Source organism: Leptidea sinapis, chromosome 41 (genome assembly GCF_905404315.1).
Source record: "Leptidea sinapis chromosome 41, ilLepSina1.1, whole genome shotgun sequence".
In the NCBI taxonomy this organism is placed as follows: Eukaryota; Metazoa; Arthropoda; class Insecta; order Lepidoptera; family Pieridae; genus Leptidea; species Leptidea sinapis.
In genome coordinates, this window is record NC_066305.1 from 8,359,154 (window position 1) to 8,864,331 (window position 505,178).

A 505,178-nucleotide genomic window follows, 5' to 3' on the forward strand; every position below is an offset into this window, starting at 1 on the left:
TTGCGTTCCATGTGCTATTATACTTTGAGCAGAGGGTGTACCGGACTAGAGTTGCACGAATTGTCGGAATACAGTGTTCTGCGTACAACTACTTAGATCACTTAGACTTGCGTAGAGACTCCACTGTCCGTTTTCTGCCGCAATTATCACGGAGAATGTTCCGAAGACCTGTTTGACCCGATTCCTGCCCCGAATTCTATCTTCACACTACACGCCAGAAGCCACGTTGATATCTGAAGAATTCCATTTCCATTACAGAAGTATACTACAGAATTTTTGCCACTATTTCTATATACAGGTGTCCTGTAAGGACTTGACCACACTGAATGCATAAACAAATCTTCTACTAAAAAACTGCAACAGTTTCATCAATAGATTGAGGCAATTCCTAGTCCACATATATTGCTCTGTAACGCGCAAGTTCAGCCACTTATCCCTGGTCTAGTTTTTTTTATGAAATGATTTATGAAAGAGGAGGACAACCGAGCGTATGGAGGTCATGGTCAGCTTAGTGATCACCGCCACTAACAGTCTTCTGCAACTCAAAAAAATCACAGGAACTACGGCCACTAGAAGAATGTACGCACTTTTTTTATAGTATCTATGTCCTGGAATCACCGCACATGGAAGCCAATGGGGAAGTTATTCTAATATGTGGCATGTCTTTTGGAAAAATTCTTAGTACTTTAATTTACAAAGAAATCCCTTATTTCTTTAAGGCGAGGTTTTCCCAACACTTTAGGTAAAAATTGCGCGAACGTTAGATTCGATAGGTACGCATGGACACGGGCGTCGGGCATGGCTGAGAATGAACCGAGCGATGCGGGTCAACGACCGCCTGTCCCAGGAGGACCGCGTAATATTTTTTAAAACTTACAGCTGTTGTGCTAGAGTACGGAATTACTGTGATAATATTTTTTATGCATTTTTGAAGTAAATCTTTTTTATCGACGTATGAGAGAAATGTTATATTACGCGCAAAATTATGATTTCAACATTATGGATATCGTATCCGAGAATCTCGAGGGTGCAGAGAACGATTGTGTGATCATTTTTGAAATCCAAGATGGCCGCCGCACTTAATTATGATTTCATCAATATGGATATCGTGCCGAGGTTGTCGAGGGTGCAGAGAACGATTCTGTGATCATTTTTGAATTCAAAGATGGCCGCCACTCATAATTATAATTTCAGCAATTTGGATATCGTGTCCGAGGTTCTCGAGGGTGCAGAGACCGATTTTGGGATCATTTTTGGAATCCAAGATGGCCGCCGCACAAAATTATGATTTCAGCAATATGGATATCGTGTCCGAGGTTCTCGAGGGTGCAGGGAACGATTGTGTGATCATATTTGAAATCCAAGATGGCCGGCGCACAAAATTATGATTTTAGCAATATGGATATCGTGTCCGGGTTTTGTACCCGGCCTGGGTATGGAATGGGGCAGTTATTGAGTTTTTCGTAGGAAATTTCTCACTAGCAGCTCATAGTTCAGAAATGTATATGCTCGCCCCCTATTACGTGGGAATTAAACATAGTGAAACGTGGGTGGAAAAAATACACCTCTAACCCTTCAGGAATACAGACGTGAAACTGTGTAATGTTATGTAATTTCTTATTTTGTTTATTTGTTTCAATAACAGGAAGTAAAAAATGAATGAATAATAACATAGACACAAGCCACATTTCATGTAGTGTGCATACTCCTTAATCATAGATTATTGTTTATGTTTAAGTCCATAGGTAGGTGACCTCATTCTGTTTATAAACAAAGGCCCCGCCTAAAACTGGCAGTCTCTTTAAATTTAGGGTTGTCTGATAAAAGAAATTGAAAAATAATATTTTTATTTCGTAGGGAAGTCTTTTTCTTTATTTTTATTTATTTATTAAAACTTAAACATCACCATACTATTGCATATGAGACAAATAAGGTACCATTGAAGGGATGTTATACCCTTTCTGGTTCAAGTTGTATACAAAAATCCCGCGTGGCATAATATTCAAAATAATATTACGTAAATTTTATTTTAGTACTTTCCGACTTACATTTACCTATATATTTCAACAAATACGCTGTCGCATCACCATTATTTTTTTACTATGATTCCCGCTTTGTACTTGTTTCCTAAAATCTTACGTGATCTAATGTGAGGCCGAGAGACACGAACACAGTACCTTTCTTGACAGTGGTCACGGGCGTACTGCTGGCTTGAGCGAGCATGCAACCAAGGCGTCGCGTTTGGTTTATTACGAAAAAAAATAATATAAAATAATTCACAAAGCGTATTGATAAATCCCACAGTGAAAACTTATAAATACTAATAAACTATCGAATAAAATAAGGTTTGTGTTTATAGCTATCATAGTTTTATGATAGTATAAAAATTCAAATAAAAAAGACTATTTTAAAAAAATAAATCTATCGAGATTTTTTTTCGTAATCGTGTTTTCGAAACAGCGATAATTTAGATAAAGAAATGAAGATAAACATGTCAAAAAATTGGAACCGTAGTAGTAGAAGTATTTTAAGTAGATTTTTAAAAATGTTACTAAATTACTGAATTGATGGAAGGACTGTATGTATACAAAACTCTCCACAGGAAATTTTTATTCATTTTTAACTTCCCGCTAAGAAATTCGAAAATTCGGGAAGTTATTTGTTTTAACCCATTTTAAAAAAAAAAAGAGTTTTCATCAAATCTCGACGTTATAAGGTCCCAGACAGCTTCCCTGACTATTCCTGCCATTTTGTCCGTACGTCTGTATGTATGTATGTTTTTTTTTTCTGAGGGGACAAATACTTTTACGTATCATAAGATCAAGATCGTATTGATAATATAATACCGACTAAAAAACCGCCTCTTCTTCTATCTCCTTAGCCCCCATGGAATCGCCGCAAGGCATTTCTTCACGGGGGGAGAATCTAGCTTTTGCTATTTCCAACTAAAAACTATAAATTTACTACAGTGGCTTTTCTTGCCAGAGGGCAGAGGAAATACTAAAAGACTTGCGTAGGTTAGAGAGCTAACCTACGCAAGTCTTTTAGTATTTCTGCCGCGTATGCACTAGTTGCATCCCATGCTACTTCAGAAGTAAGCATTACGCTGATAAGGTTATCAGGTGTAATGTTTGTACCTACTGTCTTCTCCCATTTGTCCCGAGCGGTTATGTATCGATGGCATTTAAAAAATACATGATTCGCATCTTCGATTGCGTCTGTGCAGTTTGGGCAATCTGGGGAGTCCTCGTGTTTAAATCTGTGGAGGTACTGTCTGTAACATCCGTGGCCAAAGATCATCTGGGTCAGGTAGTAGTTAACCTCCCCACGCTTGCGGTTAACCCATGGCGCAATTTCGGGTATCAGGCGGTAGGTCCAACGTCCCTTACTGTAAGTACTCCAGCGTTCTTGCCATCGTTGCAAACTCTTCTGTTTTTGCTTTTGAGCTCAGCTGGCAACATTGAGGTTTCCGTCTTCCTGTGATGAAACATCGCTCTACGTTCTTCAGCCAGTATGTCTGGGGGTAGGGTTCAGTACTGTAGGAGACTGTACGGAAAGCGCTCGCTACGCGGAGAGCACTCAGTCTGTAAACTGGTGTGACTTTGCGTTGTACCTCTTGCTTTGCTAGTGCTTCTGACCAGGTGGCTACTCCGTACATCAGTATTGACGTAACTACCGATGCAAGAACCCTTCTTCTTTTTTGGTTTGGACCACCTACATTTGGCATGAGGCTGGCTAGCTTTGGTACCACGGCAGACGCTTTGTCTGCAGTATACTCGGCCTGCTTCTTAAAATTAAGGCGTGTGTCTATCATCAACCCGAGGTATCGTATGAAAGGTTGAGAGGTGATCTCGTAGTTTCCTACTTTTAACGATACTGTTTCTATTCTTTTTCTACTGGTGATGAGGACGGCTTCAGTTTTGTGCTCTGCGAGCTTAAGGCCTACTTGATCCATCCATTTACGCACTACACCAAAGGTCTCATCAAATCTCCACTTAATTTCCTCCACGTGTTTTGATACGATGACAATAGCCAGGTCATCTGCAAGGGCAACAAGTTCTGTATCGAGTGGAAGATCCTGTTTTAATAGCCCATCGTACATTATGTTCCAAAACAGCGGGCCCAACACAGAGCTTTGGGGGACGCCTCCTGTGATCTGGTATTGTAATAGTCCAGACTCGGTCTCATATTCAAGGACTCTGTTTGAGAAATAGCTGGCCACTATTCTTTGTAAATACATCGGGACATTCATTTCAGCGAGACGGTACATGATAACCTCCCAGCGGGCTGAATTGAATGCATTTTTGATGTCTAGGGTAGGCAGTATTTATTAGTCCCTCCTTTCCACCTAGAGCCAGAGATTGCTTGTTTTGCTGTTCTTACAATCCGGTTAACAGCATCGTGGGTGGATCGACCCTTACGGAAGCCATATTGGTTGTCTGCCAGTTGAGGCTCTGCTATGACATCGATTCTGTCGAGGATGATGCGTTCAAAAGTCTTCCCTATACTGTCCAGCATGCACAGTGGGCGGTACGAGGAAGGATCGTCTAACGGTTTGGTTCCTTTAGGAATGAGGACAAGTTTTTGGAGCTTCCATTTTGCAGGAAAAGTGCCACTTTTAAGACAGGTGTTGAAAAGATCGATAAAAAGTGCGGGCGAAGATTTGATAGCACATTTAAGGGCTACATTTGGGATGCCATCAGGCCCAGGAGCCTTTTTATTACCAATCTTATGGCAAGCACGTGATACTTCGTCCTCTGTCACTGGCGGTATAGTTGAATCTCCCATTTGCGTGTTGGTATACTCAAACCTGTACATTTTCTGTTTGGGAAAAAGTGTAGTTACAATGTCACTGAGTAACTTCGGGCATTTCGGACTAGGTGACGGCTGTCTTTTCAACTGTGACATTACAATTTTATAGGGTTTTCCCCACGGGTCCGTTTCGAGCTCCATTAGTAATTCGTCCCAAGACCTTCTCTTGCTCTCCTTGATTGCTCTATTCAACAGTCTGCGTGTCTCTTTATAACTTGCCCTCATCTGCTGGTAATGTGGCTTCTTACGAGCGCGTTGTGCAAGCCTTCTCGTCCTGATGCATTGCTTTCTGATTGTAGAGATCGTCTCGTTCCACCAGTAAACCGGGGGCAGTAGGTATGAGCTACGTTTACGAGGCATGGTCTCATCACAGGCTACAGTAATTTTTCTATTGATCACATCTGCTTTTTCGTTAGGGTCATTACCTAGGAGAGGCTGGCTACTTTGAAAGCTTCGGAGTCAAAATGGCTTATTTTCCATCCATGAGTTTTGGTGTTCAGTCTATCTTTTATAGTCGCACCTATTTCCCAATAAATGGCTTGGTGGTCACTAGCTGTATAGATTTCCGTAACTTTCCAGTGGTTTTTTCCTTTGGCAAGTTGGCTGCTTACAAAGGTTATGTCTATAATCGAAGATGATTCCCCTCTAACGAATGTTGCTTTGTCACCCCTGTTCATAAGAACTACATCCTGTGACGTCATAGCTTCAAGGAGAATCTGCCCCCTTGGGTTTGTGGACTTACTACCCCATTCAGTTGCCCAAGCATTAAAATCCCCACCAATAGCTACTGGACTGTAGTTTTTTGCATCGTCCGTGAGGTTATCTACTAATAAGGCAAAATCCTCAATTGAAAGGCTCGGTGGGGCATAACAACTATAGAGATGTATCCCGCCAACTTTTGCTCTTGCAAAGCCAACTGTTGGTTGGTAAGCAAGGTTTTGGATAGACTGCATGCTGCAGACCCAAATAGCTGCTTGGTTGTATTTGTCTGATATCCAGGTTCCTATGTTGAGCTTTTTGTAGGGCTCTGATATGAGTACAACATCAATTTTTAGCTCTCGTGCCGTTTGCGTGAGCAAGTTGTGTGCATCTTCGCAGTGATTAAGATTTAACTGCAGAATCTTCATTTTGGTTTTTGTTGAACCACCTTAGTTGCCTTTTCAAATATAGGGCACTTACTACACCCAGCAATGTGGCCACTGTTTTCAGCACTACCATCTTCTATGTATAGTACGCAACGTGCTTCATTTTGGCAGTTTGCGATTTTGTGCCCAGCAAAACCACACTTGATGCATAATTTGGACCTATCATGGTTGCCTGTACACTTATTTGCTAAGTGACCGTAGCGCCAGCACCTGAAGCATTTAATTGGCTTTTCCGCATATCTTCTTTTATCAGCTGGTCGAATAATTAAAGCATTTGGGCGTGCTGGAGGCTTCCTCAATTTTCTCGACTTTTCTGTTTTCTTAGACACTTTCCATTCCAATTCACTTTCGGCTTGGTGTTCGACTATGTCGGTTGTGATGGATGCCTGTTTAATCTTCTTGGATGTTTTGTCTTCTTCCATTGGAGATGTACGTTCTTTTCGCCACAAATATTGACAGTGTTGTCGTAATTTTCATTCCTAACAGATTTTGAATGAACGTGATCATAATATACAAATGCGCTCTCTTTCATGCACGGAATATTTGCGTGTCCAATCCAGATATGATATACATCGTCCAAGACAAAACATCACTAATCCAATGACTTTAGACTACATAAAGATCTTAACTACCAGGTCGTAAAATTAAAAAATTAACAGTAAAATTAGGCTGTCAACAGCGTTCGGAACCGTACGATAATTTCTATCATGATGCAAAATTTGAGAATTTATATTATTTCACTCATGCGTTGATAGTCTAAATCGCAGTAGCATGATTTTATTTTGTCCAATAAAATCTTGGGAAAATACCGGGAAATACAAGTTCTCTATTCCTATTGGTCCTTACGATCCGCTCTACTAAGTTTCACCACTGCCGATACTGTAACTTTATCCAGCGCCTGCTGTACACGCTTTCTTATTGGTTAGTATAGCATCTACCAAAGCGAACAAGAGAATATAAGTTCGATATTTCGATTATGTTCGCACTTCATATGTATCGTAAATTTTGTGTAGAAAAGTTGGCAGTTATTTCGTTATATTATTATGATTATATGTCTGTATTCGCTCTGACAAACGGAATTATTCAAATTAAGCGAAGAAAGAAGTAATTTTCAAAAAGATAAAATATAGAGTACTTGCATGCATATCAATATTACAATTTATATGATTTATATATCTATAATAGACATTATCCTAAATAATACGATAATTTCGATCCATGTACGATAATTTTATGCCCCTGGTACGATAGTCAGTCCACTTCAAGTTGCTAACGCTGGCTGTCAAGTGTCAGTTCCAATTGACATTAACATTATTCCAATTTGGCTGAATGTGCAGTGTCAAAGAAAAAAACAACAATTCCAATTTCTTCTAACTATTTATATTTATTATTTACATCTTCTTTGATATTTCTTGACTACCTACTGCAGAAAATTAAAAAATCAAAATACAGCAGAATAAAAATGTTAAATGGTGCTACTAAATAATTACTCTCATTTAGAGGGTTACCCGCTGTTCAACAGTGTCTTAATTTTGACGACAAAACTTCAAGAAACTAAATATGATAATTTAGAAATAAAATTATATTTCAGTGAAATGCTAAACGAAAACTACACATAAGCACGTATCCTAAAATGAGTGAAAATATTGTAGATCACTACAAAGTATTGGAATGTGATAGAACTGCATGCTATGAAGAGCTAAAAAGAAATTATCAACGTCTTATTTTATTGTTTCATCCAGATAAAATAGACGCTAATCAAAATAATCACAGTTTTTTGCTAATTCAGAAAGCATGGTCTGTTCTGAGAGATCCTGAGAGCAGAAAACAGTTTGATGCCTTACTATCATGTCAAGAACATTCTGATATTTTGCTCTATGATACTACTTCACTGTCTGATATGAACTTTGATCATTTGGAAGATTCTTATACATACCCTTGCAGATGTGGTGGAATATATTATCTTGGAGCAAGTGAAGTCAGTGCCCCTAGTGTTATTATAGGTTGTAATGAGTGTTCATTTTCTATACAGGTGTATATTGATTCCTGATTCTGAGAACTGACAATGATTAGAATATCTGCAAGAAGTTTTTGTACAGTTTATAAGATAATGTAGACAATTTATAAAGCTCTGTGTGATATAAGATTTATCTATATTAAATGTTATGTTGTGTATGATTTCTTGTCATTGAAGATAGAATTGAATCAAACTGTTTCTGTTTTTGAAAAATACAATTTTATGGTGTTGGAGATCAATTGAGCCTACAGACTATATTATTATAAAGTAGACTGGAACACCATTTTTACATGTACCTCTATTTAATACACATACATAGATCCAAGTAGATAACACAAATCCCTCCATCTGTATGAAAACCATGCGTGCCCTTTTTTGTACCTACTGTGATGTCGTTAAAAATGTCAGTGCATCGAGCCTAACGTTTAGCCACTCACCTTATCATTAGTTGACATTTTCAGTACATCAATAGTCGGTATTGCTTATTACTAAAATCGGCAATGTATTATAAATCATAATAATAAAATAAAAGCGTCAAAGGAAGAGCATTGCTCCCTTTTTTGACATGCGAAGTGCATACACAAGTGGCATTTATTTGGATCCATGTCTGTGATTTAATATTTACTTGGAAATGCTAAGTGCCTTCCTTATCATTCAGTTGTAATAACGTTGATAAGAATTAACAAGAAAAGATCATATAACAGTTCTTGTCTGAGGCTTGTCAGGTACAATCTAAACATGAAAAAAAATGACTTCAAAAACTGAAAAGTATCAAATAACTAAAAATCTAATTTAAAACACCTCTTATGCAAACCTTTACCTTTAATATTAATAAAATACTATTATTTATATGTGCTACCTATTGATAGGTAAGTCAGTGCCAAGCCCAAAACAAAATAAAACTTTAGTGATTTTTAGTAAACGTAGTTTATTTTTTATGTTTTAGTGTCAGTTAATAATAATATATAATTAACCTGAATAATAAAAATATTGACACACTTTTTACACAAATTATCTTGCCCCAAGTTAAGCCTACATAGCCTGTGTTATGGGTTACAAGACAATGATATATTTAAAACAATATACTTACTTAAACATACATAAATTTATATAAACATACATAAATACATTTAAACATCCATGACTCGGAAACAAACTTCTATATTCATCATATAAATGCTTGCACCTACCGGGATTCGAACCCGGGACCTCTGAATGAAAACTCCAAAAAAAACCGTACACAGAAAACAATTATGTCATCCAGGTAGACGTAAATTTTCATATAAATGTTCATAAAATGAATACTACTGGGCCAAACTATGTAAAATTTTTATGGGAACAAATGGCATCTATTTCGCATCAAAAGATCGTACGTAAATCGGATCATAAATCTCAGAGTAATCGGTGTACATACATAAAAAAAATACCAATTGAATTGATAACCTCCTCCTTTTGGAAGTTGGTTAAAAATATTAAATACTTTATTTTAAATTTAGCACACAGTACTTTTCAATTAAATTTTCCCATACAAATACTGCAAGGTTGTGGGCTGTAGGGGTTAAGTAAAAAAGATTCCAAAATTATAATTATATTGGATGCATCAACCTTTACAACTTGAATTCATTGTTTGTGAATGCTTCGTGAATATGATGGTATTGATTACTGTCATAATTAGTAATTACATCCAACAAATACATTGATTTTTAAACTTTAACAGGTCACCCTGGCACCACAGCACCGGTTTACCGTTGACACATGGACGAGCCATCATTCCCTTTGCACATAGTAGTAGAAAATGAGCAGAGTAAATCAAAGTACCTGATTAGATTAGAAATATATGTAAGTGATAAAACACACATGTAAATCAAATATATATTTTATTTTAAATAAAAATTTCTTCTGACCTCCAAGGCCTCTAAAATAATGTACAACAGATCAATAACATTTATTCATTTTTATATTTAAAAAAAAAACAAGATTCTTATAACAGTCCCTAAGTAATAACAAAAATATTCCAATACCTATTAATTAAATAACGTTAATTGATTTTCTTATTTATTAACAGTGTCATTGGTAGTGTTATGATTTTGTTTGAACATTTTTATTAAGTAATTATATATTACTTACTTTTACACGCGGCTATGCTCGCCTTGATGTTCTTGACTTCTTGGAACTTCTAATTAGAACAAAAGAAGGCGTTTCTTTTCATTACCCAGATATGCTGGCCGTCAAAGTAGTTAAATGTTATATCTGACATCTAACTTAGTATACTGTCGTAATAGACGAACTCTGTGTGAGAGTGAGCTAACCATCCTTGCATAACAACCTATTTGTAAGAAAAAGACGGAATAGGTGTAGACCATGAAACCTTTTTGAAACAATTTAGGGTCCATTAGTATCCTGTCAAATTGGACCTCATTTTAAATTGTGTTTTTATCGTAATTAATGTGGAGAGTGTTTGTCTATTACGCTAGTATACTACGTTTATGGTCGATTAATATATTTTTATTTCTGAAAGAATTTTCTTTTTATTGAGATTATAAATACAGTTACATACAGCCTTAATAGGCAACAGATGACAATGATATCTTTAGTGTGCATGACAGCTACGTCTTACACTCGCAATACATAATTCACTTTGTTTTAGTGCCTGTGTGTGTTAGTGAAAATAGAGGCTAACGTTTCTCCGCTATTTTTTGACGCTTTTCAGTCTATCTAGAGTCTAGATTCTATACGTATAAACTATCTTAGATGTTATTACTTAAGATTAAACAATAAAATTACATTGTGATATTGATATCAAACATACACAACAACATAATTAAACGTCATTACTAAGATTAAGAAAGAATTGGTCTCCGCTGCGTTCCAACTAGATACTGCAGGCGCAGGTGTAGTCGCAAAGTGCGGCAACTAATACCCGAGCTAGTCTCGAACAATGTGTGACGTTGACGTGCCACATGTTCTGTTAAACTTTGCTAATAATTGAAACTAGAAGGCCGGGTTGCGTAGTAAAACTTTGTAAAAATAATACTTCAAGAAATAAGATAGACACTGGGTAATTTATTATGTTTTTAAAGTGATAACCCTCACTTCTAGGTTTAATACACAAATAAAATTTTAAAAACAAAATAAGAACGGTTAGCGAAGTCGTGGTTTCGAGTCCCGCATCGTTCATAAAATTTTGTTTTTCAAATTTTAAAGACACTGGGATCAAATATTAACAGTATTTTGTATTTTATTAATTTCAATGTAAAATAACACGAAGCGTACGTTACAAAATTTTGAAAGATGCCATTGAGTGTCAAGATTGGCAAACAAGCATCTTATAGTTGCCGTAATAAAAAAAGCTATTGTTCTCAGGTAATGCGGTATCTGGTTGGAGCGCAGCGGAGACCGATCCTTAATCTAAGCGTCATTAATTTTAACAAAACCACAATGCTGCAAATCGCCAAACCAAAGAGGATGTAAATACTAGTTAAGATAGAGGCTGCCGGAAGAAAAATTTAAATTTAGTTTATTATGAAACGTGCAGTCATTTTACATAAGATTGAAATAGTAGTAATTACAGTATGGCGATTGGATACGAAGTATAATCCGGCTAAGTTTGAAAGCGAATAGTTGCCTATAACGTAGTGGATTTCGGGTATCTCCTTTTTTTACAAGATTGTAGCCGTCATCTGTCAATCTATCAATGCACGATTCATACAATCGAGTAAATCGTTTTTTTTATAGAGTTTCGCTAGGCGGCGCCAAACTAAAACGTGATATTAAATCTCTTTCCTTCTTTCTACATTATTGTGATATATAATTATTTAAGAAATTTGAAACAAAATAAATGCTTTTTATAGGCAAATAGTTACAATGACAACAGTTCATTTGCCATTCTAAACAAATAACAAATTGCTAATTACAAAAAGTAGTTAATACTTTTTTTTGTTTGTGTGGGGCTAAACATAGCTGTCAATTAGGGCTTACTTTAAATTTTCATCACATAACCAAATCAAAATATCACACAAAAAATTAGTTACCTATGTACAAGTTATTACAAAATAAAATTAAAGCTCTTTTCAGTTACCACTATTACTTTTTAGAAAATTAAGTATATTGGAGAATTGCTATTCACTAAATGTATATATAAGCAAAAAATATGTACTGGTACACGTTTTTTAAATACTTGTCTAGGGAGGGAAGTAGGACATTTCAGACTGCGTGCAAAATGCCAACCGAACTTTCCGCACAATTAATAAAGCATCGAACCGAGTATTGACTTTAATCCTTAGATTATTTATACGTCTAGATAGACGCTGACTGCTGTGATTACATCGAAAAAAGGTCGATAGTTAACCTCTATCTTGAGCAATGCACGCAAATTGACACAAATTCGCAAGTGTACGCAAACTAAAGTATTAAATCTAGGCTTATGTTCATCGGATTTCTAATAGCAAGAGGCTCTATCTAGACGTATGAATTATCTAAGCTTTTATCAATGACGTTCTATAGTTACATAAACACATAAATTTTAAAGTTACCGAGAGGAGCTTTAAATTTAACTAATAGTTTTGTGGATCGAAAAATGTAGGAACTCATTATAATCAACAAACAATGTTGGTTTGAGATATTCATGTAGGTACAGGGGCGTGCTTTGGTTTTCTAACAAGGTCGCCTACCTTTCTTCCTTTTTCTTCTTCTTCCCTTCCATTCTCTAGATTTAACAAGTCGTAGTTTTACTTTAGTCGGACAGTACTAGCTTTTGAGGTCGAAATATTGAAGTTGTATATCGAATATGTAATCTGAACACTGCCTACCGTAGGTATTTAGGATCTAGCGTAAGGAAAGATTTTATGAGTGGATGTTCAAAAGTTTGGTAATTAATTACGGAACCAAATCAAACTAAATCAACATTAACACTAGTGTTATATTTATGTACTTAAGTTCTTAACGAAGTAGGCACTGCCTAATTGCTTATATGGTATGCACGCCCCTGTGTAGGTACCTAATGATTTGATAAGACTAGTGCTCATATGTTATTCAGTTACAGTACTGTCATCTGGTTGAGTTGGTGTGTAATTAGGTGCACTCCTGTTCATGGTAGCTGTCATAGGGGTGTGACTTTCTGCACGGCTTCGAAATGGTCCCTCTAACCGGTTCACGATATTTGATTTCCCACCTCTCAAGAAGCTGAAATTAGAAGTTGTTTATGATTTATAATAAGCAGCCTCTACTAAGAAAACAGAGATTTTCCTTTTTTTATACTATAAAAATCGCGATACAAAAATATTTTAACAAAAAAACAACCGACTTCAAAAACACTTTTCCAAAACAATATATACTTATAATATGCACTTAAAAGTATAAAAATCTTTGCGTATTTTTATACAATCTAATTAATTAATCTAATTCTAGTTACGATTGTTGTTATTTTTGGAATCGGTGTCCTTCCGCCGCCACCCGCTCTCGCCTCTCGCCTCCTCACGACTCAAGCACATCTCACCTATAACTACATAGTTATAGGTGAGATGTGTCCAAGATAGGTTTGTAACTACTTGTAACATACATATGTAGTTACAAACCTATCTTGGATGACATCGACTCCAAAAATTACAATAATCGTAACTAGTAATTCTAGTTACGATTATAATTAGATTGTATAAAAATACGCAATTATTTCACTAACTAACAATTTATCTAAATATGTGTAGATTGAGAGTTAACGAAGAATTGAAGAGTTCCGTTACTTTGTCATGGATTCCGTCATCAGAACCTAAAAAAAAACTCTCACCAAACTATCTTTGAAGTATATCCTTTCCAATAAAAAAAGAATCATCGAAATCGGTTGGCGCGATATTGAGTTATTCGTAAATTTATCACCCACTTTGCTATACGTATGTATAGCAAATTTAAGACTTTTAGGGTTTTCTCATGGATGCCATTGTCAGATCTGGACCAAATTACATTGGAACCAAACGGGAAGCGGCAGCTTTAAAAAAAAGATTTATCAAAATCGATTCATCCAGTCGAAGTTTTGAGGTAACAAACATAAAAAAACATACCGACGAATTGAGAACCTCCTCCTTTTTTGTAGTCGGTTAAAAATAGTTGTAGATCGTAGAAAGGCAGAAATTTGAAGTTTTATATATTTTTCAAGGCTGACTAAATAAAAATAAAAAAAAAATAATATTTAGGTGTGGATCGGGTCATACTTATCATTTAGGGGTATGAAAAATAGATATTGGCCGATTCTCAGACCTACCCGATTTGCACACAAAATTTAATAGAAATCGGACAAGCACCCGGACACGAGAATTTTATATATTAGAGGATACTACGAGTACTACAAATAAAAATTACCATTCTAATTTATCAACGCAGGCATCTTGATAATCATGAATCCACCGTATTCCATTGAAGAAACAAAGAGCTTGCATGTCTTCTGGAAGTTCTTCAGGCTCCGGCCATACGAAATTGTCAATAATTGGAACAATGTTGCATTGGGAATTTAACGCTGCCACAACTTCCTGAAAGATATAGTTATAGTTAAAATTTTGTAGATCTTATTTATTGGGGACCAAAAATGTATTCTGAGTGTAAATAATTACCCGGTGAAGACAGTCCTTTTGATCATAATCCTCCTTGCATTTGTCTAGAGCATTCGGTGTTAGAACTAGTAAAAAGTGTTTGGCATGCTGGATACTTTCAAGAAGATCTTCGAAGTTACCAGGTTCTCGTGTCTCAACGTCAATAAATATTGTGAAACCTCGAAGATGTAAATGAACTTTAAGCAAACTTGCTAACTGAGATCCATTCGATCGCCGATAACTTATAAACACATCGATATTCTTTAACAAGTTATCTTCCTCGATGCTAGGAAGTCGGCTTTCATAATCTGTAGGCAACAGTCACAAAGCATTCATATATTTTCAATCAACTTTATGCATACGCTGCTTTAAATATATGAAAACGAAATATGTTTACCTCGTATCGCATTTAATATTCTCAACCTATGTATACTGTTTTTTATGCGGCATTCATTCTCAAGTTGTTCATCACTTAAACCTAGTATAGAATCTCTGTCGACGCCGGCGTTTAACATGGAATACGTGTAAACAGTATATTCTGCACCAATACTTTGTAAAAATTCTTGGAGACTACAAGTATCTCGTAGGCTGTAGTCCGCCATTTTCTTTAGTTGCTGGAGTTCCCGCGCAAACCTGGAAACGAAGATTAAATATTCAATAAATTTTGTTGTATTCTTGTCAGAAAGTAATTAATGTTTATTACCTTTTTCTTTTGATGCCGTTGTCGAGTCCAATGTCATACTTTAGGTTATCTTCTGTTATTTGTAGTAAGAGGTCTCCATCAACTTTGCTTTCATAAAAATTATCTGCACATTCAGTGAAACCTATTTGTTTTACCCATTCCCTGACATCCTCAATAGACCATAACGGCACTTGCTGGGAAAGTTTGTGTGGTACTTCTTCTCCAATTAGTCTCAGTGCTTGTGCAGCATATTTGGAGGCCACAGCATTTGGAGAACCAGCAACTATCATAAGTGGCTCTATTGCATTAATTTCTCTAAATATCTCAGTGTTACATTGTTGTTTTTTTATTCCAGCTTCCATGCAAAAGTGAAATGCTGCCAAGTTTCTAGCTTCTTCTCGTTTTGAACTCAGAACAGGAACTAATCTTTGTAACCAACTTTTACTTTGACCATGTGCGTGAGCTAGATTTGATTTTGCAAATTCTGATGGATTATGTGATGTAACAAAAGGTTCTACTAAGTCCAAAGTACCCGAACTAAGGACTGCTGCTTCTATTTCTTTATTAGCAACTAAAACTGCTATTGCTAAACATGCATAATATTTAATATTATCATCGTTATGAAATGCTAATGGAAACAACCACATTGGTACTTTCCTTTTTATCATTGCTTCCTGGTTATCTGCACCTCCATAAAGGGATAAATTTGCCAATGCAGTCGCACAGTGGCGCAATGTTTCAATATCATTTTTTCTGCATTCAAATAAAACTGCATCTAATCCCCCTAATCTAATAACATCGCTGCACGTACATTCACTGTGTTTGAATAAATGCTCAAGTATTCCTGTTCCTACTCTAGAGTATTCTACGACATTAGCGTTTTTAGTACAAACACAGGCCACATTTACTACTTTCTCCAAACCATTTTTAACAACATAATCTCTATTTTCTGTAGTAAGGCATTGTTCTAAAATATTTGCTGATGCAAACTGTAAAATAGGGTATTTTGATTCCATACATTTTTCCATTAATAGGTCCAATCCCCCTGAAGTGCGTATTGTATTACATAAACAGTTTCCTAGCTCATGTCCATATGTGGGTACAGCCCAGGACTTTCTTATCATCTCATTCATTTTATTAAAATATTTGGTTGCTTTATGCGTGTCCAATTCGTTATTTTTAATTGCAAATATATAAGCCTTCATACAACATGTATATTTTCGGATGGTTGCATCAACAATCTTTTGATTTGAATTATTATTGAGATTATCCAAATCCTCGAAATTAAGGTTCTCTAAATCATCCTCAATAGGCTTATTTGTTCCGTTTAACAAGTCGGTGACCTGAAATTTCCATTTAAATAAATTGAATTATGATTATTTCATTGATAGTGTGATGAAGAGTAAATTTTGGGGGTCTATTGCTATAATTATTTAATTTGCTTGTTCGATAATTAAATTACAGAGTATTTTTATTGCTTATATTATTAATTAAGCGGCTTAATCGGTTTGCGTTGCATAGAAATGTCGCTTCATTGCGCGTCTCCGATGTATTTAACGTGATTAGTGCAGTTCCGAATTCAGTGCCGAATTCTATTATAGTAAGAATACATACACAACTAAGTAAAGTCCTCCTCAATACGGTTTTCTAAGAACCTTCTTCCATGAACAACCGAACTACGCAGTAAATTCACGGCAACAATACAATTAAAGAAAAGCGTACATCTTTCTAAAAGACTCGCAACGCTTTTGATGAACGACTGTTGTGTCAAGAGAAAATAGGCTGGGGTAATCATGTTCCATCTAGTAAAATGTACGCTGGCTGTTTCTCCTGTTTGTCCAAACTGAATAAAAAAATAATTTTATGTTAAAAATGTAAGACAGGTACTCTTACAGGTATAAGATCGCAGCTCAGATATATCGAAGCCGAAGCCCTACCATCATTTGAGTCTTATGCTGGGTTGAATACTTAAATAAAAGAGCTTACCTCTGATGACAGAACCGTGGCGCTAGTTGATATATTTTTAGTAGACATAGACATGTTGGATTGGGCCACGCTTGAGTGTTCCTTATGATTAAAAATTCCATTTGAACTAACAGTTGTAAGCGCCTGTGATGAAGCCATTCCTTTTCTTTCGGCACTAAATGTACCCGTTTGCAATCGGGAGCAACTAGAAGACACATTGTTTACCTCTTGAGCTCTTAAATCAGCTGTCTGAAGGGTGCGTTTATCCTTAAAATAAAGATAAAAAATTATCGTAATGAATCAAATATTTAAAACACATTCATCCATCAAAATATTCACAGGTATTATAATGCGTAAATTAGGCTTTAGCCGTCGTTTTGAATACATATTTTCGCGTATAAGTCGTCGTTTTCAAATATAATTTTTTGTTTTTATATTAAAAGATACCGCGCGTCATGTCTCGGATAGTGAACTGATCTAAGCGTTATTGGATTTAGGCCAATCACGCCGTTCGGGCATATGAAGCTGTTTAAGTTTATGGACACACGTCATTCTTATAGAAGGCCCAATTATTTCGGTAGTTATAAACTAACATAGTTTGTTATTTGATTTTGATTTGTATAAGTATGAAAATACATTATTACAGAGCCATTGAGGCAAGTGATCAGGCGACAATGAAGTTTAATAACACGAAAAACTAGTAACAAGTAAAATAAAAATAAAAAATCCGGGAGTGCCAGCAGAAGTGAAAACTTAACATTAACGTTGTGTATTTTTGAATATTTTGGAACGGTTAGGGAATAATCTCGCACGAATTGCTTTATTTATCAGTAAAAAAGTACTAGCATTTGTGTGGTGAAGTACAATATTCATTTATTGCGCTATCTAACACATAAATTACAATTTATGTTACATAAAAATTTAGCCCTTCAGAACTAATACAATTATTTTACATTAAAAAGTATATCTCTAAGAAAAATCAACTTTCATCCATCATTTCAACGACTGTCTTCCGAATTTTCGATCAGGTCACGTGTCCTGAAGCGAGTTTAACATTTTAAACCCATCTCAAGAAAAGTGCTCAACGCCGCTAAAGAAACTTCAAATATATCATTTTTCGCACAACACGTATTTACGGGGGTACGAAGCACAGCACAAAGATAACCACAAACACAAACGAACAATAACAATGGGTCAGTTGTAAAACTCTGCACAAGAATAAAGAACAAAACAAGGACCATATGAAGTCCATGTTGCTAGCATGACACATAATTTCAACCGCTATGAGAGACATTACTATCACCGCTACCATATGGACGTATTATTACATAGACACCGAGAACATAAATATTTAATGAATGACGTCCAGTTAAATAAAACTCTTAAAGGATTAAAACGCGTTTACTAAAAAAGTAATAAGACTTACTTAAAAGTGTTTTATTTAAATGTGTAACACTCGCGTTAATCAAAGAAAATACTAATGACGTCAATATTAAAGTATACTCGCGTAATACATAAGACAATCTCTGCTTCAACTATGATCGCCTGGTACCAAAATACTGTTTAAAATTGAAATACGACTGCCTTACGAATTTTCAATCAGTTCACGTGCCCTGACGTGAGTTTAACACTTTATACCCAACTCAAGAAAATTGCTCAACGCCGCTAAAGAAGTTTCCACTTCAATAATAACTGTTTATAAATTGTGATTTTACTCGGACTGGTCGCGCTCCGATCGACGATTCGAGCGTTACAAAGTCCAGCGTAAAAGCTCAGTCATTATTTTTAACTCTTCAAACAATAACTTGAATTAAGTAAATTAATATTAATTAATTAATTATTAATTACTTAATTCTATGAAGTATATAAATAAAAAAAAATGGTTTTGAACTTGGATCGAACCGGGGGCACCGTGGACAACACCCTACCAATTGTGTCACCGACGATTTAATAAATTACCAGTAACTACGTAGGTACTAAGGCTGAGATGAAGATAGAGCGGTCTTAGACTTTGCTCAGACTTATCTAGCGAGTCGAAGTCCGGATTTATTAACATCACTTTCGCCTTTCTCAAGTCCAATATAACGACGATTTAGGAAAAACTTAGACTATAAGCCCAACAGAGACGAACAATTCCCTGCGTCATCCAAACTGTCCGACTTCTTGAATTTCCCGTATAATACAACAATCGGTGATGCCAGTAATTATGGTTCCTATTTAAATAAATCTTAGCATTCCACATTGACGTTCAATAAACAGCTAGACTCACAATAACGCTCAAAAATTGTCTAAAGCAAAACTCTGCTTACCTGTCTATTATGCAGAGTTTTCGTTCAGTTGCGTTTTAACCGCGCTTTGCAAACAACGCCACGCAATGACAAAGTGTTCAGTGAAAAACTGTTCAAAAATGATAAGCTGTAATGCCCGCACTTAACTTCTGCCTTAGCTCGATCTCAGCTGTCAAATGACCCAATCAAAGATTGTGCTAAGCTAAGTTTTACGTAAGTATAGTCTGAGTACTCCTTATAATTCTCAGCCTAAACATATTTAAAAATACATACGAATAAACAAAAATGGCTACACAATGTAACGCGGATTATAAACGTACTTATAAATTAAACAACAAACTATAAATTCGCACAAATACGCAACGCAATAACTATCGGAAGGCCTTACCGAAGCTGGTGACCCCCCGCGCCGAAACATCCTCAAAGTCCAATCTAGTATTTTTGTCATAATACGATTGCCGCAGCTGGATCATGCATGATAGTTTGCTATTGTCAATGAGCTGAGTTGTACTGACCGGTTAAGCGGCGCCATATAGGGACGTCATTTTGGGATATTGATCGGCATCTGGCACGCGAGGCCGCGTCCTTACTACTTCGTTTTACAAATACCTTAAGGCTGGTTTGCATCATATTAGCTGTTATAGTTAGTTAGGCTTAGATTATTTATAGATGTCATAGATATATATTTAGATAGAGCCTCTTACTGCAAGACAACCGATGAAAACAGTAAATAAACCTGGCGTTTATTACTTCAGTGAGTTAGTGTGTGTGCATTGCTCAAAATAGAAGTTAGCAGTCAAACTCTATTTTTTACGACGTTTTCACAGCTGTCACAATCTATCTAGATGTATTAAAATGATCTAAGAGTAAAGTTTTAAGTCAAATTTAACGTTAACAGTATCGCCGACTTTAACATAGACTGCGGAATGTGTTGCACGATCGTATTCCTTGGCATAGTTAAAGTTTACAAGTGACATATCAAGTCAATATCGAATATTTATTTGACACTTTTGACAGGTTGCTAGTTAACTATTTAATATTAACAATAATTTAGCTTTAACCGGCGAAGTTTGGTCGGTTACAATTAATAGTTAAAGTTATGACGTCGTCTAAAAATTGTCAAATGGTGCATCTCATATTTTGCTTAACCGGTACTTTAACATGTTTGTTAACTTTAGCAAGTTAGTTAGTGCAACCAAGCCTAAGTAAATACATAATACTTATAAATTCTGTATTGTAGTTTTCAAATTCTGTACTTTAGCCGCCTAGATAAATTTGTGAGACACGTTATGTGTAAGGCTCGTATTTTAGAAGATGTTTTAATAGCTGACGATGGCTGGTCAGATCATTTTTTTTATGGAATAGGAGGACAAACTAGCGTACGGGTCACCTGGTGTTAAGTGATCACCGCCGCCCACATTCTCTTGCACCAGAGGAATCACAAGAGCGTTGCCGGCCTTTAAGGAAGGTGTACGCGCTTTTTTTGAAGGTACCCATGTCGTATCGTCCCGGAAACACCGCACAAGGAAGCTCATTCCACAGCATTGTAGTACGTGGAAGAAAGCTCCTTGAAAACCGCACTGTGGAGGACCGCCACACATCCAGATGGTGGGGATGATATCCTAACTTGTGGCGGGTCGTGCGAAGGTGGAATTCGGCGGCATTTAACAAACTAGTAACTAGGATACCCGTACGCTCGTTGGTCCTCCTTTTCCATAAAAAAAATTATCTACTTACTTGTTGATAAGCTGTACTTTTCTCAGCACTGAGGCTTTCCGCTTGCAATAGTTTCTGTGTCGCCCCCGCAGCACTTTGTTCGGAGTAAAGTACATCCCCATGCTGTATATTTCTAGATCTCGCGCTATTTTCTGCTGATTGAGATGCACAGCAACCATCTCTGACTAGACTAGTACTGCAAGCTGTCTTCGTTTGCGCTGAGCTGTACTTCAAGCTGTTTAGAGCCTCGCAAGTACTACCCTGCTTACAATTAACAGTCGAGCAATATTCGGGTTGTTTAGGATTGTTTCCAAGCGAGTTTCTATGTAAACTTTTGTATTCATTTGTAGGACTAGAATTATGTACCGTATCCAATGAGCTTTTATGCCTGTAATGTTTAATTTATAATTTCAGTAACTAAATTTTTGTTCAGAGATTCTCTAGGATAGTAAAACCTTTATGCATTTTCCCCGGGGCATATAAATAATAGGGAATTCCCAGGGCCTAAGAGTGTCGTAAGAGGCGACTTAAAGCATTTACCAGTGAGAGGCTTGTTTGCAGAGGATGCCGGCTAGATTATGGGTTCCACAACGGTGCCTTTTGCTGCAGTAATGTGTTAGCATTATTGAATTTCGGCGCCTGATGAATTTTCTGAACGGCGCCGTAGTTACTGAAATAACTGGGCAAATGAGACGTAACATCTTATGTCTCAAGGTGAGGAGCGCAATTATTGTAGTGCCGCTCAGAATGATTGGGTATTTCAAAAATCCTGAGCTGCATTGTAATGGCCAGGGCGTATCAATTACAGTGTTTCCAGGAAAATACAACAGGTACTCACTTTGAAAAAAGGAACACATAGTAGGTAACCTACCTAAGATTCCGGCATCGCTCCTGTGATACCTGTAGTGTTGCAAAAGAGTATAAGCGGCGATGATCACCTTTTTGTTCCATTAATTGTTCATAACAAAAACATACAATAAAATTGATATAACTAAATACCGCGAAAATCCCTTTACGGTTTACCTGAGTTAGTTGGCGCTTACGATTTCTACGTTACATTGCATTATTTATAATAATTACATTATGGTATTTTATATCATAAGAAATGGTACTTACCATCATAAACAATAGGTGGTAATTCTGCTAGTACCGTCTCCTATACCATAAAAAATATGAAAGTTTTCAAATCTCACCTATTTCCAAATTTAATGGCACTTGAATTGCTGAGATTTTTCATTTCTGATATGGAGCTTTTAAGCTCTGTTAGATTCGATTTGAGCGAGCTTGCTTTTTGTGAGAAATTAAGTAACCTCTGATTTGCAGTATATATATTATTAGAATTGCCGAACGACTGAAAAAGAAAATTGAGAATCAGAAAACAACAATCATTTATTATTTTAATTAAAAATTACACTTATAAATATCATACATTTTGCCGCCAAATTCGGAAAATTTTAGCGTATTGAGAGTATAGAGGCGAAGGAGTAAGCAGAAAACACGCAAACATGGTGTTTTTAGACAAGTTTTGTGGTGAAAGTATAGCATTTCGAGCTATGAACACTACTTAATCCTGTTACACATATCCTTAAGTCTTATTTGTAGGTAGCTAATGCTTGCTGTTGGTTATAGTTAATACCACCGAGCCTTTTTTTTGAAGTTAAACAAGTTTTTTGGCATGGCGTGACGCATTTTTTTGGTACTTCTCTCAGAATAGTTATTCTTATAGCTTGTACGTTTTCGTGTAGGTTTATTTATTCAGATTAGTAGTGAATAACGAGGATTGTAAGCATATAAACTGTTTTCCACGCAAGATTTTTAAAATATCGGCTTTGTTACATAGATGGCGGACCGGCAGCGGTGAACTCATATCGCTCAAGGTCACTGGCATTTAGTGTTGCCTTAACGAGAATAAGTGGCAAGGCACTCTCTGCCACTCTTCAAAAATCTATAATTACAGTTTCAGCATTTTACAATATATGTAAAGTGATGCACCAAAATTACTCAAACGTTTTGACTTGTGTAAGTTATAAAAAAAGAAAAAGAAGTGATTAGTAAAAAAAAGGATTGTATGGTTTTATGAAACCACGGTAAAAGTGAAACTTTATTTTCACATTATAGACATTTAACCAAAAATTTTTGGAATAATATTCCATTATGGGTATAAAAAACGCTTTATCAATCTTAATTTTATACTTAGAAAATTGGAATGATAATGGGAAATAATAAAAACCAACAAAATAGCGTGGAGCACTGGCACAAATGAGTAATAGTCTATACACTACACGGTCAGCTGCTGCGAACTATAGGCGCCGCCCGACCGTCACGCGACATGCAACACACAGACGAAAAAGTTTGAGACCATGTAATAAAAGTTTCACTTTAAAACTAAAAAAAATAACGAGTGCAATTCGCATAAACCGAAAATAAGTAAAGGTTTTTATGCGAGCAATTTTAATATACTACCTGAACGGACAGATGTTGTTCTGTTATGATAACGATTACTTGGCATGAGCGGATGAGGTTGGCTTTAATAATAAGAGGGTGCCATAAAATCCTGACTAAGAAGTCAGGATTTTAGAGGAGTCAGGGAGTAGACTCGGCGAAAAGAATATTCCAACCAAATTTCAAGTCTCTACGCCTTATGGTTCCAGAGATATCGTGATGAGTCAATACATAGGTGGATATTATGTCTTTAATATATATATACATCGATCTAAACTTAAACTTAAATGGTATACTATCAATGTAAAATTAAAAATCCCCGAATACAGGACTGGCCAGGCACCACAAGCAGCGTCTGTTCACGAGCATGACGAATGGACCAGTCGTCGCCTCCGTAGTACATATCTTAGGGAAGGTAACGACCCGCCCCACAACTTCGCCACCAGCAGTGCTATTTAGGCGACAATGACAAGCTTATACATTTAAAGGAGACGGAGATTTCTGGGCCAAAATGTAATAAGTTGGGATATGGTTTAAAAAAATTGTCATATCTTTCTGTTTAAAAATATAGAAAATTACCCTAATTCACAATCTAGTAAAATTCATAGGAGAAATCATAAAATTAAGTTTTCATTATCTTAAAATTCACGATTAAAATGGGATATCGATTACTATAATCGATTTTTAGGGTAATGAGTTAATACAACTCAACACAAAGCCACTTGCACCAGATGATAGATTCAATAAAAGTACCTAATAAAAATTCATTATAATTAACATAACATAATGTCTTTAGGTAAAAAAAATAAATATCAACTAAATATTATAAAGAAAAAGTCGATTCTGAATCTCGTCTGTATTTTTAATCTGTGCTGGCAGTGACAGCCACAGAATTGTCTAGAATGTCAATTGTCAATCACTCGTTTCGTAGTATCGTTTGTGCGTACCTACGCGATTTGTCATTTGAGTGTTTCCCGTTGTTTTATTGATATTTTCCTTCTTTCTGTTTGACTTCTGATATTGCTAAACTTGTACGATCATTATCTTACAACAAAAAATAATCGCATTTCAAAAATCAGCTGTTTTAATATAGATTGTTGCCCATATATTTCATAACCTGAATTTTACAAAACCTCCTATAACTCAGCTTTCAGATTGCCAAAAATCCTCAAGTTCTCATTGATGCTTTGTCGCGATAATAATATTTTTTTCCAAAAAACAGACATTTCATCGTATAGTATAGTATAGTATAAGCAAATATAAAGAAACTATCGTACAATACAACTCTCACATTGATATCTTATGCTTATTACAAAAATATGATTTCCTTTATTAAACCGTTAAATTAATTAAAAAAAAAAATACAAAGTCTATATCTTTTGTAAGGAAATAACGGCTGAACCAATTCTTATATTTTTTTGGATTTGTCTCCTCTTCTTATTGTAGAAGAACTATTAAAATTTCGGGTAATTTCCCGGAAAAAAAATACTCTCGTTCGAAGGCATTACTCGCGTAAAGGTCAAGGCCAGGTTTCCTATTTCTGCCGTGAAGCAGTAATATGTAAACATTACTGTGTTTCTGTGTGAAGGGCGCTAGCTAGTGAAATTACTGGGCAAATGAGACTTAACATCTTATGTCTCAAAGTGACGAGCGCAATTGTAGTGATGCTCAGAATTTTTAGGTTTTTCAAGAATCCTGAGTGGCACTAGATTGTTATGGGTAGGGCGCATCAATTACCATCATCTGAACGTCCTGCTCGTCTCGTCCCTTATTTTCATAAAAAAAAGGTCAGAAGATGCGATAGATCTTCTGGATGTGTGGTCTAAAGTAATCAACCCTTGGTACGATACCTGTTCTTTATGGTGCTGTGCATCTTCACTCCTCAGTATGTTACTTCTGTAAACATGTCCATTCTTCTTGACGCCATCAGTCACGTTGACATCGTTATCATGTCTCATTGTTTCCTCGAAGTTCGCCACCAAACTGGAAACCTGTGAAAAAGTGAATATTACATTTTCCTTTCAAATACACAATTAATTTATGGTAAAAAGACCCATTGCTCCTTCTATTTTATTCAATAAAAATATGTAGGGCGTAAATATATGAATAGTAGATTGACTGTCCTAACCATAGATGTTTCAAAAAAAAGTACTGGAAGATGGTTAGTCATTGTTCATAGTTATTGTTTTTCTTTTGTTTATTAAGTAAGAACCTACTATTTTTTTATCAGCCTATTGCTTGTGGTTTTATTTTGGTTATATTTTTGAAAATTATCGTTAGCTTTAAGTAACACAAAGTAAAAAGTTTTAGTTAAACAAAGAATTATACGAGTTAGCCTGTTAGTGGAGTGTACAACATTATAAAAGTATTTTTAAATGTGTCCGAAGATTAAGATACCTAGTTGTATGCACGTTGGCTTCCTAATAGATAAATAAATAGCTTTAGAATATGTAAACGTAAAGACAATCTAACAGCCCAATAATGTGGAACCAATTTTGTATTATCAATGTGTGCATTAACAAGTGGTTTAAAATGCAAAATACTGAAGAACTAATGCCAATCGTGGCTGACTGTTTATGACCTGTCAATCAAAATTGGTTACAGTAAGAATTGATTGGCTTTCTTTTTATATCTTGGCGTGTCTCCGTTAGAGAATCTATGTGTATGTATGACAGATGTGCTTGCTTAAAGCGGCACTGCTGCCTACTTTATAATATTATATTACTAGTAAATCCTAGGTCAGCTTCACTGTGACCTATTCGCTCAAAAAGGATTAACTGCCCTAATAAACTTTCAACCTCTAATTCACCCACTAAAGGGTTAAATTGGAAAAACATCTAGATTTATTTCTATCCAAAAACACGTACTTATATGTAATTTCGGGCTTCCTTTAAAAGTAACAGACTTCACACAACTGCTCATCCCTTTTATGCAACTCTTACGAGTTAAACTACCGTTTATTTTATGGAAAAGGGGGTACCTCAACATCGCCTATTTCTGCCGTGAAGTAGTAATGTGTAAACATTACTGTGTTTCGATCTGAAGGGCACCGTAGCTAGTGAAATTACTGGGCAAATGAGACTTAACACCTTATGTCTCAAGGTGATGAGCGCAATTGTAGTGCCGCACAGAATTTTTTGGTTTGTCAAGAAGCCCTGCACTGCATTGTAATGGGCAGGGCGTATCAATTACCATCAGCTCAACTTCCTGCTAGCCTCGTCCTATTTTCATAAAAAAAATAGTCCACTTGTACCAATAGAGGAATCACAAGAGCGTTGCCGACCCTAAACGGCCGTGGTACGGGGCGGGCGAGGTACAAAAAGTTAATGTTGTAAGGTCTTCAGGCTCCGTTTTGGGAATAGGAGTCCCGCAGGGTTCAATTCTAGGATCATTTCTGTTTTTAATCTATATGAATGACTTACCCTATCTAATAAAGAACACACATTATATAGTATTGTTTGCGAATGATACATCACTATTATTTAAAGTTAATCGACATGCAACTGCTATTGACGATGTAAACAATGCTATTCCTAAAGTAGAACAACGGTTCAATGTAAACAATCTTGTTTTAAAGTTGTTAATGCTTAAAATTCATAACAGCAAATGTAAAAAAAATAACACTTAAATTAATCTTATAAATAAGACAGTGTTTTTAGCTATAACTCTAGATGAGACACTTCAATGGGGCGATATTTTGTTTTCATTTCATGTAACGAACCGACAGTAAGGCTGAGATCTATAAAGCGTACTTAGACATTACTCACACTTAAGTTACGTAAAACTTATCTCATTGTGATAAATTGGGAATTTGACTTTTGCTCTGGACTGTTTAGCTTAAGCTCAGTTTGAATTAAATAACTATCAAATGACTATAAAAACGAAGTCAAAGATTATGGCTATGGCTTACACTCAGATAAGTTTAACTTAAGTGAAGTCTGAACAAAGTCTAAGTACGCTCTAATCTCTATACTCGTAGATCTCAACCTGAGAATCAACAGTGCTACCTATCGGAAAATTTAGGATTCGTGTAATTTGTAATGTTTGTAGCCATATAGTCTACGCTCGTCAAGAAATAATTTATATATAGATTCATTACTACTGCAAACACAACATAACATTTAACATTAACTCTTTAGCTCGAAAATTCATTAAAATACCGAAACAATTGCATTAAATGCGTCATAATTCTGGTTTTTACAAATAAACACGTTATTCTTGTTTATATGCAAAGGTATTTAAATTTTATGTAAAAGCAACACTTCCTTCTTGCATTTTAAACTTTATGAGTAATCGATCTTTTATGTTTAAAATTGATCGTATTTCATCAAGCATCTTCATCACAGCGTAGAAATCTAAATAAGAATATAGTGGTAATGTTATAAGTGCTAGTCACTTGTGGGACTAAAAACTTTTAATTATTTACGGTGTGTGTGGATGATGCATCTACTGTACTCGATATTATTGTTTTGTACTAATTTACATTTACTCCTTTGACTTACTCGTGTAAGGCATTGACTATTTGAAGTTTGAGTATTTTTGTTGCATCACTTTATGTAAATGATGATTTAAAAGAGTGGCAATGAGTTTCTTGCCATTTCTTCTCATTAAAGCTCAACCTTTTACTAAGTGGCAGTAGAGATAAAAAAACTTTTGACATTCATAAGATTAATTTCCGTGACCTACATGAATAAAGTGATTTTGATTTGATTTGATTTGACGACAGCCATCGTCTATAGATAAATTATACTGCTACGTACGCTTGCAACACTCAATATCCAATCCCCTTGTTAGAAGCCCGACGAGATAGTCCTCGTCCTCCATTCGTTTTACGCCAGACACACACACTAATGTACGTATTTAAGAATTGTAACTAAGAATAAAATACATTTTATAATCAATAATAGTGTTTATTAATAAATAACCTTCCTTACTTTACCATATTAACATATATCAAATTTAAGATTCAAGCTGAAAATGACAGATTTATAAAAAATAAGCGCTGACCCGGCAAACTTATTTGTCAAAAGAAATTTCCCTAATAAATAAACTACACTGCGCCCGCTCCTTGAATGAATTATTGTCATGTAATGAAATGTCTTCGACTAAATTATTTGTATTGTGAATATATTATACGTAAGTCCATCTCTACTATATAGGCACATACGTGAATATTCTAGAAACATTAGGAATAAACATAGACTTATTATGCCTTACTTCTCGGCTAAATCGAGTTCTATTGCAGGGCGATGTTTATGCTTAACAACAAGATCTCAGAAAATGTACATCACAAATGTAAAAGCATTGTTAAAAGACGTTTGTGTGGTAATGGTTACTATAGCATAAATAACTTTCTTAATAATACCACATAACAACCGCCGTCAGGATATTTAATTGATAGATTTCATAGTATCGAAATTTTATTAAACAATATATGAAGCATTCATTTCAGAATGGATGATAGTAATTATTGACTTTCAATGAGTCATTTCATGACCTATTTCTAATAAAAATATTTGAATTTGAATTGCTTCTTTTTTCCGCATATTGGAAGATTAAACTATAGTATCTCTTGAAAACCAAAAGATGTTATGGCAGATTGGTATGTAAATACGAGCTTGCTGAGATTTGAAAAGACGTTCGATTATGACAACGCGTTCTCACATTTCGGTAAGAAACAAATGAGTTTTTAGATGCGTTTCATATAGAACTAATGATGTATCCACCAAACAGCCCGGTACTTGCACGTGGTGATTTTTTTTTTTCGAAAATTATAGATAAGCTACGAGGTATGTATAGAAAAGCCGATGAATGCGTTCCAAGATATGTTCAAGGTTCAAAAAAATTCGAAAGTGTGTGAAAAGGGAAGAAATGTTAGTTTGAAAAACAATAAATATATCATAAAATAATTTATGGTATTATTAGTGATAATATAGAAACTTACAGTATAACCGAAGTAGCAAGAGAGGTGAATGACAAAAATGTGTGCAAGAGTCAAAATATTTCAACTTTAGAATCCTAGATATAAAAATAGGATGAAAATAAAACTTATTAAATCAAATGAAAATCACCTTATTCGTGTGGATCACGGAAATGATACTTGAATGTCAAAAAAAAAAATGGCGGTAAGCCGCCACTTCGTAAAGGGTGCAGCCAATGAGAAGAAATGCCAATAAACTGCTCATGCAAGGTCCAAAAATGTACAGTTCTCCAATAAAACCAAGAAGTTTTCGAAAGGTGATTAAAAAAAACTGATACCAATTTTAGGTTAAAGTACAGTAAACGATTTCATAATTGCAGACATAATATATTTATATTTAAATAAAACACTTTTTAAAGTGTAATAATTGTAACTGCCTTTTTACATTCGATTTCGCGTAAAAGTTACATTTTTATTATCATTTTGGTTAACCCGACGTTTCGTGTCCTTTCCGGAGCACGTTTTCAGGTGGATGTTTATATTATGTTATTGTTAATCATTACTACTATAAAGTATGGACATGTGTCAGATATCAAGTCATCTCTGATGTACCTTCTTATTTGGCGTTGCTTGGAAATGTGGGTTCTTTATTCATCTTCTACGATCTAACGCATATATCACAGGGAGTGCTCAGAGATGTTCCGTTTGATACCAGCATCCGGACATTAAGTGAAAATGTGAAATGAAACCCGCATCATGTTGAAGTCATTCCACAACCGCGCGATTTGCAAGAAACTCTTTCTCTTGCACAGCCACTTTATTTATTTATTCAAGGTCCAGTAACACAGAATACACAAGACAATTCAAAAGATTGTAACATAAATTTCAAAAATCGTGTTGCTGCAATTGCTGTTATTACAGGTGAACACATCGTGCACATAAACATACAAACAATTTAGTTCTTAATTACACAAAAGTAAATTGAAATCCTATAACGCTAACATGTCAATACAATATAAAAAGATAAATTAATTCCACAAATCATTACAAGCTACAATACAGTCACTTCAATATAATCACTAAAATACAATATAGGTACAATATATTTTGTCAATGCGTTTTTATTATAAATTAAGTCATTACATTTTACATGTAATTTTATTTTAAATGTAATGACTTAATTTATAATAAAAACGCATTTGGAGATCCAAAAACATCTATAGATCGCTTGTTTGAAATTATAGTGTTGTATTGGCGCAACAGCCTATTCAGTGGTGAGTTAAATCCGAGATTAGAGGTTGCTCGATCAGGTATAAACGGTTTATATTTGTGGAATCAATTACCAGCTGCGGTTTTCCTGAACCGATAAGACTTAGGGACTTACAAGCTTAGAGCAAGTTAAAGGCCGGCAACGCATTTCTTGACCCGGATGTCTGAGCCTCTGTGCCCGTTGCCCGCTTATAAAAAATTTGGAGACTAATAATTTAAAATATCACTGCTCTCTATCTGTTCCGGTCTACAGTCACTTACGCATAAGTTTTACATTGTAATAATGCAACTCTACATTTTTTTTGGTTATTCCTGCTTGAGTTATCCCATAAGCAAGAACAATATTAAAAACATTGCTCAATTCAGCCGTTGAGGGAAATATTGATAGTTAATATAAGCTAGTAAATACTTAAGTTAAATAATTGCATAAATTTCTTGTTATTTCCCACGCTAAATACCTACATGTAACCAACCTATAAATTAATATAACCGCAACTTAACTACTTCTTCAAATAGATAACAATTAAATAAACATTATGAATTTATGTAAATACCGGTTTAAAGCGAAACAATGTTTGCGTAGAGTTCAACTTAGCATAATGCTTTTGTTACGGTGAACAATTGTATACTTACTTATAGAACCGGGTCACTTCAAGTCACATTATATCAAGAAAAATAATTCACTAAGGTCACACAGATGTATACACGTGCTATTTTGATTATGTTTCACTATAACACGGGTTTATTCGTCGGGGTATGCTTTAACACTGTTGTATTTAGCGATAGTACCGATTCTTAATGATATCGTTATGAACGCAGTGTTGCCGCCTACATTATCGATAACTAGAACCTTATTCTTCACGACATAAAGATCAGGTTCCAATAACAATATGCGAACGTCCTTCACATTTACTACAATACGCAAAACGGCTTTTGTCTGTGCTAAACTATTTTCTTTAGCGTGCGGTCGTAAATATGCTACTTTATGCCGAATATTATTGGTAAGTTCTTCCTTTTAATGTGCCTAGATTTTATTATAGAAAAATAATATTTTTTGGACCAAACAAGAGTACTAATGTTTGCACAACATTAAGAAACACAATGTTTACACGGATCATCTTCAGGTATATAATTTTTTAAATATTTTTTTATTACTCTGTCTCCCGGACTATCTCCGAAACGAAAACTATTTTGATGGCTAGCTGGATAGCTAGCTTTATTCTAACAATTGATCAAAAGACGAAATTTTAGCATGCGAATTCGCGGGCTTATGCTCTGAAAAGTTTAGATTCTTCAACAAATTTACTAAAAATTTTGAGAGGAATTATAATTACCTACGTTAACAAATAATCAAGCAGAGTAGAGAGAGACAGTTGTAATAATACAAACGAAACGTGAAATGTGGGGGTAGATGTTGTCATAAAATCAGCGGAACAATAAACTTGGGAAAGATCTAGGATATCATCCCCACCATTTAGATGTGTGGCGGTCTTCCACAGTGCGGTTTTCAAGGAGCTTTCTTCCACGTACTACAAAGCTGTGGAATGATCTTCCTTGTGCGGTGTTTCCGGGACGATACGACATGGGTACCTTCAAAAAAAGCACGTACACCTTCCTTAAAGGCCGGCAACGCTGCTGTGATTCCTCGCAAGAGCTTGTGGGTGGCGGTGATCACTTAACAAGTGGTGACCCGTACGCTCGTTTGTCCTCCTATTCCATAAAAAAAAGATCTTTAAAGCTGTCTGATATGAGTTATGATTGCTTATTGCTTATTTTTGTTGCACCACTTTACATACTATATTGTAATTGAGATGATTTGTAAAAAGATCATGCTGTAAATGTTGATTTAAAAGCGAGGCAATGAGTTAGTGGTCCCACTGGAAGATCAGCGCTGGTTGCGACAGTAACGCATAATGCTGATTGCATTATGCTGTAGTGTGACCAATTTCCGACAAACACTCCAATTTGTAATTTGCTATATATAATTTGCTTGTATATATGTTTTTTCTATTATATTATGTAAATATTGTGTTTGTTACAAAAAAATATATTTCTATCTTACTTTAAATAAAGTGATTTTGATTTGATTTGATAATATGTAGCATCCACATGATTCCTTACGCAATGTTTTTTTTTAAATGCCGATAATATGGAATTATTTTTATATAGAACTAGCTGACCCAGCAAACGTTGTATTGCCATCATGTACTTAACATCTGTAGTTATTCTACCAACTATAGCTAAAATTAAGTTTGTTTCTTACTTCCTGAGAAAGTTAGAAAGGTACAAAGATTCTAATTAGTTATTCATTTTAAACTATTCTTTCAATTTGATTTCTGAACGACAGGGGACACATCAAAGGAAAAACAAAATTTTGTTTTTTTTTAATTCCGAACATTTTAGTATTTATTCACATTTTAAACCTTCTCTGGGCTTCCACAAATAATTCAAGACTAAAATTAGCCAAATCGGTCCAGCCGTTTTCGAGTTTTAGCGAGACTAACGTACAGCAATTCATTTAAATATATATAGATATGTAGAATGATAGAAGATGTTACAACAACTGTGAAAAAGCAAATGAAGATTGACGGGATATAACTACAATAATAGACAAAAAGAAATCAAATCAGCCGGAAGACAAAAGAAACATAAATGTATTCGTACGTCCAGTCAATATCAATTTAAACGATAGAGTTATTTTGAAACACCACTCGGTATAATTTACGACCGGAATAAATAACAGAGTGTACTGACTTTATGGTTACAGTCGGATCTTTCCGGAGCAAATAATCCATTATGATTCACCGCGTGTGCTCGTGGTTTCTTATCACATTGCATCTATTAATACACTCGTGTGGCTTCGAAACTGAATGAATCAAGACCTAATGCGCGCTGACTCATAAGACCGAACATTGCGTTCAATTATTTTTTATTATGTTGCCAGACATTACTTATTTGTGAACCACATGACGATGATGTGACGACCTGTATAGCCGAGTGGTTAGCGCTCCTACCTACTAAGCTAGAGGTCCCGGGTTCGAATCCCGGTAGGTGCAAGCATTTATATGATGAATATGGATGTTTGTTTCTGAGTCATGGATGTTTAAATGTATTTATGTATGTTTATATGAATTTATGTATGTTTAAGTAAGTATATTGTATTAAATATATCATTGTCTTGTAACCCATAACACAGGCTATATATGCTTAACTTGGGGCAAGATAATTTGTGTAAAAAGTGTGTCAATATTATTATTATTATTATTACATGAGACATACAAACAAATGTTTAAGATTAAAATAATTTAAAAATCCTACTCAAAGTAGCATTAAGAAATGATTTTGAATTTATACATAGAGTAACATAAGAGTAAATAAGTAATAAGTTGTTATTTTGAAGCTGCATAAAGATAATCTAATGTCATTTATGTATCGATTAAAAAAATATAATAACGAAAATATAATATAACAATGAATTTTCTCCAATAAGAATATTAATTATAAATGTATTAAAGTATTTCACACCACACTACAGAAGTGACAACCTCATCAAGGCGAGGTTATAATATTTTAAACTTATATAATTTATACGTCTTGATAGACTCAATGGTTGTGAACGCGTCGAAACACACGCACACAGTGATTGACATATCGCGAGAATAAGCTGTCATCCACACTACAGTAATAAGCCTGGCCTGTTGAGAGAATTTAAATTATAATCTTAATATATATAAATTACGTGACACGTTGTTTGTCCGCGATGGACTCCTAAACTAATGAACGGATTTCAATGGGGATTACTTCATGGAGTGCAGTTTGGTCCAACTTGAGAGATAGGATGGTTGTTATTTCGATTTGGGACCCATAATTATTTTTATTTTCAATATTTGTTTTGTTTGGACATATTTTCTATGAGAGAATTTAGAGACTCACGGTATGACAGTTCCGCTGTGAAACAATTTCATTATAACAACAGGGGGCATTGTTTACGAAATAATTCTTGATGTTTTAAAATAAAATTGGCAAAGTCCTATAAAACAGTATTTTTTTATTATCTACAGAACAACGTCTGTCGGGGCAGCTAGTTGTGTAAAAATTACTCTATCTATTAAGCTCTGACTGATCGCTCTCGATTAGTTGACTCAAGCAGACTTACTTTGCACTTACTTACGAGTTAATACTTTGTTGCCAGTGGAAGGCTTTAACATAATATTATGTTTGCGAGAGCTTACACAGACTACTTAGAGGAATATATTTTTTTTTAATATTTTTTTTCTATCGGTCTCCCGGCCTATCTCGCATAATGATTCTGGCTTACCAAAGTGCCACCTTTTTCATCTCCTTAGCAGTAATGTGCAAACATTATTTCTGATTTAGTTTGAAAGTACCGTAGCTAGTGAAATTACTGGGCTAGTGAGACTAATTAACATCTTATGTCTCATAGTGACGAACGCAATTGCAATGCCACTAAGAATTTTGGGTTTTTCAAGAATCCTGAGCGGCAATGTATTGTAATTACGTACTTACATTCGCATATTTATATGTATCTGCATATATGTATCACTACTGTATATTATAAAACATAGTCCTCTGCCTATCTATGCGTCTGTCTGTTCACGATGGAGATGCACTGTGGATGCCCTCTGCCCAGGGGATACAGGAACTTAATTAATGAAGTAATGTAATATTATAAATCATTCAGAAACATGTTTTTGTTTCATTTTTAACTCATTAACAATGATAACACATTTCCGATGGCGGAAGACTACATTATTCCCGAATAATTAAATTTTTTTTTCTATTGACAGAACAGCTCTCGGGACAGCTGGTATTTAGTTAATCTTAATATATATAGATCCAGTGTCCTGATGTTTATTTCCTGTGAACTCCTACAAGCTCCTCACAAAATACCAGCTGTTAAAACGTAAGACTACTGTACTATTTTAGGGAGAGAAAATAAACAGGTATTTATTATTATTATTTATGATTGTACGTTACAGGAAATTGTACTTCATCAGATTTGTATGGGTAAATCTGTGCGGTAGTAGATGTTAAGTCCTAAAAAATCAAAAGTATATAAACGGGCCTAAGTATATCGATATATATACAGGATGTGATCGTTAAGTATGACCAGGTGATTAGTCCGTAACTATTACAGATGTCAAAAAACTTTTAACTGATATTGAAAGTAGTTTACTTGATTAGTAAAATGACATCAATAACTATTTAAAAATGAAACGAGAAGTAACAAAAATTTTAATTTTAAACACTCCTATACATTCATATTTTAGTATGAGATTAGTAGAAAGGTTTTAGTTTTCTTATTTTTTATACTGGAAACTATTTATTAACGTCACAAAGTACTAAAACCAAAGTTTAATATTTATTTCTTAGCAAGTAGAAAATCTTTTTTTTATGAAAATAAAGGACGAGACGAGCAGGGCGTTCAGCTGATGATAATTGATACGCCCTGCCCATTATGCAATGCAGTGTCGCTCAAGATTATTAAAAAACCTAAAAATTATTGGCGGCACTACAACTGCACTCGTCACCTTGAGACAAGAGATGTTAAGTCTCGTTCACCCAGTAATTTCACAAGGTACGGCGCCCTTCAGACCGAAACACAGTAATGCTTACACATTACTGCTTCACGGCAGAAATAGGAGCCGTGGTTTTACTTATCTCATACTTAATGTATGGAAGTTTAACATGAAAATTGTGGATAGTTATATAATGACAGATGTCATTTCACTAATTAGGTAAGGTTCTTTCAATGTCAGTTTAAAACTTTTTGATATAATCACCTGGTCACACTTAACTATTACACACTGTAGGTACCTACCTATACCGGGTTTATATACGGGTATAGCATCCTATGTCAACTAGTTTACCATAAGCATTCGTCTCACTATTCTGGATCAACTGGTTTGACGGTATCTAGTTACAGATTACTTAAGTTGAATGCCTATATGGAATATGGACTGCAGTTTTCCTGTTGCAGAATACAAAAACAACAGTTTAATAATAGTTATATCGGGCCTACATGAAGCCTACTATTAATTGAAAGTATTTTTTTTGTAGTAATTTTTACTAGAGTTTTTAGCGATTTGAAAATCGATGAGGGACGCGACGAGCAGGACGTTCAGCTGATGGTAATTGATACGCCCTGACTATTACAATGCCGCTCAGGATTCTTGAAAAAAAAACAACAATAATTCTGAGCGACACCTTGAGACATAAGATATTAAGTCTCATTTGCCCAGTAATTTCACTAGCGACGGCGCCCTTCAGACGAAACACAGTAATGTTTACACATTACTGCATCACGGCAGAAATAGGCGCCGTTGTGGTACCCATACTCTAGCCGGCTTCCTGTTCAAAGGAGCCTCCCACTAGCAGGTGATCATAGTTGAAGAAGAGATTGTCTTATGTGTGTCGCGTATTACATTATAATTACTACATAGATACCAGGAGAACATAAATATGGAAGCGGTAATAGTAATGTCTTTCATAGTGATTGTAATCATGTGTAATCCTAGCAATTCACTCCAACTTAAACGCCGTCCACCACCACCTTGAGACGGCGCAGCCGGCCTTGTGTTTCCTTACGGAGACGCAGATATGTCGACCTAGCGATACGTCATATTTAACGTACCCCGGGTACAAAATTGAGCATAATTTCATGCCTCATGCCGGGGTATGTGTGTACGTTAGGGAGGATATCTGCTGTCGCCGTCTCGGCAATTTTGAGGGTAGGGACCTGTCTACTCTCTGGCTCCGCGTAGATTTAGACGACCGAGTCCGCATCTATGCGTGTGTCTACAGGTCCCATAGTGGTAACGCAGAAACGGATCACCTCATTCAAGCGGCATTTGATGACGTGCTTGCTCAGATCCCCTCCGCTGAAATCGTAGTCTTGGGTGATTTCAACGGGCACAATGCCGAATGGCTTGGATCACCTACCACAGACTACGCAGGGCGATCTGTGCATAGTTTTGCATTGGCGTATGGTCTGTCCCAATTGGTTGAGTCGCCGACGCGGCTCCCGGATGTGGATAGCCACATGAGGTCCTTATTAGATCTTCTGCTGACTACACATCCCGATTGTTACCAGGTCTTTGTCGACGCCCCTCTCGGAACGTCCGACCATTGCCTGGTCAGGAGTGTAGTGCCTATCCGACGCCAACGTCGCAGACCACCTGCGACCCGCCGCGTTTGGCACTACAAGTCAGCAGATTGGGATAGGATGCGTTCCTTTTTTGCATCCTACCCTTGGGGCAGGGTTTGTTTCCCTTCGGATGATCCTAGTGCCTGCGCCGTTGCAGTAGCCGATGTGATACTGCAGGGCATGGATATTTTTATACCAAGCTCTGTAGTACCGATCGGTGGCAGATCACAGCCTTGGTTCGATGCGTCAGTTAAAGCAGCATCTGACTGCAAAAAACAGGCGTATCGAACTTGGGTTGCGGCGCTGGGCTCAAAGGATCCGAACTGCAAAGTTCTGAAGAGGAAATATAACCGTGCCTCCAGATTTTTTAAGTAGCAAATCGCCCGTGCGAAATCGAAGCACGTCGTCAAAATTGGCGAGCAGCTTTCCAGTTACCCGACCGGAACACGCAAGTTCTGGTCGTTGTCGAAAGCTGCTCTTGGTAACTTCAACCAGCCGTCCATGCCGCCGTTGCACATGAGGAATGACACCCTGGCCCATACGGCAAAAGAGAAAGCCGATCTCCTGTGCACTCTTTTTGCCTCCAACTCGACTCTTGACGACAACGGAAAAACACCGCCGACCTTCCCGCAGTGTCAGAGCTCCATGCCTGAAGTACAGTTCCGACAGAAAACTGTTAGGCGAGCTCTGTTTTCGTTGGACGTCAGGAAGTCAAGCGGGCCGGATGGCATTTCTCCAATCGTGCTTAGAACTTGTGCCCCTGAGTTGACGCCGGTGCTAACGCGTTTATTCCGGCACTCTTATTCAAAAGGCGTAGTCCCTGATTCATGGAAGTCAGCCCTTGTCCATCCGATCCAAAAAAAATGAGACAGTTCGGATCCTGCCTATTGCTATTACCTCCCTACTCTCCAAAATCATGGAGAGCATAATTAACCGCCAGCTCTTGGTATACCTTGAGGGTCACCAGTTGATCAACGACCGGCAGTACGGCCTTCGCCATGGTCGGTCGACTGGCCTGGGAAGGCCTGGCAGTTGGCTTGGATATATCCAGGCCAACTGCCAGGCCTTTGATCTATAGCGAAGGCCTTTGATCGTGTATGGCACAAGGCGCTCCTCGCAAAACTTCCATCATTTGGGCTTCCCGAGAGCTTATGCAAGTGGACCTCCAGCTTCCTCACTGGGCGCAGCATACAGGTCGTTTTCGACGGTTATTGCTCGAATCCCAAGCCCGTGAACGCTGGAGTGCCCCAAGGCTGTGTGCTATCTCCCACGCTGTTTCTTCTGCATATCAATGATATGTTGGACACCGCCAACATGCATTGCTATGCAGACGACAGCACTGGTGATGCCATATACACGGGCCATGCAGGTCTCTCTCGGGAAAACGTCGACCAGTGCCGGGAGAAACTTGTGTCTTCTATCGAGTCCTCTCTCGAGAAGGTCACGGAATGGGGTAAGTTGAACCTTGTCCAATTTAACCCCCAGAAGACTCAAGTTTGCGCGTTTAACACTAAAAAAAAAACCCATTTGCCGTATCACCGCTCTTCGAGAACACTTCCCTTAAAGCCTCGCCTAGTATCGGAATACTGGATCTCGAAATCTCGAGCAATTGCCAATTCCGTGGCCATCTGAAGGGGAAAGCCAAACTGGCTTCAAAGAAACTAAGCGTCATAAATAGAGCACCGCAATACTTCAAGCCGGCCCCCACATTCTAGCGCTCTACAAAGCGCAGGTCCGGCCTCACATGGAGTATTGCTGTCATCTCTGGTCTGGCGCACCCCAGTATCAGCTCGATCCATTTGACCGCGTGCAACGCAGAGCAGCTCGAATTGTCGGGGACCCAGTACTCTGTGAACGGCTGGATCACTTGGCGTTGCGTAGAGACGTCGCTTCATTGTGTGTCTTCTACCGCATTTATCACGGGGAGTGTTCCGAAGAGCTGTTCAACCTGATTCCTGCCACCGAATTTCAGCTTCGCACGACACGCCACAAGTTACGATATCATCCCCACCATCTGGATGTGCGGCGGTCCTCCACAGTGCGGTTTTCAAGGAGCTTTCTTCCTCGTACCACGAAGCTGTGGAATGAGCTTCCTTGTGCGGTGTTTCCGGGACGATACGACATGGGTACCTTCAAGAAAAGCGCGTACACCTTCCTTAAAGGCCGGCAACGCTCTTGTGTTTCCTCTGGTGTTGCAGGAGAGTGTGGGCGGCGGTGATCACTTAACACCATGTGACCCATACGCTCGTTTGTCCTCCTATTCCACAAAAAAAAAATCCTAGCAACATGTACCAGGACTTCATATGCATTTTATAGGTTGATTACAATGCAGGTTTCACTTCTGACATGGGTACTTTGTACGCACGTAATTTTTATATATTATAATCTCTATACAGGACTTCCCTCTGCTATGCCACATGCAGGGGAATTACCTCAAATATTGCAGATGTAACATTTTACTGAAAGAAGTTTTTTTTTACTTTAAAAATCAATTTAAACTACATTCATACATTTTAAATGCCTGGTTGAACCGGAATCGAACATAATAATGTTAGTTGCTTATCTTTAAGGCTTTATATTTTTTGAACAAAATCTAAAAATGTTAAAATGCATACTGTTCCTTTTATTTCTGATGCTATATTTATATATTATAGCAAAATATAAGCCTTATGATGATGCACTCTGATTGGTATGATTAAGCTACATAGCTCCGGGATTCGAACCCGGGATCTCCAGCTCTATTGGCGAGATCTCTAACCACTGGGCTATACCCACTTTGAGACATAACATGTTTCATTAACCCGGTAATTTAAGTAACTACGGCGACCTTCGAACTAAAAGACAGCAATGCTTGCAAAATAATGCGCTGTGACACAATACAGTAACAGAACAGTATTTTGACCTCATACTAGAGCACCCGAATAGACGCACGCACACTTACACATGATTTATACGGCCGATAAGCAATCTTAGGGAAACAACACTATTGAGTGCCACGCTGTGCGCCGCTGAGACTTGTCGCTATCAGAGATAAATTAGCTTTGAGTTGAGCTGTTCCATTATTGCGGCTGTGGTTCTAATCTAGCCGACATTCTCTGCAAAATAGCCTATCACAAAATTGAAAGCAACAAAAAAAGTGTGTGCGTACGCAATAAGTTATTCTACTTTGCCGAAAAAAAAATTTATTCCTTGTGCTATTTTACGTTTGTAGAAAATTTAATATAATTGTTATAAAGAAGATAATATAAAACACAAACAATGAAAATATTATTGTACCGCATGATTTAGTTAAAGTGTAATTAAATAATTTTTATACAATTAGAGATAAATATTTTTTTTTATCTTAAAATGGGAGGCTCCTTTGCACAGGTAGTAATGTGTTAGCATTACTGTGTTTCAGTCTGAAGGGGCCGTAGCTAGTGAAATTACTGGGCAAATGAGACTTAACATTTTATGTCTCAAGGTGACGAGCGCAGTTGTAGTGCCACTCAGAATTTTTGGGGTTTTTCAAGAATCCTGAGCAGCACTGCATTTTAATGGGCAGGGCGTATTCATTGTCATCGGCTGTACGTCCTGCTCGTCTCGTCCCTTATTTTCATTAAAAAAAACGTGGCTTGTAGGTATATAAATTGAAATTATATAATGAAATTTATTTAATTCTCCTCAATTGCTTGTGGTTCAGTAGACATAATATGAGTTACAATAGGCTTGGTAGGCCAGTAGCTGAATTATGATACAAATGGTCTACTTGACCAGGTAACGTCAGGATGTTGAATTTACTTGACGGTGTGCGCGTGCATCGTAAAAATTCACTGATAAAATGTCCCTAACGCGTCTAAAAGAATTACAGCTTTAAAAAATATTATTTCTTACAAAGAAACTTGTAACGGCTAACACAATTTGGACCGTTTTATTATTTTTAAACCGATGATTCGCTGCACACGGCAAAACTTCAATTTATTTATGATTTGTACTTGAATATACAGTCTCTATGTTTTAATAACTTTTATAAGGAAAGAAAATAATTATGTTTGTAACCTACATTAAAAACTTATTTATTTTATTAAAAGCTCATAGATACTAAGAGTCTCCAACGATATAGGTGCAAGGATGAAGACAGAAGCTAGGAATAAATCAATATTGCTAAAACTCTACTAATAAGTAACATTATGACTGTTCATTGTCACACAGTACACTTATAAAAATTTAGTATACGTTCACAAAAATCGTCAACTTTGTGTTCTAAATAGTAATTTTCATTTTTAAACTCTAGAAATAAGGGATTGCTTGTAATTAAATTTAGTAGGCTTCATAAGATACATAATATCTTTATAATAAGGTCCCAGCCACTGATCAGGCATTATCTAAAAATAAATTTAATTTTTTTTATTAAAAAATGGTATTGTCGTAAATCCTACTACTCTACAGCTGAACATCTAAGTGATCGGACAGCCTGGGACTAGATTATGATTATTTTATAGCAATAACAATGACAGTACAATATGGTATATTTTATTGAAAAGAGTGCAAAAAAAAGAATATTAGGAGAGTTTCTTGCGCAGCTGATTCTCTCTTAGAGCGCCATTTGTTTCCAAAGCGGTGGTAGTGTAAGAAATGACGTCAAAAAGAATTCTAAAGGAATCAATTTTCCTTCGAAACCAACACATCAAGGACCATCAATACGTGTTTTTCGGGGATTGTTTATAAAAAGTATACGGTAACTTATTATTATTATAATCTGTAGCTTCCAAACTTATCCTGATCGTGAAGCAATAACGTGTAAACATTATTGTGTTTCGGTCTGAAGGGCGCCGTAGCTAGTGAAATTACTGGGCAAATGATACAACATCTTATGTCTCAAGGTGACGAGCGCAAACGTAGTGCCGATTAGATTTTTTGGATTTTTCAAGAATCCTGAGGGACACTGCATTGTAATGGGCAGGGCGTATCGGGCAGCTTATTTTGTTAAAAATAATAATTAATTAAATAAAGTGTAATGTTTACCTTTTTTGGTAAATAGCTTTTCGGCTTTCCGGTGAACACATAATTGTTTTTCAAATCCATTATAATTAAATCACTCTATTTGTAACTATAAAAAATCCATTTTAAAACTGAAAATCTCGAAACAATTAATTTTTAACAAACTTGTTAAACTCAACGCATTGCTCACGCGGTTTTTGTAGAAATAATAAATTCCTAGGTGATGATGTTACAATTAAGTACATAAGTAATCGTGCTTATCGTAAGACGATTTACAACGTACTGACTAGTGCCTGTATGATGACTGGGTTTCTACGTAAATAATTTTTGTCATCATTTTTATCAATTCAGCCTGTATTGTTAGGCTGAGAGGTGAGGCATTGGTATGACTACAGATGCACTTAAATTGTTACTGATAGCGATGTTATATTGAATTGAAAACAGCTGTTGATAACAATAGGTAATGCATATTTTTCTTTCCGGCTATTTAAATAATATTATAGATTTTGTTATTCATATTTGTAAGTTTTTTTATGGAAGAATAAGATAAGCGAGCGTATACCTTATGTTGAGTTAACACCAGAGGAATTGCAGGAGGGTTGTCGGCCTTTTAGAAAGGTGTTCGGTCACGGACTCCTGGTGTTAAGTGATCACCACCGCCCATATTCTCTTGCAACAACAGAGGGATCACAGGGGCGTAAGGTGTACGCGCTTTGTTTGAAGATACCCATGTCGTATCCTCCCGGAAACACCGCACAAGAAAGCTCATTCCACAGCCTTGATGTACGTGGAAGAAAGTTCCTTGAAAACCGCACTGTGGACAAACACCACACATCGAGATGGTTGTGGTGATGATATCCTAATTTGTGGCGTGTCGTGCGAAGTGGAATTCGGCAGCAGAAATAAGGTCAAACAGCTCTTTGGAACAAGAGTCGGCCTTTCAGAAAGTAATACGCGCTATTTTTGAAGTAACACATTTTTTATTTATTTATTTTACATATATCTACTTACATTTAAGTTACACTTATTTACTCGCCAAACGTTACGTTTATCAAAATTCAAATTCAAAATTCAAAAACACTTTATTCATGTAGGTCACGGAAATGACACTTATTATCAAAAAAAAAAAATATTGTTTCTTATTGAATTTACCGCCACTTCGTAAAGGGTTGAGCTAATGAGAGGAAGTAGCAAGAAACTCATTGCCACTCTTTTAAGTCAAGATTTACATTTTAATTGTTTTACAAATCATTTCAATTACAATATATGCAAAGTGACGCAAAAAAAATACTCAAATGTCAAAAACTGAAAGGCTTACACGAATAAGTCAAAAAAAGAAAAAAAAGTAAATTAATACTTATAAACACAAGAGTTATTGAGTATAGTAGATGCATCAATCCACACATACCGTAAATAAATAGAGGCATCGGCGAGATACGCTCATGAATTTTATATATAACCTGCTAATCCTAATGGTATACAAACATAACATAAAATGGTTCTTAAATTAAAGTATAATAATGTAAGCTGCTAACTATATTATTATGATATATTTCTATACTTATTACCTAATATTATGTAATATTACATTTTAAGGCTTAAAACTTAAGTAATTCAATCTTTATCTTGGGGATCTGTCTTAATATGTCTATATTATTAAATACATAGGTTAACATATATCTATCTGTTCGTTTACCGTAATAATTTGATAGTTTATTATTAATTAGCTTTTGTTCCCTAACCCTTCTAATATTATATTTTTTATGCAGAGTCTCTTTATACTTTTCTATATATATATATCTGTTCTATTTTTACATTTTAATCTATTATTAATAATAATTAGGGAACCTCCATGTATTGCCCTACTTCTACAAAACGAACTGACTACTTTATGTTCTCTAAAACTAAACTGGAGCTGATGACTCTTACGCCAATGTTCTGTAATATATCTATATTACAGCAGCTCAAAAACAGTTCAATTTCTAATTCCTTACTTGAGATACCTTGTATATTCTGGTGAACAATATTTATGAGCTTTATATTATGATTATCTATAGCAGTAACATTTATATTTGGTGAATGTTGCCTATTTTGTATATTGCAAGAGTTGTCCTCCCTTGTCGAATAACTTAATTTAAATTGCTTGAAGATGCATCTTCATTGTTATATTTTTGTACAGAACTTATACATTCCCCAATAGAGGCTTGTATGTCGATTATTTTATAATTTTGCCCAATAGAGGCATGTTTATTTTACATTTTACATATCATATTGTAATTGAAATGATTTATAAACCGATGTAGATGTAAATCTTGATATAAAAGAGTGGCAATGAGTTTCTTGCTACTTCTTCTCATTAGCTCAACCCTTTACGAAGAAGCGGTAGATTCAATAAGAATTTTTTTTTGACATTCATAAATGTCATTTTCGTGACCTACGTGAATAAACTAATTTTGATTTGATTTATTAAATATCACTACAGTAACTAAACATGTATATTAGCACACTTAATAATTACAGGTTAGTTAAAGATGCAGCAAGATAGTAACGGAAAGCGAATCTATCCGTACTGTAACCTACTCGGATTGACATGTCGTAAAGATTGGTTAATTGTTGGAGATGGAAATTGTCGAGGAGGAAACCCTGATTTTTCGTCGGAGTTGCAGTTGTCGTTACCGCACTAATACATAAGCGAATCTTCTAGAAAATGTAATAATCATAATGTTGACACCCAGGAACAAACACCAACTCGTTATGCCTACTACGTACTCGGCTTAGTCGAATCAGGGCGATCAATACGCTCTAAATCAATACGCAACATAATTCAAAAAAAAAAATACAAAAGAAATGTCTTGTATACAACATAAACGACTTTCTTAATGATATCACAGATTGAAAATAGAGCGCTCAGGCTATTTAAAAATAAATTGTAATGTACCGACATTTTATTTTGTAAAATAATCCAGCTGAGTTTTTGCGCCCGTTTTCAGGTCTGGGGCATACTTTTTGAAATAAGTGGCAGTTTTTGACTTTCAATAAGTGATTTTAAATTTTATTATGAATAAAATATTAAAATTTTAATTCGATTGTCTCGCCTGCGTTAGAGCGACGGCATGTTGTTTTAGAATTAGCACCAAAATAATACCCTAAAGCTATGTAGTGAGGGCGCCCATATACCGGCGCGGTGCCCACGGTCAGGCACAACCATTGCTAAAGCCTCGACGTATTCTGAATGAGCCCAAAGATAATGGTCTTTGCCAGTGACATCTGACAATATCACAATTACACCATTAGAGGTTATAATGTGCGAGATCATTTTCTGACCGGCTGAGTGCCCTTCATGAAAATTCCAAAAAGCCCACACACGGTTAGCAAACATTTATTTAATTGAAAAAAGATTCCAGTGGGGAAACGAGTACCCGTACCTTATATTATATAATTTCACCGTTTTTATTTTTTGCAGAATCTTAATTCATTGATTTCAAATCCTTATAAAATGATTGCCAGTGAAAATCAGTAGAGCCGTTACCTTGATCAGTTAAAAAAAATCTGGTATAATTTTGACTATAATACACCTCAATTTTATTCCTTATGACGTCATAGTCCATTTGTAATATGTAATTTACAAAATATAAATAATGTGTTGTTTTGGAAACATTCCAAAGATTTCTGATAGCACTGCCGCGGAGAGTGCAAATGCCAATTAAATTAATATCTTGTGGTAAATACCATTACAAAAATAATTTCGTAAGCCTCGGGAACGTTAGTTCTTTTTCTTCAACGTTTCATACGTTTTTCATTCGATCGATTTCTAAGTACCTACCTTGTCTTATTAGATATCAGTTTCCCAGAACCTAAAGCTGTGTCAAAGACGATATTACCTTTCTCATGTAAGTAGTTAAAGTATTCAGAAGTTGTAATATCTTTTGTGAGAAAACAAAGACGAAAGCCTTGAGATAACAAGTAGTGTACTCTCCGTTTAATATCCTTGACCGCTGATAAAGCATATTAGTCTATTAGATCATCGCGGAAAAAATGTACAATACCTTATAACGTATCACGCTATAAAGATACGTCTAAACAAACATATAAAACACCTCGAAAAATCTTTATTACTTCTGATTCGGTAGGTATATAACGTAAATTTTGATGTGTAACGTACGATTAAACTTACTACGTAATTTTACACTCGTATGTAAACTCGTTAGCATACAAGTAAACACGGCGACGCGATACATTTTAAAATATCTTAACAGCGATTTTAATCGAGAATGGAATAAAAAAGGGATCTACCTGATCGTCTTTAGTTGGTGTGTCTTCTGTATCTCCAACATCATTGATGGTTTTTGTTAAATTTTCACTATCACGTAGCCTCAATGTTTCGCCTTTCGGTTCCGAAATTTCATTCACCGCAGAAACTATGTTTACATCTTGTGTGTTATTCAATTCGTCTTGATCTTTCTTCTCTGTTTTGTTATCTGTATTTCTTTTGCTTTTTCCATGTTTATCTTTCTTGCCGTGATGCTTTTCGGTGTAACATTGAACGTTACCCATTACGACAATCGGTAAACATATTTTGGTAAGCAGTCGCGGCCAATTATTGAGGCGTATCGGCGTCGGCGCCGAAACACCGAATGCCCGCGGCTGCCAGATCGGTTCAAACGACAACTGTACAGTGTACATAAAGAGTTTATATTTGTTTATTTCACATAGTTGTTCGTACTGAGTAAGTAGGTAATAATAAATCCTTCCGCCACGATTTTACGCGAGCTAAAAATATATTGTATAAAGAACAACCTTCAGACTACCATACTGTAATCTGTAACGTCTAGTATTAATAAGAATATTATTTTGTTGTGAACACTTTTAAGACGCGCCTAGCACATAATCAAAAATTTCGTGGCTATTGAATTAGTCTGAGCTGTCACGCTCGGAAAAGTAGCACTCGCTCGGGTTAAGACAGTCACGGTGAAATATACCACAGGAATTTTAATAGAATTATGAATACTGAAGATTATGTTGTTTGATTCAGTTTTCACACACAGCTGTTTTTTTCATTGTGTGTAATTAAATGAAACTACAGTAATTCTATTAAGATCTTTGTTTATTTTCGAAGAGTTATTGAGTATAGTTAATTAGTTATAGGTACCGATATGTAGTCTATATCGTCCTACTTGAAATTTTATCTTAAATAGTAATAAGAAGCCTCATACAATTCACAAAGACCGAAATGAAATATTAAAACATCAGTCTCAATAATAATTATTGTATTTCTAAAAAAACAAGTCTCTTCTAGAAAAATACTTAGTTCTATTTTTATTTTTAAGCCATCTATTTGAAACTGTTAGCATCATTTGGTTGTAGAGTAAACAAACATGCACTGTGTCACTCTCCGAATTTTGTCATATTGTTACTGTAATATCCGATAGATGTCGTTGTAATCAATGACAATTTAAATAAAATTATACCATAACTTTTCTGAGCCCAACCACTCCAATATTAATTTATTGCGACTTCAACATAGCAAAAGGGATGTATAAATGATATAGGTACAATTTTTGAAAGCGAAAACCATATTATACTTATTATTACTTAATTATTAAATAAGACACAATCTAAATTTTCTTGCACCATTCAGCCTGTGATTGTAGTTGCAGGCTGTATTTTTTTTTTTTTTATGGAATAGGAGGACAAACGAGCGTACGGGTCACCTGGTGTTAAGTGATCACCGCCGCCCACATTCTCTTGCAACACCAGAGGAATCACAAGAGCGTTGCCGGCCTTTAAGGAAGGTGTACGCGCTTTTTTTGAAGGTACCCATGTCGTATCGTCCCCGAAACACAGCTCATTCCACAGCTTTGTAGTACGAGGGAGAAAGCTTCTTGAAAACCGCACTGTGGAGGACCGCCACACATCCAGATGGTGGGGATGATATCCTAACTTGTGGCGTGTCGTACGATGGTGAAATTCGGCGGCAGGAATCAGGTTAAACAGCTCTTCGGAACACTCCCCGTGATAAATGCGGTAGAAGACACACAATGAAGCGACGTCTCTACGCAACGCCAAGTGATCCAGCCGTTCACAGAGCACTGAGTCCCCGACAATTCGAGCTGCTCTACGTTGCACGCGGTCAAATGGATCGAGCAGATACTGGGGTGCACCAGACCAGAGATGACAGCAATACTCCATGTGTGGCCGGACCTGCGCCTTGTAGAGCGCTAGAATGTGAGTCTTCTGGGGGTTAAATTGGACAAGGTTCAATTTACCCCATTCCGCGACCTTCTCGAGAGAGGACTCGATAGAAGACACAAGTTTCTCCCGGCACTGGTCGACGATTTCCCGAGAGAGACCTGCATGGCCCGTGTATACGGCATCACCAGTGCTGTCATCTGCATAGCAATGCATGTTGGAGGTGTCCAACATATCATTGATATGCAGAAGAAACAGCGTCGGAGATAGCACACAGCCTTGGGGCACTCCAGCATTCACGGGCTTCGGGTTCGAGCAAAATCCGTCGACAACGACCTGTATGCTACGCCCAGTGAGGAAGCTGGAGGTCCACTTGCTTGTGCAAGTGCTCTCGGGAAGCCCAAATGATGGAAGTTTTGAGAGGAGCGCCTTGTGCCATACACGATCAAAGGCCTTCGCTATATCCAGGCTAACTGCCAGGCCTTCCCCCTTGCTTTCAATAGCCGCCGCCCATCTATGTGTTAGGTATACCAGAAGATCACCTGCCGACCGTCCATGGCGAAACCCGTACTGTCGGTCGTTGATCAACTGGTGACCCTCTAGGTATACTAAAAGCTGGTGGCTAATTATGCTCTCCATGATTTTGGAGAGCAGGGAGGTGATAGCAATAGGCCTGTAGTTCGCCGGATCCGAACTGTCTCCTTTTTTTTGGATCGGATGGACAAGGGCTGACTTCCATGAGTCAGGGACTACGCCTTTGGAATAAGAGTGCCGGAATAAACGCGTTAGCACCGGCGTCAACTCAGGGGCACACGTTCTAAGCACGATTGGAGAAATGCCATCCGGCCCGCTCGACTTCCTGACGTCCAACGAAAACAGAGCTCGCCTAACAGTTTTCTGTCTGAACTGTACTTCAGGAATAGAGCTCTGACACCGCGGGATGGTCGGCGGTGTTTTTCCGTTGTCGTCAAGAGTCGAGTTGGAGGCGAAAAGAGCGCACAGGAGCTCGGCTTACTCTTTTGCCGTATGGGCCAGGGTGTCATTCCTCATGTGCAACGGCGGCATGGACGGCTGGTTGAAGTTACCAAGAGCAGCTTTCGACAACGACCAGAACTTGCGTGTTCCGGTCGGGTAACTGGAAAGCTGCTCGCCGATTTTGACGACGTGCTTAGACTTCGCACGGGCGATTTGCCGCTTAAAAAATCTGGAGGCACGGTTATATTTCCTCTTAAGAACTTTGCAATTCGGATCCTTTGTGCCCAGCGCCGCAACCCAAGTTCGATACGCCTGTTTTTTGCAGTCAGATGCTGCTTTAACTGACGCATCGAACCAGGGCTGTGATCTGCCACCGATCGGTACTACAGAGCTTGGTATAAAAATATCCATGCCCTGCAGTATCACATCGCCTACTGCAATGGCGCAGGCACTAGGATCATCCGAAGAGAAACAAACCTTGCCCCAAGGGTAGGATGCAAAAAAGGAACGCATCCTATCCCAATCTGCTGACTTGTAGTGCCAAACGCGGCGGGTCGCTGGTGGTCTGCGACGTTGGCGTCGGATAGGCACTACACTCCTGACCAGGCAATGGTCGGACGTTCCAAGAGGGGCGTCGACAACGACCTGGTAACCATCGGGATGTGTAGTCAGCAGAAGATCTAATAAGGACGGCATGTGGCTATCCACATCCGGGAGCCGCGTTGGCGACTCAACCAATTGGGACAGACCATACGCCAATGCAAAATTATGCACAGATCGCCCTGCGTAGTCTGTGGTACGTGATCCAAGCCATTCGGCATTGTGCCCGTTGAAATCACCCAAGACCACGATTTCAGCGAAGGGGATCTGTGCAAGCACGACGTCAATTGCAGCTTGAACGCAGCCCATGAGATGATCGGTTTCTGCGTTACCACTATGGGACCTGTAGACACACGCATAGATACGGACGCGGTCGTCTAAATCTACGCGGAGCCAGAAAATTGCCGAGACGGCGACAGCAGATATCCTCCCTAACGTACACACATACCCCGGCATGAGGCAAAAAGTTGTGCTCAATTTTGTACCCGGGGTACGTTAAATATGACGTATCGCTAGGTCGAGATATCTGCGTCTCCGTAAGGAAACACAAGGCCGGCTGCGCCGTCTCAAGGTGGTGGTGGACGGCGATTAAATTGGAGTGAATTCCCCTGATATTGCAAAAGTCCACGTTGAGCGTGGAGCGGGGTGCCGTGGTGTTACTGCCTCGTTTGTCCTCGGTCATGCGCGGTTCTGTGCCCACCCCAGAATACGAAGGGCGGCCCGAGCGAGAGTGCTCGGGGAGGGATTCTCCGGCTCTGGTAGAGCTGGTACCCTCCTGGGGTAATATCTTTTTACGGACCGCTCTCATAATTTGTGTGGGGGGGGAGGGAAGGGATGGCCTCCGGTCCTCGACACTAACCTATGCGAAACATAGCGGCACTAGGCCGCTACTTCACGCCGGTATTCTGTGCGAGTGTGGTAATTAACCCGGACGAGTCTGGCCCGATTGTGCTGACGTCATAAGACGGCAGCGTGACTCTACCACTTCTAAAAAGCCCTTAGTCGCCTCTTACGACACCCATGGGCCTGGGACTCCCCTATTCTTTTTACGCCCCGGAGAAAGTACAGGGCAGAAGTATTTACCATGTTTTAACACAAATAAAGAATTATCATTTATGAGAAAAGGTATGAATTAATTAAATAAGTTTTCCACGGTAATTAATATTACAATTTATTTATAATTTTCAAAAGACAAGCGTGATGCTTGTCTTTTGAAAGATCCTTATCTCATTTATACCTACATATTATAATTAGTTGTGTTTCTGGATAAAAATCACTAAATGAATATGAAAATTCTTTATTAAAATTGGACGTAATTCCAGAAAAACATTCCAAACCACAATCATGTCGAAATTGAGCTAAGAACACAAAACTGGTCACGTGATTCATATTAACGGACTGACATAAAATGGCAGCCCTACTGTCACTCTTTAAATGACATGACTTAGTAGCCCAACCCACATGTATGGAATACACTAATATTTATTAAACTTTAAACACGAATTCCCTAAAATGTGATGTTTGTGGCTTGGAACGAATTTTCAGGAACTACGTCCAATTGAATTTAGAAGGCATTCTAGCAATCTACAAAGTGCAAATCCGGCCACATAATATGGAGTATTGCTGTTCTATATATATATCTATTTGTTGAGAAATAACCGGATTTCAAAAGAGCTGTTTTGAGATTGTTGAGAGAGAACGGATGCATTCGCGTTCTCCACATTCTATATAATTTTTTTTTTTCACTCAGATATTTATTAAATTTTATTCCCATTCATTTTATTTTATTCCTTTAATATAAATACGGATGTTACTTATTACTGCGCATCTCAAAATATGGTGCATTGATAGTAAGATTATTGTTATAAATTGATATGTACCTATCTACTAAGTTACACAACTACTGGACGTAGTTATAAATAAATAAATCTTTGGTCTGGCGCACACCAGTATCAGCTCACACCATTTCACCGTGTGCAACGCAGAGCTGCTCGAATCGTTGGTGATCCAGTGCCCTGTGCACGGGTCGATCACCTGGCATTGCGTAAAGATGCCGCTTCATTCTTTTACCAAATTAATCACGGAGAGCGTTCTAAAGACCTGATTCCTGCCGCCGAATTCCATCTTTGTACGACACGCTACAAATTAGGATATCATCCCCACCAGCTGGATGTGTGGCGGTCCTCCACAATGCGGTTTTCAAGGAACTTTCTTCCACATACTACAAAGCTGTGGAATGAGCTTTCTTGTGCGGTGTTTCTGGGACGACACTACATGGGTTCTTTAAAAAAAAAGCACGCACGTACACCTTCCTTAAAGGGCCGGCAACGCTCCTGTTTTTCCCCTGGTGTTGCAAGAGAATATGGGCAGCGGTGATCATTTAACATCAGGTGACCCATACGCTAGTTTGTTCTCCTCTCCCATAAAAAATGAAATAAAACCATTAATAATGTAAGTAATATAAGTATTCGAGGGTAATTTTAACTTAATATTGACGTGACTTCGAAATAATTACAATGGCATGTAAAAGTAATTTAATTATATCTCGTACAATGGACATTTTTTTTATTAAACATATAAATTTATATTATTCATGCTACCAGCCAAACCCGATTTTTATATTTAACCGTGACAATACAATGTACAGTCGTAATGAATCACAAACATTCACATGTTTTTTTTTATTATAAGCATGCCGCGACAACAATGCGTTCATCTTATTATATTCGCTCATTATAATACGTTGCTCCTTTGGATTCTTGATTGAACCCGAATTTCTGTGCGGCATCACAGTTGCGGTCGTCACAGACGTAAGATGATATGTGACATAAGTCTAGTTTATTCTGTGGTAAGGGTCTCTACTTCTTAAGGCTGGATTTAAAAATCCTGTATAATTAGTTTGAGTTATTTTCTTAGGTATATGGTAAAACATAGATAAAAGAGAGCAATATACATTTTCCATCTCTATGAGCTATACAGATGAATTGACAGATAGCGAATGGCGAATTCCTAATTGGTCATCATGCATATTTAAAAAAAATATATTTATGAACTCAGAAGCAAACACAGGTACTTTATTAAAAATGACACACTTATTTAATAGTAAATCTCCAGCTTACTACATTTTCAAAGATATTATTTCAATAAAAACCATTTGTCGTATCACCGCTCTTCGACAAAACCTTTCTTAAAACCTCGTCTAGTATCGGAATAGTGGTTCTGGAAATCTCGAGCGATTGCCGAATCCGTGGTCATCTGGAGGGTAATGCCAAATTGGCCCCAAAGCAGCTGGGCGTCATAAATAGAGCACGGCAATACTTCAAGCCTGCCCACACTCTAGCGCTGTACGAAGCGCAGGTCCGACCACATATGGAGCATTGCTATCATCTTTGGTCTGGCGTAACCCATAATCAGCTCGATACATTTGACCGCGTGCAACGCAGAGCTGCTCGAACTATCGGGGACCCAGTGTTCTGTGAACGTCTCGATCACTTGGCGTTGCGTAGAGACGTCACTTTATTGTGTAGATACACAATAAAGTGACGTCTCTACGCGCGAAGCGAAGATTCTACCGTGATAAATCACGGGGAGTGTTCCGAAGAGATGTGACACGCCACAACTTAAGATATCATCCCCACCATCTGGATATGTGGCGTTCCTCCACAGTCTGGTTTTCAAGGAACTCTCTTCCACGTACTACAAAGCTGTGGTATGAGCTACCGGAATGGAATCCCCGAATCCCGATATGAAATGGGTACCTTCCAACAAAGCACGTACACCTTCCTTAAAGGCCGGCAACGCTCCAGTGATTCCTCAGGTGTTGGGAAAGAATGTGTGTGGCGGTGATCACTTAACATCAGATGACCCGTAAGCTCGTTGTTCCTCCTCTTCCATAAAAAAAAGCTATTCCGGGTAAGTAACACCGATTAGGACTGAAGAATCTACATATTAGCGAGGGGTACTTACTAACATACAAGTTATACCAATACTGTGGTAACCAACTTAAAATACGAGAAACGAGTAATTTACGTGAACGATCATCACGCAAGCCTAAGTTCATAGTACAAGTTATTGCTAAGTTTAAGTTACACAAGCGACAACGCTCTAGTAGTGAGCGCGCGTTCATTCGGATCACAAGAGAAGGAACGGTGAGCGAGTTTCACTTTTACTATTTGATTTAGATTTGTAATATAAGTATCTCGTTTGAAATTTGACACAAATTTTATATAATACGCAGTAAGCAAAACTAATATATAACTATTAAATTTTGATGCAACGAATGCATTGTTTCATGATACAACAGTTTTATAAATATTAAGGATTTAAAAAAACAGGGACTGATAGTATTTTGCATTAGATGTATTGATTAATAATAGATGCATTTGAGTAGTTATAAAATGTTTTAAGAGGTATAATAATAACAACACTTTCGTTATTACTGCTATTTCAATAATTGTTATATTCACAAGATAATAACAATTCAATCCATAATTACTTTACTTTAGAAATAACACAGACAGGTTGTACAGTACTTATAACACAATATGTAAACAAGAAATTTGCTAAGTCTGAAAATAATTGAATACAATCTATATTATGTATTAATTTTATACTCCTGTAACCTTTAAGCATTCCTATGTCTTCAAATTATGTAACAGATATTATGTACTTTTAATGGGATATTAATAACATCTTTCGTTTTTATTACTGCTGTTACAATTATGCTTATATTCACAAGACAAAAAGAATAATTCATAATAATTTTACTTTAGAAATGACACAGTTACATATATTATACAATATAATCTCAATATATATAAATTACGTGATACGTTGTTTGTCCGCGATGGACTCCTAAACGAATGGGCGGATTTCAATGGGGATTACTTCATGGAGTGCAGAGATAGGATAGTTTTTATTTCGATTTGAGCCCCATAATTATTATTATTTTCAATATTTGTTTTGCATGGACATATTTTCTATGAGTGAATTTAGTGACGCACGGTTTGACAGTTCCGCTGTGAAACAATTTCATTATAACAGCAGGGAGCATTATTTACGAAATAATAATTCTTGATGTTTTGAAATATTATTGGCAAATTCGTATAAAACAGTATTTTTTATAATGTACAGAACAACGTCTGTCGGGTCAGCTAGTATATTATATATTAATTGTAAATAAGGTAGCTAAGTATAAAATTAATTAAATACAATCTATTACGTATTAATGCTATGATCTTTTAACATTCCAAAAAAGTCTGCAATTGACGTAACTTTATATGCCTTACTATAAGTATTAAGTGTGTCACATAAGCTACCAGTTTTGCGTAGAAAGTCATAGTTTTATGGTTATAAACTCTGCCATTCTATTGCCAAATGTAATCATAAAATTAACTATATAAATAACATCAATTTTCGTATAGAAGCTTGCGTATGACAATAAGAATTGTTTGCTAAGACTCATTGAAACTTTACAATAGACATAGGTACAGTTAATGTCATAGGTGAATGACGTGATTTATCTTACCTAGGTGGTCTCACGTCATAGTTTTGCGTAAATTAAAAGTAATTTGTATGTTCTTATAGACTTACAATATACTAGCGTATAGAATACCAAAGCATGCGAGAGATAAGAACACCTCCAACGGAGATATAGCAAGTTTGTAAAGAAAAGCCAATTTTTTTTGGCAATATAGGACGACACGAGCAGGACATTCAGCTGATGGTGATTGATACTCCCAGCCCATTACAATGCAGTGCCGTTCAGGATTCTTGAAAGCCCAATAATTCTGAGCGGCACTACAACTGCGCTCGTCACCCTGAGATATAAGATGTTGAGTCTCATTTACCCACTAATTTCACTAGCTACGGCGTCCTTCAGACCGAAACACAGTAATGCTTACACATTACTGTTTCAGGGCAGGAATTGGCGCCGTTGTGGTACCCATAATCTAGCCGGTATCCTGTACAAAGGAGCCTCCCACTGGTTAAATAACTTAGTTAATCTATATTTACTGTAACCGAATTTGTTTTAACAAGTTGTAAACAGTCAAACACACTTGGCATTAGCTCCTTAGTATTTTGATTATTAACCACTATCTTACGCACACATTGACAAGTCAAAATTGGTCAGGAATTATCGGGCTGTCAGATAGTCTATACCCTATTATATTGTAGGTTCTACTACAGTGCAGCTTTCTTCCACTTACAACCAAACTGCGGAATGACCTTCCTTGCGTGGTGTTTCGATTCGACTTCTTTCTAGAAGGCCGGCAACGCGCCTGTGACTCCTCTGGAGAAGTGGGCGGCGGTGATCACTTAACATCTAGTGACCCGTACGCTCGTTTATCCTCCTCTCCTCCTCTATACAAAAGAAAAATTGTTCATTTATTGTTTAACGGGAACATCTGCCCACAAAGCTTTGAATATTATTCCCAACTAAAAGTCTGGCAAAGCGTCTCTTGAAGCCCTGGTGTTGCGGATGTCCTTGAGCGGTCACCTCACGACTTCTCAACACGTGAATCTCTGGCCCGTTTGCCAATTCTTATATATAAACAGAATAACTTGATTTGGCTTGAGTTGGAAAGCATTACAAGATGTTCTATAGCGAATCGTATTTCGATACGATATCTCATTTCTAGCTCCCGTCAAATTAATGTCATATGTGTAGGTTCAAAGTCGGACACGAAGAAGTTCACCACAGTTATGCACCAGAAATAGAATAGAAACACAACTCAAAACAAATCTAATGCATCTACAATATATCACTCGCTCGGAATCTATTAAAGATCTTTTAAAAAGGAAAAATTCTCTCCTTCGTTCATTAATTCGAAACAATGATGGCAATTATACCATATTAATAAGAATATGAAACATTTATTCCATGTCACACACATAAAATATACAATCTAAATATGCTGTGTGAGAAAAGAAAAGGCCGATGCTCAGCTTGTGCTGTAAACCAATACTGGCTTCAGCGCTGATTTTCAGCATCTACCTGGTTAACTGTCGGAGTGCCAGTAAACAATAATATTAAAAAAAAGAAAAAAACACATTAAAACGTATAAAAATAATTTTGTAAACATATATACGTTAAATACTATAAATATAATGAATGTAATAGAACAGAAATACATTTATATTAAAGTAGTGTACAGTGTTATTATGCGATCCAAATGAGAATAGGATCGACTTTGTGTCATCTTGTGGCTTGCATTTTGCAGCATTTCACGAGTCTACCTTTATATAAATAATAGTAAACTTTAGGCCCTGTCCGGGTACTTACTGCCTTTAAGTATTTGAGAAGTATTTAAGTAAACCGTACTTTTCCCGCAACACAGCGTCAGTCGACTATTTGGCTGTTTCAAAAGAAACCATCATCTATCCAGGTTAAGCGATCGGAAATCTCAGGTAAATTTATGATCGCTACTTTCTTCACTGTGGTTGGATATTAAGCGTCGATTCCATTACGGAACCAACGCCGAATGGTATACTACAATGTGCGAGAAGTTTTCACTGCCATAAGTGACCACCGACCGATCCGGGCTCCGCGGACTGAAGCAATACTTCACCACGACAACGCACCCGCACACTCAGCGCTCAAAACAAGACACCACACCGGTCAATATTACTCCTTACAGTCCTGATCTAGGACCGTGTGACTTCTTGTTATTCCCTAAAATATAAAATCAACTCAAAGGGAGCCAGTTTCTGTTGCCTGAAGATACGCTAACAGCGTTCGAGAAGACCGTTGAAGGTGTGTCTGCGGCAGACTGGAATAAGTGTTTCGAAAACTGAGACGTTTCGAAAACAAGACTTAGACGCATGAGACTTTGTATAGAGGGTGATGGAGAGTACTTTGAAAAGATTTAATAAAGTTTCTCAGAAGTTTCTGAGTGTCCCATGTAGTTATGTTATTCACTTAGCTCAGAACAATTAGCATTAAACTCAACTTGTTTGGCGAAGGCTAAACAGATTTAACAGTTGATATTATAATGTAAATAAACGTTAAAACCGGTTAACACGCGGATTCAAGTGTAGTTAAGGTTCTGCCTAGGCTAAACTAGTAAGCCCTAAATTTTTGCCTCTCTAAAGGTTGATCAAGCAATTTATGCCATAATTAATATTTAAAAGTCAGTAACCAATAAATGTAACATGGATTTGATTCTTCATTCGGCAGTATGTAACAAAGACGACATTACTTTAAGTCCAGGAGGAATCGGCGCATGAGTATGGAAAACTATTCCACCTCAATTTTTTTCTGCGATCAAACTGATGATATAAATGCATGTTGCCAGGGGTAATAAAAAGGGAGGTTAAAACGGTCTTTTCACGACAAAGTTAAAATTTTTCGAGATATGAATTTTTAAAGGTTAAAAAAATCTCAAATTTGAGTATTTTTGACCCGTGAAAAATATATAAAAAATAGAAAAAAAATTTTTTTTTTTTTACAATTGGTAATAATTATATTCATAATAGAGATTTTCCAAAATTTAATTGTTTATACCTGTTTTTTATTTGTTAATTTCGCGCGCTCACAAGCTTACCTTTAATAAAACTCTTAACTTTTTCAAGATTGTATAAGAGAGCAATGTTATTAATAATTGAATTGTCTACAATTTGTTTTTAACAATTTTTTAGGAATGCATTGAAACCAGGGCATTTTGAAGGATCACATAATAAAATTGAAGTGGAATAGTTTTCTCATTAGATTCCTCCTGGATTATTTTGCACGAAGGGCTAAATCAACGCATGGGACCAACAATTTACAATAAGTAAATGCGAAAATATATTCTACTTTAAAAAGTCACTCAAATCTTACTTAATAAAAAAAGCATACTACTCATTAAAAGATTTTCTTGACGATAAAATTGTAAATAATAAAAATTAACTTCGACTGAACTCAATATCATTGTCTAGCTAATGACATTATATCTTATCTTATATCTTTATACGAGCAATTCTTGTATATATATATAATCTGAATCTCGGAAACGGCTCCAACGATTTTCATAAAATTAAGTATGCAGGGGATTTCGGGGGTGATAAATAGATCTAGCTAGGTTTCAATTTAAAAAAAAATGGTTTTATCCATGTTTGAATGAGAAACAGCTACAATAACATTAGAATACAAAGGTAAATTTCGCCACTATATACAAGACTATTATAGCTCAGATCCGGATGATCCGGAAAGCAGAAGACCCCGGTTCGAATCCAGATGTCCTATTAGTTTTATTTTTGTTCAAGTTTTGTACATTCTTAAAAATCCGAGCAAGGCTCGGTCGTCCGGATATTTATAAATTAAAATGAATAAGCCTATGAAATAATAACTATTGTATGATTGATATTAATTTAAGTTTTCTTGGGATGTATATCTTTTTTTAGTATAGTACAGTATATTATAATTGTTACAGAAATCAAAACGTGAACTATGTATTCCACCATAAGTTTGCATGCCTTATGGGTTAGGATGAGAGCACCTGTTAATTATAAGCCAACAACATCTTATTATTACCTTATCTTGCAAATAAAGATGATTTGATTTGATTTGAAACGTTTATCTAGCATTGTAACGTTAATAAGCTCACATTTCAATATCAGTTCGGCGACGATATGTGTCTTCATTTTGCGAGTATGGTAGTTTCACTGCGTGTCCGGGCTTACATCATGTTTCGTTGAAGTTGTATGTAACTGTTATGAAATTCACTCACGACCGGCAAACAATTACAACTAACTCAAGCATACTTTGCCGATTCTGATAGTTGCAATTACAGTGGATACGTATTAAATACCGCTATTCCAATAAATCGTCAAATTTGCGCGCTGTTGAAACCACTTTTTGACAGAATATATAAAGTTTATATTTAAAAAAAAAAAATTATACCTGCAGAATATGAGAAGTAAATTAGTTTTTTTCTTTAATTTCTATCAGTAATTATTGATAGTGCAAAAAATCGCAAAAATACCGCTAACTCTTACAGTTAGAGCCATTTTAATCATTCAATTCAGGCCAATATTGTACGAAAATTTATTAACTATTTACTAATATTAATAGTAAAAATTAAGTAAATAATAGTTTTTCACCAGTAGGGTGATCCATTGCTATGTGTCGGCGTAAAAAGCGCCGTAGTTAGAAAAATTAACTGGGCTTGTGGGATTCAACGTATTCTGATCTCTGAAAGTGACAAGCGCAACTGCGATGTCGCTAAGAATTAGACAGTAATCACGACCATCATATTCATGAAGCATCCTTACACAAACAATGGATTCAAGTTCTCAAGGTTGATGCATTCAATAAACGATAATTCATATTTATACAGTTTTCGTTTATTACTTTTTATGAAATATTTGATAGCTAAAATGCTTTTAACTTTGAAAACGATTCATATATTGGATACAGTACCTTACAAACTAATTTGTTTTGTATATTACAGCCATCGCAAAATACTCTTTGGATTGAAAAGAGTGCCCGTTGAGTGTTTTGTATGTTCTTCACTAGCACATTTTATATATATTATAGTCTATTGAAAAGTTACATTTGGGGTTGCGTTTTTTAGAGGACGCAATTTTATTTTTTTGATGTTTAGAGGGGGTCAGTATAAAGCTAAAACCATGGGACAAGGGTGGGACAAGGGTGGCGACACCACAAACTTGGTTTTAGCTTTACACTGACCCCCCCTACACATAAAAAAAAATTGCGTCCTCTAAAAACCGCAAGGTTAGGCCTAAAAAATGTAACATTTCAATGGACTAAATACTTCTTTTTCCGACATAATATTATGGTAGATTAAGTAATTTAAAAGAAATATATATATTGACGATTCCATAGCGTTTACTTTAAGCCTAATTGAATAAAGTTTATTTGACTTTGTGAATTCGAAGCGGCACTACATTATGTATCCTTGTACAGTTGGCTACTTCATCACTCAATTTCTTCAATTCAAGATTTTTTTTATTTGATTACAAAGAGTAAATTTTAGGAGGATTTTATAAGGAGTAGGTTTTGATATTGGACTTTAGATTATTCTAGTCTTGACCATTTATTACATATAATAGTAATAAAAATTATTTGACAAATACTAAGTTTGCATGCTATTGGTTATTGCTAAATAGGAGAGACTTCAAGCTTTTAGCAAATAAATGAGTAAATAAATAAATCGTCTTGTCATCGCGTCGCCTTTTCTCATTAAAAAGTTCCTATATATTCTAAATTAATAATTCTAAAATGTTTATATACAAAGTGTGCGAGTGTGTATGTGTATTTACCATACCAACTCAAACTTAACAATAAACACCAAAAAAAAATAACAACTAATAACAAAACAATTTAGAACGTGACTGTACACTGGAAGTTCCCGGGGTGCCGTAACGGTACGGGGGACGGAATACGACAAGCGAGCCAATCGGCACTACGCAAGCTCGCCATTAATCCCTCTAGCCCCCCGTAGATACCTTACTTTTGACTTCTGCGCATTAACCATCGGCGCTAGACTTACGTGCCACCACATAAATAATAATATAATCTTAATATATATATAAATTACGTGAAACGTTGTTTGTCTGCGGTGGACTCCTAAAATAATGAATGGATTTTAATGGGGATTACTTCATGGAGTGCAGTTTAGTCCAACTTGAGAGATAGGATAGTTTTTATTTCGATTTGGGACCCATAATTATTTTTATTTTCAATATTTAGAGAATTAAGTGACGCACGGTTTGACAGTTCTGCTGTGAAAAAATTTCATTATAACAACAGGGAGCATTAATTCTTGATATTTTGAAATATTATTGGCAAATTCCTACAAAACAGTTTTTTTTATCATCTACAGAACAACGTCTGTCGAGTCAGCTAGTAAAATATAATCTGTGAAACATGTGTTAGGACGCACCTATATTTATAATTTGTATCTCTTCCTATATTATTCAGTTCTTGGGATTTGTTTCTTATGTTTCCTGGTAATAAATAATTAAATAAAATTCCAAAAGAGTTGTTCTTTTCCCTCGCAAGCTTTATTTGTCTTTATGGTTGCGGCTAGTATTCCTATATTACTGGTATACCTACCTATATTACTAGCATACCTATCTATATTGTAGATCTTTGTTTTACATGGCACACTTGCTTCGATTATTTCTGACTTATCCATATTATAATGTCTATGGTAATATTTTTTTTTTGTTAATGATACAGTGTTAAAGATGACGTCAGAGGTGAACGAGTGGTACAAAGGTCGGAAGGTGCTGGTGACAGGCGCTTCCGGTCTGATGGGGAAGGTGCTGATCGAGAAGATGCTTTACAGCGTCCCTGATATAGGCTGTATCTTCGCTTTAGTCAGATCGAAGCGAGGCAAGTCACCTGAAGCAAGAATTGAAGATATGTGGAAATTGCCCGTGAGTATTATGATGAAATATAATACAATTATTATATTATATGCAGGGCACATAGTTAAACGGACAGAAGGCCGTTGGGGCAGTAAAGTCCTCGAATGGCGACCTGCCTACCGGAAGCTGCAGTGTTAGTAGGCCCCCCATAAGATGGACCGATGATCTGGTCTAGATTGCCGGAATATGTTGGATGAGGGCAGCGCAGGACCGATCATTTGTCCAGCAGTGGACATCTTCCGGCTGATATGATGATGATGGTTATAGTGAAAATAAACTTTAAACTTAAAATTAAAAACACGCGAACACTTCAATGCAAACATTTATTTACTTTTGTGGAAGTTTACACGGAAATTATGTCAGAAAAACAATATTAAGGCTTTTGTTTCCCTTTCTGTCTGTTTATTCGCACATCGGAGGCGTAGCTGGGGCTAATTTCTAAAAAGAGTGGACTGAATTGGACAGAATTTATTCTTCTTTCATACATCTCTTGTCCTGTGATATCGAACACTATTCTTGCAAATGTAATGTAATGTATTTATATAGGCATACTAACGAATTTTCTAGAAACTGTGATAATCATAATGTTAACACCAGAAACAAACAAGATTGTTACGCCTACATTCGGTTGAGTCGAGTTAGTAAGTATTTTGTTAGGCGATGGATATGCTTTTACAACATGGACCCAGACGTATACAAAATAAATGTGCTACAAAATTCTATAAATGACTTCCTTCTTAATACGACACCATGGGAATGAAGCGACCGCTCTCAGTCTATTTAATTAATTAATATTTTTTTTAAAGAGGCGCTTGTTTCGTTTTCGGTATCGTCAATAAATTTTGGCAGTAAGAAGTCTTTCATGTCACTACGTATCTAAATCTTATTGATTTTCCGCATTTATTGCGTTTTAGACATACATAAAGGGCATAATACACCAAAGAATACTCACACACGAACAATCCACTCACCAATCTACGGACACATTTCGACTTCAAGAATGACATCAGTTGTCTTGGATATCATACCTACTTGTCGTAACTAAATCGTATTATGAGTAAACATAATATGGCAGAATACATATATATATATATATATAATATATTATATATATACTGCTCGCAACGTCGTTCGCGTGCAGAGTCAAAAAGTAGCAAAGACTATGTCGGCATCCAGTGTGATAGTATGAAGCCTATATTATGTTGTGCGACCTCTTGAATTAAATCTATTCAACGTAAGCGCAATGCAATTTGATTAGAGACATCAGACATTCTGCCACAGATCGCATCCTTACTGTAAAGTCGTTAAGGAGTATCAATGGTCATCATAGTCAACTAAGACACTTACTTGACCATAACGACGTTACGGTAGGTGACTCAAACATCCGGATAGCACCCAAAAATTCGGCCGAGTATCGTTAATTTGCTTCTTATAATAGAAGAGTTCTGTAACTTTGTCGTGAATCCCATAATCAGAACCTTACCTTAAACTCTTACCAAGGTAGTTTACCTTTTAAGTATATTCTTTCCAATAAAAAAAGAATCATTGAAATCGGTTTGCACGATATTGAGTTGTTCGTAAATTTGTCGCGTACATACTCATAGCAAATTTAAGACTTTTATGATGCTATTGCCATGGATGCCAGATCTGGATCAAATTGCAATGGGACCACACGGGAAGCACCAGCTTTCGAACAAAAAGAAAGTTCTGAGAAACAAAAAAAAACATACCGACGAATTGAGAACCTGATCCCTTTTTGAAGTCGGTTAATAAAAACATAGGTAGTTTTTTGGACATGGTTTTTTGTACTGATTAAGTACCAAAATTGTGGGCGATATGGGATTGAAACCCGCGCCTCTCGGATATCGTCCCAGCGCTCTTACCAACGAATCCAACCGTCGGCATATTTAATCCTAGAAATCATCAAATCTCACTTTAAAATTGCATGATTTTTTAATTCACTTGGACCTTGAATCTTCCAAAGTAAAACGCATTTCATTTAACCAATACAATATTAATGTTTCAGTTATTCTCAAGAATAAGGGAAGAAAAGCCTCACATGATGAAGAAGTTGATACCAGTGACTGGAGATATATCGCATGATAAACTTGGCATCGATCCTGAGAGACTACAGCAGATTTATGACGAGGTATGAATCTTGACAGATGTTGACAGAGTGGAACACGAAAAGGGAATGTAATATAATATGTCAGCCTAGCGAAACTCTCTAAAAAAAAAGCGATTCACTCGATTGTATAAAACGTGCAGTCATTGACAGATTGACAGATAACGGCTATAATCTTGTATAAACAATGCAGATTGCCGAAATCAACTACGTTATAAGCAAATGTTCGCTTTCAAACTCAACTGAATTATACTTCGTCGCCCAATTGTAATAACTATTTCAAACATTTGTCAATTCTCACTGTACTGCATTGATATTATCCCCACCATCTGGATCTGTGGTGTTCGTCCATAGTGCGGCTATCAAGGAACTTTCTTCCACGTACAAAAAAGCTGTGGAATGATCTTTCTTGTGCGGTGTTTCTGTACCTTCAAACAAAGCGCGTACACCTTACGCTCCTATGATTTCTCATCATCTGATGTTGCAAGACAATGTGGGCAGCAGTGATCACATAATATCAGGTGACGTGTACGCTTGATCTCCTACATAAAAAAATAGGATCGAAACTAGGATCTTCTATATATTATCTAATGATGATCTAAGATTCTAATGCATATTTTAAATTAGATTTTAATGATGTTAACACTTTATCTAGTATATACCTATTACGTAGCTGTTCGTACTGGCTGTGTGGTTACCGGATTAGACGCTGAGTGAAAGTGTGGTATCCTTAGCGTATTGAGTAAGTCTACGCGGAACTAACTCAATTTAAGATTATTACATGTTATATGTTAGTGGCTTAGATTCCGTGCCTAGTATGTTACTTATAACCATAATACAATGTACCTACTCATTGACGTTCTATACTTAACATACGATGTTAGTAGGTAGGGTAAGTAGACGCTCTTGGGCGTCACGGGCTATCCTGCCTAAAATCAGCAGGCCGTATCGTTCGTCATGCCAGCATTAATGAAGTCGTGCGCAGGGCATTTGCCGCTCTTAATATACCAGCTGTTTTAACCAAATGGTATTACCCGTCGCGATGGCTAGCGTCCTGATGGAATGACGCCGGTTGCTTGGGCACGGGGAAGAATGCTGGTGTGGGACGCGACTTGCGTCGACACTCTGGCTCCTTCTCATGTCTAAGTTACGTCAGTTGGTGCTGGGGCTGCTGCTTCGACTGCCGAAGACAGCAAGCGTCGCAAATTTGTCGGTCTTAGTGAGTCATACATCTTTGTGCCGTTTGGTGTTGAGACACTTGGCCCGTGGGGCCCAGAGGCGCGGAGAATGTACAAAGTACTATCTTCGCGCCTCAATAAGGTTACTGGTAGTCAAAGCGTTGGCAGCTATTTCGGTCAACGGATCAGGGTAGCTATCCAACGCGGAAATGCTGCCAGTATTCTTGGTACGCTTCCACGTAATGATAGTTTTAATTTTATGTAGTCATAGTATTGTAAATATAGTTATAAGATTTGTTTTATTTGAATAAATACATTTTATCTTAATATACGATTGACATAATATAGATTTGTAAATCACGTCGTATACAAAGCCGAAATATGGAATATAAAACAAATTACACCATAATAAGCTGCGACTGCTATATCTATTGCCGCATATATTCCAGTTGATTAAAATATTCTTGGTCATTAAGCAGCAATATAAAATATTTATTCAATTCAGGTTACGTATGTTGAATTTAGAACGCGATTCGGACAGTGACAGTTGACACACGACTAAGGAGAAAAGTGTACTTATATTGTCTTTAAGCACACTTATCGCTCCGCTATCAGACTGCGAATGATAATTGTTGGCTGTATAGTATAATAATTTAATATATAATAGCGTTAGTAGGTAACAATAATAATATCTCAAATAACAAAAAGAATATACCTAGTATAGACGAATAGGGGATGTTTGTAAATGTGTGCGCGTGGAAATATGTAATCTCGGTAAGCTGTGTATGTTATTATAATACAAACACAATATACAAGCATTAAAGTTACTATTCTATAAAAAGACAGTGATATATTTTTAGAATTCATAGAACAAAAATACGTCTCTCAAAATAAACATACAATTCTTTATATTTCATAGATATTTATTTTCGTAATTTATAAATCCTTATTTGCTTCAAGCATGATAAATTCCACCTTCGCACGACACGCCACAAGTTAGGATATCATCCCCACAATCTGGATGTGTGGCGGTCCTCCACAGTGCGGTTTTCAAGGAGCTTTCTTCCACGTACTACAAAGCTGTGGAATGAACTTCCTTGTGCGGTGTTTCCGGGACGATACGACATACACCTTCCTTAAAGGCCGGCAACGCTCCTGTGATTCCTCTGGTGTTGCAAGAGATTGTGGGCGGCGGTGATCACTTAACAACAGGTGACCCGTACGCTCGTTTGTCCTCCTATTCCATAACAAAAAAAAAAGGTTTTATATTATGGTTCGTATATGTTTAGCCAATATATTCAGTAGCATGCACGTCAGTGATTTCATACAAAATATAGTGTCAATGATAATATTATTACACAGATATCTTAATGACTTATATCAAATTAGTAGCTGACCCAACAGACGTTGTTCTGGAAATAATCAATAAAATACTGTTTTTTATAAATTTATTACTAATATTTCATAACATCAAGAATTATTTCGTAAAATATACTCCCTGTTCTAATAATGAAATTGTTTCACATCAGAACTGTCAAATCGTGCGTCAATATATTCTCTCATAGAAAATATGTCCATACAACACAAATATTGAAAATAAAATTAATTATGGGTCCCAATTCGAAACAAAAACTATCCTATCTCTTAAGGCGAAGAGTAAGCAGAAAACACACAAACATGGTGTTTTCAGCCAAGTTTTGTGGTGAAAGTATAGCATTTCGAGCTATGAAAACTACTTAATCCTGTTACACATATCCTTTAGTCTTATTTATAGGTTGCTAATGCTTGCTGTTGGTTATAGTTAACACTGCCGAGCCTTTTTGAACTACCACTTTTCTTTGAAGTTAAACAAGTTTTTTGGCATGGCGTGACGCATTTTTTTGGTACTTCTCTCAGAAAAGTTATATCTTATAGCTTGTACTTTTTTGTGTTGATTCATTTATTCAGATTAGTAGTGAATAACGAGGATTGTAAGCATATAAAGTGTTTTCCACGCAAGAATTTTGAAAATATTGGCTTTGTTACATAGATGGCGGACCGGCAGCCGTGAACTCATATCGCTCAAGGTCGCTGGCATTTAGTGTCGCCTTAAGTTGAACTAAGCTGCACTCCATGAAGTTATGCCTATTAAAATCCGTTCATTAGATTAGGAGTTCACTGGAAACAAACATCAGGACACTGAATTTATATATATTAAGATGAGACTAATTAAAATTGGTCAAGCATAGTCAGGCTGTCAGATCCTCTATGCCTTCTTTTATTTCTACTATGATTTTCCTTTTAATACTTACACCAGTTAAAGTATAACGTCTTTATGATGCAGCTACTGTACTCAATAACTTTTGTATTTTTAATAACATTTACTTTTTTGACTTACTCGTGTAAGACATTGTCTATTTGACGTTTGAGTGTATCTGTTGCATCATTTTACATATTATATTGTAATTTGAAATGATTTGTAAATCGATGTACTTAAATGTAAATCTTGATATAAAAGAGTGGCAATGAGTTTCTTGCTACTTCTTCTCATTAGCTCAACCCTTTACGAAGTAGCGGTAGATTCAATAAGAAAAAATTTTTTTTGACATTCATAATTGTCATTTCCATGACCTACGTGAATAAACTGATTTTGATTTGATTTGATTTGATATATTTCAGGTTTCAATAGTGTTCCACTTCGCCGCAAGCCTTCGTCTCGAGGCGCCGCTCAAGGAAGGTCTCGAGATGAACACACGAGGAACTCAAAGGGTCATAGAAGTTTCGAGAAATATTAAGAATCTGGTTTCTCTCGTTCACTTGTCTACGGCTTTCTGTTATCCTGATTATGAAAGGATGGCCGAAAAAGTATGTATGGTTGATACTGATATAATATTTTTGTAGCTGTAGTAGTAAGGTTTTTAGAGTTTACAATGAAGAATGTACTAAACATTGATGCAGGAATTTTAAATTTACAGTATTTTCATTGTGAAATAAACTTCTTAACGCGACTCTATTTAAAATTTTTATATTGAGCTAGCTCCATACTGGATAATTAGTTTTGAATAAAACTTACATCAATGTATAGATAATTTAATATTCTAGGCACTAAAGCGGCATTATTTAAAAATCAAATTCTAATAAATTTAAAATAAACCAACAAAATTGATATTCGATTGCCCAGTGCCGGGCACCCATTTGAAACGAAGTTGCATTTATGTCTTGCCATATCAATGGTCTTCTCTTTGTAGTACTTTTTTAGATATTATTAATTATTTACTACAGAAACTATTTATTTCCAGGTTCACGATCCACCTGCCAACCCCCACGAAGTCTTGCGAGCTGCGAGCTGGCTCTCTGATGACCAGCTGAACCTTCTGGCTCCATCCCTGATGCAGAAGCACCCCAACTCGTATACCTACTCTAAGCGTCTTGCCGAGGCTCTCGTGAGAGAGTGCTATCCAGAACTACCAGCAGTTGTAGTTCGACCCAGTATAGGTAAACACTGATTTTTGTTGGGGGAAAATCTTATGGGTTAGCGTCACCGACATACTCATAAATGGCGCACGCGATAAATAAATACTAAAAAAAGTGTATGTGTACTATGTATGCACACAAGAAATTATACTTCTTTGGTGTATACAAACAAAAATCATTAAAATGAATTTTTCCTCGTGCTATTCCGCTTTTTTAGAAAGAACAATTATTTTATAAAAATCTTGCAGAGATGGCTTTGACAATTAATTATTAAATAATGAATACGGCTGTATGGGCTTGAACCCTTTGCCTGTCCTAATAATGGACGAAGAAAACAAAACAAAATAAGAAAATGTTAGGAATCAACTTCAACCTGTTACTTTTGTGTTACAGTGATGCGCGCGCATCTTTAAATTTCTCTCTAATTATTTTTTCATAACGCGCCTAAAGAAGTATAACTTCACTTTTTGAATGGGTGCAATCTCGGGAGTTTGCGTCACCGAAATGCTTATAGCAGTATATCTGTAGCTATACAGCTGACATATTGTGCAACATTAGTGCTGTGTATATCTTACTCGTATAAGTGGATTTAATAAACAAAATAATAATAATAAAAATAAACTGTGCATTGTTGAAATACGATACGTCACTCGAACGGTTGGGTCAGAGGAAAGAACACTCAGTTCCATGCTGTATAATTAAGAAAAAAATATATACACATTTTTGTTATTAATAATTAAATTATTAATGAATTGAAATGTTATTCCAGTGACGCCAGCCTTCAAGGAACCAAAACCTGGATGGGTGGACAACCTCAATGGTCCGATAGGTCTTATGATCGGCGCTGGAAAGGGTGTCATCAGATCTATGCACTGCTACGGACATTATCACGCAGAAGTGATTCCTGTGGATAATGCTATAAATGCTATTATTGTAGTGCCCTACTTTCTCAACACTCAGATTGAAAGGTGAATATTAGTTTATGTAACAGATAGATAATTTATACCTCTAGATAGAGACTCTTGCTGTTAGGCAACGCATTACAACGGGCCAGCTTTGTTACTTGAGTGTGCATGACAGCTACGTCTAAGGCTGAGATCTATAAAGCGTACTTTGACTTTGCTCAGTCTTTACCTACCTAAAACTTAGCTGAGTGTGATAGAACGCGAAGTTTAATTTTGCATTAGGCTGCCTTAACTTAAGCTCATGCATAATTTCAGCTTTCAAATGACTGTAAAAACACAATCACAGATTTTGCTAAGCTTACACTCAGCAACAAAATCATTGATTAGATTATGCTAAACTTGAACGCAGCTAAGTTTTACGTAAGTAAAGTCTGAGCAAACTCTATCTGTATGTCCGCGTCAGTATAATAGTTGGCCGACGTCACAGCTGTCACAGTCTATCTAGACGTAAAAATTATATAAGTACAGTCCGAAAAACTGTATAGTTATTATATTAGAATATATCTGCTTATTTTCTGCTCCCAAATTATATTATTTTAATTTCTTATGTCGTGCTAGCTCCATACTGGATAATTATTTTGAAATAAAATTTATGTCCTTGTATAGGGAATTAAATTTTCAAGACACTTAAGTGTAATAAACTTTACGTCATTGTATAGGGAATTTAATTTTCTAGACACTAAAGTGGAATAAAATTTACGTCACTGTATCTATAGTTTATTTTGTTTCACAGTTAATAACCTTAGATTACTTTTATTATCTGTATTTCAGACAGCCAGATATCCCAGTTTTCAATCTAACGACAGGCGATGACAGAAACACAACGTGGAAGGAAGTCCTGGATATCGGGAAGGCCACTGTGCGGAAGTACCCTTTCGAAGGTCCCTTGTGGTACCCGAACGGAAACATCAGACACAACAGGTTGATACACGAGCTCTGCGTCTTCTTCTATCACATCCTGCCCGCCTACTTCATTGATTTCTTAATGCTCTTATTTGGACAGAAGAGATTGTGAGTATGTTTATATATTTTATTAATTCTCTTTGTTAAGTGCAAACTTCTTTTGGCGCACCGCACACACATTTTTGTGGGTAATAAGTTAGGCTGATCCGTCATGCTCTTAGGTGAAAGATCCGTCACGCTGCTTAGACCGTCACATGTCACACAGTTAATAGACATTACTCGTCAGGCTGCTCTTCGCCGCTGAACATTGAAAGGCTTGATCGGGTGAACGGTTAAGGAACACAAACACGACATAGATTCAAACATTGTTGTTTTTTATAAAATTGAGTTAAATGTAATGAGGACACGTTAAATTAAATTCATAGAATTGTTTGAGATTATTTAAACTATTTTAATTAAATTAATATATATCTACTCGTATAAAGAAATAGCCTCTAATAACACACTGCTAGCCTCTCAAAAGTAACCCCTTCATATATTTTATTTTTTTCAGCATGGTGCGCATACAAAATAGAATCTCAGTCGGTCTACAAGTACTTCAATACTTCACAACACGCGAATGGTGGTTCGACACGCATAACTTCAAGAATCTAGCGAAAAGACTCAATTCTGTGGACGTAGAGACGTTCCCGATGGATTTGACTGTCATCGAGATAGGCTCCTACATTGAGAGTTGTATGATCGGGGGAAAGTTGTATTGTCTCAAGGAAAAGCTGGAGGACTTACCTAAAGCCAAGTTGCAGAATAATATGTAAGTTTCAACTAATTATTCAAATTTTCAAATTCAAATATTTTATATTCAAAATAGAATATAATATCACTTATTGAAAGTCAATAACTACCACCCATTCGAAAATGTATGCCTTAGTCCTGAGAAGAACGGGCGCAAGAAACTCAACGGGCTTCTTTTTTTTTTCATAAAAATATGGCTACAATATATTTTCAGGACTCTCCGATCAATTTAAATTTAAAAAATCGTTTTCTTTAAGTAGGCCACTAAAATAGCACTTTCAAATTAAATAATTAATTTAAATATTTGTTAATACATTTTCATTTATATTTATGAAACTACTTATTTAAAGCTTATTGAAATTGAGCAGTTTACCAGTGGGAGGCTCCTTTGCACAGGATGCCGGCTAGACTATGGGTACCACGACAGCACCTATTTCTGCCGTGAAGTGACTTAACAAAGTCTCATTTGCCCAGTAATTTCACTAGCTACAGCGCTCTTCAGACCGAAACACAGTAATTCTTACACATTACAGCTTCACGGCAGAAATTGGCGCCGTTGTGGTACCCATAATCTATCCGGCATCCGTTGCAAAGGAGTCTCCCACTTGTAGAAATAAACACATTAGTTACGCAAATTATATGGAGTATAGGGATTTAATCCATGATTTCTTCGTACAGATTGTTCGTGGTGGACTTAATCGTGTCTGTACTATTCTACCTACTGGTGTTGTACTGGCTGGTTCTGTACATAGAACCAATACGAGATGTACTCAGTTACGGTGGCCCGTTCGTGAGATACCTACCATTTGTTGGAGGCGCAGTTTTCTCTAATTAAATAATGTCTGGGATATAATCGTACTGGCTCATACGGTGTAAAATGTTTTTTTAAATATATATTAGAGGGAGCAAACGGGCAAGAGGCTTACGTCATAGGAAGTGGGGAACTGGGGTCGAGGGATGGCGGCCTTTTAGTTGGGAGCCTCTAATCGGAAGTCCCTAAGGCTGAGAACTAAAGAGCGAGACTTTACTTACGTAAAATTTAACAGAGTGTAAACTTAGCATAATCTTTGATTTCGTTTTCTACTTAGTCATTTTGCAAGCTGAAATTATGTTTGGCTTAAGCTAAGGCAGTCCAATGCAATAGTCGTGTTCGAGTATTATCATTCTCAGTAAGGTTTTATGTAAGTAAAGTCTGAGCAAAATCTGAAAAAAGTTAGCCAAAGTAGTATGTGTTAGCAATCAGCTTTTACGCGGGAATTCACACTACTCTCTGCCAAAAACAAGTGTTCAATGTAAGGAAATACACAGAATGTAAACCCGGAACCTATCTTAAGTTGTGTGTGCATTCATTAAAATTCTACCTTTTAAAACTTACTGTAATAACCTTATTATATTTATTTTTAGTGGGTCGCTAACGTCTTTTAATATAATATGTTTGTCTGATTAAATATATTTGCTCAATAGAAAAAAATATCAAACCTTTTTTGTCTCTTACTACTAAATACGAATTATTTTAGGCTGATAGTCTTGTTCTGTATTGTACTAAAACATCAATTAAGGCGAAGAGTAAGGAGAAAACACGCAAACATGGTGTTTTAAGACAAGTTTTGTGGTGAAAGTATAGCATTTCGAGTTATGAACACTACTTAATCCTGTTACACATAACCTTAAGTCTTATTTGTAGGTTGCTAATGCTTGCTGTTGGTTATAGTTAACACTGCCGAGCCTTTATGAACTACCTACCACTTTTCTTTGAAGTTAAACAATTTTTTTTGTCATGGCGTGATGCATTATTTTGGTACTTCTCTCATAAAAGTTATTCTTATAGGTTGTACTCTTTTGTGTAGGTTCATTTATTCAGATTAGTAGTGTATAACGAGGATTGTAAGCATATAAACAGTTTTCCACCCAAGAATTTTGAAAATATTGGCTTTGTTACATAGATGGCGGGCCGGCAGCCGTGAACTCATATCGCTCAAGGTCGCTGGCATTTAGTGTCGCCTTAATATAAACTGATACTTTTGACCTTGCTCATCAAATGACACCACTCAAGATCCGTCCCGGGTTTTTTTTTATAAAATATTCTAACGAAATAATGTTTATTATCATAAAGGTACATAACAAGCAAGAAGTTTACTACAAAAAATTTATTCTTGTGTTCAGTACGTCCACATTGATCTAACACTAACGTTACGTTCGTAACAACTTCATTTTATCTTCCACTTATCTAATTTTCGTATCTTGTAGATACAAATTATAATTACCTACTTATAAGTTAATGAAATTCGGATGAGAACCCGGCCTGTACACTGCTCGGCTTTAAACTTGTCGGTTTTTAGATTCCGTCCGAAGTGTACCGAAGTACCCAACTACACTATTTACTTTCCGCTTCCCGAGCAGTGTAGAGGCCGTGTTAGGGACTACGCGCACTTATTCAGCTCCATTCGCGTTTCGCTGAACGATTTTGGTCACACTTATACAGCTCTGCTTCTATCAGCCGCGTACGGAACTTTAAATCACGTCTGCACTCTTCAATCTTTGCGTTCCTAATTATTACGTCAAATCAATGCAGGAACAATACGCAACTTGTCGACCAGGAGTCGCGAACCATCCCTGTAAAGAGCTGTTCCGCCGCATTCGGCGGCGAACAGCGCTGTACGCGAAAGCAGAATGGACGCGGAAAGCTGAATCGACGCGTACACGTCTCTATACAAAATTGTTGTTTTCTATGGACAAAAGCTGAAAAGAGCTGAATAAGTGCGCGTAGTCCCTCCCTTAAAGTGAAATCTCCGAAACTATAATATTATTATTATTGCTAAGTATTTTCATGTAATGGTGAATTTTAACGGCTTTAATAACATATTAATGTAAGTATGTGGTTGGTGCTACTATTTAACATTATTTTTATATACCTACAGTTATACAAGTTTTACAAGTAATATTAATGTGTTTGTATGGCGTCCAAAATATAAGGAATAAATCTAATAGAAATAAAAAATCTTATTTCTGATTCCTCATCCTTGAATCGTAATAATGTATTTAAATTTTATGAAATATAAACATTTTTGATCCATCAATACAGATAAAAATAATTAATTTAGAATCAAAAAGATGCAGGTATCTTTTACAGCATTTTTCAATAGATGTAACATTAACGTATGAAATGTAACCAGTTATAATGTGAGTTATTATGATGGCTCTGTCATAGACATTTATACATATAAGTTCAGATATTATGTAGCTCGAAAAGGTTTATTAACTGTGATTAATATATACATATATATTATAATCAAAGCAAATTGGGTTTGATACATCATGAATAGTGATATCTCACGATGTAGCCAAATTCTTAAAAATATTTTTTTTATTCTTATACTTTTGTTTTTTTTTACTATTCCGTGAATCTTCAATTTTCCCTAAAATAAACGACAGCTTAAACATATATGATCTTTTTATACAACAAGCTGTCAAAACTTCAACAGACGTTAGCCAATGTTCGCAATAATTTAATTAAGTGTGCAAAAGATGGACCTTTCAACAATACAGAAAATGCGGTGCAAACTCTTGGGAACAAAAAAAAATACTCGTTGGCAAAGCTGGAATTTTGATATAACAAAAAATATTTAAATAAAATGGAGGTCTAACCTACCTTAACATATTTTTGCCCATAAACCTAACAAGGGTGTTGTGATCGTGTATATCGAAAAATTATTTAAATATTCTACTATCATTGTATTTTGGTTTGAGCTGATGGTCCTGCTACCAATGCTGTGAAATATAAATAAATAAAACAAATAACTTATTATTATATAAATGACTAAAAAAATAATAATAATTAGAATGTTTTTGTTTTAAACATGGAAATCTCTTGATTTCAATTTGTCGGAGCGTAAGTATTTTAGAAAACTATAAATGTATTTTTTTTTATGGAAGAGGCTAGGACAGCCGAGCGTACCTACTAGTCACCTGATGTTAAGTGATCACCGCCGCCCACATTCTCTTGTAACACCAGAGGAACCACAGGAGCGTTGCCGGCCTTTTAGAAAGGTGTACGCATTTTTTGAAGGTACACATGTTGTATCGTCCTGGAAACAACGCACAAGGTAGCTCATTCCACAGCTTGGTCGTACGTGAAAGAAAGTTCTTTGAAAACCGCACTGTGGAAGAACGCCACACATCCAGATGGTGGAGATATCCTTATTTGTGGCGTGTTGTGCGAAGGTGGAATTTGGCGGCAGGAATCAGGTCGAATAGCTGTTCGGCATACTCCCCGTGATAAATGCGGTAGAAGACACACAAAGAAGCGACGTCTCTACGCAACGACATTTAGTCGTTGACAGAGCACTGTATCCCCGACAATTCGAGCATCTCTGCGTTGCACGCGGTTAAATGGTTCGAGCTGATACTGAGGTGTGCCAGACCAGAGAGTACCACAATACTGTGGCAGGACCTGCGCTAAAATGGAAAGTATTGATGTGCTATATTTATGACGCCCAGCTTCTTTAAAGCCAATTTAGCATGCCTTCCGGATAACCCGGATGGATGATAATTTATACGTCTAGATAGAACCTCTTGCTGCTTGGTTAAAACAGGCCAGGCTTATTACTTAAGTGTGCGTGACAAGCTAGGACTTACACTCGCGATACGTATGTCATTTTGTGTTAGGTACACTAACACACGTACACGTACACACGTACACGTACGTGTCTTGCTCAAAATAGAGGTTAACAGACAACCTCAACTTTTTTTGGCAGTTTTCACAGCTGTCACATGTCTATCTAGAAGTATAATTGATCTAAGGGTACAGGTTTATGCCAGCTGTTGAATTTCAGCACCGCATATTATTACTCACGACAAAATGTGAAATTCCACAATGACGAGTTTCGCAAGAAATTCACCGCCGGCGAAAGCTTTTACTAATTAATGATAGCTTAAAGAAAGGTGTGAAATGAAAAACAATAGTAATATTTTTAAATTTTATATTGAGGTGTAAGTTTATTCGCATAACAATGTTTCATACAAATTTCCTCTTTTTGTACACACCTTTTCATCATTTGTTTAATAGATATTATATCTTTTATAAAAGTTGACTCTCTAAAATTTTAACATAGTCATGTCTGTTTCTATATCTAATTCTCTTCACCGCTGCAGTTAAATAATATAACATTACTAAGGCAATAAGTATTATGATGCAAATAAAAGTTACAACGCGTTATCTCGTAGAGCTAAAATGGCGGTTTTGGCGTTTCCAGTATCTATATATCCCTGTCCGCAGATAGATATGTGTCACTGATCCACAGCACGTCTATCTATCTCTTTTTTTCGTCATGTAACCAATTCTAGAATAATAGCACTTATGTACAATACTGGCGGTTACTTAAATGACATTAACTATACGGACAGGGAAAATATTTTATTGGAAACAACCATTAGATATCAACTTATTCAGACTTAAGGTATTTTCTGCAGACAAAATATTTAAAGCACTGGTTAAAACTGATAATTAGTTCTAGATCATTTTCAATACTTCTGTAACTTCCATGAAAATAAATAATTTCTATGATTAAAGTTAATAATAATGCCCTAACTGACAATTTTCAAAATTTTATAATAACAGGTACTCCCAAACTGAACATAAAAAGGCCGGGAAATTTAGAACTAAACAGCAGTTTTATCCAATCTTTAAGTACTGTGAGTTGCTTTCTGCAGTCGAAGCTACCATACAGTCAAAGAATACAACGTAAAAGTATTCCACTGTTATATAAATTAGAGTCGACTTTAGCTTGTTAGTAGAACGGATAAATTTCAATCGGAAATTGCAGTCGCACTGGTTTCGGAGGCTGAGGCTGCCATACTTATAAAAATTCGATTCTAAATAACAACTAAATCACTTTTAAATCAATTCAGAAATGTACATTACCTTATAGTAAACAAATCTAATCTGCTACACAAAATTAGCAAATTTAAATATAACGGTCACCTATCACTTCTATGTAAAAATTAATCACTTAAGCTTAAGTAAACATATTAGTTTAATAAGTTGGGGTCCCAACCCACTGTGATATCGTTTATTATGCCATCTGATGTACTGTCGGCATAACAAGTATAGAATGTACGCCGACGAAATTAAAACTAAAATTACTGTACAATTCATATATGTAAATATTTGTACATATTGCACTCTCAAATAACGATATTTAGAACGATTTTGTCGAATCGAATACGCATATGAACGTAAATAATAATTCAATTTTTCAATCACAATAATCGCAGCTCCACAATATTAAGTCCTAACGCTTACAAAGCTTAGAAAAGATAAATACAGTGGTCTTTTACAAAAAAAATATATATCTACCCAAATAATATAAAAATAACAACAGCCATCTGTACTTTATTAGATGAATAAAATTAAACATATGTCAAACATATGACAATAAAATCTAAAGGGTTTTATGTACAAAGTTTCGTGGGCACTTGTCTGCCGCTAGTCAGACGTCGTGCCAGAATTGGTCACTTGGTTACTGTTGCAGTGTTTCTCGACAGAAAGTGCTTTGTAAAAGCGTTGGTAACATATACTAGCGTATAGACAGACAAAGCGTGGGAAAACATTTCTAACGAAGATACAGCAAGATAGAAAAGAATAGCGAATCTATTGTAAGTGTAATCGATTTTTATTGTTAAGTCATCAACAGTCAGCCACGGTCGGTATAGCTCCTTAGTATTTTGAATATTAAACTAAATTACCTCTAAGTAACGCACATATTGCCAAATCAAAATTGGTCACAAATTATCGGGCTGGGAGGTGTTATTTTTATGAAAATAAGGGACGAGACGAGCAGGACGTTCAACTAATATGATACGGCCAATGCAGTGCCGCTGAGGATTCTTGAAAAGCCCAAAAATTCTGAGCGGCACACAACACAATACAATTGCGCTCGTCACATTGAGACATAAGATGTTAAGTCTTATTTGCCCAGTAATTTCACCAGCTACGGTGCCCTTCAGGCAGAAACACAGTTATGTTTACACATTACTGCTTCACGGCAGAAATAGACGCCGTTGTGGTACCCATAATCTAGCCGACTTCCTGTGCAAAGGAGCCTCCCACTGGTAAAGTTTACCACTACGTAACGCACATATTGAGAAATCAAAATTGGTAACGGGCTGTCTATACGCTAGCATATTCTAAGTCAGTGGTTGGTAATAGAACAGTTGATCCGTCAACGGTTGCGCATGCGCAGTCTTCTCGTGTCGTTCTTCGTTCCGTCCGGCGTGGAATCCCCTCCAACATGGCCGAGCTTACATTCATAAGCGATATAAACTTAACGTCACACTAATGTCATTAACGGCTAAGACACAAATTATTTTACGGTATCTCAATACTTATCTCGTGCGAGACTATTAAATACTTAGTAAATCTATTACAACTTCGAAATTGAATAATATGTATCAAATACGAGAGCGCACCCGCGGACACCGGTCTCTACGAAGCTAGTATGAACGGCTAGCGAATGATTACAATAATTATTACTTATCGAATGGCAGTTTTGTTACTTACTCAGATGCAAAGTATGCGATGCGATTCACACCTTAACACCTGAGCCATAAGGCATCGAATAGCGTAAAGTTATTCGCGGAGTGCAGTCACTCCAAATGTCAGACCGATACGATGTCGATACACACCGTTCACATTCACACCGAGCGCGTGGGAATACGTTTTAAATGGCAGTGTGTAGTTAATACGCCGCTAACAGACACAGCTAAGACACTCAGTTTGTGCTTTTGTAAATCTATTTTTTAACGTCCTACCTCTACGATTATAAATAAGTCGAAAAATTGTCTCGAAGCGAACTAGCGAGCGATCCGCGGTGCCGGTTCGATCGTCTCACGAAGGCTTTACACGTAATTATTACAAATGCATCAAAAACCACAAACATACGTCGTGTAAATTTACATTTAATGGCATGCCAAGAAGACATTCAACACGCAAACACGGCCTTATTATTTAATTAATTATCAATTAAGGGTATTGAAGATTTCGCGAGAGTTCTGAGATGAAACGCGTTTTATTACTATAATTAACGATTAGTCTGTTTCGCGACACACAACGAACAATTTTAAGACGGACACTGCACAACGATTATACACTATCATTATATTTAGCGATATCTTAGAGTTGTGATTCGTTTGATCGTAAACACATTACCATCTATATAAAATATATTACCAAGTTAACTATTCTAGAATGCCTCTCACGACGTAATCCGTGATCAAAATCCGTTGTTTAGCGTCTTAACTGTACATAAATGAAACAAAACACTGATTACGTATTAAGAGGCGTTCTAGAATACAAACATGAAGGAAGTTTCAGTTATATAATACCCGCGCAATGAGATGGCCGCCATCTTGTGACGTCATCGTGGTTACTATGGAAACACAAATATAATTTGAGTTTTTGTTTTTTAATTGATATTTAAATTTGAGATAAAGGAACTAATTGATAGTAGATCGATATGGTTTATGTTTCAAAAGTAACCCTATACTTCCAGGTATAATCAAACAACAGTACTGTTTACATACTGACGTCACGCTGACGCCATTTCTAACACGTGGGCGTTACATTCGAAATTGACCTTTACTATTACAACGATCTGCAAATAATTTCAAATGATATCAAATGAACATAAGGTAAATTTTCGTATATATTGTTTACGTTTACAAACGGCAAATGAGTCGTGAACGCTTAACGATTTAACAACGCTTACGGTATTGAGATCGATAATTTATGTTCTATATACTATGACATACATCAACAACGTAGGTACATGAGTACAGGTAACGCGAATTAAGGCATTTTGTATGTGTTTCCAATTGGTTCCAGTTAATTTGTTGTGTACATCGATATATCACAAGTATTGGAGGAGGACTTGGCTGGTGAGGTAACGTTGAGTGCTTTTGTTAATTTCTATACCAATATTGTTCCCATGATTAAGCTCGGCCAAAGTCGTAGGAAAGAAAGAAAGAATAAATAAGAATTCCAATAATAGCTGCCATTTTAAATTACTTAAAACTGTTTGTTAGTCAAACTTATAGAAAGGTTGGAATACTAATTATTAAAATAAAAGGGCCGTTACTAATCTACCTTCAATGAAACAGCTGCCATTAAAATGCACCCGACGTTACCCGAGTATATTTTATCTTTTGTACATTGCAAGCCAAATCTATCTCCAGTAAGGAAAATGACACGAAAAGTCTATATATTTACTGTTTAGGCGACTTACGGTACGGTATGTTAATGTTGCTTAAGTAATAACAAGCAATATCAAACTTGTACAGTCAGCAAAAACATAACTCGGTAAATATAATACAAATTTCAAATATTAACATGTTAAATGAGTTTAAATTACGTTTCACATGTTCTTGCTGACCGTACAATTGTGAAGAAAATCGATATTCTAGACTGACATACAGAAACATATCACTCTGAACATACTTATATTTTACAACTGAGAAACGGTCGATGACTATAATATGAAAGCTACTGTCGATGGTAGCATACCTAAATGGTAATAAGACGCACTTAATTCAACCTACATAAGATATTTCAAAATGTAAATGTAATCACAGCGATAAATTATAATTATGTATACACATGGGACAGGACATTAATGTATCGGAACTCAAATCGACAGGATGTGATAACGTGTGATATAAACTATATATAAACAAACAGTCAGCCCGTACACGTGGTCAAACTTACAAATTGACGAGTAAAACATTCTCTTTCAACTATGGGTATATATACCATACAGAATTTCATCGACAACACCATTACATTGTACTATGAAATCTTTTAGACCTAGCACATTTCGCTAAAAGTTAATGCTTTGTTTAAATCTAACAGTATAAATATTATTGCACTTACAAATTAGAAATTAGACTCTATGGAGTGCTACTTAGCTCCGACGAAGTTTGACCACGGGGCATTTAAATCAAACAAACACATCAACAGTCAACATCGCGAACCATCTGCCACAAATATATATAAATAATCGAAAAGTTCCGTTAATTTCGTTTAAATAAACATAACTTTCAAAACTTTTTACTTCCAATAGAAACTCTCCATATATTAAACTATAACACTCACACTTCCATCTCAAGGTGTACTTATATTATCACACATAGTAGCGAGTGACCAACTCATTATCCAGTCGTAAATGAAATAAAAAAAGTACTTATCGCAGGTCGACGCCGCGGCACAACACTAAATATACTTCGAACGTTCAACAGCACAATATATTCACTAATCTCGCACGCGTCGTCACTCCGCCGTCACGCCGGCCAGAGGCGGATGACGTCAATGTTCGTGCACTTCACTAAAACTAACCAGTCTATGAGCGTTTCTCTCCTGGATGTGTGGGGCTTAGACCAGCCCATGGTCTCGTTGTCTGACGCAGCGCTGAGGCTAGAGGTCGACGGGGCTATCGATAATGGGGGGAGGCTGCGCTGTAGACACGTCCGCCACGTCCCAGATCTCCTCGAGGAACGGCGGCAGCTTCCTGTTCTTGAGCTTCAGGGAGATGCACATGTTGGAGTTCTGGTTGCCCAGTGTGCGCACTTCGGACAGCACGGAAAGAATCTTGCCGAACAGCACCCCGCACTTGGGTGAAGCGCTGAACTGGTTCATGATGTACATCCGCAGTGTGGTCAGGTAGTATCTCTGGATCTCCTCCACTAGCTGCGGCTGCTCTAGACCAGGCCGATCTGAAAATTTAATGATTAAATTAACACCAAACTGCAACCATACACATTAAAATTGTACCCAAAATTTATGAATAATGCGGGACTCGACCCTGTGCTTCTCGGGTTCCGTTCGAGCACTCTTTCCAACTGCAGTGATGCATTTTTTTTATTATTAATTATAATTACATACATTGTTCTTGATGCCTTATATAAAATAACAGTGTTAGTCTCAAAAGCAGAAACAAAGAGGCTCCTTTCATGTATTAAATTCCTCTGATTGGCTTACGAGGAAAACCTGTGCAGAGCCAACCACTGATTACCATCTGCTATGTAATTTAATGTTAATAATTAATCTTACAAAACTAACAATATTTGTTTGACTTTAAAATATACCTAGCTATCTAAGGGACTTTATCATAGTGTTCAATGTTCAAGTGTTTCTCAATATAGGAGCAGCCTAGCGCAACTCTGTAAGAAGAAAGGGATCCACTCTATTGTATGAAACGTGCAACGTAGTTTGACAGATGACTGCTATAATCTTGTAAAAACTAATTATTGTGTTTAGTTCTTTAGTTTCTTTGTTTAATATTTTTATCATATATAGCGTAGTTTAATTATTTATGTTGTAAATTCTGTAGTCTATAGCTATTTAGATAGCTAGTTAAATTTAATTAATTTCGTGTGATTATGACTCGCTATCTTTTCTCTCAGCGAGCCGCTGAAACAATTGAATAAGTAGCTTCTCAGCTTCATCTAATATCTAATCAGTGTGCTTCTGAGACAGCATACGAGGCAAATGCTTGCCGGCTCGCAGTTGCTCAGCATCAAGCAGAGCATCGACAAACAATAAACAAAAAATAAACACACAAACATAAAAATACCAAAAATTTTACTGAATCGCTAATAGCTTGGGCATACGATGTAACAAAAGATATTATCTTCCATCATTTCTTTAGAAACGAGGCGTTCAATTAATCAGCCAATTATTTATTTTTTGAATATGCTATGTACATTATCCATCTGATAATACATGAATGCATTATGCATGAATGTTCATAAAAGTTGGAGAAACATATAAGCTAGCTTCATAGCGTCCACGCGGACAATGTCGCGGGCATCAGCTTGTACACTCATAATTTGTTTACAGGTGGGTCTAAATATTTTCTGCATATTATATTCTGTAGGAGTAAGTATTGACAACATACCTGAGAAGATTATAATAGCCGTAAGCAGCGCGTAATGGACGGTATCGAGGGACAAAGAGTACATGCATCGGCAGAAGTGCAGTAGATCCTCGATGACGTAGGACATGCCAGCCTTGCGGTAGTTGTCGCGAGTATACGCCTCGTTGTTGGCGAACAATATGCTATCAGTGGCCGCGTCGTATCGCCGCACAACTCTCAACATCATCACTTCGCTTGAACACGCCTGGAAACATAATAGCTCAGTTATATTCTAGAACACTCTCGAAATTATATCCCATGTAGGGTAAAGTAGCCTTTGCCCTGTGCTTCACCGGGGAATAAAAAGAATAGGGAAGTCCCAGGCCCAAGGGTGTCGTGGGAGTTCATCCCAGTGAGAGACTCCCGGGTAGATTATACGACGCCTTTTTTTGCCGTGAAGCAGTAATGTCTAAACATTACTGTGTATCGGTATGAAAGGTGCCGTAGCTAGTGACATTAATGAGCAAATGAGACTAAACATGTTATGTCTCAAGGTAACGATTGTAGTGCCGCTCAGAATATTTGGGTTTTTCAAAAATGATGAGCGTCAAAAAAAAGGTCATTTCTAATATACTAGATACTACTACCGCTTCGGAAACAAATTTCACTCTGACAGAGAAGAAGCGGCGCAAAATACTCTCCCAAAAATTCTTTTTTTGCACTCTTTTTAATAATCATAATCTAGTCCCAGGCTGTCGGTTATCACTTAGAGATTCAGCTGTGGAGATGTAGAATTTCCAACAGAGCCATTTTTTTAAATAAAACATTTAAATTTATCTATAGATAATGCTTCAACAGTGGCTGGGACTTTATTGTAAAAGTGTATACATTTACCCTTAAAGTTATGTATTTTATAGAATATGAAGATGAGATAACAGTCATTGAAATACTTGACGACCCCTATAGGCCAGTGGTTAGTGACCCTACCTACTGAGCTAGAGGTTCGAATCCCGGTAGGTGCAATCATTTATATGATGATATTAATGTTTGTTTCCGAGTCATGGATGTTTATTTGTATTTAATTTATGTTTAAGTATTAAATATATCGTTGACTTGTACCTATAGTACAGGCTATGCCTAGTTTGGGGCAAGATAATTTATCTAAGAGTGTGTCAATATTATTATAATTATTATTACTTACCTTTAGTAAAGTAATTTGATCTGGTTGTGATATTTTTCCAAAGCCAGGCAAGCCTTTAGCGAACTCCACAATGAGTTGTACCGTTAGAATGGTCATCTCAGTGATCTGTCGGAACGCTACGTCTGTATCCCCGTCGTCGTCTTCTGTGCTTTGTTGCCAGGTCTGAAAATATATAAATTATTACTCTAAACAATTTGTTATGTTTTTAAAGTGATAACCCTCACTTCTAGGATTAATACACAAATAAAATTAGAAAAAACTGAGCTAACCGTTCGAGTGACGTATCGCTATAAAATCTTGTATGCTTTGTTCAACTCTCAGGTTGTGGCTTCATTCAGTCGGTGCTTCAGTTGGTTAGAGCACCGGCACGGAACGCCGGAGGTCGTGGGTTCAAGGCCCGCATCGTTCATAAAATTTTGTTTTTCAAATTTTATTTGTGAATTATTACTCTACTATTTTTGTCGAAGCTTTATGAATAGCATTGGTACGAAGTTCGAAATATATATTTTATTTTATGAAATGCTCACACAAAGCCTCTATTTATTTACGGTATGTGTGGATTGATGCATCTACTGTACTCAATAACTCTCTGTGTTTATAAGTATTAATTTACATTTTTTTTTTGTGATACTCGTCTAAGCCTTTCAGTTTTTGACATTTGAGTATTATTGTTGTGTCACTATGCATATATTGTAATTGAAATGATTTGTAAAACAATTAAAATGTAAATCTTGATTTACTCTCATATATAAGAAGAAGGGTATTCTTCTACTTGCATTAACCCTGCCCAACCCCTCGGGAATGATACAGAATAGCGTAATAGTAATTACCTGTGTAACTCTTTTTAGGTCTTCTTCAGAAGGTTGCTCATAGCCGTCCTGGTACCACACCAGCCTCGCGATCAGGAACTGTTGGTTGGGCGTCAGTGGCGGTATGTTCTTCAGTCGGTTCTGTTCCAGAAGCTTCTCCGATAGAAACCGCGGGACCACTTCGTGCTGCAAACATTCCAGCTTCATAGAAAACAACACATGTTAATAGCTCGTATTACATATATGTTATGGTTAGACAATGACAAACATGTAGCTAAAAACATGTAATGGTCCTTGTTGAGTCGATACGAGTTGCATACAAAAATATCTTATCGTTACGATATTCAAATATCTTTACAAAACAGACTGTCCGTACAGGTGCAAGCGAGCGCGCGATATCGGCAATATCACTCCCACTTTTTGATTAGTCATCGATAGTGATGACAATTGTCGATCTTATTAAAGATAAGAATGTTTATTTTTTTTTTCTTAGATAATTTATACGTCTTTATAGATCCTGTTGCTGCTAAATAACCGATTATAACAGGCCAGCTTTATTATTTTAGTGTGCGGGACAAGCTATGTGTTACACTCGCGATTTGTATGTCACTTTGTATTAGTGTGCGTGCATTGCTCAAAATAGAGGTTAACTGTGAACCTCATTTTTTTTGGAAGTTTTCACAGCTATAGACTTTGACAGTCTATTTAGATTTTAGACGTATAAATGATCTAAGATGTTTTTCCTTTAATTTACTCTCACTTTAAGAATTTTAATAAAATATTTTTAAAAATACTTACGACTCTCGCGGCATCTGGTGGCGGCGGATCACATTGCATCATAGGCGGCATGTGATCGTCAACTGTCGTCGTACTCACTGGTAATTTGTCTTTCTCCCTTTGTGCCTTCTTCTCTTTCCTTTTCAACGCGCACTGCGGCTCAGGAACCACGCATTCGGGCCTCATGCCAACCGCCAAACATTTCTTCAACCTGCATTCCTGACATTTTCTTCGCATATACATATCCATCTCACAGGCGTGACCGAACTTACAAATATACACCGCATTTTTAGTGACGCTCCTCCTGAAGAACCCTGAAATTTAATGAATCATTAAATAGTATTACATCAGGAAAGGTTGTCTGAAAGGCGTTGGTTGTAATAGAACTACATAGATAATAGTTAATACATATTGATAAACATTTACTTAATTCCAATATATTATCGTTAATAACACTATAATATTATAGTTATGAATTTGGGTTTATTTTTAGGTTAAATAAGAGGGCATCCATATATTAGATGAGGCGAGTTTTTTTATGGAATAGGAGGACAAACGAGCGTACGGATCACCTGTTGTTAAGTGATCACCGCCGCTCACAATCTCTTGCAACACCAGAGGAATCACAGGAGCGTTGCCGACCTTTAAGGAAGGTGTACGCGCTTTATGTCGTCGTTTCGTTACCTTCCCACTTCTGTTGGTAAGATGTTTCCCCCATCCCTAATCTCACATGAGATTTTTCCAAATGATTAAGTTATTACATAAGATACCCAATTTTTTATATATAATATAAGCCAATTTTGTAATGATCACAAAAAACAATGTGATATTTGCCGAAAACACACTCTCCCTCACGTGAGATCCTGTGAGATTCGTTGCGCTCTCTCGCCCCTCTAAACGCCTCACAATAAAATGCCCCCATTGAACTAAAATAAACAACTAAACTTACAATAACGCTCAAAAAGTTTCTAAAGCAAAACTCTGCCTACGCGTCTATTAGGCAGAGTTTTATACAATAGACTTTGAACATTACTTCCACGAAATAAGGTGTTAATTTGAATGAATAGATTTATTTTTTCTGTATAAGTTAATGTGGTAATTAATGTATACAGTCTTGTCGTTATTTAATTAATAATAATTTAATTTGGGACTAGATTATGATTACTTTATAGCAATAACAGTGCCAGTACAATATTATATATTTTTATTAAAAAGAGCGCAAAAAAAGAATACTGGGTTTAAGAGTTTCTTGCGCTGCTTCTTCTCTCAGAGCACCCTTTGTTTCCGAAGCGGCGTTAGTGTTAGAAGTGATATCAAAAATAATTCGAAAGAAATAAATTTTGTGAAAATAAATGCTTTTATTTACTTAATCTTACGCCGTTTTATTAAAGTATAAATTGACAATTAACTGGCAGTATGATTCACAATTCAGTCGGGTTGTGATGTAGACAGAGCACAGACAGGCTATTGTGACGCGCCATCTAAAACGCGCACGTACACTTAACCATGATTCAAGTACAAAGCACCAATTCACTATTCAAACAGGGACTCTCTCGTATTTGGACAAGGTTACTAGGTTATAAGAGTGCTTCTCGTAATGACGTTTTTATTGCCAATGACATTTTATGTAAACATTATTAACACTGGATTTTGATCGAAATAGAATTCTTAGTAGATATAAGAATTCTCTAACCCTGCCAAATGTAACAATGGTATTTTTATAGCTAGTGAGCATTCGTAATTTACGTGATGCAATTTTTGCGAATTTTCGAGCCTTCCTACATTTTTGAATTCGGTGAGATGTCGTGAGATTTCCAACTATTGCCCCCAATCTCACGTAATAATCTTCGAAACGCTTTTCAAAAAAACAACAATAAACGTATTTTTTTATTAAGATTTATTAGCTACAATTTTATTACAGTCACCCTTTTTTTCATTTAATTTAACCCAGCTTTCCTGGGGGGAAACATTACGTGATATTGGCCGATATATAAAAAAATATTGGCCGAGATCTCCTCTGTGATCTGTCCATGTGAGAATGGGTAAGACTCGGAACCTCACCCCCTTAATTATGACAACGCCTATATTACCTAATTAGGGTTTTTCAAAAATCCTGAGCGATACTCCATTGTAATGAGCAGGGCGTATAAATTACCATCAGCTGAACGTCCTGCTCGTCTCGTCCCTTATTGTCATAAAAAATAAATTGAATAGCGTAAAGGAGAATGGGACTTTTGGGCCTGATGTTAACAAGTTGAAATATACTATTAAAAAAAAAGGTATATTTTTCTGATGTAAAATACAAAAAACTAACTCATTTTGCAATCAACAAATCAAAAAACATTAAAGTAAAGAAAATCGATTAAGATGAATTAATTAATTATCAATTATGGATTATTAAAATATAAGTTTTTAAACGGTGCTACTTTCACCTTGTTATCACCTGGGCCCAGGAATGTATGGAAGCGTTTCAATCTCCTTTGGAAGTATGATCGAAGAACCAATTCCCGTTGGAATCAAGGGTTGATCTTACCTTTACAGCCTTCACAGGTGAGAGCGTTGTAGTGGTATCCCGACGCCCTGTCTCCACACACGAGACACAGTTCCTCCTGCTGCCGTGGCGCCGGGCCTTTCTTCTGCCGCCTGGCCTCACCATCCGTGCTGCAGCCATTGATACTCGATGCTGGAGACAGCTCTTCGCGACCTGAAGCAAGAATGCGTACTTTTAGCTTCTATACTTGTAACTTGAAAATTTGTTATTTTTAAAGTGATATCACTCACTTCTGGGATTATTTAAGTTAAATGGTGCCTACAACTTCAGAGTTGAACAAGACATACCAAGATTTACGAACCCTTCGTCACTCGAACGGTTGGCTCAGCGGAAGAGCGCTCGGACGAAACCCGAGAGCTCGCGGGTTTGAGAAATTTTAGTTACAAATTTAATTTTATACTTGAGTAAAAAATAATTTCATTTTAAATTAATTATTAAATAAATTATATTCTTTAAATAGCGTGTGCAAAAATCAAATGTTTGGCGATTGTTTCTATCTTTAGATAACTTAAATACGTCTAGATAGGCTGTGAACACGTCGAAAAAAATAGCGACGAACTGTTAGCCTCTATTTTCGTTATATGCGTTGCCTAGCAACAAGAGGCTCTATCTACACGTATAAATTATTTTAGTTTATATTTTATAAATATAAATTTATATTAATATGAAACGTTAGTACTCTCAGATTTCTTCTTTCGCTGACAACGCTGTCAATACAATGGTACATAATTTATTCTGAAGTTTTCCGAATGTCAAGTTGCCTTGCAAATAAACGCGGGAAACGTTATACGTCCGATCAAAATAATCTAACTAAAACTTTATGCGAATTTTATTTAAATAAATGGCTGTGCTAACTGCGAAATGCTAACTTAAAACAGCCGCTAAGGAGTGTTTTTTCTCATTCTGACTTAGGTCAATAGAAGAAGACAGAGTGAGAATTAGCAATGCGTTAAGTTAGCAGACTGTTATGAATAAGGGGGTTAATCCATATTGGCTTAATAATTATATTGGAGTCGCATAATCATGATAAAATAATGCAATTTTATTTGCCGAAGATGTGGCTTGTTACCGAGATATACGGAGCTGGAATCTTAATTGGAATTATAAAGTATGCATGTGTTGTGTTCATTTGTTGCGGTTTGAATGCAACAGGACAATCGAACCAATCGATTAGCGTTTAATATTGTTCTTATTATACAAATGATTTAAGTTTTCTTTAGTGTTAATTCCGCCAATATTTGTTTTTAAAACAATTCGACACGTGTTTCACCTCTACACGAGACATCCTCAGGACGTGTTGTCTCGCCAAAATCTGGCACGAGACTTTTAAAAACAAATATTGGCGGAATTAACACTAAAGAAAACTTAAATCATTTGTATAATTATGGATTTCCGCAAAGTAACGCCTAATTCATTTTTTTTTATTATGGTTATTATCAAAAAGCGCATTCACCTTCCTTAAAGGCCGGCTACGCTCCTGTGAATCCTCTGGTGTTGCAAGAGAATGTGGGCGGCGGTGATCACTTAACACCAGATGACTAGTACGCTCGTTTGTCCTCCTTTTCCATAAATAAAAATTGAATCGAGCGGTTGAAACCGTGAGGCATAGCTAGACTATAAGGCGTCTATCGATGTCGGAAAACGTAGAACTTCTTTCAGAATCAATCAGTGGGAGGCTCCTTTGCACAGGATGCCAGCTAGATTATGGGAACCACAACGGCGGCTATTTCTGCCGCGAAGCAGTAGTGTTTTGGGTCGTAGGGAGCCGAGACTGGGCAAATGAGAATTAACATCTTATGTCTCAAGGTGACGAGCGCAATTGTAGTGTCGTTAAGAATTTTTCGGTTTCTCGAGAATCCTGAGCGGCACTGCATTGTAAAAGACAGAGCGTATCAATTACCATCAGCTGAATGTCCTGCTCTTATCTTCATTTAAAAAAAAAACAGCGGGAGTAAATTCTCGACGCGGAAGACAGACATATATTCTCCACCGAAATGCTCGTAAAACGTGGTAACAGAATAATTTTGGGTGGCTAACGTTTCCTGTCCAAACAAAAGGTTCTCTCAAAGCGTAGTCCGCATACAAATTAGTTTATCACGATTATGTTACAATGTTTCTGGTATTTGGCGTCACCGTGGAAATAAATTTAGTAATTGTAATCGTGTTGAAACTATTACATAGTTATAAACGCGTATAGTGTGGTTAGTATTATTTTTATGACTAGAAAGTAATTCTTATCACGGACTAGTAAAAATAGAAGGACTCCGCGCCGTGATATTAGCAAGTGAAGCACCTTTATGCTAGTGTGTGTGTGGTTACGGGGGATACCAGTTACACAATTTCTTCTCCCTTAAATAATCATATATCCACAAATACTTTTATAGCATTGTTTTAACACTTTTTCACAACGCACGACGGCATTTTTAAAATATTTAATTGCGACGCAAACTGATCTGTCACAGACGATGGCAAATCTCATAATGGCGGCCGCGATCGGCTTGTATTAGCGTAAGTGTGTGCGTGGGGCTATGTATTTACACGTTTACCGGCTTATTTTGGTGCTTCACTGCTATGTAAGGTGACATGGAGTCCTTCTTTTGTTACTCATGAATTCTTATATGTATTTACAAGAATTCCGAAACCTATACATTTTTTCTGATTCGATTTTTAAAAGTTAGAATCTCGTTTGACATTTGATGAAGATTCTTGTCAATTTTAACCTATTTTTATATAGAAATCCTAACTATGTAGTATTATAAAATATTCGAATACGTGTTTGTTTGTTATTATGAAAAGCACACACGTTATCAGGGTAAAAGTATTAAAAGCCTTATTGGATACATTTTTGCATGTCAGTTTTTTATGTTTTTAATTGATACATTAAGTAATATAATTTTTTTTAAAATTTAATGCTGAAAAAATATATGAAAGTCTTTAAAAAACTTGTGTAGCCAATCGACGCAACGCGGACACTTAAAATTCCTGCCATTTTGGCGCACTTCTTGAGCGCAAACAATGACGTCATAGCTCATTACAACAAAAGCCGTCAGTATTGGTTGGAAATTGTTATTTATCGCCATTATTTTATTCAAAATTATTGCACTTTAAAACAATAATATCTCACTCAATTAAATAATTAAAATTTCTTCAAAAATATTTGTGGCACAATAATAATTGTAGAGTACTTCAATAAATTTTATTTAAAAAAATCAATCCCATCTACACGAACAAACATTCACAACGGCTCAAATGAATTAATCATTAAAATGCAAACAGCTTCCAAATATTATCTGCATAAATTTAAATTGCGTCGTATCTCGTCGGTGTTAGTAAGACGGGTCGGTGGCCTTTATTTTGTACCTGCGTTGCGCAATCGACCGAAATGTTGCTGCCAAAAAACTAGTTCCACGTGCGACCAGAGAAGGACACTTCACTTGTTTTGTCAGCGTTCAAAAATAAGTCCCGCCGCGGATCATTAGCGGACTCATTGAAGAAGTCATAAGACTCTTAGATTAAGGATTGGTCTCCGCTGTGCTCCAACTAGACACCGCAGTAGTGTGAGTGGTATTTTGACACTGAGGCATCTTTTAAAATTTGTAACATAAGCTTCGTGTTATTTTACATAGAAATTAATAAAATACAAAATACTTACTGATGATATGTGATCCCAGTGTCTTTCTTGTTTCTTACAGTATTATTTTTACAAAGTTTTACTACGAACCGTAATTTTAGATTCAATTATTAGCAAAGTTCAACGGAACGTCACGTGTGGCACGTTAATGTCACACATTGTTCTAGACTGGCTCGAGTACGTCCACCTGGGCGTAGTATTTGAGACCAATCCCTAATCTAAGGTCCCACTGGTAGAAAGCGCGAGGGTTGGTTTACCATCCGTCCGGATTAATCCGGACATGTCCGGACTTTTAGACTCTAGTCCGGATTTAGTCCAGCTCGGATTTTATTTTTAATTAGATGGAATTTATTAATAAAACTAAATATTAACTAATATCAAAAAACTCTTTAATTTTTACGAGAAATCTAAACGAGATCAATTAAAAAGTCAAAAGTTTTATCGAAATGCCAGGTTTTTTGTCAGGACTTTTCAAATTACTAGATTACCCTACGCGAGGGGCAAAATGCATAAGATCGCGCACCCAGCATGGCAATACTGAAATGCAATCTCGTTTCATGTAGCGCGCGGCTCAGATCAATCGAGAGCAGTTAAATGTTGAATTTTGTAGTTTATATTTATTAATAATTATTAGAATTTGTTTTTCTATACAATTACGCATATTTTATTCCAAAATAATTATCCAGTACAGAGTTAGCTCGAAAAACTTATTAAAAAAGAGTCACATTCAGATTTAACTATTCACAATGATAAAACACTATGAATTTAAAAATCTTGTTTATGACATATTATCTAGTTTTTAAAAATTAATATTGTTTTCCTACTATGAAGGTAACTAAACGTTCAACAAACAATCAAATGGACTCTATAATTTTTTTCGCTTATTGCTGTCGGATTTGTATACTTACCCTCTTATTGATAATGGTCCGCAACTTTAAACAGCCGCTAAGGAGTGTTTTTTCTCATTCTGACTTAGGTCAATAGAAGAAGGCAGAGTGAGAATTAGCAATGCTTTAAGTTAGCAGACTATTATGAATTTAAGTTAGCAGACTATTATGAATAAGGGGGTAATTGTTTGCGGCCTATATAAGCCGTTTTAAGAACTTTTTGAAGTACTTTTAAAAACAGATTAACATCAAATCAGAGAGATACAGAAAATGATGAGAAGGATCAAAATTATTATAGTCGTGGTTTAGAAATAAGGAGAGAGAGCTAAGTAGGTATATAAGGTACAACTTAAGTAACTATATATGATAGATATTATGTAGAAAACTCGTGCAATATAAAAAAAAAAAAAACAATTTATCACTTGAATGATTTTATACTCATTAAACTTTATAGAAACAAAAACATAAATCTCTGCTATAAGAATATTATATACTTCACTTAAAATAGGCTAATAAGCTGGTATTTGGCACGAACGACCATTCGTCTTAAAATAAATATTCTTAGTGTGTGTGTATTATGAATAATATTATGCAGGTTTAAAACAAAAACTTATTTGGATTTTTATTTATTTCTTTTTTAACACTTAGTCTTCCAATTATAACATGAACGTCGCAGAAATTTTCTTCCAGTAGGTACTTATTATATTTATTATTTATTGTCGTATATATATTGGTTCGTACTTAGTGTCTCATGTATGTAATTTCTACCAGAGATTGATCTATAGCGATAGCCCTTTTTATTTAATTACTAATAAGGCAACTTGTTTCTCTGGAAGTGACAGCTGATTCTAATGGCCGTAGTCAATTGTACCTTCTAGCATAATGTACAACCGTAGAAAAATTCGGTAGGTAGATTCTTCTTATCCGTATTAAGGCGCGGACTGACTAGGATTGTAAACGCTACAACCAACCCTACAATATTTGTGTTGATCATGTGGCTAAGCTAAGCAAATGGGCATTTATTTTACTGGTTTTCTTTTGTTTATTCAAAATTTACATAATAAATTGAAAAATTGTTCGGTTTGAGTTTTAGAAAAGTACTAATTCTATTCAATTCTTTAAAAAAACAATATTGTTATCGCTTAAAATTCGGAGATTTTTGACTCCCAAAGTTTATTTTTGGGAAGCAACTTCCAAATTTTTTATTGGATATTTCAAATTATATATAAATATTCTATTCGGTTAAAAATTATCATTAAATCCTTCTTTGTGCACTGTATTTTTTGCGTCAGAATATTTTCATTGCGTTATGTTGTAATCGACTCCCTAAGAAACCAATTTTTGTTGATATTGAGGTATGACCGCGCCTTAATGGGTAATGACAGCATAGCTGTTTCCTCCGACTCCTGCAGAACCTAGATGCTGCATTTTGTCTCCCATTTTTTTTCGTTTTCCTTACCTTCTAGAAGTTGTTATAAAGTTGAAGCACTTAGCGGATACTCAAGTAAGAACGGGATTTTCTTATCATATGATCTAAGTAGTTGTATTATTATTAATATATTACAACCTTTACAATATTACAGAGCTAATGTAAGTGGAAGAATTGAGAAGGGAACCACATGGGACGCTTATAAGGGAAACATTCGCAGACTAGAACAATCCGTTAGCTTGCAGAAATTCATTACTATTTAAAATGTTTTAATGCTAGATAATTTTAAACAATTCTTAAAGCTGCTTAATCAAATAGGACGAAAAATTTAAACAGGCCTACACAGAATATTTTCTTCTCATTCAATTTCCAAAATTCCGTTTGAATAAGTTAAGATTTGGAGGAGGAAAGAGGCGAGAAGAGAAAACAAAAAAAAAGTTCCCTTTACAGATGTCGGATCGGGCCAATATTACGATACCATAAGAGTTTAAACAGGTGGAAGAAAACGTCAAGGATAAGGGAGACAGAAGTAATAAATACCTACATCCAAAAAAACTAATAATTCCCACAAAAAACAAACTAATGCAATACTAATTAGTCTTATATTTTAAATTAATCCAATATTGTACTTGAACAGAGAAAATAAATTAATATAACAATTAAGAGCTATAAAAGACAAAAGTTAAAAACGGACTGAAGGTAAACAAGAATCATTTACGGTTTACACAATTACGAGCCTCTGCTAAAGGAGGTCAAGTTAAATCGTAAAATAAAATTTCGATTCAGTTTTAAATAAGTTGTTGGCGGTACATTGAAGATTGTGAAACTGCATTTTGCTAACAACGTTAATGAAACTAGGACAAATTGTAATGTAATGAATGCGGTGTGAAATATTCGTATTCAATAGGTTTTGATTGAAATCCAATAATTTGTAAGTCCTTCAAATAATCTCTAATAAAAACCAAAACTACACATACCAAATAAATCTACAAAGTTTGAACGAAATCTAGCCGTTTAAAGTGGGTCAAAATCGCGCCCAAAGAAGTCGGTTACAAACATACAAGTGAAGCTAAAAACCATCTGTCTACAGCAAATACCACTCCGAGGCAATTAATGGCGCTAAGCTTAGCTATGACAAAATTACTATATTGACTCACTTCATCTGCAGTCCATCTGAAAACGAGATCTGGGAAGGTCTTGAAACGTCGCTCGGGTTAACTAAATATCTATTGTAAAAACACTGTGTTTTATTTAAATCCTTAAAATGCCAATATAATACGCTAATAAGCTAAAATAAGTTTTGCTTTTCAAACCAGCAAATAGGCTGTGTTGGGACCATTTCTTAACGTATAGTTTAACCCATAATGGTCCGCTAACGTTAAACAGCCGCTTAGGAGTGTTTTTTCTCATTCTGACATAGGTCAATAGAAGAAGACAGAGTGTGAATTAGCAATGCTTTAAGTTAGTAGACTATTATGAATAAGGGGGTAAATGTTTCAGTTTTTATATTGTTGCTGTTTATTATTTTGTCTCTTACATAAGTTTATTTTAAGTTTTTTGTGTTTATGTGTACCTTCTATACCAGTGTTTTCCAAACATTATTCTGCAATAGCGCGGTAATTTCCACACTGCCCCATCGTGACCCACCTTAAATTTGATTAAACCCAAGCCAAAAGAATACACATTCATTAATAGTAAAAAGGTTTATTTAGTACTACATACATTGTAATCGCCTATTTAGTCAGAAAAATTTTGTGCGAAATATGTAGGCTGCTGATTTTTTGCTAAGGAAACCAAGTTCACGGAAAATTTTCAACGAAATTTTATCCTATAGACTTTTGTTAAAACAAGGCAGGAATGTTGCGGCCCGGTATTTTATTTTGATGGCCCGGTACCGGGTCCCGAAACCCACTTCTATAAGTTTCAAATAAACATATTTCTTTCTTTCAAAAATCATACATTTTAACGTAAAACGAGACGTTACTACCTGAAACCGCTAGAACTCATTTTCTTTGGCAAACTTATCTATACTAATATTATAAAGCTACAGTGTTTGTTTGTTTGTTTGTTTGTTTGAACGCGCTAATCTCTGGTACTACTGGTCCGATTTGAATGATTCTTTCAGTGTTGGGTAGTCCATTTATCGAGGAAGGCTATAGGCTATGTATGTATGTTTTATTTTTTCAAAATTAGGGATCCGTAATAAAATTGCTATTTTGTAACACAAGGTGTAAAATCGAAAACCTATTTTTGCGTGCGCTGTAAAAACTATTGACAATAGAACAAAATGATGTACAGGCTATAATATAGGCAATATTTTATTACTTAAAAAACTATCGCGTGAATTATACTTTATATGGCAAAACAACGTTTGCCGGGTCAGCTAGTACAGGCTATAATATAGGCAATATTTTATTACTTATAAAACTATCGCGTGAATTATACTTTATATGGCAAAACAACGTTTGCCGGGTCAGCTAGTTTAAATATAAAACTTCTGCGTCGACCTCTTCCAATATATCCACATTAGCTCAATAAATGTTTCTATGAAGTCTATCCATCAACCATCCCAACATTTGATTACCAATCACCTCTTACCAAGACCTTGGTAGACTGTGACGCAATTTGTGAAGCAGAGAAAGTTCCAGTGATGGGTAAAACTGGTTTACCTGATCCAAGTATGTGTCAACCTTGTTAGTATGTCAGTCATTGACGCTAGTGAGCACACTGACTCAAGATTCTCGCAGGCTAGCTTTGACACATAACAGATTACAAGAATGTTATATAATTTTCCGGCGTGCATTCCTGTCAATCTATCTCTAATATATAAAATTCTCATGTCGCGGTGTTTGTAGTTGAACTCCTCCGAAACGGCTTGTCCGATTCTCATGAAATTTTGAGTGCATATTGGGTAGGTCTGAGAATCGGACATCTATTTTTCATCCCCCTTAATGTTAAGGGTGGTCCACGGCAACTTTTTTTTTTAATTTTTTTCATTTTTTTTTAAATTTGTTTGATTATGAGTCAGCATTAAAAAAAAACTTCAAATTTTCACCCATCTACGATCAACAGTTACTTTTGTATCGCGATTTTAATATTGGCAATACAACGTTTGCTGGGTCAGCTAGTTATAATATAATAAAGAGGTAATGTTTGTAGGGTACCCCCCTATCTCTGGATCTACTGAAGCGATTTTGATAATTCTATTACCAATAGAGAGCCACATTATTTGCGAATTTCATAGGCTATTTACTAACCCTAAAAATGAAAAGACTTTTTCCTGGTAGAGAAAAACGGTCGAACGAAAGTGTTTCTCTCGAACTTTGCCTTAACTATGATAGATTTATGATTGTTTTGTATTTATGCATGTGACATTGGTAAATGCAGTCGAAGTCGCAGGTAACACCTAGTATTTGTTTAAAGTTAATCCAGCGATAGGAATCAGATTTTAATTAAACTTTCAGCATAAAAGGTTGTCGTTAGTTGGGGAAGGTCACTTGTGTTACTTGAATGAATAATACGCCGTCGAAAGAGTTCTTTTAAACTTCGAATTCTTAGCAAATTAATTCGTTCTCTTTTGAAATTTATTAATTCAACTTTCCTCCCACCCGGAAAAGTTGTATATCTACGACTGGTGTATTTTAAGTTATAGGAAAAATGTTGACTGCGCAAGTGTCATTCTAAATATAATATAATAATAATAATAGAATATAATATTGATACACTTTTACACAAATTATCTTGCCCCAAACTAGGCATAGCCTGTACTATGGGGACAAGACAACGATATATGTAATACAATATACTTACTAAAACATACATATAAACATCCAAGACTCGGAAACAAACATCCGTATTCATCATATTATAAACCTGCCAACCCAGGACCAATACCTTAGTAGTCAGGGTCACTAACTACTGAGCTAGACGTCCGGATTTAATTTAAATTAATATAATATTTATTACTATTGTTCAGACGTGACCTTGACCGAACATTACTACAGCTGTGAACTTATTTATGCGAATTTAAATCCTACAATTATAATAATAAGACTTCAATTACTAACATAGGCTTCGAAATTCTAAGTAGTTAGGTGTAAAATTTAAATAGAAATATATTCTCATCACGGACTAGTAGAAAATGTGAAAAGTGAAGCACCTTTATGCTAGTGTGTGTGCGGTTACGGGGGATACCAGTTACACAATTTCTTCTCCCTTAAATAATCATATATCTACAAATACTTTTATAGCATTGTTTTAACACTTTTTCACAACGCACGACGGCATTTTTAAAATATTTTATTGCGACGCAAACTGATTTGTCACAGACGATGGCGAATCTCATAATGGCGGCCGATCGGCTTGTATTAGTGTAAGTGTATGCGTGGGGCTGTATATTTACACATTTACCGACTTATTTTGGTGCCTCACCTTTATCATGTAAGATGACACGGAGTCCTTACTTTTTAATCGTCCGTGATTCTCATACCAAAAAATCAAAGTTAAATAATGTTTAAAATCGTGATCTAACCAAAGTACATAATCTATGTAAAGCTAACATCTATCTAAGCTAAATCTAATAAGCTAACAAAAACTAACAAGATCTGAAATGTAAATTATAAGAGATATGGAATAAATGGCTACATACAGATGATAAGATGATTAAATTAGTAATTATAAAGTTAATAATTAGAATATTATATTATTATTTACCACTATGGTTCTTATGACCTTAATTGGGTATTTAACTAATTTTTTTATAATAAACTAAGATAAAAATAGTGATTTAGACTGAAAATAAAATTAAAATCCAAACAAAGAAATAAAAACTTACAGGAATATTAACTTGTGGAGCAAGGGTCTTCTAACCTTGTCTCGAAAAAAAAATTAATGTAGTTACTTTGGCAAATCTAAGATAAGTAACGTCACATATTATTAAGGTATCTCTCTCTAATCAGAAATTTTAAAATAGTTATAACTTTTTTGTTACATGATCGATTGAATTTATTTTTGCAAAATTTTATTTGTTATCTAATTTCAAAAATAAACTTTAAAAAACAATATTTTAATATGAGTATAATACCCAATTATTGTAGTCAAAACATTATTTACAATCTACAATGTCCGATGCAATAAATTAGCAGCAATCAAAGAAAGCCAATCAAAAGTTGAACGCACGCATGACCGAGTCAGTGTGTTATTACGTCTCAGCTGTTCGGAACGCGCCCGCGCATAGAAGGTCTAGTTCGTCGCGGTTCGGGGGAACTCGGCTATCGTCGGGCGGGCGAAGCGAGACGGCGCTACGAGAGACAAGTTGGACTCGACGACCGGGGGCAGCGTGCGGCCTTGACTCTTGCTTGCTCCAGCTACCTCCCTCCCCGCCCCGCCTGCCGCAAGTAGCAACGCTTCTCGCCACATTATATTTTATGATAGCATCACAACTCGAACCAATCTCGCGATTCTACTAATAATAACTTGTTTTTCCTCTCACGCCGTTCGACTTTTTCATTCTTTTACACGCTGAAAATGGCAAGTCTGTCTCAACTCTCGAGACATATCTACAAACTAAGTTAAATATGTAACAAAAAGAAGTCGTTTTATAGTTTGTCTGTTTGCATTTGAAGGGACAAATTGCTCGTGTTTGAGTTTGGTAATATAGAATTAAAAATATCATATTGCACTTATCCAGAAAATATTTAAATCATTAATAGGTATTATGTGTGATGTGGGCCTTTTTTATGGTGATAAGGGTCGAGGCGAGCTGGACGTTCAGCTGATGATAATTGATACGCCCTGCCCATTACAATGCAGTGCTGTTCAGAATGCTTGAAAAACCCAAAAATTCTGAGCGGCACTTCAATCGCGCTCCACCTTGAGACGTAAGATGTAAATTCTCATTTTCCCAGTAATTTCACTAGCTACGGCGCCCTTCAGACCGAAACACATTAATGCTTACACATTTCTGCTTCACGGCAGAAATAGTCGCTGTTGTGGTACCCATAATCTAGCCGGTATCCTGTGCAAAGGAGCCTTCTGTTTACTCACGATATTTCGATACTGTTACAATCGCCATGACCGCAGTAGGTATGCCTACACCTACTTCATAATCTTTTTTAGGGTTCCTTACCATCAGGAACCCTATTATTAAGACTCAAATGTCCGTCCGTGCATCTGTGAGCGGGCTGTATCACATATACCGACAGGCAGCTAAAATTTTATAGTGATATAATATTATCGCTATTAGAACAATCAATGATGGTGAATTCAAAATGGCTACCACGCAACAAATACTACCGCATAGATGAACAGAGCGTGCAAAGAAAGAACATCTGTTATGGAGATAACTGATAAACGTTTTGAATTATTTCGATTGACAAATCAATATTGATCACGCACCATCGGACTGTCTAGTCTATACGTTAGTATATTCTAAGTCTATGCTAGTATATTCATAGAATACTATGTATGTCCAGACTGAATGGAATTATTTCGATATCCATAGATAAATACACTCGTTAACCCGTTATAATGGCTGGGATGGCTATAGCATTGTTTTAGCAAAAAATGTAGGTTTGGTATGTAGAGTCGATTAATATGTAAATTAACTACAATTAATGTTTTCATTCAGTTTAACAAGCCGGGTTATATCAACTTGCTACACACAGTTTTCGGCAATATCTATTTTACGATACGTTACAATAAGGTGTAATTTTAAATGAACTACAAATGTACTGGAAAGTTTTTTTTGATTTTTGTAACTGTTGTATAATAGTGGTAATTTATTTCATTTAAAACTAGTTGACCCGACAGACGTTGTTCTGTAGATAATAAATAAAATTATGTTTTTATATGAATTTGTCAATAATATATCATAACATCAAAAATTACTTCGTAAAATATGCACCCTGCTGTCGTAATGAAATTGTTTCACAGCAGAACTGTCAAACCGTGCGTCAATAAATTCTCTCATAGAAATTATGTATGGACACATCAAATAAAACAAATTTGTTGTTTTTATTTAATTTAGCAGCAATTTCCGAATTTAGCGATTTATTCACCTTTTAAACCTTCTCTGGACTTCCACAAATAATTCAAGACCAAAATTTGCCAAATCGGTCCAGCCGTTCTCGAGTTTTAGCGAGACTAACGAACAGCAATTCATTTTTATATATATAGATAAATACGAGCTTTAAGAATAAAAAGTTAGGTGATGTCAAGATGTTTTTGTGTTAATTGAAGACCCAAAAATGGTGGGGATGACAATAATCAGAGATTTCCCCTAGTTCTCAGACTAACCCTCTTATTCATAATAGTCTGCTAACTTAAAGCATTGCTAATTCTCACTCTGTCTTCTTCTATTGACCTAAGTCAGAATGAGAAAAAAACACTCCTTAGTGGCTGTTTTAAGTTAGCGGACCATTATGAATAAGGGGGTAAATATATATAAATTTAATTTGTAAAATTTGTGTCACGTTATCATACATATATTTTGTGTTATATCATAAATTACAAAATTTCTGAGGTAAGAAATGGTAACAAAAATACAAGCAAAAGCAACCTTCTCTTTCTTTGAAGTCGGTTAAAAAGAAGAGCTATAATAATATTTCCTACTAACTCAAATAACCTCGTTCAGGTTGTTACTAATTACTGTGATGCTTACGGCTAGGGTTGTCAAACATACTCTAAAATCAATTATTGTACTATACATTATGTAGGTGTATTTTATAAACTACTTGTTGACCCGACAGACGTTGTTATATATATAATGAATAAAATACTGTTTTTATGAATTTGTCAATAATATATCATAACATCAAGAATTATTTCGTAAAATATGCTCCCTGTTGTTGTAATGAAATTGTTTTACAGCAGAACTGTCAAACCGTGCGTCAATAAATTCTCTCATAGAAAATATGTCCATACAAAACAAATATCGGACGACGGGGGACACATCAAAGGAAATACAAAATTGTTGTTTTTATTTAATTCCGAACACTTTCATATTTATTCACCTTTTTAACCTTCCCTGGACCTCCACAAGTAATTCAAGACCAAAATTAGCCAAATCGGTCCAGCCGTTCTCGAGTTTTAGCGAGACTAACGAACAGCAATTAATTTATATATGTAGATATAGAAACACTATCAAAGTACGTTAAAATACATAAACTGACTTTTTTGGCAAAAACGACCACAACAGTGTTGTCATAGATGTATTCTTTACTTCTTAATATTGTTTTGTTTTAAACTTTTTTATTTTATATATTTCTGTGCCATTGCAGGGCGTCACATATTGTACCATCTTTTTGTAATATTTAACTTGCGACTTGTGACATGGTGAAATATTTCGAAATGAATTTGATTTAAAGACTTTTTATTTACTGAACTTAACCGGTTGGTATTCAAAATCATAAAAATCAGGCGCTTAGGAACGGAGATATAAGTCACATCAAAATAAAGATTAGACAACAACATTTATAAGAATTGAAATATTAAATACTCTTTATATTATATTCCTGTATATTATTTATTTACCCTATCTGAAAATAGGCATATCCTCTTTCCAGTAAACGTTGACAGCCCTAGCTATGGCCAACGCAATAATTTCGCAGGCGTACCGCGTAAGCGATCACCATTTAGTGAAAGTCTACCAAAAGTACGATTGCACAACCCTGTAGGCTCAACACGTCATTGTAAATCGGCTAGCGAAAGTAATGTCACAATTAAAAGAGGAAAGTAAAAAAAAATATAACTCAACCCAACAGGGATTTTGTGGAGTTGCAAATGGGCAGCTTTTCAAATTGGTCATTAAAATAAAAAATTTACGACGGCTTAGTTTATACTGGTTTTTGACAGTAAAGGGTACAAATACCCACATTATTACATAGATTACCGACGAATGATGATTTATCAGAAATGTACCTAGCATACGTTAATATGTGTTATATAAAGCATGTAGTGTTGATGATCCAAATAAATAAATAAAAAGTATTAATCCTAGAAGTGAGGGTTATCACTTTAAAAACATAACATATTGTTTAGACTTACAAGAGCCACATCAAGTCAATTTCCTAATATGCAAATATTGGGGTTGAGCAGGTTATCAACTGTAAAGTAGGTCCTGTAGATGAAGCCACAACCTGAGAGTTGACCAAAGCAAACAGAATTTTATAACGAGGCGATACTCGAACGGTTAGCTCAGTTGGTTAGAGCACCGGCACGGAACGCCGGAGGTCGTGGGTTCGAATCCCGCATCGTTCATAAAATTTTGTTTTTCAAATTTTATTTGTGAAATAAAAAGTAACAAATTTTTATTCATAGTCTATGTTAGAGATAATATATTCGACACACAAAACAGTCTTTGCAAAAGGATCCCAAGCACTTTGTAAGTATTTAATCAACTAGTTGTTATCTGTGACTTCGTCCGCTATGATATTACATTAATAAAACATCCAATCCACTCCAATTAATCCAACATGCAATCTGATTGATATCCATTTAGTATTGTTGGCGCGATGCAGTAACAAACTTCCAAAATTAGTATAGATAATGTAATAAATACATACATTATGATAGAAATAGATATATTTATTTACCATAGCGTGAGACAATAACTTAACATATTGCAATATACGCCATAAAGCGACATCAGTTCGTAAAGAAGATTTGACATAGGAAAGAAGCTGATAAGAAACTCCCAGCCCATCTTTTAATACTCAATGAAAAGCTGAGCGAATTGTAATTAAATTACAACAGTACAGTTTCATTATTTTGTGATGCATACATAGTGCAGGAATCAATACACAAACTACGGATGAAACCCTAGAAACGTTCGTAAAAGGAGCTTGGTGAGGCATCCGTCCATGTTAGCACGCATATGCACAAATCAGGCGTGACCGTGCAAGTGCAGCGAGATGCATGTATGCAATGGGCGGTTTGAGCCGAGATCTCATAATGTTACTTTCTACGGCACTTTCTAGCAAGATGTGTGTCGAGGCGGCAACTAGAGCGATCGGTTTCTCCGCGGGAAAATAGATTGAAATAGAAATCGCGGTGAAAATCGCCATTTTCACGTCACACGCTAATGTGGAAACTTAATTTCATTCTTAATTGATGCTGATTATAATTTGTTAAGATTAACTTTAAATGCCGGTCAGAGCACGCACCGATAGTTCCTTAGCAAAATGTTGTATTATTTAACATGTGCGTTAAATAGTCCCTCTCCCCTCTGGTTGGCCTGCATCAGTCATAAGGCAGCACACCAAGGAGCTACATAATAAATACTGGACGGAGATGAGTAGATGCAGACAGACAAAAGTGGCTCTACCATGCATAGATCAGAGGCTTTCTCGCAAGCTGGTGAAACTCACACGATCAAGATTACGTAAGCTAACTCATGTAATAACGGGTCACGGCTCCTTAAACAAGCATCTGTTTAATATAGGTGTCACTGACAGTCCCCTGTGCAGGGCTTGCATGGAGACAGAAGAAACGGCCACACACCTCATCCAGGAGTACCGTAGTGTGGCCACATACCGGGTCACCCCGAAGGACTCTCCCCGAAGTTATGGGTGACATCAGAGGTTTGAGTAACTTCCTTGACGAGTTGGGATGGCAAGATTAGCAACCTAACCCTACCACGCAAAATAAGCGCATAGCAGACGTCGAGTTGCTGAAAGTAGCCCGTGAATACCTATACCTATAACATGTGCGTTAAGCACCGTAGTCTCCATCCCACATTCGTAATCGGGGCAGGAACGATGGCTGGTCCATGTTGCAACTCGTGAACAGGTGTTGCTTGTGGTGCCTCATCGGCGTGTTATAGTTAAAAAATCATTGAATTTGTTGGATACGATTACTAATTATGACAGTAATCACGACCATCATGTTCATGAAGTATCCTTACACTAACAATAAATTCAAGATTTTAAAGGTTGATGCATCCAAAATAGAAGTTCTTACTTAAATTTATAATCATAGATAAATTCTAAAAAATATTTTATTTTTCATTAATATATAGTCGTTATTAAACTTTGAACACGATCCATATATTGGATACAGCACCTTACAAATTAATTTGCTATGTTTAACAGCTATTGTAAAATACTTTGATCGATTTAAAAGAATGTCCGTTAAGTTTCTAAATATTATGTTCTCACAAGCTCTACTTTTTTCGAACATAATATTATGATAGATTCAATATATTTAAAAAAACATTTTTACTTTGTAGTCAAAGACATATTTTATTATTTTTTCATACGAAACACAAATTGTTACTATTGGCAGGCAACTGAAGTTTAAAAAGTAAACCTTAAGTACTTTCAAAATATTATGAAGAATAAATGTTAGTAAAATAATGAGTATAAAAGAGATATCTTTTCAGCTAAGTTACTACAAAGAAATTATCTAATTGTGCATGTATTTTGAATTTCTGCATACTATTTTAAAATATATAGAGATGTTTGCGTAACTGTAATGTTTAAAAAGATAAATAAATTAGCCTTATATAGTTGGTTTACAACACTTTTCTATTAACTTGCTATTCAAAAGAGCACATTACATTTTTGATGTTCAAATGATTTGAGTTTTCTTTAGTGTTAATTCCGCCAATATTTGTCTTTAAACAATTCGACACGTGTTTCGCCTCTACACGAGGCATCCTCAGGACGTGTTGATTCGCCAAAATCTGGCACGAAACTCAAAGTTTGAGCCGCAAAATCAAACCATTTGGATAATTATAGATTTCCGCAAAGTAAAGCCTACTTCAATAAATTTTTGATGTTTATGAAATCCGAACGATTTCGGGGCGTGTAACTAGTGTGTATTTGTTGAGCGATAAATTTCCGAATTCGGCGCTTTTACGGCTTTTTTGTTTATAAATGTAAAAATAGAGAGCGTTTGTTGAGCTTGCAAGGGGACTCGGATGCAGCAGACGTCTAACACGTGAAAGTGTTTGCATCCGCCGGGTGGCGTTTTAATCGTTCGTCCGGGCTGCAGTGCATCCGGGGAATGACTGATAACTCATGAAAACTGAGATTGGAAGCGCTTTCATTTGTTTACTACAACTGTGGTACAATGATATACTCCACCAGGTATTCTCTTCCCACTTGTAATTAATAAGGTAAGCTTCATAAGATACATAATAGCTTTAAGTGTATACATTACTTTTATAATAGAGTCCCAGTATTAAAAAATGGCTATGTCGCATATCCTACTACTCCACAGCTGAATATCTGACCGACAGCCAGGGACTAGATTATGATTATTTTATAGCAATAGCAATGACAGTACCATATTGTATATTTTATTAAAAAGAGAGCGCAGAAAAAGAACGCTGGCAGAGTTTCTTGCGCCGCTTCTTCTCTCTCAGAGCGCCATTTGTTTCGGTAGTAGTATCTAGTATATTAGAAATGCTCGAAAACATATCATTTTAAATCTATACTATAATAATTTCTATATTATACAACTGTTGCTTCTTTATCCATTCTTATATATACATATACATACATATATATAAATAAGTAGAAGAGTTGAAAACAAATCCGCATGATTTAAGTTGATGTGAGAGTAAAATGCGCAGAGACATTAAGTTTGCTTATTAACTTATTAATTTCAAAATTATCAACTCAATTTTTTAAAAACTAAAAGTATGCCAACAGAACAAGAGCTTATCATAACACTAAACACAATATATCAAATACTTTTGTTCTGATATATTTTCACTAAAATAGAATCAATAAATTCATAGACTATTCAAACACATGGCAACCCAGTGTAATGTATCCCAAACCTCCCCATATTATACGATATTGTCAGAGCCCGGAGGTGTTCGTATTACATCAAGCCTCTTTCCCACCTCTGTAAATAGTTATTCGAATTTTTTGTCTCGCTCTGTTCCCTTATTTAGTATTACCCACACTCCGACATGAGAATGTTAGAGTAAATAGATCAGGGAGGGTTCTATTATTAAAATTGATGTCGCGTCATTTCCGTTGGCTTAAAACCTCCTAAAGAATCAATTTGTGTAAAATCTTTATCTCTCTAAGGCAGTTTATAGCCTTTCAAGTAGGTTAGCTTTTTATGATGATGAATGATGCTAACATACTGTAAAAAGTTTTTTTAATTGTGAAATATTAATATAAAAAATTTTATAATGTTAACTCAGGAGTCTTAAAACAGCAAACTTTTTTTTTAATGAATATCAGGGTCGAGACGAGCAGGACGTTCTACTGATGGTGATTGAAACGCCGTACCCATTACAATGCAGTGCCGCTCAGGATTATTAAAAAACCCAATTATTCTGAGAGGCACTACAACTGCGCTTGTCACCTTTAGACATAAGATGTCAAGTCTCATTTGCCCAGTAATATCAGTAGTTACGGCGCCCTTCGGACCGAAACACAGGTAATGCTTACACATTACTGCTTCACGGCAGAAATAGAAACCGATGTGGTACCCATAATCTAGCCGGCATCATGTGCAAAGGAGCCTCCCACTGGTAAAACATACGGTTACCTGATGGTAAGTGATCACCGCGTACCATACTCTCTCTTAACACCTTAAGAATTACAAGAGCGTTGCCACTCTTACAAGCTTCGAATAAACGCACATGGTATGAAATCAAAAACGAAAAATACATTAGCATGTGGCAGACGAGGATCGAACCCAGGGCTCCGGGTTGAGGGATAACGGAATTAACCATTGCACCATCAACGCTTTATTTACTTGTCTTTTTATTTGTGCACAATAACTCAATTAATGAATGAATGTCTCATCCAAAAATATATACTTAGAAATATGTATCACCACGCCTTTTTGTCATTTTTCAAAAATATTAGGGATCCTTACTAAAACTGCAATATTCGCGTGCGCTACGAAAAGTATTGATGATAGAATAAAATAATATACTAAGACTTAGCAGAACACATTATTTACAAAAATCATCGCGACAGCATATGTCATTAGTGTCATATGTCATAAAATTTTAATAGAAATGTCACTACTCTACTATGACGTGCTCGGTCCTCTATGTACGCGGACGAAGTCACGGCGCATCAAAACTTATATTTAGAATCCACAGAGGTTATTCAATGTAATCTGACCTCGCAGATATAAAGAGCATATGACATCTCCAACGCCCTTGACACCACTGCGCTCCATAACAGCGTAATTTCCATTAAATCACTATTATTCATAACCACACAGCCGCTATTTTATTAACCTCATTATACGATATTGTTCTATAGCTTAAAGAGATCTGGGTCAAGGCGTGCTGTGCGTGACGTCATCGAGTTATCAAAGAGTTAGTTGTCATAAGGGCTCATTAGTCTGCCTAACCAATAAGGTCAATGACACTGTTTATTACTACAAACATAAGTTTCTTTTTCGATTTCAATTGGACATTAACATTAAAAAAATACTCAATTCAAAAGTGATCTATTTTTTTATGGAAGAGGAGGGCTAACGAGCGTACCGGTCACCTGGTGTTAAGTGATCACCACCGCCCACATTCTCTTGCAACGCCAGAGGAATAACAGGAGCGTTGCCGGCCTTTAAGCGAGGTGTACGCGCTTTTTATGAAGGTACCCATGTCGTATCGTCCCAGACACAGCACAACGAAGCTCATTCCACAGCTTTGTTGGAAGAAAGTTCCTTGAAAACAGCACTGTGTAGGAACTCCACACGAATGTGCCACAATCAAACAGGTCTTCGGAAAACTCCCCGTGATAAATTCGGTAGAAAATACAACGAAGCGACGTCCCTACGCAACGCCAAGTTAGCTATCGGTTCACCGAGCACTGCGTCCCCGACAATTCGAGCAGCTCTGCGTTGCACGCGGTCAAATAGTTACTGTTTACACCACTTTGGAATTAGAAAAAATACTTTATCTAGTGCACTTTTCAAAGTATTTTTGGCGGGAAGAAAGTTCCTTAAAAATCGCACTGTGGAGGAATACATCCAGATGTTGGGGATGATATCCTAATTTGTGACTGGTCGTGCAAAAGTAGAGTTCAAAGACCTCTCTCTATTCCATTAAAAACTTTTCAAATTTAAACATTTTAATACAGTAAACACACTAAATATCAAAATAATTGCTAACACTTCTTCGAAACAGCTAAAAACATGTATGTTGTTGATAAAATAATTTAGTTTTTGGGTCATTATCATTGTTATTAAATAAGTCGAGGAGGAAAACCAAACGGCTGTAAGTAGGTCGAGAGTGTAGCCGTGGAGACGAGGCTGAAACAACACTGCTGCCATCTCAATATTATGAATTCGAGGTATTCGCGTATTAATAAAAGTGTTCAAGGGATTTTAATACTACTTGCAATAGTAGAGACATTATATTAAGGGTTTAAATAGCAACAATAATAAATTATCTATTCAAATTCAAAAACACTTTATTCATGTAGGTCACAGAAATGAATAATGAATGAAATATTGTTTCTTATTGAATTTACCGCTACTTCGTAAAGGGTTGAGCTAATGAGAAGAAGTAGCAAGAAACTCATTGCCACTCTTTTAAGTCAAGATTTACATTTTAGTTGTTTTACAAATCATTTCAATTACAATATATGCAAAGTGACGCAACAAAACAAACAACTTGTATAGCCGAGTGGTTAGCGATCCTACCTACTAAGCTAGAGGTCCCGGGTTCGAATCCCGGTAGGTGCAAGCATTTATATGATGAATATAGATGTTTGTTTCCGAGTCATGGATGTTGAAATGTATTTATGTATGTTTGTATGAATATTATGTATGTTTAAGTAAGTATATTGTATTAAATATATCATTGTCTTGTAACCCATAACACAGGCTATATATGCTTAACTTGGGGCAAGATAATTTGTGTTAAAAGTGTGTCAGTATTTAAAAAAAAATACTCAAATGTCAAAAACTGAAAGGCTTACATGAGTAAGTCAAAAAAAGAAAAAACATATTGGTTTGTACTATTATAAATAAAAGAATTGACTTTAAAAAAAAAGTAGAGCAGTAGCCGAAAATAGCTTCTTTGTACGTAATGCTCGTAGGTGTGTACAAACAGTGGCGCCTTTTTGGGGTCCGTAGCCAAATGGCAAAACACGGAACCCTTATAGATTCGTCATGTCTTTCTGTCTGTCCGTCCGTTTGTCACAGCCACTTTTTTCCGAAACTATATGAGCTATACTGTCGAAACTTGGTAAGTAAATGTATTCTGCGAACCGTATTAAGATTAAAAAAAAACAATAAATTTAAGGTACTCATAATCAGAACTAAAACTCATAAGTTTGTTTCCATCAAACCCTATCTTTGGATAGGTCTTCGAAAATTATATTGAGATTTCTCATATCATATTTATCTTAACTGAATAATTTGCGCTCAAGACACTGCCTCCATTATTAAAAATAAAAGTAGCTAGCTTCTAATTATTATAATAGAGTTACGAACAGACGATAATTAAATGGACAACAATAGCTTCGATATGATATAGAGTCCAGAATATATCATGTAAGTATTATCGAAGTGTATAACATCTTAACAACTTGCAACGCAGAGCAGCTCGAATTGTCGGGGACCCAGTGCTCTGTGAACGGCTGGATCACTTGGCGTTGCGTAGAGACGTCGCTTCATTGTGTGTCTTCTACCGCATTTATCACGGGGAGTGTTCCGAAGAGCTGTTTAACTTGATTCCTGCCGCCGAATTCCACCTTCGCACGACACGCCACAAATTAGGATATCATCCCCACCATCTGGATGTGTGGCGGTCCTCCACAGTGCGGTTTTCAAGGAGCTTTCTTCCACGTACTACAAAGCTGTGGATTGAGCTTCCTTGTGCGGTGTTTCCGGGACGATACGACATGGGTACCTTCAAAAAAAGCGCGTACACCTTCCTTAAAGGCCGGCAACGCTCTTGTGATTCCTCTGGTGTTGCAAAAGAATGTGGGCGCCGGTGATCACTTAACACCAGGTGACCCGTACGCTCGTTTGTCCTCCTATTCCATAAAACTTCCATAAAAACCGCTTTACTACACGACCTTTCGTCAAATTACTTACTCCACCACCGTGCTCTACCTAACATTTTTGCACTATACGTTCTTAAATGTAAGTTCTTAGACAAAATATAATCAGTATCGAGTAGATAAATTTCAATTATGTTTTTTTTATGATAATAAGGGACGAGACGAGCAGGACGTTCAGCTGATGGTAATTGATACGCCATGCCCATTACAATGCAGTGCCGTTCAGGATTCTCAATAAACCCAAAAATTCTGAGCGGCACTACATTTGCGCTCGCCACCTTAAGACATAAGATGTTAAGCCTCATTTGCCCAGTAATTTCACTAGCTGCGGCGCCCTTCAGATCGAGACACAGTAATGCTTACACATTACTGCTTCACGGCAGAAATAGGCGCCGTTGTGGTACCCATAATCTAGCAGGCTTCCTGTGCAAAGGAGCCTCCCACTGGTAAGTATGTCTTCAAATTTTATTCCTTAGACATTTACTATTATTAATATTTGCAGAGGGTGGCTATTCGGCTAATCCTGATCGGGTACTAGTAACACCGCGTCCAGAATTGAACTATTGTGTTCTCCACCCATACTTATAGCTCATCGTCAAATTTTCCTGTCGCATTTACGAATCTTCTTGACGCGAGTATTACATACAGCATCCAGGAGTAGGGTATAGTCGCCAAGGATGGTGTTACGCTAATGCAGTAGTGGACCGCAATTGCATAGGAGATGAAGAGGCGTTTCATCGGACTCAAGGCATAATCTACAAGTTCTTTCGTTTAGTTCTGGGCCGTTAAAAAAATATTTTGATATTTTCATCTATATATATAAAAATGAATTGCTGTTCGTTAATCTCGCCAAAACTCGAGAATGGCTGGACCGATTTGTCTAATTATCTTATCGTCTTGAATTATTTGTAAAAGTCCAGGGAAGGTTTAAAAGGTCAATAAATAGGTTAATGCTCAGAATTAAATAAAAGCAACCATGCGTCGTTCAGAAATTAAATAAAAATAAAAGTTTAAAATGAATAACTAATTAGAATTTTTATATCTTTCTAACTTTCTTAGGAGGTAAAAAATAAAATTCCTTAAAACACGGGTATTGGGTATACCAAAAAAAGATTCCTTTTGTTTGTTTTAAGTTTATTTAATACAAAAAATTTAGGTCTTTTGTTGAGGCATTGAGACAGTACGAAGTCTGCCCGGTCAGCTAGTTTAATATAAAGTTATTAAGTTTTAAGAAACTACGAAGTCGCAGTAAACAGCTAGTTTCAAATATTTCTAAAAATGAGCCTATAATGGAATCATTGCTACTTTGGATGTAGTTTATGCAGTATGCACACATGAACGTGACCAAAAGTAACTTCACTTCATAACAAACTCAAATCACATAAAGTCATCACCAGTTATGGCATTGTTTTGACAATAAGGAAGTGAGGCAGGTGTGCCGTATGATTTACGATGTACAAACAATAAAAATAATATACATGGGACTGATTCACAATCCTTTGAAGTAATACTAGTTTTGGCGCGTCATATAAAAATTATCAGTGAAATTTAACGATGCGCGCGCGCACACCGTCACGCAAATTCGACACCCTGGCGTTAGTTGGTCAACTAGATCATTTGTATATTCACACTGCAGCTACCAAAAGCCTCATGTAACTCATAATACTTCTACTGAACCACAACCAATGGACGAGAAATAAATAAATTTCAATGTGTTTAAATTGTAAAATTAAATTTAAAATCTTTCTAATTGTATAAAAATAATTAAGAATTCTGTAATTAATTAAACTTTATAACTTCCTATAATTATATATTATATTACTGAACTATACAAACAGTTATACCCATAGAAATCTTAGTTATTAAGATTTCTATGGTTATACCAGTGGGAGACTCCTTTGCACAAGATGCTGGCAAAATTATGGGTACCATAACGGCGCACATTTCTGCCCTGAAGCAGTTATGTGCAAGCATTACTGTGTTTCGGTCTGAAGCGCGCCGTAACTAGTGATATTACTGGTCAAATGAGATTCAACATCTTATGTCTCAAGGTGACGAACGCAGTTGTAGTGCCGCTCAGAATTTTTGGGTTTTTCAATAATCGCTCAGGATTGCATTGTAACTGGCAGGGCGTATCAATTACCATTAGCTAAACGTCCTGTTCATTTCGTCCCTTATTTCATAAAAAAAAGTTGGATCAAAGCCAGACAAAATAATGAACAGAATAGGTCTGTTTTACGACATACAAAAACATGATATTAAATACTGCTTAAGTGTTTACTTGTAAAGGTTAAAGGAAAACTTCGGGCAGGCCTGACGCTCTTACGTAAATACATAGTTAATATTAAATCAAATAGCATAATATTCAAAACAATCTGGGATGTGTTGGGGTCAATGACCTGCTATCAAATATTATCGGTTGACGATTTAAATCCTTTGTTTCCATAAGTGACGAGAGACGATTAGATTAGATTTACAATTTTTCACTTATCACCTTGACTTTCGACAATTAGAATATTTCGCATTGTTTCTTTTCGTCTATGCTCTGTCTAAATCTCAAAAATCAGGGTTTCGCTCTCAACAATTTTAACTTTAAATTAATTAAGTGGTTTAGAAGATATTATTATGTGTTGAACTGTTTTGAAATAACATAACACAAATTAATTTGAAAACAAAATTCATGAACGAAGCGGGATTCGAACCCGCTACCTCTCGTTCAAGTCAAAAATTCGAGTGACGTAAAGTTATACATACTAGGCCTCTGTTTGCCCTTATGTCATCAAGCCATTTTAAGCAATTTTTGAAGTACTCTAGCACTTACAGAAACAAAAAAGCAAAACAGAGAAACATACATATTATTATGATATTGATCTTATTCGAAAATAATTTTGATTTAGGATTAAAATTAAAAATCAAGATTATAATAGTTGATAACGTTTGTATAGAAAAATGGCTTTGAACTAATATTCCCTCTAAGTAAATGGTTCACTAACACTTCAAACTATTGCCACTTCAATTCAACAGACGGACTCAAATACAAGATGGAAACGGTCACGTGGCTCAACTAAGAGCGCGTTAGAAAATTATGCAGGATTTAGAATTCACGGTGATAAAAAACTGTTGAGGAATCGCTAGCGACCGTAAAGTATTTGATTCAGAGTCGTCACACTCGCAGGGCCTCTTGCGCGCCGTGACTTGACACGAACGGACAAAAAAACTGCGGATTATAATAGCCAAAACACATGATCGGATTTGGTACGGCCGAACTATCGGACGCGGTCCGGTACCAGACCATATTAAAGGCGAAGAGTACGCAGAAAACACGCAAACATGGTGTTTTTAGACAAGTTTTGTGGTGAAAGTATAGTATTTCGAGTTATGAACACTACTTAATCCTGTTACACATATCCTTAAGTCTTATTTGTAGGTTGCTAATGCTCGCTGTTGGTTTTAGTTAACACTGCCGAGCCTTTTTGAACAACCACTTCTCTTTGAAGTTAAACAAGTTTTTTGGCATGGCGTGACTAATTTTTTTGGTACTTCTCTCAGAAAAGTTATTCTTATAGCTTATACTTTTTTATATAGGTTAATTTATTCATATTAGTAGTGAATAACGAGGATTGTAAGGATATAAACTGTTTTCCACGCAAGAATTCGAAAATATTGGCTTTGTTACATAGATGGCGGGCCGGCAGCCGTGAACTCATATCGCTCAAGGTCGCTGGCATTTAGTGTCGCCGTCGCATTGTCCATCGCACAAAATTATTATTATTACAATCCAGAATGTACAGAGTACGACGCCGGACCAATTGGCGCGAGGCGTCCAACGGATCGTCTGATTTCCGGCCGTACCAAATCCGACCATGTGTTTCAGCTATAACGATGAACACTTCTCGTGTTTAAATATCTCATTGTTATGATGTAATTCATATCATTATAAAGTTGGGTATATGGCCGTTGTATGCTTGGTTAGGTGTTTTTTTTTTATATTTATGGCTCACCTGATGTGGAAAATAGCCCATGGCTATTTGCAGCCAGAGGTCGAAAGATCGACTTTTAAAGTGTGATTATGTTATAAGCTTGGAGATCCCTAAGTATTATTGGTTCGGGAGTAGAATGGACATTCACAATATTAATTAAAATTCTGCGGTCTGGTCAAAAAACACGTAAAGACGCGTAAAAAATACTGGTCTTCAGCAGCCCCTCGTGACACTTGGAGTTGCTTCGGAGTCTTCCCATTGTTAGTTTTTATTTGTATCCCCATTCCTATTCATATTCCCATAATTAATATTTGTGTGGACTACAGCACATATTTTAAATATTGTTTTCTCACAGAATAGGTAAAAGATCTTTAAACTGATCTGTGGATTTTCTTGTATTTTCTAAATATAAGTGTTCAAAATTATAATGAAAAAATATTAATTTTTTTTTAATTGGAACACTACAAAACGTAAATAATTTCACGAAGTTGCTGTGCGAGGTGTTTCCTATTAAGATTTATTTTATAAGAAAAAAAAGACCAGCAAGAAAATTCACCTGATTACATTTCAGTTACACTTCCCCGGAGCATAAAAAGAATAGGAAGTCCCAGGCCCAAGGGTGTCAAGACGACAAAGAGGAGTAAGAGGCGACAAAGGGCATTTATCAATGGGAGGTTCCTTTCCTCAAGATGCCGGCTAGAGTATAGGTACCACAACGGCACCTTTTTCTGCAGTGAAGCAGTAATGTGTAACCATTATTGATTCGGTCTGGCGCCGTAGTAAGTGAAATTACTAGGCAAATGATACTTAACATCTTATGTTTCAAGGTGACGAGCGCAATTGTAGTGCCGCTCAGAATTTTTTGGCTTTTAAATAATCCTGAGCGGTAATGCTTTGTAATGGGCAGAGCGTATCATTTACCACCAGCTGAACATCTCACTCGTTTCGTCCAATATTGTCATAAAAAACAAGTTCAATGTTTTGGATCAAGGATTTGAAGTTTGAACTTAAGTTTATTAAGTCTATAACGCTTCTACGTTACTCTTCGATTTAAAATAATAATACAATTATAATGAACGGCACTGCAAAGCTCCGATCTTTCTATGTTGTTATCTTTGTTTTTATGAATATATACTATTGTAATACTTTAATTAATTACGCCTATATACTATTGTAATCGAAACGAAATAATATTAGGAGCAACTATTGTACATCTTTATAATATAGGTATTACAGATAGCCCCTATGCAGAGGCTGCCTAGGGCTAAAAAACAGCCGCCCATGTTCTGCTGGAGTGCAGAGAGCTGGCAACGAAGAGAAGTCATCGGCAACGTTAAGAAGTTGGGTGACTTCCTGAAGGAGCTTGGCTGGTTGGGGGTAGTCAATTCTCTCTACAACCTTGGCACGCAAAATATACGCATACGAAGTCGAGTTGCGGAAACCACCCCATAGAAGAAGAAGTACCCATTTAAGAGTAAAATCTCTGGTTTGCTTCGTAGTGTCACCAGTCAGACATCCAGACAGAATTAATTAATAATGTTTGACTTACTGATGCATGTTGTTTTTACTAATCAGAAACTATGACATTCTTCAGATTATTTTTCATTACGAGATTTACTCATATTGTAGTTATTTTCACACAATTGCTGCTTTATCCGGAGTTTTTTTTTTAAATAAGGGACGAGACGAGCAGGACGTCCAGCTGATGGTAATTGATTAACGCCCTACCCATTACGATGTAGTGCCACTCAGGATTCTTGCAAAAACCCAAAAATTCTGAGCGCCACTAAAACTGCGCTCGTCACCTTGAGACATAAGATGTTAAGTGTCATTTGCCCAGTAATTTCACTAGCTACGGTGCTCTTCAGACCGAAACACAGTAATGTTAACACATTACATGCTTCACGGCAGAAATAGGCGCCGCTGTGGTAATACCATAATTTAGCCGGTTTCCTGTGCAAAGGAGCCTCCCACTGGTAAATATGTCTTCTAGATACTGCGGCAAGTGGCAAGCGATCGTAGCAATGTCATATGTAGACTGTAGGTATAACATATGGGCGAAAGACGACAGTCCAATTACCTTTATTTAGATTTCTATAAGTATAATTATCAATGAAAGAGAAATAATTTCAAAATGAGTGTATTCGGATTATGTAAGTAAATAGGTTTATTTCATACGAAAATAATCGTCCGGCGGCAGATAATAACCTCAAGTATGTCATGGGCTCAACCCACGCGAATCTGAAGGTCGCTCGCCCTACGTAGTCACTTGACGCGTCTTTCAATCTGTCTACGTCTTTTATTATACTTGGAAAACTGTCAACTTTGCAAAATAAATGATTTTTATGACAATCATCAATGGATGGGTACAAATTTCACATGATGATATGTATATATACGTTTATAAACAATATTACATTTTTAGATCCAGGGATCCAGCTTTAAAAAAAGTGTAGATAACTACTTTTTACACATCACAATACCGGTAGAAAAATAAGAAATTTCCACACTATCTCTAGCACCATTAGGTCCAAACACTTGAAATTTGGTAGGAATATGCCTTTCAGCATAAAGACGTCAGCCAGCTCAGAACAGATTAAAAAAAAATAAAAAAAAAACCCATCTGGGTTGCGTTGCGGAGCGTTTTTTCAAAACAATTCTCCTTTTTAAACTATATCACTTATTCGTATTAAACTTGGCCAGATAGGCGACGTGTTATAACCCTATATGCAGGCACAATATTTTTGCTACTTATAGCATACACTTGAACGAAGTCGCGGGCAGCATCTAGTAGACATATTTGTATAATAGTAGAGAGTAAAAGCATGACGTCATCATGATTAATGGGTCGGCAGTTACCCGGAGCCATGACAGAGCTGGAGTTACACAATTTACGAATACCCTCTGATATCTTTACAAATATGTTGAATATCAAACTTTGGATGGAATCTACAGCCAGGTCAATGTCCGTTATTTGATTGTCACACACGATAATGTAATAGAGGATTTTGTCACTTCACTAATGATAATCGACACGCTAAAAAATTCGTTAGTCTATTCATATAAGACTTCTAGATTAATGACTCGTATTAGCCCAGTGGTTAGTGACCCTGACTACTGAGCCGGGTGTCCCGGGTTCGTATCCCGGTAGGATCTAAGTTATTGAACCATTAGGCTATATGGGTCGTCAAATATATTTTCAAGTAAGCCAATCGTCCGCATGCCGCATGAATCGTAAATCTTGGTAAGTTTGTTTAACCTTCAGGTTGTAGCTCCATCTACAGGGTCTACCTTACAGTTGATAACCAGCTCAACCTCAATTATTGCATATCAGGAAATTGAATAGGAAACCAAATTGTAAATTAGTTTGATATTATTTAATGAATGCTAGAACTAAACAGGTAGAAGATATTTCAAATATTTGTATTGAGAGGTCGTCAACACTTAAAATAATGACCGAAGGTTAAAACAAAAACGAGTTGTCACGTTCTCAAAACGTAATTTACATCATTGGCTACACTTTGCTCGTGTTCGGTATCAAATACAATTCTCAGTAATCGATAAGAATCGTGGAGCAGAATTATGAGTGTTAATTTTATTTTATTTGATATAAAGTTATCACGCGAGATTTAAGAAGAGACGCATTAAAACATATTATGCATTCACGGCAATGAACAATTCGACTCACAATCACGCTCAAAAATTGTCTGAAACAAAACTCTGACTACGCCTATTAGGCAGAGTTTTCGTTCTGTTGTGTTTCGGCCGCGCTTTGAATACAACGCCACGCAATGACAAACTGTTCGATTCATTGTTTGTTGCACATAACGAAGAATACAAAAAGCGTCAAACAATTAAAATATTATTTAGATAATGGATGCATAATGGGGGCTAGTCTTGGGAATTTTTTATTAGAAAAACTTTAACAAGCATTCGAGAATTATAATGAACGCGCAAGCCTAAACAAATACATTGTTATTTGCTATACTTGGTCGATGGTGGCGTGGTTAGCGAGAGCATTCCGAAGTCGTACTGACCGGTTCCCAAGCGCAAGCTGTTTATGGCCAGACCAGATATAAATAGATGTATGCTGCAACATCCAGCTCTTTTCTGTTGTACTTTTTCTGAACACGGATCGTTTTCAATTCAACTAGAATCATTTATTTCATCACTACCCTTGTGGCTATGTTCTGCGCTAGATATAGGCTGATCCAGAACGGAAACTTAACTTAGGCATACACATTTTTAACAGGATATGTTATGTTTTAATGCTTGTTTATTACTAATTATTGAAGACTTTAACACGCATATTTTAGGTTTGTTGGTCTGTAAATAAAAAGTAAAAGATTTTTCTTCTGTATAAATAATAAACAATAATTTTCAAATAATACTGTTGTCATTAATTTATTCAGCACAGTGGAACGTGGAAATTTCTGTTATCCTCTTTCGTTTAAGAAATGTTATTAATAGGGCCGAATGTGACGTTTTCCTATACCTAATTAATAAGTCGAATTTTGATGTTTCTTCGGGGAGTGATAAAGATAACGTAGACATTGTAAATGTGTTTTTTACACAAACAGAGAAAACAAATAAAACAAGATTACAATATTCCGATATTTTTTGGTAGGTGAAACGAGTTTTCTTCCAAATTCAACAAAATATATAGTAATCGCCAATGGACTGCATGTGTCCCGTTCGCACGTTTCGGAAACACCGAGATAGCACTACGATCAGTAAATACGTACTTAGGTACAACTCGAAAAAGTGTCAGGTATGTAAGTAAGTAAAAAGTTTTAATTTCTAGTTCATTTACACACGCCAAGATATTGTACAAACAATAGAATGACGGATTAGCGCGACTGTCATTAATTTAGATTGTCAATCTTAAAGTCGAGTTTTCACTGGCGAGAGCATTAGAAATTGCAATCTCAAACGTGTATTACGATATATTCACTTTCACCGTGCCGCTGTGCCATTAATTAATGGCACTACGCAACTGCTGCATAATTAATGAGTTAATGACACAATCTGGTAGCGGGTTGTCGCTTCGTACGTTGAGCACGTGGTGGGAGCGTTGACCCGGGAATGATAGTATTATCGCTGATACGACCGTGATAATTTCCAAATTATCGGTTTTACTGGTGTATTGCGACGACCTTGCCCAACTATACACACCATTTACACGACCGCTAAGCAATCTTGGGGAGACAAAACTATCGAGTGCCACGCCGTATGCCGCCGAGACTGGTCGTTGTCCGAGTTATATTAGCTGCGCCGCACAGTGAGTTATTAGACCTCAAAACATGGCCAAAAATGTTTTATTCACCTATTCGATATAAAATCTCTTACTGTGTTATAAAATTACAAAAAAAATGGGATAATAATGAGGAATGCGATTAATGGCCATGCTTTGGGGTTCAATACCCGTCCGTGCGCCGCGCCGTGTCGCGTCCGCGTCGTCAATCTTTTTGTTAGTACCAACCCTAGCGCTCCACCCAGACTTAGGTATAAATTTCAAGGAGACCGCTGAGTTACGCTACTGTTATACTTATTACTTGTATTGTGTCGCTCGTGCTGCGCTAGTAGATAAATGTTGCCTAAGAATACAGAACAAACCCGAAAACGGCAATACGGCGTACTCGCGTACTGTTTACAACTTAGTTACTTACAAAAATGCTACCAGGCCTTTAGGAGAAATTGAATGGAATTACATTTCATCTGTAAGTATCAGCACATTTTCAATTAATTTTCCTAAAATATTGGACCCAATTGGGTCATTTTGGACCCAATACGCGTAGAAATGTGATTGAGCATTGTCTGTTCTGTATTCTGAGGATGTTGCATAAATGACCTCGTAATGTCAAAGCAGGTCATTGTCGCTTATAGGCACCGTTCACTGGACCCGAGGGTTATGACGTACGAGTATAGACATAGCACTTAAGGTCACGTCTCTAATAGATCTAAGCCTTTTTGTAACAACACAAAGGTCATTTCAATTAATTTCGCAATTTAAGTCTTTCGCGTAGGCCTACGAGTATTTACAACACGTTCAGCAGAGCAGTTTGCTCTCCAATTATTATCAGAGATAGTTGATAAAACATGTCTCGAGATAATTCTGAAATACAGATATATTCAATGATTCTCTTGGCTCACTTAATATTAAAATACGTACACATACTTTTAAGACGTTAAGACCATATAATACATAAATATAATTTAATGTCTAAAGTTTTTTTAATAAACCTAAATTGTACGTTGTGACGGGTTTTGATACGTCCATATTTACAATTCAAATATTTGTGTAAAGCACCCTTAAGCGCCCCTAGCGGTAAGAGTATGGAATCAATCTATGTAATACGTGTGCGTTGGTAAAGAGATGTCCCAATAGACACGTTATTCGTAGTGATGTCACGAACAACATCGATTGACTAAGATTATTGTTGAAATAAAATATTATTAAATTTAATGATTACGTATTGGCTTTTCGAGAATTACATCGCTCGGAGTCTCCTTCGCAGTGTCTGTGACCCCGATGTAAATAACCTAAGGCGGTAGTACTGTAAACAAGCGAACAGACACCGCGTTGGAACCGCGCGCGTTTGCGTCAATCGTATACGATTATGATCTTAGAGCAGCTAACCATAGGAGACGCTATAAACTACATATTCTACAACGCTAGACTAAAATAAATCTTCAAGAAACCAATCTTACATAATCACCATCCACAAGTTGAATTTAAAAAAGAATTCCGAAGAAATTAATAGGGTAATATACATATATTATTCATATCAGAGAGAATACGAGCAAGTAAATCACTCGATGATAAGTAAACGACCTGTGGAGTGTGAGTATGCTTTCTTGAATTTTATTTTATTAATTTGACAATTTCAGCATCTCACGTAAATGAAGTGGATATTATGCATTACTTTCAATGAATTTTCACGTGTGATGTAATTGTTTTATACAATAGATCTAAGTTCCTTGCTATGCCATTTCTTATAAGGTAATTGCTCTAGAACTCTGCCTTGGCTAACCATTGATGTACCCCACTGTTTCTATTTCGGGTGACTGCATCAAGCGGCGGGGAAGTCGTAGCGTGCTACAATGGAACGCATTTTGTATACATACTGAAACTTAAATAGTTTAGTGACTGATTTTGAGTCAGAAATCCGAAGTGTAACTGCCTTAATGTTTTTATTTTTGAATAACATTTCTACATCATAAAATTAAATAAAGCTGGAAATAGTTATAGAAAGTGAAATGTTGAGATGGTTTGGCCATCTTAAGAGGTTGTTGTATATTTACATGCGAATTTAGGTTAAGTGTTGGGAAAGGTTGACCTAGGTTTAAATTCCGCAGTCAGATCGGGGATGTTATTAAGTAACGACTAGAATAAGTGTGCCTATCGTAAAGTAATCTATTTGCATATAGGCCCAATCCATACATCCCGTATATAAACCATACCCCATATATACGAATGGAACAAGCCAGGGAAGTGTTTTCGGACCGTAGCAGATGGAAACTAAGTAATAATGGAAAATAAGTAAAATAAGTCATAAAATAGTAGATAGGTACTTATAGTTTTAATAATAATAAAAATGGAAAGATAAATGTAACAGAAAAGATCAGATCATTGGACGCCATATTAACAACAAAATGTTTCTAGTTATTAGTTGTAGCACACAGCATAGTAAGGTGACCTATATGATAAGATTACTTCAACAGCTCAACAGCACACAAGCAAACAAGTTTGTCAGTGTGTGAATTAACACTGCGTACAATGACACTGTTGACCTTGACTACCGCCTCGTATATCAAACACACACACACATCTACCTAAGGAATGTATTCGTCAGGAATATATTTAAAGATTTCGGAGCTAGCAATTGCACGGCCGTTTTTAAGAGTCGTTGGAAGATAAGGGATGGTTATAGATGTTGTGGGTTTTGAATTTAGTCGCGTTGCAGCTGAATTTAGGCGCTCGGGTGTTTGGTATGATGTAGAGCAGTTCAACATACGATAAGGTGAATGCCAGTGCGCCTTGCAGTGATGCACAACGATCAAGGCCAAGTGAACTGAATTGTCTGTCTATTTTAAATGCACTTTAATACAATATTAAAAGCGTTTGCTACTGTAGTATTATATTTATAGTTTCCTGTGTGGTAAGTCTTCACAACATTGTTGCACTCTTCAGGTTTTTCAATAGCACAGCTTTCATCTAAAGCATAGGTTCTCAACGTGGGCGATAACGCCCCCTTGTGGGCGTTTGAGACTTTCGGGGGGGCAGTAGAAGACCCAGAGAAAATAAGGGGGCATTGAGATGGCGAAGATGGGGCGTGGGTAGATTAAAAATATAGTCTAAAAGGCAAAAAAATACACGAAAATACTCTAGAAAAAAAATGTTTTTATATAATAAATATGTATTCCCAAAATGGGCGGTGAGCAAAATAAGGTTGAGAAACTATGATCTAAAGTGAGTGAATTGGATGTCTAAGCTATATGGGCTCCACTTCGCTCATTCTTTGTCATTTCAATCTAATAAGCGATGAATTTTTAAGAGTTTACTTTTGAACTTATACTCAGTATATTTTTATTTCTAATCGGCTATCGCCAAACGAGATGTGGGAAAGTAGACAAGCTCCCCCGCATTGATAATTTTATTTTATTTTTACTTTAACTGTAATTGAGGTATTTGAAATTTGAAATCGTAAACTTCAAACCACAACTTAACAAACAAAAAAGATGTAATTCCAAGTTTGCTGCAAGAAAAAATGTATATTAAGAATTAAGATTACAAATTTAAAGAATTAAAGAAATATCACATAACTACTAACACGAGTGATTACGTCACAGACAGAACTAAAAAAATCTATATATATAAATGAATTGTTGTTCGTTAGTCTCGCTAAAACTCGAGAACCGCTGGACCGATTTGGCTAATTTTGGTCTTGAATTATTTGTGGAAGTCCAGAGAAGGTTTAAAAGATGAATAAATATGAAAATACTCGGAATTAAGAAAAACACAACAATTTTGTTTTTTCTTTGAAGTGTCCCCCGTAGTTCAGAAATCAAATTGAAAGAATAATTTATAATGAATACTAATGAATAACTAATTATAATTTTTATATCTTTCTAACTTTCTCAGGAGGTAAAAAATAAACTTCATTTTAGCTACCTATAGTTGGTAGATTTACTACAGTTGTTAATTATGTATCACATTATTTTTATGTAGACTGATAAATCTTAAGTTTTGTCACAAATTAAAATTAATAAAAATCATTATTTTATTTATTATATACAGAACAACGTCTGTCGGGTCAGCTAGTAGTAAATAAATATTCATTAGTTAAATGGTACACATTTTTCTACGATTTCAAGCATAGCAATTTATTGAAGCGACGAATGTTGCCATTTTAATAAAGCAATAATAATTTATTATAACATTCCTCAAATTAAGAAGCTGCTAAATATTGTTTGAATATATAATTGAAGACGTGCGAAGCGGAAAATCATTTCACGTAAATATTTTCTTTGATCTTAACAAATGTTTGCCTCATTAGATGGCTTTCGGGATGTTCAAAATAAAAAAAAAACACAAGAATATTTTTTATTTCAAACAGAATTTTCTTTAAAGATTACATTTATCAATATACGGGGTCTTACAAATTATAGCATCTCAGATTGTGATTTATGAGTGGCGTTTTCAAAATGAAACCATTTCTGAAATGTTTGAGTTTATGTGATATGAGACAGTTCAGCAATCAATCTTGTTATAACACAAAGAACCTTGAGTCTCTTTTAGCTGTACAACTTTGTCTATAACTATTAAAAAAAGACAAGGGCCCAACAAATTATCTTTTAAAAGGAGAATTTAACGTAACAGATAAAAGGGATAGCGAAGTGCCAAATTGGTCACGAAATAATCTACGTAAAATCTCCTTATAGCATTCAATGCTTTGTTGGAAAGTTTTGATACAATTCGAATCTTACATTTCGGTAGGTACATGTCGTAAGTCTAATAAGTATACTATTATCGTGTTTCTGCTCTTCTAATACATAGGCACGGACGAGTAAAAAAAAAGGACTCCGCGTCACCTTACATTACAATGTGGCACCAAAACAAGCCGGTAAACATGTAAATACATAGCCCCACGCATACTACAACTAATATAAGCCGATCGGCCGCCAGATTTGCCATCGTATGTGACAGATCAGTTTGGGTCGCAATAAAATATTTTAAAAATGCCGTCGTGCGTTGTGAAAAAGTGTAAAAACATTACTATAATAGTATTTGTGGATATATGATTATTTAAGGGAAAAAATTTTGTGTAACTGGTATACCCCGTAACCGCACACACACTAGTGTTTCGGCCTGAAGGGAGCCGTAGCTAGTGAAATTACTGGGCAAATGAGACTTGACAACTTATGTCTCAAGGTGACAAGCGCATTTGTAGAGCCGTTCAGAATATTTGGGTTTTTCAATAATCCTGAGCGACACTGCATTGTAATGGGCAGGACTTATCAATTACCATCAGCTGAACTCCCTGCTCGTCTCGTCCCTTACTTCATAAAAAAAAATCAAAGATTATGCTAAGCTTACACTCCGCTGAGTTTTACGTGAATTAAGTCTGAGTATTAACTTAGCCAATACGCAAAGTAATATAAGTTGAGAGCCAGGAAGTACGTGAGGTGCCTTTGCAAGTCGCTGATGTAGGTGTACTTCCTTTTGGATTGTTCTTTCCTAGTGACATAATTCTTGCTGAGTTATTATTATAACTGAATAACTTATAACTGAGTATTAAGCATCCTAAACATAGTGGGAGTAATTGTTCGTCTTTGATATGCCATTCTGAGCTTTGTGTCAACTGCGTAGATTCTATATATAGGCTTACTACTGATAATGTCTTTATGTTTAATGACATTTCAAAGAAACAATACTTATAACTATTATAGAAGAAGAATTGGCTTCATAGCCTCTAGAGTGATATTGACCTTTCCGCTAAAAGTCACGAATTCAAAATGCGGGTAGATTGAAAAATTAAATGTATGCTGAATATAAATTTCTTTTCTGTATAATAATCATTTAGCTACTTATTTTTTTATATAATAAGTATTTCGATACACACGGCATGATTGACAGAGACACACTGATTTGCAGAATGCATTAAGTACCTAACTTATATTAATTTTAGAAATTTTGGTTTCAGATCATTACTAGGTTTGAAATACTATGTTATTGCTAATGTCAAACACTCGTTACTCGTGGTGCCATTAATTTAAACTACTTATAGTTATTTTTTCTCATTATTAAAATCAACATTAGAGTTACGCAATAACTACAATTTGCAATATTTAAGCGCGTATTGAATTTATGGCATTATAGTATGACTTTTACGACTGCAGTAGATACAAAGTGCAATAATATTTTTGCGGGTAGTTTATGACATTGTAGAGTATGACGTCACACGGACACAATAATAAGACTGACGACTCCAGGATTTTTATTGAGAAAAATAACGTTTCAGGTTACTTAAGACAATCGTGTTTTTTCAAGACAGGTAAGTAGAAATATTAACCATAATTCCCACTAGATCCCCGATCTGACAATGATACCATGATGCGCCTAAAACTGTCCGTTTTTATACATTGTGCAATCAATTTACGATTTTCCAAGACAAATTGAAAGAAACGAAAACATTGGGTTTATTTTAAAATTAATCATCAGTTTTTTGTAAGAGATGACATCAATGATCATGACACGCCAAAATCGTGTTTCAATTGAACGATAATGGACTGAATGCGGCCTTAAGGGGCTTCGACACGCTCAAGCTTGAAACAAGAACGAAGATTTTTGTTATAGTTAAGCTTCTACGTACTTTTAATATGTAATTTTATATTTTTCGATTTCGACACGATGGCTTGAGGCAAAGGTCAAATCATTCAAACGCCCGCTAATAAAACACCACCTCAGAAAACATCAAAATGAGAAATGTTTGCCTCAAGCGTTATGAAGTTGCTTAAATAATCAAAGCAAAACCTAATATATTACCGTGTTTTCGTCCAGTTTGAAGTAATTTTATTTCAACACGATGGCTTGACGCAACGTTTCATGTGTTCACGACCAGCTTGGTCAAATCATTCAGGTGCCTGCTAATAAAACACCAACTCAGAAAACATCTAAAAGAGATATGATTGCCTCAAGGATTTTTTGAAGCTGCTTGAATAAAAGCAAAGCCGCGTACCTACGCTCAAGTTTGTTTGACCGTGTCATAGCCCCTTTATAGCTGACTATAAAGGGGCTAAACAAATACTACTGATAGTATTAGTGGATATTTATTTGAACTTGTCAATAAAAAGATTTGTAGAGAGGCTGCCTGAAAAAAAAAATTATGTATCCAATAAAAAATATTAGTATTCCTGTGTGACGTCTTATTTTAACGTTTTTATATAAATAAAAAAGTAACGTTGAAGGAAGGTTAAAATTTGCGGAAAACATGGGCAATTTAAATCACACACTCACACACACGAAAACTTGTAGGTACACCAATAAAAAAGTATAGAATAACGCAGAAATGTCGTGGATTTATTTGGCCAATAAGCTTTCTTCCAAGCTCAAAGAGGTTTATTTCGAAAAATGTATTTTGCAAGCGTTTAAATCGTGCAATATCGCTTTCATAAGGAAATATTCTCTTGAGAAATAGTAAATTTAGTAGTAAAAAAAGTAGTGACCAAGAAACAGAGGTTATTTTGTATGTATATCTGCTCATTACAGAGGCAAGATGTCCTAAGGCGTGGCGATAAACGGTTTATATAACAGCTCTATTTATTTTAGCCTGATGGTATAGTAAAAGGTATTGCAGCCCCAGTGATTTGTATCTTGGTGGAGGCATCTGTTACGGAGCCTGGCTCGAGGGAGATAATAGGACCGTCAGCGTGGCAGTGCGTGCTCAGCCAAGCGGGACGGTCGCTCGACCGCACTTCCGCCAGAGCCTTCCTAGATCATTTTTACTATGAAATTTAAGATTTTTATAATGAAACCAGTTCGAAATAAGGTTGTTTTTATTACTTTTAGTTTAATGGAACGTTATTGAAACTTAACGATGAGATTATATTTTTGAAGTTATACTTCTGAGTGTTATGAAAAATATTGAGAGTGAAATTTTAAGATGCGCGCGCATCACTGTAACACAAATCTATCAGGGTGAAGTTGGTTCCTAAAATTTTCTGACGTTTGCGACATTCGTTATTTTTTTTTTTGGTTTCTATGTCCATTATTAGGATAGGCAAAGGGTTCAAGCCCGTACAGCCGCATTCGTTATTTAATAATTAATTGACAAAGAATAAATAATTTTAATGATTTTTGCTTTGTTAGGTCAAAGAGTAAGTAATAAGTACACACACACATTTTTAGTTATAAATGTGATTTCTCGTCTTCGTTTTTCATCAATTCTATTAAGCGGTTTTAACCGGATGGGTTTGGTTTATAAAATATAAGAATTATCAAACAATGCGTACTCTATCTATTTTAACTTACTAATTTGTAGTATAAATGTGATCTGATTTGAAGTTAACATTCGAAACCATAGACTTAGAATATACTAGTACTATATATAGCTAGTCGTATAAGTAATATTCAAAGTACTAACAACTACAAAGAAGATAATTCCAAGCTTGGCTGACTGTTTACGAAATGTCAATCAATATTGGTTATAGAATGAATCGACTCACATTCCTTATCTGTCTTGCTGTATCTTTGACAAAAAGTAAGTCTATGTTCGAAACAGATTTTTTTAAATATCGGACACCTATTGTTAGCACAATTCCCCACTTTGAACTTTAATATTCCTAATATTGTATTATTGAGTAGTAATATAATTTGCGAGCTGGATTTCTAAGCAGGTTTGGTGTTAGAATAATGTAACTTAATCGAATCCCCTACAGCAGATGTGCTTCATAGAAGGGAATAAATTGTATTAATAGTGGCGTGATTCTGGACCCCTTTGGTATCTCATATCTCCCCATTCGAATTTGGCACAACGTTTCAAATACGAGAACTAACTTAAAAACTGCCACGTGTTAGTTATACATGCCAATTTTAATTAAATACAGCAGTAAGAGTTATTATTTTGTCCTCGCAATCTGGATGTGCAGTTTATATTAAAATTGGAACTGAACATTGGCAGCTAAATGCTACGTAAAACATATTATTTTGAAGTGATAATTTCTTATGCGAGGGTACACCGTAACGTTACGCGTTACGAGACCAGTCGGTCGGGCTTCCCTTACTCTCACGCATACGACAGCGGTAGGCAGACTAGTCCTCTCTCACTCTCTCCAATTGTAACTTTTATATACACAAAAGTTGTATTGCCGATATTAAAATCGCGATACAAAAGTAACTGTTGATAGATGGGTGAAAATTTGAAGTTGTATGTATTTTTTAATGCTGACTCATAATAAAACAAATTTAAAAAAAATGTCAAAAAAAATTAAAAATAAAATTCGTGTGGACCACCCTTAACATTTAGGGGATGAAAACTAGATGTTGTCCGATTCTCAGACCTACCCAATATGCACTCAAAATTTCATGAGAATCGGTCAAGCCGTTTCGGAGGAGTTCGGTCCCGCACACCGTGACACGAGAATTTTATATATTACTTAGATTAAAAAATGATACTTACAATGTATAATTACAAAAAAATCTAATGTAAATATTCAAGAATTGTAACTAAGAGTAAAATATTTTTTATAATCACTAAAAGTTTTTATTAATAAAAATCCTTTCCTTACATTATCATATTAATATTTAATTTAAAAATTTCAATATTAACTAATTCAACTTTGATTAGTTTAAGTGATCACTTCTGTCAGACGTCCCGAGACGGACACTTTTTTTTATATACTTTTGTAAAAGATATATCAATGTGCGTGGCGGCCATTTTTAAATCCTACATGTTGTTTTTACGCAAACTATTGCTCGCAGCGATATTAGAGTTCTGTAGGTAACAAACGGAACCCTTATTACTTCGTGTGTGACATCCATTATTGAAGTAACTAAATAAAAAATACCTAAATATAAAATTACCTACTTGCATTTATTGGGTTTCTAGGTGGTCGGGATCAAAAGCTGTTCAGCTTCAAACATTTCCCATAGTGTTAGTTTTAACTACCAGGCATGCATACACGGGTAGGAGTCGCGCGAGAGACTAGCGGGTCGTCACTAGTAATGTAATAATATTATAAAATTACCATAATTTCACTAAGGGACGTTTAATGCCATATAGTATCAATACATGGACTGTGTTATTAATAAACGCGGCGTAAAATTATTCCAAATTTAAAACTTTTTCGGCCTTACAAATAAAAATGGCGTTTACAAATAGACATATTGCTTACGAATGGTTTGTTCGGACGTATAACGTTTCCCGCGTTTATTTGCAAGGCAGCATTATTATCTTTATATTGACAGTGTTGTCAACGATATTGTAAGCATTTTGCATTTTCTTTGTTTATCATCAGTTATAACTTTATACCAAGTTTAGTTGTAAGGCCGTTTGTCTTTATCTCACCTTTGTCACTAGAGAATTACATGACATAGGATGACAGGGACTTTATTTTTTTCCAAAATGTCATTCCTGTCAAAAGTGCTGGAAAATATCGACACCACACTTTTGGAAGTCTTTGTATCATTGCAATTGTGATTACGATGAAGAGTCTTTATATATATATATATATATATATCATAGTATCATTTAGGGCAGGGGTGCTCCAGCTTGAACTGCTGGCGATCTACCTCAAAATTGTTAGGCTACGATCGATCGACTCTGAGAGGCTACAAGTATGTGTGATGATGGATATTAGTTTTGCGCACAATATGCATTTGTTTTGTCAAGGTGATTGTAGGTCTGCTCGAAAATGTCAATAAAAAAACTCATAATAATTATTCAAAATTGCGAGTTTATTGGTTTTTACTTAAGAGCGACTTTGGATGTTGAATCTACATGACACTGCATGTCCTGTACGTAATTAGCTATTTTAGTTTACTATACCGGACTTTTTTGTCGAGATCGACTCAAAAAGCACTCGCGATCGACCGTTTGACCACCCCTGATTTAGGGTATATATTATAGTGCTATGCGTGTATTTAATATTATCGACCCAAATGTATTCCTTTCTTTCGTCATTTTTGTATCGATTTCATCAGTACTCTCAACTAGTCTAGTGTTTGACAGCTGCTGTCATTCTAATCAAGCTTTGTTGAAGGACTATTATCAGTTAGGTAGGCTTTGAATTACTACGAAGTTTCGATCGGAATTACCGATGTTATTTGTTACAAAATCTTGATTTTCACGTGTGTTAATTCATTACCAAGGTAAATGAGTAATTATCAGTTAAACAGTTTAGTCATTGCTGTTCGTCATTGCCTTTAAATTAGTTAAGACAATAGATACATTTTGTACTTTGTCGAGTTCATTGACTTGGCGAATAACTTTAGCATTATTTACATTGCTTTTACTAAAACTAAACTTGTCTTTTCAGCGAGTTAAGTTTCAGATATTCATGTTTTATAACTAAATTATAAATTATAGACTTATTTAGGAGGTCGTGAAAAAAATGCATTTAAAAAAAACCTTGTTTTCCAATCTAAACAATTTTTTTATAGAAACCATGATCTAATTGTAGGCATAGCAAAATACTCCCAATCGCCTAGTAAAAAATCGTCAAAAAATGTCCGATCGGCGTAACCTTATACAGATAACATTAAATTATTCATTCAAATGAAAACCTTATGTCGTGGCAGTAATGCTCAAAGTCTATGAACGAAAACTCTGCCTAATAGACGCGTAGGCAGAGTTTTGCTTCAGACAATTTTTAAGAGTGATTGTGAGTCTAGTTATTTATTGTACGTCAATGATTTAAATACAAATTGATGTTTAAGCTTGAAAGGGCAGTGGTAAATACCAGATTTACCAAAATGAAGGTAGAACAAAACAAAAATATATAATATATTCTAATAGCCAGCTGAAGATTTTCCATTATTTAAATAACTAAAGTAACTGTGTTAACTAAGTTTGTTTAGATTGAATGAGATAAACATACAAGTAAAAACTTTCTCAGGCCCGAAGCTAAACTTTGAAATGAGTGTAATAAAACTATTATATAATATATTTATTTAAATCAGATGAAGTCATAAGCTATCTTGTACAGCGAGGCGGGTCAGTGACCCCTATGATTAAGGAATCATCAATCACCCGTGTATACTGTATACGAGAGGATATCGCATTTCACACTATTCAAATTATGCTCTCCTTATACATTACATATATCTACTGAGACGTTCTATACATATGTATAAGGAAATATCATTCACAGTTAAATAGTGTGAAATGTGACAGTGTAAGTACACTTTTTTCCTTAGTCGTGTGTCAACTGTCACTGTCCGAATCGCGTTCTAAATTCAACATACGTAACCTGAACTGAATAAATATTATACATTGCTGCTTATTGACCAAGAATATTTTAAACAACTGGAGTAAATGAGGCAATGTATAGATATAGAAGTCGATGGTTTATTTTGGTGTAATTTGTGGCGTGTTCCATATTTCGGCTTTGTTTCTTACAACGAGATTTGTCTATATGTATAGAACGTCATTGATTGTTGGTCTATTCTAGGGATCCGCACCCGATGTGTTAGCAACTTTATTTTACTTATTAGGTATATGTTATACTTTTATCAAGAATTGTTAAAAAACGTTTGTGTGGGAAAGGTTATTATAGCATAAACGATTTTCTTAATGACACCACGGACTGGGATTAAAGCGAACACCCTCAGGCTCTTTAATTATTAATGTTTATTGTAGGATATTACATTGTAATCCATATTTTATATAAAAAAAAAGCCCGCTGAGTTTCTTGCGCTCATTCTTCTCAGGTCTGAGGCAGTCTCTTTTGAATGGGTGGTAGATTTTGACGTTCAATAAGTGATTATAAATCCTATTTTGAATAAAAATATTTGAATTTGAAAAAAAAAATTGATTTTGAATTGCCAATAAAATGCTCGCATAATAAATGACTTAATTTATATACAGTTTGTGTGGATTGATTTTGATTGATGCATCTAATGTATTCACAGGTCTGTTTTTTATTTAATTACATTATTTTGAGTATTTTTATTACATCACTTCGATGAAGCTGTAAATGTTGATTTAAAAGAGTCGCAATGAGTTTCTTAATACTTCTTCTCATTTTAAGCTCAACCTTTTCCGAAGTGGTGGTAACAGTTAAAAAGAAAAAAAACTTTGGACTTTTCGGAGTCATTTCCTTGACCTAGATGAATGAAGTGATTTTAATTTAATTTGATTACTAAGAGTGAGAACTATACTTGACTGTGCTAAGTTAAAACTTTTTTTTAAAGGTTTGTGATAAAAAGCGAACTTGACTTTTGCATTGTTCTGACTTAGCTTAAGCTCAGTATAATTTCAGCTATCAAATGATTATAGAAACGGCTCACTACTTCTTGAATAACGATCTCAAATAATGTCAAATGAGATTCAATTGTATTCGTTTCCTAGCAATTCATTAATTGATTGAAATCCCGTACCCTGACACTGTTTATTCCATAGAAGCTTCTAGATTCGCCAATGACTTTGCAAATAATCAAAAAGTATTGTGAGTCGAAAGGTAAAAATAACAATAGCTTTAATTTTCTTTTAGCCTATAAATATTAATATTATGTTGGATCAATAAAGTATTGGAATGAGTGCGGTAAATTTTCGTCAGTAGGCGTTCATGACAATGTTATTATTTTTAAATAACTTCGGTCAAATGTTATGTATTTTATGTTATATATATATATATCATGATCACACTAAAAGCTAAATAGTTGGAGCGGTAGGAACCGAGTAGAATAGAACATCTTTAGATAAATTTATTTATATATCTACTTTTAGGTCTACCAATATTTATCACAATATAACTTATAACATCGATAAAAGTGTAAAATATTAGTAAATGTATAACTAATTACAGGTATACACGACCTGTCTTATTAATAAACGTAAAGATACTCCTAGTTTAAAATTACTTCTCCCTGTCATGTAATTCTCTAGTGAAAAAGGTGAGATAAAAACAAAAAGTTTTAAATTTGGAATAATTTTAGGTCGCGTTGATAAATAACACAGTCCATGTATTGATACTATATTGTATTAAACGTCCCTTGGTGAAATTATGGTACTTTTGTAATATTATTACATTACTAGTGACGACCCGCTAGTCTCTCGCGTGACTCCTGCCCGTGTATGCATGCCTGGTAGTTAAAACTAACACTATGAGAAATGTTTGAAGCTGAACAGCTTTTGATACGTACGATCGAAAATGTCCGATGGTTTGGCCGTACCAAATCTTACTTATTGCTATTTTTCCTCTTCCAGTAAAAATAAAATGTTGATTTCTGGACTCTCGTGCCGTTATAATTTGGCTAAAATGAGTAATGAGTGCATGATGCGTGGCGTGGTGTTGCCACTATTTATAAATGGACGTGTCAAAAAACCGCGGCGACCTTGACGCGCCACGCGGTCGAGACTTATATTCACCTCAGGTGGGGCCCGTGGGGAGACTGTTATCATAACGTGTTATATGGCATTATATATTAAACACTCGACAGGGAAACAAAACTTTGTTGCGGGTTCGATCCTCGTTGTAAACATAACTGTGTTATTAATAAACGCGAAGTAAAGTTAATACTTTAAAACTTTTCGTTTTATTACACCTTTGTCGCTAATCACAGGGAGAAGTAATTTTAAACTTGAAAAAACTTTACATTGCGTTTATTAATAAGACAAATAATGTGTGCGCATTGATTACTGGACTCAGTATAATATGCTTTTGGAAGTAATACTTCTTTGGCGCGTTAGGGAAAAATTATCAAATTTTTAGGATTTGCGCGCATTATGATTCGTAGATAGCTTCCAAATAAGCTCTCATTATTTCTGTTATTACACAGATACAATCTTCCTTGATCTTATGATTCACGATTTCAATTATATTTCCGTATCAGATATAATTTCGTCGATATGATATACAATGAGTTAGTTCTTTAGTTACTTATTTAACTGTTTAACTTGCGGGTTCTTTAACCATCGGTGAAAAATGTTTTTGAATGTGGCTCTATTAATTTCTATGTTCAGCTAGTTACATACTGCATAAGTTTCTAGACACTAAAGAAGCAAATAATGAAAAATATTTCAAATACTTTTTAAACAAACAAAAACCACAAAATTCACCATATAACTGCGCTCAATTGCTTAGTGCCGCGCGTTAATCTATATGAAACGAAATTGCATTTTTCTTTTGCCATATTTGTGTTTTAAGAGTCCATAGGTTGCTATTTCATATTCGGCTCGAAGGACCAATATATAGAGCACAATTAAATCACTCATGCGTTTCATTTGACATTGACCTGTTAGTAGTAGTCAGTATACAGAAAATGTGATTTAAAATACATACAATCGCCCTATAGTCTTGTAGATTATTTTACATTAATTAAATTATAGAATTAACTTAGAAATGACGTTTACAATAATAACGCCCGCATCCCTCGTTACGGAGTTATCTCTGGTAGTATTAATTCCCACGATTTAGAATGTTTATTGGTGTATTCTGTCAGCGTATGCGGGTTGCTTCAGTTAGCTAAGAAGTAAAGCAGAATATTATTTTTAACACGAATTAATTCTAAATTGATCTATTAGATACATCGAAAAGTGGTGGACGATGCTGGAGCGAAAAATATATTTAATTTATACCTATTTAACTACGATTAGATAGTTATTGGAGGCGTATATATAAATCTGGATTGTTATTCATAAAAAAATAATTTTGTTCACCTGTATTTTGGTTCGGTTTTTTCATGAATTAGTACCTTAATAATATACCTTCTTGACAGTATTAACAATTCAAATAAATCCATTTATGTTATTATAATTTACCACATTGATACCACAGATTAGAAATGGAGCGACCGCCCACAGGCTTATGATTATAACGAAATTTTTAAATATAAAAAACTAGCTGACCCGGCAAACGTTGTTTTGCCATATAAAGTATAATTCACGCGATAGTTTTATAAGTAATAAAATATTGCCTATATTATAGCCTGTACATCATTTTGTTCTATTGTCAATAGTTTTTGCAGCGCACGCAAAAATAGGTTTTCGATTTTGCACCTTGTGTTACAAAATAGCAATTTTATTACGGATCCCTAATTTGCAAAAAAAAGACATAGCCTATAGCCTTCCTCGATAAATGGACTACCCAACACTGAAAGAATAATTCAAATCGGACTAGTAGTACCAGAGATTAGCGCGTTCAAACAAACAAACAAACAAACAAACACTGCAGCTTTATAATATTAGTATAGATAAGAAGGCCGCTGCGTTTCTTGCGCCCATTTCTCTCAGGTAGGCAATAATTTTCGAATGGGTGGTAGTTTTTGACGTTAAATAAGTTATTTCATATAATAATTTTTTTTTATTTGAATTTGTAAAAAACGTGTTTTTAATCTAACTTACTTTCTTTAATCAGGACATATAATTCAACAATAATTTAATTGATTCTTTTATTTACTATCGGTAAAGTAACATATATATATTTCACCCGTAAAAAAAGTATGGCGCATATCATACGCGCAATGTACAAACAGCTACAGATATAAAAATTCATGTATTAATAGATAACGCTATATTTTTACATTGACTAGTTGATTGTGTACTTAATAGTTTTTTTTTTTCGAGAATTCTTTAATTTAATAATGCCTGCAACGGTCACGATATAGCCCCAAGAAGAACGGGCGCAAGAAACAATAGATCATAGAATCACTTCTAAATCATTTATATAATCAAACGTATTACCCTAATACTTTTATTAAGTTAAAATGAAGTTAAATATGAAATATACAAAATATATAAACACGCCACAAGTTAGGATATCATCCCCACCATCTGGACATGTGGCGGTCCTCCACAGTGCGGTTTACAGGGAGCTTTCTTCCACGTACTACAAAGCTGTGGAATGAATTTCCTAGTGCGGTGTTTCCGGGACGATACGACATGGGTACCTTCAAAAAAAGCGCGTACACCTTCCTTAAAGGCCGGCAACGCTCCTGTGATTCCTCTGGTGTTGCAAGAGATTGTGGGCGGCGGTGATCACTTAACAAAAGGTGACCCGTGCGCTCGTTTGTCCTCCTATACCATAAAAAAAAAGAAGTAACTTAGGCTACGTTTATTTTAGAAAAAAAAAAGAAATGTTGCAATGTCCAAGAAACGAGACAAGAAACTCTAAAAATAATTTATATGGCAAAACAACGTTTGACGGGTCAGCTAGTGTGTATGTATATATATATATCAAACGAATTACCCTAATACTTTTATTAAGTTTAATATGTGACTGTATCGAATAAAAAAGTACATAAAGCAAGCCTTTATTCATCAGCCTACTTAAATCATTCCTCAAATCGTATTCAAGGTTTGTTTGATAACTTATCAACGCGTGCCTAAAAAATAAAATAATAATTTCACCATTTCTCCACAAACTCCACAAATTAATTCCAAAGGAAATTTACTAAAACTCTGTAATCCATCAAAGTTCTTAGCGACAATAATAATTGGAAACTTCTACACCGCATGAGAAAAATACTTTAACCTCTCTAAATTATTTTGGAGGTCACTGACATTAGGCGTATATTGAGTAGGTAGAAGATATTCCAATACTGAATTATAATTTAGTTGACGAACGTTAATAATTATAATACACACATATAAGAGATTTAATAAAGTATTTACTATTTATTTATTTATTTTACACATCAAAAGGTCCATATATAAATGTTAGTGAAATAGTCTTAACCTATGTTAGGAAATACAATAATAAATTACATATATGTTAGTAACAAACTTATTCTATATTAGTTGATATAATTAATAATCTTACAAACTAAAGCAGACATCCAGTGCGCTTTAAATGCGCTGTCCTGTCTGTCAGCTATCACCTTCAAAATAATATTGGGACTCCTCTCCAACCTATTTTTGACGGAGGCGATTCTTTTCCGTATGATTGCGGAAAAACCATCGACACGGTTCTCCACAAACATACCGGACGCGCTACAATACCGAGGCAGTCCCAACACTATCCTGAAGATGTTATTATATTGGACACGGAGAGCATTAATAGATTTTTGGGTATAGTCAACCCACAGACTGACAGCTCCGACAGAATGACTTGAATTTGAATTTATTGATAAAAGTAAAAAACGATTGGTTATAAAGTCCGAAATTTTCTAACCGAAGCTTCGACGAATCATAAACGACAAAAGCGTCGATGGCTCAATAGTTAGAACTGTTGACTCACACCACGGTGCTCCCGGTTCGATTGATGTATTTTTCTGTTTTAAAATTCATATTTAGTATATAAGTTTATTCGACGCTACATAAAGTTTTCATTGATTATATAAAAGCTTTTTTGTATTCAGATATTTTTTAAAGAAAACCATTAGCAAACTGAGCGCTCAATTTGTATAAAATAATAAACGATTGTATGGTTAAAGCCAAAATTGCAAATCATTTCCATGCTTTAAAGGCTACATTATTTATATACAAAAAAAGCGATTCGTTGCCGTAAATTCCATTTTTATAAATATTCAAATGCACGAGGGTTTCGTATACAAAATTAAAAGTAGACACAGTAATTCTTGTAATTATAAAGTTTTGTATTTTTAATAACACAAAGTAAAACAATTTTTTAGATTTTTACAGCGCCCTAGTTGTCAACTTAAACAGCCTTCACTCGAAATGGTTTGAAGCTAAAAGGCAAATTTTTAACACGAAATTTTTGATCCCAAGCGAATTTGTTAATCAATTTTTGATTTTCATTTTGTCCATACTGTCCGATCTATGCCGTATACTTTAAATTCTTTAGTTTTAACTTACTGTATCTAATACAGTGGGAGGCTTCTTTGCATTGGTTGCCGGCTAGATTATAGGTACCATAACGGCGCCTTTTTATGCTGTGAAAAAGTTATGTGTAAGCATTATTGTGTTTCGATCTGAAGGGCGGCGTAGCTAGTGAAATTACTATTTTTTTTAATTGCTAGGCAAATGAGACTATTTTTGGGTTTTCCAAGAATCCTGCACTGCATTGCAACGGGCACGGCGTATCAATTACCATCAGCCGAACGTCCTGCTCGTCTCGTCCCTTATTGACATAAAAACATGATATATTATGTTCTCAAAATGTAGTGAAATGCAATGCCAGTGAAAAGAACAAACAATAAACTGTAGAAAGAAGATATGAATCTGAATTAATCAGTAAGAGATGATTATTTCATATGAAATTTTGTGCAAATGTGAGGGTCATTTCCCTTAGTAGGACAAGTGAACATCAAAGTTCCGATTGCGACCTTTAAATGCCAATATTGAATGATCATCTCTCGCCGTAAATGCAAAGTTTAATGTTTCAATCTATATTTTACAAAAACCACTTGACCATATGTTTTGATTGCACAAAGCATTGAAATGTTAGATAATCTGTCACACGCTTAACCATTGTGGCGCCATCTTGTGACAAGTTATAGACAAAAGGCACGCCAGATATAGAGTCTATATTATTTTAAAAAAAACCTGTTCACTACTCGCGCCTATATTTTAACTTTTAAATAAATAAAAGTGAAATTCATATTACATCTCTTTTTATTTATACTCTATTCCAGGTCTTTTTTGAAATAAGAAATGGAGTTTTGTAGATATCTACGCATTATGACGAGAAATTTCATGCCTCGCAAAGTCACTTTGTGAAAAAATAAAAAATTACCGGCTGCAGTTATCCCGAATCGATACAATTTGGGGATCTTCAAGACTAGAGCATACACCCAGCTTATAGGCCGGCAACGAATCTTTTGACACCTGGTTTTGCGGTTGTTTATGGGCGTTTGCCTCATCAGGTTCCATAAGGTCTTGCCCGTTTGCTCCGTCTAATATAAAAAAAAATGACTATTGCCACATATTTTATTACAACAACATGTAACCTTCATTTCACTTTGAATTTATGTCTTTTGAGACATTATTATTGTTACTAACGCTATTTAATTATTATACTATATAGCCAATCACGTTCTAAGCACATATAAGGACATATTATCATTCGCAGTCTTCTTAAACACAATGTAAACACCACAGAACAGTTTAAAGAGAATTTTAATGTATTTCACCTGTCACTGTCACTGCCGGAATCGGGTTCTAAATTCAACATATTATTATGAATTGAATAAATGTTTTACATTGCTGCTTAATGACCAAGAATATTTTAAACAACTGGAGTAAATGCGGGAATGTATAGATATAGCAGTCGAAGCTTATTATTGTGAAATTTATGACATGATCCATATTTCGGCTTTGTTTTTATACTACGTGATTTGTCTATATTTATTTATACTGTTCTGGTTGAGTGTTTAAAAAGCATAAAAGGCATTTATTTTCTCAAAATTGATTCCTTTAGAATTCTTTTTTAAGTCATTTCTAATAACTACTAGATACTACTACCGCTTCGGAAACAAATGGCGCTCTGAGAGAGAAGAAGCGGCGCAAGAAACTCTCCCAGCATTCTTTTTTTGCGCTCTATTCAATAAAAATATACAATAATGTACAGTCTTATCTATCGCTATAAAATAATCACAATCTAGTCCCAGGCTGTCCGATCATTTAGATATTCAGCAGTGGAGTAATAGGATTTACGACAGAGCCATTTTTTTATAAAACATTTAAATTTATTTATAGATAATGCCTGAACAGTGGCTGGGACTTTATTATAGAAGTGTATACATTTACCCTTAAAGCTATTATGTATCTTATGAAGCCTACTAGAATTGGTTAGTTTTGAATTTAGAACCCGATTCGGACAGCGACAGTTGACACACGACTAAGCAAAAAAGTGTGCTTACATTGTATTTGAGTTATTCAATAAAATTGCAGGTTATGGCTGTATGTTACACTAAAGTTGTCCCTAGCTCGTTTTATTCACATTTCGGCGTTCGCCCACAGCGCTGGCAACTTGTATCAGGGACGATCGTGTCTTGTGAAGCGATTCACCAACGGAGTGGTCTTTAAACCGGTCGGACGAGAGACGACCACTTCAACGAACACTGCATCAACTTTAATGTACATATTTTTGTTTATAATTTGAATGAGAATATTCAATTAACTTCTATTATTATTGAAATTGCGAGCATTTTATTAAGTTAGTATTTAAAATTTATGAGCTTTTGTCTCCTAGAAAGAATGAGCTGTAACTTTGTTATGGCAGTCAAGTTTAAGGTGATCCTTTAGCCGTGGTATCTATTCATAGCAATGAGAGTATGGTGCGAGTCATAACGCATCACAAAACAACTAAAGGCAATGATTTTTTTTTTAAATTTGAAATGCAATGGGTCCGTTTTTTTGAGCAACGAATAAAACGCCAATGATAGTAATTATGTTGTGAGTGTTATAAGTAATTCTATATAAAAAATGTAAACTGGTTTCACACGAATAACCTATTACATAACAATTTAAAAAAATGTTTTCGGTTTTCATTACCGAACATAAAACAGGTTACAGCGGATATGGTAATATAAAAGGCGAAAAGTTAGAACTGGTAAAAAAAAATTGGTTTCTTTCGAATACTTTTTTAACGTCAGTTGGATCACCACCGCCACTTCGGAAGTACCGCGCTGAGAGAGAAGAGGCGTCGCAAGAAAGTCTCCCAGTATCGAAAAGCAGACAAAAATTTAAATTACACTCTAATTCAATCTGATCGGTTTGAATAGGTATAGCGTTTAATACCGTGGCTGACTGTGTACGACTTGACAATACAAATCGGTTACAGTTGAATACATTACATTTGCTTTCCTTTTCTATATTGCAGTATTTTCGTTAGAGATGCTCTTCTCTCTCGCACCATTTGATGTTAGTCTATACGCTAGTTATATTTTAAGGCCTACAACTGATTAAAATTTGTCTTGCTTTAAAAATATGCCTTGTAGATTGAATATTTATACAATGTCTGTGTTGCGTAAATACCGAAAAGAGGCCATGTCATAAGATTAAAGTAACATAGAGTTGATAACACCGACCAAATTGTCATCCAAATTTTATTTCCAAATTACTCGTGTGAGCTTTAACTGACCCCTTCGATGATCATTTGACCAATTCAGAGTAGTGCATTCTGTGCCGTTCGATTTTTGAAATGCGTACGCCATTATCGATTATGACTAGGGTTACCATCCATCCGGATTAATCCGGATATGTCCAAACTTTTACACTCTAGTCCAGATTTTGTCCGGGTTTTATTTTTAATATATATATTAACAAATATAAAATAAGTCCATCTTTATGAAAAATTAATTATAAACGAGTTCAACTAAAAAGTCCGGACCTACATCGAAATTTCTTCGGACTTTTCAATTTACTACATGATTATAGTCAGTTTGAAAAGTTTGCTAATGACCGCTCTATCAAGAGCACTTCCATGTTATAATCCTAAATAAAGTTTCTTTATCGAATTTATACTAATAATGGAAATTTATTAATTGCTATAATTACTATAGCGCCTCTGTAATAAATCAAATCAAAATTAGTTTATTCACGTAGGTCACGGAAATGACATTTATGAATGTTAAAAAAAATTTCTTATTGAATCTACCGCTACTTCGTAAAGGGTTGAGCTAATGAGAAGAAGTAACAAGAAACTCATTGCCACTCTTTTATATCAAGATTTACATTTAAGTACACCGATTTAGAAATCATTTCAAATTACAATATAATATGTAAAATGATGCAACAGACACACTCAAACGTCAAATAGTCAATGTCTTACACGAGTATGTCAAAAAAGTAAATGTTATTAAAAATACAAAAGTTATTGTGTACAGTAGCTGCATCATCCACATACACCATAAATAAATAAAGGTATTCTGTATATGTTAATATATAAATACTTACCAAAATAGTCACATAACCTAAGTAGTGATAGCAATGCTAGTCTGTGTAATATATACCTATCTACTTATACTTATGTTATAAAGATAAATTCAATTTACTCGTACAAGATAAGAAAATTGCTTCAATCATACAAATTATGTTGCTGTGGTTAGGAAAGTATAATAAGTCTAATCATATCCTGACGTAAATACGCAGCTCTATCTAAATTTGTATGTGATAAATTCAATTTAAGGCGAAGAGTAAGCAGAAAACACGCAAACATGATGTTTTTAGACAAGTTTTGTGGTGAAAGTATAGCATTTAGAGCTATGAACATTACTTAATCCTGTTACACATATCCTTAAGTCTTATTTGCAGGTTGCTAATGCTTGTTGTTGGTTATAGTTAACAGTGCCGAGCCTTTTTGAACTACCACTTTTCTTTGAAGTTAAACAAGTTTTTTGGCATGACGTGACGCATTTTTTTGGTACTTCTCTCAGAAAAGTTATTCTTATAGCTTGTACTCTTTTGTGTAGGTTCATTTATTGAGATTAGTAGTGAATAACGAGGATTGTAAGCAAATAAACTGTTTTTCACGCAAGAATTTTGAAAATATTGGCTTTGTTACATAGATAGCGGGCCGGCAGCAGTGTACTCATATCGCTCAAGGTCGCTGGCATTTAGTGTCGCCTTAAATAAACCTATTTCTTTATTTTGAATTACATATTGAAATAATATATCTGAATACGTCTAAATATTATATTTGTAATGAAGACAGATATTTAGGTACCTTCTTTAAAACAAAAACAATAACGGTCGCGTCACCGTTACCAACAAGCTACTTAATTAAAAAGTAAGAATATATGCACGTATATTTAGAATGGTCGTGTCGCCTATTATGTGTGTCAAAGTCAAAAGTTTTTTGGATGTTAGTTCAAGTATATTATAATATGTAAATAAAACACTTTTAAAGGATTAAAACGTGTAATTGTAACTCTGTTACATTAATAAAAATGTTACTTTTACGCATCTTCATCCCATAAAAAAAGTTTTTTATTAAAATATGTAACTCTCGCTTTAATCTAAAAACAAATCAGATTGAATTTGTACTCTAAATAAAACAATCAGTGAAGTTTTTTTAAACCATTTTGATCCTGGCGAAGATGCATTTCAAAACCTTTTCTTTGGCCTGTGATTGTTACTTAGTTAAAACCCATTAACGTAGTTCTACAACGAATAGAGTATGTAAAAAAAACTGCTGCCACAGCACCTTTATTCACTCAGGTGCTAAGAATCATTTATTACTCAAATTCAAATATTTTTATTCAAAATAGGATGTGACATCACTTATTGAAAGTCAAAAAACTACCAGCCATTCCAAAATGAATGCCTCAGACCTGAGAAGAATGGGCGCAACAAAGTCAGCGGGCTTTTTTTTTTCATCGAATAAATATGTTTACAAAGTAATATTGTACAATTATACTTATTATTTAATAGCCTGAGGGCGGTCACTCCATTCCCAATCTGTGGTATCATTAAGAAAGTCATTTATGCTATAGTTACCTTTACCACACAAACGTTTTTTAACAATTCTTTTGAATAACGTAATACTTTTGTTTTGAACATTTTCTGGGATCTTGTTGTAAAAGCATATACATCGCCCCACAAAAGACTTACTAACTCGACTTAGCCGGGTAGTAGGCATCATCAGTTTATGTCTGTTCCTGGTGTTAACATTATGGTTATGACAGTTTCTGGCAAATTCACTTATGTGCCTATGAACATACATTACATTATCAAGAATATATTGAGAAGCAACAGAACCTACCTAAGTAACGTTTGACCAAACCGTTAAAATAAGCATCTTACAGCGTAATTTATGGTTACCATTGAAAGTGTAAGGTGTGATACAGCTCCGTCCTGAGAATACTATTCTTAATCCATCATCAGTATACAAGGGAGGACTCTTTGAGGGACGAGGAATAAGGGTGCCTCCCTTCGATTAACGCCAAACGTCCTAAATATAAAGAGAATCTATTTTTGGAACTCAAAAGTAATTTTAATAAGCCTGTTCATTTCTCAAACGGAATAATTATTGGGAATTTGATTTCTTAACGACGTAATATTATGCTAAAAACAATACAATTGTAACAATTATAGAATAACCCCCTTATTCATAATAGTCTGCTAACTTAAAGCATCGCTAATTCTCACTCTGTCTTCTTCTACTGACCTAAGTCAGAATGAGAAAAAACACTCCTTAGCGGCTGTTTTAAGTTAGCGGACCATTATGAATAAGGGGGATATTGTTAAAAGAAGTACTTTGTGCAAGTTTTGTCAAATTTAAATATTTAAATTAACTAACCGGTACAAAGTAAGTTTTCAATTGGATTATTTTATCGGAAAACAGGTTTCCGGAACTGTCAGGATGTATGATGTAGTAAATTTTCCATGACCTTGAAAATGCCACGATAACAATTAGTCATTACCGTCCTCCTACACGAATTGCTCAACGGTCTAACATTGTTTATTAAGAATATCTTAGATAAAGTATCGTGTTGTCAGTTGTGTTGTGATATTGACGTAAAGGTAACTTAATATTATAATGTGTACTAAGAGCTTTTAACATAGCGAAAAGGTTATGGGTACATCTATGGAAATTAATGGTTGTTTTTCAAACATATCACCCACGGTTATTGCAATATTAGTCACATAAATGACGCAGGTTTTTAAAATAATTTATGTAGGCATAAATAGGTAAAGCCTGAAAATAAATGACTTATTATAATTATTATAAATGTTCTTTATTTAAAATTTATTTTCCTAGTTTTAAATATCAGCTAGTAGGTACCTTATTACATTGTAAAATTACGTAAACAGAAAAAAGTTCTGGAAGATATTTAAAAAAGTAACAATAATCTGGATTAGTGTATTTCTTAATTTTGTGAAATCATACCTAAATAGAATATTTATTATTCATAGCCTAAAATGAGTATGTTATTGTGAAAATATTATAGATAAATCCAGCGTTTACGAATAAAGTGCGCTAACAGAGGTCGCCCAGTAGAGATATTCCCCGGTCAAGGTATCTAGGCCAAAGGTCGATGACAAATCTACATAAAGCGCAGTTCAATGATTTATCACCAAATTTTGAGCAATTGTTTAAATTTATTACTTACACTACCAGTTATTCGGAGCTAGTAAAAAAATTATTATTCAATATTTGTCTAAGCAAACAATAAACAGGTCACGTAAATAAAATAATAGGTGGGTAATATAAAGCTTTCATTAAATTTTATAAAAAAAAATATCGTACAAGCGATAAATAACCGACGCCGCAATACCATTATTACACTAAAACTAGCTGTTTTAGTAGTTATGTAGGTAATTTAGTTTATAAATTAAGTTTAGATTCTAGTACATAAGTTTTAATTCTAACCTGATGAAATAGATTCATTTTCCGATTTCGGTGTGACTGGCGGCATAGGAAGTGGCATAGAAGGCAGGGGATGCGTCGGCTGTTGTTGCTGCTGTATGGTACACGAGTTCAGCAGCGATTGTGCTGTTGTATACGATATACCATCGTCATAGCCCCAGAGCTCTAGCCCGTACTCGGGCGAGGCCAACGATTCCGGTGACATGACCATTGCCCCCGGTAAGCCTAAAGCTGATGACGACGACACTTCTGATGAGCTCTCCTCGAGCATTCGCAACGGGAAACCTCCGTTGTTAGACCAGCGGCGTCTCATTTCGACGAGCGCGTCATACGCTCCCGTGTCCACTACCGCCGACTCTCATCCTCTATACGTCCAACACTTCACTTTTCCTCGCACTAAACTATCAAACAAACACTAGTGTACCGGGCCGGCGGCGAAAACCAAAGGAACTTTGCCGATACTCCAATAAGAACGAGACTCACACCGGCTTCGGCATGTACTCTGTTGACACAACGATAAAAACACAAGATCGTCTTTTGGGATGGACAAGTTTACGCGTTAAAAGTTTCGAACATAAACACGTTGCGCGCGCGCGACCGTCATGAGCCAAGTACGTAGAGCAAGGCAGCAAGCGAACAAGCGACGCGATCGCTCTCACTACTCACTGCCACGGTCGAGCGTGACGTCACGCCCCCCGCGCGCCCCTCACCGCCACGACCCTAGCCTGTAGCCATTGTACCTACTAAGCGGCGAGCGATCGGCTCGCCGGGCTGCCATGCCGCGCCGTCGGAAAGTCAAATATTACTTCACGTTCACGAATTGTAGTACTCGCTGTATTTCTAGTTCATGATACGATTATATGGGGTTTACGACACAACTCACAATATAGAGTACCTACTACCTACATACTTATAATCACAGAATAACTTACTATTATTCTTGAGATAAAATTTTGTAACACCTCCATGTCCTATAACCTATTATGTCCGTATTATTGAAACATTGGTTTGCCATTTAAACATTCAATAAGTAAATAATAAGTAATAACCAATAATAATATATTAGAATTCATAAAAAATTTGACAAACATATTATTATTGAGCTCTCATTTTCAATGAAGTTAACGTATTCAATACATAACCTAAATTGAATTGAGGTTATCAAACTAATAACATAATAATAAGGAAAGCGATTTAGTCGTAATACTGGGATACGGTGATGACATAATGAAAGTGGTACACATGTATTTCTGAAGTTGATTGAATTCTACAGATTAATAGTCATGTAGAGTCATAGATGAGTAGCAATGGACGACAATCTACGGAAATAAACTACGAGAGCATAATGTTCGGTAATCGGTTGCGATTTGCGAACTTCTCACTTCTCAGTCACGTGGTGCCACGTTCATTGACCTGTTGTGTTTTTAAGTATCTTCGCTTCAAATCCTGTATAATTATTCATTACATAGTAATTCATACATACGTATTACGTATATATATTATTACGTTATCAGTAGGTATGAAATCTTTTGTGTTGAATTGTGTGAACCTATTATAATGTTTGCTTATCCCGATAATATGAAAGTAATTTCTAAGATTATAGGTACTTACCTAGTTATTAAGCTATTGCATAGCTTCTATCGCGGTCCTTGAGCGTGGAGACCGAATCCAGAAATTCCGTAACGAAAATAACCTAACACTTACTAGATCTATATTTCTATGTTTTTTTGTGCAGGTCTCAGGTTCGAGCCTGGGGTACGTCTTGATTTTTTTTAATTTCTTTATTTTTTTATCACGTTTTTTAATTTTTATTATTACCTATGACAAGCATTTTTATTTAATTTCACCTGTCCCGTTGTCTGTCTGTAATCAAATCTTGCAAGTTAAATAATACTCACTTCCCGTTTGCTTTTTTTCAAATTAATTTTTTCAAAAAAAATACTACTTAAATAAAATAAATAAATACCTAATTATAATTGCGTTGATAAAAAATGCTATGCAATAGCTTTACCGCGGCAGTCCCCGAGTGCCACACGTCTTTTTCTTTTTTAATTGTACAGGGCAACAGTAACTTTGGTGTTCCTATCCTAGTAGGTAATGCTTAATCTATATAGGTACAACATCACGTGTATATTTAAGTATACCAACTTTTTGAGTTTATTATGAAAAACAAAATACCTTCTGTTTTCATCTTAATTTAATTATCTAAATTGTTTATACCAATTGTTTGTTCTATTATAGAATATATTAGAAGCTTAAATAATTATCCTCGAGATAGGTACATTTTTCTAGACGTTAAACCAAATTAAAGATTTATTTAAGAGGCTTATCAAGAATCGACAGATTTTTTAACTTGTTAACTTTAATTCATATCAGGCTTGTTTTAAATGTTAATGCAATTTTGATTTTGGTACAAATTATTACAATACGTACCTATTGTAAAAATATGCTCATGATAATAATATTATTATTTATTAAAATTCTGTCATATAAAATTGTTAACAATAACCATAGACTAACGGCTTTACAAATAAACTTAATATAAAGTGAGAATAAACCAAGAATATGCAAAATATTTACAAATAGACAATTTGTTAAACATTGGAATAAAGTTAACGTTATACCTATCTACTTCAGAATAAATCTGATAGATAGGTATAACGTTCCCGCGTTTATTTGAAAGTCTACTTGACATTCGAAAAACTTCAGAATTATCATTTTATTGACAGTGTTGTCACCGATATAGTCAACAAATTGCATATACTTAGTTTATAATAATATAGTTTGTTTCCAGTGAAATTTATGAACAGATTTTAATGGGGATTACTTCATGGAGTGCAGCTTAATCCAACTTAAGAAATAGGATAGTTTTTATTTCGATTTGGGCCATAATTATTTTTATTTCCAATATCTGTGTTGTATGGACATATTTTCTATGAGAGAATATATTGAGTCAATATATTCTATATCTAATATATCCGTGCGTCAATATTATTGACGCACAACTTGACAGTTCTGCTGTGAAACAATTTCAATAAAATAACAGGGAGCATATTTTACGAAATAATTTTTGGTGTTATAAAATATTTTATTGTCACATTGATAAAAACATTTTTTTATTTATTATGTACAGAACAACGTCTGTCGGGTAAGTATAATATATAGGTATAACTTTATACCAGCGTAAATACAACCTGTCAGCCCGATGCTTGATTGATTGATTTGCTTATGTGTGCGGTAGCTAGTTTTATATTCAAAATACTAAGAAGCTAATTGCAAGCGTGTTTGAATATTTACGACATTTTACCATAATCAATTACAATAAAAAAAAATAGATTCGCTTTCCTCTCCTATCTTGCCGTATCTTTCGCACGTTTTGGTCGTCTATGACTATAACTATGTAGTTATATACGCTGCTACGCATAGTACCTTCGTGGTAAAGACAGTCGTTCGTGCAACAAAATACTCGATTAGTTTTACCTTGTCTCGTTCCACTTCGTCATTTAGTCATCAAAACTATTAAAAATTAGCACGCCGAGCAATATTGGATTCTATGTTTCTTTAAATAAGAACTCTAGTCTCGTATGATGCAAATGACATTAAAATCACGATAGAACGACGTGCTCTTTAGCGGAATTCTTACAAAAAATGTGTAAGAACTGCAAATAAATCATTTGTATCCTATTCAATCATGCATTGACTTGAAACAACTTCATAAAATTAAGAGTTGAATTATGCGCAAGAGAAAATAGCTTTTTACCAGTGGGATGTTTATTTTCACATGTGATTTTTATGCCGTGAAGTAGTGATGTACAAGCATTATTGTATTTCGCTTTGTAGAGAGCCGCACTTGTTATATTACTGGGCTAAACTGCACTATGGTATGGTCCATTAGTGGGAGCGCGCACGCCTTATCGGCATTACCGTTCCCTCTTTCAGTAGGACAACGTGATTTGAACCCGGGATTTGTAGCTCAGTAGGCAGGGTCACTACTATTTTTACATGATAATATGAATATTAGTAATTTTCAGTGCCGTATGATGATATAAATTTATCGTTTTTATTGACAAAGCGGCCATGGATCGTGTAATACACAGACTGTTTGAAATCATAAAAATCAATGACTGAACTGTGTCAACATCTGTTCAAAGTTCAGACTATGTTGATTTTGTGTTCAGTCCTAATTTTTTGCGAGATTTCAATCATTCGCATGCAAATTGATTAACCAAAATTTACGGTTTTTAGCAAATTTATCCTCGCTACAAGTATCAAATAATTGATGGAGATCACACGATAAATACGTCACAACTAAATTATTTATTTCTAAATTAGCACTTGTCCGCGAGTTGTCTGTGTGGTCTGTTATTATATTAATGAATATTCTTAAAAAAATATCTAATGTAAAATTTTTATACATTGTTACGTACGATTATATTATTAATTAAAAATTTGAAATTCACTATTTTGTAACTATGTTGGATAGACAATGGATAATAACAGTATTATATAATATTAAATTAAATGTTAAATTAATTTTATCGCCGTTATTAAAGTTTGAAAACGATGTTTATTTTGTAACAATAACTTCTATCAAAATTTCCTCTGTTTCAAAGCGTTGATTAACAAAGTTTAATATTATATACATCGATAAAACAAATTATTAAAGTTAGATCTCTTGAGAAAGTTAGAATATATCTTTTAGTACTAGTTGATGCCCGCGATGCCGTCTGCCTAGATGCTAAAGAGCAGTAAAAATACTATGCCTGCATAGAGTGTGATAAATGGAGGCTACATGATGTCCCAATCTCTTTTAAATATTCATGCAAAATAACAATTAAATCTACAAACGAAAAATCAGCATCAGCTCTTTTTCTAAAGCTCCCTTTTCAAATAAGATCAATATTATCTTTATCTGGGTTTCGCCGTTTTGCTTTTTTGTTGTTATTTTTGTTTTTTTTTAAACTCTAGGTCGATTTATGGGCGACAAACAGAAGCCTAAACAAATTCGAAAACATTAAGCGGAATATTTTAAACAGTCCCACACAGAATATTTCCTTGCCATTCAGTTTCCAAAATTTCGTAACTATTGGTTCAGATTTGGAGTAGGAAATAGTTGAGATCGAATCCCTCATTTTTAAGTTTTTTACTCATGAGTAAAAATCATGATTTTTAATCTGAGCTGCAGTTGTCTTTATCACTCTAATATTGGTTCCACCTGCTTCAGCGCGACAGAAATATTTCTTTAGAATTCTTCGGCCTTAAAAATAAGCTTGTTACAAAGTTAAACCTGTGGTTAAACCAAGAACATGCACAATATTGACTATATAGCTGACAACACTGTCAAAACAATGATACTTCTGAAGTTTTCCAAATATCAGGCAGTCATATGTTTAATTAAACAAATCATCAGCAAAATGTCTATTTGTAAACATTTTTCTTATTCGTGGTTTATTCTCAGATATAACTTTATGAATTTAAATTTATTTGTACGGCCGCTTAGGTCTAAGAAAAGGCGCTTATTTTGCCCATAATAGTTTTTTTTTATAAACGTTAAAGCGATGTTCTTGATTTGGCATTAGGCAAGTTGCAATCTGTGGCTTATGCTCGTGGTGGAATTATCACCTATTATTTTACAGAACAACTTATCACTAATGTGGAAAAAATATACGTACGATAAGAAATAATTTTGAAGCGTGAACATAATCGGCAGCGGGATCTTTGAATTATTACCTGAAACAAATTTAAAATTATATAAATACCGTCTTTAAAACATGTGCGCCTTACGAATATTTTGTAATACAACTATGTCAGTAATTAAATTAAGAATTTTGAATTTGAAGGAAATGTGCAGTTGAAATATGTAGACTATTCCAAAGCTAAAAATATAAGTTAAGTTAGATAAATAAATTGTACTATAATTAGGGTTGCCCTATATGCACTTTTATTAAATTTTTTATAATTTAAAATATTACTTGAATGAATAATCTATTTTATTTGTCGTGTAAGTTATAAGAATTAAAATGCTTAACAATAAACAACTGACTTCAAAAACACTATTTCAAAACAATAGATAAACGATGCACTAAAAAGTTTAAAAATAATTGCGTATTTTTATACAATCTAATTCTAGTTACGATTATTGTAATTTTTGGAATCGATGTCCTTCCGCCGCGTCCCGCTCTCGCCTCTCACCTCCTCACGACTCAAGCACATCTCACCTATAACTATATATGTAGTTACAAGCCTATCTTGGATGACACCGACTCCAAAAATTACAATAATCGTAACTAGAATTAAATTAAATAAAAAAAAACTTGCGCGTTAGTCGTACTGACAATTTAAGTTGGAGAAAAAACGTTCGAACGAAAATATTTCTTACGGGCGCTGCCTGAACGATGAGAAATATATTATGATTATTGTTTATAAAATATATATATATTCATGTGGCAGTACTGGAAGACCAAATAATGTGGTTACATTGGTAAATGCGGACGAACTTGCAGAGCTACCTGAGAGTTGAAAAAGACATACCAAGATATAAATATTAAGTTAAGAACTGCTTTATAAATCATGACTTACCTTGTGAGTATTCAATTTATGGTTTGACAATTGTTGATAAAAACTGAACAACCACAATGTGATTTATAGTGCGAATCTCCAAAGACCGTGACTATGTATAGCCACAGAGTAGTTGAAGCTATGCGACCATTTTAAGGATCCTTCCCTCCGACTACAGTTTTTATTGTATTATCTACCAATAAAAGTCGGTCGAGTTATAATCGGTGTCGTGTTTTTCCTAGCAATGCAGCCACATAAAAAGTGGACGTGGCAGAATTGACTGCTCAAGCGCAATTAAGACCAAGGTCTTTGGGTTATCAAACCCGCGGCGACTTGCGATGCCGCGCCTCGCTGCCATTGCAAAAAAATGTAAGCGAATAATAAACTCGATGATATTAAAAGATAATAGCAGACTAACACGCTGGCTGCATTCTCATTAATGCCCATTCTCAATGACCATTCAAAGGAAATGTTCTTATAACGCTTAAGCATAGACATTTGTTAAATCGCCCATCATACACTAAGAGGAAGTCAAGGCTACGTAGCATTTATTGAATACGCAATGCAATTCTGTTCGTTGACTTCTATGCACTTGACAATAAACTGATGTCATTCTCGTGAATGTGACCTGCTTAGAACGATGTTACCGTTCTATTCAGTCACACGGACGATTATGTAATGCCTAACCATTGCTCGGAGAACCTAGGCTTTCGTAGGACAGCATTAGTTTTACTTTCGCTTGTAAGCGCATTGCCAAACACTTTTCATGCAGGTAATGTAGCCTTACTTAAGGTGCAGTTACGTGCGAATTTAAACCTAAGTGTATTGAGTTAAAATTGTTTTTAGGTGTGAAGTTGATGCAGTAAGTTCATTTAGATTTTCAATTTGCAGTCGTATCATTTACGTGATGTAACTATTGAGTCCGCATCGAGTTGAATTAAGGTCTACCTCCATCTATCATTGCAGCGTGGAGTGATCTGAGAAAATCAATTCGCAATTGCTATTAGCTCTTATTTTAATTGTACTTTGAGTTAGCTTCATCACTTTAGTGGAAAGACGTCTACTGCGGGACAAAGGCCTCCCCTAAAGATCTCCACGACGATCGGTTCTACGCTGCCCCTATCCAACCTATTCCGGCGATCTTTGCCAGATTCATCATCCATCGATCCATCCTGTGGGGGGTCTACCAAGTTTTCTGCCCTAACGGCAAGCTGTCCTTCGAGCAATGTGCCACTAAATTTTGCAAGCATTCGGGCTATGTGAACTTTGGTTCTCCTATGGCTCTCCTCATTTCTTAATCGATATCGCAGGGTTCTCGACGAGCTCGACGACCACGAGCTTTCTCATAAGATTATAAGCCGATTTGATAAGAGCAAATATTCACTATGGGTACACTCTACTAGCATCTGATTCATTCGATCGTTCAAGACTAAAATAAAATATACTGCTAAAAATTCAGCGATTCCAGTAACGAAATTACCAATAAAAACTCAAATTTTACCAGAGACAATAATTCATTCAATGTCACATCTTTTTCTGTTGATATTAATCATGATTAAAGTCAGCAAATGTAATAATTGAGACGGGCAGTGTTTTATGGGTCTTATTTACGAGTTTTCTTGCCAGAGTTATTTTTTGCAAGTCAAGGAACATAATGTGAAAAGTCTGTTTTTGGTCACGTGTTTACGTTAGGCACTTTATTGAGCGCTTGTTTAAACAAACACGGTACGAATGCCAGGAAATTATAGTCGACTGCCGAAAAATGTTTTCTTTAATTACTAAATTCTTTTGCGAACTCAAATATTCTAAATATAAAAATGATGGTGGTGTTTTCTTTCAGTTAATATCCAAGGCGAGATTTTTTTGGATAGTTATTAAATTTATTATAACTTTGAAATTCATCGTTACTAATGTGTATTTCAGTGAGTCTATTATATTATTCTGTTTCTAAATGGTTTAATATTATGGATAAGCATGTAACAGGGTATATATTTACATAAAAAGTAAAACTTAATATGATATTACTAACTTCTAACTTAGTCTTAGTTTAACAGTTAGATGGTGTTAAAATAACTGAAGAACGAGCAGATTACTGGTTCGATTTAGATATTCTTGGTTTGAATATAAGTTCAATGTTATAAAAATATTGAATTTTCTGCGATATCTTTCATATGCAGATCTATATTTATAAATAGTAGTATCTAAGAATCTGTATAATATGGGAGGGGTGGGAGCACGAAATAAGTGGTCTAAATTGCATTGCTAATATATATGAAGCTTTTGACATTGGCATCGGTGTCCAAATCATTAATAATGTAATAATAGATGGCGACAATCACCTATCACCAAATGACACCCTTGTTCGTTTGCTTATTGCAGAAAAAGATTCTACAAAATTATGAAGGCCGTGTATTAACATAAATGGGAAAGACAAATCTTAGCAATATAACACTCAAGAAAATCTCCTAATATTTGGATGATGGAATTGCGCAAAATAACGCCGAATTCAATAAACACAACAATCCGAAACCAAGATAGAACAAATCCACTTCATGGTTAACAACTATTATGGATTGATTTTCGTTTTCTTCCTAAATTGACCTTTGAACTTTTTAAGGCCTATAGATATGCAAAAGTCCATATTAAAGTATAATTGTTTGTCTTAGTGTTTAGTTATATTTTATAGTTTTGTTTTAGCAGGACTCAAATAGGGTCAAAGCAATGTATTGCGTAGACCGTTGGAAGCGCGTGAGTTGAGTGCGACATGAGGTGCATCGGTTGCATAATGCATTGTCCTTTCTGACTTAAGAATATTGTTATTTGGTTAGCTATATGTTACAAGCAATGGTGGTGCAATGGTTATATTAGGCTATGCCTTTCATCCACTTCTGCGTGAAGGCAATATCCTGAACAACCGCACTGTAGCTACAGTAGCAGCTAAACATCATGCAACCTGATTTGAAGGCACTTTAAAAGAAAACATTAGCATCAATTTTTCGATACAAACGTTCTCGACTGTTTGCTCCTTGGTTTTTAACCGTAGATCAATAATTTTCCAAAAAAGAGCATAATCACCATAAATTGTCTCTCTCTTTTTTTGCTTTTCTGTAATTGCTATATTAATTCAAACAGTTCTTACAACGGCTTAATTATACAGGCCGCATACAGAAGCCTAGTTAGTATGCGAATCTGATACTATGAGTGGAAAAATTAAAACAGTCCGACACAGTATATTTCCTTCCTTTTCATTTTCCAAAATTTCGTAATGATTGGTTACATTTTGGTGGCGGAAATAGTCGAAAATTAAACACTGATTTTTGTGTTATGTACTTACTCATGATTTTTGAGTTGGACCTACAGTTGTTCTTATTGCACTTATTTTGTCTCATCCGTATTAGCGCATAAATATTGATTTCCAATTCTTTAATCTGAGAAAAGCCTCAGTGGATGTAACATCTTAAATTTTGCATGTTTTTTTTGATGGGATTCTAAAGCGGAAACTATTGAACGTCCCAGTTTAACTATGTAACACTCTACGTCAAGGAGTACCTTCCTTAAAGGCCAGCAACGCTCCTGTGATTCCTGTGGTCTTGCAAGAGATTGTGGGCGGCGGTGATCACTTAACAACAGGTGACCCGTACGCTCGTTTGTCCTCCTATTCCATAAAAAAAGGAGTTCTGTATGGTATGAATAATGTATATAATATCTCTGTATTATTTAAAGGAATTCAAACTTGGAATTACTCTGGTATTTCAAGAGAGTATGAGCTGTGGTGATAACATATAATCAGGTATGCTCTTTTGTCCTGCATACGCACGACAAATGGTCTTCAAGATCTCTTTTAAAAGAGTGTTGCCAAATTATTACTACATAAATCTGGAATAATAAAAATTTTTAGCATATATTGGAATTCACTTTTAGTGTAAGCATTATAACATAACTTCAAAATCCACGCATGCCTAATACAAGGTGTTTAGGAAACGCATTAGACCGATACCTCCTTTTTTCAAATCAGTTCAGTAATGGCCGACTATATTGATTTTATTTAACCGCTGTTTTGTATTTTTTAAATCATGATAATATTGTTTTCGGCTCGCATTTATTAATTGAATCCTAAGTCTTTTTATTATTTTAGTTTGGCATGCTTTTAAATTAGATTTAAATTCATTGTATCATATATTACTTAGTTGTTTTTATTTCTTTCTGCTTTTGGGAATTAGAGCCACGGCGCCATGTTTGAATATTATTTAACCTTAATGTGACGTTAATTATTATTGCTTTAAATAAGATTCGTCGCATCATTAGATTTTTACTTTATATCACGAATTGGAAGATGTTATTGAAATGCTAAAGGTACAATAAACTTTGAGTTATTTTCTATAATCTTAAGCCAATATTAGTTTTGAACATCCTTAAACACGTAGGCGAACAAGTTAATTATTCAACATCACAACAGAATCAAATGTATATTTATCAGAACTGTGGTTTCTATTTATTTTTAAGAGATGGTTGTCACAGAAGACATTGACTCTAGCAAGGCGATGAAAATTTGCCAAAATATAAGTTTTTTCTGGTTTTTTATAGAAACAGATTGACAGGCCGTGTCGTGTTCCACAGACCTGCCAAGTTTGCAATTAGAATACATCTTAACGAATAACATGTGGGCTGAGAATAGCTCATAGTTTTAATTTAGAATAATAGTAGATACCTGCATATGGATTCTATTGTCAATAGTCTAGCGGGTATTAAATACCTACGTGCCAGCTTTTGTTAATACATGTTTGATAATTCATTTAAAAGTTCTTACTAATTTTTTTTATTGATGCAGTGATTCGTATCTTCCTTGTAATTACATTTGTACGTATACATAATATATATATATATATATATATATATATACGTATATTTTCAATGAGCTTTCCAGTATGATACGACATGGGTACTAACTTCACGCCAATTTAAAGCACGCTCCTTCCTTCCAACGCTGATTCCTCTGGTGCTGCAAGAGAGTATCAGCGGCGGTGATCACTTAACATAAGGTGACCCGTACGCTTATCTTCCTCTTCCATAAAACATGATGCAATAATATCATTGTACATTTCACTCTTAACATTCAAATTCCTAAAGAGCATATACTCTGGTATTCCCACCAACAGTTGTACGTTTCAATTAGCGACTGCATTTCACGTACGCTCGTTTTGTCAGGACTCTAGGAACAACATTCATAGATGGACAAATTAGCGATAATTCTGTCTAATTATTAGTCATGGTCATGGCTAATAAGCACCTACACGCTAGTATGACTGAAGGTCTATAATCTCGACCATCCTGCTGATTCTGCTAAACATTACACGTTTCAGTTACACTATTTGTGCATGTTATAATCACATACGCATCATGCCTCTCTGAGTAGATTAGACAGTGATTACTAATCCCCACATCTTATCTACTTCTTCCATTCGATTCAAGTGTTTCGTGCAAGAAATCCTTAATTTTGAAGTCATGCATTTCACACCTTCATTTCTAATTATCGTGTACAGTGCGGCTGGTCGATTTTTCCCAATTTTCCCTCCTGTAAATTGCTTTTTAACGCAAACTACTGCATTTCCATTCAACAAATTAATACTTACATTTTATACATGTACTGCCTATTAAAAAGTTTGACAGATTACAAATATCAAGATGAATAGATTCCAATAACATAATTCCATGGATTGGATTCAAAATACCGTCAAATCTGGACAATTTACTCTTATAATTATTATAATTTACGCTTTTTCTATTCCTATTTTCACATGTAACTTCAGATATTTCAATAGTATTTAGTATATATTTATTTGATAAGTTTGCGAGAACAATCCTGCCTTAACACGGTTGCTGAAACGAATGTTTGCAGTACCAGTAAACGGCAATTGGTATACATAAAATATGCACTTAACATTGAACGGCCTGAGATTTTATTTACACAATAATTGAAGGCAATGAGCATGACGCATGTGCTAATATAATTTTGCATCTCATGCGGTTTTAAATATTCAGACCTTGTTGTATCTTTTTTTGAAATGACTTTTAATACGTTCTTAATTTTGTCCATTATGTTAAGAGTTACATACAGCATACTGCAGTTATAAAATATATTCAATAACACCAATCCTGTGAAATTTAGCTTTTGCACGATAAGTCGAGTAACTTCCACAACTCGAGAAATGTCAAATACCCTTAGTCTATTAAGTCTTTCGTAATAATCCATTGCATTGCATACTTTGCTTCCTCCTCTAACTCTTAATTAAGCAACTTGTTCTTCAAAATTCAAGATTCTTTATAAATCGAATACCCTTAAATATGAATTTTTTCGCATTTTGTTATAAATTACTCAAATAGGTAATCTACCGATTAATACCGAGGTATGCCTTGTTTTAAATATACTATAATAATAATAATATAAGCCTTTATTCCGATAGTAGAATATACATTCAATATTTACATACTATCCTTAAATTAATATCTAACACAATTTGTTTGTCTATTGACAAGGCCTCTTTCAAAATTTTCCACTCTTTTCTCTGTTTACCATGTCTTGCCTGCACACCACAGTTTTCAGACCTACTGTCATTGTTCTCCCCGTTTCCTTTTTAGGTTTCAAGAAACCTAAATATAATATATTCGTTGTCAGTTCTATTATGAATCATTAATTATTTTCCTTAATCTATTCTATGAGAATCTAGCAGTGCGAATTCCGCATAACCTATTTAGGAGCCTGCCAACAACGGTTTCCTAGAGGACATATACGAACGAACGTGTGTCCTACATTGGTAACTTGGAAAATCGCCAAGTTCTAGACTGGCTTCTACAATTACCTCTAAAACATTTTGAGCTAAGGTATTAACAACGGCATTTTCAATGTTAAAATGTGTTATTGTAGTTTATTGTAACGTAAACACTGCAAAGTCACGTACGAAGAAACAAGGGCCTACTCTAGTGAAGGAAGCATTGCGACAAGTTATAAAAATAGTGCATTCGAAGTACCTAGATCGTATTACTTGGGCTTGCGATGCAAGACGAACGCCTTACAGGTCACGGGCGAGTGTTAGAGTATTAAATTTATAGCGTCGTAACTCGTTTCTAAGATCGGACTGGGAGTAACCAAAGCTCGTGTCGCCTCGGCCATTGTTCCCGTTCAAATAAAAGTTGTATTCGTATATATTACACCTAGCCTTGCCAATAAGTGCACTTGTTAAAACAACTGGCCAGGGCATAACGCTGAGGTTTTACAACCAGTTCCATTTTTAATTTATATTGCCTCCAATGTTTGGAATAAAATCTGTTTTATCGCGGCTATATTTGTTTTACAGAAGCTTCGGTGGAAATATTCTGGTAGTTGAGACACGAGTTGTATTTATATAGTTTTTTTTCATGGATGAGGAGGACAAACGAGTGTTATGTGATCACCGCACATTCTTCTGCAACACCAGAAGAAGAATTATGAGCGGCACTAGAATTGCGCTCGTTACCTTGAGACATAAGATGTTAAGTCTCATTTGCCCAGTATTTCCACTAGCTACGGCGCCTTTTAGACCGAAACACAATAATGCTTACACATTACTGCTTCACGGCAGGAAATGCTGCCATTGTTGTATCCATAATCTAGCCCGCATAATCTAGGTACACTGAAACTAAAACATTTCTATAGTATAATAACGGTGAAATATAAAATGCATATAAATGATATCAGATCATTAAAATTTTTAAAATCGATGAAGTATATTTCGATGGTAAAGTTGAAATCTTATTCGTGTGCTGTAAATCACTTTTCAACATCAAACCTTCATCGATAAATACGATAACCATGTAATAAAGCACCTCCTTTCCTTTTATAATGCTGATTAAAAATACATTGTTAATTCACCCACAACTCGCATTAATTTATGTGAACTTTAAAGGTTATGAGCCTATTTCTCTGTGAACGCCGTTGGAAAGGAATGTAACACACGGTGCAAATAATGAACCTCCTTCCAACCGACAAGTCATGGGGTCTTGTTTTTTTTTTATTAGTCGGTATGGCTCTGACATTTAGCACAACTGCCACTTAATTACAGCTGCAGTTTTTATCGTTGAGGAGTTAAGGATCAACTTTGCTCTTTCCAAACGTACTTATTTATTTGAACTGTATCGATGGTTTATATTGAGAATGGTATTGTCATTTAAATAACTTAATTTGTTTTTCATTGTTAGTATTTATAAAATTTATGTTCCTTATTATAAGGGATAAGAGGAGAAGAACGTTCAGGTGATGGTACTTGATACGCCCTGCCCGTTACAATGCTGTGCTTCTCAGGATTCTTGAAAAACCTAAAAATTCTGAGCAGCACTACAATTGCGCTCGTCACACCTTATTTAGTTTTCACGAAGTTTAAATTTATTACTTTTTTAATACTTAACCACCTTAGTCGTCCCGTTCTGGTCAAGTTAGCGAAACATCAAAATTAAGTTCAAATAACAGCATTTTGGTTCTTTAGGAAACATTCCATACTTTGGTTGAACGTGGAAGAAAATTCCTTAAAAAAGGGCAAAGCCAGACATCCAAATGGTGGGGATGATATCTAAGTTTATGGCATGTCGTGCGAAGGTTGAATTTGGCGACAGGAATCAGGTGAAACAGCACTTCAGAACACTGGGATAAATGCTGTAGAAGGCACATTAATAAAGTGAAAGTATATCTAGTATCATAATAAATTAATTACTAGGTCTTATATTAATTGTAGATATAAATATAAAAAAAATCACCAAAACCATCGTCATTAACCATACTTATATGAAAATGAGAAGAAAACGCAATGGTTGTACAAACACATCCTTAAAAATCGATTTTCTAACGATAAAGATTTTAATTTTCCGTATAAATACCATGTACCTAAGATAATTTATAGATAATGGTCTAAGCTATAAGATCTAATTAAAAAATTATCTTTAATACAATATATTTCAAATAGTGAGAGTGGGAACTGGGAAGTAAACATGTGCCCAGTAATCCATCAGTCAGAAATACAGTCTACATTTCGTTTGTAAATTACAATAACGTACATTCGTTGGCATTTTATGGTGTTTCCTTGATTGTAAATCAATTTAAGAGCCTCGTTTCAGTAATGATATGGAATTCTTAAGTGCTTTGCTGAAATATTTCGAGTACCTAACACAATTGAAGAGAAACCTGATAAAAGAACATTTGTTGGATGTAAGGAAAAGGAATTATGATATAAATATGTATATATTATATTTATGCTTTTATGTCCAATAAGAAGTGTAATTAGAAAGGCATCCGCTATTGATAGCATTCGTGTGTGGCGTCATTTAGTGGTCCCACTGGAAGATCAGCGCTGGTTGCGACAGTAATCAATCAGCATTATGCTGTAGTGTGACCAATTTGTGACAAACACTCTGATTTGTAATTTGTTTTGTATATATGTTTTTTCTATTATATTATGTAAATATTGTGTTTGTTACAAATAAATATATTTCTTTCTTTCTTTCAATATGGAATTCCCGTATCACCAGTTTAAGGTGTTGGTACATGATATTGACCTTGCTCATACGGTGAGGGTGGGTGACCAGAGCGTACGAGTCGTATTTAAATTTTAAAATAATTATTAATTTATAATAATTGATGACTAAAACAAACAAAACACACACATGGTGTCATTTTTATTTCTGCATTTTTGCAAATTAAGTATGTGTTATTTGGAGTAATATTAACCGAACGTTAATTCTTATGGAAGAGAGGACAAACAAACGGGTCACCTGATGTTAAGTGATCACTGACGCCCACAATCGAAACACCGCACTAGGAAGCTCATTCCACAGCTTAGTTGTATGTGGAAGAAAGTTCCTTGAAAACCTTGTTATATTATAGTTATCTATGACGTATATTTATTGGTTATTTGGCGCTATGGACTTAATTTAATAAATTTTTGGTATTATTTTATAAATTTTTTTAAAAATCGAATTAAAATAAATCAAATTCTAAAACTGCAATTTTACAAGTTGATATAATAATAAGTAAATAAATATATCTGAGTGTAATAATAACTCCAAATACATGATTGTATATTAGTATAATAATTAAAATAAGAAATATTACATATCCCATTTATTTGAATGACAGAAGGATGAATCTAACGTTTTGTAATAAAAATCGATAAAAATATATCTAAATATAAACGCCAGTTCATTTTACCATCAACCATAATTTCGGAAACTCCGACTTCAATGATATTCTCACTACCACATGCCAAAGACACAGGACTCCGTTACATAACAGTGAGGCACAAAAACAAGTCGTTAAACGTGTAAATACATATCCCCACGCATACACTTACACTAATACAAGCCGATCGGCCGCCATTATGAGATTTGCCATCGTCTGTGACGGACCAGTTTGTGTCGCAATAAAATATTTTAAAAATGCCGTCGTGGGTTGTGAACAAGTGTAAAAACAATAATATAAAAGTATTTGTGGATATATGATTATTTAAGGGAGAAAAAATTGTGTAACTGGTATACCCCGTAACCGCACACATACTAGCATAAAGTTGCTTCACTTGCTAATATCATATGCGGAGTCCTTCTTTTTTTACTTGTCTGTGGCCAAAGACAAATATTTTTTAGACAGCACAAATTCTGCCGCAAGTATGTCTTGATACTTTTGCTAAAATGCTAGTTACTGTCCATCGATATTAGAATTATATTGCAAGAAAGAGATAAGTATCTATTCTAAATTGGTTGAGCACTTCATATAACTATGCATGCTTATATCCGTAACTGTAAGTGGCATATAGCATTATATTATGGAATGCATGTTTAGTATCAATGCACTGCAGTTGCCACGAGCAGCTAGCTCATCGTAGTGCCCTTGAATTACGATAAGGCGGCGTACAATGAGTACATACACGTTACATAACTGTTATATTTGACTTTTGTGGGGTAGAATGTAAAATAAGGATATTAAGTAAAGTATGGAAAGAAGGGATTAATGTATTCATATAATCATATAACGTTCTATACAAAAATAAAGGGTATGTTCCGATATGCACTGCGAGCACTGCACAGTGCTATCACTGTAGAGAAATTCGTTCCGTTATGGACTGCCAGTATACTGCCGCAGTACCCTAGGGAAATATATGACGTCATAAATCGCCGCCATATTCTACTGGGAGCACTGGCGTTTTCGAGGTAAGGTGAGAGTACTCAGTACTTTGATCACGTAATCAGCCAAAATCGCTCGAGTGCCTAAATTTTACGCCTAATATTTTTAGTATGACAGTACTCCAACAACAGTTTTTTAATGAACTAGAAAACTTTAATATACTCATTTGAATGCTGCTTCAAAAAATACGGCTGACAGTATACGGGATTGCTTTCCGTTTAAAATAGTAACCAGTATAACTGGCTATAAAGGAACGGCTTAATAGTATACTAAATTGACGTCACACTGTACAGTGGTCGCAGTGCATATCGGAACATACCCAAAGACATATCATACTTCGCAGTATGATAGCAGAACGGCCAAAGTCTGCTGAAAGACAATGTAAGCACACTTTTCTCCTTAGACTTGTGTCAACTGTCACTGTCCAAATCGTGTTCTAAATTCAACATACGTAACCTGAACTGAATAAATATTATACATTGCTGTTTATTGACCAAGAATATTTTTAGGAACTGGAGTAAATACGGCAATGTATGGATATAGCATTCGAAGCTTATTATGGAGTAATTTGTGGCATGTTCCATGTTTCGACTTGGTGTTTTTACGACTTGATTTATCTGATAACATACCTTAAAGTAATGGTCGGTCCCAAAATCAAAAGGTACCTAACGCTTACGTAATAAAAAGAGATGTTACTTAACAGCATCGCTCGAACCATTAGTGGCCACGAAAGTCGTAAATAATTACATGGTTTTTAGTTCCATAGGTGTAGTTACATTTATATTATATATAGTTATGTTGTAATTGAGAATAGTACCAATAAGATATTTTTGTTAACGTTTCTGTCAATTTTAAAGTGTACTTTTATTACATGTAGATCATTTGTTGTTTTAAAGTGTAATCCCTCACATCTGGGATAAATAATACAAATTACATTTGTAACCAAAATTTACGAACGAAGATTTACGATCCATGCTCGAACACAAATTTTAGTTAGACCTGATGGTATATGATCACCATGGCCCCTTGTAACACCAGAGAAATCAAGCTTTGCTGACCTTACAAAGTGTCAAATAAACGTATATATTATGAATCATCATCATCATCAGCCGGATGACGTCCACTGCTGGACAAAGGCCTCCTCCAGATTTCTACGACGATCGGTCCTGCGCTGCCCTCATCGAACGTATTCCGGCGATCTTGACCAGATCGTCGGTCTATCTGTTGAGGGGCCTAAGAACACTGCGTCTTCCGGTACGGTATATATTGATATCGTATATATGAATACGAAAACCAAAAACACGTGGCGGACGAGGATGGATCCGACCGTTATATTAAATTGAAAATAGCGCCAGTAAATAACCTCAACATCATATTTGATTAGTCTTGGGAGTAGTGAAGCCAAAATGTACATAGAGCAATATAATATAAATAGGCAATTAAATATCAAAAGAACGAATCATGGAAACCATTTCGCAAAAGTAAATTAAAACTCTTTATGTACCGTGAGTTGTTGGTATTTGTTTTTTATTTAAAAAACAAGTTGCGATCCGAGAGTCTTTTCTGTTGTGTATTTCATTTACGTGAAATTCTGAGCAATTAATTGAATTTTGCTATCATATCATAATAGAGGTAATGAATGCAACTTTAAATTTATTTTTATATGCTTAGGCACAATGATTTTAAGTAGTCTTATTTGTAAGTTATGTACTCTATACATAATTATATACACTCACACATACTCTCACACACACGTATATCCTGTTCCTATAATATTTTCTTTTGTTATATTTTATTTTTATACACTTACTAGCCGTTCGCGCCCGTTTCGCTGGGCGAATTTTCAAAGGAAATAAATTAAAATTTATTCAACTTATTACGAATACAATAAAAAAAATAAGTAAGCTATAAGCCATCGAGGATAAATTTCGCATCGAATGGTGGTAGTTTCATGTCGATACGATCAGTGGTTTAGGCGTGATTGAGCCTCAAACAATGACCATTTTCATTATATATAGAAGACATTGTGATCCCTAGAGTTTGGTACTGTTAATATTAATTGATATAAAAGGGGCCTTTTGTCATAGGTCTTCCCTAACTAATAGAAGGACAGATCCACTATTATGTGTGTACCATTTTTGTTTCTGAAATAAATATTCAAATTCAAATATTTTTAATCAAAATAGGATGTGACATCACTTATTGAAAGTCAAAAAACTACCACCCATTCCAAAATGAATGCCTCAGGCGTGAGAAGAATGGGCGCAACAAATTCAGCGGGCTTTTTTTTTTCATCAAAAATATGTTTTACAATTAAAGTAACATTGTACAATTAAACTTATGATTTATACCCTGAGGGCGGTCGCTCCATTCCCAATCTGCGGTATCATTAAGAAAGACATTTATGTTATAGTAACCTTTACCCCACAAACGTTTTTTAACAATTCTTTTGAATAGCGTAATACTTTTGTTTTGAACACTTTCTGGTATCCTGTTGTAAAAGCATATACATCGCCCCACAAAAGACTTGCTAACTCGACTTAGCCGAGTAGTAGGCATTATAAGCTTATGTCTGTTCCTGGTGTTAACATTGTTCCCTAATTAATAGAAGGACACATCCACTATTATGTTTGTACCATATTTGTTTTGAAATAATTATTTTTCAATATTATATAAGTTATGTGCTTTATACATACAAATGAGATATACCATATTAATATAATTAACAAAACATCCAGTCATTGATTGTTATAAGCTGCTAACAGCATAAATTGGTGGAAGCAGGTCATCGAATCAGCGCACACTGCAACAATCAACCTTGACCTCACCCAGCCTCGTCTGACTCGACGAGAGGAAACTGCATCGCTGCGACACGGGTCAGTCGATACATTTTAACTTATTTATTAATTCAATGAGGAGTGCTTATACGAATTTTATATCACCACATTATTAAAGCTCTATTTCTATGTAATTTATGTTACTAGTTGATCCCCGCGACTTTCTCTGCGTAGATAAAGGGTTTTTAAAAATAATAAGCAAGTTTGGAATTGAAAATTATCTCATCACCTTTTCCAGTGCCCGTTTTCGCGTTCCTAACATATTATATGAATTTTATTTCGAGGAAGATTGCTACCGAAGCTGCTCATCGAAGTGAATTTCTGTTTTTCACAAATCCCGCGGGAACCATGGATTTTTCCGAGATAAAATGTAGCGTATGTTCAAGCTCCAAGCTCTAGTCTATTGCTTTACCAAATTTCATCAAAATCGGTTCAGTAGCTCCGGCGTAAAAGCGTAACAAACAAACTTACATTAACATTTATAATATTAAAAGGGATTAAGATTTACCCGCGACTCCGTCCGTATTTTCCATTGTAACCATATTAGTTGGGTGTCTCAATGCGGCCACATGCATATATATACATACATATATAAAACATAATGTATCTCTCGTTATTAGTTTTTTCTGTGACTTTGCAAATCCGACTATCATGAAATAGTAGATTGTTAACCAAGGGTCGAAAGAATCAATTCCCGAGGTATTTAGACTATATGGCTACAGTCTGAGTAGGAATTGATTATTTTACCCGTGTTAAAAACTCTACTTTTCATTTTGAATATGAGGAAAATAAAACTAGTTGTTTATCTAAACTATTTATTGATAATATATCATAATATTACGTAGTAGTACCTATTTAAAATTAATTGTCAAATTAGGAAAATTTATGTAGACTTTTTAAATTTTAAATTCAACATTCCGGCCCTTAGGTGGGAAGTAATTTGTATGAGTTTTTCCCTCTCTATGGAGGGAAGCAGCATTTTCCATCCAATAATCAGATCAAAACAACATTACTTTCCGAGTATGAGAAATGAAAAAGTCTTTTCCGTTTTCGGCTTATTGAATAGCCTATGACACTCACAGATATTGTGTCTTTCTATTGATATTGCAATTAGAATTTTGAAAATCGGTTCAGTAGATCCAGAGATTATCACCTACAACCTCACAAACTTAACTCTTTATAATATTAGTGCTGATTAAGGATCGTAATTCAATTATGGATCGACTTGTAAAGGTTTAAGGTGTAGATTGAGGTTTATTGTTCAGAAATAGCAGAGAAAAGTGACCTTTTAAATCATCTGAATTATTAAACATAGTTAGAATTTGGTTTTTTTTCAAATAAGGCTGCTCTAGTGTCTAGAAAATTAAATGTACAATGACGTAAATTTTGTTGCAAAATACATATCGGTATGAAGCTAGCTCGACATAAGAAATAAAAATAGGATCACATTCAGATTTTTTTTTTCATCATGATATAACAATGTAAAGTTAAAAATCCTGCTTCAGTGTTTAGTACATATTATCTTGTAGTGAAAAAAAAATGTAATTTTATATATTTGTTTTTTTACAAATAGACTTGTTTATTAATTTATATTAACATGCAGAATAGGAGTTCACCTCAGCATAATACTGATCATACCCACAGGTGATATGATCAGCGCTGGTCTTCCGGAGAACCCCAGGTGTACCGAAACCCAGTAATGTGTAAACATTACTGAGTTTCGGTCTGAAGACACACAATAAAGCACAAATTTAATGTATAATCTGTTATTATATTATATTGTATTTAGTTCCCTCTTAGTTTTAATAAGAGAGATCCATAAATAGCGGGACGTTTATCTAGTTGATAGAATAATATGCCCTGAACAGCCTTGCACTCGTTCGCCGACCCACTTGCATATCCTGCGACCAGCCTCGAATGCTCTTTTATGAGGACTCTCTCTATATGACATTAAACGAAAATTGTAAGATTATTAAAATTAAAAAGAAATAGTTAAATGAAGTACATAAACCTGCATTTGTTTTTTTGTATGAAAACGAGCGACGAGACGAGCAGGACGTTCAGCTGATGGTAGTTGATACGCCCTACCCATTACAATGCAGTGCCGCTCCGCATTCTAGAAAAGCCCAAAAATTCTGAGCGGCACTACAATTGCGCACGTCACCTTGAGACTTAAACTGATAAATCTCATTTACCTAGTAATTTCACTAGCTACGGCGCCCTTCAGACCGAGACACAGTAATGCTTACACATTACTGTTTCACGGCAGAAAAAGTCACCGTTGTGGTACCCATAATCTAACCGGCATCGTGTGCAAAGGAGCCTCCCATTATATTGTGTTATGGATTATAAAGTTTCAACTTAATGAAATAGAGTTCACTACTCTATTTATTAGTACGGTTGGCAACCCTAGCGATCTCGTGATGTTCTCTGACGTAAAAAGGCTATAATAGCTTTAAAGATCATGCTTGATAGTCATACATTGTATTCATGTCTAGACATATTAAGTCATTTGTGTAACATCTGTAAATCCTTACTGCATAAACGTAACTCTAAAGTTATCATAGTTATCTCTAAGGTCAGCCTTGAAGCTTTGTCGGCGACATATTTACGGACTAACTGACAAAAAAATTATGTACCAGACGAAAAACGCTCTGTAAATATTATATTGTTTATTTTAACGGTTCCTTCCGCGTTGTCGAGGCCGCGATAATTTTATCAACTTGTGACCTTTGAGAAATTTAAACAATGCATTGATTTGATGTAGCCTTAGATAATAAAATTATCTACTAGTTTACTTTTAGGGCAGCTTCCTTTTTCACAAATAAAATTTGAAAACAAAATTTTATGGACGATGCGGTACTCAAAACCACGACCTTTCGCGTGCGGGTGCTCTCCCAACTGAGCTAACCGTTCGAGTAACGTATCGTCATAAAATCTTGTATGCCTTGTTCAACTCTCAGGTTGTGGCTTCATCTACAGGATCTACTTTACATTTGATAACCTGTTCAACCCCAATATTTGCATATTAGGAAATAGACTTAAGATGTCGCCCTTGCAAATATAAACAATTTTATATGTTTTTAATGTGAAAACCCTCACTTCTAGGATTAATACAGAAATAAAATTTGTGAACAAAATTTTATAAACAATGCGGGCACTCGAACCCACGAACGACCTCTCGTGTATTAATCCTTTTTGTTTTATCCCCAAAGTTGTAGCCACCCAATTTTGAACCCACCCAATTATTTTCTGCTACTGGGAATTTCCAAACAGAAAGATGAAAAAAAAACTGAGAGCCAAGAACAGCGGCGAGTCACATTGAGAAACCGATTTTGTCGCCTGATAATGCTTACGAGAATCAGGAATGAACGATGCAGGACTCCAATCCAGGATCTCTCAGGTTCCGTCCAAGCACTCTTACCAACTGAGCCAAGCGTTCGAATGAAGAATGGTTCATAAATCTTGGTATGCCTTGTTCAACTTTTAGGCTAATCGGACGTAAATTTTGGTTACAAATTTAATTTGTATAATTAATCTATACTAATATTATAAAGCTGCAGTGTTTAATTGTTTGTTTGAACGCGCTAATCTCTGGTACTACTGGTCCGATTTGAATGATTCTTTCAGTGTTGGGTAGTTCATTTATCGAGGAAGGCTATAGGCTATGTTTTTTTTTTCAAAATTAGGGATCCGTAATAAAATTGCTATTTTGTAACACAAGGTGTAACATCGAAAACCTATTTTTGCGTGCGCTGCAAAAACTATTGACAATAGAACAAAATGATGTACAGGCTATAATATAGGCAATATTTTATTACTTATAAAACTATCGCGTGAATTATACTTTATATGGCAAAACAACGTTTGCCGGGTCAGCTAGTACAGGCTATAATATAGGCAATATTTTATTACTTATAAAACTATCGCGTGAATTATACTTTATATGGCAAAACAACGTTTGCCGGGTCAGCTAGTACAGGCTATAATATAGGCAATATTTTATTACTTATAAAACTATCGCGTGAATTATACTTTATATGGCAAAACAACGTTTGCCGGGTCAGCTAGTACAGGCTATAATATAGGCAATATTTTATTACTTATAAAACTATCGCGTGAATTATACTTTATATAGCAAAACAACGTTTGCCGGGTCAGCTAGTACAGGCTATAATATAGGCAATATTTTATTACTTATAAAACTATCGCGTGAATTATACTTTATATGGCAAAACAACGTTTGCCGGGTCAGCTAGTCCCAGATATGAGGGATATCACTTTAAAATAACAATTAATAATAATAATGACACACTTATACACAAACTATACAGCCTCGTATGATGATAGAATAGACGAAACCCATGATTCTATTCTATTTGTTAGAACTATAATTCGCAATGAATAATGTTTGACATTCAGAATCAATATTTAAACAGCTTCAAAGATGCTCAGTATAGAAACATACTAAGAAGGCAGTACCTTAATTGAAGGTCATTCTCGTCTTGAGCAAAACACATGTGCTCCGTAGCCATATTGTTGTAATGTGCAAATTAACTAAACGCCTGTCAGACGCTTCCTTGGTGCGCGACGGATGTTCGGAACGTGCGTTCCCTTTATGTTAGCACATTATTTCAACGATACAACTTTTTTTTTATGGAATAGGAGGACAAACTAGCGTACGGGTCCTGGTGTTAAGTGATCACCGCCGCCCTCATTCTCTTGCAACACCAGAGGAATCACAAGAGCGTGGCCGGCCTTTAAGGAAGGTGTACGCGCTTTTTTTGAAGGTACCCATGTCGTATCGTCCCGGAAACACTGCACAAAGAAGCTCATTCCACAGCTTTGTAGTACGTGGAAGAAAGCTCCTTGAAAACCGCACTGTGGAGGACCGCCACACATCCAGTTGGTGGGGATGATATCCTAACTTGTGGCGTGTCGTGCGAAGGTGGAAGGTGCGAAGGTGGTACTTCGCAGTTATAGTAAAGGTAATATAATAGTTACCGCATTTATAAAGAAAAAAAAGAAAAAATGGCACAGGAGTGCCAACAGAAGTGAAAACTTGAACTTTTACGTGTGTATTTTTAAAATTGTCAAGATTTTTTTTATTGCGCAGGAAATATTTTTAAATGAACAGTATCGTGAGTTCAGTGGTTTTTTTCCATCTCAATAATTTCAGAAAATACCCAACGCGCGTAAAGATTTTTTCACTATATGAATAACCACAATGAAACTAAAAAAACATCTAACAAATCAATAACAAATTTTATTTAGATTAGAAGAAAACATAATTCACATTGCTATTAATACATCGCTAGTTAAAATGACCTCGGGTCTCCAGGCCCCTTTCTTGCTCGTGCTCCCGCCTGCACCAATGCGTATTAGTCTTATTTTTTTTATTAATATGGCCATAACTGTCCATGTACGTCCTTCCTCAACTTTTTCCTTGACAACGCATACAGCTGTGTGGTTAGTGACCCTGCCCATTGAGCTAGAAGTCCCCGATTCAAATTTCAAAGTGTAACTCTTTTAAATAAGAATAAGTCAAAACAAGAAAATTTTAAATAATATATAAAAACACAAGAGTTATTGAGTATTCAGTAGATGTATCAAACCAAAGTGTAAAAATATGATTATAATCTATTCACCACAAGTAGCGCCCGTCCACGATCGTGATACATGGACCAGACATCGCCTACCTCGACCATATTTCAGGGAAGGGAACGACCCGTCCCACGTCGCCGCCACAGCAGTGGAATTTAAGCGAGCCTGTGACGAAAACTAAGCCAAATAACAAAAGGATTTTTAATATAAAGAATTAATAAGATTAGAATGTAAATTTATAAATACGGATGACAAATTGTAGCAGTATATCCAACGTTTTGTGCTGTGTTAGTCAGAGCTACTAGCTCATCTATTTCAGCCACAAAGTTGCACTTGTATTGTTTTGTTCCGGTCTAAAGGGTGGGAGCCGATGTAATAATAGGCACCTGACACTCTCTATCTATATATATTTTTAATGGTGTCGTATCCCATCATGCTAAGCCTTATTTGGTTTCGTAATATCTAACAGCTAGTTTTGTCAAACATTGCTACAAATAAAACGGTGTAAACTACATCAAGGTGAGATTGATTATACGAAATGCAACATTTGATTAAAGTAATAATCTCCTTTGCACAGGATGCCGGCTAGATTATGGGTACCACAACGGCTCCTATTTCTGCCGTGAAGCAGTAATGTGTAAGCATTATTGTGTTTCGGTCTGAAGGGCGCCGTAGCTAGTGAAATTACTGGGGAAATGAGACTTAACATCTTATGTCTCAAGGTTACGAGCGCAGTTGTAGTGCCCAGAATATTTGGGGTTTTCAATAATTCTGAGCGGCACTGCATTGTCATGGGCAGGGCGTATCAATAACCATCATCTGAACGCCTTGCTCGTCGTCCCTTAGTTTCATAAAAATAAAAAATAAAAACATAAAAAAGTAAGTAATAATCGTAGACTTAGAATATACTAGCGTATAAACGATATGTCAGCCCGATAATGCGTGAATAGTAAATGATTAAAATCAATATGGCTGCCATGTGGTTTATAAAAAAGAATGTCTTATTTTAAACACCTCTTGTCAATTAAAACAATTTAAATAAAAATTACAATCATAAATAATTAAAGTTCCCGCCATGAACCGCCCGAATTGACAGAGCGTGTATGAACTATCGCCGCTAAAACAACAAAATTATTAAAATCAAGATGGCCGATTCTAAAATGGCTGCCATCTGGTTTACAAAAATATAGTTTTATTTTAAACACCTCATATCAAGTATAATTATTAAATACAACAATTCAACAAAATAAATTACAATCATAAATAATTAAAGTTCGCCATTTGAAATAAAACCGCAATAGTGAATATGACAACTGAACTGACTGAGCGTGTATGAACTATCGCCGCTAAAACAACAAAATCAAGATAGCTCATTAAAAATGGCCGCCATATAGATTTTAAAAGGGAATGTTTTAGTTTACCACACCTCACAATTACAATTAAAACTAATGACTAAAATGCAAAAATAAATTCCAGTTTCGATAAATCATTAAGCTTCGTAATATTTCTCAATCCAATGTATTACGAAAGAGTGCCTAATTGTCGAAGAAGTAAAATTTGATGTAACACACTGCCACACAATTAGATATTTGAACTAGATATTAAAATATATTATATAATAGATTTCCACCTATATATAGACTCATCACGATATCTCTGGAACCATACGGCGTAGAGACTTGAAATTTGGTAGGAATTTTCTTTTCGCCAAGTAGAGGTCAGCTAAGAACGGATCTTAAGAATTTCAACCCACAAGAGTTTTTTTATTATGAACGGAACAACGTCTGTTGGGTCAACTAGTAGTTTAATAAGGTCATATAGATGAAAGATTAATTTATTCTAACATGTATTCCAGATAGGTATCGGGTCTTCACCTTGGTTGATGTTGGAGTGCAAACGATAAGATCAAACCTGTACCTAACGGTTTTTATATGTTTTCTTAACTAAGAATATTGCATATAATCGCTTTACATTTAAAAATTGAAATGTGGATTATTAGAATAGTTTAGATCATTTGTACATCTAGATTGTGACAGTGGTGAAAATGTGGAAAAGTAAGTAGTTAGTGTAAGACGTACCTTATCACGCATACTAAAGTAATAAACCAGGCCTGTTTTCATCGGTTGTAGACATAATATATCTAGATAGTCTCTTGCTGGTAGATGTAAATTATAAATAATCTAAGATTAAATAAACTATTAAGTATATAGTTTATTTTGGACACAGAATGTATTTTTATATAATTAATAATATTTGATTAATTATAAAGTATTGTCTTTGGCGGTCATTATAATATAATAATAATATTGACACACTCTTACATAATTAATTATCTTGCCCCAAACTAGGCACAGCCTGTAACTAAGGGTACAAGATAACGATATATTTAATACAATATACTTACTTAAACATACATAAATACAAACAAACATCCCTGACTGGGAAACAAAAATTCATATTCATCATTAAAATGATTGCACCTACCGGGATTCGAACCCGGGATCTCTAGCTAAGTAGGCAAGTTCAATAACCACTGGGCTTAAGGAGTCGTCAATATGTTTGAAGCAGGCATTATAAGGATAGTATATTCACAACACACTGTTTTTTTTTATGATAATAAGGGACGAGACGAGCAGGACGTTCAGCTGATGGTAATTGATACGCCCTGCCCATTACAATGCAGTGCCGCTCAGGATTCTAGAAAAACTCAATAATTCTGAGTGGCACCACAATCGCGCTCGTCATCTTGAGACATAAGATGTTAAGTCTCATTTGCCCAGTAATTTCACTAGCTACGGCGCCCTTCAGACCGAAACACAGTAATGCTCACACGTTACTGCTTCAGGGCAGAAATAGGCGCCGTTGTGGTACCCTTAATCTAGCCGGCATCCTGTGCAAAGGAGCCTCCCACTGCCTGTATCTCTTTTATTGTACCCCTAAGTTGTAAGTAACCAACAAAAACACTACACATACTTATTCACTTGTTAACTAATATGCTTTGCCCTATTAATGATTAAATAGTATATCTACCCTCATGTTTCTACTCTCCTGCTAAATGTGGACACCTATAATTGGCTCTTTATAATTAAGTTACTGATCATTTAAGTTTTATGTCTGTTGGTGTATCTTATAAAAAATATATCTTTAATTGGAATGTTCAAGAAATTGTATTCTAACACGATATTAAATGGTTATGCCATTGCCATATACGAATTTGTTATATGTTTATTAGTTAATTGTAGTATTAGCGATCTAAACAAATGAAATATCTCCAAACAATAAAATTTGTGTACTTTTCTGAGATGTTTGAGAATATTTAGTTATTTCGAAACCACAATACTATTAAGCGACGAAGAACATGTGAATATAATTAGCGTGCCTTACATTAGTAACAGCATATCGTAAGAAATTTATTTTCTAATGTAGTACAAATTGTTGACGAGACTCCTCATAATATTTGTGAACAAAATTGGCCTTGTGGCGAAAGAGAGTCCACCACTAAAAGGCGTATTTACTGTTTGTAGCTTCTCTCCCTCTATCCCTCTGCACGAAACAGAGAAAGTATTTTATTTGTTATAATAAGGGATGAGGCGACGTTCAGCTGATAGTAATTGATACGCCTTGCCCATAATAATGCAGCGCCGTTCCGCTCCGATTCTTGGAAAACCCAAAAATTCTGAACGGCACCACAATTGCGCTCGTCATCTTGATAAGATGTTAAGTCTCATTTGCCCAGTAATTTCACTAAGTAATACATCTACTAGCACAGCACATTTTGTATTCAGTAGGTACTTTAGACGTAGGGACCTTCAAGAATAAAGAATACGTCTACCTTAAAGGCCGGCAACGCATCTTTTGCCCCTGGTATTGCGAATTTATGGGCACCTAACTCACTACTCTACTTGAGCCTCTTGCCCGTTTACTCCCTCTTATATTAAAAAAAAAACACAAGTGAAGTAAAGATAGACTTTGTGATAAATAAGAAAAGTGTAAAAGATTAGATTGAAGCATAATTGGCGTGCGACTTGAGCGCTCGACCCGTGACCAGAGTGTAGATAGCAATTTACGGCATGACGGGCACCGTAGTGCACAGGACCTTGTATTATCGCAAGCCGGCCGCCCTTGCTCCACTTCGCCATATCTCGGGCACATCGGTCGGATCTGATAAACGAGCGGTTTTTATGTCACAGTAACCGATTTCAAAAAAGGAGAAGGTTATCTAATTGTGAACATTTTTTAAATTTAACTTCTTTTAGAGTCTTTTTAATATTAAATAAAGAGTTTTTGTTGCTAACTGGAAACCCACACCTCATTTGTGTTATAACGATATTGACGACCTGTATAGCCGAGTGGTTAGCGATCCTACCTACTAAGCTAGAGGTTCCGGGTTCGAATCCTGGTAGGTGCAAGCATTTATATGATGAATATGAATGTTTTTTTACGAGTCATGGATGTTTATATGAATGTTTAAGTAAGTATATTGTATTAATTAATATATCGTTGTCTTGCAACCCATAACACAGGCTATATGCCTAATTTAGGGCAAGATAATTTGTGTAAAAGTGTCAATATTAAAAAAAAAAAAAAACACACAACTACAAAATTGTGTTGTTTTATTTACAACTTATACATGTTTAAAATTAATTGACATATGAGTTGCAAGAGGCTTATAGTACCAGAAGTATGATATAAATGATTTAGTTGGAAAACTAACGCCAGGGTGTCAAATTTGGGTGACGGTGTGCGCGCGCGTCACTCATTCACTCTGGTAATTATTCCCTAACGCGCAAAACAAATATCACTTCAATAAGACAAGCAAGTAATTGATCATTAATGTTGTAACAAAACTTAACAATAATAAATCTTAGTCATATGACAAAAAGCGATAGCGTACGTGATTCGATTTATTTTTTGGGCATCGATCTGGCTTGAGATACGTCAACGAAATATTCGCAAATGGCGCGCAAAAAATTAAACAATAAAACGACGAAGTGAGTTGTATGTGGGCGATTGGATATAGCAGCTTATAATTCTATTATATTCATTGTTTAGTTATGTGTATTAGCTTCGATTTGTAATATTTTACGGATGATTAAAGTTTTATGAATAACTAACGCCTCCTGCTTCGTGGTAAAAAAAGCTATTTAGTGACTGTGGCTTTCCAGTAGGTAAGTTGACTGTGACACTTGTATTTGGGATGTCTCGCAACTAGGTGACACTTAACGATAAAGAAATTACCAAAAATTACGCCATAGATAACTTATTAATATTAGGTTATATGGGATATCTTTTCTAGTGGGTTCCTGCTGTGAGCGAAAGTGTGTGTTAGGTAATTATCTAACTAAAAATTATTTTTTAAACATCTGACTTCTTGTTCCTTTTGATTGCGTTCAAAATTTCATGAATTTTCATATTTATTGCGTCAAACCCAAACTCATTATAAAAGTAAAGCAGTGAGTGAAAGTCCTGTTAGAATCAATTATCCAGTTTCAACGATAAACAGACCATACAAGGATTTAGGCGCTTTTAGTATAACTTCGTAAAATATCTTTTGTTATAGTAAGTAATAGCTGATATTTTAATAAGTAAAACCTAAGTTATAATACGTCTAGATAGACTGTCACAGCTGTGAACAAGTCGAAAAAAATATCGGCGAACTGCTAACCTATATTTTCAGCAACGCACACACACTAAAACAAAGTTACTAACAAATCGCGAGTGTAAAACGTAGCTGTCATGCACACTTAAGTAGTACACCTGGCCTGTTGTCCTTTCTTGCCAAACACCAAGAGGCTCTATCGAGACGTATAAATTATCTATACTAGCGGCACGCTATGATGGCCATTTTCACATATTATAATTGTGATGGAAATGTCAATTTATTCTCGAAAATTGACAATAAAGAACAGTAATTTGTTCCTTCAATGTTAATTAATAATTATTAATTAATACGAAACTTCATAAGTGGACAAACGTCAAAACGGCCATCATAGCGTGCCCTACGTTCACATTGAAATGACAATAACAGTACTTATTGACAATAGGCAAACGTCATTCTAAACTGTCATCATATGGCTGAATGCGCATACTGTGCATTGGCAAAGAAAAAAAAACTGTCAACATGACATATTTGCATGTTGTCAATATGACAGCTGCCATGGCAAACGCACCTGTGTGGAATTTGTAATTGTTTGTGTCGGTTTCTATTATTTGCAATTAAACCTTAAATTTAGATAAACCTTTTGTGGGTACCTTCATTGCACTTTTTTCATCTCTAGGTATCTTTATTATGCTCTTAAATAACGACTATTTAACGACAAGCTATGTAGTTTGCACCTATTACTCAATTATTATTAATATTTTCTACACCTATTCGGCTAGCTATTAAACCATGGTAAAGTAGATATTGTAAACAATTTGCTATGTTTTTAAAGTGATAACCCTCACTTCGAGGATAATACACAAATAAAATTTCAAAACAAGATTTTAAAAAGGGTTCGAGTCCCGCTTCGTTCATAAAATTTTGTTTTCAAATTTTATTTGTGTAGATATTGTAGCAAAGAGATCTTATTTGATGACGACCCATATTGCCCAGTGGTTATTGGCCCTGCCCACTGAGGTTCGAATCCCGGTAGGTGCAAACATTTATTTGATGAATTTATTATTATTATTTTTATTACATAATATGAACTACATACAATTAGAATAAATTTACAAATAGCTAAATTTAATAGTCTAAACTCCAGTCTTAAAATGCCTTTGAGTAAATAGGGTGTAAGTACTATGTGCTTTTGAGGTTAGATGACGTTACTAAAGATAACAGACGAAAAAGGCAAAAGCACGTACACCATACAGCCCTATGAATCGACTCTATGAGTATCTCAGTCGATGACTCCATTTTACAAGATTCCGTCTAGATTATGGGTACCACAACGCGACGCGCCTTTGAGCCTTTTACTGCCGTGAAGCAGTAATGCGTATAAGCAAACATTATTGTATTTCCGTGTCAAAGGCGCTGTAGCTAGTGAAATTACTGGGCAAATGAGGCAACTCAAGGTGTCATTGCATGTACACTGAAATGGGCAGGGCATATGAATTACCATAAGCTGAACGACCTGCTCGTCTCGTCCCTTATTGTCCTAAAAAAATACTTCTGAACGTCAGACCATAATATGCCTAGCACAAAAAAGGGTTGTAATTCAAACAACAAGCTTATAAAGTAAGTCAAGCGCCTAGTAAACCGGTTAGTACATAACTTAAAATTCTAGACAGGTGAGTAAGTCACTTAATGGCTTTTCATTTTAAACATAAAAAAGGCTTCCTAAGAAAACAAAATGAGTCGCGGCCGTTCGGAATATTTTAAATGATCTCGCGAGACCTGTCCTGCAGGTTGATGCACTTTGTGTCTCGAACAAATGCAGATAATGAATGTATATCAAGCATAGCACACCTTTAACGTTCAATATTTATATTAATGTAGTACTGTCATAACTAATTAGCAGCTTGAATGCATTTTATCAAAGTTTTGTTTTTAATTATGTGCGTGGAACATACATCTATACAGGATGTCCCAAAGTTATGGGACATGAAGGGAAAGTTAGTTGTTGATTTGTGTAAGATAGGAGGGATCACATTTTGAGCATTTAATTAATTAATTTACAAAAAAATACCCACTTAATTGACTACTTTCTCATATCTACATATCATAAAAGTAGGAGTGTTTTTTTTTACATTTAAGTCCGTTCGAGTCCCAGACGAGGCAAGTAATTTTTAGAAAATCTTTGAATGCAGAACTACTAACTTTTAAAAATAACATAAAGCCTTCTTTCAGTAAAATACCCTATCTACGATATTTAAGGTACTTTCCCTTCATGTCCCATAACTTTGGGACATCCTATATACTGTCTTTTAACAATTTATACATGTCATAATAAACCATTGTTAGCAACAATAATGTTAGGTATTTTGATTGCCCAAAAATTAGCAAACTTTGCGAATATCAAAACTGAACTGAACGACATGTTTATCATGGCAATGCAGTGCCGCTCAGGCTTATTGAAAAACCCAAAAATTCTAAGCGGCACTACAAATGCGCTCGTCACCTTGAGACATAAGATGTTAAGTCTCATTTGCCCAGTAATTTCACTCACACTACAGCGCCCTTCAGACCGAAACACAGCAATGTTTACACATTACTGCTTCACGGCAGAAATAGGCGCCGTTGTGGTACCCATAATCTAGCCGGCATCCTGTGTAAAGGACCCTCCAACTGGTAAAATTTTATATGGGCCGTTGTTATTTCCGTAACTCGTGCTGTAAAACTATACCATTTAGCATGTAGTTCAAAAACAAAACCAGCAAAACAAAACAAAACAAAACTTTTGGTTAACTTAGTATTTTTTTAAATATTCTATTCCTCCTACTGTGGCTTCTGTGGAAGATACGACACAATTTAGCCAATGTAACTTTTTTAATATTACGAAGGCAATGAGTTTATGAGTCACAACCACAGTGCTACGACAGCTTTGGCAGCCAAAGATCATTTGATGTCGTACATTGACGATATACAGTAAGGTCTTAGGAAGCAGAATCTATTATTGAATTAAGGGATAGCTTATTTATTTAGCAGACATTTCCGTATTCTAACTGTAATAATTCTAAAGCTAGATGCTTATTTTAATTTAATGTAGGTATACAATTTCCGTTGAGTTCATTAGCATGTCGATTTTATTCATGAGTCACGCGGAAATGTAAAACTCATGAGCCAAGAACGTTGTAATTAGAATGTCAAGTTTACAATAATTGAAATTAATAGTTTCAACGTAATACTTATTATAGACTAACAATATACTAGCGTAAAGACAAAGAAAGAAGCGAGAGAGAAGAACAACGGAGATACAGCAAAAGAATAAAAAGACTATCCGATTTTGATTGATAAATTCAATAATAGCTCCATAATGTTTTGAATATTATACAAAACATTAAGCCAACCCTGAAGAGAATTTAAACACTACGCTGCGAACCCTATGAAATATAATATGACGCAATGACGCCACAACTCACAATATGGCGCAAATTCGAAACTATTCTCATTTGAATGACATTGGCACGCCTTCCGGTTAAATAGTTACAAAAAGTATTATATTGTAAATATTTTTAGTAGAAAACAAATAAAAAGCTGTAGAAAGTTAAGTAAAATCACTCTATGAATTACGCACACTTGCGTAACTTCGAGCACTGTCTAGTTTTTCTCGTCACGCACCAATGCGACACGTGTTCCATCAGCTCCATAGAATTATAATTTTTTTAAATAGTATATGATGTCTTAATAACTATCTTGTCCAGTATAAGTAACTTTCTCAGCAATACTTGTGTACCAACGAGATCTCCTACGAATATGTCAAGTCTAAGAACTACTCTATCCATTTATGCTGAAGTTTAGTTTAAATAAGAGAAAGATATCTCAAAGTGAGACTACACATCGCCTATAAAATTTGAGGAACTGTTGACGTTGTTTTTATGGAAGAAGTGTACGAAAAAGCGTATAGTCATCTGATTTTATGTGATTTCCGTTGCCCACACTCGCCAGCAGAAGAATCACGGGAGAAGGAGAAGTCATCTCGCAAGGAAGAAGAACAAGAAGAGTTCTTCTTCACTGCGTGATAACTTCTTCGTCTGAAGTGCGAGGAATGCGACGCATCAAATGGTGAGGATGATAAATGTGCGGCGGAATTCAGTGGCAGAAATCCGTTCAAACAGCTCAAGTTTTGTTAGCATGTAAAGAGGATATATAAATTTAGATTTCTGCAAAACATTACAATGAGGTGGCACTCAAGATTATTGAAACAATTGTAATTCTGAGCATTAGTTTGTGCCATAATATAGGTATAATAATTAGCGTAGTAATTTTTCTAGCTACAGCGTCCGTTGAACACAATCCATGACCTGGGATCCTGTGCAAAGAAACCTCTCAGTGGCAGCATATACTCAAAACATCTCAGTTAAATAGTACCATAAACCGGATTTATATACTAATATTTTTTAACCCAGTAATCTAGAACAATGAGATAATTTTTGCTCTTCACTTATCTGCAATCGCAATCTAGAGATAATGCCAAGGCGAAATCCTCTTGCGATGACCCAAAATTTGCAGGAAAAACTAGGCTGAATTTGATAAGACAACAAATTTTATTTCAATACATAAATAATCATAATCATAATTTAAGCATAAATTAAATACTTGATCAATCGTCTTTGAATTTAATGCAGACTGCATTTACACGGACGATGTTGCGACCAATTTAGCACTCAAAGAAGATAAACTTAATTATAAACTTGATAACGATTTGATTGCTAATTAATAAAATAATAATGTTGTATTTGTGTTTGAAGTACCTCACGTAATCTTTGTTATGTTGAGAGGTTTTATAGTTTTAAAAACAAAAACAGATAATAAGGGCAATGTATTGCGAATTATTCATAATATGATAAATATTAAATAGATGAACATATTATATCGTATAATATATAAAAATGATGCAAGTTTACCACGAATTAAAAATTCTGTACAAATTGAACGTAGAAAAGCATGTGACTTAGATTAATAGTGTATTTTCAACACAGAAATAAATCAGGATTCATTTCTGTGATATACAATGACTTGCTTACGTCATATTTTTGGAAGTTTGAAAATAATCGCAAAAGTTTTTTTATACCATATTATTATTCGCTAATTATCTGTACTTTAAACTACTTTATTTAAATTATTTGTGGGCTTTTAGAGGGTTTCGCAATTAAATCTCTTGATTACTTCTTTTTGCGTCAAAATGGCAAATCAAATGAGCGAAAAAAATATCATTGTAATGACTACTTAAAATGAATTTGTGACATAAATTAAAACTGAAGAACTGTGTAACACCTTGTAAAGATAAAATATGTTGACAAAAAAGGCAAAATAGCAATAGAAGCAAGTTGATTATATTTTCGTTGTTTTATAATTTGCAGGTGCTGAACAGCTGCAGTTGCAAAGTGGGGAAGATCTAAATTACCCTTTTACTTTTACATGTTGTCGGGAGGTTGTTTTTTTTTTCATATTTGTAGCATGAGATAAAGCTTTCTATTGTTTAATTGTACGAACTCTTACAACTTAGGTATTAAGCTTAAATGAAATTTAAAAAATAAATAAAGCAATTTTGCTTTAATTATAGTTATTTTCTTTCCCTCTTATTCATAATAGTCTGCTAACTTAAAGCATTGATAATTCTCACTATGTTTTCTTCTATTGACCTAAGTCAGAATGAGAAAAAACACTCCTTAGCGGCTGTTTAAAGTTAGCGGACCATTATGAATAAGGGGGTTTATGTTTCTAATATATAGTTGAAACAATCTTTTGATTGTTATTGATGTCTGTTTAGATGATATGAAGAGTCAGTTTTAATAATTATTTAAAACGATTTAGTTTTAATAAGCATAGCGCACACTATAGCATATTTAAATGTTTTTTTATTTTACTATTTAACAGGCAAATAAAATTCCAAATTAATTTGAACGACGACCTTAATCTTCTTCTTGATCTTAATACCATTAATGATTTTTTCATGTATAATTCTGAATTGTAACATTAATAATTGTTAATGGGCAGATTTCTCTCACATACAAACAAGACAAATATTCCATAAAATAATTGTTTATTAAAATGCAATGTTGTTTTAAAATCTTTGACTCATATTTTTTTAATGACTAAAAATATTCAACGATGTATCAAATATAGATTGGTATTATTATTTCAGTTTTACATCATTAATAGTACTGTATGACAATATTTTCATTGATATTATAATTATTTTGTAAGAAATCACAAATTAAAAAAAACAATATTATTTTTACGCTATAAAAAAAAAATGTGTTGATTCTTTTTCTTGTGTATCCTTCGCATTATTTTAATTAGGTTTTCAATTGACATTAAGTCTTAACAGTAATTTGTACATTATTTGTTATTTTGTAACATATTGTGTTATTTTGAGAAAAAATACGTAAATACATATAAATAATATTTTATATTGAATGTTGTAGTCATTGGCGATGATGGCCCATGTAGGATTTCTTATTGTACTAGTAAGTTTGTAATATTCCAGCTTTGATAACGAACTACGACATGTAACAAACATAATCTGTAATATATTGTAGGTTTTAATCGCGTCCGTTGCCCTCTGAGTAGCTCTGTGACATTGACGGAGCAAATATTGATAAACACGTTTCAAAGTAGGCATCTAATGTCCAACATATCTTTATGTATGCTTTTAAAGCAGAAAATTAATTGAGGATTTCCTTTAGTCGTGATTGCAATGATAAATTATTTGTTTTAACGATTACTTCAAAATTTATGGGCTTACATCTATATACTTACTTGGGAATTTGATAAAAAAAATATTATTTAAAAAGAGTGATGTCCACTGAAAATAAAATTAATATCATACCAAGAAACACACACACTTGCAGGCTTAACTTTTGTAGTATCTTTTGTCCCTATCTCGCCAAAAAAAAATTTGCATAGAGTTACAGATACAGACAATGGTAGAAAAAAATGGCGAAGGAGTGACGTAATAATTTATTATTGCTATCACTGTCTTATCAGAAACATTAAAATATTTAAAATATTTTTATTATTTGATCGACTGTATACTAATACAGTCGAATATGAAATAACTATATTTCATCATTTTACTTGTGTTCTCTAGTTTCAGAAATGAAGTTAATAAAAATAAAATCCGAACGAACTCCGGCTGAACATTCAGTAAAAATCAATATAAATATAAGTATATGACATGTAAAATAAACCATTAACTCAGTTATATTTTAATGTAAAGTTATCAAGAATAATTAAGATAAAACCCCAATACAACAATAAGACAAGAACACGCCTTCGATTTTATTTCATAAAAAATTAATTTAAAAAAAAAACAAACTTGTAACAATTTTAGGGCAAGGCTAAAATTAGAGTTTACAACCTTGGTCTAAATACAGTCGAATTGATAAGTTATAAATACTTCCCATTGCAAAACTTAAGATAAATTTAATGCAAGCGAATGATTTCGAATCTAAGTGTTACCACTAACGACCAAATAATAATATTACGTAACCACAGAGTTTAGTGAACGCTCGCCTTCGTTCCGTGCCCCTTCGCTTGAGAACGTTGTTCCATCTAGCTTACTTAAGTTTATTCTGAGCTCAAGGTCTGCCGCGAGTATCAAGGCCACCGGCGCTGGCTTTATACTCAATAATAACTCATTATAATCTATACATGTAAATAAATTTCAAGTATCTGTTTGTACTATCAAAATATAATATAATATAAGCCTTTATTCAGACAAGTTATACAAAGTGTTTTACTTAACCAAGAATATTTATATTTAAAATGAAATTTAAACTCCCTCAACAACCTTGTCTGTTTGCCTATTGTTGGCAAAGACCTCCTCCAACTTCCTCGATAAATTTCTATGCCTTTACCAGCAACAGTTCTTATTTGGTCCACCCATCTTTGAAAAGGTCTATCCCCTTTTTTTTTTCATGTCACCTGAAGAGTAAGCAGAAAACACGTAAACATGGTGTTTTTTGACAAGTTTTGTGGTGAAAGTATAGCATGTCGAGCTATGAACACTACTTAATCTTGTTACACATATCCTTAAGCCTTATTTGAAGGTTGCTAATGCTTGCTGTTGGTTATAGTTAACACTGCCGAGCCTTTTTGAACTACCACTTTTCTTTGAAGTTAAACAAGTTTTTTTGGCATGGTGTGACGCATTTTTTTGGTACTTCTCTCAGAAAAGTAATTCTTATAGCTTGTACCTTTTTGTGTAGGTTCATTTATTCAGATTAGTAGTTAATAACGAGGATTGTAAGCATTCTTTATCCCTGTTCGTACATTCTTTATCCCTGTTCGTAGAACTAATTATACTAGCAATTGTTTTATTATAAGAGCATGCAACACTTATAATAATAATTATAGTCACTTAGACATTTTTCATAGCAGCTATCCAACTTTTACTAAAAAAATTAAAGAATATCTTAAACATTCTTAAAATATGTCCAACCGATAAATTTGATAAATTTTGTTTCATTTGTATTTTTGTTTACTTTTTTCGCCTTATGTTTAATTGTATATAAAATCGTTATATTTTGTATTATATTCACTCCTACTTTGTTTATATTTAAGTGGAAACTTTATTGGCTTGTGTAATATAAATTATGTGTTACAATGTGTATATAACTTAAGCTGTTTGTTTTCCAATAAATAAATAAATAAACAGTTTTCCACCCAAGAATTTTGAAAATATTGGCTTTGTTACATAGATGATGTGCCGGCAGCCGTGAACTCATATCGTTCAAGGTCGCTGGCATTTAGTGCATTTTGCCTGTCCTCTGATTGTATGCCCTGCCCACTTTCATTTAAGTTTCTTTATGGTTATCATCTATCACTATCACTATCAAAATAACAGCTCTTCAATACAATAATTATAGCTGTATATAATTTCATAATTCTTAAATAATAAATAAATAATATTTTCATTTTTATTTACAGTATGTTTGGTTCACATAGATTGTAATTTAAGTAATTTATAAAATTATGAAGCTGTGAATATTGATTTAAGAGTTTCGCAATGAGTTTCTTGCCACTTCTTCTTATCAATGCTCAACCCTTTCTAAAGAAAAGCTGTATAAGTTTTGACAATCATGAGTATCATTATTTTTAAATCGGATTTGATTGATTATTGATTGTATGTTTACATAGTTTTTTACAACAGAAAACAAATATTTCATAAATGGCATTTATTTTCTCAAAATTGATGTAATTCCCTTAGAATTCCTTTTAAAGTCACTTCAACCACTACCACCGCTTCGGAAACAAATGGCACTCTGAGAGAGAAGAAGCGGCGCATGCAACTCTGCCAGCATTATTTTTTTACGCTCTTTTAATAAAATATACTGTCATTTTAATTGCTATAAAATAATCATAATCTAGTCCCAGCCTGTCTGACCGCTAAGATATTCAGCTGTAGAGTCGTAAGGTGTCGTAACATAGCCATTTTTTTAATAAAACATTTACATTTATTTATAGACAATGCCATAACAGTGTCTGAGCTTTATTACAAAAGTGTATTTCACATTGACCCTTAAAGCTTATTATGTATCTTACGAAGCCCACTAGAATAAGTTACAAGCAATCCCTTATTTCTAGTGCTATATATGATCGTCTACAACAAAGTTAAGTTATCCTAAAACTCTGTCAAAAACTACCTTAAACAACCTGAACGCAGTATAAAAAAAAGCGCTTCTAAAAATATAACCAGCTTGTAAAGTAGGTTTAATGTTCATGTTGGGATCTTTTAGCTTTTTATGATAAAATCAGCCGTATTTAAGTGGGTCCTTAAATTCGCTTTTAAAAATGCTCTCATTTAGCATTACGTCATGAAGTGCCTGAATTTCGATGGCAAATATTTATTGAACGTGGTCAAATATCTCCGGCCGTGTTGTTTATTTGGAGCTACCTTTTTGCTAAGTTTACCAAACCATTACAGGCAACTAATGACTGGCTGTGCAATTAAGTGATTTATATAATATATATTTTATACTTATATTCTAAAACCATGTAAGTAATTTACCTAAGAGAATTATCGTTACTGCCTGTTGATTGTTTTAGCGAAATGATTTTTTTATGGAATAGGAGGACATACGAGCGTACGGGTCACCTGGTGTTAAGTGATCACCGCCGCCCACATTCTCTTACATCACCAGAGGTATCACAAGAGCGTCGCCGGCCTTTAAGGAAGGTGCCCATGTCGTATCGTCCAGGAAACACCGCACAAAGAAGCTCATTCCACAGCTTTGTAGTACGAAGAAGAAAGCTAAAATATATTAAAAGTCATTTGTGGCTTGATTCTTTGGCGGTGCTTAGATATGTGGGTCTCTCTCTGCTTCATCTACCATAAATTTAACGGGTAGTGCTTATAAAGTCGTTCAGACATTACATTAAATTCCATCTAAAATTTCACAACTACTATGTGGAATCGCATACCGACTGCAGTATTCTCGAAACGATATGTTTTAGGAACATTTAAACTTAGAACACACTGCTTACTAAAAGGCCGGTAACGCCTTTCTTCAGCCCTAGTATTACATCCATGGGCAGTAACCTCACCACTTCTCATCGACCTTGTGCCTCATGCCTGTTTTCGCCCACAAAAAGAATTATATAATTTTGCCATTAAATCCGACCGCGCATAAAACTTAGTAATCAGTTCTCAGAAAGCATAAGTCAAGGCTTTGCAATTTTTAGTTTTTTTCTTAGTTTTCGGCCATAAAGTCACTCGATATAGGGATAAGATATGGACGACTTTCGTTTGAAAGATGATGATTTGATTGGAAACCCGTTTAAAGATAGCGCGGACGAAATGGTCACTTACTAAAAGTTCCACGAAGAAATAATTTGGTAATAAAAAAAGACAATATAATTGATACATCAAGAGTCATTACGTGCACTATAAGAAATGCGAATGAATATTCAATATAGACAAGAGTTAGCAACAAAAAAATAAGTACGTACAATGTTATGATTTATAAACTCAACAGACTGTATAGAAACTGTCTTCGCAAAAGTTTCAAATTTATTAGCACCATATTAGTGCACATAAATATTGCTATTATGGCTATATACTTTCCTTCTTTGTTAACTTAAATGGAAATCTAAGTTTTTGTACACATGAATAGTTATACATCATTGAAGTCATGGGAAAAGAGCACAGTTTCTTATGCTGTGAGCGGAATAATTAGTGTTAATAGAGTTTATATAAGGAGGGTAGAAATGTGTAGATATCATAAGTGGACAACTTGTTTTATCCGCTTATGAGATGTTGGCGTTTTTGGCTTAGGTAATTTTGATTTATAATTTAAATAGGAGCAAATTATTTGCCACTTTTAATTTATTTAGCTATTTTAGAGGTTATAATTTATAATTTCCGCCGCGGCTTGGGCACGGGGAAGGGCGCTGGGGTAGGATCGATTTGCGTCGACACTCTGGCTCCTACTCATTTCCAAGTTGGTCAGTATTTGCTGGAGCTTTGACTGCCGATGACAGGAAACTTTGCAAATATGTCGGTCTAAGTAAGCCTTACATTTTCGTGCCTTTTGCTGTTGAGACTTTTGGCCCTTGGGACCGCTGCCCTCTGAAGGCGCGGAGATTGTACACAGTACTATCTGTGAGCCTCAAATGGGCTACTGGAAACCCAAGCGCTGACAGCTTTTTCGGTCAACAGATCTGCCTCGCTATTCAACACGGAAATGCTGCCAGTATTCTTGGCACACTTCCCCGTAATGTTTGTTTTAATTTAATGTGATCATTTTATTGTAAAAACATTTATAATAATTGTTTTTGATAAATTTCATTACTTTAGAGTTATGCCCATAATTACCGACGACTATAAATTATGCATTATTTTCAGAGCGAATTTAACGAAAATAGGTCGCGACAAATATCAATTTTCAACCTATCCTCTCCACTTGTTTGTTTACTTTTATGAACTATCACGTCATAGTACATACGCACCATAGATCACAGAATGTAATAACTATATAGCTATCTATCGAATAAAAATACGACATAAAATTATCCCTATTGCTTGACATTTCATGTGCAAATAGGGACAATGATTTTTACTTATTTAAATAAGGCTTGAATGGGCAATTATTATTGTAGTTTTCTAAACATCAAAATAGTGGTCATCGATGTTACGAAGTGTTACGAGACACACATTATTGTGTCTCGGTTTGATCACATTACACGACGCCTTATACGCATTTTTAGATGCGTTATCAACAAGTAATTTCGTCACTATTGATGACACTTAACATATTTAGTTGTCTCAACTTAATCTCATAAAAAATAATAGTAGGAGTTAACTACAATAATAAAAACTATGAAAATACAATTCGAAAACATCATAACGAGCCACGAGGAATCACCAATGAACTGCAAAACTGCGGCTCATTATTTTTGGCACATAAATAAGCAATTGACACGTAATGGCACTGGCTCTATACAAAATATCTTTGTGTGTGAATAATATATCAATTGCTTGTAATGAGCATCCATACATTGCTTCACGATTCGTGTGGTATTAGATATTTCAACATTTATATAACTCAGCACTGATTAAAATGTTGAATCCAGAATTCAGAAAACGCAAACAAAAATACTGATATCTACGCCGTTCCAATAAAAAGCTATAGAGTGACAAATAAAAATATGATAATTGTAATAATCTACATATTTATAACAATTTAACTTGAGCTTATGGTCGATTCTGAACCTTCTTTAATAAAGTTAGCAACCACTATTTGATTTTAAATCAATATACAAATGAAAATAAAATGTTAGATAGTATTTTCTTTGATAAACGCGAGTGTTACACATTCAAATAAAACACTTTTAAAGGATTAATGCGTGTAACTGTGTTTTTTAGATTTTTGCGGAAAAGTTACATTTTTATTCATACTTCATAATGACAGCTATGGCAAATACTATCTTGGACTCATTTCATCTGCAGTCCCCCTGAAAAGGAGATTTGAAAAGGTCTTGAAACGTCGGGTTAACTAAAATAAAATATAACGTGCTTTGCTAAAATATTAGAGCTTTTCATTTTAGAAGATTTCAATTAAGCATTCTAAGTTTTATTCTTTAGGCCCTTATTTAACAATAGTAATTGTGATATTTTCGTTTATTTAAAAGTTATTAAAGATTTAAAAAACATCGATTATTGCATACGTGCTCAGTCATTATAGTATGTTCCTACGTGGACGAAGTCGCGGGTATCAGCTAGTGTAATATAGAGATTTGGTTACAAGAAGGAACTTTACAAATTTTGTTTGATGGCAAATAATTTTTGAATATAATTAATTAGACATATCTTAAGGATAACTTAAGGATTGATATAACTAATAACGTTGGAAAGCAAGCCAAAAGATTATAATATTGGCTAAATTAATTCCTAATTGAATAATAGATCATGTCAATTACCGTCACTTAAATTCCATAAGCATTAGTAAGCACAGCAGTTAAACCAGTGTAAATAGATAACTTAGTCACCGCATGAGTCTATTAGCTTAGTTTGCTTAGATGCTTAGACATTTTTTTATGAGAATAAGTGTCTAGACTAAAATTTTGTAGGAATCTCAGTAGACAATCTTTTTCCAAAAAATACCGATCTTAAACAGAAACCAAATTAAAATTTTGTGGCAAGTTAAACATAGAAGAGGACTTGTCAGTAAGTTTTGCTAAGAACTATAACCACTAAATAACATCTCTGTGGCAAAAAATAGCGCTCAACCACACTCGACTTTATAATGAAAACTATCTCGACTACTGTCAACCGCAGTCCCCCTGAAAACGGTCAAAAAACACCGCATTAAATAAAATAGTAATAAAAAAAATTGTACATAAAGCTATTTTAAAAATATAGCTACAATTACACGCGTTTTAATCCTTTAAAAAGTAACACTAAAAATTAAAAAGTAATATTTAATCTATTATTATTTTAATTAAACTTCATACAATTATTACTGTTTACCCTTTGAGTAATATATTCAATCTTTTGATCGAATGTAAACACCAGTCATACAAAATTTATTACACAATTAAAGCCCTTTTTATCTCATTCAAAACGCAATATTAATTGTGGACTTACGGCATTAGTCTTCATAAACTTCAAATTTCGGGAGAAGGATCTGGTAATGAGGCAACAAAATCTTACACACGAAAGTAACTGCACAAAGAACCAGTTTATGTAAATGGTGTAAGTTTGGTGAGTGCGGGAATGTCAAGTCAAGATCAAATCCTTTTTGAGTTACGTCATACAATATTTCGTTCAAGGTGGAGCATTCGACAAAAACGTCTGCCTGCATTTCCTTTATAATTTGCAAAAGGAAAGTTTGCGAATTAATTGTCGGTTGAATCAGACGTTTTAGCCTCGATTGCATTTCGTAGAACATGTGTCCTGGTTTCTTTGGGACTGTGGGATAAAGTTGTAAAGACAAGGAAAAGTAATTCATTTACTTCTACTCTTGTTTATAGTTAAGAGACATCAATACTTAATTTTGCTTAAACAATTGTAAATTAATATCTAATATTTGATATGAAAAATAAATAGGATATGAAATTTATGAATTATTGAAAATCAAAACCTATCCCACCCATTCGGAAAATAATGCATCAGACCTGAGAAGAACCGGCGCAAGTAATAGAACGGGCTTTTTTTATGAAATTTACTCACAATCATATTTTATTTTCATTATAGTAACCTTTATCCTAAACGTTTTTTGACAATTCTTTTGAATTTCGTAATACATTTGTTTCGAACATTTTCTGGGATTTTATTGTAAAAGCATATACATACATAAAGCAGTAAAAGTTAACAAAAGACCCTGACTAAAATATATGTATTTAGTTTTATCTTTATAGATCTAGCCACAAAAGAATTTCAAGTTAATGTTCCACGTGTCAAAAGCGGATATCTAAGCCGATATCAAGAGTCAAGACATTTGGCATTTGATTGAGGAATAGCTTCGATCTTGATGCCAATAAAAAGTCTAAAACTTGATCTGTGATTCTTGCGAAGTCAGTAAATATAAGCGGTTGGTAACTCCAACAAAATTAGCTTTTTTGTTAGTTTGCACAAATACAAGGTAGAGATAATGATGCCGTAAAAAATTCGAAACGAAACCCTTTTTATTATTTTATACGTGCACAACATGATCGAATTTTCATGGCCAAATATTGGTGAGACCTTGAGTGTTGTACATTAGGAACATATTATAAGTTGTCTGTACAAGCACCTGATCAAACATGTGGGGAGATAAGCAGGACACTTGATATGAATCTTGACAGATAACGACGCCTTCCTGGCTCGACTCTAGCACACTCGAGGATGTTGGTAATGCATTAAAAGCAATTTAAATGGAATGCTTAATAATAGTTAAGTATGAACCTGAAAATTTTTCTCATAAAGTGAATAAAATGATTCAATTCTCAGATGGGATATGATTAAAATCAAGGCAACGTTATCTGGCACCTAATTAAAATTTTGAAAGAGTAAAAGGATTAAAAATAAAACTCATCCCAGAATTAAATTCGGCACAGTCAAGCTGAATTGATGTCCTATTATATGCAGGCTGGGTCGGCCCGAGTGGCCATGGGCAAAATTTCAATAGCCGTGAGCGATTGAGCTGGCACGTGTAAGTTTTTGTACGAAATTCCTTTGAATTCTTTAATACCTCTAAGATTCTGGTTTGAATACTTTATTATGCAACATATTAAGAGCTTCGAACCGCTTCACTCTTAACATAGATTGACGTGACGTGTTTGGAATTGAAACACCATTTCTAACATTTGCTTGCGTGATATTTACGTCATATATGGCCTCCGATGTTTTTACTCTCCGTGTTTGATATTAATCTTGAACAATATAAAACTTTTACTTTGGATGACAGATGTTAATCGTTGCTTTCAAATACAATATTTTTTATTTTAATACAATACTTCGTGCCAACAACTCCATCATTATTTACAAAGATTGTATCTTTATCAATGAATAAAAAAAATAGAAGCCACATTGACAGATAAATACTAGTAAAACGATAGACCGATTACAAGAAATTGTAATCATTGACGTCTCAATAATAGCACAATAGCGATAGCAATGTGACATAGATGGTAGAAGTGGGAGAGTGAGTGCTTGTACCCACAAGCAACTTTCTCGTGACCTCGAATTGCTGCATTCACTTTCTTCACAGCTCGACACCGGTTATGTAACTAATATCATATTATTATGTCATTTATTTAACTCTTCGATAAGGCATCTTACAGAACGGTAACTTACAGGAGATATTGTGATGTCCTAATACAGATGGAAATAATTAAAATACACAAGAACAAGAATAGCATTTAAAATTTCAATTTATAAAATCTTAGGAAAGCAATAGTTTGAGGAACCCTACCAAAGTTTCTAATGATAATGAATTTTGCAAGAATATAAATAAAACCAAGCTAAAGTCTTAGAGTACAATGTTACAAATTAAGGTGCGCAATATCGAAGGACATAAAACGCCAGGTGCCGTGCTTGTTGCGTCCAAGGTCAGCATTTCCTAGAGCTGCATTTGGGTGTCTTTTTATTCGTTGCATGTTCCTTCGTCGGAGCGGGATCGCATGCGACCAAACCAGTTTGCTGGTCTCCAATGTACTCGTGAAGTGCGGCGCCCATTATACCAATGTTTCTTTTACTTTACCCTTTATAACTGTTATGTTTTTTCGATGGGGCAACTGACTAATTGATATACAGTTTAAATTGCAAATAATTATTGAAAATTGTCTTAACTGAGAATTTGAAATACTTCCGGTGGAGTTTGACACTTTATTTCCAATATCTATAACTAGTATTTTAATCAACATAATGAGATGTAGTTAATGTTGTGAAGAAACTAGCATTAAGGGTAAAAATATTGCTAATGATGTAGAAACTTATAATGGATACACGACTAAGGTGAAACTTGAAAAGCGACAGGAGCAAAACGACCGGACGGACTTGCAAATTTGGCTTTTTCTGAGAATCCTTCGACAACTGCAGAGCGAGCTAGCAGGAAGTGAGGAAGAAATCTTAGTTTATGTAACCTAATCACCTGCCAGTTCGAGGTCAGACTGTCGAATCGGAAAAAATCAAGGCCACAATACTAAGTCTCTGTCTTGCTTTTATAACTAACCCTTTGGCTGCACGATTACATAGCAGGATGTTGCATAATCATTGTTTTGTTTTCCTGCGAAACACGTCGCATTTCAAATTTGTTTTTTGTGAGACCTATTCTTTGTAAGGCTATCGAAAAGTATTTGCGAGTATATTAGAAGACCTCTTAATGTTCACTTTTGTGAAAGAGTATCTTGTTGCTGCACCTTTTTATTTTATAAAAATTACTTTTCTTTTGTAAAATAAGATTTGCTTATCCTTTAAGCAAACTTTTTCTTGGAACATATCGTTCAGTGAAAATGTTTATTACAACTTTAATATAAATATATACGTTATCTTATTATTTTGGTTGTTGTTAAATCCTATTTTCTTCTCCTATACCTTTAAGTTAGCTGGAAGAGACCTTATCGCTAACCAGCGATAAGCTCCTGATTGTGCTAAATAACCTCTTACGTACAAACTGTAAAATTATATTTAGTGCCAAAAAGAATTCATATTCATTCAACTTATATTTGGTTTGATCCATTCAATTTGGGAACTGATTTCACTTCTTCAATTCAAGCGATTAGTACAGTTTCTCTTTTGTATATCTTTTTTTTTTCAATTTGTATAAATATTCGAAAGTAATTCTGGATTACGCTAGATTTTAATTAAAAAGTTATAAAATATTTTGCAAACACTCCACAGTACCGACTGGAAATATTTTGAGCTCGCTGATTACGAGTTGATACGCTGTAAGCCCACCGTCGCGTAACACAACTAAAAAGCTTCAGGATTTCAGCAATATTTCGCTATATTTCATCAGCATAAAGTAAATTGAAGTGAGGTTTGTTGAGCATAAAATTTTGAATTATATACTTTACTATTAACAAATTTCTCTTTTTCGTTGTAAAAATATTATTAAGACTTTTTCCCGTTTTTAGGAACGTTTCCGGAATGTTTTTAGATTCTTGTGCTATTGATGAAGGTTTGCATCATACAGTTATAGCAAGCACAAATACAACATCAGTAATGTGTGTATAAAATATAAATAGATTCTTATATGCAAAGACCCACTCATGTACATTTCCTTTGGCATATAAACTGAAGCCATAATGCGTATTCTGAAGCTCAAAATGATTAAAAACCAATGACTCATTATTAAAACTGCTTTAGGTATTTTACATAATCATGCAGCAATTTTTAATGTAACGATCATACAAAATTCAAGAAGTTCTATTAGTAATATGATTAATACAGACTTACTATTGTCTTTTGACGTACAAACTGAAGCCAGAATGCGTATTCTGCAGGTTACAATTATCAAAAACCAATGGTTCATTAAAATGCTTTAAAAATGGCTAATATAACTCCTAAAATTGATTTAGGTATTTTACATAATCATGCAGCAATTTCTAATGTACCAATCATACAAAATGTAAGAAGTGCTATTAGTAATAATATGATTAATAAAGACTTACTATTGTCATTTGACGTACAAACTGAAGCCAGAATGCGTATTCTGCAGGTTATATATTACTATACACTACACTATATCTCAGAATATTTAGGTATTTAACATAATTATGCAGCAATTTTAAATCTAACGATCTTAAAAAATTTAAACTGTGCTATTAGCAAAAATTACTTACAATCGTCTTTTGATCTATTAACTGAAGCCATAGAACCATATTCTGCAGGTCATAATAATTATATTTCGATGAACGATTAATACACCAGAAGGTATTTTTATCAAATTACTGTAGCTTCAAATTAAACAGGATCTTTGTTCTTACAATTTCATAGTAAACAAAATTAAAATGTTGAATTTTTTTTTAAACTCGTATACTGCCAGACATTTCTAATATTTCAAACCACCTAAGATGGATAGTGAAAATAAATTGTCAGAAATAAATAACGAACTTGGCAGCAGAATATTGTACACATTTAAAATGTAGATTGATTGAAACCCATGTGGACTCGGAGAAAAAATGTAACCGGGGGATTTCCAGCGAGCAGAATTTCGTGGGTGACACGACTACAAATGGGGATGCATCCCCAATAATTCAATGGAAGCTGTTTTAATATCTGTTGTAATAATAGGTAATACATTGTAAGGAATAATTCAATACGGGGTATTATTTATTGTAGTACTAAATTTATTTCTAGGATTGAATTGATACATACATAAATTTAATCTAAGCACTTTGTTTGTAAAGCGAACATCGTTAGGACTTACGGGACTTTCGGGAGGAGAACTTACGTAAATGACAATCAAATCAAATCAGATTTATTCAATTACGTCAAAACCTGACACTTATAAATGACAATAGTTATACAGTGTGCCATTTACCACTTCAGAAAAGGTTGAGCTTTAAATAGAAGAAGTGGCAAGAAACTCAATGGCACTGTTTATATATACAGCTTCACAATAAATTTTTTCACAAACACTTTTATAATTATTTTTAATTAAAGTCTATGTGAAATGACGCATTAAAAAATCTCAAACGTTATGACTTACATCAGTAGGTAGGTGAAATATTATAAAAAATGTTGATTAAATATTTAAAAATACTAATTGCGTTAATTCACATACACTGTACATAAAAAAAGTATTATGGGGGCATTATATCAACGACGACGTACATAATAAATAAAATACTGTTTTTTATGAATTTGTCAATAATATTTCATAAAATCAAGAATTATTTCGTAAAAAGAATTGTTGTTGTAATCAAATTGTTTCACAACAGAACTGTCACACCGTGGGTCAATAAATTCTCTCATAGAAAATATGTCCATACAAAACAAATATTGGAAATAAAAATAATTATGGGTTCCAAATCGAAATAAAAACTATCCTATCTCTCTAGTTGGACTTAACTGCACTCCATGAAGTAATCCCCATTAAAATCCGTTAATTAGTTTAGGAGTTCACTGGAAACAAATATCAGGACACAGTATTTATATTTATTAAAATAATTAGGTTGGGTTACATCATATTAGCTGTTATAGTTACGGTTTAAGTCAAATTTAATGTTAACAGTGACGTTGACTTTATCACTGACTGCGGAATGTGTTGGACTATCGTATTCCTTGGTACAGTTAAAGTTAACAATTGAAATATCAAGTCAATATTGAATATTGATTTGTAAATATTGACAAGCCGCTGTTCAGCTATTTAACATTAATAATAGGTAAGGTACGGGTAACAGTTAAAGATATGACGTCATCTAAAAATTGTCACACATTTTGTGCTTAACCGGTACTTTAACATGTTTGTTATTGCTAAAGTTAGTTGATGCAACCCGCCTTAGATATGCTATTTTTGGTAATGAATTTGGGTTCCGTGCAATGAATTAAAACCTATCAAATTGGTTATATACGAGTACTTGTAGACATAAACGAGTCGTACGATATAATAATACAATGAATCTTGTGACAATAAAATATTTTACTCGAGAGTAGACAAAGCGAAAATAAGGCGATAGTAAGCGACAATCTGAAAGTATAATGCGCCCGCGCCGACTGGCCATGATATTTTTCAAAAGATCTCCATGAATTATTTATTTATCACGTAGACACCATTACAATTATTTCTTTTTTTAGTTGAAGGCAACAGCTCTTGAATTATAAGTACCTCACTCGTTCAAATCAACCGCTGAAGCGGACGAGAAGTGACTTTAATTGAGTTAACATTGTTTGTAAGATTTATCTTTCTGAAAAATTCGTTTTAAAAACATGGCTTCGTGATTTCTCGGCTTAAATATATGTTTGTTCGCTTAGTTTGTAGATCATGTTTCATTCATTAAATATGTAATGAAAAATTGATTATATAACCAGACTTAAGTACTTACATTTGTCAGAAGCGAAACCTTAACCTTGATAAAGTTTTCGCTTTTGTCGTGTGATTATCATTGCGCACTGTATTTTATAGAAAAATAAATAATAGTTAAAAAAAACTAAAAAGCATCAGCATGCTTTTTGTTTTTTTTTTAACTTATATTTATTTTTCATTTTTTAGTCAAATTAGTGTAATGTCATCAGTCCTCGATAAATCTACAAAGTTTGAACGAAATCTAGCCGTTTAAAGTGGGCCAAAATCGCGCCCAAAGAAGTCGGTTACAAACATACAGGTGAAGCTAAAATAAAGCGTATAAAAATGAGTTTATTTATGTCCAGTTTATCTGTTATGTCTAACAATACGAGAAAATTTTGAAGTATTTCGAGTACTATAGTATCTAACGAATAAATGTCCTTGCATTTTTCTATTTAAATAATAAGCAGGCATATTATTTCAATATGTAAGGATTATGTAGGTATCCATTGGACCGACTCAATTTTGTAGTAATCTCTATTTCATTATTATGTATTGAAAAGTTTTTGGCAAAGTATGAGTGCTTTTGGTCTTAAAATTTAACACAATAACTCTTAGTCTTAAACTGAAGATCTAAATTTACTTTAATATTTTTTATGATATTTGCGAAAATATTGACAGTACATCGAATATGTTTTCTATTATAATTCTGTTGAATATTTTCAGATAATTATTTTATATTGTTACGAAAGGTTAAAGGTTAAGTCGAGTTAGTAAGTCTTTTGTTGGGATATGCACCTGTATAATTTTACAACACGATCCCAGAAAATGTACATAACCTACGTGTTACAAAATTCAAAAGAATTGTTAGATGACGTTTATGTGGTAAAGGTAACTTCATCATTTCAGCCGGAAGACGTCCACAGCTGCACAAAGGCCTCCCCCAAATATCGCCATGACGATCGGTCCTGCGCTGCCCTCATCCATTCTACTCCGGCGATCTTGACCAGATCGTCGGTCCATCTTGTGGCCTACCAACACTCTGCCTTAAAGGTAGCTTACTATATCAATAAATATATTTCTTAATGATACCACAGATTGGAAATGACACAACCGCCGTTAGGCTATTTTAATTACAAATTTGGTTTCATCAAAATTTTATTTAAAAAAAAGAAAAAGCCTGCTGAGTTTCTTGCACCCGTTCTTCTGAAGTCTGAGGCATAAAATTTCGAATAAATGATAGTATTTTTGACGTTCAATAAGTGATTAAAAATCTTATTAAGAATTTAAATATTTGACTTTTTTAGTCAAGTATCCATATCACTTACATAATTTTCGCTTAACAATAACGAATTCAATTAATTAGTCAGATTCAGAATGAATTAAATGTTATCTCACGACGTCAGCGGTGTAAACAGCGTTGGGTGAATGACCCGTTTTCAACTTGACACATTTTTATTTGGCCCAATAATAATTGAAGGGATCAGCGACCTTCCTTGGCTTGCGCAACGGGCACACTCGCCAATCAGTAGGGCTGTAGGGCTTTAGGGCTGTAGGACAAGCGGGTTGCGTTTATCGTTTCTTAGCCTCGATTTCACCAATGACACTTTAAACTGAGTTGAATAAAACTTAATGCCCAGTATTAATAATTATTATAATTAATTAGAAATAAAGGATTGCTTGTAACTAATTCCAGTAAGCTTCATAAGATACATAATAGCTTTAAGGGTAAATGTATACACTTCTATAATAAAGTCCCAGTCACTGTTCAGGCATTATCTAAAAAAAAATTTAAATGTTTTATAAAAAAATGGCTCAGTCGTAAATGATATTACTCCACAGCTGAATATCTAAATGATCGGACAGCCTGGGACTAGATTGTGATTATTTTATAGCGATAGAAATGACTGTACAATATTGTATATTTTTATTGAAAAGAGCGCAAAAAAAGAATGTTGTGAGAGTTTCTTCTCTCTCAGAGCGCCATTTGTTTCCGAAGCGGTAGTAGTATCTAGTATATTAGAAATGACATCAAAAAGAAGAAAATAAATGCCTTTATGCCTTTTAATCTCGATTAAAGACATAGCGATTTCATCAATACATTTTAAGGGCGTTCACGAAAACTGAGTTATACATACAATACATCAAATAGCTGTCAAAATTGTCGTCGATAACAATCAAAATTCATAAAGTTCAACGTTTCTGTTACGATACCGACAGTTAACTTTAGAACACGATCAAATAGGTGTGTATGTTAAACGTTCGAAATTCGTTCAAAGTGTTCACGTTCTACATCAGGGGTGAAATCGGCCTTTAATTATGAGAAATCCAGTTGGAACTCATTTCTAACGCCATGGACTTACGGCCTCACAAATAAACTTGGTATTAAGTTATTCCTGGGAATAAACCAAGAATATGCAAAATGCTATGTCGCTGACGACACTGTCAGAGGCTATCATGCATATCATATTCGTATATTGGCTTTTCAATAGGTTCTTCGATTTCCGTTCCAACTTCGACTGATATATCTACCTATTATTAGCAATATTATTGAAATTGAAATTATTTGAGGAATTAGAGCCCATATCCCTTCAAGGGCTCAAAAGAGTTTTATAAGTGCTGAGGTTAACAACAGTACGGTTGTGCAATTTGGAATGTATCAACACATGTTTGTAAATAAAATTGTGCATTCATCTTTGGACTTGTTAATTAATCTCCGTTCAAGTGAGTTATGTAGTCTCGTGGCCGCCCTTTTTTAGTTTATTTAAGTGTGGACAATAAATACGATGTATTAAGCCCGATAGACTGTTATCTTCAAAGCTCACAGACGCCTTGCCCAATAATAGTCAAAACCATCCCTTTTTGTGTACAGTTTTTCTATACAGGGGATGATATAAAAACTCAGGTAACAGACCGATCATCGACCCCATGGAACTGTGACGTCACAGAAATACTATTTCGTTCCGGTGTTTAACTGTTCAGAGGAGCAATAACAATGTACTATAATTTGGTAGCAAAAACAATAGCTTAAAGATTATTCTTTGTCTTATCTATTCAACTGTCGATTACCTACTCAAGATTTTGATTATTTCGTTAGGTATTGACATAAGGCGGTTTCTATCTACAAATACATATGAACATACAGTAAAATTGCACATTAAACACGTAAAGTATCGCAAGTAGGTAGATGAGGATTCTCTAGAATAGGTTTAATGGAAAATCTGAGACTAAGACATAAGTATAAATACAAAAATCAAGCTAATAGAAGCTAAAAGCTAGAACTTATAGTAAGCGCTCTTACTAGTTGTTATATTTGAATAATAATGCTGTGTTAATGTTGTAGGAGCAGTTTGAATCAACAGTTGCAATGTATATTAACCGCAGAAACGCATTTGCTGTATTTTAGCTAGAGCTTTGTTCCATGCATTCCGAGAATTCTCTGCTTGCACAGTCGATTACAACAAACCCGACGTTTTTTGCTTCATCCCATGTATAACTTTACAATTTGCACTAAACGGTGTCAACGACCTTTCGCCAGCTGTTATGAAGTCGAAGGCAAGTGGCAAGTGTACAAGATGGGTTAATACAGAGGCCATTCAGATAGTTGATACACACGAACCGTGACAAAAGAGACGTGGCAAATGACGTCATTATTTCTTCTCACACGATAATCACACAAACGAAACGAAATTGTGGTCGTAACTGAAACAAAAGGCCTTTTAGAAATGGCAATAATAAGAAGTAGCGGGCCGAATATTATACGAATATTACCACGAAGTTTGAATCTCTGAAATCAGAATTTTAAGTTGTCACGACTTATATTAGTGGGATGGATGGGTCGTAAGGTCATGAGGAAGCATAAATTTAGAGAAGTCATATCGATTGGGCCCCACAAACCCACAACAGCTGTATCCAAAACTACACGCTACTAACACATGACCGCACCCCTAGACACACACACACTCACATACGTAGACACAACATAACGTAAACAGGCGCAGGTTTATGTATACCAGATGCCCCAATAGAAAGAGACGACTACAGAAAGCATTTAAGTTAGAACAAGACGGAACGCTAGGGGAGTTTTGCTTGTATAACGACGTGTTGGAACTCTAATTAAATATCTTGAAAGGTCAAAAATATCTATACTTACATCTTTGTGACTACTTCTTGAAGAGAAATATGAATCGAATTGGATTGTTACATGAAATATGAAAAAAAAAGTTTGTATTGTACTATTGTTTACTCACGATAAACACACGCATAAGGATATTTCAAAGAGACTTAATAATAACAATAAGTTCAAACAGACGCTTCGTCCGTAGCAGCTAACAGTAAAGTAAACATTAGGCAGCGGAGCGGCGAGGCCGTTGTTAATTAACATACAGATAGTTTAATAAAAGGCAGGAAATATGCCGCGAGGGGAGCAGGCAATGAAGCGGTAAAAATAGAAGCGGGGGCGATGGCGACTGGAATCGATTCTAGGGATGTGCCAATCGATTTTGAATGCCAAGGCAGTTCTATGACAGCCATATTTACAGCTGCGCACTACTCCACAGCAACGCGGTCTGCGGAGACATAATAATTACTGCATTAAGAATGCTAACGTATTCTAGACTTAGTTGAACAGGTGAATAAAGCATTGCATGTAATTTTAAGCTCATTCCGTTTTGTAGTATTCAAATAGAGTTTTCAAAACTATTACTTTATAACATAAAGTCTGATTGATTTTGATCCCTTTAGGGATTAATGCTTTATCGGCTTTTGTTTCTTTCGCTGTTATTATTCAGACTAATTAAGTTAAGCCCCTTATGTGCCTTATGTGTCATAATTATAAATAATAGGTATTATGTTTATTGTATACCAATGATTTAATGTCCAGGAATCTATAAAAACACTATCTCTCGTGGTTTACTAAAGTAAGTTATGCGGAAGTTCATTTCATACGAGGCGGAGCAGCTGATTGCTGTCCCGTTTATTTTAGTTTGCAAATCCGCAAGTACGTCTGTGTTGGGGCAGGTCATGTCCAGGCACAAGCACTCGCTGTATGCCCTAAGTACTGGGGGAGCGAATATAGGTCATCGAGGGAACGGTACGGGCCTTCGAACCGTGAAACAATAATTCATTTTTGCTTTCAACCACATTTCGCACGACTCAATGCACCAAGTACAAGCCGGGAACTTTAGGGCAGGTCATGAAGTTCAATGACCTAAGTAAGAACATTGTTTTAACAACGACGTTATTAGCTGCGTTTTTATATTTTACTTAGATATACAGAAGTTAAACACGCGATCGGTTTCCTTTCTAATTAAAGCTCGGGTTACATAAAAACCTACCACTTTTTCTCAGTTCTGCTCTGTGGGAACACCACGGGATCTTACCACAAGTAATACCATACCATAACAACGAAACCTGACTCAGCCAAGCAGAACACGTCTAGACTCGCTTCTATTAACAATTCTATTTTGCTCTGCTTTTACTTTCCTTTGACTTATTTCGAAAAACCAAAGCGTCAGGCATTAAATTAAAGTCATTTAGGACATAAATCAACAGTTCTTGTAACTCTTCAGGTGGTCCCCAATTCGATGGTAATCATATTCTTAAAGTTATAAATATGTCGATGAACGCAATCATTTGGAACTCTTTCAACGAATCGCTGTTGGAAATCATTTTAATTATCGAAAGCATTATGCTAATTAAAAAACAAAAACAATTTAAAGATATATTTCATTATCTTGAGAAGGTATTGTTTTATTTATGAGATTACGTTGTGTGCGCATTTATGCTACAAAAGGTGATAATTTTTCACCTTGTAAGAAAGTTTGTTGATATGAGTCAGTGAGGTAGGCGATTGGGTTGGCATCCTTTGTTATCTGCGCGGCGGTGTAAATGGCCGCGCAGACATCGGACGTTTTGCCCTTCAGCTGTAAAGACCTTGTCTGGATTTAGACTCGGTTCGACAAACTCTACGCCGGTCGTTTTACTTTCATCGCTAGGACCTTTTATTGGATTTTTGAGATTGTTCAACGTTAATTATTTAACTTTTTCATCGCACAGCTATGCAGGGTTGATGGCCTTTGGGACCTTGGCCGAATTTAAACTCCGGGTCATCGATCGTCTCAATTATTACTCGTTTTATAACCTTCCCCGGTCTGTAATAAATTTTATATGGGATTCTGGTTTATGTGCAAACAAAAATAAACATCCATAAAACTTTCTATGTTCTACTAAGATAATTTAATTTTAAATTGACTTTGATTCTTAATTTACAATAATGAATAAATAAATATAAATATATTCAATTCAGCAATAAAGTTGCACATCTTAGTAACAAATCTAATAAATCAGCAGTTAACAACAGTGTGTATTCCACTTTTAATTGAATAATAATTATTCAAGTTAATATTACTAATTGACAGTAACTAATGCATAATGCTACATTATTACACTCGTCTCTGGAACGTTCCACGACATAACAATGTGAAGACTTGTACAATTAATATTTAAACAGCCATCACAAAGTACAGACAGGAAAGCTGGTGTCTCGACAGTCGACATAGACCTTGGCCGAATTCACTGCGGGTCAATGAACATTCCTTGCTTTCTCTTGTCTTTGGTATTGCTTGGACTCTATGGGTCTATGACAAGCGTCACGTATACTTGTCACATAGCATTTTTCGAGATGTGGGTAAATTTATAGCGAGTAACTTTGTTCTTTTTAGACACTGTTATGAATTGTTTAGGTAGTTTTACGATTTACGTTTTACTTATGAGGCAACTATTTATTATTCTTTATTTAAATTAATATTATTTAATTAGTATTTTCTTTGGTTTAAGGTTAAGTTCATAAGGTTTTTCCTAAAAGTTAAACGCGTTTTGATTAATTATTATAAATGATTTACTCATATTATTAACGACAATTATTAACTTTGATTCATGTTAAACAGAGATTATTATACTTTTTTTTTATTTCAAACTTAGAACATTTATACGTCTAGATAGACTGTGACACCTGTGAAAACGTAGAAAAATGCACGCACACTGTGACATACAAAATACAAATCCTGACTGTAAGACGTAGCTTGTTACGCACACTTAATTAATAAACCTGGCCTGTTTGCATCGGTTTTCTAGCATCAAGAGGGTCTATCTAGATATATAAATTATCCAAGATCCGAGACATAAAGCAATGAACTTTATATTTGTGATGGTTTGTGTCATAAATCATAATAGAGTTCTTCAAAATTTATTATAGATTTTTACTTTCGTTTTTTAGACAGCAAAGGAAAATGTCGATCACAAAACAATTTGTTGTGTAAATAGAATTTAATCATTGCGTCTGTTATAATAATTGAATTTAGAACGTTCGTCTGTTTGATCTTAGATTTAAATCATATTGACATTGGGAATTGGATAGCACAAAATGTTAGGTTTGGAGAATTTGTTTGCCAAGAAAAAGGTGAAGTAGAATTGCTTGCTCCAGACGTAGTTGTACAGATCCATTGAATCCGTTAGTCAAATAAATCTTGTCAATATTGTTACAATTTTATTTATCTCACACCTTTCGTTTGCTCTGAGTATTTGCAATACATCAATCCGAGTAAATACTTCACGTACAGTTAACTCATGACAGATTTTTTACTTAGATCATTTATACGTCAAGCTAGACTGTACAACTTTTTTTATGTAAATAAGATACGAGACGAGCAGGACGTTCAGACAATGCAGTGTGCTCAGAATTATTGAAAAACCCAAAAATTCTGAGTGGCACTACAACTGCGCTCGTCACCTTGAGACATAAGATGTTACGTCTCATTTGCCCAGTAATTTCAGTAGCTACGGCGCACTTCAGACCGAAACACAGTAATGCTTACACATTACTGCGTCACGGCAGAAATAGGTGCCGTTGTGGTACCCGTGATCTAGCGGGCATGCTGTGCAAAGGAGCCTCCCACTGGTACTATAAATACAAAATACTGGTACTATAAGTACTACTAAATACGCCTTAAGTAAATCTAAGAAGATCTAAATTGTTTCTAATATAAAACCTGAGTTAGTATTTCGTGGGAACTGTACTTCACTTCCAAGTGTGTTAAGTTCCCATTGTTTTAACGTAAACTTGAGCATTGCTTTATCTGAGCTATTATCATTTTTATTATTTAACTTAACAACGGCATGTATGCCTTTGCACAGTTCCCAGCCAGAGAAATGTACGTACTTAAATTATAACGTTTTTATGTTTGGCTTTTAAAATGTAAATTATTTTGTTTTATTACGACTTTGTTTTTATAAAAAGTTCAGCAAGGAAGCGTGACCAACACGATCGCATTGCTTAAATAATATAATTACTATGTTATAGTAGTACTCGAAAAACGTTGTTTTGCCATATAAATAAATTTGGTTTATTACGAAAAAAATTAATATAAAAAAAGACGTGTCGCACTCGGGGACTGCCGCGGTAAAGCTATTGCATAGCATTTTTTATCAACTTATGCAATTATAATTATTTATTTATTTTATTTATGCAGCAAAAAGCAAACGGGAAGTGAGTAAAATTTAACTTGCAAGATTTGATTACAAACAGACAACCGGACAGGTGAAACTAAAAAAATAATGCTTGGCATAGTAATAAAAATGAAAAAAAAACGTGATAAAAAAAATAAAGAAATTAATAAAATCAAGATGTACCCCAGGCTCGAACCTGGGATCTTCTGCACAAAAAGCATACGTGATAACCGCTGTTCCACAGCAATCTAGCAAGCGTTAGGTTATTTTCGTTACGGAATTTCTGGATTCGGTCTCCACGCTCAAGGCCCGCGATAGAAGCTATGAAATAGCTTAAAAATTCACCAAGCGTATTGATAAAACCCACAAGGAAATTTTATAAATACTAATAAACTATCGAATAAAATAAGTTTTCTGTTTATAGCTATCATAGATCATGATAATATAAACAATTCAAATAAAAAAGACTATTTTTCAAAAAATAAATCTATCGAGATTTTTTTTTCGTAATTGTGTTTTTGACTATAATTTAGATAAAGAAATGAAGATAAACATGTCAACTGTCATTGGAACTGTAGTATTTGTAAAAGTATTTTAAGTAGATTTTCAAAAATGTTACTTTTTAGGACTATAGCGCCTTAAATACCGCGCGACCGCTCATTGTATGATTTGTCATATGTAATGAAATGTCAGAATGAATTATTTGTCCTGCGACTATATGTAGGTATTTCTATGTAAAAAACATATAGGTTAAAGTTAAAAGTTATCACCAACATACCTAAAAACTTCTAGAAAATACGCTTCATCTTATGGTATGAGTATTATTCCGATCGGTTCAGTAGTTTTCTTCTATTTCTATACTTACACAGAAATCCTTTATTTATTTATTTAGTTAGGTAGGTACTTCCTAAAATAATTACGTTCCAAATTTAAATTAAAAATTACAAATGAGAACTTTTGAAGTTATAACAATATTTATGAAAATGCAAGTTAATATATTCACTCAACGAATGCTATTTTTTCCAACAGTAAATAAATAAATTAAAAAAAAACTTTGATTGTATCTTTCTGAACAACAACTGTCTTCATTACATTCCATAACACAATAATCATTCACAACTAAATATACAATTAAAATATATTTTAATTATAACCTCTTTTCTGTGTAGACTCTTTTACTTCGGCTGTGTCCGCCGCGGCCGATAACAACTTATTTATAAAGAAGTTTTGTAGACGCTTGCAATAAATAAGATAAATTGTAGAACTTCGCACTTTTTATTGCTTTTTGATAAATGAAGAGCAAGATAATTACTTAATTCATGGGTGGTGGATAGATTCCAACAATTAAAGATGGACACAGACTAATTATAATTTATAGATTTAGAATGATCATCCATTACTGACATGGTGACGTCATGTGACCAATGTGGTTCACATGAATAATAATACAGCATGGCGCTACAACGGCGAATTAAAATGAATACACGGGTAAAAATATGTAACCGTAACCATAAAATATATATAAAAATTCAAGTAAATAATCGAAATTTTCAAACAAACAAATTATATGTTTAAAAAACAAAAATCACAAATACGTGGGCGATACTCACCTACGAGTTATGAACGGCTAACACTCATCGTGGACAAGTAGGTGTCACTGCCTACTAGAATACTTACAGGTTGTTGCGAAATGATATTATCGAAAATTTATTTGTTGAGTAAGTATTTTTAGTCATTTTTTTTTATGATTATGGTTAGATTGTTCTACATGAGTTCATTTAAATTCGCCATTTTAGCCCCACGTTGTATAACCTATCTAATAAATAAGTTTAAGTTTTGTACAAAATTCAAAGTCATTTAAGTTTCAAAATTTTATAAAGTTGAATGAATACCTTTCAAATTTCAGTAAAGAAAAGAAATGGAACTTAAAAATAGACAAGTAATTAGTAGATAGAAAGATGAAAGTGAGTTAACTTAAGCAAAATCTGATGTTAGTAATGAAAGAAATTACTCGTAGAAGAGGTTCTTTTCATTTTTATATGAATTAAAGGAAAATATATAAAAGTACCCGACAGCAAACACATATCCAGATGAATGGGATAATATCCTAATTTGTGGCGTGCCTTGCGAAGGTCAATTCGGCGGGAAGAATCAGGTCAAACAGCTCTTCGGGAACACTGCCCCGTGATAAATGCGTTAGGAGACACACAATGAAGTGACGTCTCTACGCAAGATCTAGCCGTTCATACTTCATAGAGCACTGGATGGCCGATAATTCAAGCAGCTCTGTTTAATTAAATGTTTATTCAATTTATTTACCTTTACTTATAAAAGTAGTTTTGTCTCATTCACTCTCCATTCATTTGACATAAGATCAAACGTGATAGCAGTAATTTAAGTAAGCTCTATTAATAAATTTACAACCAGGGACTTATGTTTGCATTAGGCTTCCATGTTATATATTTATAATCCTTTAAATATTTCTTTTTCAATACGAGACCTGTTCTGAGTCTTCCATACACACAAAGAATTATAAATTGTAGAACATTCGAGACGATAATTAAATTCTGGAACTAAACAAGTCAATAAACTAAACAGACGGGCCGCGTGCATTACGGTTGGAGATCGTAAAATATATTTTTTCTCTTTTTATTCCTGTTTACTTGAAACTATATGAGGATTATAATATTATACTTTGTGAAATGAATTATGCATTTGTAAGAGACATCGAATGTCCAGTAATCCCCGTTGTCTTACTGTCCTATAATTTGAACTACTTAGATACTTATCTACCTACCAAGTACCACTACCAGCCAGTAGATAGACACATACCTAAACGCATTATTCAAGTATAAAATCATTTTCAAAAATCTTAGAGAAACCTACTACCTACCTATATCAAATCAATGTAAATAATTGGAATGCACCATTTTTATTGTAATTTCTAAATAAATATTTAACGATTCACCAATTTTCCTTTTAATGTATAAGTTACATGAGTGCAGTAAATGTATATAGAATGTCGATTTAAAATTAAAATTAATATCTAATTAATGTCTCAAAGATGTTTATGACATCGCAGCGCCATCTATTGTAACAGGAAGGAAGCAAAATATTTATTGCGCTGAACAGGGCCAGCGAATATTATTATTATCTGACTGGTAGCACCGCTGCTTGGAAAATTAAATTTTATTCGCAAAAGATAAACAGTAGTGATAATACATTACTTATAAGCCTAAGTCTAAAACTGTTTTTGACACTAAATGTAGACCAAAATGTACCGAATCAGTAATTTTTTATAACATTAAATTAAATCCTAATTACAAAATACAAAGTACAAACTAAGTTAAGTGTTAAGTTTCACTATTGCTATATACTTACAACAAGATCATTATTAACTTTTAATAATTTAAATATTGAATGGAATCAAAATTAAATAACGTAAAGCCATTGATCTATGTCTAAATAAAATGTAACCAAGGTTATGTTATTATACCGCGTCGCGCGCGGGTTCATTCCACGACACGATTTCCATGGCTGTGTGTCGGTGATCGGTGTTAATAATATGAACTCGAGTAACGCAGTCAAGAACGTTCGTTTACCGCCAGCGTCATTCATATCGCTCACGTACTACTAACACCATCTCGCGGTCATTGTAGGAATGACGTAGTGATAACAAGTTCCAACGGCGCGTGATAGATGGCGCTATGTGTTCCATGTTGCGTAATTTAGTACTACAATAATAATTTTTCTTATGTGACTAGCGTCAGTATATTATAGCATATTATTATGTTTGTATGCCTTTTGCTTATAATAACACGACGTTTCTATTAAATATCGTTTTTCATTAATAATCAACGAAGGTCTTGTAATTTGTACGCACTTATTATGTATTTACTCACTTCAAATAGGTATAGAACATTTACCAATGCGAAGTTTATTTACATATATCTATTATCTACCACTATTACCAAACATATCTCAGTATTCTTATATAATATCATTAAAAATTTAAGCTCTACCATAGGTACCTAATTTCAATTTAGCATTAAATATTTATTACTTACTTTATTTCAGTGTTTTGATAATTGTATTTATAAATAAATGCAAATAAAAATTTTATGAATCTACTCAAACATCAAGGGCAGGATATAGGTACTGCCCGTCTATTTAAAATTAGCACCGTTTGAATGTGATCTCATCAACACAAGCGGCCATTACTCAGTGACTGTCAAGTAAGTGCGTACTTTAACTGGTTCAATGAAATATGAGACAAATAATGCGTGCTGGATCTATTTTAGTTCATAATGGTAAATCTTCTATGTTAATTGATACTCCTAAAAATTAACAGGGTACTTACTACTAAATACTAGTATACTAAATAAGAAGTTATAGTTAACACAATATGCTTAACATTTTAAATACTTTTTGCAAAGTTGTTTACAAAAACACACTTGTCTACGGAAGTCCTGAAAAACAAGCGAAAAACCTTAATCTTACAAAAATAAACAATTATTAAAAGATAAGACGAAATCAACTATTTTATTATTATCATTACCTTAAGTTACAAAATATAATAATGTTATAATGCATATTGATTTTAAAGAGATCTATTTTTTACCGCAAATGTCAAATGTTCTCATCTTAGATAGGTAATTAATACGCCTAGATAGACTGTGACAGTTGTAATCATGTCGAAAAAAATAGCTCTATTTTCAGCAAAGCCCTGCCTAAACGCAAGAGGCTCTATCTAGACGTAATAATATTAATTAAATTAATTTGAAAAGGAATCAACTTAATATCTCAGGACCTTATATGTAGCGAGCATAGATGGCGCTGCAGGTCTTTTCAAGAATAGCTTTGCAATATTGATAATAATATACACTTTTGCAATTTGCAATATCGGTCAATAGTATGATGTATGTAAGAAAAGCTGACTGTTACTACCACTGACGTTCTATAACGTCATTAGTAAATACTGTGATATTTCATATACAGCGATATGACAATGAATGCTTACCAAGAAGACTTGTGACATACCTGAAATGAAAAAAAAACGTTATAATTATATTATAGGTACTAGCTGACCCAGCAAACTTTGTATTGCCGATATTAAAATCGCGATACAAAAGTAACTGTTGATCGTAGATGGGTGAAAATTTGAAGTTATATGTATTTTTTAATGCTGACTCATAATCAAACAAATTTTAAAAAAATGTCAAAAAAAATAAAATTCGTGTGGACCACCCTTAACATTTAGGGGTATGAAAAATAGATGTTGACCGATTCTCAGACCTACTCAATATGCTCACAAAATTTCATGAGAATCGGTCAAGCCGTTTCGGTGGAGTACGGGAACGAACATTGTGACACGAGAATTTTATATATAAGATTAATATTATAAACCTTTTTATTTTATTTATTAGTATATTTAGTAGATATTCAGATGTTGTTTAACACCGTACATAGAAAGTTAATACAAACGATATTACTAATAAATTTGAAATATTACTTGCAATTTTAAGCGTTTGTGGCGCAGTAGCATCTACTATTACATATTTTTTGGCCACGGAGACCCAGGTTCAATTATCATTTATTAATTACGTTTATTCGCAGCTTCATAAGATCGGCAACGCTCTTGAAATTCCTCTGGTGTTACAACAGAGTTTTTATTGGTAATTACATACTAGTAGGTTACCTCTAGTTTGTCTTTCTCTTTGATAAAAAAATATATAGTCTAGACTGAAAATATTAATAAAAAGTTATGCAATACACGATCATCATAATCGTCATCATTTCAGCCGGACCACGTCCACTGCTGGATAAAGGCTTCCCCCCAAATATCGCCATGATGATCAGTCCTGCGCTGCACTCATCCAACCTATTCCGGCGATCTTGACCAGCGACTTGATCGGCGGTCCATCTTGTTGACCTACCAACAGTACGTCTTCTAGTACGGGGTCGCCATTCGAAGACTTTACCGCCGCAACGGCCATCTGTCGTTTCGCAACCATCTGGGCTATATCGGTAATTTTGGTTCTCCTACGGATTTCGCAGGGAAACTTCGTATCGTCATAGCCCTCTCCATTGCCCTCCGAGCGATAGCTTCCTATTAAGGCCAATGGTTAGCGACCACGTCTGCGATAATATTAAACCATTATTAAAGTCTGAAGTGGCTCACATTAATACACAAAATATAACAACACAATAAGGTAATTAATTCTCGTCTCGTTACTTTAATAAGATTTGTCAGTTTAAATCCAGCGACGGAAAAGTGTCAACATCTTCGCAAACATAAACGATGTACAGAGATAAAAATAGCTTCACCACAAAATGAAATAAACCCGAATTCTTGTTCCAAAATGAAAGAAAAAGAAAGAATTAGCTGTATCTTATTAGTAAGTTAAGATTTTATCAACAATAATATAAATATAAGAGCACCTTATTTTAAATATAAGATAAAATTCCATATTTTTTTTATGAAAATAAGGGACGATACGAGCGAAATTTATACTCCCATTAATGCAGTGCCGCTCAGGATTCCTGAAACCCAAAAATTCTGAGCGGCATTAAAACTGCGCTCGCCACCTTCAGACAGAAGATGTTAAGTCTCATTTGCCTAATAATTTAACTAGCTAAGGCGTTCAGATTAAAACACAGTAATGTTTACACATTACTGCTTCACGGCAGAAGTAGGCGCCGTTGTCGTACCCATAATCTAGCCGGCATCCTGTGCAGAGGACCCCCCACTGGTGAAATCTAAGGATGATATCAAGTGTATTGCATTTTCTTTGGAGAAGGAGGATAAACGAGCTAGCAATCTGATGTTAAGTGTTCATCTCCAACCACAACACCAGATAAATCACAGGAGTATTGCTGGCCTTTTGTGCGCGTTTTTTTGAAGGTACCAATGTCGTATCGTCCTGGAAACACAGCACTAGGACACTTATTTCACAGCTTGGTTGTAGATGGAAGAAAGTTCCGTGAAAACTGCACTATTGAGGATTCACTACACATATTATTTACAGGAGGGTTCACACAACGCTGACTGAGCTTACTCTATGTGTCCCTCTTTTGCGCTTTGCCTCTCCATCATTTCCCTGCCGTTTTTATTATTTCATGCAAATAATGCTTCACATTTCAGATAGCTCGATAATGCTTGGTCTGAGCCAGCGTGGTTGCCTGTTTACGACTTGTCAATCAAAATCAGTTACATTTGCAAAAGATTAGCTTTCCTTTCCTACATTTTTGTATCTCCGTTAGAGGTGTTTTTTCTCGTACGCTTTGGTTGTATATACACTAGTATAATGGTATCAACCAATAATAGTTACAAAATGATATTACTATTTGTAAAATGATTGTTGATATCAAATGCATTCTTTGAATCGAAATTTGTTCATACATTCAAAGGGTTTATGTTTTAACTTGGATGCCTAGTTCATTTTCTAAGATGTAGGTATGTTTTTAAATAAGATGTATGTAAGTTAATTTATAAAACACGAGGTTCGTGCGTCATTTGCAGGTACAATTACCGAAGTGCAAAGGTCCTATTGAAATCATTACAAGTAATCAATAGTTTTTGTACAATTTCACGCAACGATATAGTCTTCTCTTGAATCTTAGGAGCGTGTATCTAAAGTAGCTATTTCTTTGAATGATGTTGCCTAAGTAAACCTTCTGCATTCTGTAATTCTGTGCAAAAGAAACTTTCACTGGGAACTTATAATCACAAAAAATAATGATTAAGGCGTTATTTTTTCGGATAGTGTTCGGTGAGTAAACATTCGAATGTCGCATTGGTTTCAACAGGGTTTCTCATTACTATCCTGGTTTTAGTCAAAAGTTCATCGGGAGCCAATTCTTCTGTACTTTGTTGTGCATTCTGCATGTATCATAATCGTAGTTAATCTTAACAAAACTTAGCAGAATACCAGTGGGAGGCTCCTTTGCACAGGATGCCAGCTAGATTATGGGTACCACAACGGCGCCTATTTCTGCCGTGAAGCTGTAATGTGAAAGCATTACTGTGTTTCGGTCTGAAGGTAAAACGCCTTAGCTTGTAAAATTACTGGGCAAATGAGACTTAACACCTTATGTCTCAAGGTGACGAGCGTTGTAGTGCCGCTCAGAAATTTTGGCGTTTTTCAAGAATCATGAGCGGTACTACATTGTTATGGGCAGGGCGCATCAATTAGCATCAGCTGAACGCCCTGCTTGTCTCGTCCCTTATTTTCATAAAAAAATAATCAAGACTTAAGAGATTCCGAATGGCTATATACCACAGAACCATGAGAACCTAGGTATAAAACGCTTCATGAGGAAAAATTAATTTATATATCCCAGACAATTACTGTTATTAACCTTTGACTATCAGGTACTTTAAAATAAAACACATCTAGCATAATTGCTAGTTTATAGCTTATAGTCTCATATAACATTTTATATGAGTTCCACGAAGTTCCAAGATTCTGCCATTATTTTTGCAACGAGAAATCTCTTTTTATTTATACACGACACATAAGTGTACGAAGCTATCCTGTTTCGTTAATCCCTGATCAATAAAACTGAGGTTTGTAATTAGTGAGTAAAATAAAGTGCAATTTGAAATTGTTTCTTTTGGTATTTCGCTACTGGCCACTGGGATCTATTAATAAACTAACGATATCGAAATGACAGCAGGCTTCTTGAGGCTTTGTTTTAAAAATGATTTTTAAATTAATTATTTTAAAACGAGTTTAGAATAATATTAATCGATTGATCTATGAGTAAGTTTTGTACTTAGTTTTCTCCCTAATTTTACTTTTAACAATGCAATATTTGATGAAACTAGGTGTGCGTTTAAATTATTTATTTTATCACAAATTGATAAAATATAATACTCGTTGTAGATTATTCACCTTATTCATTATGGTCCGCTTACTTTAAACAGCCGCTAAGGTGTGTTTTTTCTCATTCTGACTTAGGTCAATAGAAGAAGACAGAGTGAGAATTAGCAATGCTTTAAGTTAGCAGACTGTTATGAATAAGCGTAAAAATAAGAAACGAGATTCTTGTTTCAAGGAACTTTATACCATGTACTACCAAACTTTACAAAACCTTACGCGATGTGTCCAGGAAAAATACTAAGGGCGGCGGTGATCACTTCTTAACACGTGAACCCTTACGCTAATTTTTCCTCCTTTTCCATAAAATAAAACCTAGTCTTATTTGTAGTCAGTTGAGAAATACATTTAAGGTGCATCAGGTTAAATTCGTATACAGGATAAGTCCGAATAATATAAATAAAAACTAATATAATAAAACAAATGATTTAAGTTTTCTTTAGTGTTAATTCCGCCAATATTTGTTTTTAAAATAATTCGACACGTGTTTCGCCTCTACACGAGGCATCCTCAGGACGTGTTGTCTCGCCAAAATTTGGCACGAGACTTATGTATTTCCGCAAAGTAACGCCTAATTCAATATTTTAATTTAATTTTATTAATTTTTTTAAATATAAATAACTTCCAAACATAGCACGAAACGCCATCTTTATCTTTGTCTCGCTTCAGATAGTCTGCGTCTATCGTTGCACTGGTAAAATAATTTAAATTACACAAATAAAATTTGAAAACAAAACTTTATCAACGATACGTCACTCGAATGGTTGGCTCAGTTGGTAAAGGCTCTCGCACGCAACGCGAAAGGTCGTGGTGTCAACTCCCGCATCGTTCGTAAAATTTTCTTTTCAATTTTTATTTGTGTAATTAATCCCAGAAGTGAGGGTTGTCACTTTAAAACATAACAAATTGTTTAATTTTAAATTTTTCGGACTAACCATCTATCCGGATTTACCCTATATCTGGACTTACCCTGTATTCGAACGTACCCTAATGCATTTTATTACGAAGAAAGTAAGTAACCTTTTGAGTCTCATCAACTTTTTTACGATGTTCATGTCTGTATAAATAATGGCCTAAGTAATGTGGTCGTTAGCGTAGCTTTTAGCCTTAACGGATTGTTAAACCTAGAATATAAAAACGAAGCATAATAAATGGATGGTTTACGTCCATTATGGTTGACCTTACTGTACTTGATGAGATTTTACTGTATAACTATGTATGTATATTGTACATAAGAAAATTGGTGTCATGATTTATATTTATAAACAAGCTGTGCTTGCGACTTCGTTCATGTAAATAAGTGTGCGTTTGTTTGAATGCCTAAACTTAAACATAACCACCAGTGTGAGGCTCCTTTGGGCAGGATGCCGGCTAGATTATGGGTACCACAACGGCGCCTATTTCTGATGTGAAGTAGTAATGTGTAAGCATTATTGTGTTTCGGTCTGAAGAGCGCTGTAGCTAGTGAAATTACTGGGCAAATGAGACTTAACGTCTAATGTCTCTCGAGCGCAGTTATAGTGTTGCTCAGATTTTTTTTTGTTTTATGGAATAGGAGGACAAACGAGCGTACGGGTCACCTGTTGTTAAGTGATCACCGCCGCCCACAATCTCTTGCAACACCAGAGGAATCACAGGAGCGTTGCCGGCCTTTAAGGAAGGTGTACGCGCTTTTTTTTAAGGTGCCCATGTCGTATCGTCCCTGAAACATCGCACAAGGAAGCTTATTCCACGGCTTCCTAGTACGAGGAAGAAAGCTCCTTGAAAACCTGCAAACAGGACTGCCACACATCCAGATGGTGAGGATGATATCCTAACTTGTGGCGTGTCGTGCGAAGGTGGAATTCGGCGGCAGGAATCAAGTTAAATAGCTCTTCGGAACACGTTCGTGATAAATGCGGTAGAAGACACACAATGAAGTGACTTCTCTACGCAACGCCAAGTGATCCAGCCGTTCACAGAGCACTGGGTCCCCCACATTATTGGGGTTTTTTAAGAATCCTGAGCGGTACTGCATTGTTATGGGCAGGGCGTACCAATTACCATCAGCTGAACGTCATGCATTTTTTCTATTCAAGTTTTATCATTCAGTTAAATATTAATTTTATTTCCTTCAGGCCACATAGAATTTCAAATGCTCCCGACGTTTAAATACTCATTTATTCGACTCCGGCCATCAAACTGTTTTAAAATAAATAAAACATATATTGAACTCTGTGCGATTTGTATGTATAATATATTGGATGAATCTGTTTTTGTTACGTGCTGCTTTTTGGATGTTTTTAGTTATTTGTTTCTGGGGACAAACAGGCTGAAAGGTTTGTAGTCACACGTCGTTTATTTAAACTGAGTTATATTGCATATTATATATATTATGTTGTTCAATTTTTGGTTTTGTCGATCACGTAAGATGTAGTTGTTGTATGGAACATAAACTTCTTATGCTTACTACTCGGTTAAGTTGAGTAAGTAAGTCTTATTCGGCGTTGTATGTGCTTTAACAACATAATCCTAGAAAACGTACAAAAAAAATGTGTTACCAAATTCAAAAGAATTGGTAAAAATCGTTTGTGTGGTAAAGGTTACTATAACATAAATGATTTTCTTAATAATACCACAGACTGGGAATGGAGCGAACACCCGCAGGCTATTTAATTAAAAAAAATATTGTACGATACAACATTTATTGAGCTGGATAAGCCACACATATACCGAGGCAAGCCCTAGACTGGAACCCTCGAGGTAAACGCAAACGTGAACGTCCAAAGCAAATCCTGCGGAGGAATGTCATTGACGAAGCGAAAGACATCGGAAAGACCTGGAGTGACACTAAGAGAGATGCCGTCAGGACCGTTCGCGATGGAGATGCACTGTGGATGCCCTCTGCTCCAGCTAGGGGATACAGGAACTTAAGTAAGTAAGTAGTACAACATATATTGTAACTAATTAAAAAAAAAGCCCGCTGAGATTCATGCGCCCGTTCTTCTCAGGTTTACATTTCAGTAATCTATCGACATAAAGTATTCGACTATAACTATATTGGACATAACAATGGATAGGTAAGATCTTGTCATTAAACGGTTACAGCAATGTCTCCGTAACTAGAGATACGTTATTGAAAATGCCCGTTAATGTATATTTAATTTAATAATATATTTATGTATCTGTTAATTACTGCTAAAGTTAATTATTATTAAGTTTTACTTCTATCGCGCGTAAAAGTTACACAAGCTAACTTTTTTTTTTCATTAAATAAAAATGACGAGATGAGCAAAATTTTTACTCATCGTAAGTGATCCGTTCAGGATTCTTGAAAGACCCATAATACATAAGACGTTAAGTCTTATTTGCCTAGTAATTTCACAAGCTACGATGCCTTACAGACCGAAACATAATAATGTTTGCACTCTATTGCTTAGCCGGCATCATGTGCCAAAAAACATCACAAATTAATAAAAAGATGAAGTTTTCCTATCAAAAGATGACCAACTCAAACATACTCAAGAATCGTTTTTAAAAACTGTGTACATAAACTGGTTTGCGATCAAGTCTTGCATTTTGGTAAATTGATATGTGATTTGGGAATAACCTCACGTCGTGATGTGCATATTGATGACTTAAATATCATCAATCTTATTATACAAAAAATGTATTGGTTTGTTATAAACCCGTACTGAAATTAAGATTTCGGCCGAAGGTCCTGTTTCTATATGATAGGAAGTTACAAGAAGAGGCAGGATGTTCATCTGATGGTAGGTGACGTCTTGCCCATAACTATGGCATTTTTCAAAATACCCACATTTATACTGAGATTAAGGATTCAAGGATTTTTGAGCATCAGCTTAGGAAGTCAAGAATATGGATTCTTATATGTGGGTGAAAATCGTTGATAGTCAAGTAAAATCACTAGATGGAGCTGCATAACTCAAGTAAGTATATTACTAAGCGACACCACACCAAGATTGGTGCAGATAGCCAAACACAGGAATTTTTACCCGTTTTGAAACAATAGTGTGCAAATTATCCTGTTTGAGCAAGTAAAAGAACGAAAAAAGAGATATATCAATAACTATCCGATAATAATCTCAGTGAGCATGAAGTTAAAATCATATTGAAGTATGATATGGGGCTCCTATATCCGTAATATGATTTCCTTTTCGCGTTCAGGATTGTCAAGTCATTCCAACTAGCTCAGCTCCTACGTTCAGAACCATTCTGAGCTGTTCGCAGACTTTTCGGAGTGATCTCATATTTACGAGGACATTTGCCCACCCAGTCACTCCTGTATATTTACAGGATTACATTAGTGACTGTTTCATAGTCCGCCAGATATACTCTGCACTTGGGTATGTCTGTTACGACAATTGTGAAGAGGTGCTTATGTATCGATATGAAGAGTTGATGTATCTGTCGAGGCTATATTGCAGCTATCGCTTCGTTTTTTATGTTTGCAGCTTGTAAGGTTTGTTTATCAGGTTATGAAGGTTATCATGGATGGTAAGCGATCCATTTTTCTATTTGGCTGAAGGTAGTAGCAAAAGTGGCATTAGCCAGACCGGAGGCATTAAGCCCCGTCTTGTCTGCTCATCCACTGCTTCGTAAACTAATGTATCAATGAACCATTGTATCATTTGTAACATTTGTATCATTTGTAACAGAATGACTCTAAAATGGATATTTTAGGGTCATTCTGTTATCAGAGCCAACTCGAACCAAAGATTGAGGACACTCGTAGATTAGGATTTACTGTGCACGAAAGTCAACGATGAAATATTAAGAATCTTAAGAAGTACTTGCGCCAGTTAATATTGCTAATTACCTTTTGTTTTTTATGTATTAGCAAAAATGCGTAGGAAAACCTAACAAAAAGTTAGAAGAAACCCGTAACTTAAACTAGTTGAAAACAGATAGCTTAAATTGCCAACTTGAATGGCTTGAGGTAGTCCTTAGTTATCAGGTTTCTCCAATACAAATATATTATGTACGTAAACGCAATATACAAGTTTAATAACCCTAATTAAGAATTCTATAAGGTCCTACATAGCACTAAACTTGGAAACAACTTTAGCGTCAAAGAGAACAAAACCAAAATTCTGCATTTAAAATTTATTGCACCTCTAGAACTCAAGGGTACAATAAATTTCAGCTTAGCTTTGTTTTAAATGTTTTGCTTTATTTGTTGTGAGGGTATATTCATTAAATGGAATTAATTCGAATAGACATAAGTGGGATAATTTTCTGGTATTAAATTAATAAATAAAAAAGTTTGTACATAGTGTACATATATAGCACACAAGAAGTTATACTTCTTTAGCCTAACGAAACAAAAGTTATTAAAATGTTTTATTCCTGTGCTATTCTACGTTTTTAGAAACAACAATTTTGTAAAAATCTTGCAAATAGCTTTGACAGTTAATTATTAAATAATGAATAAGGTTGTATGGGCTTGAACCCTTTGCCTGTTCCTTTCCATTATTAGGGACGAAGAAACCTAAAAAAAATAATGAACAACGTAAACGTCAGAAAATTTTAGGAACCAACTTCCACCTGTTACTTTTGTGTTATAGTGATGCGCGCGCATCTTAAAATTTCAATGTCATAATTTTTTCATAACGTGCCTGTTCTAACGTCCTAATCTATTATTGTCACTCACATTCCCTTTTCTTATGGAAGAGGGGGACAAACCATTCACAGGGGTCACCTGATGGTAAGTCATCGCCGGGTCCCATACTCTCGGTAACCCAGAGTCACCCAATCAGAAGAGCGTTGCCGAATCTTTTTTAGCTGATCTATGCTGGTGATACCAGGAGTCTCCTTATTTGCTGCCAATTGGTGTTTTTACCATTCTGAATAGGTGGTAAGGTAGTTTTTCACGTTCAATAATTGTTTTTTAATCCTATTTCGAATAAAAATATTTGAATGTCAATTTTAATCCAAGTTCTAGAGGACCCCTCCAAAATATCCTCAGTAGTCAAATTTTTGTTGCACTCAGAAAAGTTAGCACCTTTTGAAATTTTTGATGGTGGAGTTTTTAACTATATGATTCAAATCTTAGTTATAAAAGGTTTGCTATACCTGAACAGAAGTGATTCTGTTTAAGTACCATGATTTAATAATCTGCAGAGTAACCTGTCAATAACTAGCTCACTGTAAAGTGTTCGAAATGTCTGATTTATAGGGACGCAAGTCAAACACGATTTAATCCGTGTTAAGTAGTTTCCTATCGATATGAGACATCAGTATAAATAGTGATTTCATTTATCGATGTATTTTCAATATGTCTCGGTTTTAATCAGCTATTTAAATAAAGGTTCTATTCAAAATGTTTAACATATTATGTGATTAAACGTCTTCTTCTATTGGCCTAAGTCAGAATGAAAAAAAACACTCCTTAGCGGCTGTTTAAAGTTAGCGGACCATTATGAATAAGGGGGTAAGACTCAAAGTCAAAAATAAAAACGAATGTTAAAGTCCACAAACAACAAGTTTATTAATAATAATAAATAGTGATTATTAATGTTAAGAAGCAGGGCCGGATTTAGGGGAGGGCAACCGGGGCCACACGGCCTCCACGAAAGGGGGACATAATCCGAGGCAAACAGAAAAGAGACAAATTTTAAGAAAGCTATAAACATGAATATTTTTGTTTGACTTAGGAATTTGTTAAAACATATTATATGGTATTAATGTATATCATTTAACATAAATACATTTCATGTATTCCGAATTTTTTAAAGTAGGTTTCATTTACATTTATTTTTATATCACCTAACTTCACCCAATTTCACTAATAACAATACAATATTTTCATATAATCAATAAATATGACAATAAATATTTCTCTTAAGTAAAAATTATAAAAGTATATAATATAAAAGCCACAACTCGCAGTTTGTGGCTCCATCTACAGGATCTACTTTACAGTTGATAATCTGCTCAACCCCAATATTTGCATTTGAGAGTTGAACAAAGCATACAAGATTTTATGACGATACGTCACTCGAACGGTTAGCTCAGTTGGTTGGAGCACTGGCACGGAACGCCAGAGATTCAGGATCATTCCTAGAAGTGACGGTTATCCCTTTCAAAACATTACAAATTGTAAAGAATAGAATAGAAAGTGATTTAATAGTGATTTTTTATTTGATTTTTCTACCGAATAGTAGATTTTAATAGCCAATATAAATTTTGGATTACAAATCGACCAAATTCTAAAAATGTTAAATTGTATAAATTATTACCATGAGACATTGAAAATTCAAGTAAAATCCAACGAAGTCAGTGCAAGTACATTCCAGTTAAGTTCATTAGGTCATTGACATCATAAAATCATGTTTGCTGGCAAATCAAATTGTACGCGAATACATATTTATCCGTACAAAACACTTCAAACAGTTGCTGAGACTATAATTTATCATTATTCGTCGAACATTATCATTAAAATTCAAATTGAAATTAATTATTGTTATTTTTATTTCAATTCTATAAATAAAAGGAAAAACATCTTTAATGAGTGAGAAACTGTTTATTACACCTGATTTTCTTAGGTATTAATTTAGTTTAACAGTGGGTACCACAGTTTTATTGTGTTTCGGTTGAAAGGGCGCCGTAGTAAGAGTAATTAATGGGTTAATGAGATTTAACATCTTATCTCTCATCAATTGACTCTGTATTGCAGTGGATAGTCAATGAATTTCTATACACATATAAGGACATAATATCATTTGCAGTCTGATAGCCTCTCGATAGAGAGTAGTATATTCTTTGCTAATATCGGAACGGCAAAAGTGTGATTTAAGACTTACTCATGTGTCATTGCTGCCTATTCACCAAGAATATCTTAAATAACTGGAGTTAATGCGGCAATGTATAGCTAAAGCAGTCGAAGCTTATTATTATGGTGTAATTGTCGTATGTTCCATATTTTTAGGCTTTGTTTTTATACAACGTGATATGTCTATATGAATAGGACGTAATTGTGGGCAGTGCGTAAAACTTACCATCAGGAAATATATGTATTAACATAATTATAAATTCATAAACATTTCTTTAGATTCTTCCCTAAGCGATAACAAAAATGATGTAAATGCATAGGTATACCGACTTCTTGACCCAATTATTAGCGATCTAGGGACTAAGGGTTTTAATTCAAGTAGATGTAGGTGTTTGCATATTATATATATATACATATATACGAGTATATATATAAATCCATAATCAATATATATATATTTATGCTTTTGATTTTATACGTTTTATAGACCTCTCGCATTCCGTACGAGTGCTCTCCCAACTGAGCGAACCGTTGGAGTGACGTATCGTTTATAAAATCTTGTATGCTTTGTTCAACTCTCAGGTTGTGTCTTCATCTACAGGATCTACTTTACAGTTGATAACCTGCTGAACCCTAATATTTACATATTAGGTAATTGACTTGAGATATCGCTCTTGCAAATCTAAACAGCAACAAAGCATACACGATTTTTAAACGATACGTCACTGAATACGGTTGGCTCAGTTGGGAGTGCGTTCGCACGGAACGCGAGGTCGCATTCGAGTCCCGCATCGTTCATAAAATTTTATTTGTGTATCTCATCTCAGAACTGAGGGTTATCACTTTAAAAATATAACAAATTGTTTTTACTTATGTATATTGTATTAATATTGTTTTCTGCTTCTATAGTACAGGCCTTTACATGAAAATTTCTACCATTATGAATTTAATAAGCTCCCTAGATCCGGGCGACTCACGAACTGTATGTAAGTATTACAGACTTGGCCCATTTCAAATGTTACGGGCGACCCGTCTCCCGACCTACCTCACTAGTTCATGACCTAATTGCACGCAGCCGCCTCGCTAAGCTCATTCGGTTTACAGTGTCAACTGTACACCAATCAACTGTATATATATACCACCTGTGAAACAAAAGTGTGTGTGTGTACTTATGTATGTACGCAAAAAGTTATACTTCTTATGTAGAAGAATTATTATTTTAATAATATCTTAAAAAGCACCCCACGCTTTTTAAATTTAAATTTATTTTCTATTTTTTTAAGTTGAATTTTATATAAAGCGCGCTTTTTAGTTTTTTTTAACTATTATTTATTTTTAATTTTTTAGTCAAATTAGTGTAATGTCATCGGTTCTCGATAAATCTACAAAGTTTGAACGAAATCTAGCCGCTTAAAGTGGGTCAAAATCGCGCCCAAAGAAGCGCCCGGTTACAAACATACAAACATACAGGTGAAGCTAATATAAAGCGTATAAAAAGTGTGTGTGTACTTATGTATGCACGCAAAAAGTTATACATCTTTGGCCTAACAAAGGAAAAATCCTTAAAATTATTTATTCCTCGTGCTATTCGACGTTTATAGAATGAACAGTATTGTAAAAATCTTGCAACGATGGCTTTGACAAATAATTATTAAATAACGAATACGGCTATACGGGCTTGAACCCTTTGCCTATCCTAATAATGGAAGCAGAAACCAAAGCAAAAAAAAAATTAGGAATGTCGCAAAATTCAAATTCGTCAGAAAATTTTAGGAACCAACTTCACCCTGTTACTTTTGTGTTACAGTGATGCGCGCGCATCTTAAAATTTCACTCCCATCATTTTTTCATAACGCGCCTAAAGAAGTATAACTTCAATATAATATGACTATCATTTCAGTTCACGCCGGGAATAAATGCTTAGAAAGTAAAATCGATTTAAAACAAGGTAACTTAAAAGTGCAAAAATAAATTTTCTCTGTAACATTTTTAAGTTGGTGGCAAGTTAAACATAAGAATTGCGATATTCAATACCAATGCTAATAATTAAGACATATTTTTTTTTAAGTTGTATTAATTGTCAATTACTTAGAGAGTGCAGAAAATATATTTGAAAATCTCCATTTACAAAATTATTTTTAACGTTTATTTTTGTTAATTTTTAAAGATCAAAAAAGATTGTTCTCTTTTAAAATCAAACTGAAATCTTTTCTATTAGAGAAACAAAAGTGTTCAGAGGCATATAAATAAAAATAATCAGAAAATAAACAGCTTCAATAATAATAATAAAATTAAATTAAAACAAAATATATCCTATTTATTATAATAAAAAATAAAACTTATAATAATCCCATTACAATTCAATCTATTTAGTTTCTTCTCTTTTTGTAATATTTGTCACTTTTAAGACCTATTAATTAATTAAATAAAGGAACCGTGTTTGTCTACGGCTGCTGTCAACAGGTCGTCTTGGTAGGTACCTACTGAAAATCAGTGTTGGAATTGGGGTGATCCTTATTTCAACTCCAAAAATGCTGAGTGTCATTTTCGTGACGTCCGCGTCGTATTTTTAAATATGTTAATTTTACTATGTATATAATGTTTTTTATGGAATAGGAGGACAAACGAGCGTACGGGTCACCTGGTGTTAAGTGATCACCGCCGCTCACAATCTCTTGCAACACCAGAGGAATCACAAGAGCGTTGCCGGTTGTTTTGTTTTGTAATGAATAAATGAATACTTTACTATACTTTATATATCTATGAGCCATCGATCTATACATATAATAAAATGGTGATAAAGTATAGCTGTGTATTGAAAATAGATTTTAATAAAACTTGCTGTGTATTCTATAAACAATTACGAATCATTTAAAGTACTTTCAAGAATTTCTATCTCGTTGCCTGTATTAGACAGCAGAAGCAAAAGCAGGCAGACTAATATATATATATATTAATCTAAACTAATATTATAAAGAGGAAACATTTGTGTTTTTGTATGTATGTTTGTAATATTTTCACACAAAAACTACTGGACCAATTTCAAAAATTCTTTCACCATTAGAAACTGCATCTTCTGTGAAAATTCAATAATATCACCCAATAGATAAAATTAGTCAAAAGAAATCTGTCATCGCGATCACTGCAGAAACAATTGATGATAGAACAAAAATAATGGAAGCAGAAACCAAAGCAAAAAAAAATTAGGAATGTATAGAACAAAAAAAATTTCTACAGTATTACAGAACGTATCTACAAAACAGTACCATATGTCCAACTACTGTAGTTATGCCATTATGACTCCTTTTTTAACATTTTAAATATTGATATAGTGCCGACAATCATCAAACCATATTAAAATTTTATTAAAGACCGTTTCAATACCTATAAGATACATTTTAAATTATTAAAATCGGACATTCCATTTAAAAGGTATAACGATTAAAAATTCCAATGAAAAGAATATGAGGCAATAATAAAATAATAACTAAGTGAAATAAAATCTATAGTCCGACTTAGTAGACTTTCCACTACCACGATTGGTATTTCGGCGAGTGAAACCGCGGAACATTATAGCTAGTGTTATAATATAATTATAATATGTCAGTAACACAGTGAGCAATGAACAAACACAGCAATGTATACAGACCAGACTAAATGATCAAACAACCTAACAACATATACAAATATAATACATACTGCAGCATATTGTGTTGGTACTGAACGTAATATAATGCTCTTTGTAATTACCTATGCACGTAAGACTGATTTCACGCACCGGCGATCGAATACAATGCCCAAAAGATTTCCTTTTCGGATAAATAGCACATAAATGCATACTTAAGGTCAATGATAGATCATTGTGGGGTTACTGCTTGGTTAACCTTTTCATACTATCTGTTTTAACATTGTATCAGCCAGTAATCTTGATATATATATTCTACTAGTTCATGCTTACGCTTACCAACAGCTTGACTAATAATTTCATTATATTTTTAAATTTGCGTGGAAATGATTTCTAGTACTGTGCGAAACAAAACAGTCTAACATCATCATCATCAGCCGGAAGACGTCCACTGCTGGACAAAGACCTCCGCTAAAGATTTCCACAATGATGACCACTTGTGTAAAGATCGCCGCAATACATTGGATGAGGGAAGCGCAGGACCGATCGTCGTGGAAATCTTTGGGGGAGGCCTGGTCATATCCAGCAATGGACGTTTTCCGGCTGACATGATGATGATAATATGAGCAAATAAAAATACTTCCTAGGACAAGTTTCCGGACCATTCGGAGGTCCTTCATCAGGGAGAGTGGAGTGGGTTCGCGATAACGTTCCGTCTCATACTGCGGATTTGCTACATGCAGGTTCTTGATACATGCATCGATAAACTGGGAGTAAAGGCGTGTTTAATAAATAGAGTTAATATTGCCTCATGAAACTTTAAATAATTTAAAAGAACTAATTGTTGAAAAAATTTATACAGCTGATTTTGTACTCAAATAGAACAAAATAAATGACAGGAGTTAATATATGTTAAGGCTGTAGACAATGCCGTCAACACTGTACTTGACGTTTAAGGTCATCTAAGATTCCTGAGATAAATTATTATTGTAAATACTGTATGTTCGACACCCACGTAAGCGATTTATTGTCAATAGCGCTTTGTAGTTAATTGTTTGCACGTCAAGACCGTTCACGTTGTTCGAGCGAGTCGGCGTTCTTTGTGTTAACGTCATTATTCCCACTAGGCCCAACCCCACGCGTATGAGCTCATCCTCCTGACTTCCGTTGTCAGCCGCTAAGCACAGTAGTAGTAAGTATAAGTTCAAAAATAACTTTTGATGCTATACTTCTTTTGGCGCGTTAGGGAAAAATTATCAGAGTGAATTTTTACGAAGCGCGCGCACACCGTTACGCAAATTCGACACCTGCGTTACTTGGTCAACTAGACCATTTATATCATAATTCAGACAAAGTTATGCGTTATTATAATATTTTCATTGGTTGCATCTAAAACCTTCTTTATTACTATATTGTTCTATCTTTGTTGTGCTGATATTAAAGGTTTTGTTGATTAAACTGGTTTAGACTGTTATGTATCGGAGCTTTACCTTTACCTTTAATCGGCCATACAAATACATCTAGTATTAAGTTATACCTGAGAATAAACCAAGAATTTGTTAAATGTTTACAAATAGACATTTTGCTTCTGATTGGTTTATACGGATTTCCCGTTTCTCCCGTTTTTTGCAAAGCTGCGTGACATTCGGAAAACTTCAGAACTATCATTGTATTGACAGTATTGTCAGCGATATAATCAACATTTAGCTAATTCTAAGTTTATTATTAGGCATTACCTTATACCATGTTTATTTATAAGGCCGTAAGTGCTTAACAAAACTGCACGAAACAAGCGTACGGGTCTAAGTTTTGGAAGGTACGCTTTCGAAATCATCCAGTTAATAAGGTTTATAAAATAACTTTAACATTATTAAACTGGCTCCAATACGTGATATTAACTTCACAGATTAATATTAATACTAGTCGCTTGACATAACTTTGCCCAGACCTAATTTTATGGCATACGAAGTTAAAAAACTTAGCGCCCTGCTCTATTTTAATAGCAAACTGTTAAGAACTAATATTGGTTATATCTTCCTATACCAGTGGGAGGCTCCTTTGCACAGGATGCCGGCTAGATTATGGGTACCACAACGGCGCCTATTTCTGCCTTGAAACAGTAACGTGTAAGCATTACTGTGTTTCGGTCTGAAGGGCGCCGTAGCTAGTGAAATTACTGGGCAAATGAGACTACACATCTCATGGCTCAAGGTGATGTGCGCAGTTGTAATGCCACTCAGAATGTTTGTGTTTTTCAATAATCTTCAGCGGCGCTGCATTGTAATGGGCAGAGCGTATCATCATCAGCTGAACTCGTGCTCGTCTTTTCCCTTATTTTAATAAATTACAACAATATTACATTTATTTACATTATTACAATTACATTATACAATCTCAGTCAGAGTATGCCAATCTACTGATCAAAGAATTTTTTTAAATTAATGAATTAATAATTGGATTTATTCATAAACCCACAATAGAATAGCATACATTATATAATGTGTAATTCAAAACGTTGCGTGCTAATCAATTTAGCGTTCAAACCTTCAGAATATTGGGGAATATCCGTTTGTAGTTTATACGAGTAACACAATATTATATTGTAAATTAATTAATTATGTTGCACGATACGCGATATATTGTGGTATTCAAATAAGCTGTTATAGATCTTTTTGTACTATGTTCGTACTATTAATTATTATCCTTCTCAAATTCGTTTGCGTCGTGTAAAACGATAGTTTATAAACCGCATCATACATAGTTAGAAAAATTTCTAGAATCATATGTAGGTATGTCTATGATTATCAGCTAGAGCCATTTGACCGCGTGGAAGGCAGAGGTGGAGAGGATTTTCGAAATCTTGTAGGAGTATTCTTTGAACGGCTCAAACGCTTTTCATTGTATAGAGACACAGACTGTTTTCAGCAAAAATATAAAAGAACTCAGAACTAACAAAAGAAGTGTAACTATATTAGTTTGTGTAAAGTGCGTTAACATATTGTTTAAGTACAAAGTTTCATATCCATTCGAACCTTCATTCAAGAGATAAAAATCTCTGCTACCAGCGCCACCTATCCCACACAGACGTAACTATGTTCATCGGAGTGGTAATGTCGGCCTTTATATGTGTGCTAACGGTTCTTGAGTTTTGGTGAAACATACATCATTTTCGTATATATTTTGACACATCGATTTTGACGATCTGTATAGCCGAGTGATTAGCGATCCTACCTACTACTTAGAGGTCCCGGGTTCAAATCCCGGTAGGTGCAAGCATTTATATGATGAATATGGATGTTTGTTTCCGAGTCATGGATGTTTAAATGTATTTATGTATGTTTATATGAATTTATGTATGTTTAAGTAAGTTTATTGTATTAAATATATCATTGTCTTGTAACCCTATATAAGCTATAAATATGCTTAACTTGGGGCAAGATAATTTGTGTAAAAAGTGTGTCAATATTATATATAGTATAGATTAGGCACGGATATAGGGGAACATTGATCAGTATAGAAGCTTCCGAGTGTAGATTAGGCCGCGCGCACATTATGGATCAAATTGCGCCACGCTGGGTTCACACAGGTTCAACTGCGATAAAGTTGGCCTTGGCCCCGGTTCCACGATACACAACGCCGATTATGAAACCAACAACGCTCGACTTTCCAATGTTGCAGATGTAGTACAATGTCGGATCTGTGGACGTCTATCGTAAATATTTGTGTACGTACAAAAGCAATAAACAGGAGTTATTCACAATTTGAAGCCAAATCGTGCAACAACAGAATATTGAAATTGTACACGAACATGGTCTAGTTATTGACGATACTGAGATAATATGTCAATTTAAAGAATAGAAAAAAACCGTCGTAGTTATCATAATTCTATGGCGTATAAAGAAGACAATTAAATAAAATTAGAGAAGGTTTACTTTAAAATAGATACATAAATTAGTATGAGGCATTGGTAACATGTTAAAAAAAACTACGTTTAAAAAAAAAACTAATAAAGATTGAATGTGATATACTTCTTCTGCAAAACTAATCGTTATTATTAATAAAATATTTAATACAGTTATAAATTATTAATAGTACTTACTACGAAGCTATAGTAATAGTCACAAATTTAAGTGATATTCTTGAACCATATTGATGTAGGCCAAATTTATAACTACAAAATCTTAACTTACTAGCAAAATTTTTAGATACGTAATACCTTAGATAATTTATACGTCTAGATAGACTGTGACAGCTTTGAACATGTAGAAAAGATTAGCGGTGAACTGTCAACCTCTAATTTGAACAACGCATACTAAAACATAGTGACGTACATATCCCGAGTGTTATCCCAGCTTATCGAAATTACTGGGCAAATGTGACTAATTATCTTATGTCTAAGGTGAAGAGCGCGGTTGTAGTGTCGCTAAGCATTTTTTGGTTTCTCAAGAATCCTGAGCGGCACCGCATTTTATTGAGCAGGGCGAATCAATTATCATCAGCTGAGCGTCCTGCTCGTCTCGTGACTAACTGTCATAAAAAATAAATAAAAAGAAAACACTTAAGTAATAAACCTAGCATGATATGTTGTGCATAACAGCAAAAGGCTCTATCTTATTAGATAACTTATACGTCAAGAGACGTATAAGTTATCTAAGACGTAATATATATTTGTTATGATTTCTTGTTTATAGAAAGAATTATAGTTAAAATTCAAATTCATATATTTTTATTCAAAATAGGATTCAAAATCACTTATTGAACGTCAAAAACCACCTATTCAAAAGAGACTGCCTCAGACCTGAGAAGAATGGGAGCAAGAAACTCAGCGGGCTTTTTTTTTTAATATAAAATGTGGATATCGTACAATAAACATTTATAATTAAAGAGCCTGAGGGTGTTCGCTTTATTCCCAGTCCGTGGTGTCATTAAGAAAATCGTTTAAGGTATAGTAACCTTTCCCACACAAACGTTTCTAACAATATTTTAAATTTCGTAACACATTTGTTTTGTACATTTTCTGGGACCATATTATAGAAGCATAGACATCGCCCAACAAAAGACTTACTAACTCGACCCAACCGAGTAGTAGGCATAACAAGTTTATGTTTGTTCCTCGTGTTAACATTATGAATGCCACAGTTTCTAGAAAATTCCTCAATGTGCTTATGAACATACAGAACATTATCAAAAATGTATTGAGAAGCAACAGTCAAAATGTTTATTTCTTTAAATTTTTCTCTTAATGATTCTTTAGGACCTAGGTTATAAATCGCGCGAATAGCCGTCTTCTGCAGCACAAAGATGGTATTAATATCGGCCTCAATGCCCCAAAACAATATATCATAGGACTATACTATGAAAATAACTAAAGTATACTAGTCGCGCCGTATCTAGTTAGTTAAAGGATGCATAGCAGAAGAGAAAGAAGCAAATTATTGTCGAATACATAAAACGTACTAATTAAATTTAATAACAGACATAGATAATCTTAAATTGTCTGCTCAATTATGCAATATAGTTTAGTGCGAGATGAGATTGCCAACTTGGCAGATAGTGCGGTATGAAATGCATTCTACTATTAGTACTTGCATTCATTTGAATTTTCGTTTTTTTAGTGGACTGTATAACAAATACAGTCAACGAAGAAGGATACTTTAAACGAGACATGAATTTTTATCTATTATATTATGTGTGACAATAACATAAAATAACAACACTTGGCCTACAAGTCATGAAGCTACGCTGGTAGCAGTTCGTAAAGGGGCTTTGACATGGAAGGAAGAAGTAATTAAAACCTTCAGCCCATTTTTAAAACAAAATTGCTAAGCCTACCAAGTCAAGAACCATCCATTATTTTCTATATAATTTGCTATACTAGTTAGCCACCTTTATCAAAGAACCTTTAATATATTCCTTAAATTTCTGCTGTGTAAGTTGACTGACTGATGGCGCGGACTGACTTGGATTGTAAACGCTATAACCAATAGAACAATATTTGTGTTGATCATGTTGCTAATCTGCAAATGGGCATTTATTTTACTGGTTTTCTTTTGTATATTCAAAATATACATATTAAATTCAACAATTGTTCGGTTTAAGTTTTAGAAAAAATACTAATCCTTTTGAATTCTTTAAAAAAAAAAAATATTGTTGTCGCTGAAAATTCAGAGATTTTTAACTCCAAAGTTTATTTTTGGGAAGCAACTTCCAAATTTATTATTTGATATTTCAAATTATATTTCAAATTTTTATTCGGTTCAATTTTTTCGTTAAGTCCTGCTTTTTGTATTATATTTTTTGCTTCGGAATATTTTCATTGCGTTATGTTGTAATCGACTCTCTAAGAAACCAATTTTTGTGCATATTGAGGTATGACCGTGCCTTAACCCTTAACCTTAGCTAACTTACACGACCAGTACATTCTATTCTTTGTTCGTGATTAATAAAATGAATTAAAATCACTAAACGTTAAATTTTAAAAATAATCATATTTAATATTACATGCATATTTTTGCTATTTTGTACAAACAATTTACAATAATATATATGCCTTTATTTTTTCCATTCCTTTGTAATAATTATTATATTATCAAAGAATTCTATTTCTTTCGCTGAAACTTGAATGAGCTGACAGACTAATAACCTTTTCTCAAAATTCCCACAGTGCCACATAAATTGAAGTTAATACACTGAACGTAAATCATGCTATTTGGTTAAAGCGTTTTATTGCCTTAGTATATGAGCTTGTTATTGTGAATTTCAAGTGCTTCATAGTTAAGAAGAAATTTTATCATTACTGTATGCACGGAGATATAGCGGCTTTGGAGTCTATATTATAATAAATTATACGTTTGTTCCTTTATAGAAGAGATTCATAATAACAACACCATTACGAAGATGGATGGTAAACCATTTCGACATATTATCTTGTCGAATATGTGGGATTCATAATTCACCAACAGTTTGTTACTGCTTTATCGTTTGACAATTAACACGCAAAAATCAAAATCCACACGCAATGTCGCCCACTATCTGAACTCAGCCTAATTGTATTACGAGTTACAAAGTGAAATTATTGAACTATATTTGGAGAGGATATTTGTTAAGTTCTAATTAAGTGAATCAGTAATGTGTAAGCATTATTGTGTTTAGGTGTGAAGATCGTCGCAGCTAGTGAAATTACTGTGCAAATGAGACTTAACATCTTATGTCTCAAGGTGCCTAGCGTAGTTGTCGTAATAACCGTTCAGATTTTATTTGGGTTTTTCAAGAAGCCTGAGTGGCACTGTGTTGTAATGGACAGGGCGTATCGATTACCATCTGCTGAACGTCCTGCTCGTCTCATCTCTTATTGTCATAAAAAAAATACTTTCATGTTTAAATTTATAAAAGGATAAGTACTAATAATGACTGACAAGAAGACGCAGTATTGGCTGGCCCCCCACAAGATGGACCGACGATCTGGTCAAGATCGCCGGAACATGTTGGATGAGGGCAGCGCAGGACCGATCGTAGTGGAAATCTTTAGCGGAGGCCTTTGTCCAGCAGTGGACGTCTTCCGGCTGATGATGATGATGCCTGTCATTACACCAGAACCCACGCTCTTCAAACCAGACTACAGAGTAGATGTTTCGCAGCAGAAATAGATGTGATACCATAATTACTACGGACTAAAAGTTTAACGTATATTTTCACACATAATGTCTATAACCAAATCCGGTATAGTTTTCAAATATCACATTAGACTATTAATTAGTACAGAAATACCTCATTCATGTGTGAATTTGACGCGATGTTTTATTTTCAGCGTCATAAAAATGTTATCGCATTGCATTCACCCACGCAGCATCTGCATTTCACTTCGCCCCTTAAAAATTAAATTAGAATTCCTGAAATACCGCGATTTCTCAACTGTGCGCTTTTGAAGTGTGTGTTTTTTGTACTGTGACGACCATAGACTAACTATTTACTAGCACATAGACAAACAAGAGTGCGAGAGAGAAGTACATCTCTCGTCAGAATCGTACTGTCAGTTACGTTTGACATGAGCTCCTTACTATTTTGAATATTTAACCACTAGCTAACGCACATATTTCCCAACTTAACGCAATAAATAAATAATTTGAAAAATAAATATAAGTTTATACAGTTAGACACTTTTTGAATGGGTATTTCACCCATTCGTGAGTCCGCGTCACAGAAATGCTTATAGCAGTATATCTGTAGCTATACAGCTGACGTATTGTGCAACATTAGTGCTGTGTATATCTTATTAGTGAAATTTAATGTTTATATACTGTGCATTGTCGAAATTGTTATTTTGTTTGATTAATATATTATTGAAAATAAGTTTTTACATTAATAATTCAATTGTTTTTAACCATTATGATATTTTAAATCTTAATACTGTAAGTTCTAATTTTTTACTTCTAACGGCAGTCTCTACAAATATCAATATTTTTTTTGTACTGTTAAGTACAGTTAGACTTAACGGCTCTTACAGTTTTATCGATATTAGCAGCCTTTGTGAGTGTTTCGCTTACACGAATAACCTAGGGGTGTCACGTGACACAGCCATCGGTCTAGGGCTTCGCAGAAGGATTATATTGTCAGTTGGATTCTAAGTACATCGCCATCGTCTAGTGACGAGTGGGGGTCGACACAAAGTTGGAACCTCGTCCATATCGGTGAAAACTGCGGTATTATAAGTGAGTGTATCGGAATTAACTTTAACGATTTTGATAAAAATATTTCCATGCCTCCTATAGAGGGTTGAGGTTTTAGCAAAGACCCTTAAAGCCGGCAACGCTCCTGTGATTCTTCTGGTGTTACAAAAGACTGATCGCTTACATACTACTATTCAATAAAAATAAAATTATTACGATAAAAATTGCGAACGCATTTGAAATTTTGCTGAGATGTATTAGTTTATCTAGACACAGTAGTAAATGGTTTTCGACAGGCTAAGGTGTTATATTTCTATAAGTAGGAGTCTTTATTGCACAATATACTGGCTATATGGATACCATACCGGCACAGACAAACCACATTTCCTGTGTGCAAGCATTGTTGTATTTTTTTTTATGGAAAAGGAGGACTAACGAGTATTCGGGTGACCTGTTGTTAAGTGATCACCGCCGCCCACATTCTCTTGCACACAACACCAGACGAATCACAGGAGCGTTGCCGGTCTTTAAAGAAGGTGTACGCACTTTTTTTTAAGGTACCCACATCGTATTGTCCGGGAAACACCGCACAAGGAAGTTCATTCCACAGCTTTGAAGTACGTGGAAGAAAGCTCATTGAAAACCGCACTGTGTAGGACCGTCACACATTCATGGGGACGTGGGGATGATATGCTAATGTGTTTCGGTTTGAAGAGTACCGTAAGTAGTGTAATTACTGGGCTTATGTGACTTAACATCATGTCTCAAAATGATAAGTGTGATTGTGATGACACTTCATCTTGCTGGTCTCATGTTTTTTTTCAATTAAAAATATAAAGAGAAAATAGTCATAGTAATATGGAGAAGAAATGCATTAACGATTTTTATACAAGTTCTTCTTTCAGATGGCTGAGATGTTTATAAAATTGATATCTACGTGAGTGGATGGGACAACCACCCTAGACAGATGTAAAAGCCGTCAAGCCTGCAGGCTTCTGCGTCGGTTCAGTTCACGACATTTGCAAGTACTCAATTTGTATTAATAAGTCCCCACCTGCGTCACATCGTTGAATATTAATATTATACATAGGTGATCACTTTTAATCGATTGATTATATTAGATATTTAATTTTTGATGCAAAAACTTCTTCAGCATGGTTGTTATTTCAAAGTCGATGAAACCGAAAAGCGCATCAGTTAAAAGAGACAGACACATAAATTGGTAATTGGTAAATTTGACATGGGAGAAAATGAGATAGGAAGCATTATACAGTGTTTTAGTACCAGGCGATCATAGTTGAAGAAGAGATTGTCTTATGTATGATGCGAGTATACCTAAATTAATATATTCCGACGTCATGCGCACGACGTTTTACTACATTAATATGGTGGCGGTGATAGTAATGTCTTTCATAGCGGTTGAAATCATGTGTCATGTTCAACATATACCAGGATTTCATATGAAGCGTAGAGGTTCATGCACAATGCAAGTTTCAATTCGGACATGTTAAATTTGTCCGCACGCAATTTTTTTTTAAATAACTACATACATTTACAAATGTATATTCTTTGGTTAACGCGAGTGTTACAGATTTAAATTAACGCGCGTGTATAAGTTTATTTTTTTATGTTATTTAACCCGACGTTTGGTGACCATTGCAGAGTCGTTAATTACACATGTTTCAAACCTTTTAGAAGTACTTTATTTAAATACATTTACAGCCTTATTTCAAAACGCAATCCTCAATTGCAATATTCGCTTTGACCTGTATACGGTTCTGGTTATAAAGCAATAAATATTTGAGTGAGAATCTTGTTTTAAGAACGCTATCAAGTGTCGTGAAATAAATGTTAACGAGAAAATAATGACGGGATGGTAAGATGCAACGTGACGCTCTTGGCGGCTTATTTTTGGTGTAACAACTCGTTGATAATTGGTTCCCAGAAATTCCGGCGGGTTTTACTTCAGATTAATGAAGGGAAGTCGGCTTAATCATCTCGTAACTCGAGATAACGCTGACTCCTATATGTACGAACCTTTGCATCACCGCTCGGATTTATATTTAATCTTAAAAATGTAAATTTACAAGTGTGATTCATTTGAATCTAACTAGCGATTAGGGTTGCCAACCGTACTCAAAAATTGAGTGTTCTGCTCTATGTAAATGTTATGTTTTCTTAGACTTTTTTTTAAGTCTGCATACAGAATGTACGTACCTAAAGCCTCAACACAACAACAAACATAAGAAAGAAAATAAAAATGGTGAGAAGAAGCAAACAAGATAAATGGACAGAAGACATTATAGAGTCGTATCCAAGATATGGAAAAAGAAGTAGAGGAAGACAAACGATACGAGGGGAAGATGATTTCAAAAAGATGAGAGCAAAATGGAGAAGAACAACTTACAATAGAAAAATATGGAAAGATCTGGAGGAAGCCTATCCCGGCGGACTAGCGAGTAATGATTAACATAAGATATAGTATATATTAGGTGAAATATAATTATAATCATTTAGTAGATTAAGTTATTAGTTTGCTTGCTTTATATACTTCCTCCACCGATGAATCGGTCTACACTGAACTCCCGACCAAAAGACCGGTTTAATCACCAATGTAAAACTCTGCTTAAACCAATTAGAAACTTCTTTTATGGCTACACTGGGCACTACAAGTAGGAGGCTACTTTGCTCAGAATGCCAGCTAGATTATGGGTTTCCCACCGGCACCTGATTCTGCCGTAAAGCAGTAATGTGTAAACATTATTGTGTTTCGGTCTGAAGGGCGCGTAGCTAGTGAAATTACTGGGCAAATGAGACTTAACATCTTATGTCTCAAGCAAAGTATTCAACAATTCTGAGCGGCACTGCATTGTAATGGGCAGAGCGTATCAAATACCATAAGTTACAAAATTTAAAAGATGCCATTGAGTGTCAAGATGCCACGCACACAAGCATCTTTACAAATAGCCAATATACACAACAATATAAAATTGCCCTAATAAAAAAGCTATTGTTCTTAGATAGTACGGTATCTATTAGAAGCGCAGCGGAGACCAATCCTTAATCTAAGCACAATAGCTTGTATATTACTGCTTCATGGTCTGTGCCTTCATTATGTGCAAAGTAAAAGGTTAAATTAATTAGAGGAGACAAAAATTATTAAAAGATTATCCAAACCCAATTTGTTGTTGATACTTCTCGTGTTAAAGTGATTTTGGTTAATCCGATTAACATTAAATATTCAATTTTTATTTTATCCTGCTTTTTTGTCCACGGATTATCTTTTTTTGTACCTTGGCGCCGTACTCTTTATCCGTTCCGAGCTTCGTACTAGCTTATTCGATGATACAATATTAACAGTTGCATTTTAATATATTCTTGATAAAAATCAATATATTTATAATAGTGTTATTAATCCCAGAAGTGAGGGTTATCACTTTAAGAAATTAACAAATTATTTAGATTTGCAAGAGCGACATCTCAAGTCAATTTCCTAATATGCAAATATTTGGGTTGAGCAGGTTATCAACTGTAAAGTAGATCCTGTAGATGAAGCCACAACCTGAGAGTTGAACAAAGCATACGAAATTTATCAACGATTCGTCACTCGGACGGTTGGCTCAGTTGTAAGAGCGCTCGCACGGAACGCGAGAGGTCGCGGGTTGATTGAACACCTATTTAACGTAACAAAGTTTTGTTAGTTTAGTAAACAAAATTGTATTATGTTTGTAATAAATTAAAAATGCCTCTAATTCTGAATTAAAACTATGGCGATCTTGTGCGAGAGAGGTAACCTAGCACCGCTCGTTTCCTCAAGGTCATTGGCTCGATTCCTTAAATAGTGGCTTAATACTCAAATGAAGCTAATGCCAAGCTCACTACTTGTCAATTCGCTGTCTCTTTCTATCTCCGTTTGTGAACTTCTCTCTCTCGCACTCTTTGTACTATTTTTGCACGCTTTATAGCTCTATGCGCTATTATTTTTATGACAATAAGAAGACGAGCAGGACTTTCAGCTGATGGTAATTGATACGCCCTGTCCATTACAACCGAATTCTGAGCAACACTACAACTGCGCTCGTCACCTTGAGACATAAGTTATGAAGTCTCAATTGCCCAGTAATTACACTAGCTAGCTACGGGTCCTTCAGAGTGAAACACAATAATGCTTACACATTACTGCTTCACGGCAGAAATAGGCGGTTGTGTTGTGACCTATAATCTAGCCGGCATCCTGTGCAAAAGAGCCTTCCACTGGTAAAAATAATATATTGTAAGTCTCTGGTTGGAGATGCAGTAGTCTTTATCGTACTGATGTTTGTCTCGCCTGCGTTAGCGCGACAGAAATATTGATTTAGAATTCCTAAAATATGAGAAAAGGCTCAGCTAATATTACCGTATATAGTTTAAAAGATATCAAGTATGCGGGTTCAGCAGATGTCCTCTTATAATAATGTATAAGAGATAGGGGCTTCCGGCGCCGGTAAAACCCAGTGCTCGCATTATTATTTTACATATTATAGTTAATAAATCATTGTATTTGTTGGATGCGATAACTAATTATGACAGTAGTTATGACCATCATGTTCACATAGCTCTTCTTAGTCGGACACTCTTGTCAGAATGGTCGTGGTTGCGCCGAAGAGGAACACGTTGGGGTGAACGGTCGATATCCTTTCTGAGGGTAGCTCTCCTGGCGATGTGCTTCCATTTCGTTTAGAGGCGTTGCGAGTACACTGGACCATGGTGGACTCAATAGCCTTTGTGATGGCCAAGATATTGTCTAAATATGTGTAGATATATTAAATTTTTCAATGCAGCGATGAAAAATCTAAAAATAAATGTAAATTTATCATCCACATACGTATAGCAAATTTAAGACTTTTATGGTTTTCTCATGGATGCCATTGTCAGATCCGGACCAAATACTATGGGACCACACGGGAAGCACCAGCTTTCAAATAAAAAAAGAATTATCAAAATCGGTTCACCCAATCGAAAGTTTTGAGGTAACAAACATAAAAAAAATACTGACGAATTGATTGGATTCGAATCCTTTTGGAGTCGGTTAAAAATAACCTAAAACAAATTAATCTAAGTATTTGTAAGGAAAACGCTTCACGGGCATTCAATCAAAACCCTACCAAACATTTTTATCATAATATAACACAGTACGCCAGGTCATTGCCCTCATTATCGGCTTTGCGTGATAGCAATAAATACGGAAAAATCCTTTTAACATTGATAAGCACCAACCAGTTATAAATGAACCGTCAATTGTATGTGTAAATACCGGCGGTCTGGCTCATCTTCACTTGTTTTTTTAACGAAATGATTACTATGCTCTATGTCCTTGGTTGTAAGAGTCAAAGAGGTCGACACGTCTGTATGAAAATATGTAAATGAGCAAGTTTTGTAATTGTTTTTACTTTATTTGTAAAATCGTGTAACTTGAGTTAATGTGCGTTTGAACAGGGCTTAGTACTTGTTCTTTAGGAATATATTACTACTGTCGTCAGCTACGTAGTAAATAAAACGAAGACATGTATCAAGAAGTTGTTTGTCATTAAATATTTTGAATGACCCAAAATAGGTTTCCTTGAGTTTTTTTTTTAATAATAATTTTATCTAAAGGGTTTTTGTATGTCATATTAACATTGTCATATTGTATGACAACCTAGGTACACAAGATTCAGTAGTATCTGAGATTCGTCAGTACCTATAACTGTAATTTTTTAGTTTCTGCATGGACCTGCTGTCACTATGACATCAGGTGACAACCTGTCCCATTCTCAACACGCGGAGCTTATTCTCCCACGCAAGCAGGGGGTCGAACTTGAACTTATAGTAATTAAAGAACGTGGCTCGCAGTATCCTTTTCCTCAGACATTGGTACCGCAAAGGAAGGCAGTGTACTCCTGATTACACTGGTGTTGCAAGAGCCTGTTGGTGGCGATAATGACATCCAGGTGACCGTACGCTCGTTAGTCCTACTCTTTGTTAAAATAATATTTCTTCTAATATTTTGATAAATAAAAATATTTAAGTCAAAAACTTTATCACCCGCAGTAAATTTATGCCTCAGACCTGAGAAGAACGAGCTCAAGAAACTCAGCAGGCTTCTTCTTTTTTTTTTAATAAAATTTTATGAGAGTATAATAACGTACATGAAATTGTAATATTTAACAGCCTGAGGGCAATCGCTTCATATCCAATCTGTAAAATAATTACGAAAGTAGTACTTACGTTAATGTTACTAAGTATTTATGTATTTAGGTTATTGTAACGTTTACCATATAAATTCTTAAAAACGGTAACAATTCTTTTGAATTTCGTAACATATTTGTTTTGTACATTATCTGTGATCATTCTGTTATAGCATATAAATTGGCCAACAAAAGACTTGCAAACTCGACTTAAGCGAGTTGTCTGATCACTGATTATCACAGTTTCTAGCAAATTCAAGGTAATATGCCTATGAACACAGGAAATTTAATGAAGCGAAGTATTTTAAATATAGTACATAGTTAATAATTAAAATAAAACAAGATATCATCTACGATTTCGTAAATTTTTTCTAGCATTTACAAATTTCATGTACATTGTTAAGTGTTAAGTGACAGCAGCAAGTACTAAGTTCGTGTAAATGATGCACGGTGTGACGTGCTAAAGATCTTAGTATCATTGACCGCGGTTTTTGTGGCAACGATAGCATACATTTAATATTGTAATTAAGTTTAATTAATTACAAAGTATTTAAATTATGTAAAGTTTATATTTCGTTCACTTAATCAGTTTGTTTATTTTTACAAATCCACGTTATCTATGAATACGTAACATTTGGACGACTAACTCTTACGGCTGTTCCCAACATTCAATCTATCTCTTACTTGAGATAAAAATCGTAACTATCGTTGACATTTCTGTCCCAATAAACGTATCGACGGTAACACACCTTATCCGTACACGCTGTCTGTCAATGGGATGACGTATAGCTCACCAGCGATAGAAGTTTGTATGGAAATTGCAATTCACGCGTCCCAATATAAGGCGATAAGAATCACTTATCTATACTAATATTATAAAGCTGCAGTGTTTGTTTGTTTGTTTGAACGCGCTAATCTCTGGTACTACTGGTCCGATTTGAATGATTATTTCAGTGTTGGGTAGTCCATTTATCGAGGAAGGCTATAGGCTATTTTTTTTTTCAAAATTAGGGATCCGTAATAAAATTGCTATTTTGTAACACAAGTTGTAAAATCGAAAACCTATTTTTGCGTGCGCTGCAAAAGCTATTGACAATAGAACAAAATGATGTACAGGCTATAATATAGGCAATATTTTATTACTTATAAAACTATCGCGTGAATTATACTTTATATGGCAAAACAACGTTTGCCGGGTCAGCTAGTCGGGTATATTGGGACAGCTTTAGATTATTGACAGCTAATTACTGACAGTAGAAGGTAGTAATTTATCTCTGTCTGTAGATAGTATATTGGGAACAGCCGTTAAATACATATTGATTAGTTAGAAATTAGAAATCTTACTGTAATTTAATCATAATTATTTTTAAGTATATTGATGATGAAATTATATGAGAATATTAGTTAGTAGCGATATTTCATCATCCTTTCATCTTTCTTTTCATTTAATATTTTTTTGTATCGAATATTTTTCCAATTATTTATTTAGTTATTATTTTTTTCTTATTAACAAATAACATATTACAAATATCAAAGAATTTTGATATTTATAATTAAGTATACATAAACTCATTCGAGTTTAGGCATATGTATGTATACAATATAGAAACAAAAGTTCGTCGGAATACATAATATTATTTTAAGTGTAAGATTTAATTAATTATATTATAATTAAGCAGTATTATGATGAAATGATTTGGTCCTGTTTCGCCCCGGGTTTTTGTCCCACATTCCTGTTTCGTCCCACGTTGATTTTTGTTCCTGTTTCGTCCCACTTTTTAAAATGTTACTTTTGTATAGCCAGATTAAAAAATGTGAATTACAACAATATTCTAGATATATATAAGAGCAATAGTTTACCCAAGACCAAACGATGGCATGAAAGGTGTTCATAAACCTATTACAGAATATTATGTTCTTGCAGATTCCGGCACAGCTGTCTTAGGTTGTCTCAAAAGTATAACGATAAAACTTGGCACAAAAATATCATAAACGGACCAAGTACATAGTAAAATTATCTTGATTCCGAAGTCCATGCATCAAGATGTAGGTGAGATATTGAGTTTTTAAACCAATTTATAAAACAATTTGAATAAGTAAAATTTGAATTAGTTAAAAGGCTCCTGTTTCCATTAATTGATTTCTGGTATTGAATACTAACTTGTTGAGTTCATTAATAATATTTATCGTCAAAAATATGATTTTTAAAATATTTTGTATGCTGTCCGTACAAAACATGTTGTAAAACACATAAATTACTACCCGGGGCGAATAAAGAACAAAAAGTGGGGCGAAACAAGAATAAAATAATAAAATATTCGTTATTATTATTTTCGAGACGAAACAGGAATAAAATCTGGGGCGAAACAGGAACGACGAATCAATGAAATTGAGGCGTTTTTCTCCCGAAAGATAAATTACCCGGCTTAGTAGATTTTGTCATATGTACTGTTCAAGTTCAAGATAATTTGATATACTATTATCGGTTTGCTACTCAAGTGCCACCCGTTGTCAAACCTTGACTGAAGGCTCTTGGGAAATGGACTTATGTGGTTGAGTGCGATGTGGGGCAGACTCCCTGCTGTTGTACAATATATTGACGTATCGGTTACTAGGTCGGAAATGGTTTGTGAAGGCAGTATTAGAATTTGACATTTTTATTACGTAACAGGTTTTCTACGAAAAAACAGAGCTAAGTTTTAGGTTTGGCATCTCTTTGTAAACCTAAATACGTACTCGGATGTGACTGTTTGTTTCAAAATATAAAAAATAATGAAGGATTGTAAACAAAGGCTTTTATTATTATATTATAATTACCTATTTTTCCATTGGGGCTGTACGGTCCGTAGCTGCCGGAGGAGAGCGGCGAGGAGTATCCGTTAGGCTGCGCGTGCGCCGCTCCGGGCGAGGGCGAGCCTCCGCCGGCCATCCAGTCGCGTGCGTGTCCGTTGACGGGCAGACCGCTGTGTACCGGCACTCCGGGCTCGACCTTCACTTGGCCCGCCAGCCCGCGGTACGCTACCTCGTGCTTCAGGTCCATGCCGCTGTTACCGCATGCTGCGACGCGGGTCCCGCCCCCCGCTACCACCCCGCCACCTCCGACGCCTGACACCCACACGTCTGCAACAATACATCAATATAAACAATTTGCTATGTTATTAAAGTACATATACAATAACCCTCACTTCTAGGATTAATACACAAATAAAATTTGAAAACAAAATTTTATGCACTATACGGGACTCGAACCGACGACCTCTGGCGTTCCGTGCCAGTGCTCTGCCAACTGAGCTAACCGTTCGAGTGACGTATCACCATAAAATCTTAAATGCTTTGTTCAACTCTCAGGTTGTGGCTTCATCTTTTAGCCACTTTACAGTTGATAACCTGCTCAACCCCAATATTTACATATTAGGAAATTGACTTGAGATGTCGCTCTTGTAAATCTAAAAATATTGTAATGTTGTTAAAGTGATAACCCGCTTCTAGGATTAGTACACAAATAAAATTTTAAAACAAAATTTTATGAACGATGTGGGACTCGAACCCACGACCTCTGGCGTTCCGTGCCAGTGCTCTGCAAACCGTGTTAACCGTTCGAGTGACATATCGTCATAAAATTTTGTATGGTTTGTTCAACTGTAAAGTGGATCCTGTTGATGAAGCCACAACCAGCAGAAATAGGCGCCGTTGTGGTACCCATAATCTAGCCGGCATTCTGTGGAAATGAGCCTCCCACTGTAGTGTTGTACAAATTATATTGATTTGTGGAGTCTTTAAGAATCTTGTTTTGAGTTAAGAAATTGGTATTTTATCAAGCTTTGCCTAGAAGGGGCGTATTATATTACTTGTCACTTTCAGATTATGTATGTACAAACATTAAAATACAAAATAGCCACCCCACAAAATTACAATTACAGCAACACAGATGATATCGTTTCATATGTTCAGAAGATGACAGAGAATGAATTTTGGATTATTTATGAAATCCAAAATGGCCGCCGCACAAAACTATCATTGCAACAACATTGATATCGTTTCCGAAGGTTTCAGGATGGCAGAGAAGGAATTTAGGATTATTTTTGGAATCCAAAATGGGCGCCGCATAAAGTTATCATTGCAGCAGCATAAATATCGTTGCCGACGTTTTCAGGATAGCAGAGAAGGAATTTTGGTTCATTTTCCAAAATGGCCACCATACAAAATTACAAACTCAGCAATATAGATCATATCATTTCAAAGGTTCACAGGATAGCAGGGAGTGAATTTAGGATTTTTTTTAAAATCCAGAATGGCCGCCGCACAAAGTTACTATTAGAACAACAAGATATCGTTTCCAAGGTTCTTGTTGTTGCAGTGAACGTAACGTTGGTATCATTTTAAAAATCCAAGTTGGATGCCGCGCAATATTAAATACACAACGGCAAAATAAAATCCTTGTTAAGTTTAAACGTGTATATAAAACGAATATTTCTAGGTGAAACATTTATCTAAAATGATGATAATCCACGTGAACGTAGCTAGCTAACCCGGGATAGATGAAGTTAGTCGAGGTTAAGGATTAAGGCGAACAAAGTTGCATCCCGAGTTGCAAGTAATTGTCTCTGAATTGCTGTTAACTCGTAAAACTTTATTACCGTCGTTTTCCTTCGGTATGTAGTTAGTTTATAAGATAAATTTAAAAAATGCAATATGCAAAATGTTTTAAATATTCAATGCTGATATTTTATAATTTGAAGAAAACCTTTAAATAAACGATGAAACAAAGTAGAAAGGTGGGAGCGTTATAAATAAAGTTGCCCTCTAGAATAATGTAAATTTTTTAGTTTCATACTATGGAAGCGTTATGAAACGATGCAGATATGTTTAATTTGACCTTCTAGAACGTTCTTTCAGTACATATTAATATTTAATTTGAAGTCCAAATTGTTGTGAACCAGTCCAAAGATTTGCATATTATTGCAATTATTCTATTAATTACAATTACTACCAAAATGTTAACAAAAATCGTTGTTAAGAAATAAATTATTTTGTTACCGTGTCGGAGATTTAATACTCTTCGACGTACTATAGTCGTTCCGTATGTCTATCTAGGACAGTTAATGAGAGGAACTGATAGTATGCATAAGGAAATTGATAGGAGGATAGCCAATGCTTGGAAGAGATATTGGGCCCACAGTGAAGTTACGAAGGATAAGGGAATGCCGATGAAAGACAAACCTTGCTTGATTTATGGTTGTCAGACATAGGCACGAACCAAACTACAACTAACTAGTAAATACTGTAGATACGGTAAAAATTGACGAAAAGGGCGGCGCGGCGTACGGCGTGACACTCAATTGTTTTGTCTTGCGAAGATTGCTTAGCAGCCATGTAAATCGTGTATGTGTGTGCGTGCGTTGATTCGGGTACTCTAGTATGAAGTTGAAGTACTGTTCTATTACTGTATTGTGGTTCTGTCTCGTCGGTGACATGGACGAATTCAGAAAGCTGACGGCCAAACTTTAAAGAATTTTGGTGTTTACTCCTTAAGAATCAATTTTCATATAAAGCGCCCGGTATGAGAAAAATATGGAGAGTAAAACCTACTTATCAAACGGGATAGTAACGTTTTTGGTGCGCATCATTTCTCGCGCTCCTTTTACTTTTCAGTTGGCGTGACAGTCTAGACGGTCGGTCCCTATATTAGTTGTATTGCAGTGATCCGGATAGCAAACATCATTTTTTTTCTTGTATTTTGAAGCTTTATTTTATTATTGAATTTATTATATTATCGTTCTTGAGGAGTAAACTCCAGTCGTGCGTCGGAGCTGACACACACACTTTTTTTAAGCTTGTGTCTGGTCTTTGGGTTCTTCGACTCTGAGCCAAACCAAGCCAACCTGATTGTATGATGCTTGATGGTATCAAACTGAGCGACGGCGTAGTTAATTTCCAATATTGCAATTATTTTGAAGATTTAAGACAACCCTTCTTATTTCAAATATTTATGTTTTAGTCAGAATTTCTACAGTCCTCACTAACTGCTCATTTTTTAAATGATTTTAATCTCGCCGTATTTGGCTTACTTCAAACTGAAACGAGAACGGCGCATTAGAAGAAGTGACGTCATCATCTTAAATTCATTAATTTATTCATAACTATTCTATTTATTCGAGCTATCACTATAGCGACAAGTCCAAAGGGAAGTTGAGTTTTTAGTGCAAAAATATTGTATGTATGTATATTGATAAACAGTCTAGGCGTTGCATGGAATATGCGTCGCATATGCACAGCATTTAGACATTTATGTGTACACAATTTTATTGGCTTAACGATAAACTTTGTTACTTCAAACGTTTTACGACCTAACATAAAATATGCATATAAATATGCTGTGCACTCGATTTTCATCTCGCCATTGCAGATGACATTTCGAAAATATTCATTTTGATAAACAAGCATTTTTTAAATCAAAGATCAAACTTTAAATATAGCCTTCGTGTTTAAATAAAACACTTTTTAAAGGATTGAAACGCGTGTAATTGTAACTTTGTTTCTACATTAGATTTTTGCGTAAAAGTTATTTTAAATAACCTGACGTTTCAAGACCTTTCCAGATCTCGTTTTCAGGAGGACTGATCTGAAAAGGTCTTGAAACGTCGGATACACGCGTCTTAATCCTTTAAAAAGTGTTTTATTTAAATGTGTAAGACTCGCGTTAATCAAAGAAAATATACGTCGAGTCTTTGACTTTAACATAGTCAATAATAAAGTTAACAATTAACAGTTATAAAAATTTATTCAAATATTTTTTATCTTCTAGAATAAAGAATTTTTTCCTTAAACACATATTTTCTAGTGAAATTATAAGAATCTAGGTTTGTTTGCAGCAAATTCTTAAGCGCATCATCAAACCTCCCTCCACACAATATATATCTACGAAAGTGAGTCAAAAATTTTGCATTTTCATTTTAATATGTCTATGTGTCTGTATCATATTTCTAGTAATTTCACGATCAAAATATTGAGATAGGTTGCTATAATATAATGTAAAAACCAGATATTGTTACTGTCCAACCAGATCCAACTCGCCTTCTGATGCCATACTGTAGAACAGCGCTTCATCAAAATAACGCAAATGTTATGTGTATTAGGGTATTTAACCACCTTCCAAAGAATATTAGAGAGATGCCTAAAACATGAATGCATAAAAAATTAAAATTATGGCTAATAGATAAATGCTTTTATTGTTTAAAATAATTCTTTAGCCAAAAATAATAGTATTAAATGTAATCTTTTGAGAGGTACCTACAAACTAATGTTTATTTAATAAATAATTAAAACTACTTATGTAATGTTTATTAGTGACGTATAAATATAAAAATTCCAATATTAACAATCAAATATTTGTATGCCGATATATTGACGAATTGTGCTGTACACCAATTAATTGTTAACAACTATGTTACCACGATTCATACAAATACATCATTTCATTTCATTTCATTTCATTTCATTTTTTTGTTTAATCAAAAAGCTACATAATAATATCCATATCCATTAATCATCTCATCATCTTTCATTTAGTCAGCTCCGTCATTGTAACTAAGTTAAAGTCATGTCTTTATCGTCGTTTTCAATAACCTATCTATCCGTAGTTTAACTTACCAGACGTAGACAAATCTATGCTTTAACGCTTACTTGCCTTTCCATTACCTATTGACAGATAGCATTGGACTTTAACTTTATTGGACATAACTATGGATAGATAAGATCTCGTCATTAAACGGTGACAGCAATGTATCCGTAAGTTAAACTAAGGATAGATAGGTTATTGAAAACGGCCGTTACCAAATACATTTACACATTGTACCTAAATGAAAAAAGAAATTTTGTTTTATTTGATTGGTTTGTAACCTTACTGTCACATGGTGGTCGAGTAACAGCTGCTTCAAAAGGAATTTTCATTTACACGAGATTGTTCAAAGCAACTACGCATTAAATAACTTTATTCTGAGTAGCTAACATCTTCTGAACACAACAACGTTATACTTTTACAACGATAGAATCTATGAACGGAATGAATTTTTGTAGCAATATGACGGTTTTCTAACTTGAATTAAAATTCAGAGACTTCATAGTTACACCACAGCTTTCGCATTCGCAAATCAATAAATGCCTGAAACTTAACGTAGAGAAACTACAAAAACGCTTAGATACAATTCAAGGTAAGGCAGAGAACATTGACTGAATGGTACGTGATGATCATTGCGGGAGGAACTCTATTCCTCCATTGGAAGATAGTTTCTCGAGAACTGCAATGTGGATAGAGACATGATGTGCAATGCTAGAAAGCGGCGGAAGGAAACAACTGGTAAATCTACGATTAATACAAAAACATTTAAAGAACTAATTGTAAGTAATGTAACGCAGAGGGCAAAGTGCGTAGTGCTCTTCGACGCGCCGAGCGTGACAGCTAGTTGCAAAACCGGCGCGCGCGCAGAGAAAGCGAGTGACGTCACGACCTCGACACGTTCACCTACTTGCGAGTAGCAGGCCGCAACCGACGCGGACGCACGGACACTTCACCTCGCAACCAATGTCGGGCTTTCTCTAATCGTGCTGATAATCATTACATTAGACATATTCAGGTCACAATTATTTAATTTCTTCATTTTCTCGTTATTTATTTATTTTAGTCGATACTTTTCTCCTGAGTATGTATAATCGTAGTTGGAAACAGACGAAAACTGTTCATATTAGCGTGCGCGTTGCGTCAGCTAGGAGACGCAAGTTTTGATTGGTGATTTTTGACGTTACTAGGACGTTACAAAGATGTCAACTCACTCACACGGCTCGAGAAACCGTTTCAACTCTACAGGACCTTGATAAAGAAAACCTCCATACTTGCCACACCTGTTCCCAACCGACGGTTTCCACGATTTGAACAGTTTTTTTCATGGTAAAAATATGTCTTCATAGAAATTGTCGAGTTCTCTGCAGAAATGATAAAAAGGGTAAAGGTAACATACATACATACGTATACACCCACGCCGTCTTCACGTCAGGGTAGGCAGAGACAACAGAACGCTTCCTTCTATCCTTACAAACCTCGCACGCTTTCTCTTCATTCATTACTCTTTATATATTATATTCTTGACTGTTCCGGGTGCTTCAGACTTTTCCTTTTTTAGAAATACAATAAAATTTGGTCGACAAATGTCCTACGCGGTCTTCCGCGTCCCACATGCCCACACACACTTTGCTTACATATTTGATTCGTCATTCTCTCTCCACTCATTTGCTCCATGTTTTCAAACCATTTCAGCATTCCTTTCTCAATCCTTGTCAAGACATCTTCTCGCGCGCTTGTATTATCGCAGTTTTATTCAATCAATCAGTCTCACCCCACACAAACTACACAATGATCGCTATGGTAAACATAGATGCACTAAATATATTTCACCATACAAAAACGTTAAAATATTCAGTACAAAACGGTAATTTCAAAGAACAACATCGATACATACATATGCGCACACTGCAGATATACTAAAACAACCACAGATAAATCTAAATTGAATAATTGAACTGCAAACATTTCATTCTAGAAATTGCAAATAGAAATATAAAATTCAATTTAAAATTGAATAAGATAATAATACATCGTTTTCAATTTCTCATATTTCATTATACGATTCAGTGTGAGCAATCTCGTAAGTTTATTTAAGCTCTCGCGAAATATCCTTGGAAATAAATTCGATGCGGTCGGATTCCTGTGAACCGCGAACCAATCCCTGAAATAGCTGGTCCTTTGCTTATACAAATATTATTTGGGAAAATATTAAACTAAAACTATTCTCCTTCACATGATATTTTTACTCATCGTTTGCAAAGCTTTGCTTCAGCGTTTCTTCTTCGTGTGTTAATAAAAAGGCATTTATTTCCTTAAAAATATATTCCTTTAGAATTCTTTTTTCACTTTCTGCTTCGGAAAAAAATGGCGTTCTGACAGAGCAGAAACGGCGCAAGAAACTCTCGCAGAATTATTATTTGCGCTCTTTTTAATAAAATATATAATATTGTACAGTCATTGTTATTGCTATAAAATAATTACAATCTAGTCCCAGGTTGTCCAATCATTTAGATATTCAGCTGTGGAGTAGTAGGACTTTCGACAGAGTCATTTATTGAAAATACATAGACGTGCGAGAGAGGAGAACGTTTTCAACGGAGATACAGCAAGAACGAAAAGGTAACCGAATATGTTGCTATTGTATTTTGATTGACATGTCGTAAACAGTCAGCCACGCGTGATATTAGCTCCTTATAATTCTGAATAGCCAATTCTGCTAGCCACTAGGTAACGCACACTTTGACAAACATGTTCTCGCATTATCGGGCTGTCAGGTTTTCTGTACGCTTGTATATTCTAATTCTATGGAATTATAGAACTCTAATCTCTCTTAGTTGATAATCTGTCAAAAATGCTAATGAAGCAAGTTGGATTGATCCAATTATAACTGGATTCATCCGGTTACATGATCAATAGAAAAACTTCACTCATCGTAAAGAGAGCATTACCGTAATAGATTACTATAAATAGTAGAATGTAGTAGTTATTAGAAATTACATCATAAAGAATTCTAAAGTAATCAATTTTGAGAAAATAAATGCCTTTTATAAAAAAAAATAGTGCAGCGGTTCTATCGGCAGATATAACAAAATTATTGATAATATGTTGATAAGGTTAATAATACGGAAACAAACTCAGCCACACGGCGCTTTGATACGTACGCAATATAATTTGAGGTCACTACACCGTAACGTTACGTCACTCGTCGAATAGCGACCTTGTTGACAGATTCGTAGGAGTTCGATAACCGGACATGGTGGGAATAAAGCCATTGTAATTAGAGAGTGGCGAGAATTGAGGATTCATGCATTATTAGGGCCGAAACGTGGCTGGAAGTCGCCTGGAATGGCTAGCAAATTGTTATCTTTCCCACGGGATCTTTTGTCTTCGGACTTTGCTAGCGAAATACTGGTATCTAGGTGCTTATATAGTAGTGGTAAAATTCGCTAGTTACTCTAAAACTATCCAGAGATCTTTAAATCAAATCAAATTGAAATCACATTGTTCATATACGTCAAAGATATGACACTTATGATTGTCAAATTTTTTTTAATATCATTTACCACCACTACGGAAAAGGTTGAACTTTAATGAGAAGGAGTGGCAAGAAACTCATTGCGCTTTTTAAATCAACACTCACAGATTCATCGTCTTAAAAATTATTTACTCAATTCCTTACACGGGTAAGCCAAATAATGTAAATTGTTAAATAGAAACACAAGAGTTATTGAATATAGTAAATGAATACAAATCCACACACATTGTAAATATATAAAAAGACTAGCTGACCCAGCAAACGTTGTATTGCCGATATTAAAATCGCGATACAAAAGTAACTGTTGATCGTAGATGGGTGAAAATTTGAAGTTGTATGTATTTTTTAATGTTGACTCATAATCAAACAAATTTAAAAAAAAAATGTCAAAAAAATTTGGTGTGAGCCACCCTTAACATTTAGGGGGATGAAAAATAGATGTTGTCCGATTCTCAGACCTACCCAATATGCACTCAAAATTTCATGAGAATCGGTCAAGCCATTTCGAAGGAGTTTAACTACAAACACCGCGACATGAGAATTTTTATATATTAGATAACACAGTAACTTTTGCTGAGATAACTAGATACAAGAATACAAATGAATTTTTTGATTATAAAACTGAACACGAAAGTTTGTCTCACATAAATTTCACTGAATAAATTATAAAAGTTAAATTACAAACTTCAAGAGTTGGTTAGCGATGCATTTCGTATTTCGTATGCAAGACTCTAGAAACATCCAAGGCTAAGATGTTCCTTCAGATGTCATCACTTAATACGATGCAACACACATGTTATAAATAATAAATAAGTTGGTAATTTATCGTTTGTATTTAAAGTATGCATTTTTTCATGAAAACACAAAAAATTATAAACATAGTAAAAAGGATTTTGTGGTTTTATGAAACCACGGTAAAAGTGAAACTTTTTTTCACATTATAGACATTTAACTAAAAATTTTTGGAATAATATTCCATTAAGGGTATAAAAATCGCTTTATCAATCTTAATTATATACTTGGCAAATTGGAATGATAATGGGAAATAATAAAAGTAGAATAAGTCTCCGACTAATATTTTTATTGAACTCTGTGTGTTAGCCCTGGTTAAAAATATTGAATAAAATTTTCACTTTAATAAATAACAACATTTACATTAAACACTACCAAAAACAAACAAAATAGTACACGGTCAGCTGCTGCGAACTATAGGCGCCGCCCGACCGTCACGCGACATGCAACACACAGACGAAAAAGTTTGAGACGATGTATTAAAAGTTTCACTTTAAAATTAACAAATTAAAAATAGGATGTCATGAAAAGGACACCCACTCAGCATTTTTGGAATTGAAATAGGGATCACCCCAATTCCAACACTGATTTTCAGTAGGTACCAAGTCGACCTGTTGACATCAGCCGTAGACAACACGGTTCCTTTGGATATAGGTCTTAAAAGTGACCGCCCAAAAATAGTAAAAATAGAGAAGATACTAAAAATATTGAATTGTAATGGGAGTTTTAAAAGATTTTTTATTTTATTAAATAGGATAAATTTTGTTTTTTATTTTTATTATTTCCTGCTATATACTTACAAGAAAAGGACCACTTAATTATCAGCAATGTGTATAACGCGAAATTTACACTTAAATAGTTTTGCGATATCCTTTCGTTTCTGAGACTTTTAGTAGTATTAAGGTGTAGTTTGGTATGGATGTAAGAAAAAAGGGTAAAATAGAATATTATATTTACATAAATATAATATATACAAATTATAAAGAGGAAATATTTGTATTTTTTTATGTAAGTACCTATGTGTTTCATATTTTTTTATTTTATATACATTATTTAGATTTTTGACTTGTTGTTAAACTTATTAATTATTATTATATTATATTATATTATATTATATTATATTATATTATATTATATTATATTATATTATATTATATTATATTATATTATATTATATTATATTATATTATATTATATTATATTATATTATATTATATTATATTATATTATATTATATTATATTATATTATATTATATATTTTTTAACGACTGTGTCGGTAACTTATCTAAATATCCCGTCCCAAGACCCTCAGGAAAAAGGATATCTAGAGTTATGATCCTGTTCTATCCCCCCATTTAAAATATTGTGTGATCGGACGGTCGATCCTTGGAGTTGAATGTCAGATGTGGATGTATGATATGAAGACGTTGACTGTGTGTTTGAGTGTGCAGTGTGTTGTTGATGTGTCTGCGATGATTGTGAAACGAAAACGGTATCTCCAAGCACCTTACTAATTATGGTGGAAGAATGAAGTGCTGCTTGTTTTTGTAGTATGTGTATGTTAATGTTTGCATCTAATTTGTCACAATACCGCTTAAGGCTCTTCGTCACTGCACCCGTGGCTCCTACTACAATCGGAATAATTGAGACGGTGGTGTTCCATAACCTGGAGAGTTCCACTTTTAGCGGGTGATATTTGCTAATTTTTCCTATTTCCTTAGCTCCAATGTTATAGTCCGATGGTACCGAGATATCTATAAGGTAAGTATGGTTGTTTTGTTTATCTATGTGAATAAGATCTGGTCTATTGTGAGTAATTGTAATGTCAGTTTGGACAGGGATTTCCCACATTAGTTTGGCTATACTATTTTCTTTTAACATCGGTTGCTTCAGTTCTTCCTGCCACCATAACTTGTTTACATCGATTTCGTTCTTCTTAGCCAAGCACCAAAATACATATTGAACTAAATTATTGTGTCTTTTTACAAAATATGTTCCAGCGAGGTTTTCGCATCCTGCTAAAAGATGTTGTACGGTTTCGTCTTTATTTGCACACAAGCGGCATTTGCCATCTGTATTTCTTTTCAATATATCGCGTTCGTGCTGTCGCGTTAGCACTGCCTGATCTTGTATAGCAAATAGAGACGACTCCAATGTTGGCGAAATAGGTTGTTTCTTCAGCCATTTAAATGTAAGCTCTTTGTCCACATTGGTAAGGTCGAGGACCTTTTTAGGGAATTGCCCATGCAGGCTCTTGTTTCTCCAGGCTTCATTCTGTTTCTTTATTATGCTATTTTTAATTTCAATTTTGGTGTGATCTTTGCCCGTTGTTAGCTTCAGTTCTTTTTCTATTTCATACGAATCTTTATAAATTGAATGTGTTTCTCTGTTCTTATCGTGTTGTGTTATTGCTTCTATGAGTTTATCATTTTTCTGTTCTAAATATTGTTTATATTTCAAAATATGAGCTTTGTATAAGTTTTCTAAATTAATCAATCCTCTGCCACCCATTGCTATGGGTAAATAAATTCTCTCCACATCTGCCTTTTGCTGGTGAGCCTTCTTGATCGCTAACAACTTACGCGTCTTCATATCGATCCGTTTTAAGTCGCTATTTTTATAATTTATGACTCCAAATGAGTACATCAGAACAGGTACAGCGTATGTATTAATCCCTTTTATTAGATTTCGCGCATTTAAATAAGAATTTGTAATCTTTTTAACTCTCCTAAAATATTCTTTCGTTAGTTGGTCCCTTATGTCGCTATGATTTATTTTCCCAGATTCGTTGATTCCTAAATATTTGTATGTTTGGTCTAATTTTAATTGCTTAAAGGTATTTCCGTTCAGTAGTATATGTTCATTGCCATCAGTATGGTTTCTATAGCCAGCGGTTATATGAAGTATATTACATTTATCCAGGCCGAACAACATGCCTATATCTGTAGTGAAAATTTCGACACTATCTAGTAAAATTTTTAGGTTAGTTTTATTGTTTGCATAAACTTTGAGGTCGTCCATATATATTAAGTGATTAATCCATACGCTGTCTTTAAGATGATATCCTTTGTTTTGATATTTCTCTAGAATAGTAGAAATCGGATTAATTGCTAAGCAGAATAACAATGGAGATAACGAATCTCCCTGAAAGATACCCCGCCTAACATAAATCGGCTCAGTAGTGTAAGAGTCTGTAGAGCCCTTTGCCGTCATTATAACCTTCCATTTGGGCATTGCCCTTTCAAGGAAACTTTTAATTAACGGCGGGCATCTATAAATGTCCAAGACGCGGAGCAACCACTCATGCGATACACTATCAAACGCCTTCTGATAGTCTATCCATCCCATGCTTAAGTTCTTTTGAGCCTCATGTGCATCCTCCAATATTGCCTTGTTTAGCATCAAATGATCTTTGCATCCCCGAGCCCCGCGCCGACATCCTCTTTGCTCTGGGGCCATGATATTGTTTGTTAGGCAGTGAGTATACAATTGGTCGGATAATAGCGAAGTTAGGAGTTTGTACATGCTCGGTAAACATGCGATTGGGCGCCAGTTCTTTTGTTTTCGGTATCCTTATTCTTCGGTATTAAAATTACTTTGCCTGTTGTTAGCCAATCTTCTAATAATTCTTCCCCTTTCAGAACTCTCGTATATAGCATGGCGAGGTGGTCGTGCGTCTTGGTAAAATATTTAAGGTAGTAGTTCTGAACTTTATCTTGCCCTGGTGCCTTCCAATTTAACATTTTACTTAAAGAGTGTTTAATCTGTTCAGAAGTTATTACATCAGCTGAGCTCGTGATAATATTGTTATTAGATTGTTCCATGTCTAAAATCCATTTTGCTTGATGATTGTACTCAACCGGTTGTGATAAAATGTTTGTCCAAAACTCCTCGGTGATGTGTTTACTCGGTATCATAATATCTATATTTTCGTTATTACTGTCTAAACTTCTATATAACCTATGTTCGTCTTCTGTAAACATTTTATTTTGTCGTTTTCTGCTATTTATTTCTTCATAACGCTTTATTCTGCCTGCCAGAGCTTTTATTCTTTGTTTCAGTATTTCTTCTGTACTTTTTAGTTCTATTTCATTCTTTATCTTATATTTTGCGTATAGTTTATCCCTGATCTTTATCATTTTCCTTGAATTAACTCCTCTTGAAATTTCCACCATCTGTCCTAATTCTTTCCTCAAACGTTCTATCTTTATCTTTATCCTATTTTTCCATGGTGGGTCTCTATGCGGTTTTATTGTGCTGCTAGGCGAGTAAGGGTGTTGGTTGTTGTTGACTATTAAAGTTCTCGCGGCGGAATAAATAATGTCATTAGTACCTCGGAGAGTGCAATTACTTACTAAAATTGTTGGTAAATAGTTATCGATTATGGTTAAATTTTGCAAAAATTGTCTATTGATTTTAGCTTTCGGCAGGTAATCGCGCTCTTCGATAGGTATTTCTTTTGTTTCAGCTAAACATTGTAGGAATTGGATAACAAGAGGGTTCTGCTCTTCCACATTATCACACGTTACGGGCCATTGTACTATCTCTGAATCAAATCTGTTTCTACTCTGAATATCTAAAGTGTCTTGTTCATTGGTTTCTTCTGTGGTATTATCTAAAACTAAAGTTGACGTTGTGTTTGTGTGTGTGTCTATATCGATGGGATGAGACTGGTGCATTTCGTTTTCAGCGTTGTGTTTGATTTGGTTCAGTAGTTCTTGCGAAATAAGGTTATGTTTTAAAATTCGACGTGCTTGATTAGATAACGTATTTCCATTGAATCGGTGTATTTTTGGATTGTCTGGGTTTCTCTGTTTAAATAATTGCTCTAGTTCACTGATATACTCCATTGCCTGATTTTTTGCTTTAAAATAACAAAACATTAGTTCCTCTTTCTCTTGTTGCGTCCACCTTCTTCTCCTATCACCGTAAAATATTTCAGTGTTGTGTGATGTGAGTACTTCATTGTTTTCTGTGATAGGTGTTATAGAATTATGTGTTTGAAGTGGTTCATTTTCTATTGTTTTTTGTATTGTGTCTAGTGTGTTTTTCGGTAATACATTCTGTTTAATTATCCTACGTGCCTGATTCGAAAGTGTGTTGCCATTAAATTTATGGATTTTAGGGTTATCAGGGTTTCTATTGCAAAAAAGTTGTTGAAGTCTCGCTATGTATCCTGGTCCTTCTAATTTGGCTTTAAAATAACAGTATATTAACTCCTCCATCTCCTCTGATGACCACTTTCTTTTCTTATCCTCGTTTATATTCGTGGTCGTTACAGATGAGCCGGCAGAGTGTTGTGTGGGAGTGAATTCCCCTCTCTGCAAAGCATCACCCGTTTCCCCCCCTCCCCGTCGTTCGGCTGTAATACGTTCAGGTTCCCCGACTTCTGCCCGCCTGCTCAGCAGAGAGTCACTGACGGTCCGTATGCTGTCACGCCCAGCGTCAGCTCCAGACGTGCCCCGGCGATCACCCCCGGGAAGCGACCCATTACGTGTATTTCTTAACTGTCTCTTCATATTTCCTTTTAAAGGCTGCTTGCTATAGCTCCGTTAGTCATCGATTAAGTTTCCGTCTGACACACAGACTTCGATGTTCCACCCCTCACGTGGCAAAGGTGTTGTAGCCGGACGTGGAGTTAGGCTTTGAGGGGCATATTATATTATATTATATTATATTATATTATATTATATTATATTATATTATATTATATTATATTATATTATATTATATTATATTATATTATATTATATTATATTATATTATATTATATTATATTATATTATATTATATTATATTATATTATATTATATTATATTATATTATATTATATTATATTATATTATATTATATTATATATTAAATAATTTAGTTGGGATAGTAAATGTGTTGCTTCCTTCCTTACTTCTTCATATTTTCTCTTCCTTTGAAACTATATGTTTCCACAAATATATTAAAATTAAAATTATGAAAATCGGTCCAACCGTTCTTGAGTTTAAGTGAGACTCACAAACGTCATTTTAATTTTATACATACATACATTTAATCATCATATAATAACTCTTTCGACAACCATGCATTTAAAGATTGACAATTTTTACACGCAGTATTCATGAAAATACATTTCCAAAAGCTAACTAAATATATTTTGTAGATTGAAATTGAGAAAGTTTATTACTTTGTTAAACATATTATATTCTACAATAGTCTCGGCATTTTTAAGTAACTTACTATGAAAGAACTTCATATCACCGTTAATAGATAACAGCTAAAACTTTTCTTTATACAATTCTGTAGTAACTGAGAGAATTCTAGAGAATTTCAGCTCTAAGGGGAGCTTTAAACTTGTGAATCTAACTCGTTTGCAATATAAAATGCTTAGTTTTCTCACCAGATGGCAGTTCGCGTTTACTGCGTCTTACACTAGTTTGATCGGAAAAGCGGAGATGAAAAGATTGGAGAAATCCGCGAGGGAAGGTCACGTTGCCATTTTATCGGACCATTCATATCCTTTGTGCTGTGGAACGGTTACTTTTTGAATAACAGAAAATACAAACTTGCATTGTTGTGAATCAGCATTGAGTACTTTGATAACCTGGTATAAAAAAGCACCATTTTATATATGAAATGGTACAAATGGTTTAAGTTTTCTTTTGTGTTAATTCCGCCAATATTTGTCTTTAAAACAATTCGACACGTGTTTCGCCTCTACACGAGGCATCCTCAGGACGTGTTGCTTCGCCAAAATCTGGCACCAGACTCTCTTTAAAACAATTCGACACGTGTTTCGCCTCTACACGAGGCATCCTCAGGACGTGTTGTCTCGCCAAAATCTGGCACGAGTCTTTTAAAGACAAATATTGGCGGAATTAACACTAAAGAAAACTTAAAATCATTTGTATAATTATGGATTTCCGCAAAGTAAAGGCTAATTCAATAAATTTTCTTCAATGGGGCAAACCGGTAAGAGACACACGTGATGGAAAGTGGTGAGTCAACAGCCCATGGACATCTGTAAAAACAGGAGTGAAGAGATGTGATGATGATGATGATGATGCCGGCCTTTAAGGCTGGGGACCGAGCCAACAGCCTTGAGGAATCGAGCGGAGCTAAGTTACCTCTCTCGTACAAGATCCCCATAGTTTTAATTCAGAATTAGAAGCATTTTTAATTTATTACAAACATAACACAATTTTATTTACAAAGCTAACAAAACTATTTGTTATGTTTTTGAAGTGATAACCGTCACTTCTAGGATTAATACACAAATAAAAATTGAAAACAAATTTTTTATGGACGATGCGGGACTCGAACCCACGACCTTTGGCGTTCCGTGCCAATGCTCTGTTGATGAAGCCACAACCTGAGAGTTGAACGAAGCATACAAGATTTTATGACGATCGAACGGTTAGCTCAGTTGGCAGAGCACTGGCACGGAACGCCAGAGGTCGTGGGTTCGAATCCCGCATCGTTCATAAATTTTGTTTTCAAATTTTATTTGTGTAACGAAACTATGTCATGTTATATAGTATTGGTATACAATTAATAAATTTTGGTACAATTTTTATTTAGATTGAATGATTAGCATGGCTCCAACTGTAAAAGTTAGGGTATTTAGGTGATTTTTTTCGCACTGTCTATAAAAATATGTATGTAAATATATATAATATGTAATGAAAAAATTAATTTTCTTCTCATATTCTGTAGTATATGATTATGTTTGTTTAAATATAAGCTTTATATAAACCTTTTTTGGGATAGCAGCCTTAACATTCCATGCTTATATCCCTGAGTCATATATCAGTTTGGAAAAACTGCAGCCTGTAATTGGTTCCACAAAGTGTATGTGCGAGGCAAGTTCCTCGGAAAACGCGTGGTTGTACAATGCCAGATAGCAACACGATGCAGATGGAATTTCGCATTTTGACGTAATGTTTGGTGGTGGGATTCGGCTGCTGGATTCAACCCGAACAACTTCTCTCAGCAATGCCGGTGATATATGCGGTAGAAGATGCAGAGAGAACCCACATCACTACGCCATGTGAAAGAATCGAGCCAATCGGAGATGACTTGATCGTTGATGACTTCGTCACTTGCCTGTCCTTTTGGCTATTATACACAACTCAGTATAATATTTGATGCTTCTTCTCATCGCAAAATTTTCTATCTAATCTAGAACAACTCTGTTGATGGAATTTTGCAGGCCAAAAAATATATATACTTCAAGGTGAATATTTGTATTTGGTATTTAATTTTAAAAGCTCAGAAAAGACCATCAGATAATTTTTGTTTTTTTATGGTAGTCTTTATGCTTGACTTAAATGTCTGCTGATATTAAGTGATAGGTGAAGGTGTACCTTTTAGGAAGGTGAACACGTTTTTTAAAAAAAATTCCTTGTCGTATCGTCCTGGAAACAATACGCAAGGAAGCTCATTGTATACCGTTCCTTCAAAACCGCACTCTACATGAACACTACATATCCAGATGGTGAATATGATAGCCAAGTTTAAGGGGTGTTGTGCGAAGGTGGAAATAGTAAGCAGGAAACAGGTCAAAACAACTCTTTTCTTTTTATTAAGCTATTGCTTAGCTTCTATCGCGGGCCTTGAGCGTGGAGACCGAATCCAGAAATTCCGTAACGAAAATAACCTAACACTTACTTCCTAGATCTATATAGATTTTTCTATGTCTTTTTGTGCAGAAGGTCTCAGGTTCGAGCCTGGGGTACGTCTTGATTTTTTTTAATTTCTTTATTTTTTTATCACGTTTTTATATTTTATTATTATGACAAGCATTTTTATTTAATTTCACCTGTCCCGTTGTCTGTCTGTAATCAAATCTTGCAAGTTAAATTTTACTCACTTCCCGTTTGCTTTTTTTTAAATTAATTTTATCAAAAAAAAATACTGCATAAATAAAATAAATAAATAATTATAATTGCATAAGTTGATAAAAAATGCAATGCAATAGCTTTATCGCGGCAGTCCCCGAGTGCCACACGTCTTTTTTTTTATTTTATGAAATTATGGGATGAGACGAGCAGGACGGTCAGCTGATGGTATTTGATGCACCCTGCCCTCGAAAAACCCCAAAAATTCTGAGCGGCACTACAACTGCGCTCGTCGCCTTGAGACATAAGATGCAAAGTTCATTCCGGCCCTTAGGTGGGAAGTAATTTGTATGAGTTTTTCGCTCTCTATGGAGGGAAGCAGTTTCCAACCAATAATCAGATCAAAACAACATTACTTTCCGAGTATGAGAAACGAAAATTTTTTTACTTGAAGAGTCATGTTTAATGTTTAGTAGTCCAGTCGTTTAATATCAGAGAATCTTCAGTATTGGAATAACTTATGCATTGTTCAAGCTTGTTTGTTCGGACTTTTTATATATCTCAGTTGAATGACAAAAGTAAATCAAACAATAGTCCGATCCACAATACAAGTTATAAATTACATGTTCCTTCGTTACGATTGTTAGGGCTAACACGGTCGAAGTCAATCTCGATGGAAACTAGTTTGAATGGCGCGACATTGCAAAAGTAAGCCATAAATAGCAACATAAGTGGGGTTGCCAGATGATAATTTGATAAAAAGGGCAGTTAAGTCTAAAAAGGAGGTTTTACTCTAAAAAAAAGGGTGGACATTCACAACTAAACGAATTTTTCACATTATTTTAATTTATTTTGTTAAAATTTAACTGAGCTGCCAATTTTTGCAAAATGTCCTTGGGTTTTGTTAAACAAAAACTTTCACTTCTCTATTTTTAAAAATTGTATTGTGTAAGAATTAAAGCGCTTATATAAAAATAAAACTAGTAGAGCTTGAATAAAAAGGAGTACAAAACATGGAAAAGGAGGACATGTCCTCCTTTGGATACCATCTGGCAAGCCTTAACGTAAGAAGATTGGTCCAAGCAATTTTGGTATCAATGGATTAGTGAAGGCTCTTTCTATTTACGGAGAGATAATGTTACGAAATTTCTTCGAATTCAGTTAAGGTTCCACTTCTTTAGCAGGACTGGGTTTTACATTTGACTTTACTTATTTACAGTGTACCTATGCTTATTACTACATCTATTTAGATATTTTTTCCGATTGAAAAACTTCATGCAATATTATTTACAATCTTATTATTTACTGATTCAGTGTTTTATTACTTTACTATTATAATAAAACTGTTTTTTGATCAATATTATGACAAACAGAAAAAAATTAACTTTTTTGGATGATTTTGCGAAAATGCTATTTCTCATACTGGTATTGCGGTGAAAAGAATTGCCACGTGGTTAAGCAACTCGCGTGCGGTTTCAATCCAGTTTGGTTGTATGCTCTTAACTTATAACTTAAAACGCTTGACGACATTCTGTCTATGAATGGTCAGGTTTAGAATAGTAATGCGACGAGAAAGTGTTTTCTCATTGTTATAGTTGTAGTTGAGATCCTTTAAATATTAAATAGTTTTGAAATGTGTTTGCAAACAGTTTTTTGTATTTAAATAGGGATATAGTTTCTCTCTATCAACGCTACCTTTTTTTAAAACAAAGTGTTAAAAATGAACACATTGTGAAGAATTGAATTTTGTTCCCCTTTCTACTGTCTATATTATTCTGCCAATGTATTCCTGGTGCTGGGAGTTATCAATAACTATCAAAAACAAAACCTATCATTTTAAAATAGTCAAATATTAGATTCAAGTCTTGGGATCTGCACTGTGTGCACAAACAAATTTTTATGCAAGAGAAGGAGAAACGAAGAGTAAAGAAGAGAAGAAGAAAGAGAAGAGTGTACGTGCAATGGGTTAGGCACACGCAGCCACTCAAATTCTCCGACAACACCATTGCAACCTTGTATTTCCATACTCTAATGCACCTCTGAGCATTGCCGATCTGTTAGGATAGTGTACTCAACCTTTTTTAATATTGCATCCTCCTGGATCCACTTTATGGTTTTTGAATTTCTGACGATGTTTTGTTGACCCGGTGTTAGTTAAACATTCCTATCATCCACATGACACTAACACAAGTGTAAAAAATAAGCAATGTTCTCACAGGGAAGACTAACCGGCAACCCATTTCAATACTCGACCTCATCGCCAAATTAGTCTGCATACAACAAGCGAAAATGCTAGGCAATAACTCGTCAAAATGCAAGTAAATTGCTCGTAATTTGCTGCGGAAAAATAAAATCTTATTCGTTCAGCGCGTTTGGAGATTGAAACAATTTAGTATTCAGCAAAGATAGGATAGAGTTTGGTTTACGCGGCGCCAGTCTCTACGGAGACACTTCCATACAAGTTGAATTTTGCATGTAAATGTGCAATCGTCGTCACTCGTTAGAACTTAGGAAATTTTATCTAGATGAAGATTATGTAGTACTGGGTGAGTTTTCTAAGAGTTTTCATTGTTTGCTCTTAACAACGACGAAATGTATTTTGCAGTTTTAGTGTTTTTGCAAATTAAAACTGCTCAGAAATGTACAGTTAAGTGTACCTACGGATAAGTGGATTGAAATTTTTATTATTTTTATCTTTTATATTTTTTTTTTATGAAAATAAGGGATGAAACGATCAAGACGTTTAGCTGATGGTAATTGATACGCCCTACCTATTACAATGCAGTGCCGTTCAGGATTCTTGAAAAACACAAAAATTCTGAGCGGCACTACAATTATTGCACTTGAGACATAAGATGTTGTCTCGTTTGCCCAGTAATTTCACTAGCTCTTCAGACCGAAACACAGTAATGTTTACACATTACTTCTTCACGGCAGAAATAGGCGCCGTTGTGGTACCCATAATCTAGCCGGCTTCCTGTGCAAAGGAGCCTCCCACTGGTAAGTTCTATATTTTCCTTTATGTCTATATCACCATAGACACACGAAACATAGTTAAGATGGGTGGTATTATCATATGTGATCTGCAGACCGTATCTTTGCAAATCTGTTCTCTATTTGCTACAAGTCCTGGTGTGGTTAATTGGTTTCTTCTACTCATACCAACAAGTTTTCTTTACACTCACGGTACACTTAACCACGTGCAACACAGAGCAGCTCGAATTGTCGGGGACTCAGTGCTCTGTGAACGGCTGGATCACTTGGCTATGCGTAGAGACGTCGCGGTTTTAATGGAGCTTTCTTCCTTGTACTACAAAGCTGTGGAATGAACTTCCTTGTGCGGTGTTTCCGGGACGATACAACATGGGTACCTTCAAGCGCGTACACCTTCCTTAAAGGTCGGCAATGCTTCTGTGATTCCTCTGGTGTTGCAAGAGAATGTGGGCGGCGGTGATCACTTAACACCAGCTGATCAGTACGTTTGTCCTCCTTTTGCATAACAAAAAACTTAAACTGGTTCCTTATCTGGATATTCCCAAAACGTTCTCCTAGATTCTCGTTTCTATCAATTCATTCCAAATTCTTAACTGTAATCGAAAATTATTTTGCAGAAAATAAAGTTGTATTTATAGTATTACAAATGTTTGAACTCAATACATATTTCTGACTGTTATTTCTTAGTAACGATTGTTATTGAAATGGCAACCGGATCGAGACGAACATTACCGAGATACTAAGGAAAGCAGTTTAAGCTCTACATCGTAAGAGATAACACTTATATTGATACTTTACTTTCAATGGAAATAAACGTGCATTCATGCCGTAAAGCAATGAATATTGAAGAACAAAGGATTCTATTTTACTAGGTATGATATATAATATTACTTCCTTCCTTTTTCTTAGTAAGAAATTCATAGATTATGTCTTTTCAAAAAATCTGATTCTTTAGTTAACGAGTGGTATAATTAATGTTTGGATGTGAATTATACATATGCAGCTGCAGAACATCCCATAGAGAGACTTGTTGTCCAGGGAAGGGTCAACAGCAGTAGGTCAAGAGGACGCTCCCCTATGCGCTGGACAGACCAGATCAAAGCCCTAACCAATACTCCCCTCAACACATGTGCCAGAGAAGCAACAGCCAGGGATAACTGGCGAAGAATCGTTCGTCGTTCGACGTGACCACGAGTAATCGGATTGCTCTGTCAAGAGTAATCCGACGAAGAAGAAGCTGCAGAACAAAACTCTCTCCCCCTTATTCATAATAGTCTGCTAACTTAAAGCATTGCTAATTCTCACTCTGTCTTCTTCTATTGACCTAAGTCAGAATGAGAAAAAACACTCCTTAGCGGCTGTTTAATGTTAGCGGACCATTATGAATAAGGCGGTATACCTATATTTTATTGTCGTCACCTTTTCATGTTGTTAACTATTGATGCAAATTTAAAGGCTTAAAAAAATTATTCACTTTAAAGCCTATTTCGTCTGCAGTGGCTTTAGGTTACGTAATGGGTTTTCCGTCCCTAATGTAGAAAAACCCTAAGCTGACTAATATCTATTTGAGTGCAGTTATGAATTAGGAGACAGAGGTGCGTTAGTTTTTATAATGTGCAAAAGTATTTTCAAGTGTTGCTTTAGTTAAGCATTTATGTTCTATTTCTTTTACTAATAATTTTTTTTATGCATAGTTCCTGCGTACATTATTTTAATATTGTCGTCGATTTTAGCGATTTTGCTAATCTCATATTCTACTACTTCAAGTTTTAATTATTTTCACGTATCACTAAGAAAAAGAAGAAAAAAAAGTTATCCAATTATATCAAAATTACTCTTATGAGTCAAAGGTTTTTCCACCACTTCGGTAAAGTTGAAATGTAATGAGAATCAGTGGAATATATTTTTGCAGTTTCGGCATTTTATATTAAAATATTTTATACAATTTATGTAAAGTGATTCACCAAAATTGACTCAATTATTTTGACTTACTTGTGTAAGTTAAAAGAAAAAGAAGTAAATAATCTTAAAAAGAAACTCAAATTAGTAACGAGTGCATCACTAGAATAGATGTATCAAATCGCATACATTGTAAATAAATGAAGGTATTACGTGAGCAATCATATACTTAATTGAATTGTTAACGGACCTTCATACGATTTTGAGGGGGTAGAAAATTACAATAATGATATGTTACATACATGTCAAAGATAATGTTACATACAATACAGACACACATACCAAGCTACTAAAGAGTAAAGCGGTGTTTGAGATGTTTACAAAGTTTCACTTCAATTCGACGTTTTAAAGTGATTGAAAATAACATTCAAATTGTTGATAGATACATAGCATTATAAAAGCGTGTTAAAGAAATAATTATCCTCATTGAACGGAAAGCCTAACACTTTTCATTAGTAAAAGATTGATATAGTACCGATACGCACAACAAGAGCCAACTTTTCCACTACTTTGTAATGTATTTTCTTGAATGACATAAAACAAAAAAACTCTGTGATTCTGTAAAACAAGCGAATCGTTTAAAACAATATTCTTTCGGCAATACTAAACGAAACTGTCGTGTCATTTATAAAGAGGTTTGTTTCACCAGCCGCGTGTCTGGCTCTATCGATCGGGCGCCCTCGTTTCGAACCGACTGCGCCCAAACTAAGATAGCTATGCAGGTTAGTCGGACGTACTAATCAAATTGTTTCTAGTTGTTTTTGGGACACACTTAATTTATCACGAACTTGTGTAATAGATCAACACGCACATGTATTTACTTCTGCAACAAAGCATTTAGAGTAAATACGAATTCGGTGATTATGTATTTAACAACAACAAAATTAAATAAACCTATAATTATTGTTTATAATTGTTTCTTCTTTAAATATCAAAATCATCATTCATCATAAAAGGTCTCATATTATGATGCCTATGATCAATTAACAGTTGGAATGTGTGTGTCATGAATGAGTAAATACCATAAAAGAAAATATTCAATGACATTTTCTAAGATTTCTTCTGCTATGACTAGTAGCCTTTTTTATATTACTATATTAAATAGTTATATTACTAGCGTTACGGACTCTTGCAACATCAAGGTATTATTCGGTACATTTTACCATTGTACTAAACAAAGAGAAACCTTGAGCAGAACTCAAAGCGCTATACATACGACTTGGAACTTCTAGAGTAAACATAGCAATAACGTCTCTAAATGCAGTATATAGTATATACTGCAACAACCACATCTCCTGATTAAACCTCACCGCCTGTATTTATATAATACCTACAAAACCACCCTTCTCCGTTCATTTAACTAAGTACATACACTTTCCTAATTGAGTTTGTGTTATTTTTGCGCTTGCAGAAAATTGGCTTCGTGCAATCAAAGTCAGCGTGAGAAACTACTACTGTTTGAGTGCAAATATAAACCTTTTTCTGTATTTGCATGTAACGTTGTTTTATAATTCATCCTTCTATCTTTTATAGGAACAAAGTGTATGTGACGTAATATGCAGTTACTGGCTCGCTAGCATTATAAGCTATAATTTGCAGAGCGTTGTTGAGATTTGCATTATTATATGTCTACTTCTTGTGGCTTCTGTTTTGCATGCATATAAAATCGGTTTGATTTTAAGTTTGGCCTTTGCGTCATTTTCATCGAAATCTTCACGCAGTTCTATTTCCAATTTCACGACCACAGATTTAATTACAAAACTTTTAAATGGTTTTTGTTAAAACCGTTAAAAACTACTCAAAAGGGAATTAGTTTCATTAATTCTAATTAGTAAAAATTAATCTAGTATCCAAATTTATTTACAATAAAATATTTTGTGTACCATATACAAATAAAGACGATATTCTTTATGATGAACAACCATTGAGGTGAACTGGGGTGGTGCGATGTATGAAATGTAAATATTAATGAGGCAACGAAATATGTGACGCAAATGATGGCTACTGTTAATGAATCTCCTGAAGTATAATATTCGGCACTCAGCTAAATACTCTTGACGTATAATTGATCGAGAAACTTCTTGAAAATTTTCGTTAGACAAATCTTAAGTGGTCGAACTAGCAGAACAGTGACGTACTGGTAGACACAAGTAGTACTGGTGGCACAAGTATGAAGGCATAAAAGGCATTATTTTCCCAAAATTGATTCCTTTAGAATTCTTTTTGATGTCATGTCTAATAGACTAGACACTACTACCGCTTCGGAAACAAATGGTGCTCTGAGAGAGAAGAAGCGGAAGAAACCCTCCCAGCTTTTTTTTGCGTTCTTTTTAAGCAAATATACAAAATAACAGGCATGGCGCAATTTGGAGAAGGCATCCTTAAATTAGAGAATGCGATACGATAATCTTCACAAATTCTTATAGTTTTAAAGCAGTTCCAGTATAAATATTAACACGAGGTAGCGACTTCCTTTCAAAATAAAAAATAAATCCAATATCAGTAATTTCGATAATATCTTTTGATTGCTGAGAAGTAAGCAAATGAGACGTTCGAACTATGTAACAAATCTGAAAGGTACACTTAAACGTGTTATCCTGTATACTTAAATTTGATTTATTGCTTTACAATTTAAGTAAGTGGTGTCTTACATTGGACAAACATGAGCTCGCTTACTGCTTATTTCAAAATTACTTAATTACAGTCATTTCTGTTCAACGATGTGTTGCTGTATACGAATTATTTGCTATGAAATCGTTAAGATTACATTTTCATGGCTGGTATTACATTAACATAACTGTATCACTATTATTATAAATATTCTATAACTATACCACAGGATCAAACTCAGACTCAGTTATTTTAAATAAGAAGGGATTGTATTCATTTATTAAATTTTGCTCTTTTAATGACTCCGCTCAAGCACCTAAAATACTGGCTTGTTTTATTTTTCCCTGTATTAGAACTTAATTCATTCCCTTATTAGACTATTGTTACAACTGTATTTGTGCTACTTAACCGACACAACCTAGATTTAAAAACAAATCCGGATTTTGTGGTCCGACTCCGATATTGTTATGATTTGTATGAACTTCATTGAGTAATTTTTTTGCATCACCATCCTAACTCTAAATGTTTATAAAAAACGGCAATTTGGCTCCTGTAACTTCTTCTCAATAAAGTTTAACTTTTTCGACTGAAGAAGCGGTAGATGGTTAATACGTTAACCATTTAACTGTAACATTCACAACTCTGATTTTTTTACCTTGATTAAGGTATATGAAAGGAAAATCTCAAACTATCTTATTTGGATACTCATACACGTGACGACATGATCAAGACCTGATTATTCCTGCCTACGTCTTTACAATGCAGTGTCGTTTAAGATTCTTGAAATTCGAAAAAAGGGTCAGGTGCCCAGTTATTTCTCTAGCTACGGCGCCCTTCAAACCGAAACACAAATAGTGTTTGCCAACTACTGCTTGTCAGCTAAATGCACCGTTGTCACCCCACTTAGACGGTGTGTTCAGCAAATACCTGGTGAAATATTGAGTCCCTGATAGTGGAGGTAAGACGGCCTTGCATTGACCCGAGCCGACCCGCGGGCGACCTACCGTGACCTTTGACCTGGGAGCCTGGTATAGCCTACATCCTCTCAATCGATACGCACTCTTTGTGTGCCGAGCGATTCTGTGTTATGTTTACTATGTTACAGCATTGCAATAATGGACTCATTACATTGTGTACTACTTTATACATAAATATCAAAGTGTACTCTGTGGTATCTAGAAACAAGAGTAGATTTTTCTGCACTAAAATAATTCTCCTGCACAGCTAATCTTTGGTATAGCTGGACTGTTTTGACGGCTATTTCACTGGAAAATAGCTCATAATATGAGGGTTCACTTAAACCATGGTTGGGTTAAATAAATTTGAACATATAAAACCATAAATAGAGTCTGATTCAAGCTAGTATGATTTATTACGACAATTGTTTCAAGATTCTAGCGTAATGTTACAAAACGAAGCAAAAATAAAATAATCCATTTCAATATTTAAATACTATGTTAATATAGAAATGTTGTGATATTACAACAGTGCTTAGAAGCAGTTTAATGGGTCAACCAGCCAATAGCTTAGTGAATGTACTGTTACACTTATTGTATTACGAAACAGCGTGTCGCATGTAAGATATAAATATTATCTTGTTACGTCGTTATTGCATTGATAAATGTCGCGTTTTTATTTATTTGTTTTCGTCAGTTTATAAACAGTCGTATGTTGTCTGTCGATGCGAAGTGATTAGCATATTTTTGATGCCTGGGAGTAATCGCAGAATGAGTAATGTCTGATGAATATCTGATTTATCTAAGGCTTTTGATTGTGAACAACATTCAACGCTGGTCAGGAAGCTATGTCACTATGACATAAAAGTTGCTTTTATGAGCTCGATCTTTTGATTTCATATTTAAACAATAGAATTCAGAAGGTTGATGTGAATGGCAAGAGATCTCCTGGGGCTTCTGTCAGTAGGTACCAAAGGGTCTATTCTTGGACCGTTTTTCTTCCTTACGTACATAAATGATCTACCTAACTACAACTAACACTTCACTCACATTCACAAAGAATTCAACGTTTCAGATGAATGATTTTATGATAAGAGTTTAAATTGTTACATTTAATATAACAATTAAAATAAAGACATTTTCAATATTATACCTCATAACTATCAGGCTAATAAAATCATTATTTTTCTGAACATATTAAATTCTGTTTGTCTTTAAAGTTCCATCCATTTCGACTCATTATTATAAGTTGTACGCTAATGTCAACTATAATATATTCTACTATTATAACGCAACCAAAACTGGTAGTTTTTATACAAATAATAAATAAATTAGTTCAGTTGTATGAAGCTTGTATTGTAAATTGAAAGAGTATTGAAAAATTTAATTTAATTTTGGACTTAACAATTTTGATTTTGAAATACCTGCTATGCGTAGTAAATAGTGTTGTAATGGTATTAGTTTGCTTAGCAATGGGTTGCGTGTCCGACCCTTACTGGGAGCGAAGTAATTTTTCTACGGGTGTTTGTAATGTTATCGGAGTATTGTCACTGTGTTACGAACGTTAGATTAATGAAATCAGACCAAGCGACCCCTGCTTTTAAATGTAACGGAAACGGAAAGCATAAATTCCAACAGTTTGATGCAATGGGCGAGAAAATTCCTAAATTCAAGTTCCAATATAGAGAAGTTAATTATTTGACAATCTGTTTCTATTTTACGCAAAAATAAGCTATATTTCTTATGAATGTATTTCTGTTTGATGTTTGAAGATCGGCTTAAGGACGAGGTGTTATTGTTACAAAAATAGATTTGAATAAAAGTTTTTCTCTTGTGATAAAATAATATGAATAACACGCCTAAAAATATTGTAATTCCGACGATATGTTGTTGTGCTATTAATAATAATATATTTGACACGCTTCACACATAAATATTAATTTATTCAGTACAGTTTATCCAGCTTTAATTTATTACTTTTTGAGAGCTTAAAACATAATACTTTTTAACCTGCAACCTTATAAATCATTGACGAAGTTGAAAGAGAAACTAACTAAATATAAATAAAAAAATACGCCTGAGTCTTTCTTTGGCAGATATCTCATTTTATAAGGTATTATTTGGGCTTCTTTTATGTAATACTGATAAATCATTGCCAAGGGGGAATTTTGTTAGTTTTCTTTGTCAAACTTTAAGAGCACTTTTTTGTATGATAACTTTTCGCCTTTTACCAGATCTATTAGTTCACCATTACATTATGCGTATATTATTTAAGATAAAACCATCGTTTTATCATTTTCATAGATATGATCTTCGTTAGTAAATATCTTTATTTATGCGTCTTCTGTATATCCCTGTATTTTCGTTCGTACACACTTTTTCTTTTCAATATCTCTTACAGTTATTTCTTCTTCGACTGTTCATTTTTTATAAGCTCATTATTTTTAAAAGGTTCTACATATTTACATTCATCAGCGGTCAAGCCTACTTGTCACATACCATTTAATAACTACGTATACTATATATTTACAGAAACGTGCTACGTAAAAATAAGTCACAGCACTAAAAAAACAAATATGTTATCCCAACGTATGACCCGACGACGGATATATATATGTTTATATGTACGATATAGTACATTCATGAAAAGAATCAATCTTAGTAGTGAGCTTTAGTTATAACAGTGGCTATCACAAAAGATCACATTGGTTGAAACAGGGCTGCACTGAACTGTACTAAAGCCGCTTTACAAAGCATATGCGATATAATAATATAGAAGCCATAATCACACTTTTGCGAATACCTCTCTGTCGTGGTGTGAGACAGGATAAAAATGTATTTGACAGCAGAATATTAATGATACCTTTCTCAGGGTAAGTAATGAGATAAGTGTGGGTTAATGTTTTCACTTGCTGATGAGTTGGTGTTTGAGTGATGTAAGACCAAAAAACATGATATTTATGGACAATCAAACCCACTTCAAATACAAATCTTCAGAGTGCTGATATTAGCAGAATCAAAGAATCCTTCAAGCAGGACATTCGTTGTACTTTGGGAAAGGAAAAAGGGCATTAATCTCAAATTTAATATTGTTCTTTTGCAGTAGCTAGTCTGACATCACTCGTATAGAATTTGATCGACAAAAAAAAATATAAAAACACATGTTATACCAATCACTATCGGAGCACACGCCAAATATAATGGTAGAAGTAAATTTTTGGAATTTTCGGTTAGACAATTGCAATTTTCTTATGGATCTTGAGCTTAAATTTAATTGAAATATAGCCCAGAATAAGTTATAATCCTAGCTAACAGATAAATTAACGTTTCTATAGTTACAATTTTATTGATATACAAGTAATTAACCGTAAACCTACACAGAATACTTTTGTAATTGAACTTAATTGAAAGTTCGCATGTTCGTTAAATGTTAAGCAGTCACGCCTTTCTTTCGTGTCGGTCCAATCAGTATTTCCGAAATGATCGAGGATTTTTAAAGACATTCTTCGACTGTGGAATTAAGAATAATTAAATTGTTTGGACACGTGATACAGAACCAAACTATAGAGCGTTTATTAATACAAGGTCGAATGAAAGGCCGGTGCTCCCGTGGTCGGTCACCTACACGGTAGATTGATCTTATTGAGAATGTCACAGAGAGTCCTATTATCGAGTGCTCTTGAGATGCAACCAACCGATAGAAATGCGGTTATAAAATTAGACAATTAACTGACATAAATACGGCGCAACTGGTTAATTTAGTTATTTTCACAGTATTATGTCCTATGGTATATTGTTTGATAACAGCGACGTGGCAATAAGCAGTCTGAAAACAAAATTTTATGTACGATGCTGGACTCGAACAGTTGGGAGAGCACTCGCAAGAAACGTGAGAAGTCCTGGGTTCTGGTTCTAATTTTATGTTTTTCAGATTTTATTTGTGTCTTAATCCCAGAAGTGTGGGTTTACTTTACTGTACTTTAAAAAACATAATAAACATAATTGTCCATGTTGAAGTAAAACTTCATTAGGCGCGACTTGGGGGTAACTTAGAAATGTTTTCAGACGGAAGTAACGCTCACTAAAAAAGTCCATTGAGACAATTTAATAAGCCATTATAATTTTATGGTTTTAAAAAAAACATTTCAATATGCTCAGTTATATTTTTTGCTTATTTATTACTACTTTTGTAATAAATAATATATAAGTTAGCACAATTTTTCTGACATTTGCGACATTCGTTAATTTGTTTTTGGTTTCTTGTTCCATTATTAGTATAGGCAAAAGGTTCGAGCCCAAACAGCCATATTGGTTAATATTCAATAACAACGTCATATTAATATGTGCTAACATAATATAACCTTCAATTTCTTACTATCAATTATTTTATTAAATAAGTGAATATTTTAAAATGTGCGAATGGTTTTAATGAATTATAAATAGAATATAAAATGAAAATAATTATCAGTCAAATAAAATGGCGGAATCCCAGAAATATTTCACTCTTTCATCAATAAATAAGCATTAAAGAGACAATCAAGAACCTGATAATGACCTCACCTGTAAAAAAGTTAAGTGTTTATTTTCTGACGAATAATAATATCAAAATATAACATTATATCATTCTTTGTAAAATATATAAAATCTCACTTGATAAAATAATATTATTTATTATAATGGCATTCTTTTATTTTAGGTAGAGAAAATGCCAACTTTGCTCAAAAGATGAAGTTATATCGTTAGCGTTACTGTGAAAAAAAATACCAAAAAATCTAACAAAGCTTTATTTAATGTAATATAATAATGTATCTGTTAATATTCCTAAATTTAATTATTATTAAGTTTTACTTCAATCGCGCGTAAAGATTACACGCACCCACTTTTTTCAATTTAGAACTCTTTATATGAACATATCTAATAAACATTAAGTTACTGACGTAGTTACGCGTACCGATTGCATAGATTTTAATGTGTTTAGTAATAATTGTCGTAAGACATAACAATCTTTATTCAATAATCTAGATGCATAAGCTTACACAGATTTAAAATTCGTATATTTTCAAGTAAGGTCTTGTTTTCCGACTAACTAACTTACCAATAGAGAAATAATATCAGTTTTAAGTTAAGTGGTAGAAGGAAAGAGACCGAGAGGCCCATACGGTGGTCTGACCAAATTTCCAAAGAGCTGGAGGTGCCAATGAATGTTGCAATACATCAGGCAACCGAACGCAACCAATGGCGACAGCTAGTGGACAAGATCAGAAGGAGTCACGATCCTCAGCAGTGAGGGAAACGACTGAGAAGAAGACCAGTTTAACGCGACTCGAACTAGCAATCTAGTTCGAAAGTATATAATAGATCTCTAGGACGCTCTAGTAATTCCACATTAGCATCATGGGCTCTCCTACTATAAGTGATGATAGTTTTAACTAATGGTAATCAATAATTAATAATTAATTACTGAAATATAGGTAATCAACTTACAATATACTAGTGTATACACAAAGCGTGCAAAGAGAACATCTCTAACAAATATACAATTTTGAAGTCAAACTTCTTTGAGCCCGACTTTTACAGTAAATCACATTACTCTTTTGACAGATGTTAAGCCATTGTTTTTATGTAGTGCGCAGCGTAGACCAATCCTTAATCTGAGTATTAAATTTTATTTTTATTGATATTATTTTTATATTTTATTTTTAAATGATGAGTAAAAATTATTTGAAATTAAAAGTATTAATAGCGAACTTTATTTAAATTTTAAAATCATAAAATCCTAGAAACTCTTACCCTTTCATCAATAAAATATATCAATAAACTAATAATGACTTCAAATAAATTTTTATGAACGATGCGGGACTCGAACCCACGACTTCCGGCGTTCCGTGCCAGGGCTCTAACCAACTGAGCCAACCGTTCGAGTAACAATAAATAATAATTATATGTACAAAAAGGAAGTGAAAATATAATTTTTTTATTATGCTAAAATTTCTTTCATTGTTTCTATGTAAAACATATTAAATTTCACTTGTTCCATAAAATAATATAATCATGGTTAATATTTTTAATCCAGGTTAAAATAATGCCAAAGCTACTCAAAATACGAAGTTATTGCGCTTGTGAGAAAAAACAAAAGTAACCAATGAATCAAAAAGAATTACTTATTTACATTACATATTGAAACAACATATATATATATCTATCTATATATATAAAAATGAATTGCTGTTTGTTAGTCTCGCTAAAACTCGAGAACGTTTGGACCGATTTGGCTGATTTTGGTCTTGAATTATTTGTGGAAGTCCAGAGAAGGTTTAAAAGGTGTAAAAATTATGAAAATGTTTGGAATTAAATAAAAACAACAATTTTGTTTTTCCTTTGATGTGTCGTTCAGAAATCAAATTGAAAGAATTTAAAATGAATAACTAATTAGAATCTTTGTATTTTTCTAACTTTCTCAGGAGGTAAAAAGCAAACTTAATTTTAGCTACCTATAGTTGGTAGATTAACTACAGTTATTAACTGTGATGGCCTGACCTGGTCATCTAGTATATATATATATATATATATATATATTTTTATTACATTATATTTACTTATTTGTATATTTGTGAACAAAATCACTAAAAAACCCGCTGCTTTATATAAACCTATGCCGTGAATGATCAAAAAACAAAATATTAAAATATACGGAATAATATAGTAGCAGTAAAATATTCCATACGTCATTGTTCTAACGGTTCAAAACCCGATTGATATATTAAAATTTGATTTTCTGTTACGAAAGTGGTAAAATGCAACGGTCGATGCGTCGAACACCTGGGCTCACGTTTTCAAAGTCAAATCTTCTTTCACAAGTCTTCCTTACATCCTGCATTAAAACATATTTTCAGAACAACGACGACAGCAGTATTAGGTATGTTTGTGTGTTACCATAGATATCAAATAAAAAGGTACTAGAAGAGACATGTTCTTAAATTAAAGTTAGTATAGTTTTTTTAATATATACATATAAATAAAATTGAAGTGTTTGTTTGTAATATTGAAATAACCGTTTTTTACTATATGTATATGAAAATATATACGGTACATACACCAAAACATTTTTTTTTACAATTTTTGTCTGTCTGTCTATCTGTTTGTTCGTTACGGCTAATCTCTGAAATGGCTGGACCGATTTTGACGGGACTTTTATTGGCAGGTAGTCAGCTACCTAAGTAATAAGGAGTAATTTAGCCTACATTTATTTTAGATAAAATATTTTATTAAAAAAAAAGTAGTGTTGCAATGTCCAAGAAACAGTTTAACTCTAAAAATAATTTGTATGGCAAAACAACGCTTGCCGAATCAGCTAGTCGATAATAAAATGCTCACAAAATACCTTTATCTGTTTACGTTGTGTTGGATGATGCATCTAATGTACTCGATAACTCATGTTTTTGTATTAATTTACATTCAGTTTTTTGACTTACTCGTGTAAGGCATTGACTATTTGACGTTTGAGTATTTTTGTTGCATCACTTTACATAAATATTGTAATTGAAATTACAATATTGTTTGTGAAACGATGAAATAATACTTCTTATTACGATTTCTATATATCTATGAATTTATGCTTAGTGAGTCCAATTTAACATAAAAATAACGCTCTTATTCATAATAGTCTGCTAACTTAAAGCATTGCAAATTCTAACCCTGTCTTCTTCAATTGACCTACGTCAGAATGAGAAAAAACACTCCTAAGCGGCTGTTTAAAGTTAGCGGACCATTATGAATAAGGGGGTAACTCTTAAAGAATTATTTTTAGGATATTATTTCCACCATTTGGATGTTTGGAGGGCACCCAGAGGGTGGTTTTCAAGGAACTTTCTTCCACGTACAATCAAGCTGTGGAATAACCTTCGTTGTGCGGTTATTCCGGAACGATACGACATGGGTACAAAGAAAGGGCGTACATCTTTCTAAAAGGCCAATTCCATAAAAAAAACATTAAAAATGATAACTGACTTTTATAAGTCTGACATGGGTACCTTCAAAAAAAGCGCGTACACCTTCCTTAAAGGCCGGCAACGCTCCTGTGATTCCTCTGGTGTTGCAAGAGAGTGTGGGCGGCGGTGATCACTTAACAACAGGTGACCCGTACGTTTGTTTGTCCTCCTATTCCATAAAAAAAAACTTACAGCTATTTATAACTATGTTGACATCTATTTGTATAAAAAAGCCAATTACTAGTTTCTAGATATTATGTGATTCAATTTATTAAAAAATACTAGAGAGTTACGATACATTATATTCTATTACATTAGTTCTTAGTATAGAATTAGTATTACAAATGATTTAAGTTTTCTTTAGTGTTAATTCCGCCAATATTTGTTTTTAAACAATTCGACACGTGTTTCGCCTCTACACGAGGCATCATCAGGACGTATTGTCTCGCCAAAATCTGGCACGAGACTAGGTCTGGTGCCAGATTTTGGCGAGTATATAAAGTCATTTGTATAATTATGGATTTCCGCAAAGTAACGCCTACTTCAATATTTTTTTTATAGAATTAGTACTTATAATAACAATATGGTACAGTTAATAATAATAATATAATTAAAGTTTACATTCTATGTGTATTATATATAGTGTTGATAGTTGTTAGAACTAAGCAGACTATTGTTTACGTGAAGTGTATTTATTGAGCGAATCGAAGCGAAGCTGAGCGGAGCTCCCACCTGGTGAATCCAATTGATTTCTGTGTTAAATTATATCTCGACCATTTCTGGATCGATTTTAAAACATTTTGAACTCATAGAAGGCTTTCGAAATTTTGTATTATCGTCGAAACAGAATTTTGAATTTCGACTTTATTCAATTGGTATAATTGTAATAAACAGACGACCAAATAAGATAATAATAATTCCTCATGTTTAAATATGGCGCCAAATGCCAAAAGATTCTTTTTATTGTTTTTGTTTGGTTTATTTTTTTTTTTATTTGTAAACAGACTGGTTTACCTCGCTTCGCTCACATATCACCGCATCAAAGCGGTACGACGAGCGACTACGGCATCCTAGTAATAATTTATAGTTACTTGATAATTTAACTGTGACAGTTCTCCAAGAGTGTGGAGAGATTCAATGATTGTAATCTTGCTCTTCTTTCATATCTTTTTCACTTATTTTATTTTCAACAAGAAGTTCAAGACCTTTTTAATGATCTCTTCAGCCTCTACGAGATTCAGTTCAAATGAAAACCGACTATTCAATTACACTTTTCAAAAACAACTTGTACAAATTAATGCATATTATAACTCTGGCAGAGTTTATTGCTTAGCGAATCCAATTTAACATAAAAAATAACTCTTTAAGAATTAATATTAGGATACCATTTAGATGTATGGCGGGCACTCCAGAGGGTGGTTTTCAAGGTACTTTCTTCCACGTATAATCAAACTGTGGAATAACCTTCGTTGTGCGGTCATTCAGGAACGATACAACATGGGAACGATTCAAAAAAAGTGCGTACATCTTTCTATAAGGCCGCTTCCATAAAAAAAGATTACTGACTTTTATATAAACCTTACCAATTATATATACAATAAAAAAGCGAATGCATTTTGGATGAGTGATTTATAGTCGCTCGTATGCACCACGAAACAGCACATAGACTGGCGTAATCAAGTGGAGAAAGTATTACCGATACTAACTGCAAACATAGGCATACTTATATCTGGTATACAACGAGAACTTTCATTTAATGATACAGGCTTGCACCGAGATGTAAAATATGTGAGCCGCTTAGCAATAGCAGTTAAATAGTTTATAATTTAGCTGACGGCCGCGGATTGCGCATGCGTCGCGCGTCGCTAGCTTAAACTGTCATAGAGTAGACAAATTGTATTAAATCATTATGCATACATACAAATACTCACGGCATGGTAACTGAAGAAATATTCGAACTGTACGTTTGATAGAAGACATTTTATTTGTTTTGTTTTTGCTTTAACTACTATTTACATGTTAGTTTATTTAACTTTATTATATAAGTTTTTAAGCTATTAACGTTTTTAACCAAGCGAAGAGACTAAATGTGACGCAAAGATAAAATAACAAAGAATGAAATACGGAAAAAAAGTAAACTTAAAGACATTATACGAATCGCAAAAACTGGCAAAATGGAATTGGGCAGGCCATATATCAAGGGCCAGTAACGAAAGATGGAGCAGTATAGCAACAATCTGGACCCATTAGACGCCAAAAGAAGAAGAGGTAGACCTGGTACTAGATGGAGAGACGACCTAGTAAATTACCAGGGAGTGATGTGGTCACGCACAACATACAATAAGGACCAATGGAAAAAGAATGGGGAGGCCTTTGCCCAGCAGTGGGATGATATATTAAAAATATTGTAATTAAATTAGTAATAGTTTTAATATTGTAATAGGCTTTAATAAATAAATAAATATAAGTTTTTATGGTTCATGATGGTTGCAAAACTGAAGTGGAAGACGCAGTGGCCCCCCACAAGATGGAACGATTGTCGTGGAGATCTTTGGAGGTCTTTGTCCAGCAGAGGTCGTTTTTGTGTGATGATGATAAAATAAGATTTCCTTTAATAAACTGGCTTGGAACATTATTAATACGCATTTTCCCCAATGCTTTGTTCCTCTCAACTTGTAATGAAATCTTTTCTGTTAAATAGAGCAATTTGTTTCTCGTCATAAAATTTTGGCAGATTTATAACATGAGATTTATACAACATTTAGCTGAAAAAATTCGAAACAAATACTATCATATACATCTTTAATTTGATGCTATTGTCATCATTAGCATTATTTCAAAATGGCGGAACAGAAATGTGTTAATTCTGTACAAATAAATAATTTTCTATTTTTAATTATTCTTCTTACATTGGAACTGTGAGGATTTGTTAAACGAAAAGGAAATACAAATACAGCAAGCACCAGTTCCTATTTCAATACACTTTAATTATTTGTACGTAGACCTCTGTATGTGAGTGCTCTGTGAAAATACCGGTCTTAGGCGGAATATTCTAGACAACGACGCGTGCGTATATTTTCTCTTAGATATGTGACTCTAAAAGAATGTAGTTAATAACTAGGTTGGTGTATGCGTAGGTATATATATTGTTAACATATTTTAAATTCTCATAATTTCTAACAGTAAATTGATAAGAATCGCTGGGCTATGAAGTTACGAGTAAATGGAATTCGCTAGTAATTTTAGTTTTTTGCCTATTTGCCTCTACATTTGACAACGCAAAAGTATTTAAAATTGTTTTATGAAAGAATAGTACAAATAAGCATAATAACTTCAACAGCTGTGAAAACGTCGAAAAAATTGAATTTAGAACTAACCTCTATTTTGAGAAATTCACGCACACTAACACAAAGTGTCGTATAAATCGCGAGTGTAAGACGTAGCTAGTCACGCACGCTAAACTAATATTTCTGGCCTGTTTTTATCGGTTGTCTAACAGCAAGAGACTCTCGACATCTAGATGTATAAATAATCTGAGCATAATATATCACCTGATCGGCTAACGAGAAATGCCATGAACATCACACAGGATCGTCTATTGATATTGGTATTCAAGCAGGGGCGGCTCTGAATACCTTCATTGCTTGAAGGAAAGCCTGGCATGTATCAGTGACCAAATGTCAAATTTAATTAAAGCAGTTGTCTTGAAGATGGCGCTTATTGGTAAAAGGTAAAGTAATCGCGTGTGAAAATTAGATTAATTTAGAATCTACAAATTTTAGATTTCGCTCTTGCAAATCTAAACTGTTTATATTTTCAAGAGCGACATCTCAAATAAATTTACTAATATGCAATTATATACATACTCGAAGTGGTTTAGCTCTCCGAAATCATGGGTGACATCAGAGGTATGATACCTTGAGAAACACTCAAAATAGGCGCACAATGGTCGTCGAGTTGCGGAATGTAGTATCATCATCATCAACAGCCGGAAGATGTCCTCTGCTGGACAAAAGCCTCCCCCAAAGATCTCCATGACGATCGTTTCTGCCCAGCCTTCTATCTGGTGGGGGAACTACCAACACTGCATCTTCCGATTCCTGATCCCCATCGAGGACTTTACTGCCCCACCGAACATATCTATCCATCGAACTATGCCACTTCAGCTTCGCAATAATTTTGGCTATTTCGGTAACTTTTCGGTTCTTCTTGTCTTTTCAAAGTGATTATCTAAGAGAATCCGAGACGATTTGTTTAAAAAAAGATATCGGACGTGTCGGAAGTATGTCGGCCTCTTACGTAGGCGTCCGTGCCTTATCTTAGTGGGTTAATAACCTATAAGCGAGTATTGGTAGTATCGCAATCACGCCGTTATCACTGCATGGTCTCATCTTTATCGGAGTAATTTAACTGCAGTGACAGAGGTGACTCTGTCGACTTCTATCGTAAAACCTGTAAATAGGCGTCTGATTTTTTTATGACAGTAAAAACGAGACGAGCAGGACGTCTAGCTTATGGTAATTGATACGCCATGCCCTTTACAATGCAGTGCCGCTCAGGATTCTTGAAAAACCCAAAGAATCTGAGCGGCACTACAATTGTGCCCGTCACCTTGAGACATAAGATGTTGAGTCTCATTTGCCCAGTAATTTCACTAGATACGGCGCGCTTCAGACCGAAACACAATAATGATTACACTTTACTGCTTTACGGCAGCAAAAGGCGCTTTTGTATTACCCATATTCTAGCCGGCATCCTGTGGAACCTCCGGAGCCTCCTATAATATTATTGAAGTGTTCATGTAGTAGTAAATGTCCATAGCAGCCTCTTAGGATAGACACCCTTTGGCCTGGGATTTCCCATTTCTTTTTATGCCCCGAGGAAGCATAGAGCAAAATGTTGATTCAACCGAGGAAATTCATGATGTAAATCTAAATTTTTGGACAAGCAATTCTTATATTATTATGTATTTTTATACCTTCTTACATTATTTTATTTTACAGTATCCCGCATAGCGGACGCGGATAGTTCAAACATGATAATTTAGAAAGAGCACAGAGAGCTGTGCTTAAAGTGATTTTTAAAAAACCTATTATACATATACAACTTTGAACTTCTTTATGTCCGAGGTATATTTATCCCACGTCTAATGACGAGGGGAAGGGACCTAAAGGAAAACGACGAGTAGGCAGACCAAAAAGAAGGTGGGCTGATGAAGTAATGGAAATAGCCGGGAACGACTGGCAAATAACGGGTAAAGACAGAGACGCGTGGAAAAAGTTGGAGGAGGCCTTCACGCGAGGAGGGGTTCATATCCAATAACCCATACAAATAAGTAACACGTACTAACATCTAGATATTAAGAAAAATATAAAGTAACACTAAATAACAACATCTGAAATGTACATATATTAAGGATATGAAATAAAAAAGGCTTTATTATTATAATGACAAGGATGCATAAAGTAGTCGTTGCATAAATGCTTGTAAACAAGAAGTCTTGCTCCCGGAAGCCCTTGTTAAGTAGGTGATAACTCAGTCATCAAATCCAAAAGGCTCGAAATACCTACAAGCGATATTATATTCAAATTTTCTTACCACTGGTTGCGTTTTCTGAGGCGAATAGCGGGGTGGCGTTATAATCTGAAAGTAATTAGAAAACAAATTAGATTCTAGTTTAGTTAATCGTAAATAACACCGTTAATTACAGAAATTAATACTATTACAAGCGTCAAAGAGGCGTAATTTGTAATTAAAGCTGGAAGTAATTCTAGAACGATAATTAACCTCATAATGGTGATATATTATAATTTTACTGTAGTAATTTTAGATATATTTTTTAAATTACTTCACATATATTGATATCAAAAATATTTGTAAAGTGATGAAGCTGTAAATGTTTTTTTTTTGTGGCATTATGTTTCTTGCCACTTCTTCTCATTAAATATCAACTTAATTGTTAACAGCAATAGGTGTTATGTTTCGATCTAGTTGTATAAAATTTATTTGATTTGAGATGGATTGGGTGGCAGGAATTAGATCAAACAGCTCTTCGGAATGACATCATAGCCCTCAAATGAATGTACCTATTATGTTGTGGTTTTTCTTGCTTGGAAGCTGATATCATGCAAATCGTACTTAACTATATTTTAGTCGTTTTTTTTAATTAAATTGACCTCGCGCATTGATAAGGTTATTCATGTTATCAAACCATGAACATTAATCCCGGAAGGAAATGTAGTTACTCGAACTTTTATTATTATAACCAATTTTTAACCAGACAGCATTAGTATAGACTCGGCCAAATTAGTTTAACCTTAAGTGCACTTATTCATATTAGGCTCAACTAGTTCAGCCTAGGCTAAACAGGTATGTCCTAAGGCCGATAGGAGAAATAAGATTAATTTCTGTTCAAGCCTTAAACAAGCAATGTTTCCGCGACCGTAATTCATATTTAACGTTGTATCAATTTTAAATATTATATTGTTAAAATATTAGTCTTGTCATAACCAAAGCATCTTCTCTTCTTCCCAATTACACGCCTATCCACTTTGGTCCTTCGAGCCGGACGTAACCATGGCGTCTTCTCTTCTTTCAGATTACACGCCTATCCACTTTGGTCCTTCAAGTGGAACATGAAAAAAACGTCTTCTCTTCTTCCCGATTACACGCCTATCCACTTTGGTCCTTCGAGCTCGACGTAACCATGGCGTCTTCTCTTCTTCCCGATTACACGGTTATCCTCTTTGGTCCTTCGAGCCGGACGTAACCATGGCGTCTTATCTTCTTTCAAATTACACGCCTATCCACTTTGGTTTTTAGTGCCAGACGTAACCAAGGCGTCATCTTTTCTTCCCAATTACACGCCTATTCATAACCTAATCTATACCGTCTTATCCTATCGCCTTAAGGATGGATTGATTTGGCCTAGGAAAAACAATTTCGTCATTATCTCGGGTTTGGCCGGTAACACATACATAGAAATTGATTACTCAAAATGAATATGAAAGACGGGAGAAAGAGTAAGTTATCCAATAAAATTATAACAGGAAATCAAGAAAACATGAACACTTACATAAACGTTCCAACGATTCGCAATGGGTGGAAATTATTATCTGTTGATGTCAATAACGGCCTACGAAATAGCTAAGGCAACGGGGTAAACGACACTGCAAGATTTACGCAACACACTGTAGTCAATTCTATAAACAAAACCACTCTATGTTGACCTAACCCCGTTCTCACACACGCACCTTACGCAGCTCAACAAGTATGGACGTAATGTAACAATTTAATTAGCGTTAATCCATTCAAATGTATAGGAATATAAAACGTATTCTGTTTATAGTAAAGCTTGTTATCAAATGCGTGCTGCAGTCTATTGTGTGGTGTGAAAATCGATATTGAAGCGAAAATAATTTCAATTGTACTAGGCGTGACGTTCGACAATGCTTTACGAATCGAAAATTCTGACAGTAAATATTTCGAAATAGAGTTGTCGTTGAATATATATAACGGCCGTTCCCAATATTCTATCTACAGATAGAAATAAATTACTACCTTCTACTGTCAGTAATTAGCTATCAATAATCTGAAGTTGTCCCAATATACCCGAAAAGTCATTCTTTTCCCCTTATATTGGGTCGCGTGAATTGTAATTTCCATACAAACTTCTATCCCTGGTAAGCTTATACGTCGTCCCATTGACAGACAGCGTGTACGGATAAGATGAGTTACCGGCGATAAGTTTATTGGGACAGAAAAGTCAACGATAGTTACGATTTTTTATCTCAAGTAGGCTACAACCGGAGATAGACTGAATATTGGGAACGGCCGTAAGTCATCTAACCGTTCTCACGAGACATAGAATATAATAGCGTATATATACTTCATCATCACTTTACATATTATATTGTAAATGAAATGATAAAACGATGAAAATGTAAATCTTGATTTAAAAGAGTGGCAATTAGTTGCTTGCTACTTCTTCTCATTAGCTCAACCCTTTACAAGGTAGCGGTAGATTAAATAAGAAAAAAAAATTTTTTTGACATTCATAAGTGTCCTTGACCAACATGAATATAGTGATTTTGATTTGATTTATAGACGACCAGACCAATTTTGATTTGTCAAAGTGTGTGCTAGATAATGGTATATTCAAAATACTAAGTCAAACGTGGCTGACTGTTTAAGACTTGTCAATCAAAATCATTTTTCGTTTTTATCTTACTGTAATTTTCTTAGAGATAGTCTTCTCTCTCGCACTCTTTGTTAATCTATACGCTAGTATTTTGTAAGTCTTAGCGATATTATATTTAGAAAGAACCTTTGCAGGGAATTGTTTGATTGGCACTTCGCCTAGCTGCCCAATGACATGAACAAGATCGACTATAAATAATATTATTGTAGTGTTCATGTAATACACGGTTTAAAAAATTCTTACATTTATATGTGTCATTTTTAGACCTTGAATTAAATCTGAAAAATTTGGTTTAATCCCGTAAGTATAACAACACACAATAATCTTATTGAAGTGTTCATGTAATGCCCGTAAAATTATTCAAAAGGATCAACGTAAGTACTTTGAAGGGTTGCTTGCTTGGTAAGCTTGGGTGCTAAATTTACAATGGCTTCATTATCGCTAGCTGTGAAGAAGCCACAAGAAACATAGCAAATTTTTTTTTCGTTATGAGGTACATTTGATAAAAGAAAAACTCAAAATTATAAATGATCAACAACAATAATCAATAAAATAGATTAAGAGAAATCTCCCAGATCCATTATCTCAGAATATGTTCAAAATAAATGTGTTACGAAATTCAAAAGAATCTATGTTACCAACCACATCTTAGGAATTGAGGGATATATAACAATTTAATTGTAATTAAATTTTATAAAAATACTAGCTGACCCGACGTTGTTTTATACATAATAAATAAAATACTGGTTTATATAAATTTGTCAATAATATTTTATAATATCAAGAATTATTTCGTACAATGTGCAGAACTGTCAAACCGTGCGTAAATAAATTCTCCCATACAAAATATGTCCATACAAAACAAATATTGGAAATAAAAATAATTCTAGGTCCCAAAATAAGATATATAAATCCAGTGTTTTCCAATGTATCGTAGATATGGTCGTTCAATAAGTGACTTAAAAACCTATTCTAAATAAAGTTATCAGTTTGAATTCGAAACTAGAAATATATTTTCTAGTTAGATATTTTTATTTCACAAAATACCGGTACATACAATTATATACTGTTATACCTACAAATTAATTGACTATTGACTGATTAAATTGATTTATTGAATATTATTATGTAATAGGCTAATAATCGACTCTTACTAAATAATACGAGAGCACAAAATATAATAGCATAAAAGAACTAACCAGAAAGTTGATAAAAGTAAATCCTGACCTACAGCAACATGAAATCGCTTACCCCTTCTGTTCCCCTAGTGTCGTTCCGACTTTTCCCCTGTGTTCAGAATATATATATTATATATGTATATCTTGCATAGGCATTGAAATCCGCGTACTTTTATGGAAGTCCGCCTATGTAGTTTAAGTGGTTTAAAAGTATGGTTTTGCTACGTTTAATAAAAAATAGACAGGTAGAACCGTTGACTATCACCACAGAGCGCCCAGTTCAATCTTCGCCCGTCACTTATCAATATGTTGTACATTTATTTGATGATTTATAAGGCTAACAAAGTTCTTATGATTCCTCTGGCATTGCAAGAGAATGAACCGCGGTGATCGATATTAATACTATCTTTGTGCTGCAGAAGAGTGCTATTCGCGCTATTTATAACCTAGGTCCTAAAGAATCATTTAAAGAAATAAACATTTTTCCCCCTTATTCACAATGGTCCGCTAACTTTAAACAGCCGCTTAGGAGTGTTTTTTCTCATTCTGACTTAGGTCAATAGAAGATGACAGAGTGAGAATTAGCAATGCTTTAAGTTAGCAGACTATTATAAATAAGGTGGTTTAACTTTTGCATCTCAATATATTCTTGATAATGTTCATTATGTTCATAAACACATTAAATAATTTGCTAGAAAATGCGACAATCATAATGTTAACAGGAGAAATAAACATAAACTTTTTATGCCTACTACTCGGTTAAGTCGAGTTAGTAAGTCTTTAATTGGGCGACGTATAAGCTGTTACAACATTATCCCAGAAATGTACAAAACAAAATTTGTCCTACATTATTCAAAAGAATTGTTAAAAAATGTTTTCTGTGGTAAAGGTTACTTTTGTTGGAATGGTTGGGAATGAATCGAACGCCTTCAGGTTATTTAATTATAAATTACATATATTGTAACATAATTAAAGAAACGCCCATTGAATTTCCTGCGCCCGTACTTTTCAGGTCTGAGGCATACTATTTTGAATGATTGAGTGATTTTAAATCCTATTTTGAATAAAAATATTTGAATTTGATCACATATCCAGATGATTCGTATGCAAGCCTCTTTGAGGACAGGATAACAAATACTTAGGCAGAGATCTATAGAGCTAACTTTCACTATGCTCAGACTTTACTTAGCAAAGTTATACGTTTGCTGAGTGTAAGCTTAGCATAATCTTTTACATAAATAATACAGAAAACAAAATTTTATGAGCGATGCGGGACTTGAACCCGCGTCCTCTCGCGTTCCATGCGAGCGTTCTTTATAACTGAGCCAACCGTTCGAGTAACGTATCGTTAATGAAATCTTGTACGCTTTGTTCAACTCTCAGGTTGTGGCTTCATCTACAGCATGGCTCATTTGGGAAGAGCGCTCGCACGTATGCGAGATGTCGCGGGTTCGAGTCCCGCATCGTCCATATTTTTATTTCAGTATTATTTGTGTAATTAATTCCAGAAGTGAGGGTTATCACCTTAAAAACATAACAAATTGTTTATAATCTTTTATTTTGTTTTTATAGTCATTTGATAGCTGATATTATGCTGAGCTTAAGCCATGTTTTATCACACTCAGCTAAGTTTTACGTAAGCAAAGTCTGAGCAAAGTTTAAGTATGCTCTTAGTCACAACTAAGGCTAGATCTATAGAACTATTATGAAATTGATTCACACAGTTACTTCGACTTTAATCGAATATCATTTCAAAGTCACACACATAAGAGGAAATTATTATGATAGCACACCGGCGACGACTGTATAAGAGCCAGCATAACAAAATATAGTATGTTACATTCACAAACAATGCAGATAAAACAGCTTTGCATTTGTGAATATTTTAAAGAAGCAAGTATGCGACTCTTGTAATCATTTTGAGTAAAACATCCTTCATTGTTGCAGTAAATGCGCCTACAAAATGAACCTAGGTTTTATTGCAGGCATTGCGGTTGAAACATTGTTCTCCGCCAGACAGACAGCCCTACAAATGCGGGCCTAGGGTGTGCTGTGGGGGGGGGGGGGGGGGGGGGGGGCTGAGTCCTGACCATACACAACCAGGCAATGTTTCCCCGCTGCTATATTTAGCTTGCTTTCACAGTGCATACGCTACAAAACTATACTCATATAAAAACTCGAGCAAAGGCTGTTCTAAATACATTATCGATCATTGGTAAAAGGCATAAAAAGGCATTTATTTTCTCAAAATTGATTCCTTTAGAATTATTTTTGATGTCATTTCTAATATACTAGATACTACTACCGCTTCGGACACAAATGGCGTTCTGAGAGAGAAGAAGCGGCGCAAGAAACTCTCCCAGCATTCTTTTTTTTGCGCTCTTTTCAATAAAATTATATAATATTGTACAGTCATTTCTATCGCTATAAAATAATCACAATCTAGTCCCAGGCTGTCCGATCATTTAGATATTCAGCTGTGGAGTAATAGGATTTACGACAGAGCCATTTTTTTACAAAACATTTAACAATAAATTTAAATTTATTTATAGATAATGCCTGAACAGTGGCTGGGACTTTATTATAGAAGTGTATACATTTACCCTTAAAGCTATTATGTATGTTATGCATTTGCATTTGGATTACTTCCAAATTTTTAGTTTTACACTTTCCGCAGCTAAGGATATTTGCAAATATGCATTACGATCCGACTAACCTTCGTTGCGACCTCGATGTTTTGATGAACAGAATAAAAAATGACTTTATCCGAAGCGTTTGTTAAATGAGATGTCGTAAGTAATGTGTTGTGTGACTCGACAAATATATTATACGGGTTTGTAATTGAAGATAATTTTTGATGAGTACAGTAAAAGCTGACTTTCTAAACATTATTAATTAGTTTAAATTAAGCTTTGGAGACTTTGAAGCAGTAGAGTAGAATGTTTCTTGGGTGGGAGTGTCTGTAATATTCGAGTGTAGGATTAGGAATGCGGTATTTTAGGTTTATATTAGATTAGGTATATGAATTTATAGCAAATAAATGAAGAGCAGGTTTTTTTGTTCGCTTATGCTGCGTAAACTACTGAACCGTTTGAAATAATACTTATACGATTAGATGCAGCGTGTATCGGAATACGCTTTAGTAAAGTCTGTACGGAAAGAGAACGGTCGTGGCATAAAATGGAACTAATATTATGACTTTTATATGGCTCATCCTATAAAATATCTATTAAGACGGAACATGAAAACATTATAATCTAAAATTATTTACAAGTATCAAGATGTCATAGTCGTAATATTGTGTTGTCAACATTACAGATACGGTTATTAAATAATGCTGGGCCCTCAAATCTTATGTCGATTATATTATCGAATAGGCTATATATGATTGTTGGTGATTACATATCTATTACCTTGTATTTTTTTACTTAAATATATATTTTTGTAATGAAAACAAGTGACGAGACCGGCAGGACGTTCAGCTGATGGTAATTGATACGGCCTGCCCATTACAATGCAGTGCCGCTCAGAACTCTTGAAAGACCCAAAAATTCTGCTTCACGGGAGAAATAGGAACGCGGCCGTTGTGTTACACATAATCTAGCCGCCATCCTGTGCAAAGGAGCCTCCCACTGGTATACCTATATATTCGCAATATAAGTAATTTAGTTAAACAACTAGAATTTGCGGGCGCGTGGTACTTAATTTATATGGCAAAACAACGTTTGCCGGGTAGATAGTTTTCGATATCTTTATATATATAATTCTTGTGTGCGTGTGTATGTCACTGAACTCCTCCTAGACGGCTGGACCGATTCTAATGAAACTTTCTGTGTGTATTCAGGTGGATTCGAGAATGGTTTAGATTCACAATTGAACTACCTCCTAAACGGCTGGACCGATTTTGATGATATTTTTGTGTGTTCCAGTGAATTTGAAATTGGTTTAGATTCTCAATTCCGCCCATATAATATAATTCTCCTGCTCATGTGTATGTAAGTGAACTGCTCCTAACGGCTGGACCGATTTTTCAAATTTAAAACATGTACAGGACAACGTCTGTTGGGTCCACTAGTAATATATATATTTTTAATTAATAATAATTATTCATACACTTTAACACAATATAATATCTTGCCTTGCCTTTATTTAATTATAATGATTTTAATAAAAACAAAGTACTGCATATGTTGAATAAAACTTTTGAACCGACATTTTAGTAATGATAATCGTAATATTATTTATTGGAAGTCTTCCAGTCTATCGATTAGTTTTCTCATTAATTTTCAATTTAACAGTTCATTAGCCTCTTAAATTCACCCTTTTTTGATTTCGAAGGATCATTTCGGAAGGAGGATGATTTTTCAACATCCTTTAAAGGATTTTTTTTTCTATTCGACAAACTTGTTTGCTAAACTTTACTTCCACCATTAGAAGGTTTTTTTTTACAAGATGGCGGCTACTGGTGTGGCCTTTTACTGTCGTCACCAATCATTGTGTTTTGGTTTGAAGGATAACTAATGAAATTCCTGAGCTAATATTGACACACTTTTTACACAAATTATCTTGCCCCAAGTTAAGCATATATAGCCTGTGTTATGGGTTACAAGACAATGATATATTTAATACAATATACTTACTTAAACATACATAAATTCATATAAACATACATAAATACATTTAAACATCCATGACTCGGAAACAAACATCCATATTCATCATATAAATGCTTGTACCTACCGGGATTCGAACCCGGGACCTCTAGCTTAGTAGGTAGGATCGCTCACCACTCTGCTATACAGGTCGTCAGCTAATCATACTAAGCATCTATGTATTGAATTATAATTAACTACAGGGATTGTTATGCAGCTAAAAACTTTCGGTGCAATCATAAATCCTGAGCGGCACTGTATAGTAATGTTCAAATTCAAAATCAAATATTTTTTAAAGTGATTACTCTCACTTCTGGGATTATTACACAAATAAAATTTGCGTAATAACCGTGCGAGACGCAAGATGAGAACGCGAGATGTCGTGTGTTCGAGTCCCGCATCGTACATAAAATGTTGTTTTAAATTTTATTTGAGTTATAAATATACTTTTAAAAGGGTTATCTATGCTAGAGCATGAGTATAGATACTCATGTACATATATTCAGATGTTTTAAGTTTTCAATTCTAACAAACGTCAAAATTTTGCAGAGTACTCATCTCCCAACAATTGACTTCCGATCTTGTTACGAGAATACACATCAAACGATTTCCCTAAATTGAAACGTAACTTCATAACAATCAAATCAAGAATACGAAATATAATTTTTTGACATAAGGTTGCGACGATTCTTTTATTTTATTACGAGAATAGGTCTATGGTTGCCTCACCTCTCCCCATCCCGTGAGCCTCTTGCCCGTTTGCCCCCTCTCATATAAAAAAAAAAATGGTAGTGTTGTAGGATTTTGTATTACTAGATTAACAAACATATACAATAATGCATCACTAGTTTTGAATTACTTACCAAAAAAAAAAATCGGCCCATGTTTCTACATCAACTACATTTTTCTGCATCGTAAATTTGCAATCAGATTTATTTTATACAGCTCTAAATAACAGAATAATTACAATATATCAAACATTCCAAAAAAATTGTGTCTTATATTATGCACAAAATACTAATTTAAGTTTATCAGTGTGGGAAACTTTGCGGGTATGAATGGGACAGGGGAGTGCAGCAAGGGATGCAAGATTAAATTAAATTGTGGATTTAACGAACGCATACGGTTCATTTTTAGGTAAAAACGCTCAAAAGTAAGTGGTAGTTCCAAGAAGTCTGCGAAAATCCCAGAAAGTTTGTGAATTTCGAGAAGAATCTGATTTAATTAAAGTTACCAGCCAATACTCCGTGCAAAATGTACTTTTATGGGGGAAACATTCCCTTACCAACCATACCAGGAGAACAATTTATATTTCACGCAGTTTTGCGCGTAATAGAAGGTTATATATATTATGCATGTCTCTATCTACTATTATTATAGGTAAGAGAAAATCATATGTTACAGCACCAATCTCTCAGGAGTCTATTAGGTAGGCTTTGTTGACGTTAACAATTCAAATACGTTTAAGAATGACAATATGATTGTTGGATGGCGTGACATGAAAATAATATACTCCTCACATAACAACGATGAAACTCTCATATTCATGTTTTCTTGTTTTATTTACATTATAAAGTTTGCCGCGGATACATAATGGGGTTCAATGGATAGTTAAGCGTTATAAATTTATATAGTTATGTCAGTAATGTTTTTGAGGTTATGTCATTTTAGTTTTTGGCGTTCGATTAATGATTTTAAATTCTATTATGAATAAAATATTTGAGTTTGAACGCTAAAAGTAAAGTTATCAAAGTAATTAACAACACTGACAGGTTGATTCAATTTATACAAAAACGTCATAAATGGCGGCATTCAAGGTCTTTACTGTTGTTCGATGCAGTGTAAAAGATTGTCTGCCTTATTCATAATAAAACGATTTTCGAAGGTATAATGCTATATTAGTTTAAACGTATTTTAAACCTATCGAACGTTCGATAAAATTCCTTATTCTTATTTGTTAGATAAATCTCCAATAACTAATACGTCCGTATAGTATGCAATGTTGCCATTTCGTACAAAAAAACATGATTTTAACTAATTTAATGAGGAACTGTCAATGGAAACAGGCATCTTTTCAATGTCAATGGTTTGTCAGTTGTCAAAAGTCGATGTCAGAATAATTACAAACTTCAAAAATCTAAGTTTTGATGTCTGTTGGTTGTCAATCTATGACGGATATCCAACAACTTTGAGCGGGAAGCTATTTTATTTATGACATTATTTAACAAACAGCTGATCGATGTCGGCCATGTTGGCCATGTTTTTTTGCGTTCGAGTGCTTAAAATAGGTTTATAGAAGGGACCTGGCTACTCTAAGTCACGTCAGCTTTATCGATGAGATAATGAGTGTTTTAGCTCTAATATGCGATTATGAATACCATTTTTTAACAAGCGTATATTAGCTATGTTTTAAATCTCCGCTATGTCATTATGAATAAGACAGTGTATCTGTACAGTACTGATAAATCAATATTTAGTACAGTGCGAAGATAAATATTCAAGATATTTTTATTTAGGAAGTGACACAGTAAACGTAAGGTAATAGATAACTGATTACTAAGGTAACGAAAAATGCACTGAACTACAGAGATTTGAATTTAAAATAGTTTTAACTTTATATACTGTAGAGGTACTAGAGGTCCCGGGTTCGAATCCCGGTAGGTGCAAGCATTTATATGATGAATATGGATGTTTGTTTCCGAGTCATGGATGTTTAAATGTATTTATGTATGTTTATATGAATTTATGTATGTTTAAGTAAGTATATTGTATTAAATATATCATTGTCTTGTAACCCATAACACAGGCTATATATGCTTAACTTGGGGCAAGATAATTTGTGTAAAAAGTGTGTCAATATTATTATTATTATACTGCGGCCGTATTGTATCGGTAAGGCGAAGAATGGCGTAGTCATGACAAAAACAGACAAGTAGCTTATTCTTCTTCTATCTCCATATATGTATCATGAAAATTGTCTTTGTTTGAGGCTCAATCATACCTAAACCACTAGATCGTATCGACATGAAACAACCACCATTCGATGCGAAATTTAACTTAGTTTATATTTACATATTTTGGTTTATAGTTACATATTTTTTAAATTCCAACATTCCTTCCTTTTAAAATTTGCCCAGCGAAGCGGGTGAGAACGGTTTGTCTATATATATATAATGAAAATGGTCTTTGTTTAAGGCTCATTCAGGCCTAAACCACTGATCGTATCGACATGAAACCACCACCATTCAATGCGAAATTTATCTTAGATGGTTTATAGTTACATATTTTTTAAATTTCGACGTTCCTTCCTTTTAAAATTTGCCCAGCGAAGCGGGCGGGACTGGCTAGTAGTAACATATAAAAGTTTTGCAATTTTTCTACTATGCCAAGGAAGAATAACTGAAGTGCATGACAATTTTTAATATCAGCCAATATTTCATAAATATTGTCTGGGATGTTCTCGCTATCCTAGTAAACCAATTACGTCATACTCACGTTAGTATATGTGGGCGCTACCACAACCCACTCGACCTCTTTCATTATAAGATTCATAGATTGCTTACTGGCGCAGTACTTTCACCGAACCGATGCGATATAATTTCACACATCTTTAAATTATACCATGTACAACTGAAAACAGTGTAAGTTGAACTAGCTTCCGTTAAAACTTAGCTTTGGCTACCAAACTCCTGTTCAATTTTTTTTTGTCATAAACGTGCAGGTGAGGGACGATCGGGTCGTCACTATAATCATAAATATGTAATTGTATTTATCATATAGATTGTTAGGATCCAAATTATTTCTATAATCTATAGAGCTTACTTAGACTTTACTTAAATATTACTCAGTTGAGTGCGAAAAAACGCCAACTTGACTTTAGCATTGAGCTGTCTTAGCACGATTTCAGCTGTCAAATGACTATAAAAATGAAGACAAAAATTATGCTAAGCTTACACTGAGCTAATATTTACGTAAGTTAATTCTAAGCAAAGTATAAGTTCGCCCTATAAATTTCAGCCCTAGTCTATGTTCATTATTCGGATCCATGTATTGAGGCATAATTTGTAACTAAAATGTAACACACATTAATCCTATTTATTTCTAAATTCTATTTACACAAGTTTATGTCAGTTTGCTGCGATATGGGTCACACATAATTTACAATGTTAATGTCTTTTAATTTAGAACGTATGAATCACAATATACGCCATAAATAAATCTAAATACAATGATAGCTTTAGTAGAAAAATATAGTCGATACAACGTATCAACTGCCCGTGCTGCAAGAGAAAGTATAAATATGAAATTTCTCTTCATTGAAGCTTTCGAAAGAGATATTAAGTAGTTCAAATTCAAATTAAAATATTTTTATTCAAAATAGGATGTGACATCACTTATGGAAAGTCAAAAACTACCAACCATTCCAAAAAGAACGCCTACGACCTGAGAAGAATGGGCGGAACAAACTTAGCGGGCTTTTTTTTCATCAAAAAATATATTTACAAAGTTAAAAATTGTACAATTAAACTTATTATTAACTAGCCTGAGGGCGGTCGCTCCATTCCCAATCTGTAGAATCATCAAGAAAGTCATTTATGTTATAGGAACTTTGAATATCGTAATACTTTTGTTTTGCACACATAAGACTTACTAACTCGACTTAGCCGAGTAGTAGGCATATCAAGTTTATGTTTTTTCCTTCCATACTTCGTGAAATAAACGAAGCGAAAAAAACGTATAAAATTTCATGGTATCTGCTTCGTAGCGATATAAATCGATAATAGGAAACCCTCCGACTAGTTCAGCAGTGCGTACAAGCGACCCAATACACCCACTATGAGACTCGCTTGCAATGCGGGCTAAATATACTAGCCTAGCGCGTTCCTGCCTTGCAAGCGGCGAACGGAACTTATGTCGCAACTACAGCGTCCACAATTGCTTGTCCAGAGAAAATAACCGGTTTCTAAATCTACGCAAGCGATAATCACCCTTCTCGCATAGATATTCGCTGCAGTTTTGTACGCAGCCGTGAGCGGAAGAAGGCCGTTTTTGAATGAAATAGTCATGGTAATAACGCTAGGTGCATTCTCGCTGCAATTTCGCTCTCGGTCGGGCTGTGTGTTTGTGGCGCGTTGAAGATCAGGGCTAACGATCGGCGTGGCATGTTTTTTCTCGCTCGCACACGCGTCGGTGACTTGGAGTATCTAGCTAAAAGAAAAGCTACAACTTTATCTGACAGCGCTGCGACGCGACGCCGCACCGTAGCTTTGTGCGTTCTCTATGTTTATGATTATAGCGTTGCACGTACAAGGGCCCCTTTGAAAGCGTCGCTCGCTACATAATTTTGCAACTGTTTTGCTTTTGTTTCAGCTGCTTTTTATTGAGAGTTGGCTTGGCACACGGAGTGCGATACGCTCTTAGATAGAGCTAGCTAGCTCACTTATATCATCATTCATCAGAGATACTGATGGTTCATATTATTATTATCTATATAGTGTAATTATTGGGCAAATGAGACTTAACATCTTATGTTTCAAGGTGACGAGTCCTAAGCGGCACTGCATTGTAATGGACAGTGCGTATCAATTACCATCAGCTGAACGTCTTGCTCGTCTCGTCACTTATTTTCATTAAAAAAATATTTTTTATGTTGGTAAAACATATTTGCAATTGAAGAGATACAGTATTTTTTCAGACGTATTTACTTACGTTTATTACATTTAGAATTTTATGAACGATATATATAAGAATACTTAAACTCCTTAATATCAGGAATTATCTTAAATATATCAAAAATGAGCTCCATTTTGAATAATTAGGCATTATGCTGTAAAACTTTCCCAAAAACCTTGTGAATCTATTTGCTCTCAAAAACGCGATGATTGTTCCATTGTTTAAAATTCTTGAAGATATATATGATAATATAAATATGAAATAAGTAGCCTTGCAGGTATTTTTTTTCGACAAATTATTAGATCACAGGTTTTGAAATGATTTTACGAGGCTGAATTAAATCCTCCTTGGCTGAATTAAGTCTTAGTAAAGTTAAGAACTCAAACATACATAATTATGATTATCTACTGTTAATATAAGCGAAAAATTGTTTGTTTGTGAGTTGCAAACGTTTCGTTATTTGTGATGTGTTCCTTACGACAAATATTTTATTTATTTATTTTATACTTCATAAGATCTACAGCACATTATATTACTTATTAGCTAAGTAACATATTACAAAACATTGACCGACAGAGATATTATATTAATATATTGGCAAAAGAAAATAAATCTTTAATTTTATAAAAGAGAGAGAGAGAGAGAGAGACCAATTAAAAGATTATTTTCGTTTAAAAAAAATGTTTAGCTCCTTTTCTTTGATCAAGGATTGGTCTCCGCATAAGCATTTACGAATATGTAGCTATAATATAGTATGTATATATTAAATAACGACGAAGTCGTGAGTAACAGATAGTATTTTATATTTAAATCAAAATAACTTGTCCATAAATTAATAACAATATCATTTCACAATCAAATACCCAACAATTGTATGAAAGGAGGTAATGGTTAAATAAACACAGACATATTACTATAAATACATTTTATACGAGTCCTGCCATGAAATGCATTTATCTGGTAACTTGAGTCTACGACAATTGAACGGAATGATCGCTAATTAGTGTGAGTAATGGAGTTTGAAGATACCCTCGGGAACTTCTAGAGGAGAGTTATAGTCAGAGCATAACGTATATTATAAGTATTATGCCATCAAAAACATAACTTGTAACCAAGTCACTCAACTCAGTTCTTCTACTGAAAAGTTGTGACATCCATATAATTAATACCAAGTCGGTCAATTTATTCAGTCCCTACTAAAGGGTCCTTCTGTATTAAGTTATTATGTAATAAGCACACCCAACAACGTCATATTGTGACCATATCAATATTAAAAATCATTTATGTTTTGCAATAAATAGATTTACTTGGCCATTCAGGCATGTATAGAGGGTCGAAAATGGCCTGAACTGCTTCGAGAAAAGGATGGTACGGCTGTGCCGGTTGTTTTTGATCGACATGGCAATAGATTAATACTCACGTAACTTTACACAAATTATCTATCCCCAAACTAGGTATCCTGTGCTATTACAAGACAACGACATATTCAATACAATACACATACTTAAAAATACAGATAAACACCCATGTCTCGGAAACAAACATCTATATTCATCATAAAAATGTTTGCACATACCAGGATTCGATGCTAGACCTCTAGCATAATAGGCACCGTCACTAATCACTCGGCTATATTATGACTAATATAAAAGCCTAAACACATTGTCGGACTTGGTCGAGTCGAACTATCGAACGCGGTCCGGACCATATTCGATGGTATGTCGCTTTGTTCATTGCATAAAAATTGTTATTATTACCCTCCAGACAGTACTAAGTCCGACCATGTGTTCAAGCTATAAGTCGTATACGAGTATATTTACATCAGGCACGTGCTCAGGAATGAATGGGCGCAGTTCTTGCCCTTGACCTCGCACGCGCCACGCATCGCCCAAACTCTGACTGCCCGCGCCTCTCCGGAAATGAACCCCCGTACCCCCGAATACCGCACCCCAATCCCCCTAACCAACTGATCAATACCGCTTCCTGCTCACACAGTTTCCAGCCACTTATTTCACTGTCTGATACCTGTCTGCCAATAGCTGTGCTTATAAATATGCTTATAACAGTAATAAGTGGATATCAATGATTCTAATGAATCAAAATGAACAACTTAATAGTTTTATTTAATTAAAATAACACCAAACAAAAACAAAATTGATAGTCTACGAAAAAGTAAAAATATTTTTTTTCCCCAAATCAAAGATAATTTTTTTAGGCTTCAGGCTCAACCGCCACCTATCCCGTGCAATTGTAAATCTAAATAATCTAGGAACTCACTTTATTTAAGTGAGTTCCTAGATTATTACATTCAAATATTTTATTACATAATGCAGAAGAATCACAAGTATAAAAGATATTGTTATAATCTTACGAGCTGTACTTAAATAATGGTAGTTATTGGTAGAAAATTGGAGAAAACAATAACTTTTAACTCGCTTGCATTTGCACTCAACTTAACTTGAATACAAATAATCTATACCCATTTACCTTGAAAGCAGAACCTTGACTATTGTTTCAATGTTATAAAGATACGCCATTCCCGAGAGATATATGGTTACGTTTGGAAAATTCCCATGAGAGAGAAATCATTATTTAATATATACATCATAAATAAAAACAAGACATAGGTACTTTAAAGAGGAAATATTTTTTCGGCGTCTATGATGGATAAATTAAAACTTCCAATCTTATGTTCATTATTTTTTTTTTAACTATAGAAAACTACAATATCAGCCAGAAAATGTTATTTCCAAAAAATAGAGTTATTGTACCAAATGTGTTTTCGGTTTTCTAATTCATATAATGCACGGACTAGTATAAAAAGAAGGACTCCGCGCCGTGCTATTAGCAAGTGAAGCACCTTTATGCTAGTGTGTGTGCGGTTACGGGGTATACCAGTTACACAATTTTTCTCCCTTAGATAATCATATATCCACAAATACTATTATATTATTGTTTTTTTTCACAACGCCCAACGGCATTTTTAAAATATTTTATTGCGATGCAAACTGATCTGTCACAGACGATGGCAAATCTCATAATGGCGGCCGTTCGGCTTGTATTACTGCAAGTGTATGCGTGGGGCTATGTATTTTACGTTTACCGGCTTATTATGATGCCTCACTGTTATGTAAGGTCACACGGAGTACTTATTTTTTTACTCGTCCGTGATATAATGTATGTTTATTCGAAGCTTTATAAGTTTGGTAATGATTGATTCCTCTGGTGTGATCATATCATTATCTGACCTTGTATGTATTGTCGTTTGTCCTCCTCTTCTATAAAAATTGCAATGTAACCCAAGTTTTGCTTATACAAGTTCTGATACATACTTTACTACTACTACTTTTCATAACCCAAATTGCTAAATTACTGCCGAAAATCGAAGATACATACATACATATAATCACGCCTCTTTCCCGTAGGGGTAGGCAGAGACAACTTCTTTCCACCTGCTACGATCCTTACATACTTGTTTCGCTTCGTCAACTTTCATTATTCCTTTCATACATGCTCTTCGATTTAGGGTACTCTTGACCTGGCCTTTTTTCAAGACGTCCCTGATTTGATATCTAAACGTCCGCCTAGGTCTACCCCTTCCAACACTTTCATTCACACTGGCCTTATACACTTTCTTCGTTAATCGTTTTTCATTAATTCTCTCGACCTGTCCAAACCATCTCAGCTAAATCAAATCGAAGATATAGATACCTCGGTAATGCTTTAATTATTATAGTAACCATATCACGGTATCACCATATCATAAATAATCATGAAAAATAAATGATTAATTATTAAAATCTAGAAAAAAAATCCGGAGATTAATGATATATTTCTTCTAACGTAGATGTGTAACGCTGCATTTCTAAAAGTATAGTTTTAATTTGTGAACTCACGGTTTTGATAAAGATATATTTTCAACTTAAATATATCTAATAGAAGTTATATTAAAGCAGTTTTGTATAAATACAATCATAAATGCTTAAACCAATCAATGCGATTTCCGCTCACAAACTAAGTATGAAGCCACTAACACACTTTAAAGAGTCGACAAGGGAATTGTCTCTGTGTGCTAAAATACTTAAGTCGGACATCGACTAGTGACTGAATGGATTACGTAAGTCAACATATTTTATTTACGCTCGATATACATTTCTCGTTTCAAGTAGTTTTGTGCAGTGATATTTCCACGGAGCCAGCAATGTATGTGCTGGCGTGGGTGATTTGCGATAGTAACTCGTAGACAGGCGTTTGCTATTCGATCAATAGAATGTGTATATAAATACCTTAGTTACCAAGATGGCTATTTACACGTGTCTGTTTCATTTCCGATGTCGGTCTCTGTCTTTTGCAGTTATGAGTTGTTTTTATTACTTTTATAATAATATTGTATATAATTATTAACTACATATTATAATAATATGGGTCTAGGAGTATTGGCTCTAGGCATTGCTATTGAAGAATGGTATGTATTGTATATCACGGCGATTAAGAAGCTGATACTCGTTTCTTGTTTGCTAATCAAATATATTTATTCATCTCAATATGTAGAATTTTCAAAGCAGCAATAATTATTCTTAAAATGTTAAACTACAGTTGGGAGATAGTAGCTCAAACTCGGTAGAACCTGTGCTATGAGTCCCCTGGCCTCCCGACTCTTAACTAATTATAAAATTGCATTTTATTATCTATATTATTGAGACTATATATAAAGTATGTTTGTGTATGATAGTGAATGTTTCCAAGAGAATGTTATTCTCTTTTCAGTTTGTGTTTGTGTTCAGTGTAAGTAAGGATGATAAATATTATATGAACCTATATGTATCAATATTTATTTGCGTACTCAGACTTTTCTCAGACTTAATTTACGTAGAATTTAGCTAAGTGTGATAAAATGCGAACTTGGCTTTTGCATTGGGTTGTCCTTAAGCTCAGTATATTTTCAGCTGTCAAATGAATATGAAAACAAAACCAAAGATTATGCTAAGCTTATACTCGGCTAAATTCTACGTGAGTAAAGTCTTAGCAAAGTCTAAGTACGATCTCAGCCTAAGAAATTGACGCAGAGCACATTATTCATATTTACCACTTCTACAAGATGTGCTTGCACTTAAATTTTTGAATAAAAAATACAACGTTTAAAAAAACCGACTTCAAAAAATTTAAAAGTATCAAATAAGTAAAAATTTAATTTAAAACACCTCTTATGCAAACCTTTACCTTTAATATTAGTGTCAGTTAATAATAATAATATATAATCAACCGGAATGAAAACTCTTAAAAAAGCCGTGCACAAAAAACAATTACATTATCCACGTAGACAAATATTTTGCTACTGGCATTCATTCATCCCGCTTCCAACTAAAGAAGAATTACGTAAATCGGATCATAAATCTCATAGTAATATATATAAAAAATACCGATCGAATCGAGAACCTCCTCCTTTTTGAAGTCGGTTAAAAATCCTGACAAACAGCCTGCCATTATGATAAACGTCCAAACTTTTAAGTTGATCCCGTACAATTTAGTTTCTCCTAAAGATTAAAGACTTCATGGATATTAATTAATATTTAGTTTTATTACTATAGTAATTAACCGTTAAGAATTTTCGTTTAAGAAAGTTTTAAAGTTGTTGCCAATTTAAATATTAAAAAATATAAATGGAAAATAATACTACTACGGTTAGTAATGACCCATCAACTTTATAAGGTTATACAATGAGTATAAACATATATATTTTTATTTACCCTGTTTTAAAATATATACTTAAAGTCGTTTCTTACACTTTATTAATATACATATTTTATTTACGAGTGTGAGAAGTGCGACTCATGACAACTCTAGGAAACCCAAACATGACGAGGATACATGGTTCTGTAAAGTAGTTCCCTCCCACCCCCTTCCGACTTCATCACCAGATCAATTTTTTGGTAACATTTCTGTTAGATTCTCCTAAATTTGGTTGTATATATTCACTATAGACACTAATCATTGAAATCTCTCAAATGTCATTTGCATTTATTATAACGATACTTCCTATATAAAAACTCTTTGATTTATTGCGGAAAACCCTGAAAATTTCGAGGCATCCTACAGTTACACAGAGTTTCTTGCGCTGCTTCTTCTCTCTTAGAGTGCCATTTGTTTCCGAAGCGGTAGAGTAGTATCTAGTATATTAGAAATGACATCAAAAAGAATTGTAAAGGCATCAATTTTGAGAAAATAAATGCCTTTTATGCCTTTTAGTTACTCATAGATTCCACCACCAAATCAAAAATCATATCAAAGTTTATTGTAAACGGGCCAATATTTAAGTTCTATAAATAAAAATGAATATTCTACTCAGTCCAGAGACGGCAGAAAAGCAACATATTTTTTTGGAAATTTAAAAGCACAAATATATTTGGGTTTAACTGTTCGCAACAAGAAGAAAAAAAATGTTAATTTATTTGCAATTCGATCTTAGGACCGCAAGAATTGTAGTCTCAATATTTGAAGGTCGCGTATCATAAATTCACCTGGGAATCCAAGAATATTATCGAAACCTGAACCACGGATGATACTTATATAGCTGAAGGTTTTTACCTGCTGTGAATACAATGTTAAAAAGAAAAGGTATATGGATGCCTCGCCAATCATCGTGAATTCGATATTTGAATGCAGAACTTGTAATTCTTTGTACATTATTTATAAATCGAATTTAAGATGCTATTCTTGAATTAATTCTATGATGAGGGCAATAGTTGCTTGGAGGGAAAGTATGTTTTATGATTATTATATTATACATGAAAGGGAAAAAAGACCGCTGAATTTCTTGTGCCCGTTCTTCTCAAGTCTGAGGCAAACTATTTTGAATGGGTGGTAGTTTTTGTGTGGTAGTAACAAATGATTTTTAATTCTATTTAAATAAAAAATATTTGAATACAGTGGAAATATAATAATAATAAAATAATACTGACAGACCCTTACCCAAATTGTCTTGCCCCAAACTAGGCATAGCCTGTATTATTCGTACAAGACAAAGATATATTTAATACAATATATTTACTTAAACATATATAAAAACATATAAACATCCATGATTCGGAAACTAATATTCATATTCATCATATAAATGATTAAAAAAAAAGGACATAAAACAAAAAAAAAAAGGAAAAATGCTTCTACAGGTAAAACGATAGAACGTCTATTGTTGAGATAGGTAATCTGCAAAATATTAGCGTTTGATTGAGTTGGCAACTTAAAAATTTATAATATAATAGAGCAACTTGTTTATTCTTTCTCATTTATTGTTTGACATCATTCGAGATTAATCCTTAGGGGTATACATAGAGTCGCGCACTCAGTGCGATACATCAAATCAAACCTAGTCAACTGCGAGTGTGTTATTGGTTATGTGTACTAGTGTGTAACGATTTTTGGCGCCTACTAAGGAGTGTTTTGGTGACAGCTGACCCTTTTAGTGGCAAATAGTACCTATATTGGCAACACGTCGAGGTTATTGCTCAAAATTGTGGCTGAAGACAGCTCCAGCTTACCTTCTAGGGAAATGATAGTAGAATACGAATCTAGAGCAAAAAGTGGATAGGAACTTGATGTTCTGCTCAGTAAATTGCAAGTTTTTTTAATGATAGTAAGGGAAGAGACGAGCAGGACGTTCAGCTGATGGTAATTGATACCCCCATGCCCATTACAATGTAGTGCCGCTAAGGATTCTTGAAAAACCCAACAATTCTGTGTGGCAATACAGTTGCGCTCGTCACCTTGAGATATATGATGTTAAGTCTCATTTGCCCAGTAATTTCACTACCTACGGCGCCCTTCAGACCGAACCACAGTAACGCTTACACATTACTGCTTCACGGCAGAAATAGGCGCCGTTGTAGTACCGAAATCTAGCCGGCATTCTGTGCTAACGAGCCTCCCACTGGTAGTATTGCCAGCATTTGAGGAATCTGTAATTATTACCTAAAATGCAAACCGCAATAAAAACAAAAATAATATTTTTTATTAATTGTTACTACAAAACGTGCCGAAAACAATAAAATGTGGTTTAAAGCCCATTGTATATTCCGAAACGACACTAGCCGATATTAAAGAAATAAAGAAAAATTTATAGCACATTACTATTCAAAATCCATTTACTTAAAACGTGTTTTGTCTGCGAGCCGCGGTAAGTATTAAATTAAAGATTGTAATAATGTGTTGATACGTGAATCAAAACCATTTGTTTTAATCTATATTAAACTGGTTTATAGTTTTTGTGTTGGTCAATATTTTTTTTTATGAAAATAAGGGACGAGACAAGCAGGACGTTCAGCTGATAGTAATTGATACGCCATGCTCATTACAATGCAGTGCCGCTCAGAATGTTTGGGTTTTTCAAAGTTCACATTTGCGTTTGTCACCTTGAAACGATAGATGTTAATTCTCCTTTGCCGTGTCATTTCACTTGCTACGGCGCCCTTCAGACCGAAACACAGTAATATTTACATATTACTGCTTTGTGGCAGACGTAGGCGCCGTTGTGGTACCCATAATCTAGCCGGCATCCTGTCCAAAGGAGCCTCCCACTGGTAAACCAGGGGTATTTTGGGGATTTTTTTTCGCATTGTCTATAAAAAATAGAAAAAATAATAATTTTCTTCTCATATTCTGTAGATCATATATCTACATTATTTTTGTTTAAATATGACAATTATATAAAATGTCAAGAAATGGTTTCAACTTTAAACTATGATGTTGATATATGCCAAATTAAGACCATCTTTCTCGAAATCTAGAAGGATAATCTAGATCTGAATGGCGGACATGAAAAATCGACTTAATCTGTTTCAAATCCTCAAATATGTGTCATTTATAAGTGTCAATATAATAAGCCTTATCTGCAGTAAATATTTGAGATTTATTTATTTGACTGTTGTTGTATTTACTGAAACATAGAAAGAATAGGGAAGTCGTAGGCTCATAGGTGTCGCAAGAGAGGCGACTTAGGACATTTACCAATGGGAGGCTTCTTTGCAAAGGATGCCGGCTAGATTATGGGTACCACATCGGCGCCTTTTTCTGCAGTGAAGCAGTAATGTGTAAGCATTATTTTGTTTTGGTCTGTAGGTGCCGTAGCTAGTGAAATTACTGGGCAAATGAAACTTAACATCTTATGTGTCGAGGTGACGAGCGCAACTGTAGTGCCTCTCAGAACTTTTGGGTTTTTCAAGAATCCTGAGTGATACTGCACTGTAATCGGCTGGGCGTATCCAATAACCATCAGCTGAACTCCTTGTTGTCATAAAAAAACTTGATTCATTTTAGATAAAGTCTCTCTACCTTGGGTATAATCACATCTCCTTAACGCTACAATGGCCAAGTAGGTCACCAAGCCCATTGTCCGATCGTCCGTTTGCGCAACACAAACTTTTTGACGATTCATGACATCTGTAAATATTTATACTTACATCATTCTTAACCGACAGCTGACACTTCGAGGAAATTATATTAAGGTTAACGAACTAATGATAATATTGTAATTTATAGACTATAAGGTCATCTAGAATCTTTGATAGCATTTGGTTTAAAACTAATAGGATAGCAACAATAATGATGATAACATATTGTTGTTTAATTTACATTTAACAATCAATATGTAAGCGATAACGGATAGGGTTGGTTGCTTATTTATATATGATATATATTCGAGGTGACAATTTGTTTTTTTATGTGAATAAGGGGCGAGACGAGCAGGACGTTCAGCTGATGGTAATTGATACGTCCTGCCCATTACAATGCAGTGCCACTCAGGATTCTTGAAAAACCCAAAAATTCTGAGCGGCACTACAACTGTGCTCGTCACCTTGAGACGTTGGATGTTAAGTCTCATTTGCCCAGTAAATTCAATAGCTACGGCGCCCTTCTGACCGTAACACAGTAATGCTTATACATTACTGCTTCACGGCAGAAATAGGCGCCGTTGTGGTACCCATAATCTAGCCGGCATCCTGTGCAAAGGTGCCTCCCACTGGTAAAATGCATACCTACATATTCTTCTAAAAATGTCTGTCTTTATTGCTACAGTAAGTTGAATATATCTTATTTAAAGCATATAAAATAACGTTAAAAGCAATAATGTGTTTTGTAATCAAAAACTTTATTAACAATGAAATGACAACCGACAAACACATTTGGCTTTAAATCTATCTATAACAATAAATGCAGGGCTGGTTATTTCTTTCGGTTTTACTGCAAAAACTACTGAACCGATCGGAATAATACATATACCATAAGATGCAGTGTTTTTCGGAGAAGGCTAGTATACGATATGGTGGCGATTACTTATCCGGAACATATATTTTTTTGAGTTAGAAATTAACATATATTCGCCATACAAAAAATTCAGCCAGTGACATTTCACAACATAAGTATAACAATTCATACTATAAGCGGACTCGGGATACTTTATTTATATGGCAATATAACGTTTGCTGTTTTCATTCTTGTAATAACATAAATTGATGCGATAGACTTTGTTTTGTCCAAATAAATGTCACTGTCAAATGTCATTGGGTGAATTAACACACCGTTAAAAATTAGTAAGCGTTCTGATGACGAAGATGATAATGATAAATAAATCATTTTGTCTTTGTAATACTCTTTCATTTTTTTCTTAGATTAGCTCAAAAGAATAAGAAAAGTTTGAAGAATTATACTAGAATCTTTAAAACTAAATGATTTGGCTATTGTATTTTATGATATTGTGTGAATAATAAAGGCATAAAAGGCATTTATTTTCTCAAAATTGATTCCTTTAGAATTCTTTTTGATGTCTACTACTACTACCGCTTCGGAAACAAATGGCGCTCTGAGAGAGAAGAAGCGGCGCAAGAAACTCTCCCAGCATTCTTTTTTTGCGCTCTTTTCAATAAAAATATATAATATTGTACAGTCATTTCTATCGCTATAAAATAATCACAATCTAGTCCCAGGCTGTCCGATCATTTAGAAATTCAGCAGTGGAGTAATAGGATTTACGAATTTATATAATAGCCAGAACGCCAATTACAGTCCCCTTCGATCTTTTACTCTTAGATAATTTGTACGACTCTATCTAGACGTAAAAATTATCTAAGGCTACGTCTCACACTCGCGATTTATATGGCACTTTGTGTAAGTGTGCGCGCATTGCTCAAAATAGAGTTCTGAACTCACATTTTTTCGACGTTTTCATAGCTGCCATAGTCTATCTAGACGTATAACTTATCTTAACTTTTACTCTATGACCCGGTGAACACATAAAGCATATTGTATGTCAAACGTTCAAAATCTCAATTCCGATATCAATGACTAAGAAAAAAATATACGAATAATATCGAGAGCGTAAACCACCGATGCTTTAAATATTATACGATCCTTCTCAGCCTATAAAATAATACCGTCCTTATTAATTTGCATATAAAAGAGCGAGAGAGGTAGCGATCTGCTGAATTGCAAGTTACGTCACGGAATCTTCACACACGCATACTTATCGCATGACTCTTATGGCGTAAGTTCAAAGACCTATATGATAAGATTATAATCATTATGAGGAAAACTGTGATTTGTTGACCTTTGATTTATACTCAGAGCCGTCATTATAATTTCGTAATGCTAATTATAATTAAGATAATTAATTATAGGTTTAGTTTTATTATTATGTATGATAAATTATACTTAATTGCTTTGTTTAAATCATCTTAAATACAACTTTATTTCTTGCATTCAAAATAACTTATACAAAATATATTTTATGTACAATAATGATATGTATAATCTATAGTATTTTAATAGATTCTTTAACGTCTTTTATAACTTAAAACAATAAAACATATTAGTAAAAGCCTTTATATAGATAAATTTGTATTAATTTATATAAATTATTTGATTATAATAATATTATCGGAAGCTGCATCTATTGCCCTAATTTGAAAACAGCTTCTTCCTATTTCTGGATATGTCTTCCAATTTTTTGTATTGTTTACGTTTACTAAACTTCTCATATTGTCCACCTATAAGGGTAACTCTATGTTCCATTTTTGTTTCCATAGTGTGCATTAAGATTTCCAGTTTGCTATTATTTATTTTATTTATCCAACAGACGTTAAAAACTGTTTTTGGCTTAAACAATAAACAATTTAAATCATATAATTTATAGTCAGTTAAATATCTGAGGCGAACGTTAAAAAACTGAATAAGAACGATACACCCAAGTTAAGTAATACAATTCAAAAGCCAGTGAGTTCAATGCGAAATACCGGTTCCTGTTTTCTAACGAGCGAAGCCTGTTTTATATTTATTTCGGTGAACGGCCGTGCTGCCTTATTGTGCCAGACCTATTGACATTAATCTGTAGGGCTACTTCGATGTGGTCCACAAAAAGAACTAATGCTTTTAAATGAAGTCACGCGCATTCACTTCAATATTGCGCACGTGCGATAGAAGAATTATTCATACTGCCGACAGCATACAGCATGAGATGTTATACAAAAAAAAAGCGGTTTATTACCGCACAAAATTTCATAATTAAATTAAACTAACGTAAAAGTTTTAATGGTTATGTACACTAATCTATATAGTTTTATCTTTCTCTTTTTTAGAAGTTAGAGGGGGAGGGGGACATTTTACCACTTGGAAGTTTCTCTCGCATTTCAAAACATTCAGTTAAAACAAAAATGATATCACAAACCTCAATATAATTTTTGAAGACCTATCCATAGATGACACGTATGGGTTTAATGAAAAAAGAAATTTTGAGTTTCAGTTCTAGGTATAGGGAACCCCCAAATTTATTGTTTTTTTTCCTATTTTTGTGTGAAAATCTTAATGCGGTTCACAGACTACATCTACTTACCAAGTTTCAACAGTATAGTTCTTATAGTTTCGGTAAAAAGTGGCTGTGACATAAGGACGGACAGACAGACAGGACGAATCTATAAGGGTTCGTTTTTTGCCATTTGGCTACAGAACCCTAAAAACTTATTAATGACGTAAAACTCTGCTTCTAGCAATTCAAGCATTGAGTAGCTTGCATGGGCTGATTCTCCTAACTCTTACCCTTGTGGTTGGCCTTTTACAAATCTTGGTAGATTTCACACTTAAGGCGCGGACTGACTAGGATTGTAAACGCTACATTGAAAAGTACAATATTTATGTAGATTATGTGGCTATCCTGCAAATGGGCATTTATTTTACTGGTTTTCTTTTGTTTATTCAAAATACACTTATAAAATTGAATAATTGTTCCGTTAAAGTTTTAGAAAAATACTAATTCTATTAAATTCTTTAAAAATAGAATGTTGTTATCGTTGAAAATTTAGAGATTTTTAAGTCCAAAGTTTATTTTTGGGAAGCAACTTACAAATTATATATAAATATTCTATTCGGATAAAATTTTTCTTTAAGGCCTTCTTTGTGCACTGTATTTTTTGCGTCGAAATATTTTGATTGCGTTATGTTGTAATAGACTCTCTAAGAAACCAATTTTTGTGGATATTGAGGTATGACCACGCCTTAAGACAACTCATTACATTTATACCTTGACCATCAACTGATCAGTACACCCGTTTATCCTCCTCTTTCATAAAAAAGTGCTACGTTTAAGATTATATTACATAAAGTCCATAATTATGATTTGATTTCTCCTATCTAAATGTTTGCCTTTCATACGGATGTTTGATGTGGTTTAAATTTCTCGACTTTACGAGTATAAACATATAACCCACGCACTGTCATCTCGCATCACAAATTATGTTTTAAGCTCTCCGTAAATATTGCCTATAAAACCCAGGTATTAAAAATTGAATGCACAAAGAGTTGAATACCCCTTTGTAATCGTATTGCCTTAAATTGACGGTATTTTTCTATGAAAGATGAGGACAAATGAACGTATGGTCACCTTATGCTAAGTGAACACCTCTCCCCACATTTTTTGCAACACCAGTGGAATCACGGGAGCGTTGCCGGCCCTTTAAGTTTTTTTTTTATGGAATAGGAGGACGAACGAGCGTACGGGTCACCTGGTGTTAAGTGATCACCGCCGCCCACATTCTCTTGCAACACCAGAGGAATCACAAGAGCGTTGCTGGCCTTTGAGGAAGGTGTACGCGCTTTTTTTGAAGGTACCCATGTCGTACCTTCCTGGAAACACCGCACAAGGAAGCTCATTCCACAGCTTTGTAGTACGAGGAAGAAAGCTCCTTGAAAACCGCACTGTGGAGGACTGCCACACATCAAGATAGGTGTACACGCGTTCTGGAAATACCGAAAAAGGAAGTTCATTCCACAGCTTGGTTGTACGTGGAAAAAAAATCCTTGAAAACTATACTCTATGTAATCATCGGAAAAAATCACAAGATCATCTATCATGGACACGATTTGGGGTGAATTTATGATATTTTATTGTATCTGACATTTGGCATTTAGAGTTAAGGTGTGTCACAGTTCGCACAACATAAATAACAAATCAAATTTGAATAGATTTCGCATAACTGGTGTTTAGCGAAGACCGTTTTTAGAGTGGTATAAAACTCTACCACGGGTGTCTGTTATGTAAAGATACCTTAAAATCAGAGATCTTCCAAAAAAAAGGGAGTCTTTAGAGACTGCCTATAGAAGAGAAAACTAATAGAGTCGAGTAGAGCTAATTATATTATATTTTTTGAATTATCTCTGGTTATTATATGTAGAGAGATATACTCTAATGGCCTTAAAAATAAACTAAGTATAAAGTTATACCTGAGAATAAACCAAGAATATGCCAATACACAATTCCCGCGTTTTTTGCAAGCCTGCTTGAAATCCGGTAAACTTCAAAATTATCATTGTATTGACAGTGTTGTCAGCGATATAGTCAACGTTTTGCAAATTCTTGGATTATTCTCAGTTATTTTATACCAATTTTATTAGTAAGGCTGTTAGAATATATATTATGTATAATAATAACGTATGGAAGTATAGCTATGTACATATGTACACAGTATACATACATATGGCTTATGGAAAGCGTTCTTTGACGATGACGCGAGTTCCATGAATTTTGTTCAACCAAAAATTGCTCAACATGCTTCAAGAATTTTCACTTCAAAAATAAAAAGGGCTCCGGGTTCGATCTCCTCTTGGATTTGGAGATTTCCACACTGGAATAAAAAGTAAAATGTGGAATACAAGGCTTCCCAATACGTAATCTGTTAACTATTGCGTTTTCTCTTCTTTATGGACGGACAGATTTGAAAACAGTGACTAAACACATTTGATCATAGATGACTGAGATATCTTCTGGAATAAATTTAGTAATCGGTAATCGTGAATATATTGTATCACATAATCAAGTCTCGAAAATTGAATAGATAGCCAAGACTATTGGTTTTAAACATATTATGTTGCATATAGAGTTCAAATATCAAGTGAAACATTTTATTATTTCATTGCCAACATATTCTAAATCTAGTTATAAATGAACAATGTAATTTCTAGTATATAGACATGTTTTAATTGATTTTAATGTATTGCATTTAAATTAAATTATAATACAAACAAACATAAAAGTACAGCATTCGGTTTGATCTAGGCTTTCGCAAGGTATATTGCCCGGCTAAATTACCTTGAAATAGCGTCTCTACATATAACCCTACCAATTCGTAGAGTCACTATTCAAGTACACTTATAAGAAAGTTACAAACAGCGGAACACGGGCGTACTTTACGATTTCGTGCGCGGCAACGTTCGAAGACCGGTCTAGTGCTGAGCAACTGAACGAGTTGTGGAATGCAATGAGACGGTTTCAACTGGCTGTTTCACTTCTCGGTGTTTTTTCGATTAATTTAGTAATCGGTAATCGGTAGCGCTCTAGCTGAATAACTCAATAATCACAGCTCTATAGGCATGGATCAGTTTTGTATTTTTAAATTGAAGTCTTGCTATTTTATAATATTTGTAAAGCTTAAATATTACCGTATCTTTATACACTATAATAAAATCTATACATATAGTAGAATCGTAGTAATATTGGGGACGAAATAATTATATATTAAATAAAATGTACATACTTATTAAGTAAGTATATATAAAATATCAACATGCATGACTCGGAAACAAACATACATTCAAACCCACGTCCCTTAGCTAGACGGTCCGCGTTAATAAGCTAAGAGGTCGAAGATATTTTTAAGCAAATGCAATTTTTAAATACTTTAACTTACCTACAATCGACCTGGAGAGCTCTAATTTAGCAGCAATATATTACAATACAAGCAATAGCCCGCGACTTTACCTGAGAACCTTTTAATTGACTTTTGTTTGTATAGCCTTTATTGATAGAAATGAAACTAACACCAAATGATACGGTAATATTCCCGCAATACAATAGCGAAGCATTCAAATTAGCTTAGCCATTTCTGACATTGACGTGCACAAACAAACAGACAGTAATACAAAGATAGTCTATACTATGTTTTAGCCCCAAATACATAATTAATTAAATTTTTTCTTTGAAAAAAAGGATTCAATGTACAGAGATGGCGTACAATCGAATTTATTATATTGTGTATCAAATATGTGCAAACGAATTTGATCCTTATTTAATCTAATTATCACCATGATCAAGCAATAGTCTTGTAGGCGTTACTCTTTTTTACGAAAGTATACCAAAACCTACTGTATAATTTATTCCAAGCTGGTTATATCTGAATCATTACCCACTGTTACTATGTAATAAAATTATAATATTTTTCAAATAAAACAATTGCTTGAACATCAAAGGTTTGAACAACACGAGATCAAGAAACTCACGATTGTTTGACTCTGAAGGCTTTTATTTCATTAGGATACCATATATTATGTATTTGTATTAATATATATATATTTATATTATCAGCCACGTCGAGTAAAAAAATAAGGACTCCGTGTCACCTTACATAACAGTGAAGCACCAAAACAAGCCGGTAAACGTGTAAATACATGGCCTCACGCATAATACAAGCCGATCAGCCGCCATTATGAGATTTAACATTGTCTGTGTCAGATCAGTTTGCGTCGCAATAAAATATTTTAAAAATGCCGTCGTGCGTTGTGAAAAAGTGTAAAAACAATACTATAAAACTATTTGTGGATATATGATTATTTAAGGGAGAAAAAATTGTGTAACTGGTATACCCCGTAACCGCACACACTAGCATAAAGGTGCTTCACTTGCTAATATCACGGAGTCCTTCTTTTTTTACTAGTCCGTGATTATCAGCATTCCACATAATTAAGGAAAAGTAGTTCTCATAGTATAATTATTAAATAATATTAAATATCACATAAAATCTAGTTAAATAAAATACTCTTTAAAGGATTAAATCGCATGCAATTCTAGCCGTATTTTACATCAGGTTTTTGCGTAAAAATTACCATACCATATTTATATATATATATCTAATATATAAAATTCTCGTGTCACGGTGTGCGGGACCGGGACGGCTTGACCGATTCTCATGAAATTTTGAGTGCATATTGGGTAGGTCTAAGAATCGGACAAAATCTATTTATCATCCCCCTAAATGTTAAGGGTCCACCCAAATCTTATTATATTTTTTTTTTTACATTTTTTTTTAAATTTGTTTGATTATGAAAAAATACATACAACTTCAAATTTTCACCCATCTACGAACAACAGTTACTTTTGTATCGCGATTTTAATATCGGCAATACAACGTTTGCTGGGTCAGCTAGAATATAATATATAAATGTAGAAAATAGCTAAAAATATTAACACAGTCGATTCTATATGAGATTCTATTGAATTATATCATGAAAAAATAAAACGGATTCTTTAATACTATGTAATGACTATTAAATTATTTAAATTAGCCTCACATCTAATTTAATCACCAACACTAACTTATGCATTCGTCTAAATACACCCACACACGCGCGCGTATAAACTATTTGGTTTTCATATCACGGCTTAAGGTACCTACCCACTATCCTGTATTGCGATCCGTAGGTAGGCGATTGAACTATAGATAGATAAACCAGTCCGTAACACGTCTATCATCTGTATCACTTAAGTGAATTGACAATAAGATTTATTTTTATGTTTAACATTTACATTGCATTAGTTTGTTTATGGTCTCAATGGTTGCTTATTATTTTTACTTTTTCTTATAATTCGAACTTCGGTTTTCGAATTTATGTATACGTATAAAAGACGGTTTATTCGTTTGCCAATGTTCTTGTGATTCCTGGAGTGTTTGAGGAGGTGATCATATACCATCAGGTGACCCGTTTGCCTGTTTGTCATCATATTTCATAGAAAAATTTTCTTTTTATTATATAATTAATTCACTCACTCCTAATTAGACCATTAAATTTGGGAGACCAATCACGAAGTATCATTAGATCGAATCTTAGATAATTTATCTATATATTAAGGTTATTTAATTTAGTTTAGCTGGGTGTTTTCATTAATTCTCCCTCAGTATTATTTAGGTGTTCATTACATAAAATAATTGTTTGAAGGGACAATTACAATATATTACAAATGAAATCAAAATCACTTTAATCATGACTAGAAATCACACTTACGAATGTTAAAAGATTTTTTTTACCAGAGTGGCAAGAAACTCATTGCCACTTTTTTAAATCAACATGTAAATGTTCATCGTTTTAATAAATAAAATAAATACAAAATAATATATCGGTTTTATATAAATATAAAACCGATTTAACAGGTGACCCAAGATCTGGTACGTACCTCTGTCAAAGGATAAGTTTAGCTATACAACGAGGTAACGTTGCCAGCTTCATGGGCACCTTACCTGCCGATAGCTACCTTAATGATATTTTCTATTTGTAATTTATTAATTTTGTTAGATTATTTAAGTTTTATTTTATTATTACTTATATAAATGTCGTTATTTATTATTAAGTCATATGTAAATAATTTAAAATATAATATATTATGGAGAGACTTAAAAAAAATATAGTATATGAATTGATACACACTACACAACAAAAACAGTTTATTTCGAGTCCTATCCACGGCCAGAGACAGAAGACAGGGTCCCGGATAGTGGATGAGTATCTTAATCTGGATCGAAAGCTTCGATGTTAACGGGCCGTTCCAATTCGGCCACCGAAATAAACCGTACTGTGTCCCACTTTCAATGTCCCGCGCTGGCTCGGCCGACGACTTTAAGGCCTCTGGATGCGAATCGGGATTTTTTGCAGGTTCGGATGTTAACCCCGAGTGACTGACCGCGAAAACGCTCTTACAAGGATTAAAATTTGGGCCCATTGTTTATTTACTTACACCTGGTAGGATTGAGCTGTTAACTATACTACATATATTGCTATTTAGTAGCATAATGCTTTCCATTCTCCAATTAAGATATTTTAACTGGATGACTCGTTATTTTTTATTAATATTTATTTTTGAATATGGATAGGTAGTTCTTACAAAGATGGACATTTGGGCAATTTAAGTATTCATTTTAAGATATTTCAAATTGCCTGGATAAGTTTTTTCTTTTCTTTGAATATAAATAATTTGAATAATTTTAGTAAGAAAAGTCTTGTGTTAGTTATCAATCGTATTATGCTTAGTGTGGTACTGATAAACATAGATTTAAAATGTATCTGTTGTTTTTTCAGAATAAAATTTAAAATACTAGTACAAAACTAAAAACACATTCTCATTAGACAAGAGTTATTTCCATTGCAACAGCAAATTTTTTTTTTTCGATTTTCAACGACAATTTTCCTAAGATGACGTCAGCATTTTTGGGTCAATGATTGACATTGACTTCGCTTACGTGAAGTAATTAAAATATAATTGTTTTGGAAAATGAAGAGGAAATTGCAGAGAGATTAGATAAACGTATTGCAAACCCGCATTATTAATTAAGGTGTTAAATTATTTTTGGATCTTTTTCAAAGCGAACGACAATCGAGCTTACCTGATGTTAAGCCACACCACCACCCACATTCTCCTGCAACATCAGAGGAAAAACAGGAGCGTTGCCGGCCTTTTAGAAGGCGTACGCGATTTCTTTGAAAGTTCCCATGTCGTATCGTCCTGAAAACACCACACTAGGAAGCTCATTCCATACCTTGGATGTACGTGGAAGTAAGTTCTTTGAAAACCAAACTGTAGAGAAACGCGACACATCCTGAAAGTGTGTGAGTAGATAGCACACATTTAAGAATTTATACTTTCTTGTCATAAGGAAACAAAAATAGCTCCAAAACTTTTATCATTAATGATTGCATTGTTTGCCCGGAGTATCACGAGAAAGTAAATATTCACCTTATCGCAACATTATGGCTTCAGCATAAAAATTAAAACTACTTGCAATCCAAAACTCTGCAGTTCTCTAAGGTCATAGTTAAGATAGTAAATTGGAAACGGCCGTTATTCTTTCAAAACTCCTATCAAAGTTGTAATTTAAATAAAAAACTCTTCCTGTTTGTAGAGCAAGCTAAATAAATTCGAGCTTTTATAAAGTCTGCAAGTAACTTTGTTAAGTCGCGAAAGTTGCGATATTCTTATGTAATTGTTATTTAATATCCCGATTTATGTGTCGAATAAAATATACTAGACCCGTTATCTATCGCGACTAATAAAATGTATGTGGTAGCCGAATATCGTCGACGGCGGGGTCAACGACCGCGCCAGTACTGAGGCACCTGCGAGCTTGTCAATGTTGACACAAACTAGCGACGGTGAATAGGGCTGTCACCATAAAATAATTATACATAAAATAAATTACTAGTATACGTAACTCTAATTCATAAACTTAATATTATAATATTTCTGTTGACTGATCAATAAATGGATTCAATTATTGTAATCAAAGCCTGCCTTTCGTATATAGAAGTTTATTACAAGGACAGAAAAATCCAAAAATAATTTTCTCCTCTCCAAACAGTTTTTGTTATATGAACAAATTTTTGTACATTTTTTTTAAAGCTGACAGCCCTAAAGCGACCCAAGTGATAATGAGACGTGGTGATACAAACTTGATTTGTTCACTCATAAAAATGAAACAGTAGCGATAACTGATTACATGTATATTGAATTAGGACTGTCGTCTCGTGAGGTACAAGATTAGGTAAAAATCTCGGTCAAGTTCGAGTCGGAATCAATTTTTAAATTACATGATTTTTTTTTTGATGTGGCAAACAAAAAAAGTAATATCATGATATTAATATTTTATTTAAAATACTAGCTGACCCGACAAACGATTTTCTGTCTATAGAAAAAAAATATGTATACAGGTCCTGCTTTTTTTTAACAAATCAAAATTGGTCACGAAATATCGGGCTGTCAGTTAGTCTATGCGCTTGTATATAAAATCTGTGGAAGATACAATGAAGCATATGGCACACAGCATAAGGAAACCAGTAAAATGAATATATTTTGTATATGGTAAATAAAATAGCAATTATATTAGTTTCCAGTCCACATAATATTACCATAAAATGTAATAGAATTAATTGTAACATTCACTTTTAATCAAAATGCCACGCATGTAGTCGTATGGAATTTCTTGGATTGTTAAATTCTCAGTGTGGAATATTTTAATTAGTATGGGGGAAAATGTTCACCCCCAACCTCCATACTGTGTGAAATTTTTAAATTTAAATACAATTTCTACATTATCACTTCGTTCTATTTTAGAAATGAAATCAGTGGGAGGCTCCTTTGCACAGGATGCCGGCTACATTACGGGTACCACAACGGCCCCTTTTCTGCCGTGAAGAAGTAATGCGTAACCATTATTGTGTTTCTGTCTGAAGTTAGAAATTATTACTGGGCAAATGAGACTTAACATCTTATATCTCAAGGTGACAAGGGTAATTGTAGTGCCGCTCATAATTTCTGGGTTTTTCAAGAATCCTGAGTGGCACTGCATTGATGTGGGCAGGGCGTCTTGTCCCATTTTGTGACAATAAAAAAAGATTTTCATTTTACGTAAAGTTTTCACACCAAAATACAATAATCATATTTTAGTAATTTGTTATCTCACACAAATTTAACTCTTTTTAATCGGATAAATCACATCTGTAAAAAAAGTTGCTTAAGATAAATCAAAAATTTACTCTCGTTGATAAAGTCGTGTTATCATGTTACTTCTCGGCAAAGATAGCTCGTTTATAACTGATTCTGTTCGCGAAATGAGCACACAACCTTGTGCCGATTTTAAAAATTGGCACATTTTTTTTCTATTCTTCGCACCATGGTCGATACAGTTTTTAGTGTAAATTACTATCGCGTTAATAGTGAAATTAACACATTTGCTTTTGAAAATCTTAAGGGTTCCTCCGTACCTAAAGGGTAATAATGTAGTATATGGATGCGCCAGGGAATTTAAAGTGGACTGTATTAATAAGAAGGGGTACTCAGATGAACAGAACAGGAATCATTGAAGTAAAGGGAATAGCCGGTTCTCACCTCTTCTACAAGATCCTGGGTTCTTCTATATTCGCCTGAGAGTGCTGGCGAACCACAATATATATATCGCGGGAGACTTAACGAAGAAATCACTACGATCTCACGGTGTAAGGGGTTAAGGAAAAGGTTGTGTGTTATTTGGACAACTGGCGTTACCAGTATATATCTAGCTGACCCGCCAATTTTGTTTGCTATAAGTATATATATTAAAATTGCAAAAAAATTTTTGGGATGTAAAAAATATTTGAAGCCTCTGGTCTACCGAATTTACGCAAAAAATATCATGAAAATAGTTCAAGCCGATTCGGAGGAGTATGGCAACTAACATAAATTGCTTTCACAAAAATATAAAGTTTTATATCTTCAACGATACAAAGGAACTCTTCGTATACGAGTCCGACTTTGAATAAGCCGACTCGCACTTGACCGTTTTGTATTTTCGACTGGCTTTACTGTTGACTATGTATATCCCGCTGGGATTTTACAATTTTTTTCACGGCTGATCAGTGTTGCCAAATTTACTAACTGCGGATCGGACGTTTCGGCCTCAATTTATGAAAAACCCAAATACGCAATTTACACTGTAAAGCATCGTATACATGTTGTCATATATCACCGAGTGTATCCCTTATTATTAATTGCTTTATTGTTCCCGTCATATAAAAACTTAAACTTAACCTGTCTTCGTATACAAATAAAAATACGTCAGCGACACAATAGGCAGAATTGTTTTATACGTCTAGATAGACCATCTCGGTGCTGCCTACTAATTAAAACAGATCAGCTTTATAACTTTAGTGTGCGTGCGTTATTCATTATAGAGGTTAGCAGTTCGCTGCTATTTTTTTCGTCGCGTTAACAGCTGTCACAGTCTATCTAGAAGTATAAATTATCTAAGCTACCATCAACGCAAGCATACTACCTTGGTATAATATGTTCCCTCGAGAGCTTTTTAGAATTTGCAATGGAAGTACTCTATATCTTTTTCTGTACCCTTGACAATGTTTATGCAAAATTGCATAAGGATTGATCGAGTAGTTAATGCGTGAAAGCGTAACATTTATATGAAATAAAAATTTGACAAAGTTTAAAAGAACTTTTTTTAAAGTGAACCTCTTATTACATCGTCTCAAACTTTTTCGTTAGTGTGTTGCATGTCGCGTGACGGACGGGCGGCGCCTATAGTTCACAGCAGCTGACCGTGTAGTGTATAGAGTATAGACCATTACTCATTTGTGCCGGTGCTCCACACTATTTTGTTTTTATTATTTCCCATTCCATTTATAATAATATGGAATGATAAATCCAATTTTCCAAGTATAAAATTAAGATTGATAAAGCGGTTTTTATACCCTTAATGCAATATTATTCCAAAAATTTTTAGTTAAATGTCTTTAATGTGAAAAAAAGTTTAACTTTTACCGTGGTTTCATATAACCACACAATCCGTTTTTACCGCCATTGTAAAGTATTTATTCATAAAGGTTCATAACAAAAGTGTTATCGCGTGAAGCAGCCATACAAAGTATAAATTTGTAACGAAAGTTAACAGGATATAAATTATTTGCGCTGACAAAATTAATTAGTTGACTGTCTCAGCTTTGACAATCGTCTATTATCCATCTAAGTTGTATTGTAATTAATTTCGATAACAATTATTAATGTCTAATTTTATTCAGAAAATTTATTGAAGTTTGCAGAAATCCATAATTATCCAAATGTTTTGAGTTTTCTTTGGTGTTAATTCCAGTCTCGTGCCAGAGTTTGGAGAGTCACATGTCCTGACGATGCCTCGTGTAGAGACGAAACACGTGTTGAATTGTTTTAAGACAAATATTGACGGAATTAACACTAAAGAAAACTCAAAATATTTGGATAATTTTGTTCAGGCATAATCAATTTAGGGACGAATATAATTTAAAATTTCTACAGGCATTCAGAAAAGAATCTTATATGTTTATACAAACACGAAATATTCGCATTTTAATATTATCTTATTGGATGAGAATAAAAAACTTCTTTGATAAATTATCTGGAAACTCTTTGACATGTTGCAAATAAGATTCTTACTCGTATTAGAATTATTGCGAAATAACTAATGTTTGAAAGAGTTAAGTATAAAAAGTATGTATGTACTTATGTGTGCACGCACGAAGTTTTTTTTCTTTAGAGTAATTTAAAAAAATCTTAAAGAAAAATTATGCCTCGAGCTATTTTACGTTTTCAGAAAAAAAACATGAAATCAATAAAGTTTTAAATTAAACCTCAAATTTAGTTAAATAACGTTTAATTAACTACATTTTAGCGTACTTTATAATATAATATCGGGGAGTTGTCAAACTTCAACACATTGATAATTTCAACAGCTCCGTCAATATTATACAATTTTAGGTGGCCTGCGTAGAACCAGACAAGAACTTTGCTTCCATATCGTCTCATTATCTACTATACTAGAGTAAGCCTTCTTTGTCAAAGAAGGTTTAGTATATTTTTTGGATTTGTGCTCAGTGAGTCCTATGAACGGCCAATGTTCAGGTAAAATTTGTACGTAAAGCAAATATTTCGAGGGTTATACTGAAATTGTTTCAAGAAAGAAAAAGAAATTTCAAGAAAGAAAAAAACAAAAACTTGTCTGGATGCAATTCGCAAGACACCTATCACTAAATATATATATTTTTTTAAATAAAGATGTATTAAAACGGGATAATCGTTAAAATAAATAACATTTTTATTTCGTTTCGTTTACTAATATTTATTACTAAAATGTGTAAATTTTCATATGCTAGTAAAAATATTCTTTTAAAATAACTATTCGCTTGCAAATAAGACTTATATTCATGAACATATATACACTAATTATTAATTCTGCACCTTGCTGTGTAAATGAACGATAATGTACAGTAAGATTGGTTCCAGTAATTAAAATACTCAGCTCTTGCGTTAAACGCTACGGGAAATATGATTTCACTTTTCAACTCGTCGACATGACGAATGTTTAGAGTAATATGTTTAATGGTAACATATAAGGTTTTGAATCTTCGGCAATTTATTTCGAAAATGAAAAATATAAATATTTGAAAATTTATTGAATTAGGCGTTACTTTGCGGAAATCCATAATTATACAAATGATTTAAGTTTTCTTTAGTGTTAATTCCGAAAAAAAAACTGGCAGATTTTTTTTGATTTTGGCGAGACAATACGTCCTGAGGATGCCTCGTGTAAAGGCGAAACACGCGTCAAATTGTTTAAAAACAAATATTGGCGGAATTAACACTAAAGAAAACTTAAATCATTTGTGTAAATATAAATATTGTATTTGGAATAAGTACTTGCTTTTTTATTCAAGTTTTACTTTTTATGGGGCGTTAGGGAAAAATATCTGAGGTTTTTTCGATGCGCACGCACACCGACACCAAAACTCGACACCCTGACGTTAGCTGGTCAACTAGACCATTTGAATAATACTTAACTAACATAAGCCTCTTTTAACTCATGTGTCTATTTAAATATAAACAATTTTAGTAAAAGCTGTAAAATAAAAACATTTTTTATAATTTTATGAAACGCTATTTAACTAAATTACGCTGTATAATATTTTTTTCGTAATTTTAGTTATATAATATTTTCATTGGTTGTACTTAATACCTTATTTATTACAATATTATTATTTCTACAGACATAAAATAGGATTCTTGTTTTTTACGCCAAAAAAGTTTAGCAAAAAGCAAGAATGCTTGCGTATATAAGTACACACATACTTTTTTATGGTATTTAGTGAGCAATAAACTTTAATACTAAATGAATATTTCCCACAGGTATCTGCAGCACATTGCTGGAGTATTTAATTAATAAATTATAAATTGTATCCAGCCGCCCTACACGAAAAAAGGTTAAGTGCGGGTTGCGAATTTCGGCGGTAGTTTTAATTACCTCTTATGTACCTCTGCAGTGGTGATCCCTTACGATGAACTATGAATTTATGAGGTTCAGCCATTGACACACAAAATTATTTGTATCACCACTATTATATTAAACTCTACATTATTATTGTAGTATTAGTATTTAAGTGTAGTAAACATGATACATTATTAAGTCCCAATAATATTTATAAGAAAGTAGAAAATAAATTTATAATTACACAGGTTCTAGTTTGAACTCCTATCTGTAGTAATAGTATAAAAAAACCTCGCTGAGTTTCTTGCGCCCGTTCTTCTCAGGTCTGAGGCACACCATTTCGAATGGGTGGTAGTTTTTAATGTTCAATTAGTGATTTTATATCTTTTTTGAATAAAAATGTTTGAATTTGAATATAACATTGTTACAAATAATAAAAACAAAACATATCAAACAAAATACAAAACTATCTTATTTGCATATATTTTAAAATAGTAAGCATTATTATTTTGGAAGAAATAAACATATTTTGTATAATATTACCACTCCAGCTATAAATTCCTAGTTTCTAATCTTTATATATAAAAATTTCGTGTCTTCTTATTTCTCCGCGATGAACTGCTGAACTACTGTACTATTTTAATCAAATTTTGCACACTTCGTAGTTTGATCCAACTTGAGAGATGGATACTTCTTATTTCGATTCATGACCTTTAATATTTTTACATGCTTTTAATTAGCTTCAACTGTATGTATATTTGTTTGTAACCGACTCATTTGGGTGCGATTTTAACCCACTTTAAACGGTCAAATTTAGTTTAAACTTCGTAGATTTATCAAGGACCGATGAAAATACACATTGATAGAATTATTAAGTTTTTCAAATTGCAAAATAAGATTTTTGTAAATTTATATAATTTATTCATCTATCGTCCATAAGTCAGGAATTAATGTTCATTTTGAATTTCAACTATTAAATGTTCAACGTGAGCTTGTTTTTTAGTTTTTTTTTTTAAACTATTTTTATTTAGTTTCAAATCGTCTGTATGTAATCTTCTGTGATGATTTTTTGACGCACAGTTTGACAGTTGTGCTGTAACATTATTTCATAATAGGAATAGAGAAAAACAAAATAATTATTGTATGAATGAACTTGTACTCATAATTATTAACAATAAAAAATATTAAATTTTACATATAAAAGGTGAAACGCTCCTGTCGCGGTCACTAACTAGTAACTAATTTATATAAATTAATTATATTAAGATTATTTGAAATACAAAACGTAACATTCAACATCACTTGATATCTGATACGCTTTATATATTTTTATACAGAGGGATTGTCCAGTAGTGGATACGAAGGTAATTCAATTTAAAATAGTGCTTACGTTTCTATACACTCAATAAAGTTATTGACCTGGCATGTCTTGCAATACGAACTATGGTTTTAATCTTACAACATAAACTTAAAACTTTATAACATGACACGAAACTCTACATTAACAAAATTGTAGAGACTTATTTTGTTTTGATAAGTGAAATTTGGAGAATGCAGTCACAATAATATGACTCACTTTTCGAACATTTAATTCAATAGTAAAGTTTATACATAGTTCAAGTTAAATAAATATTAATGAGAGAATTGCAGGCTCGCTATCGCTAGCGTACAAGCTAGTTTGTCCTCTTCGATTATTATGGCTGGCACTTTCCAACTGGAATGCTATTAATATACAGTGAAAGTTACGTATGTATGTCAGCAGGCAGTCTGCACCCTCTTTAACTATCTTAGAGCGTTAGTAGTCAAAGGTACCAACCTAAATACAGTTTGGGCTCAATTTTGACGATCCACACTTGCTACTCCGAAAATAACACGAAACTTGTTCGCGTAGCGCTTGTCTTACTTATCCATCACTGCACATCCGCAATCGGAACCACGATTTCACTGTCACAGCACGTGGCCGGCTGGTCCCGGTCGGCCGGAGTCACACACCACACGGGTAGAGGAACTGACACGGTTAGTCGCGGGCGCGGCGGGAGCTCACGCGAACCCTTGCTTGGCTGCTTGGATGGATGGAGCGAGGAAGTACAGTATGACAACGCGGTTGGCTCGCGGTCGCCGGTTGTCGACTGAATGTTCGCGCCGCCGCGACGAGCCTCGCTCACTCACACAGACAACCTCACGCACACAACACCGATGCTCGACTCTACACGCTATACGCTCGCCTCTACCGAGCACATATACCATAAGCGACGCACATTTTAAATTTTAAATAGTCAGTCAAACTCAAGCTAATCTGAATATTTACTGAAAACGTCTCACAAGATGAATTTGTTACACATTTGAATGGGCATCGGGAGTTGACGTCGACAGCGCATGCGCTACACACACACCCAAATGTGCCTCAGAACGGGACAGTTACGATTGCACTGAATATTTTTTACGTATAATGTCATGTTTACCCAGACTGTACACATTCATACGTTATATCACCATAAATTTAATATTAACTCTATACAAGTCATCATAAATATTAGCTGTCAAAGTCAAATCGCGTTGTTTCAATTTTGTGTCAGGAACAGATGATAAACAAGAATGCATACGTGGTGTAAGGTCAACGGAATGGTTTAGGTGCGATGCTACAAATTGCGCAAATAGATGTTCCAATGAACTCGTTTAATAATAGCCGCGGTAGTGAGGGCGAGCGACCGCGTGCTTCGCTAGAGTTGCTCACAGAGCGACTAGTTTGCTAGTAACCAGACTCTACATTCGAGACGCTCAAGGTTACGCTTATGGAACAAACGATCGCCAGATATAAGTAGTAACTATAATTTATCTAAGGTGTGACGTTCGTTAAATTCACAAAAAATTATGCTTAGTGGCTGATCTTTGACCATTATAATAATAATAATGAACATTCCTATATAACTTCTACCTGACAATAATCAAAAATTTAGGATAGTTTCAGCGATTAAAACATACTTATAATAACGTATAATGCATAATTTTACGGCCGTTCCCAATATACTATCTACAGATATAGATAAATTACTACCTTCTACTGTCAGCAATTAGCCGTCAATAATTTGAAGCTGTCCCGATATACCTGATCAGTCATTCTTATCGCCTTATATTTGGACGCGCGAATTGCAATTTCCATACAAACTTCTATCGCTGCTAAGCTATACGTCATCCCATTGACAGACAGCAGTACGGATAAGGTGAGTTACCATCGATAAGTTTATTGGGACAGAAAAGTCAACGATAGTTACGTTTTATATCTCAAGTAAGAGATAGACTGAATATTGGGAACGGCCGTTTATAACATTTAATGCATACTTATAGTAACATTTAATACATATTTATAGTAACGTATAATAATTTAATGCATACTTTTAATAACGTGTTATGCATACTTATAATAACGTTTAATACACACTAATAATAACGTGTAATGCATACTTATAATAACGTTTAATACACACTTATAATAACGTGTAATGCACACTTATAATAACGTTTAATACCTACTTATAAAAATAATTAATTAATACGTAAAATCACGACTAATTTTAGTTATTTTTATGATCAAGTTTAATATACATTTATAACATACTTACAATATTCCTGAGAAGTAGACAGAGATTATGGATATTAACTTGCGTTCTGTAATATATTACTTTTTTGACTTGTTGACCCCTTTTTACATCTCGAATTTGATTATGCAAAGGCTTTTGAGTGGACATTGCTTTTTAATTTGGTACTTTGTGAGATATTCAGCTGTTAAAAAAATTTGATAAGCAAGAGAGTAAATATAATAATTTAAGATAATATATATAAATAGAGCCGCTTGCTGCTAGACAACCGATAAAAACAGGCCAAGTTTATTACTTTAGTGTGCGTTACAAGCTACGTCGCACACTCGCGATTTGTCACTTTGTGTTCGAGCGCGTGCATGCCTCAAAATAGAGGTTCACCGTTAACCTCAATTTTTTTCGACATTGTCACAGCTGACACACTCTATCTCAACGTATAAATGATCTAAGATATTAATTATAAGGTTCAGTTTTAAAATATTGATGTGAAAACTTCTTTAGGTGTGCTGAGCGCTTTGTTGTTGTGTGGGTATTAAATGAGACTGAGGTATCACGCTCTTCTAAGTAACGCCCGAACTTCTAAAATCAGCTCGTGTTGATACAAGGTGGAGTTTCACTTCTGCGGTGTGGTTGAGCACACACCAGCATTATTTTATGTTTTGAACGTCCATGTAGGTACTTATTATCACGGGAACCGGCTACAGCATTCCAGAACCAACTTAGGAACTTTCAAACACAGAGCATACTCTCACTTCAAAGGTCGGAATCTGATTAAACTCTCGTATTGCAAGTTTTGCTGACTATAATATTTAAAATAAGTTATAAGAATAAACTTAATGAAAGCTAAGTTATATGTTCATCGATAAGACTACTAGGCTGGTGTTTGTTTCCAGTGAACTCCTAAGCTAATGAACGGATTTTAAAGGGGATTACTTCATCGAGTACAACTTGAGAGATTTTTTATTCCCAATTTTTGTTTTGTATGGACATATTTTCTATGAGAGAATTTATTGATGGTCGGCTTGATAATTCCTACTGTGAAACAACTTCATTATAACCAACAGGGAGCATATTTTACTAAATAATTCTAGATATTATGAAATATTATTGTCAAATTTAAAAAAAAAAAAAACAGTATTTTATTAATTATGTTAGATGTTAGAACGTCTGTCGGGTCAGCTAGTTTACACATAAAATATTAGAAAATTAACTAATTTTGTTGTCATGCCCCGCTTCTCCTTACGTAGGAATCATTTTTAATATAATAATAATTAATAATAGAACTTACCTACTAAAAATATTAATTGGAAGAGAAAAAAAATTAAAACCTTTTTCGAAAGTCATATTTTATGGAAGAGTCGGACAATCGTGCGAACGGTCACCTGATATTAAGTGATCACCGCCACCCACATTCTCTTGCAACATCAAAAGAATCACAGGAGAAGGGAGTGAAGCTGACCTTTGAGAAGGTACCCATTTAAACACACAAGGAAGCTCCATCCACAGCTTGATTGTAGGTGGAAGAAAGTTCCTTGGAATCCGCACTGTGTGGGAAAGCCACACATCGAGATGGTGGGGATGATATCGTAATTTGTGGCGTGTCTTGCGAAAGTGGAATTCAGCGGCAGGAATTAAGTCAAACAAACTCTTCGGAACACTCCTCATGTACGGTCGAAGACACACAATAGATCGACGTCTTTACGCAACGCTAGGTGATCTAGACACAGCTAAGCAAGGTATGGAAGGACAGAAATATCACCCATCGGACGAAAATTCACCTGGTCCGCTCTCTTGTCTTTCCCATCGCGCTCTATGGAGCTGAAACTTGGACCCTGAAATCGACTGACAGACAACGGATTGACGCGTTTGAGATGTGGTGCTAGCGCCGCATGCTAAGGATACCATGGACGGCTTACCGCACTAACGCCTCGATCCTTAAACAGCTAAAAATAGGGAGCAGTCCACGTCTATCCACTACATGTGTGCAGCGGATCATGAGATACTTTGCCCACATTGCACGACGCGGTGATGATAACCTTGAACGTTTGAAGGTCACCGGGAAAATTAAGGGGAAGAGACCAAGAGGCCGGAGCCCACAACGCTGGTCTGACCAAATATCCAAGCAGACTAACCAACCCATCAGCATCGCACTCCACCATGCGACAGACCGAAACAGATGGAGGAAAGCTATAGACGAACTTAAGCGGAGTCACGATCCTCAGCAATAAGGGAACGACTGTGAAGAAGGAGAAGAAGGTGATCTAGCCGTTCACAGAGCACTGGATCCCCGACAATTCGAGCAGCTCTGAGTTGCACGTGGTCAAATGGTACGAGCTGATAATGGGGTACGCCGGACCAGAGATGACAACAATACTCCACATGTAGATTGTGGGCTGGATTGAAGTATGCAGTGCTCTATCTATGACGCCCAGCTTCTTCGAAACTTGGCTTTATTAATTAAGTCTTGATTTTAAGTCAAACATGTTTCTTATTGGAACATTAATAAATCTTTCAGATATTTTCATGCAACTATAAATACGTGTATGTTTCAAGACGCGACGTCTCGTAAGAAACAAATCGCTACAACTGAAAAAAATATTTGTATTGAAATAGAAACTGATATTTTTAGTCACTCCACATTTCATTCTTTATTTTTGGCACTCTTTTGCGAATGTGACATTGAAATGACGTTTGAGAGATGCACTCTTACGCGCTGTCACCGACACGCGACATCAAACTTGTGAAAAATGTATCATTCTTATCGCAAAACAAACATGACGCATTTCAAGTCATCTTCAAAAATGTTTTTTACTTTTTAAAGTGAAACTTTTATTACATCGTCTCAAACTTTTTCGTCTGTGTGTTGCATGTCGCGTGACGGTCGGGCGGCGCCTATAGTTCACAGCAGCTGACCGTGTAGTGTATAGACTATTACTCATTTGTGACAGTGCTCCACGCTATTTTGTTTGTATTTATTATTTCCCATTATCATTCCAATTTTCCAAGTATAAAATTAAGATTGATAAAGCGATTTTAATATATAGCCCTTAATGGAATATTATTCCAAAGTTTTTTTTAGTTAAATGTCTATAAAGTGAAAAAAAGTTTCACTTTTACCTTGGTTTCATAAAACCACACGATCCTTTTTTAACCCTAGATCACTAACCTCAATACTAACCTTCGTCGATTCTACGGCGCGGTTTTTGTGAAATCTTATAAACTTTATTGACTAACTAAAATTAACGATATTGCTTTGACTCTAGGGATTCATGAGAATTATCCTAGCAACCATCACTCATCGTAATAACGTGATATTTTGTTTTGTATATTTTGCGTTCTTTTTTCTTTAGTAGCTATATTTTAAATACAATTCATCAGCTACAGCTCGCAGGTAAAGGTGATTATGACTTATTAACTAATTCTAGTAGGCTTCATAAGATACATAATAGCTTTAAGGGTGTATTAAAAATGTATACACTTCTACAATAAAGTCCCAGCCACTGTTCAGGCATTATCTATAAATAAATTTAAATGTTTTATAAAAAATGGCTCTGTCGTAAATCCTATTACTCCACTGCTGAATATCTAAATGATCGGACAGCCTGGGACTAGATTGTGATTATTTTATAGCGATAGAAATGACTGTACAGTATTGTATATTTTTATTGAAAAGAGCGCAAAAAAAAAATGCTGGGAGAGTTTCTTGCGCCGCTTCTTCTCTCTCAGAGCGCCATTTGTTTCCGAAGCGGTAGTAGTATCTAGTAGTATAAGAAATGACATCAAAAAGAATTCTAAAGGAATCAATTTTGAGAAAAATAAATGCCTCAGAAGTAAGAGGGAAGACCATGTTAAGGTTGTTCCAGTTATTAAAACGACTGATGATGCAGAAGTTTAGACACCGACACTATAGGGTCGGTGAAACTTCTTACTTAGCTGTAGCTACTTCCAAATTATGATGATTGGCACGAACTATCCCTCACAATCAAGGAGAGAGAAAATGTGTTCCTCGTCGTTGTACCACCTTTATCGGATAGTATGGGACGAGACGAGCAGGGCGTTCAGCTGATGGTTATTGATACGCTCTACCCATTACAATGCAGTACTACTCAGGATTCTTGGAAAACCCAAAAATTTTGAGTGGCACGACAATTGCGCTCGTCACATTGAGACATAAAATGTTAAGTATGTCATTTGCCCAGTAATTTCACATTCACACAATAATGCTTTCACATTATTGCTTCACGGCATAAAAAGGCATCGTTGTGGTACCCATGATCTAGCCGGCATCTTGTGCGAATTAGCCTCCTACGGGTAAGTAATAAATTACATATAAAAGATCCTAAAAATATTATTATCAGGGTGTATTACCTAAAAGTTCTGCATCAAATGCTAATTGAATCACACATGCAAGTAAGATTTGCAATGGCAACTCTTCAAACTGCTTTGCTGGACTTATAATGAATTTTAACACACTAGGAAATGGTGTGTTGAGTTCTACAACTTGCATAGAATAAAATAATTCAGCTGATGTACTTCCTGCACAAAAAAGGAAAATATAATATGGTTTATATCCCTACGCAAAGTGACAGGTAAAAGAGATAGCAAGGTCACAAAAACGTCTTAAAGCAATTGCAGTTAGTGACATATTATATTAGTTTTTTTTATCAATCTGCAGTAATAATAATCAATTAAGTAATTATAGAAGTAATATTTTTTTATGGAAAAGGAGGACAAACGAGGGTACGGGTCACCTGGTGTTAAGTGAAGACCAGAGGAATCATAGAAGCGTTGCCGGCCTTTAAGGAAGGTGTACGCTTTTTTTTTTGAAGGTACCCATGTCCTATCATCCCGGAAACACCGCACAAGGAAGTTCATTCCACAGCCTTGTACTACGTGGAAGAAAGCTCCTTCAAAACCACAGTAGTAGTAGTTTTTATTTCGATTTGGGACCCATAAATATTTTTATTTTCAATATTTGTTTTGTATGGACATATTTTCTATGAGAGAATTTAGTGACGCACGGTTTGACAGTTCCGCTGTGAAACAATTTCATTCTAACAACAGGGAGCATATTTACGAAATAATTTTTGATGTTTTGAAATATAAAACAGTTTCTTTCTTACTATCTACAGAACAACGTCTGTCGGGGCAGCTAGTCTTATTAAATAAATTACGTGACACGTTGTTTGTCCGCGATGGACTCCTAACCTAATAAACGGATTTTAATGGGGATTACTTCATGGAGTACAGTTTGGTCCAACTTGAGAGATAGGATAGTTTTTATTTCGATTTGGGATCCATAATTATTTTTATTTTCAATATTTGTTTTGTATGGACATATTGTCTATGAGAGAAATTAGTGACGCACGGTGTGACAGTTCCGCTGTGAAACAACAACAGGGAGCATTTACGAAATAATTCTTGATGTTTTGAAATATTTTTGGCAAATTCCTATAAAACAATATTTTTTTTATTATCTACAGAACAACGTCTGTTGGGGCAGCTAGTATGATAATAAATACATAAAAAAGATTAACACAAAATTGAGATTCCATATTATGAGTTAATACCCCCGCTAACGTTATGGCCATACAAGTTTCAAGTTTGTAGGTAAGTTAAATAATTGGCATCTTACGGTATTTAAATTAATTGAGCAATCAAATACTTTTAATGCTTTGATTATGTTACGGCCTAGACCGGCTTGTATAAAAACCAAGTTAAATTTTGAATAGGCAAAGCGAATAAATAACGAAACTGTATTTAAGTTTATTCTTACAATGTTGCCAACTATCGGGCCAGTCCAACCGGTTTATTTAAAAAGGAGTTACTAGTTCTCGGAGCGATGCAAATACACCCTTTAAAGAGGGTATATAAATAGAATGACTATCAAAAATTACTTCTTAATTGTTTTTCCTTTTATACATTAAAAATCGGCTAAGTGCGAGTCGCGCTCGCCAATGAATGGTTCCCTAGGAGCAAGTAACATAATGACTTATTTTTGACGTATTAAAAAAAATACTAACTAGATCTCGTTCAAACCAATTTTCGGTGGAAGTTTGCATGGTAATGTGCATCATATATTTTTTTTTAGTTTTATCATTCTCTTATTTTAGAAGTAACAGCGGGGACACACATTTTACCACTTTGGAAGTGTCTCTTGCGCAAACTATTCAGTTTAGAAAAAAAATTACCTCAGTATCATTTTTGAGGACCTATCAGAACCTATCTAAAAAATTTTGAGTTTCAGTTCTAAGTATGGGGAACGCCAAAACTTTAATGTTTTTTCTATTTTTGTGTCAAAATCTTATTGCGGTTTACAGAATACATCTACTTACCAAGTTTCAATAATATAGTTCTTATAGTTTCGCGTGGAAAAACTGTCTGTGACATACACGGACAGACAGACAAGCATGACGAATCTGCAAGGGTTCCGTTTTTTTTCTATTTGGCTACGGAACCCTAAAAATGGTGATTATTACAACCATTGATTTAGAATATACCATGTTTTGATTTATCAATTTGTGCGGTAGTTTAATATTTAAAGTACTTAGGAGTTAGTGCGAAGCGTTACTGAATGTTTACCACTTATCAATCAAAATTGGTAATAATAACAACATATTCGCTTACCTTTTCTATATTGCTGTGTCAGCTTTAGTGTTAACAACCGCTGCCAACGTCATGAACTGTCATAAGATATCCCCAATAATAATTACATTTATTTAACTACTGTTAATATTTAAAAACTATTTAATATAATTATCACTATGATTCGAAATAACTATAATAGCATATAATATTTAGATCTTTAGTTAACTTGATTCGTGTAAGTTAGTTGGCACTGCAGCAGTGCCAACTAACAGTTGGTAGCATCATCACGGTCGTGCCCTATATAAGCCAGAGCGCTAAGTTCGAGAGGGCTATCTCAGCGGATACTCCATAGGGAGTGCCGCTTGCGCCTCTCTCTCCCCAAGAGAAGGTCGCCATCGATGAAAGCTTAGAGGGCACTTGCCCAAAGCCAACCTCAGGTGGTGTTTAGTGGGTAGGCACCTAGGTTTTACGTGAGTCCCACATAACCAACGCAGACTTAGGCTGCGTTGGTATGCATGAGCATTCACCACCTCCCTCCCGTCGTTATCCTGGAGGGTAGCCCTTTCCCTTTGTTTGGGCGCAAAAAAAAAGTTCGAGAGGGCATTACTTATTGTGAATTGTAAGGGGACACTATGCCATAATTGTCTTTTAATTTTTAATAATACTACAATTGCGCTTGTCACCTTGAGACATAAGATGTTAAGTCTCATTTGCCCAGGAATTTCACTAGATAGACGGCGCCCTTCAAACCGAAACACAATAATGCTTCCACATTACATCTTCACGGCAAAAGATGGTGGTACCCATAATCTAGCCGGAATTCTGTTCGAAGTAGCATCCCTGGTAAATGCTCTTATGCACCTTTATTGGGCCTTGGAATTCCCTATTCTTTATTTGCCTGGAAGCACTGGGAAAAATGCGTTAGAAAGTAGTCTCTCGCTTGCTTTGTTTGTTAATACGCCACTATGTTGTAAGGCTATGGTTATAACAAACCTTTATGGAGATCCAGGCGCGTCTTTTTAATTTGTGGACGAAAAAATACATTAACAAAAGACTCGTTACCACAAGTCTAAAAGCTACTTTCAAAGCTTGGTGCATGACTTAATTCATAAGCGTTTTGCAAATGGTGACGCCGGCGGAAACTATGCTTGGTGTCTTGAGGATAACGTTGTCTACACGAACTAGCTGTAGGAACATAGTGCGGTACATACACGCTAAGATTGCTTGCGATAAGTACGATACGATTAAGAAAATTATTATGAATTTTGCCGCTGCCCCTATATTTAAGATACATAAAAATTTATTACACGCCTCATAAGCGAAGCGCGAAGTAGTGCTATAGTCTCAACTTGTCAAAAAGAGCAGTTTTCTCGAAACTGAAATTGATTTATTTTTAATTGTATCGTATATCAAGTCAATCAGTCAGGTACATCACTACATATTATAAAACAAAGTCACCGCGTCTGTCTGTTCGCGATAAATTCAAAAACAAACTGCACCTATTTTCAAGCTGTTTTAGCGTGAATCTCGAGGAAGGTTTTAGTATATAATTTGTTAAGTTTTTTTTTTTTTTTATGGAATAGGAGGACAAACGAGCGTACGGGTCACCTGGTGTTAAGTGATCACCGCCGCCCACATTCTCTTGCAACACCAGAGGAATCACAAGAGCGTTGCCAGCCTTTAAGGAAGGTGTACGCGCTTTTTTTTAAGGTACCCATGTCGTATCGTCCCGGAAACACCGCACAAGGAAGCTCATTCCACAGCTTTGTAGTACGAGGGAGAAAGCTTCTTGAAAACCGCACTGTGGAGGACCGCCACACATCCAGATGGTGGGGATGATATCCTAACTTGTGGCGTGTCGTGCGAAGGTGAAATTCGGCGGCAGGAATCAGGTTATACAGCTCTTCGGAACACTCCCCGTGATTCATGCGGTAGAAGACACACAATGAAGCGACGTCTCTACGCAACGCCAAGTGATCCAGCCGTTCACAGAGCTCTGAGTCCCCGTCAATTCGAGCTGCTCTACGTTGCACGCGGTCAAATGGATCGAGCAGATACTGGGGTGCACCAGACCAGAGATGACAGCAATACTCCATGTGTGGCCGGACCTGCGCTTTGTAGAGCGCTAGAATGTGGGCCGGCTTGAAGTATTGCCGTGCTCTATTGATGACGCCCAGCTTCTTCGAAGCCAATTTGGCTTTGCCCTCCAGATGGCCACAGAATTGGCAATCGCTCGAGATTTCGAGACCCAGTATTCCGATACTAGGCGCGGCTTTAAGAGAAGTGTTCTCGAAGAGCGGTGATACGACAAATGGGGTTTTTTTAGTGGTAAACGCGCAAACTTGAGTCTTCTGGGGGTTAAATTGGACAAGGTTCAATTTACCCCATTCCGCGACCTTCTCGAGAGAGGACTCGATAGAAGACACAAGTTTCTCTCGGCACTGGTTGACGATTTCCCGAGAGAGACCTGCATGGTCTGTGTATACGGCATCACCAGTGCTGTCATCTGCATAGCAATGCATGTTGGAGGTGTCCAACATGTCATTGATATGCAGAAGAAAGAGCGTAGGAGATAGCACACAGCCTTGGGGCACTCCAGCATTCACGGGCTTCGGGTTCACTTGCACAAGCTCTCGGGAAGCCCAAATGATAGAAGTTTTGAGAGGAGCGCCTTGTGCCATACAGGATCAAAGGCCTTCGCTATATCCAGGCTAACTGCCAGGCCTTCCCCCTTGCTTTCAATAGCCGCCGCCCATCTATGTGTTAGGTATACCAAAAGATCACCTGCCGACCGTCCATGGCAAAAGCCGTACTGTCGGTCGTTGATCAACTGGTGACCCTCTAGGTATACTAAAAGCTGGCGGCTAATTATGCTCTCCATGATTTTGGAGAGCAGGGAGGTGATAGCAATAGGCCTGTAGTTTGCCGGATCCGAACTGTCTCCTTTTCTTTGGATCGGATGGACAAGAGCTGACTTCCATGAGTCAGGGACTACGCCTTTGGAATAAGAGTGCCGGAATAAACGCGTTAGCACCGGCGTCAACTCAGAGGCACACGTTCTAAGCACGATTGGAGAAATGCCATCCGGCCCGCTCGACTTCCTGACGTCCAACGAAAACAGAGCTCGACTAACAGTTTTCTGTCTGAACTGTACTTCAGGCATAGAGCTCTGACACCGCGGGATAGTCGGCGGTGTTTTTCCGTTGTCGTCAATAGTCGAGTTGGAGGCGAAAAGAGCGCACAGGAGCTCGGCTTTCTCTTTTGCCGTATGGGCCAGGGTGTCATTCCTCATGTGCAACGGCGGCATGGACGGCTGGTTGAAGTTACCAAGAGCAGCTTTCGACAACGACCAGAACTTGCGTGTTCCGGTCGGGTAACTGGAAAGCTGCTCGCCGATTTTGACGATAAGCTTAGACTTCGCACGGGCGATTGGCCGCTTTAAAAATCTGGAGGCACGGTTATATTTCCTCTTAAGAAATTTGCAGTTCGGATCCTTTGTGCCCAGCGCCGCAACCCAAGTTCGATACGCCTGTTTTTTGCAGTCAGATGCTGCTTTAACTGACGCATCAAACCAGGGCTGTGATCTGCCACCGATCGGTACTACAGAGCTTGGTATAAAAATATCCATGCCCTGCAGTATCACATCAGCTACTGCAATGGCGCAGGCACTAGGATCATCCGAAGGGAAACAAACCTTGCCCCAAGGGTAGGATGCAAAAAAGGAACGCATCCTATCCCAATCTGCTGACTTGTAGTGCCAAACGCGGCGGGTCGCTGGTGGTCTGCGACGTTGGCGTCGGATAGGCACTACACTCCTGACCAGCAATGGTCGGACGTTCCGAGAGGGGCGTCGATAAAGACCTGGTAACCATCGGGATGTGTAGTCAGCAGAAGATCTAATAAGGACGGCACGTAGCTATCCACATCCGGGAGCCGCGTTGGATACTCAACCAATTGGGACAGACCATACGCCAATGCAAAATTATGCACAGATCGCCCTGCGTAGTCTGTGGTACGTGATCCAAGCCATACGGCATTGTGCCCGTTGAAATCACCCAAGACTACGATTTCAGCGGAGGGGATCTGTGCAAGCACGTCGTCAATTGCCGCCTGAACGCAGCCCATGAGATGATCGGTTTCTGCGTTACCACTATGGGACCTGTAGACACACGCATAGATACGGACGCGGTCGTCTAAATCTACGCGGAGCCAGAGAGTAGACAGGTCCCTACCCTCAAAATTGCCGAGACGGCGACAGCAGATATCCTCTCTAACGTACACACATACCCCGGCATGAGCCAAAAAGTTGTGCTTAATTTTGTACCCGGTACGTTAAATATGACGTATCGCTAGGTCGAGATATCTGCGTCTCCGTAAGGAAACACAAGGCCGGCTGCGCCTTCTCAAGGTGGTAGTGGACGGCGTTTAAATTGGAGTGAATTCCCCTGATATTGCAAAAGTCCACGTTGAGCGTGGAGCGGGGTGCCGTGGTGTTACTGCCTCATTTGTCCTCGGTCATGAGCGGTTCTGTGCCCACCCCAGAATGCGAAGGGCAGCCCGAGCGAGAGTGCTCGGGGAGGGATTCTCCGGCTCTGCTAGAGCCGGTACCCTCCTGGGGTAATATCTTTTTACGGACCGCTCTCATATTTTGTTGGGGGGGGGGGGGGGGAGGTTAGGCCTCCGGTCCTCGACACTAACCTATGCGAAACATAGCGGCACTAGGCCGCTATTTCACGCCGGTATTCTGTGCGAGTGGAGTGTGGTAATTAAGCCGGACGAGTCTGGCCCGATTGTGCTGACGTCATAAGACGGCAGCGTGACTCTCCCACTTCTAAAAAGCCATTAGTCGCCTCTTACGACACCCATGGGCCTGGGACTCCCCTTTTCTTTTTACGCCCCGGGGAAAGTACAGGGCTTATTCTGCATTAAGGAGGTGTCGTAAAAATAAGCCGTCTGGGAGTTTTCAACGAAAACACTGTCTGATCTGGAAAGGTCTTGAAACGTCGGGTTAGCTAAAATAAAAATGAAAATGTAACTCTTACGCAATAATCTAATGTAAAAAACACAGTTACAATTACACGCGTTTTAATCCTTTCAAAAGTGTTTTATTTAAATGTGTAACACTCGCATTAATCAAAGAAAATACTATGTGCTACAGCACTTTACTAGTATATTTTCTCACCTTTTGTATTGTGGAAAATAAGATTATGAGGTGTGCAATTTTTCATTTTCCAAACTTTATTCCTTTTAACAGTTCTGCGTGTAAAATACTTTATTGAAAGGAGCTTTAAGCTGTGCTATATTTGTATAGGCTCTTCAAAGTATACAATGAGGCATAAACCTTACCAGCTTTAAGAATATGTCATAACTGATTCCATAGTGTGACTACAACAGTATTTATGAGTTTAGAGAAATACAAGTAACTGCCCGTGACGTCAGCTGAGTATTTTTACCAGATAAACGCGGCTTATTGTGTATGGCTTAGCTTACTGACTTGTTTCGGATCATGGTAGCTATAAGAGACCCCGCAAACTGCAGACTTGTGATCGGCCGATAGTTTGGTTGGTTTCTTAATCAGTATGAAGATGTATGAGAGTGCGCACATTATAACGATTCGGTATTGGCCTACACAAAAATTGATGGGCTACACCTTCAAACTGAACCGTCTGCAAACTATTAGAGACCCCGCAAACTGCAGACTTTCGATCGGCCGATAGTTTGGTTGAGTTCGGCTGTTAAGTGCGCACACTGGCCCGACTAAACAGTTGGGTCTGTGATGAGTGCGCACACTAGACAACTATCGGCCGACAGTTTTATGGACGATTCGCTATTAGTTTTAAATCCATTACTTATTGTGAATTATAAGGGCATACCCTAATTGTCTTTTAATTTTTAATAATAAAAGATTATATTATAATAATATTTACATACTTTTACACAAATAATCTTGCCTCAAACTAGACAAAACCTGTACATACTTTTAATGCAAGAAATCGATATATTTAACACAAATATACTCGTAAACAAACATCCATACCTATTCATCATATAAATGTATGCATGCACCTACCGGGATTCGAACCCGAAACATGGAACTCATTGCGCAGGGTCATTGAACACTGTACTATATGAGACGTCAAGATATAGGTAAATTAGTAAGTTTTTAAAAGTAGAAAATTAAGTGTGTTACTTATATTTTGCAATCATGTCTTAATTTTATAATTATAATGTTGTACATAACTTTAATTTAGTTATGCAAACAGTAAGGGTATTTATTTTAATATCATTTCATTAATATAAAATTGTATATCTCTCACTCCGTTTAAAAGTAGACAATTAATTATGAATGAGTCACAGGCACGGTTTTTTCAAACAAGTATAAAGGGTACAGGACCGCTTCACATCCGAACGGGGTCTTAAATTAAGGCTGACTACAGCTTAGGATATTGGTAAGTCATTGACCGATCGATACAAGAATTTAATGTCTTCAACGTACCCATTAGCCACCTTTTCGGGTTGAGTTATAATATTGGTTATTAAATCAGTACGGAACATATAAACGCGACAATTAAACTTCGAATATGGTAGGTTGTAATCGAAGATAATCATCGGCTGAAAGCTTGGTGTTTTTTCTACTTTATTATTATAATCAGCGTTAGTCATAAACAGTGGTCTTGCCTTTTCAGACTTAAAAACAAAATTGTATTGATCCACTAAAGTACTTTATTTATGAGCGTAAGCCCTGCCCAATACAATGTAGTGCTGCTAGGGTTTCATGAAAACCCTAAAATTCTGAGCGGCATCCAAATAGCGCTTGTTACATTGATACGTACTGTATTGGCCTTACAAATAAACTCGGTATAAAGTTATACCTAAGAATAAATCAAAAGTTTACTATATCGCTGACAACACTGTCAATAGAATGATAATTCTGAAGCTTTCCGAATGCCTTACAAATAAATGCGGAAAAGGTTATACGTCCGAATAAAACAATCATAAATTTAAGCAAAATGTCTATTTGAAAAATGTTTACAAAATATTATGTTTTATAACTTTATGCCAAGGTTATTTGTGAGGCTGTAAATGTATAAAACATACTGAAAATTTCTGAAACTGTAAATTTAGATTTAATAGTGTTCTGAGAAGAACACTATTAAAGCTCAACTTTTCCAAAATAGTGATAAAATCTCTTACATTCATAAGATTCATTTTGACCTATTTAAATAAATTATTTTTCTTTCTTTCTTTCATAGCGCCTCGAGTCTCTGCTCTATTAGTTTATTATCAATTATCTTTTTAGAATTCCATGCCTAAATGGTTACTAATGGGAACCCTACGACTGAGACTTTTTGGTCCGTCGGTCCATATGTCAGTGGGTTGTCTCACAGACCGCAACAATTAGACCGCTGACAATTTCACAGACTCTAGGGACTATATAAATTTAATTTTTACAAATTTTATGATAGATGCGGCGCTCGGGACCTGCGTCTCTTAGGTTCCGTCCAACTAAGGCAACCGTCCGAGTGACGGATCGACCGAAATTTTGATATGGCTAACAAGCCATATAAACCACCACTTAAATAAAACAAACTGTCTAGGGACTATGCTTAAAGATCATTGGGATTGGGGGTCTAGGATAGATTAAGCTGGTAGTCACTAGTTATTGACTGAATTTTCAAGGTTAGCAGTGGTTTAAAAGTCCACTATCACATTTGTTTAACAAAACAAAAAAAAAAATAAACTCTCCAAAAATTACTTCAGAACTTTATTTAGAAGCTAGCCGTGAATTTTAAAAGGAAATAAATTAATGAAGGAACTTTGGAATTCAAAAACTGAGGATAAATTTCGCATCGAATGGTGGTAGTTTCATGTCGATACGATCAGTGGTTTAGGCGTGATTGAGCCTCAAAGAAAGACTATTTTCATTGTATAAATATAGACCACTTATTTTTGATTAATAAAACATTGACTCAGCAACTTTTCCAATTAGCTATAGGCTATATTCACAAATTGCCACCAGTCTTGTAAGTTTTGCAATTAACACCTTTGAGGTCAAAACGCCTCGCGCGCACCCACCTTACACCCACGCCGGACCCAAAATGAATTGTTATAAGAAGATTTATCAACACGCATAAATAAGAATGTAAACTTCTAATTATGCGGGAGTTGATTTATGATCTAATATTTGTTTATCAGCGGGTGAAGCCTTCACATCGAAATCACTTTTTGGAGTTGTAATTAAGAAACTTATTGCGTTTCTTGATTGATTTTATTATTTTGAACAATTAAACTTAATGTCTAGTTTTTATGAAAGTCGTAATAAATTACTGTGCGTCATGGTGTAATAAATTAAGTGTAATTTTAAATATTTCTTTTTAATCGCTAAGAGTAGATTATTTTCCTAGATTACTGCCAACATATTTAAACTACGTATATTTACGCCACTGCACAGAATGTTTGCTCTCCATAACTCTAGATTTAATGATGTGGATATGTTTTCGTGTGCCTCTAAAACTTACAAACTCAGAATAAAACAAATCCTGACACAAACAGAGTAAGTTAGAAATCACGTAATTTCATCTTAATTGTAACAATGTCTACAACTGCATTACCTATGTCAGATTTATTTATTAACTGGTTGTCTGCAACTAAGTGTAATTTAAGTGTAAATTTGAATATTAAGTGTACTTAGTGAAACTGTTCAAGGAGACATCTTTGTGTCCATATTTCTATTTTTACTTTAACTTCTTTATGTTTAAGGATGTATCTGTATTTGTTTCCAAATAAATAAATATAAACTTAAAAATTATCTGTATAGAGATACACAGTCCAACGGTCGTATACTTCTTACCTATAAATTATCTCTCAAAGGGTTGGTTGCCATTAAGGCTAAGCAAAATGCGTTTGTAAAGCCATTTAGTTTTGCTGGCTGTTAATCATAATAAACATGTATTCATTTTATGTAAAAATATAAATTATCCTATATTGGATGAATCAAACTTTAAACCTTGAATTCATTGCTTGTGTAAGGATGCTTCGTGAAAATGCTAGCCGCGATTACTGTCAAAATTAGTAATCGCACCCAACAAATACAATGATTTATTAACTATAACTGGCACCACAAGCAGCACCAGTTCACTAGCTGACGACATGGGCATGGAAATGGACCAGCCATCGTTTCCTTTGCACATATTTGAGGGAAGGAGACGACCCGACACACGACGCCGATTCAAGCGTTGTACTGAGCATCACGATTCACGAACCGATTTATAGCATGCTTAAAGACCAGCAACGCACCTTTAGGCCCCTGGTGTTGCTGATGTCCATGGACGGTTGCCTTACCACTTTCGATTACGTGAGCCCCTTCCCAGTTTGCCTTCTAATACTTAAAAAAACCACGATACCCATGTTACAGAAAATCATACAATCACGTAGAATAGACACCTGTTAAATATGTATGCTATCGAGATTGTCACTTGATGTTTTTAATTTAGAATTTCATAAGTAGCTGGAATATCATTAATCTGTGAAGAATTTTTTTATACTTTACATATTTTAAGCTAAATTGTTTTCGCCAGACTATATACACTGTATCATTTGTTGCAACCTTCAAAGATCTTACAAAACCTTGAATTTGGTTAAATTATCTTGTTTTGGGATACTTAAAAACATCACTCATGCGAACTTAATCATTAAAATTTTGCAAAAACAAATACAGGTAGATCATTAACCACTCGACAGGCGGTAACTGAATCTTTTCGTGAATTATACGGAGCTTAAACACAGCTAATATAACATCTCAATTGACATAAATGAAAAGCAAACAATAGTTAATTATATTCAGCAGGCGGTAATTGAAATGGTCGGTTGATACACGCGCGAGACTCATATCGGTTGCGCGGGCGCAAGTAGGATTTCCTTTTTAGACCAAGCCTTCTCCAATGGGTCAGTATGCGAGTTACGCTAGACAACTTAATATTATCAAATAAACTAATTTAACTGGTTGTAATTGTGTATTTACTACGTGACAACTGTCAAACAGAAATATTCATTATGCTTGTAGAGTTTTCAAGTTCTTGTAAATGATAATCTAGACTTACTTACATTGTTTCTGCCGCTGATACTAACATCACATCCAATACCATCTCAATGTGTGGCATTTTTCGTGCACGTTTCTTCCACGTTAAACTTATGATTTGAAATGGATTTTTTTTTATGAAAATAAGAGACGGGATGAGCAGGACGTTCAGCTGATGGTAATTGATACGCCCTGCCCATTACGATGCAGTGCCGCTCAGGATTCTTGAAAAACCCCAAAAATTCTGAACGGCACTACAACTGCACTCGTCACCTTGAGACATAAGATGTTAAGTCTCATTTGCCCAGTAATTTCACTAGCTACGGCACCCTTGGGACCGAAACACAGTAATGCTTAGTCATTACTGCTTCACGGCAGAAATAGACGCCGTTGTTGTACCCATAATCTAGCCGGCATCCTGTGCAGAGGAGCTTCCCACTGGTGGATAGCCTTACGCGGTGTTTTCAGCGTGATATGCTAATGCTTCTGTCATTCTTTTGTGACCTGAGATTTGTCCTATTAATGTTTTAAGAAATACAATGAAACCAGGTTTGTATAATTTCGACAAGCAAGAACAACAGCTTCCAGCAAACTACAATGACTGTACACTTGGAAGTTCGTTAAATATCGTCGCATTTTATGAAAAGCGTGATTACAAAAATCACCAATCAAATGAACTGTTTGCATACTGACTACTGCTTGCTGGAGTAATGTAAATAATATGAAAAGGTTCCATCCCTATTCAAACGCGCGTGGAAAATATAACAAATGCTATAGTCGACGCAGCAAATATATTCGATAAAATTTATGCCTTACTAAAATTGAGTAAGTAAATGAAGTGGAATAAAATAATAAAAAATACACCACACTTACGCGTTTTCGGCGTCCCCCGTATGGATGAATACTAAATCACTACTTAGCCACTGGTGGTCTATAAGTCACTTCTAATACCTTTTTATATATACTTCTATGAAGGAAACAAAGTTGTGAAGGCGAAACCGAGTTACAAAGCTAGTTTACATCATCTACTAGAATACACAGCCAAAAGCTGTCGGATTTTGATATTATTAAGTTTTACTGATCGTCAACTATAAATTATCATTAACAATTTACATAAATTTATAATCATTGAATAAATAGCACTTTCACAATATTCATAAAAAATAATCCTATTATCGATATAACGTAATATTACTTATAAAGTTATAGCGCGACCTAGAAAGGTGAATAAACCTTACGATATGAATCGAGTTCAACCCAAATTTTTGACCCGATTCGATACAAAATGCGGCACTGGGCTAATGACCCGATCACGTAATCAAATAGACAAAAACAACACCGGAATGCCGCCGGCCCTTCGTAATATTCTTTCTTCGTGTTTTTATAATCTGTGCGTCGAATGACTAACGGTTATGGAACCGCTAAAGTTCCTTGGGCTTTGGCTGTGACCATGAAATGTATTTTAATTGCTTCGTTATATTTTGAACAACAACAAGATTTCATATGAATATTATCATTTTAATACTCGTGTGATTTCTTTAATAGCCACTTAAATGTAGTTATATAACTATGTTTGGAGAGTATTTTTCTATTCTTATATAATTTAGCTTGAAATGCACATCCACAAAGGTTTGGAATATTACTATATTTCACATGTAGGATGTTTAACAATGAGCGTTGAAATCTGTGTATTTCTATGTATCTAATAATGATTAAAAGTCAATGATATTCTATACACATATTATATGGACAAATCATACTCAGTCTGATAGCAGGGAGTCTAAAATGTGCTTAAAGACAATTATAAGCACCCTTTTCTCCTTAGTCATGTATCAACTGTCACTGTCCGAATCGGGTTCTAAATGCAACATAAGTAATCTGCACTGAACGGGTCAGTCTCTTTTAATTTCCCAAAATTCTTTAGCGTGTCTAAGGTAGGCTAGACGAAGGTTTTTAACCAGTGCCTGTTGCTAGTGGGTACATAGGGAACGAAGACATTCGCTAGCCATGGCCCTTATGAGATAGCTCATGGTCTCTAAGGGCAATGGAGAGGGCTATTCACTGAGTTTCCCTGCGAAAGATCGAACCAGAAATGCGGAGTTCCGTAGGAGAACCAAAGTCACTGACAAAGCCGGGATGATTTCTAAACTGGAGTGGCAGTGGGCAGGGCACATAGCTCGAAGGACAGATGGCCTTTTAGGCAGTAAAGTCCTTGAATAGCGACAACGTACCGGAAGACGCAGTGTTGACATGCCACCCACTACTTGAGCCGATGATCTGGTCAAGATAACCGGAATAGGTTGGATGAGGCCAGGTTGTCGATTGTCATTCAGATGACGATGATGATAGTGTCTATCTTGCAGGATGGTAGGAAACTCATTGTTAGTGGCTTTTACAATAAAATTTAAAGCCGCACCAGATAATACGTATCTCTTCATTGCAGCAAAAAGAGAGAAACCAAATCAACTAAGAGGTGAGCCTCTTTCCCGTCTGCCCTCAATTATAGTAAAACGATGTCATTAATTCACTAAACACATATCTTGCAACAACACAATGATTAAAGCGACGCTAGTTTATTAAGTTATTAAATTGAAAAATGCATTCAAATTCCTCTGGTATCTCGAGTGCTGTAAAAAATAAATGACAGAACATCGAGTAATCTTTAAGCTTGGAATGAACAAAGCCCTATTCATTCGCTACTTGAAATGGAATGGCTACACCATTTTATCAGCCAGCAAAATAAAAGACATAATTACGACGTATGAGGTATCGCTTTTCAATGAATAAGGTTATTTATTCAATGTTCCTACCTACATTAATTGTATTCCACTCCTTTGCCAGTGGGAGGCTCCATTGCACAGGATACCGTCTAGATTATGGGTACCACAACGGCGCTTATTTCTGCTGTGAATCAATAATGTGTAAGCGTTATTGTGTTTCGGTCTGAAGGGCGCCGTAGCTAGAGAAATTACTGGGCAAATGAGACTTCACATCTTATGTCTCGAGTTGACGAGCGCTATTGTACTACCGCTCAGAATTTATGGGTTTTTTCAATAATACTGAGCGGTACTGCATTGTAATGGGGCAGGGCGTATCAATTACCATTAACTCAACGTCCTGCTCGTCCCTTATTTACATAAAAAAAAGACATATACCACTTCTTTATACAAAAATACTTGTTTATATAAAAATTGACTGCCGATAGAACGTGAAGTGAAAACTTAGAAGTTTTGGTATTAAAATTTTAAATTTCGTAATGTTGCAAAACAATAAAATAATTAATTTTTTTTTTTTTTAATACTTAGCTTCAATAATATAATAATAAAACAAAAACCTTATTTCAACAATGCACATTGAACTTTTCACTAAATTCATTCAATTTCACTAAGATATACTGCTATGAGCATTTCGGTGACGCGAACTCACGAAATTACACCAAAAAGTGTCTATGTATATTAATTATAGTTATTTTTAATTATTTATTTATCACGTGCGCCAGTCATTGAAGGGAAAGTGCCCACCGAGGCTAAAGATATTTCACTTCAAAAACGTTATTCTTTAAATAATTATGAAATAATCACCATTTTACATTATTTTTTGACAGTGATGATATAGAAGAAATTTGCGCGTATACGTTTTATATTTTCCAAATAACATTTTTTTTCTGAAACAGAATACTAGTCCTAAATACATCAACCTTACTACAAGATGCCTAAGAAAGGGCGAACGCTGTCAAATAACACGTAATAAACTTAGATCTTATTCATAAAAATCAAATAATAACCATTAATATTTGACTTATGAAAAAACACTATTTAACTTTACTAAAAACAATAAAAATATGTATACGGTGATTAGTTTCCGAATCATCAAATTGTTAAGGCGCTTCGGAGCGGGGTCATTGACCGAAGGGCGTCACTACACTACACTCGATCGGCGCGCGATGTTATGACGTCACGCTGGCATTTCGCGCCGTATGAAATCTATACTAATATTATAAAGCTGCAGTGTTTGTTTGTTTGTTTGTTTGTTTCTTTGAACGCGCTAATCTTTGGTACTACTGGTCCGATTTGAATGATTCTTTCAGTGTTGGGTAGTCCATGTATCGAGGAAGGCTATAGGCTATGTTTTTTTTTCAAAATTAGGGATCCGTAATAAAATTGCTATTTTGTAACACCAGGTGTAAAATCGAAAACTTATTTTTGCGTGCGCTGCTAAAACTATTGACAATAGAACAAAATGATGTACAGGCTATAATATAGGCAATATTTTATTACTTATAAAACTATCGTGTGAATTATACTTTATATGGCAAAACAACGTTTGCCGGGTCAGCTGGTATTTAAATAATGCGCGAACAAAAACTATCGTAACTTTAAAACTGCTCATTTTAATTTATTGAAGATTTATAAGCTAAATATAGATCATAAGTTTCAAACCGAGTAAATAGATAATATAGACTTGTAAATATACAGGGTTGTTTTTTGATCCTTATCAGCAACAGAATCCATCGGTTCAATAATACAGGCTGTATTTTTTTTTGAAAAATCATTCGGGTCGATTTACGTCAAAAGTTCAAGAAATTTTAAAAAACGAAATATGCAGTTATTGTTTTTTTATAAATCGAGGGCATGACTCCTTTCACGACTTTTCTCTAAGCCTCGTAATTTTCGACTTAGCCATCACCGCCCTTCTCAAAAAACCCAGGTATAAGCGGGAAGATCAGGTTTAGAACATCTCTAACAGAGATATAGCAAGAAAAGGTAAGAAAATTTATTTAATACACTTTTTTGACTCTAAATTCACAAAATATAATTTAAATACTAACAAATACATATCTTAATATCATATGATGCAAATGGCAGCCTTATCACTATATAGTGATCTCTTCCAGGAAACCATTTGTTACTCAGTAAAAGAGAAAAAAAATCTTTATAAGGGTAAAAAAGTGTCAAAAATTTACTCAAATATATAAATGAATCTATTGTTAATGAAATTGATTTTGATAGACAAGTCGTAAACAGTCAGCCACGCTTGACAGTAACTCGTTCGTATTTTTGAATAGTATACCAATAGCAAACGCACACACAACAAATTATATTTATATATATATGAAAAGGTCACGTAGTATCGAGCTGTCAGTTCGTATTTAAGCCATTAGCGCTTATTACACTGCACTGAATTTAGTAGTCTAAATTCAGAAGAAACTCACAACTAACAAGATTCTGATCGCACTGGCCTAAATTAAGTTACTGAATCAGTTAAAACTTAAGGTGAAGAGTAAGCAGAAAACACGCAAACAAGGTGCTTTAGACAAATTTTGTGGTGAAAATATAGCATTTGGAGCTATAAACACTACTTTATCATGTTACACATACCCTTAAGTCTTACTTGTAGGTTGCTAATGCTTGCTGTTAGTTAAACTTAACACTCCAGAGCTATTATGAATTACCAGTTTTGTTTGCAGTTAAAAAAGTTTTTTCTCGGCATGATGCATTTGTTTAGTATACTGCCCTTATAAAAAAGTTCTTATAGCTTTTACTTTTTTGTGTTGGTAGATTTATTAAGATTAGTAATCAATAATGACGATTGTAAGCATATAAACTGTTTGCGCCTGTTAAAATGTTAAATTTTCGACGCCAGAATTTTAAAAATATTGGCTTTGTTGCATAGGAGCCGTGAACTCATATCGCTCAAGGTCGCCGGCATTTAGTGTCGCCTTAAAGCGCGATGAAATTGGACGTTTCAGATCTCCAGACATCAAAAAATTGGCCTTTGCCTAGCCTTGGCCTTTAGTAAAAAAGAAAAAAGAAAAAGAAGAACATCGGTGGAGGAATATTTATTACTGCGCGGAAAGTTAGCAAACATGAACATTATGGGTGTTCTAGAACCAGCAGACTTCAGAAATTATCTACGAATGGATTCGAGATCGTTTGACATATTATTCAATCTTGACACCTTTTATTCAAAAGCAAGATATTATCCTACGAGACAGTATTAATGCAAAAGAAAGATTGGTCGTTAGCACTTAGATTTATTGCAACAGTGAATTCATATCAAGTTTTAAAATTCATTTCTTTAATATCCCAACCCCTGCTGATATAAATTATCCCCAATAACTTGGATACGTTCTCTACCACAGCAAAGTTTAAACACTGTGTTATCAACGCACGAAGAACACATTCCTAAATCCTATTCCTTCCTAATTTCTAATTAAGCTTCTAAATGATTCAGTCAGTCAGAAATCATCGTTATTTCTAAATTTAGGATGCTAGATTGCTGAATGTGATTATACTTGTCTATATTCAGTAACGGCTGAATTCAGACGACTAAATTCAGTAAAGTGTAATAAGTGATTTATTCTCTAGGCGTCATAAATAGAGCACGGCAATACTTCATGCCGGCCCATATTCTAGCGCTCTACAAAGCGCAGGTCCGGCCTCACATGGAGTATTGCTGTCATCTCTGGTCTGGCGCACCCTAGTATCAGCTCGATCCATTTGACCGCGTGCAGCGCAGAGCAGCTCAAATTGTCGGGGACCTAGCGCTCTGTGAACGGCTGGATCACTTGGCGTTGCGTAGAGACGTCGCTTTATTGTGTATCTTCTACCGCATTTATCACGGGGAGTGTTCGGAAGAGCTGTTCAACCTGATTACTGCCGAATTTCACCTTCGCACGACATGCCACAAGTTACGATATCATCACCACCATCTGGATGTGTGGCGGTCCTCCACAGTGCGGTTTTCAAGGAGCTTTCTTCCTCGTACTACGAAGCTGTGGAGTGAGCTTCCTTGTGCGGTGTTTCCGGGACGATACGACATGGGTACCTTCAAGAAAAGCGCGTACACCTTCCTTAAAGGCCGGCAACGCTCTTGTGATTCCTCTGGTGTTGCAAGAGAGTGTGGGCGGCGGTGATCACTTAAAACCAGGTGACCCGGACGCTCGTTTGTCCTCCTATTCCATAAAAAAATCTCAAATGTCAAATGACCCCTATGTTCTCCTAAAAGTGCACTGCAAGTTTTAGTTATATTAATACAGTTGAAACAAAGAAATGCGAATGAAAATAATAAATTAGTTTTACCCTTCAAAGCGCAAAATAAACTTGTCACTGTCATAACGTCTCAGTTTCAAACACTCGGTGTATCGTATATTTAATAAAAATATCTTTACGACGTAAATAAAAAGAACAATGTCACATAAAAAATATTTCGATCCATGTTTTTGTACGATGTAAATGAATTAGCTGAAACTCACAAGAATATGAATATACAGTTTGATGTGCAGGTAATCAGATAGGTGTCGTTAGCTGTCACACGTTTGGCCATTGTGGCATTGTTCCAAAATAATGTTTTCAATTTTCGAATGCCGAATCAAAATGGTTGTCTTCGTGAATTCGATTGTCGGTAATATTTCTTATAGTATAATAATTTTAATATGGGACAAAGAGGATGTAAATACTACGTAATAAGAGGACTGCCTATGTATCAATTAAAAGTTAGTTTAGTTTGAAACGTGCAGTCATTTGACATAAATTTTAAAGTAAATAAAGTATTCCGAATGGTGACTAAGTTATAATTCGTCTAAGTTTGAAAGTGAACGGTTGTTTAAAAAGTAGTGGATTTCGGCTATCTTCGTTATTTACAAGGTTATACTCGTAGCCGTCATCTGTCAATCTATCAATGACTGCACGTTTCATACAATCGAGTGAATCACTTTTTTCTTACAGAGTTTCGCTAGGCTTTAATGAGGTTATGACACAGAATTTCCTAATGTATGAATAATGAATGTAATGCCATCAGAATTTACCTGAAAAAACCAAATCGGCGTGCAGAGACAATGCAGCGTTTATGAGAGGTGCATCGTACATGGTGTTAAAGGCGAGGTTTTCTGAAGTGGAAACTTCTTTGGGCTTACTTTATCAAAACAAGACTAATAATACGAACGACAATTGTTTTAGTTTTATACCGATAGAGTAGTAATATATACAATTTGTATGATTGTATTCGATTATAAGTTTCTTTGGTAAATTTTAGTTTTTCTTTTAGTCAAATTGAGTCGTGCTAACGTTACAATTTCATCTCGCTAAAAAAGCTTGCAAAATTACTGGTCTCTAAATTTAAATGTTTTTATTCAAAATAGGTTATAAAAGCACTTATTGAAAGTCAAAAACGGGTGGTAGTTTCCAAAAGAATGCCTCAGACCTGAGAAGAACGCGCGGTACAACTCAGCGGGCTTTTTTGAAGATATACTTCTTTTTGGCGCGATGGAGAAAAATTATGAGAGTGAATTTTTACGATGCGCGCGCACACCGACACCTGAATTCTACATCGTGAAGTTAGTTCTAGGTGGCATGAAAATCGATAACTATGTTCAAGTTGTATATTCTAGTATTTTTATATTTAGAACACGTGTTTCGTAACAGTACAATTAAACAGTGTGAATAAATAAATATTATTTTGGTGTTTTTATTAAATCAATTTCATATACGACGGTGATAGTATTTACTAATAATTTATTAGTATATCTATATATATTGAATATTAGTGATAAAACTGATTTGAATAAACTGTTTTGAGTGCATTTATAGATTTGAGGTTAATTGTTGGTATGTATAATTTATTTACATCGTTAATTAAATTTACATTATTATATTATTATCTAAAAAATATAATTTTTTCGTTTTGTTTTAGGTCTGGTATATTAACAAATTTTATGTGTAAATAAATAAAAATCTATACTTGTTTATATTAACCTTAAATGCTGAGTGTTAATACTATCTTTGATCTTAACTATTTGTTAAAATTTGATTTATTTTTCCATACGCCAAAGAAGTATAACTTCTATCGCGTGTACATAAGTACATACACTCTTTTTTTTCATAAAAATGGTTACAAAGTACCATCGCACAATTAAACTTATTATATAATAACCTGTGTGCGGTCGCACCATGCCCCATCTGTGTTACCATTAAGAAAGTCATTTATGTTATAGTAACCTTTACCATACAAACGTTTTTGACGAGTTATCTCAATGAAAGGTAGAGTCTACAACTCTACCCTTCACTAAACCGAGATATTCATAATATTCGGATAGGTCGTAAACTAGCTGCACAGGTTTCGCTTCTTCTATAAATAGTTTAGATATTATTTAAGTGTAAAGAGATCCACTTCTGCATAATAAATTAGTATAAGCAACATTACTTCTTATATTTAATGGGTTAAGAGTGGTTATTGTATGAATGTATTGGTTCCAAAGCATATGTTTAAAATGGGCTTTGTGGCTTAGTGCTTGCACTTTCAATACGACACTGTGATTCAAGCTCAGCAAATGATAATGTTGTCGAGTCAGATCATATTAGTGGTACAAACCTTTAGCATTTATTATTTTACAAGCTTTCTGTTTTATATAAATATTTGGACTAGTCAAAATTAAAAAGTCGAGAAAAAAAAAGCAAAACACAGGGTTTTATGTTCCAATAGTAAATTTCAAGATTATGGATAGTTATATTTTTGCTATTTTGTGAAATTTCTAAAATCTGCCTTAGATTAAAATAAAGAATATTAATTACACTTAAGCCCCCATTATATACAATACTAACTGACCCGACAGACTTTGTTCTGTATATAATAAATAAAATACTGTTTTTTTTTTATGAATTAGTCAATAATATATCATAACATCAAGAATTATTTCGTAAAATATGCTCCCTGTATAATGAAATCGTTTAACAGCAGAACTGTAAAACCGTGCGTCAATAAATTCTCTCATTGAAACTATGTCCATACAAAACAAATATTGTAAATAAAAAAAATTATGGGGCCCAAATCGAAATAAAAACTATCCTATCTCTCAAGTTGGACTAAACTGCACTCCATGAAGTAATCCCCATTAAAATTAGTTTAGGAGTTCACTGGATTTATATATTATTTTATTAAGATATATTTTAAAGAATTTAGTAGAGAGTTCCTTGTTAAATTTTACCAATTCTTTTTATAAAACCTACAAAGGTAAGGCTGCGCATCACTTCTCATGACGTTAGCCTCTTTCTCATTTGCCCCTATATATATATATATAAAATAAAAGTCAAGATTAATTTATTTATGTTTGGGAAACAAGCAGTATTTAAAACATTTAAAAAAACTATATAAAGGGGTTTGTACTGACACCAATAAAGTTTTCACTAATATACATATCTGTGAGAAGTCAAAAAAGTGGACATACAAAAAAGAACCTTACATAACTTTCGAAGGAAGATGAAAGTTATTTTTAATCTTATTACTATAAAGTATGCATATTAACTGTACAGAAATAGGCACGGAATTATTTATAAATTACTAACGCTTTGATAAATATGCAGACTTACAACTAAGTAAAACATATATGATGCATCTTTTCACTTAAAATGTTTGCAATTTGCTTATTTAAGAGAATAAATATTGAATGTTACTGTTGTACAGATTTCTTGATTTATTTTTAGAAAGCGACACTTCCATTAGTGTTAAATATTATTGAGACTTCGAGGTAATACAGGACATACTTTAACATGGTGACTTGAATTTATGTTCCATAGAACCGCACCAGTCGATGCTTGGTCATTAAATATATGCGTGTAGATCTTCTTTAGGTTTTATGTTCAAGTCTTACAACCGATTTCATTCAATTCAAATATTATTATTTAAAATAGGATTGTTTTAATTACTCGTTGAATGTTGAAAAAAAAGGTTACTACCAAATCCGCGCGCAGTGATAATGTAGCGTTTATAAGATCGTGCATCGTACAGAAACTATTTACAAAGAAACTAAACTATTGAACGTTACATCTACTACACTTGCATACTTATATATAAGATAACACATAGACTCATTCACTTAATCAATTAAATACAACATTCCCAATAAAAAAAAACAAACAATCCATTTGAACGCGTGCAACGTAGAGCAGCTTGAATTGTCGGGGACCCAGTGCTCGGTGAACGTCTGGATCACTTGGCCTTGCGTAGAGATGTCGCTTCATTGTGTGTCTTCTACCGCATTTATCACGGGGAGTGTTCCGAAGAGCTGTTTAACCTGATTCCTGCCGCCGAATTCCACCTTCTCATGACACGCCGCAAGTAAGGATATCATCCCCACCATCTGGATGTGTAGCAATCTGTTTTAGTTACATTTATTTGCTGATGACATGAATCTTCTATGATTTTATCTTTGATCCGGAAAGCTGCTAGTCGAGTCTTCTTTTAGGAGTTGGTAACGCTTTTTTGATTTCTCTGGATCATAGTCAGAAATAATTGTTAACTTTAAAGTTACCCTCCGCCTCGCTTTCTCCCTCTCCCATAACAATGTATTAGATTTGATTATAGTTAATCCTTAGTTATTATAAGCAAAAGCGCCTATAGCCCCAGGTACTAGATATAGAAACATGAATGAAGTAACTACCTCAGTTTGTGACTATCTTGAATTATGGCTCAAGATCATTGATCTAAAAAATGTAGGTCGATTGGGTAATGATCTGTCAAAGCACTTTCTACAAGTATCGAGCCTACAGTAAACGCTGTGCAAGTAACCGTGACTATAGATTGAAGAAGTTTTAAGACGGTATACAAAAAAAATATGTTTTAAGCTTGAATAGGGATTAGTAATTCGGTTCTCATCAATAGTGATATTGGATACTGGATAGGATTAATTCAATAATTAAAATTATTATTATATTGTGGTTTAACTTTTTATTAAAAACATAATCGCCCAAAATGACATGAGTAGTCCGGTCTATCTAGACCAAAAAATGAGAGTGAAGGTACATAAAATGCCAACAAGCTGAAAATCAATTAAATTGTTTAAAACATAATTATAACTAATATTTAAAAGTTCCTTATCATTCCCGTGTATGAAAAAAAAATTCAAGGTCAAAGGTAAAATAAATGAGTTTTTCGTGATTTTCAGCAAAAAGGTAAGTTTTATCATAAAAATATTCCCAGACAAAAATTGTAGATCATAAAATTATCTATTAAAAATGTTCTAATACTTTTTTCCTACGAGCCACCGTTTCTGAGATATAGCGATTCAAAAAGCTATAATTGCTTTAGTTTTTTATTTATGCCAATTGATACATGAACGGCACTCATTACTCTTTTGAGTTTTGACTTTCTACCTAAACACCTTCTTTGACATTCATAAGTATAAGTTTTATCTAATTGAATAATTGATTTTCTTTCTTTTTCCACATTTGATAATGATTGCTTGTTGCCTCGTCGGTATTTACTAAATGACTTATTCCCCACAGGAATCGAACTCCCGTATTGACAATTAAATACTCGACAGACAGGTGTACAGCACTAGATGAACCGTCTCGTCAAATCTTTCCTGTTATCAAGGTACCCGCATGTCTCCGATCTCTAAAACTGATTCTATACATAAATGTCGGAACTCTGTTGAGTATTCCATAGTAAATATAGAGCTATATGGAGTAACTGATGGCTTTAGGGCCTACATCCGGCCACAAGACTTCCTACGCACGTGATATTATATTGTGATACTTATCTACTTGAGCTACCTTTAGTAACTCCGGGAATGCTGACAGAAATGAAAACTTGAACGATTTCGTTTGTATTTTTTGAACCGCCAGGAAATATTTTGTCGTATAAGAAATACTTTCAAAGTGTTTTTGGTTAGGGTGGTCGACGACATCAATGTTTTTTTTTCTCATCTCCAAAAATGCACGAGCCTAAATAAGTTTGCAAATAAAATATAAAAAAAAAAATCCAAATTGAAAAAGTTTTGTAATGGTTTTTTTTATTTAAGACCCATTGAACTTTTTTAATCGAAAATTCGTAAGAAATTTAGGCTAGGTATTCTTCTTATATGATATTAATACAGAAATTCATAACAATAAAATTCAAATATTTTTATTCAAAATAGGATTTAAAATCACTTATTGAACGTCAAAAAAGACCTACTATCTACCCATTCGAAATAATATGCCTCAGACCTGAGAAAAATTAGCGCAAGAAACTCAGCGGGCTTTTTTTTTCTTAATTTAGTTACAGTAAATTAAATAAATAATTAATAGCACATAGTTCGACAGACAGATGACTGTTGGTGCAGTAAAGACTTCGAATGGCGACCACGTACCGGAAGACGCAGTGTTGGTAGGCCTCCCACAAGATCGACCGACGCTCTGGTCAAGATCACCCATTCGGGTGCCCTCATCCAACGTATTCACGTTGGATGAGGGCAGCGTAGGACCGATCGTCGTGCAAATCTTTGGGGGAGGCCTTTGTCCAGCAGTGAACGTCTTCCGGCTGGTGATGATAAATAAAATTTATAATTTAATACACTGAGGGAGTTCACTCCATTCCCAGGCTGTGGTATCTTTAAGAAAATTAAAATTAATTAATAGCATTGGTCTATATAAGTCACAGCTATTTATATTCATGCCATCGTGGACAAAATCGTAAGCATCGTCTGTCGTCTGCAGATTAAGTGTCAATGAAAGCTACAAGTATTTATTTCAGTTTCAACACCGAAATCTATGACAGTACGAGGTCATTTGACAAGTCAAGGCACAGACACGTCACAATACAACATCTTTAGATTTAGACGAGAAAGCTGAGTTTGAACTTCTCATTTTTTGAATTTTTTTTTTCTTTTTTTTATTGAAGGCATTTTGGATTTTATTTAGCAAAGTCGAAGATAATTAAAAAATATTAATTATAAAATAAATAAATAGAGTGAATAAATAGACACTTTTTGGGATGGGTGCAATCTTGTGAGTCACTGAAATGCTTATAGCAGTATATCTGTAGCTATACAGCTGACGTATTGTGCAATATTAGTGCTGTGTATATCTTATAAGTGAAATTGAGTGGATTTTGTGAAAAGTTCAATGTGTATGCTGTATATAATGTGCATTGTTGAATTAGTGTTTTTGTTTGATTAAAATATCATTGAAAATAGGTCTTACAATCAAATTGAAATTAATAATTTAATTGTAGTCTCTGGTCGTTCTCTCATGACTGAGGATCGTGTCAACAAGTGGTCCACGCTTGGAGTGAACTATTTGTATCCATCGGCTTCTGTCCATCGTGGCCCTGACGACGGAGCTAAACCTCTGGGAACTGGAGTCGGTCCATCTAGTAGAGGGTCGACCTCGGGCTCGCTTGCTGTTTGTGTTCCCAACTACGATCAATTTCTCTAGGAACTCATTACCCCTTCGCATTTTGTGGCCAAAATACGAAAGAATTCGTTGGTGGCATATCATGGACAGACGGGTGTTTATCTTGAGTTGTGAGAGGAGCGCTACATTTGTTCGCTTGGCTGTCCTATTCTAAGATATCCTCAACAACGCCTCCAGCACCACATCTCCAAGGCATCAATCCTCTGCCACTCTCGAGCCTGCAACGTCCAATACTCCACGCCATACAGAAAAATGGGGAATATCAAGGCACGTATTAACCGGTAGGCATAGGTTGGCATTTACCTGTACCTTATGTGAGGTGATCACCGCTGCCCACCGTCTCTTGCAACACAAGAGGATTCACAGGGGCGTTGCTAGCAATAATAATATACTTTGATACAATAATTTCTAATCAATGAATACTTCCTTGAATTAGTTTTCACTTCTGATGTGCAGTCCTACGACGAAAAGTTTTTATATGGTACTAGCTGACCCAGCAAACGTTGTATTGCCGATATTAAAATCGAGATACAAAAGTAACTGTTGATCGTAGATGGGTGAAAATTTGAAGTTTTATTTATTTTTTAATGCTGACTCATAATCAAACAAATTACAAAAAAATTAAAAAAAAAATCGTGTGGACCACCCTTAATATTTAGCGGGATGAAAAATAGATGTTGTTCGATTCTCAGACCTACCCAATATGCACTCAAAATTTCATGAGAATCGGTCAAGCTGTTTCGGAGGAGTTCGGTCTCGCACACCGTGACACGAGAATTTTATATATTGGATATAGTATTTTTAAATAAGAAAAAAAAATCAATAAACAGCGAAGTTCTGTATGTCTTAAGTACTAAACATTAAAACATGGTATTAAAACTTCCTACATGTTTGGAGTAGGTAAAAAATAAAAATGACTAAGTCTCTCACAAGCTGTTTGCCAATTACAAGAAGTAATTGAGATTTTAATTATTGGCCGTGTACCTGTTTGCTTGGATTGTTGATGACTTTACTACTAAATAGTATTTAAGTGCTTATACATGTTATCATTAAGCACTTCGAATGGTGCACTTATCTATCTAAACTATTCAAAACTCTAGCGGCGACGTGGGGCGGGTCCTTCTCTTCCCTAAAATATGGTCGATGGCTGGTCCATGCGTCATGCTCGTGAACGGGTGCTACTCGTGGTGGCTGGATTTGTTACCGGGAGGTCTGCTTGATGTGTTTTTTATTATTATTATTTCCTTTAAAGTTAAAGTTATTATATATTTTATTTTATGAAATGCTCACATAATGCCTTTATTTATTTACGATATGTGTGGATTGATGCATCTACTATACTCAATAACTCTTGTGTTTATAAGTATTAATTTACTTTTTTTGACTTACTCGTGTAAGCCTTTTAGTTTTTGACATTTGAATATTTTTGTTGCGTCACTTTGCATATATTGTAATTGAAATGATTTATAAAACAATTAATATGTACATCTTGACTTAAAAGAGTGGCAATGAGTTTCTTGCTACTTCTTCTCATTAGCTCAACCCTTTACGAAGTAGCGGTAAATTCAATAAGAAACAATATTTTTATTATTTTGACATTCATAAGTGTCATTTCCTACAGTGTGACCTACAAGAATAAAGTGTTTTTTGAATTTTGAAGTTTTTAGCGGTTGTCTTACATAACCTATCTATCCTTAGTTTAACCTAATAGAAGAAGACAAATCTATCCTTTTACGCTTACTTACATTTCAATAACCTATCGATATAAAATATTGTACTATAACTATATTAGACATAACTATGAATAGATAAGATCTTGTCAGTAAACGGTGATAGGAATGTATCTGTAACTAGAGATACGTTATTGAAAACGGCCGTAGAACAAACAGTGCCAAAACATTGTTTTTTTTTATGGAATAGGAGGACAAACGAGCGTACGGGTCACCTGTGTGTGTTAAGTGATCACCGCCGCCCACATTCTCTTGCAACACCAGAGGAATCACTAGAGCGTTGCCGGCCTTTAAGGAAGGTGTACGCGCTTTTTTTGAAGGTACCCATGTCGTATCGTCCCGGAAACACCGCACAAGGAAGCTCATTCCACAGCTTTGTAGTACGTGGAAGAAAGCTCCTTGAAAACCGCACTGTGGAGGACCGCCACACATCCAGATGGTGGGGATGATATCCTAATTTGTGGCGTGTCGTGCGAAGGTGGAATGTGCAAACGGGAAATTTACCACAGTTGAAATTTATACGGAGAAGAAGTTCGTATTTTATTTTCCATACATTAAATACCATATAAATACATTAAATTAATTTAAATAAATATTACACGCACTACTTCTTGAATTGTGTGAATTCTTCTTCACACTATGTTGTGTATCAACACAACTTGCACACATTATAGAGGTATTGTCTTTTTTTATGACTGTAAGAGACGAGACAAGCAGGACGTTCAGCTGATGGTAACTGATACACCCTACTCATAACAATGCAGTGCCGCTGAGGATTCTTGAGAAACCGAAAAAATCTTAACTTAATTTCACTAGCTACGGCGCCCTTCAGACCGATACACAATAATGTTTACACATTACTGCTTCACGGCAGAAATACCGCCATTGTAGTACCCATAATCTAGCCTCCTGTGCAAAGGAGCCTCCCACTGGTAAAGTCTTTGACAAATAAACCCTAAGTTCGCACTTAAAAATTAAATGAATTTTTACTGTCGAATATCGATCTCTGGGCAAATATTAGTATAATTGAAATGTTTCAATTGCATTACATGAGACATAAGTTGTCAAGACTCATTTGTCTAGTAATATCACTAGCTACGGCGCCCTACAGACCTTAACACAATAATGCTAACACATTATTGCTTCACGGCAGAAATATAGGCGCCGTTGTGGTACCCATAATCTAGCCGGCATCTTGTGCAAATTAGCCTCCTACTGGTGAAGTCTTTAACAAATAAACCGTAATTTAGTTCACTCTTATAAATTTAATCAATTATAACTGTCGAATTTCGATCTCTAAGCGACATCTCTAAGTGTCAAGGAGTAAAATAAAGCAGACAGTATAACATAGTGCTGTTTGGGTGCGAGGCGCGACACGACAATTGCTATATCCGATGCGTTCACTCTGTCTGCAGTACCAATTTGTGATATGACGCAATAATGATCATGCACCCGGCAAAATAGCATCACATCACTATTACTTCATCATACACTTGATTCATATTTATAAGACAATACATAATATGTACATATCTTTATGAAGTTATGTCCTTCTTGTGGCGGGTTGGGGAAATATTATAAGATAGAATTTTTACGATGCGCCCGAACACTGTCACGCAAATTCGACACCCTGACGTTAGCTGGTCTACTTGACCATTTGTATACCTACTTCAGCTATCATAAAACTCTTTTATTTAATATTTATTGGTTCCCAATAATCTCGCCATTAATACTGAAACAAAGAAAAAACAAATCTTTAGCAAATAACATTTATTATTTTTACAGTGTGTAAGTTTAATACATAAATATAAAACAATTTAAAATAAAAACAGCTTATTCGAAGTGGTCTTCATTGGCTGCAATACACTCCCTTAAACGTTTAGGCCAGTTATCAAAAGAAGCACGCTCTCTTTCAATGGGAAAATTCTTCACTGCCAATAGTACGGATTGTTTTAGGGACTCCAAATTATCATGGTGTTTGGAGCAAGCCGTACTCTCTAAAATCAACCATAAATCATAATCCAGTGGAATAAGATATGAACTAGACGGCGGACCGTCTTCAGCTCTGATGAAGTCCGAAACGTTCGTTTCCAACCAAGACTGCGTAGACCGAGATTTATGAACCGGCGCCGAGTCTTGCTGACAGGACCATTCTTGGTTATTGAACATGTTGTTAAAGTCTTCACTACCTTCTCAAGACTTGATTCACTTCTCAAGTATCTAGTTACACTTGTGCCGATGTTTTGATACCTTTTTCACACAAGTATGGCTCAGTCACTCCATCATAGTTAATACCTTACCAAACTGAAGTCGGATGGTGCCCACGTTGCACTCTGTCGACTAATTGGGAAACTTTCTTAGAGCTTTGAGCATAAATACGGTCATTTTATTTAAAATGTTGCTCTATTGTAAAAATTGTCTCATCTGTCATTTAAGGTCAGTTTTAGAGAATATGGTCTACTCTAAGCGCCATTATAATTTAGGCACTGAAGAATTTTGCCATGGAAAGAGTGCGTTCTTCTATTGATAACTGGCCTCAACGTTTAAAGGACTGTATTGCAGCCAATGGAGACCACTTCGAATATGCTTTAAATATTTTTAATTGTTTTTATATTTTTGTATTAAGCTAACACACTGTAAAACTATTAAATGTTATTTGCAATTAGTAATTTTTTTTCTTCGTTTCAGTATTTATGGCAAGACTAGGTATAAAAGAGATTTCCACCTATATATATATGACTGATCACGATATCTCTGGAACCATAAAGGCGTAGGCCGTAGAGACTTGAAAGTTGGTAGGAATATTCCTTTTGCCGAGTAAAGATCAACTAAGAACGGATTTTACGAAATTCCACACGCAAGAGTTTTTTTTTATTATGAACAGAACAACGTCTGTACGGTCAGCCGGTATATCGGAATTAAAATATTGTTCTTTCGACATTAATAACATAGCACGAGGAATAAGTTTTCAAGGATTTTTCTTTTGTTTCGTTAAAGTAGTATAGAGGTAACACTGAAAATGTTTAGAAAATGAAAAACAGCTTAATGTAGAAAGTTGCCAATACTTTTATTGTTTTTCGAAGTAATCTCCGTTCCTCTCTACACATCGTCGCATTCGATGGAACCACTGAGAAAAGCAGTGGGCACATTCTTTCTTAGGGGTTCCTTCTATGGCATTTTCGAACGCTTTCACCGCATCTTCAGGGCTCGTAAAGCGAATACCTCGAATTTTATCTTTAGTTCTGAGGAATAAATAAAAGTCGTAGGGCGCCAGGTCAGGACTGTATGGTGGATGACTCATTATCTCGACACCTGCCATAGTCAAATATTCAACAGTCCGTTTTGCGGAGTTCGCTGAAGCATTGTCGTGGTAAAGGAGAATCCTGCTTTGAGGACGCTGCTGTCAAGTATTTTTTTGTCTGTTCTTCCATCTTGACTCCAACTGTCGCGTAATGACCTTTCCAACCAAAGAATGAGGCAATCATCTTTTTCCTTTCTTTACCTTAGTTGGCCGATCCTCGAAAGGAAACACCCACTGAGCTGATTGTCTTTTGGTTTCGGGTTCGTAGCAATATTTTCAGCTTTCGTCACCTGTGACGATGTCAAATACAGCATTTGAGTCACTGCCTTCGAACTTATCTAACATTTGGCGACAATAACACCTTCGCATGGACTGGCCATGTGAAGGTGTTTCTGGTCGTCAGTTAAAGTATGGGGAATCCATCTGATAAATCTTCCTGAGGACTAAATGTTCGTGCAACATTTTTGAACTTAGTACGTACATATATTACAAAATCTGCTCTTCTCTGCCCTGCGCTGCGTAGATCTGCGTCGTCTGCGTTCCAGTATCATCATCATCATCAGCCGGAAGACGTCCACTGCTGGATAAAGCCCTCCACCGAAGATTTCCACGACAATCGATCCTACGCTGCCCTCATCCAATGTATCTTAATGCATGGTTCTTGACTGTTTCTGCGAAGGCCTTCTAAACTCGTACAATGTAGGCTAAGCCATTTTGTTATCCTACGATTTAAAAGATGGGCTGGGAGTTTCTTAGCAGTTCTTCTCCACTTGTCAAAGCCCCTTTACTAACTGATATAGATTCATGACGCTTACCATGTGTTGTTGCAATTATATATAGTCACTCCCAGTGGTAAATAAATATAATTCTATTTCTAATTCTATGTTTACTGTTCACCTTTTACATCAGTATAACACAGTAAAACATGTTAATAATCTTGGCAATCTTCAAACTGTGCTTTAATTAACAATTAAAACATCGTTAAAATCTGACCTGTAAATGAACGCCGCCATCTTTGCGGGCGTGGGGTGACGTCACAGTTCACTTTCAGTGTTTGTTTATTGTTGGGTAATTTTATTATTTATTGAACTATTCAGGTGTTTTCAGCTATTTACAATACTATAGCTAATTCGCAAAATATAATAACATTGTAAAATGCAGACCAAAGAGGATGTGAATCTACGTAATGAGAGACTGTTTAAGTAAAAATTGAAATTTAGTTTATAATGAAACGTGCAGTAATTTTACATAAGTTTAACATATTAGTAATTACAGAATCGCGATTGGCGACGAAGTATAATCCGGCTAAGTTTAAAAGCGAACATTTGCTTAAAATATAGTGGATTTCGGCTATCTCCGTTTTTTACAAGATTATAGCCGTCATCTGTCAACCTATGAATGACTGCACGTTTCACACAAGCGAGTAAATCGCCTTTTTCTTAGTTTCGCTAGGCTGATGCACACTCCGAAATTTTTTTTTCTTATGTGACCAGAACATTGTTTCAGTCATTTATTTCGGTTAAATATTAACCTAAACACTTATGAACGTTAATTAATTATACATTTATCATTTGCACTTTTCTACACATTAAAATAAGTTTAATGTACTTATACATACTTTTAAATCGATATAACAGGTTCATTATTTTACAAATTATTTTAACTACAATCACTGTAAAGCGATGCAACTAAATTACTCAGAATACCTATACACGAGTAACTTAGAAAATAAAGAATTTAAAATGTTATAAAGATTAAAATTATTGTATAAAATTTTCATTCGAAAGTATTCAGGGCATCTCACGGCTATGTCACATGGAGATGAAGTATCATAAATATTGTAGATGTAAGATTTTACTGAAAGATGACTTTATTTTAATTTTAAAAACAATTTAAACTGTATTCATACATTTTTAAATAATTAAAAAAATAAATACTCTTTAGCTTTAACATACCGATTGAAGGTATAAGGCTTATTTATTGCTACATAACACAGCATCAGAAATAAAGGGAAGCCTATAAAATTAGACATTTGACGTAAATTTTTGTTCAGAAAAATAAAAAGCTGACATTATCAAGTTTGATTCCTGATTCTATCAGACAATTATTTAAAAATCTATGAATATAGTTTACATTGGTTTTTTTTCAATAAAATTTACCAGTGGGCTCCTTTGCACAGGATGCCGGCTAGATTATGGGTACCACAATGACGGCTATTTGTGCCGTGAAGTTTGTTTCCGGGACGATACGATATGGATACCTTCAAAAAAAGCGCGTACACCTTCCTTAAAGGCCGGCAACGCTCTTGTAATTCCTCTGGTGTTGCAAGAGAATGTGGGCGGCGGTGATCACTTAACACCAGGTGACCCGTACGCTCGTATGTACTCCTATTCCATATAAAAAAGGAGCAGATTCATTAATTACTGGGCAAATGAGATTGACATCTTATGTCTCAAGCTGACGAGCGCAATTGTAGTGCCGCTCAGAATTTTTGGGTTTTACAATATTCTTGAGCGGCGCCGCATTGTAATGGGCAGGTCGTATCAATTACCATGAGCTGAACGGCCTGCTCACCTCGTCCCTTATTTTCATAAAAAAGTCTTCTTTCAGTAAAATGTTACACCTACAATATTTAACTATATTTACCTGGGTCTAGATTGTGATTATTCTATAGCGATAGAAATGACTGTACAATATTGTATATTTTTATTGAAAAGAGCGCAAAAAAAGAATGCTGGGAGTGTTTCTTGCGCCGCTTCTTCTCTTTCAGAGCGCCATTTGTTTCCGAAGCGGTAGTAGTATCTAGTAGTTATTAGAAATGACATCAAAAAGAATTCTAAAGGAATCAATTTTGAGGAAATAAATGCCTTTTATGCCTTTTGAGGTACTTCCCCTGCATGTGGGATAGCCGCTCTCAATGGTCTTTTATAACAAGTTCGTGATCGAAGTACATTATATCGGTCATCTCGTGGATGAAGGCCGGTCGTTGGCTACAGAGTGCCCTAGTCCTAATGACTGGGCTAACGTGAATAATGACGGTTCGACCGCTTCACTGATTGTTGTAGACATTGAAACATTACCTTATATTATGTTCGGGTACACCTCGCGGTTTATCGGTCATCAAGAACGTGCGCATACTATTTTAACACTTTATGTTTGTGATCAGAATAGTTAATACTGACTCCTAAAATAATATTGGCCGATTCCTTTTCTGAGTGCATTCACATTGTTTTGTTAGGTGATGTTATTCACCTATGATTTACATAAAATCTATGGTTACAAAAATCTAAGTGCGTTACAATTAACATTCAAATATTTTTATTCAAAATAGGATGTGACATCGCCTATTGATAGTTTAAAAACTACCACCCATTCCAAATAGAATGCCTCAGACCTGAGAAGAATTGGCACAACAAACTCAGCGGGCTTTTTTTTCATCAAAAATATGTTTGCAAAGTAATATTGTACAATTAAACTTATTATTAAATAGCCTGAGGGCGGTCGCTCCATTCCTAATCTGTGGATTCATTAAGTAAGTTATTTATGTTTTAGTAAAATTACCCACATAAACGTTTTTTAACAATTCTTTTGAATATCGTTATACTTTTGTTTTGAACATTTTCTGGGATCTTGTTGTAAAAGCATATACATCGCCCCATATAAGACTTACCAACTTGACTTAGCCAAGAAGTAGGCATAACAAGTTTATGATTTGTTGCTCTTGTTAAAATAATGATTGTCACAGTTTCTAGCAAATACCTCAATGTGCTTATGAACAAATAGTTAAAATGTTTCTTTCTTAAAATTTTTCTCTCAATAATTCTTTAGGACCTAGGTTAAACTTGGTATAAACTTATACCTGAGAATAAACTAATATTAAAAATATTTACAAATAGACATTTTGCTTACGATTGGTTTATTCGGACGTTTAACGTTTCCCGCGTTTATTTTCAAGGCTGCCTGACATTCGTAAGGCTTCAGAATTATTATTGTTTTGACAATTCTTGATTGATTCTCAGGTATAACTTTATGGAAAGTTTATTTGTAAGGTCGTAAAGAGAAATGGGATAGATATTCAGTTTAGGTACCTAAACTGAATCGATAAAATACGTACCATGAAGTGCCTTTTACTGAATGGTGTTGGGATCGCTTATGCGGGATGAACAAAATAAATTTTTCTGTGGTCCACGGTGTGAGAAAGAGATGACGCTCTACAGCCATTGTATAAGTTTGTCTCTCTTACTCGAACCATATGCGTTGCGTTTCGAAACCTAAAATGATATGATTTTAGCAGTTTTTTTGGGTAGAAAATACCAAAAATACATTATTTATATTTCATTATAAATCATTAAGTCCTTTTCTTTACTTATAAAATAATAGTAATATAAATATATGTAGTTCTTTGAATTACAAATTAAATCTTTGCTTAGGTGTTTTGGTATAAATAATCAGTTATGATCGCACCTCCATTGATGTTTGATTTGACAGCAGCATAGAGTACATTGTTTTTAATTCGTTCTTGCAAACAGGCTATAGCCCGGGCCCTCACTGACTCGTCTGTAGTATTTTCACTTTCAGTATTTATTTTCAGAACTTTGTTCCACAAAAAAGTCCAATAAAGTATTCTCATCTCATCTTCCATCAATAAAATTTTCCTTTTCTAAATGTTTTCACTATTTTTTAAAAGTTATTAACGACACGATTCACTTTCCTCTAAGGATGTAGCATTTTTTTTCGAATCGCTCATTTTGACACATAAGCTATCCAGTAAAGGTTGAAATATTACCTCATGGTACGAATGAATGAACGAACTAAAACAGTTTGCGATTCAATTTCTTGATTTGACGTCAATCTAAAATGGATAGCTCTAATGACGTCGTGGTACGAAATAGCAAAGCAGTTCATTTTAGGTTGTCAATTGAATCGCTATCTCTTATCTCATGGTAGGCCCGCTGATGTCAAATGATCATCGCCGCCCACGTTCTCTTGCAACACCAGAGGTGACGGTATGCGCGTTCATCATAAATATTCACTCCAATAATTATTCTCTGACGCGCCAAAAGAAGTTTAACTTAAAAAAAAACAATTTCTGCATGAGTAAACATTGTTTCTCTGTAATTGTATTTTATGCCCAAGACATTACACTAGTCAATATTCCGCGGAGGTAACAAAGAACAATGTAGATCTACCGATACGGGATCAGCTTCGTCACAAATGAAACGCTTAAATTTCCATCAAAGTATTGATCTACCAGTGACTTAAGGCTTCGTGGCGTTCAAATATTTATTACTCCATTAGTTACTTAATTCCAGCTTTAATTGATTACTTTGTTTACTTCAGCCTGCGGCGGGTACACAATATAAGCTATTCAATTGGATTTAACTTTAAAGCGGTACATTCTAAGTTATTGAAGTTAGTATATTGAATCTTAATTTTACTGTAGCTTCTTTATGGAAGAGAATGAGCGGCGAAAAACGAACGATATTCTCTTGTAACACCAGGGGAATCACAAGAGTTTTGTCGACCTATGTCTTGAATAAACTTAAAGATCAAAAAAGTTTGTTCTCTTTTAAAAACAAACTGAAATCTTTTCTATTAGAGAAACAAAAGGGTTCAGTGGCATAAAAATTGTAATAATCGGAAAATAAACAGCTTCAATATATAAAAATATCAAAATATATCCTATCATATATATTCCCCCATTAGAATTCAATCTTTTTAGTTTCCTCTCTTTTTTTTACTTACTATGTTTAGACGGTCACTTTAAAGATCTATAAAGAAAAGGAACCGTGTTGTCTACGGCTGCTGTCAACAGGTCGTCTTGGTAGGTACCTACTGAAAATCAGTGTTGGAATTGGGGTGATCCTTATTTCAATTCCAAATATGCTGAGAGGGTGTCCTTTTCATGAGATCCTATTTTTTATTTGTTAATCTTACTATGCATATAATATGTTTTGTGTTGCCATGAATAAATGCATACTTAACTTTACTATATCAATTAGAAAGTTTAAATTATATCAAGGTAGTTACGCGCAGGGGCTCATACTTATATCACTAGCTACTGCCCGCGACGTCGTCCAAGTGAAATATCCGCTATAAAGCAGCAAAAATGCTATGTCTATATCTAGCGTAACAATATATAGTCTATAGGCTATCCAGATGTCTTGTTTGTTAATATAAAATACCACCTTTGAATTAACTCAATTCACTAGTACCTGGGTTTGCCCGGACAAACATACAGACACAGAGACAAATTCTATATGGTGCTTTTTTGGATTCGATAATGTTTAAAGAACACACAGCAAGAATTCTATAAAAATATTTTTTTTATTTGTTTCTATTCTATTATATATATACTTTTGAGTCGACAGATGAACGTACGGGCGGACCCATGTTCACGTATTTGGGAGTTCCGAGGGGTCACTTCCTTTTTCACGGTCTAAATTCATAAACGTATTTACCTCCTTTCGAAAAAAATTTATTTTATTATATTATTATTATAATTTAATCGATTGAAATTTATAAATAACGTAGTAGTAAGTCAAAATAGTAATTACATGTATAGATATATATTTATTTCATCCGTGATACACATAGTGATGTAAGACTGGGCAAGAAAGAATAGCGAGTACTTAATGATGCAATCTTAGAGCGAAAGGCAGCAGATCGAATCGATTCCGGAAAGATCGAAAGAAATATATAATTGAACTTTTATGACGGAGAAAAATATGCTCTCCGAGTTACTGTCACATAAATCGAACACGACAGCACATTAACAAGCAAAAATCGATCTTCCAACATGATGGATGACGCATTATATTCGACTATGATTAATATCAGATCGGTATAACTGACACTCGGTGTCGTATTCAGAGAAACCCCTCGATACTTAGCGGTATGAAACCCTTCTTAATTTGGTGATAACATAGGGTGACATATTTGCTTTAAATATATCTAATTTATTTATAACTCATGGTGTTTGAAATCGAAATAAAATCGATATTCTAAATCTACTAAATTCTGCTTTTGTTGCTGCTTCGAAGAAACTGGTCGTCATAAATAGAGCACGGTAATACAAAGCGCAGGTCCGGCCACATATGGAGTATTGCTGTCATCTCTGGTCTGGCGCACCCCAGTATCAGGTCGATCCTTTTGAGTGCGTGCAACGCAATCAGCTCGAATTGACGGGGCACAGTGCTCTGTTAACTGCTGGATCACTTGGCGTTGCGTAGAGACGTCGCTTCATTGTGTGTCTTCTACCGCATTTATCACGGGGAGTGTTCTAAAGAGCTATTTCACCTGATTCCTGCCGCCGAATTTCACCCTCGCACGACACGCCACAAATTAGGATATCCTATCCTCACCATCTGGATGTATGGCGGTCCTCCAGTGTGCGGTTTTCAAGGAGCTTTCTTGCACGTACCACAAAGGTGTGGAAAGAGCTTCCTTGTGCGGTGTTACCAGGACGATACGACATGGGTACCTTCAAAAAAAAAAACGCGTACACCTTTCTTAAAGGCTGGCAACTCTTCTGTGATTCCTCTGGTGTTGCAAGAGAATGTGGGCGGCGGTGATAACTTAACAACAGGTGACCCGTACGCTCGTTTGTCCTTCTTTTCCATACAAAAAAGGTAACTTTTCACCAAATTTCGTGCGTTATTTTTTTTTGTGTGATAAAATAAAAAGTAAGAACTTGGTTATTTGAATTTTTCAAATAAATTTTAATGTTATGTGAAAAGAGTGCAAACACACAAGTTGTAGATCTTTTTATTAAATAATTTTCGCCGGAAATCCATATAAACCTGTTTTTACCTTTAACCCCCCACAAACCCCCTTTCCCACTTCCCGACATCAGATTGCCAGAACAAAACAAAACTGTAACAGCTATTATTATTATATAAAAAAAGTAACGATATTAATATAAATTTAATAATACTAACGATCCCGTAACTATTATTAAAGTTTATTTTGGCTAGTAAAAACAATTACCATTACGTTTGAAAATGTATGAAATAAATCTATGTCAATAAATTATCCTAGTAAAACATCAATTTATTGTTATACCACCCCGCTACTATACGAACGTAACGAATAATACAGAAAATAATCGAACGTAGTGTTTAAATTCTCTTTGAACATAATAAATATACCGTACCATAAACAAACCTATGTAATCATCAACATATTTTATATAGTAAACATACTAAAAAAAGTTGTATCTGTATAATGTGTTATTAGAATCAATATGCGAAAACTTTTAAATGGTGTAAAATGTTCACACTATTGTATAGTAATTAAGTTATTGTAACGCTGTCAGTTTTCCAAATAAAAAAAAAATACCTTCCCGCCCCGCATTTTAAGTTGTTAGTGATCAATGATATTATAGTATTAAAATAGGTAGATATGTCTCTAGCGCGCCGAAAATCAATCTCCTAAATTGAGTCAATTGGTTCCTTTGGTCGTAGTCGCTCTCTCGATACGAAAACGTTACACACGCGTTTGTTGTTGACAGAATTGCTTTCAATTTGATATAGGTACAACATTAAAATGCCGTTTTATGTTATGGGAAGATGCACTGATAATACGAAAGTAAAAAAAAACATTAAATTACATACCACACATTTATAAAACAAAATAAATATGTTGCCATGACAACGCCGATCGCCGCCAAGCCGATCATAGATTAACGTACAGAAATGACATAATATTGATGGTGTCTATTACGGTATGACCGAGGTAGAATATTTTAGGAAAGTATGTAAAAAAGTAGTTGTTGCAGTGAATGTAATAATTTTTAATAAACATGTGCGTAGCTGAACTATCAAACTACTAAAACAAGTTTTAGGCTAGGTAGCGGATGTAGACAGTGAGTGCTATTTTTTACGTAGGAGTTTTTTCAGTAACACTGTCTCTTTCAGTATATCCTTTGCTAACTGCAGAAGAATCAATGGATCATTTTATTCTTCTCCCATTACCTTATTGTAATAAGCCCTTAACAAAAAGACATTCATAAATAATATAAGATACAAAAAATAATAATTGCAATCTTAAAACTTTTTGGAAGCCTTACTGTAGGTACCTTTCGGGTTTATTTTGGTGTCTGTATGTTTTTCATTATTTTATGTATAAATAATTGATATCATCACATTATCTACCTAATTTCAATGCAGTTTTACTACTTTATAGCTTTTACTTTCACTACACGAACTCATAAATGAATCGTAATTTAGTTAAAATCATGGTGTACGGAAAAAAATCATATCTGATGAATTAACTGTATTTTCTCTATACAAATACGAAGCAATTAGCAAATTAGAGTTATCTCTTTTTCGCTTGCGATAGTTGCATTTACCATCCTTCTATGACGTGTAATTGTAATGTAGTGTGCTATTGCAATGTTAAATTATTCATGTGTGCGATAGTGTATCATTTTCAAACACCGAATGTTGTCTACGTAACCTATCTATACTTTTAAATATCATTGTCAGTGATTAGTGTGTCCATTATTTTAGGCATGATTTTGAAAAGTTTTATAGGAATTAATTCTGTCACTATCGAGAACAAATAAACTGAATGCATATTAATACCCTCGTTAGTATCATGATATAAACGTAGTTTTTTATTTTTATTAGAAACTAGGGGTTATGGATCATATCTTATATCAGTTGTAAAGTTTATTTTATTGCCCTGTACATTCCGAACAAAGTAAAACCTCTTGTGGACTTCAACTTGCAAATATATAAAGTGAATTATGATATCAATAAAATGTTTAGTGCTTTGGGAACAATGTGTGCTTAGAATGTGAAACTACCCACTTTTCTAAATAACTTAAGATTCTCCTCACTTAAGAATTTTTATTGGACTTAACAAAATCTTTTGATATGAGTGATCAGACATTACTCATTGCATGTGATCTCATGTTTCACAAAATGGGAATCATATCTGATTTTTGTAAAGAGAATTGATTATTTTTTTTATTTAATTTGCAGATAAAAGTTTTAATAAAGAAACTATCCGATACAATAAAATTATTTTTAAGTTTGTATATGTGTAAAATTTATTTAATTTAATAAAATTTATTTATTTAATTTAAAAAAAAAAGCCTTCATTCAGACCAAATATTTAAATTATTAAAGTATGCACAATTCTTATTTCAAATGATTGATGATGACTACAATATTTTCATTCGTAAGTTGATTTTTTTGAATTAGTCAAAATCTTATTATTTGTTTTTTGTCTGTTTGTCTATTTTAGACATAGGTCTCCAAGCAGCTGAGTCCACAGAATCCTGTTTTCAGCTGTTCTGCTGCCCGCAACTGCTTTAATGTCGTCCACCTTTCTCCTAAAATCTAAATGGTCTACCACGGTTTCTTTTACTCTCTCTCGGATATCAGTTTATTATAGTTTTACACCATTTCTCTCGAGGTATTTTAAACATTTTATTATAATTCGCTATTAAAATTTAGCGGTCTTAAAAATAAACTTGGTATAAAGTTATAACTGATGATAAACAAAGAAAATGCAAAATGTTTACAATATCGTTGACAACACTGTCAATACAAAGATAATTCTGAAGTTTTCCGAATGACAAGCTGCCTTGCAAATAAACGCGGGAAACGTTATACGTCCGAAATAAACCATTCGTAACCAAAATGTCTATTTGTAAACATTTTACATATTCTTGATTTATGCTTAGTTATAACTTTATGTCAATTTTATTTGTAATGCCGTAAATGTCGACACTATCTGATACAAATAATAGATACATACGCGTTTTACACGTCACATGGTGTAAACGATAAAAAAACTTGTTAAACTTAAAGGATAAGTCTACAAAGAATGAGAGCTTTGATGCGGTGTACTCGCATATAATTTAAAACATATTTACTTAGAATATGTACCAAAAAAATTTCTTCCACAAAATTTTCAGGTTGGTGTCGAGTTAAAATAAAATTATGATGTTAAATCGAAAGAGAGAGTCTAAAAAGTTTTATTCATTTACCATCAAATTCAGAATATAGTAGAGATTTTTTTTATTCTAACCCCCTTTTAAACGGTCTGTATGTTTAGTTCTTGATTTACACTTTTAAAAATTGTGTGTCTCATGTTAATCAGCAATAATATTTATTTAAATGGCAAATGCATTTGTAATTATACCATTTTGACCAAAAAAATCGAATCGGTTCACGACAAACGACATGAACTTCTCGCTTAAGGTAGGTTAACATTGCCATGAATAAAACAATATTTCGATATTATTTGAAAGATACTTAAAATTCCTAATATTACAAACAAAAAGTCCGTTAAAACAATTTTAAGTAAAAAAAATACATAAAATTTCATAAAGCTTTATATAACTCGGCACCAGTTACTCGATGAAAAGGTTGCAGTTGCACTGAAAAACAAAAAATTATTGGATTTAAAGATACCATTTTGTAAAGTGTAACTGACGATGAAGGCCACAAATGACTACCAGAAGTCTTAAATTTTTCCACCTCAGGCTACCAGAAGTCTTAAATTTTTTCACTTCAGATTTTACAATTTTTTCACCTTTAAATTTGTCTAAGATTGTCACGAATTATGTAATAAAAAACTTCCAGTTGTGGTCATTATGGTCAGTTTCACTTCACCAAATAATACACCCTGTATACAAATGCTTTATTTGTTGCTGAAGAAACCATAACTGCAATAGTTTGTCTGTAAATTTTGAGGAATTTCCTAAATCTAATATTTTTGAAAATCTTTCATTTCCCTACAAAAACTTTGGATATACTAGATTACAAACATAAAAAGAGATAAATTATGAACCTCCTCCTTTTTGTAAGTCGGTTGAAAAACATCAAATGTTTTGCATTTTACTCTTTGCTTTGTTTTTTAATGAGTATATGAATCGATATTATTTTATGAAATTATTTTGTAAACTGTTGATAAGTACTTTTTGAGTTTATTCATTACCATTACTAAAACTCTTTATAATATTAATATAGATACCTACAATATACCATTTTTTTCAGTGCAAGCAATCTGACACACTTTCTACAAACCAGTTAAGTATATTTTTAATGAAAGGTGTGCTAAAAGGAATTTTTAAAATAAACTGTACTGTACGTCAATTAAAGTTAATAATTATATATTTTCTGAAATACATCTCATTGAAACACATTTACAATCATTCTTAATTAAATACAATATGTTCTAGAATATTCAATCCCATTATTCCGTCGCGTCGCCGTAAACAAATTAAACTTTCGAAAGTCAACAGTAATTCGACAAGTGTCGATTCGACGGAATATTACATCCGACGATTATTCATTTCGGGAGGTCATTGTGCGCAAGGATGACGTCATAGATGACCTTGACGCACTGTAACCTCCCCCACTCCGCCACAACACGCCTCACACTGCACGCGTGAAAAATGTCGCGGACACAGATGCACGAGCTCCTGGAGGCCTTAAGTTGTACCGAAACAAACACAGGATTTTAGTTCTTATCGTAACTGCACTTAGTTTTATAATACTATACAGTTTGTGGCTATTCATCACAGAATTAAATGACGGCCTTACTATTCAGAAGACAATACATTGTGATGGCAAATTGAGGTTAGCAACTATTGTTTTTCGATCGTGCCTCGTTATTCAGAAACTGTTCTTAGTTTTGCAGCGAAATACCTTAAATTTCTGGCTCGTAAATTTATATGAAATCGATAAATGTAAAGTCTCGGTTATTAAAGTGATTAGCTAACAATTAGGCAAGTAAAGCCCGGGTGAACAGACCGTCTGACATTCACCGCCCTTGCGGCGCCCTCAACTGAATAAGGCCGACTTCATAAAGACACATCTGCGTTTTACGATGTTATACGTTAAAAGTTAAAAACTTTACGATGCTGTCTGTGAAAATAGAAGAATGTTTTCTGGTTATACATTATAATTTAGCCAAGGATAATAATTAAAATAATGCCCACATATTTTTGCTAGTGGGAGGTTTCCTTGCACAGTATACCGGGTAGGTAGGTACCATAACGGCACATTTATTGTGTTTCGGTTTGCATGGCGTCGTAGCTTCTGAAATTTCTATCCTAATAAGATTGAACATCGTATTTGTCAAAGTGACCAGCTCAATTGCGATGCTGCTCAGAGTTTTGGGGTCACTCATGAACCTGGAGCGGCAGTACATTGTGAATAGGGCATTTCGAAATTATACGATAAACGTCTTGCGCGTTACTATTTCTCATAAAATTTACATATTGCTAATGTGCACCACATGATTGTAAATTATATAATTCTCTAAAATCTTTTTGATAAAACCACTAGGTTTCAAATATGTGCCTTAAGAGTTCCTTATTTATATGGAATAGTTAAACAGAGACACCTCCAGGTAAGTGATCGTATGATCACTGCCAGAGGAATAATAGTAGAGCCTTTCTAGTGGGTTCTATGTATACGCCCTGAACTCATGCCCTAAAACCTATTTGATAAAATCACTCATTTAAATAAAACACTTTTGAAGGATTAAAACGCGAGTAATTGTAACGGTTTTACATTAGATTTATTGCGTAAAAGTTACATTTTTATTTTAGTTAACCCGCCATTTTAAGACCTCTCCAAATCTCGTTTTCAGGGGGACTGCGGATGAGATGAAATATCGGGTTAACTAAAATAAAAATGTAACTTTTTCGCAAAAATTCTAATGTAAGACCGTTAAAATTACACGCGTTTTAATCCTTTAAAAGTGTTTTATTTAAATGTGTAACACTCGCGTTAATCAAAGAAAATACTAAAATCACTCATTTCAAATATATTTCGTGCCTTAAGAGTTCTTAATTTATATGGAATAGTTGATCAAAGATGGCGGTTAATATAGCATGTGATCGTATGATCACTGCCACCCACAGCATGCAATAACAGAGGACTAATAGGAGCGTCGCCTACCGTTACAGTGGATTGATTCTATTTATACGACCAGAAAGCATACTTTAAAACCTTTTTAATAAAATCACTAATTACAAATATATTTCTTGCCTTACTTAAGAGCTTCTAAGAGCCGAATTTGGCAGAACAATTATGGCAGTTAATATGGTATATGATCATATGAATACTGCTGCCCATAGTCTCATATAACAAGAGATGAATAACATGAGCGTCGCCTTAATGTGAACTCATGTATGACACGAGGTTTTAAATACTTCAATCATCCTAATGTTGGATTATCTAGGCATTGTCGGGAGATTTTAATTTATGATGATTATTATTATATAAAAGGCTCGCTAACACATAACATCGTTATGTCTCTTTAAAACACTAGCGATAGATGTTCGATCATTTCAGGTTGAGCCCAAAGCACGCACGCACTAAGATTGTCTTCGATATCGAAGGACATACAGACAGAAAAATGAACTTACAAAAAGTAAACTTAAATTGTAATTTATAATTTATGTAAACATGTGTTTAAACCCAGTATGAAGTAATCTTTAGGCGGTAACTTCACACATTTCATAAATGTTCGTCAGGCAGTCAACAAAGATTCATTATTTCATTAGCAACAGCTCTGCGAGACCGCGCCACTCAAATTACTAATGTCACTGACTTTGAAAATGAAAGTAAGCCGTGCAATGAGCGTAATTATCGTAATAAATTTTGTTGTTTTAATATTGTTTATTATTTGAAACCAGACGCGACATGACACGGAACGGTGAATGAATGGTATTGCCGATATTGAGCTCTCTCTTGCACTTACAAGCTATAAACGTAAACAACGAGTAAACAGAAGAGATATTTAAATGGTTCAGGTTGAATAATTTGTCACTAAACGCGAGCAAAACAAAATGTATTGAATTCTCCCCACCAAATGTAAAAAAATTATCAAGAAGTATAATATTAAATGAGGAATCTTTAAAACTTGTAGATTTTACTTTTATTGGAATAGTATCAGATGAAAAGCTACAATTGGGCGCTCATATTGAGGCAATGTTAAATACACTAAGTGCTGCTTGCTACTTTTGCTATCAGAAGAATTTAAAATCTTACTGCTTCTTGTTTCTGCTGTGTTAAGCGAGATTGATTTATTTCAGTTATTTCCATAGCATTTTGTCATATGGAGTTTTGCTATAGCGTCGTGCAAAATGGCGAATCAGACAGAGAAAGCGTTTCAGGAACAGACGACGGTGTTCCTCAATCGTAAAGGTGGCCTGAAGAGGAAGGATATGCGGCATCATAAGAATGTCGGTTTAGGTTTCAAGACTCCAGAGAGGCGATTGAAGGAACATACATTGATAAGAAATGTCCATTCACTGGAAATGTATCAATCCGTGGTCGCATCCTAACTGGTGTTGTTCAGAAAATGAAGATGCAACGGACAATCGTCATAAGGAGGGACTACCTACACTACTTGCCCAAGTACAATCGGTTTGAAAAACGCTACAGGAATATGTCTGTCCATTTGTCACCATGCTTCAGGGATGTTGAAATGGGGGATATTGTCACTATTGGTGAATGCAGACCTCTTTCTAAAACAGTAAGATTCAATGTATAGAAGGTTTCAAAAGGCAAGGAATCCAAGAAATCTTTTAAGAAATTCTAAATAAAAAATTTATAGGGGAAAGCTGCTGATATCGAAACAATATTTTTTTAAAAGGGCGATCAGTGCCATCTATAATCTGAATTCTAGAGAATCGCTTAGAAATAACTTTAAACATATAGGTAAATAGGAACTCATTTATAATTATATATGTAAAGTTTATAATAGAAGGAATGAATACATTCAAAATAAAGATATACATACCATCAATAAAAGAAATGAAAATAAAATCGCTATTCCAAAAAAAGGACTCAATAAAATACAAAATTCGCTTATTTGTCTCAGTGGCCAGTTCCTTAATAAAAGTCCAAATAATATTACATGTTAACACCTTCTAAATTGAAAAGTTATAAAGAATCGTCTTATTCAAAAAGCCTACGATGAAAAAATATATAGGTAGAGGTTAAAGAAGTATGGAAAAATGATGCTCCTAGTCCACCAAATAATAATTCTTCATATTAAGATGGTATAATCTTATGAATGTAACATTATAAATGAATGAATGACTGAATGAATGAATGAATGAAAAATTTATTAATATCAAACACAAATAACAAAAAACATTAATAAGTTTATATAATATATCTTTGTTTTATATAGAATCCACTGTTATTGCATTACCTACCTAGTCTTGCCATAAATACTGAATCAAAGAAAATAACATTTTCTATTGCAAATAACATTTATTACTTTTACAATGTGTTAGTTTAATACATAAATAAAACTACGTTTAAAAAAACCGACTTCAAAAAATGAAAAGTATCAATTAACTAAAAATTTAATTTAATACACCTTTTATGCAAACCTTTACCTTTAATATTAATAAAATGCTGTTATTTATTTGTGCTACCTATTGATAGTTTTTAAGTCGGTTTAAAACTTAATATTATAAAAAGCTTACTTACTGTAATTATTAAGGTTATCTGGACACGCGTGTCTGTCTGCTTGGGTTGTTTTGTTCTATACGAAGCTATCCCGCTAAAAGTCACGCGTGGCGAGTGTAGGTGCTTACTATTACATCAGGCTTGGCACCGACTTCAAAGCTATCAATATGTAGCACATACAAATAATAGTATTTTATTAATATTAAAGGTAAAGGTGTATTAAATTAAATTTTTAGTTATTTGTTACTTCTCAGTTTTTGAAGTCGGCTTTTTAAACGTTGTTTTTTTTAATTTTTACTTTTTAGTGTCAGTTAATAATAATAATATATAATCAACCTGAATGAAAACTCCTAAAAAGCCGTACACAAAAAAAAATATATCATCGAGGTAAACAAAAATTTTCATAAAATCAAAACTACTGGGCCAAACTATGTAATTTTTATGGCACCAAATGGCATCTATTCTGCATCGAACTAAAGAAAAATTACATAAATCGGATAAATCTCAGAGTAATCAGTATACTTATATAAAAAAAATACTGATCGAAATGATAACCTCCTCCTTTTGAAGTCGGTTAACAAAAATTATAATAAAGAAAATAACAAGACATAGCTCTATTCTGTCAAGAAACACGGTCAGAAATATTGACTTCAGATGGATTAATTAGCAGGCGAAAAAATTCCTAAAAGGAAAAAGGTAAAAAAAAAATTGCATAAAGATTATAATTTTTTTTTAAAGTAAAAATTCACAACACACGTGTCTTGTTAATGGGCTCGACACCAAACGGCACATATATGTAAAACTCAATGAGACCGACTTACTTGCGACGTATTTTGTCTTCGGCAGCCGAAGCAGCAGACCAGAGTGGCTTGGACATCAGAAGGAGCCAGAGTGTCGATGCAAGTCGCGACAAAAAAGCCCTTCCCGTACCTAGGCTACTAGGGTCTTTCCATCAAGACTCTTGAAATCCCGACATGTAATAAATACCATTTGGCTCTAGGGATGGGTGGTGAGAGGTAAATTCCCTGCGCATGACTTCATTAATTTTTAGACGAAAAAAGAAGTGGTAGAGCGAAAAAATGAAATTTATGTCACTTTAATTCTAACCGACTTCAAAAAGGAGGAGGTTTTCAATTCGATCGGTATTTTTTATGTATGTACACCGTTTACATATTACGTATTTAAGTAATTCTTCTTTAGTTTGATGCGGAATAGATGCCATTTGGGCCCATAAAATTTTTATATAGTTTGGCACAGTAGTTTTCATTTTATGAAAATTTTCGTCTATCTGGATAATGTTATTGCTTATTGTGTACGATTTTTTTGGAGTTTTTATTCAGGTTGATTATATATTATTATTTTGTTTAGGGCTGACTTGAAACCTATCAATAATTAGCACATATAAATAATAGTATTTTACACAAATAAAAGTTGAAAAACAAAATTTTATGAACAATGCGGGATTCGATACCACGACCTCCGGCGTTCCGTGCCGGTGCTCTAACCAACTGAGCTAACCGTTCGAGTACCGCCTCGTTACAAAATTCTGTTTGATTTGTTCAACTCTCTTTTTTTTTTATTATAACTTTTGAGTTATTAATATACCTACATAAAACCTCTTGATGTCACGATGGTATGTATCAATTGTCTTTTAAAAACAATATTGTCGCGTTATTAATTCCAACACTTGTACAAATACCAATGACCTTAAAATCCACAGAACCTGTTTGAAACAATGGTAGTTACAAAATTATGCAAATGTCATCCGTGTTCTAAAATCTCAATTAAGAATTAGGAAAGCTTAACAACATCTTTGAGAAACAACATTGAGTTGATTATAGTAATTAATTTCGCGAAAAAGCGAAGAGTAAGCAGAAAGCACGTAAACATGGTGTTTTTAGACAAGTTTTGTGGTGCAAGTATAGCATTTCGAGCTATGAACACTATTTAATCCTGTTACACATATCCTTAAGTCTTATTTGTAGGTTGCTTATGCTTGCTGTTGGTTATAGTTAACACTGCCGAGCCTTTTTGAACTACCACTTTTCTTTGAAGTTAAACAATTTTTTTTGGCATGGCGTAACGCATTTTTTTGGGACTTCTCTCAGAAAAGTTATTCTTATAGCTTGTACTTTTTTGTGTAGGTTCATTTATTGAGATTAGAAGTGAATAACGAGGATTGTAAGCATATAAACTGTTTTCCACGCAAGAATTTGAAAATATTGGCTTTGTTACATAGATGGCGGGCCGGCAGCCGTGAACTCATATCGCTCAAGGTCGCTGGCATTTAGTGTCGCCTTAAGTTCTTGTAGCCATTGTTCTAACCAAAAACGATATTTATGCATACATATTTCAATCACGGCTGTCTCCTAGAGAGGTAGGCAGAGAAAAAAGAATCCATTTATGCTCCTGGTATAATTACCTTCCTTCTTCTGCCAGCTTCAAACCTTTCCTTCTACATACTGTCCTTATTAGTAATCTTGACACATTTTTTTATTTATTTTTTATGACAATAAGGGACGAGACGAGCAGGACGTTCTGCTGATGGTAATTGATACGACCTGCCCATTACAATACAGTGCCGCTCAGGATTCCATTGATTCATTGAAAAACCCAAAAATTCTGAGCGGCACTACAACTGCGCTCGCCACATTGAGACATAAGTTATTAAGTCTCATTTGCACAGTATTCGCGCCCTTCAACCCGGAACACAGTAATGCTACACATTACTGCTTCACGGTAGAAATTGGCGCACGCTGAGGTACCCATAATCTAGCCGACATCCTGTGGAAGGGAGCTTCCCACTGGTAAACTGGTAACAATGCAAGTACAGTAGCGTAACTCATCGGGGCGGTGCAGCTTATTTAACTCGGACAGCGACCAGCCTCGGCGGTGTACACCGTGGCAGTCAATAGTTTTGCCTTCCGAAACTTACTTAGCGGCTGTGTATATTGTGTGTATGTGTGCGTGAGTCGATTCGGGCGCTCTAATCTAAAGTTAAAATACTGTTACATTACTGTATTGTGATCTTGTACTGTACTTCTTGTCTCTTGTACTGCGCTATTTATAACCTAGGTCTAAAGAATCATTGAGAGCAAAATTCAAAGAAATTAACATCTTGACTGTTGCTTCTCAATATATTCTGGATAATGTAATATATGTTCATAGGCACATAAGTGCATTTGCCAGAAACTGTCATAACCATAATGTTAACACCAGGAACAGACATAAACTGATGATGCCTACTACTCGGCTAAGTCAAGTTAGTAAGTCTTTTGTGGAGCGATGTATATGCTTTTACACAAGAATCCAGAAAATGTTCAAAAAATTTGGTAAAAAACGTTTGTGTGGTAAAGGTTACTATAACATAAATGACTTTCTTAATGATACCTCAGATTGGGAATGGTCTGACCGCCCTCATGCTATTAAATAATAAGTTTAATTGTACAATATTACTTTGTAAACATATTTATTCGATGAAAAAAAAAGCCCGCTGAGTTTGTTGTGCCCATTCTTCTCAGGTCTGAGGCATTCATTTTGGAATTGGTGGTAGTTTTTTGACTTTCAATAAGTGATGTCACATCCTATTTTGAATAAAAATATTTAAATTTGTATCTTTTTGTGATCTATTACTGTATGTGGTCCTTCTTCAATACATACATATTCATTAGCTCTATAATGTGCAGTCAATTTACTTTCATCCATATTCTCTGCATTTTGTCAAATAAATATCATAACGGAAGAGATTTAGTTTATTTATTTATTTATTTCAAGGAATATCAACAGCTATTTACACAAAATAAAAATACAATAAAAACTTAGAGCTAATTACAGATATTCACTAATAGACAATAGAAGTAGTAAGAAGCAAAATTATAAAGAGTAAACATATAAATTTATAATCTTATAATAAACACACTTGATATTTACAGGTTAGGATTCAAAAAATGTTTTCATGATACATTGTTTCATTGCTTTGACAGTTGTATTAAAAATATCCAAATTAATTATTTCACTGCTTAGTTTATTACAGGTGGTGCTAGCTCGCAAGATATAACTATTGCCCCGGTAGTTAGTAGATGATTGAGGTACATACAATAAACGGCTATAGCGTAGTGCAGTTGACGAAGTTCTCAATGAAATTGTCGAAAGAAGATCTGGACAATCAACCTTATTTTGAGCTATTTTCAAGGAGAAAGCAATGTCAGAGATAATCATATATTCTAACTCACAGAATAGGTAAAAGACATTTAAACTGTTCTGTATTCTAACTAGTGACGACGTCACGTCATCGTCCCTCGCGTGGGACGTTATCAAACCTCATTTTCAATGCAACTCTATGGGAACTGCTTGAACCTGGTTGGGTTTTGATTCCGACCATCTAGAAACCCAAACTGATGCATTATTTTATCAAATGATTATAATTACGGAAGAGTTTTAGTTTAATTATAGATAATTATATATCCTAACTAGTGACGACGTCGCGTCATCGTCCCTCGCGTGGTATGTTATAGTAATCAAACCTCATTTTCAATGCAACTCTATGGGAAATGATTGAACCCCCGAATAGCCTTTGTTCTCGACCATCTAAACCCCAAACTCAACGATTTTATTAAATCGCCGAGGAATAAAATTTCCAATGCCGTCTTTGTGCTATGATAATATTATTACGTAGATTTATGGCTTGTGATATGCAGATATTACGGTATGAAGTTTTTTTTATGACAGTAAGGGACAAGACGAGCAGGTGGTATGACGTTTTTTTTAATACAGTAAGGGACGAGACGAGGAGGACGTTCAGCTGATGGTAATCTATACGCCCTGCCCATTACAATGCAGTGCCGCTCAGGTGAATTGAAATGAAATGAAATTTGTTTATAGCGTCGAATACAGAATACATTTTAGGTCTAAAATTTATAGGGGGACGTGTTAAATGAAAACTAAAAAAATCCTAGATGCAATTTAAAATTTTTGACAATCAATTTGTTTTTAGGGTAAGTTTTTAATTTCTAGCGGTAGATGATTGAAAAATTTTGTATACACTGCATAGGTACTATTTAAGTACAATGTTGTTCTGGGACAGTGGCCATAAACCAGTCTTTACGAGGATCAGGTAAACGAGGACATAATTCAAAAGCCTTTTTAAATAAGTTTTTAAACAACACACATTATAATGTTATTAAATATTTTATACTTTCATTTTTTTTATCTTACGTCGTATATGAAGTTAAGAGTATTTTTGTTGCATCACTTTACATAATATTTTAATTGAAACGATTTGTAGAACGATGAAGCTATAAATGTTATAAATATAACAGCGGCAATGACTTTCTTGCAAGTAGCAAGAAACTTCTCATTAAAACTCCAAAAAATTAATGAAATCACGATGCAAGTGAAGCTTTGTGTCACAAATTAACATATTAATATCAGCATGATAATCGAAGGAAAAAAAAACGAAAAACTTCTTTATAAAAATTTAGATATAATGTGATAAAAAAAACTGAACCAACTGTTGGAAGAGGGCTCGCACGGAACGCGAGAGTTCGAGTTCCCCGCATCGTTCATAAGATTTTGTTTTCAAATTTTATTTGTGTTATTAATCCCAGAAGTGAGGGTTATCACTTTAAAACTTAACAAATTCATTTTGATTTGATATGATTTAATATATTAAGAACACACAGGGTACTATTACGTCAATGAGATCACAGTTTAGGAATGGAGCGAGGATCACGTTATTTTTTAATAAATCTATTACATTTTTGGAACGATGTTCCTTATCTGTATAGCCGAGTGGTTAGCGATCTTACCTACTAAGATAGAGGTCCAGGGTTCGAATCCCGGTAGGTGCAAGCATTTATATGATGAATATGGATGTTTGTTTCCGAGTATATAAGTTTGTTTGTGTGAGTATGAATGTTTATATGAATTTATGTATGTTTAACTCAGTATATTGTATTAAATATATCATTGTCTTGTAACCCATAACACAGGCTATGTATGCTTAACTTGGGGCAAGATAATTCGTGTAAAAAGTGTGTCAATATTATTATTATTATCGCGCGTTGCGAAAGGGGGCTAGACGAAAAAAATTAAGACCAAAAGTTGTAACGACACTTTTTGCTATAGTTGTAAGCCGTGCGGAGTTATTGAATATATTATAATTAATAATTATATATATTGGTATATTATAAATATTAATACTCATATTTAATTTAATTGCAATAATTCTTGTATATAATTATTATTCTACAATTATATTATTATTGTTTTATTATAATTAATTATTATTAATAATTGATTATAATATATATAATATTAATTGTATATTACAATTCCTTCACTAATTAATCGATAGGTTCCATCCGGGTGGCCCTTGACTCCTCTCAAGTTTTTTTTTACATTGTGGTTCAGGAAAGGCAAAAAAATGGATTGGGACTGTTTATAAAAATCCCGATCATGTATCGCGCTGCCGCGTAAAAATTAAAATACAATTTTTGGCCTCAGTTCGTAAGTCGACTCTTGATGACAACGGAAAAACACCGCCGACCATCCCGCGGTGTCAGATTTCTTTGCCTGAAGTACAGTTCAGACAGAAAACTGTCAGGCGAGCTCTGTTTTCGTTGGACGTCAGGAAGTCGAGCGGGCCGGATGGCATTTCTCCAATCGTGCTAAGAACCCTGAGTTGACCCCGGTGCTAACGCGTTTATTCCGGTACTCTTATTCCAAAGGCGTAGTCCCTGACTCATGGAAGTCAGCCCTTTTCCATTCGATCCAAAAAAATGGAGACAGTTCGGATCCGGCAAACTACAGGCCCATGCTATTACCTCCCTGCTCTCCAAAATCATGGAGAGGATAATCAGCCGCCTGCTCTTGGTATATCTAGTAGGTCACCAGTTGACCAACGACCGACAGTACGGCTTTTGCCATGGTCGGTCGGTAGGAGATCTTCTGGTATACCTAACACATAGATGGGCGGCGGCTATTGAAAGCAAGGGGGAACGCCTGGCAGTTAGCCTGGATGTAGCGAAGGCCTTTGATCGTGTATGGCACAAGGCGCTCCTCTCAAAACTTCCATCATTTGGGCTTCCCGAGAGCTTGTGCAAGTGGACCTCCAGCTTCCTCACTGGGCGCAGCATACAGGTCGTTTTCGACGGTTATTGCTCGAATCCCAAGCCCGTGAACGCTGGAGTGCCCCAAGGCTGTGTGCTATCTCCCACGCTGTTTCTTCTGCATATCAATGATATGTTGGACACCTCCAACATACATTGCTATGCGGACGACAGCACTGGTGATGCCGTATACACGGGCCATGCAGGTCTCTCTCGGGAAATCGTCGACCAGTGCCGGGCGAAACTTGTGTCTTCTATCGAGTCCTCTCTCGAGAAGGTCGCGGAATGGGGAAAATTAAACCTTGTCCAATTTAACCCCCAGAAGACTCAAGTTTGCGCGTTTACCACTAAAAAAACCGCATTTGTCGTATCATCGCTCTTCGACAACACTTCCCTTAAAGCCTCGCCTAGTATCGGAATACTGGGTCTCGAATTCTCGAGCGATTGCCAATTTCGTGGCCATCTGGAGGGCAAAGCCAAATTGGCTTCGAAGAAGCTGGGCGTCATCAATAGAGCACGGCAATACTTCAAGCCGGCCCACATTCTAGCGCCTTACAAAGCGCAGGTCCGGCCACACATGGAGTATACTTGTCATCTCTGGTCTGGCGCACCCCAGTATCAGCTCGATACATTTGACCGCGTGCAACGCAGAGCAGCTCGAATTGTCGGGGACCCAGTGCTCTACGAACGGCTGGATCACTTGGCGTTTCGTAGAGACGTCGCTTCATTGTGTGTCTTCTACCGGCTTTATCACGGGGAGTGTTCCGAAGAGCTGTTTAACCTGATTTCTGCCGCCGAATTCCACCTTCGCACGACACGCCACAAGTTAGGATATCATCCCCACCATCTGGATGTGTGGCGGTCCTCCACAGTGCGGTTTTCAAGGAGCTTTCTTCCGCGTATTACAACGCTGTGGAATGAGCTTTCTTGTGCGGTGTTTCCGTAACGATACGACATGGGACCTTCAAAAAAAACCCGCGTACACCTTCCCTAAAGGCCGGCAATGCTCTTGTGTTGCAAGAGAATGTGGGCGGCGGTAATCACTTAACACTAGGTGACCCGTACCCTCGTTTGTCCTCCTATTCCATAAAAAAAAGTCACCTAAAATCCATCGATGACTAACTAGAGGATTGTTTTAATACTACAAATCTTAGATAATACGTTTACATATATACTCTTGCTGTTAGATGATAAACAAAGAAAATGCAAAATGTTCGCATTATTATTGACAACACTGTGAATACAATGATAATTCTGAAGTTTTCCTAATGACAAGCTGCCTTGGAAATAAACGCGGGAAACGTTATACGTCCAAACAAACCATTCGTAAGCAAAATGTCTATTTGTAAACATTTTACATATTCTTGGTTTATGCTTAGTTATAATTTTATGCCAATTTTATTTCTAAGGCCGTTACACTCGCGATTTGTATGACACTTTGTGTTAGTGGGCGTGAATTGCTCAAGATACAGGTTAACTCTAAACGACGTTTCGAAGAACTTTCAACGTTTTCAAAGCTATCAAAGTCTATCTAGACGTATATATGATCTAAGCTACAAATAATAAAACAAGCACATTTTAAATTTAATTTGAAATGAAAACAATCGCAACATTTTCCCTTTCTTAAATCCAGGATAAAATAGAAATATCCTTTTACTCGTCCTTTTCAGCGCATCGAGACGAACCAATCGCTTCGGGCAACTTATCTAACTATTCCCTTTGTTCTTTGTTTTAACTCAAAGCTCGAGGAAAATAGCAAGGATTTTAATTTAAGGTCGTCTTTTGTTTTATTATGATGTTAATTACTCTTTCAGTATTAATTATATTTAAAGTTTATTAAATAATGACATCATAATTTTTACATTTATTACGAACAATTTGATAGATTTTCTCTCTCTCTCTAGTCGTTCCCTCATGACCTCAGTCATGAGGGAACGTGGTCATCAACAAGTGGTCCACACTTGGAGTGAACTATTTTTTTCCATTGGCTTCGGTCGGACGGAGCTAAGCCTCGGGGACCTGGAGTCTTTTATTTGGTCGGCCCATCTGGTAGGAGATCGGTCTCAGGCTCGCTTGCCATTTGTGCCCCACTACGATCAATTTCTCCAGGCTCTCGTTACCCCTTCGCATTATAAGGCCAAAATACGAAAGAATTCGTTCGTGGCATATCGTGGACAGACGGGTTTTTATGTTGAGCTGTGAGAGGATCGACACATTTGTTCGCTTGGCCGAGGTGATAGATTTAGGGTGCCCTATTACTTCCATGTGTGTGACATGTGGAAGGTCACCAAGTTTGTCTCTCATCAACTGAAGGTTTAAGTTAACCGATGCCTTCGCCCTTTGGCAACGCTGTCATGAAGTCCCAATCGAAATAAAACAGCCGGCCAACCCAGCAGATTAAACGCCGGAAATAGATATTCATAGGCCACAAAGCCTAAAGGGATTCCGACTATATACTCAGGCAAGCCCTAGACTGGAACCCTCAAGGAAAACGCAAACGGGCCCGTCAAAGACTTTGGAAAGTGGAGGCGGAAGAGCGAGAACCTGGAATGGAATCAAGAGAGATGCTCAGCAACTATCGCGATGGAGATATTTCTTTCTTTCTTTCTTTCTTTCTTTATTTCTTTCTTTCTTTCTTTCTTTCTTTCTTTCTTTCTTTCTTTCTTTCTTTCTTTCTTTCTTTCTTTCTTTCTTTCTTTCTTTCTTTCTTTCTTTCTTTCTTTCTTTCTTTCTTTCTTTCTTTCTTTCTTTCTTACGAAAACTATACCATATGAAGTAACAGGGCACTAGAATATACTGGGTTTAATAAAAGGCTGAAAAGTTGCGTTTTATATTTGATAAATATCTTTGTGACAAAAAAACACAGCACTATAAGAAGGTGAAATAAAAAAATAAAGTACGTTTAAAAAACCGACTTCAAAAACTGAAATGTATCAAATTACTAAGTACCGTACACAGAAAACAATTATGTCATCCAGTTAGACGAAAATTTTCATATAAATGTTCATAAAATAAAAACTACTGGGCCAAACTATGGGACCAAATGACATCTATTTCGCATCAAATAAAAGAAGAATTTCGTAAGTCGGATCATAAATCTCAGAGTAATCGGTGTACATACATAAAAAAAATACCGATCGAATTGATAAACTCCTCCTCTTTGAAGTCGGTTTAAAAAATACGCGACTTGTGTCGAGAATCTGGCTCCCCTCGTGTGGCCCAAAGCTAGCAAAGTAGTTTTGCGGGTATTCTATAAGATCCCTATGTGTACCTTTGTAATGTGTTTAATAATGTATCATATTCCAGGCAATCCAGGGACGGCCCAGGTGCGTGGGCCATACTGAAAGTATCTAGATTGGCAATATCTAAATACAATTATGGTTTTTGAATATGGAACTAAGCTAAGACTTATACGATTTACAAGCGTGGCGTTCCAAGAGGCTATCCAAGAAGAACAGCTTGGTATAATTGTCCCAACATTGCGAAAGTGTGTAAATAGTTAAGAAAATACTTTGAAAAATAAAAAATATATCAAAAACAGTCAGTATTTTCTTTGATTAACGCGAATGTTCCACAATTTAAATACAATACTTTTTAACGGATTAAAACGCGTGTAATTGAAATTCACATTTTCACCGCAAAGTTTGCAAAGGTCATGAAACGTCGGGTTATATAAATAATAATAAAAATTTTACTTTTTGCTTAACTTGCAAAAATATAATGTAAAGGTACAGCTACAATTACACGCGTTTCAATTCTTTACCTCCGCTTTGGACTCTCGAAGACAGCCCTAATGCAAGTAAGCATTGAGCGCATGATAGCCTCGGGTACTTACTTTGTCATGCCCGTGACCCTGTGTTAGACACAACCCTAATGACAGACAATTTGCAGCACAGATATCCTACGAGTTCGTAGAAGCTATTCCAACAAAGAAAATAGTTTGCGAGAAATTGTGTCGTCTAAAGAAACATACGCTACGTTTTCTAAGCGGAATGCAACGCTGTGTTTTTAGAAATGTAATTGGAACTTTATATTTGCTATGTTCTTTCAACATTCTTTTTCCTTTGTTATGATCAATCAATGTACATCCCATTTTAAACATTATTTTAAAGAAACATTATGAATAGATTTTGCAGAAATAAACATTTTAACTTTTGCCTCTTAATATATTCTTTTGGATTTTCTAGAAACTGTGATAGTCATAAAGATAACACCAGAAATAAAACTTAAAATTGTTACGCCTAATACTCGGCTAAGTCAAGTTAGTAAGTCTTTTGTAGGGCGATGTATATGATTTTACAAAATGATCCCATAAAATATTCAAAACAATTGTATAACGAAATTCAAATGAATGGAGCAACCGCCGTCAATTTATTTACATTATAAATTTGTTTTCTACGTGAATAAAAGTTTTCTTCTCAGGAGCCAGTACAAAATGCTTTCACACAGTTTGTCGAATATAGATTATAGATCATCACAGTTCTATTGCAAAAGCATAAATGACCTTCCTACTAGATAGCAGCAATGTATAGATAATACTGATAATTATTTTGATTAAAAAAATATGTTAAATTAAAAAAACGAATTCAAATTTTTCAGTACTAATCGGCAATTTTATTCTTTAACCCTTAGGGGTTAAAGTATAAAATGACATGACATTGAAGTTTTATACTAAACATTTCAATCATTTCTGAAAGATAAAATATGCTTATTCAATTGAATTATTTTCTCTTGTTTTTTTAACATTGCTGCCATGTCACGGGAAGAAAATTTAAGAATATGTGGTAGAACTCTGGGAACAAAGACTCTATAAATTCTGTGAACGCATTTTGTACTTAAATTTTTAACTTTGTAAAATTTTCCAAATCGCAGACAATGATAGTTGATTTTGGGTTGGTCTGGCGGCCGGAATATGCTGGAAGGTTACCTAATGCAATAAAATAGGCATCTAGTCTTATGTCTTGACCGGATCTGTGGATGCTGTAGTAAGCCATGAAGCGACACTCAAACAAAATCGTGGAATGAACTTCCAGGCGTGAGGTTACCAGATTGATATGACGTGGATAAAAGATCGCTTTCAAGCTAGGGTCCATTAAAAAGGCGGCAAATTCAAAACTCTTACGGGTATCAGCACTGATATACAGTCATAGAACATCTATTAGTCCAACATCAAGGGACACGCTATAGAGCTTTTGACTTATCGAGAATTTCAACTTAGATGAATTTTGGTTCAACATGAAGAGGTTGAGATTCATTCTTATAATTTTTTATTTATTATAAATCAACATTATTTTAAAAAATCTTAAATTAAAAAAAATATGGCATTAAAACGGCCTAGGGATAAAGTCACATTATACTTTTTTTTATAGAAAACTCCACTCGTGTATAGAGATAAGAATGTCTAATTAATTATAAATGATACGGATGGATCCTTGTATATAATTGGCTCAGAACGCCAGCACAACTATTCAATTTCCTGCTTACTAAGAAATTGCAGTGAAATCAATGTTGTACCGAGGAATTATTGCCCGAGATTCAAATTCCATTCGATCTTGGCGAGCATAAAATATCATCTCATTAAGGGGATAAAAGTTAAGGTTTTTACAATTCTACACGACACAAATTACCTTGCCTTGTTGAAATATTTTCAATTAGGTATTTATAATTTACGATATAAATATCAATATAAGGTAAACCTTAGATTAACGATTGGTCTCTGCATGAATGCACGAGAAGAGCGGCAGTTCGCGACGAGTGGCGTCGCATTGTGAAACAGGCCACTAGCCTCGATGTGACGACCACGACCACTCTGACAATAGTGTAACGCCGAAGAAGAAGAAGGATTGGTCTCCGCTGCGCTGCAACTAGATACCACTCTACCTATGGACAACAGCTTATTTATTACGGCAACTATTAGATGCTCGTGTGCGTGACATATTCTTTTAAATTTTGTAACATACGCATCGTGTTATTTTAAATAGAAATTAAAAAGTGTGTGTATTCTTATGTGTGCACGCAAGAAGTTATACTTTTTTGGCCTAACAAAGCAACAATCCTCAAAACTATTCGTGCTATTCTACGTCTGTAGAAAAATCAATTTTGTAAATATCTTGCAACGATGATTATGACAATTAATTATTAAATAACGAATACGGCTGTCCGGGCTTGCACCCTTTGCCTATCCTAATAATGGACGAAGAAACCAAAAACAATAACGAATGTCTCAAACGTCAAAACTTTTGGGAACTAACTTGACTCTGTTACTTTTGTGTTACAGTTACACATCATTTTTTATAACGCGCCTAAAGAAGTATAATTTCAATAAAATACACAATACTTACTGATGATATGTGATCCCAGTGTCTTGCTTAATTCTTGCAGTATTATTTTTACAGAGTTTTCGATACAACCCATCATTTAAGTTACAATTATGTGCAAAGTTTAACATAACATGTGGCAAGTCAACGTCACACATTGTGGGAGACTGGCTGGTACGCCCACTTGGTCGTAGTATTAGTTGCCGCAGTTTGCGACTACGCCTGCAGTATCAAGTTGGAGCACAGCGGACACCAATTCTTAATCTAAGATATTTATGATATTGTTTTTGTCCATTTGACCTGCGTACATTTACTTGCCAACCTTTTGAAGCTTTTTAGTGAAAGGGAAAGAGTATGTGTTGCACAGCAAGTGAGAGGAGGAAGACATTTAGTTTGCTGTCGTTCAACAGGTATGACATTTAAACTGACTTTAATAAAACTCAGTTTTGTATAACTAGTTCATGCATCTATGCCAGTCTTGATGTCCATTAAAGTCAAACCGATTCCACCAATACATTTAATAGTTAATAATTAAAAAGTTTAGGTACTCTCTGTATCTTCTACCGCATTTATTACGGGGAATGCTCAGAGGAGCTGTTTGGGTTGATTCCAGCGGCTGAATTCCAGCTCCGGACATTACGTGCAAAGTACCACCCGTATCACTTTATTGTCTGGTATTCTATAACCGCGCGTTTTGCAAGAAATTTCTTGCCACGTACAGCCACTTTATGGAATCAATTACCCGCTGCGGTTTTTCCGAACCGTTGCGACTTAGGGACCTTCAAGAAAACAGCATACTTCCACTTTAAGGGCCGGCAACGCCTTGACTGTTGTTGCAGATGTCCATGGATGGTTGCTTCACCTCTCTCCATCCCGTGAGCCTCTTGCCCGTTTGCCCCTTCTTATATATATGTCGCAGGGAAATGATAATAACAAAGATTTGGTCAATTCCCTAAGTGATTTGATCAAATCACGGAGTTTGTTTAAAGAACAACACGATTCTATCATTTATCTTTTTCTCATTCGTGGTTTTCTTTAAGAATATGGGCCTCGCGAAGCGAGGCTTCTACTTGGCCTTTAGAGAAACTTTTATCTGTATTCACGTTAGGTTACATTAATTTGATTTTCAAGAGACTGGTGCGTAACCTTTTCATGGGAGTTGGAGGGTGAGCCAGGGGACAGAGGACATCTCCCTCCCTCCCCCTTCCCCTCTCACCCTCTTCCACCTGTGACACGATACTAAATTCTCTTACCAAATTATATCTAAGTCTTACCAAATAAACCTTGGTATTTACCAAAGAAAATACTTTTTGTAATTTCACGGAACCAACTCTGGCATTTGGTCAAATCACTAGATTTGTTTAGAGAAATGATAAAATCGTGTTGTTATTTTAAGATCTTCCGAGATTTGAAAAAATCACTGTTTTTGTCAAATCCCTGCGACATATATATAAAAAAAACATGTCATAAACAAAATAAAGTACCAAGTAGCCGTAGCAAGCAAAACTGTCATCGATATGTATAAAATAATTCAAAATTCTTATGTCAACTGCTATGATAACTACATTGACAGCTCTCGAACGCGATCGAATATGTTAAACGTCCAAATTCGGCGGTCAGCTTTTAAACGTTAAGTTTATTTTGGTGAAATGCGAATGGGATCTGTAAACTCGTTAACAATTATATATAAACTTGGTTCAAAGTGTTCCAACCACGTTCTATTCCAACGGTCAAACCTTAGTCGAAGATGTATTCTTATAAGTTCTAACATCTTTTGCGCTCGCAAATTCATTGCCAACTGAAATAGTTTTCATATTGACCTAATGAACATAAACTATTATACCTATCTTAATAAATGTCAGTTCCATTTCAGCCGAGAGACGTCCACTGGTGGACAAAGGCTTCCCCCAAATATTCAACCTACTCCGGCGATCAGATAATGGACCAGATCGCCGGTCCATTTAGTGGAGGGTCTACCATCACTACGTCTTTCGGTACATGGTCACTATTCGAGGACTTTACTGCCCCACTGTCGATCAGTCTACTATGTGCCCTGGTTACTTCCACATGGCAAGCGGATGAGGTGCTCATGTGATCAAAAGTGGTGAAGCAACCGCCCGTGGCCATGAATGTCCATCCGCAACTCCAGATATGGGTTGTTATCCTGTAAGGTGTATTAATGCTCTATCCTTTGAGGTATAACTCGTATAGGTATACTGGAGTCGCTAATTGTTTCCACAAAGTGACTGTGCGAGACAAGAAGTTCCTCGTAAAACTCGCGGTTGTAGAATGCGAGACGTAAACATGATGCGGGTGGAATTTCGTATTTTGACGTAATGGATGGTTACAATTTGACACCCTTATAAGGTAAATAATGTGTTTTTAAGGCTAAGCAACTACTTACTATAATATAGCTGCTCGATTCTAGCACATTAAATAAATTAATCTACCTAGATAAACTTCCGATTAATATGAAAGTTCCCGAACAAAGTTTTATTTTTTGAGGGGAGGAATACACTTTTAAGTGTTTAGGCCGAATGCTTTATTAAGCATCCGATATATAGGCCGTGCTTACGGATTCAAATCGAATTCCAATCGGCTTAAAATCTCCCCTATGCCAGTTGCTCAAAAGCTTTTATTATAGTTAGTTTAGTATAAGTTCAGATTTATCGAATTTCATTGTATAATCATTATTATTGCTTCACTTTTAGTTTTTAATTAGGCACTGAGCCTAAAGTAATCCCAGCTTAATATAATCATAAATTAAACGTCAAATACGAAACGGCTGATCGGTGTCGGCCATGTTTCTTTTGCTATTGAGGGCTTAAAATAGTTTATAGAACGGTCCTAGCTTCAGTCAACTTTATCGGATATATAATGAGTGTTTTATCTCTGATGTGCGATTATGAATATAATTTTTTAACAAGCGTATATTTACGATGCCTTAAATCTCCGATAAGTCATACTACCGCACCTGTGTTATTAATAAACGTGAAGTAAAGTTATTCCACATTGAAAACATTTCGTCTTTATCTTACCTATGTCTCTACAGACTTACACGACAGGGAGAAGTAATTTTAAACTTGGAGTAACTTTACATTGCGTTTATTAATAAGACAGCACTGGTTTCATATAATATATACAAGTGATTTTACTATAGGACCATCTTATGCTTATACCATACTAATTAGTGCTATCATTCTGATGTCAATGTCGTGTCAAGCCTGCCTTGAAATGAGCCATCCAATAAGTAGTTCCTTGGGAAATCACTTCAGCTTTATTAGATCAACTCGCGAGGACATAGAACTGTTCTCCCTAATGACTAATAAGGACCTCTAACGTTAAGTGTTATGGAGATATTGAAAAAATATTATTAATGCTTACTATATTATTGCTTAGATTTAAATATATATACGATGATAAAATTCATATGCTAATTATTGGAACAACAATATTTAGAAAAATAATTGATATAATTTAATAATTAGTCCGGTCAAATAAGGTCATAATAATAGTGAGATGATAATATGAATCCTTTTAATTTTAGAATGGCGATATCTTAGGAAAGGTGATTCTTAGGAAAAAATAAGATGAACATTTTGTGAGAGAGTGTTAGATAATTTTGTAATTGCAATATTTTTTGGGCTTATCGTTTTCAAGAAAAAATTGAAAGGAAATCGAAAGCTATGACTTTGTTTTCAAAATATGTTTTAGCACCCATGGAATTAATGAGCTCTTCATTTCTACTGGTATACCCAAACCTTACCCAAGCTCCCTAGCAAAATTTAGCTGTATCGGAATAATTGTTATCTGAAATGTCTATTTTGACCGTACTAAATTGTGGTGGATTGGTCATTTAGAAATGTCATCATATATTCTTCATAACACAGAAGATAAAAGAAGATGAATTCATCACACTAATTTATATAATAGGGATGGAAATGTTGGGCAGCCTAGGTTTGATTTCCAATACCAGATATGAAGAAAATGAAAGATGAGAAGAGAAAGAGAACAAGTCTGATGTGTGCCGCCTTTGCATGAGTGTACTCGAATGACTACTATCAGCGAGAGATGGCGAGAAATTGTGAGGCGTATTACATCTGCTCCTATTGAAACTCCCAAACAATCACAACAGCTCTGTGAAGCGTGTATAGACCGAACAGAAGAACATAACATGGATGAACTGGGTCACAAAGAGAGAGTGGATGAAAATAAATTGACTGCTCCAATTGATTTCACGAATATGAGAAAGGTCGACCTGTAAATACTATCCGTCAGAAGTCATATTCTTAACAGAATCCAAGGCCACATAATAAGACAATTGAGAGAAACTAATTGGTGGTAGATGCAAAATTTTCAATCGGGATTGTACACAAAGTTACGCTTATATATAAAGGCATAAAAGGCATTTATTTTCTCAAAAATGATTCCTTTAAAATTCTTTTTGATGTCATTTCTAATATGCTAGATACTATAATATACCCGAGGAAGGACGAAAGTTATGATAATTTTAATTTTTTATTGTTGTTGCTTTTTTATGAAAATTTATTGTTTTATTTTATTATGTGGAAATAAATCATCACGCCCAGTTTAAAAACACTAACATAGGTTTTGGTATTAAATCATTATATTACCCAGAAATACTGAAATTGGTCGAAAATACATAATTACTTTTTTGGGACAGGTCCACTAATACCAGAGAAAGGCTGATAATTTTATTTTTACTTATAACTTTTTTTATTTTGCAATTCTGACAGTTTTTTCTAACTTGTGCCTTTTTTCTAAAGACTCAGTACTAATTGTACCCCTCGCAAAAGGTTCGCGTGGCAACTTCAGATCTTTCTAGATGTATATAATTTACTTGAGAAAAAGGGTTAAAAAGAGAATAGGTACTCATCGAAGGGTTGGTTGATTCGAATGGAAGAAGTCGAGATAGTATGTCAGGATGTCAAATGAGGGTCCGTAATTCATGGCCCGCTCCTCTATACTTATACACGGGCAATATTCGCTTATGGGCGGTACAATTATTTATAGCTCAATTTCGGCACTCAAGACGAAGTTATGATAATTGTTATTTTAGATAACGGTTTTTTTTAATTGTCCAATTTGTTGTGCCGTATCTTTTCTTTCACAGCACTGCTGTTTCTATTACCATCATTCAAATAAGTTGTTAATTTCATCAAATAATTTCTGATCGAACATTGTTTTCGAGAATGTTTCTTAACAAGTCCTTCACAATTTTTTATTACAATTATTTGTATAGATACACAGCGATACAATTATTTAGCCAAATGTTTCAAACAGAATACGGGTGTTCTGCATCCGTTCAAGATCACTGTAATATAAACCAAACAGATATCGCTTACCACCCAAGCTCAAGGATTGGCCGGTGCAATAACGAAGTGATTCAGAGATTATTTTGAGATTTCGTTTTGATAAATGTGTTACGATTCGTGAATATGTGGCGATGTACGATGCAATATATGTTATTGATTACCGAGAAATTATCTGAGGGCCGTGCTTTAGTTATCACTACTGAGTCCAATGATTTATCTTTGTGTGTTTTTGCACGCAACGAAATGTTTTAGACGTGAAAAACGATAGATTTAGAATACTTTAATCAATATCATTAGCGTATCGATCACAGTAAAAACGATTCGCTTTCCTTTTATATCTTGATGTATCTCTGTTAGAAATGTTCTTCTCTCTTATACACTTTTTGTTCATCTATTCAAATTCAAATATTTGTATTCAAAATAGGATATAAAATCACTTATTGAAAGTCAAAAACTACCACCCATTCCAAAAGGTATGCCTCAGACCTGAGAAGAACGGGCGCAACAAACTATATTATAAGTTATATACGCTAACGTAAGTCAATGTGAAAACCTATAAGTTGATTTAGGTTTTCAGCCTAGGATATTTATTCTTGTGTGTGGGTTCAATATGTGATAATTTTACATTTCTGGACTAACACATCATTATCCGCCTGGTAATGTCCTTTGTGGTAAGGGTTGGCTCTGATCAGGCGGCCGTTGAAAAAATAGTTCATATGAAATCACTCTACATCTATTGAAAGATGGTGGAACCTTTCAGTTTTAGAGTGTTTATAAGCTCCGCTTTCTTGGATGATCTTGAGCTTCACGCTTAACTTCCTGCAGGTCTTTCTTTCGATCTCCAACAGCCATGACCTCTCATCGTAAGGTGTGCTTAGGGTAGCCTCGTTTACAATGGCTTTTGGTATCCCAATCTAGGGCTGGCCTTGGTTGTTTTATCAGAAGTCCTTGTAAGTGTGCAAAAAATCTGAGAAAACTTCAAAAGAGCTAAGGAATACTTTTAAAATACCTACTTAAGGTATCTTTAGAACAATAATTACTTCAAGCATGTGATGTGAACTTAAAATAAATTAAATACAGACTCTCTTAAATGTAACTGTCAACTACAAATGAACCTCTTTGTGTTTCAGAATGTCTAAAATCTGCGACAAAGCTAACGTTTTGGTGTTCAGAACTCGAGAGAGAGAAAGTAAAAGAATATAATTAGCAATATAAGCATGGAATACACTGGGCGAATATTAAAATATTAATATAATAGGTGTAAACTTATGCTATATACTCTTGCGGCGGTGTCGTGATGTGGGTCGTTCCTATCCCTAAAATATGGAGAGAGAAGTGATGGCTGGTCCATTCTTCATGTTGGTATAGCACTGTCATTATACCATAACCTATTCACTATGTTCAGCAATGCTCTCATAACTCCATTAAGATTTTTTATGATTTACAAATCGAAACGTTTGAATATTTTTTTATATCAGTTGTGCATACATTTTATAAATATTTTCTAAAACGCTGAACCTGCAAATAGTGATTTTAAAGAATCTCAATTAATTTCTTACCACAGCTTCTCATTAGACCTCAACTTCTGAAGTAAATAGGTAAAATATATAACTTTAGCTTAGAAATTCATAAGGGTGTTTGTTTCAATCCTACTAATAAATGAAATTTGAACAGTGATAGGAAATTATGATAGGCAAAAAACGCGAACAACCTTATCTGAACCATAAAAGTATATTTATTTTATGTTTCTTCTTGTATCGTAGTAGGACATCTGGAGGATAAATAAAGCTGAAGTCGTTCACATATTCATTAATTGTCCTCTTATTGAAATTAATATTTCACTGAATCGCTGCATCTTCTATTCGAAATTGTTTCTTTCTTTTCGTAAGGAATGGTATTCAACAATGTTTTCAATTCAGTTCTGTGATTTTTGATGCACAGATTTTTTTCCCCCAACTAACATTCATGTTAACTTTAATGTTTAATACTAGCCGTACGTCATTTTTACGACCCATAGAGAAACGAATAGGAAACAAAAAAAACAATTATTATATAGCTAGGCAAATTTACTACAAATATTATTAAAACATGAAATTTTACTACGAAGAAGTGTTTGGAGATATATTAAGAAGAGGATCACCTGGTGTTAAGTGATCACCATCGCCCACATTATCTTGCAACACCAGAGGAACCACAAGAGCGTTGCCGGCATTTAAGGAAGGTGTTTTTATCATCGTGTACACAATAATGCATCGTTTATTCTCAACCCCATAAATAGATACGTATAATAGAAAAAAAATAACTTGGCACCGATTTTGAGATTCCTCTGAGATTACAAGATCTCAGAGTCTGGGTTGCGGTGATTAAATAACATCAGATCATTTACTCTTCCATAAAAAAAAACTTTAAGCCCCAGTGTGTCCTCAGCCTTAAGAATACGAATAATCTTCAAACACAACTATCATCTTCCAAGAGCATTTTACAATGAGACGTGACTACATTTGATGTTTTAAACTTTCAAACTTTGTCAATTAATTTAAATCCAAGAAGGACGAATAACAATGATTAAAAGAGATTTTATAGGATGATGACCGCATAATATATTTTTAATTCATAATTCGTCGAGGCTACTCCTGCGTTTATCTTCTATTGAATGGAGAGACGCAATTCTAAGAAATGCATTGATTGTACATCTAGAATTGGTTGCAGTGAAACAGGACTGCAATGAACTGCACTAAAGTTGCTTTACCAATCAACAAAGAGGATGTTAAAACTACGTAATAAGAGTCGGGACTGCCTAAGTAAAAATTGAAATTTAGTTTAGTATGCAACGTGCAGTCATTTGACATTAGTTTGAAATAGTAGTGATCACAGTATCGCGAATCGCGATACTGTGATCACTACGAACACTTGCGTAAAAGGTAGTGGATTTTGGCTATCGTCTTGTTTACAAGATTATAGCCGTCATCTGTCAATCTATCAATGATTGCACGTTTCATACATTCGAGTGAGTCGCTTTTGTCTTTGAAATGATCGCTAGCCTGCCAACCAAAACCATTACAAAGGACTGTGTAAAGACAAATTAGATCAAAGGCTGATTTGTTCATAAGCTCTTGGTGGAATTGTCAGTTTGATGGCAATCAATGACAATATTGACATTACACCACAGATGTCGAATGTCACATAATTTAACATTGAAAAGTCATTTATGTTTACATAAGACCGGGTCATCGTCCTTTACGAATGTTAAATGCGTCATTGCAGTGCAGTTTTCAATATATTCTTAGAAAATAAGAAATAGACTTATGAGTCATGCGTGTTTAGTCAAAGACTCGCCAATGCACGCGTAGACTGGCAGACTAAGAGGTGATAATTTATAGCAAAATAATGTATATTATGTTCAAAAATATCTGTTACGAACTGTCACATTGTTTTTTTTTTTATGAAAATAAGGGACGAGATGAGCTGGACGTTCAGCTGATGGTAATTGATACACCATACCCATTACAATGCAGTGCCACTTAGGATTCTTGAAAAACCCAAATCTCTGAGTGGCACTGTAATTGCGCTCGTCACCCTGAGACATAAGATGTCAATTCTCATTTGCCCAGTAATTTCACTAGCTACGGACCGAAACATGCAATGCAAGGGTGCTTCCCACTGGTAATTGTTAAGAAAACGTTTATATGGTAAAGGATACTGTAACACGAATAACTTTCTTAATTATACCACAGATTAGGAATGGAGTTGATCAGGCTGCTTAATTAATACATTAAATCTAATGAGGTTTTATTTAAAAAACAAAAAGCCCGTTGAGTTTTTTGGCAGTTCTTCATCTCAGGTCTGAGAAATGTATATTCGGGTGGTAGTTTTTCACTTTCAATAGGTGATTTAAAATCTTTTTTAAGCAGAAATATATGAATTTGAATACGTATTTAATGATTCAGAGTTCAATATTAAAATTAAAAGTTCATAAATTAGAGAACATTTTATTACACATTATTATTGCTACTTTGGAATAATTTGATTTTATTATTGCTTTATACTGTCAAAATTAATTAAAGTTACATAAACTGCAGTGTCAATTAATTATAGTAGAAGAAAAACTAAAATTTAATAATGTAATAGTAATTATCAAATTATATGAAGAGTTCAAAGTTCCTTTCAAAGCGCGCATGTGATTTTTTATAACAATAAACCAGTGAACTTAATATAATATAGCAAAAACTACTTTCTACTTTCTCAAAAGTATTTTTTGTTTTACATTTTTCATGTACTGTTTATTTATATTAATAAATATTAATAATGGGATTTGTAAGCGTCACAAATTCAATTTCAAATATTTTTATTCAAAATAGGAAATAAAATCACTTATTGAAAGTCAAAAACTACCACCCAATCCAAAAGGTATGCCTCAGACCTGAGAGGAACGGGCGCAACAAACTCAGCGGGCTTCGTACAATAAAATTTATTATTTAATAGCCTGTGGGCGGTCGCTCTATTCCTAATTTGTGGTATCCTTAAGAAAATCTATCACCTACCTATACCACACAAACGTTTTTTAACAATTATTATATCGCAGGAAATAACAACCACTTTGAAGCTTGATTACTATGTTAATTTAAAATGCGCCATTTTTGTATCTGCCAGCGGCTCTTGAGTTTCAGCTGATGACATTGCGATCTGAGGGTCAGCGGACCGGAAGTGATGTGGCAGCCAGCGAGCCGTGAATGTCGCAAAATTGACTAAATTGAACTAGCATCCGCTACTTTGTACGTGCCACGGCGAATCCAATTAATTTACTCTAATCGCGGCCATCCATAATAATTCGCATGTTATTTGTTTCGCGATTAATTTATAAAAATCGGTTGAGTTTTCTTCAAAAAGCGATCGTTGTAGACTATTTGGTTCACAGACGGAAATCAGGATTCAGGATACACAATGAATGCAGTAATATTTTTATTTATTAACTAGCTGACCCGACAGACGTTGTTCTGTATATAATAAATAAAATAATGTTTTTATATGAATTTGTCAATAATACATCATAACATCAAAAATTACTTCGTAAAATATGCACCCTGCTGTCGTAAGGAAATTGTTTCACAGCAGAACTGTCAAACCGTGCGTCAATAAATTCTCTCATAGAAAATATATTTGTATGGACACATCAAAGGAAAAACAAATTTGTTGGTTTTAGTTAATTTAGCAGCATTTTCCTATTTATTCAACTATTTTCCTATTTTAAACCTTCTCTGGACTTCCACGAATAATTCAATACCAAAATTAGACAAATCGGTGCAGCCGTTCTCGAGTTTTAGCGAGACTAACGAACAGCAATTCATTTATATATATGTTTTATTTATTTATTTAATGGATCACCAACATAAAAAATAGTAGTTACAGTGTTAATAATTACATTGCATACAAATTATAAAATTTAACTTTTCCTACAATTAAAGGTAATCACAGCATGTTTTGTGTTACAAAAAATTGCTAGTAAGGAAAAATATTGATTAAAATTAGTAAATTACGAGCTATTTATATTGATTACAAATCTGTGAATGCAATATTCCAACCAATTTATTATATAAGACTACCTAAGTATTATATTCTGAGGCTGTAGATAGGTCACACTTTATGAGCTTTAATATTTCAAAATTGTGAATTGTATAGGTACTTTGTCTGGCCATAAAACTGTTACAATTAAAAATACACAAAATATTACGTTTGGATTTTGGAAATTAAAAAATATCGACACGAGAGTGGGTCAGGGATTGGAAATAATACTACGCTTATAGGAACGAGTCTTTATTCGCGTTCACTTTTTCTGAACTTGCACTTCGCCGGTCTGCCGCTGTTCCTCTTGTGGGCGGCGGTACCTTCAACGCGTCACACCGCACCGAACACTAAGTCTCTTGTATCTTCTTCTTCTTGGAACACTTTCACTTTTCACTACTTCTTCTTCTTCTTTACACTTTCGAGTCAGAACTAGAACTGCCGTAGGCCACGCTTAGTACGGCTTATAATATTATATACCCCCAGATCTGTTCTATTTCCAAAATGATTCTCCCATTCCATCTTTAAATTTAAATTGTACTAGAAAATTATTTTAACTATTTTTATCCTGCTTACACTTTTTCCATCCCTTTTTTCTGTTCGATTTGATCCTGAACTTACTAGAAATTTCCATTAACTTTAGAAAACCCAAAAAATTCCATATATAATAATATAAATTCCATAAAACATCCATGGTAGGTGTAACGAACCCGGGTCTACAGCGTCTAAAGCTACGAGTATTGCTGACGGAGCTGTTGAAATTATCAATGTCTTGAAGTTTGACAACTCTCGTCATGTACGTCGAAGCGTTGCTACACGACAATATTAAGGCTCACGAATTGAAATAAAAAAAAACGTCATTGTCTCGCAAGTTAAAACAAACTACACACAGTGTGCAATATTCGATTAAAATCGGTTCAGCTTAAATTTATTTAAATTAATACAGGGTGGACCAAAAGTCCGTTTATAATTGGAATGATGATTAAAAAAAACTAATTACAGTAAATCAAAATTGTTTATTGTTTTCGATAGTAAACAAAAGGGGAATTTATTTCTTAAAAATCACATCATATATATGCAATCCTTCATTATTCTGGCATTGCTGCAATCTAGAGCGGAAATTTTCGATAACAGCTTTACATGTTTCTGTTTGGATGTTTTGGATTTCTGTGCGAATACGATCCTTTAATTCGTCAAGAGTTACTGGGTTGGTTGGCTGGAATGCAGGGGTTTTTGATCACCATGACATAGTGTCACTCCAATAACGAAAATTTTGTCTATTAACATGCCCATTTAGGTGGAAGTGTGCCTCGTTGAGAAAAAAATGTTTGTAAAACTGGTGAATCGCTCTACCATTTCGTTCGCAAACTGCAACCTAGTGGCATGGTCCTGAGGCCTTAATTCCTGCACCATTTGGATTTTATAGGAATGTAGACTTAAATCTTTCTTGAAAATGCGGTTTAATACATCATTATCTTGACACGTTAAGGACAGCAGACCGCTTTCGAGTTGAAAGTCCAGGTTGGTCACGAACAGACAATTTTACTCGCTCCATTTTTTCGGGGTCCCTCGACGTTCTAGGCCAGCCAGAGCGAGGTAAATCCATTGTTGAACCCGTTTTCTCAAACTTGAGCACCCATTTTTTAATTAACACACCTGATGGTGCTTGAATTTTGTGTCGTATCTTGTAATGATTGCAAAACTTTCGTTGAGCTAAGGTCGCAGAATCGTTGCTTCGATAGTACTCGCGTACACAAAACGCACGTTGACTACCGCTAAGCGACGCCATGGTACTAAATTCCCATTGGCCGTTCTTGCAATGCGTAACCCCTCCACCCCCCTTCGCCGCCACTGCTAGACGCGGCAACCGATTCAAATGTTAACGGACTTTTGGACCATCCTGTATATCTACAATATTAAAGTTACTTCATCTCCTGTGGCGTAGCCGTGGTCCGACCCGTATATTAAAGATAATGTCTCACGAAAGTTTTAATAATTTGATTTAATGTAAGCAATTTGTTGTGTTTTTAAAGTGATAACCCTCACTTCTAGGTTTAATACACAAATAATATTTGGAAACAAAATTTTATGAATGATGCGGTACTCGAACCCACGACCTCGCGTTCTCGCTGCTCTGCCAACTGAGCTAACCGTTCGAGTGACGTATCGTCATAAAATCTTGTATGCTTTGTCCAACACTCAGGTTGTGGCTTCTCAGGTTCATTTAATGTATTTAAGTCTCTAACTTTAGTGTTAAACTGATTAATGCCAATAACTTACCTAGCTGGTTCAGATGCCGGCGTGTGACCTGGTCATCAGAAATAGGTCACGCTGCCGAGCCGCACCGTGTTCCATTTCACGTATTGATATCGCTGGAAATATGGCAGCTCGTTGACGTATTTATTGTGTTCAATGAAATATTTATGATTAATAAGCGCGACTGTGATTTTCGTATCCGCTGTGAGAATTCAAATATCGCTTTAAATTCGATAAACGCTACTACTGGGTTATATTCTGGACTTAACGTCGATGACGTCACATCGTCACTTTGTTACGGTGCGCAAAACAAGCATCACTAGGATGTTATTATTAATAAATAAATAACGATATCTTATTAGAGATTAATGTAAAGGTGTTGTGTTGTGGTGTTGACTTTTTTTTATAAAAATACGGGACGAGACGAGCAGGAAGTTCAGCTGATGGTAATTGATTCGCCCTGCCCATCACAATGCAGTGCCACTCCGGATTCTTGAAAAGCCCAAAATTTTTGAGGAGAACTATAAATGCTATCGTCAATTTGAGACATAAGATGTTAAGTCTCATTTGCCCAGTAGTTTCTGCTACGGCGCCCTTCAGACCGAAACACAGTACCTAATGCTTACACATTACTGCTTCACATCAGAAATAGGCGCCGTTGTGTTACCCATAATCTAGCCGGCATCCTGTGCAAAGGAGCCTCCTACTGGTAAATTTTATTATTATAATCATGAAAAAACCATGAAAGATTCTGGGTATCGTAAGTAAAGATGTATCTATTCAAATGATTCGTGTATCGCCTCTATACGAGGCATGTTGTTAGCGACTCAACATGTCTTGAGGATGCCTCGTGTAGAGGCGAAATATGTGTCGAATTGTTAAAAGACAAATATTGGCGGAATTAACACTAAAGAAAACTCAAATCATTTGAATAATTATGGATTTCCGCAACGTAACGCCTACTTCAATAAATGTATTTTTCTGGCAGTTGTGGCTATTATAGCGATACAGTACAACAGAAACTACAGAACTATTAACAACAAAGCTGAAAACGTTACAATGACTACACATATAGCCCAGTGGTTAGTGATACTGCCTACTGAGGTAAAGGTCCCGGGTTCGAATCCCGGTAGGTGCATTTATGTGATGAATATAGATGTTTGTTTCCGAGTCATGGATGTTTATATGTATTTATGTATGTTTATATGTATTTATGTATGTTTAAGTAAGTACATATATTGTATTAAATATATCGCTGTCTTGCAACCCATAGCACAGGCCTAGATTGGGGCAAGATTATTTGTGTTACAGTGTATCTATTTTTGTATATTTTTATAATGAAAACTTCAAAAATAACAGCAGAGATAGCACGAAAATATCACGACAAGTACCTAACGGTAATGAAACTGCAAGCCGTATTGACGCAACAGAACGAGTGCGAGGGGGTGAAAAAGGGTGACCCTCTTTATTACAATATTGTTTAATATTCTATAATTAATAATATTCTTTCTACAAACATAAAATTGCACTAGGAATAATATTTTTAAGGATTTTTGTGATGTTAATGTCATAGAAGTAGTATTAATTTCACACGTTCTTATTGGTCTCACAGACATTGGTAATTTATCAAAATAAAACAATGGATTAAAAAAAAACAAATCTAATTGTAAATAATGAAAATGTTTAATCTAATTTTAATAAATGGTGCGATAATAGGTAACGCTCAGCATATTATATATTTACTTACTGCATTTTTTTATGAAAATATTGGACGAGACAAACAGGACTTACAGCTGCTAGTAATGGATACGCCCTGCCCATTACGATGCAGTGCCGCTCAGGATTCTTGAAAAACCCCAAAAATTCTGAGCGGCACTACAACTGCGCTCGTCACCTTGAGACATAAGATGTTTAGTCTCATTTGCCCAGTAATTTCACTAGCTACGGCGCTCTTCAGACCGAAACACAGTAATGCTAACACATTACTGCTTCACGGGAGGAATAGGCGCCGTTGTGGTACCCATAATCTAGCCGGCATCCTGTGCAAAGGAGCCTCCCACTGGAGCATTATAGAAAAGTCAAACTAATATAAGCAGAAATGACTGGAAATCCATTTGTAAATAACCAAATACATCTTTATTAGTTTACAAAAATTCAATTTAAAGGTTAAATTACACATTGGCTCTACTGTAAGTCGTGTTACTGAACTACAGATTATTATCTGTACGGACTTTTGTTAAGCATTGTGTTAATGGTTTCTTTTAAACAATACCGAGTTAGTTTCTTGTGTTTTTTATTCTCTCAGAGAGCGCAATTTGTATTCAAAGTGGCAGTTATTTAGCTGCAATGAATATTAAAAATTATTAGTCAATTTTGAGAGTATTATCATCGTCATTTTAGCTGTAAGACGTCCACTGAAGGACAGAGGCCCCCAATGATCTCTACGACTATTGCACTACTCTCATCCAACGTATTCCGGCGGTCATGACCTGATCACCAGTCCATCTTGTGGGGGACCTACTAACATTGCGTCTTCCGGTACGTGGTCGCCAATCAAGGACTTTACTGCATCAGCGGCTATCTCTCCATCGAGCTATGTGACCTCCACTTCAGTTTCACAATCATCCGATTTGAGAACATAAAATATAATTCTTACGACTTTTAAATGAGCTCTTAAGAGTTATTACTTCTCAATATGTCAACCTGAGATAATTTATACGTATAAATAGAGCCTCTTGCTGCTAGACAACCGATGAAAACAGATCATGTTTATTACCTTAGTGTGCGTGACAAGCTACGTCTTACACTCGCGATTAGTATGTCACTTTGTATTAGTGTGCGTGCATTGCTCAATGTAGAGGTTAGTTAATGTTTATTTTAAGGTTAAATAAAGTCAAAGTCAAATAAATTTTATTCAATTAGGCTTAAACTAAGCGCCTTTGAATCGTCACTACAAATATTTCGTTTTAATTACTGAATTTACCATATGTTCGTAAATCGTTGAGCTCGTGAGATAAACATATAAGAAACTAAACCCCCCTCTCTTTTCAATCAAATAAAGTATTTTTCAATGGCTGTAATATACATAACAAATAGTTTTTAAGGTGCTGCATATTTGAGGTTCCTCTCGCACATATTTGAGGTTAGATATAAAAGTTGTCAACCTCAATTTTTTTCGCCGTTTTCAAAGCTCTCACAGAAATGAAATGATGTATGGTGTCGAATAGAAATGAAAAATAAATAATAGTTAAAAAAAAACTAAAAAGCACGCTTTATAAAAAATTCAACTAAAAAATAGAAAATAAATTTAAATTGAAAATAGTGTAAAAAAAAATATTTTATTGTAAAAAAAGCGTGGGGTGTAGGATAATTATTATTTTAATAATATCTTAAAAAGCACCCCACGCTTTTTTATAAAATATATTTTTATCCACCCCATAAAATATATTTTTTTTACACTAGTTTTTTTTAACTATTATTTATTTACATTTTTTAGTCAAACTAGTGTAATGTCATCGGTCCTCGATAAATCTACAAAGTTTGAACGAAATCTAGCTGTTTAAAGTGGGTTAAAATCGCGCCCAAATAAGTCGGTTACAAACATACAAACATACAGGTGAAGCTAATATAAAGCGTATAATAATAAGATTGTATCTACTTATTTGTAGTTATGTAAAGTGAGCGAGGGTTTTATAATTCATGGAGAGAAATCGGGTCAAGTGTGTAGTTTTTAATGCAATAGAGAACAAATAAAATAAGGAGCAGATAAATTTCGTATTCCGAGAATACGTATATTATGTCTGGACTATTTCCAAGTGCGGTTCTAAATCAGGATACAAAATGCATTCACTTTGTGGACAATTATTCTTTGAAATAGATAAAAAGAATGAATTGTTTCTTATTTATTTCTAGAAGTTGAATTTCGTGGTTACTATTAAAGTTGGAAATCACCATTAGTAAGGTTTTGTCCTTATTTTTAATATTTATTAGACTCACCGCTAGTTGTAGAAAGGCATCTTTAGCCGACTTCAAAAAGGAGGAGGTTCTCAAATTTATCGGGATTTTTTTTTATGCATGTACACTGATTACGCTGAGATTTATTATCCGATTTACAATAGTTTTTTTTTTGTCTACGTGGATGATATAATTTCTTTTTGTAGAAGCTATCCCGCTGAAAGTCACGCGTGGCGAGTGTAGGTATCTTTTATTGCTTTTGGCTTAGCACCGACTTAAAACCTCTCAATAGGTAGCACATATAAATTATTATAATTAATATTAAAGGTAGTGTTTGCTTAAGAGGCGTATTAAATAAAATTTTTAGTTATTTTATACTTTTCACTTTATGATTTCGGTTTTTTTAAACGTAGTTTTTTTTAAAGTTAATGTTTCATTAAATATAATACCGTCACTTTCTTTTTCATTTTACAGCCAAAGATAGCATGTGATATTATGAAACATTAACTTTAAGGATGCTTTCTGCAACTAGCGGTCAGTCGTAAAGGAGGATGGCGAGAATGCATGTTTTTTGGGACCCACTGAAAGAAGTGGCGTACATCATGGAAACTTATTAATAATCGTAGAACGTAACAAAACTAAGAAAAAAGCAAATGTTAAGTAAGTCTAAAAAAGTGGGAGAAAAAAGATATACCTAAAAGTAAAATATAACCTAAAATTATTAATCAATATCTATTGTTCAGTCAATAATTTGTATCTTATGTCTATACCTAATAACTGCCTGTTAAAAGATAATATAATATTTACGTGGAAGGTTGGCCAGCAGCTAATAATTGAGGATTCACAATTCATTCTTTTTTCAAGCAGGTATCTAATCTTATAAAGATACTAACCTACCGATTTTAGTATCAAAAAACGATAGTAATCTTATTGAATCTTACTTTGAATTTCGGCTTCAGTAGGTAGATAGTTTGACGGTGTCGGAACATCCACATAAATAATGACAAGGACTGTCATGTCAAAAAAATGTATATGTCTATTGCGCAAAACGTTCCGTTAGTGCAAGATGACTTATTTTTTAATAATTTATTTCTTTTGACTCCCATATCTTAGCGCCTCAATATTTTTTTGTATAAACATGACATAAACCTAAGTTTATAATTATTATAAATTTGTACTTGTACGATGCTTCTTTAATTTTTAAATTATGTGGGTCCATTCTTGCCATCCTCCTTTATAAAGTTGAGTAAATAGTTTCTCAAAAATAGTCTGCGGCAACAATTAGGTAGTCTATGTTGAAATATTTTTTTTATGATAATAAGGGATGAGACGAGGAGGACGTTCAGCTCATGGTAATTGATACGCCCTACATATTGTAATGAAGTGCCGCTCAGGATTATTGTAAAACCCTCATCACCTTGCCTCATCACCAGTGATTTCACTGGCTACGGCGTCTTTCAGACCGAAACACAGTTATGTTTACACATAACTGCTTCACGCCAGAAATAGGCGCCGTTGTGGTACCCAGAATCTAGCCGGCTTCCTGTGCAAAGGAGCCTCCCACTGGTATTTATGGCATTGCATTTTTATCTAAGAGTACTCAGGGTTGCGTAACGCAGCCTACTGGCATGCATCACTCAGCGTTATCATTCGCTTCCCGGGCCGATGTCTGGGTGACCTTTGTGTTGGTATGAAACTAGGTCATCGCCTTCTGACCTTTTGTGTGTATTACATCGAAAAAGAGCTGTCGGCACGACAATATATCGACATAATATATACTAGGATTCACTGAGCACAAATTCAAGAAACATATTAAAGTTTTATGACAAAAAAGGCTTACTATAGTTTAGAAGATTATATAGAGGATAATGATGCATGCTTATTAAGTAGGTAAACCACTATCACTTCTACCAATGAGAGGTTCCCTTGCACAGGATGCCGGCTAGATTATGGGTACCATAACGGCGCCTATTTCTGCCGTGAAGAAATAATATGTAAACATTGTGACGAGCGTTCGGGTTACCTGATGTTAAGTAAACCTACAGCGTTTTCTGTACCACTAGAGGATTCACAGGACGACACAGGAGGGCACAAATTTTATTTTAATTGAGAAAAGCAAGTGCCAAGAAGGTAGGTTTCCATTTTATGATTATAACTTAATATATAACTTAATTGAGATTGTAGACTTTCTGAAAAGTGTTGGCACAATATATTAAAAGTTTACCTAACTAAAATTTAGCTTCAAATTCCGTCCAGTCCAGCAAATGGTAAAATAATATTAGCGTGGAAAACTAACTCATTGTTAAAGGACTTAATAGAAAGAGGTAATCAAGTTCTGTGTATATTATGTACCTTTGATTGTTACTTTAGAAAGCCATTGTTTTCACTTGAAAGGGATAACTCCCAGTTTTATCCGTAACCAGGGTTAGTCAGGGTGACCAGGGCTAGGTAGCTTTTTTGACACAAACACCCGTATTAAAAACACTTAAGCCAACTCCGTGATAATGTTCTTCTGACTAGCTGCTGCCTGCGACGCCGTCCAATTTGAAGCTGTAGAGCTGCTATAATACTATCCCTTCGTATTTATTATGTAGCCTGTATGTTGACCCAACTTCGTGTGGTATTCATACAAAAATTGAATTACATCTATTCAGTACTATTTGCGTTTTGCTCGGATACACAAACAGGCAAACAGACAAAAGGAAACACACAGACATACCATCAAAACTTTATTTGATTCGAAATTGTTTAATGTATATGAAGTATTCAAAAACATATTCAAGGAACAATATTCGCTGTGTTATGATTATATTATATGTAGATGTCTGCGCTGCCATATGGTGAAATCATCGGCTCAATTGGAGGGCCAGATAGGCTACTAACAATAATTGAATGTCAACTTTCAATTATTATAAATTGTCGATGAAAATTGAATAAACTAAAAAACGATAGGTTTAGTATTTGTTACGTAATTAATGATTTAAAAACAAAAAATGGTGGAGAAAGTTGCAGCTCTTTTGAATGCGTAAATGTATCAAAACGTTTTGCTGAGAAACATATTGTATACAACATTTCTGTAGATTAATAAAACAACAATGAAATCACAATAATTAAAAATATAATATCAATGCTTCAAAGTCACAAATTCAATGAATTTATAATAAATTATAAAGTTGGAAGAGCAAATATAAATGTTATTTATTAGTCTTTACCACATTTCCATTATAATTGTAAGGTAGATCTTAAAGCAAATAGGTAACTCTTCATCACATAAAATACCCACTTTTTGGAAACACCATTACAATGAATTGGAAAAAATAATTGGAGACGGCTTAATAATAAAAATAACAGTTAAAAGGCATTGAGCTGTATTTATAGGAGTTTTATGCATATTTTACGAGCTAACCCGACCTCCACAATTCATAGCTCTTACAATAGTCGAGAACCTTGCAGATATTTTTGTCAAAATAGCAACGATTCAGATTACAATATAATTAATTTTCACTAGGAAGTGTGATTAGATTTATAATATACTTGTTGACCCGACAGACGTTGTTCTGTACATCACTACGTATTTTAAAACAAAGTCCTCCACCACGTCTGTCTGTCTGTTTGCGTTAAACTCAAAAACTACTGCACCTTATTCTTAATGTTCTTTTCACAAATGGACAGCGTGGTACTCGAGGAAGGTTTTAGTATATCATTTATTAAGTTCTTGTATACATTTATATATATATTAACGATATTTGTTGGAGATGTCGGAAAAAATAAGCCATCTGGAAGCTTTCAACGAAAACGCAGTCTAAGCCCTTTGAGATATAAGAGAATAATGTATGGTATATATCTAGGTCTACCAATAGGTCTATAGAAAAGTCTGTGATGGCATATGTCTATCTCTTAAGGATAACATACTATATCCATTTCAATATTTAAAAAAATTGGCAATAATAATATGGTAATGTAAAAGCTGTTTGCACAAATACGATATTAATCCTTATCATTTTGTATTGACAAAACAGCGTCTGTCGGGTCAGCTATTAATAAACAAAATACTGTTTTTATGAATTTGTCAATAATATTTCATAACATCAAGAATTATTTCGAAAAAATATGCTCCCTGTTGTTATAATGAATTTATTTTACAGCAGAACTGTGAAACCGTGCGTCAATAAATTCTCTCACAGAAAATATGTCCATACCAAACATATATTGCAAAAAAAAATATGGGTCCCAAATCTAAACAAAAACTATTCTATCTCTCAAGTTGGACTAATCTGCACTCCATGAAATTTAGGAGTTCACTGGAAACAAACTTCGGGACACTATAATATATAGGTATATTAAGATATGATAACGAATCACGAAATAAATTTGTATATTTTAGGAACTGAGAACAAACACAGAAGCGTTTTAGATTCATACGATGTGTGTACAAAGTTTTATTTTAAAGGTACAATGTAATATCGACCTGGTAACATCCCAGAAGTATGTTCATTTTATAAATCGGTAGACCTTGCAAGAAAGTTGTTTGAGAATCACAGTTAAGTGAATAGAAATATTCAGCGGACAGACAGACTGAGAGAATTGCCTTTCGGTTGGATTTATTATTAATATACGATGAAACCTTCTCATATTTAATAAATCTATTTGTAGAATACTCTGAAATGGCTCGATCACTTGGCGTCCCTTCATTATGGGTCTTCTACCACGTCAATCACTGGGCATTTACAGAGCTGTTTGATCTGATTCCTGCCGCCGAATCATACCATCCATACTCCACATTAATATCATTATATAATTCTCCTCTCTCATGAAAAACACATAAATAAGTGCTGTGCCTAACTGTTCCGTCGAAATAACAGCACATACTACATTAAGTGATGGACGTCTGAAGTCTGAACAAATTACAAATACATAAGAAATTAAGTTACGGACGTTTGAACGAACCACAAGCACATAGAAATTCAGTGATATAAGTTTGAACAAATTATAAATACATAAGAAATTCAGTGACGGACGTCTGAACAAATCACAACCAAATAAAAATTCAGTGACATAAGTTTGAAAAAAATTACAAATACATAAAAAATTTAGTGACGGACGTCTAAACAAATCACAAGCAAATAAAAATTCAGTGACATAAGTTTGAAAAAAATTACAAATACATAAGAAATTTAGTGACGGACGTCTAAACAAATCACAAGCAAATAAAAATTCAGTGACATAAGTTTGAAAAAAATTACAAATACATAAGAAATTTAGTGACGGACGTCTGAACAAATCACAAGCAAATAAAAATTCAGTGACATAAGTTTGAAAAAAATTACAAATACATAAGAAATTTAGTGACGGACGTCTGAACAAATCACAAGCAAATAAAAATTCAGTGACATAAGTTTGAAAAAAATTACAAATACATAAGAAATTTAGTGACGGACGTCTGAACAAATCACAAGCACATGAGAAATTCAGTGATACGTTAGAACAAATCACAAGCACATGAGAAATTCAGTGATACGTTAGAACAAATTACAAGCACATGAGAAATTCAGTGATACGTTAGAACAAATTACAAGCACATGAGAAATTCAGTGATACGTTAGAACAAATAACAAGCACATGAGAAATTCAGTGATACGTTAGAACAAATCACAAGCACATGAGAAATTCAGTGATACGTTAGAACAAATCACAAGCACATGAGAAATTCAGTGATACGTTAGAACAAATTACAAGCACATGAGAAATTCAGTGATACGTTAGAACAAATTACAAGCACATGAGAAATTCAGTGATACGTTAGAACAAATTACAAGCACATGAGAAATTCAGTGATACGTTAGAACAAATTACAAGCACATGAGAAATTCAGTGATGGACGTCTGAAATTACAAATACATAAAAAATTCGATGACCGATGCCTGAACAATATTTTTTTTAATTTATTACAAAAAGGGACGAGACGAGCAGGACGTTCAACTGATGGTAATTGATACGCTCTGCACATTATACTGCAGTGTCGCTCAGGATTCTTGAAAAACCCAAAAATTCTGAGCGGTACTACAATTGCGCTCGTCATCTTGACACAAGATTTTCAGACTCATTTGCAAAGCTATTTCACTAGATACGGCGCAATTCAGACCGAAACAGTAATTTATTACACATTACTGCTTCACGGCAGAAAAAGGCAACTTTTGGTACCCATACTCTAGCCAGCATAATGTGCAAAGAAGCCTCCCACTGGAAAATGCCCTTAGTCGCCTCTTACGATACCCTTGGGTTATGACTTGTTTTGCCCCAAGGAAGCACAGCGCAATCATAAGCACAATATAAGAAATTCAATGACGGATGCAGTGCGATATCAGCGGGATCATAACCAATATGCAGCATCCTGGGTGGTTTTGTAACCCCCTCACGACAAGGATACTACTGAAATGTTAAATGTAAAATGTACATACCTACAGGGCCCAAAATCCCCAAGACACCAGTCAACTTTAGAAGACTATTTGGTAATAATAATTATAAGTAATTTTAAACCAATTACTTTCGCATTTATGAATTTGTTTAATCTGCAAGAAAACCTCCGCAGGTAAAGAATTACTGCAAAGAAAGTTTTCTATGTTGTCTGTTTGCATACAACTCTAACAAGTCGTTTTAATATCATCCGCCGATGTCCACAATATCAACATATTGGTCCATCACGCGCCTATCAATCTTGCAAAAAGTTCCGCCATTTTCAATTTAAGTTTATGGTATAGTCCAAAAATCTCATAACGGTACTATAAACAGAATTTCTACGCCATTAAGATATTTATCTTCTATTGCCAGAAATATATAGACTGTGGCCCAATAGGTATCACTATACAAAAACACCGCAATAATTTTGCGATGTTTTTTGTTACAAGAATAATTTACAACACAAAGATTTTTAACATTGCCCAAAAATTTACACTGTGCTCTAGTAAGTTCAATGTTTTGCATTATAAAATATCTTTGTCCATAATGCAATGCGTTGAAGGCATGCAAAATACAATTAAACTCACATACTCTACTCCCCCCATCTTTCCATAATATTTGAATTCTTTCTTAATTAAGTTTAGAAGAGTTTATAAAATACTACATTTCACTATCAGAGGTGCGTGTACATATACGATAAAATACTTGAAATGTTTAGTTGTCCTAGATAAAGTTTGCGAAACTCATGTCTGTGAGTTGTTGATATACGATTTTAAGCTTTGAACGTGTTCATTTGATACAGTATGAATTTGGATTTTGGTGCAGATTACAAAATAATTTGTTATGCAAGTATATAACAGATATTGTCAAATACAAAGGGGTGGCCGATGAGTTTCTTGTATGTTCCTCTCACGTGCTCTACGAACATGTTATGATAAATTCAATAAATGAAATTAAATATTTATAATGTTGATTCAAAAGCGCTCAGTTTAAGCCTTCAAATATTGTGTTGACATGCCATGGAGCGAATCATTACATATCGATGGTATTACATGTGTTTTCAGTAGACCCTTTCCGTTCCGGGAAACGCTGATCGCGCGGTATGCCTCAGATCGGTGTGATTTTGGCGCTCTGGCAGCGTTCTGTCAACGCGTATTATTTTACGTGTATTAATGGATTGTTTATAATTGGGATAATTTAAGTAAATGTATCTGAAAGCTATTGAAAGAAGCTGTAAGACCATGCAAAATAAACTATCTTATAAACGAAATAAGGGTCAGAACTTGGTGAGGGAATAGTGTGCCGTACGGCACACTATTCGCTCTTGGTTTTGGTGTATCTGATAAATCTAGTCCTGGGGCACTGCCGATTTCGGTTAAATGGCAATGAGCAGGAAACTTGATCAGAATGTAAGGGCAAAACAATATTGTGACACCTCAGAAAAAGAATATGTAAAAAGGTAGGTGAAAGACGACAGCAGAGAACTGGCAAGAGTTATGTGAAACTGAGTCGCTCAATAAACACATGAAAGGAAATGTTCAGGAAAATATTTAAAAAAATGTGACGTGAATCTCTCGCCCATTTGCCTTCTCTTACATAAAAACAACTTTGCCGACTGCTGAACAAATATACAGAAAATAAATACTAATACTAGTCTAAAAGAATTTAGTTTATTTAAAATTATCCAATACTTATTATATAGTTAATGCAAGGAAAGGTCATGATTTTATTCAATTTGCTCTAAAAATGTTCGAAATTACTTCGTAACAATACATGCATATAATATGATTCTGGTGAAAAATATATAGTTCCATTCCACAACAAAATTATATAAATTAATTAGAAAAATATCAAATCGTAATTCATAAAATTTGAATGATCTTAAACATTTTGAAATATAATATTTGTTTTAAACAAAATATTGACCATTTCAATTTCAGAAAACATTATAAACATCTACAATTTAATCTACTTCGTCTTTATCATTTATTTTCCTAAGGTGTGGTCTTTTTAAAATTATTTTTTTAATATGATTTTGTAACAAGCCTAGTGTTTACCATGAGTAACTGATCCAGGAATAATTAATAAAAAGTTAGCGGCAGTTCATGAAACTAGTGATGATGATTAATGTTAAGGATGAATTAACAAATACGGTTTTCATTGTTTTCATTAGATTGAGCAAGCATTAAAATTTGTTTTACCAAATCGTGAACATATTATGGCACGGTGATTGAGCAGAGCGTAAACAGTAGATCGATCTCGGAACATTTTAACAATGTGTGCGATCTCGCAAGAAGCGATTACTTATTGCTCTCCATTCAGGCGTAAAGGGAATAACCACACGCCGTTGTGTGTATTCAATTGAGAAATTCAGAAAATTGCTATATTACATATAATGATCATACGCCATTTTTAATATGAGATTACTTCGTGTGGTTGAAGAACTTTACATTTCATTCAACATTAAACTTTTATAGCTAAACTGTTGCCCGCAACTTCGTAAGCGTTGATGTGTTGACAAAGAAAATACCTATAAAAAAATAAAAAGATTATGAGAAATAAAGTTGCTTTGTGATAATCCAATCGGACATACAAAATTTTTCATAAATGGTATTAGTGTGAGTGGTTCATTTGGAACAAAGTCAGAACATTATTTTTTAATATTATTCAACTGTAAGTTTAAGCCAAACGCTTACTTGTTTAACTCTCACAGGCTACTTCATACGAAACATTTTGGCTTTACTAGGGGACGTTCAACTACTATATCATAATATTTTTGAAGCCTGGGAGGAATCACAGACTACGCTTGGTATATTCTTTGATTTATCGAAGGCTTTTGATTATGTTCAACATTCAACACTATTCACTACGGCTGAAAAGGAACAGCGCGTAATCTTCTGGTTTCATATTTAAATTCAGACAGTTTATGTGATTGGCAGGAGATCTCCTGGGACTCCTCTCCATACCACAAGAGTCTGTTCTTGGGCCGTTCCTCTTCCTTATTTATATTAATGATCTACCAAATCTTAAATCTTAAGGAAAAAACATAAGGTAGTAATGTTTGTAAATGTCACTTCACTCATGTTAAAAGTAAAAAGAGTCAAAGTTACGTATCATGAGAATATAAACAATTTTCTATCTGTTATTGTGTATAGGAAAAGCGAATTTTGAATATAAATTGCAATGGGGCCCCCATATTGAAGGAATGGCTAATGTACTTAGTTGTAGTAGTCTAGTAGACCTACGTAGACTTGTCGATAGCATTCGAGAATAATCCTTACGTGTATAAATAGTATCTGATTGATTGGGGCATTCAGTGATTGAGCGGTAAAGTGAATATTCGGAGTTGTATAACAAGTGACACGTTATTGGTGATGAGTATTAGTGCGACTGGCAACTAGGTAGATGTATATTACTGGTTTTTGCGACATTTATTAACTTTTCTACATAATAGTACTGGTTTTCCAATTCCTGTAGCCCTGACACGTAAAAATACACTTAACTAAGTAGAAAAACTTTTGCCTGTGTTCCTTCCCACTATCAGTACTGTCTTACTGTCTTGAATGAATTAAATTATGTAACAAATTTTCCCAATTATTTAATTTGTCGACACATTATTCGAACTTAACGAAGGTATGTTATCGGAGCTCGAATACCCGGTTGGTACAAGCCTAGCTCAGCTAATATGCAAATATCTTTTTTCCGTCGGCGAAATCTACAAAATCGTGCCTGCCCCGACTAGATAATGAATGAAGATAGGGCTGGGCCTACGTGCGCAAACTGCTATTTAATGACACCTGACTGCTAACTAGTCGCGTCCTGTAGTTTAATTAAAATTGTCTTTATTTAGAAGTAAGAATCACGGACAAATATTATGTTTATCTTTTGTCTTATGTCTACGTAAGTCAGTAAGTGCTTAATCCTCGCGAAACAACTCTCGCCTATATGCGCTTGCAAAGCTTTGAATATTGAGGAATTTGTTTAGTAATGGTGTGCAAAATATTTTTTATAGAGGTCAAATGGGCAACGATCGCGTGATGGGAAATCGTGAGGCCCATGAATTTACGCAACACCAGGGGTCGAGAGATGCGTTGCTGGCCTTTAAATGTAAAGTATTCTCTATTCTTGAAGTGCCTTTACGAGGCAAGAAAATTGCCATTTAAGTGAATTGCATGACAAGCACTGCCCCGGGAATTCAACTAAGCAAACTTAACAGATGTGTTATATTTTTACTCACTAAATAACTCTGCTCACAAAAAAAGATGAACACTTTTTAAATTAATAGATCTTATAATATTCTATAATATACATTTAAATCATACTAAAATGAATTGTGATAACAAATTATGAAAGAGACTAATAAATGATTGAGCAATCTATTTCACTGCCAAGCAGCCTTATTATGAAAGCTTTTAATCTGTTTACAGCTGTTTACACAAGATGCCGGCTAGATTATGGGTACCACAACGGCGCCTATTTCTGCCGTGAAGCAGTAAAGTGTAAGTATTACTGAGTTTCGGTCTGAAGGGCGCCGTAGCTAGTGAAATTACTGGGCAAATGAGACTTGACATCTTATGTCTCAAGGTGACACAAGTGAAGCACAATTGTAGTGCCGCTCAGAATTATTGGGTTTTTCAAGAATACCGAGCGGCACTGCATTGTAATGGGCAGGGCGTATCAATTACCTGCCCGTCTCGTCCCTTACTGTCTTAAGAAAACTGTAATAGGCCTTACACTTTACCTTTCACATAATGTTTGAAGCTATTTCATTGACAAATTTAGGATATCATTCGGAAGACCGTTAGCTACCCGAGAAATTATTTTAATTTGGTGTAAAAATTGTACTGCATCAAGCATTGACATAAATATCTGTTTATTTAGAGATATTCTGTATCTGTATTGTCGGTTGTGATTACTTCTGCATGGACGGAAATATTTCCTGCCAAATGGATTGATGTGCCATTGAAATAAACAATACTGACACAGTAATTTAAAATATTCAAAGTAGTCAATCTTGGTCTTTTTATGTTACTTCTTAGAGGAGTTTATCATAATATTCGCGTTTTGAACACTACAGTCTACGGCAGATGTGGTAAAAGACGCGTTTTTTTTATTTAATGAAAATGAAAAAACGAGCAGGACGTTCAAATGATGGTAATTTATACGCCCTGCCCATTACAATGCAGTGCCGCTCAGAATTCTTGAGAAGCCCAAAAATTCTGAGCGGCACTACAGTAGCGCACGTCACTTAGAGACATAATACGTTAGGTCTCATTTGCCCAGTAATTTCACTAGCTACTGCAGGCTTCAGAGCGAAACACAGTAATGTTAACACATTGTTCACACACAGAAATAGGTCCCGGCGTAATGTTACATCTGTTCACAACCTGAAGGACGGTACTGACCATAAGTACCTACCGGTCTACTTAAATTTGGAATGTCTCTTTTAAATAGTTGACAAAATATAGCAACAAAATAGAATGTATCGTAATCACAGACGCCGACAGTGACATCTGTTGACGTAAATTCATTTTACTTATAGGCATAAAAGGCATTTATTTTCTCAAATTTGATTCCTGTACAATGTTTTTGATGTCATTTCTAATATACTAGATACTAATACTACAATTGCGCTTGTCATCTTGAGACTTAAGATTTTAAGTCTCGTTTGCCCAGTAATTTCACTAACTACGGCGCCCTTCAGACCGAAACACAATAATGTCTACACATTACTATTTTACGGCACACAAAGGCGTCGTGTGGTACCCATAATCTATCTGGCATCCTGTGCAAAGGAGCCTGCCATCGTCATCTCAGTACATTCGTCTACTAGTTTGTAACAGTGAACGCATTTTTATGTGCGTTCACTGGTTTGTAAATATAATAAGTGAAGAATAATTTTACCCGTTGTTATTATTGAAAGATGCGTATGCATTGATCATGCCACTATCAGTTTCCTTATCCTTATTATACGATACTACATCGAGTATATTCTGGCCAATGTACAATACTTGTTTAGTACCTATGGCACTAAAACTGAAGGCTCGGTGCAATGAAACCAAATTAATGCACTTATTTTACGCAGAAACCAATTTCACTATATTATACACCTAACGTTTTAAAAGTTATGAAACGCATTTCAAAAGTAAATTAGCAATAAATTAAACAAAGACATGCTATCTTGCCTTGCGCATCTTGCGGTCAGGTGTAATCTTAGAAAGGCATATGCTTGTGATAAAATTGCTTGGGGTTAATATTGAAAATAATGGTCAGACAATAGATACACATATCGGCGTGAGTTATTATCGAGTCGATTCGAAGAATTGCCCAACAAGTAAAAACGAATTTGTACCCTTGCCCTTGGATGCGAAATGTGCGGTGTAATAAACTGAAAGCGTCGGTACGAATGCGATCTCTTTTATTGCATTCAGTGGATTTTGAATTATAGCTGTTAGGCTTAAAGTCGAGAATTGCCCAAGTTGTGAGTGCGTTGCAATGAGTTAGCTAGACTGTTTGAATGTCAAACCAATGATCGACAACGACGGTTGCAGCGGTGCAATAAAAAAATAATTTATTCACGTCTGAGTAAATAAGATGATGGCCAATGCAAATTGGAGATTCGGCTGGCAACACAACGGAAGCTGTAAATTGCGAGAACGAAATTAGATCATCTCGGGGGAAACCGGGACACGAGTTTCTGGAATAGAAATTTTACTGACATTCTTGTATGAACTTCTTCTGGGATAATTTTTTTACAAAGAGCCGTAGTACCGTAATTATTTCAAACATAAAAAATAGGTCAAGTACGAAATGGATATATTGTTCTAACTGTAAGTGAAAGAATTCTTTACAATTTGCATAGCGGCCATATTGGAATTGGCCATCTAGCATTTTATTATTTTGTTCATTGACCTTTATAAGTCGTAGATGACGTATAGAATGATTATATAGTTATTATTTAAATATATAGCCATAGTACCTTATTTAAAACAGAAAAATGAGTAAAGTGCGAGTCGGATATGAATTATTGTTCTGTAAGTGAAATATTTCCTAACAATGTGTTTGGCGGCCATATTGGAATTGGCCATCTAGCTTTTAATTATTTTTTTCATTGACCTTTATAAATTATGGACGACTAATATAGGGCGCTTAAAATACAAACCGCATTACACAGATATTATTTAAATATAATGCCAATTTTGATTGTATACAATACATTGATAAAGTTGACCAATGATTGAACATTGTAGCATTGTACCATGCCCGCTTATATCATATGGTTGATTGAATTGTTTGCATTGTGAATACCTAGGTTGTAGGAGTCTACTGGGTTAAGCAGGAGGATTTTGTAGTTATAACGCCAGTAGTATACAAACTCTGTTCAAAGCCTTTTAAGTAACGAAATTAGCAGAAACCCACCACTGACACCAGGAAGTTAAATGGCATCATCAGCCCAATGAGAATATTTTCTATAATATTAAATGTTGCATCAATCACTAATTTAACAGCGAAGTTATGTTATCAATGGCTCTATGTTGTTTCACTGCATTTTTCATATAAAATTTTATTTTAACTATAATATAAGATTCTTTATCCACCTGAATGACTCTCCAAATATTATGAAAAAATCGTGTAGTTCAAATATAAAGATTTAACTTTATAGATAATATCAATACATACGTTAGCGTCATTTTTAATATATAAATTCTAAAGTACATTGAACTGTACAAACAGTTGTCAAATAATTCGATATGATATAATGTTGCAAACATATTTTTTTCATCCAATGTTGTTTAGAGCTCATATTTGTTTGGTATTCATTAAATATTGATTTTCCCAAATATATTTTTTTAACTTTATTAGTATATTCATTAAATAAATTAATTTATTTATAATAATTACGAGATTTACATAAAAACTAAGATCAGATAATAAAAGAAGAAAGTCGTAAATGCAATAATTCTTCAACCATAAAAGGTACCACGGTTAATAATAACCTAAACATAATACCAGCCGTGAAATAATTAAGAGTTCATATTCAGAATGACTAATGCAGGTTGAAGAACAATTATAGCAATGAATCAAGAACATAATAAAAGCTTAAAAGGAAATCATTAATTATTGTGTTGCAAATAACAAGAATTATAAACGAAAAATACGAAAGTAGAACGCCTACAGACTACGGACGCAATGCAGTAGTAACCTATAAAATGTTAACGATTAAATATTATTTACAATGCGTTGTTTTTTAGTATAGTAATCGTGGAGTGTAATATCAAGACATCAATGGTTACGTTTGTTTGATTATGATAGATTAGTGGCTCGTGTGGTGAAGGGCAGCGTCTATGCGCCAAATGCTATGAAGGTCGCATGAATACGTATAACTCGAAAGGCATTGAACTATGATATGCAAACGGAAGGCGAGGCCATTGACAGATCACCAATGCCTTAGTAAATATTCTCAGGAGAAATGTTTCCAAAAATATGAATGAACATACCCACATTATAAGTGATACATTTTTGATTTGATAACAAACTACCGATGTCTAATTTAGTCGCAATCGTAAATTATTGTCCAAGATGAATGAAGTAAAACCTCTTTACGCACGGATGACTTGGGGAGTATACTGGTGTATGCGCTATGCGTTACGAAGTGTGAACGGGCGTGGCGAATGGAAGTTGAGTTTTGTTAACATAGTTTTCTTATATAAAATAATAATTTTATATATGTTTTTCGATTTACAAATGTTTTTGGAAATATTTTTCTATGAAATACTCGTATATGTTTTTAAATATTGACGGGATACTATGAAATATTTGTTTTTCAACTTTGTCCGTTGAAGTTTCACTTCTATGTGTCCTAGCACACGTTTAGATTATTTCGTGATTTCATTTCGTTCTTGAACAATTTTATATATTAATTTAAGTTATACTTCTTAAGACGCGTTATGAAAAAATGATAAGAGTGATATTTTAAGATGCGATTGCATCACTGCAACACAAAAGTAACAGGGTTCCTAAAATTTTCTGACGTTTGCGTCATTCGTTATTTTTTTTTTTTTTGGTTTCTTCGTCCATTATTTCGACAGGCAAAGGGTTCAAGCCCATAAGGCCGTATTCATTAGTTAATAATTAATTGTAAAAGCCGTCTTTGCAAGATTGTTACAAAATTGTTCTTTCTAAAAAAGTAGAATAGCACGGGGATTAAATCATTTTAATGATTTTTTCTTGGTTAGGCCAAAGAAGTTTAACTTCTTGCGTGCATACATAAACGCACACACTTTTTTTTTACTTTAGTCGATACTTGTTCTTTATTTTAATCCTTTTCTTTCCTCTCGCATACCATAAATCGACGGGACGTTTTGGCTCTCTCTCTCTATCTCCTTTTTCAACCCATTTAAGTTATTTTGGCTTGGTATTTACCTGAACGTCACAGAGACGAAATAGTTTTCAATATCATAATATGGTTTGATTATGAACATAATTTTTGATTTCGTTTTATACTCATTTCACAGATGAAATTATGCTTCGTCTTTGCCTATGCCCGATGCAAAAGTCAAGTCCGCGTTTTATCACACTCAGCTACGTTTTACGTAGGTAAGTAAAGCCTGAGCAAAGTACTATCTAAGTACGCTCTATAGATCTCAGCTTTAGGTCTATACGTTTAACAAATATAAAAGTAAAGGTAAAAATAAACAATGTTCAATTATATGAAGGTAAGAGATGAACGCCACGGATGCTCCCATGTAACAGAAGGTCTATCACAGAGACATGGCTGTTTTTAAGGTAGGTAGGTTTTTAGGCTTGTTGAACACTCAATAAATTTGACAGCCAGGACCCAGCTAGTTACAGACGTATTGCTATTCTCTCTGCTTTCCAAAATCATGGAAAGTATAAGTAACCGTCACCTCTTGGTATATCTAGAGGGTCACCAGTTAATTAAAGGCGAACAGAACAGCTTTCACCATGGTCCATCTTCTGGTATACATTTTTTTATGAAAATAAGGGACGAGACAAGCAGGACGTTTAGCTGATAGTAATTGATACGCCCTACCCATTAAAATGCAGTGCTGCACAGGATTATTGAAAAACCCAAAAATTCCGAACGGCACTATTCTCAGAGTCTCATTTGCCCAGTAATTTCACTAGCTACGACGCCCTTCAAACCGAAACACAGTGATGCTTAAACATTAGACGCCGTTGTGTACCCAATCTAGCCGGCATCCTGTGCAAAGGAGACTCCCACATGAAACATATATTTTTGGTGGCTATCGAAAGGAAGGAAGCAGGCCCGGCAGTCCTTCGTTCGTGTAAGGCCGAAGCGCTCGTCTCGATTATAATTTCGAGCATACGGGTCACCTAAAGGTAAGTGATCACCGCATCCCATACACTCTAGTATCACCTGAGGAATCACAAGAACATTGCCGATCTTAAAAAGCATCGAATAAACGAACGTATGAATTGGAAAACCTAAGTAGCTAAGGACTACCCATCTAATAATGGTAAAAAATCCCCATCATATTTTTTAAGAATCGAATTAGTAATGTTTCGACACCAATAATATTAAGGTGTTTTGTAAGAAAGAGTGAAATTCAAGTTTAAAATAAAATCAAGTAATTTACAAACTGAAATCTTGAGTGTCAAGCTACGGTCGAAGCAAACGTAACTTGGCACTTGTTGAGAAAGGAATTTTAAAATGGCATTCAAATGCAAGAAGCGTATAATGATTGGAGATCGTATTTTAATTCGCGCTAAATTTTCTTTAATGTTTTCAAATATTTTCTTATCGTGTTCTCACTTTTTAACTTACACCTCGCCGTATTACTTAGAGTTATTCATTTTAATCTTAAGGTGCTGGTAGACTTGACCATTCACTTGTAACGAGTATTCTGGCGAATGTGAAGGTAATAAAAAATAAACAGGAGTATTTTAACGACAAAAAGCAAGAGATAGAAAACAATGGTGCAAAATTGAGGAGGTCGATACCCTACACAATGGTTTTCACATATATGAATAAAATGAATAATTTCACTATACAAATAATAATAATAATTATCAAAATATTGTGACCTACTTACTACTCATTATCAAATAATAATTAAAATTGCTTGTGAAAACAAATATAGGTATATATCAACATTATAAATTTTCATGTTAGAAATGGGAAGCAATAGAAATCTTATTTATTTATTTTACTAAGTGTTCTAGCGAGCATTCAAGCCAAATAATAGTAAATTTGCTTAAAGATTATTGCAGAGACATTTTGTCATAGATCCACCGATTAGTTTTCAAATTTTAATGCAAACATCATTCAGTAAAGAATACATTATTTACTAGAGCGTTTTCTAGAATTATTGTGAAATTGTTCGTAGCCCTGTTTATCTGTATGCTTGGTTCTGTTCATTTTTCAATTCGATAAACTTCTTTAAAGCATGCTCAAGTCTATCAGCACCTTTATATACTACTATTTTCCCGCCCCTGTTTCGTTCAGGCTTAATAAATATTAAGTTGTATAGTTTATATTTAAAAACTGTAACGCCTAGCTCTTTTTAAGAGCAAAGTGTTGTAACCTAAAGAGACTAAGGCGTTTTCCTCTTTTTACATTATTACAATTAACCTCTTTACTTTTTTGAATAAATTTATGCTTTTGTGGCTCGGTGATATTCCATTCTACTATTGAAAGAATTTTTGAAATACGACCTACAAAATATAAATCTCATCTCTTTATAACATTAGTGTTGAGTTATGAGCACAGTTATGAGTGAGAAAAGATGTTAAAGGAATCGTGTACGAATGCAAAGGAATTTATTTTGAGAAATTAATAAGTAGCACCTAGAACCACGTCGCGTCTTTTTAAAGATAACTTAGCTTAGGACTTTTAAGTAATACGGGCTGGTTATTATTTTTCCGATAATTTATAGATTAATTTAAAACGTGGTATAACTAAAATATCTTTGGTGATAAGAAACGGACCGCAAGGAGAGGTCACAGCGAAAATTGTTTTTTAATATCTAGCAACATTTAAACATAAAGAATGACCGAGTTTGCTCAAATCTCTGTAAAAGAATCTCAAATAGATACCAAAGCACAAAATTGGTGACCCGAATTCAGTGATGGTTAAGTGGATCATTATCTATCAAGGAGTGTCAGCCATAATTTTAACATTTGTAAAAAATAGAGAAGGTGCAGCTGACCTTGATATTAATTACAGAGGCAGGTTACCTATCCTGACCGAGCTACACGTGGTATATAACATACCCCGGGTAAAATTAAGCATAATCTTTGCCTCATGCTGGGGTATTTGTGTTTGTTTGGGAGAATCTGCGCTGTTTCCAGAACGATACGACATGGGTCGAGGGAGGCGATGGCTCATGCGTCATGCCCGTGAACGGGCGCTACATGTGGAGGCAGGATATTCCTGTTACTAGAAACTCTGCTTCAGATGTTAAAATTAAAGTTATTATATTTTTCCTATAATCGCTAATGATATACTCGAAAAATACCTTTATTTATTTGAGGTGTGTGTGGATGATGCAACTACTGTACTCAACCTTTGTTTTGTATTAATTTACATCTACTTTTATGAATTACTCGTATAAGGCATTGACTATTTGACGTTTGAGTAGTTTCGTTGCATCACTTTACATATATTGTAATCGAAATGATCTGTAAAACCGTTGTTTGTCGTTTCCAGGAACTACATGAATAAAACGGTTTTGATTTGAGTACCATAAAAAAAAACGCGTACAGGCCGGCAGTCATTTTGCATTTCCTCTGGTATTGCAGGAGAATGCGGGCGGTAGTGATCACTACACTCACTTCACTCACTTCACTCACTTCACTCACTTTAACCACTCTTCCATATAGGAAAAAATTCTGACCTCGTTCCGGCAATTTTGAGGGGCCTGTCGACTCTCTAGCAGCGCGCACATTTTGAACAACACGTCTGCGTCTACTCGTTGTGTCTACAGGTCTTATAGTGCTAAAGCAGCAACAATCAGGCAATTTCTAGGGGCATAATGCCGAAGAGGTTTGTTCACGTACCACAGACTACGCAGGGAGATCAATGCATAATTTATTACTGTCGTATGAACTGTCCCAATTAGTTCAGTCGCCTGCGCGTCCCTCAGGAGTGGATTACCACACGCCATCCTTAATGGGTCTTCAGCTAACTACACGTCCCGCTAGTTACAAGGTCCACGCCCCTTTTGGGATGTCCGAGCATTGTCATGTCAAAAATGAATCGCCTATGACCCCCATGTCGCAGAACCCCGCGCACATTGGGATAAGATGCGTTCCTCGCTGGTTGCATACTGCAACCCTTGGAACAGGGTTAGATACCCTCTGGATGATCCTAGTGCCACTAGCGAAAAAGTGGACTTTTGTCCACTAGGTGTTTTAAAAATGCTCTTGGTAACTTCAGCCAACCAGACCTGCCGCTGCTGCACATAGGGAATGATACTCTGGTCCATACGGCATTAGAGAAAGCCGCGATCTTGTGGGTAAACTTTTTGATCTCCAACTCGACTTTTACTGACTTCCAGCAACGCTCCTGTAATTCAACTGGCGTAGCAAGTAAATGATTGTCGCGCTGATAATTTTATTAACAATTAACCCGTGCGCTCGTCTGTTCTTCTCTTCCATAGAAAAAAACATAATGAGAACAAAACATAATAAGAAATGAAGGTAGCTTAGAGGTCGTATTGCTTATGTACGTATAGCCAGTATGTCCGACAGTTTTTGTTAATGTATCTTCTGACAATAGTGTTGAATTTGAAAGGAATATATTATGGTACGGTCAGTGCCTTTGCTTTTTTTCGTCTCAAGTGACAAGTATTATAAAGATAATTATGAAATATTACAAGTTTTGAAAATTATACTTTTTGTATCAGATTACGGATATTAAGAGCTTGTTTTTTGAGCCGTTGTAAAAACATTATTATTGTGAATAGTCAAGACAGTAATGTTTTGCATGAGATAATTTGGGGGATTTCATTGTGTTTGCACATCTTGATTAATATAAGTAATTTGTTTTAGCAATCAAAAATATTATGTAAAAAAAACAAGTATCGAAATTCAATTCTTCTAACGTAAAATGATGTGAGATCCGTGTAAAGCCAAGTCGGTTTATCGTAGTAAGACAAATCTTGCGAAGATCATAAAATAATTTTTTTCACGGAATAGGAGTACAATACTTTCGAATAAACCTACACTATGTACAGGTACTTTAAAATGGAAATGGGCTGGACATATACAAAGAACAAAAGACGAAAGAAGGTCCAAAGTAGTAACGAACTGGTACCCTATAAATAGGAAACGAAATCGAGGCAGGCCTGATAAGAGATAGAGCCATGACATAGTAGAAACAGCAGGAAAGATGTGGACAAGAATGGCAAGAGACAGGAACAAGTAGAAATCAATGGAGGAGGCTTTTACCGCTAAAGGCGGTCCTTATGTCGAAAATAATAACTAATTGTACTAACAAAATCGGTATTTTTTATTTAAAATGTGTGAAATACTAACACATACTAACAAATACAATTTATAAGTAAATATCTAAATGTATAAATGTAAGGAAATAAAGCTATAAATAAATAAATAAAAATAAAATGTACAGGTATACAGAATTGCAGTTGCCGCCAACCAAAACGTAAAAAGTTTTCGGTATATTTTTTACGAGGAGAAAAAGAAGCCAAGTCTCATGTGATCACTCACGCAAGAGAGGAATAAAAAAGGAGCATTGTGGAAGCTATAGGAAAGTTTACGCGTTTGAAGGTACCCATGTCGTATCATCCTGGCACAAGCAAGCACATTCCATATTTTGGTTGGACGTGACAGAAAGTGAACAAAGAACATGCTGCATAGGAAGGTCGCACTTCCAGATGATGATATCGAAACTATCGGAAGATATGATATGATAAGATATCGGAATTTAGCGTCAGGAATAAGGCTAAATAGGTATTAGGTAAACGAGTAGTGTTGACGTCTTGTTAACACTACTCGTGATAAATGCGGTAGAAGACACATAATGAAGCGACGTCTCTACGCAATTCCAAGTGATCGAGCGGTTCACAGAGTATTGGATCCCTGACAATTCGAGCAGCTCTGCGTTGCGCGCGGTCAAATGTTTCGAGCTGATACAGGTGTGAATCAGAACATAGATGACAGCAATACTCCATATGTGGCCGGACCTGTGCTTTGTAGAGCGCTAGAATATGGGCCCGCATTAAGTATTGCCTTACATACTTACTAGACCTAATACAAGACGGTGATACGACAAATGGGGTTTATTAATGCTTAATGCTCAAATTTAAGTCTTCGAAGGGTCAAAACAAATTAAAATCACTTTATTCATTTGTGTCAAAGAAATGACACTAATAAATTTCAAACGTGCAAAAAATTTAATTTTCCTACTTCTTCTCAGATTACATATCAATTCAACATTACAGTCGCTTTACGAAATTTAAATGAACTTTCGCATAGGATTGACTTGTTTGCTTGCTCACTGAACGAGTTTAAAATTAGAGTAGTTGTTGTATGTTCTAGTAATAGTAATTAGTATAGTAATAATCTAGTATAGTAGGTATAGATTGTTAGTAGTAGCTCTAAGATTTATGTTTATATTATTTTAAATACTTAGATTTAAGTCAAGCCTCGATCTCTCTCTGTAAGGATAGGGGCTTTATTCATTCATCGACGTCAGTTGGTAAATTTTACAATGAAAGAGTAACAGACCGACAATAACTTACTTTCGTATATACAATATATATATATAGTTGTTATAGGTATTGAATTAAAACATCATCATTACAGCCGGAAGACGTCCACTGCTGGAGAAAGACCTCCCACAAACATCTCCACGAATCAGTCCTGCGCTGCCTTCACCCAACCTACTCCAGCTATCTTGAACAGATCGTCGGCCCATCTTGTGGGGGGCCTACCAACACTATGCCTTACGATACGTGGTCGCCATTCGAGGACCTTACTGCCCCAACGGCCATCTCTCCGCCGAGCTATGTGCCCTGCACACAGCCACTTCAGTTTCGCAATTATTTGGGCTATGTCACTTATGTGACTTTGGTTAAATAAATTAAATTTACTAAGGATTAATTTACTTTTAAATTATATGAATAGTACAATGATTCTTCTGATTGAATAAATGTATTCATTATTGTCGCTTTGAAGTTTTATTTTGTTTGTTTATCACAAATAAACTTGAAACGTGTCGGAACAATAGCTAAAAAAGATATTTTCGTAATACGAGAACAAAGAGAGACGATGGAGTATCGGTTGACATCGACAATTATTGAAATCTTCACAGGAAATTCTTGTTTGCTGTATTTTAATTAAGTGGTTGAATTATGGTAAAGTTGAATTTTAATAAGACTATAATATGATTCAGTGTATTTTATCATTGTTGCCAGATTCGTATACTAATTACTAAGCCTCTGTTTACAGTCCATATGATTAAACTGTCTTAAGCACTTTTCGAAGTACCCACTCTAGCACTTACAAAAACAAAAAATATGAAAAAAAGCTACACATAGCCGCACAGACAATGAAAATATTGATATTATATGAAAATTATTTTGATCTAGGGTTAAAAACCAGTGGGAGGCTCCTTTGCACATGATGCCGGCTAGATTATGGGTACCACAACGACGCCTATTTCTACCGTGAAGCAGTTATGTGTAAACATTACTGTGTTTCAGTCTGAAGGGCGCCGTAGCTAATAAAATTACTGGGCAAATGAGGCTTAACATCTTATGTCTCCAGGTGACGAGCGCAATTGTAGTGCCGATCAGAAATTTTGGGTATTTCAAGACACCTGAGCGACACTGCATTGTAATGGGCAGGTCGTATCAAACACCATCAGGTCCCGTCCAGCTCGTCGTGTCCCTTGTTTTCAAAAAAAACAACTAAAACAGAGTAGAGGAAGAAACAAAAGAGAGTAGTTTGTTTAGAAAGGTGGGTGGTAATATTTCCTCTTAAAGAGAAGTTTAAATCTATTATACAACGTTATATTAAAATAACCAAAAAAAAGGAAATGTCATTACTGAACACATTTATGATTGTATGAAAAAAATTAAAGACAATCTCTTAAAATATATATAAACATAAAATTTTAAATAGCAAACTTTGACCTATTTCGTTCAATTCACAATTGAATTCATAAATCACTAAATCCCGCGCTACCCTCCCCACTACATCGTATGCGTATACGTTTATGTATTAAACTAACACACTGTAAAAGTTATAAATGTTTTTTGCAATAGAAATTGTTGTTTGCAATTGAACTTGTTACATTATCTATGGCAAGACATGGTATAGATAAAGTTAAAAGCCAACTTATCCTGATGGAATAATTAAATAAAGGAACGACTTAATAAATTGTAGAATACACCATTTTACGTGTGTTAATTAAATGTTTTACTCTACTGTAAAAAATCTAATCAAAGTGTCTGTTCTAATTGAGTAATGACTTAATTACGTAATTGCTTACAAGGAAGTGAGTTTCTCAGTATTGTTCAATTTGAATTGTTTTATTTTAGGACTCGTTCTACAGCTCGTTTGATATATTAAAGATAAGAACAATATATTTTCTTGAGAGCTATGTTGTTTTAAAACCAGAATTATGCGTATGTAATTAATTATTATCTTTCTTTAAGGATGAAAATAAGTGAGTGAACGGTTCACCTGTTGTTAAGTGATCACCGCTACCCACATTCTCTAGCAACACCAGAGCAATAACAGGAGCGTAGCCGGCTTTTTAGATAGATTTAAACGATTTTTTGAAGCGACCCATGTCGTATCGTCCTGGAAACACCGCACAAGGAAGCTTATCCCACTGCTTGGTTGTAAGTGGAAGATATTTCCTTGAGAACTGTAGAGGAACACTACACATTTAGATGGTGGGGATGATATACTTACTTGTGTCATGTCGTGCGAAGGTGGAATTTAGCGACAGGAATCAGATCAAAGTCGAAATACTCCCCGTGATGACGCCAAGTGCTCTAGCCGTTCACAGAACACTGGATCCCCAACAATTCCAGCTTTATTCTCTATATCTCTACATCTCTCTATTATCAACCTCTATTTTGACATACAAATTGCGAGTTTAAGTCGTAGCGTGTCACGCACACTAAAGTAATCAACATGACCTATCTAAATGTATAAATTATCTAAGGGAGTCATTATTTATTGTTATAAAACATAAAGAACTAGTAGAAAAGCGAACACAAGTCAACAACATTAAAATGCCACGAGAAACTAGTTTACAGAATAACAATGTTAATAGAAATAACGTTTAATGCTAACTGCCAGTTTTTACACAGAAACAGGTTTATCGAACCTCGATTACGCTATAGGAAATGAAAACACCCGTTCAAGAAACATGACCGTGAACTTGTCCCAGTTTCTCACGACTCATTGCCTGACAGGACACAAAGGAATCAAGCGTAATGTGCAAAACGGTATTCATACACTTGGAGTACAAAGCACGGTAAATATTGGGTAATGCAATCACTTGGCACGACGCATTTCGTTTGGAAGGGTCTTACACAATCAGAGTTATTCCATTTTGTAAACGGATAAAAATATGCTAATTGAGATGCACGCATTTTGAGCTCACATATATGACTATACAGGGTGTCCAGTAATTGATGGATAAAGGTTATTTACTGAAATATTTAGCGGTACGTAATGTGAATATTGTGTTTAATTCTAGATACCTAGGAACTACCTGCTGCCATATTATGGCACGGTGTGAATTACGTTCAATTATAACATAAACAGTTGTTTAATTAATTTTTCTACACACTTGCTCGTAAAATGAGCAATATTACATCATAAACCGAACACACACGTGAATACTAATAAAGTTAAGTTAATACCTAACTGCAAATTATAAGAGAGTAAACAGAGTATTTTCTTACAAGGAAGAGGTTTTATGCCGCTGAACATCCATTGAAGTAAATGAAAGTAGTAAAGAAGTGGCAAGTAATGTTAAACAAACTGTGAAATTGCCATCAAAAGCAATCCAATATCGTTTTAAATGTGGTACATTCACCAATTATGTTAATAATTGAACGATTTATGCAATACATATTTGTTTTTTCTTTGCAAGTGTGTTGAAAAAGTGCGTATGAAACTCGTGAGCAACTTGCTAACTAGACACTCGGCTGATTTAAGCCCTGGCCTACGGATCGGGCTTCAACCCACATCCTCTTGTATCACTTGTTTTAGGTCGTACAATTAAAACATCGTCTTCACAATAAGCGCTTTATTAGAATTTAAAATTAACTCTCATATTACTTCACTTAATGTACAAATATGGTATTAGAAGGCAACCATACCAGGCAACTGTTGAAGATCCACTGCAAAGAGTATAATAATATATAGGGAAAAGAGAGCCCTCTCTATGCATTATGAGCTGTCTATTTGAAAACTAGCGCCATCTGGAGATTGGCCCCGAAAATAACTATATATAAGCTCGAAATTATAAAATTCATTTTTAATGTTCTGACGCAATTAAATAACTAACTCTACTTTTTAATGTAGCTATTGCAATTTTTTACCGTGTTGAAATTGCGCGTAGAGTTAGTTATCTAATTTTGTCACAACATAGAACATAAAGGATAGATTTAGTAGTGTAAATATGCAAAATGGAACACAAGAGCTACATACATGCGCAAACGCTAGACGTAGCCGCCATTTTATGACCAGTGGGCAGTGACACAAATAAAGAAAAGTTGAAAGGTTTCAAAGCAAGTGTCAGCTGACAAAGCTTTCATTATCGGGCCAATTAACAGATGGCACTACAGTCTTCTGAAAACGTCACTTTAAGGCATCTGTCCCACCCTTGATCCACTGGCTTGCTGATTGTTTGTGTTAAACACGTTAGTAACCGATTGACAACTTACTGAACAAAGAGTAGGTTAAGTTGTCAGGAGGCAGATTAGAGAGAACCAACATTGTCTATGGAATTAAAGTAAAGTAGACTTATGGTTTTGATATTTGTAACACTTGTATCATAATATAAAGTATATTAAAGTTGCTATTATCTTTATAACATATTTTATAACCTAAATATGTAATCACAATACAAAACACCTAACTCATTCTTAATTACTTAATAAAAAGTAGGTCGACTTTAATTATAATATGAAACAAACATAATATTAAGATTTATTCACGTTTCGTACCGCTTGATATTACAGCTTTTAATGCAACCTAAATGAGGTTAAGTGAAGTGCGAATATTCAAACTAATAACAATTGCTTTCCATTTATGTATGTTGAATTTAAGGTTGAGATTAGCATAGCAATTACAGGTTTTACTGTGGAACTATCTAACATGAAGATACAGTTTTAAGAACCACAGTATATGATCTTCTTTCAAAGTCAAAGTCAAAGTCAGAGTTTTTATTTGTATAAACATGTTAGATTGATGCTACATAAATATTATAAAGTACATGTTTGCCACATTTATGACGTGCAAATTTTATAAAATACATTTCTAAATCATTAGTGACAATAATATCAATTTAACAAATGACTAGTAGCAGTATTATATAGTATATAGTCAAGTTTGTAGTTGAAAATATTCGTCTAATGAATATAAGCAGTTTTTACTAAGGTATATTTTCAATTTAGATGAGAAATTCCTATTTGACGATACCTCTCTTATTATTTTTGGGATGTGATTATAGATTTTTATGCATATACAAAAACAGTTTCTCTGTAATAATGTAGTTCTACAACAAGGTACTTGTAGTTTGGTGTGGTCCCTGGATGTATGTTTAGTTTTGTGTGCCCGCGATGGACTCCTAAACCAATTGTAATCAAAATTTGCACACTGAATGCTTTATCATTGGTTCAAAATCATAAGAGATATGACATTTTTTTTAAGTGCCATGGCCCTTAATATTTTTTTTTTTCAAAACATAAGAGATAGGATAGTTTGTTTTTAGACTTGTGACCCTTTATATATTTTTTTTTTAATTTTACTTCTGCATGAATAATTCGATGATATGCAGTTTTGGCGCACAGTTTGACAGTTCTGTTATTATGTAATTATATAATTATAACAAGAGCAGGAAAAAACAAAATAATTGTTGGAATGAATGAAAGTATTGTTGATTATAAAAAGCTGCCAAGTGCGAGTCGGACTCGGCCATGATGGATTACGTTTTTTTTATGGAATAGAAGGACAAAAGAGCGTACGGGTCACCTGGTGTTAAGCGATGACCGCCGCCCACATTCTCTTGCAACACCAGAGGAATCACAGGAGCGTTGCCGGCCTTTAAGGAAGGTGTACGCGTTTTTTTTGAAGGTACCCATGTCGTATCGTCCCGGAAACACCGCACAAGAAAGCTCATTCCACAGCTTAGTAGTACGAGGAAGAAAGCTCCTTGAAAACCGCACTGTGGAGGACGGCCACACATCCAGATGGTGGGGATGATATCCTAATTTGTGGCGTGTCGTGCGAAGGTGGAATTAGGATTAGGTTAAAGGTTAGTTTTATCATTCTCTTATTTTAGAAGTTATAGCGGGCTCGTACATACATTATACCACTTTGTAAGTGTCTAGCGTACACTATTCATTTCAGGAAAAACATATATTAGAAACCTTAATATCATTTGGAAGACCTATCCATGATAAATCCATAAGGGTTCCGTTTTTTGCCATTTGGCTATGGAATCCTAAAAACAGTCTTGATATTTTATAAATGAAATTGATAAGCCAAAAAATGTTTTATCCAACCATATATTATGATTGTCTAGCTTGTACCTGTGACTTCGTCTAAATAATAATAAAACTTTCACTTTTCACATTTTTACGAAATATTTGGTCATATAACACATACGCTTTATAGCACTAATGATTTTTTAAAGTTTTTTAATAGAACAAATGCAATAATAAATAGAAAAAAAATCTAAAACTCTCTGATTTTCGTTCATAGCTCTTCTTTCTTTACCCCCTTTATTTTAATTACCTTTGTCTCACCAGCTATTTTGGTATTGATATATACGATAATTACGTAATATATAAATATCAGTCTTAAAAATTCCACTGATATTTATCTCAAACTATGTTCTTCCTAGATACTGTCAACAAACTAGAAAGTAAACAGGATACTAGAAAGTAAAGTTCATGACTGTATAAAAGTTTATTATATCTTTCCGTTTCATTGCTTATGTCACAAACAAACCCTACGATTACAATACATTCGTAAGCTTATTACATTAGTTTCAACGAGTATTTACGTATTTCTATCTAGTACCTGGACAACCGAGTCTTGCTCGGATATTTAAGAAGGTACAACACTTGAATAAAAGAAACTATATAAGACATCTGGATTCGAACCGGGGTCTTCTGCTTTCCGGATCACCCAACGTCCGATCCGAGCTATTATAGTCTTGTAGTTCTAGTGTTTTCAAAATTGTAGCACTTTCTCATTAAAACACTGATATTTTTTTTTTTTAAATTGAGAGCTAGATCGATTTCTCGCCCCCGAAACTAGCTGACTACTAAATTTCATTAAAATCGTTGGAGCCGTTTCCGATATATACTAGCTGACCCGACAGACGATATACTAGCTGACCCGACAGACGATGTTTTGTAGATAATAAAAAAAAACTATTCTATAAGAATTTCCCAATAATATTTCAAAACATCAAGAATTAATGCTCCCTGTTGTTATAATGAAATTGTTACACACCAAAACTTTCAAACCGTGCGTCACTTAATTCTCTCATAGAATATATGTCCATACCAAACAAATATTGAAAATAAAATAATTATGGGTCGCAAATAAAAATAAAAACTATCCTATCTCTCAAGTTGGACTAAACGGCACTCCATGAAGTAATCCACATTAAAATCCGTTCATTAGTTTCCGCTAGGGTCCATCGCGGACCAACAACGTGACACGTAATTTATATATATTAAGATATACAAGAATTGCTCGTATAAAGATATAAGATATTAAACCTTGAAATGAAATCATTCATGACAGAAGAATCACAAATGACAAACTGAATAAAAATAGTTTGATTTTCAATGCTAACTGCGTTTCGAATCCCCGATGAAAGGCAAAACAAGGGTTTAAATTATATTTACAGCTATTTATAGCAAACTTATATTAATATTACTTGATACACACTTATGTAACAAATAAAGTCAGTCTTCAGCGTGAGAATTTCTTTCATTTTCAGATATCGATTAGTATGATTAAATTCGGATGTGGATGATAGATGATCTCCGCGCTATTTATAACCTTGGTCCTAAAATAATTAAGAGAAAAATTGTGCCCTGTGCTTCCCCTAGGCATAAAAAGAATAAGTCCCAGGCCCAACAGTGTCGTAAGAGGCGACTTAGGGCATTTACCAGTGGGAGGCTTGTTTCCAGAGTATGTTGAGTAGATTAGGGGTACCACAACGGCGCCGAAATTACTGAGAAAATGCGACTGAACATGTTATGTCTCAAGGTGACAAATTTATGACAAAAGTTTCAATATTTCCTACAAATGGCAAATTTCTACAATGCTGAGAATGTGATGAGTCTTGAGCCTTATACTACTTTACATTTCACTCCAGATCTTCTCAAAAGCCTTTTTTATTTTGTTAAAGGTTATCCTTTATTAGTTACTTATGATGCTGCTTATGATGCAGTCAAAAATAATATGCTTATGAATCCTAAGCGGTACTGTATTGTAATGGGCAGGGTGGATCAATTACCATCAGCTAAACTGCTCGTCTTGTCCCATTTATTCATTAAAAAAACTATGGAATCTGTCCATATGAATTAAAGAAAGGGATAAGCAAATGATAAAGAACTTGTTGGCTGCATTTTGAATCTTTTTGAAGGAAGAATTAGGGTTTGTGTGCCAGTGTGGTTTTTGGCCTAGTAACAAAATCTTGAACTTGAACTCGTGACTGCTGCTTATCTGAGGTAACTTGGTTGGTGGTATAAGATTCGTTGCTGGCGGATACTGCTCGAACCCAAAGTCCGTGAACGCTGGAGTTTGCCAAGGTTGTCTACTATCACCAACACTGTTCCTTCGCATATCAGTGATATGTTGGGTGCTTCTTGAGTAAATCATTGAATGGTATAAAATACATTATACCGACATGTACCTTGTTTAGCTTAACCATAGAATACTCAAGTTTACACGTTAGCCATTTAAAAAAACCATTTGTCATATCACCACTCTTTAGCACTCTCCTAGTATTGGAATACTGCGTCTCGAAATCTTGAACGATTATCAATTTCGCTGTCAACTGAACAGGAGAGAAAGAATCTGAAGTGGCTCGGTAAGTTTTGTTACAATATCTTCGACAGTATAACGTAGATACTGTCTGAGATAGGAGTAGTTAAGATCTAAAGTAGGTTTTACTCAATATTTGGGGTGTGTTTATAGTAATACTAAAATTATGCCTACGATTTACCAACTGCAGTTGTTAATGACAAAACCTTGATAATCAGCGTGTTTTCGCTGTAGTTCTTAAGTTCCTCATAGTAAATTGGCATTTGGCTTAGGTGCGAAGAACAGAAGATTGTCGAAGTGATATAATAAATGGAACTTAAGTTGACAACTTGAAAGGAGATTATGTTCTTGAAACTAAATAAATAAATAAGTATACTCGTAAATACAATTAGTTATAATATGCTTTACTATATGAGTATATGAATGAATGAATTTATGTAATGGCAATGATTTCAATTATGGTGAGAGAAAATACTTAGGGAAACAATTAAAAATAAAAAGTACAAGTCGCAAATGGATGGGTGGAGAGGCGAATGAGGCAAAGAAATAAACGATACTCACATTTCAAAGGCACGCAGCTAAACAACTTAAATCGTAATAACTTCCGCACTGGAGACTTAAAGGCCCGTATATCCACATCATCAGAAGAACAGTTACAATGTTGTGCATTTTCCTCTTATTTGGTATAATATTTGAGAAACGAAACGGTGAAATAATGGTTTGTAATCATTTAATGTTTGCTTAGCTTACATTTATTGCAAAACTAGCTGAGCCGGCAAACATTGTTTTCCCATATAAATTATTTTTAGTGTTTGACCGTTTTTTCTCAACCTTACTTACTTAAAGCCGACAACCACGACCACGAAAAAGTCTTTTCATATTTCGGGTTAATATAATATAGCATAAGACATTCACAAAAAATGTGGCTCTCTATGTGTAATAAAAATTTTAAAATCGTTTCAGTAGATCCAGAGATTAAAAAGAGAGAAAGTATTTTATTTATTCATCAACATTGCAATTTTTTTAAATTATTTTGCTATTCGGAATAGAACATTATAGTTTAAAAAATTATAGCCTATGTGTTAGTCTGGTGTGTAAGCTATATTATTCTAAAGTTTCATCAAATTCCATTCAGAAGTTTTTGCTGTAAAGGAGTACAAACATATAAACTTTCACATTTATAATATTAGTAGGATTCAAAGAAATTGTTAAAACACGTGTATGTGGTTAAGGTTAGTAAGACATAAATAAAATAGGTGATCTAATGCGAACTTGTATACTTATTTGCCCTCTTCAGTTGATAAATGAATTCAAAGATGAGCTGGGAGTTTCTTATCAGTTCTTCTCCACATATCATAGCTCCCTTTATGAACTTATGTAACTTCATGACGTTTACCAAGTGCTTTTGCAATATGAAATGATTAAAACCCTTCTAACTTTGAACATGATTCATATATTTAATGCAGCACCTTACAAACTAATTTGTTTTGTATATTACATCCATTGGAAAATACTCTATTTGATTGAAAAGCTCTAGTTTTTCCGAACAGGTAAATAGATAAATATATTCGTTAAATAAAAAAAAATTAAGCCTAATTGAATAAAGTTTATTTGACTTCAATTTGTGTTATGATATCGTCGCTCTCTTTGGTAAATAAATATATTTCTATTTCTCTACTTCCATTTCTATCACTGTACGAGTCGAGTGATTAACCATTTATTCTAAAATATAGTGTTCAAATACGACCTTGACTTTGTTTAAATTGTTTTGAATGAAGTTTTTTCATTCGTTTGATATCACGGTACAGGCACACGAAGTTCCACGTGAGACATGTTCATTTTATATGCAGTAGACTCTAGACAAGTACTTATGATGAATTTTAATACAAGCTTAATATTGTGGTGTGTGTATTATATTGTTCGTTAATTTACCTTTTATGGCGCTCTTTTGTCTCTTTATCAGTCAGATAATCTGTCAATAAAATTAATCATTAATTGCAATAGTTAGACGGCTGGAATTTGTACTGCTTCCTGCCGCCGAATTCCACCTTCACTCGACACGCCACAAATTAGGATCTCATCCTCACCATAGGGATGTGTGGTGGTCCTCCACAGTGCGGTTTTCAAGGTATTGCCTTCCACGTACTACAAAGCTGTGGAAAGAGCTTCCTTGTGCGGTGTTTCCAGGACGATACGACATGGGTACCTTCAAAAAACGTATGTATACTTTTTTAAAGGGCCGACAACGCTCTTGTGATTCCTCTGGTATTGCAGGAGAATGTGGGTGGCGGTGACCACTTACGATAAAAGTAGATATTGATTAATTATTTTAGGTTATATTATACTTTTAGGTATATCTTTGTGTCTTAGGTCTATCTATCTATCGATTTGCTTTTTTCTTAGTTTTGTTATGTTCTACAAATATGAATAAGTTTCCATTTCCACGCCACTTCTTTCAGTGGGTCCCAAACTACATGCATTCTCGCCATCCTCCTTTAATGATAGTGACACTCAGAGTAAAAAAGCCACGACTCATGAACCGTTGCTCATCATTCTTGTTCCATGATAACGCAAGACCTCGCACAGCTCGAGAAACCATAAACACTCATACTTAGATTAAGGATTGGTCTCCGCTGCGCTCCAACTAGATACCGTACTAACTACGTATAATAGGTTTTTTATTACGGCTTCTATTACATGCTTGTGTGCGTGACATCTTGCCACTCATGGCATCTTTAAAAATTTGTAACATACGCTTCATGTTTATTTACACAAAATACTTACTGATGATATGTGATCCCAGTGTCTTTCTTATTTCTTGTAGTATAATTTTTCCTACGGCCTTTTAGTTTCAATTATTAGCAAAGTTTAACTGATCATGTGGCACGTCAACGTCACTCATTTGCATAGACTTAGCAAGTCAATGCATATAAGAGAATCAATTAAAAATGCTTCAAACAAAATAAAAATGATTTAGAAAGTTATTAACTAGTAATCTGGAAGAGCGAAAGACTGAAAGTTTGAATATAATCTAATAATAAACAATACAAAAATCAACTCTGAGCAGGAAAGTAGCTTCTGCTTTTGAGGATTTTTTTTCTGACATTCCAGTTTCTATCTCAAGCACTCTAGTCTCGTCCACCAGTGTTGCTGAGTCACTTCTTTTGGAAAATGTTAAGGAATGTAAACAAAATTTAAAATTCAGTTTTGTTAGCCCATCAGAAACAATTAAAACTTTCAGATCTTTAGAAATGAAAAAAAATGCTGATATATGGGGCATATCTGTAAAAATAATAAGTTCAGTTATTGACGTCATAGCACCATATCTAGCACTTTTAATAGCTGTATTGAACATGGCGTGTTTCTTGACCTTCTGAAATATAGTAAAATTACACCAATATTTAAATCGGGACTCACTTCTGACCCAAATAACTATCGCCCTGTTTCAGTGTTGTCGACCCTTAGTAAAATATTAGAAAAAATTATTTTAAGCCAAATGCTTACTCACTTTAACACTTATAAGTTACTTCATATAAAACAATTTGGCTTTACTAGGGGACGCTCGACTAGGGATGCAAGTGTTGAACTCATCAGGAATATTTTTGAGGCCTGGGAGGAATCACAGAACGCACTTGATATCTATTTATCTAAGGCTTTTGATTGTGTTCAACAATCTACGCTGGTCAGGAAGCTATGTCACTTATACCATATAAGAGGATCTGCGCTCGATCTTCTGATCTCATATTGAAATAATAGGATTCAGAGGGTCGATGTGAATGGCAGGAGATCTCCTGGGACTCCTCTCGGTATGGGTACCACAAGGGTCTATTCTTGGACCCTTACTCTTCCTAATTTATATAAATGATCTACTTAAGTAGAAGGTTAACCTTGAAGAAAAAAAACACAAGGTGGTATTGTTTGCGGATGACACTTCACTTATATTCAAAGTGAAATGAAGCCAAGTTTTATATGATGATGTAAACAATACTCTATCTGACATCGTGTACTGGTTTAGCGCCAATAACTTATTGTTAAATAATCAGAAAACCAAATTTACCACGCTAAATGTCAAAAATGTAGATGCGAATATTTTATTAAACGGAGAGGTGGTAAAACCAGTGGAATCTGCTGTATTTCTTGACATTTCTCTTGATTCCAAATTGCAATGGGGATATTGAAGGATTGGCGAATACACTTAGTTCTGCAGCATATGCGGTTAAGAAAATTAGGGTTAACTGGATAACTGACATAGATACGGCGCGACTAGTATACTTTAGTTATTTTCATAGTATTATATGCTATGGTATATTGTTATGGGGCAGTGCAGCCGATATTAATACCATCTTTGTGCTGCAGAAGAGGGCTATTCGCGCGATTTATAACCTAGGTCCTAAAGAATCATTAAGAGATTTTTTTTAAGAAATAAACATTTTGACTGTTGCTTCTCAATACATTTTTGATAATGTTCTGTATGTTCATAAGCACATTGAGGAAATTTCTAGAAACTGTGACATTAATAATGTTAACACAAGGAACAAACATAAACTTGTTATACCTCCTACTCGGTTGGGTCGAGTTATTAAGTCTTTTGTTGGGCGATGTATATGCTTTTACAATTCATATTGAGGCAGTCTCTTTTGAATGGGTGGTAGTTTTTGATTGTGATTTTGAATCCTATTTTGAATAAAAATATTTGAATTTGAATTGTTCGAGACTGGCTCGAGTACGCCCACTTGGGCGTAGTATTAGCTGCCGCATTTTGCGACTACGCCTGCATATCTAGTCTGTATCTAGTTGTAGCATAGTGGAGACCAATCCTTAATCCAAGCCTTCATGTTTACCGACATTTTCTGTAGGTACTTACTGCACAGGTCTGGCCCCAATCGACTAAAATTTTCCTCCACGGTAAATTATTTTCTTCTCAAGAGGCAATACAATCCCTTCACAGCGTTCATTAAGAATGAGATCTATATGTAGAGTAAGTGTGATAAAATGCGAACTTGACTTTTGTATTGGGCTATCTTAGATTAAGAGCACGGCAATACTTCAAGCCGGCCCACATTCTAGCGCTCTACAAAGCGCAGGTCCGGCCACTCATGTAGTATTGCTGTCGTCTCTGGTCTGGCGCACCGAAGTATCTGCTCGATCCATTTGACCGCGTGCAACGTAGAGCAGCTCGAATTGTCGGGGACTCAGTGCTCTGTGAACGGCTGGATCACTTGGCGTTGCGTAGAGACGTTGCTTCATTGTGTATCTTCTACCGCATTTATCACGGGGAGTGTTCCGAAGAGCTGTTTAACTTGATTCCTGCCACCGAATTCCACCTTCGCACGACACGCCACAAATTAGGATATCATCCCCACCATCTGGATGTATGGCGGTCCTCCACAGTGCGGTTTTCAAGGAGCTTTCTCCCTCGTACTACAAAGCTGTGGAATGAGCTTCCTTGTACGGTGTTTCCGGGACGATACGACATGGGTACCTTCAAAAAAAGCGCGGTGTGATTCCTGAAAAGAAGAGAATGTGGGCGGCGGTGATCACTTAACACCAGGTGACCCGTACGCTCGTTTGTCCTCCTATTCCATAAAAAAAAACTAGTTATAATTTCTGCAAATCAGTACAAAAAACGAAATGAAGGATTATACTAAGCTTACGCTCAGCTATTTTTTCCATAAGTAAAGTCTGAGCAGAATCTAAGTACGCTATAGATCTCAGCCAAGCCACAGAGTTCTACCGCAACTTGGCAAAAATGAAATTCCTGTGAAATAGCAAAATAGATAATAAAAGTAAATAAATACTTCGATTAAATAAATGTATAAGTAACCTTAAACAAAACTATTTGTATTTTTTTTGTAAGCATAAAATGGCAATTTCGTACTTAAACAACTAACTTTATGTAACTGCCTGAAAACAAAACATAATATACAAAACACAATGTAAACAAGGTTTTTTTATAACTTTGTATTTGCCGGCTAGATTATGGGGCAACGGTGCCTATTTGTGCCGTAAAGCAGTTATGTGTAAACATTAATGTGTTTCACTCTGACGGGCGCTAGTGAAATTACTGGGCAAATGAAACTTAACGTTTCAGTCTCAAGGTGCCGAGCGCAATTGTAGTACCGCTGAGAATATTTGGGGTTTTTCAAGAATCTTGAGCGGTACCTACTGCATTGTAATCGGCAGGGCGTATCAATTACCATCAGCTGAACGTCGTGCTCGTCTCGTCCCTTAATTTCATAAAAAAAAATATTAGATATACCTACCAACGTAAAAGAAGGGTTAATAAGACAGTCGCATGTAATGAATAAAAACAAGGCCATTGGCGAAGTATTATAAGACTCTATATTCAAGTCTGTAGTCATTCTCATCAAATCTGAAGTATTTAAGAGATTCTAATTAAAATCATATCCTAGTAAGCATAGTTAGATAAATAATTTCGCCATGTCATGACAAGCCCCTGTGGCCTAATGGATAAGGCATCGGCCTCCTAAGCCGGGGATTGTGGGTTCGAGTCCCACCAGGGGTAGTTAGTTTTTGACTTTTGTGAATTTTTTTATATTTTTTTTCTTTAAGTTTTTAAACTTTTATTTATGAGATTAAAGATAACACTATATTATAGTATTTATGATTTAAAGGTTTTTCTCCTGTTTCTATTTTATATTTGTATGGAAAAGGAGGACAAACGAGGTTAGGGTCACCTGGTGATCACCGTCGGCCACATTCTACATGAACATCATTGTAATCACAGGATCGTTGCCGGTCTTTAGGGAAGGTGTGGTGCGTGTGAACGCTTTTGTTTCCGTTTCAATATTTTTTTATTATCCTGGTGTTCCTGATTAGGCTACAAAAGCAAAATATAAAAAAAAATTGTCATAGATCGCTGATACGTGGACTAATTTTCAAGTAAATCGATACTATTAAAGTGAGTGAATCACATTAGAAGTTCTAGGCGTAGTCGCAGAGTGCGGCAACTCATACTACGCCCAAGTGGGCATACTCGAGCCAGTCTCGATCAATGCGTGCCGTTGATATGCCACATAATTTTACAAATTTTTATACTATAATATATCCTTGTGCAAGTACAGAAAAATTGAAAATGTAAGTAAATAGTTAAAACCATGATGTATCAATCCACAAACACTGTAGTAAATAAAGGTATTATGCGAAAATCTTATGAACTTAGGTTTTATTTAAAGAGAATAAGCAACGAGGAAAGTAAAGTTCCTATCCCCTAAAGGAGTTGTGGGACATTCCCAGTACAAGGAAGCTTCAGCCAATAAATTGTATATTATCAATATGATGTACCTTTGAAATTTACGAAATTTTTTATATTCGAATTTTAAATAGAAAATATGCTTATAGCAAAATATTAATCTGGACGTTGATATTTATTGTACTGGGTACCACTTTAATAACAATTAGTGATATTCATTTTACATGCTTTTTATTAATTTTACCTGTTTGTATGTTTGTTTGTAACCTACTCACTTTGGCGCGATTTTGGCCCACTTTAAAAGGCCAGATTTCGTTCGAACTTCGGATCTTCAAGGACCGATTACAATACATTAATTTGATAAAATTATTCCGTTTTTTCAATTTGCAAAATAAGATTTTTGTTAATTTACATAATTTTTTCATCTATCAGGCATCTATAAGGCAGGAATTAATGTTCATTTTAAATTTCCACAATTATCTTTTTCACCAAAGCGTGTTTTTAGTTTTTTTTAAACTACTTTTATTATTTATATTAAAAATCGTATTCTCAATGACAGTGTTGTATATATTGATAATCTATCGCTTCCCTCGAACATTTTTTCTGCAGTGGTAATATCTAAGAATAAACGTTCATTAATTTGGGAGAGAGAAGAACATCTCTATTATAAAAGGAAAGTGAATATATTTTTACTGTAACCGATTTTAATTGACAGGTCGACAGTCAGTCTTGCCATTAGCTCCTTAGTAAGTATTTTGAATACTAAGCCACCAGCTATCGCACAATTATTGAGAAAACCAATTGTTCACGCATTTTCGGGCTGTCAGGTAGTCTATTTGGTAGCTATAAGGTTATTTTTAAACCCGTTTGTATGTTTGATTGTAACCGACTCATTTAGGCGCGATTTTAACCCACTTTAAACATCCAGATTTCATTCAAACTTAGTAGATATAGATAAGTACATTAATTTGATAATTTTTTTCCGTTTTTCATCTTGCGAAGTAAGAATTTTGTTAATCTATATAAATTTCATCTATCGTGTATATGACAGGAATTGATGTTAATTTAAAATTATTACGATTTCTTTAACCGATTTATCTAATTATTAGGAAATGTTCGAATACCAAAGAGAATTTTTAATTCAACAACGCAAATTAAGTGTAAGGACTCTACCCACTACAACGTATCATACCATGACCGTGCTATGAACGTATCAGACACGACAAGCAACACGATACGTTCTACTATGCCCACTAGAGCGTATCAATTACGTATCAAAGTCGTATGTATCGGCTTTAATGACCGGAGCGTCAGCATATCATCTCACTAGCTGACCCGGCAAACGTTGTTTTGCCATATAAAGTATAATTCACGCGCACGCAAAAATAGGTTTTCGATTTTACACCTTGTGTTACAAAATAGCAATTTTATTACGGATCCCTAATTTTGAAAAAAAAAACTTAGCCTATAGCCTTCCTAGATAAATGGACTACCCAACACTGAAAGAATCATTCAAATCGGACCAGTAGTACCAGAGATTAGCGCGTTCAAACAAACAAACAAACACTGCAGCTTTATAATATTAGTATAGATTATCATCCGCGTGACATGCCCGTGCGTACGTGTGTCTACTTGAACCAATGGTAACAAAATGGCTAAAAGAAAGAGAAGAGTGGCAACGCGTTTATAACGGCCATCTTACGCGGTTATAACGCGGGTGCTCACCGTTTCGCCGCCTTGTTGTTTGCGCGCACCGGTGTGGCAACGTCGCGTGTCATGCACAGAGCGTATCGCTACCGGCAAAATATTCTCGCCAACAATACTTGCCGCTCCGTGCATGGCACGCTACATTGCTGGTCGGTAACGGAACGGGCTAGTGGGCATGGTCTCATACTTTTTAATACAGACAATATTTTTTTGCGTGACACGTTCATAGCACGGTCATGGTATGATACGTTGTAGTAGGCAGAGACCTTTAGTTTAACAAAAACTAAAAAAACACGCTTTTATCAATAAACCAAACTAAAAATTATAAAAAGCGTGCTGTATAGTTTTAAGCTATTGCATAGCTTCTATCGCGGGCCTTGAGCGTGGAGACCGAATCCAGAAATTCCGTAACGAAAATAACCTAACACTTACTTACTAGATGTATATAGATATTTCGCCACAGTCATTACAGTTGCTGTGGAACAGCGGTTATCACGTATGCTTTTTGAGCAGAAGTTTTTTTAATTTTTATTTAGTTTCACCTGTACCGTTGTCTGTCTGTAATCAAATCTTGCAAGTTAAATTTCACTCACTTCCCGTTTTCTTTTTTTAAATTAATTTTATCAAAAAAAAACTGCATAAATAAAATAAATAAATAATTATAATTGCATAAGTTGATAAAAAATGCTATGCAATAGCTTTACCGCGGCAGTCCCCGCCTACCACACGTCTGTTTTTTTTTAACTAATATTTATTATTAATATGTATTAGTAATGACAAAAGGTCACACCGATTTTATTTATTTAGATGTGTCGACACAGAACCGTCGCACCCAAGTACCTACATCAATAACATCAAAGTGTGACTGTGTTTGTAGGCCTGCGCATAAAATGCAGATAGGTTGATCGTAGTGTGAGTTAGTCTGCGACCTTGAAAAGGGTCGGTTGTCTGAAACCCTGTAGCTGAAAATGCGACGGCCGGGCGAGGAGTGTGAGTTGTACCTACAACGTCGATAATCACCCCGTCACTAATACCACAGAGTAGAGATGCATACTAACGGCTAATAATTTGGCGCGTGGCAAAAATAGGAACTAATAATTTATTACAAGTATTTAGTAGTAATATTAATATATTTGTTTACATAATTAAGATATAGCATCCAGCGTTATTTATCAACATTATTAAGTTGTTATAGCCTTTTTCTACCGAAATAATATTGTGATAATATAACGTTTAAAAACCAGAAGCGCCCCCATTATAAGGGCCAACTAACGCTTGGTCTATTGTGAATCTGAACCCTACTTCAGACAAACACTACAGAATATCACGGCGTGAAGCTGTCAATTTTCTTCCAGAAACATCTCTATGCAAATGTGGAAGGTTATAGCATCTTTTACCAAATTTCCGCCTGAATAAAGCCGTTTTAATAATACATTATAGTCCAGGATCCAAGTTCCAGTTTTGCATTTGATTACCATCAAGCAAATTTTCCGTGAGTAGCATCATTTTGAAGAGACGCCCAAAAATTACCTGTACGTAAACTCTGGTTTTTAGTACGTAATAGGGGTAGCAGGGATAAAAATATATTGATTTGTTGATTCTCAAAAATTTATTACTGGGTTTTTTTAAATAATAATTTAGATAATTATCATCAGGTTTAACAAAAAAGAAAAAAAACCAGTAAGTAATAAATTTTTGAGAATCAACAAATCAATATATTTTTATCCCTGCTACCCCTATTACGTACCAAAAACCAGAGTTTACGTACAGTAAATTGTTGAGCGTCTCATCAAAATGAAGCTACTCACGGAAAATTTGCTTGATAGTAATCAACTGTAAAAATGGACCCTGGATCCTGGACTATTACCCTTATTATGTTATTAATTTCTGATAGGTATTAGAATAAGAATAAAATTTCAAGTAAATGAGAAAATCATAAAAATTTAGTGCCTCTGAAAACGAGATCTGGAAAGGTCTTGAAACGTCGGGTTAACTAAAATAAAAGAAAATTAACTTTTACGCAAAAATGTAATGTAAAAACACAGCAATTACTCGCGTTTTAATACTATAAATTGTTTTATTAAAAAAATATGATTTTGTAGATAGTACCTACGTGGATCAGGTCGTTCCCTACCCTAAAATATGGTCGAGGGAGGCGTCTGCTACTTGCGTGATGCTCGTAAGCGGTTGCTACTGGTGGCTGGATGATTCTGTTATCGGAAACTCTACTTCATGTTGTAAACAATTTCATCGAGTTAATATTTTATTAACTTCATATAATACATTTATTTATTTAGAGCAGGATATTATGTGTAGTATCTCTAGATCTATTTGAAATATTTCCTTCTGTATACAATAGACGAATTTATAAGGAATAACTAAGTTATTATGCATTAGATGATAAAACAAAAATTAGAAAAAAAAGCCATTTATTTCCAGTAAATTTACATTTCTTAGACTCTATGTATGTGTTAGTTTTCTTTAGTTTAATTTAAGGTATTCATTTCTCTCTTACTTAATGCCTGTATTCTCATCACTGTTGTGTTTTTCATGACAGACCATTTCCTTGACCTAAATGAATAAAGTAATTTTGTTTTAAGCCTATCAAAGCATTTGGCGAATAGTTACTGGTCTTGGTTTTGATTACACAATTTTATCAATTAATGATAACACAATTTAATATATATATATATATATAAGATCTATAGTCAGTCTCAACAGATAAACAAAATACCTACCGCACACATACACACTTATAAATCTCTTTTGTTAGGAAAACAAAGTCGCTGAAAATCGAATTAGGTAACTAAAGGACAGAAAGGTCAACGCCAAAATGTGCCAGTTCTAATTGAGTTTTAATCTTTTTGAGGTTGTGAAGTTAGCAGGCCTAATGTATGTATTTAAGTGGTAATACAAATTAAGGATTATTTTAAAAGTACTTTATTATTTGTTATGGAGCTGGTCGCTTATTTAAAAGAAATTTAGCTTATAGTTTTTGATTAGGTATTTTCAGCAGTATCCAAAAAATATAAATCTGATATTATTGGATCAAGAATCGCGTCCACGTTGAAAAATATACGAAATTCCTTATAATATTAATGTAAAAATTAATTTAATATGAGAGTGATGTCTGAGCCAGTCTCATTGCTAGTAATCTGCAAGGTGGGTGTTTTTTTGGTCGTTTATTTCAAACATAATAAAAATCAAAATCTAAATTGAGTCAAAATTAAAAAAGAAAACAACTAACAATGAGTTTTTCTATAATACGAATGTAAAGAAAATTCCAAATCATCACTTTGTTCTGTGTTTAGACCGACGTTCTATTGTTTTTTTATTTCTTCGATAATGCGACATTACCTACCCAATCATTTTGATTGTGTCAGTGACACCATTATGATATCCAAAATTAATATCCTCCAATTAGTAAACTCCTTCAAAAACAAGAAGTCGGTACTCCCAATCTTGGTATTTCCTAAGCCCAGTCACGTACCCATTCAAGGATTAATTATATAACGAACAAGAGTATGCGCTGAATTATCATTACAAGAATTAATAAAATAATTATGATAATTATAGTTATATTTTTATTTCTTGTGAATTAATCCAATTATTACACACTACCGGTATTTTCTAATGCACGCCATCTATGATACCAACATTAAACTGATTTTAATCGAACCGCCTGAACATGTTCATTAGACTAAGATATTAATTTTTAATATATGTTGCTAAATTGTAACATTAAATAATTGTGTATTAGCACGTATTAGTTAGGTATTAGTGATATAAATATAATGAATAATAATATAATTTTTACGAACTAAGAAAGTGGAAGCGAAATGTTTTACTAATCTATGATCTCCAAGGTGTGCGTTTCAAGAGTGCGCAAGTTTCGAGCAAAGTGTGCACTATTATATATTCTTTGGCAAAAGTTAAAATTATAAATCAAATGTTGAGGTTACAATAATAATATGAAAACTGAACTGGCTGATACGATACACTTTCCGAGAAGATGTAGTATTACATGATATTCAAAGGGTTTCATGCCATTATCAAGCAAAAACGAGCACATAAATAAAGTATTTTTTAAACAAAAATATTTAATTAAATGATTTATTTTAAAGTGAATGTATTATTAAATATGCTGTGAATATTTTAAGCGTCTACCTGTTGCCGTTCTTAATATCCAAAAACAAGCAAAAGAAGCCCGTTCTTCTCAGGTCTGAAACATACTATTACGAATGGGTTGTAGTTTATTACGTTCAATAATGAGTGATTTTAAATCCTATTATGAATAAAAATATTTGTTAGTATTTCAAAGACTTAACATCTAATATCTCAAGGCGATTACAATTGGGATGCCACACAGAATTTCGAGATTTCAAGAATCCTGAGCGGATCTTTATTGTAACAGGCAGGGCGTATGACTAGGTTATCTTGATTAACTTTCTCAAAACAAAACTACTAAGCCACGTTATTTTAGTCAAGGTGTCATTTTGTTATAATTCAGAACAGCTTTCAAATGACGTCATTGTACATATATTTATGTTTAAGTCTACGTTTGTCTACGTATCATTGTTGTGGGGTGGGTAAAGGTTCCCACCCTGGCAGGAGTTGGGGGTTGCAGGCGTTACGAGTTGGATAGGCCGTCCTATCAAAGTCACCGGCGTTCAATGAACGCGGCTAGAGGTCGCTAGCATCGAATATTCCTTTACCCTTGGGCTAGGCCGTTCAAGTGCGTCCACAGACTGAGACGAAATTTAGACAGTATTGTCATTGTTTATATTTGCGCTTCCCTGCTTTCCACAGCTCGCTAGAATTTGTAAACTCAATTAAAACTTGAATCAGGTAACATTTTAGGTATTGCGGTGTAGTCAGTTGATTAGACATTTGATTCATCCAGTGAATTTTCAAATGGAGTTCTTACATTGTCTCTTATTCACCAAGATTATTTCAAACATTTGAGTGAATGCAGCAATGTATATATTATTATGGTGTAATTTGTACGTACATCATCTGATAGTTGATACCCACACTCGACGACTCATTAAACCCAGCTGTTAGTGACCTTGATAAAGCTAGAGGTCACGCCTGTGAATGCTGGTAGGTACAAAAAATTACATGATGCATATGGATGTATGTTTCCGAGTCATGGATGTTTATATGTATTGAGTATTTAATATCGTGAATATATGTATTATGTTTGGCATCAAAAGTGCTAGGCTATAGCTTGTTTGGGGCAAAATAATTTATATAAAAGTGTGTCAATATAAAAAAATACTCTCTTGCAACAAATACCAGAAGAATCACAGCAGTGTTGCCGTCATTTCATACGAGTACTATAATTCACCATCCACCATATTTCTCCAGTGGGAGGCGCCTTTGCACAGGATGCCGGCTAGATTATGGGTGTGGTACCCATAATCTAGCCGGCTAAATATAAATAAAATAATCTAACGGCATCACTTCTGCCGTGTAGCAGTAATGTGTAAGCATTACTGTGTTTCGATCTGAAGGCAACCGTAACTGGACAAATGAGACTTGACATCTTATGTCTCAGGGTGACGAGGATTTTTGGATTTGCAATAATCCTGAGCGGCACTGTATTGTAAAGGGCAGGGCGTCTCAATTACCATGAGGTGAACGTCCTGCTCGTCTCTTCGCTTATTTTCATTAAAAAAAAACATTTATTAGTGACCGGTATTCATCTCAAAAACCGCTATAGTTTGGCAGCTGAAAGTACGAGATAGTAAGAGAGACTGTTAATGCGGATTGTGTTCCAATAGGCTAGTTAATATTAATGTATAATAAGTGTATAATACTAAGATAATTTATACATTTAGATAGACCCGTTGCTGTTAGGCCACGCATGACAACAGGCTAGGTTTTGCAAGGCATGGCATTGTGTGCATAACAGCTACGTCTTACACACGCGTCACTTTGCTTCAGTGTGCGTGAGGCAAAATAGAGGCTAACATTTGACACCTGAAATTATACTGATCCTAAAGCTAAAACAGCCAAATGCGAAAGTCGCGTTTATTACACTCAGCTAAGTTTCACTTAGGTAACTAAAGTCTGAGCAAAGTCTAAGTAGGTACGCTCTATAGATCTCAGCTTAAGGCGAAGAGTAAGCAGAAAACACGCAAACATAGTGTTTTTGGATAAGTTTTGTGGTGAAAGTATAGCATTTGGAGCTATGAACACTACTAACTTAATCCTGTTATACATATCCTTAAGTCTTATTTGTAGGTTGCTTATGCTTGCTGTTGGTTATAGTTAACACTGCCGAGCCTTTTTGAGCTTCCACTTTTCTTTGAAGTTAAACAAGTTTTTTGGCATGGCGTGACGCATTTTTTGGTACTTCTCTCAGAAAATTAATTCTTATAGCTTATACCTTTTTGTGTAGGTTCATTTATTCAGATTAGTAGTGAATAACGAGGATTGTAAGCATATAAACTGTTTTCCACACAAGAATTTTGAAAATATTGGCTTTGTTACATAGATGGCGGGCCGGCAGCCGTGAACTCATATCGCTCAAGGTCGCTGCCATTTAGTGTCGCCTTAAGCTATAACTTAAAAGGTTTCAAGTAATTTATATCAAATTAGACAGAACAGAAATTTAACATGACAAAAATAATAATTAATTCATAACAATAGTATATTATTGGTATTAATATATACAATAACATTTTTAAGCAAAACCTTATTCTTCAAAAATATATATTTTATCCTTAAAGTTTATATTTATTTACAATAAGATACAACAACAGTTAACAGGATAAAACTATTTTCTAATAATAAGTGCATGATACTATATCTGATTCTGACATCCAATTTTGGGAGAACGCTGGGAGAAAAGACATCAAAAAGAATTAATTCTAAAGGAATCAATTTTGAGAAAATAAATGCCTTTTTATGCCGCTTAAAATTGTACACAGCTTTCACCAAATACAATAAGAATTGAACAACAGAGATTATATTATTATATTAATGAGATTTTAATTTACCAAAAAATAATGGAATGTAAACTAGCAAATTTCTTATCAGCACAAAATTTTACGAAATTGTCTACAAATTCTCATAATGGGGTTGTTTTGAGATATCTTATTATTTGAGGAATCAATCGAAAATAGGCACAAGTCGTATTGCCATTTAGCAAATCTTCATTTTATTCTAAGAAGTATTAAAAACAAAATTTTAACATTGCACACCAGAATTACAGTCATTACAAAAATAACACAATAATATTTTCTTTACTTTTAAGCGCCATCTGTTGGAAAACCAGTAATTTTATATGGCACGCAAGGTATGTAGCGTATCTTAGCTCTTTAATCATTGAATAGATGGCGACTTTTAGTAAAATAAGTAATCATAATATTGGGTATTGAAAGCTTCTAGTAAAAATTGAAAGCCTTTAACCACAAAGTCAGGATGGATACTATGTATTTATTGCTATTAAGTAAATGTATATTAACAATATTTAATTCATGCTTAAACAAAGCATTAACGTAAAATTACTTAGTAATATACAAATGAAACTATTTTTTTTACTAGAGTTTAATAAATTTTTAACAAGAGAAAAATCATGGCGTTAAAACAATGCTACTTAATTTTAATAATGAGGAGATAAAAGAGAATGAACACAGCACAGGTTTGATACAGGTTAGCAAGTAATTACTTCTTTTGTTTAGCCTATTTTTGTCGACATTTGTCTGCAATGATCATTGTTGTCTTTAGTGTTCACGATTTGATTCTTGGATCATTTATACGTTTAGATAGACAGCTGTGAATACGTTGCAAAAAAATTGAGGTTGACAGTTAACCTCTATTTTAAGCAATGCACGCACACTAACACAAAGTGACATACAAATCGTGAGTGTGAGTGCTTGTCACGCACTCTAAAGCAATTAAAGTGGCCTGTTTTCATCGTTTGTGTAGCAGCAAGAGGCTGTATTCAGACGTATAATTTAAATAAGGTTTTATTCCTGAATTATTAATTTTGTCATTATTTTCTTATTTTCAATAAATTCTTTATATCACATGAGAGAGATCTATTTACGCATGAGACGCGCATTTTTTAAGTAATTTTCCAAAATATAAATGTTATCATGTCGTACGTACCTAATATTTTTTGTTTGCTAATCCTTTACTCCTAACTCCGTCATAGGACCATTTACTATCGACCATCGTGAAATTTGAAACAACAGTGCGAATCAGGAACAGGTATTGCTCCGCAATACCTGTCGTTAAAGCATTGTTTCACCTAATAAGTCGACATCGTGTATGGTACTAAAAATATTTTAAAACATAATTTTATATCTATTTCCGACTGTGGTTCAAATCCAACATGATGTACCTCCAGAGAGATCAAAACAGCATACTCAGGGTTCATCGATGCCTTTGGTACGCTCAAAACTCGGAAATCCATGAGTTACGAAGATAAACGACACTCAATCAACTATAAGGCTCGTCTGATGAACGACAACTCACCTAATCCCCTTATCCAGCATGCTCTTGCAGCCAAACCAGATGAGGAGATTCAAGAGAGGCAATGTGCAACCTAACTAAGGGGAGTGGAGCAGTGGCTACTCCTCGCCAAACTTGACCCCCTTGTAATTCATCTGATTATAGTCCTGAGGACTGATCGCAGGTCTAAATGAGAAAAAAAATATGTCTAAGGAAAATAATGATTAACGGGCGTAAAGGTGAATTCATGTCATTACTGCCACCCACACAATTTTGATTATCCAACTTTTTTTTTTGATTTTCATTCACTCTTATGAAGTTTAAAAGGGAAGGGAGGGCTGCCGGTGTCTTAACAGGCTGTTAACGCTTTTTTGGTTCTCAGCATTATATGTCGTATCGTCATGGAAACACCTCGCAAGGAATTTCAAAGCTTGGGTGCACGTGGTAGAAAGTTTCTTGAAAACCTAGGAGGTACGTTACACATCCAGGTGACAGACCTGACCCATTAGGATATAAAGGGCACTCAGCGCCCACTAAAGTTGGACGATGTTAATAAAAAAATACAATAGGTACCCATTGATTTCCTTAATAATAATGTTGTTGATGCCAACACTGGCAGTAGATTAAGAAATCCAGAAAATTTGGTCATGAGATATGAAATACTATGTTATGGTTGCAGTTTTTGTGTCTAACTTAAATTATTGACCTCTTTTTTCTTATAACTTGTACTACTGTACTCCTACAAGAGTCAGAGAAAACAGTTTCTTGGAAATAACTGCAATGAGTTGAATTATTAGTTAGATATACTGTATAGTCCGGGGCTGCTCAAATTCGCCCCTGATGGTAAAAATGTTATGTAAGTTTGAAACGTGTGAGGCGAAGGTGGAATTAGGCGGCAGGGTCAAAAAGATCTTCGAAACATTTCTCGAGAAAAAGGCGGTAGAAGACACCCACTGAATTGGCGTCTCTGCGCCAAGTGATCCAGCTGTTCACAGGGTCTCTGGTTCAAGCTTATACTTAGTTGTACCAGACCGGAGAATAAATCTATTGATTTTTGTTAAAGTTCATTAGGAGGTCGTAATGAATTGAGGTTAATTCAAATATTCTTATTCAAAATTGGACTTAAATCATTTATCGAACGTCATAAACTATCGTACATTATTATTAAACAACCTGATGACGTTCTCCCCATTTCCAGTGTGCGGCATTAACAATTAAATCATTTATGTTATAGTAACCTATACCACACAAACGTTTTTCAGCAATTCTTTTGGATTGCGTAGCACATTTTTTCTGTACTTGTTGTACATTTGATAAAATGACGTTTTTTTGTTCACTGATAATCTTGATAATAATTGCTAAGTTATTATAAATATTTTATTGATTTACTGTATGAATTCAAACATCAGAGGTCAAATAACTTAGAGTAGGAAGACGGAATACAGGTTAGCCGGGCAAAGTGTAGATAGAGAACTTGCTGGACATACGGCAATAAATTCTTCCAACAACTATTTTAAACATAATTAATTGATTATTCATATTATATTTTCTGTTGTTGATGTAAAATTCAGTCTACAAATTACAATTTTACAATTATTTACAATACAAGATTTGTTTTAGGGGCGTTAACGGTGGCTATATTTTTTCATCGATTTTGATACTTCAAAACCAGGCAGACACTTCAAAGATCACCGATCAAAAGTACCGTTTGAATTTTGACGATTGTTTGCTGACGTCATGTAGCTAACAGCTGACAAGGTTCCGACTGATCCACATTGAATGAACAACGGAAAACGAAAGGTTTTCCTTTTAATTGGCGCGCCCAATATACTCTTTATGTTTGTTACGTTTCCCTGCGAGATCGAATAATTAGAAATGAGGAAATCCGTAGGAGAACCAAACTCACCGACATAGGTCATGGTTGGGAAACTGAAGTGGAAGTGGGCAGGGCACATAGCTCGACGAACAGATGGTTGTTGTGACAGGAAAGTCCTTGAACGGCGATAACGTACCGGAATAGGTAGTGTTTGTAAGCCCCACACAAGATGGACTCACGAAAACGAAGGAATCTTTGGGGGAGGCCTTTGTCCAGCAGTGAACGTCTTCCGGCTGAAATGATGGTGGAACGTGCGAGGGTTATAATATTAATTATAATAGTAATAACTTGTCCATCATCAGCTTAGGAAAGTCAAAACAGCACAGCGAAACATGGAATTAATTTTTTTAAACAAAAGGTTAATGGATAAGATACCAAATAAGAATAAGACAAAAAAGTAGGAAGGAAGGAGTACTCTCGACCCGATCAACAGCTGACAAAATATTGTGGAAGAAAAAGGGGGAGGCCTTCGCCCAGCAGTGGGATGAAGTATAAACTAGAGTATCGGTTTTGTATAGTTTAAAGAAGTTTTAAGGCTTAAATTAATAAATAAATAACTTTTCCAATCAGAATCTTGCACTAATTTTTTGCAACTATTCTCAATAGCTGACAAATACATTTTCACATTGATGATTATACAATACAATCATAATTAACCCTCCATTCCCAAGGCCCATAATGTTTGATTACGAAACAATTCAACAATCAGATTTTTTGTCAGTCACACATTCTTCTCATAAACTGATTTGTACGTTTTCTCTTTTACTTCACTATAACTCTTTTACTTCATTACAACTGCAGGCGGTTATTACGGCTTGGCATTTCACTTATTCAATCAACAACAAAAGTTATCAATTTTTTTTAAATAAAGATCATAAGGGTCATATGTAAGAAAACTTTCAGTCATACAAGCATAATGCAACTTTGTGCCAGACTAATAGTACCACTTTAACGAAACTGCAACTGGAAAAGATATATATGAAGAAACACGACCTCAAGGTGTTTTTTTCCGATTCGATATGAACTTCTTGTTGCAACACAAATGATTCTTGTTGCAAATGTTTGGCAACACGTTCCAATCCTACTTATTTTATGGCCGCCATCTTGTAAAACAAATTTTTTTAAAACGTTTGTGGTTTCAAATTACAGTAAATTGGTAATAAAGCCCTATCAGTTTTTTATTGTAAATATTAAACAAAATAGAAGATTATTGCTTTTTGTGACCAAATTTGCATAGTGACAATACTCCTTACTCCACCAAAGAGTAATTATCATTAACTTTTCAAGCCATTGACTACTATGGCTTTTAGATTACAAATAGAGTGCTGACGTCTCTACTTCAATCGTATAAAAATAAAAGCGATACTAAACAAAATTACAACATTTGTATTATTCCCTCCATCAAATCGCGACCGCTGTGAGGAAGTGTTTCATCTTTCAATTTGAAAAAACTGCAATTTTTTGGACAGATTCTTTTTCGAATTCTAAATAGCGGAACAAATTGGCAGTTATTCAAATGCGTAAGTAACTTGCTGATTTGTGAGACAATTTTGACACAGTGCAGTATCAGAAGTGATCTATGAACATTAACTAATTGTAAGCACTTGCAAGTTGTGCTTAGAGTCTAAATTAGAGTTCTTCGAAATGCAATCACTTAATGGATATAATTCATCCAAAATATTAGTAAATGTATCAACATACGAATACTTTATGCATTACGTGACATGTATTTTGTGAATATGACAGGAATGTACTTTTAAAAGATATAAATTAGATTTAAGTATAGAATACAATTTTTGTTTATTGAATAAATTCTTGCGAATTAATAAAATGAATAAAATATAGAATATTTATACCTACGTATTTATGCACATTTATTTGCAGTGTGTGTAAGGCTATCCTCATAAACAAAATAAAATCACTATATTTGTCTAGGTCAAGGAAATGCTACATATTATGTTTTTTTTTCTTTTAAGTTTTTGTTTTTTAATTTATCACCACTTTGTAAAAGGTTGAGCTGAGAAAAAGTGGCAAGAAACTCATTGTCACTCCTTTCAATCAACATTTGTAGGTTCATCGTTTTACAAATTATTTTAATTACTAGATAATATGTAAAGTGATGCAACAAAAATACTCAAACGTCAAATACTCTAAGCCTTACGGCCGTCCCAATATTCAGTCTATCTCTTACTTGAGATAAAAATCGTAGCTATCGTTGACTTTTCTGTCCCAATAAACTTATCTACGGTAACTCACGCTGTCTGTCAATGGGACGACGTATAGCTTACCAGCGATTGAAGTTTGTATGGAAATTGCAATTCACGCATCCCATTAAAGGGGATAAGAATGACTTATCGGGTATATTGCGACAGCTTCAGATTATTGACAGCTAATTTCTGACAGTAGTAGATAGTATATTGAGTACGGCCGTTAGACGAGCTTAGATATTGTTAAGAGTAAATTATGTACCTACTAACATTATGTGTTAAATATTTAATTTGTGTTTTAATTCATGGAGTAGCTTATTAGATATTAACTCTTCATGTAACAAAGGAATCATAATGAAATTGAATCAATAATTTAATATTCATAGGTTACGGAAACGCGTCTACTATTGGCCCGTGTGTTTACAACGAGAACACTCTTATATAATGACGTAAGCTGTGTGGATCGGTCGGTCTTGGTTGCTGCAAAGTGTCGCAAACGTTGGTGCAAACGACGTAGATCCTGCTTTATTATGTCATACTTTCACAGCTGTATGTTAAGCCGAGTAATTAGTATCGTTTTATAATGTTATTGCCCCTATCCTTTATCTTTCCGAGGTTTTAAGCAATTATCGCCTGTGATTCTCGATTCCATTTGTTCTTAATTAGTTTGTTTGTTTGCCGCAGTGCAGCCGATATTAATACCATCTTTGTGCGGCAGAAGAGGGCTATTCGCGCTATTTACAACCTAAGTCCTACACAATCGCAGAAAAATTTGAGGAAATAATTTTTTTTAATATTGAATGTTAATATATTCGCGATAATGTTATGTATGTGCATAGGCACAGCGAATTTGCAAGAAACTAAGATAATCATAATGTTAGCACCAGGACCAAACATAAACTTGCTATGCCTACTACTCGGTTAAAGTAAATCTTTTATTGGGCCATCTATATGCTTTTACAACATGATCCCAGAAAATGTGCAAACCAAATGTGTCAATTAAATTCAATAGTATTGTTAAAAACGTTTACGTCGTAAAGACGTAATAACACAAACCTTTCTTAATGATACAACAGATAGGGATGGAGCGACCGCCCTTATTCTATTTACTATTTTTTATTGTACAAATAATTATATGTATACTGTCACGAAGTTATATACATACAAAAAAAGAAAAAGTCCCCTGAGTTTATCTTATGGAAGAGGAGGACAAACGAGGGTACGCGTCACCTGATGTTAAGTGATCACCGCCGCCCACATTATCTTGCAACACCACAGAAATCACACGAGCCGACCTTTCAGAAATGTGTACGCGCATTTTTTGAAGTTACCTATGTCGCATCATCATGGAAACACCGCATATTCATAGCTCAGAAGCTCATTCCACAGCTTGGTTGTACGTGGAAGAAAGTTCCTTGAAAGCTGCACTGTGGAGGAACGTTACAAAACCAGATAGTGGGGATGTTATCCTAATATGTAGCGTGTAGTGTGAACGTGGAATTTGGTTGCAGGAATCAAGTAAACAGCTCTTCAGAACACTTCCCGTGATAAATGTGGTCAAAGACACACATTGAAGCGAAGTCTCTGCGCAATGCCGGATGATCTAACCATTCACAGAGCAATTTGAGCTACGACGCTAGCAATACGACGAAATGTTTGCCACAACATAAAATCTAAATTTTTTTTCAATTACATTATATTATTGGACTTCATGTTAGACATTATGAAGGCGGTGAAAATTAGGTTCAAAGGAAGTTCAGTTACACAGACAGCTATAATTCAAGGTTGTATGAAGTATTTAATAGGGAAATACTATTGCGTTGAAGGAAAATATAGGTATTATCAGGCGGTTTTTCGCAACTAGACGTCTTTCGGTGTGCTTATTTTGCGTGATGGTTTGGCGACGTTGCTCTTGAATACGCAAATATACCACGAATTTGAACAGACCCTTGATGTTGCCAATGACTTCTGGTATTGGTATTTGCCATGTACTCAACCAACTCCAGGCATTCAAGTATGACATGTTCTGATCGTCACGAGGCTGTTTTTTCTGCCCATAAGGGCAAATTCAAATCAAAAAAGTATTTTATTTAGTAAAGGCAGAAAGGGTTCTGGAACCTCAATATTCATACACGAGTCCCTTATTCCCAATTCATCATTGCTGCCCGAACCATTGTGTCCTTTAATCCATTCTCTGTAGGGCCTGTAGGGCTATCGGAAAGTATGCCAATTGGGAAGTAATGTTAATGTAACTTTCTTTGTGATGATTGCATGTGCAATGCCGATACATTCTGCCAGGAAGATTATGTTGTGGGCTCTCTTCTGTGAATGATCTAGAGCCAGTATTGGTCCTATTCTTGGATTAGCCTGTGAAAATCTTTAACTCTTTTGGGTTAGGACTCTCCCAGGACTGCTTGCACAGTTGCATCTTGTATTTTGTGTCAAAAACTGCCTGGGTATCCTGTCAGTAACCACATGAATGAGCAGTTCTTATCTATAACCTCAAATACCTACAGCAATCATTACTTGGACTCGCTTCTAAACCTATCATAAACAAATAATTATTACGTAAGTATGCAAAAAAAGTAGTAAAAAGTTATAAGCATAACAAAATAGGGAATTCATGAAAGCAGAATTGACAAGTCAGGTGGACATGCATCCTATTCACAAACATGGCTCATGGCCAAGCATCATACAGTTAAATAGACCACTGTTTCTGTGAATTACTTGAATTTATCTAACAGCCAATGCATTCAATGATAGGCGTGCCAAAGCATAAACATATCATTTAGCGTTTCTCAGAAAAGCAATCAAATTTGAAAGCACTTCAGAATTTATCAACAGTAATAGGCGTCGCCTTATTGTGTTATATTGTGAGAAGCTATTGTACTTTGATTTAAAACATCTCGTGTCTATGTAATTTAACTTGATTGAATGATATGTTTATATCGTTATGGCACTACAAATAACCTTTGCTATAAAGATATATTTGTGAAAAAACATAGAATATGCAAAATGCTTACTAAAATAGACATTTTTTGGCTTACTCGGACGTATATCGTTTCCCGCGTTTATTTGCAAGGTTGCCTTGCCTGACATACGGAAAGCTTCAGAATTTTCATTGTATTATCATTGTTGTCAGCGATATACGGCCGTTCCCAATATACTATCTACAGATCTATCTATATGTATGTATCTCTAGATAAATTACTACATTCTACTGTAAGTCAGTTAGCTGTCAATAATCTGAAGCTGTCCCAAAATACCCGATAAGTCATTCTTATCACCTTGTATTGGGACGCGTGAATTGCAATTTCCATAGAAACTTCTATCGCTGGTAAGCTACACGTCATCCCATTGACAGACAGCGTGTACGGATAAGGTGAGTTTCCGTCGATAAGTTTATTTGGACAGAAAAGTTAACGATAGTTACGATTATTATCTCAAGTAAGAGAAAGACTGAATATTGGGAACGGCCGATAGTCAACATTTTGCATACTCTTGGTTTACTCTCAGGTATAAGTTTATTTGCAAGGGCGTTAGTGTTTACTATAGAAAAATGTGTGTCCGGATGTTCGAAATAACTTAATACTATATTCGGATTCAGTCATGCAATGAGGAGGGGAGATGAGAGCCATGTAAAGCCGATCGTAGTTGGAAACACTGAAGGTAAATGAGCCGGCGGACAGACCAGATGGAGTGGGTGATCAAGTGAAAGGCCCACCCTCGAGTAAGTCCTGCTCGGTTGTTAGAGATGCAGTAGACTCGCACCTATGAAGGCAGATTATAAGATCACAGCACCTACATTCTCAGCTGATGATGACCACGATCATGAGGGAACGACTGCAGAGAGAGAGAGATAATGAGACTACTAACTATCTTCCACTGCAACACTTCCCCAATCCAGCGCTAGGAACCTATAACACCGTATCTATTTTACTTTTGGATGAATTATATTATAAATACCTTTAATGCGCTACTTTTAATCCTAGCATTTTTACCTCTGGCAAGCATACAAAGTTTAATAATTCCTTTCTCTCAGATCGGTAGGCTGTTCATAAACGCAATTCACCACGTTATGACATTATATAAGTATTCTTATTAAACCATCGAAAAAATTAATTAAACTATCTTTTATTGAGTCGACAAAAGCTGCTGCATTTTTCTACGTTCTCAAAAAAAATACTAAGAAATTTTTAACATGATGCTATAAGTGCCTACATCCCTTCGACTTTTGAATATTAAGTTGGGTGGAATACGCTAATAAAAGTAAGGAATTTTAAATAAAACACTTTTAAAGTTGTTTCTTCTCGTAGTCCCCCTGAGAACGAGATCTGGAAAGGTCTTGAAACGTCCGGTTAACTAAAATAAAAATGTAACTTTTACGCAAACATCTAATGTAAGACCGTTACAATTATACGCGGTTTAATCCTTTAAAAGTGTTTTATTTAAATGTGTAACACTCGCGTTTATCAAAGAAAAATACGCCGCTGAAACCGTTGAGATAGAGCTGCGCCGGTCTTAAGTCCAGCTTTAGACAGCTGAAAATTGACAAGGCTATTTATATTGTAAGATCTCACTTGCAGAGACTGTTTCTTTTACAATGGTATTCGAATGGTCATCATAATATTTTACAAGGCTTTGCACAGGATGTCGGCTACATTATGGATGCCACAACGGGGCCTATTTCTGCCGTGAAGCAGTAATGTGTAAAGGTGCCGTAGCTAGTGTAGTTACTGGGCAAATGATACTTAGCATTTTATGTCTCAAGGTGTCGACGCCAGATTTCCTATCGTCGACTGGATTAAATTTTATTTTATTATCGATATCGAATATCGATACACCAAAACCTATCAAACATCTACTCTAATATTACTCCATTTACCTACTCTGTCAATCATACTTCATCCTTCATCTATCTGTCAAATACAACATTCATTCATTCACTCTTCTACTTCAGCTACTAGCACACGACACCTCAACTACACAAGAACTATTTTATCTAATCCTGTTAAGACAGACGAAATATAAATCTTTAAGAAGATATCAATCTTTCTTTTATTCATCGCGAACACAAGGGGACGAGCGCATTGTAGTGCCTCTCAGAATTATTGGGATTTTCAAGAATCCTGAGAGCCACTGAACCAGCTGAACGTGCTGTTCGTCTCGTCCCTTTTTGTAATAAGAAATACGATGGTACAGAAACCCTCGTTTGCGAGTCCCAATCGCACTTGACCACTTCTTAGAATAGGGTAAGTATACGTTACGTATAAGCCCTAATTAATAACGTCCCAGACACCAGAACTATCTAGCACTTTCACTTCCTATTAGACAGTATCTTGAAGTTAATTACAATGTATATTATCTAAGGATGCAAATTGTAATCGTATGTTAATGTATATTATGTACCGGAATTTCCCTGTTAATAATTCATATTCAAATTCAAATATTTTTGTTCAAAATAGCCACGGACTAGTAAAAAAAGAAGGAGGCGCCGTCATATTAACGAGTGAGGCACCTTTAAACTAGTGTGTGCGAGGGATACCAGTATCACAATTTTTATGTTCCGTAGTTTTTACAAGTTTTCACAACGCACGACGGCATTTTAAAATATTTTATTGAGACGCAAACTGATCCGTCACAGACGATGATAATTCTCATAATGGCCGCTTATCGGCCTGTAGTGGTGTAAGTGTGTGCGTGGGGCTAAGTATTTACACGTTTATCGGCTTCTTTTGGTACTATACTCTTATGTAAGGAGACACGGAGTCCTTATTTTTTTACTAGTCCGTGCAAAATAGCATTCAAAATCACTTGTTGATCGTCAAAAACTACCACCCACTTAAAAGAGACTGCCTCAGACCTAAGAAGAAACGCGCGCAAGAAACTCAGCGGGCTTTCTTTTTATAAAAATATGAATTACAATGTAATATCGTACTATAAACATTTACAATTAAAGAGCCTGAGGGTGTTCGTTTCATTCCCAGTCTGTGGTATCATTAAGAAAATCGTTAATGCTTATAGTAACATTTCCCACACACGTCTTTTAACAATTCTTTTATATTTCTTACATTTAATTTTGTGACTATTTAACAGTTTTTACAATAAGCTGACTTTTCTATTTAGTACCTACATACAACTTCTTGCGAACCTCGAAGAAGACACTAAAATGTTTTGACTTTTGTGTTTTTCGAATTTCGACAGAGTTTGTTAGTAAATATTCGCTTGCAGTTGCTTAGATTATTTTTGATAATATAGTGTTAGGGGAGTGAAGTAGTAAATTCTTTCGAATTATTCAATTATAATAAAGAATAGAATAGAATACAATTGAAAAAAAAACATATATAATTGAGAACAAATCAACAACACTGCGTCGCTTGGTCGAAATAGCCACATCTCCTTAAGGGAAAACAAAGTACAACACGTCTCAAGGTGGCGGTGGATGTCGTTTAAATTGGAGTAGATTCCGATGTTGCATAATGGGTGCCTTGGTATTGAAGCCTCTTTTGTCCTCGGTGCCCTAAGCAGAATACGTCTTGCGGCCCGAGCGAGAATGATAGGGATTTTCCAACTCTTGCAGAGCCATTGGGGAACCTCTCACAGTTTTCTGGAAGGTTGTCTGACTTCCTTCCACAGAATTACACCATCACAAGACACGCCACAAAATATTTAGATATCATTTTCATTACCTGGATGAGTAGGGAGCGTTATGTAGCTTCTGTTCCTTGTTGTAACATATTCCTTGAACTTTCTTCCACATACAACTGAACTGATGAATATGCTTCATTGCGCGATGTTTCAAGGATGTTTCAGGACAAGACGATATGGGTGCATGGAAAATTGAAGAACACATTCTAAAACAAAGACCGGCAACGATTTTGTAATTCCACTGGTGTTTCAGTACAAATTGGCAGGCGGTAAATACTGAATAACATGTACCCTGTTCGCCGGATTGTCCTCCTATTCCATAAGAAAACCCAAACATTCGAGTCAAGCTTATCTATTCTCCTCTCCCATAAAAAAATCTATGAAGTAGGTTTCAATCCCAAAAACCAGTGGGAGGCTCCTTTGCACAGAATGCCGGATAGATTGTGGGTAAAACAACGGCGCCTATTTCTGCCATGCAGCAGTGATGTGTAAACATTAATGCGTTTCGGTCTGAAGGGCGCCTTAGCTAGTGAAATTACTGGGCAAATGAGACTTAACATACGTAAGATCGTCAATCAAGGTGACGAGCGCAATTGTAGTGCCGCTCAGAATGTTTGGGTTTTTCAATAATCAGTAGTTGGGTTTTTTAAGAATCCTAAACTGCACTGCATTGCAATGGGCAGGGCGTATCGATTACCATCGGCTGGACGTCTTGCTCGTCTCGTCCCTTATTTTCATTAAAAAATATAATATAAACAAATAAATACCACCATCCCTAAAAACTTCAGAATCGACTGCATAATATAGAAAAAAACTTAGCGAGCCCTAAATCTATTTCTGTAAGTAAGTACATATACGGCCTTCCCCCTCTATCATTAGTCAGTAGACCATAGCCGGAATAAGAAGTGTGTTAGTAGGCTTAATGCGTCATCGGCTGTAATACAAAACGAAATCTCTCCGACAACACGGACCATCTCTATCGCGCATTAGGACAGTGAAAGGGACGGTTATAAAATATTTGAAACACGTAACTGTGCCACCAATTATGTTAACACGTTAGATAATTTTATGACCTTTAAAATGCAGGTTTGGGTCATTGAATAATTAAGAGCAAATACGCGGAATGCATTAAAATATTATGGGAAATGTTTTACTTTTCGAAGATAGATTTTCGTCACTGGACATTTCTAAGCTTAGGTTGCTAAGCTTGAAGGTACGTTGTATTGGTTCGGGAGACAGATGAAACTAAAACCTTAGATTAAGGATTTGTCTCCGCTACACTCCAACTAGATACCGCACTACATAATTACAATAGCTTTTTATTACGGCAACTATTAGATGCTAGTGTGCGTGACATCTTGACACTCAATGGCATCTTTCAAATTTTGTAACATAAGCTTCGTGTTATTTTACATTGAAATAAATAAAATACAAAATAATGATGATATGTGATCCCATTGTCTTTCTTATTTCTTGTAGTCTTATTTTCCAACGCTTTACTACGCAACCCGGCATTTTATTTTCAAATATTAGCTAAGTCGATGAGCGAAATTGTAGTGCCGCTCAGAATAATGGGTTTTTCAAAAATACTGAACGGCACTGCATTGTAATGGCAGGACTTATCAATTACTATCAGCTGAACATGCTGCTCGTCTCGTCCCTTATTGTCATAAAAAAATCCTACATAATCGCCATAAACTTGTCCTCAATCGATTAGCAACCAGTTTTTCTGTGATTTGTGCAAATAAATTACCTTCACAGAGTATTTTATGTCCTAGTCCCCAGAATTCCAACCCGAACTTATAAATGACCTTCCTTTGAGATAACAAACATGTTTAGATAACGAGGTACAGACTTTGATTAGTTAATATATATTTTATTTTCAAACAAATCGACAGGCTCATACTTTTAACCCTAAAATTAAATCAACGTAATTAATTAGACGTGATTTACTTACCAACTTGGTTCTTGAATATAATTTGAAATGCAGTCATGTCTTCAAACGCTAGAAATATTGTAATTTTAGGTATTATTTTTGGCACAGATTCTGTTTGTTAGTGCCTTGTATATCTGCAAGTTATATTTATTTACAAGTACGATTCGAGCACACAGGTTTTTATTTTCCAAAACCTTGAAACAGTTTACTGTCTAGTAGAAAGTGATGCGGTATCTATGTGACAACTACATTACTAATAAATAACGGGTGTTATTGAAATGGTAAACATAAAATTGGTATTTTTGTGAACGGAAAAATATAATCTGTGAGCAGAAATAGCTAATTGATCAGCAACTCATGGGCAGCAAACATTTCAAAATCAATCAGCAATTTATGTCATTCTGGATGGCTGTAATTATTTTTGTACATAATATTAATTATATTAGTTGCAATGAGCTGCTCCTGTTTAGTAAAATTTTGGTAAGCCCTCAGAGAGTTAGCAAAACAGGTCATTCTTACGCCTAGAATTCGATTCTGGCACTCGCCGGACGCTGCTGCGGCCCGCTACGCTCGGCTCCTGCGTTGTTTTAACCGTTCTAACATAACCAAACCTAACCAATTCTTATAAATTAGGGACTAGACAGTCACATCTACCTTTTATCCAATCATTTCTTTCAATTGGCAATAAGACAAGCCACTAAATTACACTGCTTATAGACATGCTTTATCTGCTGATCAATCATGAAATCTTGCCGACCAAGTAGTTATTTTGCGGACTGAATGTTTAGCAATCCATTTGAATGTAAGCTACCTATTTATGATTTAATTTTTGATCATTATAAATATTATTTGCGGAACGAGATTCTTCTCTCTCACACACCTTGTTTGTCTTTGTCAATGTGTCAGACGTTGAAGTACTGTATAGTTTTGTATTCAAAATAGTTTTATCTTCTTATGCTTCAGACGTGGTCGCTAACTATGGGCCTGATGAGAAAGCTCATGGTCGCTCAGTGGGCAATGGAGAGGGCTTTGCTCCGAGTTTTCCTACGAGATCGAATCAGAAATGGGAAGATCCGTAGAAGAACCAAAGTTACCAACATAGTCCAAATATTTGCGAAACTGAAGTGACAGTGGCAGGGCACATAGATCGGCTGACAAATGGCCGTTGGGGCAGTAAAGTCCTCGAATGGCGACAACGTACCGGAAGACGCAGTGTTGGTAGGCTCCCCACAAGATGGACTGATGATCTGGTCAAGATCGCAGGAATACGTTAGATGAGGGCAGCGCAGGACCGATCATCGTGGAAATCTGGGGAGGCCTTTGTCAAGCATTGAACATATTCCGGCTGATGATGATTATGATGCTTTAGCCACATTGTCGCGATAAGGGTATGCATTATAATTAATATATAACATTGAAACGCACTTATTTTACGCAGGCTATGGTCTCAATGTGTTTTTTAGAGTCATAATATTTATTCACATTTATTATTTGTGTTAAATCTACCAATAAACACTGCAGAGGGTTTTTCCAAGGTTATTTCATAGTACAATCATTATTGTATGCCAAACGTAAAAGTGTCTTAACGCGAACAAATAAGTATTACCAGGAACCAATAATAAGTTTCAATAAAACGGTTGCTATTCAAGCATAAAAAATATTTGAACAACACAAAAATAACAATTATGATATTATCAAATTATGTAAGTTTAGCTTTGTGAAGCCGACATTGTTTATTTTTTCATTATAATTTAATAATTTGGGTTATCAACGCTATGTGGCTATCTGTTGAACTTTGGCCCAATGTTTCGACACTTAGGTTCACGTGCAGTGTAATAGTTTTATTTGTTAAAAACATTGGCATAGACTTATTAACTTAATATAACTTCTCTTTGGGTCATAGATGTTTTAGCTGGAAATTAAAAGAAGTCCGCTGAGTTTGTTGCGCCCGTTCTTCTTAGGTCTGAGGCGAATTACTTTTTGGAATGGGTGGTAGATTTTGACTTTAAATAATGAGTGAATAAAAATATTTGAATTTGAATTTATTGAGGCAAGTATTATGATAATATCAAATGAAGCCCATGAGAACCCCCTCATAGCTTACATAATTTCTGGATGAAAACATGATTTCTGCTATCTCGGCAGGTTCACAAATCCTCCACATTAATATTATTTATTTAATGACTCTCTTTTATGCGGCCACGGACTGTCCTTTGTTAAATTTTTAATATTTTACGGCAAAAGTACACGCAGTCGTTTCTAGTTTTCTTTTAAATAATGCGGTGTCTGCAAATTCAATTACTTTAATTAACAATAGGATTTAAAATTACTGAACATCAAAATACTACCACCCAGTCGAAATAGTAGACTTGAGAAGAGTGGGTGCAAGAAACTCAGCGGGCTTTTTTTAATTTCGTTACAATGTATTATGTAATATCGAACATTAAAATTTATAATTAATTCGCTCCATTCCCATTTTGTGGTACCATCATTAAGAAAATCATTCATGTCGTAGTAAAATTTACCACACAAACGTTTTCTAGCAAATCTTTTGAAATTTGTAACACATTTGTTTTGTACACTTTCTGGGATAATGTTGTAAAAGCATGTATATCTAGTTTAACTAGTGCCGTATGAATTTGCTAAAATATAATAAAATTATCAGTTTCAAGCAGTTGTATGATAAATATTTGTTTTGTTATCAGCAGTCACCGGGCGTCGAAAATTGTCACTGAGATGGTCACGTGTGAATTCATTGAATCAGGATTATAGATCTAAGAGATGAAGTTTATTCATAAAATGCCGATTGATGTCTCTGTCAACTTTTTTATTGACTTCAACTAAAGCTTCAGCCACAAAATATAAAAAAAATCATAGCGCTAATATCTTCTCGATTAACATTCATTGTATTGCCGTCTCACAATGTTCAAAACGAGGCAACAATCTAAAAACTAATGACAATCACACAAATTAAGATGTCACCTAGCCTTGGATTGTTCTTTTATCAAACCATACCATAAAAAACAATACAAATGGCTAGTCACTGAATGGTAAATGGTTAGAAATATAAGTATAAAATACTTATATTTCTAACACTCGCCATAGTTTCGACTCATGAGTGTGATAGTTTTCTCGGAAACGTTAAGTTCCGTAGGGCAGCTAGTCAAAAAGCTATCATTAAAAGTTCATTATGTAATGAATCATTACCCTTAATGTACATGTCGATAGTAAACTGATTCACTGTATTGTTATCATTACTCTACTTAAAGCGAACAATCCGTTATCTGTGTGTACACTTAAAGATTCACAAAGTTCAAAAGTGGGTGTAAAATCAATCCAATCTGCAGCTGCGTCCCAATAAGAACTATCCATATATTCATAGGTCACTTCTATAAATTCTTCGACAGGGTAGGAAAAGAGAGTAATCCTTTATATATATATTTATTTCACTATGCCCTGTGCTTCCCCAAGGCGATAAAAGAATAGGGGCGTCCCAGATCCTAGGGTGTTGTAAGAAGCTACTAAGCGCTTTTCAATGCAGGAGAGTTGTACGATATGAACATGAACAGGACTCAACTGAATAAGTACCTAACTCGCTCAAAAAACCGCGATAACTGGTCCCCCCCCCCCATCAATTAACCACTATTAATTATAACATGGTAGCGGTTTTTTATGAGATTTTACCTCAAGAAGAAACCGGCTCTGCCGGAGAGGGGTAATCCCTCCCTCAGCGTTCTCGCTCAAGCCGTCCGTCATATCCTGGGGAAGGCACAGTACCGCTTACCAACGAGGGCAAATGAGGAAACAACACCACGACACCAAACCCAACGCTTAATGCGGACTTTTGCAACATAGAAGTGGATAGCCATATACCATCCTTATTGGATCTTCTACTGGCTTCACATCCTGGTAGATACCAGATCTCCGTTGACATTAGGACGTCCGACCACGGCCTGATAACGTGCCTATCCAATGGCAACGTCACAGAGCTCCAGCGACCCACTGCTATTGGCACTACAAATCAGTAAATTTGAATGCGATTCATTTTTGCATTATGCCCTTGGGATTGTTTGGCTTTGGGTGATCCTAGAGTCTATGTCGTTGTATTAGTTGATAGGATACTACAGTGCACATATTGTATTTTCATGCCAAGCTCTGCAGTATCGAGTGATGGAAGGTCACAGCCCTGGTTGCATGCGTCAGCTAAAGCAGCATATGACTGCAGAACTGTAGACACAGCTGCTAAGCCGCTATTACACCTTTGTCTAATAGTGGGATAGCGGTACTTCTCTGGACGTGGCGGCCCTATCTAGTTATGCTCCAAAAATTTTCCCCACTCATTTTTATTTTGCCATCAATACCCATACGTCCCTGTAGAGCGTTGGGCCTTTTCAGAGAACTGATTATAGATTTTACGATAAAAGTGCTATGTACTTATAAGTCTGTGCAACAGTTTAACGTGAGTTGTCGTCAAGAAGAGTATTATCTTTACTGAAATATTCGCATTTAAATATCATGAAATAACTTTGACTTACCGTATTAAATGTACTGTTACTTTAGTCATGTAGTTTCGTTGTCTAAATAAACAAATGTCCTATCAGAGGTATTAAATTGACAATGTCCGTCCCTTATATTAGAGAGGGCCCCATTTAGTGTGTATGGGAGCGGTAGTGTACTTGTAATGTCACTACACTTGCATTAAATCATCTCTACTTGTTTCTAATAACGAATTAGATGAGCAATGATTTTAGTTTAAAGTTTTATATATATATATATATTATAGAGGGATTGATTCTAATATTATAATTAGAAAAATTATTTTCCTTGTGCTTTCTTGAGTTGTTTAATCTCTTAGCATTGCGTAGATACATCGTATTATTGTGTGTTATACCACATCTTATATACCAGTGGAGGCTCCTCTGCACAGGATGCCGACTAGATTATGGGTACAACAACGGCGCATTTCTGCCGTGAAGCAGTAATGTGTAAGCATTGTTGTGTTTCGGTCTGAAAGGCGCCTTAGCAAGTGAAAATGATGGGCAACTGAGACTTAACATCATATGTCTCAGAAAACGAGCGCAATTGTAGTGCCACTCAGAATTATTGGGTTTTTCAAGAATCCTGAGTGGCACTGCATTATAATGGGTAGGGCATATCAAATACCATCAGCTGTACGTCCCGCTCGTCTCGTTCCTTACTTTCATAAAAAAAGCATCTATCATGGGGAGTATTCCAAGGAACAATTTGTTGACCCATTTCTGACCCCAAATGTTAGCATTGCATCACATATTCTGCAATTCAGAACATTATTCAACTCAAGTGCAATCTGTGCAATGAACTTATACACGTGTTTCCAGGTCGATAATCATACAGGTCGGCACTCTGTGTTTTGCAAATGTTACAAGAGATGATCAGCGAAGACTTACATTCGGGTAACCCAAATACTCGAATATATTAACTCAGGCTATTTCATTTACCGGAGCTAATGCATCGATTCCATGTCAGTTCCAGTGAGACTTACGTTTGTGCCCTTTGGTGTCGAGTTACTTCAAACTTGATTCGATGGCTAGAATAGCAGTATGTATCTTCGCGCCTGAACAGATGTACTGGAACAGTTCGTTATTTTGGACGATGCGGGATTCGAACCCGCACTTCTCAGGCTACGTCCTAGCGTTCTTACCAGCTAAGCCAATGGTCTGCGTGCCGCATGATCTTTGTATGTTTGTTCATCTCTCGGGTTGTGGCTCCATCTACAGGATTTACTTTACAGATTATAATCTGCTCAACCCCAATATTGAAATGTTGCCCTTTCTTGAATTTGACATGAGATGTTGCTTATTCAAATCTAAACAGAAATTTTATTTGTAACAACACAAGCCGACAGTTAAACAAACATACCAAGGCTTAGTTGGTAAGAGTGCTGGAACATAACCGAATGGGTTCAAATCCCGTATCGTCCATAAACTTTGTTACGAATTAAATTTATAGATGAATTGGTTACTCAAACACGTCCATTTTTTCTGATCAACGGATCAGTCCAACTGTCCAACACGGAAATGTTGCCAATATCCTTGGCAGTTACACTTCCACGTAGTGATAGTTTTTACTACATGTAATATTGAGTAAATAAGGCCTTCAGTATTGTGTTATTTTCAATAAATTAATATATTTTTAGAATTATCGAAAGCTACTACCGTACCATTACAGGTAATAATTACGTCCGACAATTTGAAAGGTATTGCAACATTATTGGAAATTATTAACAATATATAATATATACTAAATACATATGATTTATTTTCGTAGGTAAATTATAGTACATTTGAAATATTACGTCATTTTTTCATACAGCTCAATCGGAAAGCAGATTTCCTTAGAGAAGAACGAGCAAGAAACTCTAAGGTTGCTCTTTTCAAAACAGAATGGTAAAACAAGTTCTTATATTCATTTAAATTTACAAATCATTTCAATTGCAATATATGCAAAGTGATGCAACAAAATACTCTAACATCAAAAACTAAAAGACTTACACGAGAAAGTCGAAAAAAATTAATAATTATTAACACATAAGTTATTGAGTACATTAGATGCATCAATCCACACAAACCGTAAATAAATAAAGGCATTAAGCGAGCATTTTATTAAATAAATAATATAATAACTTATTGTAGATTGATGAAGGCCTTCACCAATGCCGAATTTGTGGGTGCGTGTGGTGTTGCACCAGAATAGCACCACCCCATCTCCTCCCGTGGAGTGTGTGTCGTAAGAGGCGACTAAGGGATACAAACAACGGCGGATGAGAAGCAACATCTTTCCAATAGAGCACCACGATCAAAATTGCCAACCTAAATATATAGATAATGCTAAAACCCCCCAAAAAAAAAAAAAAAAAATAAATTTTATTGCGTTTATTTAATTTTCACCTCTACAGCACGAAAAGGGCGCTATTGCTACGTGAAAACTTGCAGCAAAAACGCTTTTTGCTGCGAGCGTGAGGCAAAGTGATTTAAATTTCGAAGCCCACGTGACCATACATCCGGGAATTACTCCGCGTTAAAAAAATAAACAATGCGATCCGGTGCGTTCCGAAACTCATTTTAGCCTATCGTATTATCTCATATTCTTCTCATTCTATAACACTTTCTGACCTCGACTAGGTGAAAAGTTGTATGTTTCACACGAGAGCCAATTTTTTTTTGTCAATCACTACCTCAGTAGTCTATATTATAATCACTCGCTACGCTCGTGATTCAATTCTAGGCTACTTCACCAATTCGTGATTTAAAGTCACCACTCGCAGCAAAATATAACTTTGCTCACTTGTTGAACAAATAACATTTTTTTTTCAAATAGTGTAACATGAGGTTTACCTGATTTTAAACTGATACTTCCTGTCTGCATTCCTTCCTGCTTGCTCGCGTCTCTCTACAACATTAGAACATAACATAGTTCAGTAACATCACTAGCTATAGCTACGGGCGCCCTTCAAACGAAACACAACAATGCATGCACATTCCTTTGCGACCGACTAAGGCACCGGTAAGTAGGGATACACGTTTAAAAATTTATTTAAACCTATTTATTCCCCACATATATTAAGCTATTGCATAGCTTCTATCGCGGGCCTTGAGCGTGGAGACCGAATCCAGAAATTCCGTAACGAAAATAACCTAACACTTACTTACTAGATCTATATAGATATTTCTATGTCTTTTTGTGCTCATTTCTAGGTCTCAGGTTCGAGCCTGGGGTACGTCTTGATTTTTTTTATTTTTTTTTTATCACGTTTTTTAATTTTTATTATTATGACAAGCATTTTTATTTAATTTCACCTGTCCCGTTGTCTGTCTGGAATCAAATCTTGCAATTTATATTAACTCACTTCTCGTTTGCTTTTTTTTAAATTAATTTTATCACAAAAAAATACTGCATAAATAAAATAAATAAATAATTATAATTGCATTAGTTGATAAATAAATGCTATGCAATTTTATGCTTTACCGCGGCAGTCCCCGAGTGCCACATGTCTTTTTTTTTCTTTTATAAATAGATAAACCTTTCCGTTCCGGACAATTCTGATCGCGCGGTGTGGGTCAGATCGGCGATTATTATTTTACGTGTAATAATAGATTGCTTATAATTAGGATAATTTGAGTGAATATTTCTTAAAGCTATTGAAACAAGCTATAAGTTTATGCAAAGTCAGAACTTGGTGAGGGAATGGTGTGCCGTATGGCACTCTCGCATTTGGTGTATCTAAAAGTATATCTAGTACCCTGTGGCACGATTTCTAAAGGTAAATTGTGTCGTAGTTGCGAAAAAGAAGTGTGTGGGCAGCTGTGATTATTCATCGGGAGACCAGGAGGCGAGTATGACATAACGGTTTGTAATTGGCCAATGTACATTGTGCTTCCTGCTTGAAACGTGCCTGTAGTCTGCAACTTTTAACAGTCTATGGTTAGTTAACTCTTTAAATGAACAGAATTAGCAGCGAGTGGTACACGCTAGACAGCACTTGAGATTGCGTTTGGAGACTTCAAGCATTCCTGCACGCGATGAACAAATGCTTTGTGATATAATAAATTATGGTTCATAATATAAAAAAAGACTGTGTGCACATAGGACTGCACGACAGAAATGAAAACTTTGATAAGGCAAGGTTAATAAATAGAGCTGTTCGTGCTATATCTTGGTTATAGACAGTCACTAAAAGAAAAATGTAAAGAAATAAATATTATGACTGTTCATTGTCAGTACATATTTATAATTTAATATACATTCACAAAAATAGTCACCTTTTTGCTCTTAATAATGATTTTCATTATTATAACACAAAAATTGCTTGTAACTAATTCTTATACATAATAGATTTAAGGGTAAATGTATACACATTTATAATAAGGTCCCAGGCACTAGTCAGGTATTATCAATAAATAAATTTAAATGTTTTATTACAAAATGGCTCTAACCTTACCTAACCCAACAGCTGAATATCTATATAGTGATCAATCAGCCTGGGACTAGATTATGATTATTTTATAGCAAAAACAATAAAAATACAATATTGCATATTTTACAACAATGCTGAGATAGTTTCATGCGCCGCTTCTTCTCTCTCAGATCGCCATTTGTTTTCGAAGCGGTGGAATCATCAAAATAATTCTAAAGGAATCAATTTTGAGAAAATAAATGCTTTCTATGCCATTTAAAAACGAAATTCCATACGAAAAACAACAATTGTTTTATATACCTTATTAGATATTAGTTCCATAACTTCCATGACAAGTAAAAATGCATTTACTTTTTATGAAGTAATGTATTCTGAAAAAAACGTATAATTTCTGTTTATTTATTAAAGTATCAGCAATAAATACAAAAAAAATTGATTTAAAAATATTACTTTTGGCTTACTGCAGGTTTTTCAGTCTGTCTGGCCACGAATCTATAATTAACGCATTGTATAAAAGTGAATTTTTTTTAAACAATTTGGTATTTCTAATGTGATATCCCTGGGATCTGGGATTAATCATACAAAATCGATCTGGAACCAAAATTTATGAACGAAAAAAAAGAACGATGCGGGGCTCGAACCTGCGACCTCTCAGGTTCCGTTCGAGCGCTCTTTACAACTGAGCAAACCGTTCGAGTGCGTATGGGTCGTAAATTTTGGTATATCTTGTTCAACTCTCAGGCTCTATCTACAGGATCTACTTTACAGTTGATAACCTGCTCAACCCCAATTAATGCATATTAGAAAATTTACTTGAGATGTCGCCCTTTCAAATCTAAACAATTTGTGAATCTTAAAGTGTTTTTCACTTTACCACCATTACATATCAAGATTTACGAACCACATGCCACTCGAACGTTTGGCTCAGTTGGTAAAAGCGCTCGGAACTTTGCTCTGACCAATCGGGTTCGTTAATCGAATCGAGTCGACTTTACCTACCCTTTGTTATATATAGAAGAAGGGCGCGATATTTCAGCCTTATTAACATTAACCATTAGACATTTCATCCTTTCATCTTCATTCATTATCATCTTTTCTCCTTCCCACAAACACACAGCTGGTTCGAGGTTCAAGTCTCCTTAGGTGACGCCTCGCGGCTGTTGTTGCGTAGTCTTTGCGCCCTCCACAACCCACGTCCTATGTCGCTGTAAAAGCCTTAAGGACTGACAGCATAGAGGAGGTTTTAAGTCGGTAGGGAGTCCGACATATGGGCCCCATTCGGAGTATTATCCTCTTCTCCAAAAAAAAGCCATTAGCAATGGATTCTAATATAGTTTTGCGGACTCTCCTATTATAGTAGAGCTAACGCACTAAAGCTATCATTATTATGAATAGGAAGTACTATGCATTCTTGTTGAATAAAAATCATGACTATTCTTAGTAGACATTCGTAATTCATTTCTTGGCTCTTGGGGTCATTCTGCATAAACCTTGATGCCAGAATTTACCATAAATATAAGACATAAGTTACTTGACTACGTAGATCTTTGTATCTTGAGTGTGACTGAATATTGGCGATATATGCTGAGATGGTTTGGCCATGTCGAGATAATGAATGAAGAACGATTGACGAAGAAAGTGTATAAGGCCAGTGTGCATGAAAGTGTTGGAAGGGGTAATTCTAGGCGGACGTTTAGAGATCAAATCAGGGACGTCTTGAAAAAAGGCCAGGTCAAGAGTACCCTTAACCGAAGAGCATGTATGAAAGGAATAATGAAAGTGGACGAAGCGAAACAAGTATGTAAGGATCGTAGCAAGTGGAAAGAAGTGGTCTCTGCCTACCCCTACGGGAAAGAGGCATGATTATATGTATGTATGTAAAAATTTCCATGTATAAGATAAGCGTAGCAACAGATAAGTACGTCTTTAACAATGGACGCTGTCTTAATGTGACACCGACATGTCTCCATCTTGTACAAGCCGGTAAGTAATGCGTAAAAAATATGCGAATATGAGCATTGTCCTCCTATTGTTTAGAATAATAAAAAGTGAAAATTGAATGCGAGTCACATTCAAGTCGAGGTCTCGCCGGTACGCTGTGCTCCGTCCCCAATTCGCACCCGAGCGTGAATATAATTGCGTCATTTTCGACGTAGTTTTCTTAATACTTGACTTACTATTTGGATAACTTCCACTAAAGACCGGATGAGGACACTATTAGTTTAAATATCATACCAAAACTAGAATACGCTTTGATGTAAGTAGGAAATCTATACCTGAAAACGTGATTTGAAAACTTTAGATCCCTTTTAGCTTGGTAAGTATGAATGTATGTAACAGAATATTTTAAGGTGATTTTCATGTACTTGAATTCAAATTCAAATACTTACTAACTCGACTTAACTGAGTAGTAGGCATAATAAGTTTGTGTTTGTTCCTCGTGTTAACATTAAGCATGTCACAGTTTCTATCAAATTCCTCAATGCGCTTATGAACATATAGAACATTATCAAGAATATATTGAGAAGCAACAGCCAAAATGTTTATTTCTTTAAATTTTTCTCAATGATTCTTTAGGACCTAGGTTATAAATAGCGCGAAAAGCCCTCTTCTGCAGCACAAAGATGGTATTATTGTCGGTCTTACTGCCCCATAACAACATACCATAGGAGATAATACTATGAAAATAACTAAAGTTTCATGACTATTTAACAATAAGTTATTGACGCTTAACCAGTACACGATGTCAGATAGAGCATTGCTTACTTCGTCATATAAAACTTAGCTTTCCTTCACTTTGAATATAAGTGAGTGAATGGTTCGATCACTTGAATTTGCGTAAAGGAATCACTTAATTGTGTGTCCTCTACCGCATTAATCACGGAGAGTGTCCCGAAGAGCTGTTTAACCTGATTTCTGCCCCAAAATTCCACTTTCATTTCCAGAGTGAAGTTTTCTAGGAACTTTTTGCCACGTACAACCAACCTGTGGAATAAACTTTCATGCTTCGTGTTTCTAGTACGATACGACATTACGATACGGTTACGACATTGGTTCTTGGAGAGTAAATAGATGATCATGATGATCATAGAAAATCTTGAGCATAAAGCTACTGTTACTGGCATATTTTTTCTTCTGCAGGAGAAATCAATAAACTACGAAATGAAATTCGTGAGACCTGGCAAGGCAATCAACAAAATTGTTCCATCGAGATAATGCTCTGGCTTATAGGTTCGCTGCTGCAATGGCTCCAAAGTAAGATGCTGCTGGTTTCGAATTACTTGAGCATTCTTCATATTCACCCAGCCCTTAGTGATTCTGTTTTTATCCAAGGTTTGACGACAATTTGAAAGGACAGAGATTCGAAAGTGATGAAGCTGTAGTTACTACAAGTATAGTTATTAGTTGTGCAGATTGAAGAGTTTTATGGAAATAGAAAAAATATTCCACGTGCAATTGTTAAGCGAAAAATAAAGTAGGATTTAATAAAAGCTACGCATATTTACGCTTTCTCGCTTTTTATTAAGCTCCCTACGTATGCTACCTATACATTTTGAGGAGTTTCCTTAATTTCTGATAATATTATATTTCATCATAATAATTGCGCGATTGTATAACTTGATCAAACCAATTTGCTTAATTTTATTCGGGTATTACCAATGAGTATTGTAAATACATAATAGCTTACTCGGTGCATCCGCCACGCATGCTGACCTATTCAATTATCTATGACTAGAAGTTTAAGGTCCGTATGCCAGAATGTGTCCCATTACGTTATCCATGACCAAATTGTCACTGTCTTCATAAATTTGTGTGAGAGAAACAAAATACACTTGATCATGAAATGAATCAAACGGATAGTTTGATTTTGATGAATCATTTTGTGCACCCGTGGACACCAATTTTGACATAGTGTCGGTGATATCGTGTTAGTCATCATCACGGGCGCACCCCACGCCCCCCGCCCTGTCAAGGCGCGCACTACGAGCACAAGTCCACAGAAAGAGACGGGACGTTATAGCGAACCCACTACACTCACCCTGATGAAGGACCTCCGTATTACTAAATTACTCCAAGAAAGCCGTATTACTAAATAAGTAAGCGGATAGTTAGTAGCACCTTACATAATAAATGAAGCCATCATCTGAGAAAACGTGAATCCCAGCGGAAAATAACTTAATCCTACAAGGATTCGGGTCATAGAAACAGTTGGTCTTTATTTGGAAGAGAAGCGCAAATGAGCATACATTACAGGTTTGCCAGTTACCGGTCACAAGTAAATGTAAAAATCATATAAGCACAGGGCGGGCGAAGATTGAACTGGGGAAAGCTAATATAAGCATGTTAAAAGTTGTAGGTCATCCGAGCACTATCCCTTAAATGAGCGTCTACTTACCAAAGGTGTGTATTATTTATACTGGGTATGTATGAAGGCAGATTGCATAAGCTTGGACAAGCGACAACTCAAAGCCATCACGGGTTTCCTCTCAGGCCACTGCAAGCTGAATGGGCACCTAGCCAGAATGGGTCTCAGTGAATCAAACCTGTGCGGATTCTGCTGCGAAGCCGCTGAAAGCCCTATACACATTCTTCTAGAATGAGAAGCTCTAACCAGCCCTGAACGTACATGGCCCAGTCAATTAGAGCAGTCTTTCTCAAAGTGGGCGAAAACGCCACCATGTGGGCGTTAGAGACCAAGAGGGGGGCGTTAAAGGGCTCACAAAAAAATGAGGGGCATTGGCTTGGTTTAGGGGAGCGATGATTGATTTGTAATGTCATTTAGATACTTTATATTAAAATTTCGAATAAGGGTGTTTGTGCACTCATCCGTGATTTTACGGATCCATGAAAAAATACGAATTGAATGTACTTTTGTATGACGGCCACTTTGAAGAATCACGGGTATGAATATAAAACATATGAGTGCACAGACACTCTAATCTTAATATATTACATAAAATGCTTATGTTCGTACGTATGTCCACGGTTTTCTCTATAATCCGCAACTTCGATCAAATTCCCGTTGGGATGGCAAATACCCTCGGTCCCCTGGTGTGCATAAGGGGGTTTGGTCGGGATGGGTGAAAGTGGGTGGGTGTGGGTGGCAAAAATGTGAAATTATATACATCTGTCCTTCTCCAATGTAAACTTCTGTAAAATTCTGAAAATCTCAGGAGTGATCTAGAAAGTTCCAGAATGTGTGAAACTGATGTAATCAATCTAGAAATTTCTAAGGCTTTCTGGAATGATCTAAGACTTTCTGGAATGATCTAGAATAATCTTGAATATTTCTCATACTATTAAACATGCGATGTTATTTAACCCGAGCAAGGATTTCGCTGCTAGTTAGTATTATATTTCTGCCCTATATGATGGTATAAAACTAGGAATATTTGTACTTGGAGTGTATAAAAATTTGGGGGCGCTGAAAAATAAATGATTTTCAAAGGGGGCGGTAAAAGTAATTAGTTTGACCTCTGCCTTAGAGGTTAGTGCGTAAATAGCCCATTCAAACTAACTTAGTTGAGGAGGAAAAATTTTGTGTCGTTAAGCCACTTTCCATATTATTGTTTAGCAGCTTGTATTTGGTAATGCTGTGTGACTGAATTACAAATCAGATGTTTTGACGACACTTTTAAATCACTGAAACGTTTTGTATTCCCAACGTTTTCGACCTTCATGTGCATCACCTTAATATAGTTTTCAATTTGATTATTACATGTGTCTTCTTTGGAAGAGGAGGACAAACGAACGTATAGGTTACTGTCAATTCTCTCTGTCAAAAACACTACGAAAGTTCCATGAAGCATATTTGTAATAAGCTGTTAAAAAAAGTGTGCAGTGCACATAGTTCGACGGACAGGCTGCCGGGGCAGTAAAGTCGTCGAATGGCGACCACGTACCGGAAGACGCAGTGTTGGTAAGCCCCCCTACAAGATGGACCGACGATCTGGTCAAGATCACCGGAATACGTTGGATGAGGCAGCGCAGGACCGATCGTCGTGGAAATCTTTGGGGGAGGCCTTTGTCCAGCAGTGGACGTTTTCCGACTGATGATGATGATGATGTTAAAATAAATTTTCACATAGTAATGTCAATTAAATAGTATTAATTTAATGAAGCTTAGATAAATTATTACGTTGAGGTAGAGCCTCTTGCTGCTAGACAACCGGTAACAGGCCAGGTTTATTACTCTAGTGTGTGCTCAAAGTACGTCTTACACTCTCGATTTGTATGTCTATTCTATATCTAATTAAGTCAGAAGGGACGATTTTGGAGAGTCTAGTGCTCGATTTCAGTGTTAATTACTATCATTGTCAGCGTATCTGTCATAGAATACCATTTATACGATACTTTTTGGCTTTATCCCAAATATAAGTATTTTTTATAATAAAAAAGTGTTTAGTCGAATATAATAAGCTTAAATAATATACATCTACTTATACTGTGACAGCTGTTAACACTTCGAAAAAGTAGTGGGGAACAGCAAGCCTCTATTTTCAGCAACGCACGCACACTAAAACAAAGTGTACAATTGTCTTAAGAGCGTAAGGCGTAGCTGTCATGCGCGCATAAACATGGCCTGGCAAGAGGTTTTATCGAGACTTAGATACAATCTATATTCTAGATCTGTAACATTTACTCTGACAGTGACAATGGAATGACAGACGTTTCGTCTTTGAATTTAAGCGCTCTACTCTCAAAAATCGGCCCCAAATACCTAAACACTTGCTCAGATTTGGTCCGGCCGAACCATCGGACGAGGTCCGGTGGCGACCATATTTGGTGGTATGTCACATTATCCATCGCATAAAACTATTACCATTATCTTTCGGACCATACCGAGTACGACACCGGACCAATTGGTACGCTGGTCCGGTGGTACCAAATCCGACCATGTGTTTCAGCTCTTAGGTTGCCATTAGGAATGAGAAATGGTAATATAGAATGACGTAACTCGGAACATTGTCTGTCCGGAAGATCCTCATAAGGACAACTAAATAATTGGGAGATATTTGTATACCTAGGAATACTATAGACAAAGCTTACCGTTAATTTTATAATTTTATTTGATATGATTTTTTATCTATGCTTGTTTTTAAGAAGATGTGTAGCAAAAAAAGGTACAATATAAACGATAGTAAAATCTATTATTGTTTTATTAACTGACTTCGAAAAGGATCGGTTCTCAATTCGATCGGTCTATATTTTTATTTATGTACACCGATTTCTATCGCAAATATAATTTTCGTGATTATGCTTTAGTTTGATGCGGAACGTTTTCTAATTGGTCCCATAAAAATTGACATAGTTTGGCCCACGGTCTAAAAAAAAAAAAGGACTCTGTGTCACCTTACGTAACAGTGCAGCACCAAAACAAGCCGATTAACGTGTAAATACATAGCCCCACGCATACACTTACACTACTACAAGCCTATTAGGCGGCCATTATGAGAATTGTCATCGCCTGTGACAGATCAGTTTGCGTCTCAGTAAAATATTTAAAAAATGCCGTCGTGCGTTTCGAAATAGTGTAAAAACGATACTTTATAAGTATTTGTGGCCATATATGATTATTTAAGGGAGAATAAATTGTGTAACTAGTATCCCCCGTAACCGCACATACACTAGCATAACGGTGCTTCACTTGCCTAATAGCACGGCGTGCAGTCCTTTTTTTACTCGTTCGTGACTTTGGCTCAGTAGTTTTATTTTCATGAAGATTTTTTATGAATGTTGTTGTTTACTTGGATGATGTTATTAAGTATAGTTTGTGTACTGCTTTTTAGGAGTTTTCATTTAGTTTGGTTATATATTATTGTTATTATTAACCCGATTGCCAAAAAGTAGGTTTTATGCTACCTATTATTCATAGCTAATAAACGTTCTTCACGATATTTCAGTGTCTCACAAGAACGTGAAAAAGGGGCTCTACATTGTTTAAAGGCCGTTTCCAATAATGTATCTCTAGTAACGGATACATTGCTGTCACCGTTTATTGACAAGATCTTATCTATCCATAGTTATGATCAGTATAGTCACAGAACAGTTATGTCTTTTACCTATTCTGTGAGTATAATTCTAGTCCAATGCTTTATGTCGATAGGTTATTGAAATGTAAGTAAGCGTAAAAGGATAGATTAAGTTAAACTAAGATTAAGTTAAACTGAGGATAGATAAGTGATTGAAAACTGATGGTCACGAGTTACCTTTCGTAAGCCTACCTATAGGCTACATAAAAAAATTACTATTTAATATATATGACAGTAAAAAGCAACCAAATCTTGTAGTTTACCTGATTAATGATACTAAAAAGTAAAAAAAAAGGTTTTTTTAAGACGAATAATAATTAGATATCTATTTAAAAATACAACATCAATATTCTTACTACCTTCACTAACATTTTGGGTTCGTAATTCCTCACCTACTCACTAAAAGTTGTTTGTAAATTTCGTTTGCGTTGAACAAGAGACATCATTACTATTGTAATTTATTTTTCAACACACTTGCTCGTAAAGTAAGCCTTATTAAGTCGTTCTTAAGGCCATGAACCGAACTATAACATACACGTGCATAATAATTATACTCGAGTGCATAATAGAAATATCTTTTACCAGTGGGACGCTCCTTTGCACAGGAAGCCGGCTAGATTATGGGTACCACAACGACGCCTATTTCTGCCGTGAAGCAGTAATGTGTAAACTTCACTGTTTCGGTCTGAAGGGCGCCGTAGCTAATGAAATTCTTGGGCAAATGAGACTTTACATCTTATGTCTCAAGGTGAAGAGCGCAATTGCAGTGCCGCTCAGAATTTTTGGAGGTCCTGAGCGGCACTGCATTATAATTGGTAGGGCGTATCAATTACCATTAGCTGAATGTCCTGCTCGTCTCGTCACTTTTCATAAATTATATGAGAGAAAACAGAGCATTTTCAATTTAACCGGGTAATACAGTTTATTTTGTAACCACAAAGATTTTATGCCGCTGAAAATCCATTACAATTTTTGGAATAAATAAATGTGTCCCTAATTAAGACAAAAAAAAACATTTATTATTATCAAATTATTTATAGTTCACAATAATTTGTTATAAAATATATGCATTTTATCACTTTCATTATAATTTTGAAGTAGGCTGAATGGTTATATTTTGTAATCAATCAACATACATTTGGCGCGTACGAACTGGTATGTCTCATGTTTGATACATGAGATAGATAATCATTAATTCTACCAATGGGAGGCTCCTTTGTACAGGATGCCGGCTAGGTTATGGGTACCACACGGCGCCTGTTTCTGCCGTAAAGCAGTAATGTGTAAACATTACTGTGTTTCGGTCTGAAGGGCGCCGTAACTAGTGAAATTACTGGGCAAATGAGACTTAACATCTTACGTCTCAACGTGACGAGCGCAATTGTAATGCCGCTCAGAATTTTTGGGTTTTTCATGAATCCTGAGCGGCGCTACATTATTATGAGCAGGGCGTCTATTACCATCCATTGAACATCATGCTCGTCTAGTCCCTTCTTTTCATTTAAAAAAAAATGTACAATAACAATAAATAGTTTACATACTTATTATTAAAAGAACTCAATGCACCTCAAATTGAGTTTATAATACGTTAAGTTTAACCTACAATAACTCGTGCGTTGTATCAAATACATCGTATTTAATACTTCATGCCCTAGTTATTGTGTGTTCATTAATTAAACTTTGATTGTTTTCGACACCGAATAAACATGCAAGGTATTAAAGACGTAGATATGAAAAAGGGCTTTGTTGTTTAACTCTTACAAGCTTGGGATTGGGCTGGCTGAATTTTTTTTTACTGACAATAAGGGACGATACGAGCAGGACGTTCAGCTGATGGTAATTGATACTCCCTACCCATTACAACGCAGTGCCGCTCAGGATTATTGAAGAACCCTAAAATTCTGAGCAGCACTATAATTGCACTCGTCACCTTGAGACATAATATGTTAAGTCTCATTTGCCCAGTAATTTCACTAGCTACGGCACCCTTCAGACCGAAACACAGTAATGTTTACACATTACTGCTTCACGGTAGAAAAAGCACGCCGTTGTGCAAAGGAGCCTCCCACTGGTATATGTTTGAAAAGTGGTAAGTTTCGTTTACAGTATGATGGGTCTACAATCAAAATTTTATTTATTAATTGCGTAAAATTATTAAAGTAGAATTAAAAATTTAACTGAAATTTGAAGTTATCCAATTATACCTTATACAAACAAATTTTCGGGGTTTCTCAGTTGGGAAGGGCACCTGCCATCGGGTGAACAATTCGTTCATCTCGTCATTCTTGTCTCATCTTTTTTTGGAACGAAGTTCCTTACGGCAGGCTTGGAGGGGATAGCGATTTTGCTGCGCGACCGAACTGAACAAAATGTGATAGTAAAACCGTAAGAAAATATCAGTGGAAAAAAGTGCGTGGAAAAGTGCGTGGATAAAACCGTTAAATTAGACGTGCGCAGGCGCGACAGTCGCATACACAAGCGAGTAGTGTTTAATACCTTTCTCTTTCTCCCTCTTTTTGTCGATTCTACATTAGCCGAAGGAACTTCGTTCCTACCTGGTGTCCCACGACACCACATCATTTTTATTTTCTTTATTTTTCTTTCTTTATGACAATAGGGGACGAGACGATGAGACCTTCCCATTACAATGCAGTGCCGCTCAGGATTCTTGAAAAACCCAAATATTCTGTGCGGCACTACAATTTCGCTCGACACCTTGAGACATAAGATGTTAAGTCTCATTTGCAATTACTGAATTGGCGCCCTTCAGACCGAAATACAGTAATGTTTACACATTACTGCTTCACGGCTGAAATAGGCGCCGTTGTGGTACCCATAATCTAGCGGGCTTTCTGTGCAAAGAAGCCTCCCACTGGTATAAGTCTGAAAGGTGATAAGTTTCTTTTATAGTGATGGGCCTACAATCAAAATTTTATTCAGTATGTGGGTAAAATTATTAAAGTTGGGAAAACTAAAAATTTACCTGAAACTTGAAGTTGGTAACTGCCTTCAATTTATATCTTATACAAACAAATTTTCAGGTGAGGAACAGTTGGGTCATCACCTGTCATCGGGTGCGAGGCGTCCACTGGACTGCCCGATGGTTTGGTCGTACTAAATCCGATCATGTGTTTAGGCTATAAGAATTTAAGGTTCAATTAAGAATTTTTAATGGCACTCCATTTTTATGGGTAGGTCGTATCACCTATCCATGGACGTCTTGCTCTTCATCACTTTTTCTTATAAAATAAATCAACCTTTAGAATAAATGAAAGGTGTACATTTTCTTATGTCTATATTATGTGACAGAAGTTTATGGCCAAGCAACTCCGTAAATTAATACCTAGTTCTAATGCTTTTAGGGTGTGTTCACACATTTAAATGTGTTTAAGGTTATAAATAATTATTATTAATATTATAAATGTGAAAGTTTGTATGTCTGGATGTATGTTTGAACTTCTTTAACGCAAAAAATACTGAATGGATTTTGATGAAACTTTACAATAATATAGCTTACACACCAGAATAACAGATAGGCTATTATTTATAAAACTAACGCGTGAATTATACTTTATATGGCAAAACAACGTTTGCCGGGTCAGCTTGTCTTTAATAATTTCATTAACTTTAAAAAAAATAAAAATTAACCCGTCAAATTTTTCATACAAACGCTTGTACGTGATTCCGGCATTTAAACGCATCTTTCTAAAAAATACTGATATTATCTTGTGCATTGTATCTAGATTCTCAGTGTTTGGTCTTCTCATTAGATACCCCTGACAACATTATTATATATTATATAATATTGACACACATAGTATTAATTTATATTAACCCAAACTATATAACAGCCTGTAGGTTCTACCTAGTCTTGCTATAAATACTGAAACAAATAAAAAAATCTATCGCAAATAACATTTATTTCTTTTACAGTGTGTTAGTTTAATACATAAATATAAAATAATTTAAAATATAAAAAGCTTATTCGAAGTTATCAATAGAAGTACGCACTCTTTCCATGGGAAAATTCTTCACTGCCAATCGTACGGATTGTTTTAGGGGCTCCAAATTATCATGGCCTTTAGTGCAAGCCGTACTCTCTAAAACAGACCATGGATCATAATCCAGCGGATTAAGATCGGGACTAGACGGCGGCCAGTCTTCAGCTCTGATGAAGTCCGAGACGTTCGTTACCAAGACTCAGTAACAAACATACATATTTATCACATAGCTGATACTGGATTTCAAATCCATGACTAGAGATCCTGGCTCAGTAATCATCGCCTCTAACCGCAAGGCTTTATGTGCTGTCATTTGAATTGACCAGAAATCAAGAGTAGGTACTATTTTCTTTGGTTAAAGCGTGAAAGTCAAACAAACTAAACAATATGTTATGTTTTTTTAAAGTGATAACCCTCACTTCTAGTATTAATACACAAATAAAATTTGATAAACAAAATTTTATGAACGATGCGGGATTCGAACCCACGACCTCCGGCGTTCCGTGCCGGTGCTCTAACCAACTGAGCTAACCGTTCGAGTACCGCCTCGTTATAAAATTCTGTTTGCTTTGTTCAACTTTCCGGTTGTGGCTTCAAATAAACTAACTAACATTTTTTGTATTACTAAGGATTATTGTCCATTAGCTTGACATGTGTTTTCTCTGATAATTCAGATAATAATAACAGATAAAAACTTACCATTTTGGTGAGGTAAACTAAAAATCCAAACCGACCACACAGTAATTCAGGATCGCTCTGGGCTTGCCTTAGAGTTTCATCAAAATTAGATGAAAAAAATGCACTATTTTAGAGTATACACACATCTATTTATATTTTTTACAACAGATACAGATAATTTTGTGCTAACCTAATCTAAACTAATAAATGGAGAGCCTCTTTTCCTGTGTCCTTGAGACATATGATGTTAAGTCTCATTTCCCCAGTAATTCAGTCAATGACATTTCATTACGTATCACAATTCATAAAATGCGCAGGCGCGGGGTAGTATGTAGTACTTTACTGACACATAACATTGTGTCTTCACCTTAACTCGGTGCTGCAGTATTCAAAGCGAGTAGGAGTGACGACCCTGCGTGCCAAATATACGATGTCATTCTATCTTCTATACCAATCGCAAATTCTACATTACTGGCAGCTTTGTCTCCAAGCAATCTCGCAACCCAAAGGTCAACTTTTATTGAAATTGGCGGTCTCAAATTGGATGGAATGCTTGTAGTTTCGTATTAAGATCCGTAGCGGTTGTCAAGGCTGTTGTAACCTTAATTTGTTGTTTCAATTAATTTGTGGTTCAAGTTAAAGTTTTTATGAGTTTAACACTTCTTACTTGAAGTTTCTTGTAACTTCTGTTGATATATACAATGAAAGGCTTAACCTGATTCCTGCCGCCGAATTCCACCTTCGCACGACACGCCACAAGTTAGGATATCAACCCCACCATCTGGATGTGTGGCGGTTCTCCACAGTGCGGTTTTCAAGGAGCTTTCTTCCACGTTCTACAGAGCTGTGGAATGAGCTTCCTTGTGCGGTGTTCCGGGATGATACGACATGGGTTCCTTCAAAAAAAGCGCGTTCACCTTCCTTAAAGGCCGGCAACGCTCTTGTAATTCCTCTGGTGTTGCAAGAGAATGTGGGTGGCGGTGATCACTTAACACCAGGTGACCCGTACGCTCGTTTGTCCTGCTATTCCATAAAAAAAAAGGATTACAAAAAACACAAGTACATACAATTAAGTCGATTATTTCTCCCAACTGAACAGAAAGTAATAACATTACATATTATAAACAGGTAGAGTTTGTGAGGATGTACGAGGGTTCTGTTACCAACTATAGAAACTTACTATATTTTTTTAGTGTCATATAGTGACAAAGAGTGGGAGCTCTGCTCAAATTATTGGGGGTTCAGCTGTACCCTGAAGCAGAGTGGACTATTTTTGGACCACATTCGTGGCTTTGAAAATTGTGATATTTTTTAAAACCTCAAACAAAAGTTTCGCTCTGTGAAATACATAATATGAAAAAACCACAGAAGTAGAATTTTGTAAAGGTGAATGGCAGGTTTCAGTGGAAGTCTCGTACACCAAAAAAAAGTCGTGTTGAAACATGAAATATTTACATTTAATAGATCATTATATAAGAAAATGTGGTATTAATTTTCTTTTTTTTATAAAGATGGGAGTCAAAAGTTAAGTTTGTTTTTTTAAGAAGTATTGGGGTTATGTTACGACCCCGTTTGCTTGACTTTTAGAGATCAATACCTACACAAATAATTGAAACAAAATCATTCTAATATACACACGTACATACATATGTATATGTATAAACAAACGGTCAGATAAAAGAGCAAGACACATAATTGAACCAAAATATATATATATATATATATATATATATATATATATATATATATATATACGCGTCGAATTGAGAAGCTTTCTTGTGCGGTGTATCCGGGACGATACGACATGGGTACCTTCAATAAACGCGCGTACACCTTCCTTAAGGGCCGGCAACGCTCTTGTGATTCCTCTGGTGTTGCAAGAGAATGTGGGCGGCGGTGATCACTTAACACCAGGTGACCCGTACGCTTGTTTGTCCTCCTATTCCATATAAAAAAAAACCTTTTTTGAAGTCTGTTGAATGCTACCTACTGCTCAACTAGCAACAGCGGTCTTCGTGTAAAATCACAATTTTCTCATGTTCTAGGATACTTTAGAACTCCCACCAGGCAGTCTACTAATACTACATAATATTCTACTTGCATATTTTGAATAACAAAAACAGCTTTTCATTAAATGGTCTTTATTAAGACATATCTACATGTAGTATAGAAACGTATGGAAAGCAGCGCCTTTTCAATGAACTACATTCTTAAAATAACGTCATCCAAGAAGTTAGCTGGTCGCGTCACACCCTCATGGCGAGCATAGCCCAGGTACCAGATGATACTCATCACATGGGAGCAACACCCATAGTTCTCAGCCCTACAATGCAGTTGCGATAATAACTTATTATTGCTTCTCTGCCACGATTACCTACTTCAGTTATAATAAAAACAAAGTATGTTTTTCCTGAAGAGTGGCGAGACTTTATATTTGCCCGAAGCAGCATTGGATGTATTCCCTGCAATCCAGGTATTTGGTCACGGCTCACTTCTAATGTGTAAATACCGTGAAACCTGAAATGTTCACCGACATATGAACGCGCCTGCTTTATTTGATAGAAAATATGTAATAATAAATAAGCCAATGTTTCAAAAAACACACAGTACACTACATAAAATAGCTAGTAAATAGAGTTTCACGTTTTTGCAAATGTGAAATTCAAATACCCTGATTTTCACTTTGACATGACAGTTGTTCTTTTTTTGGCTTTCAAGATTTAAAACAATCGATGAGCATCCCCGAAAAAGGTTATAAAATAATTTAAATAATGGCGTTCCGTTTCTCTTTGTAAATTGAGTTTTATTTAATTATTTTCTTCCCCCTACTTTAAAAAAATATTTGAAAATCTGAAAAAAGAGCCAGTTGCGAAATACTAAAGTTGGGAAAATATAAACCCAAAACATTCTTTTAATAGGGCGGTACACCAGATGCCGTTCTCATTTACAAAAATTCGAAATGTGACTCTATTTTAATTTGTTTTGGCTCCATATTGGATAGAGCCTAGCTAAACTCTCTAAGAAAAAAGCGATTTACTCGATTGTATGAAACGTGCAGTTATTGATAGATTGACAGATGACGTCTATAACCTTGTAAAAAACGGAGAGAGCCGAAATCCACTATTTGATAAGCAAGTGTTCGCTTTCAAACTTAGCCGGATTATACTTCGTCGCCAATTGCCATTAATCTATAATTACTATTTCAAACTTACGTCAAATCTCACTGCACGTTGCATACTAAACTAAATTTCAATTTTTACTAAGGAAAGCCCGCCTCTTATTACGTAGTATTTACATCCTCATCGATGGGATTGTTATTTTGGTATAAACGTTATTGGAATTTACGTCATAAGGAACTTAATTATCTTGACACTAAAGCTGATTTAATTGAAAAAAAAAAACAAGTTCTCATAATTTTTAAACAAACAAAAACTACAATATCCACCATATAAGTGCGCTACACTGCACAATGTCGCGCGCTCATCTATTTGAAACGAAATTGCATTTTTGTTTTTCCATATAAATCCTTTTAAGTCGGCTTAAATATAAAAAGATGCTAAAAACTGCTATTATAATCTAAATTAATTGAACAATGAAACTAAGTAATCTGTCACTAGTCACTACATTCTGCAGTGAAGTTGTGAACGTAGTGTTTAAATTCTCTTTGGTTGGTTTATATATTAGTATTATATTATAAAAGTTTATTATTAAAAATAAGAGGCTAAGCTTGATCTTAATTGGAACAAGAATATTATCAATAAAAAACTTGGCTTCGGCCTTTCATGCGAACCTATATGTATATGAAGAAAATGAAACATGAAGAACACGAAATACTACTTTTATGGGAAATTGTACTATTTATGTTTGAAGATGAAGATTATATAAATACTTAACTTGACTTTGAACAAGCTGTGTAACGTGAAGAATAGAAAAATAAAAATGAAGACTTGGCTGTATGGGCTTTTGACCCCTTTGCCTGTCCAGATGGACGAACAGAACCAAAAAAAAAATCTCTTTGGTTGGAACTGGTTTTTTTTTCTTCTTCCCATTATGGGACAGGCAAAGGCAGAGCCATGCAGCCATCGTACTGAATATGTTATGAAACATAAGCTGAAAGTCTATGAATGAGCATTGAGGGTCGTTTAAATGTAGTTCCTTAATTGTTGTTTTTTTTTTCATTCTCATATTAAATTCTATATAAATATTTGTGTGATCAAAAGTGGCGGCGACATGGGACGTTCGTCCCCTTCCCTAAAATATGGTTGAGGGAGGCGATGGCTGGCTCATGAGGCATGCTCGTGAACGGGCGCTGCTTGTGGTGGCAGGATGATCCTGTTGCCGGAGACTCCGTTTCAGATTTTTCAAAGTTATTGTTTGTATACATATGTATGGATATATACATATTTATTTATTTATAATCGCTTATAAAATGCTCACAGAATACCTTTATTTATTTATGGTGTATGTGGATGATGCAGCTACTGTACTCAATAACTTTTGTATTAATTTACATTTACTTTTTTGACTTACTCGTGTAAGACATTGACTATTTGACGTTTGAGTGTGCTTGTCGCATCATTTTACATGTTATATTGTAATTGAAATGATTTATAAACCGATGTAAATGTAAATCTTGATATAAAAGAGTGGCAATGAGTTTCTTGCTACTTCTTCTCATTAGTTCAACCCTTTACGAAGTAGCGGTAGATTCAATAAGAAAAAAAAATTTTTTTGACATTCATAAGTGTCATTTCCGTGACCTACGGGAATAAACTGATTTTGATTTGATTTGATTTTGATAATATTGTTACTGTTAAGTGCAGATTAAGCCACTTAATATAAGGTCAACTACATGTTCCGGCACTTATGGTCATAAAAATAAATGAACAATATATAATACAAAACTAAACACAATTTAGAGCTCAATATCAAATCTGTGGTTGTAGGAAGGTTACTTAAAGGATTTGTGTGACCACAACAATTTTTGAGGATTGGCTAAATGTTACTCTAACCGCGAGAAGGCCCTTAAACTGCCAATGGCTCAACGCACTGTGAATAATTTGTACTATATACCTGCCTAGGAATTGAGTGGAATATTCATCTGAATGCCATACGAAAAGTCAATGCCTTCGATGATGCGATTTAACCCACGATTACTCAGCCACAACAACCACACATATACATAACTGAGATTGAAGTTTCTTTTTTATGAAATATTAGCATATTAGCTAGACCACAATAATAAAATTAATAAAAAATATAAATAGCCTTTTATTTCCTGCGGATTCAAAGTAATTTAAATTTAAACAGTAATTTTTATTAAGTTACTTTTATTATAATTTAAGCTAGCATTTATATGATGAATATGGATGTCTGTTTCCGAGTCATGGATGTTTCAATGTATTTATGTATGTTTAAGTAAGTATATTGTATTAAATATATCGTTGTCTTGCAACCCATAACACAGGCTATATATTCTTAATTTGGGGCAAGATAATATGTGTAAAAAGTGTGTCAATATTATATTATAATGGATAGTAGTAGTTTTATTTTCTTATTGCTAGTATTATTTTGTGCTTGGATAATTTGTACGTCTAGATAAATATCTCTTGCTGTAAGACAAACGATAAAAACAGGCCAGGAATATTAGTTTAGTGTGCTGTGCTTAGTTTAGACAAGCTACGTCTTACACTGGCGATATGTATGACATAATGACATGACAAAATAGAAGTTAGTTCTAAACTCAAATTTTTTCGACGTTTTCACAGCTGAAGTAGTCTATCTAGACCTATAATTGATATGTAATAACTACGTAATTAGAGGCGGGAGTATCTAAGTAAAAATTGAAATTAAGTTAAGTATGAAACGTGGAGTGCAATATAAGTTTGAAATAGTACTAATTACAGCATGGCGATTGGCGACAAAGTATAATTCGGCCACTGACCACTAAATACCACTGGACAGGCTGTTCCATATGTTTGACAGCAAATTTTTTGTGATTATTTGAAGCGCCACCCGCGAGCGTCCAGAGAAGTAATTTTGACGTGTAATACAAAGGGCTGCAAAGGAACGTACAATACTCTGAAGTATTTTTGCATTATGAATTAATTTCGTTCGTTTTTCGTGTTATTTATACTTTAAGAATCAACGTAATAAAGTACACAATCTTTTTCTGTAAGTAGTTTCCCACCATCTATCGATGTTTGCTGAGGTTATCCTCACTAGTTTTAGTACCGTAGACTCTCGCTACATGGCTAACAGCGCCAAAATGGCGAATATCAAACAGGCACAAAAGCACTTTGACAGCCGCCAGTCCAGTGGTAGTAGAGGTCAGTGAATCCGGCTAAGTTTAAAGCAAACAGTTGCTTAAATCTTAGTGGATTTCGGCTATCTCCATTTTTTCAAAGTTTATAGCCGTCATCTATCAGATCGATAAATGACTACATGTTTCATACAATCGCGTTATTCGCTTTTTCTTAGAGAGTTACGCTAGGCTGCTCCTGAGTGGGTGAATGTATGTCTCCTCCAAAGAACTCCAAATGTCTCTATCCTGAGCTTTTCTTTATTGCATCCTCTCATCTCTTCATTGGTCTGCCTCTATTCCTTTTTTCACCATTTAGTGAAAGTACCTTGTGGCGTGCTGAACATTTATTGTGTGTTTGAATGAGAAGAATGAAAGAAAGTGTTTTGAAAAGCCCGCATTTTTCAAACTAAAAAGCATATCTGCAAAACATGGGCGCTGATTGACAAACAAAGAAATGTTCAAAAGTGTGGCTAAATAGGATGCTGAGAAGTATATCAGATTTAAAGAAAAATAAGATTATCACATATCAGGAGTGGACAAGCTTTGCGATCATTATATATCCTGTGAGAAAACTGAAGTAGTAAGTGATCCGAACTAAGAAAACAAAATGGTGCGGCTTGCAACGGAAAAAGGAGTAAAGAAAGGTAATGATAAAGATGAGAGAACAAATTTCTGTCATCTTTATGATATGACTGGAACAGATCTGGGAAAAAAGGTGAAGGTTTGATTATTGTGCATAACTTTAGGGGAGGCTTTTGTCAAAGTGAAATTTGACATAATAGGTCTTGCTAGAAATTTAAATAGTTAGAGCCTTATTTTACATATGAATACCAGAATACCATTTTTATTGTAAAACTTCCTTAGGGTCACTGTACGCCCTGTAGTTATGGGTTTTTTATGAATAATCTCTCTCTGGGGTCGGTCCCTCATGTCTAAGGATCGTGGTTTGCAATAGGGCTGCATCTGGAGCAGATGATCTGCCTCCACCGGATGGTGTTACGTGTTATCAACCTATGAAAGGTACGGACTGATTTTGACGGTGATTTCATTTCCGCGTATTGTTCATATTAAAGAGTTATTTTGGTAAGCTTTATATACTTATTTTTTTAAAGTGATAACCCTTACTTATTTTCACAAAATAAAATAAGAAAACAAACCGGACTCAACCCGCGACCTCTCGCGTTCCGTACGAGCGCTCTTCCAACTGAGCCAACCGTTCGAGTGACATATCGTTGATAAATCTTGTAGGTCGTTTTTAACTCTCAGGTTGATACTTCATCTACAGGATCTACTGTACAGTTGATCAACCCCGATAATTGCATATTATGAAATTGACTTGAGATGTCGCAATGTCAAATCTAACCAATTAGTTATTTTAAAGTGATAACCCTCACTTCTGGGATTAATTATACATTTATATAAATTTAATTTGTATAATTGATTCCAAATATTGACTGTGCGAAGAAAGAAGTTCCTCGCAACACTCATGGCTGTAGAATGCCAGACGTAAAAGTGATGGGGATGGAATTTCACATTTTGACGTCAAGTCCGGTATTGGAACTCGATTTCTGGTATAAACATATATTATAACACTAGCCGTTTCCGCCTGAATTTTAAAAGGAAGGAAGGAACGTTGTAATTTGAATAGCCCTAAACCATCTAGGATAAATTTCCCATCGAATGGTGGTAGTTTCATGTCAATACAATCAGTGGCTTAGGCGTGATTCAGCCCCAAACAAATACCATTTTCATTATGTATATATAGAGAGAGAGAGATATAGATTTCATATCGTGTAAATAAAATCTATAAGGTTATATAAATGTATATAAATGTGTTAAAGGTGTAAATAAAATCTATAAGGTTATATATAATCCAGTTTAAAATGAACACCAATGAATTCGTTCGCAGTAGTAACACTGAATGAGAATTTATATTTTACTTACAAAGCTGTTAACCTTGTTTATTATTACTTTTGTATAGCAAAAATAAGTGTTTATATAGATTTTAAAAGGATATAACTCTTGAAATTGAATAATATTATGCAATTC

At 34.9% G+C, this 505,178-nt stretch overlaps 3 protein-coding genes, 1 non-coding gene and 1 pseudogene across 7 annotated transcripts; 3 read left to right on the top strand and 2 right to left on the bottom strand.

The window, feature by feature from the left end:
• Positions 1-9,532: 9,532 nt before the first annotated feature.
• Positions 9,533-47,645, bottom strand: LOC126976463 (NAD(+) hydrolase sarm1-like). 2 transcript variants are annotated; one of them, XM_050824788.1, is made up of 10 exons: positions 47,276-47,645; positions 25,496-25,636; positions 22,397-22,554; positions 21,225-21,591; positions 17,221-17,466; positions 15,256-16,577; positions 14,950-15,185; positions 14,574-14,860; positions 14,326-14,492; positions 9,533-13,155 (listed from the first exon to the last, which is right to left on the bottom strand). In XM_050824788.1, exons 1-10 carry the CDS (start codon positions 47,534-47,536, stop codon positions 13,002-13,004), a joined length of 3,339 nt encoding a protein of 1,112 aa, XP_050680745.1. In that variant the 5' UTR covers positions 47,537-47,645; the 3' UTR covers positions 9,533-13,001. The 2 variants fall into 2 exon arrangements, with proteins under 2 accessions (XP_050680745.1, XP_050680746.1); XM_050824789.1 differs by lacking the exon at positions 47,276-47,645 and adding an exon at positions 31,468-31,600.
• On the top strand, positions 46,744-75,913 carry LOC126976475 (putative fatty acyl-CoA reductase CG5065). 2 transcript variants are annotated; one of them, XM_050824825.1, is made up of 9 exons: positions 46,744-46,872; positions 62,934-63,133; positions 65,151-65,273; positions 69,086-69,271; positions 69,706-69,901; positions 70,650-70,848; positions 71,617-71,856; positions 72,302-72,559; positions 73,219-75,913. In XM_050824825.1, the coding sequence occupies exons 2-9, from the start codon at positions 62,942-62,944 to the stop codon at positions 73,373-73,375; spliced, it is 1,551 nt and encodes a 516-aa protein (XP_050680782.1). In that variant the 5' UTR covers positions 46,744-46,872; positions 62,934-62,941; the 3' UTR covers positions 73,376-75,913. The 2 variants fall into 2 exon arrangements, with proteins under 2 accessions (XP_050680782.1, XP_050680781.1); XM_050824824.1 differs by lacking the exon at positions 46,744-46,872 and adding an exon at positions 54,831-54,894.
• A 1,589-nt stretch (positions 75,914-77,502) lies between these two features.
• On the bottom strand, positions 77,503-330,121 carry LOC126976473 (ecdysone receptor). 2 transcript variants are annotated; one of them, XM_050824823.1, is made up of 9 exons: positions 329,746-330,121; positions 287,465-287,509; positions 247,400-247,702; positions 89,767-89,937; positions 87,255-87,547; positions 86,478-86,642; positions 85,648-85,809; positions 84,489-84,711; positions 77,503-83,304 (listed from the first exon to the last, which is right to left on the bottom strand). In XM_050824823.1, the coding sequence occupies exons 3-9, from the start codon at positions 247,620-247,622 to the stop codon at positions 83,006-83,008; spliced, it is 1,536 nt and encodes a 511-aa protein (XP_050680780.1). In that variant the 5' UTR covers positions 247,623-247,702; positions 287,465-287,509; positions 329,746-330,121; the 3' UTR covers positions 77,503-83,005. The 2 variants fall into 2 exon arrangements, with proteins under 2 accessions (XP_050680780.1, XP_050680779.1); XM_050824822.1 differs by lacking the exons at positions 247,400-247,702; positions 287,465-287,509; positions 329,746-330,121 and adding an exon at positions 148,149-148,769.
• A 52,387-nt stretch (positions 330,122-382,508) lies between these two features.
• LOC126976484 (40S ribosomal protein S11-like) lies at positions 382,509-382,969 on the top strand (annotated as a pseudogene).
• A 68,591-nt stretch (positions 382,970-451,560) lies between these two features.
• Positions 451,561-451,633, top strand: Trnar-ccu (transfer RNA arginine (anticodon CCU)). The gene has a single exon. It is a non-coding gene; the product is annotated as a tRNA-Arg (tRNA).
• Positions 451,634-505,178: the final 53,545 nt, after the last annotated feature.

Excerpts from the sequence above, each read along its gene's own strand:
- LOC126976475 (XM_050824825.1), top strand. The coding sequence starts at position 62,942 with ATGACGTCAGAGGTGAACGAGTGGTACAAAGGTCGGAAGGTGCTGGTG. Across the intron at positions 65,274-69,085 it reads TACAGCAGATTTATGACGAG|GTTTCAATAGTGTTCCACTT; the intron begins GTATGAATCTTG and ends GATATATTTCAG. Across the intron at positions 71,857-72,301 it reads TTATTTGGACAGAAGAGATT|CATGGTGCGCATACAAAATA; the intron begins GTGAGTATGTTT and ends TATTTTTTTCAG.
- LOC126976473 (XM_050824822.1), bottom strand. The coding sequence starts at position 148,458 with ATGAGACGCCGCTGGTCTAACAACGGAGGTTTCCCGTTGCGAATGCTC. Across the intron at positions 89,938-148,148 it reads AAATGAATCTATTTCATCAG|GTCGCGAAGAGCTGTCTCCA; the intron begins GTTAGAATTAAA and ends TTCTTGCTTCAG. Across the intron at positions 86,643-87,254 it reads CACCAGATGCCGCGAGAGTC|CACGAAGTGGTCCCGCGGTT; the intron begins GTAAGTATTTTT and ends GAATGTTTGCAG.
- LOC126976463 (XM_050824788.1), bottom strand. The coding sequence starts at position 47,536 with ATGGGTAACGTTCAATGTTACACCGAAAAGCATCACGGCAAGAAAGAT. Across the intron at positions 22,555-25,495 it reads CACAGCACCATAAAGAACAG|TCGTTCGGCAATTCTAATAA; the intron begins GTATCGTACCAA and ends TTTCTTTTTCAG. Across the intron at positions 17,467-21,224 it reads AAAGTACAGCTTATCAACAA|GATAAACGCACCCTTCAGAC; the intron begins GTAAGTAGATAA and ends CTTTATTTTAAG.